This window comes from Aedes aegypti, chromosome 2, assembly GCF_002204515.2.
Source record: "Aedes aegypti strain LVP_AGWG chromosome 2, AaegL5.0 Primary Assembly, whole genome shotgun sequence".
Lineage (NCBI taxonomy): Eukaryota > Metazoa > Arthropoda > Insecta > Diptera > Culicidae > Aedes > Aedes aegypti.
In genome coordinates this window covers 323,979,108-324,399,435 of record NC_035108.1, presented here as the reverse complement: position 1 = coordinate 324,399,435, position 420,328 = coordinate 323,979,108, and the positions used below count along the sequence as shown (strand labels likewise).

At 37.8% G+C, this 420,328-nt stretch overlaps 10 protein-coding genes and 4 long non-coding RNA genes across 20 annotated transcripts; 7 read left to right on the top strand and 7 right to left on the bottom strand.

Annotated features, from left to right (window-relative positions):
• The first annotated feature begins 7,370 nt into the window (after positions 1-7,370).
• On the top strand, positions 7,371-27,255 carry LOC5578315 (homogentisate 1,2-dioxygenase). Its single transcript, XM_001663781.2, has 4 exons — positions 7,371-7,544; positions 19,460-19,907; positions 20,025-20,558; positions 26,351-27,255. Exons 1-4 carry the CDS (start codon positions 7,530-7,532, stop codon positions 26,653-26,655), a joined length of 1,302 nt encoding a protein of 433 aa, XP_001663831.2. The 5' UTR covers positions 7,371-7,529; the 3' UTR covers positions 26,656-27,255.
• Positions 27,256-30,903: 3,648 nt separating this feature from the next.
• Positions 30,904-51,532, bottom strand: LOC5578317 (zinc finger with UFM1-specific peptidase domain protein). Of its 3 annotated transcripts, none has more exons than XM_021845847.1 (6): positions 50,790-51,532; positions 43,544-43,875; positions 42,006-43,395; positions 33,059-33,407; positions 32,790-33,001; positions 30,904-32,000 (listed from the first exon to the last, which is right to left on the bottom strand). In XM_021845847.1, the coding sequence occupies exons 2-6, from the start codon at positions 43,867-43,869 to the stop codon at positions 31,956-31,958; spliced, it is 2,322 nt and encodes a 773-aa protein (XP_021701539.1). In that variant the 5' UTR covers positions 43,870-43,875; positions 50,790-51,532; the 3' UTR covers positions 30,904-31,955. The 3 variants fall into 3 exon arrangements, with proteins under 3 accessions (XP_021701539.1, XP_021701541.1, XP_021701540.1); XM_021845849.1 differs by lacking the exon at positions 50,790-51,532 and adding an exon at positions 44,064-44,138; XM_021845848.1 differs by lacking the exon at positions 50,790-51,532 and adding an exon at positions 43,958-44,086.
• A 2,097-nt stretch (positions 51,533-53,629) lies between these two features.
• Positions 53,630-55,802, top strand: LOC5565282 (glutaryl-CoA dehydrogenase, mitochondrial). Its single transcript, XM_001649572.2, has 6 exons — positions 53,630-53,835; positions 53,908-53,931; positions 54,331-54,465; positions 54,527-55,343; positions 55,408-55,568; positions 55,643-55,802. The coding sequence occupies exons 1-6, from the start codon at positions 53,772-53,774 to the stop codon at positions 55,705-55,707; spliced, it is 1,266 nt and encodes a 421-aa protein (XP_001649622.2). The 5' UTR covers positions 53,630-53,771; the 3' UTR covers positions 55,708-55,802.
• A 19,619-nt stretch (positions 55,803-75,421) lies between these two features.
• LOC5578320 (ribosome-releasing factor 2, mitochondrial) lies at positions 75,422-90,589 on the bottom strand. The gene is made up of 4 exons (XM_021845846.1): positions 90,346-90,589; positions 89,827-90,282; positions 78,983-79,349; positions 75,422-76,726 (listed from the first exon to the last, which is right to left on the bottom strand). The coding sequence occupies exons 1-4, from the start codon at positions 90,575-90,577 to the stop codon at positions 75,472-75,474; spliced, it is 2,310 nt and encodes a 769-aa protein (XP_021701538.1). The 5' UTR covers positions 90,578-90,589; the 3' UTR covers positions 75,422-75,471.
• A 908-nt stretch (positions 90,590-91,497) lies between these two features.
• Positions 91,498-104,770, top strand: LOC5565279 (FUN14 domain-containing protein 2). 2 transcript variants are annotated; one of them, XM_001649575.2, is made up of 4 exons: positions 91,498-91,751; positions 94,256-94,403; positions 94,463-94,658; positions 94,814-95,228. In XM_001649575.2, exons 2-4 carry the CDS (start codon positions 94,258-94,260, stop codon positions 94,892-94,894), a joined length of 423 nt encoding a protein of 140 aa, XP_001649625.2. In that variant the 5' UTR covers positions 91,498-91,751; positions 94,256-94,257; the 3' UTR covers positions 94,895-95,228. The 2 variants fall into 2 exon arrangements, with proteins under 2 accessions (XP_001649625.2, XP_001649624.2); XM_001649574.2 differs by lacking the exon at positions 94,814-95,228 and adding an exon at positions 103,769-104,770 and having other exon boundaries at positions 91,515-91,751.
• A 6,148-nt stretch (positions 104,771-110,918) lies between these two features.
• LOC5565281 (L-xylulose reductase) lies at positions 110,919-118,611 on the bottom strand. Its single transcript, XM_021845844.1, has 4 exons — positions 118,479-118,611; positions 112,092-112,216; positions 111,674-111,926; positions 110,919-111,604 (listed from the first exon to the last, which is right to left on the bottom strand). Exons 2-4 carry the CDS (start codon positions 112,141-112,143, stop codon positions 111,181-111,183), a joined length of 729 nt encoding a protein of 242 aa, XP_021701536.1. The 5' UTR covers positions 112,144-112,216; positions 118,479-118,611; the 3' UTR covers positions 110,919-111,180.
• On the top strand, positions 116,124-118,112 carry LOC110676757. 2 transcript variants are annotated; one of them, XR_002500693.1, is made up of 4 exons: positions 116,124-116,371; positions 116,440-117,273; positions 117,342-117,533; positions 117,596-118,112. It is a non-coding gene; the product is annotated as an uncharacterized LOC110676757 (long non-coding RNA). The 2 variants fall into 2 exon arrangements; XR_002500692.1 differs by having other exon boundaries at positions 116,440-117,533.
• A 5,050-nt stretch (positions 118,612-123,661) lies between the features above and the next one.
• On the bottom strand, positions 123,662-124,619 carry LOC110676756. Of its 2 annotated transcripts, XR_002500691.1 has the most exons (3): positions 124,326-124,619; positions 124,066-124,257; positions 123,662-124,003 (listed from the first exon to the last, which is right to left on the bottom strand). It is a non-coding gene; the product is annotated as an uncharacterized LOC110676756 (long non-coding RNA). The 2 variants fall into 2 exon arrangements; XR_002500690.1 differs by having other exon boundaries at positions 124,066-124,619.
• A 587-nt stretch (positions 124,620-125,206) lies between these two features.
• LOC110676755 lies at positions 125,207-126,984 on the bottom strand. The gene is made up of 4 exons (XR_002500689.1): positions 126,363-126,984; positions 126,083-126,301; positions 125,749-125,861; positions 125,207-125,647 (listed from the first exon to the last, which is right to left on the bottom strand). It is a non-coding gene; the product is annotated as an uncharacterized LOC110676755 (long non-coding RNA).
• A 794-nt stretch (positions 126,985-127,778) lies between these two features.
• On the bottom strand, positions 127,779-128,426 carry LOC110675784. The gene is made up of 2 exons (XR_002499793.1): positions 128,066-128,426; positions 127,779-128,007 (listed from the first exon to the last, which is right to left on the bottom strand). It is a non-coding gene; the product is annotated as an uncharacterized LOC110675784 (long non-coding RNA).
• Positions 128,427-128,774: 348 nt separating this feature from the next.
• On the top strand, positions 128,775-130,335 carry LOC5578318 (transcription factor A, mitochondrial). The gene is made up of 2 exons (XM_021845843.1): positions 128,775-129,011; positions 129,095-130,335. The coding sequence occupies exons 1-2, from the start codon at positions 128,953-128,955 to the stop codon at positions 129,801-129,803; spliced, it is 768 nt and encodes a 255-aa protein (XP_021701535.1). The 5' UTR covers positions 128,775-128,952; the 3' UTR covers positions 129,804-130,335.
• Positions 130,336-142,523: 12,188 nt separating this feature from the next.
• Positions 142,524-143,939, bottom strand: LOC5578321. The gene is made up of 2 exons (XM_001663773.2): positions 143,670-143,939; positions 142,524-143,604 (listed from the first exon to the last, which is right to left on the bottom strand). The coding sequence occupies exons 1-2, from the start codon at positions 143,827-143,829 to the stop codon at positions 142,988-142,990; spliced, it is 777 nt and encodes a 258-aa protein (XP_001663823.1). The 5' UTR covers positions 143,830-143,939; the 3' UTR covers positions 142,524-142,987.
• Positions 143,940-152,082: 8,143 nt separating this feature from the next.
• LOC5577734 (histone demethylase UTY) lies at positions 152,083-419,051 on the top strand. 2 transcript variants are annotated; one of them, XM_021845839.1, is made up of 13 exons: positions 152,083-152,387; positions 152,518-152,584; positions 159,445-159,892; positions 159,960-160,068; positions 379,496-379,671; positions 391,742-392,096; positions 392,168-392,789; positions 400,518-401,055; positions 401,600-402,444; positions 409,299-409,855; positions 409,919-410,128; positions 410,320-410,446; positions 417,154-419,051. In XM_021845839.1, the coding sequence occupies exons 1-13, from the start codon at positions 152,326-152,328 to the stop codon at positions 417,541-417,543; spliced, it is 4,506 nt and encodes a 1,501-aa protein (XP_021701531.1). In that variant the 5' UTR covers positions 152,083-152,325; the 3' UTR covers positions 417,544-419,051. The 2 variants fall into 2 exon arrangements, with proteins under 2 accessions (XP_021701531.1, XP_021701532.1); XM_021845840.1 differs by lacking the exons at positions 152,083-152,387; positions 152,518-152,584; positions 159,445-159,892; positions 159,960-160,068 and adding an exon at positions 256,083-257,372 and having other exon boundaries at positions 417,154-418,277.
• LOC110676754 lies at positions 209,076-211,874 on the top strand. The gene is made up of 2 exons (XM_021845841.1): positions 209,076-209,474; positions 209,547-211,874. The coding sequence occupies exon 2, from the start codon at positions 209,548-209,550 to the stop codon at positions 211,780-211,782; it is 2,235 nt and encodes a 744-aa protein (XP_021701533.1). The 5' UTR covers positions 209,076-209,474; position 209,547; the 3' UTR covers positions 211,783-211,874.
• Positions 419,052-420,328: the final 1,277 nt, after the last annotated feature.

The window sequence follows — 420,328 nt, the reverse complement described above, 5'->3', positions numbered from 1 at the left end:
GTTCAAAACATTAATTGAAATCTGAGAGAGAGGATATAGCTGGCTTAGATTAAGAAAGCATGCCAACTGTCAAACTTTGTTTTACCATATGCATTGTTGTTCATTGAATGAAGCTTATAGCGCAGTACCGGGTACCCCCGTTGGTTTGACCACATTTAATCTGAACACTTTTTAATTATCCCATCCCCGAAATAGTCACAAAAAAATTCAGTGACGACTTCCTTCGGAAGGGAAGTAAAGCCGTTGGTCCTGAGATCAGTGCTGTAAACATTCGACACTTTGAGCGACGTTCGTTTCGTTGCCGTGGTCAGCAGTCACAGCAAGAGCGGTAGAATGAACGTCGACAAACACAAAAAAGTGTCAATTGAATGTCGTCTGATACGAGAAAATTTGCATAAATCATAAGTTTTGCATAGAATTTAGGCATAGGAACATAAAAACATGGATAATTTGATCTTGTCTGTTAAGTCGAATGTGACACACATACAGTGGAAGCAGAACAGAAACAAACGACACCATAACGCTTACTAACATAGCTATCGTGGTCAGTGGCATTCAATTGACATTTTTCTTTTCGACATTCGTTTGATCGCTCGTGTTGTGAATGTTTAAGCGAAGCGCTGCCGAATATCAGCGAAAACGTGTCGACTACCGTAATTGCTTACAACACTGCCCGAGATGAACTAGCCCAGGGCTAAAAATCTCGTTAATAAAGATAGAAAAAAAACTTTTTAATTTGTACCCCGCTAATTTGCACATCGTTCAAATTAAAAATGGTTCAAACGTCATTCAGCTCATGGAACAGAGTAAAGTGAAATGGAATGCTGTGAAACGGAACGCAGAATCAAAACAAAACAGCCAAAAGGGTAACCAGAAGTACGCCTGGCTGTCTTGGTAGTGTCATTCTCAAAACACACCCAAGCCGTTCCCATAGGGGACGTTAGCCACAAGGAAGTGACGTTTCAAGTAATACTGTTTCATATGGTATGCCCTCTTCAACATCTAATCCAATTTCTCTCGCCGTTCCCTTACGGTACCTATCCATCTAGTATTCATTGCTTTCTTCTCCATGCTCCCTCTTACTTCGAGCAAAAATAGACCGATATGCCGAAAAACAATTTCAAAATAAAATCATCACGGTCGATACCTTTGTATGGTATTTTCAACCAGCAAATTTGCGCACGTGTTCGTGACACCGATGGGCGAGAGCTCAATGGCCCCCAAAACTTGCTTTGCTTAACAATCAACAATTTTTTTTTCGATTTGCTGATTGATCAGTAATTCTTCTTCTTCTTTCTGGCGTTACGTCCCAACTGGGACAAAGCCTGCTTCTCAGATTAGTGTTCTTATGAGCACTTCCACAGTTATTAACTGAGAGCTTTCTTTGCCGATTGACCATTTTTGCATATGTATATCGTGTGGCAGGTACGGAGATACTCTATGCCCTGGGAATCGAGAAAATTTCCTTTACGAAAAGATCCTCGACCAGCGGGATTCGAACCCACGACTCTCAGCATGGTCATGCTGAATAGCTGCGCGTTTACCGCTACGGCTATCTGGGCCCATTAATTCATTATATGCAAATAATGCTGCTTTCCAGCAATTTCAAATTTATCCCTTTTTTGAACAATGATGATTAATGTTGGTCATCTTCGTATATAAAATTGAAAGACAAGTTATTATTACACATGTAACACACTTTTATTTTGACAATTGAACCGAGAAAATAATAATAATGTTGTGCTTCGGGGAGAAAAGATAGAGCCGAACAATTCCCCAGAAAATTTAATTCGTTTGCGAAGGTTCGCGATTGACAGATCGAGCTGTTTGGTGGTTTACAGCAAGAAATAATAGGCCTTTTCATGTGACAATAATGAATTTGTTGCATTTGTTTACATCGGTGGAGGACCGGTGCATACACGAGGCTGTCAGTTTCATAGAAGAACTGTCAAAGAGCTTCCCGATCAGTTGTTTTGGAACGTCATGTGAAAAGGCCTACACTGAACAAAATCTTCCGCCTTTAATTGAATGATTTTTGCTTCATCTGAGCCCCATACCTATTTTCAGACACATTCAGGATGATTTTCATCTTTGTCAAAATCATCTGTTTACAAATCACACTGGATGAAAATCATCCGGCCTTCGAATGACTTTAATCGTTCTAAAAGATGTTTCATATTGAATGAAAATCATACGCAGATGTAAACAATCGGAACTGGGCTACTTTCCATATTTTCAAGAAATTTAAGTTTAAGTAAATAATGTCCAAACAATTATGTATTTAATCACCTGCATTCATTCAAGAATCATGATTATTCAGCTTTTTATTCACTAATATAAAAAGTATTCCCATGCATACCGCAATTTTATATTTTCAGAAACAGGTGTCTCCCCAAAGCGTGGTCTGAAGTAAATATGTCGTAAATCATTGTTAGGCACCAACATCATTGGGTAGATTACGTTGTTGTTCTAGTATTCTTCAAAATACTAAACATATGCTGGAAATAGAATTAAATATTGATAATTATAAACTTACTTGTGAAATACACGAAGAAATACTGAACACCACGATGCTGAAGCCATATTTGTTCAATGTTTACAAAGATGATTTGACATTTACGATCATTATCTTTCTACATGACAACTCAGACGATAATTGAATGATTTTTGTTTTGGAACATAGTATAAGATAAAATCACTCAAAAGTTGTATGTTTTCCATTTGTGTCATCTTAATTCAATTATCTAGTTATTGCCATACAGATGTGAACTGAAAGTCATCGTAGAATTGGATGATTGTTGTTCATTACTTCGAAGATCATCATACTATTCTATATTCATTCATAATAGAGAATATGCATGTTTGCATCCGAGTGAATAACAAATCATTCAATTTGGGACAGGAGCTTTCGTTCAGTGTATATTACTGATATCACACACTGAGAAAAATCTACACGTCAAGGTCGTGTGTTTTACTTATAGATTTGCGCAATGAGGAAAACCACATAATTTGAGTGTGGTAGCTATATGGATTTCATCATCGATTTCACGGTATAATAACATGTGTATCAACATTAGGTTGTCATGTGAAACAAACATGAATTTCCAAAGATTAAATCATGAAAACCAACTGGTTTGCTTATTGAATTCGAAATGTAGTAGCTTTAGATAGTCATGTGTGATAGAACATAAATGTCATTGGACTGAAAGAAGAAATTTGGTAGAAGAACTTTTGCTCCCCAAAATATGGATCCGAGGCTCCTCTGCTTGTCGCAAGCTCTCTTGATTTTTTTTTCAAACCCGTGAGCCAGCAACAAGCGGGGCGCCGCAAATCCATAATTTGGGAAGCCAGGGATAAGCATATTCCATTTTTTTCGGAACTGAAAGCCAGGAAAATCTGTTAGTGGAATCCGATTTTTCTACTAAACTATACATTATAATCAATGTTTTCTTATACAAAGGTAGAATTCTCGTATATCGGTCAACTTCACTAATAAAAGAAAAATCGAATTCACAAATTTTCATCAAACACTTTCAGCTTCATAATTTGCTTCTTCTCTTTGGAAGCATGATGATGACTGTCGTTCGACACGAGGTCCGACCGCAATTCAGTTCACTATGCATCCCATGGGTTGATCACAAACAATTTAGAAGCTTTGAACATGGAAATCGATAGCATAGCTCATGGATTTCATCATAACAATCTCATTGCGCATATCAATGAATCGACCAACTTGAACATGATGATTATGACACAAGATAACCATAAGCAAAACACACTGAATCCGTGTTGGAGTGATGATCTATGCGTCCATAGGTTGACACATACGAATCTGAAGAGAAAGCTTCGGGAACTTATGTGGAAAAAATATGGAATCCCTGTTGTCGGTTGATGAATCAATTCATGAAGCAAAACAAAGGAATTTAATGTGTAACACACACGAAGTTTGCAAGAAAATCATAGCAAATCGATATGGACGTTCATGAAACGATCCATAATTTCAAACACACAGATCGAGCGTGTGGATTTTTATCAGTGATACTGAAACTGATAAAAATCCACACGCTCGATCTGTGTGTTTGAAATTATGGATCGTTTCATGAACGTCCATATCGATTTGCTATGATTTTCTTGCAAACTTCGTGTGTGTTACACATTAAATTCCTTTGTTTTGCTTCATGGATTGATTCATCAACCGACAACAGGGATTCCATATTTTTTCCACATAAGTTCCCGAAGCTTTCTCTTCAGATTCGTATGTGTCAACCTATGGACGCATAGATCATCACTCCAACACGGATTCAGTGTGTTTTGCTTATGGTTATCTTGTGTCATAATCATCATGTTCAAGTTGGTCGATTCATTGATATGCGCAATGAGATTGTTATGATGAAATCCATGAGCTATGCTATCGATTTCCATGTTCAAAGCTTCTAAATTGTTTGTGATCAACCCATGGGATGCATAGTGAACTGAATTGCGGTCGGACCTCGTGTCGAACGACAGTCATCATCATGCTTCCAAAGAGAAGAAGCAAATTATGAAGCTGAAAGTGTTAGATGAAAATTTGTGAATTCGATTTTTCTTTTATTAGTGAAGTTGACCGATATACGAGAATTCTACCTTTGTATAAGAAAACATTGATTATAATGTATAGTTTAGTAGAAAAATCGGATTCCACTAACAGATTTTCCTGGCTTTCAGTTCCGAAAAAAATGGAATATGCTTATCCCTGGCTTCCCAAATTATGGATTTGCGGCGCCCCGCTTGTTGCTGGCTCACGGGTTTGAAAAAAAAATCAAGAGAGCTTGCGACAAGCAGAGGAGCCTCGGATCCATATTTTGGGGAGCAAAAGTTCTTCTACCAAATTTCTTCTTTCAGTCCAATGACATTTATGTTCTATCACACATGACTATCTAAAGCTACTACATTTCGAATTCAATAAGCAAACCAGTTGGTTTTCATGATTTAATCTTTGGAAATTCATGTTTGTTTCACATGACAACCTAATGTTGATACACATGTTATTATACCGTGAAATCGATGATGAAATCCATATAGCTACCACACTCAAATTATGTGGTTTTCCTCATTGCGCAAATCTATAAGTAAAACACACGACCTTGACGTGTAGATTTTTCTCAGTGTAATTATGTTTACTGCACGGAGACGGAATTCAACTCAATTTTGGGTTGTTTCGACGCAATTCCGTAGTTAAGCCCAATAACTCAATTTTGGCTAAATTTCCAAGGTCCCCACTAGGTAGTTTGGCTTCAACTCCATTAGAAAAATATACTCAATTTTGGGTTGATTTAACGCAAAATTGGGTTCTTTCGACCCAAACATAAGAAAAGTTGCATTTACCCAAATCTGGCTTATTGGGCCAAAGTACCCCCATTGGGTAGATGCAGCTCTCTCTATTTTTGACAACATTCGTGTGGGAGAAAGAGAAAACCGAGAGATTTTGGGTTGAAACTATAATCGATATACTTAATTTTGGGTAAAGTAAACTCAAAAATTAGGTAAAAATATTTCTCCGTGTGGTTTACGGCGAATTTTCATATCTGTCAAATGAAATACTGTAAATCAGCAAAACTAAAAGCGTTGACAAGTAACCAGCAAATTATATTGCTGAATTTCAGTAAATCAATCCAAAGGTACTGAAAATCAGCAAAACTATGCATTGCTGAAATGGTTTCAGCAAACGGTATTGCTGAAACATGAATCGAAAATTTGGTGTGCAAGGCTCATGCCTAAGTCCCTTGCTTTATATTTTTTATGTTAAATATTTTGACAAGTGTTTGGAAGAACCATGTACGCTAAGACAATTAGCAAAAAATATTTGGTAAATGTGATAGTCATTATCAATACGTACTACCGTACATTTGCACAATGATGTCTGGCATAGATAATAAATGATTTGGTCTGAAAATTAATAATTTTGTGCACAATCCATGAAAACAATCAGAAACATGTATCAGTTGTCTTGAAAAATATCCTAAAAGATTGTTCAAGAACGGCATGATATATATCATTTGTATAGATTTTTTATCTCATTGCATGCACCAACAAAGGAGGATAAACAACCTAGGGAACAAATAAAAATCATCTCCAGTTAACAACAACAACGACGATATCAATTCGCAAATCATGCCGATTGCACCATCGCGAATGAATATTCAGAATATCTACAAACACAGATCCCCAGATGTACAACTTAAACCAACGCGGAGACCTGTCTTTTGTTTACCCCCTAAAATTTAAATTGCGGCGCGTGTCGTCTGATGATGACGACAAAGGTTGGCTTCTTTTCTCACCTGTTGTATCCAACCGTTCGTAGCAACATTTGCTGTTATCATCACGTAGTCCAACACCACTCACTCAATGGGCCCTCAAAATACCTTCCACAGAAAGCAGATCATCCCGATGCCAAATGAATGTTCTTACCGGTCTCGATCGGCCTCACAGTACTGGCTACGAAAAAGTACACAAATGCCGATTTTCAAACATAAGTTAAGTTTGGAAACGTGTACCTCTGCTTCTGATAAATCGATGGACTGAAATTTGAGCTGCATGTCAAAAATTCAAAAGTTTTACTTGTGAGAAACTTATGACATTCTATATAAGGGTTTTAAAGCAACTTCAAAAACATCATTCAAAAAATATGATAAAATTTTCATGTTGAAATTTTTCTGAAATATAAAATTTAATATTAAAAGAAAGCATATTCCTGCAAATACAGTATACATACTAAACTGTTTGTTTTTAAAATATTCCAAAACAAAAAAAAAACAAATTTTGACCAAAATGAGCAATTTTTAAAAATTTTTAATTCTTACATGTTTTTTTTTTCAAAGATCTAAGGTTAAGTTATTTCCAACATGTTTAGTCAAAATTTTAGATCAATAGATTTCTCGCATAACCTGTGATCTCGCCCTAGAAGCCATTGGTAACCGAGTGTGTAGCTCCTTGTTCCTAAGAAAATGAATGGACTAGGATGAAAACTATCACCACTGGGAGATATAGGAGTATCTTGTCTTCATCGTAGCATTGTTGAATAACGTGTAAATCCATTCGTTCGCTCGGTTACCAATGGCTTCTAGAGCGAGATCACAAGTGAGACGAGACTTGCCAGAATCAGAGACACAGAGCTTCAAACTTGACCGTTTTGTATGAAAATCAGATTTTTCTTGCCAGTGCTGTATATTTGCATATACCTGCTTACCGACTTGCCGGTCCTATCTACCTAGTATCCAAGCGACTCAAATAAAAACAACCACCAACCGGAATCCGGTTTGATTAGTTTTCACTCAGACAGGCAGGTATGGGTTTCGGCTGCCCCTGAATAACGTGATACGAGAATTCCAGACAAGTTCAAATCAGGACTGCAAACGCACGGTCAGCGCTGATCAGTGCCGAGTCCGGCAGTGGCGCGATCAGTCGATTCCTCATTTCGGTGATTGAGAATTAAGAAGTGCGTCTTGTGAGAGAACTTGTGTTTGAATAGTGTGAACTGGTGATAAGAAGAGATGCCCGAGTACAAGGTGGGTTACTGACGAACAAGTGAGCGAAGGCATGCCTTGATAGATGAATAAAATTGATTAAGTGTTATGAACAATATCATATAAATGAAAAGAAATTAAACAAAGGAATAATTTAGTCCAAATAAACGAAGAACTGTTAAAATTAAAAGAACGTGAACAAAACACAATTTAAACAGTCTTACGCTAAAAGTAGCTAAAACAAGAATGAGTTAGTAACAATTTGGGTTTGGTTACGATTTTGGATGACCAGAATTCTTGAATCCATTTCTAAACTAGGATAGCTAGTCTATACGAAAGTTTAAATATTAGCAAACGAATTTAACAAAACTGTGACAGTAAGTAATGAAAGCCGAAATTTTCATTCATTCAAAAGATGATAACTTGAAGACTTATAAATTCGAATTTAATACCCTTGCATTAGATACGAAACATGCGAATCCATCTAACCATATTAGCAGCATGCTATAACGATCGGAACGCCGAGCCCCCACAGACAGATATCACTCCTTGCTAACAACATTCTGTTTATCTAGGAGCAACAAATTTGTTCTATTCTTGCTGATTCTATATCAAATCGTTGCATAACATATCCGTGCTTGTGAAAGATAAAAAAGGACAAATACCATGACTCTTCAGAACAAATAAGACCGGTTTTCTCAACCGGATTAATATTTATCGTGTTTGCTAAGCTGAGCAGCATCCCATCACATATTTTTCGAATAAAAACTATGTGTTCAAAAAAGAGTGATTCAGTAGCAAGCTCTGTTCTATCTTAAAACTTTGCAAACCAATTGTAAGATTAACTGCTATTGGTGCCCATTCATGAGCGTAGCCAAAATTTCTTCCATGGGGGGTGAGCAAGCGACCACAAAAGTTCATACACGAATTTCACTCAAAACGATCATTATACACAACTTCTGAAGTGCACCCTTTTTGGATGAAATGTTAAACCACAGTTGTCTGTGGTAAAACTATGACGGACATCTACCATCGTTTTCTTCAACAGTGAGAAAGTGGATTCGTCAAGAAATTCATCTAGGGATTTTTAAACAAATTTTCCCAAGAATGCTTCAATCCGACCGTTTCTTAGGGAATTCCTTCTGAAATACTTCAGACATTCTTTTAAAAAATGCCTTCTAAGCATCTCTCAGGAATTTTTCTAATAACCCCTTGCAGAAACTTGTATGTGGAAGCAATATCTTGAGAAATTTGCTTTCAATACTGCAGATGATTTTTTATTCCTAATGAATGTATGATGGATTCAAAAGAATATTACAGACAAACAGACGTAACACCAACGAAATTTCCATCGCCCACTCATTTAAGGTGAAGATGAATCGAAGCCAAACTTCAAATTTTCAAGAGCACGGATCTGAAGAACCAAACATCCGTTTAAGCTGAAAACTCAATCGATTGGTCCCTAGCTGGTGGTGAGCAATCGATAAGGTGTTCAGCTCAAACAGATGTTTGGTTCTCCAGATCCGTGCTCCTGGAAATTTGAACTTTGGCTTCGATTCATATTCACCTTAACGATCATTTCAAATTTTTTTTTGTTACAAATTTCATAATGGTCGTATCGTTTTTCTTCGCATTTGACGTTTCACACTACCGCCATCTGCTCACCAGATGATGATAGTGTAAACTGGACGATGGATTTTGAAGAAATTTGTTCTAAGCGTTACGTCTGTTCGTCTGTGAGAATACTGAGCTAAATCATTAGACTTTTTCCTTGTAAGATCCTGGACAAATCAGTGCGATACGTTTCAGATGTAATTCCCGTATGAAATGGAATTATGCAATTGAGTATCTATTACTTTCCAAATTTGAAAATTCGTATGAACAAAGATGTACTCAGCTACTGAACTACAGATATAATTTCAAAAATTTCAGGCATAAACGATAGTTTCGGACTCCTTCCTGCCTAAACATCATTTTATTTTTTTTATATAATACACAACACTATTACGATCATCCACCATGCATTTTAGTGAAGGAAAGTTAGGCTGAAATTTGGGCATTTTTTCCCAGGTAAAAAGCTAGCCATTGCCAAAGAACTTTCTTGGAGAATTGCTTCAAGGAGTTCCACATCGATGTCTAACAAATTCCTATCGAAATTCTTAAACATATTTTTCCAGATATTTCTCCGTGAACTCTTTTAGGATTTTTCTCTAGAAGCTCCTCATCTCCATGATTTTTTACAAATTGTTAGAGAATTTCTTTCAGTCTTGAGATTCTCCAAGAATAGCATTTGGAATTCGTAGAATTCAGGATTTTTCAGGAATCACATAGATTTTTTTCCAAACATGATTTCATTTTTTTTTTCAGGGTACTTTCAATAATTGTAAACGATGTTTCGTTACAGGTAATTTGTTTTAGTTATTTTTTAGGATTCCGATATGAATTACGTAGATTTTCTCCCCGAGGGATTTATCTAAATATTCTTAACTGAATACATTAACCCCTCTACCGGCAGCTTCATTTTTTACCGCTAAAAAAATATTCAAATCGCGATAACTTTTTTGTTTCTCGATATTTTTGCACCATTTTTTCACAACATCTCAAAAAACTCTTTTAGTTTAAGAATCCGTGTCGATATTAATCATTGGTGATCTAGTTTTGAAGATATTCCGATATTCCTTGGGGGACCGACATTCTCCATACAAAATGTCTTTGGCGGCATTTTTGTTTTTGGTCAATTTATCAAAAAAATAAAATGTGTACTATACAATGCCAGGTAATAAGGAGCTACTCTGAAAAAAATCATACAAATCGGTTCAGTGTTCTTGGAGGAATCTAAAAATTATGATATGAGGTTTTTTAGAGTTTTCAAGATCTTCATTTTTCCAGCGTGGTTCTTCTTCTTCTTCTTTCTGGCATTACGTCCCCACTGGGACAGAGCCTGCTTCTCAGCTTAGTGTTCTTATGAGCACTTCCACAGTTATTAACTGAGAGCTTACTGTGCCAATGACCATTTTGCATGCGTATATCGTGTGGCAGGTACGAAGATACTCTATGCCCTGGGAAGTCGAGAAAATTTCCAACCCGAAAAGATCCTCGACCGGTGGGAATCGAACCCACGACCCTCAGCTTGGTCTTGCTGAATAGCTGCGCGTTTACCGCTACGGCTATCTGGGCCCTTTCCAGCGTGGTACCAGAAACATAAATGCTCATTGCTCAAAGACGGCTGCACCAAATTGCTTCATTTTTTCATAACATACTCGCATTAATATATAATTCCGTGGAGTGAATATCCGAATACGATAAACATTTTGTAGCCTGAGAAATTTACGTGGGTTATGGCTACGCGTCGGTCCCCCAAAGAATTTTGGAATATCTCCGGATCCAGACGATCAATTACCAATATCGACACATATTTTTAAACTAGAAGAGTTTTTTGAGGGCTTGCAAAAAAATGGTGCAAAAATATCAAGAAACAAAAAAGTTATCGCGATTTGATTTTTTTTTAGCGATGAAAAATGGATTGAATAATGCGCTAATAATAAGTTTTCTGATGTTCCTCTTGAATTTGTCGTGGCTTCAGAAATGGTCCGAGGTACTCCTCTAACAACTTTTGTATGAGTATCTCCAAGTAATCTCACCAAACGCCAATAGATTATCGAGCAGATTCTTTCATAGAACATTCCTGAAATTTCTGCTTTTCAATGATGTTTTGGATTCCCTGATAAAAATCAAGGATTTTCGAGAGGTATCCTCAGAATTTCTGGAGAATTTCCTGAGTATTGGAAAAAAAAACTCGGCATATCTTTAAGAAAGCTCCTGAAAAAATCAGGAAATATCCTGTCCATACCCTTATATCTGAAACATAGGCATTTTGAACCAAATTTTTCAATTTTTTTTTCATGCTTCAACCAAAAAAATGTACCATCATCAGTAGCAAAATCAAGAGAACCAAACAGCGTTCAGAGCTGAAAAAATTATCGATTGAGCGCCACCAGCGAGTAACTAAAATCTTTTTTTATATATAAATGATTGTTTGATTCACCAGATTTGTGCTCTTGAAATTTTGAGATACGGCTTTTATTTATCTTCACTTAAATACTAGAATCCTTATTGGTTTTTCTCTATAAATAGGTTCACCAGTTTCACTTGGATAGCTAACTTGTAAAGATTGACATGATTGGATGGAGTTAATTTTTTTTTTAGATTTTGTGCAAAATGCGCGAAACTATCATTGCCTAGTCTAATTGGTCTAGGAAACTTTAGAACAAAATATGTTTAAAACAATCCACGCCAATTTCGAAGTAGTTGTTCGTAGAGAACTGCTAAAAAGCAAACAATTTTGAGTATAATACCTTGGACAGATACATATACCACGGTACAAGTCGTCAAGAAAATTATTCCAAGGCTATCCTGAATGAAGACAATTATCAGCATGGAACTCATTTCAAGATAATTTTACCATGGTACGTATACCACAAATGTGTCATAAGTACACAGCCAATTCAGATTACCGACCCCAGTAAAATTTTACTGGGTTTTGGAACTACGGTTTTTTTCGGTAATTTTTACGATTACCGAAAAAACCAGTAAACCAAAATATGTTTTGATTGATGGGAATTACTGACTTAGTCAGTAAAATTTCAGAGCGTTTTTACTGGCTTTCCAGTTTCCCATGTTTCATGCTTTGCTTCTCCGAATACTGTTTTTTCATAAATCAATACAAATTAAAACCCAATCGACATGGGCATGGATATCGACATGCATTTTTCGTGAGAATAAACATCTACGGTTTGCTCATATCTCAGTAGAAGTAATCGAAAAATGTGTGACAAAATCATTATTTGGTTGGTTTGCATACAAGAGGCAAACTCGATGATGCAGATGAATTTACCTCTTGTATGGAAACCAACCGAATTTACCAAAGTAAGCATTTAAATCGTGCTGAACCTTTTTGGTTGCTTAAAATGGTTGAGTTTCTCACTTAATTTCGACTACTTACCACGAGAAAGCGCAAAATAGGTGCAGGAAAAGTTTGGTTGCAGTAGCCGTGTCTCCCGGCGCCGGACGATTCTACAGCAGGAGATTCTCATTTGACACTTTCCCGCATGCGCATCAGTTTGTTTTGATTTGATTTTGACGACAAGTCAGTAAAAAACATCAACTACTGAATAGTCGGTAATTGTTTTTACTGATTTTTTCGGCCTGTTCGGTAATGTTGCAAAATTGGGTCTGACAGCTACCGTAGTTCAGTAAAAAGTAAAAATTATTACTGAACGTCAGAAGTTTTCAATCAAAGAGCTGAAAGTTCGGTATTTTTTATGATTTACAATTCGTACCCAGTATAACAAATTACCGAACAAGCAAATCGTGATTGAGTGTGTATGTATAAATATATGCAATAAAGTACAGTTTACTCTAATAAGCATAATAGCATCTTCTCAATGGTGAACTGCTATTTTAAGAAATTAATTGCACATTTTTTCGATATTTCATATTGATAGTGAACATCATGATTATTACCTTATTGCTGGCTTTTAAGGCCGCACGGGACGTCATCATAATCACCCTATCCATTTCAAGAAGCAAATCCCAAGAACCACTCCATATTTCGATGCGAAAATGTATCATTATGATTCTGTATATGTAGTGCACAACCCGATAAATTTTCAGCTTCATCGGTTTACTAAAACTCGAGATTTGCTTCCACAAAGTTTTGATGATTATTGTTAGAGTGAGACGAAAGATAGGGAAAATAACACGGTCTCCCGTGTCCCCTTAATGTTGTAGTATTGATATTTTTTCCCTGACCTCAAGTGAAATTCCCTGATTTTCCCTGACTTTCCATGTCAAAAATAGAATTCCCTGACATTCCCTGACTTTCCAGGTTTTTCCAGGTAGTCGACACCCTGTTATATCATTTAAAATACTCCTGGGTTATTTTTTTTTTCGAAGAACCTCTTGAAAGTCTATGGATTCTCTGTAACGGGGCCCACCTGGTGTTAAAACACATACCTCTCACGCCGATGACCTGTGGTCGAATCCCATCCCAGAGATAGGAAGAAAAGAGTACATAAAGCCGTTAGTCCTGAGATGAACTAGACCGGTGATTCCCTAAGTGGGCGAATTCGCCCCCATGGGGGCGATTTTTAATCCCAAGGGGGCGAAAATTTGTAAAACTGAATTTGGGGGGCGAAAAAGCCAGAAAGGGGGCGAAAGCGCTACTATGAAAGGCATTGAAAACAAAAACTCGAAATATTTGTCGAAAACACTCCTTTTCAATGGAAGACGATTCAATGGAAAATTATTGATCCCACAACTCTATTTATAACTCTAAGCATGTTCATTTCCAAAAAATGTTCGGCAAAACTTGACGGTTTTCAAGAACAAAATGTTGATAAAATGCGTTCAGTTTTTTTCTGGATCTTATCTGAATTTTTAAACAAGAATCATCAACTGAAAGTTTCCCAAAAGATAACGTAGATCTAAATAATTTGTTTCAAAGTGAATATTTTTTACCAAAGTGAAAACAGCAGATATGCGAAACAATATTTCAAATTAAAAGAAATGATTTAATGACTTTCATATAGGGAAATTTTAAAATTAGACAACTACTGTTTTTATTGATTGTACCCGGTGTTTCACGCGCAATTTCGTCATAAATTCTCATTCTGAAATTTCCAAAAAAATATCACCTTATTATATTATGTTGCAGTGAAATACAAGTGGTCAAATTTTCTGATTTTTTTATATATTTCTTTCATGTTTCGGAATGCATAAAGAGGCGTTTTAGGATCGTTCAACTTTTATTTCTGAAACTTATTTGACCAATTTGAAAAATTACCAGTCTTGTTGAATGAAATATTAAATAATTTATATAAGATTTGAAAAGTAGCAAGTGGACCAAAACTATATCGATGATTGCAGTTTAGTAAAAACTAATTCGGAAGCTATAAAAAAACGCAAGATAATTGAACATTTGCAATTATAAATTACTAACCAGTTGATCATTTCAGTAATTATCCATTTTCGTAATTTAAATAGATAAGTCGGAAAGTTTTATTGTTGATAGAAATTAAACAATGAATATCAAATTTATTACATGATACTTTTATATGGATATTCAGATTTTTTGACGTACCTAGACCAGACCACGTATTTTTTAGTGATTTCAGGAAAACGTGTTCTAAGCCTTCATAACAACAAGATACTTATTATTTTGTGATGTATTTGACCTTACTTATTTGATCAAACATCTGTATCAAACTACCATAAAATAAATCAGAATTGACGGAGTTTTTGACTTATTATTACAAGACCAAAATATTCCTTATTCCAGTTTGTATGAATAATCGAAAATGGTCAACAGGCGTTTCTGGTCGTTTTGAATACAGGTGACCATTTTAAGTCCAGTTTAAGAAGCCCGTTTCGTTTCAAAAGACCAATTTTTATCATAATCAAACAGCCATTATGCGAAACATCAAATAACACCTTTTCAGGAAATGAAAACTGTTAGAGGTAGAGTTGGGAATATTTTGGATTTATTCAGTCGTTGTGCTGAAACTCAAGTTTATTAACAAAGTTCCTATGATTTATTTTTGATTCCATTGTGAATCCTGGAAGGAAGTATTAAAATCCTAGAAAGTTTCTGATGAATGCTATCAAGAATCTCTCACAATCCCCACAGAACTCTCGTCAGTATCCTCTCAGTATTCCTAGCAGGACTCTCATGGTTCTAATCAGAATTTATCAAAATCATCGCAGGATTCTCATCAGATTCCTCGCAAGATTCTTTTCATAATTCTCTCAGGATTCTCATCAGAATTTTCTCTGAACTCTCTTCAGGATAGTCAGAATCAGGATCCTCGTAAAAATCAAAATTTTCCAGGATTCTCATCAGAATCCTTTAAAAGTTCTAATAAAACTGCTCTCACGATTCTCATCAGAATCCTTTCAGGATTTCATTAACATCGATGCCAAATTATAACCAGAATCGTTCCAGGATTCTCATCAGAATTCTGCCGGGCTACTCATCATAATCGTTCCAGCGCTTTTATCGTAATATCTATAGGATACTTATCGAAATCTTTCCAAATTTTTCTCCAGAATACTTCCTGGATTCTTATAAAAAATCTTTTTGGATTTGTATCAGAATTCAAATTTGCGTTTTTATGCCACTAGATAATTCTTTCTTGAACATATTTCTATTCCGTAACTAAATATCGGAGTTACCCAATAAATGGTCTCTAAACAAATTAAACAAAACTTTTAGAATGTTCCAACTTTATAAGTTCCATTTTGATGAAACAGTGTTATTTGATGTTTCCGAATAATGGGTGTTTTCTTATGATAAAAATTGGTCTTGTTGAACCAAAAACGGGGTTCCCAAACTGGACTTAAAATGGTCATTTAAATTAAAAATGACCAGAGAGGCTTTCGATGATCGTCTTTAGTTGAATAAATATGATTTTTTTTGACACAGTATGGAAATCAATATTTCATTTGGATTGGTGCTCCGGAATCGCATACTAAGGCTTTCGATGTCCTGTATCTAAGCAATGTCAAGTGGCCTAGTGATTATTGAGGCTCAAAAATGTTCCACATGAGCTTGTAAGACTTCACATGCTTCCACATAAACATTAGAAATGTATTGAAATTTTATCAAGAATCACTGTATGTACAATAATAGGTATGTATCCAGATAGACCACCGATATTCGAATCTTTGTGTATGCATTTGCAAGTGCAACTAATCCCCTACACAATACTGTTAAAACATTGAGAATTGATCAATTGAGACAAAAGATATGAGCGAAAGAGTGCAAAAAAGTGGTCCACGCCTTTTAAGGGTTAACCTTACATTTGATATTTTAAAGCATTGATCGAAAATTTTATCAGTAATTCTCTTCTTATGAAATATCTTTGTTTAGCACATTAGATTCTTCTATTAATACGTTTTTTATCCAGCAATTTCTTAAGAAATTCCACCAGTTTTTTCCTGAAATTCCTGGCCAACCACAGCACAGTAGCGACATAGTTACCTATTCCTAGTTGGGGCAGTTTAGCCAAAGGGATGGAATGCGCATTTTGAAAACTGCAAAAATTCTTGAAATTTCATCTGAAATAAAATGCAACCCCCGCAATCTGACAAGGGAATGATATAATAGACATGCTATAAGTCAGTGTTCTGAACTCAAAGAAAATTAAATAAATGAATTTCTAAAAAACTGCCCATATTGCCCCGAATGACTCTTTCAAATTTCATCATTTTAGAATTATGATGTCCAATTTAGGAATAAAAATCATAATAACTTTCAAGTTTAGTGACAATTTTTTTTGAATTTTTAGATTGTATAAGATAATTTAACAACCATGGGTGGGCCTCGTGGCCATGCGATTAGTGTCGTTAAGAGTCAAACACAATGCAACGGCAAAACGGCAACACCGACTTGAATGACATTTCAATGTTTTGATCAATGTCGATTACATCAGATTCAACATGGATTTGACAAGTGGAGTGTAGAACAAGATGGGCTTGCCGTTTTGCCGTCGTACCGTGCTGCCGTTCACATTGTGTTTGGGGCTTTAGGCATTCAAGCGCATCGTGTCATGGGATCCTATAACATTTCCCCGAATACCATTACCCCGAAAACCATCACCCCGAAAGTCAATACCCCGAATGGTCAATTACCCCGAAAACCATTACCCCGAATAGTCCGTTACCCCGAATACCATTTCCCCGAATGGACCATAACCCCGAATTTTCTTGGCACGAAAAATTCAAAATGAAGATCCGACAAATGAATCCAATATACCTATTTCATAGAATTTTGATTTTCATTTGAATTCATGTACTTCATGTTATCAAAGATTTATTATTCTTTCAATCAACAGCTATTCTTCATGAGCCAAGTGAGAACCCAAATTTTACTCACAGGCGTGTACTTGATTTTGTGAGAATGATTGTGTTCACAGCAATAAATCATTTTTCGAACTGATGTTAATGCTGACATTAAAGACCTTTCCCGCCCTTTTTCAAAAGCGTTATATTATTTGGTAATGCCTAATTATATTTTTATATTGCTGGAGGCAATGCGAGTTCAACATATTCTAAAATGTCATTAGACTATGGTTTGAAAAATGTCAGATGAAAATGTTAACTAATATTAAACTGACCACTTTTTCAAAAGTACATCGCTAAAGAACAGCCTATGATAAAAGAAGAAAAAACACTGTTGAAAGCGTCAATAATTATGATGCCAACAATCACTTTGCTAGTGCAACTTCCGAAAGAATAGCCGAAAAGAGGGACAAATCTCTTGTTAGAAATTGTAATACTGACAAGATGTAATACGGACAAGTAATGCAGGGGCTTATTTTCATTTATTTTTTGAAGTCACTGCCAACTTTGAATTTCGCTCAAGACAATTTTGTCAGTCGTTTTTTTTTACCGCTTTCGCTCAAACTTCAACTCAAACGGTACAACTCGAAACAACAGCCTATAACTCAATGAAGAGAAAATCATTGATTAAAATATTTACACTGCCATTATACAACCTCGAAAGAACAGCCGATGATTGAAAGAATAAAAAATCACTATAGGGTCGATGTACCAATAGTCGCATAGCTAAGAACAAAAAATCGTAGAAAATCGAAAAATAACGCTAGCGTCATTGTTTTTACATCATCTAAAAGCTTTTTATCTTGGTTTTGTGGGAAAAATATGAAAACTACAAAAACTCAAATGTTTGTATTTATTATCGCGTGTGCCACTATAAGAATACATGTGCCTATAGTAGCACTATTTCTAATTCCTGTTCCTATAGTAGCACTAGCATCACGGCATTGGCAAAATACTTATCAAAATCGTATTTTTACAAAACTTTTATATTTTTCCTACACAGTGTGGATCAAAAGCTTCCGTTTGATGTAAAAAAGTTCTTATTTCATCAATTATTTTGTATAATAAAAAATAGTTTCTCTCGGTAGTGCTACTATAGGAACAATAGGTTAACTATAGGCGCAAGGGAGCTCAAATTTTAAGCAAAACTAATTATTTCGATCATTTTTTGAAAAAAATCAAGCTGTGTATAAATGGTACTTAGATTAATAGCTCTTGACCTTCATGTCAAAAAATATTTTGAAAAGATTTATACCAAAACGGCCATAAAAAGCCACTAGTGCGACTATAGGGGACTGTCCACTAAGGGAACACCGACCCTAGGAATACTACTATTAAGTCGAAAACTTTCAGGCTCAAATTCGCGAGCTTCCTTGAAGAATTTCTTGAAGGCATCACTGATTTTCGGGGAAGTGTCGTGTTCGGGGAACTGGTTTTCGGGGTAATGGTTTTCGGGGTAATGGTTTTCGGGGTAATGTGTCATTCGGGGTAACGTTGCATTCGGGGTAATGGTTTTCGGGTTACTGGTTTTCGGGGAGATGGTTTTCGGGGTAATGGTATTCGGGGAAGTGTTATAGGACCGTGTCATGGGGTTTGATTCCCGCTTTAGCCATTAAGGCGAAGTAGGCCGTCATTGAAATTTGTACGCGTCGTTGATGATTGTTGCTAATTCATCAAATTCAAATTTCAAAGACGCCTACTTCGCCCTAAAACTTTTCGTCATGTTGTGAATGTTTCTCGGCTGTGCCACTGGAGCATGCATGCTTGTCCGTTGCCTAGTGTTAAGTTACAGTCTGTGCAGCTCAAAGGCTGAAGATGGTGAAGAGTCTTTTTTTCACCGCATCGGTAAAAAAAATCGATTCAAAAAATGACATATTTTGAAAAATTACTCTCGCATCTAGTGTATTAATCTAAAAATGGTTGAAAATCATGCAAAAATCCGAAGATTACATAATATTTTCAGCACTTTTATCGACTTACCACTTTTCCTATATGAAACGTAAAACTGAAAAACAAAACGTTGTAGTCACCTTAACCTTATATTTTGTGTCCCACAGTATCTTTCCGGTTTCGGATCACACTTCTCCTCGGAGGACTCCCGATGTCCGAACGCTCTTCCAGAAGGTCAAAATTCTCCGCAGAAGTGCGCCTACGGTCTGTACGCTGAACAACTGTCCGGCAGTGCCTTCACGGCTCCTCGGACCGAAAACGTCCGCAGCTGGCTCTATCGGGTGCGCCCTTCGGTGATCCACCAGCCGTTCGAGCGATACGACGCCGCTCCGTTTCTGCGCGCCAAATGGGACGAACAGCACCCAAACCCCAACCAGATGCGCTGGAACCCGTTCGATGTGCCCTCTGGGAAGGTGGACTTTGTGGCCGGTCTGCACACGGTCTGCGGCGCCGGAGATACCCGGAGCCGACACGGATTGGCCGTGCACGTGTACTTGTGCAACAGCTCGATGGAGAACCAGGCGATGTACAACAGCGATGGGGACTTTCTGATTGGTTAGTAATATCTGTTAGTGCATGCAGTACTGTACTGCATAATAGCAGCGCAGAGCATGTCAAAATTAAACATTTTGTATGGAAATCGACATTTTTAGTTAAAGTCTATTTTTTTAGTTCCCCAACAGGGTTCGCTGGATATAACTACCGAGTTCGGCAAGATGTACGTTCAACCGAACGAGATCTGTGTGATACCGCAGGGCATTCGGTTCAGCGTTGCCGTTGAAGGTCCTACCCGAGGTTACATTCTGGAGGTTTACGATGGACATTTCAAGTTGCCGGATCTGGGGCCAATCGGAGCAAACGGACTTGCAAATCCACGGGATTTCCTTACCCCGACGGCGTGGTTCGAGGATCGTAGCGTCGATGGGTACAATGTGGTTTCCAAGTACCAGGGAGCTTTGTTTGTTGCAACGCAAAATCATTCGCCGTTCGATGTAGTGGCGTGGCACGGAAACTATGTTCCGTACAAGTATGATTTGGCCAAGTTTATGGTGATTAACTCGGTCAGCTTCGATCATTGCGATCCGAGTATTTTTACTGTGCTGACGTGTCCGAGCAACCGATATGGGACGGCCATTGCTGACTTTGTCATCTTCCCACCGAGATGGTCGGTTCAGGAGCACACTTTCAGACCTCCGTACTATCATCGTAAGTAGAAAAATCAAAGAATTTTAACTTTCTGTCTGTATCGAAATGTTATCTGTATTTTGGGGTCATATATTTAAATTAAATCTCTCTTTCCCATGGTAGCTCTAGGGCTCCATTGATTTTCGACAATCGCGAGCCAAATTGATTCAGATTCAGCTATGCCATAGTTATCAGAATAAGAATCTATATACATTAGATTAGTGGTTCCGAACCTTTTGAAGCTGCGACCCCATATTAAGTTTTTCAACAACTACTATTTGCAAGACTAAACTAAAAAATTTGATAACCTAGAGGGGAACGAGGTTCCGGATGACCTGCTGGCCAGATTGTTGGCAACGAGCCCTGTATCTATTGATCTAGTCAACAAAGCGCTTATCGAGTGCTTTTAGCTTGGCCAGACCTCAGTTGTTCTCACTCTCGGAGGACTGTTGAGGATCATCCGAAGGAATTTGTTCTGAGTCCTTTGGAGCCTCAGATGGTGGGTTTTGGCGCAGTTCTCTAGATTGGAACGCCATATTCAATGACCGGAAGAATAACCTGTTTGTAAACAGCAAGCTTGTTCTTCAAAGACAAGACTGCAAGATTTTCGATTGATTAGTGGGTATAGTGATTTGGTGATCATTTTGTAAACCTGCTGTCTGAAGAGAAGCTTGCTGTCTAACGTTAAACCAAGGTAGTAGTTGCGCCGGATGACCAGATGCTGGATGTGGTCCGAGCTGAGGTCCTGATGAACGACCGGTTAGGAGGTGTTGCCGTCCATGTTGGTCAGGAAGACATCGATGGTTGAGTGGGCCCGGACCGGCTCAGGCGGGTGGGTGAATTCGGGCTCAGGATGGTGTCGTGGCCCTACTCCAGGTCCTGTTGTAGGATGAGGCCATTTCTGTTTCAACGGGTGTTTCCCCATGTCTCGTGCCTTGCGTTCAGGTCGCCAGCCAGGATGAACTGCCCCTGCCGCCGTGTCAGCTTGGTGAGGTCTTGCTTCAGGGCCGCCGATGTTCCGTCGTTGGTGGTAGCTTGCTTTGGGCAGTACGCCGCGATGATTTTGATTGGGCCGATGGAGGTTTCCACCAGAACACCAACGGCCTCGATGACTTGCAGCTGGAAGCTCGACAGCAGGGTGCAGTTTATGTTGCTCCGCAGAGCAATCGCAACGCCTCCTCCTTCATTGCCGCATCGGTCAAGTCTTATAAGGGGTCGCCCATAAATGACGTAGCTTTTTAGGGGGGAGGGGGGGGGGGGGCTTCGCGAATTTGTGATGATGTGTGACGAGGGGGAGGGAGGGGTCCTAGCTAGTGGACGTAGCATTTTGAATCATGTCGGTGAAAAGAGGTGCTGAAAAAAATGGCATACAATTATTTTTATTGAACTTTTTTTTGTTGACTTATAGACTTGGGTTTAAAAATGATGATTGAGCTTCAAAAGATTCATATGACAAGATTAAAAAAAATCTATGAAATTTTAGATTTTCTTGGTAAATACAATCAAACAGATTCTATTAAGCTCCAAATAATTATGTGAATATTATATTATATTCATGTCTAATTTAATGATTTTTTAAATAAACAAAATAAAAGTTCAATAAATTAATTAAACATCAATGCTTTAACGACTTGGAGAAAATTGTTTTCACATTTGTTAACAAGACATAAAGTCAACTGTTTTAGTTTTTTTCCATGTTTTCTGTTGGGGCTTTATTTCTTTAAGAGAATGAAATACGCTCTTTTTGGCAAATAATACATTTAAACAAGATATAACAAGACTATTCCGTGAATTATGCATTCATTTGCACGGTGGTAGGTCATTTGGCATAAAGTCGTTTGGCATAAAGCCGTTTGGCATAGAGTCGTTTGGCATAATGGTCATTTGGCATAAAGTCGTTTGGCATAATGGTTGTTTGGCATAATGGTCGTTTGGCATAATAGCCGTTTGGCATAATGAGTCTGAAACCAAGAATTTCTCAATTTTCGTTTTTACGTTTCTATTGAATCTTTCTGATGACACAAGGCTTGTTTTGGAGTCAATTGATACAAAATGGCACTCTATTCAACAATCATTCGCTCTTGAATAAATTTAAGCATACAGTCATCTCTCCCTTACTCAATATTGAAGGGACCATCGAGTTAGGGAGGTATCGAGTTACAGAACACAAAAACAGTGCATTTGCGTTCCAAGGGACCATCGAGTTAGCCATGAAAACCAACTTTTACTATGGTTCTCTAACTCGATATCGAGATACGGAATATCGAGTAAGGGAGAGTTAACTGTATTAGGAAAGTTATTGCCAATAGTTTTTTATTATTTATCCAGAAATTACCCTTCTTTCATATATTAATTCTTCTTTTGAGTTTCGATATTGGAACAAATTTTTGCACTGAAGATTTTTATATATTTAGCACAAATTTACCCTTCTATGAATTGTTCTATTTTTTTTTCTAAATATGATGTAACCATTATTATAGGTATAAAAACTGTTGATTTTAAATTTCAATAAATTTCTACTTCATTTATGCATAGGCTGTTCTTTGGAGCTATATTTTTTAAGTATTTTTGTATACAACTGACAAAAGGGCGGCAATCGATAACATTGATCTGCTCAAATTACCAGCGGAAAGAGAAATCGATTACTGCAGTTACTTTGATGGGTTGTGCTACTTTTCCCCGAATGTCGTTTCCCCGAATGCCATTTCCCGAATATCCCATTTCCTCGACTAGCCCACTCCCCCGGAAAATTTTTAGCACCCATAATTGTCGTAACTATATACATTTCAGGGGGGTGAACGAACTGACCATCTAATATGCACCCTTCTTTATTTAATTGGCGGTTCTTTCGAGTTTTACCGTCTTCAGCATTTTTAAAAACATGTGTATAGCCGAGAATGGCAGAATACTTCCTTTTTTTGACTGTTTATCGTTCTTTCTCGCCACCACTTTTCGGGGGAACCAGTCATTGCCGCAATAATTTTTGGCGTCAATTCTTGTATTGGTTTAATTGTAAATTTTGCCTTCTTTTAAAAATATGCTGTTCTTTATGTTTATACTGTTATAAATTTTATTATTAAGTAAAGCTAATTGTGAACCATTTTTATTATCAATTCTTGCCAGATGTGTTGTTAGAAATATAATTATTTCAGAACCTTTCAATATTCAATATATACTTTTTTGGGGCAAACGCGTGATCTCCTTACGAGATATGCTGGAAAATATATTATTTCAATTACAAACTTTCCCTTTTCTCGATAATAGACGGTGTTTTTGATGTACACTTCCAAAATCAGAATTTATATTGAACCGTTGAAAAGTTTTGCCAGAAATATTTTCTTTTAAAGATGTGTTGTTCATTTGAGCTGTACTGTGAAAAATTTTTTTTTGCGTAGAGTCTGATACATTTTAAACGAAAAATAATCTGCTCTCGTATAAAGGCTATTTGTGCATTAAGTCGCATTAATAGATCTTTTGATATTTTACTAAAAATAATCATTCTTTTATCAAGTAATTTTCAGCGAGTGATACGTTCAAACTGGGACAGAGCTTGATATGCAGCGAAATATTCTATGAGCGTTCCCTTGATGAATAACAGCGAACTTTCCTTGCCAATTTACTGTTTTCAAATATGTATATTGCAACAAGCTCAAAGGTACTCTATGTTCTGAAATGTAGAGACCCGTCACGAGTTTTATTTAGTAATGCTCTATAATGTCACAAAAATTTTTGAAATTCTTAGCTCGGATTATCTCTAAACGAACACCACGCTTGTTTAGAACCTACCAAAATTTTTTGCTATGGGCTCGGTGGTGTTGATCTCGGTAAAAGCTTAAAAAATGCCGATATTTATTTCAAGTCAATCATTATGCCAAACGGCCATTATGCCAAATGACCATTATGCCAAACGGCCATTATGTCAAACGACCATTATGCCAAACGACTTTATGCCAAACGGCTTTATGCCAAACGACCTTATGCCAAACGACTTTATGCCAAACGGGGTACAATCCATTTGCACCCAATCAATTCATCTATTTGTTTTGATATATCAATGCCCTTGATGAAATAGCCTTAAAATTAATGAAGACAACAGATTCGAGTGTTATAGAAATTGCCCTGTCATTCAATTTTCTTAATAACTCGTTAATAAGATGGATGTTCCATTAGAGGTTGTGTAAGTTTTTTTCAGTTTGAGGAACGACAATCAAGTGCAGCTGAAGCATCAATAGAGATGAATAATTTGTATAATAATCGCAAAAATTTTTCATATCTGGCCACTGATTGCTGGATTTTAATTTGGATAACAAAGATTCATTTCAAATTAATATATTTTGTTGATCATTTTCATTGAAATCTATTTCCTAACAACGAATAATTAAAAAAAAAAACAATACTTCAATATAACGAAATTTCTGTTCAATACATTATAATATATATTGTACTCTAACTCGTCACTGTTAGCTTAATCAATCCAATCAAACAATTTTATTTTTATGTTTTCACTTTTTTTTATTGTAAACTTGTTTTTATTTATGGTAACAACAGCAAAAACAATACAATTTAGCCTATATGGAACTGGAAACCAAAATTTTGTAACTTTAACAGGAAATATGTTTATTTAAAACTGTTTTCCAAATTACTTTTGAGCGCTACTGTATATCAAACTGTTATTCGTTAGATTATACTTACATTTCAGTCAGTAATTAATATAAAACTTTGTATTGAACTTTTGAATTCCGATTTTTTGCTTCAACCCAGTCGTTAAGAAAAACAAATAAAAAAAATATATAGAGGGGGGGGGGTGCTTGATATGCTACGTATTTTCCAAGGGGGAATATCAGCATTTGTGACGAAATGCTACGAGGGGGGAGGGGGGTGTAAAAAATCGGTGAAAAAATGCTACGTCATTTATGGACGGTCCCTAAGCCGGAAGTCTAGGATGAAAACGTTAACTTCCCCCTTGAGGTGCGTCTCCGTGATCACGGATTTATCGATGCCTTCCTGGGCTGGAAAGGCGGACAGTTCCCGGGTTTTGCTCCTTAGGGAGCAAGCGTTCCAATTGGCGCTCCTGGTGATGGCCTCACGGGCCATATTTTACAAGGAAAGCAAATTCCACCGAGTTGACGGCGTTGATCTGTCCCGACTTGGAACGGCAGGCGCGCAGCCGTTGGAACAAGTCGCTGGTGGACTCCAACATTTGCTCCGGTGTGTACAGTGAACCGTCATCGGAGGGAGGAAAACCGGGGGCACTGGGGCTGGTCTAAGGATATAATAAATATAAATATTAAATCGGTAATTAAGTTGATTTAATCAATGATCTTGAAGCTTTCTCTATCTTGTGCTAATGAAAACAGTAACTTTTGATTTGCGGCATGAAAAGTCACTTATAATGTGCTATCTACGATTCCATAAATTTGAAAAATTGTCTGGGCTTCCTTGGAAATAAAGATTTTGTCAACGTTTGTCCTACCCATGGTTTTGCGTTCACAGCTTTAAGATATTTGTCAAATTTCATTGCGCAAATCGAAGCACTTAAAAAAATACTACAGTAAATTGCCAATTATTGCACGGTTTATATGCTGTGGAAATGTACTTAGGAAACTATTTTTTTAAGATACAAACTTCATTACGGAAATAGAGTAACTCGCGCAAAGACACTAATGTATAAAAATAAATTTCCAAAACGGTTCATTAACGAAAAAGTTACAGCGCTTCAAAGAGCCTTGGGATCATATGGACCCCAAAATATAGACAAAATGTTGAACGACAGTGTAGTTTCTCAATTTCAAAATTTGATTCCTTTTTCCCAGGCAACTGCATGAGCGAATTCATGGGTCTGATTTTCGGTCGCTACGAAGCCAAGGAGGGCGGTTTCATGCCGGGTGGCGCTTCGCTGCATTCCATGATGACACCGCACGGCCCGGACAGGAAGTGCTTCGAAGGCGCCTCCAATGCGGAGCTCAAACCGGAACGGATTGCTGACGGGACGCAAGCCTTCATGTTCGAGTCGTCTCTGAGCATGGCCGTCACCAAGTGGGGCGAAGAAACATGCCAGAAGTTGGACGCCAAGTACTACGAGTGTTGGCAAGCGTTGGAGAAGAAGTTCAAGATTTGAACGACTTGGACGGGCTCTTGATCAGGGATTTCGGCCTACAGAGTAACATTCACGGTATTGATTTTTCAAGGACAAAAATCGAATTTAATTCTCTGTCTCACTTTCGTTCAGTTTTGTTTTGTTGAAGCAAATTTATAAAATTTATCTTTTTTGCGGTATCTCTTGATTCGCTGTTAATACTTAAAGAGTTTTATCACACTGTTTTTTTTTGTGTGTGAATGAGTGCTTGTCTGCATGGTAGTTTTTACTTCAAAATTACATTGTTCTACGTTAAGAGTACACTTCCGCGTGCGGTTCGTTTAGTGTTTAGTTTGTCGCGTCTCGTTACCATTTGAACTATAATCTCAAGAACGGTTTACTTTTTAATAATTATTATTAATTCATAGCATTTAGATATCCTAATCACTTTTGTCTTCTGTTTTGTTTATTTTTTTGTTAAGATCAATTCAATCAGCATTATGGTGTTTAATAATAATCACACATTCTTTAAAGTTCTGCAAATCCTTCGATAAGTTTGTTGTTTTACTAGTATTTGATTATATTACACTTAGAATTAGCATCTGTGAGAAAAATAAAGCCTTGGTTTCGTGCATTTCCGAATTTCGTAATTTACTCTCTTTAACATTAAGGTAATGTTCACACAGGTTCAACGCGTTTTTAGATTTAATGTGAAACTTTAAGGAACACAGAGCGCGTTATCGTGTTAAAAAATGTTTGAACAACATATAAGGCAGCAGCCCCTCATGAGTTTGTAATTAAGAAGTAATTGTTTCCACAAAACTGATAATTGAAGCAATTCAATTCGTTATTTTCCCTCTCTCGACAAACTTGCACATCATACAGTCCTGTGTGTATATTACTTCCTATTGTGGTTTTATCATATCGCTTTCAAAGCTACTGTGTTTCCATCTTTAGTGTTCTAGCCTCTTTGCACAATATATAAATCCTTTACAAATGTTTGTAGAAAAATAAACTGACTTCATCTTGGTTGTTTTGATGCTCTGTGCAAATGCACTCAATTTCCGTTTCATGCTGCTATCAATTATAAATATATTGTTTTTTTTTTGTGTTTTTTGAGAACATGTGTTTCTAATGCGTGTTTTTTCTTTGTGTATTGTTGCTCTGTGAACGTAAAAAAGCGTTCTTATACGAAGAAAAAAATATATCTAAAAGCCCTGTGAGGGGCTGCTTTGTATCTATCTGAAAATGGACAATTTTCGTTTCTTGTTGCTGTCATGCAAATATCATTTCTTTTTTGCGAAACTGTTGGTTTAAATATAGGATTTTCTGTGGGAATTGATGATTGATACGAAGATAACTACAAAAATAAAAACAACTATTGCATATTGAAAAGAATTTATGTAAATCAAAACGCTTTAATGAAACATATTGGTCAGTTTACCACTATATAATTAATTGTTTTTACAGATATTCAGAATTTTTGTGGTAATCAATTGAGCTACTTTTCAACTTAATTTGAGAGGTGTTTATAATATGCAAAGGTATAGGTAAGCCCTGAATGAATCATTTCATTCCTGTTTAGTAACAATCAACGATTCGATCAGAAATAACATCAACGAAGTCAATAAAACAAAATGTATCTTAAACTTTATAAAAAGTTACGTTTTTAACAAAAACATCAAAATCAATAATCGATAACAAAATATAAAATGTAAGAAATTGTCAAAATTCAACTTGGGTAGCACATTTTTAAGTTTTTAAAACTTCGTATGTTATGAAATGCTGAAATGTTGCAAACCTTTGAATCATTTGCACATGAGCCATGTATCACTATGAGAGGGGAGATTTGTCGATCATAATGTCCAACATGTTACATTGAGGCAAAAATACTCACTTTTGAGAAACAGGTATGATTTGGCGACACAACGATTTTGGAAATTTGTAAGTTTCACTTATGATTTTGATTAGTAATGGTGATTGCGTAAGTTAAATTAACAAACATTAAAAATATTTGCTTTTTACTTCAAGTGTGCCAAAAATTAAAATTTTAATAATAAGCGATAGAACTTTGCTCAACTCGTACCCAACTTTGCTCAACTCCTACCCAACTTTGAATGTGAACCAGTACTTGTCTTTATGAAACTTATGATCCCGTATGCGAAATAGTTATGCGTTCAATAAATCATAATTTAACTGGTTTATAAGTCGTGATTTATTGAATGCCAAGTATTTTTGGCTCAGTGTATAACACAGCGGAACAAGTTTTTGTCTCAAGCACCAAAATACGGCTGTTTACTATTGATTTGAGATCGATGAATCTATCGCCGTTTTCAAAGATTTCATATAGTATGTCTGGTTTTTGAGATAAACTGTCAAAAATCCATTGTCCATCGATTTTAGTCAACTTGCATGCAAGTTTTCCAGCTTTAATACTGATTTATGCGCTTACTACAGAAACCAGTTTATGATGCTAAAAGTGTGAAACGACAATGTTTGTATTATTATTTTTTTTTACTAAAAAGGTATTCTCTGATGATACTGAAAGGTATTTTATATGGCCATATAGAAGAAACTAGCTATTGTCCTATAAGTGTACACCCGCCTGAAACGTGAAGCGACAAAAGTCGGCCTGGTGGTGCTGGGAAGCAGGGTTACGGTAGACGGGGATACTTTTGAGGTGGTTGATGAGTTCGTCTACCTCGGATCCTTGTTAACGGCTGATAACAACGTTAGTCGTGAAATACGGAGACGCATCATCAGTGGAAGTCGCGCCTACTATGGGCTCCAGAAGAAGCTGCGGTCGAGAAAGATTCACCCCCGCACCAAATGTACCATGTACAAAACGCTTATAAGACCGGTGGTCCTCTATGGACATGAAGCATGGACCATGCTGGAAGAGGACCTGCAAGCACTTGGAGTGTTCGAACGAAGGGTGCTTAGGACGATCTTTGGCGGAGTGCAGGAGAACAGTGTGTAGCGGCGGAGAATGAACCACGAGCTCGCTAGGCTCTACGGCGAACCCAGCATCCAGAAGGTTGCGAAAGCCGGAAGGGTGCGCTGGGCAGGGCATGTTGCAAGACTACCGGACAACAAGTCTTAGCGGTTTTCTTTAACCAATTTCTAAGATAATTGAAACAAAAACGTCAATTTTCTGGATAATATCATGAAAAAATATCGGAGAAAATATTTGAAAAAAATTAGGAGAAACTTCACAAGGAATCCCAGTTTTTTTTTCTGTGAAATTCCTAAAACAGTACCTATAAGTTTCCCTTAAATCTTCTTTCTGGCGTTACGTCCTAACTGCGACAAAGCCTGCTTCTCAGATTAGTGTTCTTATGAACAATTCCACAGTTATTAACTGAGAGCATGGTCATGCTGAATAGCTGCGCGTTTACCGCTACGGCTATCTGGCCCCAAATTCTTGTACTTTTACTGGTCATGCACTGAATCAACTCGAAACGTCCTCTACAATTGTGAGAGCAAATCTTTCAATGCTTTCGAATTTTCTAATAAAGTTTTCTTCGGAAATTTCACCATGGATTCCTTACGAATCTCAACTGGCTTTATCATCAGAAAATAATAATATTTTCAGTATAATCTGATGAAACTCTTTCAGTTTTTCCTTAAAAACATCCACTAAATTTACCTGAAGGTATAATATTACAAACAAGTACCTAGTAACTTGTTTACAGTTATCATCGATAAACTTCAAGAAACTCTGCAAAAAATCCTGTTTAAGAGTTTACAAACGTTCCCAAATATATTCCGTCAAAACTTTACTCAGATTTTTCGTATGTTTCAATTTAGAGACTTTATCTAAAGTTCAATATATTTCTTCGAGGAATTCGTTCACAAATTTGATAAAATGGGAATTATGGGGAGAAAAAGAAGTTTTTTATCAGAATAAAAAAAAATACGTGTTTTATATGTGTATCAACGGTTCGGACCTTTAAAACAAAAATTTTCTTTATCAACTCAGTAATAAATCGTCTTTAGGTTGTTAATGTTTTGCTTTTTAGGTTTAGGATCATTGATTCTATATAGAATACGTATTTCTATTTTTATTTTAGGTTACGCTCAACAAGTTAGATGCAAAGACCAAATTATATAAGAAACTTAAGGTGATTATAAAACGAAGCCAAACTTTGAATTTTCAAGTGCACAAGACGAGAGTATCTCATAACAGTTCGCGTTGAAAACCAATCAACTTGCTTGCTTGCTAGTGGTGACCAATGGGATAGATTTTTTATGCGGAGCGCTGTTTGGTTCTCAAGTCTTGTGCTCTTGAAAATTTGAGGTGTGGCTTCGTTCTATAATCACCTTAAAGCATTTGAAATTATTTTATCTTTGTTAGCATGCTCGGCCTTCGGTTTATCTTTTCGAACGCAGGATAATTATAAACATGTAAGTGGCATTCAATCCAATCGATTGTCGAGATATTTTAATCTTTAGATCTTGTAAGGTAGGTACTCGTTTATAAGCCATTCCATGACGACAACCAGTGAAATGGAAGCTATGCTTCCGTGACATTATAAGCTATTAAAAATTGATATAACCATTTAATACAGAAATAGGCCTATATACAAATCAAAACAATATGTAATCTGAATGAAGCAAACCATTGTTATTAAAATCAACGCATGGAATTCAGTGAATTTCATTCACTACACAATTCCTGTGTAGGCTACACCTAAGGCATGATCAACATTAAAATCGGCTAATTTGAATCGATCTCTGATTACATCTAGAAACACATTTACTACTATGGAACTTCCAAGATTTCAATGCTCTTAACTTGAAGGCAAATGTGTTTGATGGTTGCTATCGTCAATTGAGCAGTACTTATCATTTGACTAATACAGGATAATTTACTTTGTGGGAAAACGAATAGTGGAAATTCTGAAAGAAATCTCTTGAATTAAGGAACTTTGCAAGTTAAAACTAAGAATTTGATCTATTTGAAGTATAAAGAATACACAAACTTACCAGTAAAGCGATGAAATGTTCGATTTCAGCTGTGTGTAAGCTATTACTATTAGTGAGTCATAGTTTATTGCAGTATCGGTTTAGAATTAGACTAATTGAGTTAGGTGTCTCCGAGTGAGTGTATGTTTCTGTGATAGTTGTTGCTTGCTTGCTGTTGGATTATAGTTATTTCTGTTTTTAAGGTAAGTATTTCACTCCTGTTTTGATCTAAATTTCAAGATATTATTCTCCTATCGTCAATCTAAGGTTAGCTAAGTTGGTATTGTTTTTGTTCTAGACTAGGTAAAATGAATCGTTGAATTCCTAAATTAGCGCACAACTCGAACATAGATCAGGTAAACGACTACAGCACGTCAACGGTCTGGCGGAATTCTATGGGACCGCAAAACCTTACTCGCCTAGAAATGGGAAATGCAAAGAATAGAAAAACCATTGACTTAAAAGTTCTAGTACCGTATAATGGAGTGCGCAGGGTTCGTGAGATGTTGAAGGGGTTATATTTGGGTTTTGTTCATGTTCGGTAATAATATAAGGACAGGACTTTATTATAATATAGGGTAGGTGTATCAATTATGGATGCAATATGACAACAATATGGGTACACATCAGATTTTGGCCGCCTTTCCAAAACGTAAGCATGACTTTTTGATGTTAATTACTAGTTTGAACCTTGCGAAACAGACGAAATCAAGAGTTTCAAAGATATGGGGACATGAAGATATGGGAGTGACCCCAAAGGTTTGCACGGAAGTCTATGTCACCATTTGCGAATTAATGGATTTTGTACCAATGCTTCAAACGTGGAACTCCGAAAAGCAGCAGTTCAACCCTCTTCCGGTTCTTGCATAATTCATATGGCAAACAAAGTGTCAAACAAAACCAGATAAAGCTAGTAGGGGCATGATATCAATCAATGTTTGAATATTACTGGAATGAGTACAAGAAAGGAAATCATCAAACGATAATTATTGGTAATTATCTTGAATGAATCTCGATCAATTAACTTTTTGTTTCAATACTCCAATGAGGTCGACTATGTACTCAGATCGTGCCATTTATTTTGGGTTAAAGGGTTCAATTTAATTTCGGAATCCTTAACATCTCACGATTTGCGCTAAGCCCCATTATACGGCATGTGCTAACAAATGTTCTAGAACGTCATACAACTAGATACAAAAAACACATACCTGGTACTGCTCTTCCGTTTCGATGAGTCCTTTAACTGCCACCACTTGATACTGGGGAGCCCTCATGGCTGCGGAGTTTTTTCGAATCAGCCGAAGTGAATCCTGTGACGACCCAAGGGCTGCCACCTGGCGCGGACCGTGACTGGGATCTAACACCAATAACGAAAGACCTGAGGTACGTTGCTCAATTCCAACAATAGTCCTCGAGTGACCTACGGTGAGATTAGTTTATTTTTGAATTTTTAACAACGTTACGCTAGGGAATTTACCTTGATGTTGCAGGTACAAAGGCGGCGTGTGGATTCTGGGTTCCTCGAAGTAACGCAGTACCCAATTGAACAGTTCGGGATGGCGTCCGTCGGACGAGGTGGGCCGATGGAAGTCCACCAGTTCGCATCGAATCCGGAGCCACGACAGGACGGTAACGATCTCCGTGGCACCGATCCATTTCCGGGTGTTGTACAGTTTGCAGCCTAGCTGTTCTGAACCCTGGATATCGAATCCTTGCGCCCAGGCTGCTTCAACCATGCGCTGCAATCGGGAGATGCTAGGCATGGCAGTGCGCGCCGGACCGTGCGATCCCCACGCCGAATACAAGGCTTCGTTGTAAGCGGTGTTCTGTTGGAAAATGGATTTTTAAACCAGTCATAATCTAAGTTCTTTTTAAAGATTTATTATAACCTAACTTAAATATCAAAAGTTTAAGATCGTCATCTATAATAACAGATTCGAAGTTCACTTCACATTTTGATATCACAATATGCCTTGCTTCAACGAAGGAATTTGTTAAACTTCCAAGAGCACTGTCAATATAAAATTCGATATTTGTTAAGATTTTTGTCGATGTTTTATATGCATTTCTGTCAACCCTTTAATAATTGGAAGTGGAGCTGGTAGGATTGCGAATCGCTTCAATGTAACAGGGACATGGTCAGAATCAAAATCAGCGTGAGTTACTAGTTGATTACAAAGATGGTTAGTGTCGGTTAAGACCAAATCAATCATAGAAGGGTTTCTAGAATAAGACAAACAAGTAGGGCTATCAGGGCATTGAATTGAGAAATATCCTGAAGAGCACTCACTAAATGAAATCATGCCTTCGGAATTGCTTTTAGAATTGTTACATGAGCGATGTATGCCATCAATTAAATTAGACTTATTGCAAGTCAATTTTCGCAAGTCAGTTTGAAGTAAATAAGTTTGCTGGCGTAGTGCATTAAAAAGGCAATATGCAGCTAAGGAAAATTTTGTCAAGCTGTGTTTCAACAGTCTCAAAAACTTTGTTTGTTTTATATGTCTATACTCCACCGCACCACATGTTACTTCCAGGCGATCATTTCGATAAACAAATGGCGATTTATTGTGACGAATTTTCATAAGGTGTTTCTATGTATTTCGATAGTCCATTTGCCTCAGTGTAAATATTTAACATTATTTAGGTCCCTTTTGTTAACGCGAACTAAATAATATTCTTGACACAGATACAGAATAGCATCAAGTGAAATCGCTGAAACTTAGCCAAAAATGCCAATCAAGCTTGATATCTTCTGACGGTGGGCTTCGAAGAATAGCAGAACAAGGTGTTGCTTGGGGCCTTCCTTAGCCGAGTGGTTAGAGTCCGCAGCTACAAAGCAAAGCCATGCTGAATGTATCCGGTTTCGATATCCGGTCAGACCAGGATCTTTTCATAAAGGAATCCCAAAAAAATACCACGTCGTAAATGGACAGCCCCTACACAAGAAATATATTTCTCAATAATCTTCTTAAGGCCTTTTGGTGCGTCATCACAAAATGGCTTCTTACAAAATCATTAACATATTGTTATGATAGTATTGGTATTTGCAACATCGATGAAATATAACTGCTTATCACCTGATTTAATGGATAATTTATGCGACGAAAAATGCTTCAGGTGGTATTTCAATATTTAATCAACACTTTCAGATACAGCATTATCAATTTAGCGACAATATACATGAGATTTATATTCTCAGAAAAAATCTCCGATTTCGTGCCGCATTTCATTGCCTCACACAACTACACTTGTAAATAGAAGGTGCTTACCTTTTCCATTGTAATTCTGCAGCAAGCATTTGTTTTTTGGATTTCATATTGCGTTCACTACACTTCCACTAAACAAATCTTTCATTCACTTTCCTAAAAGGAACACATTTCAAACGGGAATCAAATATTTATAAAGTTTTATCAACCGCATCACTCAAAATTATTATGGCGGTGGTTTTCACTTGCTGCGAATCGACGCCGCCACCGCACACTGAGACATGCCTGTGTTTATAGTCTAAAATATTCAACTTTTTTTCTGTTGTATTAATTTTCAGTGCGGAAAGGTTGCGTAAAGCATAGAAACTTGAATCTCAAACGTTGTTTGTTTTTCGATTCTCTCAAATTACAGAAACCATCTCTACACAGCATAAAATCATACCAAGTGTTTATCAATTTAGACCACCCAAAATAATTGAAAAGCTCCACAGTGCGATGCGTCGGGATGCGTCGGGACGCGTCTATCGTGTGTGCACAATCATCGCGATCGTTGAGCGCAGTGATGTCAGAGTTTCTATCTGTAAAATCATAGCATTTAATCTGGATTGATCACAAAAATCATTGAAATGTTTTTAAATCAGTGATCTTGTGATGGAAAACTATTTGCAAAATGATAAGTTTTTATAATATGCAGCAAATGTTCCGAAAACAAGCATATAACAATTGCTAGAAAAATCTGTCACCAATCACCTGGCAACACCGTCATCCCTTGCGAACATAAACCGTACCGATGCATAACAAAAATATGCGATTAATCCAGTAAAAAACAGAGAAATTCCATTGCCCTTCATTAAATTGTAATGTATTCTGTTGATATGTACGATTGAACAGTTGACTTTGATTTCCAAAACTCGTCAATCTACTAAATTTCCCATGTGTTTACATAAAAATATGCTTAACAAAAATGTTATATTTTTTTTGTTTGTTTTGAAAATATACATGGAAAGGCGACACTACTACTATTACATCAATGATGATTCTAATGATTCTTTGAGTTACACGCCGCTTCACCTTAAGAACAACAGTTTTTGTTTACAGTATGGGCCAAAATAATGCGATAAAATCGACAAGTCGCGTTCCAAGTAACATTAGTATTTGAACAACAGTTTATTCAGCTGAAATAGACTTTAGAGTGGTTTGCTCAACTCTTATTCCACTACAATGTTGTTTGGGGTAATAATGAACGCATTGTAAACGGTTCGAGCAGACTACTATTTGAAATCGGTTATCTCAAAAGCTATGATTCCGAAACTTTGACTCTTCAATTAAATTGTTTTGGAAGAGAAGCGCTATCCGATCGTAATTCGGAATTTGACCGCTAGGTGACGCTAGTAGGACTAAATTTTTGCGTTTGTTCTAAAGATATCTCAGGAGCCTGTCTTTCGAAGCTGGCGTCTTTGGCAAAGTTTTTCAGTAAGTCAAGGGTTACCATTGTTCGAGCAAGTGGATTCAACTTTTGTCACCAGGTGGCGCTAGTGAGCACGAAACTTTTGTATTGCAGATATCTCAAAAGCCTGACCACTTAGAAAGATCGCGTCTTTGGCAGAATTGTTCAGTAGCTCAAGTGCTATCTTTATTTGAGTCATGAGATTCAAGATTTTGCCACTCGGTGGCACTAGTTAGCATGATATTTTTATTTTGCGGAGATATCAGGATCCTGGCCACTTAGAAAGATGGCGTCTTCGGCAAAACTGTTCACTAGCTCACCAAGGACTATTATTATTCTAGCCAAGAGGTTCTAAATTTTACCTCCAGATATCCTGCAGATATCTCAGATATCTCCAGATACCTTTCAGATATCTCAGAATCCTGATCACTTATAAAGATGGAGTCTTCGGCAAATTTTGCCACCAGGCGCTAGTAAGCATGAAACTTTGCACGAAAATGTTCACCAGTGCTATCCAGGGCAGGCAATCGTCAGATTCGTCACAGTACGATGACGAATTAAAAAAAGACATCGTCATCCAGTATAATATTGTGCATTCAGGTTAACTTTAGACCGAAGTTCATAAGAGAAATTAAATATCATCAACAAAAGTTTGCCGAAGTTCGGCGTCGGCATTCTACCAAAGTGCTACGCCGACAAAGGCATTCCTTATGCGTCGGCGAAGCACTAAATTAGAATGCCGACGCCGAACTTCGCCGAAGTTTTGACTGCCGAACTTTCAATTGTCACTCGAATTATCAACAACTCTGGCATGTTGTTGTCTCGTCATCGACGAAAGAATGCACGACGAACGTCAATCCAAAATCGTCAACAAGGATGGAAAAAAATCACCTCTAGCGACTAACAACATAGTATTAGAATGGTCTAAGATGGCCGTCGCTCTTGCAGAAGCATGATTTGAACAGCTCACTACGCGCGCATACTAAGGATATATGGAGCATCCGATGCACTGTTTGTCGCGGGACAAACCGTTTGTCGGATCTTGTAACATGTTGCGATTAACATGAATCATAATGCGTTCGCGGCATAATTTTCCGCCCAAACCATGCCCGATTGATTTTCTGATCAGAAATGGCATGCCAGAAGACAGATCGCGGAATAAAAGCTTTGAAATCCTCGAAAAGTTATGACTTAGGTTTGCGAACAATTGATCGTTAGCACACATGCCGAGCGATTCATTTTTCAGGGAGCAGAGTTTGTTGTTAGGCCTTGACGACTAATGGTTTATCGTTGTTGCTATGCTCGCATGAGAAAGAACAACCGCGATGCATCATTTATTTTGTCATGATCACTAGATTTCCATCCTTGATCGTCAACGAACCACTTTGTCTTCATTCCGTTCGCTCCCCTTTCTCAAACGAAGGAGGCGTTTATTGTATACAGTCTTCAAAAAATCTCACTCCAAGAGCTGCTGAGATTCAAAATCACCAGAGCAGGATTTACTCCGCGCGCATTTTTTGATCAAATCCAGGCATGCAATGAATCATGCCACGTGTTTACGAGGATTGAATCCCACGATTCAATCCTTGATTGATTGTTTGCTGGCGAAAATATCTAGTCGGCATTGATATTTCCGTAAGTTTCAATTGGAAATTTCTGCCTGACAAAACACTTGGAATGTGAAAGATGTTAACATGATCAGTTGGTTCTAGTGAACTAGGTATATCTGGAATATGACCTGCAGACTACCGTTAATATCTATTTGCCTTCCGATCTGCACGAATGCAACGCAACTCTCATGTAGACGGAACTCCTTGCTTCCAAACAGAGAGTATACATAAGGTTTTATTAGTCGGTTAGGTTGCTAAAGTATGTCAAGCAGAAGTAAGGAAATGGTTGTGACGGACAAACCCTGGACTTAACAATTTTTACCGATTTTGGTGATGACCACCAGTAGGGCTAATTTTCAGATATGTGATTCTATTTAAACGTTTCTAATGACCGATATAATTTAATTGCATTTCTTCTACATTGCCTCCTGTTTGGAAGACTTCATTTGATCTAATCCCCTATGAGCTGTCTAACTTTCACATTCAAGACGGGGAGCATTTCATAATCATTCGATTGATTGCCCATGCGCTCAATGACAGGGATTCAATCCGTGCACAAATCGCGCATGCTGAGATTTGAAAAATCAAGATATAAAACGATCCCGCTCATTGAGATGAATTCAAAGCATGCTTGTTTGAATCTTGGAGCAGAAGGATGCTCTTAGAAGACTGTAATTGTATATTCGCTTGCTATGCACAAAACGGCGAATGCCATCCCAGAATTGCTTGTATTGGCAATTTAACCCGTACTCCTCAAGCTTCAACAATAGCTCTGTTGGTAAGCGCGTGACATTGACAATTCAGAGATCGTTTGTTCAATTCCGGACACGTTTTGTTGTTTTGTTTTTGTTTTATTTTTTCAAAAAAGGATCATAATCTGTCGATGCCACGGTTCATATTTTTAGTCGGCTCAGAGTTCCCGAACGAAGATTCGACCATAACGAAGGAGGCTTATTTGTTCGTCATGACGCCGAGCCTTTGTGGTGCACAACTGCAGCAAATCGTCGTCCAACGCTGGTTGAGTGACGATGACGATTCTTTTTTTTAGTTTCGTCGACGACTTCTTCCATTTGACGGTTACGATTGCCTGCCCTGGTGCTATCATTCTAAGTGCTCAGGATTCTGAGATACACTGAGGCAAAAATACTTAGGTTTTCCATAAATCAAGACTTATGAACCGAGTTCGGAAAAAATCTGAAATTCATTCTACAGTAGCCAAACAAAGCCAATCGCAGTCAGCAAAGCCAGTGAAACTCACGCCTACCGCTGCTGTGGGCAAAGAGCCTTGAAAATCGCAAAACACCCGTTGCTAAGGGCAACCCAAAATTACTGTAGGAAAATGTTCTATTTCCCGCATTTAGAGCCTTCAATGACACTCACGATTTAGAAAATTCATTCACCCAACATAGGCTACTTGATGAGATTCACGTTTTTGAACTACTGTACTGGGAAAGCCACGTGATTTTCGCGAAATTCAAGCCTACTACTATTACCATTCCCAGCACTGCTTATGAACCAGCCAAATTATGGTTTCATTGCACGCTTAAACATTTCGAAAATGGGATCATAAGTTTCATAAGTGAGAGCTTTGAATTCTTTAACAACAATTACTTGAAAAAATTATCATAGCAATCGCTAGAAGAACTACTCCGCTTCCGATGTTGGCTACAAGTTAATCGAAAACAGATCACATGTTATCAAACATGCCAATTTTTGAGCACGCCTGAAATAAAAGGCGAATAACATAATCGATTGATAATTCGTATTAAGTTATTATCATTACGTTTATTACCGAATTTCATTGATTGACTTATGAAATTTATTACTGAAATTCTTTACCAAAATCATAAGTAAAACTTAAAAATTTTAACAATAATCGTTGTGGCGCCAAATCATAATTATTCCTTAAGAAATTATTAAGTTTTTTTGCCTCAGTGTATCTGAAAAACAATAGTTTTATGCAAACTGGTTATGAAATTTCGAATCTCATGGCTCAAATACAGATGGCCCTTGAGCAACAGAGTAATTTTGCCGAAAACGCCATCTTTTTTAATGGACAGGTTCTTGAATTATACGTTAAACTAAATTTAAAGCATATTAGCGCAATCTGGTAGCAAAACTTTGTTTTTATGGGTAAAATAATGATAGTCCTTGATCAACTGAACAACTTTGCCAGAGACGCTATCTTTCTAAGTGGTCAGGCTCCTGAACAAAAGTAAAAGTTTCATTCCCACTAACGCCACCTAATGGTAAAATCTTGAATCGTCTAATTCCAATAAAGATAGCCCTTGACTAGACTAAATAACTTTGCCGAACATGAACTCTTAGATGTTTCTAAAATAAAAGATTCATGTTCACTAGCGCCGTCTGGTGGCAACATTTCGAGTGTCTTAACCAGAATAATGATAGCCCTTGAGATATTAAACAGTTTTGCCGAAGACGCCGTTTTTATATGTCCGTGGTCACCAAAATGCGGACCGCGGGCCGCACGTGATGTCTGTAGCACTTGAATCTAATGAGTTCTGCTAATTTGGGAAACTGTTCTACTCCTAAAGTTATCAAGAACATCAAACTAAATTATTACGAGAACTACCGTGACATGCCCTATTACCATGAGGTTAAAAAAAACTCTACTTTTAATCAATCAGAAAAAAATATTGTGATTATTTTCAAGTTTTTTTTTTTTAAGTTTTATATAGTAGACCGTTTTATGTATTTCGCACAAAAAATATGATTTGTGCTATTTTGATAATTTTAACTATATTTACAGTTGTTGTTATTGTTAAGTTAAAGATTCATCAAAGCCAAACCTCGAATTTTCAAGAGCACAAATCTAGAGAACCAGACAATTTTTTGTTGTCTGGTTCTCTAGATATGTGCTCTTGAATATTCGTGGAGTGGCTATATTTAATTCGTGGTCATTATTACGGTGATAAAAGTTTTAATGGAAACAATCGTTAAATTTTGTAATGGTTCAATTTAGGCAACATGAAATTTTTGACATGTTGCCAAAATCGAACTGGCACTGCATATCCTTCCAGATTTCGCGAGGTTTTTACACTTGTGTTGTACAAAATTCAACAGCGCGACTACTGGAGTTCCAACTACAGAAAATAAAAGGGGTCTATACTTAGCTAACACAACCAGCTAATATTTCAGCTGGATAAAATCTTATTCAGCTAGTAATGTTATTTGTGCATCTTGTCTCGCCTTACCCTACTGTAAAAATTGTATATTGTAATAATATTGTATAGAAATGTGCAGAATGTTCGTGGCTTTTACAAAAATTTATTTAAAAATGTTGGCCTTCTGTGATTCCGCCTTTTGATTCGGCCTTTTGCGACTCGACCTTATTATGTAATTTGGCATTGAGCTCTCGCCGAGCGGTGTCACGAACACATGCGCAAATTTGCTGGTTGAAAATACTGCCGTTTGATTTTGCTGGGAACAGCTGATCTTTGTTTATATTTTCAACCAGCACTCTTTAACTAGTGTTGGTGACATGTAACGTGTATGTACACGAGCGCAGAAACCACTATTTTGTGATTCGGCCGTTTGTGATACGGCCTTTTCTATGTTTCGGCCTTTTGTTATTCGGCCTTTTGTTATTCGGCCTTTTGTTTATTCGACCTTTTGTTATTCGGCCTTTTGTGATTCGGCCTTAACAGGCCTAAACAGATTTCATGACGAACTTACTCAAAAATGCATTATTTCGATTTTCGTTATTTATCCTGATATTGTGTATCATCAATTCTCAGGGTTTGAAATCATAACTACTACCGCAGTAAAGAAGGCTGTATACTAAAATCGACATTTATTTAAAATTTTGTTTATTTTTTTTGCATGAGCGGTTATTGGAACACACAAAAATACCTAATGATCAAATGACCACTCACGAGGTTTTGGATTTTCAATATAAAGAATTATTTTGTTCAATGAAAATAAGGTCAGACGACTTCATTTGAAAGTTGTTAATATTGCTAGAATATATCCGTGCGAAAAATGTTGGTTTTTGACACGAACAATCATTTTTCACACTAGTGAGGTGCATGAGCGATACTGTGTTATTGCTTTAGCTTGACATCCGTCAGCAGAAAGAATTTGTGTACACATCCCGAGAGTACGATCTAAGATCTAAGAATAATTCTAACAACTTGCCTGCAACAGCGACGAGAGCATCATCTGCAAATTCCGATACCCGCAGCCCCATCCTTTGTCCCCGTAGCTCGACGCATAGTGATCGACGCTGGAGCAAACGTACGTTTTCAGGACGTTAGGCGAAGACGACGACAGTGCCAATACGCGAGGTGAAACCGATTTGGTACAAGAAGAACCATCATCAACCCCATGGGACTCCGCCGCGCGTAATCCGACTTGGCGTTCGTAGTAATCCGCAACGCTCATCTCACCAGCGTAAACCGCTCTCTGCATGGCAGCAGCCGATTGCTCTCGAAAGTTCCCCTGATCATCCATACCGTACTGCGCACGTAGCATTTCGAACTCTCGCTGTTCGCGTAGCTTTTGCGCTTGCTTCTCCAAGTCCGGTTCTTTCGGGTTCAGATTCTGGGGGCTTTTGCTGAAATGTTTCTCGATGTGAATTTCCATGTCCGCGGTTTTCATGTGATCGAACGAAATTCCGCAAACCGGACAGAGGCTACCGGTGAGGCTTCCATTCACAGCCGCGGCAGCAGGCGTTCCTCCGTTTTGTCGATCAGCTTTCGCCGGACTCAGAATATCACGATGCTCAATGTTCACATGCAGTTCCAGGTCCGAACCGGATTCGAATGTTCGCGCACAAATTGGACACTGCAATGCACTTAGCGTATCCACGTGGGAGTTTCCACTGGCACCATTATTTATACTAGGACTTAGCGGGTCAAAGTGCGATCGATTTATATGCTCTTCTAAAACGGATGGGTTTTCGGTTGTGTAAGGACATAACAGACACTGCAACGGACTAGGTTTCGTAGTGGTAGTCGCGATTGGTTTATGTGATTTGAGCTTGAGTCCTAGTTGCGATCTTAGTGGAGAACCTTGTCCACCCGCACCCGCACCCGTTCCATTGACGGTAGATGTGCCACTTGCTCCGGCCACAACACCACTCGTACAACCCTCACCACCTCCATTCATGACCACTTCCTTTCCGTCGTTCAGCATATCACAGCTTTTGTTGCTTGTACTAGTTATCGTCACTTCAGGATGTTGATGATTGTTCAACAGTTGCTGTTGATTGACCTTACTGCTAGCTCCTGACATGTGATTATTGCTACTGCTACTTGCACTCGTACTACCGTTACTAATACCGTTCTGCTGACTACCGATACTGGATCTACTACAGGTGCTCGTCGCCGAGGTGCTCATCGAAGAACTGATTTTGCTATGACTACTGGTACCGTTCGGGAGCTGCTGTCCGGATGAATTGGTCATTGAAGAACCATTGCTGATGCTTGGTTTGCTGTTGGTATTTGAAACCGGTGTGAGAAGCTCGGATGTGATCGATGGAGAAAAACCACGGCAGTCAGAAATGGAATCAGAATCACCGTCAATACTGGAAGATATAAGCAAATTTTAAATGTTAGATACTCTGCCCATACTCGCATAACAGTCCCATTTATATAGGGAATCCCATAGAATATGGGACTGTTATGCGAGTATGGGTAGTACTTCTATTCCATAGATATTTGAGAGATCTTTACCTTGGTGTCTGATCGTCAATAAAGCTCATCAGTTCATTCTCCGGCGTTAGGTAATCGAGGTGAGCTTGATTTACGTGCAGCAACAACTCTGCCGCTGGAACTCCGCTGAGTCCACAAAAGGGACATTGGGCACTTCCCTCCACATGGCACTGACGGGTGTGCTCCCGCATAGCGTCATCCGATAAGCCCGACATACCGCAGATCTCACACGAGTGCTCCTGGGCGTGTATCCCATTTGGGTTCCCTGCTGCAGCTGCTGCCCCATTTGGTGCTCCACCAGGCGCTTCCTTGTTGCTGATGTCCTTACCACTTCCATGGTTAGACATTTTTACCTACGAGAAGAAGATGAGAACACACAATGAAATATCAATCAATGATCACACTCAAAATAATAAGATAGATAATAAATATTACAAATCAAATATGATTATCTTTTCGCGCCGCTCAACTCAGTCCGTATATGATTAAACCTAGCACTTTTTAGGTTAATCAATAAAACAAAATGCACAACATTTCTCACCGATATGTGGCAGTGTGTAATGCATAGAATCGACTGTCGCTATCCGCGGTCGAAGTGTTCTCTCGTGAGGAAAGCATGCTTCTGATTCCATACACTCAAAATAATCCACACGTCAAGGCTACGTGAAAACATACGTGGTTTTTTTCCATCGCACTTTTCACGTAGCTCTTACGTTAATCAAAGGTAACCATGAATGAACGCATGAACTGATGAACTTCCTTCATTCCATTCCGATACCCGATGGTTGTTATGTGTTTTTTTCAGTAGATTTCACAATGCGACTTGATAAAACGTAAAGGGAGTTCCAGTGCATTGTATTAAACATTAAGATATAAATCACATTCTTTTGGGTTGATTTCTATCAAAATTATTATATTGTTCTAAATATTTTCAAATTTATTCTTGTCTCAATAATTACATTATTGTCCATAGAAGGGCAATAATGCAAATATTGAAATAAACGTTCAAAGTAACTCTTACAACATACATAAACATCTATATTTATTTATTGAATTACCTTGCACATACATTAGTCATTGAAACTGTTCTTCACCCTAAAATACGACTTATCACTAATTTTATGCACTGATACTGGGAAGCTATCAAACAAGTCAATCTTTAAAACCTCTACTATAGGTAAACATTTTTTTACTTCATCGGTGAATTCAGCAAATAACGGGACAATATTTGCCTCTCCGGTGAATCCCTGTTTAGCCGGTTCCTGCGATGGGAAACAACGAGTGATTTTAACATAAATATTATTTTTCTCCAGCACACTGCGATTATGCTTACTTCTTGGGTTTGCTCTTCGCGTTTACACTGATGCTCTCTGATTTCCACCGACGTAACCTGATCAACTGTAGTGGTAGCGGTCGTATCACATGCCGATGGTATTATTACGGGACTCGCCGCAATTGGTCCCGAGCTGCTATTGGAAGAGGCTTGGTTGGCCGGATCGCTGCTGGTGCTCGTTCCTGCTGAGGTTTTGTTAGACCCAAGGGAAGTTCCGTCGTAAAAAACATTCCCCGTAAGGCGCAAACGGTAGCCCGGTTGTAGCTAGACTACTAAATCGTTTTGATTCCTGTAAAAAACATAAAAAAGAAGCAACATATTAGTAAGAATAATATATTTGTAGTATAATTATTGGCTTACGTTTCGTGTTCGCCAGGACGAAATTAATTCGTAGAGAACCGAATACCTCCACTTGATTTGTGTGGGTTCCAAGGATGTGCGGATTTGATCCGCCGTAATCGTCAACAAATCCGTCAAATCAACTCCACACTCTGCAAAAAACGTAAAACACATATTATTATAAAGTTTCAACTTAATTTCTTGTCGTTCTTACCATTAAATATTTCCAATAAATGGCCCGCAATATTTAATTCACTTAGCAATTCTTGCGATTGTCTTTCTATCGACGCCATCTTGACACAAGAAGAACATAATAATGAACGCAACATTCATCTGTCAAAATGAACCTGGCTGAGTACGTGATTTTCACGTCAAGGTGATAGGGAACGACAGTAAGAACGATAGGCAGTTCATTTGATGTTGACCTGTGTGTCGATGATTGTTACGTTTGACAGATGAATTTTTGAAAAATGAATCTTTCCAGGTTCTACGTGATTTTTCACGTAGCCTTGACGTGTGGATTTTTTTGAGTGTACTACACCACTGCTAAAGGATGATGAGCGCGGTGTGTGTAGCATTGAGAAAGAGAGAACATAAAACATATAGCCCCCATACACCGATTTGGTGAGGTTACTGTTAAAGTGTCGTATATGCCCTAGGTTTACCGAAAAACTCGTGCCTATAATTTAATCAATTGTTTTACAATAGTATTCTATAGGTCGAATCGATTATACATGACCATTAGAATTGTTCACTAGATATCGTATTGGATGAAAACAGAAAACTTAAAAAACAATCGGTTTAAAAATTTGCATTTGTCAAGAATTCCGGGATAAACTACTTTCAAGAAATTTCTGAAAGTTTTATTCTTTTGGAAATCCCAGGAAAATCTAAAAATGTTAAATGAATTTGAACTCCTGAGGCATGCCTCTGCAATGCTGGAAGATGTCTAGGAGAAAATCCAGCACCAATTTCTAAAGATATTCCCGAAAGAATGCCTTGAGGAGCTTTTGGATAAATCTATGCTGGACTGGTATTTCAAAAGCAATTCCTGTAGCAATCTGTTGGAATGAGGGACAAATTTCTCGGAGAAACACTGACAGGATTCTAGAAGGACAACAACACGCAGAATAAAGCTGTTGTGTTGATTCTTAAAATACTGTTATTAGAAATAACCTGTTATGTGTCAATTGAATAAATCCATTTATTTGTTTAATTCAATGCAGCCCTATTTTTGAAACAACAAAAAATAAGTTACAGTGATACCTCCATGAGAGCAATTCTCGCTGAAACCAGGCCGCCATCGGCACCCATCGTTAGAATTCCAATTTTATGTCACTGATCACTAGTTTTCGATAAAACTTAAGGGTGGTCCTTTCTGTTTTCTCAAATTGGTGGACCCCTCGTACGCCAGCTAGCTGAACAGTTGGCGGGATATGTCTCATATTTCGCTTGGAACACATAGCAAACTTAGTGGCATCGTATAGAGAAAGGATATAGCTTTCATTTAAACTTGAAAAAATTTTGGCCGCCATCTTGAATTTTGTTAGAAAAATCGATCGCACCGCTAGTTTTGAATTCTGCGATCACCATCACCATGCTACAAAAACTAGGTGAGCAAAGGTATTTACCGTATGATATGAACGATTTTCTAAATTTATTCTCTTCAAATATTACGCGTTGCAAGAAAAATTTTGATTCCTGGAAAATCCAGAACGATTCATCTAAAAATTTTCCACCAAAATCATCGTAGTGACCCCTGATTTTGCATTATGTATTTGCTGCCACTTTGGACTTTGAGGAGTTCTGTCACATACACTGAAATGAATGCTACAAATACCTCTGATAAGAGATTTGGATAACAAACCGTTCAATCCAATTCAAATTGACTAGATGACCAATAAACCAGATCAGTAAATCAATGTCTGGATCGACAGTAACTTAATAATCAATTCAAACAAAATAGAATATTTATGTATGCTGCTTGGCTTTCATACCCTTTCCTTGAGAAGCACTACTCAGAACACGCATTCACATATTGTAGCGTTGTAAGGTAGGAGTCAGTATCCTTATAATGGAAGGGAATCTGGGATCAGGTTTCAATGGCCTTGAAATCAAAATTGGAATGGCGATCAGGAGTCTACAAGAAAAATCTTCCGTTACTCACCCACCACTATGTTTACTTGCTGCAAAAAACTGCTCTGCTTACTGAGGTTCATTTGCTCTATGCGGGGATTGCTCGCTGCGCGTTATTTCCGCGAAGGAATCGAAATTTTTAAATTTCCCCGAAATAAATTGTTCGCCGGAATTCACCTACATGTGGCCAAACATGTACATTTTTTTCCAAGATTTTTCTTCGAAAGTAGTTTCAGCTTTGAAGACATGAATTACAGAAAGTAAAGCATTAAAACCTTCAGTTTTTTTTATTATGATAGGTCTCATTAGCCGAGAAATGGTACAATAGGCACAAACATGTAGGTTTTACATGTTGGTCCCAAAGCAATGTTTCGTCCAAATTTGTACAGACGATGAGCTGCCGTTCTACGCATATTTGTCCCGCAGTCCATAAGGTTTACATAGAACATGGGACAAGTAGGCGTAGAAGGGCCTCACCTCATTGACTAATATAATATATGGGGTCATGCACAAATTACGTCACGCTCTAAGGGGGGAGGGGGTCGAGCCAAGCCTTAAAAAAATTTCGGAGGACTCATATAAAAAGTGTGACAAAGGGGGGGGGGGGAGGGGGTCTAAAAAATTGAAATTTAGCGTGACATAATTTGTGTACCATCCCTATGGTATAAGTTCCTATATTACCAATTATGGCAATAGTAGGAACAATACGTGATTTATGTTATTGTTTCCCTAGGATATAACAACGGCTGATATTAACAGGAAAGATTAACATATTTTTTCCTGATGATAATGACGCCTTGATAAGAGCATTTGTACAATAGCCTTCGAAAAAAGAACATTTCGAAATATTGCATCATGCATACGCAACAAACATTTTTGCCAAATGACTCTCAAGAATACATCAGCTAAATGAACCGTTATTCAACTACTAATGTTACATGGGTACTAGACCTATTCATTTGTCTGGAAATTTCCCAGTCAACCAATGGAACGATGCACGAGTTCACTAATTTGACGTTTGAGCGGTGCCGAATTCACTGGTTGCTATGGACACATAAATAACACGGCACCGCTAAAACGTCAAATTAGTGAACTCATGCATTGGTCCATACTTTGATTTTTTATGTCAAAATGAACTTCTGGTCAAAATTTCAGTCATTTTGGAGATAATTTAGGTGTGCTTCAAATCAATTATGAGTTTTTGAGCTAATTTCAAGCTTTAAAAATTCTTAACTATCAAACGGAACTCCAAAAATGATCGAAAATACCTCTACATAGCAGTTGATTTAATTCTACGAACTTTTGTCCAACACACTTTTATGATTGGAGCAAGTTTTAACACAGTTTGGTTGAGATTTGTGCTTCAAGGTTCTTGAAAGTCACTATTTTTAGGGAGTGTTCTCTCTGAAAAACACACCTGTATAGAAATTTCGGATTTTTAATTTCCAGAACATGATGAGTATACATATCTTAAACTCAATCCCGATTTAAGTTACAATTTATCTTACGAAAATAAATTATAAAAAAATATATTTTTAGAAGCACTTTTATAAATCCGCTGTGGGTGAGGCAAGAGCACCACCGTGAGCTTTGGCGGGTGTAAAAAATGATGATGATGATTGTTTTCAAATCGTTCAGAATCGTCAATGAAATGCGATCCAAACAATCATCACTCGGAAAGAAAAAGCAATGCTAACTTGTTGATTTCATTCGTTTTCGGTACATGTGTCATGCATGATTTAACTATCATCAGGTTGCGATGCGGTGTTCGATCTTTGGACATTTATTGTAATTTATTGCCTTAAGCAACATGTAAGCTTTTATAGGTTAATGAATTCATAGATTTATTTTGTTCGATTCCTGTTGACTAGGTTCTGAAAAAATAATGTCAATATGTGTTTTTTCTAATTTTAATCTAATTTGCGTGTTCGACAAACTTGAACAGAATAGAATTTGCTTTCAAATAGTGATAATATCAAGTGGTTTTGATTTTCCACATGCTAGTTATGATTTTTCAAACCTTGAAATTAGCCCTAAAACACATTTTTAACTTGAAGCATACTGAAATCTTTATCAAATTAGCTGAAAATTTGACCAGACATTGTTCTTAGTATGAGAATTCAGGATACTGCTTGACCGGTAGATTTCCAGACATTTTTTCAAATATGAACAGGTCTAATGAGTACTGCCGTGAATCGCTAGTCATTTCCATATGTAAAAAGTAGGCATTGAGAAAATGGGCTATGAAGTTTCCAAACTCGTTTTCCATACGAATATTAAAAAATATCTTAATGTAACTTTCACAACTTGCTTTTCACTACGATTTCTATCTGAGAAAAATATAAAAATGATCAAAACATGGTTCATTTTTGTGTTATACGGTGCGAAAATCTGTAGTGGGACTGATATGCGGATACTTTTCATTATGGGACAATTTGACTTCCTGGTTTTCCCACTGAACTCAACTCAATTTTGACGGATGTGACTGATTTGCGATTCACGGCAGCATATGTTTGCTAAAATACACCCGTATCGAAATTTATGTTTTCAACCGATAAATGGTTGGTGCCTAATGAGAACAAAATTTGTTCATTTAAGGTGATTGTAGAACGAAGCCACACCTCAAATTTTCAAGAGCACAAGACTTGAGAACCAAACAATGCTCTGAATTGAAAATTTATCTCATTGGTCACCACCAGCAAGCAAGCAATTTAATTGATTTTCAACGTGAACTGTTGTCAGATTCTCCAGTCTTGTGCACTTGAAAATTCAAAGTTTGGCTTCTTCGTTTTATAATCACCTTAATGAGCAAATTTAGCTAGTGGGTAACTATGTTTATTTTGTCTGCATTTTATATAATTTTCTTTTCAATAGCACGTCAGACACATATGCGAAGCATCACAGACATCAGGAAAAGTAGAGTAGGCATATCGAAAGCAGCAGCAACCGAAACCCGCACACGGCCTCACATATCTACCTATATTCACATGGTGTGCGCGAGTACAGAACCAGTAGGTATCATCATCGCGAAGGAACTTCAAAAAGTGTATTGATTTATGCTTGTTGGATTGCCCTCAACATCGCATAGGGGCCTATGCTACGATGCGATGGGTGCTTGAACAGCCATCCCCCCATAGATACTAGATATACATTTAGAATGATAATACCTAATCGCAAGCGGTGAGCGAACGAAGAATTAATGCACTTTGTTAACGCCCCCTACCTCTTCGTCCTTCGCCGATGGAGCTGATAAGGACAGCAATTTTCGAGTTCCTTGTGCAGTTCACTGTATGCACGTTTCTAATTCGGTTGTTGCCAAATAATAAAAATAGCTATGAAGATTGTTTATCGATTTAATCGGATTTGGGTTCAAGGGGCAAATCTACGAGAATTGCTGCGCTGTTCGCGATACCGGGGTTTGATTTTTTCACTCGGAGAAAAGTCAATAATCCATCTTACCTCACTACGAACTTGACAATTTTGCAGGTCACTGGATTACGGCTTCAGCACGATAACTGCATATCACTTCTCCTGGAACGGTGCCTATAACTCATTTAAAGGCTATTTTTGATATTTTCAATCAATTGACCACAAGGAACCTTCGGTATCCATTAAATCCTATTGCTAATGCTTCAACTTTTTTCAATCACTCAAAGGACCAGTTCAAGGAACTCTTTCTATATCACAATACACATGTGCACCTTCGTGTTCGCCTCTTTTCCGTAGATTCACTGCTATTCAACACGCTTCTCACACCTAATCTACCGCGTGTGAACCATTTTTGCACTTCATAACCATGTGAAAATCCAATCCCAATCGCTTCTGGCACAAGTTCAGCCAGATCACTTTTTACTGCTCGGTATTACGCCACCACCATCATACACTTCTTCAGTGGCAGCGATAGTGCGGTCCTTCCTATAAGTATCCTTCCTCCTTCCTGATGTGTTCGGTATCGATGAGCGGAAAGAACTGAAAAGTCTATATCGCACATTTGCTCTTGTAAGTACAACAGTTGTTGTGTCAGTCAGTAGCTATATCCAGCATATCCATCGAGTGTATTGGAGCTGCTGTGGAATAGATGGTAGAGATAGATGCAGAACTTTAGTCGAACAATAATCCTATTCTCTCTGCTCTTCAAGATGTGTATAGAAACATTGAGCAAAGTATCTTGCTCTCCGTACGTTCCTCGGTTTGTTTGTCGTTGTCAGGATAGTTATGAATGGGAATCTCGTAGCGAGCAGCTGGTGTCAAAACCAATGCAGTTATGTAAGACCAACATGCTTCGTATACTCTCCAGAGTCCTTTCATTGTGTGTTCCGGCCTCCGAAAGATGTCAGCCCATTCATGTCCAAAGGACATTGACAGGATTATGTTACATGACGTTATAATTTAACTGGATCGAGTAACCGTAACACTTTGGTATAGGGAGGATATGGCAATAATTTGAATTTGATTTTTAGAAATTTGAAAATATAGTGTAGCTGATGAACTGAAACACAGAAAACTATGAGAAAATGTTCCTCTTCTTCTTCTTTTTCTTCTACTTCTTAACATTACGTCCTCACTGGAACAGAGCCTGCCTCTCAGCTTAGTGTTCTCATAAGCACTTCCAAAGTTATTAACTGAGTGCTTTCTTTGCCAAACTTGCAAATTTCGCATTCGTATATCGTGTGGCAGGTACGATTTTATTCTATGCCCAGGGATTCCAATGAAAGTCCCATTACGAAAAGATTCTGGACCGACCGGGAATCGAACCCAGACACCTTCAGCATGGCTGTGCTTTGTAGCCGCAGACTCTAAGCACTCGGCTAAAGAAGGCCCCCAAATTTTCCTCATGAAATTAAATACTGTACGGGTATTCCTGAAAGAAATCCCAAGATGAATTATTCATGTTTCTTTTATAAGGATCATTGGAAGCGTTTTCTGCGGAACTCTGCAAATGCCAACAAAGGATTCATTGCACAATCTCAGGTAACTTGGTAGCTGAATAACAGTTTATTCAGTTGAAAACAGGATGTATAAACAAAAATGCAGCTGTTATTCACCTATCAACGTTACTTTGAGGAATTGTGAAGACCTTCTACATATAACCTACAATAAAATAATAAAATAATTTGTTAATATGTTCATAGTCCGAGCCACAATAAAACATGCAAATCAAAGAAACTTGCAGATTCCCCCAGCCCGAAGAAATAAACCATTTTCATGATCCTCTTAGCCATTTTTATAACCTGCAAATAAAGAATAAAATTATATGTTAAAATTTCAACAGTCCTGTACTTTTGGCATCCAGTAGATATTTAGAGCATTGCCATTGTGTACGATCAAGTAAAATATGAGGTGAAATAAAGAATAGCAATTGTGCACAACAATTCCTGAGGGAATTTATGGAAAAATTGTCAGAAGAATTTTTGGATAAATTTACAGCATTATAGTTGGAAGTCTTAAAATGTAAATACTAGGAACCTTTTTGAGATTATGACCTCGGAAGGTTTTCTTAGAGCGATTTTTGGAAAACTTATGTTGGAATTAATGTTGAAATTCTTTTTCTTATTCTGGGAGTTATACCTCAAGAGATTCCAACAAAAAAAAATCCAAGTATTCCTACAGAGATTCCTTCTGTTTTATGAAACTTTGCTGCAAAGGTTCTTTCAATATTTGTCAGGAGTGTCATTAAGAAATTCTTCAACTTATTATCAAAACTTTCAAATGGATTTCCTTTAAAAACTTCACCAAGTATGTACCGTAATCCGGGGTAACATTGATCGAAATGACTCACCTTGTAAAAAGTTCAAATCAAATGGAACATTTTCAAACCATGAATGGTGCTTTTGTTTTTTATATTCATGAGCTAATAAAATAAATATAAGTTAAATATTTTGTTATTGCAAGAAAATGAAGCTGCTATTAGAGGGGTTAAACAACGAGTAAGTAATCCAGTGCATCCAATCTCGTAATATTTTGATGGGAATGCAAGATAATCTTAATTTGAAAATCATGGTAAAACTTAGCAGCTATAACATAACTATTTTGAGGAACACATTTGATATAAATCTTAGCCCATTTTTAAGGCGCGAGACTTGCATGAAAGAATATTGTTTGCACCATATGTGATATAATCCAAAGAGCATCAAAACTTCACATACCAACATACAAAGAGATTTTGCTTGAGTCTCTCCGATACCCGTTGGCTGCATACATATCAGATATATGTATGTGAATGTTATCAGTAAAATAAGACAGCGAGAGAGAAAGACAAACAACCTGCGCCCCAGCCGAAGGAGCTGGTCATTTGGCTCAGTGTAAAATCGAAAGTGAGCAGGACCGGTCAAGTTGGAACAACGGGTCTACTCTATCAAACCCACACATATATTCCGCCTGGATATTGTGATGCAATTGGACTTTTGTGGATACTTGAACCTTAAGTCTATGTGAGTCGCTATGGCCCTTCGAATCATTTCCTCTCAGTTGCGAAGCTTCTGCAAGATTGGCAATGTACAACGAGGTAAGTGCATACCAAAAATAGCCTTTGACAAGTTCAAGGTCTTCTACAATAAGCTATTCTATCTACCCACAGCTTTTGCATCGTCCAGCAATGAACGTAAGTATCTTCACACCATTTAAATAAGTCAATTCCAGGTTGCGTCGACAATTACGATTACAAGAGCAATGTAGCAAACGAGCCTCCACTGCATCAGTAGATAGTTGCTTTGCTGCTAAGCGAAACGCAATTCCGTCTCCTTGTGCGCTTATCTTATGGCCCCATAGAGAGCAATCGCTTCTTAACAACGACGACGACCGTCAACGATTGTAATACACGATGAGAACTATTCCCGCAAAACAATCTGTGACGATGATAAGATAACGTACTTCTTTACTCTAGGAGATGTTTGATCGTAAAAATGTGCGAATATTTTCCTTCGTGTGATTTTGAACTCATCTGTGCAAGATATGCTGTTCAGGTGATAACGCAATTCATTTTTCTCATCTGATCTTTTAGCCACCTTCAACTGGGAAGATCCATTGAACTTGGAGTCGCAGCTAAAAGAGGATGAGATTGCCATCCGGGATTCGTTCCGAGCGTATTGCGAGGATAAACTCATGTCCCGGGTAATTTTGGCCAACAGAAATGAAGGTAGCCTCCGCCCATCCTAGAGCTGAACGTAATCAAACTGAAATCCTTTTTTTCATTGTAGTATTCCACAAAGAAATCATGAAGGAACTGGGATCATTCGGCGTGTTGGGTTGCACGATCAAGGGCTACGACTGTGCCGGTGTAAGCAATGTGGCTTATGGTTTGCTAACACGTGAAGTGGAGCGTGTAGACTCCGGCTATAGGTCGGCCTTTAGTGTTCAAAGTTCTCTTTGCATGGGTGCCATCTACGACTATGGCAGCGAAGAACAGAAACAAAAATATCTTCCTAAAATGGCCAAGGGAGAATTGATTGGATGCTTTGGTCTGACCGAACCAAATCACGGTAGTGATCCATCCTCGATGGAAACCCGTGCGGTGCATGATCCCAGAACCAAAACCTACGTGCTGACTGGCAGCAAAACGTGGATCACCAACTCTCCGGTGGCGGACGTATGCATCGTCTGGGGCAAGACCGAGGACGGCAGGGTTCGAGGATTTATCGTCGATCGCGAGCAGAGCTCGACGGGATTGTCCACCCCCAAAATTCAAGGCAAGTTCTCATTGCGTGCTTCCGATACCGGAATGATTCTGATGGACGAGGTTCGCATTCCGGAGGACAACATTCTGCCGAATGTTTCCGGTATGCGAGGACCGTTCGGATGCTTGAACAACGCTCGGTATGGAATTGCTTGGGGTGCTCTGGGTGCGGCCGAATCCTGCCTGAAGGTTGCTAGACAGTACACATTGGATAGGAAGCAGTTCAAGAAACCGCTGGCAGCGAATCAGCTGATGCAGAAGAAGATGGCCGATATGCTGACGGAGATCAGCTTGGGCTTGACGGCTTGTCTGCACGTTGGACGACTGAAGGATCAGAAATTGTAAGACGGATCTTTTTTATTATAAATCTAACGACACCAGTGGTAACGACAATTGACATTTTAGGCACACACCAGAGATGATCTCCATGCTGAAACGGAACAATGCTGGTAAGGCGCTGGAAATTGCTCGCGTAGCTAGAGATATGCTTGGTGGAAACGGAATTGCCGACGAGTATCACATCATACGACATGTAATGAACCTGGAGGCTGTTAACACGTACGAAGGTGAGATCCAAAAGCTTATATCAAAGTTTAAAAAACACATCAAAAGAATTATGAAACTGATCGCTTTTTTTTAGGTACCCACGATATTCATGCTCTCATTCTGGGACGTGCCATTACCGGTATTCAGGCGTTTGCTTGAAATGCAATACATTTAAATGTATAAACCAAGTGATACAACGTGCATTTGTTAAAGAGAATGTAATAAATTACAAGAAGGGAACGATTCAAATATAACTTCTATCGTTTTGTTTGTCTTTCGAACCACCCACCGCTTTGAGTCACAAAAGTCCAAAGCCCACGCTCTCCCACTCAGATGGTCATTTGGAATAACGAGGGTTTCAGGATAGCTAAGCTGCTCTGCCCTTCTACGCTTACTTGTCCCATGTTCTATGTAAACCTTATGGACCGCGGGACAAATATGCGTAGAGCGGCAGTACTTCTCTTAATGATAGATATCAATTTGAGAGGCTCTAGTCTGATGGAAAGCTCAACTAGTGTGCAGATTTTGGATTACTCAATATAGGCCTAACTTCCATGTGTTAGACATAATGTTCCACTCAAACAAAATCAGTCAGTGTGATGAGGCATCATTATCTGATCATCGCTACGTCTTCTTTGAACACTCGAATGTAACTTCGCAAACTTTGTGGTTTAGGAATCCCCTGTCAATTAACTGGGATTACTATATTAAATTGATTGCGACCAAATTTCATGGATATGTGCTCTCTGTCCATTGAGAATCTAAGTGATTTGGATGATGCCGTTGATACTACAACAATGTCTTCGGTTCAAGGAGTCCCTTATTTTCGGTACACAGAAACAGTCGCCTTGGCGGAATGCCTTTATTGGACCTTTGAGATTTTCGTGGGGTTTGCATGTAGTCGCCACTTGGGGCAAGCTCCGGCACGCCATCATCTAGTACAGGAACGAATTCGGCATCAGCTTCACTCATACAATCAGCATGCTGCTAGGGAAAACCTTGAAATCTTCTTTCTGACGCCACGCTAGAGGCATCATCGCTATCCTCTTCATTGCTGTTATCGGCGTTGAATTCTATTTCCTGCTCATTGAGCTCGATATGTAGTTCCACTACATTCGATTCATTATCCGTCTTTATGTGGCTGGTGTTTTCGATTGACGCGTCGAACTTGACATCTCTGTTGATACTGATAGCGTTGGTTTCCGGATTCATTTGACGGTAAGCTTTGCGTCCCTCAGCGTAACCCACCAGCACTAGTTTTTGAGTTTTCCGGTCCAGCTTTACCCATTCCAACAATCCAAACACCCGGAGATGCAATACAATACTGAGAAACCTTGATCGGTGAGCTTGCTTACCGATAGATTTCCAGCTAGTGCCGGAACTTGATAAACTTGGCTCAGCTTGATGTTCCTCGGGTTTCCTTCACCGTTGATGCCTTGAAACATGACTACGCCAATGCCGTTTGCTCTTATTCGTTTTCCGTCCGCTACCGTAATATTATCTTGCCGTGATGAGTCCAGAGTTTCCGATAGATCCACATCGTTGGTCATGTGTGAAGTAGATCCGGAGTCGAGGACTCACAGTCAGACATAGTTCGAGACCCATAGAAGAATCGGGTCTACCACAAAAGGCCGAATCACAAAAGGCCGAATCACATAAGGCCGAATCACAAAAGGCCGAATGCACAGAAGGCCGAAACATACAAAAGGCCGAATCACAGAAGGCCGAATCACAGAAGGCCGAATCACAGAAGGCCGAATCACAAAAGGCCGAATCACAAAAGGCCGAATCACAGAAGGCCGAAATGTAAGTTTTGCACTGTTTACTGACATGACTGCATTTAACAAAGCATGGATTTGTTCTTTTCATATCCAAGCTTTATTTTGTGATTTGGCTTTTTGTGATTCGGCCTTTTGTGATTCGGCCTTTTGTGATTCGGCCTTTTGTGATTCGGCCTTTTGTGATTCGGCCTTTTGTGATTCGGCCTTTTGTGATTCGGCCTTTTGTGATTCGGCCTTTTGTGATTCGGCCTTTTGTGATTCGGCCTTTTGTGATTCGGCCTTTTGTGATTCGGCCTTCTGTGATTCGGCCTTCTGTGATTCGGCCTTTTGTGATTCGGCCTTCTGTGATAATCCCGAAGAATCACCGGTTTCCACAGCAAGGCACGTTTCGTCAGTAGTAGCCATTTTCACCTTCTGCTTCGGTTTCTTCTGATCAGCAACCTTACTGTCCTTCGCAAGCTTCTTGCAATCACGACGGTAGTGTCCCTCCTTGTTGCAGTAGTGGCACGTTACTTTCGGTCTTGCAGATGACGGTCCATTAGATTCGCCACCGGTTCGCAGTACTTTCTCTGCCGCCTGGCGCTCCTCACGACGTCTCCACTCGTCCAGTAACTTGCGCTTAACGAATTTGAGAGTAAGTTCCTCCTCTGATCGGCTTTCCTGTGCCGTGACCAACCTCGCTTATGACTCCGGTAGACTTGAAAACATTGCCTCGACCAGATGCTCCTGGAGTTCTTCTCCCATCGCAGTCAGTCTGTCCGCTCGTGGTACTTCTTCAAACTGCCCCTCATGTCCTTCGCCGTTGCAGCTCTAATGACGTGAGATAGTTGACCATCTCTTCGATTGACAATCCGATAGGCGCCCGTGCCTTTGCGCCGTTAGCAGTCCAGGTGCCATCCGCTTCGTCCGGCTTCGGTTCCGTAACGAAGGCCTTCAATCCTTCCTGGATCAAAACTAACTCCATGCGAAACTTCCAAACTGGATAGTTGGAATCTCCCAGCTTCAGCAGCGAAGACTTGAACTCGTTCATCTTGAGAATTTCTTGAGTGCGTAATGAGGTGTTTCAATCATGCTTTTGCAAGAACAACGGCCCTCTTAAACCGTTCAAATACTGTGTTGTTAGTCGCTAGAAACGATTTTTTTCTATTATGGATCCGACAGAAATAAGGCCAAACAAACAAATCTATTTTTTCTCAATCTCCAAGCGTCGCGACTAATATTTGAATAGTGCGCTGTGCCCATAAACATCATAAGAATGCAGCGCCACACATGTCATTATGACAGTTATGTCGGGAACACACGTCGCGTGTCCCGCACGCGCGTTCCGATTTGGTGGGCGCGCGACAATATTGAATAGGTTGACATGATGAAGTTCTAGTACCGCAGTTTTGCTTCGATTCACCCCAGGTAACCAATAAGCCGTATATTGGGCCAAAATGTTGTTTTACGGCTGATATAATGCTAATAAGCCGTTAAATAGCACTATATAAGCCGTATATGGGGGATTGGGCCCGATATACGGCTTATGGTTACCTGGGACGAACAGATGTATGTTTACGTGAGCTATGGCTGCATCAGTTGTACTCACTTTGTAAACACCGTTTTTCAGGCGGATATATTTGCTCTTAAGCGTGGAGTGTAATCAGCACTTCAACATGATGAGTAAAGTAATAAACTTACGTTAAGATAGTCAGGCTGCCATTAAAGCTTTTTCTACGGCTGCTCGGTAATAAGATACACATGTATCAAAGCTGGTTGGTAAATGGCTGGGCATGGCGTGCCATTGGTACCTCGCGTACTTGCAGGAATTAAATAGACCCCTTTTGTGTGGTCCTTAGCCTCTTGCCCAGCAACTCCTATCCCTACCTCCTCGCGGTACTAGCCGGGATACGAGTAACCTTATGGAAGATCTGGTAACCAACCCCCGGTGGGAACTTTGGTCGTATGCTGACAGGGAAGGAGGGGTTTGCTTTAGCTTTTGCTTCAGCAAACCTGGAGCATCTGCACTCCATGTTAGGGGCGGCTCACAACAGCCTCTGTTCTCCATGTCAGGGGCGGTTGATCATCGTCCGAGTGCCAGAGAAGGACTCTAAACTAAACTGCGCATTATGGTCCTCCGAACATTTAGGGGGAATGGTCCTCCTTTAGGGGGTTGGTGTCAGGTCCTGCAAACCAGCCGTAAAAAAATCAAGCAACGAATAATCAACGAGAGAATACGAACCGGGACAATCAGCGAAGACCACAGCAACGTAAAGGGACTAGCGATTGGAAGCTCGGTACGTGGAACTGTAAATCTCTCAACTTCATCGGGAGCACACGCATACTCGCCAACGTGCTGAAGGACCGGGGGTTCGGCATCGTAGCGTTGAAGGAAGTGTGTTGGAAGGGATCAATGGTGCAAACGTTTAGAGGTAACCATACCATCTACCAGAGCTGCGGCAATACACATGAACTGGGAACAGCTTTTATAGTGATGGGTGATATGCAGAGGCGCGTGATCGGGTGGTGGCCGATCAATGAGAGAATGTGCAAGTTGAGGATCAAAGGCCGGTTCTTCAACTTCAGCTCACTCCGGAAGCACTGATGATGATAAAGACGCTTTTTACGCGTAGCTTCAACGCGAGTACGACAGTTGCCCAAGCCACGACGTCAAAATCATCATAGGAGATCAAACGCTCAGGTTGGCCAGGAAGAGGAATTCAGACCGACGATTGGAAAGTTCAGCGCCCACCGGCTGACGAACGAAAACGGCCTACGACTAATTGATTTTGCCGCCTCCAAGAATATGGCCATTCGTAGCACCTACTTCCAGCACAGCCTTCCGTACCGATACACCTGGAGATCATCACAGCAGACAGAATCGCAAATCGACCACGTTCTGATTGATGGTCGGCACTTCTCCGACATTATCGACGTCAGGACCTATCGTGGCGCTAACGTCGACTCCGACCACTATCTGGTGATGGTCAAACTTCGCCCAAAACTCTCCGTCGTTAACAGCGTACGGTACCGACGGCCGCCCCGGTATGACCTAGAGCGGCTCAAGCAACCGGATGTCGCAGCGGCATACGCGCAGCAACTCGAGGCTGCATTACCGGAAGAGGGTGAGCTGGACGAAGCCCCTCTTGAGGACTGCTGGAGGACAGTAAAAGCAGCCATCAACAATGCAGCTGAGAGCAACATCGGGTACGTGGGACGGAGTCGACGGAACGATTGGTTCAACGAAGAGTGCAGGGGGTTTTGAAGGAGAAGAATGCAGCGCGGGCGGTCATGCTGCAGCAAGGGACCCGGCAGAACGTGGAACGCTATAAACGGAAACGGCTACAGCAGACCCGCCTCTTTCGGGATAAAAAACGCCACCTGGAGGAGACGGAGTGCGAGGAGATGGAACAGCTGTGCCTGTTTCAATAATGTTAGCCGTGAAATACGGAGGCGCATCATCATTGGAAGTCGGGCCTACTATGGCCTCCACAAGAAGCTGCGGTCAAAAAAGATTCACACCCGCACCAAATGTACCATGTACAAAACGCTCATAAGGCCGGTAGTCCTCTACGGGCATGAAACGTGGACGATGCTCGAGGAGGACTTGCAAGCACTTGAAGTCTTCGAACGTCGGGTGCTTAGGACGATCTTTGGTGGTGTGCAGGGAAACGGTGTGTGGCGGCGAAGGATGAACCACGAGCTCGTCCAACTCTACGGCGAACCTAGTATCCAGAAGGTGGCCAAAGCTGGAAGGATACGATGGGCAGGGCATGTTGCTAGAATGCCGGACAGCAACCCTGCGAAGGTAGTGTTCGCGTCGGATCCGGTTGGTACAAGAAGGCGTGGAGCGCAGCGAGCTAGGTGGGCGGATCAAGTGCGCATCTATTTGGCAAGCGTGGCGCATAGCCGATGGAGAGATGCGGCCACGAACCGAGTACACCCGATTCTGTTTTTGCACGGGGGATGCGTACCGTGCAAAAAAAAGTATTGTGGCGTGAAATTGTTGATTCAGTGTTATCTGTTTAGATGTTAACTAAATAAATGAAATGAATGTATCAAAGCTGCTAGCTACTGACTGCCTTTGAGAGATTGAAAAGGAACAAAAAAGAGACTAAAAAGAGATCGGATGGGAAACAAAAAGAGACTTTAATATAAAAGATTTGTGAATCTACGATTTTGATTCGTGTTTTGCTTGCGTCGTGAAGTGCTGCTATGGGAGCAGGAATTCGATATGGTACTACTATAGGCACATGTGTTACTATAGTGGCTGGAAACAGACCTGGATACACGCCTCTCACGCCGAGGACCTGGGATTGAATCTCATCCCCGAGGTTAGTCACTTATGACGTAAGAGTTATAGTGACAAAGTAAATACTAAAATATGATTTTTAGTTGTTTTTATATTATTTTCCTTCATAACTAAGATAAAAAAAAAACGTTCAGATGACATGAAAATAACACCGCTGGATTTTTATTCAATTGTATACAAATATTTGTTTTTAGCTGATTGACAATTGGTACATCGACCCTACTGTATAGTTCTTCCTAGAATTTCATCAGAAGCTTATTCACAATTCATTTATTGTTTCTTTAATGGTTTGTTGGAGAAATTCCTTCATGAAATTTGTTCAAAATACATTCAAGAATTATAACTGGAATTTTAAAGGATGACCCCAGAAACTACTTCAGAGACTACAACGAGTTTCTTCAGGAACACCTCCAAAGATTCTTTCCGAAGTTTCTCAAAAAAAAAATGACAGTGACACTTCGTTTTCGTCACTTCGTCGACACTAGGATTTCGTCCAAAATATCTGTTTAGAACAATTTCAAGAATTCATGCCATAATTTTACCATTGATGTCTCCACTGCTTTCTTGGGATTTCCTTCAGAATTGTCGTTCAGTTATTGCAATATTTCAAGCAAGATTTTTTTTCTAAGGATACCTTTAGAAATCATTCGAAAGATTCCATCTACAATTTCTTCAGAAAATCCATCAATTTTTGAAAATTTTCCAGGGTTTTTTTTTCAAAGAATTTATCCAGGGATGACTCCATAGAATTGTCAAGGACATTATAGGAGAAATCCGGAGAGTGTCACTAAGTCTCTGATAAAATTTCTGTGAAATTCCTAATGAACTCTTGAGACGATTTCTGAAAAACTCCTCAACTTTTTGGATGAGCTTCGACTGAGGTTATGTTATTGAACCAATGTTGGCTTCAGGCAATTAAAAACGTTATTTTTTTAAGTAGATGAAAAAACCGAATTTAGTACTATACCATTTAATTCCACTAAGTGAATCCTTTGACAGATACGCGTATTTCGACCTCAACTGTAAGGCCGTCTTCAGTGTCGTGTACTAGACTCGACTTGAAGAAAACCATCGTATGCACATATTATATATTAGCACTAGGTACAAACGTATTTCCCTACCCATTATTATTTTTTAACTTAAAATTTATGAGCTTTAGGTACATTCCATCCCTCTTTTGTTGAAACTTTAAATGCTGAAAGGTACATCACGGGAACGATTAGTAGGTACCAAGTTGAATAGCCATGTATTGCCGTTGCCGTTGTTTCTGTTGAGTAGCGTCGTAGGTACCTGTTTGCAAATTTCCAGACTCTCCGCCACATCCAGTTTCCAAGGAGAAGAAACATTTCTCAAAATTTTGATATCGGTCGTCGTAATTGTATGTCCTTCTGAAAAGATATGTTCTGCCACACTGAAGACGGCCTTACAGTTGAGGTCGAAATACGCGTATCTGTCAAAGGATACAAACTCTAGTGGAATTAAATGGTATAGTACTAAATTCGGTTTTTTCATCTACTTATAGGTATTCTACTAAACAGCTCGAAGATTTATTATCATCATGGCTATTTTTTTATTTTTCCGTCGTTTCGGTCCGTTTGGGACCTTTTTCAAGGATTCAATCACTGCGGTTTTCTAGTCAAGATGGCATTTAGCAAAGCCAAAGAAAAATAAAAAAATAGCGTTTTTAATACCCTGAAGACTGATCAGCCAACATTGGTTCAAAAACTCCTCAACTTCCGAGGAAGTTTTGGACTTGTGTAGACATGCTAACGTGTGGGGAAAAACGTGAAGAAGCGCTTAACCAAGCAACGAAAATCCTACGGAAAAATAACTACCCACCGTGGTTTATAAACAGAGTTAGGAAAAAACGCGTACACAAACACTATAACACAATGAAAGTAGATAGTACGTTATATCAACCCCACAAATATGTGTCTACGCCGTACATACCGTGCCTGAGTGAGAAGCTTGGGAAAATCTTGCGGAGAAATAATATAATCCTTGCTTCCCGTCCGCAAAACAAGATCAAAAACACTGTTTTCAGTAAAACTAAGGATCCCATAGCACCAGGGAAGCAGAAGAATGTGGTGTACTCCATACCATGTGGTGCGGATGATGGGAAAGTCTACATTGGACAGACGAAACGCATGCTGGAAGTGAGGATTGCAGAACACAAGAATGACAGCAAAAAGAGGAATCCAAAATCGGGATTAGCAGTGCACACGATCGAAGAAGGCCATGTCTTTGATTTCGAAAAAACGACTGTTTTGGAACGCATCGAGAACCCAGAGACCAGGATGATCGCAGAGGTCTTCCATATCAAAAAGCAGGGAGAAAAAGAGACCGTAAACCTGCAACGTGAGTGCGGTTATTTCAACTCCACGTACAATGGTCTATTGGCGAGACTGCGTGGAGAGCCACATACACGGACTACTGAGAGAGGAAACATTGACGAAAATGAAACTGGGTGATGAGCAAGGTGCGCTCGTTAATTGGGGTTTTGGGAAAACCATTAGTATAGTTGTGACAGACCAAGCTGTAAGGTTGCGTTCAGCATGTTGTAAGTGTTTATGTGAAAATTGAAATGTTCTTTGTAAATTGTAACTGTTTAATAAATGTAATTTTAGGCGTCTGATGAGGGCTGAAGTGAAGTAAGCCGAAACGCGTAACGCAAAATATGCTGTTTTTGTCTGTTGTCACCGAGAAAAGCCAATATATAATATTAAAAGAAAAAAAAAAAAAAATTGTGCAGACATGGTCTGAGGGTTGTAAATGACTGGACAATGCGTACCATTGGTGCTTCGCGTACCTGCAGGTATAAAATATACCTCATTTGTGGTCCCAAGCCTCTTGTCCAGTAACTCCTATCCCTACCTCCCCGTGGTGCCACCTGTGGTACGAGTAACCGTAGGGAAGATCGGGTAACCAACCCTGGTGGGACCTTGGTCGTATGCTGACAGGGAAGGGGGGCTCCTCTCTTCTGAGGGTGTAGCTCGGCTCAATACAGCGTCTGTTCTCCATGTTTGGAGCGGCTGATCATCGTCCTAGTGCCAGCGTGGGACTCTGAACAGTGCTGTGCACGATGATCCTCCAGCGAGACAGGGGGTTGGTGCAGGTCTTACAAGCCAGCCGTAAAAATCATCAGTACAGGAAGCATACAATGTAAATTCGCACCGGAACAAGCGGCATAGACCTAGGCATCGAAAACGGACTAACGATTGGAAACTCGGATCATGGAGCTGTAAGTCTCTCAATTTCTTGGGAAGTACCCGCATTCTTTCCGAATTATTGAGGGTCCGCAAGTTCGACATCGTAGCGCTGCAGGAGGTTTGCTGGAAAGGGTCGACGGTACATACGTATAGGGATGGTTATACCATCTATCAGAGCTGCGGCAACAGACATGAGATGGGCACAGTTTTTATCGTGATGGGCAAAATGCAGAGGCGCGTGATTGGGTGGTGGCCAATCGACAACAGAATGTGAAAGTTGAGGATCAAAGACCGTTTCTTCAATAACAGCATAATCAACGTGCACAGCCCTCACCTAGCAAGTGACGATAGCGATAAGGACGCTTTCTACGCGCAGCTGGAACGTGAATACGACGGCTGCCCAAGCCATGATGTCAAAATCGTTATCGGAGATCTCAACGCTCAGGTTGGCCAGGAGGAGGAATTTAGACTGATTATAGGGAAGTTCAGCGCTCACCAGCTTACGAACGAAAACGGCCTTAGACTGATTGATTTCGCCGCCTCCAAAGACATGGCCATACGTAATACCTACTTCCAGCACAGCCTCCCATATCGATACACCTGGAGATCACCCCAACAGACTGAATCGCAAATCGACCATGTTTTGATTGATGGAAGGCACTTATCGGACATTATCGACGTCAGAACATATCGCGGCGCAAACACCGATTCGGACCACTACCTTGTGACGGTTAAAGTGCGCCAACGACTCTCCGTTGTGAACAACATTCGGTACCGACGCCCGCCCCGGTACAATCTGGAACGACTCAAGCAACCCGAAGTCGCAACTGAATACGCGCAAAGCCTTGAGGCAGCGTTGCCGGAAGAGGGAGAGCTCACCGAAGCCCCTCTTGATGACTGCTGGAGTAGTCTCAAGGCAGCAGGAAATCGACGGAACGGTTGGTTCGACGAGGAGTGTCAGACGGTTTTGGACGAGAAGAATGCAGCGCGGGCGATGATGCTGCAGCAAGGCACCCGTCAAAACGTGGAACGATACAAACAGAAGCGAAGACAGCAAACCCATCTATTCCGGGATAAAAAGCGCCGCCTGGAAGAGTTGGAGTGCGAAGAGATGGAGCAGTTGTATCGTTCACAAGAAACACGTAAGTTCTACAAGAAACTCAATGCATCCCGCAAAGGCTTTGTGCCGCGAGCCGAAATGTGCCGGGATAAGGAGGGAGGTATCTTGCGGACGAACGTGAGGTGATCGAAAGGTGGAAGCAGCACTACGATGAACACCTAAACGGCACAGTGGAGGAAGATCAGGACAGCAGGAGGAATGGCTTCATCAGTACGGCGGATGAGGGAGATGTGCCAACTCCCACAATAGGCGAAGTTAAGGATGCTATCAAACAGCTCAAGAACAACAAAGCACCTGGAAAGGATGGTATTGGAGCGGAACTTATTGAAATGGGCCCGGACAGGTTGGCCACTTGTCTGCACCGATTGATAGCCAGGATCTGGGATACAGAACAGCTACCGGAGGAGTGGAAGGAGGGAATAATATACCCCATATACAAAAAGGGTGACAAGTTAGAATGTGAGAACTATCGAGCGATCACCATTCTTAACGCAGCCCATAAAGTGCTTTCCCAGATCATCTTCCGCCGTCTATCGCCACTGGCAAGCAGATTTGTGGAAAGTTATCAAGCCGGTTTTGTAGACGGGCGATCGACGACAGACCAAATCTTTATGTTGCGGCAGATCCACCAAAAGTGTCGCGAATATCAAGTCCCTATGCACCACCTATTCATCGATTTCAAAGCGACCTATGATACCATCGACCGCGAAGAGCTATGGAAGATTATGGACGATAATGGTTTTCCCGGGAAACTGACTAGACTGATCAAAGCAACGATGGATAGTGTACAGTGCTGTGTGAAGATATCGGATGCATTATCGGACCGGTTTGAAACACGCAAAGGACTTTGACAAGGCGATGGTCTTTCCTGCCTCCTGTTCAATATTGCGCTAGAAGGTGTTAGGGCAAGCGCTCCCTTAGTGGAGGTAGCTCCAATAGTGGAGGTAGTGTGTTTTGGCATGTTTCGCGCTAATAAATAATTATGTGATATTTTTGTATTATGTACGATGCGAAAATGATACAAGTAATCGAATAATATTCATGAAATTTAACCGTAAAACTATTTAAAACAATTATTTTGCTTAACATTTTTGCTCCTTTGCACCTATAGTGGTGCATCAGTACCCATAGTGGAGGGTCCCATAAGAAATCAATGGTTTGCGCCACTAAAGGAACCATCCTTAAAATATACCTCCACTAAAGGAACAGTGTTCCTATTATTGGTGCAAGGCTTTTTGCAGGGAAATTTCAAATGAATCGTGATTTTTATACATTTGAATGATAGAAGGATTTGAGATCTATCGAATGATACGTTAAAATCATATATTTCATGATCTTAACACCGTGTTTTAGCAGTTTTCCCTTAGGTGCACCACTAATGGTACACTTGCCCTATAAAACGGGCGGGCTTCAACATGCGGGGATCTTCAATAAATCCAGCCAGTTCATCTGATTTGCTGACGACGTGGAAGAACGTTCCAGGTGGTTTCTAAACAGTCTTCTTCTTCTTCTTTCTGGCGTTACGTCCCTACTGGGATAGAGCCTGCTTCTCAGCTTAGTGTTCTTATGAGCACTTCCACAGTTGTTAACTGAGAGCTTACTATGCCAATGATCATTTTTGCATGCGTATATCGTGTGGCAGGTACGAGAATACTCTATGCCCTGGGAAGTCGAGAAAATTTCCTACCCGAAAAGATCCTCGACCGGTGGGATTCGAACCCACGACCCTCAGCTTGGTCTTGCTGAATAGCTGCGCGTTTACCGCTACGGCTATCTGAACCCCTTTCTGAACAGTATACCAGGCTGAAACGTGAAGCAGATCGGGTTGGTTTGAACTTAAATACGTCGAAGACGAAATATCTGCTGGCTGGAGGAATCGAACGCGATAGAGCTCACATTGGCAGACGCGTGATGATCGACGGGGCTGAGCTCGAGGTGGTGGACGAATTTGTCTACCTCGGATCATTGATAACGTCGGATAACAACTGTAATTTGTAATTTTTGTAATTGCTCAATCCACACCCTGGCAGACAATTATCCGCCCATCTAGACACGGGCTGGGTGAGGACCTACCAAGCCTCCCCCGTTAACATGTCCTATACCGTTTAGCACACCGGGATCTTCCACAAGCAGGCGCCGGAATTAAAGCGGTCCCACAAGCTTCAGATACATTAAATAGATATAGTCCCTCTGGCACTAAACCGAATGGCGCCCTCCGCTTCACCACTAGTACTGCTTCCCCACACACCAAGCACAATATCGAAAGTAGCGCGTTGTATAGCAAATACAGTACACCACCTCCGACACTATGCCAAATGTACAGGAAAAACAGCACCAGTAAGAAAGCGGAAGGCGCACCACTCGGTTCAGTGCCAGAAGGACTATAAGTATAACGAAGAAGAAATGAAAAGATAGTAGAGTTGGTTCGATTATTTGATTGCTGAAACGAAAAAAAACAGAAACAAAGTGTTAACATTAAAACGGGGTTTTATAATTGATAAATGTATCGATAGTTTCTCATCTGTTACGTTTCCTTATCGTAGCGCTGTCGATTTTTTCCATCTCCAGGGTGTTCGTCTCCGCTCGAGCAATGAGGACCATGATGAAATGAGAATATAAAAATGTGAGCATTAGTGTTGATCTAGTAATAGATTAATTTAAACTGCTTTTCATGTGCTAAGTAACTTGTAAACTCCTACTCAATTATGTTTTGTTGGCCTACACGTTTTATTTAGACACAATTTTTATTTAGAAAACTATTTGGATCCGAGATTTTAGGTGCAGATTGAGCATGTTTGATAAAACAAGCATCCTGTTTTCAGTTAAAGAATGTTCAAGAAGTTGATGATTCTGTTATTTATACTGGCTACATACAAGAATTCACTATTGATGTAATATATGGATATTGAAAGTTCCAACGCGCGATTATAATACTTCAGTTTTCGTGCTGTTGTATTGGTGTAAGTAGTGGGAAACCAATCAGTTTGGTTTCTAACGGTAACAAATAGCAAGACGAAAGGAAAGTTGATAATCTATCATCATTATGATTTCAGTCCTAATTTCATGACCCGTTTAATAAATTCCGCGTATGATTCGGCAATTTTAACAATTTATACATGTATATTCGAAGAAAACAGACTACGAGCATTTATTACCTGTTGCAAGGTTCCTAAGTGATCAGATATTTATCATTTTCTACAGCCTAATTTAATAATACCTACATTGGGTTGTAACAAAAATTTGATCTTGGGATGTTGATTTGCCTCCTAATCATAGTTTCGACAATAGTCACATGCTTACTATCCCTTATGGCAGTGTTGTTGATTCTATTGTCTATCGCTCATCAGTTTCGCGCCACCCGGCAGGGACTTGGTCCTATGTACCCAATACTCTGCTGTGTCTTAACTTCACGCAATACATTCTGTAGATGTGTGATACAGTTTGCGGAATATTATGATTTATCACTTCGTTCAGATGGAAAATTCTGTTATGGTACCATATTGACATATCAGATAACTCCCACCTGGAACGATGTAATACATCGGAGACATGTAGATTCAGATGTATGTATACGATCTATGCCTAGTTCGGCTCTGATCGACAGGCAATCAGTGTATTCAGTTTTTCAACTAGCTTGAAGCGATGAATGTTTCAAGACAAGCTCTCCACTATATCTGCTAGCAATCACCGGTCGTCGATAGACATTTCGGTTCTTTTCTGCTAAAGATAGGTCCGATTGTATGCCAAAGACTATGGCTCTTCTTCTTTCTGGCGTTACGTCCCCACTGGGACAGAGCCTGCTTCTCAGCTTAGTGTTCTTGTGAGCACTTCCACAGTTATTAACTGAGAGCTTACTATGCCAATGACCATTTTTGCATGCGTATATCGTGTGGCAAGTACGATGATACTTTATGCCCTGGGAAGTCGAGAAAATTTCCAACCCGAAAAGATCCTCGACCGGTGGGATTCGAACCCACGACCCTCAGCTTGGTCTAGCTGAATAGCTGCGCGTTTACCGCTACGGCTATCTGGGCCCCTAAAGACTATGGCTCATGCTTTTCAATACAGCTGGAAAAACAAGAACTACACCCAGCACCAAATAGTACGTAACTATGAGGCGGACCGGAAGGTTTGATGAGCAATCCCCACCATAACGTCGGATAACAACTGTAGCAGAGAAATTCAAAGACGCATCATTGCCGGAAGTCGTGCTTACTACGGACTCCACAAGACCTTGCGATCTGGTAAACTTCACTTCCGTACTAAGTGTACCGTGTACAAGACGCTAATAAGACCGGTAGTCCTCTACGGGCATGAGACGTGGACAATGCTCGAAGAGGACCTGCAAGCGCTAGGAGTTTTTGAACGACGTGTGCTTAGGACAATCTTCGGCGGAGTATGTGAGAACGGTGTATGGAGGAGAAGAATGAACCACGAGCTTGCGCAACTCTACGGTGAACCCAGTATCCAGAAAGTCGCCAAAGCTGGAAGGGTACGATGGGCGGGACACGTTGTGAGAATGCCGGTGTGTGAGGTGGTTTGACCAAATGGAGCAGGATCTTTGAAGTGTAGGGCGATCGAGAAATTGGAGGATAGAGGCCATGGACCGAGTTAGTTGGCGTATGGAACTGTATGGAAGAATTGCAGGAGTAATTCGTAGATGAAATGTTGGAATTTTTTTCTAAATAAATTTCTGGAGGAACTTAATGGTGAATCACTGTTCGAATTCAATTAGGTATTTCTGGAAAAGTTCTTAATAAATTTCCAGGAAAAATCTCTGGAATACTTTTAGGGCAATTCCTGGGAAAACCCGTAGATGATTTCACGAAGGAATTGATATGAAAAACGGATGAAAAAACTCCATGAAGAATTCTCGTAGTAGGTTCTGAAAGAACACGCAGAAAAATATTGTAGGGTTGAATCTAAGAACCCACCTATTAGAACCAAAAACTCTTTTTTAAATTGAATCAATCTATCTGGTGGTTTGTTTTTAAGTCAGCATTTTGTTGAAACAACAAAATTCTCTGTTGAACGAAATATTGTTGCTCAATTTTCATTTTAACAAGTTACAATTGTTGTTTTAACAATATAATTTTGTTGAATAAACAAGTTTTATTTATTACTGTCGCCATTTTGTGCTTAAGAAATAAACAGAAAACAAGTGTCCAGGCGATATTCGGTAGCTGCCGATTTCAAGATTTCCGGTAAGTTTACATTTTCCGTCGTAATTCAATTTAACACATAGTTATTTAAGTAATCATATACAAAAGCTGACAAAGATGATTTAACTATTCATGATGATTATGACGGTTTGAATATGAAAGGAACGAAAGCTATAGGTAATTCAAACCAATTGATTAAATTGCAAGACAAGTGAATTAATTTTATTTTTGTTTGTTTCAGAATTTCCTAAATTTGTTCTGACCGGTTGGTATAGCCGCGGTGATGGTACTGGAGTAGATCATGGCTTGCACATAACAGTTCGAAAGACTAATGCAATCATCAAATATTATTTGGAAAACTACTTGTGCAATGAATTAGTAGGAATATTAATAACACACGATATGTAAATCAATGCTTTGATTTTGTTTTAATATAAATAGACAGTATTGTAGAAACAACAATATTTTGTTTTTGTTTCAACACACATTCTATATTATTTCAATATAGGGTGTTTTTAGATTCAACGAATTATATTTTTGTTTCAATTGCATTTCTTTTTGTTTTTGACAACTGGCCAGTTTGTGAAATTTTTAGAAACAACAATTTATTTTGTAGGAATAAATGGAAGTTATCATTAAGTCAACAAAAATTGCCGATAAGCCGTGAGTCAACAATAAAATTTGTTGAATCTATACAGAATTCGTTTGCATTTACAATATATTTCTCTGCGTGAACTATTAACCCTCTAATATCCAAATTTTTATTTTCGATTTAAGTATTATTTTTCGTTATCTAAAATCGTTCTAAACACGTTTTGGGCATTTATTTATTTTTATTCGCAAATTTTTAAATTTTGGTTTTTGATTTTTATAATTTTTTATTTTTGAACATCCCTAGCTTTTTTCATTTTTTCTTGAAGCCTTTTCTAGTTGTTGATTTTTGGCAATAATAAAAATTTTAATTCTTACGGTATTTTGAAAAATATTAAATTTTTAATTTTTTTTCGGAGCGTATTTTATTTTCCGTGTAACTAACGGAAAAATAGGTTTGAAATGATTTTAATATCACCAGGCTCTTCGTTTGTGATAGGTTAATCGTAGAAAAATATAAAAGGTACGATTTTTTATATTACACGTTAAATGAAGCCCAGGCATTTGAAGGTTATATAAGAATGCAATTTTTCAAACAATTTCTAAAAATACAAAAAAGTTTCAAAAGTCATAAAAAACTTTTCTTATATGCGTGTTATGAATCAAGGTACCGTAAAGTGCCCTAATTCAGCGCATTGCCTAATTCCGCGCATTTCATACAAAAGTATTTACATATGGAAATACACATCAATACTGCAGCAACTTTTAACGCCATTTGATGCTACTTTGATTTAGAATAAGTTTGAATCACAAATAAAAGCAAATAGAGCAATTTTTCGCGGCGGATCAATGGAGGCCCGTCTGAGTAGACGACATTTTTTCAATTTCCTTAGCGTCCGTGCTAAGACTGTAGGACACAAACAAACGTGATTTCTATATTGAAAATGTTTCGTTATTTATGCAATATTCTATGAAACTACTTGCTACAGATGTGTTTCATGATGCTTCTATGAAATCTTATCAAATATTAGCATAATTATTGAGATTTATTCCAAAAAGTATTGCGCGGCATTAGGGCACGTCATTTTTCATAAGTCCCTAATTCCGCGCACTGCTATTTACAGAACAACAAACAAGTAAAACATGCTATATTGGTCTTCACAGCTGAATATTTATCTGAGGAAGTATTTTCATGCATAAATACGTTTCGCAAACAACCGGAATATCGGGAAAGCCCACTTACAGGAAAACTAGCGGCCGTTCAGAAACCACGTGGTCATTCATGGTGGGAGGAAAAGTTTGTCCAAAACCAAGGTCCATAAACATTTGTTATTGCATGAACAGTGCAGAATACAAATATACAGACTTAAATTATTTTACAGGAATCCGTGAAATTCAACGTAATACCAACAGCTGAAAATTTCGGTGAAATAAATTAACGGAGTATGGTAATTTTTTACAGTTTTCGGTAAAATTTTACCGCAATCCGTTGAATTTCGACGGAACTACGGTGTTTTATTTTACCGGACTGATCAGCTGTTGAGATTACGGTTAAATTCATGGATTACGGTAAAATAATTTAAGTGTGTAGAGGTAGTCGGGGCGATTTCGCCAAACTGCCTATTTTTTTAAATTTCATCTGGAATAACATGCAACCCCAAAGCTGACAAGGAAAAGGAAAAAATATCAACGTCTCCGCAGTCGCGAAACGTCCAAATGCTGAAAAATTGAAAAGTATTGTTTGAATACAAATAAACTGAATAAACTGTTATAAAATCCTCAGTGTTCGGAGCAGTTTTTCCAAAGCTGCTGATAAATCTAAACACAAGACTATAGGGTAACGGTCGTATTTTGGACCCCTTAGGGAAGTGATTTTAGTATTTTGTCCCATTTAATTAATTGCACAGCGTAACAAAGTCATAGCACATGCCAAAATGTAGAGAAAAACTTCCTCTACGAGATAAAAATGCCCTTACGGTCATGTAGGATCCATAAAACGTCGAAAATAATTGAATTGTGAAGCATTGTTTTTCATTAAATAGCATAGTTTTTGTTCACATTTGAAAAATTTCTGACGGGTTCAATTTGTGCGTGTAACGTGTTGTAACGGTTGCATAGATGAACCGATTAAATTTAATTAATTTCAGATAAAATAAACACATTTTCTATGTACAAACGGTTGATGCAAGTGCGGAATAGTCCTATCCTTCCAAATGGCATGCGAATTGAGTTGGTCTTTCGATTAAAACTGGGAATCATGCAGGAAAATGGCCCAGGGGGTCCAAAATATATTGGTTATTTCAAATGTCTGCAACTTTTTCTGGCATAAAATTTCACTTCAAAGGCTTTTTATGTTTCGGTGTGATGTAATCGCAATTGCATATTTGCTGGGATGTTCATGTGAAGGTTTGCGCATGATTGATACAAACACAGAGGAATAAGTAAAAAACTCAGCAACGACAGAATAAGAAGACCGTCTTCGCGAGTCTCGTCTCAGGAAAAGACTATAACAAATGTTTATCCTTATTTCATGTGATAGTCAAAAAATTATAAAAAAGTCTACGTTACGGATCATACAAAACTTTACTTTTTTTTCATACAAAAAGTGTTGTGGACGGGGGTAGGGGGTTGAAAATGTTCAATTTCAGCGTTACGTAATGAATGGATGCTGCCTTATACAAAATTAATGTTAATTTGATTGTTTTGCAAGTGCGCGGAATTAGGCATTCCTCTGCGCGGAATATGGAAAAGCGTTAAAAAAATGCGCGGAATTAGGCAATTTCAACGAGTGAACTATTTCAAAAAAATCACAATTGTAACGTGTGAATACAGTCTAGTTTATATTTTTGCCATAATTTAAAATAGATTTGCTAGCGATCCACCCATAAAGCTTTTTTGTTGATGCAATACTGATTTTTAATTAAGCATTTGAAATGTTTTATTCGTTAACTGCGCTGAATTACGGCACTTTACGGTATAAGCCAAAAATAAAATCATTTTGATTTCCGAGCTACGAAAAAATACACAAAATTCCAAAGTGTACCCCGTCTAAAGGCGGGGTTGGGTATTAGAGGGTTAAGGTGAAAATAGAACGAAGCCACACCTCAAATTTTCAAGAGCACAAGTCTTGAGATCCAAACAGCACTCCACGTTGAAAATTTATGCCATTGGCCACCACTAGCAAGCAAGCAATTTGATTGATTTTCTACGCGAACCGATGTCAGATTCACCAGTCTTGTGCACTTGAAAATTCAAAGTTTGGCTTCGTTTCATAATTACCTTAACGAATTTCTTTAAAAAGTATGAAATACACCCTTGCGGTTTTTTTGGAAGGACCCCTGTAAGAATTTTTGGAAGATCTGCTAGAGTAACTACTGTTCAAATCTCTGAAGTTATTACTGGAATATCATTTTGGAAAATTTTCAGGGTAATCCCTGCAAAAATTCCTGGTTATGGATTTCGAATCATAATTTAGTGCAATAAAATGGAAAATAGTGACATTAGAGACCATCCATGGAAAAAAGAGACATTTTAGAGCCTGCATTAAAACAGATACCAAGTCCCGCTTAGAGTCTTGCTACCAGCCCTAAAGGTGAAGCATGTTGCTTCAATGTTGAAAAAATAATAGCAATGTCGATAATTATATGGACGGTTCTTTCAAATTGCCTGTTTTTCACAAGGATTTCTCAACTTGAAAGCGTCAATAGGAAAACTCAGTATTCAACATTCAACAACATTCTATTACTGCGCAACAACTTACCCTATATCACTACTCCAATCCGTGAGCCCTGCGAATGGCGCTCTCCTCGTCCATCTCGTTCAACAGCACGTAACCATTGGGTTCCATCGAAACGCTAGCATTGCCGGAACTAATACACCTCACTTCACTAGAATAATCCTCCAGCTCGGCCAGGGGAGCATTCGCGCGCAGTACTTTGTGCTGATGTCCCCTTGAGGTAACATCCAACACGGTGCATCGCCTTCGCCCTAGATCTGCCAAAATGGAGTTGAGGTATTCGGAAGGCATAACTATTTCTAACTGCATAATCGGTTCCATCAGACGGACGTTTGCCGACGAGAGTACGTGCCGCACACATTGAGCCGTCGCAGCCATAATGAAGGTATCCGCCGTTCCTTTGCCGATGGTTAGATTGTGTAGTGTTATTGCAACGTCCATCAATTGGCCGCCCAATTTAGGTCCTCGTTCCAAAGCTGCTATGGAGCCCTTTTTAACGTAGGACATTTGCCGAGGCCGAATCATTTTCAAGTTCTCCTGCGCTTCCGGAGAGTTATCCAGGTGGAACTTCTCGCCACGTTTCATTGCATGAACGGTCAATTCCATTCGCACAAACTGCTTATGTCCTGCTATTTCTTTCTCGGCCGTCCAGCTTCCACGACATGGCTCCTCTAAAGTTTCTTTGTAAGCTATTTGGAGGGCACCCAAGTCCACATCAATCTTGTATTCGGTTAGTATCCTGGATTTGATAATTTCCAGGTGAAGCTTACCCATGCCTCCAAGTACGGTTTGCATTGTAGTTTCATCGTACGTCACCCTCAAACTTGGATCCTCCCGCTGAATTTCCTTCAGGGCATTATCCAACGCCACCTGATAAGCCGATGAAGGTGGTTCTATGGAACAAAAGTAGACCGCATCGGGAACGACTGTTTGGAGCGATAGCTTCGTAGCGAGCACCTCGTCAAGATCGTTGTCCTCTTCGCTACCGTTCGAAGCATTTAACTTTTTAAAGGCATTTCGCAACGATGTGGTATTCGATACCACCAGATCGCCAGTTACCGTCGATTTTGGTCCCGCACAAAGCCCGATATTTCCCGCACCTATGGAGGACACCTCGCGATACTCATCCGCCCAAGGCGCATAGATTCGTTGAATGCTCTCGCTAGTACCTTTGGCCGTTACGATTTTGGCACCTTTCTTAAGTGTACCGCGGAAAACACGAATCAGACTCAAAGGCCCTCGTTGTTTGTCATGGGTCACCTTTGATACCTTCCCCACGAAATCCGATCTGAAGGAATAAATTGCAAAACGTAATCTTTTTCTACTGCAAAGGAGTTATTCTCGTTGAAACCTGCCCGCAATTAGCACATTACAATTCAAATTTTTGTTACTTTTTGCTAGGACATGTTGCGTTAACTCAAATTGATGGACTCCTCGTAAAACTGCAATCTAAACAGTAGGGAAAGTGTACCAGTTATGGCCATAGTGGTTCCCTATTTGGCCATAGGTGAAATTTTGATACCTTTCACATTTTAAATCATTTTGAATGTTTTAACATCAAGATCTATCTTAAATCTAACTAAGGTACCGTGGGGCAAGTGGGTAATGGAATTCACATAGTTGAGATTCTTCAAATTCTAGAGACTTTAAATTGAAACAAATGAGGTCGTGTATATTTTTTAGCTTGACTCCCACCAAATATAAGCAGCATGCTGAAATTGATTTTTATGAAAAATTAAAGAAAAAAATACAGAAAAAGTTTTTGAAAAATGTCTCCTTACTTTTCACTTACCCCAAAAGCGGGGCAAGTGAAAAGTTTACCGTTTTGAACAATAAATTCAAAAACAAACAGTTATATTCACGATTTCTATGACCTTAAACATTTGTTAAGGCTTCCTAATAAACTATAACATGAATAACATGTAAACAAAGAAAATGTTATTCTTTTCATTTGAATTTTGTTCTGTTCAGTTATGTTAGTTGAAATGATTCGACAACATTACTGCCCATAACTGCATAACAGTCACATTCGACATTTTTGACAAATTGGAGTTAATACCGGGGAGAGTCATCAAATGATAAATATTTTCGATCAACTTACTAAAATCTGTGAGTTTGTTCTAGAAAATTCGAAAAAAATACCAAGTTGTTTTGTCACACTGGCAAATGTAACCGCATAACAGTCACATTGAGATTATACATGAGCCTCATAATGTAGTAGCAACGAAATTTATATCAGAATAATTTTCTGTCTATTCACCCAATATGCGGTATGAGTTGTGCAAAATTTTAGCCTCAAATAAGCTCTTTTGAATTCTTAATGATTTTTTGAAATTTTAGTTTCCTCCCATACTGCAGTAAAATACAAACTTGGTACCCCATTTACTCAATGCCTACTTTTGTCGAATGTTACAAATATGCAGTTATGGGCAGATTATAACTGCAATATTTCCAATATTAGTTCTTCTCATTTCTGCTCTGTAGAATTTCCACCGCTCGTTATTTGTTTTTGAGATAGTCGGATATGACGTCGGATAACTCTTTGAGAGAAATCAAACGGAATCCTTGAATAACGTATTTAGAATCTTTTTTATGTGGATAGACCTATACCCCATTTTTATGTTTTGAACTAGCTTTACATAGACATTCCACGAGATTTCCGTGTATTCTCTAATATTGCAACCTTTCTGTCAACGTCTTCCTTCTAATTGGCTGCCCGAAGTAGACATAGTAATATTGTAATGTTTGGCAACATCTTTTAGAGAAGTTCCATGATTTCTAATAGCTTTCAACGCTTGAGTATAGTGTTTCTTGAATTATCAGCACGTTATGTTTTTCTATGATAATTGCGAACCATGTTTACTTATGGCTACTTAAAAAGAACACACAAATTCAATCTCTAATGATAAACTTTTCACTTACCCCACCTGATAAGAAAATTGACGGTGTTTAAATTTAGTTATTTTTAGGTCTACGTCGAATTAATGCTAAAACTTTTTTTATTGCAGTTTGAAACTGTCACAGAGGACAATTAAGAAGTGGTGCAGGAAATTATTTTCCGCAACTTTTTTCCACTGAAAATATTAAAATAAGATTGTACGCCGCCAACTTGTTACGGAGTAACAGTTGACAGGTTAACAATTTTTCGCTCTATTATGCAATAATGGCTGAAAAATCTCAGAAATCTCTTACCTATCGTAATGTTCTCAATGGCCTCAAAGGTTTACGCATGAGTTCAAAACGTTAATTCACATATTCAGTAAAATATATCAATTGTTTTCACTTACCCCATTTACCCACTTGCCCCGCGGTACCTTACTACAATTCACAAACATTTTCAAAATTTGAAGACATGAAAGTAATTACGGATGGCGAAATAGGGGACCATTGTGCCCATAACTGGTACACCTACCTTATATATTTTGATATATTTCAGGTTTTTTTTTTTCACTTGACACTAGACTAGACACATACTCCCATAGGATTTCTTAACTTCAAAAGGTAGCCCGATTTTAACGAGAATAATTCAGAGATAGGTACTTACCCAAAGCAATCGTAGATTTGATTCCGTTCATTTGGTGCTGGCAAATATCGCAAAACGGCATCCATCAGCAATTGCACTCCGATGTTCTTGTACGCGGACCCTAGCAAGACCGGTACAATCTGTTGCTTCATAGTGCATGCTCGAATTGCTTGGAAGATCAACTTCGAGTCGATGTTATCCATACTGTCTGCCTCGATGATAGCCTGTGCGAGTTGATCGTCCATACCGGAAAGGGAGTCAATCAATTCGTATAGCCGGTCTTGTGCATCCATCAGTGCTGCGTCAGCCAGCGGAACTTTGTTGTACAATCTACCTTGGGAATTTCTATCGAAAATGACCTGCGTTCCCGATATGATGTCGATTATACCTAGAAAATGACAACACATTCGTTAAGAAGGTTAATCACAGAGCTGATAGCGACTGAGTGTCTTGAAATAAATAGGAACTTTTGAGTAAGCCTAAGAAATAGGAACTTTAGAGATGCCTCCAGGGACTTCTTGGGATTTTCTACATTTTTTTTTTACCAAACGGGAATACAATTACACAAACAAAACGAAACCTTACAGGAAACAGAAGATAAGAGTTTGATTCCTCATGAAATCAGTCAAAAAAGTCGAAATTTAGCGTGACTTAATTTGTGTACCATCCCAAATGATTCCAGGCATTTCTCAATAAGTCATTAAATTAAGATTAAACTTGCGTAAGTTCTCAAGTCACCCATGATAAATATGGGTTACTAGAAGAACTCATAGAACTTGAAGAAATTTTAGAGAAGTTTCTAGTTAAATTGTTAAATAAGATGATTGAAAAAAACTAATCAATGCAACTCGATCCGAAAAAAAAACGATTCAATCGAACAACAATCAACTCCTTGAAAAACATCGGACAGAAAACTTTAACAAACTTTGTAGGCATTTTTGGAGGATTTTCTGGTGCAGAGCTAACTAGTATAGAACCTTAAATAAACTTTTGTAGATTCCATGGGATTTTTTGAGAAATTCATTGAGAAATGTTTGGAAGAACTGCAGTTATAATCCTTGGATGAAATTCTAGAGAAATTATAGAAGAGGAACTAAATGATGAAACACAAGGTCGAATTTAAGAAATTCTTTGGAAAGTAAATAGAAGATTTTTTTCAAATAACACCTCGTCGGAGAAATTGGAATGTTTAGCAATGTAAAAGTTACAGTTTTTCGTAGCTTGATCGAAAAAGAACATTTTTCTAAGTATTAAACAATTTTATTGCGGTTTAATATCTTAATTTTGACATCATAAATAAATAAAGAATACTTCAATCTGTAGGCTCAATGACATTTCTATTTACATAATGACAGCTCATCCCATAGTAAAATTTGCCGAGAAGTAATTCAAAAGTGATTTCCATGCTAACTTCAAACGTGTTCTAAAATAGTTCCTGGGCACGAACAATTACGGAGCTTTGGGCACGAGCAATTATGGAACTTTGGGTTATTGTTCAATTTTCAACGTAAAATCAGCACATGTAAATAACAGGATATCCCTAAACATCCTTTGGAATTACCGTAGATGAAATGGCGTAGATATTTTTGTTGGGTTTCTTGGTAAAAAATCACTGTACATTTTTTTCAAAAACTCTGGAATTATGCTTAACGGGTTTCCTTGGAAAAAAAATCTGTAAAATCTTTATAAGATCTTCTAGAGTAAACAACCGGAACATTCGGTTAAAGGATTAGTGGAAAAATATGTGGAGGAATTCCTAGGATGGTGTTTGGAAAACAAATCAAAATAATCCCTGAGCAAATTACTGAAGATAGTAACGTTAATGTGCTCGAGATTCTCCTGGAAAAATTGCTCAAGATATCCTTTGAAAAATCGTTTGAAGAATATGTGGAAGAATTGTAAGAGCAATCTCTAAAAGAATTTTTGGATAGATCACTGAAGGAGTCCCTGAAAGTTTTTCAGATGAAATATCTGGAGAAACCACTAAGATAATCCTTGAAGCTTGTCCTCGAGAAATCTGAGATTAATAGTCTCGTAACAGTCTCCGAAAGTTTCTCTGGAGCCTGCAAAATTTTGCATCAGAATTCACTGTAAGCAAGATAAGGACAAAAGAGACTTTAAAGACAACTTAAAAAAGAGATAAGGTACCGTGGGGCAAGTGGGTAATGGATTTTGCATAGTTGGGATTCTTCAAATTCCAGAGACCTTAAATTAAAACATATGAGGTCGTGTATATTTTTTAGCTTGACTCCCACCAAATATAAGCAGTATACTGAAATTGATTTTTATGTAAAATTGAAGAAAAAAGTACAGAAAAAGTTTTTGAAAATAGTCTCCTTACTTTTTACTTGCCCCACAGGTGGGGCAAGTGAAAAGTTTATCGTTTTGAACAATAAATCCAAAAACTAACAGTTACATTCACGATTTCTATTACCTTTAACATTTGTTAAGGCGTCTCAATGAACAATAACATAAGTAACATGTATACAAAGAAAATTTTATTCTTGTTACTTGAATTTTCTTCTGTTCAGTTCTATGTCGAATTAATTCTAAAACTTTTTTTATTGCAGTTTAAAACTGTCAGAGGGGACAACTTAGAAGTGGTACAGAATATTTTTTTCCGCAACTTTTTTCTACTGAAAATATTAAAATAAGATTGCACGCCGCCAACTTGTTACGGAGTACCAGTTAACAGGTTAACAATCTTTTGCTCTATTATGCAATAATGGTTGAACAATCTCAGGAATCTCTTACCTACCGTAAGGTTCTGAATGGCTTCAACGGTTTACGCATGATTTTGAAACGTTAATTCACACATTCAGTAAAATATACACATTATTTTCACTTACCCCATTTACCCACTTGCCCCGCGGTATCTTACTTTAGAGACCTTTCAAAAAAATAGATGCTTTTTAAGGACTTGCATAGAAATAGAGACCAAGTCTCTAAAAATAGAACTGCTACCAGCCCTGAAATTGATAAATTTATTGTTTCGACATTTTAAATTGAAAGTTGTTTGAATTCCAGATTACTTTCCCAAAAACAGTTTTCAAATTTCTAATAATTTTAAAAATCGTCTGTGAAGATTTTAGTACCGCCATTGTTGGAATATTTACCCTATTTCTAAATAAAATCTTGAATTGATCTCTGACGAAACTTGTGTAAGTTTTAAAGCAACCCTTAATGAACTCCTCTTCTCTTGAGTAAGTTTCAGATGATTCCCTTAGATGAACTGCTAATATAAAAAGGAGAAATCAATCGAGTATCTGGATAACATCCGGCAGGATTTTCTGTAAGTGCCTATTTCTTGAAAAACCTCGAATGGAATCCCTGAAAAAAAATTATGTAGGAAATCGAAGAAATTGCTGTACTGATGTGAACATTTAAATAGAATTTTGAAAAACTCATGATGATTTTACTTGAGCAATTACTCGAGAAATAGAAAATTGAATACAACATCAGGGTAAAGTTAAAATGCTGGAGAAAGTCCTAGAAAAAAATCTGATTGAGGACCTTCATTGGCAATCCCTGGTCGAATCCATTGAGGAATTCCTGGAAAAGTTCCTAAAATATTCCCTGGACTAATCGCTGGACGAATTTTTGGAGCAATTCTTGACAGTAATTGTGGACGAATTCTTTGAAGGAATCTACATGAAAACACTTAGAAAAAATAACTGAAAAAATTACGTACCGTAATCCGGGGGTAACATTGATCGCAATGATCATTCTCATAAAAAGATCGAATCAACATTTATTGATGAAATATTTCCAATGCATGAATGGTGATTTTGTTTCACCTATTCATGAGCTAATGAACATTACGGTTTTTGAAAAAAATAAGTTGTGTTGATGCGTATTTTTTCAATTTTTGGAAACAATGATTTTCATGATTATGATTGACATGATCAAAGAATCATGTCTCACATGAGTGTTGGAAACGATATGGGCAAGAGAAATGTGGTTTTTACTAAAAATGACATCGCCAAAAACGATTCCGTTGTCAAAACTTTCATAAACATATTCAGTTACGCATAATTTACAAATTTATATAAGGAATGCAGAATTTCCTTGGGAAATTGCCTACATTTAGGCGTATTCCATAATTCAAGGTGTTTTTAATTTTGAAATAACTGAAAAAGTAGATGACTTGTAAAAGTTTGGCCTTCATATTCATGATTTTAGTAAGTAATAATATTTTAAATATTACCGAACGTTGTTTTCATGGGTGATCACTGTTACCCCATATCAGCTAAATAAAAAAATCACTTAAAACATTTTTTTAAACTAGTTTTAAACTTTCAGAATACAAAATACTGTATATATACATGAGCAATGAGTGTCAGTACTAGTTTTAAAAATATAAAACTTGCAGCATATGCATTTTGAAATTATATTTTTAAGAAATATAAAAAAATGATTAATGTTACCCCGATTTACGGTAGTAATTTTTGTAAAGTTGCTTGGCAAAATCTTCAATCGAATTTCTTCAAAAACTCTGGAGTAAACATTTGATTTTGTTCGGACAAACTTATATAGGAATCTGAATATGAAAGATTCGCTAGAGTAGCAACTGGAAAACAAATTGGTGGAATAATCAATGAAAAAATATCCTAAGTTAGCATCTGCAAAAATTTTGAGAGTAATCTTTGTGGGAATTAATGAAGGTGTTCTGGAGAAATAAGCATCTGATAAGGCTTGTAGCATTTGAGTGTCTTAAAATAATAACTTGTGAAACCTCATGCCTGAATAAAGAAACAAGAAAAAAACTAAACAGGAATAAAAAAGAGACCAGGAATCAAAAAAATCAAAATGATTACTGTAAAAGATTTAATGAGAATTTCTCAAAAAAAATCGACTGTCTTTCTAAGAAGGATTTTTCGAGACGACAAGTTTAAATTATTAGAAATTAATCCAGGTAGTTGTCGAAAGTTTCCTTCAAATATTACTCGGAGGTTTTCTTCAGGAGTTAATTTAATTATTGCAATAATTTCGTTGAAGATATCTTCAAAACTTTACTCTGTTTTTTTTTTCTAAAGATAACCCTAGAAATTGCTCCAGAGATTTCCCCAACGATTTTTTCCAGGAATAACTACGAGTATTATGTCAGAACTTTCTCAAGAAAGTTCTAAGTCCTCAAGAAATTCACTCATTGATTCTTGCATAATTTCTTTAGGATTTCTTTCACGATATCCATTTAATATATCTTCGAGCATTCAACCAGAAGTTTCTCCAATGGCCCTAGCAAAGATTTCCTTCATAATTATTTTTCAGAATTTCTCTGAAATTTTATCCAGGTATCCAGGCATTTCGAAAAAAACAACTTTAAATTTGAGTAGCGAATTCACCAAATGCGAAAAGCCACATTAATTAAGATAGGAATCTCAAGGTAAATTCTGATGAAACTTTTTAAATTCTTGAAGGAATTCATATGCAAATTCCTGGAAAAACAACTGAAAAAAATTGTCGTAGGAGTTGTTTTGAAGTTTCTTGAAAAAATCTCTCAGCGATTTTTTTTTTCAAAAGCTCTGGAATACGTCTTAGTGGATTTTTTGGGAGATTTCTTAGAATAACAACTGAAGAAATCGGTGGAAAAACATCTAGAAGAAATTCTGGTATAGTTTCTGGGAAAATTTTCAGAGCAATGTGGAAATTAATGTATGATGACGGAGTAAGGAATGGAAAGGATGTAATGGAGTGCTCAATGATTTCCTAGAGCAAATCTAGGAGACATTCATTCGTCTAAGCATCCCTTTGAAAATCACTTGAAGATTTTTTACGAAAATTGGTGGAGTAACCTTTAGAGGAATATCTGAAGGGATCGCAAGAGAAGTTTCTAAAAATATTCCAGATTAAACCTCAGGAAAAATCACTAGAAGAATTTTTCACGATTTTTTCGAGCAGGGCTGATAGTGATTGGATAGGAACTTTATAGATCTTTATGCTTGAAAAATGAGATCAAAAAGAGACCGTACAGGAACAAAATAGAATTAAAAATAAATCAAATAGGGATTAAGAGATAAGATTTTTTTCAGAAAATCCGGCCAGACATTTTATTATAAATGTTTTTGATTTCCATGACTGCTTATATTACTGTATGCATATTTAAAAAAAAAAAATCCAGGATTTTTCTCAAAAACTAATTTATGTATTTTCCCCAAGAAATCATTTACTGGTTCTTGACCGGTCTTTTAAGGATTTTTTCCGTGAAATCAGTTCAACATACTTGCAATAATTTAAACTATTTTTTCTAAGGATAACCCCAAAAATTACTCCAGATGACACAATCATGAATAAAGGAGCTCCCCCAAAGGTTCTAGAAGATCCTGAAGTTCATCCAGTGATTCTTCAATTGATTTAGCTTTGACGAAACAAAGATTTCCGTTTTGGGCATTTTTAGGATCGCAAGAAATATTTTTTTCAAAGATGCCTTCACTAACTTATTTCAGCATTTTCGTTCACTTTTTCAAACATTTTTTCTTTCCGACCAAGAATTTCTCCAACATAACTTTTTCCAACCAAGAATTTCTCTAAGGATATCTATAGGTTCATATTCGTTCTTCAACAAATTTTCAAAATAATGCCAAAATTTCCTACACGTCACAATCTTATATAACGAATTTCACCATAAAACATGTTTGGTAATGCTCTTAAAAATACCACCAATATTTTCGCGCTCAACTTCTACAACGGAGAAAAATTGTGGACGAAAAGTTTCAATGACTGAAGCGGGAATCGAACACCCATGACACGATGCGCTTAACTGCAGGACGACATAAATCGCTCGGCCACAAAGCCCCCAATCATGAAACTTCGAAGTTCATTCGAAATCAAAAACAAGGTAAAATTCCATCCATTGTAACGTAAATCATTGTCCATTATAAAAAAAGAAGGAAAAAGAACAAGAATCTTTCATAAGCTTCGGAAATTTTACTGCGAATTCTTGAACTTTCTTACAGTAATTTAGTATTTTTTTTCCGCATTCAATTTAAGCTGAAACTATTCAACAAATTTCTTAAGAAATTCTTTCAAAATGCTTATATGTGTTATTTTAGAAATCTGATATAAATCGGAGATGGAATGGGATGATTCGTAAAGTAAATTGAAAACAATTTCAAAATTTTAATGTTTCCCTCAGTAGTTTTTGAACGAGAAATGCAGAGTTGATTGATTTTTAAATGTCATTTATAGAAGAACTACCTGATGGAAATCCTGGAGAATTTTTTGGGAGCTTCATGAATAAATTGGAAAATACTTTAGGAAACCTTTTGAAAAATTTCTTTACAAATTCCAAGTAGATCTAGTGCTGTTCAACGAAAACAATTTGTGGAACATACTTAGATGATTTTTTGGTGAATTTTCCGGAAGAATCCTAGAACTACATCCAAGCACAGCAGCGCGAGAGGTGATAGGTACTGCTCAGAGACGATCCAGAAACGGTTGGTTTGATGAGGAGTGCCAGAATGTGACGGATGAGAAGAATGTTGCCAGAAGTCGGATGTTAGTGTCTGGTACCCGGCAGAATAGAGAGCGGTACAAGGAAGCTAGAGCAGCCGAGAAACGAATTCACCGCAGAAAGAAAAGGCAGTATGAAGAAGACATCATTACTGAGGCGCAAAACAGCATCGAACAAAACGATATGCGGAGATTTTACGAAACTGTCAATGGCGTACGGAGAAAAACTGCGCCGTCTCCCGTCATGTGCAATGACCGCGAAGGTAACTTGCTGACAGACAAAATCTTGGTGGCTGCCAGGTGGAAAGAACACTTCGAGCAATTGTTGAATGGAGAGGACACGAGCGCGTCTGAGAACAGACTAATCATCAGCAACGATGGACAAGCTGTGGAGCCCCCGACGCTAGATGAGGTTAGAAGAGCGATTAAGGAGTTGAAGAACTGTAAGGCTGCTGGAATAGACGAGCTCCCGGCCGAACTTTTCAAGCACGGTAGTGAGCAGCTGTACGAAATGCTGCACCGTACTCTGTTAAGGATATGGGAGGAAGAAAAATTGCCTGCTAGCTGGCTGGAGGGCCTCATCTGCCCTCTGTATAAGAAGGGCCACAGATTGGAGTGCGCCAATTACCGAGGAATAACGCTCCTCAATTCGGCGTACAAAATAATGTCACGTGTTCTGTTCAACAGATTGAGACCGCTGGAGGAGTCCTTCGTCGGCGAATACCAAGCTGGTTTTCGTGAGGGCCGATCAACGACGGATCAAATGTTTACCTTGCGACAAATCCTTGATAAGTTCCGGGAATACAACTTGCAGACACATCATCTGTTCATTGATTTCAAGGCGGCGTACGATTCAGTAAATAGAAATGAGTTATGGCAGATAATGGTAGAACACGGTTTTCCGGCGAAACTGATTAGACTGATTCGTGCAACGTTGGATGGATCGAAATCAAGTGTGCGGGTTGCGGATGAGACTTCAACCTCCTTCGTAACCTTAGATGGATTGAAGCAAGGAGATGCGCTTTCGAATCTTTTGTTCAACATTGCTCTCGAAGGAGCTATAAGGAGAGCGGGCGTGCAAAGAAGCGGTACCATCGTCACCCGGTCGCATATGCTCCTGGGTTTTGCGGACGATATCGATATAATCGGAATTGATCGTCGAGCCGTAGAAGAGGCATTCGTGCCTTTTCAAAGGGAGACAGCGAGGATTGGACTTACCGTCAACACCAGCAAAACTAAGTACATGATCGCTGGTAGACAGCGTGGTTCCAATCGTGACGTTGGTAGTGAAGTGGTGCTAGGTGGTGAAAAATTTGAAGTAGTGGAAGAATTTGTGTATCTTGGTACTTTAGTGACTTGCGATAATGATGTTACCCGCGAGGTGAAAAGGCGTCTTGCAGCTGCGAATAGGGCTTTTTACGGGCTCCGTAACCAGCTTAAGTCCCGTAGCCTGCAGACGAAAACAAAATTCGCGCTATATAAGACTCTTATCCTTCCGGTTGCCCTATACGGCCATGAATCCTGGACGTTAAAAGAGGTCGACCGGAAAGCGTTTGGAGTTTTTGAGCGTAAAGTGCTGCGAACAATACTCGGCGGTAAACAAGAAAATGGCATCTGGCGGCGTCGCATGAATCATGAGTTGTACCAAGTATATAAAGAAGTGGATATTATCAAGCTCATAAAACACGGCAGGCTGCGTTGGGCTGGTCACGTGGTACGAATGCCGGAAGAACGACAAGCAAAAATAATATTCAGTAGAGAACCCGGACGAGGCCGTCGGCTTCGTGGTAGGCCGCGCACACGTTGGCTTTTCGCAGTTGAAGAGGACTTAAGGGCACTTAACGTTCAGGGCGACTGGAAGCGATTGGCTCAGGACCGAGCCCAGTGGAGAAGAATTATCCATTCGGCGTAGATTCAACGTAGCGGATTGTAGCCCATCAAGTATCAAGTAAGTAAGTAATTGGAATTTATACGTAATAAGCATGTAGAGGTCCTTCGTGGAGAAATGTTTCATGTGAGAATTTCAAGGCGGAATTTGTCAAGAGATTTTTAGAGTTTCTGGTTAGATCAGAAAGCCTTAAGAAACTTCTGGAAAAATATGTTGTATAATAACTACTTATTCCGCGAATTATTCTCGTCGGAATCCCAGGACTATTCCTGCAAAAGTATAAAAATAATTTATTAAGAAATCCCTGATTAAATTTTTAGAGGAATTTCTTAAAAGTACATGGATAAATACCTGAACAGTTCGTGGAAGACTGCTTGAAAGATTTTTTTTACTGAACTAGACAAAGAATAAACTTTTTCCGTAGTGAAAATCAAAATCTACAAACATTGCTGATGAGCAGAGATATTAAACCAACAAACAAACAAATAGAATCAATACAAATCTATGCAAACTGTAAAATTTGAATTTGCTAGGCTCCCCTAGGCCTTGTCCAGAAAAAAAAACCGTAGCCATTGAAGATAGAGGCAAGATAACTACAGATAGAGGATAGAGGAATAACTATTAGGAACAATGTTACAACAATGAGAAAGGAACGGGCCTCCTGGGATTGAACCAACGACCTCCTGCTTGGAAAGCAGAAGCCAGATAGCCATTAGACTACACCGTCAACTGGAGAAATAACATACAAATCCGGCGTATTTTAAAATTTTGAAGCATTCTTGTTGAGGTTCCTGAAAAAAACCTTCTACGATTTTTTTAAATACCCTGGAATAAATCTTCGGGGATATTCTTGGAAGAACTCCTGGAGAAATATTTTCAAGACATGCTACTGTAACAGTAACTACTAGAAAAAATCGATGTAGAAATAAAATTGATGGAAAAATTCCTGTAGTGAACTTAGGAAAATTTTCAGAGTGGTCCATGTGGAAACTCCTAGTTTCGTACTCGAATCAAAATTCACTATAAGGAAAAAAGAATATGATGACTTTAGAGAACATTTTGGTTGAAAAATAGACTTCAGAGACCTTCTATTGAAAATAGATTTTTTAGAGACTTGCATTAAAATAGAGACTGATCTTCAAAAAAAATCTGTTGCCAGCCCTGGCATCTGTTGAAAAATTGCTATAATAATTATTTCTGCGAGAAATGCTAGAGAAATTTTAGAGTAAGTTATGTAGAGATTCCTGAATGTATTTCAGAAGAAATCGCTAGAAGAATTCATGAAGCTGTTCAGGGAAAAAAATCTCTAATAACCTTTGGAATACCTAGTCGTGTAATAGTCTCTGATGGTTTCCCTAGGGCTGCTAGAATTTTGCACCAGAATTCATTGAAAGCAGATAGGGTAAAAGTGACTTTAGAGAGCACGTTGACCAAGACCTCCCATTTAAAATCGAAACATTTTAGAGATTTCGCTTCTCCAAAAATTAACCTTGTAATCAATTCACAAACAGACCAACTTCCTCACCTGCCAGCTTTCCTTTGTCCATCAACGGGAGCTGTATGGGCAACGGAACCACTCCCAACTTCTTTCTCAGATCCTGCAAACATCCTTCAAAGTCTGCATTATCTTTGTCCATCTTGTTCACGAAAACTACCCGCGGCAATTGGTGTCTATCGGCTTGATTCCACACCGTAACGGTTTGCGCCTCAACTCCTGCCGATCCGTCCAAAATCACCACCGTTCCGTCGACGGCCGCCAGGGACTGTTCCACTTCCATCGTGAAATCGATATGGCCCGGTGTGTCCAGCAGGTTTATCCGATGGTCCCGCCAATCGAAACTTACCGCTGCGCTGCAAATCGTTATACCACGTTCCCGCTCCTGTACCAAAAAGTCCGTCACCGTGTTGCCGTGGTGGACCTCCCCAAGGACGTGCGTTTTGCCAGAGTAGAACAGCATCCGTTCGGTGGTTGTGGTTTTCCCTGAAATTACGATTCTTCTGTATCTCTTATTCTGTTCCAACTTAAGTGACCACTTTGACTCACCTCCATCAATATGGGCCAGGATTCCGATGTTACGGATGTACTTCTCCTGGACGGCGTGTTCGGATCCGGACGAGTGATTCCGTCGGATGATGGCTGCATGTTGGAGGAAATGTTTGATTCGCCGGGTAACCGATCGGTTGCACAACATGTTGCTGCAGTAGAAGGGAAAACGTCCCAAAGCAGGAAGAAAGAAACACAAACTGCATGCAGCAGCCACCACCGGCCAAAACATCGCACGTTTGTTTACATACATTACATGCACGCTCTCCTCTCCCTGCACCGTATGGGAACTTGTATGCAACATTAGCTCTCTTCAAATCACGCGTGTGCTAGAATTAGGACGAATGTAACGCGATCGATTTCTCTTCATCGATCCTCTTTTATTTTATTGTAGGTTAATTTCCTAATCAAACACGGCACCCTGGAATCGAACCAAGGACCATGCGATCGTTAGGCCCGTGCGTACACCACGCGCCTATCGACGTCTTGATGTTAGTTGATGCTAAAACGATACATAAAGCGTTCGTATCCAGATGTTTAAACGTGCTAATGGCTGCCGCAAACACGCTCACTTTCCGGTAGGGATGAGTCGATTTGACGTTTGGCTTGGGTCGTTTTATATGGACCTATGCACGAGTTCACTAATTTGACGTTTGAGCGGTGCCGAATTCACTGGTTTCCATGGTCACATAAATAACACGGCACCGCTAAAACGTCATATAGTGAACCCGTGCATAGGTCCATTGAACGGACCCAAGTCAAACGGCATATCGACTGATCCCTACCAGAAAACGAGCCTCATTGCAGCAGCCATTAGCGCTCGTAAAAAACTGGATTGCAATAACCGTTCCACCTTTCATGAGGCAAAATGTATGCATTTCGATAGTCTAGTTCACAGCGTGTGGGTATTTGTCCCAAACAACCACTCGCTCAACCAGTCAATGATTTTCGATAACAATCAATTTGTTTTGAATCGTTGGCTATCGCCATCGTTTGGACAAAGATCTGTAAATATTGGAACACTGGTTGATCGGGCATGCTCCAGAAAACAAAGCGTGCAGTTTTTAATCGATTATTTAACATAATCGATTATTCGCGACACCTCTTATCGAAAAAGACGAAGCAACCTTGTTTTGACGTTGCGATGATTCGATGAAAAGGACAAAAAAATCGAGAGAGTCGTCGACGACGGAACTCCCATCAAAATCCAAAAAATCTGCAGCAAGCAAGCATCATCGTCTCAAAAAAAAATTCGCATAGAAACTTTTTCATTTCGGTCAAAGTTGGAGACAAATTCTCAGTTAAAATTGTGTCCATCAACAATATTGTGGACAGGTGCAAGTTTTGGAAGTGCAGGCGCTGCTCCGCAACCAAGAAGCGTTCCAAATTCCCGTCTTTTGCGAAAGGTGAGTAGCTGGTTGTATTGCGTTTCCTTTTCGTTCGCTAGATTGAGGGGGAGATGAAAAATTCGAGACAGTCATCGATCGAGCATTTTTGAAATCGAATTTGTTGCTTCCACACTTTGATTGCTATTTGTGATTAGAGAGTGGAATCGATGGCGCTTGGCCAAAACTGATTTTTCGTGATAATGCTCGACGGATGGCTTCCCGGCGTTTAGTTAAAGGTCACGGTAGGGGAAGATAAAATTAGATTATGTAATCTTGTTATCCGGAGAAAAAATGGGAAATGCAACAATTCGGGATGCTGATGCAAAGTAGACAAAACGATCACAAAATGGGGTAAAGAATTAAAATAGATTTGTGTCGTTAGGAATCCTAGAAATGAGTCATGTTATATTTTGGGAAAGGATTTTGTGTAGGTATTTTAACGCCATCTAATAGAATGAATAGAATGTACATTTTACAAAAAAAAAATGACATCAGCTGATTGATTCCTAAGATTGGAACGAACACCATTCCCTTCTCACAACATAATTGCAGGGCTGGTAGCAGGTCTCTTTTTCAGGGACTTAGTTACTTGATTGGCAAGTCTCTATTTTTTATGGAAGTAAAGTATTTTTTTTACTGAAAATGTTTTCTGACTTACACTTATTTCCTTTACCTTGTAAATTCTGATTCAAGATATCTAACCAGGAACTTTTACACTGCCCATATTCGTATAACTGTCCCATGTATATAGCGAATCCCTGGGAGGGAGGCACCGATTCTACACACGAAATATGACACAAAGTTATTTCGAACTGCAAGAAAACTCCAGCTTACCAACGACAATCAAGGCAGACTTGATGAAAATCGCTAGTTTTCTTTTGTTGTGTTCCTTCAATCGTTCTGGACAAACATGGAAAAAGGGCCAAAGTTTTCTATGCGTTTTATTTTCGTTTTAATTGGAAATAGTAAAATTATACGTATTTGAATACTTTATATTCAATCAGAATAAAAGGTGCTATCACAGACAAACAGACGTCACACTCTTACCGTTGTCCATCGACCACCTTTTTAACGGTCGATTCAAATATATCGTAGGTGGTCAGTCCACCAGTTGTTGTTCGTGTTTGACGTTTACACACTACCGCCATCTGTTGGTCTACCAGCCAAATACATCATTTTTAGCATTGGGCGTACATGCTCTCTCGACTATGATTTTGATCGCTATTTGTTATAAGTGTTACGTCTGTTTGTCTGTGGTGCTATTGTGACATTACTTTTGAATAAGCATGAATAGCTTTTCAATCGATTTTTGTCACATTTGATAAAACGTAAAAATATGTTTTAATCAATTACGCGCTTTTATTATGTTTGTCCATTGTTTTAAATCTGGGCTCACAGTGACAGTTCGTGACAGCAGAATCTCGGCTCATCTTGACGTACATAAATTTCGTATCGGTTTCTAAACATTAGGAATGAGAGTTTTTTTTTTCAGGAAGCCTTACAAGAACTCCGCTTTTCCAGTTATTCTTGCAGCCATTTTCACAGGAATACCTTCATGAATTCATCCACGATTTGTCTCACAAATTTATCCAAAATTCCTCCTGGAATTATTCCGGAAAATCTATTAAGAGCTCGTCCAGGAATTTCTCAATTAATTAAACAAAGAAATCTTCATCAAGTTTCTCCAAAAAAAAATTTAAAGGAATTTCACCCGCGAATTGATTCTGTAGTTTTTCCAAACAATTCTTGAGCAATCAAGTAAAATCTTCATGAATTCTTCACAGCATATGTTCCAATCATTCCTACGCAAATTTCTGCATGAATTTCATTCTACAACAGGATTTCCCCACAGATGTCCGCGGATTCTTAGGAGGGCGTGAAGATTTCTCAGAGGTTCCGTGTAGCACTTGTAAATAAATGTTATTTTCATAATTAATGAAAAAAGAGAGGAATCTCTCACCTCGTTTATTTTTCAAGAAACCAAGTTTTTTTTTGGAAATTTATCGATACTTAAAACAAATCTTGATAACTCTGGAAAAACGTTGGGTGAATTCATTAAGAACTTCCTACGGAAATTTATCTCAAAGAATTTTCAATTAAACTAAGGAGACATCTCTGAGGAAACACTGTTTGAATTCTAGGAGATGCCCTAACAGAAAATGTTTGACGAAATCCTAGCGAAATAGAAGAATCACTGAGTAAAACTTTTAGAGAACTTCGAATTTTCTTGAGAAATTTATGAAAGAATGTTTGGAGGAATTAAAAAAAAATATGATGGAATCTTTTGAGTAATTTCTAGAGTTATCTTGAACGAAATTCATGGAGGAATTCCTCAAGCAATGAATTATTCCTGATTAATAAAAATCAACAGGAATACAACGAGATATGGAAATATCGAGATATAGAGAAAAATATACATGCAGATTGAACAGACGGACGAAATCATCGACATAGGGAAAGATATCGAGATGTGGTGAGTCGACTGTATATCTAAAAGTGTTCTTTGGTCTTTTTTCTTTTAGCTATGAGCGATAGGAAAGTCAAGAAGGACGAAACAAACAAGGAAATCATCAACATGAGCGAGGCAGCTGGAATCTTGGACCGATTCGTCGGCGATGTTAGCAAAAAATCGGCCACAAAGCAAATCCTCATCGGAGCTGGAAGCGGATGGTAATTTCTTCCATCTTTTTGTTAGTTGCACAAATCCTTGATCTATATTCCTATTCTAGGGCTACCGGATACATCACAATGAAGGTCGGAAAGATGGCAGCTATTGCTGTTGGCGGAGGAATCATTCTGCTACAGGTTGCCAACCAGCAAGGCTATATTCAGATCGACTGGAACAAGATTAACAAAAAGGTCGATAAGGTGACGGACAAAGTTGAGGAAGCCGTTACCGGACAGGGACCAAGTTGGGCTGACAAGGTAAGATAATCGCCATTTTCCTGTCCCATTTCCTCGACTCAAATGATTCATCTGCCATTAACACCCCTCACCCCCTTTGCCAAAGTCGGTTTCTCTTCACCAAAGTTTCCTACAAGAACAACGTGCGAATCAAACCTTGCTCCTCCTATTTCCAGGTGCTGAAGGTCGCCAAAGAAAATTCCTATCTGGCCACCGGTTTCCTCGGTGGATTCCTGATTGGTATGGCTTCTTCCTAAATTTCTCAAGGCATTCTCGCCGCCCCCAACCTGCAGGCCAGCGCCAGTTTTTGAGTCGATTGTTCTTGGACAGCAAGAAATCCTCGAGTTCGAATTCGAATCAAAAAAATCTTCAAGTAACGAGAGATCGACATCCGTTTTATAGACTGAAACGAAACAGTGATTACCGCGAACTGTTTTGGAATATGGAATTGAGTAAATGCAGAAAAACAACTTGCCGCCACGTGAATCCGTGGGGTAGCGATACGATGTTAAATTATCTCACGAACTCGCGCTTGTCGAAAAAAAAAATAGATTTTAACGGAACAATAAATTTGACCTTAAGTGATTTGTACTCGTTTTCTTTCAATAGATTGGGACTTGCATGAGAAGCCTTTCACAGCCGGGGATTCCTCCATTAATTTCTTTATGAATACTTCTTAGAATTCTTTTAAAACAAATCAAGAGATTATACCAAAGATTCCTCCATAGGTTCTTCTAAGATATTATCCAGCGTCTTCTCTAATAATTCCTACATGGATTTCTTCAGTTATGATTCTTTGGAATTCCTGCAGGAATTTCTTCAAAAGCTTCTCCAGAGGTTTGTTCATTGTTTCTTTCAAAGATTTCTGCAAGAAATTGTTTAAGTACTCGTACAGATCTTTCTATCAGGTATTTTTCAAGGATTTCACCAGTTTTTGTACAGTAATTTTTCCGTTAAGGTACCGCGGGGCAAGTGGGTAAATGGGGTAAGTGAAAACAATGGATATATTTCACTGAATATGTGAATTAACGTTTTAAACTCATGCGTAAACCTTTGAGGCCATTGAGAACATTACGATAGGTAAGAGATCTCTGAGATTTTTCAGCCATTATTGCATTATAGAGCGAAAAATTGTTAACCTGTCAACTGTTACTCCGTAACAAGTTGGCGGCGTACAATCTTATTTTAATATTTTCAGTGGAAAAAAGTTGCGGAAAATAATTTCCTGTACCACTTCTTAGTTGTCCTCTGTGACAGTTTAAAACTGCAATAAAAAAAGTTTTAAAATTAATTCGACGTAGACCTAAAAATAACTAAATTTAAACACCTTCAATTTTCTTATCAGGTGGGGCAAGTGAAAAGTTTATCATTAGAGATTAAATTTGTGTTTTCTCTTTAAGTAGTCATAAGTAAACATGGTTTGCAATTATCATAGAAAAACATAACGTGCTGATAATGCAAGAAACACTATACTCAAGCGTTAAAAGCTATTAGAAATCATGGAACTTCTCTAAAAGATGTTGCCAAACATTACAATATTAATATGTCTACTTCGGGCAGCCAATTAAAGAAAGACGTTGACTGAAAACTTGCAATATTAGAGAACACACGGAAATCTCGTGGAATGTCTATGTAAAGCTACTTTAAAACATAAAAATGGGGTATAGGTCTATCCACATAAAAAAGATTTTAAATGCGTTATTGAAGGATTCCGTTTGATTTCTCCCGAAGAGTTATCCGACTTCATATCCGACTTTCTCAAAAACAAATAACGAGCGGTGGAAATTCTACAGAACAGAAATGCAATTGCTGTCCTATAATGTAAGAACTAACATTGGAAATGTTGCAGTTATAATGTTGACGAATCATTTCAACTAACATAACTGAACAGAAGAAAATTCAAGTGAAAAGAATAACATTTTCTTTGTTTACATGTTACTTACGTTATTGTTCATTGGGAAGCCTTAACAAATGTTAAAGCTAATTTTTATATCCTGAAAATAAAGAATAAAATAATATGTTAATCAGTCCACAGTTCGGGAAGTCTCCCTTCTGCGCCAACTGCAGCCAGTACTTATAGCTCAGAAATACCGTAGGTACGAACAGATAAAAGGTACCAAGCCAAAAGGCAGAATAATTAATATCACTTGGGATAGGTAGACATGACAGTCCTTTCCCCTTTAGAAACTTTCTAATAACTCCTTCAAAGCCAGCTACAAGTTGCAACAACTCATTATACTCAAATACGCAAATTTGCTAATTCCAAGACTACAACAAAACATTCAAATCATTGGATTTTACTGCTCAACATTACATTTGACAAATTCGTCAACACTAAAGAACAATTTCGTTCATCTCCATACAGCAATCGCTTCACAAAAGAACAACTATGTTCACAATAAACGACAATTTCGTCAGCTCTGAAGATCAATTTGGTTCAACACAAATTGGCAATTTCACCACACTTTCAAAAACAGATACAATTGGCAATTTCACCACACTTTCAAAAATAGATACAATTGGCAATTCGCCACCCCAAAGAAAATCGATTATCTTCAACACACGTTTCCATGATCCTCGTCGCCACTTTTATATCCTGAAAATAAAGAATAAAATAATATGTTAATCAGTCCACAGTTCGGGAAGTCTCCCTTCTGCGCCAACTGCAGCCAGTATTGCGGCGCTTATATTAAATCCACATCCAGCGGCGGCGGTAACGCGCAGAAGATATGCGCGCAATTCAAACGCAACGTCAAAATTCAAGTAGGCTTGGATTTTTTCGTCCTTCAAGGACACAAATTTATTAAATTTGCCCAATCTGAAACATTTGGTGATTTTCATTATCACTGCGACGGTATATGGACATTTTCAGATTATCGCATTAAGTGGATTTATCTTGCAGAGCACAATACTTATAGCTCAGAAATACCGTAGGTACGAACAGATAAAAGGTACCAAGCCAAAAGGCAGAATAATTAATATCACTTGAGATAGGTAGACATGACACTAATAAAAATCGTGAATAGGCCTATTCACATGACGTCTCAAAACAGCTGATCGGGAAGCTCTTTGACAGTTCTTCTATGAAAATGACAGCCTCGTGTATGCACCGGTCCTCCACCGATGTAAACAAATGCATAGACGGACCTGTCACATGAAAAGGCCTATACAACTGTTTGTTTTTGAATTTATTGTTCAAAACGGTAAACTTTTCACTTGCCCCACTTTTAGGGCAAGTGAAAAGTAAGGAGACATTTTTCAAAAACATTTTCTGTATTTTTTTCTTTAAATTTTCATAACAATCAATTTCAACATGCTGGTCATTATTGGTAGGATTCACGCTAAAAAATATACACGACCTCATTTGTTTTAATTTAAAGTCTCTAGAATTTGAAGAAACTCAACTATGCGAATTCCATTACCCACTTGCCCCACGGTACCTTAATTCATCCAGCGGATTTTTTTGAATATTATTATTATTATTATTATTGATTCCAGGAATTTCGTTAAGGATTGTTTCAAGAAACCTTGCAGGGATTCTTCCAAAAACCTAAAAATCATTAAAGAATTTTCCAGCATTTTTTCAGAAATTTTTCCATATTTTTCTTCTGGAGTTTCTTCAGAGGTTTCTCCAAGGATCAATTCAAAAACCTTATCAATAATTCCTCCAGGAACATATGGAGCAAATGTTCCTCTAGTTACTCATGCATAAATTTCTCTAAATATTCTTCATGAATTCATGCTTGGATCCGCATAAAGGTATTTTTTAATTTCTCAATGGTTGCAGAAACTCCTCGAAGAACGTCTATGGAGATTGCTCCAAGTATTCTTGTTAGGTTTCTCCAAAAACTGTTCAAGTATTTTCTCCGGAAAACTTTAATAGTTTTTTTCCAAAACTTCTCACAAGGTTTTCCTCAAGGATACCTTAAAGAAATATATATAGTATTTGTCCAGAGAGTTCTCCAGAAATAACAAATGTTTCTCTTAGAATTCAACCATTAACAAGTAGTAGTATTCAGTATTCATCGAGCGGTTTCTTCAAGGGCTCTTCCTCGAATTCCAGCAGTTATCCGTTCAGGAAATTTTGCAAAAAATATATTTCAAGGATTGTTCCCATGTTTTACTTCTAAAAAGTACCCCGAGGTTTTTATTTTTTTTTTGAGAATGATTATTGTAGCTACTAATTATAGATCTTGTAGGAATTCCTCCTAGGCTTTCCTTGTTCCGGGATTCCTGCACCAATTTTTTGATTAATTTAAGCACATTAATTTCAGAGATGGCTGAGAAAACTGCTCAAGATATTCCTTCAACGATCTCTGTGAGGAATTTTATGATGCATTGCAAGCAATTTCTCCTGGAATTTCTCTAGATATTTATTCAGGAAACACATAGGTATTTTTTTTTGGAAACTGTTCTATACGTTCCTCCTAATTTTCCACATCTATCCATGCAGTGCTCAATCGGCAAAGAAAGCTCATAACAACACTAAGCCGTGAGTCCTGAAGCAAGATCTGCCTTAGTTGGGACGTAATACCAAGAAGAAGGGTTATGATCTTAGGCTCAACTAAGGGCTCCTTTAGTTACATTTCCAGTAATGCTTACAAGAGTTTTCCAGGGTTTTTTTTTCTGTTATTCCCCAAAGGCCCTCCCAAGGAATCTTAAAGGTATTACTACATATATACCTGCTAGAATTTTTTCAGATTTTTCTTGAATTTGTTCAGGGGTCTCCACTAAAAGTGCTACATAAATATCTACAGTTATTCCACCATCAATTCCAACAAGAATGTTTTCAAGGGTTGTTCATGAAATTCCTGCAGAAATGTTCATACAATGTTTTAAGAATCCTTACAAGAATGCCCTCGTGGGTTTCAAATGCGGTTAGTCCATATCCTTCAAAATTGTTCCCGGGATTCATGCACCAATTTCTTCACCTTTCATATGCTTTAGAAAAATGTTGCCTTAGGTACTACCCCATGTAAATTGATCAAAAATAATTAAAGTAATTAGGGTAATTAAAGTAATAACTGATTTACTGCACATTAAATGACACGGTGTCCATCCATCCGGGAAAAGCTGGTAAAACCCGGGAATATCAAATAACCGGGAATTAGGAGAACACACCGGGAAACCAATCCTTGAGAGATTTCTGGGAGAATTTTAGGAGGATTTTCGGAATGATTCTCGATGATTTTGCGGGAAAATCCTAACCAAATTTAAAGACGTATCTCAAAACGATTTCCTGAAGAATTTCTGGAAGTTGACGAAAGAGTCATAGAGGGATGTCCGGAAGCATCTCAGAAAGATTTCCAGAGGAATCCTTGTAGTAGAACAATCTCGGAAGAATCATCGAAAAATAACCAATTTCAATTTCAAGCACTATGCGCCAAACTAGAATAGAACTTTTTCCAGAAAGCGTACGACTGCTTGTCACTCGAACCTCGCACCATGTTTAAATTTTGATGAGTTGGTAGACAGATAGATTAAGCACTTTGAAATATTACAAGAAGGATATTTAGGGACTCTCGGCAAGGCTATTGGCGAGCTTCTTGTTAGATTTTCATTTAGATTCATAGCCAATTTTAAATTACATCTTTGCTATAATACTTACAGATATCGAACCGATAATTGATTAATTTCTTGAAAGTTCTTTTTGAGAAATCACTGAATTGGTAAACTGGTTTTTAGTGAGTATTAGAATAGACCCTTGACTGATTTGCTTGAAATTCTAAGCAGAAAGCTCAACCAAACTAATAATTGGCAAATTACTTGCCAAATGTTTTATTTTCAAAATCATTGCCCGAATTCTTATTATCCCCAAAAAAAATTCTCGAATTATTCTTTTATTATGAATTCATGGCTAGCTCGATGGATAAATAAATAGCTAGATCCTTTAGGTATTCTTAGCCAGATTTATGATTCACGTGACTCTTAGAAGATGCAATTTTGAGTTGAGGTCAAAAGTGTTGGCCAACTTCATCTCTCCTTTGCTTCAACATGAGTTCCACCAGATCAAGAATTTCTCAAGGGAGGGCCATGTCTTACGCATAGTTCCGGAGGCATTCTCAGAAGGTAATAGATCGACTATTGAGCTCTGTCCTGTTGTGGGAATATAGTCTAATATAGTATCTAAATACACAGATCAGAAATGTGTTCATATAATTCCGAATTCTCTCCGAAAATTCTATGAGCTCTCGTGGGTGGACGGTCTTTAGATATTTCAACAATTAATTTATATCTTTCTGTCCGAAATGTTTTCGAAATTTGAATCGTTAGAAGCTTATAGCATTTCATAAATATAAATAATAATAGTTTATAAATAAGATAGTTAAAGTCCTCCTAAATTTGTATGAGAAAAAACTTAAAAATCAAGTCCAAAGATCATTTTGCCATCAGTTTGTTAATATTTTGGGCAACCGGGAAGAATCCGGGAATTGGATAATTGGTTTTGATTGGACACCCTGTAATTATTTTAAAGATGGTTTAAAGAATTACTCTAGATATTCTTTCAAGGATTTCTATGAAGCATGATTTTTGAGGCATTGCATGTGATTTCTACTGGACTTTCTCCAGAATTTCGTTCAGGAAACACCCCAGTGATTCTTGCAGAAATTATTTTATATGTTCCTCCATGTGCTTGCCACCTTCATTCACGCAAAAAGTGTCAATTTGTTGAAGAAAGCTCATACGAACACTAAGCCCTGAAGTAGGCTCTGACTTAGTTAGGACGTAACGCCAAAAAGAAGATAGATAATCCCACAGGGTTATGTTTCCACTAATGCTCGCAAGATTTTTTGTCTGTAATTTCTCCAAGAGGTCCTTCTAAGGAATCTCAAAGGGATTTCTTCATATATTCCTGCTACAATTTTTCTAGGTTCTTCTTGAATTTCTTCAGGGATTTTCATGAGAATTCCTACAATAATAACTACAGTTATTTCACCACCTATCTGCCAAGAAAATTTTCAGGGTTTGCTGATGAAATCCCTACAGAGGTTTCCATAGAAAGTTTTAGGAATGCTTACAAAAATACATTCACTGGTTTCTAAAGTGGTTAGTCCATATAAGCAAATATAGGACAGCAATAGCAATCGCCGGAATATGAAATGCAAGATGGATAACTAACACCGTATTTTTCATCGTGCCTGTTCAAAGGATAGAATGGATAGAGTCTTTAAAAACTAGTTGGCAAATCATTATAAACTCCTGAAAGAATGTCCGATAGATTTAATGCAACTTTTCTCGAAAATTTTCTGAAGAATCATGAAGAAATTTCTTGGTATTTCTGGCGCAGTGGCTGGTAGGCAGTGATTGAGAGTCTAAAAACTAGCAGCTTATGTCTGAAAAAGAAACTGATAAGGAGCCAAAAAGAAAAAAAAAGAGACCAAATATGAACCACGGAGAGCTGTTTGATTCTCAAGTCTTGTGCTCTTGAAAATTTGAGGTGTGGCTTCGTTCTATAATCACCTTAAGAAAGATTTCTTTAAAAATCCGAGCAAATTTTTCTTTTCCTTCACTGATTGATCTAAGAATACCTTCAAGATTTTTTAAGGATACTTTCAAGAATACAACCAGTATTTATTTCTAAAAATTAAAATTTCTACGTAAATTACTTTAGAAATTCCTCCAAAGATTCTTCTTGAAGTTTCTCAAGTTTCAAGTTCTCCAAGAATTATTCAATGATTCATTCATATAATTCCTTATGATTTCCTTTCGACATATTTTAGAGACAAAATTCAAAATTTTTGTTCATGAATTCTTCATCTAGAGATTTCTACAGAGAAACTTCCAAACATCTTATTTTTTCTGTCATTACGTCCCAAATGCGACAAAGCCTGCTTTTCAGTGTAGTGTTTCATGAGTACTTCTACAGTTATGAACTGAGTGATGAACCAATTGACCATTTTTGCATGTGTATATCGTGTGGTAAGTCGAACAAATTTCCAACGGCTCCAATATGGGCTCCACATTCCAAGAATTTTATCCAGATATTCATTCAGGAAATTTTTTTCTCTAACTCTAAAGAAGATACTGAAGTACCGTAAAATGGGGCGAATAGAAACACCTTCCGACATGTTTGAATGTGTACAACTTAAACCGTGCGGATAAAAACCAATTTTATTAGCCTTAAATATGGGTCGCGTCTTCCTTTGCTAAGACCCCAATTGCTGTTAAAAAATAAAAATTTTATCGTACAAAGATTTATGAAAATGTTGTATGTTTCTATTCACCCGGCAATGGGGCGAAATGTGTTTATTTTTCCATTTTTTCATTTTAATGGAAAAATAAACACATTTTTAAGTGCATGTAGAAGAAATATCAACATGTATTTACTTAGTGAAGAAAAAAAAAATAAATTTTTAAAATTAAATTCAATTTTTGATCCTTTATGAAATCAGCAAAAATGGCAGATGTTTCAAGCTATCAAAAATGATTGAGATTTCAATATTTTCTTCTCATTTTTTTAATGAGAAATGCAGCAAAATTTTTAATTTGAAAATAGTCTAGCGGTACTCTGTTGCTATTCAACTAATGGGAAAAAAGTATTTCAGTAGGTTTTTAAAGGTTATCATAATATAATATTCTCATTTTCAACCAAAGGTCGCTTTGTTTCTATTCGCCCCGTTTTACGGTAATCTTTGAGAAATACCTGATGAACTTCTGCTGGATGGAACTCTTGCGATGAACTCTAAAGAAACTATCTTGATAAATTGCTGGAATAATTATTGGAAATATTATAATTCCCTTGACATCCCTGGATAAAAAATAAAAAATCCACCATCAAAATTCCTCTATGTATTCTTCCAGGCTTATAAGTTTATTCCCAGGAACTTTTTTCGAAAAAATATCCTGAAGGATTTTTCTGGATTCATTGTAGGGATCCTTCCAGTGGATTCTTGGTGATCACAGATATATCAAACCATTTCTCTATTGAAGTGTATGTCGTTCGAAAACGTATCTAAACTCTATTGTGTATCATAATAGGCTTTGAAGGACTTCTACGGTATTTCCTTCTCTTCCACGCCATTAATCAAATCCTCAACCTATGCTTCAACCCATAAAGCATCATGAACAAACAGATTTCCAGCTTGTCTGCAAACCCGAATCCGACACATTTCTAACAATCTTTCTTGCAGGCCGAACGTTTCGTAGACCGTAAGCTGAATCAGGCTGAGGATGCCCTGAAGAAGAAGTCCAAGAAAGCCCACAAATGGTACACCAATCTGATTGGGGACGACACCGGTTGCAAGATCAACGATCTGCACATATTCGTGTGTGCCTTTGTGGCAGGCGTGGCACTTGGTATTGGCACTGCCTAAATCGGGAATCACGGTGTGGCCTCCGGAGTAGAACTTTTCACAATCCAGCAACAGCCCTAAGCGAACAACAATACCGAACGAGTTGCATGTAAAACTAATAAGCCCCGGTTTTCGCTGAATATGTCGCGAGAAACTGATCATTATTTCAGGCGAAAGGGAAGCACGCTAACCAAAGTCATCTCTAATCATTATAATCGGTTATAGCGAAAGGAACTTGAATTTTGGAACGATAATTTGAATCTACTGCTTCATTTGCTGCACGATCGTCCTCGAACTAAGCTGTGATTTTGGACATTGAATGAAGCATCTCCTTTTGCTTTGATTTGTCAGTCTCATCTCATTTACTTTATATAAAGGAAGCATCTTGTGTAACTCGAGTCATTTTATAGCTTATGTATTTTAGTGAGTGCTAATGTCTCATAAGTTTAAATGTATGATTATTAATTGGAGGTGACCAATACGCACATGTTCTTCATCACATCAGAGACCAGCAATAATTTTGTGAATACTTTACAATAACCATCGATCTAACTTCAACAATCTCAAATTCCAACTGGAATAGGTACTTAACTAAATCTTTCACAGCATTAACAACATTGCAGACAAACCAGTTTACGATGCAGTTTAGACGAAAACCACCTCGTTGAACCCCTTTAGCACATACGATAAATAAAAAATTCGAGTTTAGTTTCTCCTATCTTGTTCTAAACTAGTTTAAGCGAAATTATATGTTTTGTGTCTCATTTAAGCATCACTTTCGAAAAAAAAAAGTTAGAAGCGATTTAAAGAAGATATATAATAAACGGATTTATTGAGAAATAATAAACAAGTGGTTTTAACTCCATAATTCTCTTCCAAGTCCCTAATTTCGTAATTTGATTAAATGGGTAAGTTTTAGTGAAATTTTTGAGGTGGGGATTGCTTATCAAACCTTCCGGTCCGCCTCATAGTTACGTACTATTTGGTGCTGGGTGTAGTTCTTGTTTTTCCAGCTGTATTGAAAAGCATGAGCCATAGTCTTTGGCATACAATCGGGTCTTTCTTTAGCAGAAAAGAACCGAAATGTCTATCGACGACCGGTGATTGCTAGCAGATATAGTGGAGAGCTTGTCTTGATACGTTCATCGCTTCAAGCTAGTTGAAAAACTGAATACACTGATTGCCTGTCGATCAGAGCCGAACTAGGCATAGATCGTCTACATACATCTGAATCTACATGTCTCCGATGTATTACATCGTTCCAGGTGGGAGTTATCTGATATGTGAATATGGTACCATAACAGAATTTTCCATCTGAACGAAGTGATAAATCATAATATTCCGCAAACTGTATCACACATCTACAGAATGTATTGCGTGAAGTTAAGACACAGCAGAGTATTGGGTACATAGGACCAAGTCCCTGCCGGGTGGCGCGAAACTGATGAGCGATAGACAATAGAATCAACAACACTGCCATAAGGGATAGTAAGCATGTGACTATTGTCGAAACTATGATTAGGAGGCAAATCAACATCCCAAGATCAAATTTTTGTTACAACCCAATGTAGGTATTATTAAATTAGGCTGTAGAAAATGATAAATATCTGATCACTTAGGAACCTTGCAACAGGTAATAAATGCCCGTAGTCTGTTTTATTCGAATACACATGTATAAATTGTTAAAATTGCCGAATCATACGCGGAATTTATTAAACGGATCATGAAATTAGGACTGAAATCATAATGATGATAGATTATCAACTTTCCTTTCGTCTTGCTATTTGTTACCGTTAGAATCACCAAACTGATTGGTTTCCCACTACTTACACCAATACAACAGCACGAAAACTGAAGTATTATAATCGCGCGTTGGAACTTTCAATATCCATATATTACATCAATAGTGAATTCTTGTATGTAGCCAGTATAAATAACAGAATCATCAACTTCTTGAACATTCTTCAACTGAAAACAGGATGCTTGTTTTATCAAACATGCTCAATCTGCACCTAAAATCTCGGATCCAAATAGTTTTCTAAATAAAAATTGTATCTAAATAAAACGTGTAGGCCAACAAAACATAATTGAGTAGGAGTTTACAAGTTACTTAGCACATGAAAAGCAGTTTAAATTAATCTATTACTAGATCAACACTAATGCTCACATTTTTATATTCTCATTTCATCATGGTCCTCATTGCTCGAGCGGAGACGAACACCCTGGAGATGGAAAAATCGACAGCGCTACGATAAGGAAACCAATCAAATAACCGAACCAACTCTACTATCTTTTCGTTTCTTCTTCGTTATACTTATAGTCCTTCTGGCACTGAACCGAGTGGTGCGCCTTCCGCTTTCTTACTGGTGCTGTTTTTCCTGTACATTTGGCATAGTGTCGGAGGTGGTGTACTGTATTTGCTATACAACGCACTACTTTCGATATTGTGCTTGGCGTGTGGGGAAGCAGTACTAGTGGTGAAGCGGAGGGCGCCATTCGGTTTAGTGCCAGAGGGACTAAATCTATTTAATGTATCTGAAGCTTGTGGGACCGCTTTAATTCCGGCGCCTGCTTGTGGAAGATCCCGGTGTGCTAAACGGTATAGGACATGTTAACGGGGGAGGCTTGGTAGGTCCTCACCCAGCCCGTGTCTAGATGGGCGGATAATTGTCTGCCAGGGTGTGGATTGAGCAATTACAATTACAATACAATTACAATTACAAGTTTTAGTGAAATTTTTGAAAACAAAATACACGTCATCTCGGTTAGAATCGAACTCACAACTCTCAAGGTTGGTAGCGGCAATGTCTAGAAAATAGGACTCTTCAGTCCAGAGTCCTCATACCAGAAAAAAAAAATGAACGAGAACCAGACAATACACCTCCGAGGTATCTCTCAGTACCACCGAGTCAGTGATTGTTATCTAGAATTTCTTTGAAAATTCCTCGTGACATCACTCTAAGTATTGCTCTATGTATTTTTCTTTATTGTGTCCAGAAATTTCAACAGAATGTAATTCAGGTGTTTGCTCAAAATTTTCTTAGAAGATTTATTTTGGAGTTAATCCAATTATTTTTTCACGGAGTTGCCAAGTAATTTCTGCAAAATATTCATTCAGGATAAATTCAAGAACTCAACCAGAGGTTTTTCCAATGGTACCTCCAAAAAACTACGGCAGAAATTCGTTCAGGAAATTTTTTAAAGATCCTCACAGAAATTCCTCAACGAAGTCCTCAGCTGTCCTGGAATTCATCCTTAGATGTTGTACCAAGTTCTTTTTGTTTAGTAGGGTAAAGAGCTACTTGGGCACTTCCATGGTAAACTTTAGCATGGGGATTTTTTATCGGTCGAATTGACTAGTGAATCAAAAGAGCTTCCTACTTCTTCCAGAATTCAACCAGCAATTTCTCCAAGATACTTTCATAAGCTACTCAGGAAATTTCAGCAGGGTTCTTTAGAAAATCCTCTAAAATTTTCGTTTAGGATTTCAACCAGAAATCTCACTAAGGACACCTTTGAAAATTAATCCAGAGATTCCTTCAGGAATTATTCAAAAAATTTCCTAACGATGTCCTCAAAACATTCAAAAAATCCTCACAGGAACTTGTCCAGGGAACTGTCAATGAAATTGTTCAGATTTTATTGAAGGTTCGGAATTTGGTCCGATAGGATCACTTCTGATGAAACTTCTTGTGAAATACATGATAAACTTTTGCCGTAGAGAATTTCTGCAAGGATCTTTGTGTGAAAGACTGGACCTTTGAGACCTTCTGGATTCCAAAAAAATGTTGAAATAACTATTGGACAAATGATCAATTGAAACCCCGGATAACATCCTTTAGGATTTATGAAGAAATGGTATACGTGGAGAAGTTTTTTTTTAAATAATTGAATGGATTACATGATGGATTGCTGCACCATTTTCTAGTAGGAAACCCTAAACGAACATTTGAAGGATCCATAAGCTTAAGAAATTATTGGAGAAATCTTTGGAAGAGACTTCAAGAGTATCCCCAGGATGAAATGCAGTGCAATTCATAAAGAAACCTTTAAAGTAAATTCTAGGAGAAACTTTGTGAGAAATGGTTGGTTGAATTTGCTGAGGAATTTATGGATGAGTTTCTATTAGACTTCGTGGGAATTCATGGATCATCTCCATGAAATTGACCTGAAGAATTACTAAAAAGCATGCTTTTTAGGAACTCTTCGAGAAATTCCTGTAGGATTTCCTGGAATAATTCCTAAGCGATTTTATTACCACTTATGTCTGTGGATTTTACAAGAATAATTTAAAAAGTCGGAAAAATTCCTGGAAGAATCTCTGAAAAATCCTGGGGAATTCCTAAGAGAGTTATTGAAAGTGTAATTACTTAACGTATCAGCGAGGAAATTGCGGAGATATAATGGTGAACTGAAGAAGCTTTTCTTAGAGCAAAATAAAGCAAAATAAAAAGAAATTAAAAAAATTTTCAATAAATAATATATAATTGCATTTGTTACTGTATCTAAGTGTTCCTATTTCCGCTCATGGTATACAGATTCGTGACGAACTTACTAAAAAACATTAGCGTCACATGAACTCAAACCTAGATAAAATAAAATCCCTAAGTAAGATGCGACCTTAGCATAAGAGATATATTTTTCTAGGGGGGGCTTGAACTTTTCTAGGGGGGGCTTAGACCCCCCTAGCCCCCCCGTATTTACGCCAATGCTAAAAAATGCATTATTTCGAATTTTGTTATTTTTTAATGGTCAACTGCAATAAAGAAGGCTGTATACTAAAATCGACATTTCTTTAAAATTTTGTTTAATTTTTTTGCATGAGCGGTTGTTGGAACACACAAAAATACCTAGTGATCCAATAACCGCTCACGAGGTCTTTTGTTTTCAATATAAAGAATTATTGTATTAAATGAAAATAATGTCAGACGACTTCATTTGAAAGTTGTTAATATTGCTAGAATATATTTGTGAGAAAAATGTTGGTTGTTGACACGAAAAATCAATGTTTACACTAGTGAGCGGAAATGGGGGCATGAGCGGATACTGGTGCACTGATGGTAATATTTAACTTCACTTTTTACTTGTTCAACGAATTTAAAAATTCCATGTTCGTCATTGTACTTGGAATATAAAGCAAGCAGTCAATGAAAGGGTTTGGTCTTTGCTAGCTCTTGTAAATTTGTCGCTGAAACTCAAGAATTTCTCAAGAACCACGTGGTATTCTATGGCAAAGCGGATGTACTTGCATAGCTGGTACGATGACTCTTTTTAGAGTTTTGGTCTTTTGGAGTTTTTTGGCTGAAGAAATGTTGGAATTTGAATAGAATGTTTCCAGAAGCATCTACAAGAATTATTCCGCCATTTTTGCAGTTATCCTTTCAGGCATTTTCATATAAATTCCTACAAAAATTCGTCCACATTTAGTCCCAGGGATTGTTCCAAAAATTCCTCCGGGAATATTCAAGGAATTATATTAAATACTCTTCCAGGAATTTAACAATATGCCGACGTAGGATTCCTCATGAAATTCCTCCAAAAATTTCTTCACTTCTTCATTTAAGCATTACTCTTCCAAACTATTTCAAAAAAAAAAATCTCGAGTTATTTGTTAAGCAAAATCTTCATGGATTCTTCAAAAGTTCATTTAAGTTTTCACACCAGTTAATACTATAGTAGTTCTTCTTTTTTCTGGCGTCACGTCCCAACTGAGACAGAGCATGCTTCTCAGCTAGTTTTTCCTTAGAGCACTTCCACAGTTATCTGAGAACTTTCTTTGGCATACGCATATCGTGAGACAGGTACGAACATACTCTATTCCCTGGGAAGTTCAGAAAATTAACAAACCGAAAAGATCCTGGAGCGATGGGATTTGCTCTTATGACCTTCAGCTTGGTCTTGTTGAATAGCTGCGCGTTTATCGCTACAGCTATCTGGGACTCTAATAATACTACAGTAATTCTTCCATCATCCTCCGATCGTTCCTGCATAATTTTATCAGGGATTTCTTCCAGTATTTTTCAAGCAATAGGGTCCTAAAGCCCTGTCCCAATTTTAGTGCCAAACGCTTAAGTTTAGGCCAATAACACATGTTTACTCAATTTTCTAATGTTTTCCGTTGGTTTGAGCCCAAAAAACATTTTTTTAGATTTTGTCACACCCCTTGGCTTAAACTCAAATTTTGGGTGTATTTGGTTTTCCGTGTCCTTTCCGAAATGTCAGATAGGAACAAACCCAGTGTTAAAACTAAAACCCCTGTGGTGTTTTTGTCGACTAAGCGAACGTCAAACATGATCTTAAGTGTCAAGGTTCATTTATGGACCCAATTTTTAAATTAAAGTTTAAACATGATATAGCCGTGATTTGAGCGGGGAAAATTGCTAAAGTAGTTGCAGTAACATGCTCTTTCGTGTTATTGAATTAAAACAAGATTTCAATAAAAATTTTAGGACCCAATTCCTGCAGGGTTTAATCCAGACATTCGAGCGATTCTTTTTCAATTATCTTATCAATTTGTCCAAGATATATTTAAGAGAAGCAAATAATCAAAAGTTCCTTCATAACTCAATTAAGTTTCATCTTCAAGAAATTCCTGATTAAAAAATGCTGAACGATAAAATTATAGGAAATCTCAGAAAATCAGTAGAGAAAACTGGTTTATTTCTAGAAGATATTCTAAACAAAAACCTTGGAGAAAGTCCTAGAGAAAACGATCATTGAATCATTGCAAAAGTTCCAGGAGCACTTAGTAGTTTCTATAAAAAAAATCCTGAAACAATCTTTGGAGGAATTTCTGATGGAATTCGTGCTAGGTAACTTTTGTGGTTATCCTTTGAAAAAAACCTGAAGGTATCGGAAACAAAACTCTTGAAGGAATCCCGGAATCTAGGAATTCCGTAAAAAATGCTAAATGAACTTTTGAAGAAATCCTTGGAGTAACATCTAAAGGAAATATCTGAATTAATACTTAAAGAAAATAATGACAAAATGCAAACAGAAATACGAATATAATTCTCGAAAAAAGGCCTGAAAATATTCTTATAGAAATGTCTGGTACGATTTTTGAGTAGATAAATATCTTTTCTTTTGATTCCTGATAGTTTGGTACCTATTTAATCTCTTTTTGGTTCCTGTGAGGTCCCCAAAGTTCCTTTTTTAAGACACTCAATAGCTAGCAGCTTTATACTTCTTTCGAAAGAAATAGATGCCCATCCTAACACAACGCTTCTATTGTCCATATGCAATGCCCATCAATTTCCTGCCAAATAACCACCCTCCAGTGGCATGCAGTGGCCATTGATGTACGCAGACTTGTCACTCAGTAGGAATATAATAGGCTCCACCACTTCGTTGACCTCGCCGAAACGTCCAGCCGGTATTTTCGCTATCAGTGGACCGGCCTTAGCTGGATCGCTCCAGTTGTCGCGCCCCATCCGCGTTAGGATGACCGTTGGGTTGACGCTGTTCACTCGAATTTGCCGCTCGCCCAATTCCAGAGCTAAGCTTTTCGTCATGGAGTCGATGGCAGCTTTCGTCATCGAATATACGCTATGCCCTTGGAAGGACTTCAACCCTGCCAAGGAGGACAAGTTAACAATGCTTGCACCTGGGCCCATCTTCGGGATCAGGATTTGACACACGTTGAACGCAGCCTTGATATTGATGTTGAATGTGCTGAAATGAAAAGGTGGTTCCAGATCAAGAAATTCTTATCAACTATGCCCATTGATTTCCGGTAGTTACTCATCGAAGTCCTTCTCGGTCAGTTCATCATACGGTTTGATAATAGCGATTCCGGCATTATTCACAAGCCCATCAACGCGATCGATCTTCTCCAGTGCAGTTCTGGTGGCGCCCCAATCACTCAAATCCACTTGAATAATTTGCACGGAGGGACATTCCGTCTTCAGCGCTTCAAGTGGACCTGGTGATCGGGAGACCGCAATCACCTTAGCGCCCAATTTGACCAGCGTTTTGCACAACTCATTGCCAATACCTGCGATTCAAATAGTATACGAGTTACGTTTGGGAATCATCTTCACACTATTAAATTATTGCACCGACGTCGGCAAAAATCCGTTCACCGAGATCGATTTACTAATTCGGTAATCGATCTCGGTAAACGGATTACCGAGTTTGTTTGCTAATGTAATTTACTTACCCTGGCCTGCACCAGTAACTACAATCTTTTTATCCGCGAGACACAATTCCATGTTAAAAGCTACCAAGGTACTAACTACTTATACCGAGATTTTTGTTTTAATCCTCAACGTGACGAGATGAATGCTGTACAGGTTGTGGCAAATGATAATAATGAATCTTATCAAGCCGCGATTATAAACATTTTTGCGTGTAATCAAATCGTTGTGTTGTGTTAGGGTGGGCCAAAAATAAATTTTGATTCGAGGAAAAAAAACTTTTGATTGTTTGAATTGTGTTTGTAATCTGAGCACTTTTTACCTTGTCTGAACGAAAAAAATTACGTTGTCTGTGTTTTGGGGTCATATTGACCCCAAATTAACATCGTGATAAATTCGTCAAATTTGAACAGATTTTCGAATTTTCTGCAGTTTTGGAGTTAAACTAAAAATATATAAGAAATTTAAAAAAAAGGGGATGGTTCATCGATGGGAGGGGTTCTTGTGACAAAAGGTCTAAAAACAGCAATTTTTTAAAGTTTGGACGCTTATATCTCAGAAGAAGTTCTTTATAAAATTATAAATACTTTCTTCGGTGAAGATTTACAACAGGAAAAAAGCTACTATAGTACTATATACCGGGTACCCTTGTTGGTTAGACCACTTTTAATCTGAACACTTTTTAATTTGTACCCCGCTAATTTTCACATCGTTCAGATTAAAAATAATTCAAACGTCATTTAGCTCATGAAACGGAGTGAAGGGAAATGGAACGCTGTGAAACGGAACGCAGAATCAAAACAAAACTGTGAAAGAGGTTACCAGAAACACGGTTCTAGGGTGACTACCCAAGTAACACCAAGCATTATAACATTGCACGTATTCTACTGCATATCAATAATACTGATGCGACATTGTTTTTATTCGACAAATCACAAGAGCTGTCAAGCAAAAAAGCATTAACGCTACATTACACTGATAAAAATTACATAGTAAAGTCAACCATTGGTGCATGTTCAATTACACCAGGCCACAAAATAGTGACAATCCCAAGAAACATTTTAGTGGAATACAAGTTGAACAAATTACTCTCAAGCAGATTTTAGCTGAACAAACTGTTGTTCAGCTACTAATGTTACTTGGGATAATCACATATTGTGTAATGTTTCCACATTTTTGTTGAAATTACCATGGCCTGACGCTATGTAAAATGGTAATTTTAACTACACACGTTAGTCGATTCCACCGCCATTTGTTATCCAAATGTTTGCGCGCGCCGTTAATTTTTCCTGCTTCTTGTAAAATATTTCTTAAGTATAAGCTCAGTTTAACGTGGTTTAACGTTATTTGATTGTAATAATAGAATAACATGGGAACAAGGTATGTATTTCATTCATCTGTTATTTTGACGATAATCATTTATGATCTGAAGCGTCGAAAGTGACAGTTGTCGGAGTAGTAGAAAAACTTAATTTTGTCGCATGTTTTCAACATTACTTTCAACTAGTACGGAGGGTGTTGAATCCAATCCATTCAATCAAAATTTGAAAGAGAACATGTTTGAAGGTTGTTGAAGTATATTTGATGGGATAAGCACACCTATTTTAACTTTGAATATGAGAAATCGGCACGATGAGTTGGCTATGAAATCAAACTTATGAAATACTAACATGTAACTTTGGTATCGATTCAAAAAAAGTTCCACCGAGTTCCACCCTAACTCACTCACAGACATGTTTCTCAGAGTGTCCTCTAAGAGATCTGAAAGATACAGCTGCAACTCCCTGCAACTCTTCGAGTTTTTCAACTATTTTTCGGTATACTTCTTAACCAGCACAAGTATGAAAATGTGGTCAAAGCTGAACCAGACATTACACCAGAGCAAGTTTATGTTTAAAATAATATATTTTAAATGAAGTTTCTAAGATCATATTAAAATTTTATGTTAAAAACTAGTAAATTTAAAAAATATGCGATTTTTTTGCATAAAGGCGTATAAGTCTTTTTTGCAGCTACGAGAGTGAAGAGACATATTTGCAAATAACTTCTTACATCATTATAGGCAATAATAGTACAAATTACAAGGTTTTTATTCAAAAATAATGTAATTGGCGCTTAGGATAGTTTTGCGATTATGCGTATACTATATGTCATTTATGCAAATTGCAGCTCTTTTCACTTGAAAAAATATTTCCTTTCGTACCAAGGTGCTCAAATGGCTTGATCTTCCAGTTTTGATTTTTGTCCCGCATCTCCATATATTCAACGCACTGTGCGTCGTAGTAGTTCAACAGTGCAACCGAAATTGGTCACGGTATCTGCGAGAACTCCAGTAACTCTTGCTTAAGCAGCACTATCATCATTTCTGGATTCGGGCTCGATTCGGAAACTGGCACTCAATGGAGCTGGAACCAACGAAGTCTAGATCAACGGAGCCGGAAGAGTGACAAGTAGCGATGGAATCATCCCAGCATATTCCTGTAGAGAACCGCGACAGCTGCCGATGAGAAAGCGAAGGTTTTTGGGAACTAGCAACGCGAAAGCTGTTCTAGGTTACAGTCACGGCAAGTCGACCTGGAATGGAGTACTTTCCTCGGTATTCCATTAGCTTCCAACTAGTGTAAATTAAAGCGACCAAAGCACTCTGTAGAAGATGAGCCGTAGAATAAATATAGTGCCTTGTTATAAATTACTTCAATGCATTACATATACACATGTTGTAGAAAATCTATTATACCAAAACACTTTTATAGCTCATAGCGGCGAACCTCTTGTGAGAACGAGAGACTAGAGAGCGAGAGAGCCGGAATGCTCGAGTCGAGCTCTCGTTAAATGAGTGGAAGTCAGTCTTAAAATCGATTCGCGTGAAGGCGGTTGTATCGCTCTGAGTCGTCACGGAGGAACGAAAATGATAAGGCGGAACTATAATCCGGATCATCGAACAGAGCAATCCGTTGATCCCGGCCTAGAAGAGGTCGGAATTCACGACACACTCTATTCCCCTTCTGGTATATTTATAATTCACATGTACAGTCAAATTTCGTTCGTTGCACTGCGTTTAATTGCACTTCGTTTTAATTGGGCTCCCGTTAAGTGGGCTATAGCCCACCTAAAACGAAAGCAAACGTCACTTTCTGACATAAACCGTAATTTGTCAATGTTGGTAGCGCTGAATTTCTATTGTAATCGATTATTTGACAGCTCAAAACTTAGCCCGATTAGTGAAAGTCTTTCACTAGGTGGGCTACGGGTTTAGTGCAACAAACGAAAGTTGACTGTAGTACATAGCATTAAGCGATACTAAATGTAACGAGGAAAAATAATGAATAAAAATCAACATTTTGACTGTTTTTGTTTTGTTTTGATTTTTCATTCTGCAGATTGCATTGAAAGTCTACTATCCATTATTTTATTAATAACTATGCACATAGTATGAATTACTATGCCAGTTTTTTGTCAAAACATAGTAATCATGACCACCGTTTTGTTTTTCCAAAAATGTTACATGTTCTGTAAAAATCAAGTAGTAAAGTAGTTTTAATTTGACTCTTGATATAGTCAGCGTTACCATGTCTTTTTTATCAGTGTATAAATGTATCAATGCTCCAACACAGACAAACAGACGTCACACTCTCATCGTTGTCCATCGACCACCTTTTTAACGGTCGATTCAAAAATATGGTAGGTGGCCGATCCGCCACCCGCAGCGCTCGTATCGTTTTCGTTCGTGTTTGACGTTTACACACTACCGCCATCTGTTGGCCCGTCGGCCAAACACACCGATTATAGCATTGGGCGTACATGTCTTCGTGACTATAATTTTGATTAAGATTTGTTCTAAGTGTTACGTCTGTTTGTCTGTGGCTCTAATATTACTTCATGAATTGCTTGGTTGCTTTACAAACATTATTGCATTAGTTCGACTATACCAGGGCCATTTCCCCCTTTTAAACTACTTTAATGGTACGCGATTGGCAAGACGAAGTTTGCCGAGACCACTAGTATTAAATAATTTTGATTGCTTCCTCAATATTTTTTTTTTCGAATCGTTTCGTCTAAGGTATCTAAAAGGGAGGTAATACAATATGTCAAATTGCTAAACCCGCCATATTGGATAAGCATACGACAGCTGGCCACTTTGTTTCGATGGAATCATCCAGTAAGCCATGAAATCTAGTCTGCTTTATTTTCTGCACAGTTTGTTTTGTTTGGTGCACTGAAACGTCATGGATACTACAATGGAAATAAAAAATTGTACAGAAATCAGTTGGAAGCTTTCTAGAATAATTAAGTTCTTTTATAGGTAAGCTAGTGAAATCAACTGTATACTATTTCTGAAGATATTAATCATCCGTATTCGGAATCTTTCAGGGCATCCTCAATTGGTTTTGTCGATCTAATGCTTGGGATTCCTTAAACCATAGAAGAAGTTGCATCGGACAGACATAACCGGAAAAATAGAATGTGAGCAAGTTTCATCGAGAAACGATTACGAAAGTTCAATGCCTAAACACGACCCGGCCAATTGAATACTATTTGGTTTGTTCCATTGTTTCATCAATAACATTAATTTGTTTCAACACCGTTAGTCTTAGAATGTTTTATCCTGTGTTAGGATTTTTATCCAGGCAAATAAATAATGAGCTGCAACAATGCTTTAAATGAATGAGTTGAAACTATCTTTTATTCTACACAAAAAATTTAATTATAATAAAATTCTATTCTGGCTCTTGATACTTGGCGGAATGCGTTTTATTTTGCCATATTCAGGGTTGGTAACCATCGGTTTCGTCACTGAACGATGACGAAAAATTGAAAAAAATATTCAGTGCGTAAAAGATCGTCATTTTCATTGTCTTCAATGACTGACAAGGAGACCACGACAAAACAAAACCGCAAAAAGTCCACGATTAATATTTTTCGTCACTCCTCCCGTTACCCCAACGCACTGAACCAACATAAGCTTCTAATCGTCGCCGAGCTCACAATTGCGGACAAAGAGAGTCTGAGCTACGAACTACTAGTCAACAAGGTGTCTTGTGTTAGAAATTGAGCAAGCACATTTTCACGAAGATCATAAGAATGTTTTGGAAGACTCCATTTTTTGCTGCAGCTTCCGAAACACCTAAATTTTTGCCGCTATATATTTTTATTATGAATATTCACCGTTGCTTTACCATAGTTTTTTGAAGCGAAACTGCCTTGGTAAGTAAATACGCATCCAAGAGAACTGTTGTCCACTAATGCTAATCATATCCTGCTCGATTTAACAGGTGTTGTAACGAACTCACGCCTCTAAGCACGAAACCATATCGGAGTGCATCGGCGGAATCTACCCCACGCTGGCCGAGTCACTGAGAACATTCAACCCGAAGGATGGTTCCATGGCGGCCGCAAATGGTTTTAGGAAAACGATCTATAATTACGAAGTTATCCACGCCACTGACATTCCGGCCGCTTTTCAAGTAGGAATTATGATTTGTGTTTGACAATTCCAAACAAGACTTTTCGACATTTCGTTCAACAGGACATGGGGCCAACCTGAACTGGAAGGTCATCGATGCGTACGCCTACCTGATTCGGATTGAAATCCCCCAGCAGCTGGGCGAAAAACCAATGCTAGCTGACCCGTTCCCTGTCCATCGAGAATGACGGCATAAATATCCAGAGCATCGCCGTTGGTCAAGCCGTAGCTGTCCAGGTAATGAGGTTCGATCCCAACCAACGAATATTGCTCGACCGATCTCTTCAGCAGGAAATCAGCTATTATTCACCGAAGAACATACTTGCTGGCGGCAACATCGATATAGTTATAATTAACGATGTAATTACATATCTACACCTGAGGAATTAAAATAAAACACCAAAATCGCTGTTTCTTTTTGCATTGTTGACAAAAATCAATCTACCATATCAAGCATAATTCTTCAATACGACGTATCTGCAAAAATAAACAAATCGAGATTTGCTTTCCATGGGCTTGACAAACGCATAATCTACGTACTGAGTCTATAAATGTATTCCTACAACCATTTTTTTGATTTTTAGAAATAAATTTAAATTATGCCCTATGTGCACTTTACTCAGTGTTTTTAATTTGGCTACATACACCATTCGTTTGCAAAGCGACTCAACTGTCAACATTTTTCATGCTAGCACATACACCGTACATATGCTCATAGTAAAGCGACCTATATGCAGAATCAATACCTAAAATTATAAACATCAGATACGTCATACTGCTTCCGAATCACTAAACATGTTGGAAATCGACAGATTCGGATTTCCACTGCTGCAGCTAGCTGACGGATCGGCAAACTGATGTGGAACATCATCAGTATTCGGTTTTAGGCAATATTTCTCACCAAATTTCTCACAAGAACTGTTCTCCTTCTACTTTTGTTACTCACGGCTCTGTCCGGTGCTCCTATTAGTCGAGTTGAAATTGGAAACATTCGGATACCAATATCCGTTGTAGTTGAGCGTAAAAACTGATGAATTGACAACATATATTGACTTTTATGGGAATTTGCAAACCGGTGTATGTGCAACTTCAAAACAATACTGGTGTATATGACGTGACGCAAGTGAAAAACGAACTGTCAAATCGACGCATCAAGCAAGGTGTATGTATCAATCAAGGTATGGTATCGACGAACCATCCATGGTGTATGTGAGCAGCACAAAGCAAAAGGGTTTATTCGATAATTTTACCAGTTTTTCAATGTAATTCAAAACAAATCGGAATTGTTTAATAGTGGTTCGAAACAGTGTGCTTTTTTTCAACTTCTAGTAGACACAGCAATAGAAAAAAAGCAAAACATTTTAAGCAGGATTTAAAATTCCTTACAATATGTTGCATCGCATTTTTCTCGAAACCATCCGAGTGTTAGATACGCCGATTTGAAAAATTAGGCTTGATATGACAGCAACAATTTTATTGGCAATTTTACTATACTCCCATGTTAATTACGAATATAGACGTGGTAAATTTTACTATGTTCAAATTTGTTGTCAAAACATAGTAAATCTCACAACGCTATAGTATTGCCAATAATGTTTCATTTTTCGTTGAAATCAAGTAGTAACAAATTTTTAAGTACACCCTTGATATGGTTGCCACTACTATGTTTTTTTTATCAGTGTACCGATAATCAAAATGTTTTTTGTTCAACTCCGGAAGCGCGCAGATTATTTTTTGCGAGTTCCTTTTTTGGTCGGCACACACACACAGACAGAGAGAAACGGCAAAGATATTTCATCGCGACGAGGTGCTTGGTTGCTGGTAGTTGGGCGTCGTAGGTTGCGCTGAGCTGAGGGACTGACGAAAACTTTTTATTTTTCGTCACCGTCACTGATAGTCTGTCGAATCCGGCGACTAATAACAACCCTGGCTGGCAACCGTTTTCCCGCAATCTCTATCCGCAAAAAAATTATGGCGTCTAGAATTAAATAATGAGGTTTAATCTTAGAGACAATGAAGCTTTATCCTACTTGCCTTCACATATGGCACACACAACGATCTTGCATATTATAAACATCTCTATGGATACGAAAGAAACTGATAAAGGGCAAAATATAAAAACATATAGACCAGATGGCCGACTTGCCAGCCGTCACTTTTTACCCCCTCTCGGTTTACCACTCCCCGCATCCACACTGATCCTATCACTCAAAATAATCCACACGTCATTGCTACGTGCAAACATACGTGGTTTTTTTCCATCGCACTTTTCACGTAGCACTTACGTAAATCGTAGGTACCACAGAATGAACGCATGAACTATTGAGTTTAGTCCGTTCCACCAACGATACACGTAAGAGCTACGTGGATTCTCCCGTACTTTCAACAAAGCGGTTCAGTAGGCCCGAGATGATTTTTCAATGGAAGTTATTAAAATATTTTGATATCAACTGCCCTGGTACTGTTTCTCATCTTTCAATTTGGTAATAAAAAGATTAAATTGGCGAGATTTTTAGACATTTATTCTATGCAATCACTGCTCAAGTAGTTCGCTCACGGGTACTTGTGCACTGACGGTATATAGATCAAGCAACTTAAAGTCGTAGTTAAATCAGAACACTGCTTGGATTTGTTTGTCGGCAATTGTCATTTATTAATGCTCTTCATCTCTGGGGTTATGTTGGATTCGCCTTCAAAAGTATCCATGTTCCAGTTAACTTTGCCGCTGTATGGAATAACATCAGATATAAAACACTAATTAATATGTAAACTTTGCAAATCCAAACTATTTTTACCTTGCAATTGGGTCCTAAAATTTTTAATGAAATCTTGTTTTTATTTAATAACACGAAAAAGCATGTTACTGTAACTACTTTAGCAATTTTTCCCGCTCAAATAATGGCTATAACATGTTTAAACTTTAATTTAAAAATTTGGTCCATAAATGAACCTTGACACTTTTGATCATGTTTGACGTTCGCTTAGTCGACAAAAACACCACAGGGGTTTTAGTTCGACCACTGGGGTTGTTCCTATCTGACATTTCGTAAGGGACACGGAAAACAAAATACACCCAAAATTTGAGTTAAAGCCACAGGATGTGACAAAATCTAAAAAAATGTTTTTTGGGCTTAAACCAACGGAAAACATTAGAAAATTGAGTAAACATGTGTTTTTGGCTTAAACTTAAACGTTTGGCACTAAAATTGGGACAGGGCTTTAGGACCCTATTGGTTTTAAAATTGTTGTCAAGTCCGGCAGCTCCTCAAGCTCTTAGAAAAAAAAAAACAGTGGACGTCTTCTTCGCGCTTGAACACAACATTGAATGAATGCGAAATGCGGTTGTCAAAATGAATTCAAGAGCCAACGTGAATTTCACGTAACTCTGATTGCTTAACCACGGTAAACATTACCGAGTCACCTTTTGGTGTTTAATAATAGCATGGTAAACATCACCTTGGCCAGGTGAAGTCGAGGCAAAATGAATTTCAAACGGTCTACGTGATTTTCCACGTAGCAACGGAGATCAATACGATACCTATCAGCGTAGAGCGGTTGAGGAACTCATATGCTTTTACAATGGAAATCAAAGAGCAAAATTATTTTGTCGTAAGTGGAATCCTTATTCTTTTTATTTTATTCTTCAAATGATTTATGTTGGGGAGCTTACCTGGAATGTAATAATAAAATAATCAAAACAGATTTAAGAGTTAAAAGTTTACCAAACTTATATTTACTTTATCCATTATAAATATATAATTAAGATTAGTATAGGTCCTCTTTTTGATTCAATTAAATCTCGCGTAACTTTTCAAAATGGCATATCTAACAATTCACACATTTCGAGTAAATCGAGCTTGAAGGTTGTGAAAATATATTTTAAAACTGTATCAAAATGAAACAATTTTTCCCCACTGTGTTGCTTGTAGAGGGAAGCAGTGTAATAGAGTTCAACGTATGAAATGAAATTTTGTCAATTTATTTGGAAATTACACTGAAATCTATAAAAACATCAGATAGGACGTTTTGACCAAAAATATGTACATAGGATAAATCACATAGGTCGTTCTGTTTCAACAATTGTTACATTGGACATTCATTTCTGTCATTTTATTTCAGTTATAGTAACATCGGATATTTTGATTTGAGCACACAACAATCATGTTTTATTTCATTTTGTATCCACGTGCGTTGAACTGCTTCAACATTCAAGTTGAACTGCTCATTTTGTTGCGGTGTGATAATCGCAGGCACCAGCTGTGCTTTGTTTTTATTCATTTGAAGAAGAGACGAATGACCTTCGGGTTAAAGTCTCTCACGAACAACAACAATTTGATTCATTCAATGCCACGCCGTCACTTTTCTCCCCCCGTCTATGTGTCCTATGTAACTACAGAAGGAGGGGAAACTTTGAGCTGTATTTGGGACTTTTTGCTTTCTCACTGTTTCTCTCTCAATATTCCCCCCGTTTCAATGCTGGTTTCGCCCACACTTGTTCGTGTGTGAGTTACCCACTGCACGACGGGTGGTGACGACTGTGTTGCATTCGGCACCAGCCGTCGGCGCAAACAAGAAGCGGTGGGAAATGATGCCGATGACGGCGCCGTCGATTGTGTTGTAGGAAACCAATGCCAAACAAATACATACAGCTTCTCCGCTCTTCGGTGAATGATTGCTCTGCAAATATATGTGCGCAAGTCGCGCATGCACGTTGCTCGTGTTGCTGCCGTGAAGCATATGTATATGCTTCATCGACCATGGATCTGAATAGGATTGATACAATAAGATCATGATGCTGAATATCATTTCCCTACATGCACTCAATACGCTGATAATCGACATTTTGTTGCGGTGTGCTAATCGGAGACACCAGCTGTGCTTTGTTTTGATTCATTCAATCCCACGACGTCACTTCTTTCCATCCGTCTATGTGTCCTATGTAACAACAGAAGGAGGGGAAACGTTGAGCTGTATGTAGGACATTTTGCTCTCTCACTGATTCTCCCTCAATTTTCCCCCCGTTTTTATGACGGTTTCGCCCACATGATCATGTGAGAGTTTCCCACTGCATGACGTGGTGGTGGTGACGGCTGTGTTGCAATCAGCACCAGCCGTCGGTTGAAACAAGAAATTGCGGTGGGGAATGATGACGATGACGACGCCGTCCATCTTGTTGTAGGAACTCGAAAAAGGAGCCCACGTCTAACAAATACATACAGCTTCTCCTCTCTTCGGTGATTGATCGCTCTGCAAATATGTGTGAGCAAGTCACGCATGTACGTTGCTCGTATTGCTGCCGGGAAGCATATTTATATGCTTGATCGACCATGCATCTGAATCAGATTGATACAATGACATCATGATGCTTAAGCAATATCATTCCCCGATATGCACGCAATGCGCTAATAATATGAAAAGAGATGTTGCAGCTGATCCAATCCAGCGAAACGGTAAAACATGGTTTGGCAAAAAGACCAAAATACAGTTTTGTGTAATTCATTCTCTTTTTGTCACTTGAGCGTTTTCAATTTTGCGAGGCAGTGCGACTCTGAAAATATCGACTGAAATGATTGAGAAGCAGTTATTATGGCATTCTATGCATCTAAGTAGTGTCTCAAAACGCTTCTACAAATCATTCTACCTTTTAAACTCCATTCCAAAGCTTTATTCAGGAATGTCCAATGTTACATTAGAATCGTGTTTATTCATAAATGTTACATAGGACATGTGGTTGGTTCTCTGATCAAAGGTCCAATGTAACAATTGAGTAAAAGCGATGCAGTTTTGAACATTGGTCATTTTGTTCAGCTTTGAATAGATTAATTTGTTGTGAATATATCAGAACGAGTTTTCTAGTGTGACACTTTGATAAAAAAAACATAGTAGCGGCAACCATATCAAGGGTGTACTTAAAAATTTGTTACTACTTGATTTCAACGAAAAATGAAACATTATTGGCAATACTATAGCGTTGTGAGATTTACTATGTTTTGACAACAAATTTGAACATAGTAAAATTTACCACGTCTATATTCGTAATTAACATGGGAGTATAGTAAAATTGCCAATAAAATTGTTGCTGTCATATGGTAGATTGATTTTTGTCAACAATGCAAAAAGAAACAGCGATTTTGGTGTTTTATTTTAATTCCTCAGGTGTAGATATGTAATTACATCGTTAATTATAACTATATCGATGTTGCCGCCAGCAAGTATGTTCTTCGGTGAATAATAGCTGATTTCCTGCTGAAGAGATCGGTCGAGCAATATTCGTTGGTTGGGATCGAACCTCATTACCTGGACAGCTACGGCTTGACCAACGGCGATGCAATGGATATTTATGCCGTCATTCTCGATGGACAGGGAACGGGTCAGCTAGCATTGGTTTTTCGCCCAGCTGCTGGGGGATTTCATTCCGAATCAGGTAGGCGTACGCATCGATGACCTTCCAGTTCAGGTTGGCCCCATGTCCTGTTGAACGAAATGTCGAAAAGTCTTGTTTGGAATTGTCAAACACAAATCATAATTCCTACTTGAAAAGCGGCCGGAATGTCAGTGGCGTGGATAACTTCGTAATTATAGATCGTTTTCCTAAAACCATTTGCGGCCGCCATGGAACCATCCTTCGGGTTGAATGTTCTCAGTGACTCGGCCAGCGTGGGGTAGATTCCGCCGATGCACTCCGATATGGTTTCGTGCTTAGAGGCGTGAGTTCGTTACAACACCTGTTAAATCGAGCAGGATATGATTAGCATTAGTGGACAACAGTTCTCTTGGATGCGTATTTACTTACCAAGGCAGTTTCGCTTCAAAAAACTATGGTAAAGCAACGGTGAATATTCATAATAAAAATATATAGCGGCAAAAATTTAGGTGCTTCGGAAGCTGCAGCAAAAAATGGAGTCTTCCAAAACATTCTTATGAACTATGTTTCATGGTAATTATCACTATTGGAATTATTAACAGTTTGTGGTAGTCGTCACGATATTTTTATACACATTACCATATTCGTGGTCATGGTAACTATTTTATGGCATAGTAAAAATAAGAACGTTTGTTTATTTGACCGTACTACTATTTTTCTATCAGTGTATGGATTTATTTTAGTGCAGTGACTGCTTAGATTGCTGTACCTGTACTTTCAATATGCCTTGGTTTCGTCCAGTGTGCACGGAAAAACCATTCTACTCAAATTTGGGTTGTTTCAACCCACAATGAGAGTTTGGCCCAATAAGCCAAATTTGAGTTTAAGTGGAAATACCTAATTTTGGGTATATGCCCGATACCATCCGTTAGGTAAATTCGAATGCTTAAATTAAAGTCAAACGTGAGTAAAATATACCTACCTTTGGGTAAAATTTACCAATAAAGAAGAATGCTCTTTTAGTACAAATATTTGGAAATATCTCGGTTTTGGCTAAAAATATTGAAAGAGATATATAGTTTGTTTTAAATAGGTCAATAAAAAGATTGTAAACATATAAAAAGCAGCTGTTATATACTGCTTCACGTTGATCCGTTTAATCTGCACTCAATTTTCTGCGTCGCAACTCGATTACCAATAGTGCGCATTTCACTGTGATGATGCATTATTGAGAATTGAATTGCAACGCAGACAAGTCGAATAAAATTCAATCTTTACACGTTGATTAACTCTTTAAAAGTGAAGCAGTATATATGAAAAGGGAGTCTCAAAACGATAATAAATATAAGAAAAGTTTATCCATCATGACGTAAAAGATTTAAGAAAGCTCGTGAACCCCCAATAAATAAAATCATATCCCTTTTTAATCTTTTACGTTGTTAGTGGATAAACATTTATTTTCAAATTATATTGTTTGTCATGTTTTTCTTTTATTAACGTAGTTTACATCAGAAAATGTACATTTGTTTCAGTGTTTTTTTTCTATTATAATATAATAAGCGAAAGTTTGAAGAACTTTTTAATTCTCTTGTAGCATATAAAGACTTGTCTTATGGTACTTTTTATAAACATAAAATGACAAATGAAAAACAACTCGTTAAGGCCCAAGCAAAAATGCTTTGCGTAGGTACCACTATCCAGCTTCTTCGAAAGACGTTCCATATCGCTCGGTGGTACTCTTAATCCGGAATCTTAAATTTGATGGTCAGTTTAAAGTGGTGCGAGTGAAACAATATGAAAAGTATAAAAAAATTAGTAAATAATAAATTAGAAATTTAAATAAAACGCTTACCGGTTGTTTAAAGGGTTTGTACTATTTCACGGTGACAATTAGGAGATCAATGGTGAGGTGGGGGCAGATGAAGCTGTACTAGCTCTACTCGGACCAGTCCAATGTTTCAGGAACTAGGTAGAAATTAAATTAGAAACTGGACTCCATAAAAGAACGGAATCATGAATACAAATGTGGGATTACGTTGGATCGGTTCGGTGTCTTCGCCGCACTTATTCATTATTTCATGCTGAATAAGTATGGTGAAGACACCAGATCGATCCGACTTAATTCCGCACTTATAATGTGCGATGTGCGCCAAAGTTTAAAAAACAAATCGGTGAACCATACTTACAATGAGCTTCTTCAGTTCCCGTATCGTTGCAACAACACGTCCAGCTCCAACAACAAGACCGAAATCCGGACGCCTGGTCGGAGTCGTAGCAGGGATGAACAGCTACCGCCCGGCAGCCCCACAATGATGGCAAACCCGACGAATCTGCACAACAGCAAACTGCCGAAAACAAATGTCCCAACAACCAGTTATGGTCCACTCCGATGTTAAATGGGGAGCCTGCGGAGAAATAGAATTCAGATTTAATAAATGCCAAAATCATTCGGTCAACCGTACTTACAGCTGGGGTTTTGCCTGGACTTACACCAGAAACGAATAGAGGCCGCACAGCAGCCCGGCAGCAGCAACACGACCGGAACCCCGACGTCTGGCCGGACTCGTAGCACGGACGAATAGCTATCGCCCAGCAGTCCCACAATGATGGCAAACCCGACGAACCTGCACAACAGCAAACTGCCGAACAGAAATGGTACAACCCGATTCTGCCCGGACTCGCAGCAGGAATGAAGAAGCTACACAGCAGCACCACAAGCTCTGATTCGGTATGAGAAAAGAAATTGGTCAGCAGCAACACGACCGGAACCCTGACGCCTGGCCGGATTCGTAGAAGCGACGAATAATTATTGCCCAGCACCCAAGCAAAGATGACAAACCCGACGAATTCGCACACCAACAGCAACTACGGAACACAACTGGCACAAACTTCACATTTACGGTCCACTCCGATGCCACAATCCACCGAACATTTTTTTTCTTTAATTTAATTTCGCGGAGAGACTTTTTTCGTGCGCACGGGCTGAGGGTTGAAACAATAATGGCGTCGATGTTAAATGGCAAAGCCAAAAGCACTGAAAGAAATTTTCAGCCAAAATAAGGTATTTTCTACCTAATCCGGAGAAAAAACCTAAAAAGTTGATTTTGGGTAGTTTTGAACTTAAGCATTTAACCACACATTTAATTGATAATCTTCTTCTTTCTGGCATTACGTCCCCACTGGGACAGAGGCTGCTTCTCAGTTCTTAACTGAGAGCTTACTGTGCCAATGACCATTTTGCATGCGTATATCGTGTGGCAGGTACGATGATACTCTATGCCCTGGGAAGTCGAGAAAATTTCCAACCCGAAAAGTTCCTCGACCGGTGGGATTCGAACCCACGACCCTCAGCTTGGTCTTGCTGAATAGCTACGCGTTTACCGCTACGGCTATCTGGGCCCCTAATTGATAATATGCTTATTAAATAAATTCGAAATGGCTCCAGAACTCAAACAACAATTTGATTCGCAATCATTCGCACGTTCCTCGTGGATGAATGCAAAAAATAAATAATTTGATCATCCTTCAATGTTTAGTATACTGCATATATAGTGATGCAAAATTATTTGAAGTCCATTTTTACCTAAAATTAAGTAAATTTCGATAAGCTCAAAAATAGGGTAAAAATGATGTACACGCTAAGAAAATATTATACTGGATGGCTTAAATACCATTCTAAAACCATATTTAGTCTATTCACTCATTGTGATGCATATTTACACTTTAAGCATGGTTAGTATAAACAGTTTTTATATTCGGAAATGATTTTTTGGAAATTATTTAATTTATGCATAAATGTTTAAAATCCTGAACACTGAATAAAATAAGCCATTTTTTCCTGTTGTGAACAAAAACAAAACAAAAATAAAATAACGATTAATATTCGTATGAAACGTATTTATTTTCACTCAAATCTTGCAAAGGTTTATAATTTGTGATCCATTATATTGTATTTGATGCTCAGTGTTGATTCCAATGCCAATCACTTCCACTTCTTGCCGCGGCATGCTGCTTCGATAAGATTCATAATCCACAAGCTTGCTGTAGTTCTTCCCACAACTCTTTCCGGCTAGCTCCCGATGATCGCAATGGAGCTCTTCCCTGAGTTGAACTGAAAAATTTAGATAAAATTTCTAAATATCGAGATGCCATGGGAAAACCGAACTTACCTTCATATTCATTGGTATTGCTTGATTTTTTCATTCCCATCCGCCACCGCCAGGATAGTTTGCTGTGGAACAAACTATTACGGGAACTCTTACACATTCTTGTTTTACTTTTAATGGTTTTTCCGCGGAACGAACTTCGGCTTTGATTAGAATATATAAAATCAAACTTATTTCGGAAAACCACCGGAGAACTTGAACGCGACGTGGTTGCAATGGGACAGATAAAGAAAAAGAAATTATTTCGGTTAAGTCCCAAGAGTAGCGTGCTTCGCTAAATATGCACGTCAAAAAATATTTCATGGTTAATCATGGGAAAGTATAAAACATAATATTTTGGTGATTAAGTTTTAGGTTTCTCAATGATTAAAAGGAGAAAATGTTGGTAAAATGATAAATTACATACTTATTAGTATTTTCAACTTTCTCCGTGTAATCATGAATTTAATTTTTACCCAAACAGGGACTATAATCGCTTTACTCAATTTTGGGTATTTTAAACTTATTTTTTGAGTAGAATGGTTTTTCCGTGTGGCGCAAAAGAGCATAATGAATCACCCCTCGGCGTCGTCGCGAGGCCTATGAGGCCTTTTCATGTGACAGATCCGTCTATGCATTTGTTTACATCGGTGGAGGACCGGTGCTAACACGGGCCTGTCATTTTCATAGAAGAACTGTCAAAGTGCTTCCCGATCAGCTGATTTGAGACGTCATGTGAATAGGCCTATAACGCGGATAGAAAAGGTAAACAAAGCGTCGCATCCGTCACAATCCCAAAATATTTCGGTTCCATCTCTCGGCATAACAAAATCACATTATTTCAGTAGATTGTTTCGAATTGCAAGCGTGTTTAACAATTTTACTATTAATACGATCGCAAAAACGATACGATGCAGGTAAATAACTTAGTGCGATTGTTCAACTCTTCGAGACTGCGGATCAGCTCAAGGTAAATTTCAACCCTCCCACCGAAAAGCGTCCCTCTAAGGTTATGTGGATTCGGTTTTACAATAAATTCCTTACTTTCCCCAGAACATCTCTTCCGTCGTATCAACTGGCCGCTCAATTCCAAACAACGTCCCATCTGTCCGACCCTGCTGCCACTTCCGGTTCCGCCCTTCCAGAGAAGCCAAAACGCCCCGTCAACGCTTACATAAGATTCCTCCAGAGCGTTCGCCCCAGCTTGCTGGCCAAGAATCCGAAAGCATCCCCGACAGATATTTCCAAACTGGCTGCTGCCCAATGGCAGGTGCTGGATCCGGCATCCAAGTCCAAGCTCGAGGATGAATACAAAAAGGAGCAAACCGTCTGGCTGCAGAAGAACGCCAAATATTTGAGTCAGCTGACTGACCAACAGAAGCAAGACATCCGCCAGGCAAGGACGGAGAAGACAGAAGAGAAAGCTAAGCGGGAGTACAAGAAAAAGGTCAAAGAGCTGGGCAGGCCAAAGCGACCGCTGAATGGATTCCTGCTGTATTGCGCCGATAAAAAGCCAAAGAATCTCTCCAAGGAGGAGAACAAATTGCAACTGAAGCTGATGGCACAGAAATGGGCCGCACTGAGCGAAATGGACAAAGCACCGTACAACACTCGGGCAGCGGAAGCGCTGGTCAAGTACCGAGAGGACATCAAAAACTGGGAGGACCAAATGATTGCCCAGGACCATCTGGATGTGATCCGTCGCAAGAATCTGATTCTCCCGCCAACCAAAATGGATGGCAAAACGAAAGCCCCGAAATAGGAACTCGGGTGTCCCTGTCCAGAGGAAGCAGTAGCAGCAGCAGTATCACCACCACATCTTCTATCGAAACCAGAAGCACCTATCGATCAACAGACATCTTCCCGGTCGCTGAAACCGCTGGATAGGGATACGGGAGAAACGGCCACAAAAGTAGAGACAATAGCAGACAGTAGTAAGCCCAGGGGCGACAGTAACGTTAAGTCAAACGTAGAATCGGATGAAGAACGACGCGAGGAGGAGCAGAAAAAGGGTATCGTTAACCGGTTGAAATCGATGTTCAAATTTTGACATTGGACCCAAAGAAAGGACAGTGCTGTGCTCTTTTTTACGCTGTGGCTGTATTTTTGAAAGCCGATTTATATGCATTTCTCGGGAATTTTCTGTCTTCGAGCACTGTCCTTTTAGTGGGTTAAAACGAATCAATTTAATAAGCATTAACAGCCCTTTTTTGTAGTGTATTACCTAAGTTAATCAATGCCATATTACCAAAGTTTTAATCGTCAAATAAAACTAATGGCTTGTAGTTTTGAAATTTAAATGGTGTGATTTACTATCAATCCGATATTTCATAATGATTCAAAGAGCTTGATGCCGTATAATGCTTCTTTTTTGCACTACCCACATCTCATTTAGGATGTGATCTGATGCTATGAACCCATCAGTGTTCGAGAAAGCTGAATCCAGAGGCACGTTCCCCGCCAATTGGGAGATATGTGCCATTGCCATATTTGAGCCTACTCCATAATCTACCCGATGGGTGAGGAAATAGAGGAGAGCATGTAGCATTGTTGTAGCTCCATATCGAATTGGGTTTAAAGTCCTGAAAATGGCACTGCAAAACGCATGAGCGTTAAGGCCCAAACGCAATGATAGCGGAACGGCAACGGAATGCGGAACCGGTTCGCCAGCATGAATCTCAACATCTCGACTGAGCTGACAACGAATGAAATTAGATCAACACTGAGTCGACAAGCTGATTATAGTTCATGCTGGCGAACCGGTTCCGCATTCCGTTGCCGTTCCGCTATCGTTGCGTTTGGGCCTTTAGGCTCTTTTTAGCTTATGACCTCAGCGGATTAATAATAACAGTTACAGGGCTGGTAGCGAGTCACTTTTTTCGACCTGGTCACTAAAAAGTTGCTTGGCCTTATTCTACGAGTGGCGTGAGGTGACAATTGTCGACTCCAGTGACGTGACTCTCCATTTGATTTGCACGGCGAGTCACTTCACTCGAGTCGAAAATTGTCACCTCGCTGTACGACACCTCACGCCACTCGTAGAATTAATCCAACTATTTGTAATTGCTCAATCCACACCCTGGCGGACAGTTATCCGCCAATCTAGACACGGGCTTGGTGAGGACCTACCAAGCCTCCCCCGTTAACATGTCCTATACCGTTTAGCACACCGGGATCTTCCACAAGCAGGCGCCGGATTTAAGGCGGTCCCACAAGTTTCAGATACATTACATAGATATAGTCCCTCTGGCACTAAACCGAATGGCGCCCTCCGCTTCACCACTAGTACTGACTCCCTGCACGCCAAACACAATATCGAAAGTAGCGCGTTGTATAACAAATCAGATGATCAGATGAGTACACCACCTCCGACACTGGGCCGTATGAATAAAATGTAGTAAAGTTGAGTTTACTACATTCTCGGTAGTAAACGCTATATGTGGAACACGTGTGGAACATGTTTGTGTCATTTTCCTTTCTACACCTTTCGAACATACTACAAACAACGCATTGCTAGGAATAAAGGTAGCATTTACTACAAAGCTACTGGTAGTTAGCTTCAGAGGTTGCTACACATGCTTTGAGTTTGCGGAATTGAATGGAATAATTTACTTTTGAGTAAAAATCATGGGAAAACGATATGAGTTTTGATATATCGGAAGGTATTTTGAGTTTTGCAAAGGAATTCTGAGGTTACGAAAACTTTTGCTCCGCCAATTCTGAGATTCCGGTAAGATTACCGGCAGTAGCAATTTGTAATATCCGTGTGAATTCTGGCATTACGATAATTATGTTATTTTCTAGGAATTTTAGGATGTCGGTAGGAATTCAGAAATTGATAAAGTAATTCTGAATTTTACGTGTAAATTCTGACATCTCAGATTTCCTTTTGAATTCCGGAATTCCTGTAGGAACTTTGAGATTCCGATAAGGATGTCGGATTTTTTATGATAATTCTGAAAATTTAAAAACCATTCTAGGAATATTGCGGAAATATTAGGAATCTGTTAAAAACTCTAGAATTGGGGTGGGAATGGGATTCCGTATATTAATCTCTTGGAATTCTGTGGGTATCTTTGAGACGGTATTTTTGTAAGAATCTATGAGATTGCGGTGGGATTCCTGCGAATTATTGTGTGAATATTTGTAATTCTGAAAACCAATCTTCGTAATTATTGTAAAAACCTTTAAGATTCCGTTGATCTCCAGTTCCGTTGGAATTTCAAAGCAACGGTTTAATATAAACGATTTGAATGTCGGTAAATATTTTATAGATTTCAATGGGATTTTTTGTGAAATCGATAAGAATTTTGACAATTTCAAGGGAACCCTGGTGTTTTAGGGGAGATCCTCATTGAATTCTAACGACTACCAATGGAATCACTACAATTCCCATAAAAATCTCGACATTCTAAGTTCTAGACATTCCAAGGATACTATCAGAAACCCCACCAAAATAACGAGAATATCGCAGAAACACTTAGAACTTCCGGAATTCAACATGCTGTTAAGAAAACACACGGGGAGCATCAAAATTCTACCGCAATTTCACCAGAATCTCAGTACTGGTGCTAGAAAATATGTGGTTCCTAATTTGATAGCTGTAATCTCAAGATCTCTTCATAGATGTTAAGCTAGTATTTAAAAAATCATCAATCACTGGCGTTGGCGAAGGCCGAAAACCACCCAGAAAATTCTTTGATGTACCATCATCATAAAATCATAGACATAAAGAGAATACCAGACTAATCGCAAAATTACACTACAAATTTTGTCAAATAACAGCACCTTCATGATTTGCGCAAATTGTCGCGTAATCGATTAGATTCCATGCATTTTCTTCATATGCATGATTGTATTAATTTTAGGCGTCACTCTGAATAGATTATTCTTTACGTGCAGAATCACTCTGCACTCTGAATGGAAATTTCTTAACGTGCAGCTTCAGTCACTGCTCATGTTCGAAAGTAGTAAGTACTACATGTTCGAAAAGTTTTTTATTCATACCAAAAGTGTAGTAAACTTTGTGGATTTTGTTTTTGAGTAGATGCTACATGTAGTAAAGTTCAAAGTTTTTTATTCATACCACCCACTATGTCAAACGTACAGAAAAGGCAGCACCAGTGAAAAAGCGGAAGGCGCGCCACTCGGTCTAGTGCCATAGGGACTATACATAAAACGAAGAAGAAATGAAAAGATAGCAAAGTTGGTTCGATTGTTAAAATGTTAACATGAAAACGGGGTTTTATAATTGATAAATGTATCGATAGTTGCTCATCTGTTACGTTTTTTTTTACCGTAGTGCATTTGATTGTTTTCATCTCCAGCATGTTCGTCTCCGCTCGAGCATTGAGGACCATGATGAAATGGGAATATAAAAATGTGAGCATTAGTGTTGATCTACTAATAAATTAATATAAGGCCGCACGGGACGTCATTATAAACACCATATACATTTGAAGAAGCAAATCTCAAGAACTACTCCATATATCGATGCGAAAAATTAATCATTATATTCTATATATGTAGTATAGCACAGTGTTGTAAAAACTCAATTTCTCACAACTCACGCTTGAGATTTATCATGTGTGAGTTGTCAATCATGCAACTCAGCAGTCAAAAAATCATGGATAAGTTGGCTCACCTTTCTAACTCATTGTCTCGTATTCAGGCATTGCAGAATTCGCTCTCATTTGAGTATGAAGCACGATCAAAGCAAGCAAAGAAAAACATCCCATCTGTTGCGGTCCACGATCGTCATTGTATCGCAAGTTGTAACAAGTCTGATAAATGGAAGCAGCGAGCGAGAGCCCCAAAGAGAGAGCGATGATAAAATCCATTTTTCTCGCTTGTTTACCATTGGGGATAGGTGTTTTTCTTCACTGGCACGATAAACAATCCACGTACTTCTAATAGCAATAGTGTCCCTCAGGCTTGGAGCATGTTTAAAGGGGTTTTATCATGCACTACTATCCCCCCAATCTGATCAAAGTTGTAGCAGTATACGATAAACAGTCTCTCATAATGTGCAGCATGTTATGATAGTTACAGAGAGCGATACGTGAGAGATTATCTCAATTTTCTCAGGATTCAATCCCTGCTCGTATTTCCACAGTTCACTCACACACGGCAATGATTTCTTGTTAGTCTTGAAAAATTATGTGAATCCTTTCTAACGTAAACAACAACATTTGGGTTTCACGAGTTTTTGCCGGGTTTTGCGACTGAATCATTTTTTACGGTTTGAGTTGATTGAGTTGATTTTGCATCAAAATCTCAAGCTTGAGATTTACGAAGCAGATCTCTAATGAGTTTGCTCTCACGGGAGAGCGTATTGATTGAGATTTTGAGTCAACACTAGCTGTGTTCAACGAGCTGCTCGAACTTGGTTGCAACCACTTGCGAGTCAGCTTTTGGTGTTCATTGAGCCACTCCAACCTACTTCGAGTCGCTCGGGTTTGTGTTCATTGAGCCGAGTCCAACCAACTCCGAGTCGCTCGAAACAGGTTGGAAGCTAGAGTCCGAGCTAGTTCAACCAGCTCGCAGTAGCTCGTGTTTTTGACGTTTAAAAACGTAAACATTGAGAAAAAAAAGCAAAATTCCGAAGCGATACGGATTGTTAAGTGCGCGAATTTTTTTTTCACGTGGAATTCCGGTATATTAGTGCGGAGAGTGACAGTTTTTCATGAAAAAATGGAATTGTTTTATTTCGAAGCGAAAAAGAGCGTTCATTGAGAAAGCAGCTTGGAGTTGCTCGAAGTAGCTTTGACAGTTATTTGTTGACAAAAAATACGAGCTAGTACAACCAACCCCGAGCAAGTTCGATCAAAGTCATTGAACACAGCTACTATCAACACTGGTATAGCATCCATAAAATTTTCAGTCTCATCGGTTTACTAAAACTCGAGATTTGCTTCTGCAAAGTTTTGATGATAATTGTTAGAGTGAGACAAAACGTAGGGAAAATAACACGGTCTTCCGTGTCACCTTAAAGTGCTCTTCATGTGCTTTCAAGTCCCTGAGTAACTTGAAAACTCCTACGCAATTATGTTTTGTCGGCCTATACGTTACCTAACACACAATTTTCATTTAGCAAACTATTTGGATCAGAGATTTTAAATGCAAATTTAGCATGTTTAATAAAACAAGCATCCAGTTTTCAGTTGTAGAATGTTGAAGAAGTTGATGATACTGTTATTTATACCAGCTATATACAAGAATTCACTATTAATGTACTATACGAATATTAAAAAAAAATAACGCGCGGTTATGATAATTCAGCATTCGTGCTGTTGTATCGGTGTATGTAGTGCAGTGAGATACCTCCAGATCGTACATAGTATCAGCTTGATGGTTCTATCGGTAAAAAATCGCACGACTAACGGAATGTTGATAATCGATCAGCCTAATTTAATAATACCTACATTGGGTTGCAACGAACATTTTGATTGAGATATTGATTTGCCTAATAAATGATAGTTTCGACAATAGTCACATGCTTACTATCCCATATGACAGTGTTGATGATTCTATTGTCTATCGCTCATCAGTTTCGCGCTACCCGGCAGGGACTTGGTCCTCTGTACCCAATACTCTGCTGTGTCTTAACTTCACGCAATACATTCATTAGATGTGTGATATAGTTTGCGGAATATTATGATTTGTCACTTCATTCAGATGAGAATTTCTGTTATGGTACCATATTCACATATCAGATAACTCCCACCTGGAACGATGTAATACATCGGAGACATGCAGATTTAGATGTATGTGTACGATCTATGCCTAGTTCGGCTCTGATCGACAGGCAATCAGTGTATTAGGTGTATTCAGTTTTTCAACTAACTTGGAGCGATGAACATTTCAAGACAAGCTCTCCACTATATCTGCTAACAATCACCGGTCGTCGATAGACATTTCGGTTCTTTCCTGATAAAGAAAGATCCGACTGTATGCCAAAGACTATGGCTCATGCTTTTCAATACAGCTGGAAAAACAAGAACTACACCCAGCAGTATGTAACTATGAGGCGGACCAGAAGATTTGATGAGCAATCCCCACCGCGTAGAATTAACCCAACTATTTGCAACAAAAAGTCACATTTTTCGTGATTTGTTTATTATTTAATGCAAACTGATTTATTAATTCAATGCAAACTTATTTGTATCGTTCAGCTTATTAAAATGTCTAGAATTTTTTTTCACGTTAACTACGTCTTACGGCAATATACTGGGTGTCAATTGAAAATCTAAAATGTTGCGACCGTCACGAAATTATGTAAGATTTTAAATACTAATAACTCAGCCACTTATCGGTAGATTTTCAATATTTTCCCACAAATCGGTCGGAAATTAATACAACATTTTACTCAAATGGAGAAAACTTTTGATTTTTGACGATAGACTGTCGAAAATTGAGACAATGTCGACCCCTTTCTTACGCAACCAAACTCGTTCGTATTGTCTTCCACGATTTTTTTTGGGTTGAGAAGCACACTATAAAGGAGACCATTTTCAGCTTCTTCGCTCATTCTTCTTTTGATGTTAACTACATCTTACGGCAATATACTGGGTGTCAATTAAAAATCTAAAATGTTGGGACCGTCACGATATTATGTTAGAGTTTGAACTAAAGGAAGACTGCAACTATGAAAATCGACTAAAATTCAAATGCAAAAAAATCACTTGGTGTAGTTAACGTCATGCGGTCATGTCTTGTACACAATCCCCTCTGATTTTTTTTTGAAGAATTAAAGTGAATATTGCGCAGAAATTTCTAACAGAATAATTGATTTTTTTTTTGTTGGGTTTTGTGATAAAAGTTCTGGTATAATTTTGAAAGCTTAATGTCGTCATAATTCCTGGAAAAATCGTCGGAGAATAGCCTGAAGGGATATTTGATCTACTTTTATAAGGGAGCAAAGAAACAAGACAACAAGAAACAAAGAAAGGACCCTGAAAATTCTAAGGAATTTCAACCACAAATATCTTTAAAGAAATTGTCAGAAATTTGTTCAGAAATTAGGCTCACAGTAGCTCAAACAGTTTTGTTAAGATGTAAGACATTCACGGATTAAGCCAAACCCCTCTTAACCTTCTATTTCGATCGAATTTTTCTATTGCTTGGACGATACTTCGAGTACTGAGTAATATCTATGTTATTGTATTACGTATAAAATCATCCTTTAATTACCATGACACAATAATCTCCTCCTTCAGCTCTTCACGATCTCGAGTTCATCGAAAACAGATAATGCTTTGAGAAGTGAAAGCAAAATTTTATACTATTTTTTTTACTGGGATACTTACTTTACCAGTCAGGCTAAGGCCTGGGTGGCCTCTGCTGTACGTAGGAGACGTCTCCATTCGACTCGGTCCATGGCTGCCCGTCGCCAGCCACGCATTCTGCGAAGAGTCCACAGATCGTCCTCAACTTGATCGACCCATCTTGCTCGCTGCGCACCACGTCGTCTTGTGCCGGTCGGATTGTATTCGAGAACCATTTACACCGGGTTGGTATCCGACATTCTGGTGACATGCCCGGCCCACCGAAGCCTCCCAATTTTTGCGAGGTGGACAATGGTTGGTTCTCCTAGCAGCTGGTGCAATTCATGGTTCAACCGCCTTCTCCACGTTCCGCCTTCCATCTGCACTCCGCCGTAGATGGTTCGCAACACCTTCCGTTCGAAAACACCAAGGGCGCGTTGATCCTCTGCACGTGGGGTCCATGTTTCGTGCCAATAGAGGAGTACCGGTCTAATCAGCGTCTTATAGATGGTTAACTTCGTGCGATGGCGAACTTTGCTCGATCGGAGTGTTCTGCGGAGTCCAAAGTAGGCACGATTTCCAGCAACGATGCGTCTCTGGATTTCTCTGCTGGTGTCATTGTCGGCGGTCACCAGTGAGCCCAAGTACACGAATTCTTCGACAACCTTGATTTCATCACCGTCAATATAAACTCGAGGTGGGGGGGCGTGCCGTGTCTTCTCTTGAGCCCCTCGCTATAATGTACTTCGTCTTCGACCCATTGATGTTCAGACCGATTCGCCTAGCTCCAGCCCCTAGTCGGAAGTACGTATCCACCATCGTCTCAAAGTTGCGTGCAACAATATCAATGTCGTCGGCGAAACCAAGTAACTGAACGGACTTTCTGAAAATCGTGCCACTCGTGGCTATCCCCGCTCTTCTTATCACAGCCTCTAAAGAAATGTTGAACAGTAAACACGAAAGGCCATCACCTTGCCGTAACCCTCTGCAAGATTCGAAGGGACTCGAGAGTGTCCCTGATACTCGGACTACGCACATCACTCGCTCCATCGTCGCCTTGATCAATCTTATCAGTTTGTCCGGGAAACCGTATTCGTGCATAATCTGCCATAGCTGTTCTCAATCGACTGTATCATAGGCCGATTTGAAAACGATGAATAAATGATGTGTGGGTACGTTGTATTCGCGGCATTTTTGCAGCACCTGGCGGATGGCGAATATCTGGTCCGTTGTTGCTCGTTCACCCATAAATCCTGCCTGATATTGCCCAACGAATTCTCTAGCAATTGGTGATAGACGGCGGCATAGAATTTGGGGGAGTACCTTGTAGGCGGCGCTCAAAATAGGGTCCTAAAGCCCTGTCTCAATTTTAGTACCAAACGCTTAAGTTTAGGGCAGAAACACATGTTTACTCAATTTTTAATTGATTTTCATTGGTTTAAGTACAAAAAACATTTTTTTATGATTTTGTCACACCTTTTGGTTTAAACTCAAATGTTGGGTATATTTTGTTTTCCGTGTCCCTTCCGAAATGTCAGATAGGAACAACCCCAGTGTTCAAACTATATGCCCTGTGGCATTTTTGTCGAAAAAGTGAATGTCAAACAAGATCACAAGTGTCAAGGTTCATATTCGAAACCATTTTTAAAATTGAAGTTTAAAAATGTTATAGCCGTTATTTGAGCTGGAAAACTTGCTAAAGTAGTTGTAATAACATGCTCTTTCGTATTATTAAATAAAAACAAGAATTCATTAAACATTTTAGGACCCAATTGTGATCGCACGATAATCGGCGCCATCCAACTTGTCGCCCTTTTTGTAGATGGGACACACGACACCTTCCATCCACTCCTCCATAGTACTTCCTCCTCCCAAATCATGGAAGTAACGCAGTGCAGCGCTCTTACCAGTGCATCACCACCGTATTTTAGCAGCTCGTTCGGTAGTTGGTCCACTCCAACGGCTTTGTTGTTTTTCAACCATCCAATCTCCGTTTCTACTTCTTGGAGATCTGGAGGCGGAAGTCTTTCGTCGTCCGCGCGTGCTCCCAAAGTTATTTCCGTGCCACCTTCGCTACACGCTAAGATCAGTCTACCCAAATATGAGTAAAGTTTACCCATAATCACCGAAAAGTGCACACACTCATTTTATGGGTAAAGTGCCCTTACCTATTTATAGGTAAAGCATCATATGGGTGTACTCATATATGGGTACATGTTCAGCATTGAAAAATACAGGATTTTTTCACTCATATATGGGTAATTGATAATGATTTCCCTCTGAAAATAATCAAATAAAATGAAACTTTTGATAATTATAACTTTTTATTAGTTACTAACAAGCACAATAATAAATAAATAACACTATTTTAAGAATGTTATCCAGGAAGTTAAGATCAGGAGTGAAATGTCCATAGACTTGACCTCCAACGCTCTTTGCTCCTATTCTGTAAAAAACATCATGTTTATTACAATTATATCCACTTACCTATTTTATTAATACCAACTTACCAGCATTTGATTTGTATTCGGCCGAATTATGTCCTCCGCAGTTATTGAAATAAGGCGAGGTTTTTTTGTTGTGCCTGGGAGCAAAAGCGTGGAAAATCAAGTACTCAGAATATTGACTTCTGCGCATTCATATCTATTCGAATTAGCTTACCTTTTTCTATAATTTTAATCATCATAAAAGTCTTTTTGAACGGCAATCAATTAATGAAACAAAATATTTTGTTGCTAAGATGATGTTCTCATCACGGAAACAATTTAAAATGGTGAAGTCCTCAAATTTTCACTCAAATATGGGTAATGGCTGTTTACCCATAATATGAGTAAAGTTTACCGCTTTTTATAGGTATATTTTACTCATATTATGGGTAACATGGCCAAAACTCAAATTTGAGTGATTTCAATACCCATTTATGGGTATTCTAATCTTAGCGTGTACTGGTCACATTGCCATTAAGGTGCTCGTCGTAGTGCTGCCGCCACCTTTCGAACACCTCACGTTTGTTCATGAGAATATTTCCGTCACGGTCTCTGCACATATCGGCTTGTGGCACAAAGCCTTTGCGCGAACGGTTAAACTTCTCGTAAAATTTTCGTGCGTCCTTAGCGCGGAACAGCTCTTCCATCGCTTCACGATCTCATTCCTCTTGATGGCGCTTCTTTTTCCGGAAGATCGAGTTTTGTCTGTTCCGTGCCTCGTTCGCTCTCGTGCGGTGTTGCAGCATTCTAGCCCATGCTGCATTCTTCTCAACCTTCAACTGCTCGCATTCACCGGCGTACCAGTCGTTTCTCTGATTTGAGGCCACCGGACCTAGTGGTGCTGTTACGGTGCTACCTAAGGCGGATCTCATGTGACTCCAGCCATCTTCAAAAGGGGCGGCGCTATGCTGCCCTTCCGTTGGTAGGGCCACTTCCAACTGCGGCGCGTATTCTTGGGCTACTTCTGAGTCTTGCTGAGTCCGCTCGATGTTGAGCCGCGGCGTTCGGCTTCGACACGAGTTGGTCACCGACGATAGTTTTGAGTGCATACATACAGCAACTAGGTAGTGGTCCGAATCTATTGACTGTTTAACGATAAACTTGCGACGATCGACGCGCCACCATATTTCATATAACGGAGGGTATTAGAACTAACTTAGAGGTGTTGCTTTGGAGGTTATTTGGCAATTTGGAGGTTAAAATCCCCTCCAAACACTAGCGATTTTGCGGTGGGATGTTGACGTTTGATCACGAATAGAGTGATCTCCAGGTGGCCTTATGGATATTTTTGAGGGGGAAGAAGGTACTTCGGACTACCATACCACGAGAGGCTGCAAAGTTGACGCATCGTTGACCGTTGTCGTGTGATACGGCGTGCAGGCTGTTTCGCTCGATCACCGGTCTGTACATCTCCTCTAGTCCTTGCCACACGATATACGAATGCGAAAATGGCATCTTTGACAAAGAAAGCTCTCAGTTAATTACTGTGGAAGTGCACTTGAGAAATGCTTGAAAGAATTGCAGGCGTAATCCTTGTATGAAATGTTTTAGAAATTCGTTAATAAATTTCTATGTGGAACCCAAGGTCGAATTCATTGAGGATGAGGATTTCTTGAAAGAGATCTTCATAAATTTCATAGAAAAATCACTGGAGGAATCCTGGTAGAAACCGTGCATGAATTGAAGGCAATCATATAAAAATAAGTAGAACAATTGAAAAGACCGGCTTGAGATTTTTTGTAGGATTTACAGAAAAATCCTAAACAAACTTCTAGAAAACCTCTGGAATAAACCTTTGTGAGTTTTATTGGATGAACCGCTGTATGAGTCATTAGAAAATCTCCTAAAGTTAGTGAAGCAATTTTGAGAGGGGTCCCGATGAGGCCTCTGAATGTATTCTAGAAGTAATCTTTGAAAAAAATCACTAGAAGAATTCCTGAAGCTTTTTCTCGAAGAATCTCTGAAGAACTTGAAATTGGTCACACTTAGCGTAAAATAACTAATGAACGTTTGCTCAAATGAATGCAAGTGAGATATGCTGCGTCGAATTTATTAGCAATCTATTGCAACTGCAAATAGAGTTACATATACAAATTATATAACCAGTTAAAGTCAAATAACGAGATTTTCTTTATAAATGTTTGTTGATTTCTCCGTCGCCTCTTTATGGATACACATCTTCTTGGCATAAACGTCCCCACTGGGACAGAGCCTGCTACTCAGCTTAATGTTCTTATGAGCACTTCCACAGTTATTAACTAAAAGCTTCCTTTGCCAAGTTGCCATTTTTCGCATTCGTATCTCGTGTGGCAGGTACGATGATACTCTATGCCCAGGGAAATCAAAGAAATTTCTATTACGAAAAGATCCTGGACCAACCGGGAATCGAACCCAGACACCTTCAGCATGGCTTTGCTTTGTAGCCGCGGTCTCTAATCACTTGGCTAAGCCCCCATAGCACACATCTGTAGACATTAACGTTCAACGTAATCATCGTCATCATCGAAACTTCCAAAGCAGTTTTTCTGTTCAAAACTGAAAATTATTCGATGAAAATATGTTCACTATGTATCAGTTGGAGAATAGAATACAGTGAACACATTTTCCTGTAAATTTTCTTGATTTTGAACGAAAAAACTGCTTTTGAAAATTCCGAAATCAATGACGGATCCTGCCCCCTTAAAAAGGAGACATATGTGGACGGTTCGGATCAAAGAAACGATGACATTGTACGGCTCACGGCATAATCCAAAAAATACCTTACGACTCAGTTTATTGCAAAAACTAACATCATAAGCATCGTAGCTTTTGCAAGGCTTATATCCCTTAGTTCTTTGTGTGCTAGCTAGTATTTGTGATTGGATTTGTTACCTGTTTAGTTCGGTATCCCTTGGTTTATTAATCCTATGTTCCCCTCTATTCTACTTTACAGCGTACCAATTATTCCTGACGGGGCTCTTCCTGCCAGATTGGGACCAGTTTTTCGATGAGTTCACGTGAGACAACGAAACGAAGGCATCCTCATCGTCTTATAAACCACGAACTTTAATAACTAATCAAATCGTTTAAAAAATTAAAAACCAACAAAAACGAAATCAACTCTTCCCATGTACGTTAAATTAGTCCGTCAAAAGCTAGAATCGATTGAATAAGGCTCGAACTTACCCAGCCACGTCGTCGTTCCGGAAAACCTCCTAGTTGGCGACCTCTCCCGAAGCCTTTTCCAACTGGTCGTACCCCAGGACGTAACCAAGCTCAATCCCCAGGACGAATCGACTCCACAGCAGGTGCGTGACCACGAAGAAGAACACAAAGAAAGTCACATCCTTCAGCACCTTGTTGATGGTTTGGGTGAACTTGAGAGTGATTTGGGAGTACTTCGGGGAAATGCCTCCCAGCAGAAAGACCACATCCAGGAAGGACGATCGCTTTTCGTAGGTTTTCAGCAGGAACACTTCGACCATTTCCCAGCCCAGGAGCAGGATGAAGACGCTTCCGCCGATCAGGTGCTGAAGATTGTTGGCAAATAGCAGATAGACCAGGACGGCCATCAGGGCCAGATGAATGCGGGTTCGCAGGAACTTAACTAAAGCGGTATCGGGAACCGGTGGTGATTGTGTGGCCGGGAACGAACCCCTTGAATCTGTGCTGAGAGGCGGGTTGAGGAGGGAGAATATGTCACCGTTGGCCATATTGGGGAATCCTTCCGGGAGGGACGAGCCGAACAGGTGCTGCTCCGGATGCGTGTACTCATCGCGTTCGACCTCCGGATCCGGGTAGATTACGTCCGGGGGTTTAACGGTGAAATCCACTAGAAATATATCAACGTTTAATGCAAGATCACGAGATTAATATCTTGAAACTGTTCATGAATACCTGTAGGCGGCTCATTGTGCTCTCGGCCTGTTATTTTGGTCAGCCGATTGTTGGAGTTTTCCAGGATTCGTTTTCGTCGGGCCTCACGACGAGCGGCTAAGGCATCAACTTTAGGGGACGATTTCGCCTCCGGGGCTGCTGATTCTGGCTGAGTTTCCATTTATTTCTTAAAATGGATTTCACCTACTCTTCGATTAGAATTATCCTTATTTCTACGAGAATCGCACGACGTTTTACGTTTCTGTTGTTTTCATGCGACATAAATCGATAAAAATGACAGATTAAACAGATCGAAAAAAAAAGAAATCGCCCAATACTTCTGTCATACAGTTATAAGGTGTGTGCTAGAATGAGGGCGTAAGCCGCATGATCGATTTCTAGCGTAACATTTGAAAAGGGCCTAACTGCAAAATGTAAACAAACTTGATTATTCATTATTCGTATCATTTTATACGTAAATTACTCCTACATACTCTTACGGGCATGCAAAATGCATTATTAATGGTAATTTTATTCAAATTGAAAAAGGCCTATCTGAAAATGATAAAACTAAGAGGGCCTAACTGGTCATAAAAGGGCCTAACTGAAAATTTCCATCAAAATCAGATTGGCCCTTCCGTGCATTTTTAATTTTTCTCCATATTTTTCAATATTTAGCCATTGTATTGCGGCGCTCATTTTAAATCCACATCTAGCGGCGGCGGTAACGCGCAGATGATATGCGGGCAATTCTAACGCAACGTCAAATTTCAAGTAGGCTTGGATTGTTCCGTTTTGCAAGGACGTAAATGTTCCAAATTTGCCAAATCTCAAACATTTGATGATATTTATTATCCCTGCGACGGTATATCGAGATTTTCAGATAAACGCATTCCGTGGATTTCTCTTGCAGAGCACAATATAGTGTTTTTCTCACATAATGGAACCTAGTGAAATATTTGAAAAGGGTCTATCAGCATAACGTAAAAATTGAGAAATGCTCGATTGAAGATTCTGTAACATATTGATTGTAAAGGCCCAAACGTAATGATAGCGGAACGGCAACGGAAAGCGGAACCGGTTCGCCAGCATGAAACACACCGTGCTGACTGAGCTGTCAACGAATGAAAGTAAACCAAGTCTGAGTCGACAAACATGCTATGGTTCATGCTGGCAAACCGGTTCCGCTTTCCGTTGCCGTTCCGCTATCATTGCGTTTGGGCCTTAATTATTTTAAACTCATTGCTATTCAATAGTTTTAAACTTTTGTTTGACACTCATAGTCTATTACTGGGCCACGTAACGTTTTAAATCTAACATAACATAAAAACTAGTAAAAAATGTTGAATTCAAACATCATTGGCAGATAGGCCCTTTAACGAGTCTTCAAACCAGTTAGGCCCTTTCAATTAGGCCCTTTAATTGAACATGGTTTCAGTTTGGCCCCTCCAGTTAGGCCCTTTTATTTAACATAGTTCCAGTTAGGCCCTTTTGGAATTTGATAATTTTATTGATTATTGAATAGATTTTCAAAGTTTTAGAACAAAATCAATCGATTATGTGAGAATACCAACATTGAATATTGAAAATTCTTTATTGAAGATTCAGTACTATATTGATTATTCATATTTCAAACCCTTTCTCCTATTTACTAGTTTTATACTTGTGATCGACGATCATAATAGCACAGACAAACAGACGTCACACTCTCATCATTGTCCATTGGCCACCTTTTTAACGATTGGTTTGAAAAAAATGTAGGTGGCCAATCCGCCACCCGCAGCGTTCGCATCGTTTTTGTTCGTGTTTGACCTTTACACACTACCGCCATCTGTTGGTTCGTCGGCCAAACACACCGATTTTAGTATTGGGCGTACACGTCGTCGTGACCATGATTTTGAACGAGATTTGTTCTAAGTGTTACGTCTGTTTGTCTGTGATAATAGTCTACTAGGTGGCCCATAACGTTTTAAATCTTAAATAACAGAACAACTCGTGAAAATGGTTGAATTCAAACATCATCGGCAGATAGGCCCTTTTACGAGTCTGCAAACCAGTTAGGCCCTTTCAGTTAGGCCCTTTGATTGAGCATGGTTTCAGTTAGGCCCCTCCAGTTAGGCCCTTTTATTAAACTTAGTTCCAGTTAGGCCCTTTTGGAATTTGTTAATTTTATTGATTATTGAAGTGATTTTCAAAGTTTTAGATCAAAATCAATCGATTAGGTATGTGAGAAAATCAACTTTGATTAATAAAAATTCTTTATTGAAGATTCAGTACTATATTGTATTTTTTGCCTTAATCCAAAGTACGATCGCAGCTCAGTTTGGAAGCTGCGAACTTAATTGCACGTTGAAAGAAAATTACTCACTACATAGTATAAAAACGTTGCTAATTTCTAACACCACAAACAGCTGAATAGTTGGGAATTCACATCACTGATTCGTATTTTTAGGCAGACTAGAGACTTACGAATAATAATTGATGAAAATGCAACCCTTTTAAAGTGAAATTTATACATATGAAACGTAATTATCTCAAGTTGCACAACATTTATTTCATTTTCGTCATTATTGACATAGTGTGTAAGAGATCTGTTAAGCCGTTTATTTACATTCGTGAAAGCCGCCCGGAGTGTTCACAGCCGCCGCGGCGCGCCGAGCCATTGTTTCGACTTTGACATTAGCTTCGCATCTAGAAAAGTTCGCACCTCATGAGCAAGCGCGATTACGGTTTGGTGCTGCGAAGTCAATAGGGTTCATTCAAATATTACGTAACGCAAAATTTGCCAATTTTTGACCCCCTCCCACCCCCACGTAACAGCTTTTGTATGGAAAATTTTTAATTTTTGTATGGATCGTAACACAATATAAGACCCCCTCCCTCCCCCTGTTGCGTTACGTAATATTTGAACGATCCCATATTGATTCCTATTTCAAGCCCATTCTATTTTCTACTAGTTTTATCATAATCTTAATGCGAAGTTAGTTGAAAAACTGATTTTTTATCCTGAAAAAAAAAATCAATTACATTAAAAAAATTGAATAATTTTTATTTGTTGCCTCTAGTTGTGGATCGAGTTCCAAAAGTCGCGATTTTCACAAAAACAAATTCGTTTGTTTTTGTAACATGCAGGGCTGTTACAAAAACAAACAAATTCTTCTTATACTTCTTCTTGGCATTTCGTCCTCACTGGGACAGAGCCTGCTTCTAAACTTTGTGTTCAATGAGTACTTCCACAGTTATAAACTGAGAGCTTTCTTTGACAAGTTGTCATTTTCGCATTCATATATCGTGTGACAAGTACGAAGGTACTCTATATTCAGGAAAGTAAAGGAAATTTCCATTACGAAAAAACCTGGACCGACCGGGAATGGAACTCAGATACCTTCAGAATGGCTTTGCTTTGTAGCCGCAGACTTAAACTGCTCGGCTAAGGAAGGCCCTCAAGTATAAAACAAGTAAAAAAGTGAATGGGTTTGAAATAGATATAATCAATAAGGTACTGAACCTTCAACCGAGAATATCCAACATTTAGCTATTACACTGTTTTTCTCTCGCTTTATTTTATTTAAAAACTATGAAAATCACTTCAATAAGCATTAAAATCAACAAATTCCAAAAGAACCTAACTGGAACTATGTTTAAAAAAAGAGCCTAACTGGAGGGGCCTAACTGAAACCATGTCCAATCGAAGGGCCTAACTGAAAGGGCCTAACTGGTTTGAAGATTCATTGAAGGGCCTAACTGCTGATGATATTTGAATGCAACCATTTTCACGAGTCGTTATGCTATTTGAGATTACTAACGTTCTGGGCCACGTAATAAACCATAATGAGTGTCTAACACAAGTATAAAACTAGTAAAAAAAGTGGATGGGTTTGAAATATCAATAATCAATATGTTGCTGATTTTGTATAGAATAGTTTCCAATATTTAGCTTATGAAGGGTACAGGTATGAAACTAGTAAAAATGCGAATGGGTTTAAAATAGGAATTATAAATATGGTACGGAATCTTTAATTGAGAATTTCTCAATGTTTACGTTTTGCAGATAGGCCCTTTTCAAATGTTACGCTAGATTTATTTTCATCGATCCTCTCCAGGGTGAGTATAAATATTGACTTCGCAGCACCAATCTGGAGTTCGCCGGTTGGACTTCCGAAGCGAAGTTTTGAACGAACCAACTGTCATTGCTCTGCCGGCTCGGCTTTTATCTCGACTGTTTTTGAAAACAGTCCAACATCACGTCGACGGAAGAGGTTTCACTACAACGGAGGATTTGTCAGTTCTAGCGCGCAAAAATCCTTCCGATTGAAAATGTGTTGGCGGTGCTTAAGGTGCAACTGTTTGCTATCCATAAATGATTATCAATTTTGCAGTTTTGGGGGTGTGATATCGGTTCTACCAGACAGAGATGAACTGAAAGGGCTCATTCATTTATTTCATAACGCTAAAATTGACCATTTTGGACACCCACCCACCCCCTTGTAACGCTTTTTGTATGAACATTATTCAGTTTTTGTATGGGCCGTAACATCCTTAGGACACCCACCCACCCCCTCCAGCGTTATGAAATTTGTGAATAGGCCCAAAGTGTATCAACATGCCTGTTGCTAGCAAGCATATGATCCGATAGATCACCGAATGACCGATATGATATTGCAATTCTACGGTCGAACAGAAAGCTACCGCAGCTGTCACATTACTGATTTTCACAAAGCATCATCAATCGGTTGCGACGATACCTTGGAAACCACGCTGATGACTGTTGTTTTCGGATGGTTTTCAAAGCTTCTGATTCTATTAGCATACTTTGATTAGATGGTTTCTTTCAATGATACAATGATTCTCAAGCCTGCGGTAGAACTTTGACAGCTGCGGTAGAACTTGGCGGCTACCGCAGAACGGAAAATTTTCAAAAGAACCGCAATATAAAATAGAAATATTTTCTTTTCAACGATAGTTTGAACATAGATTGTTCATGGATGCCACGATGAGTCTATCGTGTGTTACCTTAAGTTCGTTGATAAAGAAGAGGAAAATGAGCGAAGTTTCTCTTTCTGAATTTTATCGGGATACACAATATGACTGTCAACTACGAACTAAGCTCGCTTAACAATCATCTCTTACGCGTGCCGGTCCAAACAGCACAGGTCGAAAACACGGGCCAAGCAAGGCAGCAAACGCTGATGCTTTTCAACACTCAACCAAGGGCCCATTAACAAATTTCATGACGCTGGAGGGGGTGGGTGGGTGTCCAGACGATGTTACGGTCCATATAAAAACTCAATAATATTCATGGGCTTATTCACAAATTTCATAACGCTAAAAGGGGTGGGTGGGTATCCTCAAGATGTTACGGCTCATACAAAATTTGTAAAACATTCATACAAAAAGCTTTGCGAGGGGGTGGGTGGGTGTCAAAAATAACCATTTTCAGCGTTATGAAATATGTGAATGAACCCCATACAAAAAGCGTTACAAGGGGGTGGGTGGGTGTCCAAAATAGCCAATTTTAGCGTTATGAAATAAATGAATGAACCCCAACGGCATGTCTAGCAGGGGGGTACCCCGTTTGGCATAAAGTCGTTTGGCATAATGGTCATTTCACATAATAATATTCATCTGGCATAATGGACGTTCGGTATAAAAGAAAGAAATGAGAAATTTTAATAGTACTATCTAAAAGAAGATCTGTTGATCAAAAGAAGGAAAGAAGGCAAAATTGTAAATGAAAATGTTAGTAGTCACAATGCAAACCACTATTTTAACAACGTAATTAGAAAGAACAGCCTATGACCTATGAAGGGAAAATCACATAGGGTTCATTCATTTATTTCATAACGCTAAAATTGGCTATTTTGGACACCCATCCACCCCCTTGTAACGCTTTTTGTATGAATATTATTCAGTTTTTATATGGACCGTAACATCGTCTGGACACGCACCCACCCCCTCCAGCGTTGTAAAATTTGTGAATGGGCCCATATGAGAATGTTAGCAATGGTAATGAAAAAACATAGCAACTCAGTTTTCAATGATTATGCCAAACGTCAATTATGATAAATGACTATTATGCCAAACGACCGTTATGCCAAATTATTTTATGCCAAAGGTAAAATGTATGAATTTCGATAGTCCAGTTCGCTGCGTGAATAAAGGTGACAAGATACAAGTTTGTCAATATTTTCTCACTCCCGACCGCTTCGTAGCGACGCAATCTTGCCTCCTGGGGCCCATTCACAAATTTAATAAACCTGAAGGGGGTGGATGGGTGTCTTCATGATGTTACAGTTCATACAAAATTCGAAAAATATTCATACAACATGCATTATACCAAAAAATATCTCTTTCCTTGTTTTTCGAACAGAAAACCGAAGAAAACATCAGCAGCTTCGTAGTCGCTTCAAAGAAGGTTGGAGCATTTTTTTTTTTTCGCTCGTTTGCCCTTTTGGTTTTTAGTTGCCGCTTGCTCCTTGTTTCAATGGTACATGAAGAGCTGCTGTTCCCGTCATCGCCGCCGTCGTTGCCATTGTGCACTTTCTCCTCCGTTTGAGTATGAGGTTCGATTGTTTCAGTTGCTTCTGTCAGTTAAGATTTTGATAATTTCTTGACCCATTCAATTTTTTATTTCTCTACTTTTCTTGATCGAAACAGCATACCCAGGTAACAATTGAGCATTTTATTTTGCCCTGCGCGCTAATATAGTGCTTTTGGACAACTGACAAGCTCTATATCAGCCGTGTAACGGCTCTAGAAGCCCAAAAAGGCGAATTAGCGGGCTAGTGGTTACTTGGGTACTTAGCTTTGAAGTGTTTATAAAGTGTGAACTAGTCTGGGACACGGTTATATGAAAAGTTTAAATCCTCGCTCCAGTCCACTTTTTGGATTGCATTTAGGTCCCATAACAACTGTGCAAAATTTCAGCTGGATCGGAGAAACTGTATTTTAGCGCCAGCTGTTCAAAGTTGGTATGGGATTTACTATGGGAAAATTTACTTTTGCAAAGAAAAATCGCCAAAGGCCACCCATTGACCTCTAAAAAATTCTGAACAAAAAAGTTTTTTTGCCCGTGCAAAAACAGAATCGGGTGTAATGTGCTGCATTTCAACTATTGTTACATTGCAAATCAGTAATGTCAACGAATTGAATCATGTTTAAAACTGCAATGCTTACTGTGGTTCATTTGCTGTATGCGGAGATTGCTCACTGCGCGTTATAGGCAAATATTTTCAAAGCTAAACGATCACTTCGACATCTGGAGGCTAGTAGGAGAACCGGCAAAAAAGAGGTTGGGTTGAGAACTTACCGTGTGCAGCATAGGAAGGACCACACAATTTACACTTTTTCTCGGAATAGTTATTTTGTAGACGATCAGAGATCATTGAGAAACAGAATAAACTTTTTTTCCTTTGAAAATGTACAGATCCGGTCAGTGCTCATGTACGATTAGTGGGATAAAATTGTAAAATTGGTGTTTGGCAACATAGGTTATAAACTTCCGGATTCTTTGTTAGTGGTTAAATTTGTTGTGAAATCACACGTATGGCAAGAATAATGGTACAAAATGAGTATGCCAATGGAAAATAGTTTAATAATCGATTGATTATGAACTAATTTTTGGGTTGAAGAATTGAATTTTGGACGTAAACAAACATTTTCAGTGACATTTCACTCGTTCTTCCCCAGCGACCTCTATGACGGTGGCGCATTATATTTGCCTATTGGCGCTGCATTCTTACGATATTTATGAACACAGCGCACTATTCACATATTAGCAGCGACGCATGGGGCCCGAGAAAACAATAATTATAAATAAATGTTGGTCTTGATTTCTACCGGATACATAATATTTCCGCGAGGCAATCCAAATTTTGAAATATCCCCGCAATAATCAGAGTCTCAAAATTTACGCCCTTATTTCAGCACGCACATTTGATTTTCATTTATCCGATTGATGGCAGCACTGCGTATAACAGTTTTCGGCTGTCAACCAGGGCTGCCACATACACAGATTTATCTGTATTACACAGATTTTTTTATTCTGACACAGATTCAATTTGTATGGAACACAGATTTTCTTTCAACAATTTTCGTATGGACACAGATTTTTTTGTATGGGACACAGATTTTCTAACCTGATAAATACAGATTTTCTATCAAATCATCTGGCAGCTCTGCTGTCAACTTGTAGCGTCAAAGCGCAATGAGAATATATACTAAGGTGTGGAAGAAGAAGCAATGGCTATGTATTAGTAAAGAGAAAAAACGTAAACAAAAATAACTACGTCACTAATTTACACGGCTTCTTATGGGAGCTCGCCCGCTTGTAGTTGTGAAACATTTTGCACCGTACACGGAAGTCACGCACACTAAATGTCGTCTTCCTCACCTCGGTATATATTCTCATTGGTCAAAGCGTGCGTGTGCGTGTGTGTTGTTCTGTTGCCATCTTTCGAAGAAGTTTTTCAGTTTTCCGCAGTGTTTTTCTCCGTACGCGTATCGGTCGGAATTTTGACGCGACTTTTTTCGCCGATTATTGTGTGGAAATTTGTGGTCGAATCGTTTATCGGATTTTTCGGTTTCGTCGTCGTCGGTGTACCGAAAATGTGCTAGCCTTCTGTCGGGGCGCGTCGTTTTGGGAATAATATTCTGATTCGCATCTGAAGGAAGCGCGATGATTTTGGACGAGATAAACATCTCCACCCAGGAGTTGCAAGCGTTGGCTTTGCTCGACAGGTTGGTGTCCTACTATGGTCGCTCCGAGGTGGCCTTTTCCTTTGGATTTTGGGTCACTGAAATCCAAGCTAATTTTACCCACCGCTTTTCTCGTTGAAATCTGATGTCCGGATGTTTTTGTTTCTTCCAGCCGCCAATATGGATTCCTCAAGCTGTCAGCACCGGAAAATGAAAAGAAAAAGGTTCTAGTGTTGAAGGTAATCAATCGACATTGACCCACATATTGGACCCCCAAATTTCGTGCCATAATCGTCGTGCCAGAAAACCAATCCCCAGGATTTCATTCTCCAGAAAGCGATAGGGTGCAGAACCACTTGGGCACTTCCATGATTCATTTTGGCATGGGGGTTTTTTCACGGCCGAATTGACTGAAATTTTGCAATAAGAAGCGCTTTAGTAAAACGCATATTGCGGCCACATATGAGATCTGTAGCTTTCATAAAAAAACCCACTTCCGAAGTGAATCAAAAATGCCAAGAAAAGGATTCGGCTTCCTATATCATAGTTTTTTTCAATTTATTATTGAAAAACAGCTTGGGTGCATGTTGATGTACCGAATATTGATATTTGACCAGTTATTCGGAGTTTGTGAAGTTAACTTTTTAGTAATTAAATGTTTTTTTTTTTTCGATTTGTTCCGACAGCTCTGAAAAAATTCAGTATAGCACTTGGACACCTGCATAACTCAAGGTCGTAGCCAGGGATTGACAATTCTTAGAGCTCTAATTTTAACAAATCAAACTCGAAAGGTTTATGCCAAGGATGTGCTAAGTTATCTTAATACGAATTCATACCCAGGAATTAATCTTGGAATTCCATCAATAGTCACTGCAAGGTTTGTCCACGCATTTCCTCTCGAAATCGGCCTGGAGATAAACCCAGAGTTCCGCGTTATGAATTATATATTTCTTGGAATCAGTTGAGTTTTTTTACTTTATTCCTTGTAAAATTCCTCCAATTCCTTCTTTAGGGTAATTTACCCATATTTGTAGTCTTCCCTATTATTGTGGACTAAGAATTAAATACTCAATATAAATCGAAAACTACATATGTTTTCTAAGGATCACGCTAAATTGGAACTTTTTCGAGAAAAAGTTTACAACAATGTTGCCTTCTGTTTTTGTCATGACAATTTTGCTTTTGATTGTATCCCAATCCGCAAAATTGAAGACAAACGGTTATGAGCGAGTTTGCATTGTTGTTTGTTTTGATGACAATTTGATTCACTGTTAAGGGCTATTATTGCTCGAGCAAATTGATTCAAAATGTTGCCACCAGGCGGTGCTAGTGAGCATGGAACTTTTATTTTGCCGATATCTCAGGAGCCTGACCACTTGGAAAGATGGTGTCTTCGGCAAAGTTGTTCGGTCAATCTCTAATTTCAAGGCCTTTGAACTACTGAACCTTTCTGCCAAAGACGCCATCTTTCTAAGTGATCTGACTGCTGAGAAATTTACGGAACAAATGTTCCATACTCATTGGCGTCACCTGGTAGCAACATTTAGAATTAACTAGCCCAATCAATGATTGCCCTTGGCTTATTGAACAACTTTGACGAAGACGCCTTTTTCATAAGTGGTAAGGATTCTGAAAACCACGTTTGTCGATTAGTTACCACTAGAACCAGCTTGTCGTTATGTGCGATAAGCACATTTTTTTGACATCTCCGTTGCAAAAAATACGGTGGTACAAAAAAGCGTCAATATCTTGAAAATCCAGTTCTCAAAATTCGTTTTTTTTAATAATTTAAAAAAATCCTAGGAAAACTTTTATTTTAAAATTAGCATTGTGGTAAAGGAATCTGTTTAGAAACATTTGACAAAATATTTGGAAAGGGGAAAAGGATCTTTCTTAAAACATTTCATTTAAAATGTTTTCATCATTTATTGGCAGAATACATATCCTGGAATTGAATTTTTGTGCAAATCCCTAGAGGTTTTGTGGCAGAATTTTGGGGAATCCGGAAGTTAAGGAAATAACTGTGCTAGATTTCAAAGATAATGTCTACAGAGGATTCTGATGGAACTACATGAGATTTTTTCAATTCGAGAGATCATTCCACGCTAGAGAGAAGATTATAAATGATAATCGCGTCGTCGATTAAGCATTACGCTTTCTTGAGGAACTTCGTACAAAAATCTTCAAAAACACTTTGAAGAATCTAAAAATAGGTAAATTCTAGGCGTTTTTAAGAAGTGCAGAATTATTTTACGTATGAATCCTTGTTTCTGAAAGCCCATCAGGAATTCCAGAACAAATTTTCAAAGAAATGCAGAAATGTCCTCAAAAATTTGAACTCAGTAGAAACTTACATTTCGAATATTACCATATGACATCTTTGACAATGTTCTTAAAAAATACCACGTTAAACTTCTACAGTTCCACCACAATAATTAAAGGATGTTTGTTTGATATTTCGGCTAGTAGGGAAAAATCCACTTTGGATTTTCTGTGGATATAGTCAGGATTTTCGTCAATAGTTTCAAAAGTTCTATGGAGAATTCTTGAATTTCAGACAGGATCTTCGTATTTTTTTTTCGAATTCAATTAAAGCTTTTTAGAAGTTCTTCCAAAACAGTTTTTGAAAGTGTTACTCAAGAAATCTAATATAAATTGGATGTAGTGATTCGTAGAGTAAATTACGAAGAAATAGCAAAAAATATTGAAGTGTTCTTGGAGTACTACTTGAAAATGGAGAGTTGATAAATTTCTAGATGTTATTTATGGAAGAATCGCGGGATTAACATTCGAAACAAAAAATGCAGTAACTCTTTTGTTTATTTGTTTATACTACAATAGGCAAGTTGACGCCAAAAGATCTCTGCTAAGGCTTTTCGTTATTTTGTTATGATTTTTCATAGCTTAGGTAGTCCACTAATGGCACCGGCCCCCTAGGTCCTTGATGTGATCCACAGTGTGGATTCCACACGTTCGATACTCGTCCCGAGCAAACGATAAGGGAATGTTATTGATCGTTTTTTCCTGGATAACGTTATGATGGAGCATTTAGTTGGATTCACCACCATACCATTTAGAGAGCACCAGCTGGCAAACAAGTCAAGTTGTTGTTTCAGGTACAAACAATCAGCAGTTGAGCGTTTTCATAAAAACAATTTCAGATCGTCCGCGTAAGATAACCGAGGGGCTTTTAATACGTAAGGCGGCATCCACAAATTACGTAACGCTCTAGAGGGAGGGGGGGAGTAGGCTTTAGCGTTACGGCTCATACAAAACTTTGAAATTTTTCATACAAATCGGCGTTACGGAGGGGGGGGGGGGGTAAAAAATTTCCAATTTTAGCGTTACGTAATAAATGGACGCTGCCTAATGAACGTCATTGAAATAAAGCAAGAAAATAACTGGACCCAGGTGACATCCTTGTGGTATACCGGAAGTAGCAAGAAAGCTGTCGGAGCTGCAATACCCTATCACGACTTTTAACTAACGATCGGTGAGATACGATCTGAACCAGAGCAAGAAATTACCACAGATGCCGAACCTGTCGAGCTTTGCAATGGCGATATTGTGGTTGTAGAGTAATGTTTGACGTTTGACAGATTAAAATCTATCCACTAAGCAAGAAGCTATATTTAAGTTATTTGGGTGTTATAAACATTATTGAGAAAACAGTCAAATGATTTTTTAGATAATATGTTTAAAATATGTTCGTATGATATATTATGAACGTTATTATAAATCAATCTAAATCCTCTAATTAAGATGCTCTGGAGACGTTATTACAACGTAATTTCAACTCATATCTGAATCAACATACACAAACATTTCACGTTTTGCTAAATAAATAATCAGGCTTACAGTATCGGTTAAAAGCTTGAATCACCTTACTTCGAATTTATTTAATTTGCATATCGATTATATTAAATTAAATAAATTGATTAGAAATCAGAATCAATTTGATAAGTTGCGTCATTGACAGCGATATAAAACAATTGAGTATGAAAAATTTAATAAAATAATTGAACCGTTCCAATAATTTTGGACGGCGCTGTAAGCCATATTAAAAATCTGCCATCTTATTTTTTCGAAAGAATTGAAGAAAATTATACAAAACTGCACAATTTTAGGTGGCTTCGTTATACATTTAGAAATTATTATAATGGCCCATGAATTATTAAAAAGTGAAATTGAAAGTTTCACCATTAATTTTGATCCGCATAATAAACTTCTCAAACATCGTTGAACACCATCCTTTTTAATTTTATTCATCTCCGTGATGAAAAACAATTTTAGATTTTTTAGTTTGGAAACATTTGTCAGGTTATGGTAGCCATGTATTTTTTGAGGCAATTTTTCTGTAAGTTCCTTCGTTTTGCAGATTGGACATTTCAAGCAGATAGTATGTAATATGATTGTGTTTTGCAAGTTACATAGCTTTCAAATAACGTCACAATAACCAGAACATTTGCCTGTATTATAATCTAGTCATCTTGTGCCATATATATGTGGTTTGTACTTTAAAATAGCTCAATTACAGCACATGAAGTATGTCGTTATATACACTTGAATTGTGAGTCTTTAATTCTGAAAAATAACCTAATTATAACAACTGTTCATTATAGCTTAGAGATGAGAATATCTTTATTATGTTGAGAGTATGTTTATAAATCGTCAATGGTATGTGATTATAAGTGTTAGATATAAAGTAAATATCACTAGAAAAATACAAGAGAATGTGTTAAAAACTGGAATTTTTAACTCTTATATAGCTAGCTGTGTTACTTGGGTGCCACGATAATTATCTACGTCACGTTTTGTTCCCTTTCTTATGCACTGAAAGTTCAAGAATGACTTGCAAAATCATTAAGTTCAGTTGACAAATTTATTTAAAAAAATCCCCAAAAGAATCGCTGGTGCTGTTTAAAGAAAAAGCAATCACTGGAGAATCTGCAAAGAATTTCTCTGGAAAATTGCTGAAAATATTTTTTGTCGCTGTCGCCGTAAAAAGTCGCGTAGATTTGGGGGAGCCTTAACTAATATGGTATCTCCACAGACAAACAGACGTAACACTTAGAACAAATCTGATTAAAAATCATAGTCACGACATGTACGCCCAATGCTAAAATCGGCGTGTTTGGCCGACAGGTCCATAGAAAGATGGCGGTAGTGTGTAAACGTATTTTTGAATCGACCGCTGAAAGGGTTTTCACTAACGAACAAATTATCCGGGTGACATAGCACCGGCCGAACCACCAGCGAAATCACGTTAAGCAAAGAAAGCGCTCAAGAAAAGTAAAAATTTCTGCGCAAGAAATGGTCAAGAAATTTCCTACGGTGAGCGCCATTTGAATTGACATTTCTTTTCCACTGCGTACTGAGATCAAAGAAAAATATTTTTCTTGAGGGTTTCTTGCAAGAAATTTCCCACGCATCGAGATAGGTGATTAATTTTCTGTTGAAGTGCATACTTTCCATTAAAATCTAACATGTAGGATGCAACAAGCCATCTTTAATTTTTTTTTTCGAATATGAAATACTTTATCACTTTACAAAACTTTCGCTAGAACATTTGCAATTGGAATAGCACCATCAGCCGATTCTATTTTTCATCTGCCAAATTGAATATACGCGGAACCGAAATTACGTGCCATAAAATGCAAAACGCAGCCGCCCGCGCGCACGGCTTGCTGCGATAAAGAATATTTTCTCAATTGAATATTGTTTACTTACTTAAGAATATCTTGTGGAATATAGGAGGAATTGTTAGAGTAACATTTGTAAAAATCATTTAATTTTTTTTTGCAAAAAGTGAATAGTTTTTGGTGCAAATTTTTCAAACAAACCCTGAAGAATTTTCGAGAGATTTTCTGAAAAAAATGTTGAGGGAATCTGAAGAGAAACTTTAGAAAGAACCTGAAAAGCAAAGTTGGGAAAACTTTTGGTGAAATTTCTAAAGAATTTGAGGAAGAAAACCTTGAATCCTTGAACCTTGAATGGTGATCTTGAAGAGAATTTTGGCAAGATTCCTAGAATTTCTTGTACCATTTATTCAAGAAATCTTCAGTAATTCTAGAAAACCCATGATCAATTTTTAATAAACAAGAATGCAAATGCATTGAATTGGCTATGAAACACGATTCGTGGAGAAAAAACATCGATGATGTACAAACTTACAGAAATCGAGCAATATTCAGATTGTGTACGGTGTTGGGAGCCACCTTTTATGTTTGTTCAATTTGGTATTAAAATATATCATCAAAATTAAATGTCGAAATTCGTATTTATTTTTTCGAATTTCTTTTTAAATGCTACAAAAATGATAATATTTATCATAAATAAACAAGATCACATAAAACCACTAACTTTTTAAAAAATATGTATTTAGTAGGTTAAGTGTCCGGTACTGGGGGATCTCTCCTATTAACAATTGGAATTTACATCTTATAAGAACGAGTAATGTTTAAAAGAATTTCTAAATCATTCTCTGGCGGAATAGTTCAAAAGAATTTTTATGCAACTTGATAAATATTCCTAAAGATACTTCAGGAAAAATCTGTTGAATGGTACTAATCCCAGGAATGTTTTTCTGCAAAGGATTTAGAAGTGAAAACTGGTAAAAGAGTTATTGGAGAAAGCACTGAAAAAGTACGGAAATAATTCATGAAGAAGTCCCCGTGGATTTTCTCTGAGGAATCTCTTAAAAGCACATACTTCAATACCTGAAAAGTTCATGGAAGAATCACTAGCGATATTCCTCGTTAGTTCTGTGGAAGAATTCTTGAAGGATTTTTTTACTGGATTAGACGAAAATACATTCCTTAACAAGTGAAAATTAAAATTTGCAAATCAATACAAATCTTTACAAACTACAATATTTATGAAATTTGCTAGACAACCCCCACCCTCCTTGAAAAATATCCTAGTTACGCCAATGGGTATAAAAGTAGTTTTCTGGGGAATAGTGCATTCTGGGTAATGGCATTTTGGGGAATGATGCATACTGAAAGATGAGATTCTGGGGAAATAATTCTGGGAAACGGTTTTCACGCCCACGGGTATGGTATATAATCATCTCTTCTATTTCCATTTCCATTTCCAGGCCGTCAAGTACCTGGAGCGAATGCTGATTCAAGCCCAGAACCAGAAGGAACAACAGTTGGGCAAACCGTCGCCGGAATCGGACGAGGCCAAAGCGATGGCGTCGTCCGATTCGTCGGATTCGGATGTGAAAATCAAAACCGAAAGCGGTACCGACGTCGCCGAGGCGATGGCCGTGGACGAAAACCTCCCCGGGGACATTATGTCCGACGTGGAGATGAAGGATTTGTCGGAACGGAAAGTGGTGAAGACCGAATCGGGTGAAGAAGGTTCAAAAGTGTTGGGGAATAGTGGTGGGGGGGATGGAAGTGGATCGGACACCGCAGAAGGGATCCGAAAGGATACCGCGGACAGTGACTTGTCGGTGGCAGTGAAGGACATCAATATCGATCCGAAGACGTACTGCAAGCTGGGACATTTTCACCTGTTGCTGGAGGACTACGAGAAAGGTACGTTTTGATAAGGAAGTGTTCAAGATTGGCGCTAAAAATAGATACCATTTCTTTTTGATTTTAGCTCTGTCGGCCTATCAGAAGTTCTACTCGTTGAAAAGTGACCACTGGAAAGATCCGGCGTTCCTGTACGGACTGGGATTGGTGTACTTCCACTACAATGCATTCCGATGGTAAGTGAAATTTTTATACTATTTATCTGTGTGAAGATTGACAGGTAGAATATTTTAAAGTTTTCACCGCTTCACCGCTAGAGTGGAATTAAATGGTATAGTACTAAATTGGATAAGGTGGTTATCTTACTAGCAACGGTTCACAAGTGCATCATTGTAGTGGTCATAGTCAAACTTAACCATGATTACAACATGCGATTTTCTACCTTAAAGTCCACAAATTCAAAAAGGTTTCCCATTCCGGGAGTCGAACATAGTCCTTCTCGGTGAAAGCAAGACACCCTAGCCATATGGAATGTTGGCTTCGGTCTATTCAACTTCTCACAACATTTTTATTCCTGGCATTTTGATAAGATAATACATTAAGAATGCTTTATTTTATTTATATAATCGTACAATCTCTCTCCTTTCTTTTGCTGATAACTTCACCACATAAAGAGAATCTGCAATGTTTTATTCTCTGAGTGCATCTTCAGCGGCATCGACAATTTGGGAGAGTCAAATGATCGCCCACAAAGCTGATTTTCAACACCGGCCATTAAGGCGAAATACCTTGACCCTATGTGATTTTTTTTGTAATCTTTCATAAAATTTCAGTTGGTAATAATTGAACAGTAAATGGTTTATTTTCTTTTTACGGTGAAAATAAATCAAAGCCACACCTCAAATCTTCAAGAGCACAAATCTAGAGATCTAGACATTTATTTAGGCTGAATACTTGCTATAATCGCTATCTTGTTCTTTAGGACAGTGCTTCGCGGAAGCCCAAGCAATCGTGTTCTTTGCTTATATTTTGTGCCATCGGTGCGATTGACTTTTCTTCTCCGTTTGCACGCGTTTTGCTGGGCAGTGGGGTAGTGTTTGATCATTTCATACTGTTGCATGTTCCTGTGGAGCAAGCGATGGAATCAAGATCAATCCTAACCGGTTGACGTTGTGCGAGAGCGAAAAGATAATCGTTTTCTGTCGAGGATGGAAACAAACAAACTATGGATGGTCCTTCATTACAAGTGTCGCCATAAGCCCTTCTTTTGTTTTATATAATTTTAATATACATAGGCTTTTTCTTTTTTGGCATTACAGTAATTTCTCGATTATATCACGGACCCAAAATAATTTGGCGTGATATACCGAAGCGTGATATAATGAACATGTATTTTCTGCCATATAATTTTCATCAAAATTTTAGCTTTGTATTGCAGAAATAAAACTAATGCAATGAAAAGCACGTAAGGTATGGGCCAATGATTACATGTTGTTTGTTTGGGATTGATTTTCAATATACTTAAAATGTATGAATATCATGTAATTATTGTGTCGTGATAAAATCGAACAGAAAACCGTACTAAAATCGAGAGTGATATAATGAAGCGTTATTGAAACGAGCAGTGATAAAATCGAAAAACTACTGTACTAAACATAACCTTTCTTCTTCTTGGCATTAACGTCAATCCCACTGGGATAGAGCCGGCTACTCAGCGTAGTGTTCTTATGAACACTTCCACAGCTGAGAGCTTTATTTGACAAAGTTGCCATTTTCGCATTCGTATATCGTGTGGCAGGTACAATGATACTTTATGCCCAGGGAAGTCAAGGAAATTTTCATTACGAAAAGATCCTGGACCGACCGGGAATCGAACCCAGATACCTTCAGCATGGCTTTGCTTTGTAGCCGCGGACTCTAACCACTAGGCTAAGGAAAGCCCCGAAAAAAAATAATAACCTTTAAATATTTTGAAATTATGAATGCCGACGTACTAAAGTGTTACGTTTTCAAAGATGTCCTATACGGTTTCTTTTTATGAACTTGTCATGACTTTTTCACTAATTTGCATCGACCTGCATTAAATTAAGATGATTTAAAAGTGATTTAGATTTTTTTTTTTACTTCTATCAATATCTTTCCAGTAAGAGACAAATTGCAAAAATAGTTTCAAGAAAAAGTCGTTTTTTTCCTTCTGGATCGCAAAGATCTTTTTCCTTTCTCGCTAACAAACACCCTTCCCGTAGTAATTGTGGAAGATTGTAAAGATGCAGAGGAATTCTCGATCTCTAGAAGCAACGATCATTACATCCCAGTGTTGATAGACTCGCACTCAAATGTCAATCAATACGCTCTCCCGAGAGAGAAAACTCATTAGAGATCTGCTTCGCAAATCTCACGCTTGAGATTTTGATGCAAAATCAACTCAATCAAATCAAACCGTAAAAAATGATTCAGTCGCAAAACCCGTCCAAAACTTGTGAAACCCGAATATTGTTGTTTACGTTAGAAAGGATTACTATAATTTTACCAGACTAACAAGAAATTATTGCCGTGTGTGAGTAAACTGTGGAAATACGAGACAATGAGTCAAAGAGATGAGCCAACTCATCCGTGATTATTTGACTGCTGAGTTGCGTGATTGACAACTCACGCATGAAAAATCTCAAGCGTGAGTTGTGAGAAATTGAGTTTTTCACAACACTGTTACATCCTAATATTCCTTCCCCATACCAACTGACTGTAAGGACTTGACAAGTCCCAACCCTTATTCATTTGGATCGAAGTGCTATTCTTACCAGTTCCGGTTAATCACGGAGTAGCAACCATTGACATGTATAGTCAGTCTATGCTATGCTATGCTGGTATGCTAATCGCTTTATTGTTCTTCAAATTTGTGCTATATTAGATTTGCGATTTTGGCTTCGAATAATCTTCACCTTAACCCTCGAACTTCCTAATAAATAAATTTTACGTTTATTCTAATACTCATGCATCGTACTTGTTGACTCTACCGTTATAATAAAGCAATATTGCAGAAGCTATAACATTGATAACAGTCTTTGACTATTAGTGATTGATTAACCTATTCAATTCGTTCAAATACTCAAAATCAATTGAAAAAGTAGTTGTTGGCTGTTTAATTAATGTACGAAGTTTTAATTTGGGGTTCACATCTACAGGAAGCTAAATATTAGACTTCAAAGTGTTATTACCTTATTCAGAACTTCGTTACTGATTTTCAAGAATTACGATCAATCAGACTCCTAGAATTATTCTGAATACCTTGAAGTTTTCATCCGATTCCTAGAATAACACAAACTCCCACCGGAATCTCAGATTATTTGAGATTATTTCATTTTCAGAATTGCCATTCAAAATTGATACCAAACCAACTCTCAACGGAATTATTTTTAAAAAATATTTGAAAATTTTGAAGAAACATTGAATTTAGTCAATATAGCATTGACGAATGCAAACTGTTTGTTTATACAACCTAGTGTTCATCCTTTGCAATTCGTGAACAAACTGTGCGAAATAACTAAAATTCATGATAAAAAGTGATCTATCATGTGCTCAGAAAATGTTAAGCTACCTTGTGGAAACAGAATCTTCCATTAAAAAAAAAAGACAATTACGCGAATGTATGTAGCAAAGTGCATCCGTAATTTAATACCGTTGCATTATAAACTAGTATTTCCGTGAGAACGTGGATACTTGTTTGATCTTACTTTTTTGTTCGTGATTGTATAAGAGTACTCCGGAGTTTCTTACATTTTTCCAATGGAATTTTTTGAAATATTCCTCCAGATTTTGTTGTAAGAAAACCTCCAGTAACTTTTATAGATGTTCCTAAGAAATTTCCCGGTAATTCTCCCACCGATTTTCTTAGTTTAATCCACGATTTCTTTCGAATTTTGCAACATTCCTGTTTTCTTGCGAAACTTTCAAAAATTCTTCCAGGAGCTCCTGCTCCAATTTTCGGTAGTTATTCAATTCATTTAAACAAGGATTTCTTTAAAAAATCTTTCAAGGATGCTTCTAGGAATTTATTTACAAATTCCTCCAGGGATCAATCCTATTGAAATCTTCCAGGAAAAGTTTCTTAATTTACACAAATCATGAGCTCACAATTTAAACCAAAATCAAGTATACCTCTGCATCTTCATAGATGTTATCAAACGGATACTGGGTTTATCTCTCTCTAAGAAAGGAATATGGAAGTCATCTATAATTGGTGATGTGATTCATGTTAGTTATGTTCACAGCTAACCAGATTCGTGTTACCTTTCGTGAAGCGATCAAAAGATTAAACACTGCTAAAACGATTCGCGACACTTTTACATCGCACTACACAAACGACGCGCCGAACATGAGTAAGTGTTGCGATCACTACTCGATGGATAAAGATGGAGATGGATAAATTATGAGTCTAATTATGAAAAAAAAATATAAAAAACACATATTCAGGTGGGATTTTAACCAACAAATGATGGACTATCATTCAGATTTTCAGCATCTACTCTATTTGTAGCATATCTTTTTGTGATTTCGAGGACCTCCAAAAACCACAGCAATACTTAACCAAGGATTCTGGATTTACTCAGCGGAATGAAGTCACGACACTTCCGAACAGGCAATTGATCCTGCAGCCTTAATATTTCATAATGTTTATACCGTCAAGCTACCATTCACCGTGCATTTAAAAAAAATTTGCACTTCAAAAAAATCTATATTTTCCAAATAATTTGAAGCATACTAGAATACCACTACGTAGCGTGCAATTATATAATAATTCAGGGAAAAATCTAAAACTAGTGATAAATAACAAAAAATTACTCAAAAATTATGTTTGCAGCTGTCATGTTAAGGTCGCCTCGTACCGTTCTATGTCACCATTTACCGTGCACACTAGTGCACCATTCACCGTGCGTATAGTTTTCGTCATGATTTTATTTCGTATCTTGAAGAAACGTTGTTGATGGAGCAGTCATTTTTAAGTGTACTCAAATCTTCATTTACAATAAAAACATAAAAAAATTAAAAATCGGCAAAATATTTATTTTTTTACTTATATCGTTATAGGAGGTTTGACTGTATAGTCCAAACCATTCCATATTCACTCAAAAACTAAATATGAAGTAGTTAAATCACGACATAACAATAAATCCAATATTATCGAATAATTTCATGTATTTTACACTAATGCACGGTAATAGCAGCCATATATACTGAAATGGGTCCATTCACCGTGCATTTGAGTTTCCATTGAGACACAATAAAAAATTCTAATTTGCATAAAATCTCATTGCTCATACGATGATATACATCTTACTATTAGTATCCATAATGAAAACTTGTTGAAATTTTGAAAAATTTCATAATCTAACGTTAAAACGAAAAATGTGAATTTTTGGTGTTTCTACTAAGAGTATTGAAAAATCTCATTATCAAACAGAATTCACATGATTTTGACTGCATAAACTAGGTTTTCCAAAATGCTTTGTGACAAAAACTACTTCATTTCATCAGTTTTATCTTATTTTGCTGACAAAAGAATTATTTGTGAAAATTGTATGAATATTCTGTAATAATTTGTATATGTGCACGGTGAATGGAGGCCGCACGGTGACTGGTGACTTAACGGTATATTGCTAATATTGTGCAGATTTATTAAACCATTTCCGAACAAGCAGCAGTTATTTATTATTCTTTTCCGTTTTGAATTATTCGCAATTATGAACACGGGTACGATTGGATTGTTTATGTTTGCATATGATATTCATTCAGTTTTCAACATCTTTTGGAAGGAAGGGAATCAGCTCAAGACTGGGTGATTTTCATTCGGTGTGATTTGTTAACAAGATAATTTTAACAAAGATGAAAATCATTTTGAATGTGTGGGAAAATAGGTATGGGACTCAGATGTAGCAAAAATCATTTAATTCGAGATAGATGATTTTGTTCAGTGTAGGCTTAATAGACGTTTGGCATAAAATGATATGCAAGTATATCAATTTGGAAATACCATTGGAACGAAAAATATTTACTTACTTTCTTTAGCATTTAGTTTACTAATATTTTTTTAGCATCACAACCCTAAAACTCTAATTTTAAATCATATTCATCTTGCATCAAATCGTGGAAAAAACATTCTTAGAAATAACGGAGAGCAAATATTTCATGAAAACATCATAAATAAAAATGCAAATAATCAATACTACTGCATATTTCAAACATATCTTAAACAGAGCACCATGCTTGCTTATCAAGTTAATTTTGAAAATTATGCCAATCGTCTGTCGTCGTTATGGCTAACGTATATTATGCCTAACGTCGTGCACCCAATATGGGTTATGAGAAGGGTCTGTGTGAACTGTTGGGATTATATGAAAACATACTTCTTACAATTTAATTTGCATAAGGTACCGTGGGGCAAGTGGGTAATGGATTTCGCATAGTTGGGATTCTTCAAATTCTAGAGACCTTAAATTAAAGCAAATGAGGTCGTATATATTTTTTAGCTTGACTCCCACCAAATATAAGCAGTATGCTAAAATTGATTTTTATATAAAATCAAAGAAAAAAGTCCAGAAAAAGTTTATGAAAAACGTCTCTTTACTTTTCACTTGCCCCATCAGTTGGGCAAGTGAAAAGTTTATCGTTTTGAACAATAAACTCAAAAACTAACAGTTATATTCACGACTTCTATTACCTTTAACATTTGTTAAGGCGTCCCGATGAACAATAACATAAGTAACATGTAAACAAAGAGAATTTATTTATTGTTACTTGAATTTTCTTCTGTTCAGATATGTTTGTTGAAATAAATCGACAACATTATAACTGCAACATTTCCAATGTTCATTCTTACATCATGGGACAGAAATTGCATTTCTGCTCTGTAGAACTTCCACCGCTCGTTATTTGTTTTTAAGAAAATCGGATATGACGTCGGATAACTCTTCGAGAGAAATCAAACGGGATCCTTCAATAAAGTATTTAGAAACTTTTTTATGTGGATAAACCTATATCCCATTTTTTATGTTTTGAAATAGCTTTACATAGACATTCCACGAGATTTCCGTGCGTTCTCTTATATTGGAACTTTTCAATTAACGTCTTCCGTTTAATCGGCTGTCCGAAGTTAACATATTAATATCGTAATATATGGCAACCTTTTTTTAGAAGTTCCATGATTTGGCCATGATAATAGCTTTTAACGCTTTGAGTATAGTGTTTCTTGAATTATCAGCGCGTCCTGTTGTTCTATGATAATTGCGAACCTTGTATACTTATCGCTACCTAAAGAGAAAACACAAATTCAATCTATAATAAGAAACTTTTCACTTGCCCCACGTGATTAGAAAATTTATGGTGTTTCAATTTAATTATTTTGAGATCTTTGTCGAATTATTCCTTAAACTTTTTTTATTGCAGTTTAAAACTGTCCGAGGGGACAACTTAAAAGTGGTACAGAAAATTATTTTCCGCAACTTTTTTCCGCTGAAAATATTAAAATAAGTTTGCACGTCGCCAACTTGTTACGGAGTGATAGTTGACATGTTAACAATATTTCGCTTTATTATGCAATTACGGCTGAAAAATCTCAGAAATCTCTTACCTATTGTAATGTTCTCAATGGCCTCAAAGGTTTACGCATGAGTTTAAAACGTTAATTCACATATTCAATAAAATATACCAATTATTTTCACTTACCCTATTTACTCACTTGTCCCGCGGTACCTTACACAATTTATTCAGATTGTACCCCTGAAACTAAGCCTAAAAGTAAAATAACAAAAATTATAATTGAATGTTCTAATTATAATGTATTGGAGATTAATTATTATGTATGAGAGACTATTAATAAGTCTTAGATGTTGTATAAAGTAAACGCGGACATGTTGAAACGGTTAGGGTTAGATGAAACGGAAAGCTATATGATACACCGTGGCAAGTTATGGAGTAAGAAGAAATGACCAAGTATCATAGTGAAACCGAGATGAAATAGTTGACACTCGTAATTCGCATTTCACATTGCCCACCCGTTTCTACTGGCCTCGGAGGCAGTGCTGGGAATGGTAATAGTAGTAGGCTTGACTTTTCGCGGAAATCACGTGGCTCTCCCAGTACAGTAGTTCAAAAACGTGAATCTCATCAAGTAGCCTCTGTTGGGTGCACGAATTTTCTAAATCATGAGTGTCATTGAAGGCTCTAAATGCGGGAAATGCAGCGGGAAATAGAACATTTTTCTACAGTAATTTCGGGTTGCCCTTAGCAACGGGTGTTTTGCAATTTTCAAGGCATTTGCCTACAGCAGCGATGGGCGTGAGTTTCACTGGCTTCGCTGATTGTGATTGGCTTTGCTTGGCTACTGTAGAGTGAGTTTCAGATTTTTTTCCCAACCCTGCTCGGAGGTCCTTATTATTTTTAATATCAATGTGTTAACCCTTTGTCCTTTTTTCTGGGTTCAATATAACCCTAGAGAACTTTAAATGTAACATGAGTTATTCATTAGGCACATAGATTTTTTTTTCAAATATCTTGAGAAGCAATTTTCTAAAATTACACTGTGGAACACGTTTTTGTTTCAAGTGCCAAAATATAACTATATTTTTTGTTAAGGGTTGCCTAATCTACTGCTGTTTTCAAAAATATCATAGAGCTTCTAGTTTTTGGCTGTTGTTGGAAATGCTGTATTTGACGATTTCATTGAACTTGCATACAAGTTTATCAGCTTGTATGGTCATTAGTTTGCTGTATGTGACACATAATTCAAACTTCATGTGTTAAATAATACTTAACAACAAAGTTCATACTATTTTTGATACTCAAAAGTTAGTTTTTGATTGTTTAGAAAACTATTGTATATTGCAATATGAAAGAAACGGAGAATATTGAATGGAGCTTAGAGCCTCCATGTCGCAACCGCAAGTCGATTAAATCTAAGTTTAATCGTTCAATTTTAACCAAATTATATCCTAAATGAAAGTTAAAGTTCTATTTTGCATGATGGATGGATTAGATAACTAAAAAATGTAATAAATCATACTTCGAATAGAATGCACAGCGATTTTTGCGAAAAAGTGTGGTTGATTTACTTTACGGTGAATACAGTAAACTATGTGCTTACCACCATGAATCAATCATTTCTTCACCCGACAGTTCTAAGTCGCTATTCGCTAAGACAAAGCCGCCCATCCAGCCACCACCAGAACGGCTCGTTCGTGCCCAACTTGTTTCGATAACTGGAGAGGAGGTCAACGACACTTATCTACCACACCAGACGCAACGAAACCCATAAGCAACAACAAAAAAAGTTAAAGTCAGTGGCCATTCTCTTTCGAGATTGGATCGAGTGCATCATGACTCACGTTGGTTGTTCTCGGAACGATTTACCTCATGTTGTTTGTGGTGCTTGCTTGGCCGAGAAGATGCCTCTCGTATACCTCAAGTTACTTTATCTACACATCTGTCTGTTTTGTTGGTTCTGTTACACTGTCGTCGTCATTACCGCATTTCCCCTGCTGTTGCTGCACCCACGATTTGTTTATCTCTTTCTCAAATGGTGCGCGTTGTTTTCCCGACGGACGTTCATTGATTGGTTCTGTATCACTGACCTTTAGTGGCGAAGTCTATTTTGGGTGGCTTCGAGCGTAGATTTATTTTTGGAAGGTGTAAGATAAAAATATTTCTGTAGTAGAAGAGAAAATGCAGCAGAGTTTAATCATTTATCTTTTTTTCTTGTTTTGTTTTTTTTTTGTTTGTATTATTTTAAAAGTAGTTGATTCCACCTGCTAATAAGAGAAAAAACACGCTTTAAATTAACTTGACCTAACTTAACCTAAATAAATAACGTATGAATCGTCGCAATAGAAGTTGCAATTGCAACGATTTTTGTCTTGAATTATTAATAATTTTATTCGACATTTGTTCTAATGTTTTAACATTGGATATTCTATGTAACTCATCAGTACTATACCAGAGAGGAAGCTTTAGAATCATTTTCAAAAATTTATTTTGTATCCTCTGCAGAGCTTTTTTTACTGATATTACAACAGCCAGTCCACATTGAGACAGTATACAACATGGCTGGCCTCAAATTTTCAGATCATGTTTTGTTCAGTGAAGTTCAAAATCTTATTCTTAAAAAAAAGTTTTGATTTCCTGTTAATAAGTGGATGGAGACATTTTATATGTGTAACTTTGGAATTTTTCCAATTTTTAGTAAAATATGCCGACTCAAAACATTTGTTAACATAAAAAACATCCACATCGTCAAAGGCTTTTATGATTTTGATTTTTTCATTTACTTGGAAATCAGTCCTCAAGGATAGTTGAAAACGTTTGAAATTGGATTAGTGAGTCCTAAGTTGAAATTGTTCGCGCTTTCAAATAGCATAGAAAATTTTTGAGCTTGAGCAATAAGTTAATTATATTTTAGTTATTTTTCTCAAAACTTTTGGAAAATTTCCGAACACCTACTGAGAGATAGAAACGATTTATCTTTGTTAACTTCAAATCTCTCGTCTTGACTAGTCAACTGGCACGCTTTCCATTATAGTCAGGTGGCACCGAAGCACAGTTCAATCGAAATATCGTGTTGCACTCCCTCATCCAGTGCTACAGGTTAACTCAGACAATAAACGGTAGCCGTCTGTCTGTTGTGGTCAGCCGGCCCATCGAATATGTACGTTTAAAGAATGGGAGTGTGTCTGGCGGCGAAAGAACGCGAAAGCCCCCCGAATCCGATCGAGATCTGTTGGCTTGGTTGGATGAATGCGACGACGAGAGGCATCAGCCATTCTGGAGCTGAAATTCTGCACGTAGCCATCGCGTTTTGCAGCAGCCGATGGTTTCAGGATAAGGTTTCACTCGAACGTAACAATTTTTGGAAGGCTTTTGGGGAGAAGGGAGGAGTGTGATACCAGTGGCGGGTAATCAAAACTGTTCATCAATCGAATCGTGTGCTCAAAGGAAGCCGTTCTTAACTGAAAATAATTCTCCATTCAAATTAAAAATCATTGCAATTGCAAAGCCGGCTACCGGAAAATGAGTAACCGCCGTTTTCTGCGCATTTATTCGCCAATCGATTATTGACCTCATTATGGCACTTTTTTCCTGATTCGTTCGCTATAGGTTTTTTTTCTTGCGATATATGGATGGAAAGAAGATTACCGAGGATGTATTGATCTGAAGATTCTTGATTGAATGTGTCAATGAATAATTAGGCATAACGGCTGTGTACTACCGCAGCACAATACTCTGCATACATCCTCATTTAATTCTACCCAGATTAATCCTCAACTGGTTTGATACGACAAATACAAAATGCTTAAAATTTCCAAACGGGAAAGATAAGAACAAATTTACATTAAGATTACATAACATGTTTACTACGTTCTACGTTGTCCTGTGGTCCATAAGGTTTACATAGAACATGGACAAGTAGACGTAGAGGGGCAGTTTAGTAGATAATAAATTTTTGAGGTGTATAGTGTTTATAAGTAAATGAAACACCGAATTTAGTACTATACAGGGACGTTCCGATACTTCCGATATATCGTAATATCGATATTTTGCTTTCGATATTCGATATTTTGGTATCGATATATTCTATTCAATATATCGGTGATATCGATATTTCCTTCCGAGATATCGTAAACTAGTGGTCCCGGCAAACTTCGTCTTGCCATCAAGTAGGCTGTTGAAAAACGTCAAGAAATCCCCCATACAAAATGACCCCTTAGTCTTCTCCCATTCTCTCGATTATTCCGAAGACTTTTCCGAACTTTTTCCTCACACGAACACGTCGCATCCCTTGTGAAGTGCAACAGTGAAAAACTTGCGTTAATTTGTTGACCCGTTCTCAAGCCATTTCGTGACATACAAACACCACTCCATTTTTATTTATATAGATAGATTAATATATAGAAAACAATTGTAGGGTTTTAGCATTAGCACTAGCATTAGGTGTTCGTAGATGGTACAGCCCTATACCGCCCTATGAAGGTTGCCTCCTTGTTGTCAATTATCATAGACAAAGGCTTAAGACAAATCTGCCTCTTAGACGAAATGACGCATCCCCCAACAGTCGGGAATTGTCTTGACCATGTCCTTGCAAAAGCCGAAGAATAGGAAAGGATAATTGACCGGATACCTATTTATATCCAGCAGAAAACTTGCCTGCTGATAATTTATTTCTTGTTTAAATTCAAGAAATAAATTAGATTTGGAGAAAGTTCAAAGCAGTTTCCGCTCGAAATGTGCTAGAAGATATTTATGTAAATGTCGGTCAAAACAACAATAATCTTGAGTATTGTGAGATTTTTTGGTCGAATTTCAGGAAACTAAACGGCAAGACACTAAGCGATATAGAAATTTTGCTGATATATTGAAATATATCATATGATATTCCGATATATCGATATTTTGAATCAATATATCGGTGGTATCGATACTTTGTTTCGATAGTCGTATCGAATCAAATATCGATACTTCGCAATATCGGAACGTCCCTAGTACTATACCATTTAATTCCACTGAAATTTGTATCCTTTGACAGATACGCGTTTTTCGACCTCAACTGTCAGGCCAAATGTACGCTCTAATGTACAGGCCGTCTCAAGTGTCTTGTACTAGACTTCAAGTATTCCTTTTTTTCGATTTATCTCATTAGTGTAGCTGAAAGATCATTGGATAAGATGTTTTAAACTGAACTCAACTCAATTTGGACGAAAATGCAGATGAAACTGACTTACGATTCACGGCAATACAGTATTGAATTATACATTTGCATCTTTTTCGATGTACCATAGAAAATGATCAGATTTTTTTAGATCTTCTTCTTTCTGGCGTTACGTCCCAACTGGGACAGAGCCTGCTTCTCAGCTTAGTGTTCTTATGAGCACTTCCACAGTTATTAACTGAGAGCTTACTGTGCCAAAGACCATTTTTGCATGCGTGTATCGTGTGGCAGGTACGAAGATACTCTATGCCCTGGGAATCGAGAAAATTTCCTTTAGGAAAAGATCCTCGACCAGCGGGATTCGAACCCACGACCCTCAGCATGGTCATGCTGAATAGCTGCGCGTTTACCGCTACGGCTATCTGGGCCCCATTTTTTTAGGTGCATCACTTGAAATATTTTGTCAAAAATTTCGCTTCTGTCAAATCGTCTTTTGATGCCGTAAATGGAAATATTACTTAACAATATACATTGAAATTCAAGTGCTACATACTTTTATTCAAATCGGTCCATAAACAACAGATCAGATCTACCAAAGTTTTCCACTTTGTGCAGAAAATCGAAAAAGTTTGGTAGATGTTTGGTAGATAACAAAAGACTCTTGTAATCAAGGCAAGCGCTTTATCAACTAAGCTACCAAGGGCCGATTTCTTCACCTTTCGCTTAAGCCGTAAACCATGTTTACCCATAGGTTTAAGACCTAAGCAATGGTGAAGAAATCGCTTATAAAATACTCAGAATGTTACAAATTTTGAATGGCGACACACTTAAAACATATTCAAAGGAATGACGATGTATTAGCTCACCTTTTACCAAGTAAATTCTGATTGTACCCCGTTTGGCATAATGGTCATTTGGCATAATGATAGTTTGGCACATTAAAATGATCAGATAAAAAAACACAATATATTTCATATATAATTAACGATTTCTACTGCATGTTTCTAAGCTTTTTACCAACATTGGCGCCAACGAGCTCATAGCTAAAATCTCTCTCAGCAAGTGCGGTATTCATTCAGAACACAAAGCTGTGTCTACAAGCAATTTAGGTTGTGTGTACATCGTTAAGTTTTAACCTAATCGATTTTTTCAGTTCATGAAATCAAATTCTTAGTAGAGTTTTTGATTAAATTATCAAGAATGGGTTTCAAGAATTGTTGTAGCATCACATTTTGACGAGAAACAATTTAATTGAAAACAGGTTTATGTAGGGGGAGGTTCCCCAGTACCGGACACTTAAGCCACTAAATTCATAATTCGAAAACTATTGATTTTATGGGCTCGTGTTACCCATTCATGATAAATATTATCATTTTTATAGTGTACAAAAATAAATTTGAAAATATAAATATGAGTTTTGACATTGCATTTTTTTAAAAGACAATTTACACCGTCTTCAGCCAAAGGCTGCACAGACTGAACAATCACTAACATTAGGCAACGGACAACCCGGAACACCCAGTAGCCCAGTGATGAATTTTTCGTTTGACGAAAAGTTTCCACCGACTGGAGCGGGAATCGAACCCACACCTTGTAGTACAATACGCCTAAACGACTGACGCTACGCTAACCGTACGGCTACGAAGCCCGTACGTGATGTATTTTAGTACCAAATTGATCGATCTTGAAAGGTGGCACCCAATACCGGACACGATCTGGAAATGCCTCTAATTCTGCAAATTTGAACATCATTGAATGTGTACACTATAGGAATAGTTTGTAATTAGTAATTCAATGCATTTGCAACGTTTACTAGAATACTTTGAGTTTTTCTTAGTTTGCAAGATGCCTATTAAAAATCTCTGTCATATATGATGAGAAATAGCACATTTTACGATGTTGTTCTGAATGTTCATTCTTCTCAATTTTATTCCATGTTTGATACCATGATCGATGAGACCCATGAAAAATGAAAGTATTTTGAGACACTGATGCGATAATTACAAATATATTATATAACAAATCAAGCTGTCCGAAACTGAGGGACAGGAGGTGCTTAACCAAAATTGTAATTTGTCAATATTTAGTTCAATTATGGTACAAAATACATTCATACTATCAAATTAGGGTTATGTTCGATCATGCTTGCGAAATCCAAAGTATTTTTTCATATTCAAAATATTTACTAAATAGGCTCAAAATTAAGAGAATACGTCAATTTTTTAAAGATTTTCAAACTTTTCTACTTTTTTTTTAAAAAATCATATATATTTCAAGGATGTGTTATTCTACGCAAACATTAGTCTACATAATAGCTTTTTTTTACTAATACACCATCTTGATTGGACCATGATTTCTCAATGTTTCGACTTTGTCCGGTATTGGGTGCTGTCCGGCACTGGGGGATCTCCCCCTACAATGGAAATATTAACAAACAGGTTTTAACCCTCTAATATCCTATTTTTTATTATCGATCCAAGTTTTTTTTGCTTTCTAAACTCGATCTAAGCACGTTTTGGTATTTTGTTTTTCTAAATTTTTTGTTGAACATCCCTATCATTTTTAATTTTTTTCTTGGAGCCTCTTCTGGTTACCAATTTTCGACAATAATAAAAAATGTGTTTTGCCAAACTTATGAAAATAAAAAAAATTTCATTTTTTTCTGAAACATTATTTTCAGGAATAATCGGTTTGACATTATTTTAATACCACCAGGTTTTTCTTCTGTGTAGAAAAAATATAATATGTACATTTTTTTACACGTTAAATTAGACTCAGCCATTTGTAGGTTAGAAAATAATACAATTTTTAAACATTTTCCACGAATACAAAAATGTTTCAAAACTCATATAAAACTTTTCTTATAAGCAATGATTATTATATTAGCTAGGAGTATTTAAACAGAAAACTATAAAAATATATTGAATAAAGCTTTACAAAATGTTGTCTTCTTGGTTGTCTTATAATGATATAACTTTATGTTGAAAAGAAGGCAAACTTTATAAATAAAACAGTAGAAGATTGGACGCCAAACACAAACATAAAGCAACATAAGAAATAGTAACATTTACGTTTAATAATCAGAGTAACTGCAGCAATCAGTTTCAGATTAATGTTTCGGTTTTACTTTTATTTCAGTACGAAGTTCAATACCAGGTTCAAAACCAATAATCATCGGAACAATATAGCTCCAAAGAACAAATAAAGTCGAATTTTTTTTAAGTTTTAGTTAACAGTTGTAATAACTATAATTGGAAGGGGTTAGAAGCAAAGGGATGTAAGTGACAAATTTCTGATTTTGAGAAAAACAAGTCAGAAGTTTTTCATATATTTTTCACTTCATACAAATTTCATGAAGAACAAAGAGCAAGCCAATCTTCTACGAAACATGTTATTTTTTGTGTTGGTCGGAAAAATCATCTTAAAAAATCATTGGACAGCTTTGAAACAATAAAATTGTTCGATGTGGGCTTGGAATCAAACCCATGACCATTCGCTTATGAAGCGAACGTGCAGCCAACTACGCCATGTTGACCCGCAACGTTTCGATTTTGTCACGCTCCGATTTAGTCATGTTCCGATTTCGTCAACAAATTTTTCCGTTTTTATCAACACAAAAAACAATGCTTAGAGTATAAACCTTAAACTTATTTTGAAGCAATTCAAATGTTTTTCAGGGTTGAATTTTTCGACGTTATGTTAGTGTTGAGCACCTACGATACATGGTAGGTGTCAAGTCTGATACGATTCAATAAGGTTTGACTCCTTCCTATCCGCTTATCCATTAGAGTTTCCGATCTTAGCATGGGCTGATGGACAAAATTGACGCATACTTCAGCAGTCGAGAGTTGCTCTGGCCACGTCCTAGTAACCACTGGAATTTGTGATTAGTGGAAAATTTAACGATCATTGACACACGAGCCAGGTTGGTAAATGGCTGGGCATGGCGTACCATTGGTACCTCGCGTACCTGAAGGAATAAAATAGACCCCTCTGTGCGGTCCTTAGCCTCTTGCCCAACAACCCCTATCCCTACCTCCTCGCGGTACTGGCCGGGGTACGAGTAACCTTAGGGAAGATCGGGTAACCAACCCCCAGTGGGAACTTAGGTCGTATGCTGACAGGGAAGGGGGGTTTGCTTTTGCTTTTGCTACTGCAAACATTGAGCGTCTGTACTCCATGTTAGGAGCGGCTCACAACAGCGTCTGTTCCCCATGTCAGGGGCGGCTGATCATCGTCCGAGTGCCAGAGAAGGACTCTAAGCTAAACTGTGCACTATGGTCCTCCGAATATTTAGGGGGAATGGTCCTCCGGAAATCTAGGGGATTGGTGTCAGGCCCTGCAAGCAAGTCGTAAAAAATCAAGCAACGAATAATCAACGAGAGAATACGCACCGGGACAATCGGCGAAGACCACAGCGGCGTAAAGGGACTAGCGATTGGAAGCTCGGTACGTGGAACTGTAAATCTCTCAACTTCATCGGGAGTACACGCAAGGACCGTGGATTCGGCATCGTAGCGTTGCAGGAAGTGTATTGGAAGGGATCAATGGTGCGAACGTTTAGAGGTAACCATACCATCTACCAGAGCTGCGGCAACACTCATGAGCTGGAAACAGCTTTTATAGTGATGGGTGATATGCAGAGGCGCATGATCGGGTGGTGTCCGATCAATGAGAAAATGTGCAAGTTGAGGCTCAAAGGCTGGTTCTTCAACATTCAGCATAATGAACGTGCACAGCCCTCACTCAGGAAGCGCTGATGATGACGCTTTTTACGCGCAGCTCGAACGCGAGTACAACAGCAGCCCAAGCCACGACGGTCAAATCATCATAGGAGATCTAGACGCTCAGATTGGCCAGGAGGAGGAGTTCAGACCGACTATTGGAAAGTTCAGCGCCCACCGACTGACGAACGAAAACGGCTTACGACTAATTGATTTCGCCGCCTCCCAGATTATGGCCATTCGTAGCACCTACTTCCAGCACAGCCTTCAACCGATACACCTGGAGAACAGCAAATCAGACAGAATCACAAATCGACTACGTTCTGATTGATGGACGGCACTTCTCCGACATTATCGGCGTCAGGACCCAACGTGGCGCTAACATCGACTCTGACCACTATCTGGTGATGGTTAAACTGCGCCCAAAACTCTCCGTTCTCAACAACGTACGGTAGCGACGGTCGCCCCGGTATGAACTAGAGCGGCTTAACCGAATGTCGCAACTGCGTACGCGCAGCACCTCGAGGCTGCATTGCCGGAAGAGGGTGAGCTGTATGAAGCCCCTCTTGAGGACTGCTGGAGAACAGTGAAAACAGCCATCAACAATGCAGCTGAGAGTAACGTCGGGTAGGTGGGACGAAGTCGACGGAACGATTGGTTCGACGAGGAATGTAGGCAGATTCTGGAGGAGAAGAATGCAGCGCGGGCGGTCATACTGCAGCGTGGAACGTTATAGACGGAAACGGCAACAGTAGATCCGTCTCTTTCGGGAGAAAAAACGCCTCCTGGAGGAGACGGAGTGTCGGTCTCAAGAAACACGTATCAGAAGCTCAACTCATCCCGCAACGGCTTCGTGCCACGAGCGGAGATGTGCAGGGATAAGGATGAGCGCATCTTGACGGACGAGCGTAAGGTGATTGAAAGGTGGAATCAGCACTCCGACGAACACCTGAATGGTGCTAAGGGCACAGGCAATGAAGAACGGGACAACGGAGGAAATGCCCTCGTCAGTACAGCGGGCGATGGAAACCAACCAGCCCCACTTTGAGGGAGGCTATGCCATTCACCAGCTCAAGAAAAATTAAGCTGCTGGTAAGGATGGTATCGGAGCTGAACTCATAAAGATGGGCCCGGAGAGGTTGGCCATTTGTTTGCACCGACTGATAGGCACAATTTGGGAAACAGAACAGCTACCAGAGGAGTGGAAGGAAGGGCTAATATGCCCCATCTACAAGAAGGGCGACAAGCTAGAATGTGAGAACTTTCGAGCGATCACCATTCTAAATGCGGCCTACAAAGTATTATCCCAGATCATTTTTCGTCATCTGTCACGAGTTCGTGGGAAGTTATCAAGCCGGCTTCGTTGACGGCCGATCAACAACGGACCAGATCTTTACTGTACGGCAAATCTTCCAAGAATGTCGTGAATACCTGGTCCCAACGCATCACCTTTTAATCGATTTCAAGGCGGCATACGATAGTACCGACCGCGTAGAGCTATGGAAAATCATGGACGATAACATCTTTCCCGGGAAGCTTACGAGACTGATAAGAGCGGCGATGGTGCAACATTGTGTGAAGGTTTCAGGCGAATATTCCAGTTCGTTTGGATCCCGCCGGGGACTACGACAAGGTGATAGATTTTCGTGCCTATTGTTCAATATTGCGCTAGAAGGTGTTAAGCGAAGAGCCGGGCTTAACAGCCGGGGTACGATTTTTACGAGATCCAGTCAATTTGTTTGCTTCGCGGATGATATGGACATTGTCGACCGAACATTTGAAAAGGTGGCAGACCTGTACACCCGCCTGAAACGCGAGGCAGCAAAGGTTGGACTGGTGGTGAATGCGGTCAAGACAAAGTACATGCTAGCTGCTGGGGCCTAGGTAGCAGTGTTACGATAGACGGGGATACGTTCGAGGTGGTCGACGAGTTCGTCTACCTTGGATCCTTGCTGACGGCTGACAATAACGTGAAATACGGAGGCGCATCATCTGCGGAAGTCGGGCCCACTATGGCCTCCACAAGAAGCTGCCGTCAAAAAAGATTCACACCCGCACCAAATTTACTACGTAGAAAACGCTTATACGGCCGATAGTCCTCTAAGGGCATGAAACGTGGACGATGCTCGAGGAGGACCTGCAAACACTTGGAGTCTTCGAACGTCGGATGCTTGATTGTTGATTGAGAACTTTTTTCGTCAGTGTTTCCATTTGTATATTCGTATGAAATGTGGTAAATATGATGATACTTAATTTCCAGCAAAGTCCAGAAAAAATTCAGACACCTTCAGCATGTGTTTGGATTATGGCCGCGAATGTTACCACTATAGGAAGGTCCCACCTTTACACTTAAGTATCTATCTATCGAACACGATTAGTAGGTCATCAAAACGTTTCTCGTCACAATAACGGAATGTTAACGTGTTGAACCGTCACGTGATTTATCCACTAGGCGCATAACTAGGTGACATTATATCCATATTATGTAAACGTGCACTGCAAACTGGCCGTGCCGAATGGTCGCGAATATTGACAAACTATCATCCGACCAGCCCCCATTAAATCATGCGAGGGCACATACTTTGAAAAAGATTGAAACAGGCTTAACATCGGGGATCGCGTGCCAAGTGGGCATCAGCACGCGCCAGACGATTTTATTCGATTATGCAGTTGTTCTTACAGTATACTAAACAGAAACACACACATTTTATTAGCTGCTGCTGCATCGTCGTGGTCGGTTCAAAGTTGTTTGGCCGCAAAATGTTCGACGTTGCTGCCTGCTGGCTAGCTGCCGCGGTAGAAGCCTGTTTGGAAATACAGCGTTTGAAAACGCTGAAAAAAAAACTTCAAACATTTCGTTCGACAACATATCGACACCGTGGAACGTGGTAACTTTGATAGTTTTCTGGAAGACAATCTGATTCCTTTTGCATACTGTCATAATGTTTTTTTTCTCATATATTTCAAACAAGAATTGGATTGCAGTTTAAGGGCTGCCTAACGATTCATTGATCGGACAAAAATTTCATAGTTTCGTGAATTTATTGATTAAAACAAATATAGAGTTTATTGAAAAATCACCTACAAAAGTGTTTTTAGTTGAAACAAACATGACAAACATCATTATAAGTCTAATCATATGCATAAAATAGTACTTCTGAATAAATATCGATTGTTTCTTATATTCTTAAAAAACAGCATTTTTCCACTGAACTCAACAATTTTTTGCTTTTGAACATCGAAAGTATTATGAACTTTGCTTATAAGTATTGTTTAACCCGTGAAGTTTGAGTTTTATGGTAAAAAAGGGATTTATTTCCATACAAGGTTGTGCACTTGCATGCAAGTTGACCGGAATAGGTAAATAATGCATTTTCAACAACCAATATATCAGAAACTAGACGTGTTATGACCTATGATATTATTTTTGGAAACGGCAGCAGTTTTGCAACGGCAGCATCCCTAATGAAATAAATAGCGGTATTTTGGTACTTGAGACAAAAAATCTTCCACAGTGTACGAGACAAATATTTGAAAACTCCATCAAAAAGTGATCGCAGAACAGATTGTAGGCATTTCAAAAATACTAAAATCTAATTACTTCTTACTATTCGAATATAAACCCTCAAATGTTTCCGATTCCAACGAAGTATTGAAGTATGAAGTATTGAAATATTGAAGTATTATACTAATACTCTTTACATTTGAATTCGTTTACAAAAGCACCCCCCTTTACGGTACCCTCAAGAGTAGACCGCTCTGGCTGGCACACGAGTTTGTTTGCCTGTCAGCCAGCCATCTATATGGGGTAAAATGCATCGTTGCGAATACTTCCAACGTGTTGCACTTTCCGATATTAGACACAGAGACTGCACTGTTGTTGTTGGCGTGTCCTACGAGACAAGAGCAAGGCGGTCCAACTCTTTAATCAATTCTTCAATGAAACTTGTAGTGTGGACAAGGTGTCCACTCGTTAATGGTTTGAAACTGTTTAGACTGCGGCTCGAATTCAACGTCAGACATGCAGCTGCACCTAGGAGGCATATTTGGTGGGTGAGTCAGAATCTGTCTGTCTTATTCGAGTTGAAATGAAAAAAAAAATCGGTCGCCCAACACGAACCCCAGACGACTAATTTACCCTATCGCCCCAACAAAACTTCCAAATCATGTGTTCATCAGCTCCGATTTGGGATTTCATCTACAAAAGTCAACGGCACCGTTTCTTTCTGGAGGGTACGCGATTGCTGTAGCTTCGAACCCCGGGTGATGCTGATGACGACGTCACCATAAAACGCTGCCTCACAACATCCACCAAAAAACACATCCTTTCAGACTGCAATGAGGACTTTGAACCGTGGCACTCGAAATTCTCGCACTGTGCTCTGACTGCCGGTTGGGGGTCTAGTCGTTAACATTCTAGCCGGCTGCATACCGAGTGCAGTGTTTCACCAATCGAAGGTACATAGAACATAATTCTGCTTATCAGAATGTAAGTTTAGGATATCATTTAAGGTAAAACTTGACTCACTCAGTTCATTGCATGCTTGAAGAAGTCAGTAATCCAAATTGCAAGCAAATGTCAGGTATTAGATATCATAGCGATTACATACCAGAAACCCATAAGACATCGTTCTCCCGTATTAAAAATCTAACCAAAGCGAACTGCGCCGCTATCTAAACGCTCCTTGAGCTGTTCAGTGAGGATCTTTTTGGGTTTGAAATTTTATCGATTTCCTAAGACGTTTTTATTTTTGAACCAAAATGGTCTCTTAAGTCTCTTTTTTCTTTATCTTGCAGTGAATTCTGCAGGGTCCAGAGAAACCTTCAGATATTGTTACGAGACTATTATTATTTTATCTAATTTTTCAAGAAATGCTTCAGAAATTATGCTAAGAAACATTTTTCACTGCAATACTTTCAGGGACTCCTACATGGACTTCTCCAGAAATTCTTCTAGAGATTACTCTAGCAATTCTCCTATATATTCTTTCATCGATTTTTCAAAGGATATCTTGAAAATTTTCTCCAGGTTATTCTCGAGCACTTCTACGTTACTATCACCAAAATTTCCTAGGACTTCCTCTAGACATTCAAATTAACACTTTAATCGAATTTTCCAATTCTTACTTTAGAACAGGCCTGCCCAACCTATTTGAACCGCGGGAGATATCTCAGAGATAATATTAATCACCCACTCTAAAGTTATCGCAAATGCCCCATTTTGTTAAAAATGCTAAATTTTTCATTTTGAACTATTTTGAAACGAATGGATTTAGAGCAATATACCCTTTGGAAAAGTGTTTGATTTAACAAGAAAAAAAAAGTACCGTGATGAATCAAAATCCGGACGGCACCAATATCCGGACACTCTATCAATATTTATTATTTTAATAATGAAAATCTACAATTATCTGGTAATATTTTCACGTATTCATAGATTTAATGTAATTGCGCCATCTAACAATAATTTGCAATCTAGTAAGCTTTGCCAAAATATATTAAAAATAAAAACAAATTCGCAACTTCAGTTTGGCACTTTTCCTACGTCGTGCAAATTTTAGTTTCGTAGTTTTGGACTAATTTTCCGGCATTGGTTTATTCATGAAAGTGTGGATAAATGGTAGTTTTTTCTACTTGTTGTGTTCGGGATGCTGAATGTGATGAAAGATTGTAAAGTTTTATAAGTGAAAGTGGTGATTGTATGTGTAATTTAATTATTTTAAGAAGAAAAATATGCTGTCCCGCTTAGTGAGCCAGTAGTTATAAAGCCGGACATAAGGTGATATCGTCATAAATCTGCCGTATAAACGAATATTTGTGAAGCATATTCGTAGAAAAAGTAAAGTTAAAGTTAAAAACCAATATAATCAGTGATAAGGCAATAATTATGCACATAAAAACTGATGAAAACATGAGTATTTCAGTCGCGCTGCGGCATAGATGATGCATCGAACCGCAGGTAGAAAATGCTGGTAAAAAAATCAAATTAATTCCAAAGTTGTGCTTTTATAGTATATGATCTAGCAAGTGCAAGTACTGTGTTCGCAAAAAAGTCAATTTTTATTAATTACAAGGTTTATTCAAATGAGTTCCATATAGAAATACTCAATTTAATTGAAGCTGTCCGGATTTTGATTCATAAGTGTCCGGCTTATCGATTCATGTGTCCGGATTTAAGAACACGACATGCTTCCTTATATCCGCGATTTACATGCTATTTTTGACATTTTTGTTAAAATTTTCATCGTTTTCATGAATATTAGAGCCTAAACTAATTGTATGAAAACCACACTATAATTAGATGAGACAATGAAGTGTCGAAATTTAAGTTGCAACATTTGATGCCTCTTAAGCGTCCGGATATTGATGCAGCACGGTATGTATAAATTTTTTTTTCTGTAAAATTCATACTTTTCAAAATATATCAAAACCAAAAGTTTGACATTTCTTTCAATATGGGACATTTGCGATAACTTCAAAGTGTGTGATCAAAATGGTGTGAGTTTTTTACTGCAAAAAATCAAGTTATTTCATAGTGGTGGTAGAAATTTCAGATCAATCGGAGCTCTAAGAGCCAAGCTTCCAAACTTGACCATTTTGTATGACGAACTGCAAAATGATCTTTTTTTTTCGCCGGTCACTGTACAATTATCTTGCGAAGAAGTTGGGTATTTAAAATTAAGTCAGAATTTATTTCAGGAATCATTGAACATCCTGCTCAAAATACTGTATTGGAAGCATGTCCAAGATGTTATAAGAAACCTGTTCAAAATTTTGCGAAATTTACATCTATTATTATTTAAGAATCCTGCCTAGGGTTATTTGAGAATCCTGCGTGACATTTTGTGAAAATATAACGCTGGTTTCTCTAAATATGATAATAATAATAATTCTCTAAGAATTTTCTCTCAGAATCTCCATTTTAATATCCATTCCTGCTCTGGAATCTGTGGTGAGGTGTGTGTGAAAATCTGGTCAAAAATCCACCACTATGGGAAGATTCAAATATGACGTTCATCGTTTTTCAGGATTTCTAGACCCCCCTCCCTCCTCTGTCAAGCTTTTTCCAACACCTAATGCATGCGCTGTCACACTTTCATAGACCCCTCCCCTCCCCCTAATGATGGACGTCATTTTTGGATTACCTCTACCTAGAATTTTGTAAAAATTTGATTCCGTGAAATTCTGGGGATGGTTTTGTGAGAATTTTGTCAAAATTTTGGGTAAAATTATTGCAAAGAATTTTGTAACAATCAAGCCTTTGCGGTGATTTGCTGTTCGACCAATTAAACATTGTTCCATCCTATTTTATTTAAGCCTTATTGAAGTTCTGTTTTTGCTATCAAATACTAAAGAAAGTCGTGACAGAGTGTTCATGTAATCTAAATCAAATAATTGTTATTGTTAAAGTATAATTTCTCATTGTGAAGCTAAAATCTATTCTCATTAGCTAGATTTATGTGTTATAACAATTTTAACGTTTATAAGCTTCACAGAAGTGTGCTACCAAATATTCCAGTGTTATCAAAATTAAAATATGGATTATTATGAACAATTCGTGAAATAAACCAAGTTAAGAAGAATTGAAAACTTTCGTAATGAATCATCATACTGAAATATTGGAATAAATTCAATCGTAAACTTGAATATTGCTCCTTAGTATGTTCTCACTTGAAATAAGTAGTCAACGGGCATTCGGGGATGAACCAGCCTCGGGCTGAATTTCCCCATAATAAAGAGTCAATTAATTAATTAGTCAACGGGCCAGATATGAGAATAGTCTTCAAACTCTTTGCGGGTCGTACATTGGGCAGCTCTGCTCAAGGAGACCTTCCAATTTTTTTTTACAGATTCCAGAATTTTGAAAAAAAAAAGGTTTAGGATTTTTTTCCAAGAAACCCGACAAGAATTTCTGCTTCGTTTCATCCACGGTAACTCCAAAGAATTTCTCCAAAAATGTCTCACGGGGTTATTCAAGAACATTTATTAAGAATTTTCCAAAGAATTTCTCAATTTCGACCCTGTTTTTCATTATTGAGTTTCTCTAGATTTTTTTAAATTTGTTTCTCCAGAATTTCATCCAAGGTTCACAACCGGTTCCATACTAATCGATGTTTTCAAGGAGTTCCTACAGCAAATCATGCAGGATTTTATCCAGAGTTTCGATTGATTTGTTTTTATTTTTAACACTTCAGTCGTCGCGCTGTTGTATTTTGTACAACAGTAGTGAAAAAAGCTCGCTTTTCGTTCACAACAGCAGCGTGGTGGTTCTGACGTTGGCAAATCACGCGACGACTGGATGGTTAATCGTTCTAACTGTTTAACTAGAAACTGTTCTAAAAAAAACCATGGGTCTATGAGTTCTTCTAAGTAACCCTTGTTGATCAAGGTTGGTTTAAGAACGCATACTAGTTTCATCAGGTTACTTAAAAATTTGCTTTAGAAATACATCACGTTTTTTTTTTGAACATTTTCTTAAATTTCTTAAAAAATTCATTCATTTTACATGAGAAAAACCCTGGAAAAAAAATCCAGGACGAATACTTGAACAAATCTCTAAAGGCATTCTTGAGAAAACTCAAAGAATTACTGTATTAATTTCTAAAGAAAACTTTGTGCAATTCCTGGAGATATCCTTATGGAAATCCCTAGTTAAAATATTGAAGAAATTCTGAACGACAATTTTGCAAGAAACCTCAAAAATGCCTCTTTGGAGAAATTTTTGGTTGAATTTTTGAAGAAGTTCTAAATGGTAGTTTTGGATGTCCTTGGGAAATTGATGGAAAAATTACCAGAAAAATTCCTGGAGGATTTTCTTGAAAAATATCTGAAATCTATTATCTATAAAAGAATTCCTTATGATCTTTGAATTAATTTCTGTGGTTATGTTTGGCAAAAACCAGGTTATATTCTTGAGATATTCAATAAAAAGCTTTGATGAACTCCTTAGGAAAATTCGTGAAGAGATTCCAGGGGAATTAATCACTTATTGAATTCCTGAAAAAAATGAGGAGATGAGCCAGCATCGGGCAGCATCTATCCATTTTAACCTAAGGAAGTTTTCTGAATCATATAAAAATCTTTGGACAAATACCTGGAATAGTTTCTGCCCTTGAGAAAGACATTGAAAAATGCAATACGAGCAGTATTATTTGTTGTGATGTTACAAGGAATAAAAAAATAGAAATATTTTCAGAGAAACCTCAGTTCTGATTCCATTGAGGAATCAAACTCTTATCTTCTTTTTCCTGTTGAGTTTCGTTCTGTTTGTTTTTTATTATTCTGTCTTTTCTGTTTTTTATTATGTCCTTCTCTGGTTCCGGTTCGCAAAATAGACTTGATGGAATATCCTCGGCGATGCAAAAATAAAACGATTTCGAGGTTTTTCTAAGGAGTAAAAACTGAACTCAAAAATCACAACACGGATCCTTGAACGATTCGAATGAAAGTGTATCGAAATGCGAGGATTATTTATGGTACTCTTTCTGTTTTACATCTATGCTCACGGTTACTCACACTTCAAAAGATCTCTTGAGTGACCCGCCGAACAAAATAGGCCTCGCTGATTTGTGATGGCACTCTTTGTTGAAGGAATTTTCCTTCGTTGTGTTTTGTGTCGCATCTTCCTCGCTCACTTTTGTTGACTCTCCGCTTGGTATTTTTTCGCTCCCTTACGAAGATGCAAAGGCAGCAATAAAGCATGCAACCGAACTCTGGTGATGTTGAGGAGTATTATCAAGCCTGGGCAAAAGATCTCTAAAGTTTCTCTAAACTTGAACGTTTTCGAATGAAATGCAAATAATTCATGATATATTAAAAATACAACATTTAAATGTTATACAGGTCGGACTCGATTATATGTATACATGTTCGATTAACCGGCATCTCGATTATCCGTGCTTATAACGCGTAACGAAATGACATTTTTGCCTGTCTCAAGGTCAATTATGTGTCTCTAGTAGATTTGGGGTTGTTGTATCTGATGCCGAACTCAGAAATGTTCCAGCACGTCACAATTTTTTGCTTCAAATCACTAAAGTTAAGATCAGAAGCTTGTAACATAAGTTAATATAACACGCTTCTTTAAAAGAGCAACTATGGTCACTGGAATGTGCATTACAATGTATAAAACATAATAATGAAAAGATGAGGAGGTTTTAGGCCTGTTGGATGAAGATTCTTGAAAGAAGATCACCTCCAATGGCTCCCTGCTCCATAAGAGAAGAAATAAAAAAAAGTAGAAAATACCGTTTCCGTTGATGTTTACATAGGATTTAAAGTATGATTTATCAAACATTTTTATGATCTAATCCACGAAGCATGCAATATATGACTCTAACTTCCATATCTGATATGATTTGGTTGACATTTATTACTGAAATTGCACGATTAAATTTATATTAAATCGATTCATTCAACATGCTTGCAGCCTCCATATAAAATTATTCGTTTCTCTTCTATGGAAAAATACAACACTTTTCGAAACCATCAAAAAATAACGTTTGAGAACCTAAAGTATTAAAAGCTTTGTTGATAATAATTGTTCTACACATGCAGCTTGAATTCTGTGGCAAATTAAGCGAATAAATTGCCATAAAAGTAGGCAAACTTGCATACAAGTTGACTAAAATAGTAAAATTTCACATTTTCAACAGTCAATATATCAAAAACTAGACGTGCTATGATATTTTTGAAAACGGAAATGGATCCAGCAACCCTTAAGTAAGTAAATAGCGGTATTTTTGTGCTTGAGACAAAAACGTGTTCCGCAGTGTTATCCGGTTAAAAATGGATTAATCATACGGGGATTCAAAAGTTTCATAGATTATTTGTGTTTTCTTAGATAAGATTATACTTAGTCAAATATGTAGTAAATTACTTTTGTAACATTAAGGTTAAGATGCATCGAAGCTAAAACTCTAGTTTTCTTGAGTACAAATCCAAAAAAACAGACAATTTTACGTGCTGAAAATTTAATCACTTCGTTCCTCACAAGTAGTGACCAAATGATCAAATTTTCAGAGCAGAGCGTTGTTTCTCCAGGTTTGTGCTCTTGAAAATTTATGTTTTATATGATTACAATTTTATGAATACAATTTAGAAAACACGGTAAACGTAATTTCATTGTAAATATTGTCACAAACACAAGTATTTGTTTTCCCTTTCTCGCCCATTGAGCTGTCTAAAGTGTGCCAAGGTTTCTTCAATGAACGCGAGCCAAAAAAGTACGCAGTAATCAATAAACTTCAAGAGTGAAGCATACTGATGTACTCGAAAGCTCCGTTCAGTTCACAATTATGTTCAGAGCTCTAACAAACGATATAAAAATGATGAAGTCTCTCTACAATTCAGTTGAATAAAACTTAAGCTTTGATATTGTTGCACCGCTAAATACTTCAACATGCATTTAAAAAAATCTGGGAACTTGAAACACTATTGTATCAAAATTATTTTGTCATTAATTTTCATTCATCTGGAATTGCATTATTTCTTTTCCCTGAAATTATTTTGTAAAACCAGGAAAAACCTGAAAATATCAGGGAATTTCGTTTCTGTAAACGAGAAGACACTCTGTCCTTGGAAAATGTCTGGAATCACTTGGAGCTTTGCTGCAGTAATTGCTAGTGCAAATTTTGTAAGATTCCCATATAGAACTCCTGGAGACTCCTGTAGCTGTTCCGTATCCCGGAGTCTATCAACTGGTGAAGGCTAGCGGCGAAACCTCTGTGTTAGAGCCTATCTTGATGAATTCAGCTCCGATGTCATCCTTGTTAGCGGCCATTTTGTTCTTTTTCTCAAACTACCAAAAGTTCTGATACAGGGCATGGTTTGGCCTAATCAGCTCACTTTTAAAGTAATTATTTTAATTATAATTAATTGAACTTCAGTTCACATAAAGTTCGTTTAAGTTGATCATAAAGAATGATATTTACCTTCAAGTAACATAGAAGATCAATTCAAACTTATTCTGAACTTTGTAGAATCAAGTTCTGTTAGTATTCGTAGTATTCTCCTAAACAGCGAAAAAGTTTCACCGAGACTAGATCTATTCCAAAAGTGAACCTTGGAGTGTACTGCTTAAGTACAATCTGAACTATACACACCTACATTATTTTACAGGAATTCGTGAATTTCACCCTAATCTCAACAGCCGAAAAGTTGGTTGCTTGGAGATCCTTAATACCTTAAGCATCCATCAGCAAGTAGTTTTGAAAATTCAATTAATAGTAACATTAAATTATGTTGTAACTGTCTAACATACATAAATTTCATTTCCTTCCATCCAACAATCAGTTGGGAACCACTGTTAGAACGGAAACAGAACGTATCCTCAAAGTAACAATTCCGACCCGGGTAGCCGAACGTGGCAAGCAGTGAAGGCGGCTTCCTGTGAGGCTGTCGTCAGGAGAAAAATGCTATGCATGGACTTCCGACACATACACACAGCGTACGATGCTGCGGTGGCCACCACCAGACAGTTCACCGAGTGGTGAAAATGGGAAAGGTGGGGATCCCCGTCAAAACAAAACATTTTCACAATGTAATCGAAACAAAACACACCAACCAACCAAAGTCCGCAACACATAAAACAACAGGGCTTTTGTGACGACCCCCGAATACGAAGGCGAAACGCCGTGGCTCGGGTTCGTTGTTCAGTTTACGAAACGGTTGATGATAGAATGTGTCTCGGCAGCAGCGCAGAATCGTTTCCCCATCCGCGCTGGTCCTGGCTCTACTTCCTCGGACTTCAACCCGCTCTACACCGACGCCCGAAGTCCCGGGCAATCGTCAAGTCGATGTCCTTTTAGGTTTTCGAACTTTTTCCACATACCTCGCTCTGCTTGGCGGTTGAAACTGTTGCGGGGTTGATAATTTGCGTCTAGCAGCGTTCACATGTCGTCTGGGCGGCTAGCGTTTCTATTGGAATGGAACGTCATCGTAGTCTACGAGTCTGGATGACGAAAGAAATGTTGATGCCCCGGGTACGACATAGTGTAGCATAGTTATAGCATAGTTCCTTTCGGTAGGATTTTGCTCACCATTTGGATAATTAAAAGCAGTAAACGAGTACGAACAGACGCTGAGACAGCTTTAATTCATCAATTTGTCGAAATGAATATGGCAAGCGCTATAAAATAGAGTTAATGATTTTGCTCATTTAAATTGGAATGCTCGTTTTTTAAATGGGTAAGAGGACGAACTGTACATTTTTCTATCAGTTTATAACACAAACCTAGCAGTTATCACTGAAAACTTATTGGAAACCTGGTTCCAAACATAAAAGAAATCCAAACTTTTTTGTACATCGTAATAACTCTTGAAACATTAACAAGATTTTAAAGGCCTTCCATTAAAAATTGAGACTTTTTATAGATTTGCATTAAAATAGAGACCAAGTATCCAAGAGACATCCTATCAGCCCTGCTGGACTTGTAGACTTCCTGCCTAAATCCATCAAATTCCGAAATACTGACCACGATTGATGACACCCACTGCTTCCTCACTTGCATCGAAGTAGCCTGTAGCCTCTGGATTCATTTTTGCACAAAAATCAATATAAAATAAATCTTGAGAGAAGGAATGTTTATCAACATGGCTTAAATATGCTTGGTACCGAATATGTAACGAATATGTGAAATTACAAAATGTAATCACGAAATCATCATCAACGGTGCAATGGTGTTCTCTAACTTGACTACACTTCGGATTCAATGGATTCAATGAGCAGGTCTCTGTCTGATACACGTGAAATACTTATATTGTAACAATTCAATCAGCAATTGTACACCATGTTATAGAAACTGAATGTACAAGAACTTCCAGTCGCGCGATCGTCAGCCCTTAAAATACCGTGCAAGAAAATCCGCCAGCACAACCGTCAGAGGAACGTGATGCGAAAGGATAAGTAACCTATCTCCCCATTACATCGACTCACCTCTCCTCCCATCAGAGAGAGAGAGGCACGGACGGAAAACGGAAAGGAAATTACTACCCTCTACGACGTCGTCGCGACGTCAGCTAGGAGCGTCGACCTTTTCGTAATCGGATGGCAAAGGCTGATGGCACCAGCAAGACAACCCGAGAACAGTTTCGCAAATGGAATTATGCAGAACGAATGAACGTTCGTTTCTCAGGGACCTTCAACCAAGACCACCTGAGAGGAAAATTGGAAAACTACATCAAAGTGGCAATCAAGTGGATGAAGCAAAGTTACAGGAAATTGCGATAAACACGGAATTTTAATGTACTATTTGACGCCGAGATGAAAAATCCACAGACATTTGCATAATTCCAACCGAGCGACGAATGAACAAGTGTAAATTAACGAGGCTCATTTGTCGCGCAGCATAATAAACGTGTCATTTATTACCGATGCTAAAATATGCAATTTCCGTCAACTTGCACCCTTTCCGAACTAGGATGCAAGTGCAGGCAATAAAAACCATACAATTACCGTTTTATGCACCGCTCTGATGTATGAGCCACAAGATATACAAACTGTAGAATTTTTTGCCACCCTGGTCAAGGAGCATAAAAAAGAGCCAAACTCATAAACCATTGATTACCACCAGTTCACATAAACTCAAGCTATCCTTCTCAACAAGGATCTGGAGCGTGTGTGGGGTAGTTACCGTAATTCAGGCTAATAGCCACCCTAATCGTCGCATGCAATCTACGCTACCTCCTCACAGAAATGCAAGCTCCTTCATATATTTTCACATAGGTTGCATGCATCACTTTCTCGCCATCGGTTTGTCCACTTTACACTGAATATAAAAGAGGTCACAAAACCCTTTTCCCGGCGAGTGCGAAAAGCAAGCACCACCTGCAGCCATACGTTTTATTGAGGATAATCACTTTCAATGGGATTGGATGAGAATGAGGCATTAAGCGATCGATCATTTTTCCTCTAGATGGAATCGATTTCCTCGATGAGCATCTTAAAGCACACTGCTACAGAAGAGTTTTTTTTAATTCCTTTTAGCTATTATCAGGGTGTCTCCATCCATCCGGGAAATCCGGGAAAAACCCGGGAATTTCAAATGACCGGGAAATACCCGTGAAATTGTAAAACACACCGGGAAAATATGTATTTCGAATAGAGGATTAGTTTCAATATTAATAACTATGGACGAAACACAAAAAGTTTGAGTGGACGCCTGCCTGATGACTCGAACTTTGCATCCTGATTAACTGTTCATGATATGTAAGATGGGTAGTTAACGGTTTCCAGTATTTTTTTTCAAAATCCTTTAAAATCGTTGATTTTCTTAAGAGATCTTCAATATTTTTTCTTACAACTTATACAGATTTCTTATGGGATACTTGGTAAATTTCTGGAAAGATGTGAAGCAAATTCGAATGAGATCTTATGAAACATTATTAAAATCCTTGAACAATTTCTAAAAGAGTACTTAGGTATTTCCGATTAGATTCATTTAAAAATATTTTGTTATCAACATACTTGTAGGACAATCAATTTACAAAGCAGTTAAGATTTTTTACAGAATAATTGAATTTACCTATTTAATTTATAATAGTAAAAATAACATGTTTTATAAGTTTAAATAACTTGGATTATTTAGGCAGTAGATCTTGAACTCAATTAAAGGAATCAAGATTTCCTTCCAAATCGCAAAGCATGGGGACTGTCGCGTTTTTTTTGGAAACTCTTAGAGATCGCGAAATTCTTTGCAAACATCTTGAAGAGAAAAAGCACAAACTTTTTACTTATGACGACAAAACTGAACGTTTGTTCAAAGTCGTCTTGAATAATCTCTCAAGTGACTATAAGTCACCTGAAGAGATCAAAAATGGAATAAATGATTTACGATACGAGTAACTAACACTGAAGAAAGGGCGGAATTGAAAGGTATAAGGTACTCCAATCTACTTTTTAGTTTCTTTATTAAGATTCTGCTCAGAGGATTCGAATACATTAACCGTAATTCGGGGTGTAGTTAATCAGTAGGGAAAAATTGATCATTCCCGTACCCAGATGCATAGTCTGTCAATAGATCTAGATTTTAATAATCGTTGCGTTGTCTGATAGTTGCTCTTGATTTTTGCTAGATTTGAATTCACGTTGAAGATAATTATACCATGGAAAACAGGATTTTTAAGGAATGTTCGATGAACTGTTAAGGGGTTCTTCTCCAAACAATAGGCTTTTACCAAACTCATATAAATACTCCATTTAAGTAAACTATCTCATACATTCCAGATTTGTTTTCTGAACCCAGTTTCGAATTTGAACTGAGTATAAATATTCATTTCCAGTGAAATAAAAAGGTTTTTTCGTGAACAAGTAGGCAATTTCAAAGAATTGCCTACATTTTGGCGTTCATTGTAGATTATTCTGTAATTCATAAACTTCAAATCCGAAATTCACCGATTTATCAAGAAGTTGTAAGATTTCTGAGACTTGATTAGGATTTAGTGACCGCATATTTAGTGAATAGCATGTTTTTTTTTTATTTTTCAAAACCTATCACAGTAATTGATCAACTTCACCCTGAATCAAAATTTTCACTTTTTATTTCTAAAAATTATTTTTGTTATGATCATAGCATTTTGTCAAAATTTTCTCTACATAATTCGATCAACATCCAACCAGTACTGGTTTAAAAAATATATGGATGAAAATACATGCATCCTACCAGATCTTGAACAGAATCTCTCAAAAGTGATAACCCATTTTACGGTATACATGATTTACTTGGATTTTCTCCAGTCCAAGTAATCATTATGAAAAAGAGAACCCAATCTGGAATTCTTCGGAAAGGGCTTCCTCAAAAATATTATTTAGTTCACTTTACCGTCGTTGGGGGTGACAATGGGTCAAAAAGGGATATGTGCGATTTATTTTTTGAATAACTATCGCAATTTAACTCCAATAAACTTCAAATTTGGTGTGTATGTACTTTGATGGTACATAAACAACTGTTCAAAAAATTAAAGACAAATATTTATTCACAGTGGCACCACAAGTGAATGAAAAATGACCCAATCTCACCCCATAGAGGGGGTGACATTGGGTCACTATAATTGAAATAACTTGTTTTTGAGAATATGATTTCAAAACCATTCACAACTGAAAAATATTGACAAAAAACGATGCAAACAAGACAAAAAGATATCTAAGATGTTTCACAAGTATGATAAACCCACTTAAAAGATAGATTATTCTGAAAATTGAAGAGCTTTGAGAAAAAATCTCTAAACCCAACATTTATCGTCAAGTTTACATAAATTTTCCCTCAAACTGTCTTCAAAGTCTCATCCCCATTGCTATAAAGTCCATTCAGTTTCCCCAAAGGTGTACTGAAACAGTGATTAGTTTAAACCTTCGCAAATAGTTAAATTTCGGTGCGACATTCCACGATCAATAAATTTCAGGCAGAAGTTGACGTCATAATCCCAGTATTTCAGCGATCCAACTCATTTGTACTTCCGTGAGATGTTTCTATAATATGAAAACACTGATAAATAATCAAATTTAGAAAAAAAAACACCCTTTTGATAAAAATTTACGATGTTGCTGCGCACGAAACATAGTTGCTGGTTTGAGAAGTTGTCAAAATGCGTTGTATTGTTATTCAATGCACGGAATACTCAAGTAGACTTGTTTGATGTTTCAGAGATGCTGTATTTAGAAAGAATAAACACATCTTAATGAAAAAAGAGAACACCCGGCACGGTAAAATGTCAAAAAAGTGGACTTGGAATTTCATTTACTGTCGTTCTTGCTTGACCCAATCTCACCCCCATTTTCAATGTTTTAGACATCGTACCGGAAAAAATGATTTTTTTGTGGGAAAATCAAACAGATTCCGGAAAATACCTGTGATGTGTAATGAAAAGACTTTCATCATTCTACTAATACAACGATAGAGGCTAGAGTACATGCGTGATACTTTGTACAGGAGAAATTTTATGTTGTAAATTTTATCTAGTTTCAACATGCAAGTTTATTGATGTAGTACACAAAAACTACTATTTCTAAAAATGTATATTGTTATGAATTATGTGTAATAATATGTTCCCTAACATATGAATTATAAATTTTAGTAATATCAGCGTTATTAGCTGAAATATTTCACAAAACATATTTTTCCGTTTTGACCCAATCTCACCCCCTAGACCCATTGTCACCCCCATCGACGGTAATAAAAGTGATCCAAATAATATTGAAGCTTCAGAAAAAGCAAGAATTATGTTTGATGTCCGTGTGACATGGGAACCATTCCAGAAACCTAGAGGAAATTTCCAGAACCCCTCCGGCACCGACGGCTCTGAGTGGGGTTCTGGAAATTTCCTCTAGGTTTCTGGAATTATTCCCATGTCCCACGGACACCGAACATAATTCTTGCTTTTTCTAAAGCTTCAATAACACTAAGTATATATATCCTGTGGAGGAAGATGCCAAAAAGTGTATATATGCAAATTGCGTGTCTAACTTTTGGGATTGCCCTTCGCGTAAACGAATCGTCGAGGCTTGTATCAGGCGGTGACGTTTTTCGTTTACGGAATTCCCCAGGCAGAATCTCCAACAATGCTCATTTTCCAGATAACGTTCGCTTGCTTAAGTATCATACCCATCAGGTAAATTTTAATAATGCTCATACACAAGCTAAATTTCTTCCGTCGGGTAACTCAGGGAAGTCAATGAAATTTCCATTACGATCCTGAACCGACCGGGAATCAAACCCAGAAATCTTCAGTATGACTTTGATTTGCAGCCGAGGACCATAGCCACTCGGCTATGAAATCCAAACAACCAAAATGTACGTATGTATAACGAAATCACCTGGAGGCTTTGCATGTGCAAAATATCTCTTATAAAATGTCGCGAATAGGCCTTCTACGTACAAAAGTGGAGGCGATATACGTGCATATGTAATGTGGTGAATAGTAGCATACAATGCGAGTGTATAAACTTTCTACTGGACTAACCTGTGATCTTATGCGACTTAACGTATGATAATAAATGTTGATTTGACAGATTGATTCGATTGATTCGACTTACTTTGTATGAGTTAACAGGACGAAACAAAATGTACAAATGAGCTCAGAAAAAAGCGTTTTATGCGACGATTTTATCCACAATGTTTTGCGGGTTTGCTGTAATTTGTATGAATAAAAGAGTTATAACTTGAAATTTTATGCGACTTCTGGTTGTCTGGGAAGGCCTCGATCGTGCAGATATTTTTCCAGAGATTTTTAGAGGGATATTTAGATGAATTTGCTCCATTTCCTTCTAACGCATCAACCTCCAGTAATTTCCACAGGGATCACTCGGAAATAAACTGTTCCACCGTTCTTCAGTTGTTACTTTAACAGTTCTTTCAAAAACCTTTACAGGACTTCTTGCAAAGAATATCATCAAAATTTTATTCCAGAATCTTGGAAAAAAAATTGTTCAGGAATTTGTTTAGGTTATTTCTCCAACCATTTTCATATGATTTCCTTCATGAATTCATTCACGGTTTGTTTCAATAATTGCTCTGAAATTATTCCAGGAGATATTTTGGAAACCTTTCATGAATTCCTCAATAAATTCGACCAGGAATGCCCCATTAAATTCTTTCGGATTTTTACAAATTACTTATGTAGTTCTTCCAAACAATTCTCGAGTAATTTCTCTTTTAAAATCATCATAAATTTTTCAGAATTTCATTAATTGCTTCACACCATCAGTCTCAATTATACTGATCATGCCTACAAAAATTTCTTCAGAGATCTATTCAATGTTTTTCAAGACATGCCTTCAGAAAATCGTACGGCATATGGGTTTGCTTGAAAATCCACCAAAATTTCCAGATATCAGATATCACTGCAAGAGGTCATCAAAAATGTCTACAGAAGTACTTGTATTAGAACTATAGGAATTTTATAGGAAAATTTATAGGAAAATTTCCTAAAAATATCCATGACAATTCTTTGGAGACATCCATGGAGAAATTCTTTTGAATACTTTTAAAGATCTCCTGGAGGACTTCCTGAAGGAATGTTACGGGAAATCTCTGAAGTCATTTAATAAGTGAACGATAATTTTAGAATGCCTTCTAATCTCTAGAAAAATTACTGCTTGAAGATGTCTTAACGGGTTCGTCTAGTGAAATCGATGGAAGCATCACTGGATGAACGCTTAGAGGACTTGTAAATGAATCTTTGAGAGAATTTATGGAGAAATTCATGGCGGAACCTCTGGAATTATGTCTGGGATTATCCTTTGAAATTTGTCAGATTGAATTTTTAAAAACATGTCAAACGAAATTATTGAAGGAAGGCCGTTTAACAATCAAGAAATAAACTCCTGAAATAAACTTCTAAATAATACCTGAAGGAAATTGTAGGGAAATTCATAAACAAGTCATAAAAAAAATTCTTCTAATCAATCTTGTAAAATGTATATAATAATACAAACACTAAGGTTTTCTCTTACATCGGTCGATGTCCCGCGTAAAGAAACCGTGTTAATTCAAAAAATGACGTAAAAAACGCGATAATTCGAATACCGACGTAAAAAACCACGTTAACTCAAAAAACGACGAAAAATACCTTTTTTTCGACTTTCCATTACCATACAATTCACTATGTAGAACATTGTTTTGGGCCTTCCTTAGCCGTGTGGTTAGATAGTGCTTCGTGAAGCCCAAGCAGGATGGATCGTTGTTGCGTCGTCGGATAGGTTTTGTTCTCGGTTTCGCGCGTGTTTTCGTCGATGGAGAATTTTTTTCCCCTGTTTTCAAGCGTCTTGCTGGGTAGTGCTTCGTGAAGCCCAAGCAGGATGGATCGTTGTTGCGTCGTCGGATAGGTTTTGTTCTCGGTTTCGCGCGTGTTTTCGTCGTCGGAGAAAATTTTTTCCCCTGTTTTCAATCGTCTTGCTGAGTAGTGCTCCGTGAAGCCCAAGCAGAATGGATCGTTGTTGCGTCGACGGATAGGTTTTGTTCTCGGTTTCGCGCGTGTTTTCGTCGTCGGAGAACTTCTTTTTTCCCTGTTTTCGCGCGTCTTGCTGGATAGTGCTTCGTGAAAACGGTTTGTTTTCGGGACGCCAAGAAGTTTTTCTGTTCGCACTGTGTTGCGAAGAGATATTTGTGTTCAGTCGAGGATGGATTACCAACTGGTGAGTTCGTTTCATGCTTATGATAACACATTTTTTCTTGAAAGTGTAACTTTTGTGTAATATTAAAACAAACTTTGTTTGGTTCGTCACTATAAGTGTCGGCATTATGCTTGTTTTACACAATTTCAATATACATATATTTTTCTCTTTTTTACATTACAATATCTTTTGAAATGTTCGACATTGTGAATGTTGACGTATTTTTTTGAAATTCTACCATCTCGAGACAAAAATGCACAGTAATACTCATATGTAATTTTCAAACAAACTATGTATGGTTCGTCACTACAAGTGTCGGCATTATTGCTGTTTCATATGATTTAAAATATATAATGTAATTCTCAGTTTTCGCTATTAATAAAAACTTCTTTTGAATTGTTCGATATTATAGATGTTGACGTTTTTTTTTGAATCTACTACTAAAAACTTCTCGAGACAAAAATACAAAACTAGTTTTAAATGTAAGTCGTATACTTCCCCCTTGTCCATGGATCGCATCACCGACCAAAGGTGACTCCCAGATCTTTTCCTCCCCTACTAATAAACACCCTTCCCGTGGTGATTGTGGAGATGCAGAGGTTTTATCGGTCTCTAGAAGCAACAATCATTACACCCTAACATTCCTTACCCATCCCAACTGACTGTAAGGACTTGGCCGGCGCCGTTATTGATCAATAATATTAGATCTGCTAAAATTGCACTTCGAGAGTAAGCGGAAACTCCCATCCCTTATTCATTTGGATCCCAGTGCAATTCTTACCAGTTCCGATCAATCACGGAGTAGCAACCATTGACATGTACAGTCAGTCTATGCTATGCTATGCTTCCTTAGCCGTGTGGTTAGAGTCCGCGGCTGCAAAGCAAAGCCATGCTGAAGGTGTCTGGGTTCGATTCCCGGTCGGTCTAGGATCTTTTCGTAATGGAATGGAAATTTCCTTGACTTCCCAGGGCATAAAGTATCATCGTACCTACCACACGATATACGAATGCGAAAATGGCAACATTGGCATAGAATGCTCTCGGTTAATAACTGTGGAAGTGCTCACAAGAACACTAAGCTGAGAAGCAGGCTCTGTCCCAGTGGGACGTAATGCCAAGAAGAAGAAGAAGAACATTGTTTTGCATGGAAAAAAATGACTCAGGTTTTTTACGTCGGTTTTTGAAATTGCGCATTTATTTTACGTTGTTTTTGTTTTAATTGACTTGGTTTTTATTTACGTGATACCGTGTAAAAACCTGCGTTAATAATTGCTCTTAATTCAAAAGAGAAAATTATCTGGCATAGGGTGTGGCTTATGTTTAGAATAAAATATGACCTTCAGAGAAGATACCATAGCTTTGTATTTTTTAAACCAATTTTGAAACTTTTTGCGTCATTAAAATTTTTAAAAGTTTGTAAAACACCATTGTCTAAATTTGAAACTAGTGTAACTACTAAAAAAATCATTTTTCTAGCCACTACTTCATGAATACTCAACCGATTCCAAAACTTTTTACATGATTTTGAATCAATTTAGTTGATTTTTAATTGTCTTCTTCTTTTTGGCGTTTCGTCCCAACTGGAACTAAGCCTGCTTCTCAGATCAGTATTCTTATGAGCACTTCCACAGTTATTAACTGAGAGCTTTATTTGCTGAAGTACCATTTTTGCATGTGCATATCGTGTGGCAGGTACGAAGATACTCTATGTACTAGGAATCGAGAAAATTTCCTTTACGAAAAGATCCTCGACCAGCGGGATTCGAGCCCACGACCCTCAGCATAGTCATGCTGAATAGCTGCGCGTTTACCGCTACGGCTATCTGGACCCCTATTAAATTGTGTTCATAACAATTTTTTTAAATTTTGTTTTGACTTAGTTATTCTACAAAAACTTATCAAGAACATGATTTTTTAGTAAAAATATCAATTGATGCAATCCACAATAAAAAAAAATCAAGTTTTCCTAAAATGATCAAGTTTTTTCGCCGGAATTTACATATTTACTATTAAAATGGAATCTATAAAGTATTTTGTGATAATTACGAGTTGAATAGTGCATATAATGTTTATTAAATATGAAAATATTTTTGTTATCAATAATTGTTGTAAAGACCATTTTAAAGATTTAAAACTTTCCAAAACGAGTTTCAGTTTTCGTTTTATTGTTTAACCGGCATAAAAAATATTTTATTTTTTGTATTTTTCGTATAAATTTGTTCTTGGGCAGATCAAGTTGCTTACGCCAGCTCTAAATCTCAAAATATTTTTGGCTCAAACTTCGAGGTTTCTCTTTTTATGTGGTTTCTCTTTTATGTGTAAAATTCAGGTTTTGGGAACTTTCGAAAAATAAGCCGCTCCCTAATTTGGCTGGCTGGAAAACTCTTGTTAAAACTTTTATCTCCTGATCCTTGGCTTAGATTATTTTTGTTTTTCTGGCTTCCTGTATGGCCTTTTTATGGCTCTTATCTTCACTTAGGACGAGAAAACCAAGGTCGATGGATTGTGACATCACTTTTTATAGACTCTTATAAAATCCATGAAAAAAAAGGAACCTTTTAAATCTTATGAGAAAAGCTGGAGGATAATTCTCGAGTAAACCTAATTTAAACTTCAGGGAATTTCTTTGATAAATTGTTGACGGAAATTATTGTTGGAATCTTTCCATATAGGAAGCCGGATCCTATTCCTGGCATTTTGAATTCAGTTCAGCAGTGGGAATTTTTGGAAGCTACTGAACTATCTTTGGTCACAACATGCGTCGAGTTGAAGTGCTTCTTATTGCAAAGTTGCAGACAATCCGGCCTGAAAAATCCCCCATGACGAAATGAATCATGGAAGTGCCCAAGTAGTTATTTCCCCTATCTGATCTGCATCGGAGTCTTGGAAAAAAATGTTTTTTAGACTTAAGGTGTGGCCCACTTAGAATTGGAACAAACATCTTTGGTTCTTATAACGACTCTAGTGGTCCAATTTAGAAGCTGAACCGTCCATGTGTGCTCTATAACAATAATAACATCACATGATTTTTTTCGCAGCTTAATTCGACCGCACTTCTGAGAAATTCAACATGGAAGAAGAGATAAGAAAAATAATTGCGCACAAAAATTTGAAAAACCGTCTTGATCAGGAATACAAGTTTCAAAAGTGTTAGATTTTTCAATAAATACCCAGGTAACAATTTGAAGCTGCTCAAACGCTTTTATAACTAATTCAAATCAGCCTTTGTTTGAACAAAAGCTGTTCATAGCCTCCACACACTCTTGTTCAGCTATTAAACATTTAATTCTGGCGATTTTATTCAGCCTAAGGCTTAATTGAAGGCTGAATAAGGGTCTAACATGCACTTATTCAAGTCCTTTCCAATAACATCATTTCTATTTTTAGGACAGATGGCAACCTTCGAAAGCTTAACAATCGCTCATTCATCCGTTATTCAACAATAAACCAAAAAAAAAATGTTAAAATATTTACAGGTTCATGGTTTTGGGTTTTATTATCGCTACTAACAATTTCAAACACGTAGTGGAGAAATGGGCTGGAATTTAAAGATGAAGATAAGTTAATATGAAAATTGGGAATTGCACTGGGATTCACTGATTCATAACCACTTACCTTGACATCTGCTCCACATGAGGCTGTGTGAACATCATTGAAAGCAGGGGAATAACTCATCCACTTGTCTGAATAAGGGCTATGTTAAAGGTTGCATTGAGGCTGGAGAAGTGATACCGGTGCTAGGCGAAAACAATTCAGTTAGCTGTCATAAGCGTGTCTTGATTTTTGTTTTAAAGTAGAGTTGTGGATACGAGTAACTGACACTGAAGAAGACTGCAAGTGGTAGTCGAAATACGCGTATCTGTCAAAGATAAGCATTTAGGAGCGGAATTAAAAGGTACACGGTACTTCATCTAGTTTTAATTTTTTTTCTTCTTATTTTTCCTTTGGAGCTCACAAGAAATGCAACATTTAAGTTAAAACTGAATTCATTTTTGTTGAATTATATCCAAATTATTCCAATTTGTGTATGTTCCAATTCTAAATGGGAAACACGAATATCTGCAGAATTATAATGAAGTATTTAAAGAATTTCCATGAGCTTTGGTTCCGATAAGAAACCTTTTTAGAGGTGTGTGTGTGTGTGTGTGTGTGTGTAGAACTTGAAAGTGGGTCGAAAGCTTAGAAAATATTGGGAATCATTGTTCTAGATATAAAAGAATAATCAACAGGGCTTGTTATGAAATTAGAAAACTTTATAGAAAACAAATCTGATAACCTATTTGTAGGAGTTGCTGTTCGTAAAGGCAGCATTCTGGGACCAATTGTACAATATTTTCACATCTGAATTACCTCAATAAAGTATCTAATGCACCGTTTAAGACTTTTTAAAATATTAGTCGAGTTTGATGTCTGAAAATTCATTTTTTGACGTTTCTTAGCGATAAAAGATATGCAAAAATTTGGAATTATCTTCTGAAATCGTCTGCTGAATAAATTTCAACTTGAAAGAAAGAAACTAAGATTTTTTTGTCTAATCTTGACCTTTTTGTATGAAAAAATACTATTGTTTATTGTTGCTTATTTCATTTTGTCGATGTCCATTATCATATTCCAGTTTTATTTCATTGTTGCTCTCTAAAATACTTTGCGTTTTGGTTTAGTTTTGGAATAATCACTTTTCATGACAATTCGAAAAAGTTACAAATTGAAATGCATCAATCACCAAATCTGTAAATTTATATTTACTTACTCTTAATGCTCTCATATCGCTGAAATTTCTTTTGCAAACACTAAATCCCCGTCTGAATGCTTTCCAAAAGCCAACAACCTCGTAATTTTCCCCAGGCCAGCAGGGTTCTATAATCGAATAGAACGCTTTTCCGTTTCTCTCCTTTCGACCAAACGCCCTACGCTTTTCCTCCTTCTCTCGTCGCCGCACCATCTCATCGCGCATCGGAAGAAAACTGAACGTACGTTGACGAAAAATCGAATCAAAAGAAGGAAACCCCAACATAACGGGAGGCAAAAAAAATGCGAACGTACAAACCAACATCGCCTCCAAGTGGCGCCCCAGCAAGAGGAAACGCCCAAACACTATATTTATTCAATATTTTCCCGACACACGTCGTGGTCGTCGTCGTCGTATGCTAAATAGGGTGGTTTAAAACACATAAAGTTACAAAATGCTTTCTCCAATATATTACTTACAATCATTGTGATGAAAAAGGAGAAGCATGTGACGGATTCTTGGAGAAATATATTGAAAACCTTCAAATTCATTGCCTTGAAAAATTCAAGAAACCTCTGAGGACCTCCTTAAAAATCTTGGTTGGTTGAAAAGGTAAAGCACAGCCATGCTGAGTGTCTGGGTTCGATTCCCAGTCGGTTTAGTATTTTTTCGTAATGCATATTTCCTTTACTTTCCTGGGCACACGATATACATACGAATGAAAAAATGGCAACTTTGGCAAAAAAAGCTCTCAATTAATAACTGCGAAAGTGCTCTTTGAACACTAAGCTGAGAAGGAGGCTCCTTCACAGTGAGGATGTAATGTCAAGAAGAAGAAGAAGAAGAAGAAGAAGAATAAGAATAAGAAGAAGAAGGAGAAGAAAAAAATTGTAAGGAAAATATGGGAGTTGATAGTCAATAGTTAATAGATAGGGAGTTTTTAGACATGGATCTCCCATGTAGATTCTCAAACATTTTTTTTTAGTTTTTAATCGCCCTAATGCTCAAGCTCTTGGTAATTGTGGCGTTATATTGCTTCCTTACTCCAGCTTCAATCATGACCGACCGAAAAAACACTCGACACTGGAGCTGGATGAATTTGAGCGGCATGGCGACTCGAAATTCGCTTAGGGGCGGTCCATTAATTAGGTAAGACATTTTTGGCGGTTTTTCAACCCCCCCTCCCCCCATGGTAAGATTTTTTGTATGAAAATTGAAAATAATTTGTATGGCGCGTAAGAATTCTCAAACCCCCCCTCCCCCCATAACCCCTTACGTAATTAATGGATGGCCCCTTATCTCGGGAAAAAATATCGACAACAAGAAAAACGGGAAACTTGCTTCCCCCACCATCCCTCCCAGCCAACGTTGTATTTGTGCTTTCGGGAACGATGGGCGAAAGCGGTGCGCGATGAAATACGATCAACGGTTTTCTACTTTGTACATATTGCGGGATGTGGCAGTAGGATATCCATGGCAAGGATGCCTTTCTTATGTACTACGTACCCTCTACAACTCTGCTTTCCTACAAAATTGTTACTCCCGGAAAGCTTTCCGGGACCGGGACCTGCTCTATAGGAAAAGTGAACGACAACATGGAAATCTTTTCTCGGAGGGTATTCGTCCGTGTCGTGGGAATGTCCTATGTATCAATTCTCGGGTTTCGAGTTTCGTGGTGGTTGTGGTGGGTGGTTGGAATGGTGGATGAGGTTGAGCTTTTCATTCAAAATTTATCGTACTCTCATGTATGCTGGCTTAGCTTGAATTTTGTGAAGTTATTTCTGGGAAGAAGAGTGGAATGTACGCTGATGGCTATTTTCCAATGATGCGGAAATTCAGGCGAAAGTTAGGCAAATACAGCTCTATGTGTTTATGATTTCTACTTTGAAGAATTAAACAACGTGTCACATGTCAATATTAATAAAGAGATGCTTATGAAACTGTCAAACAATATTCGCTAATATCTTGTTTTTTTTTCTTTCTTCCACAGGTAAGTTTCGCTACATTATGCTGATGATGCTCTTAAATTTGCAATAGGTAATGTTTCTTGTTTTCATTGATTTATTAGTAAATGAAATAGCTGGCCCTTCTGCTAACTTTGCAAGCAAAATGTTAGATTGTCAATCGTATATAATGGACTTGATGTATGGTATAGTTGATAATCTTTCTAGATGAAACGACACTCGACTTTCGGGTTACAATATATCATTGAGCTTGCCACACGGTATACAAATCCATGAAATGGTGTAAAAAGATGTACATGTTGTGATGCTTTAGGATTTTTTGATTAATTATTTACGCCGTTGCCATAAGGATTCCTTCAAGAATTCCTTCATGGATTCTCCCAAAAATTGCTTTAGAGTTTATTCCACGAAATTTATTAAGAACTTTTTCGTGAATTCAATAAATTCGACCAGGGATTCGTCGAGATATTTCTCCAGGAATTTCTCCCTATATTTCTCTATAAATTTCTCCAGCATCTCATTCAGGGAATATTCTTGCAGTTTATTCCAAAGATTTCTTGACTTACTATGGTTACCATTGATTCAAAACCCGAAAATTTCTATAATATAATTTCTCCGATTGCTTCCTTTTTAAATTCGTATAGGATATTATCTCGAGCTTCGCTTAATATTTTTTCTATTAGGTATACAGCCATTCCATGAAAAACCGATCTAGTGGGTCTCCGAATTCCGTGAAAATTTGCTATTTTGTTCCTTATTCGAAATAAGGATACACGTATTTTTGGATTTTTTGATTAGGGTGACCATTCCCGAAATAGAGTGACCAGAAAAATCGCGATTTTGTAAAATTTTTATTTAAAAAAAAATTATAACTTTTGAACCGTTCGACCGATTTTCAATCTTTTTGGACGAAATGAAGGCTAAAGATTTTGACTTTTCAGGAATAATATAAAATTTCACAAAAATTGTGTTTTTTACATGAAAAAACTCAATAGTTTCCTTTTTTTCGTGTTTTGAAGGCCTCGGGACCAAAGGGGCTATCGCTGTTCTCATTTTATCTTGAAAGTTCAGAAAATTTTACGTACACTGTCAAATTTTCAGCGATGTATGTTTTTTAGTTTTTGATATATTTTTTTGAAAATAAAAAATCAGTCATTTTGTATCGGCACACACTGTAGGTCTCAGCGCATTAGATTTGTAATGTTTAAAAAAATTTATAACTTTTGAACAGCTTAACCGATTTCCAATCTTTTTGTATGGAATGAAAGCTTAAAATTTCAACTATTCAGACAAATTTGAAAAATCTGATAAAAATATGTTTAAACGTGAAAAAATATAAAAATTTCTAGTTTTTTTTTAAGAATTTTCATATATTTTAAAAAAAATTTTCTCAAAGTTTTCTATTTTTTTCTATTTCTTCTGAAAAGTTGAGACCTTAAGCTTTCATTCCATAAAAAAAAGATTGGAAATCGGTTGCGCTGTTCAAAAGTTATGATTTTTTTTAAACATTACAAATCTAATGCGCTGAGATCTACAGTGTGTGCCGATGAAAAATGACTGATTTTTTATTTTCAAAAAAATATATCTCAAAAACTAAAAAACATACATCGCTGAAAATTTGACAGTATACGTAAAATTTTCTGAACTTTTAAGAAAAAATGAGAGCAGCGATAGCCCCTTTGGTCTCGACGCCTTCAAAACACGAAAAAACGGAAACTATTGAGTTTTTTCATGTAAAAAACACAATTTTTGTGAAATTTTATATTTTTCCCGAAAAGTCAAAATGTTTAGCCTTCATTTCGTCCAAAAAGATTGAAAATCGGTCAAACGGTTCAAAAGTTATAATTTTTGTAAAAAAAAAATTTTGCAAAATCGCGATTTTTCTGGTCACCCTATTTCGGAAATGGTCACCCTAATCAAAAAATCCAAAAATACGTGTATCCTTATTTAGGATAAGGAACAAAATAGCAAATTTGTACGGAATTCGGAGACCCACTAGATCGGTTTTTCATGGAATGGCTGTATATATATATATATATATTTTTTTTTTTATATGACTGAACAACTTTTTGTATTCTGTGGAGAAATTGTTGGACTTCTTAGGAGAAATTCTTGAGGAAATCTTGGAAAAATTCTCTTGTGTAATTCCGAAAGAAATTTCTGGAGATATCCATAGAGAAATTACTGGTTAAATTCTATAAGAAATCTTGGAGGAAATCCGGGAGGTGCGAGTACTTTCTTGAGAAATTTCTTCTGAAGAGTTTTAAGAGGAATTCATGAATAATTCAAGGAGGAATATCTGCAATAATATTGGGAAGGTATTAAAACTAGAATCTTGGTAAAATTCTTGGGTAAGCTCGTCAACCCCTGAAGGAATCTTTGGAATAATACCTGATGGAAATTTTGAAAAAAAAATAGAATAATACTTGGCGTAATATCACGACCAATCCCCAAAACTATAGACGTTAGAGATATGCCTGGTCGGATTCGCTGAGGAATCTTTATAAAAAATATTAAACTTTTTTTAAATGCATCCTAAGTTTGTATTTTTCAGATTAGTCGCTAGATTTTGTTGTGCTTTGTAATCCCGCAGCAAGAAACTGCGAAACAAATCACACTAAGTACCTATAAGATGAAAATGAATCGATGCCACACGATTAACATCTCTATTAACAGCTTCATTTTTTACAGCAAACGAATATTCACAAAATATTTGACGAAAAAAATTGACACAAAATAAATTGAATAAAAACAAAATGGCGGCCAAAGAAATTGTACATGGAGAATGTCGGTCCCCCAAGAAAAATCAGAATATCTTCAAAGCCGATCAATAGATTCTAAAAATAGAAGAGTTTCTTGAGAACTTGTAAAAAAATGTGCAGAAATATTGAGAAACAAAAAAGTTATAGCGATTTGAATATTTTTACTATGATAAAAAATTGAAGCTGCTGGTAGAGAGGTTAGGGCTAAATTGAGATTAGAATATTTGTCGAAACTGATAAAAACCATTTTGCCATGAATCCGCAGCAACTAGAGTTCCGAATATTTAGATATTTTTTGCGCTCTATTCAGTGCAACTACATACTTTGGCAAATTTTCTGACCCGAATTTAATTAAAAAAAAAAACAAAATGGATCACAGTTTCAATTTGGACACTTTGGATCATTTCTGATGTTGACTTTGTTGACAAAAAAAAAAAAAAAAACAGTGGGGTTTCAATTTTGACACAAAATGTTCTGTTTCGTCCAGGGTTGACCAGGCCCTACGTTGTGAAATTAATTTGGTCCCGGAGGGGCAGACGAAATAACGAACGACTTCTACTTCAATCTCACGATAATTTATTGCCACCACCGAGAGGCAGTGCTCCTGCTCGGTGGGGAATACTATGCGTAACGATAACAACTTACAACTAATATTACATGGAATCGGTCTCGCTTATATATGCGAGAGGTAAGTACGGCAGAGTGTAACATCACAATACTGTAATGCGCCGATCGGCTAGCATCACGCAGCCCAAAGCAACAGCATGAAAGCAAACGGGCTGCTTGCTGCTAGCTGGGGCGAAAGGAGACAAATTGAATGCACACTGCAGCGCTGCTGCTATTGCTGAGTGCGCCTAGCATTCATCGAATGGGAGATGTCGTTGCGGTGAGCCCGAACATACTCCCGCCCGAAAACGAATGTTTTCCTCTGTAGGTAGGACTCGGCTCGACGCGACGATAGCTTGCTGTTGGTAGAAGAGATGCTTCGCTTTCGATGGTGGTGATGCGCAGGCAGCTCAGGTAGTGTTGTTGGGTTTCTAATGGTGTTCGCTTGATTGATTCCGATTGATGATGGACGGCGGACGGGAATGACAATTTGGCTTGATCGACGATTGGTTCTGATGACGCTTGGGTCCATTGATGACGCTGACGGTCCGATGAATGGATGCGGGGATCCAGCGGGTGGAAGCAGGGGTGCGACGGGGGATTAACGCTCTCCTTCGGCAAATCGACTCTTCGGCTTTGCACAGATCAGGGTGTCTACTACCTGGAAAAACCTGGAAAACCGGGAATCCTCAGGGAATTATTTTTAACATGGAAAAACCTGGAATACTCAGGGAAATTTCATGGTACTCAGGGAATTTATTCAGTTCATCGAAAAAAATCGCGATTTTTCGATGAAATATTTTTCAGTGTAGCATTTGCGCAGGGAGGCGTTTCTGAATGGCCACGCTTTGACATATAAACGGTCAAAGTAAGAAAAAAGATTGCTTCATCTCTATTACACACACTACTGCACACTCTCATCTGCACACTTAAGCTCTGAGAGCATCAGCAAAGATTAGTCATCTGTCATCTGGTGCGTAAACGAATTCATTTTGCTAGCAGTTTTTCGATTAAATTTGTTGAATTGTCCATATACAATCAGAAATCGACATTCCAGGTATGTTATTATTGGAATAATATGAATATAAATACGAAAAATACACTATTCACTGTTCATTTAAATTTGTAGGATGGCTGCATCGAACTGGACCACAGTTTTCCAACCTTGCTGGCTAGATGATCTTGACTTCAAAACGTGGATTCGACAAATCGATCACAAGCCCAAAAGCGCATATTGTTCATTGTGCAGTTCAGAGTTCTCACTCAGCAACATGGGCAAACAAGCTTTGAAAAGCCATATGAGATCCAAAAAACATTTGATGCGAGCAGGAGCAGGCTCTAGTTCATTGTTGAACTTTGTAAAATCATCTCCGACAACAGTGTCCGTTCCAGCGACCGTGACAGAAACCGCGACTAGGTCGGAATCCAAATCTTCCGTAGATAAAAGCGAACAGAAATCTTCAAGTCGGGTGCTCAGCCAGTTCATAATCAAAAACGAAGTAACCGAAGCTGAAGTGCTATGGTGTATCCAAACAGTAATGAGCCACAAATCCTTGCGAGCCTCAGAGAAAGATGTTTCGGTGCTGAAAAGGATGTTCCGTGACAGCGAGGTAGCAAGCAAGCTGCAACTTAAAAAGGACAAGATTGCTTATGTCGTAATGTACGGTATTGCTCCGTATTTTAAAGCAGAACTGGTTGATCGTGTCAATCAATGCGATTTTTTTGTGGCTGGGTTCGATGAGTCCATGAACAAAGTTACAAAGAAGCAACAGATGGATATAAACATCCGTTATTGGGATAAGGATACAAACTCTGTTACAGCTCGGTATTTTACGTCACGGTTTCTCACTCGTTCCCGAGCTACCGATTTGTTGGAGGCCTTTCAAGAGGGACTGAAAATGCTGGATCTGAGTAAAATGCTGCAGGTGTCCATGGATGGCCCAAATGTAAATTGGGCGTTCCTACGCGAATTGAAACTAGAGTTAACAGGAGATGCAAAGTTGCTTGATTTGGGTAGCTGTGGACTGCATATTATGCATGGTGCGTTCAAGGATGGTTTCCAGGCGACGGAATGGCCGGTCGTTACGTTTCTACGAGCTTTGTATAATCTGTTCAAAGAAGTTCGCGCCCGGCGCGCATTGTATGTGCAATATTCAGGGAGTGACGTTTTTCCTCTGAAATTCTGTGGTCACAGGTGGCTTGAGAATTCGAACGTGGCTAAAAGGGCTATTGACACTATCGGAAACATGCGAAAGTTTGTCGACGGAGTCAAGAAAGACAAGGTTGAGCCTAAATGCAAATCGTTTAGTGATGTTGTGAAATTTTTGAACGATCCGCTAATTTGTGCCAAACTAACATTTTTCCATTCAGTTGCAATGAAAATCGAACCGCTTCTTAGGAAACTTCAAACTGATGACCCAATGGTTCCCTTCTTGTACACTGCGATTTGCCAAGTAATCGTGACTCTTTGTGAAAAGTTTATCAAGCCAGATAAATTAGAAAAGTCCGATTTTCTGACTATTGACGATGTCAAAGATACCGCAAATCAACTGACAGCGAAAAGCGTTAACCTTGGCTTCGATACCAAGAAAGCTCTGAAGGACGCAAAGGTGAAAGAACTGGATGCTATGAACTTTCGTAACGAATGCAAGACTTGTTTTAAAACAATTGTGTGCAAATTGCTCACAAAATCGCCAATAACCTACCCTTTGGCGAAAGCGGCCAGTTGCTTGGATCCTTGCCTAATGGTTTCCAATGCCAACATAGCCAAACGCAGAATGGATAAATTACTCTCCCTGCTGATTGACTGTGGCAGAATAAGCGGGCGAAAAGGTGACTTAGCTGCAAGCCAGTATCGCGCTGTGATCAAGCAAACAACATTTATTGATTTGTGTAAGAGCTACAACCGCAATCATACTAGGCTGGACCATTTTTGGTATGATGGTCTGGGACAGAAGTACCCTGATTTGTTCGAAATAATAAAAGTTGTGTGCTGCTTGTCGCATGGCAATGCAAACGTTGAGAGAGGCTTCGCTGTGAATTCGGAATGCCTATTTGAAAATATGAAGGAGGAATCTGTTGTAGCTAAACGACAAGTGTACGATGCGGTTTCACAGTGTGGTGGGTTGGATAAATTTGAAGTTAACAAGTCACTACTGCTAATGGTTCGTAACGCTCACTCATTGTATGCTGAGGATCTTGATCGCAAGAAGACGGCAGCTGCTGAAAATGCATCACTGACAGCATTGAAGAAGAAAAACGCCGCTGAAGCTCGAGGGTTAGAGCTGCAAAGGAGAAAACTACTGGAAGATGCGCAGAATGAAGCAAACGCACTAACTGAACAAATAAATTTGTTAAAAAAGTGAAAGATTAAAAATGTTAATTTTTACGTTATATCCGCAATAAACGAAACCATTGTACTGTTACATATATATCGATTAACCAGAATTTTATTTTGTTTTCACTGACATATCTGTATGATTTAACATTGTTGTAGAACTGAATTGGCTAAAAACTTTAAGATTTTAGATTTTTCGTATAATTTATGTTAACATTCTGAAAGCCTAAATGGATTTGTATATCGTTATTACTGAATATATGAATGAATTTACAAATTATTTAACAACGCTATTAAGTTGAAGCATTTTATATCTCCCTGTGGTGATGGTTTAGCTGTTCGTTCATTATCAATCGCCTATGGAGCGCTATAAAAAAATGTGCAAAATTTGTTTCACTTACAAAAACCCTACCATATATGTAACTTTTTAAAGCCAGGAAAAACCTGGAAAACTCAGGGAATTTTTTTCTGGAAAAAGAATAGACACCCTGCAGATGAACGTTTGCTTCGCAAGTCGACACTTCGGCCTTGTTAGTGGACGGGACGGTCCGACGGGTGGACGCAGGGGTCCGGCAATGGACGGCAAAGGTCCGGCGGGTGGACGCAAGGGTCCCACAAATGGACGCAGGGGTCCGGAATGGACGGCGACGGTCCGGGATGGACGCAGAGGTCCCAATAGGTGGACGCAGGGGTCCGGGGATGGACGCAGGGGTCCTACAGATGGACGGCAATGGTCCGGGAATGGACGCAGTGGTCCCACAGGTGGACGCAGGGGTCCGGAATGGACGGCGACGGTCCGGGATGGACGCAGAGGTCCCAATAGGTGGACGCAGGGGTCCGGGGATGGACGCAGGGGTCCTACAGATGGACGGCAATGGTCCGGGAATGGACGCAGTGGTCCCACAGGTGGACGCAGGGGTCCGGAATGGACGGCGACGGTCCGGGATGGACGCAGAGGTCCCAATAGGTGGACGCAGGGGTCCGGGGATGGACGCAGGGGTCCTACAGATGGACGGCGAGGTCCGATTGGGCGACACTTCGGCCCGGGATGAGTTGTCCGTTGAAGTAGTCCAGTCCGTCTTTCGTCGATCGGTCCTCCGGGGTGTCCGTTATCCTGGTCACGGCACCAATGTTTCGTCCAGGGTTGACCAGGCCCTACGTTGTGAAATTAATTTGGTCCCGGAGGGGCAGACGAAATAACGAACGACTTCTACTTCAATCTCACGATAATTTATTGCCACCACCGAGAGGCAGTGCTCCTGCTCGGTGGGGAATACTATGCGTAACGATAACAACTTACAACTAATATTACATGGAATCGGTCTCGCTTATATATGCGAGAGGTAGTACGGCAGAGTGTAACATCACAATACTGTAATGCGCCGATCGGCTAGCATCACGCAGCCCAAAGCAACAGCATGAAAGCAAACGGGCTGCTTGCTGCTAGCTGGGGCGAAAGGAGACAAATTGAATGCACACTGCAGCGCTGCTGCTATTGCTGAGTGCGCCTAGCATTCATCGAATGGGAGATGTCGTTGCGGTGAGCCCGAACATGTTCTTATGGACATTTCGAAAGGTAGGTATACGGAAAACATAATTCATTCAAATTGGACTTCAAACTTAGTGCTGTGGTAAAAATTCAAAAATGAAAGAATTAGTTTTTTTTTTAATTTAATCCAACATAGCACTTGAGTAGTTTTAAAAAGATAAGAATGATAAAATTCAGCAAACATGATATATTCAGGGTGATCAGCGCACCGGGAAATCGAGAAAACCGGAAAATATACGGGAATTTCAATTGGCACCGGGAAAATTTTGTATACCGTAATCCAAGGGCAAATTGATCACTTTTTCACAACTTTTTGTCATGGTTTTCTTTCGAATTCAAAAATTTTAAAATTTATTTCGGTAAAATCAGTACTTGATTAATCTCTATCAGTTTATGTGATCGATTTTTTATGAAATAAAAATTATCATTTCATAAAATGACACATTGGGGCGAAATTGATCACTATATAATAATGCATATTTCATAATGTAAAATTTCCATATCTACTAAATTTGGATCTCCTGAATCTGAAAATGATGTCGAAATTCTTACAACTCATATATATCATCATTTTTTTGCAAAATTGAACTTTGTAAATCTACATAATAAAGCCTGTCCACGTTAAATTCCGGACACCCAAATAATGGCAGCAAAAAAAAGTTACTCATAATTCAACAAAAACAATTGTTTATTTCAGAATAAAAGAGTTATATCTACAAAATAAACAGTTGACAAGGATGTTAATCCTTCTTTCTGTAAAATTCTCGAACTTTCTGTGGTACACCCGCCATCCGTGTCCGAAATTTATCGTGGACAGGCTTTACGCCTAAATTTATGCAATTCCCCTTGAAATAAGCACGTTATTCAACAATAAACGGTTTTACAAGCAAAAAACTATTCTTGTAATGCTGTACGATTTCAGAAATGAGTTCAGCAGTTCACACTGAAGCTTACACAACGTTTATAACACTCAAAGTTTGCATGCAGGCTTAGCACCAGTGGATTGTTTATTACCGACGTTTCCAACAGTATTGCTAACAACTTCGAAAACTGTAAATATTTCTGTGTAAAACTGACCTAAAAAAGAAGAAATAGTTTAAAACCATCATTAGACATCTATAAAGTAGAAAACATTGAATGTCTGTGATGGCAACGAAGTAAAAAGCATCCTTGAAAGGAAATGCTATTTGGTACCGACCTGATCAAATTCACCCCAGTGATCAATTTGCTCCCGGATTACGGTACCAAGTAATGTTTCAAACAGCACAATCTATATTTTTAGTGGATATTTACTATAGCTTCTGAGTTCGAATCCCAAGTTTGTCAATAAAGTCAGGGGATGGTATATGAAAATATATTACTCATAAATTGTTACCATTTGCTTTAATCCAATCCAGTAAATAATTACACAAATTATTTATATTATCTCAATCATTTATCGGAAACAATTTATTTATTAACAATTTAATTTGACACATGAACATAGATATAACAACGCCTTCTTTGGGAATTTAAAAACAAGGGTCAAACTTTTTTTAACACTAAACTTTTTTATAACAAATTCCACGATTGCTTAAAATGACCGACTTAAAGTATCGTTTCTTAGTCAAACTGAAATTTAACAAAATCAGTATATGCTCAGAAAATTTGAAGCAAAACATTGTATTTCCGTCTACCCCTAATATAAATGCTTTGGTTTATGATAAAAAAAACTCGTACTTAAAAGTCGTTTGAAATGGTACAAAAATTCGCAATAATATATGTTTCTTAATATATCATTAAATTGGGAATATTTTTGAAATACCGAGAAAAAATTGGAGAAAACTGGGAATTTGAAATCGCAGCATTGTAAAAACGTTTCCAGAAAGATTTTAACAAGTCTACCGGTGTGAATCGATAAAGGATTGAGAAGTGCATAAATGTAAATGAACAAACACGTAATTTGTTTGCTGATGTCCAAGAAATTAAAAAAAAAACAAGTTCGGCATCGGCTTAGACTTCCGAGAATACGTATGTTGCGACGCACAGCAAGCCCCTCGGCCGAACGGATCAAAGTGGTTACAACAGGGCATCTGTATAGGATAGGGAGTAGGCCATAACGTACCTATCACAAACGGAGATGAGGAGAATTTGATATGTCAAATGCGATGATTAGCAGAATTGAGAAGTTGAATAATTGAGCTGTTTTCTTTAGTGGATTTGGATTGTTAAAATCATTTTTTCTAAAAGTTGAATTATATTTTTATACTATATTCCCCCACGGTAAGAAATAATGTGTCTGTACCTAAATATTTACTTATTATTTGCGTTGATTTGAACTTAGGACTAGCTGCACCGAGCGATTATATTGGCGCTGTCAATTCGATCAGATTCACTGTTAATTACCTTTTCATGAAAACAAGTAAGTTCTTTTATTGTTTCTCTGATATAATGCCATTGTATAACTGAAATAACTGTATATATTATAGCCCTAAATAGGACTCTTTCGTTGCATTAGTGCGTTATAACTAGCTAGCCTTGCGGTAGAACACTAAAACTGTAAGTTAGCCTTATTCTTTGTAATGATCCCATCTAATAAAATGAACTCGTTCTAGCTTAAAGCGATTAACAACCAACTGCTCCGTGTTTCGCTCTAAAGATTTGGTGATTCTCCGAACAAAACCTTTAAGAGTTTTATCAACAAGGATGGCAGAAAATACTTCTGGATACAATTGCCACTCATGTAACGAACATGATGTCGTGGATTCGATGGTGGCCTGCGATGCTTGCAATAACTGGCACCATTTCAAGTGCGCCGGTGTAGATCATACGGTGAAGGATCGCCGCTGGATCTGCCAAGAATGTGAATCTGGAACATCTTCTGGGCTGCTTAACCCCCCGCAGCTGAAAGGCAAGATGGCAAAAGTTGGTGGTAGCAAAACGTCGAAGTCTCGTAGCAAAAGGACCGGGAAGACAATCGGCTCAAAAGTCAGTATGACCTCTAGTGCGCGCGCCGCTGCCTTAGAAGCCCAGATGCGCTTAATCGAAGAAGAGGAACGTTTGAATGAGGCAGAGTTAAAACAAAAAGAAGAGCTTCAGCGTCAGGAGTTCGCTGAGGAGCAGCGTAAGCTAGAGATGAAGAAAACACTCATGGAGGAAGAAGCAAAACTACGAGAATCGGAACTGTTGAAGCAAAAGGCGTTGCAGGAGAAGATGATGCTACTAAAACGAGAATCGATGGAGAAGAAAAAGGAATTGATGCGCCAGCAAGCCGAGTTAAGCGAATCTTCTTCATCATCCCACATTTCAAAATCTGAACGAATTCAGAATTGGATCTCTTCGCAACAACAGACAGAGGGAGACAATTTGGTTAGCCATGCCCCACGGATCTCCACGTCGAAAAGTCGTCCAGTAAACCCTGCTTTGCTTCAACAGTCAAATGAAAGATCGGTAGCACCCAGCATTCCCGCATCTCAATTGGCGAACCTTTCGTTACGCGATGATGACAATCGAGTCATGAATCAAGCATTACCAACGTACATGCAAATCGCTGCCCGTCAAGTTACGGGCAAGGATCTTCCGATGTTTAACGGTAATCCGGAGGACTGGCCGATGTTTATTCGGACATATGAGGAAACAACGATCGCTTGTGGATTTACAGACGTGGAGAATTTAGTCCGGCTCCAAAAATGTCTGCGTGGGAATGCCCTGGAAACAGTACGCAGTCGTCTCATGATGCCAGCCGGTGTATCGCACGTAATAAAAACGCTGCAAATGCGTTTCGGTCGACCGGAGCTCATAATCCGTTCGTTACTTGAGCGGATTCGTCGCGTACCAGCGCCTAAGCCTGAGCGCTTGGACACGCTAATCGACTTCGGACTAGCCGTTGAAAACCTGGTCGTACATCTACAAGCAGCCAAACAGGAAAACCATCTAACGAATCCAGTCTTGTTGCAAGAGCTCGTTTCAAAATTGCCGGCGCAGTTGAAATTGGATTGGGCCAAGTACAAAATCCTTCGTCAAGACTCGACTCTCACTGCATTTGGCGAATTCATGAATGAACTTATCCAAGCGGCCAGTGAAGTATCATTCGATCTACCATTCAACCTGACGGCGAGGACAGAGAAATCGAGGGACCGCGAAAAGGTGTACGTCCATGCCCATGACGCTGTCGAAATGGAATCAAGGGTCGCCAGTACAGTGAAAAAGTCTCATAAACCGTGTGTGGTATGTGGTACTATGGGACATCGTATTGCGGAGTGCCAGGAATTTAAGGAAAAAAGTGTCGATGAGCGTGTAGAAATAGTGCGGCGACTTAATCTATGCCGTACTTGCTTGAATTTCCACCAAAAGTGGCCATGTCGAACTTGGCAAGGATGTATCTTCGAAGGATGCCGCGAAAAACATCACTTCCTCTTACACCCGCCTACATCTACCAATTCGACGCATTTATCATCCACTCATAATACAATCGTCGGTGAGAACTTGGGACGCTACCCATATTTCCGCATACTTCCAGTGATTGTATCCGTTGCCAACAAGCAGCAAACGTTATTTGCGTTCATCGACGAGGGGTCCTCTTCCACCCTTTTAGATAAGTCAGTTGCAGAACAGTTAGGCTTGGACGGCCCAATAGAACCCTTAACTCTGCAGTGGACCGGAAATGTCGAACGTCAAGAAGCAAAGTCCAAACGGGTACATTTCCATATCACTGGAATCGAGAAAACTAGTGCGTTTCAGGTTCAAGATGCCCACACCGTCGAACGACTTCTGCTGCCGAAGCAATCACTCCCGTATCGAGCACTAGCTGAGCGATATCCTCACTTGCGTGGACTTCCGATCGCCGACTATGAACGTGCCGAGCCTAAAATTCTCATCGGAATTGACAACTTAAGATTGTGCATTCCACTGAAAGTTCGTGAAGGACAAGGCAACGAACCCATCGCCGCAAAATGTAGGCTGGGCTGGGCGGTTTATGGATATGGCGAGCGTGCGCCATCACCAACGGTCTCAGTAAACTTTCATGTACCAGCTGCTCGAGATGTGGACCATGAATTAAACGAACAACTGAACGATTTTTTCTCGCTGGATCAGCTAGGATCCAAGCCTTCCTTCGATGTCCCGGAGTCGGTAGCGGACCAAAGAGCTCGCAAAATATTAGCAGAAACGACGCGCAGAGTTTCTGAAAGATTTGAAACCGGTCTTCTGTGGAAACTCGACAACATAGAATTTCCAGACAGTTTTCCCATGGCAGTCAGAAGACTCGAATCGTTGGAAAGGAAATTATCCAAAGATTCCGAATTACGAGATCGAGTGCATCAAAAAATGAAAGAATATTTGGCTAAAGGATACTGTCATCGAGCAAGCCCGGAAGAACTAAACTCTGTCGACGTTAAACGGGTGTGGTATCTCCCTTTGAGCGTAGTGGTCAACCCAAAAAAGCCGCACAAGGTGCGGATCGTCTGGGATGCGGCGGCTGAAGTCAACAAAGTATCGTTCAATTCGGCCTTGCTTAAGGGGCCAGATTTGCTTTCTAATCTTGTTTTCGTCCTGTACCACTTCCGAGAACACAGAATAGCGGTGACCGGTGATATAGAAGAGATGTTTCTCAGGCTCCTCATTCGACCCCAGGATAGCCAATCGCAACGTTTCTTGTGGAGAGAAAATTCTAGAGACGCGCCGTCAGTATACGTAATTGACGTTGCAACCTTTGGATCAACTTGCTCCCCAAGTTCGGCCCAATTCGTGAAGAACACAAACGCAAAAGAACACATGGAAACGTTCCCTAGAGCAGCGACTGCGATCATCAAGCATCACTATGTAGATGATTACTTGGACAGCTTTGAGACGGAAGAAGAGGCAATCGAGGTAGTCAATCAAGTAAAGTTCATCCATTCAACGGGAGGTTTCAATTTACGCAACTTTCTGTCCAACTCCGACGCCGTTTTGTTAGCAATTGACGGTGTCTCACAAGAAGATGCCAAGCAGTTGAGTCTTTCCAGAGCTGAGAAAGTCGAATCCGTGCTTGGAATGAAATGGAATCCCTCCAGGGATGTTTTCGTCTATACCTTAACTCCTCGCCAAGACCTCGTAAAAATTATTGAGTCTTCACACACTCCAACTAAACGAGAAATGCTCAAACTCGTCATGAGTCTTTTTGACCCTCTAGGATTCGTGACGTTCTACCTAATCCATGGGAGAACTCTCATTCAAGACGTTTGGGCATCAGGAGTTAATTGGGACGAACCGGTCAACGATGAATTGTGTCAAAGATGGCGACAATGGATCAGCTTCCTACCGTTGTTGAACGATCTAAAAATCCCTCGATGCTATTTTCGAGGCCAAATGGACGAACTAAAACAATTGCACGTTTTCGTGGATGCCAGCGACACAGCCTACGCTTGTGTGGCGTACCTACGGTCGTCTGGAACGCAAGGAATAGAGTTAGCCCTTGTGGGTGCTAAGAGTAAAGTGGCGCCGCTAAAAGTCTTGTCCGTCCCTCGATTAGAGCTCATGTCTGCTGTGTTGGGTGCTCGTCTGGCGGAGTCTGTGGTTACCGCCCATTCTTTCAATGTAGCAGAAACTTTCCTTTGGACGGATTCTGCCACTGTCCTAGCTTGGATTAACTCGGACCACAGGAGATACCATAAGTTTGTAGGTGTCAGAGTCGGAGAAATCCTAGCTCTAACAAAAATGAATCAATGGAGATGGGTGCCCAGCAAGGAGAATCCAGCAGATGATGCGACAAAGTGGGGTAACGGTCCGAAATTTGATCCTGGCAGTCGTTGGTTCAGCGGACCGCCCTTTCTCGTCCGGTCTGAAACAGAGTGGCCGCAAAAACGAAAGGGTGTCGTCACCAGCGACGAACTAATCCATTCGCTCAACTCACACCAAATAACTATTCCTCCACTAATCGATACTGCACGTTTTCATAAATGGGAGCGACTATTAAGAACACAAGCGTACGTATGCAGATTCATCAACAATCTTCGTTGTCGCAGGAACGGGCAAATGACGGAGACTGGAATCCTCAATCGGGACGAACTGAAGCGAGCAGAACAAGAACTCTGGAAACAGGCTCAAATGGAAGCGTACGGTCAAGAGCGAAAAATTTTGCTGGAAACTCGAGGTACACCAGACGCTCGTCATAACTCAGTACCGAAATCCAGCCCAATCTACAAATTGTGGCCCTACATTGACTTCGATGGCGTGGTCCGGATGCGAGGAAGAATAGGTGCCGCTTGGTACTCTGCTCTTGATGCAAGGTACCCAATTATACTACCAAAAACTCATCAAATAACGTCGCTTCTAGTGGATTCGTACCATAGACGCTATCATCATGCCAACCATGAGACAGTCGTGAATGAAATGCGGCAGCGCTTTCAAATTCCAAACCTACGCTCGATTGTTAAACAGACGGCACGAAAATGCCTCAAATGCCGTATAGATCATGCTGTCCCAAGACCTCCACCAATGGCTCCACTTCCAGAAGAACGTGTCACTCCTTTCGTGAGGCCATTCACATTTGTCGGTCTGGACTATTTCGGGCCGTTGACGGTGAAGGTTGGCCGATCCGAAGTCAAGCGCTGGGTAGCACTCTTCACGTGCCTTACGGTGCGTGCTATACACCTCGAAGTAGTGCACAGCCTATCTAGCGAGTCGTGTATTCTAGCCATTCGCCGATTTATCGCCCGTAGAGGAACACCTGCTGAGTTTTTTAGCGATAATGGAACCAGTTTTGTGGGCGCTAACACTCAGTTGCGGCGAGAAATTGCGACTAGGAACGGAGTACTAGCTAGCACGTTTACCAACACCAATACCCGATGGAATTTCAATCCACCGGGTGCTCCACATATGGGTGGGGTGTGGGAGCGCTTAGTGCGTTCGGTTAAAGATGCCGTTGGAACTCTCATCGACACTCCTCGCCGACCGACGGATGAGGTGCTCGAAACTGTACTATTGGACGCAGAGTCGATGATAAATTCACGCCCTTTAACGTATATACCGTTGGAGACCGCCGATGAAGAATCATTGACCCCCAACCACTTTTTGATGGGTAGCTCTTCCGGAGTAAAGCAGCCACCGTCGGAAATAGAAGCATGCCGTACAAATTTACGGGGCTACTGGAATTTAGCTCAACATCTAACTGACATCATATGGAAAAGGTGGATCAAAGAGTATCTGCCGGTTATCACTAGGCGTGGCAGATGGTTTGAAGAAGTACGCGATGTCCAAGTAGGCGATTTGGTGCTTATTGTCGACACTGCGATAAGAAACCAGTATGTGAAAGGTAGAATCGAACAGGTATTTCCGGGACGAGATGGACGCGTGCGTCAAGCTTTGGTACGCACAGCCAACGGGACTTATAGAAGGCCGGCTGTGAAACTGGCGTTGCTAGACGTCGGAATAACTGGTAAAGCAGGTCAAGATTGTTCGGATCAACTGACCAGGCTTTACGGGCGGGAGGATGTTGCGACGCACAGCAAGCCCCTCGGCCGAACGGATCAAAGTGGTTACAACAGGGCATCTGTATAGGATAGGGAGTAGGCCATAACGTACCTATCACAAACGGAGATGAGGAGAATTTGATATGTCAAATGCGATGATTAGCAGAATTGAGAAGTTGAATAATTGAGCTGTTTTCTTTAGTGGATTTGGATTGTTAAAATCATTTTTTCTAAAAGTTGAATTATATTTTTATACTATATTCCCCCACGGTAAGAAATAATGTGTCTGTACCTAAATATTTACTTATTATTTGCGTTGATTTGAACTTAGGACTAGCTGCACCGAGCGATTATATTGGCGCTGTCAATTCGATCAGATTCACTGTTAATTACCTTTTCATGAAAACAAGTAAGTTCTTTTATTGTTTCTCTGATATAATGCCATTGTATAACTGAAATAACTGTATATATTATAGCCCTAAATAGGACTCTTTCGTTGCATTAGTGCGTTATAACTAGCTAGCCTTGCGGTAGAACACTAAAACTGTAAGTTAGCCTTATTCTTTGTAATGATCCCATCTAATAAAATGAACTCGTTCTAGCTTAAAGCGATTAACAACCAACTGCTCCGTGTTTCGCTCTAAAGATTTGGTGATTCTCCGAACAACGTAAGTTCCCCTATTTGATGACGTTGTCAAGAATGATGCAGCGAAAGATAGCTATTAGGAAGGATGTTTCAAATATGAGAAAGGGACGGGCGTTTGAACTCACGACCTTCTGCTTGAGAAGTAGAATCGATTACTATTAGAGTACAATCCCCTTCAGTATATTCAATGGCTCTAACATTATTAGAATACATAATTTCACTTCAAAATTTCACATAGCCCAGAATGTTGCATCGTAAAACATACATAAAGTTTTTGGCCAATACGAATTTCGTTTTCGTCAAAGTTTCAGCGAAGCAAATAAAATGATTGGATCTCACTAAAATTGTGCCTGATTGTCAATCCTATTCATTGCCTGCGAGTCTTATCTTATGTTACCCAAGGGATCTTATCATCTTCCAAGGATGAGTGTAAATTACCGACTGGCTACTCAGAAGTTCTAGGATTTTTTCTCAAAAATTTCCAAACTGTTTTAATTTTAGATAACATTAATCGTTTGTTATTTTTTTTCGAATGTGCTCTCTTTATTCTGTCATTGACTGTGTTGCGAGTCGTTTATTTCTTGTTCAGTTTCGTTATACTCTCAGAAAAGTGCTCCTACCTAATTTTTTGCTTTGTCCTACTCCTCATTCAGCCATTATACTGTAATTGGTCTGGATCGGGTTGCAAATCCTGCAGCAGCATTATCAACGCCATCGACCTAATGATCGGCTGTCGGTTGATTCGAACAAACCTGCTATGCTATCCTCTGTTCTACCTTTAGTTCTGTTCTGTTTTGCCATTTTTCTTTGTCTGCCTTCCGTAAATTTTGGTTTTTCGTTATGCACCATCGAAAAGGCATAGATGCGCCTCATCTAAAAAAAAGAACTGCATATGAACCGCTGCATGTCGTTGTGCAACCTGCTCGTTCGCGTGCCCATCGCCATATTCGCCACTCTCGCGATCTGGAAAACCCTGACCTTGTGGATTACATTGACCTTGGTGTTGATTTTGTTGTTCATCCTGGGCCTGCTGGCGGTATATAATAAATCTAAAGTTTTCTGATCAAACTCAAAGAAGGATTTGTTGTTTTTTGCAGGTCGCTTCATGGCGACGGTTGTGCCAAATTATAGTCTGAACGCTACCTTCTGAGCTGCATTATGCATAGATAATTACCGATATAGGCACCGACGGGAAGGCAACGCATTCGAAGGGGCAAAATGTGGCTAAATTAATTCCACCTTGGTCGTCTGTCTGGTGGAGTTGTTTTCCCAGAAAAAAAAACGAAGCTTTGGGGTTTAGCGTGCGAGTCGTTAGCCTTGCCGGGTGCAGCAGAAGGCTTGCAGTGTGCTGCGAGGTGGATGCGTTTTGTGCAGTTCAGGTTGCGTAGAATGGAAATTTATTATCCTGGGATTGATTTCGTAATTGCTGCCTAGAGTACAGGCCATAGGCTACACGGGCGTCTAACGGGTCTGTCGACATTTACGTTCGGGGTATAGAACCGGTTTCCTTGAAGAATGGGTATCGTTGGACGACGATAGCAGGGTTCTCAGGGCTGGTAGCAGGGCTTCAGCATAGAGACTTGGGTGACTATTTTAATGCAAGTCTCTATTATTAATGGATGGCCTCTAAAGTCTCTTGTTTACCCAAAATGGTCTCTTATGTCATTCTTTTAGTTTTACTGATTGTAGTAAGGGTCCAGGGAAGATTTCGGACACTTACGCGTTAATTCTGCAGGTTCTTATGGAATTTCTTCGCAGATTCCTCGAGCAAAAGTTGTTCGAGTGATTTCTCCAGAGTGTTATTTTGAAGAAAGGAACTCCTCCAAGGTTCACTCTAGAAATTCGTCAAGAGACTATCCTTTTAATTATCCCAGAAATTCGTTCGGATATTATACCAGCGATCTTTCATGGGAAGCTTAGAGGAATTTCTACAGAATCTTTCAGCACTCCAATGCCTTCTGTTTGCTTTGAAAAATTTCCCAATGACTATCCAGAGATTTTTCCACTAACTTTTCCACCGAATTCTTTAGTTGTTACTCTAGATCTTCCTACAGAAGATTCCTACAGGAGTTCTTCCAAAAAAATCCGCAAAAGTTTAATCCAGAGTTTTAGGAGAAATTTGTTTAAATATTTTTCCAGGAAGCGCTACAAGAATTCATGAAGGATTTCCTATTTCAACATTTTTCAGTTATTCTTTCAGATAGTTTATATGTATTCCTTCAGGAGTTCATGTACTGCTTCTCTATGAAAATCCTCCAAAGATTATTCCAGAAAATTGATTAAGAAAAACCTCCAAGATATTATCCAGGGATTCGATTTACTATTTTTTTTTTTAAATCATCTTAGCTATTTCCCTAGAAAATCCTCCTAGACTTTCCAACAGTACGGGAGTTTTTTTTGAAGATTCTTGTTGGAGTTCATCAGGATTTTTATCAGAAATTACCAGAAATCTCTCCTAGATTTTTTCTAATAAATTCTAAAAAATCCTTTGACAATTCCTTGGTCAGGGGTCGTACATTATAGTCGTTATGGCAGGAAGGAAGGGATTTGACATTTCTCACGCGCTTTCCAAATTATTTTTGATTTTCATTCAAAAAATCTTGCCATGGAGTGAGTGAAAACCCGCGAAAATAGTTTTACGACGTAGTTCGAGTGTGAAGCTCTGCAAAATTGAACAAAATGCAATGTGGTCCGCGCAAATGCACTTTTTTTCACATGATTATATCATATTTAGATGAACTGCATTGATTTTGTTCGCAATTTTGCCTCCAACTACGTCAATTAATGGACAGCCCCTTATAACCCTAAATTGAAGTCTGGTAGCAGGTATGTTATTGGAGTTATTATTCCAAGTCCCTAAAAGTTTCTTTTTTCAATGGATTGTATCTAAAGCCCAATATGGTCTTTATAGTCACTTTTAATCCTGGTGCTATATTCTACATGCTCCAGTGAAATGTTCAGATACTCATTTGCAGGTTTTTGAAGAATGTGGTATCTGATTATTCTAGAAAAAGCCACAGGAATTGTTCTTGTCATTTATCCAGAGATTTCTGCTAAAATACTTTCAGGAACTGCAACGGGAATCTCTCCAGAATGTTATCAAGAGATTTCTCTACCAATTCGTCTAGAAATATTCAAGAGATGATTAGATGAATTTCCCCACAATTTGATCCAGAAAATCCTTTATCACTCCAATGCCACTACATTAACGATTTTCACGGAGGTCTCAGATTTTTTACCAGAAACATTCACTCCAGATATTTTTTTTGATAATTTTTCCACCGATTTCTCCAGTTGTTTCTCTACGATATCTCCCAACAATTCATACGAGAGTTATTACAAGAAAATCCACAAAGGTTCTTAAATAAATCGACCTGGAATTCCTCATGACAGATTGTTTAAGCAATTTCTTTAGTATGTCATCCAAGAGCTCTTGTTATTCTTTCTGGCGTTACGTCCCAACTGGGACAAAACCTGCTTCTCAGATTAGTGTTCTTATGAGCACTTCCACAGTTATTAACTGAGAGCTTTCTTTGCCGATTGACCATTTTTGCATGTGTATATCGTGTGGCAGGTACGAAGATACTTTATGCCCTGGGAATCGAGAAAATTTCCGTTTCGAAAAGATCCTCGACCAGCGTGATTCGAACCCACGACCCTCAGCATGGTCATGCTGAATAGCTACGCGTTTACCGCTACGGCTATCTGGGCCCCTGTAGTTCAGGAGCTCTTGTAGTTCTTCTAAAAAAATTCCAATAAATGCTCAGCATAGTGTCCATTTCCCGAGCATTTTGCTCATCCCGGGATTCGGGACAAAAATCTAAGCTTGTCCCGGGAAATCCCGAGATTTATCAAATTTTTAATAAAACTGGCATTTTGGTTGAAATGGAAGTACAAATTTAACAATACAATGTATTTTTGTTTTTCAATTAAATAAATAGATAATGTAACTTTCCAAGATAATATCTTATTTATAGCAAAGCACATTTCAGATAAAACTTTCTTATTCTGATGAAGAAACCCAACCAAAATCAAATCTTAGCTTGACTAATTACAGGTTTGCTATGGATTTTTTTGAATTCATATAAGAAGTGTATCGAAAAGTAGTCGCAAACATTCAAAACAGTCTCAAAAATAATCGGTTGAACCAACAAACAATTTTTTGATCAGAAATGCTTTACAATGTATTTAAAAAGTATGATGCGGTGATATTATTTCAATAAAGTGGCATTTTGTATGATAACTTTGCAAATTACTAACAGATATCGATTAAAATCTTGCACACCTCTGAAAAAATTGATATGTTAATAAATATGTTAAATTTTAAGAAAAAATGGTTTTGTTTATGCTAATATATTCTGCCACAACTTCCATGACACAGTGTAAAAAAATATTTTTAAAAATAATTAACAAGCATTTAAGGGCAAATACAAAAATCGAAAAAAGTCGATTTCAAAGCACCTTTTTTTTTTCTTTCCACACGTAATGGTAATATCGAACGATTGTAACGAATAAAAAATTGTTTTTTGATTGGAAAAGTTTCTTTGCATATTTATGAAGTTACGCAAGCAAAAAATGTTACTCTATACAATTACGCTGTACATGACAGAGCTTCAAAAGTTGATTATACAGAAGTGACTTTCTAAAACAGACCTTGTTCCTATAATTGAGCTTATTTAGAGCAATTTTTTTTTATATTGCATTTCTTAAATTTAGTTCATGTTTTATGAATTCTTGTGCGAAATTTTGTTGCGTTTGTTTCGATCACCGTTTTCAACTCTTGATCCATTTCAATTCAGTTTTTGGAATAGAAATTTGATGATTTTTTTTTTACGTGCTGTGTGAAGTAAACATATTTTCCGATAGAATAAGCTTTTCCTCCTATTTTGTTTGATATACATTTTGTTCATTACAAATACTCGAATCTTCAGAAAACGCTTCAAAAATGTAATTTTGTGCAAGATTTTTTTTGCGTATTATTCAATATTTTTTTAGTTGCTTCAATATTTGATGACATGATGAAGATTTGCGTGAAAAAAGTTTTTGAAAAGATGAACTATGCTCTGAGATACACCGTTTTGAATGTTTGCGACTACTTTTCGATACACTCCTTAGTATAGTAAAAACTTAAGTCATAATTTTAAAGCAATTTGCTTCAAATATTTGAAAAATCATAAAAACTTTAGAACAAAAGAAACGATTTAACATCATTGAAGGTATTGTAGATCATGCCAAAAGTTTATCACTGAAAATTATTGACTGAAGTTAAGGTGTACTTTCTAATTTGCTATCTCAGCATATAATAACGGCTTATAAAAACGGCTAATGTTGAAAAGAAAAGTATTAAAACTTTGCAAATTAGACAATTTAAATATGCGTTTCTTACTGAATTGGTCTTTCTATGAAAATAATTACTCGTTTATTCTCTTTTTCAAGATGCTTGATAGTGATGAAACATGTCATTGTTTTTCATTGAAATTTAGTGGTTTTCATCAAATTCTACGTACATTTCGGGAATCCCGGTATGCTTAGGTAAAATTTCTATGTATTCTTCATAAGTTCATTTAAAGTTTCGCCTCAGTTATTACTACATCAATTATTCCATCAATTCCTCTGGTCACCCTAAACAATTTTTTCTGTCGAGGCATTACCTCAGAAAGTTCTTCAGAATATTATACAAAGATTCGATAGATTTTTTTTCAAATTTTCTTGGCAAATTATTTAGGAACTTCTCTAAGCTTCTTTAAGAGTACACGTCTCTTTCAGAGATTTTTTTGTAGGAGTTTATCAAGGTTTACTTAAGAACTTATACATGTTTTATTAGAGGGCAGGGTAATTAAAGAGTTTCTCTAGAATTAACTCAGAGATGTTTTCGAAAATTTTCCTGAAAATTTTCTTAAATATTTCCTTGAGAAATTATTCATAGAATCTACCTACTGAGAGATGCGTAAATACATTCCTGGTTAAATTCTTAAATAATTCCTGAATTATAATTTTGTTGAAAACTCTAAAAGAAATTACTGGTTCAATTCTAGAAAATGTTCTAAGCGGGAGGAAGTCCTAGAAAAACGATTGAAGACTCTTAGGAGAACTTAGGCCTTCAAAAAAAATCTTCAGGAATTTTGAGAAGCATCGTGATGGAATCTCTGAGGTTATTCATATTGTGGTCTTAAGAAAAAAAAAATCAGGTTGAATTATTCGAGATATCTAAAACGAAATTCTTTGAAGAATTCAATGAAAAAAATCACTAAATGAATTGAAGAAAAAAACTATAGTAATATCTGAAGGAAAAACCTAAAAACAATAAAATTCTTAAAATTCTATAAAACATCAAATTAAATTGTTATCGGCTGGTTCATGTTACTTTTTGGTTTCGTAGTCCCGGTTCCATTTTCGAGCGTGATTGGTTTCTTTCTTCAGGCAAGAGGTCTCTAGTCTAAAGTTTTTGTTTTCACGACATTCAGTCGCTTCCAACTCTGCTGAAAGGATTCCAGGATACCGGTTTTTAGGACTTCCTTGTAAAATTTCTGGAGGAGTTTATGAAGGAATCTTCTGAGGATTTTCCAAAGTAATTTCTGGACGTATCTTTAGATAAGTTTCTGGTTTACATATTGAAGAAGACTTAAACGGCAATTATAGAGAAAATTCCTAGAAATCCCAGGAGGCTTCTCTGGAGAAGTTACTGGCTAAATTCTCGATGCAAAAATTATGGAAAATCGATGAGTTAATTCCTGAAGAAGAATTTAGAAATTTCTTGTAAAATGCTGAAGTAATTTCTGGAGTGATCTCAAAAAAATCCAGGTTGAATTCATTGAGGTATCTCGAACGAAATTCTTGGAGAAATTTCTCTGGAAGTTGTAAGGACTAAATGTACTCTAAAAGGAATTTTGAGCAAAACTCTTGAAACTTTCTTGATTCCATTTAGTTTCTCTCTGTTTTCTCGGTTCCTGTTTGATTCTGTTTAGTCCTTGTTTGATTATTTTTGATTCCTGTTTGGTTTCGTCTAATGAATTCAAATTGTCAAATCGGTCAGTCACAGAACTCGACCGTCTTCGATTTGAAGTAAATTTTGTACATGATTTCGGTTTGGTTGAATAAACATTTCATGGGTAAATCGATCAATTTCATTCAAACATAACTTGTGAAAATGGCCTTTGAGTTGTTGCATGCAATTTGAAAAATTTTAGATGGACCGTTTGGAATATAGGAAAAAAAAAACTTAAATTTTAAATTACACAAAAAGCTCAATTTTTATTTTTTTTTACCATAGAATTTTATAAGAAACAGATGCTTGGGTCATTTATATAGAAACATTAAATTTTCAGCGAAAAAACTTAAATAATCCAAAAATATTTTATTAGAGTAATTGATCCATTAGTTGTGGGTGTTCCTATAGTTGCGGTAGTTCCATTTGCACTGATTTTGTTGAATTTGCTGCAAATCCGACAACGCCAATCGACGTATTGGTTTATTGATACACGAAATATCCGAAAACATTGTTCAATTCGCTTCAAAATTGATAAAATACCACCAAAATTGTATATACATTTCTCACTTGTATCAATAGTTGCGGTAAAATGTTCCTATAGTGGAGGATCCCGTAAGAAAACAACGGATACGCAACTATAGGAACACAAATTAAAAAATTACCTCAACTAAAGCACAGTGCAGTGTACCAATAGTGAAGGTATTATTTTTCACTGACATCCCGATGGTTATTGCGATGAAATCAATTTTCTCATGAGGTGAATGGTCGTTACTTCCTATTACAAGAATAATATGTACATTTATTGCGCTTGAATTTTGAGCGGTTGAATGAAGTTGAACCGTGCTTAGTACCTCCACTATTGGAACATTTACCCTATTTCATTAAAAAATCATGTTTTCGAGTATTTATTTTAGTAAAACGAGTAAAAATTTGGAGAAAACTTTTTTTGACTAATACTAGTTTAGATTTTAGACAATTTTAATGTTCTACAATGTTTTTATAAATTTAATTTTGAAAAAAAAAATGGTGCTAATTGTGTCAAAATTTGTTAGAAAACAACGAAGTTATGGTGATTTTACAGAAGGCCATTTTTTATAACTTAAAAATTCACCTTCAAGACGCTTGCGCCACCTCTAAATCTTAATATTTTCAGCTTAAACTTTGAGTTTTGTCTTTCAATGTGGTTTGAATTCATTAGAGCTTACGAATTTTTGATTTGGGAACTTTTGTGAAGAGATCTAATGAATGGGGCTTGGGATTAGCTTACCATTTTCAATGTGCACAAATCGAGTGCTCAAAGTTTATAAGTCAATGACGGTGCCGGCCACGTCCTTACGGTCATCGGGGAAGGAACCGTTGCTACTAGAGACCAAGTATACCTCTGCATTTCCACAGTTGTCATGGAAAGGATATTGGGTTAGTGAGATAAGGTAAGGATCTGGGAATCACCAATGGTTGGTGATGCGATGCATGATATAATCACGCCTTATCGGATTCGCGATATCCTTCGATAATCGCATTGTACACCGAACAAGTGTTCATCACTCGCCCACGTAAGAGCAAGCGACATGCTTGATCCTGCCCTCATCGCCCGCCCCGCAGGAGCATGCGTCAAGGTCGAAGGATCAAACACGATTCTAGCATTGTTTGAATAAATTGCGTGCAACAACTCAAAGGCCATTTGCAAAAGTTATTCTTGAGTCATAACGATCGATCTATGTATGAAAAACACATATTCTACCATACTGGAATCATGTGACAAATTTAATTAAAATCGAAAATTAACGAGCACGATTTTTATTTTTTTCCGACTCATTTTTATGACACTTAGTCTCTACCAGCCCTGGGTTCTGTTTGAAGCACATGGGCACATTCTACCAGACGACCACCGTTCAATAGCTATTAATGGAACTATCTACCGTTTAGCAAGCGCATGCGACCGACCCGCAGATTGGGCTCCATTCCCCGGTGGTAATCCTTGATCCGATTCGGCCGTTGGTTGCAAACAAGAACGAAAAATGATCAATGTGTTCGGTCACGTTTGTTCAAAACCGAGAAAACAAACTTCTAGGCCTGACTTCCAATAAGAAACGATGCCACCACGACACGGTACAGAATACAGATTATAATCCTTTCTATTAGCTCTTGGCGAGAGGTTTTCCTTCCTACGAATAGTGGCAGTGGTTGCCGATTGAACAATCGTCTTCTTTCTAGCATTACGTCCCAACTGGACAGAGCCTATTTCTTAGTTTGGTGTTCTTATCTGCACTTTCACAGCCTTTAACTGAAAGTTTTCTATTTCAATTGATCATTTTTCCTTGCCAATTGATCAATTTCCTATATGGAAAGATCCTCGACCGGCGTGATTCGAACCTACGACCCTCAGCTTGGTCTTGCTGAATAGCTGCGCGTTTACCGCTACGGCTATTTGGGCCCCCGATTAAACAATATGCGATATGATTTGCACGAGTTGTCGTAGCCATGATGGTACGCTGCCGTTTCGAGGAGCGGTGGTTGCAGAGACTGCAAGTTGCATTTAATGGGTGTGATGCAATAAAAGTGCACTAAGCGGAATGACTGTAGCAACAGATGTGCCACCATTAGCCATCACAGGCTGCGGTACGTTGAGAAGCATTGAAGGTGGGTGGCGTGGGTACAGCTGTTCGCTACCATTTTAAGTCCCCAAAGGGGTTGCAAACGTAGATTTACTGGTAATGCAAAAAAAAAAGTTTATTTTATAACCACGTCTTCAATTTAAATTTAAATTTTAAATTTTTAACACTTCAGTCGTCGCGCTGTTGTATTTTGTACAACACTGCTGAAAAAACCTCGCTATTCGTTCACAATAGCAGTGCGGTGGTTCTGACGGTGGCAAACCGCGCGACGACTGAAAGGTTAAAGCGAATAGTACAAAGAAGCTTCTTGAATGTATCTTCTCCGAATTTGGATTTTTTGGAAGCAACTTAGAACTCTATATTGAAATTTTATGGTTGCGACCAAATTTCATGGATGCTTTCCATACATTGAAACTCCAAGTGATTTGGACGATGTCCTTCAAACTTAGACTACATTATAAAAGCTTTAGATTTAGCTGAAGCTTGTTTTCTAGGAAACCAAATAGAAGGAGTAGAAACAACCGTCGTTCAACTGGACCAAACTCGTTCATGTCGGCTCTCAACGCCTACAAGAAGCTTTTTCGATCTGCTGAAAAACTTTGATATGAATGTTTCTAGTTTGAGTGAAGTCAGTCGGTTGAACAAAGTTCTGATCAATTCCAAATGATGTAATTATAATGTTTGCTCAACACACACATTTTCATATGAAATGAAAACAAAATATCTGTTTATCATAAGTAGTTTGTAATAATATTGAAAACTGTAGCTTACTGATGGTAGGTACTTCGATTTATAACACAATTGTTTTATTGCGAGCTAATGCAAGACGTAAAACGAGTCATGATTTATCATGCAAGTTGTAAATGGTGCTGAATTCGGAGCAGAAAAATTGCAATTGTTTTTGTACTAAATACATTTCGTGTCATTGTATCTTCAACTTTCTAAAAGAATACCCCTTTGAAAAACTTTTCCTGAATGAGCTATTACGGCAGGCCCCACTTACCCCGGATTCTCACTTGCCCCGGGGTACCTTATTCAAAAATTGCGAAAAAATGTTTCAAATAATTGTTTAAATCACAACCATGCAGGATTTTGTACACATACAATACGTGACAAGAAGTCATAGAGCTTACCTCGTGAAAGCTATATGTAAGAAAAGTAGCGAAATATTAGACCCATGATGGCCACATGAATAATAAAAATCTATACTTTTACATACCAGCAACACCTTTCATTCTGCCAAAGTTGTTGCCATGTGCTTCTTCAAACCAGGTAGCTTCTCTCACACAATCACATTGTTGCAAAGAGCTTCGATAAAAATGTGCTGAAACGAAACACAAATATTTCGTTTTTGCTTTCTGCGATTGTTTTTATTTACATCACATTTTTCCGACGACGCCAAACAAAAAGACGCAACGCTGGGTTCCCTCCCCCACCATTCCCGTTATGTTCAAAGCTCGTACCCGGCACATAGCTATCTTAGGTCGTTTCCAGTTTTTCATCTAATCAGCGTGTAAGTTTGCCGTTACTTGCTCGCTTCCATTCCCGTCAGTGGCCCTTATGTAAACCTGCGTCACCGTCATCGTCATCGGCACCTTCCGGTCCCCCAAATGGTTCCTCGCAGCAGCTTCGACTAGGGTTCGAAGGGAACGGACGGACGTAACCTCCCAAACAAATGGTGGGGAAGATAGACTCCAGGAAATGCGGTTGGGTTTGGGACACGGTTAATACATGTGATTTCGTTTCCCAGGGCAGCTACAATTTCCACGTTTTTGCCCTGGAACAATATCCGCGTCGAGATGGGGGGAGGCGTCGATGTGCCATCGCACAGTGGGAAAATATTGATTTAATTCATGCGCTGATTTTTGTTCCAAAAAAAATCAGTATTCAATGCATAAGAACCAAGGAATCGAATGGTGACTGAAATAGTAGGCAAACATTCCTGATCTTCTTGTTTTAAGCTTTCTGCTAATGCTTGAAGCCAAAATAAAAGGTGCACTGTTGTTGTATTTTCCTTCGCGAGATTAGTGCCTTCGAAGTTTTAGTGCATTCTTAGAAGTAGATTCCAAACTGTTTCACCTTAATAGAGTACCGTGGTGAAAATGAACATTTGCCACGCTTATTTACCCATTTACCGACATTTTCTAATAAATTCTAGTTAACAAATAACCGTCAAAATAAAAAATGGGATTCCCATTTCGAGGTGAAATTGATCACTATTCAATGCGATGACTGTTAGTTTTGAAAACAACTTCGCAGAGTTGATTCAGACTCCCTAATTTCATGACAATACAATATTTAAAGAAATATATAAACAATAATATTTTAATAAATAATTTATTTTAAAAAATCCGCGGGAAAAGCCTAAATGTAAACAATTTTCAAAGGATGTTCCGGACGTCAAACAGAAATTCGATTATTTGAACAAAACAAGCAATTTGGTACGAACTTTGATAATACAATCCGTATTGGGTATATATTTTAAGCATCCTCACAAACTTTCAAGCTAAAATAATATTCAAATCCTTGTTTAGAACTATAAGTTTATGGATGTCTATCAACACTACACGCATCATGATTCTGGGATTTTACATTATTTTTTTATGGAAATACACATTTTAACACAAAATTTTACAACATACCGTTTTGACTCGAAATCCGGACACCTAAGGACGACGGTAACTTGAAAGTAAGATTTCCCATACAAATTCATGAATGAACGTAAAATAATTTGATGAGGCTTAAAGCTTCTTATTTCCAATTGATGATTTTTTATATGAAACAGAAATTTATAACATAAAAATTGGAAAAATAAGTAAAATTTATACTTATCTCTTGCTTCGAAATCCGGACACTGATTTAAGTTTGCTTCAAGTTCCGGACACTTTTGCTTCGAATTTCCGGACACTTCAATCTTCATACATTTTACGTTAATATCTATGTAATGAAGTCTATAACTAACTAAACCTTAAAAATTATGATATTCTCTTAGTGAAAACTATAAAAATGCTTCAAATCCACGATACTAAAGAAACTAGCAAGCAAATCTTTACCCATCCACAAGTACTACGGCTCATTCCAGTTGCCATTTATTTTTTTAAATCGACACTCAGACACAACATTAATTCTTATTTTCAGATAAACAAGTATATTAGAGATTGTCGATTGAACCTCTGTAGCCATACGATTTGCTAAGGTTTAACGCCAAAAGGATTGATTTTCTTCCGATTTGTGGGAGGTGTCTATTGGTAGTCGGACAAGTCTATCACACAACAACACAACACATCATTAAAATAATAATCTTGCTCTCAAAAGTTCTAATCAACACTGGAATCGGTTAAACAGTTCAACCCGGAGGTTATAACACTGTGGAATATATAAAATAAAAGAAATACCGGGAGAGGTTCACGTCGAATTAAGCTTAACTTTTCCAAATGTCCGGCTTTTGAATCAACCATTTTGCATGCCTCAAAATCCGGACACAGAGGTTTATGCAATTAAATAGTTAGTTCTGCACATATTTCCATCACTACAAATCTTCGTAAGCACCAATCAACACAAAGCTATATATTAGATGTATCAAAAATAGCTCCGACACACTTCACCCATTTAAAACACAAATATCGCCTCAGCTGTTGTTCTTAGCATGGGGCCTTGTAGCAAACAAAATTTGCACTGCATTAAATCTACTAAAATATAATAATTCCTCAAGAGTGTCCGGATTTCGAAGCGTCCGGCAATTCGAAGCAAAACGGTACAATTTGACAAAGTTTAGCACCCCAATCCGGGTGGTAAATCTCACTTTGTCAATATCTTTTCCGGTACTCTCAGCCCGCACAACTCCACAGTACCTGCACTCTTTGTTAGACATCACAATCAACGCTACCCGTCGAAACTTCACTGTCACCAACTGCTCCTTCAATGCCATCTTCAGGGTTTTCCGAAATATCCCACTCGGACAACCGGTCCCTGCGGATAGGCATTTCAACCCGGATCCCTCTCCGTTACTACCCCTACTGGTGCCAGCACGGCATCCCACATCAGGGATCATTAAAAAATAACGTCCATCATGAGGGGGAGGGGGGGGGGTCTATGAATGTGTGACAGTGAGTGTATAAGGTATTGGAAAAAGCGTGACAGAGGGGGAAGGGGGGGTCTAGAAATCCCGAAAAACGATGGACGTCATATTTGAATCGTCCACCTCCTTCGATACAGGTATGTTCCGTTTTTATCAACACGATCGGCAATTTTCAGTTGACAAAAACGGAACCGTGACAAAAACGGAATAATTTTCTTAGACAAAATATTTTACAAATTTTAAAAGAAAATTGCAGTATTGTCAGTAATACCAATTGTTATCATATAAATGCACAATTTTGATGTTTAGGAGCCGTGAGGAGCATTTATATTGTACATCCTTATTCGTTCGTAATGAAAGTTGATTACGGACTCCTATCAGTCAATATGATTTTGTAATAAATCATTACTAGTTTTAGTTTTCATGGTTAGAACTTCAATAAATGTAAAAAAGAATATTAAAACGATAATCACATAAATGTCCTTTGCATTATGAGGTGCATCGTATTTGTAAAAATAACTACAAGGAAGAGGGTCAAGCTGATTATTGTTATTTTTTTAAAGAAACATATAAAACAACTTATTTTTCTATTGTTTATCCTCATCTTTCTGCTTCTTTTTCTTTTTCTTCTTCTTTGTGGCATTACATCCCAACTAAAATAGAGCCTTCTTCTCAGCGTAGTGTTCATTTAAACAGTTCCGCAATTATCAACTGAAAGCTTTGTTGCCAAGATACATTTTTTGCATTTTTGGCCACACTCGATTGGCGATTCAATGTGGAGTTATGTTGCGAATGTTTTGCAAACTAAAATGAATATCTATGGTTTCCTGTGCTTTGAATTGCCAAAATATTATCAATAAAATTGTTGTAGTGATCTTTCTTCTGAAGTTTTTACTATAAACTTCGACAGAGATGTACTAATCGCCAATCTAGAACAGCGCCATCATAGCCTCTAGCTTTACGTTAAATCACGAATAGACTGGCAATAAACTAACCTAAAGTTATGGTTTTTTATTAAGTCAAAATAATATTTAACAGTGGTCCTGTCAAACTTCATTTTGCCATTAAGTAGGCTGCTAAAAATGGCATGCAATGTACTATACAAAGCGACAGATTAGTTTTCAGTTGTTTTTCCAGTTATTCCAGAGAATTTTTTAAAACATTTCCTTCACTCAATCACGTCGGAACACATGAACAATGCTTCACTGGAATAATCAAGTAAGTCACCATTCCATTTTTATTTATACAGAAGTTCATTAAAACACAAAAGTGTACAAACTCTTGAACAAGCATCACCAAATACGAACGTTTTGGTAAGAAACTCTTTTGTAAAGTTTTATTAAGAGGCGTGTGGCTGTTGGTATAAGACTCCTAAATAACTTTTTAGTCTCCATATGGGGAAGGGGTTCATGTCTGCTCAAAGATCAAGATCCCAGCAAATTTGAAAACGTCCAGTATCAACAGTTTCTCAAATTGTCAGCCATTTACCCTCTTCCTCGATGCAAACTTATTATATGGAGCTTCCAAAATTGTCATTAGATTGCTTAGTTTTGCTGGACATCTTCCCCTACCCCAACAAGGCTGTTTGCTGTAATTTGTGCAATGCTATCGAGTTTGAGAGATAGAAGATTATGTCCAAGATATGACGGAGTCGACAGTCTTATTAAAAATAAAATAAACTCGATCATGTCTCTTGCCGTTGCCCAAACATTATTCAGTTCATTCCCAAGTGTATCCATAATAAAAAGAACTGAACATATATGGGATCGTCCATTAATCACGTAAGCGGTTATGGGGGACGGAGGTTTGAGATATCTTACGTGCCATACAAGTTATTTTTTTATTTTCATACAAAAAATCATACTATAGGGAGAGGGGCCGGAAAACCGCCATAATTATCTTACTTAATTAATGGATAGCCCCATATGTCTATCAAATTCACATAGAAAATTCTTTGATGCCATGTATAAAAAGGAGAAGTCTTTGCAACTCTCTCTGAAGTACGTTTTCAACTAACCATAAATTCCAGTTGCTGCTAGGACGTGGCCAGAGGAACTCTTGATTGTTAAAGGATGAGTCAATCTTGTTCAACAGACCATGCTAAGTATTAAAACTCAAATTGATTAGTGGATAGGAAGGAGTCAAACCTTATTGAATCGTAGATGACTTGACACTTACCATGTATCGTAGGTGCTCAACATTAACATAATGTCGAAAATTCAACAATGAGGCTTTTGAAAAGCATTTAAATTGCTTCAAAATTAGTATTTAGTTTATATTCTAAACATTTTGAAAATAAAAAATAATCTTTTTTTGTGTGTTGATAAAAACGGAATAATTTGTTGACGAAATCGGAACGTGACAAAAACGGAGCGTGACAAAATCGGAACGTGATAAAAACGGAACATACCTGTATAACCACCAGGCCTTCCGGATTTTCCTGCTTGGACACCATCTTAGCCCTACCTCAACATTTTATACAGAGTACCCTTGATTTAGACACAGCAGTCACAACTTTGCCACCGATGTTTCAATGGCAGCTCTTTCTCAGCATCTTTACTTGGGTGACAGATCTTTTCTACGGCAAACGTCTCCAAACTCCAGCGTAAGCTCATCGATTCCCCGGACTTCCTTTCCCACACCGACTCTACCAAAAACAATTACATTTCTTCTTCAAAGGAACATGATTGGTTTCTACAATAACCTCACAAACCTCGAACTTCTAGTTTATGATACTCCACCCTGGTGCTTAGCTCTGCAGGAAGTGAATAGGGTATCGGTCGAGTAACTCAACCTCTCGCTTCGTGGCCAATATCGTTGAACTATGCCCCGTGGAAGTAACTTGAGACACTCAGTCGCCCTTGGTGTATTGACGTCCATCCTTTTTGAGGTCCTCAGGCCCGACTTGGACCTACCCGTTGTCGGAATACGCCTCAACGGGCGTTTGAGGCGTATTCCGTTTTGGACATCTATCTCCCTTGTTGAATCCTTCCTAACCTCCGTGAGCGGATTAATCGAATCCTTGGACCTACCATTCTTATTGGCTTATCACCTTATTTGGGACTGGCAGCGTTCCGATACCAGAGGAATAGCCCTACTACATATTTTCGAGGAACATGACCTTATTGTTTATTTATTTATCTATTTTAACTAACAAATTTAGAAAAAGGGAAAAGCCCCTTTGAGTGATTATCATTAAAGATATCGTTACCTTCTGGTCCTTAACAACGGTGCAAATACCTTCTTTAACGGGCATACCTCCTCAGCCATCAACGTGGCCGCAGTAAGTCGTTCCTTCGTCAACCGTTCTCAGTGGGGTGTTGACTCCGATATGTACGGTAGTGATCACCATCCCATCCGTATAGACTCCTGCGCCTACCCGCCGACTTTGGCCCGTCGTCCCAGATAGATATACGAGAAGGCAGACTGGGACGAATACACTCAAAGCTTTCGCGATCTTTCTCAAAATCATGCACTCACCAATTTGATCGATTTAGCCAAAGTGATCCACAATGCCGCGGAATCATCCTTACCTCGTACAAGCAATCGACCGGGCAAGAAGGCTCTACACTGGTGAACGAATGACACCAGGGAAGCAGTCAAATCTAGGAGGAAAGCACTACGCGCAGTTCAGTTATATCGTCGACGACACCTGGAATGCAAAAGGATAATTGCAGATGCCAAGCGTGACAGCTGGGAAAATTTCTTGGACAGCAATTCAACACAAACCACCTTTGACGCTGCCATTTTCACATTAGCCTCAATACCATACAACCGTCCAGTATTAATCCTTACAGATTCAGCAAGCGTTGTTTCTGCTTTGCAATCTGAAAGGTCCACACATCCATGGATTCAGGGGACACTGGAAAATTCTTTGGCGAACACAACCTATGCATGGATTCCCGGACATTGTGGGATATCCGAAAATGGAGCCATTGCCGGTTCTGGCCATTCTTCTCCTCGTTTCGAAGAAACGGTTCCTTTCGATGACGTCAAAAAATGGATCTCGAAAACCTCCAAGAACGTGAAAATCAAGATCTCAACCGAAAACTGGGCCGATTGTCCTTTTCTCCACGATTAACGAGTCATCTCCCGTTTGAGCACCGGGAATACGCGAGTTTTACATAACACGGATGGACGCGGTCCTTTGAGACGGATGTGTTCTATTTTTGGCGCTCAGAACTCTGTCGAAAACTTTATATGTGCACAATATGAATCAGCCCGGAGATCCTTCTAAATTTCGGGAAGTATCTGCAGCGCCCTAGGAGACGATGCGGCTACCGTGTCAACTTTGATAGCATTCCTAAAAGGTATCAACCTGTACGGACAAATCTGAGCCAACACTCCAAGCCAATAATCAAGAGCAGGGTTGGGAAAAATTCTGAAATTCACTCTACAGTAGCCAAACAAAGCCAATCATAGTCAGCGAAGCCAGTGAAACTCACGCCCATCATCGCTGCTGTAGACAAAAAGCCTTGAAAATTGCAAAACACCCGTTGCTAAGGGCAACCCAAAATTACTGTAGAAAAATATTCTACCGTTTTGTCTCAAATTCCGAACACTTAAGCCCTTTTGCATATTAAGTGTTACTGTATTAATTAATTTCACAATTTTGTGTGGCTGTTATTCACTTCATTGATGACTTTTTGTGTATTTTTCACGTTACCAACGAAAAAAATATTTAAAAACAAACAATTAAGGCTCAAAATTGAAAACTATATCAGTCAGTTTTGATTCAAATTCCGAACATGGTGAATTGAATAAATTTGTTTTATTATTATTGTTTTAATTGTGATCGAATGACGCATAATTTTGCTTATTTGAGCTACAAACTACAGAATATATGAAAAAATATAATAATTTGTACAATTGATTTTATGCTGTACAATTTTAATCATTGATGCGATTAACATTTGAAAAATACCCTATTTAAACGAGTCGTTGAAAATCAATCGAATATTATAGGCTTGTTCTTGGAAAAATCCTTTTGCTTCTTTCAATATGGCTGTTTCTCACTCACATTAAATAAGATTTAATTTTTAATTATGTTACAGACTGAATTTGATTATGCTGGGATTCCAACAACCAGACGCACCATTATTCAGCAAAATTGGCTCGACTATTTGGAGATCCAATAAGATGACACATGCTAAAATATGTAGCGAAGGACTGTGCTACAATCACCGACATTTTTTTTTTTTTGCTCAACTATCGAGGAGACCAACAATACAATAATTGAAATCAAAGCCTTCACTCAAAAATGGTTTTAAAAATGTTTAACATTTTGCATTGCGCAAATAAACATATTTTTCTTCAATGCATTGCATTGAGTGCATTGAAGAAAAATATGTTTATTTTGCGCTCAGTGTATCATACATATATTTTTAAGTCGAATTATAACTACAATAGTAAATGAAATAATAATGAAACAGTTATCGTGGAGATGAAATTACAGTAAAGTTTAAATTGTCTATAGTTTTTGCATTGTCTTAATTTATAGTTTTTGCTTGTTTCTTCATTTTGTTCTTCATTTTCTCCAGGCGTTCTTTAGCTTTTTCAATTCTTACTGCATCTCTTTCTTTCTTCTTCTGTTCTTTCAGTACCCTCAACGCGGCTTTTATTTTCTTCTGTTCTTCATTTTCTAATGATTTTTGTTTCCGTTCTTCTTGTCGTTTTTGTTTTGCAAGTTGAATTTGTTATTTGTTATTTCTTGTTCTTCTTTATAAAACTCTTCCTAAGCCTCACTTGTCGCAACTGCTGGTGCGCATCGTTTTTTTTTCTTTATAGAAGATTGAGCTTCTGAGTTACTCTCTTCAGTTCTGTCTTTTTCTGCGGAACAGCCCAGTAATAGAGAAATGTTCTCTACCGTATCAGAGCGATCACCTTTAATTAATGAATTGTATACTTTAATAACAAAAACATTTAATTTTAATTTCTTTCAATTACGCTCAAAATCCAACTCTTCAAACATATGCTCGTCATTCTCCAATTGTATAACTTCACAGTTCTGGCGTTCATGCTCAAAAAAGTTCGCATCTTCATGTTGATCTGAAAATATCAATTTGATTTCCTTACTACAAAAATGAACAGATAACCACTCCCGTCTTTCTTAAAATCAACATCATTAGGAGCACATTCATTCAAAACAGGGCTTCCTTCTCCATCAAGGGTAATATCGAGGCCAACTAATGCTGGATCTATTTCAAAGTACTCCGATGGCCCGTCTACTTCATCTTTGATTGTTCTCCATAAATTAAAGAGATGCGATGCTTCAAGCTCCCCAGTCCAAATGAGATTACGCCGCTGGTCTTCGAAAGTTTCCAAAGATGTATAATCAATGGCCTCGGAATTCCACGGATGCAGGCCACATTTTCTGAATCCATTGATCAATGTTTGTTCAATGCCGTTCATCGAATCAATAGCTTGTTTCAAAAGAGGAGCAAAGTCCGGCTTTGAAATCATTGCTCCTCCGTTGTCGAATCGCCACTTGACCAGTGCAGTCTGCCCATAACTGCATAACAGTCACATTCGACATTTTTGACAAATTTGAGTTAATACCATGGAGAGTCATCAAATGATAAATACTTTCGATCAACTTATTAAAATCTGTGAGATTGTTCTAGAAAATTCGAAAAAAATACCAAGTTGTTTTGTCACATTGGCAATTGTAACCGCATAACAGTCACATTGAAATTATACATGAGCTTCATAATGTAGTAGCAACGAAATTTCTATCAGAATTATTTTCTGACGATTCACCCATTATGCGATATGAGTTGTACAAAATTTCAGCCTCAAATAAGCTCTTTTTAATTATTAATAATTTTTTGATATTTTGGTTTCCTCCCATACTGCAGTAAAATGCAAACTTGGTATCCCATTTACTCAATGCCTACTTTTGTCGAATGTTACAAATATGCAGTTATGGGCAGCAGTGTCCCAAGCAGCTTTCATTGGTTTAAAAAATGAAACGTCAAGTGGTTGGATGAAATGGGTAGAATTCGGAGGCAAACAGATCAAAATGATACCATGACTTTTACAAAAATTAACTGTATCGTAAGTCGCATGTGAACGGTGACCATCGACAAATACAATGACGGGAAGCTTCACATTATTTTTGAGCAACCAAGGATGGAAAACGTTCCTCAAGCAGTCTAGAAACGCTTCCGACTTCATCCAACCACTCTCAGTGCGCCCGACACCCCATCCTTTTGGGATACCCTGGGAAACATCTCGCGGCAGCCTTTCTTTGTACGGCATTAGAACTAAAGGGGCCACAAGTACTCCAGAAGCAGATCCAGTCATCAGTACCGTGTATGACTCACGGTTGGAATTTCCTTGAATGGACTGTACGTTTTTCGTACCTGCAACAAAGAGAAAAAGATGTTAAATAGCCGGTGAATAATATATCATATAACAATACGTATACCTCGTTTAGCAAAAACTTTCTTCTTACGAGGATTTGGGGCCATTTCAAAAGCACTTTCATCCATATTGAAAATGCGGTCAGGATGGTTCAGAATGTCCGGTAATCGTGCTTTGCGAGATACCGCTCAACTTCCTGGAACCATAAACGAACTTCATCCGGCGCGACAATCCGCCTTTTCGAAATGGGATTTGCAGTTCGCTTCGAAATCGTTGGATGCATTTTTAGAAAGCGCAAAACCCAGCCACGTGAGGGTATTCCAGATCGGAATGCTTCCGATTTTCCCAACTGCTTAGCGTACTGGGCCACATTGATTTTGAGGATCTCTTCGCATATCGGATGACCTGCTGCGGCCATGTCCTCCAACCAGCCAACAATCTCCAACTCCTCACTTGGTGATAATACAGTGGGTTTTCCAGCGGCATCTCTACGATTGACTGCTTTTTTCCGATCATACAGCGTTGTTACACGGATGTTGAACATCTTAGCTGCCGCTCGGAGAGATGTACCGCCAGCTGCAGATTCCAACGCTCGTTGAATGTTTTCTTTTTTAGCTTCCATTTCACACGATGCAAGCACCTGAAATAAAGATTCTTACACTATGTTCGACATTTGAATCAAGCTTCAGAACATGATTCATATTACAAACACTACAAATTTTATTGATTTTTGTAGGATTTTGCCCAAAATTCTTACCTTTAGTTATCTTGTAGTACAAAACAAATCAAACAACATCGCGAAAAAACACTGAAAAAACTGAAATAGTAACGAAGCCGGTTTGAGCATAAATTGCTAGCAGGTGCACTTTTTCATAACTTGTGCGCTGTCACTTTTTTATAAATGCTTACTATTTTAAAAGTAGACGCTGTAAATGCATAAAATTCTCGTTACAATCATTCTTACTATATGGAAATTACCCCAATGCAGAATATCTTAATATTATTATACTATATCCATTTTAAATATAACAATTACGACAAGGTGTTCGGAATTTGAGTCTGTTCGGAATTTGAGATAAAACGGTATTTCCCGCTGCATTTCCCGCATTGAGTGCCTTCAATGACACTAAAGTTTTAGAAAATTCATGCACCCAACATAGGCTACTTGATGAGATTCACGTTTTTGAACTACTGTACTGGGAAGAGCCACGTGATTTTCGCGAAATTCAAGCCTACTACTATTATCATTCCCAGCACTGATCAAGAGTAACTTTATCTTGGTTTTGCAGTTCTATCGAGCTTCTGGTTGCGAACATTACTAAGTAGATGTCCGCCGCCAATCTCGGCGGCTACACTCAATTAGGTTATCAAATTTTATCAAAGTAGGGAGCTTTCGCATTATGCGAATTTTAAATCAGGATATTTCAAATTAAGACTGCCTGTGGGTGTTACATGTATAACAAAGACGTGACAACTGTCCAGCAAGTCAGTTAAAATAGCTTTACTCTATGTTTGGCGACACCCCTTGGTTGGGCTCGAAAAGGGCATCCCCTAAGGGTCATCTTCTACTAAAAGTTAAAAAAAACACTAAATTACAGAAACTAGCAAGTTGTAGGTCCCGCACTAGCAAGGTAATCCGCTTTACAAAACTCTAAAATATCAAACAATCAAACTTTTAGGATCAAATGGGGCAAAACGGCTATTTTAGTCATTGAAGCTAAATGAAATGTGCTTCATCATTACCCATAATATCCTACATTAAAAAAATGGAAACAAATGAGCTCTTTTAGTTACCGAGACCGTTTGACATGTCCACTGTATTCCGCAGACGATTCTACGTAAGGAGAGATTTTTAGAACCAGTGCTGTTAAATGTCAAAATTTTGGAAAAAAAAAACTAAAATGCTCATAGTATTCTCCCATGCGCAATATCTCATCAGCAAATATAGCCATCCGATTGTAATTAGGAAAAGGTCACCGGGAAAAAACATTTAACTATGACATTTTCCAGGGGAGCGATGATTCTAGCAATATTCAATTGTCAATGTCACGTGATATTCATGACATTTAACAACCCTGATTAGAACTGTCACAATCAGTTGTATATGCTCCCCAATGTTTTAAAATCCAATTTTTAGGTCAAAGTGGGCTAAAATGGGCTTCTACAATCTTTGATACTAAACGAAGTGTGCTTCATCAAGGTGACTCATATTTATATAAGAAAAATCAAACGGTAAAAATCATAAGTTTCGCTTCCAATATTGTCCGTATGGACCCCCAGAAGCTAATGTGAAAGTTTGAGTGAAATCTATCAACTTTAAGGAAGAGCTAAACGAGCTTGAAGTTTGTATGGAAAAAATCGGCCGATCGATACGGAAAAATGATTTCAATTACATTTTCTACATTTCTTCGCTGAAGTCGATGAATTGCCATCATTATTGAATTGAAGATTCCCTAATCAATATAGAAGAGACTGCTTTTAATTCGAGAAAAACAACAGTAGCCGTTTTGGGTCCATATTTTCCCACAGTGCATCGTTTGGTTTTTACACGAATCCCTTTTCCGACCGAAGTGCGCGCGCTTTTCCTTGGGATGTGTTTTTCCGCACGATAGAAGCAAATGTGGGGGGCAGAACAACGTGCTCGCTCCCACTGTCAGTGGGATAAAGCTAATTGTCGAGCACGTGCGTTGTTATTTTATGATCATTATTTCTTTTACAATGTGTAGCGTAAATACTTCCGGTTTGTATGCATAGCTACATAAGGATTTGAATTCCTTGGCATCATTTCAAGATAAATGTTTCTCAATTCGTTCGTTTGATTATAATATACAAACAAAATCCTTACTATTGCAATGATTCAATTTTTTTTGCGAATTGTTAAACCAGAAACGTGCTCTAAACTGCACAGCAGAGGAGCAACAAAGGTTACTAACCTCGCCAGCAAGCTTAGCATCTCCTGTTTGGTCCTTTCCGTCACGGCTGGCTGACTGAGAATTACCAAAGCTGGAATCATGATGCCTCTGCCTGGTGCTTCTGCTGGTTTTTCCCCCCATCGAAGGCATTAATCCAGTTGTTGTCGTGCAATGGCTTTACGTCCTGCCTGCCATCGTATCATCGTCACCCGCGCAGCAACACCCGCGTTTTTCTGGCGGGTTCGGTCACCGTTCTGGTGGTTCATTGTGTAACAGGGCTGGTAGCGTGTCAGTTTTTAGTGAGTTGGTCAATGTTTCCCACCTGGTCACTAAAAAGACGTTGTGTGCAACAAAAGTAATTGAAGGCACTTTTTTAAGAAAATAATGACATTTAAGACAAATAATATTTTTTATTGTATTTTTTTATTCGGAGTTGATGCATTTAGAATTTCGAGGAGCTCTTCTACACCGACTGGAATCCGAGATTTGCAGTTGTAGCCTATACCTTGCAAGATTTTTGATATCTTTCTTATGCAAAGGGACAAAGGGCCTTGATGATATTTCATAACTATTTGATTTGGTGAAATGATACGTGTAAATCAATTAACTGTTAAAAATATTTCAATTTGCTAAAATTTATTTCCTATTGAATTTAACATAATATGTAGATTTGTGAATACTCCTGATTGTAAGAACCGTGTTTTCGTTTCTAAACATATGTTTTTAGATTAATGTTTGTAGTTATGAAGTCACTATTTGGTTACTATTTTTATCATTTTAGTCAATAAAGCCACTATTATTTTGCTATCCGATCGCTACCAGTCATGTGTACAGCTACCGGACCAGGCCGCTACCAACCGCGCGCTATCTTGATGCCTTGTGTCAGCGACTGAGAGGATATTATCACTTCCCCGTCGTAGTCGTCGTTGTCGTTGACCGATCTGTTGGTTGTGTCGTATCCTTTTGAACATACACGAACGCGATGCGCTCGCCCGCACTTGCATTCGCGCTCACGGCGCGGAAAGGTGATTTATGTATGCAGGAATACCTCCTCATGTCGTCTCCATTACGCTCTCGGTACCTTCCTATATCCTCACGTAGAAATTTTAGAACATTGTTCAGATGTGATGGTACAATATCAGCAGTGGTGTCAGATTTGAAATGTGCGTTTTGTCAGTGCCAACTTGGTATCCTGGCGCATTGGATTCATGCATGTCCTTCGGTTAAGTAAATACATGTTCTCCCACCAAATTGAATGAGTTATGGTTTTCCATGGAAATTTCAGCGTAAAATCATGCACATGAAGGGAACGCTAGATATGCCGCAAATTTACACGTTACATTGAGTAAAATTACAATAACATCATGTAACTTTCCGTTATACATCGTGTAATCTAGTATGTACTTTAATCGATTACGCGACAATTCGCATAAATTCACATGATGTTGATGTAATTTTGCACGATGTGTCATGTAAATTCGCGACAAATTTGGCATTCCTTTTATTACCATGATTTTACGCTGAAATTTAACTGACGGTTTTAAGCCAACTTTAAGCCAACAATCATTGTATTGGCTTTCATGTATGGCATCTCTTCTCACGACCTAAAGATCCCTGCACCAGCCGCCACGTCCACCCATCGAATCTCCCCGCCAAGTCCAGCTCGGTATTATCTGTAGAAACTATTTTGACGGAGTAGCTGCGTGCTGGATTCACTCCTTGCACATTCCTGAACCCTCGCCTAAGCTTCGCATCTACTGGTTCAGAGCTTTGCAATCGTCGACCATCCCATAGGAAAACCAAGCCTCAGCACTCGGCAGTGTCTCCGTGTGAAGAAGCTGACAATATCGCAACGAACGACATCCAACTCGGCGATGCACAGTGGCCCGAAGTAGTCCAAAACTAAAAAAATATCTATTACGTCAGGTTGCAGACCAATGAAGGGAACGGGCAGGAATTGATGTTGCATTAAATCTGGCTCACAGTAGACCGGATATACCCCTGCATCTACGCCAGCTCGCAAGTTTAATCGTATTAGCAGCAGCGAATTTTCAAGAATTTAATTGAATTATACTAATTATGGTTGCCAAAAAACCGATTCATAACAAGCATGTCTCGAAGAATGGACGAAAATATAAATGACGAAAATGTTCTCGAAAAATGGACGAAAATATAAAAAATACCATATACTCATTACCTTGCGATGAGGTGGTTTAATAACTTTGGTGTATTCAGCAAAGTGGTGTATTTTTGAAATAAATAAAATGTTGTAGGACACATCATGTTCACAAATGGCACTGTAAGCATGGAAAAGGTCAAAAACCGTTTTTAGGTTGAAACAAATTTTATATCAAAATTTAACAGTCAAAAAGAAGTCAAAAGTATCAAATATGTTCAATATAGTTGATCAACATAAAAAGATCCTAACTTTTCTGGAGTAATCAACCCTTTATTTCGTTCCACTGTGTGCTGGTAGTGCTATGATGCAGGAACCGCTAGGCACAGTGCTAGCAACACGAGACTCGTTCTACTGCTGCTCGCTTCGGTTCCCCTCGTCCACCCCTCGGCTTAGTTCACTGCTCCGGACGGGTGCTGCTGGTGGGTGGTAGAATGGATGGCTGGGTGGACAGGCGGGTGGGTGTGTGTATGTCTGCTATCCACCTCGCTGCTGCTAGTATGCAGGACCGTTCCCAGCCACCGCAAATGGTTTCCCGTCGTCGATCGTCGTCGTTGTCGTTGTCGTTGTCGGAGTGAGCGTGTGGATGTTTTTGTTGTGCATTGATGCCGTAATAAGCTATCGTCGTCGTCACAAGTTCTGCTTCTGGTGGAGTTTGATTGTGGTATGGAGAAATGGCTGCCTGGGTGGGTGGTACGGCGGCGCAGAGGTACAAATGTTGACTGGCTGGATTTCGTTCTTACTGGGGTGGTATTGGTGTATGTTCTGTGAACGGAGCTGTGTTGGTTGTGTGAACGCTTTCACGGTGCTTCATTTATCGTAATTATCGAAAAAAAAACCAGCGAACAATCCAAAATTTTAATGCTAGTTTATCATTTCGCAATAATGAGGCAACATCCTTAAAATCTCATTTTTTGGAAGAATAATAGAAAAACTATTTTCTTAAAATTTTAACTTCCTTATTTTTCCTGATAAACAGATTGAAAGCATTCGTTCAATGTATTGATTTTATACCCTACATTAACGTTGTATTTAGTACCGAAAAGCATCTCTGATTGGTTTTCACCTACATAATATGTAAAAGCTTACCATAATTACTTGTCTATTTGCAGGCTTGAGTGCTTTGAACTGATTCCATTGTAGGGGAACTGGGTGTAAAATGCGCCGTTGGGGTAAAACGCGCCATCCTTGTTTTGAACGAACGACGTGCTTTGGGATGCTGTTTTTCATCAGAGATAATGGAAAATGTATTAAAATGTTTCTCTATATATGTATTTTTAAGTGTTTTCCTGGCAAAAATCGTGAAAAACTAAAAAAAAACGTTTTTTGCTGTTTTCGTTGTAATTTTGTGTTATTTTCTAGGCCATTTTTCAGGCCGATAAATAACAAAACTTTTGAAACTATCACCGAGAATTGACTTGTGCACTCCCATAGTTTGTATTCCATGCAAAAAAAGTGTTGAATTTATCCTTAAAAAGCGTATTGAAGGACTTAAAGTTTAATCAACTCGTGGGGCAAAACGGCCACACCTATTTCATAACACCAAAACAGCCGTTTGAATTCAAATTCCAGCAAATGTAATGCCAAGCTGTAGTTACGTGCCAATTTGAACCTTACAAATGCACATTTTTCGAATCGGCATGTTACTATAATCGAACAATAACATCTGATCAAACGCCCTTATGTATGCAACGTATTTGCAAGCATGATTGCGCATGCGTGCGCGCGAGCGACTAACGCCGAGATCAGGTGGCGCGTTTTACCCCGCAAAAAATAAAAATGCAGATAAGAAAGCATTTTATAAAAATTGATTTAAACACTCCAGAAAAAAAGAAAATAGATGGCTGTTTCTACCATTTGATAGAAAACATGTTTGTCTATGAGATGATGAATAGAAAAAGGCTTACAATAATGTTCTTCATAGCTAAAACCGCTTCCTTCCTTAGAGGGCGCGTTTTACCCCCAGTTACCCTATAAGTATATTACTTATACCGCTTCTCAACATAAAAATCTTAAGAGGTCGAAATATGCATATCTGTCAAGGCAGCGTCCATTTATTACGTAACGCTAAAATTGGAAATTTTTGACCCCCTCTCCCCCCTCCGTAACGCTATTTGTATGAAAAATTTAAAAATTTTGTATGAGTCGTAACGCTTGAGCCTACTCCCCCCCTCCCCCTAGAGCGTTACGTAATTTGTGGATGCCGCCCAATGGATATAAACTGTAGTTGGGATTTAATGGTATAGTATTAAATTTGGCTTTCATATACTTACAGGCTTTGTCCCAGTTGGGACGTAACGCCAGAAAGAAAGAATACTTACAGATATTTCCCTAAACCACTCAATGATTTATTATCAGCTACAAATCGTTTTTCAAATATTTTAAATTATGTGATGTTTGCTACTTTGGTTGAACCACTTGATTGGAACTGGAGCACTCCTTCTAGCTGTGAATGATTAAAGGATGACTTGAATTATTAAGACAGACATGTGATACTATGTCTACAAGCGCTAGAAGAGTTTATGTATAAACGTTCAAGAGTCCGTCATCGTCATGATCGAAACATCAAAAGCAATTTTTCTTTTCAAAATTGAAATTTATTCGATGAAAATGTGTTTTTGCTATTACGTTGCATATAAGCCTACTTTATATCAAGGTAATGCACAACATAACGGCCTACTTTTCCTTACAACAAAAGCAATGCTGAAAAGTGCTACTTTTCAGTACTCATTTTGGTGCTGAAAAGTAGCACTTTTCAGTTCTGTTCTGAGTGTCACCAAATCTGCGTCTCTCCATACTCATCATATTCCACTAAACAGCTCGGAATTATTCGTCTCTTCATACGCCTGTATCTCAAGTTTTTGACCATGGTCATGGGTCATGCATGCTTCTGCGACTATTGGGCGATTGGTATCCGAGTATAAAAAGATCAGAGAGCCATTCTGATTTAGAAGCAGTTCACTTAGTGTTTGTAAAGGTTGCTGTAGGGTAAATTCAAAAATATCCAGAACCTAACTTCACGCTTCTTTACGGTTTGTGCAGGCAGTTTGGTACATGAGAAATTACTTAAAAAAGTCGAAAATTGCGTGCGGCGTCTAGCCTGGTCCCTCGTCGAAATAAGATCGATAGAATCTTGATTGAAGCGTGAAAATTTGTGACTGTCATAATTAAGACCAGGCTGCTGTGTCACAGCCTACCTGATTGAAAACTACTGATTCTATGCGTTGCATGGAAGGCCATGTGGATACTCTTGAAATAGCATTGTGCTACTAAAAATAATTCAATAGAACGGCATTTTTCGTAATAGCAAAAAATGTTGTATGCAATTCGTTGCAAAACTCGATTTTTTCAGCACTCGTTGTATTTATCCAACTCGGCGAGCCTCGTTGGATTAATGTACAACTCGTGCTGAAAAAATCATCATTTTGCATCTTGTTGCATAAATAACTATTATTGTGTTTCGGTTGGAGAATATAATATAGTAAACACTTTTTCATGTACACTTTCTTGTCTTTTAAAGAAAAACTTCTTATGAAAATTATTAAATCATCTAACCTGCCCGCTTGAATATATTTTTAAGATATATCGAACGGAATCGAAGTCCATAAACCTAAGAATTTAATGTTCCAAATAACATTGATAGATGAAAAATAGCTTATTCGGCTAAATTACTAAAAGTTTACTTCTGAAGGATGTTTTATTCGACTTTTTTTAGCAGACAAGTTTATTAATCTAAATCCATTCAATTTATACAAATTGGCTACTATTCATCTACTTACTTTACACCGCTGGTTTGCGTAACGAAAAACTTCAAGCGTAACAAAAAAAAAGCAAACCAAAAAGAAAATCAATAAATCAATAAACAATTATCGATTTGACACACAGTTTCAATCAATACAATTAGCTCCTAGAAATTTGTAGTACCTTAAAATGTAATGTGCACTAAAAAATCATTTATGGTCCACACTTTTTATTTGAGCTCATTTGGATGAAAACTGAGATCGCACAAGCCATTAAGAATTTGTATGGGAGTAACTATGAAAAAGCAAGCAATTCATTCAATTGGTCATAGTGTTTGCTTATGTGCTCTTGAAGTTTAAACCAATACTGATACTATTAGGTTCATTCGTCAGCTACGACCGTTTTCAAATCGATCGCCTCAGTAATTAGTTATTGATTTAAAATTTTTGACTGTAATAATTGAGCTGCTCTACAGGCATCACTGAATATATGCAGTGAAACATAGTAGCCATAATTTGTGCGTGTTTTTCGTGTCAGATGCAGCAAACCAATAACTACTTACTGAGACGTTCAATTTGAAAACTGTGTTCGGCAAAATTGTAGATGACAAATGTATCTAACAATATCAGTATTGCTCTAACCCTGAAGAGCACATAGGCTATGATCGATTGAATGAATTGTTTGCTTGCCCCATAGTACTATCCATACAAACTTTGAAGAGCTTGTACAGAATCATTTTTCATCCAAATGAGCACTAATTTTTGGAAGACTCCAATAATTTGATCTAGAATCGAATGAGAGATTTGAAGCAAAAACGAACCCTAGTTCAAGGGTGGTTCAAAAAACGTTTATGCTACACTCATGTGCTTCTATTCTCAAATTATCAAGTTTTTTTTTATTTTTTCTTTTACTCGAGCCTGTAAATGAACAATTTGTTATCGGTTTGAATTACTTTATGTATTTGGTAACTTTCAGAGACGGTGTATTTTGTATTGCAAGACTTGTTCTAAAAACTTGGTCACTGTTTCATTAGAAGTCTCTCTTTCTAACTCTAAGTCTCCTTTTCAACCAAAATGGTATCTTAAGTCCCTCCTGTATGCAGATGCATAATTCTAAAAAGCTCCAGAAAAACCTTCAGAGACTCTTACGTGACTATTTTACAGATTCTTCCGGATTATCTTCTCTGATTCCTCGAAGAAAAAAGCTTCAAGGAATTCTACGAGTGATTTTTCTTCTGAAATACGTTCAATGACCTAGCGATCACTCTACAAAAAAAAAAACATTTAAAAGATTCTTTCACAAATTCTCCCAGAAATTTTTCCAGCTTTTTCAATCGATGTTCAGATATTTCAATTTTTTTCATTTTCAATCGGAGGTGTAAAACAACTAAGGTACAGTGGGGGAAGTGTATCAGTGGGGTAAGTGGATCATTTGTCCATATTGAGCATAAATACTTAAATATGTTGAATGTTTTCGCACCATTGCTTCGTTTCAGGTTATGTTCTTACGCCCACACTGATACTAATGCAAAACTGGTACTACACGTACACTAACACAAGCAAATTTGTTGGCTGCAAAAATCAATTAACTCCAAAATTGTTTTCCGTCAATCAAACATCCATTGCATCTCTGCCTTAAATCAAATTCTACTAGTTTTTTCAACGCATGGTGAACATTTCAGTTCTAATTGAGTTAATCACAATGAAAAATATGTGATTTTTATAAATAAATACAGATATATTGGACATGGTACACTTACCCCCACTTTTTAATGGGGTGGGGTAAGTGGATCAAGTATTATTCTCATTTATTGGCAGACTGCTAACGATAATTTGAATAAGTTTAAATACTCGCAAATATTGTTTTGTTTTTTCTTTGTTTCATTACTAGCTTAAATTTGTTGAATTGACTATATAAAATTTGAAATAATCCACCTAAAATTTATTTTAATCTTTCTGGTATAAGAAAATATAAAATAATGAATATTGCAAAATTCAAAAAAAACTTTCCATGGTTTTTCAAAGCTGCGTTGCAAAAGAGCAAAATATACAAACTTTTTAATTAAAAACATATTATCGTACCTTATTTGACCATATAATTTGTTCTAGACAGATGATACAAATACATGCATAAATAGAATAAGATTTCAGTTTGTCAAATAAAAATAAATGTAACTAATATTTTTAAACTACGGGTGTTTTTCGAAAACATCGTTAGTAATAATCCTACAATACTTCAGTATAACTTATGTGATTATGTAGAATAATTTCCTCCAAATAATTATAGCTACAATGTTTTTTTTTTGTTCAAATTAGTGTGAACTAATGTATAAATATTTTTCATAATATTTTGATTTTTCATTTTTATTTTTAAAGTATCAGAACATAACATAACTCAATGTGATATAGTATTATAGCACATTGAACATAACTAGGAGGACAGTTCGGTTTTGCGTCGTCCGATAGATTTGGCTCACGGTTTCGCGCATGTTTTCGTCGCCGGAGATTTTTTTTTCCTGTTTTGGAGTGTCTTGCTGGGTAGTGCTTTGTGAAGCCCAAGCAGGACAGTTCGGTTTTGCGTCGTCCGATAGATTTGGCTCACGGTTTCGCGCATTGTTTCGTCGCCGGAGATTTTTTTTCCTGTTTTGGAGCGTCTTGCTGGGTAGTGCTTCGTAAAGCCCAAGCAGGATAGTTCGGTTTTGCGTCGTCAGATAGATTTTGCTCACGGTTTTGCGCGTGTTTTTGTCGCCGGAGATTTTTTTTTTTTTTACGCGTATCGTTATTTCATACAATTCGATGACCCTGGAGGGATCGGTTTTGCTTTTTACTGGTTATTGAGTAAAAATATTACTGCACAATCGACAAGCATTTCGCGAAATACTATTTACACTATAAATAAGCTGTTTTCTCTTTTGATTGCCGGCATTCAAAAGATTAATTTGAAAACGCTTAAACAACAAATATTTATGGTCTATCGCCAGCTTTCTAGGCGAATCCTGACAATATACCTTCCCCAACCTCCAACTCCGTAGCACTTATGAGGGTGTCGCTGAGTCGGTGGCCTCTCATTAAGTAAGTGCTACATCAACATTTCCTTCCCCTATCCCAAGTTACGGTAAAGATGGGCGTGGCCGGGAATAGCGATATTCATGCTTTTAGTTTTCTTGTTTATGATTTGAACAAGGTATACTCCCCTGCCTTGTTCTTGAAAGTAGTCAGGATGAGATTATTAAAAAGAAACATGAATGTTGCTAGTATCCAATCTACGAAGTATACCGTAACTACGCTAACGCTATAGCACATTGAACATAACTAGCACTAATAACAAGAACGAGAGCAATATCATTATTAGTATACATAATTGCACCATATATGTTTTGAGAATAGATTTTTTTAGTGGTGATCTACTTACCCCACCATGGTGGGGCAAGTGGATCATATGGCGCAAATTTTCAAGTCCCTAAAACTCAATACATAAAAATCAGAAAAAAATAAATAAATGACGATTTGATGTTAGTCCCTCATTTGCTATCCACAGAAAAAAGTTTGAATTACATTATAAACGTAAGCTGTACATAATAATAAAGTTGACTATTGATTTTTCTGTATCCACTTACCCCACGGTACCTTATATAAACAAATTTGCGTATAAAGTTAAGATGGCATTTTTGTCGATGAGAACCATAAATGAAGCACCGTGGTTGGTGTATGCTGTCTTGGTTGTGAACGCTTTATATGCGGAGCTTTATGCTTTAGCTTTGCCTTGCCGCGCACACACAAGCAACTCGATTTTCCGTTTTTGGGTTGGTCGCTATCAATAGTCGCACTCGGTGTTCAGTTTTTGACGGTCGGCCAACGCGTTCGCACGAATCAACGAACGGGCGCGCGTACGAGAGTGTGGAGTGTTAGTGTTTTCGCCTGCCCCTGGGTCAGAAGAGAGCGAAGAGGTTCTTCATGAGGAGTTCTCAATCGGGTTGAGAATCTAGGAATTGGAATTGAAATCGGATTCGCTGTGAAGGGTTCGTGTGGGGAGCAACACACGTGAAAAGAGAAAAACGGTGAATTATAATACCTAGCTGATTTTTTTCCTCCTTCTCTGTTGGTTGTTTATTTCGATCCAAAGCGAAGTTCAGAAGAATCTAATAGCTTCGCGCGAGTGGAAAGAAGATCTCGTGCCAGGGGGAGAAGAGAGAAAAGTGTTTTGTGGGCAGGGAAGCATTAGGTGGGAATCGTGAGAGGTCGATGGGAAGCATAAAGCATACAAAGCATAGAGTGTGATATGTGTTCCAAAGAGAGGAGATGGCAAATCGGAAAATTGTTAGTGTTCTTTAGCTTTATTAAATGTTTAAGAGAGTTGAGTTGTGCTCTTATTCGGGTATCAATAACTGCCAAATAGTGATTCTACAAACGATTTTCCTTTTGTAAATCGATTATCTTACAAAGTTTCGTGCCGTGCAAAACTCGTTTAAAGTAAGGTTTAAAACTGCAACCAAACCAGGAAAAGACCTTTTAAAGTGCTGAAAAGTGGTATGGATTCCAATTGTAAGTGAAGAAATTCTCCGCTTATTATTGATTCCGAGTGTTGTTCAACTACACTGCCAACGTTGTGTGCGAGCTTACCAGCATTATTCTGGTGGTGTTTTCACCATACAGCGAATACTCCCATTCTATACATTGCACTGCCAACCAGAGCCAGCAGACTCGCTTTCTACACACAACATCGAGAAACCCGAGCCATCCCGTCATCAGCATCATCATCATCACCATAACCGTCATCATATTGAATGGCGGTGAAGTGGAGTGAAATAAAAGTACATGTGCTCGAAGCAGCCGAAAGAGGAGAGCAGTCGACAGCAAGTAGCAAAATCAACCATCCAAGTGCAGGGTTGTACCTTGGATTGCATGTGACGAACCTGTGAATGATAGACAGTGTATCCGATCAATGAAAGTCGTGTTCTGGTGAAAACAAAGTGTTCATTAATAAAAAAAACAGCTGTTTATGAACGAATGCATGATAATTAAAGCTGCCGTTAGTATCGTCAAGACGATCGAAGTTCATTGATTTCAAATAGAAGTGTTCGACGGTCATCAAGAAAACAGCACCAACCTATTAATTGATAAAGGTAAAAAAATATGTTAATTTCTTTCATTTTTATTAGTTTTGTGTTTGATCAGGTAGTGATAGTGATTTCATTCGTTTGTTTACAATTCGATTATCTATTTCTTACTATAAGATCACTAATTTGCGATTGACAACAACCCTTTTCCAAATTTCGGACTCATCGTATAAATTGGCTGAAAACATGGATTGGGTTGAAGTATTTTGCTCTTACCAAAGTTGTTTCTGAAAAGGATTATTTTGTGACGTTGCACACTGCTTCTTAAGACATAAATTCATAATCTAAATTGTTTTACAAAAGTATGGCTTACAAGAAGTTTTTTGATAATTCTAAATAATTTTCGACTACTTTTTCAAATCGACGTAATTAACTTCCATACGGTTTTGAGAAAATTAATTGAGAAGAATCACAACCTGTCTTCTGAACCTGTTTTAAACTGTATCCCCCTTTTAACATTTTTTTGGCCGTGTACATCGCTTAAATATTACATGCAATCAATTCACGTTAAAATACTAGGTAGTTCCTATTGTTTCCCACAAAAATTGTAAGATAAAATGATAAACCGTTTCATTCAGCTACTTACAACGTTTTTGTACCTGTGTAAAATCAACTCAAGTAGTGTTTTGTTCTGATTCGTGATTAAGTCATTATGTGTTTCCATACAACGGAAGTTATGGTTAGGTTGCGAAAGTTGAAAATCTTACTTACGTCGTTACAAGACGTTCTGAAAGTGAAAACTCGAATTTGTTTAGAGTGCACCGTGTAGAATTTCGTCTGCGAAACACGTAGGATTGATAAAGAAAGATTGTTTACTTTTCTAGCTTGAGGCAGTTAGAATAAGTTTTCGAGAATTATCGTTTTTGTGATTATTGTTCTCAAAAGCTCACTTTTCCTTTTTCACTTCCTCAGTTTTCATTTTCTAAAATATTGTGGTATAATGTTACTCAATTGTCATTTAGAAAGAAATGCTTTGAAATAATTGAACACTACAATAGCTGATTAAGATATAGCAGGACACATACATTTTGAAAATTTGTTGAGACTTCCGTTCTAATTCGTAGATTTTTCTGGAATGAGCTGAATAACAGCTGAAAGCAATCTATATGATATGGGCAGAACTTTCGAGATTTACTCATTTCCAATTCGAAGAACTTTGTGCAAAATTCTAACAAGAAGACTGTTTGGGAGTTTTTGAAACTTTAGATTTTCATGACGAAGGTGTGATAGCCATAACTTTCTTCTACTTCATTTCAAGATTAAAAAAAACGTTTTCTCCTAAATTATATGTGTATAGCATCTTTCGAATAATGTTAAGATGCCTTTATGGAAATTTTCTAGTCTTGGAGATTATATCAATTATATTAATCTTACTTTTGTAAAATAATCAGTTTGGGAGTATTCCATGAATTATTTTTAAAAATATTCATCTCAGATTTCTCGAGGAAAAGCTTCAGATCTTATCCTAGTGGTTTCTCCAAATATGTCATCAGGAATACTTTCAGGGTCTCCTACAGCTCCTACAGGGATGACTCCAGAAAATCTTTTAGAGATTCCTCTAACAATTCTCCCACATATTCTTCCAGCGATTTTTTCATGCTCCATGAAATTCACGTGCACTTAAACGTTACTATCTCCAGTGACTTGCTCATGGGTTACTTTGATTTTTTTTTTCCAAACACTATCTTACAACTTTCTCCAAATATGTTTCCATTAATATTCCAAAGATTTCTACAACAACATTTCCAAAAATTCGCAAAGGTTAGTTCCAGAGTTTTTGAAATTTTTTTTTTCCAAAAAACCGAATTTCTGTTTGGTTCTCAAGTCTTGTGCTCTTGAAAGTTTGAGGTGTGGCTTTGTTCTATAATCACCTTAAAACTGCAGCATTTATCCAAAAAAAAGTCTCCTACACATTTTTTAAGGTATTCTGCCTGATGTTCTTCAAGGATTTCTTTCAGAAAATGGTGCAGGATATTATCCAGAGTTTTTATTGATCCGTTTTTTTTAACAATCATTCTAGGAACTCTTCTAAAATTTCCTCAAGTGTCTATGAGTTCTCCTAGTAACCCCTATTCATCAAGGATGACTTAAAAATTTACACAAGTTGTATAGGATTTTACTTTAAAATATGCTTTAGAAGAACATACCTCACATTTTTTTTTTTATTTTCTCAAATGCCTTAAAATTTTAATTCACATTTTCATGGGGAAAGAAAATCTTGAAAGAATACTTAGACAAATCTTCCTTGAGAAAACTTGAAGAATTACTGTAAGAATTCCTAAATAAATCTATAAGTAATTCCTGGAGATATCCTCAGAGAAATTCCTAGCTAAAATTTTAAACAAATTTAAAAAGGACAATTTTTAAGAAATCCCTAAAGGCATTTTTGGAGAAACTTCTGGTTTAATTTTCGAAAAAGTTCTTAACGGATGTTGGCGGATAAAATCCTGGAGGACTTAGGGCTTTTTAAAAAAATATCTTAAAGAAATTCCTGATGATCTCTGAGCTAATTTCTGTGATTATATTTGGCAAAAGCAAGATTTTTGTAGGGATATCTAAAACAAAATTCTTTGAAAATTCCTTAGAAAAATTCTTGAAGGTACTCTATGTAAAATAATCACTGAATGAACTCCCGAAAATTTGAAGAGCCTCAAATAAAATCGCTCAAATAAAAAATTCCATCCATTTATCCTAACCTGAGGAAATCTTCGGAGTAATATCTGAATATTTGGGCAAATACCTGCTATAATATTTGGGCAAATACCTGATATAATATCTGATGAAATTTCTTGAGAAAATCATGGCCTATAACAATATTCGAATGACTTAATAACTTGACAACACGCGTCCCTAATTCTGCTAAGTTATAAACTTGGAATTAAGAAATAGCTCAAAAATGTCCTTAAACTCTTGAACAAATTTTCTTAAGATGCCATTATTTCCTTGGACTACTACTTAGGATCTTAACATAGAGATACATGTACAAAAATCCTGAAAAATCTGTTAGTTAATTGATTGAACTTTTGAGCCATTTCGATTGGCATATGTTTTGTTCGGTATAAATGTAATGACAAACTGCATGCTTGATAATACTCCTCAACATCATCAGAGTTCGGTGACATACTCTAGAGCAGCGGGCTATATTTGCCTCTTTGAGAGGGAGTGAAAAAATACTAAGCAGAGAGGTAACGAAAAATGAGCTAGGAAGATGCAGCATAAAACACAACAGAGCAAAATTTCATCAAAAAAGAGTGCCATCACAACTCCGTGAAGTCTGTTTTGTTCAGGTGGGTCACACAAGAGTTCTTTTAAAGTGTGAGTAAAAGTGAGCATAGCAACAAGAGAGAAAGAGTACCAGAAAAAAACCTCGCCTTTGCTTGCAGCCAAACAGAATGGTTCAGAAACAAGTTTTGCATTTTGTATTTTCGAATAAAATTTTGAAGAAAAAATAAAATGAGTAAAATGTCATGACAAACCGTATACGAGCATGCTTGATAATACTCATCAACGTCATCAGAGTTCGGCGACATATTCTAGAGCAGTGTACTGCCTTTGCCTCTTTGAGAGATAGCGAAAAAATACTAAGCAGAGAGGTAACGAAAAATGAGCAAGGAAAATGCAGCATAAATCACAACAGAGCATAATTTCATCAAAAAAGAGTGCCATCACAACCCCACGTGGCCTGTTTTGTTCGAGCAGGTCACTCAAGAGTTCTTTTGAAGTGTGAGCAAAAGTGAGCATAGCAACGAGAAAGAGTATCAAAAAAAAAAAAAAAATCCTCGGTTTTTCTTGCACTCTCATTCGAATCAATTGAGGATCTGTGTTGAAAATTTCGAGTTCAATGCTCAAAAAACCGTCAAAATCGACTCAGTTTTGCATCGCAGAGAAATTTATGTCAAGCCTGCCTACGAGTACTTTTCCCTGCCATTAAGGTGAAACATCTCGGAATCCAAAGATGGCCGTCACAATGGCCGACTTGTGCCCCTACTCACGTTTTCAAAGGCACAAAACTGGAGAAATAGTTGGCAAACGTTTCTGATCTTCTTATTTTAAGCTTTCTGCTAGTGCACAAAGCCAAAATAAAAAGTACACTGTTGTTGGATGTTTTCTTCGCGAGATTTGTGCCTTTGAAGTTTCAGTGCAATCTTAGAAGTTGATTCCAAACTGTGTCACCTTAACAAAAATAATGGTTCAGTAACAAGTTTTGCATTTTGTATTTTTTAATAAAATTTTGTAAAAGTCTCAATGAAACCCAAATTACGGTATCCAAGATTGACATGGTTTTAAAAGGCTAATTGCTTCAGCTGTGTTATGCATTCCCGTTGGTTATCTGAACCTCCAGCTTCAATGCTATCAGTTACTATCAAACCAAGTATGTAGAATATCTGGTTTAAGTCACATTGTTTGGTATTTCTATGTTCAGCGTACTATATATTCTTTTGGATAAAAAATCCAGTATATTGCGATGCCCGACAAAGTTTCCTGCTAAAAACGGATAAGTTATCTTAAATTGAATTAAGTTTTATTATAGCAACTTTTTCAGTTCCAACATGTAGCTAAAGTTTATTAAAAACTTCCTCTAAGGCCTTTAAATTCTTCCTCTACTGCTTTACCTATTTTGCTTAATGGCATAATGGACACTTCGCATAAAGAAGTCATTTAATTCTCATTATACGTTGATACGTTCACGTATAAGTTTACCGCCCTAATGCAAACGAGTTAATACAAAAGTTGGGTATATCTTTCACAAAACCAGGGATCATATGGTCCCCTTAATGCTACTACTTAAAACAACTCTCCCTTATTCGATATTTCGTTATCAAGTTAAAGAACCATAGCAAAATTTGGCTTCGATGGCTATCTCGATGGTCCCTTGAATCGCTTTTGCATTGATTATGTGTTCTATAACTTGATGGTCCCTTCAATATCGTGTTATGGAGAGTTGGCTGTACTAGATACAGTTAACTCTCCCTTACTCGATATTTCCCCTAACACGATGGAATACGCAGTCCCTTCAATCTAGCATGCTTTGATACCTCCGTAAGTCGATACCTCTCTAATTCGATGTTCTCTAACTCGATGCTGTCTTTTTCAGTTTACCATGTGAGTATACCTCTCTATCTCGATATTTTCATGAAAAGTTCCAAATGTTAATAAATTTCATGAATATTACGATTCAATTGGTTTTAAAATTAAGGCTTATTGCCTTTTTCTGGGTGATATAGTTTTTAATTTTTGCAGACAATTTAAAAAGTGTCACAGAGGTAAATGTGGTGTAATTGTATGATTTTTCACGTTAAAATTACTATTTTGCATGTATTTTGTCAAAATAGTGAAAAGTTTAAAATTCGATACCTCCCTAACTCGATGGTCCCTTCAATATCGAGTAAGGGAGAGTTGACTGTAATTCTAAATTGAGAATTTTGGAATAGGCAACAATAAAAATTTGACCATTTCTCAAGGCGTTGATGTACCGCAAAGAATATGATTAAAACGTAAACTCTCACTAGCTTACCTAGAATCACAAGCTTATGAGCTTTGGATATCTTGCAGGACAAATTAAGCCATTTGTTTTGACATGGTGAACTCAGAAAATTATAATTTCTAGTCAGCTAGCTGAAGCATTAACTACTGTATGGGACCTTGTATATCATGGCACTTTCGTTTATTATGATAAGCTTTATTAGGGAAAATTTCAAACCGTGGTTTCATCTCCAACTGTCGTACGCTCATAAATACACCATAAAGTACAATTTTGTTATTTCTCAATGATATTGACGGTAGTTAAAAAGATCTGCTTAATTAAACCGTCCAACGTCACAAACGAGGTTGTCGTCTGTAATCCATAGACGTGATTTTGAACCATTCAACGCCTCAGTCTAATTAGGTTCGCCGGAAAACCATGCTCAGACATTCCACAGCTCATATCTGTTCACTGACTCGTACGAGATCGATTATTGTCATACGTAGATCGTTGAGATTTGAATTGAGTTAATTGTTGTTTATTACATTTCAGAAATATTTCTCAATATAAGACATTGCTTTACAAGTGGTCGTCAAATATTATTTAAAAAAAATCAGATATAGCAAAATTCGATCTGTAATTGACATGTGAATGGTCACTGTATTCTGCCAGTATTATGCACAATTTGATAATGCCATGCTCTCAACAACGATTGAGAATGCGGAAGATAAACTGCATTTGCAACAAATTAAATATGTTATTTATTATTATTATTATTATTATTATTATTATTATTATTATTATTATTATTATTATCTTTATTAACGAGACTTTCAGCCTGAGGCTGGTTCATCTCGGTAAATATGTTATTATTTTGTCCACTCAAGTCCGTCAAACAATTGATCGTGAATTGAGAACCAACAAACGCTTGTCACAATATTATGCAACAGCACTAGATCACGATTCCGTACACTCCAGCCATATCTACTCCATTGTTCCTTCAGCGATGACCCGTTGCTGTTTGACGTCGACCAACCTTTGAGTAAAACCCTGGTCTGCGCGAATAAAACAAAACGAGACAAAAAAAATGCAACCCGAGCACACTAAAGTGCAATTTTACAGTTTTTGTTTTTCGCCGCTTTTCGACCTGCTTCTTCCGTTTTTGTTTTTGCAGCAGCAGCCTCAGTAGCAGCAGTCTGCGCGAATATTTCGTCTGTCCGTGTATTTTGTATGGCCCGGTTTCCGCAAATACACTTCCACACACTTTGTTGGGGCATTAATGTTGTGTTTCATTCTGTTGTGTGTTGTGGATTTTCGTTCGTTCTTCTTTCTGGGTTGCGAATCTGCTGCTGTTTTTAGATTAGCTTGGACTGATTTTTTTCCTTGTTTAGTTTTTGGACTTTCGGTTGAATGTTTTAGAGACGAGACAGGCCCACCTGAACTATTAGAGTACGTCCAGCTCAAAACGCAAACGGCACTTTCGATGTAAATGAAACTTATTCCATGTATTAGTAGCTATGAAATAAGACAGTTTTCTTCTGTTCTATTCACAGAATATGTTGCCATCTCTCGTGACGAACTATTCAAAGAATTTGTTAATACGTTTTTGTTTGGGTTAAGTGATTCGATTCAAGGAACATGAATCAAAATAGAGTTCTATCAGTCTACAAAAAAAGACGAAATTTCTTGTGTCGAACACTTTTTTTTGTAATTACAAACACAGAAGTAAAGGTTAAGGTATGTCTCAGTTTTATGGCAATATGTTTCAATTTTACATGATAAATTTGAATTATAGTACTCCGACCCTTGGAGTGTCGAACCAATAATTGTCTTTGAGTAAATACATGAAACGAGCTCACCAATTGATAATCCATCGTCATCAGTGCAGCTGCTCAGCACATCTCAGAAAGGCCGTTATAAAACTAAACGCAAGAGTTTATTTTTGGTGATTTAAAATGATAACTACACTGAGCAAAAATATTGTCGATTCAAGTTATTAAGACACTATTATGTCGAATTTCTCAAAATATTTGATATCAAAAGTCCTTGCTTATATTTTAATACGTATCCTATGTTGTTTAATCAGTGCTTCTTCTTCTTTTTGGTATTACATCCCCACTAGGATAGGGTATGTTTCTCAGCTTACTGTTCACAACCACAGTTATTAACTAAGAGTTTTTTTTAGTCAAAGTTGTTATTTTCGCATTTTATATCGTGTGACAGGTACAAAGATACTCCACGTCTAGGGAAGTCAAGAAAATATCCATTACGAAAAGGTCCTGAACCAACATGGAATTGGACTCAGACATCTACAGCATGGCTTTGCTTTGTAGACGGACGTTACTACTAGGCTAAGCAAAGCTCCAGTGTTTGTAAATTATGTTAAGACACTACAAACGTTGAAGTTCGTTTGTATGGACCAATTCAATCATTGATATACGTGAAATGTTTTACTTATTTCATCAACGCGATTTCCGTTTTCAGCTGGAAATGCTCCAATAGTGCGATACGTTGCGCCAATCGTCCGTCCTTCAGACGTGATCCATTTATTTGCTGCCCTCCACGGAAACAAAATGGAAGCAAATCCAGCCGAGCAGCAGGTATAGCTACGCGGTTCTAATCCCAAAGAACCGTTGGATTCGCATGAAGTAGTCTGATGTTGTTAGATTTGGATTCGCAGTAGTGCGACGGACGACAGTTGGTCGACTGCAACTATCCACGGAGACCTTGGAGGAAAAGGGGTGAAACTGACATGTGTGTTATAGTATTAAATGTGTTTCTTTTTTGCACACTCCAGCCAGAGCTCTTCCATAAGCTCCTCTAGGTGCAGTATGAGACAATAGTATTGCAACTTTTTCGATTTTCCATGCGAAACTGATCAACTTTGATAGACAAGATTTCACAGCACGTTAGACATAACATGAATTTCAATGTATATTTTTGAGTAATTTTTCCAATAGAGAATCAAGAGTAATAACAAATTAAGCAATGTGAAATTTTTGAAGAAACATTATAAACGATTTATCTGAAAATATGAAGCTATAAGTCGAGACACGACACTGAAGACGGATTTACAGTTTAGATCGAAATTCGAAACTCTAGTGGAATTGAATGGTATAGTACTAAATTCGGTTTTCATTTATTTATTTAAAAAAAAGATAAAAAAGTACGTCAATCAATCTATGGTTTTAAACTCGTGATTGAAAAATCATTCAAAAATATATTTTGAAAATTAACTCATATATGAAGAACTGCGAAAATTTCATTCAAGTCGGTCCATAAACAACTCAGATGTATTCCCCTAATTTTTACAATTTGTATAAAAATCAAATAAGTCCCAAATATAACATCCAGTACTGTATATGGTCTGAGAGTGAAGGCCTACCCTAACATCGCACGGTTGTGTAGCCGTCCGTAGCCAAGTGACGTAGATGTGTGATGTTGATTGTTGGGTTAGAAAATTACGTGCGCGTAGTCGTTGTAGAGTAATCTACTACACTAGCTATATAGATATGTCCCCACTGGACGGCATTGAATGGATATAGCATTGGGGATGTGTGCTTTCGTGCGCACGCTTCCTCCTCTGACAGAATGTTGTTGACTCGACTGATTTGGATGGTGGTGTGAATGATGATGTGACGTGAACGACTTGATTAGAGCTCAAGATGGGTCGTGAGATATTGGTGATTGGCTGTATTGAGGAAGATGATAACGATGGAGCATTTACGAGCAATGAGGTTAAGATTTTTGTTATCAATGTTTAGACTTCTGTTAATTCTCCGAAGTGTAGACGATGTTTCCATTAGAGTAGACATGATTTTTCGCTCAGTTTTCTAATTCCACAAATGCAACATTTTGCGCAAAAATCACAATTGTTACTTTCATTTATTTATTTTTTCTGCAGAACAATCGTTTTATCTGGAATCGTAAATATCGTGAAGTATTCCAAACGTTTAGATTTGTTGAAAGAAATACACTTTTTGCAAACACTCTAAACGAAGTTTGGAAAATTCAAAAGTTGCCTTTGATATATTCTTATTTTTTGTCAAGATTCCTGGATGCAATTCTAATTCAATTCGCCGTTGAAAACTTCCTGCTAGAAATTGTAAGAGTATAGATTTCTTGGCGGAATTATTGAACGATGATATTTTAGATGGAATTATTGAAGAAATGTCGTTCTAACTCGGACCATCAAGCATTTCTCTATACTGGCGCTACTGTAAAGATCGAGTGTACCGTTTTTCTACCCAGCGTCCGTTATGGATCTAATACAACAAATTTGACGGCTTTCAGTTTATTTGTTTGATGTTTATATTAGTTTGTTGTTTTGAAGTGCTCTAGTGTGCTGTCGATTAGCATTATTTCCAAGCTTCTGTAAGTGACAATAATTCTCCAATATTTCTGTGTTATTTTATAATCGAATCCCCCAAGCCTGAGGCTTCACCTGACCATAGATTGTACCCCGTTGGGCATAAAGTCGTTTGGCATAAGGCCATTTGGCATAAAGTCGTATGGTATAATGGTCGTTTGGCATAATAGCCGTTTGGTATAATGAGTGATTCAGGATGAATATCGCTATTTTTTGAAGCTTTTACCGAGATCAACACAAACTAGCCTATAGCAATAGTTTTTGGTAGGTATTCAACAAGCGTGGTGTTCGTTCAGAGATTTGCCAAGTTATGAATGTCAAAAATTGTTGTGACATTAGAGAGCATAACTAAATAAAACTCGCGACGGGTCTGGTCTGGAAGATCTTTTCGGAATAATGATTTTCTCTACATCCCAGAACACAGAGCATATTTGAGCTGGTTGTAATATACATATTCAGCCAATCCATGAAAAACCGATCTAGTGGGTCACCGAATTCCGTGAAAATTTGCTATTTTGTTCCGAATTTTGAATCCGAAATAAGGATACACGTGTTTTTGGATTTTTTGATTAGGGTGACCATTTCTTAAATAGTGTGACCAGAAAAATCGCGATTTTGCAAAATTTTTATTTAAAAAAAAAACTATAACTTTTGAACCGTTCGATCGATTTGCAATCTTTTTGGATTGAATGAAAGCTAAAGATTTTGACTTTTCAGGAAAAATATAAAATTTCACAAAAAATGTTTTTACATAAAAAAAAAACAAAAAATTTCCGTTATTTTCATGTGTTTTGAAGGTCCAAAGGGGCCAAAGGGGCTATTGCTGTTTTCATTTTTTGAAAGTTCAGAAAATTTTACGTTTACTGTCAAATTTTCAGCGATGTATGTTTTTTAGTTTTTGGGATATATTTCTTTGAAAATAAAAAGTCAGTCATTTTTCATCGGCACACACTGTAGGTCTCAGTGCATTATATTTTTTATTTAATAAAAATCATAACTTTCGAACAGCTCAACCGATTTCCAATCTTTTTTTATGGAATGAAAGCTTTTCAGATAAAAATATAAAACTTTGATAAAATACTATTTTTACATCAAAATAAATGAAAATTTCTAAAAAAATAGATTTTTTAATGTTTTTTCATTTAAATTTTTTTTTTCAGATTTTTCAATTTTGTCTGAAAAGTTGAAATCTTAAGCTTTCATTCCATAAAAAAAGATTGGAAATCGGTTGAGCTGTTCAAAAGTTATGATTTTTTAAAATAAAAAATCTAATGCTCTGAGACCTACTGTGTGTGCCGATGAAAAATGACTGATTTTTATTTTAAAAAAATATTTATCAAAAACTAAAAAAAACATACATCGCTGAAAATTTGACAGTAACGTAAAATTTTCTGAACTTTCAAGACAAAATGAGAACAGAAATACCGTTTTGATTCATATTACGGACAGCTTCAAATTCCGGACACTCTTCTTTGTATGGGAAACATTTCACACGAAATGTTTCAATTTTTGCCATTCAAAAGTTGTCACATTCAAGGCTCGTTTTAATAAGCATTTTCCATAGATATCTATGAAAACTTATAATGCCCAACTTCCATAGGCGTCTCTCTAGTGGTTTAACAATTGCATTTGATGATTTTACTTTTCTATTTATGATTTGTTTGACCTGTCCGGAAATCGAATCGAAGTGTCCGGAATATGAGGCAAAAGTAAGGAAGCGTCCGGAATAAGAATCATGTCCACACATTTTTATTTATTTAAAAGTATTCATGTTTCTGAATCGAAATCTTCACTCATCATTCGAAAGTTAAGGGGTTTGAAGGTTCGATAACGCAGAGAAATCATACGAAGAGTTTTTTTTTACATGCTTTTTTGCGAGTTATACCTCACTGAGGCCTTAAGTGTCCGTAAAATGAATCAAAACGGTAGCCCCTTTTGTCCCAAAGCCTTCAAAACACGAAAAAAACGGAAATTTTTTATTTGTTTTTTTTTCATGTAAAAAAAAACAATTTTTATGAAATTTTATATTTTTCTTGAAAAGTCAAAATCTTTAGCTTTCATTTCGTCAAAGAAAATTTAACATCGGTCAAGCGGTTCAAAAGTTATAATTTTATAAAAAAATATTTTTTTGCAATTTTTTTGTTACCCTATTTCGGAATAAGGGTGACCTATAAAAAAAATCCAAAAACACGTGTATCCTTATTTTGGATAAGGAACAAAATAGAAAATTTTTACGAAATTCGGTGACCCACTAAATCGGTTTTTCATGGAATGGCTGTACACTAAGTTGATATCAAGCAAAATCAATTCTCTCAGAATACCTCTAAATATTTGTGCAGAAGTACCTTTTGCCTCTCCTTTAAAATTTTATCTGGAAATTCATTCAAAAAATGCTCAGTAGATCACTAAATGTTTTGATTTAGCAATTTCTTCAAAATTCCTCAAATATTCATTCACAAATTCTAGCATATTTTTCATAAGGATTTTGTTCAAGAAATTATAGAGTAAAAAAAGACAATTCACACCGTCTTCAGCCAAAGGCTGCACAGACTGAACAATCACGAACATTAGGCAACGGACAACACGAAACACCCAGCAGCCTAGTAATGAATTTTCCGTTTGACGAGAAGTTTTCACCGACTGGAGCGGGAATCGAACCCACGCTTCGTGGCATTCACGATACGCCTAAACGGCTGACGCCGCTAACCACAGGGCCATGAGGCCCACTAATCGAGATGAACCAGTTTCAGGCTGAAAGTCTCGTTAATAAAGATAACAATTATAATAAACTTCAAGGTCGAGGTTGAAAAAAGGTCTATTTTTTCGAATGAGACCGGTTGAGCGCAATTTGTTTGAAATTTAGTACAAAAAAAAGCAATTCATTTGGAAGAATGATTGAAAAATTCAAAAGCTGCCATTTGATTTATTCTTATAATGTTTGTCAAGATTCTCGGATACAATTCTTGTTCAATTCGTCGTTCAAGATTTCCTGGTAGAAATTGTAAGAGTCTTGATTTCAAGGCGAGATTCTTGAAGGTTGATAATTTAGATGGAATTATTGAAGAAATATTTGAGGCAATTTGCATTGGAGCTTTTGATGGAACAATTATTGACTAGCTCTTTACGAAACTTCTTGCAGAATGAATCAAGGAATACTTCAAGTAAAGAGACGTTGTACGCCGTGGACTAGAGATCGAATTCCTCCGATTGTGACTTATTATGTCAAAAGCTTATTTACATGACGACTTTATTCGGATAATAATTAAAGCCGTTGGTCCCGAGATGTTAATAAAAAGGAATAAAATTGATAGATTGTTAGAATAATTTTTGAAGTTTCGCCTCTAGTGTTGAAGTCTTTTTTTCTATCGTTTTATATTATAATTATTTCAGGAACTGTTCAGTTTTCTTATAACATTAGAAACTCTGACAAAAACTTCTTCAGAAATAGAACAGAAAAAAACTTCAGTGTTTTTTTTTTTTACAAAGTCCATCGTCATGCACGATGACTCCAAGATATTCCGCCTTAAATCTTGTGAAACCAATAACGCCTTCAGATGGCACTATTTTTTAAATTACAATAATGCATTAACATCTAAAAAAAATGAATAAACAAACGATGATACCAGAAAAATTGTGAAAAAATACCGTATTAAATGACGCAATCCCTTCATAATTGAATTCGGTAATAATTCTGACTAAAAATCTTTCCTAGAGTTTCATCAGAAGTTTCCTTGAAATTCATCTAGAATAAATATTTCTATATCTTAAAAGCATCTAAAATATCTTAAAATTTGGCTGGTAAAATTTTAGAAGAATCCTAGAACGAAATCATTGACATGGGACTATGGGACACTTTTTCGAAAGAAATACTAGAGACATTACAGAAAAATCCTTGAATAAACAAATCCAAAAACATAGAGATTTTCCCGAAATATTTGAAAGAACAGCTGGAAGTGTTACCTACACTAGGAATTTATATAGAAGCTCATTGAATCATTCCTGCTGAATCGGTTTCTGATGAGGAATTCAAATTCAAGAAATTCTTCAAATGACCCAAGGAAAGTAACTCCTGAAGAATTTTATGAAACATTCAGAGAAGTTTTAGTATTTATCGAAACAATCTGAAATGAGATGCTTATGAATGCCAAAAAAAATATTATGAAAATCTTTTGAGTTATTAGTTGAGAATGTATTAGACGTTTCTTTTTCGTAATTCTTATACAAAAATTTGTATAGTTTTGTGAAGAAAATCTGAGAAGTCATAAGCAACCGTTTGGAAATATATAATTACATACAAATTATTGATAAACTACTTTAAAATACCAGTCCAATGATTCAGTGACTACATCAACTGAATCGAAATACCCCTGCCAAGTCATAATACTAAGCAATCCCACAAAACCCCACCTGATGTACAGTTTTCCAGCAACCGTCCCCATTGTTCATAGAATTTCCAGTTCAATTACGACGATCGCATAGAGGTTAGCCCCATTTCCATGCCCGGAACGTATATAGTTCGATAGAAATTACACACATGTGATAAGATCCCTTTCCCAGTAATTCACCCACCCTGCTGCTTTCCGTCGTCATCATCGGTAGATATGCACAAGTGTATTTCCGAACCTGTCAACATCAGATAAATGCATTCCGGACGAACGGTTCGGTCAATTTTCCTCGTTTGGATAAATGTGTGCAAATACCGTCAGACGATGCTACTTTTGATTTCGGGGCTACTTTGTGACTCACGTTTTGGATTCATTTGTAGATCGAATGTCAATACGGTCAATTTTGTTTCTTCAGTACTTTTATTAACCAAAAAATGCTCTACATTTCTTGTAGGGTTTCCCAGGAATTTTCAAAATCTAATAGTTCGCTCTTAAGCCATTTCGTGACATACAAACACCACTCCATTTTCATTTATATATAATAATAGATGGTCAAAAGCGATCGCATAAACCCAATAGTTGGTGAAGTATGAATTAAGCGGCTTAGCTGTCCGGTTGATACACATCTTCTTCTTCTTTCTGTTGTTACATTCCAACAGAGCCTGCTTATCAGCTTAGTGTTGTTATTGTCTGAGAGTTATTTTTGCCATATTTGCATTTGTATATCGTGTGGCAGGTAAGAAGGTACTCTATTTATATTACGAAAAGATCCTCGACCATTCTCACTTTCGAACCCACGATCTTCATCATGGACTTGCCGAGTAGATGCGCATTTACCGCTAGGGCTATCTTGGCCCCTTCTCCCCCTACATATACAACTTATGTATATGCAAGAATTGGCAAAATCTATCCATAATGCTTAGAGATTCAAATCCTCAAAGTTAAAGAATATTTAAATTGTGTCAAAGAGACCCTGTCTGACGGTATATCTGAAATCCCACAGTCTATGGGTCTTTCATGCAGTACACCGGAAAGTTATCGGACATGGAAAAAGTGTCGGGGAAGAGCCCCGACCCCAATCGTCCGCCCAGAGTGACGATTGATGGGGGGCCTTACGGTGAAATTTTCTTTCATTTTTCTACACCCCCCATAAATTGTGATTATACAGAAGGGACTGGTTGGTGTGTTCGTATCTCTCACACATACTCAACAGTCTCCACGGTACATGGACTGATGGTGCAACGTTTCACACCATCACCATCCGGCGGTGACGGCCACAGAATGCTACTGGTGTGCAATTGCACCCTCAACTACACCAACAAAGCACCAAGCCAAGCCAAGAGGCAATAATGGAGAGTGATGCGATGCACTTCGCTTCGAATATAGGTCAAATATTTATTACAAACTCTCAAACTGTTTGTTTTTGTTGTGCTTCCCGTTCCTCTCGCTGGGCTCTTCCATAGCTGACTGCCGTCCAGCGGATGCCCTCAATCATTGTCCATCGATCCACACTTTCAGAGACTCAAGATTCAAATTGCACTTTGTTCGACTACACCGAGTCGTTGCACAATTTACGTGGATATAGCTACAGTTAGTGCCAGTAACTTATCTAGCTTTATATTCCAGTATTAGACCTCCAATGTTGTCTAGCATTGCTGAGACTTAACGCACACCAACACGAACCTGCACCAGAGACAAAGTGCAATTGCACATTAGGGCTGGCTTAGAAGTGCACGGCTCGAAATGCATACAGCGAGCGACACCGAAACGGCCATGACGATAATAGAAAGCAAACCGTGTTTCGTGTTTGTTTTTTGCCATGGCAGAAATAGAAACGACAAAGACGACGACGGCGGCGTCGGCGGTTGCGATGATTCTGGCGACGGCTTGCCTTCGGTTAGAGACAGAACTAACAGCAGGGATGGTAGCAGGTCTCTTTTTAAGGCTTGGTCACTGTTTCTATACAAGTCTCTGGTGTAAGCTGATAGACATTTCATAGAAACCTTCATAGACAGTAACGTAACTAATCAGCAGGTTCTTCCAGAATTTCTTCTCAATTTCTTTGAGGTAAACTTTAGGAATTATTCGAATGATTTCTCTAAAGATTTCTTGTAGTATTCTTTCCGGAGCTCTTGCAAGGATCACTCCAGAAAGTACTCTAGAGATTCCTACAGAAATTGTCCCAGGAGTTCGCCCAGAAATGCTTTAAGCAATTTTTCAAAGGGTTCTAAGAGGAAATATCTCCAAAAATTGCTTCTGAAAATCCTTGAACACTTTAACGCTACTACAGTAGATTCCACAGGGATTGCTCTGAAAATTTTTGCCAGAGATTATCGCAGGATTTCCTCCAGAGATTACTCCACTCACTATTTCAGCGAATTTTTCGGTTGTTACTCTAGGAGATCTTTGAAAGGTTCAATAAAAACTACAAAGATTGATTCCAGAGTTTTTGGAAACATTCCTAACCGGATTTTTTTTAGGTAACTCTACAAGAAATTCTCCTGGAGTTCCTATGTTGATTTTTACAGTCATTTTGTATGGATTTCTTAAAGAAAACATTCGTAGGAACTTAATTCCCTCTCGGAAATATTCCGTGACATGTATTGAGACAGGAATTCCTCAATAAATTCATCCTAGAAATGCCATCCGAAATTGTTTTAGGTAATTATGTAGCACTTCATTCAAGGATGACACCTGCAGGTCTTCCATACATTTTTCGAGTAATTGCTCAAGAAAAATCACTACAATAAAGCTTCGCATCTAACTATTCACACAAGATAACTTTTCAAGCATTGAAACTGTTTTGTAAGGCAAGTTATGACTGAACATATTACCTTCAAAACGTTGTACTAGAATTTTTGAAGTTATATTTTTAGTATGAGGAATAGAATACTCAGTATTGTAACATAAAGGTAAATCATAGCTTCGTAGCCGTGCGATTAGTGTCACCGAGGCATTTAGCCGTATCGTGCTAAGGAGTGTGGGTTCGATTCCCGCCTCAGGCTGAAAAACTTTTCAACATGAATGTTTTCAGACTGTGCCACTGGGCGTTGCATGCTAGTCCGTTGTCTAGCGTGGTGCTTCCTTCAAAGGGCAAATAGCCCACTGGAAGCATTAGCGTGTAGTGTCTTTTTTTACTTTTTGCTAGTGTCTCAGGGCCTTCTGCCTTTCTAAAGGAAGTCGTCACTAAAACCGTAACGTTTTAAGTGACTATCTTGGCAGGGTGTTCACCCATCCGGAGAATCCGGGAGCCCTACGACAGTTCATCTAGGAACCAACGACTTTACTTCTCTTCCAAAGGAAGTCGTCACTTGAATATTTTACGTCATAAGTGACTACCTCGGTGATGAGATTCGATCCCATTTCTAGTATTTTTTTATCATAATCCTGGAAAAAGATCGTTGTTTGCCTTTGAGATTTTTGGAAAAATTTTCTCATTAACCGATCTCTTGTGAATCTATTAGCAAATGAGATACAGTGCCCGTTCGATTTTGGTAATACAGGGTGTCTGCAAATTATCCGTACAAACTCTGAAGACATGGCTCTATACAATCAAGCATAATAAATTCAATATTCTCACATGGTTTTAAACATTGGCTTATTATATTCTTAAGACGTAAGTTTGACACATTTGCGAATTTCAAATATTTGCAAAACCAAACCAAATATATTGAGGTGTCTTAAAATGAGCTGTTTTTCGAGCTTTATGACTGAAGAGAAATGTCCATAGGACTCACTGAATTTGAACCGTAAAATTTTCTATTTCCAGTCTAGCTTGAAGCCACTGAACTGCAGGTAACTTCAAATAATAATAGGGCATTTTGATTCATCTATTTTAGATTTTAGGGATAACTCATCTACAGTATGACTAGCGGCCTTCAGGAAAAACGTCTCCGAAAAATTTAAATTTGCCTATCTCAGTAACAAAAAATCATTTCGAAATTATTTGAAGTTGTATTTTGTGTCAACATATAGATGTATTATAAAAGGTACATGGACATTGATTTTTCATTGTTTTTAATGTGAGATCATGTTTCCAATATTTTGCTGTTCGGATAATATGCGGACATCCTGTACGATACAAATTTTCATGTTGCTTAAATTGAAACGTGCCAAAATCCAACCCTTCGATTTTATTTTATCAAAATTTTCGTTGCCATAATAATGACCACGAACTAATTTTACCTATTTTGAACATGGTAAGCCTTAAAAGTCCCTCCAAAACATTAAGATTGACAATATTGGTGACTGTCCCATGATCCATTTTTTGTATATGCGATAAAGTTGCCCAAATCGATCGGGCACTGTATTATTTGAAATTTACTATTTGAATTTTTTTTCAAAAGGGTGCTTAAGGATTCTTGGCTAGGGTGTTGATGAGACGCTTGATAGATTTCTACTAAGTTTCACGGCAAATTCTTGATGAGATCTAACGGAAATCGACGTGATAATTGACCACTTAGGTGGAAGTTTTTCGGAAAATCACTGAAACGGTTATAAGTGGATTGCCAAAAATATCTTTAGTGGATTTTATAAAAGATCTCCGGCTATTTTTTAAAAATTCTTAGAAAATTCCTAACGGTTGAAAAAAAGCTCAGCTAAAAGATTTTTTTGGAAAATTTCTTGGCATATCTAAGTGGTTTCTTAATGAAATTTTTGACAGATTCATTACGAATTGAGATGAGTTAGGAGAATTTCTGGGTTACTTTGTTTAGCTTTTGGCGCCAGTTTTGAAAGCCAATCAAATATTTTGTTGGTGAGTTATCGTTTGTGTCATAGTGATCTCTGATTCTTGACTTTAAGGCATCTGGGAAAAAAAATCCGGGAAACTGATTTTGAATTTATTAAATTGCAAATTATTCGAAATATTACTCTTCCACTTGTCAAGAATCTTCTTCTTCTTTCTGGCGTAACGTCCCAACTGGGACAAAGCCTGCTTCTCAGCTTAGTGTTCTTATGAGCACTTCCACAGTTATTAACTGAGAGCTTTCTTTGCCAATTGACCATTTTTGCATGTGTATATCGTGTGGCAGGTACGAAGATACTCTATGCCCTGGGAAGTCGAGAAAATTTCCAACCCGAAAAGATCCTCGATCGGTGGGATTCGACCCTTAGCTTGGTCTTGCTGAATAGCTGCGCGTTTACCGCTACGGCTATCTGGGCCCCAGATGACTTGTCAATAATATCGAGAGTAAATATTCTCCTTTTAAAATTCTGTTGAGAACCACTTTTAGAGTTTTTATTTTTCACATTTCATTCATTTCTAATGGTCTACCTGCGTGATTATTTATATTGAAGTAATTGAAGACATTTGAGTGGTTTTCCTCTTTTAATATCTAGTGTCAACTTTTGCCCTATGACGAATGCAAACTTTTGCACTTCTATTAAACTTATTTTTTCATGGGACCAAAATGGCTCAGAATACAACATCATTCATCACTTTCCCAAGCAGCACAGTTTGTTTTAACTCAAGCATAAAATTGTCTCTTGAAACTAATGAGAGTTGTAAATTGTTGAAAATATGACTTATAATTGCACTGAATAGCAACGCAAGAGGCAGAGTCTATTTGTAACATATTTAAGTTATATCGAAATTGCTTATTTGTTGCAAAATACTTAAAAGAAAAAAAAAACAAAAATATGAGCGAGAATCGAACTTCTGACCTCAAGATCATCAATCTTTTCCTGTACTCACTACTCCACTAGCTCTTCGAACAATTACCATACGGCCCATTGATCAAAGCTTGTTGCATATAACTTTACTGCATCCTTCGGAATACAAGTTCATTACCGGCGAAATTGAGCCACGCCTGAAATAATCTAAACTTTTCGCAAAAACTTCCGTGCAACACATGAGAAACACGGTTTAAGCAAACAAACTTTTGCTAGACCATGTTTTCGTTGTTAGGTGATACGTAAGATACAACTCAACCATATTGCAACTGGATTGAAACAAACAAACTTCTGGCTGTCATACCCGTAGTTTAGTGCAACTTTCTGGGATGAATCTTATTGAGTTGTGGGTACGGGAACGAAAATTGAATTCAAATGAAAGTAATTAAAAACATTAAAACCGGCATTTTGGGAGAAGTTTCGAGAGTTTGTTCGAAAAGTTGCTGAAAACATCTTGATAAACTTGACTTCATTGCTTTTTGCAAAGGACATTAGCAGCCAATCTTGTCGTTTTAAAAATATTGAACGTTTAACAAGGAGTGAAAATCATGTTCATTGGAACGGAAATAAAACTTTATGAGCCTAAGTAAGTTACAGCATTTCTTCAAGACTCATGAAACTTCTGTTTTTCTTATTTCCTTCAGAAATACCTACCGGATGGTTTCATTAATTTCTAAAAAAGAACCTTGACAATTCCCTGGACACATCTCTGTACAAATTCCTGGAAAATCTTACTTGAGAAGTTTCTTAAAGAATATCTGTAGCAATTTCTGGAAGAATCTTATCAAAAATCTCCGGAGTAATTTCTGAAAGAATCCTTAAATAAATTGCTGATCAACATCTTTAAAGATATGAACGATACTGTTGGAGGAAATCGTAAAAAATCCTTGGAGGCATTTCTTAAGAGATTGAATTGAGATTGAAGTGTGAACTTTTGATGTAATTCATGGTGTAATCTCTGAAGTAATTGCCGGAGTTTCCTTAAAATATTTCATTGCATTGAATCTTTGAAGGTATTTTGAACTGCTGAAAAAATGTTCGGAATAATATCCTTGAGCGAACACCTGAATCAGTTTCTAATGAAATTGCAAACAACTTATAAAAACTCCTATAACTGTCCTTAGTGAATGCCTGGTCGGATAATCTGTTAAAGCCTTATAAAAACTCTTACTTCTACTTCTTATTTCTCTTGGCATTACGTCTTCACTGGGACAGATCCTGCTTCTCAGCTTAGTGCTCAGTGAGCACTTCCACAGTTATTAACTGAGAGCTTTCTTTGCCAAAGTTGCCATTTTTGCATTCGTATATCGTGTGGCAGGTACGATGATACTCTGTGCCTAGGGAAGTCAAGGAAATTTCCATTACGAAAACATCCTGGACCGACCGGGAATGGCCTTCAGCATGGCTTTGCTTAGTAGCCGCGAACTCTAACCACTCGGCTAAGGAAGGCCCCCAAAAACTCTTACTTATTAGTTCATTTTGGCTTCTTTCTGTTTTCTTGGTTTCTGTTCGGTTCCAATTTGCTTCTGTTTCAAGACATCAGGTCTCGCAAAGTTCCTCAGACACTCAGCCGCCACCAGCCCTGCAACAGCGGTTCATGTTCGCTTCCTTCCAGCAACTTTTTTCTAGCGAGAGAAACGTGAGACAAGATGATCGGGCACCCGTCGTTGTCGTCTTTGTTGTCCTAGCGGCAGACCCCCCCCCCTTCAACTACACGACTAAACAATTTAGGTCGAGGTAACAACAGTTATGGCGCACGTTCGCTCCACACTGAGTGTGCTGTATTGAAGAGGACAAGGGTTTCAAGGAAAAACCATCTAGCTCGCGCGCGATTCGACCAACAAACAGCTGCAGGGTGTAATACTCACATTGTCAGTTCAAGTATTCGGAGAAGCGAAGCTTTGTTCCGGGAATTCGCACGTACAACGTGCTGTTATCGATGAAGGTGTGTTCCGGGAGATATCTATGTCACTGCACGGGCGCATTGGATTACGTGCGCAGTTGGTCGATCCATCTGATACGGATTTGGGGATATTGAAGGGGTTGTTATACAATACTTGCTGTTCGATAAGCAACAATGTTATCATTGCGAGCTATAATAAGAATTCTAAGAAAGTATCCAAGCTTTGTGCAGGGGGGTACAACCGCTTATCAATCGAAAGAATGAATTAACGACAGCTATTGGCGTTTGGGCTCTTCAAACGTGTCACAGACAACAGACTTTTGGATTGATAAGGTGTGTAGTTAATGAGCAACTGGTTGTGTCGGAAATAGAATGTGTACATCTTGATTTGGGAGAAAGGGTGACAAAAGAGGTGTAAATATACAGTTGTTTATTTAAGATGTTATCAGAATATGGTCAATGAACTGTAGAAATGTGAAATACGTTTTGTTGGTGCTATGTTAGACGCTTGTGTTTCGTAAGAGTAGACGGAGCCTACGAATAAGCTCGATGCGTTAGGCCTACTTAAACATTCTAATGTTGATCAAATTAGAAACCAACTTCACATCTGGCATAACTACTTCAACTCCTAATCATTAAAATGTTTGAAAATGTAGAAATAGCTATTTTATTGATAATCAAACATACTTCGAGGTAAAATGGTCACTAGGGCGGTTCACAATTTAAAAAAAGTTTGAAATTCTAATTCTATTTGTTTTGTTACCAACATAACCATTAAAATAGAGCTCTGTGAAATTTTAAGCTTTTTAAGTGGTGATTTAAAATTGGCCCTAAGACGATGCTGGTTTATATGCAAAATACTATGGAGAAATTTTGAAAAAAGCTTACAAACATGTAGGTACTGGAATGTACATATGTATAATCTTATAATCCCATAGTGAAAAAGTATTCTCCAAACAATAATGAAATATGATGAAGAGAGCAATTCAATACGACGGATAGGAGAAGAGTTATTCATGAGTTTGTTTGCTATTATTTAGCTTCATATTGGATTATATCCCTGCAAGCATCTAAAAAATCCCAAACAAAATTAGCTCAAAAGGGATTTGTTTCTTAAGCAATATCCTTCATTGAGGTATGAAGAATCAGTTTTCACTATGGGATGATAAGTTTGTACTTACATTACAGTACTAACGTGTTTGGTATATTTTTTAAAATTTCTCCATAGTAATTTCTATATAAACCTACGTCGTCTTTGGGCCACCTTTAAATCACCACCGAATTTTGAAAATTTTACAGAATACTATTTTTATGGTCAGGATGGTGGGGAAGTTATGGGAGATTGAATATTCAAACATTTTTAAATTTTGAATGTCTCTAATGGTCACTTATGGCCTTCGCTACTCCATAGTTACTCATGGCGTGCTTTCGTGAGCATGAGCATGATTAACGCCCGCAGTTGCTGCTCCGTTATTGCAAGAACAGCTGTACTTACACAGGGAACCAACAGATGCTACTCAGGATCAGTAGCATCTTTAATGTGTAAGTACTGGTACTCTCATTATTATAACAAACAATACCGGCGCCGGTTGCGTCCGACTGCAGGTCAATTCGGGAATCGGAGGGAAATGTTGACGAGTTACTTGCTTTATGGAAGCCGAGGAGTCCTCTGCACTTCCACAAGAAAACACTGGGAGTTTGGATATGGGAAAGGATTCGTTTTGGTAAACGATAAAGACATAATTTTAAATGAATACGTGAACATATACACGGATGATCGATACCGATAGTGCGGTTACTATGCGAACCGAACACGATCCGAACCCTGCCGCTTGCCCTCAAAGGAGCATGCAACAGATTCAACGGATCAAACACTACCCCATAGTTACTCATGGCGTGCTTTCGTTGACAAAGTAATCAGTCTTACATTCGTATACTGGCATACTATCAAGCTACATCACATACAGGATTCATCATGATCATAATAGCTGGAAAAGTTTAAGATAGAAATCCATTTCGGATAATTGTTGACCATTGATAGATCAGTGGATGATAATTTATCTACTGAGCTTTAGAAAGCTTCATAATGAAGAAAAGTGGAGAGGAAATTCAAAACATTTCCTATAGTGTCACGTCATAGTAAAGTAGCTTTATAATAAAAATTACCTTTTAATTGAAATATTACTCACTTGGAAAGTATATTAAGAATAACAGATACAAATTCCAAAATTCAGCTAGAATCCACTGTCGTAATATTTTGAGTATCAAACATTTTATCCTACATTATTGAGGCCAGTAATAAAATATTACAAAAAAGGTACCGTAAAACGGGGTAACTTTGATAATGCGGGTAACTTTGATAGTGAGAGACCCCCAACATACTAAACGAAATAACGAAGTTTCTGTCAATTAGTTAAGAAAAACGAATGCAAAAGTAAAGAGTATCAATATGACACTTCATGTTAAAGCTATTTTCGTTGGAATCAAGTGCATTTGAGGATTTTTATGCAAATATTAAAAATTTTCAAGATTTTAGCATTTTTGCAACGCTTACAAACAATCTGTTCTACGACCACTATTTGATAAATTCATAATGAGTTCGTCACTTACCCATGATAGCCTAGTTATAGTCGAACATGAATTCGGTCTCAAATCTCTTAGCGAAAACCATTTTTATAAACTGGAACCATTTTTGTAATCTAAGTCAGAAATTTCCATATAGCATTAAACGCCTAAAGGTATGCAACGCCCTATAAATGTTCCGTAATTCATTCAATCTTGTTCGATTTATACTCCATTATCAAAGTTACCCCAAAACAGAAAACCGACTTTCGATTATATGAAAAATTATATATCCATTCAGAATAAATCTTTTGGCAATCTATCAAGTTCAATCGATAGCTAGGATATCAGTACTTGTTTTAAAAATATAAATTGTAATTCTTTGAAACAGCATGCATAAATATTGAAGTTTTCTTCGAAAAAACTATCAAAGTTACCCCGTTTTACGGTACTATATTGCAAAGTTATGTCAGCATACACTACAGTCATCAGAAATGACATTCAGTCACGAAATCAATAAAAAGTACGTTTGTGTGTCCTAAATATATGTTCAAACAATGATGATTTTCCAGTTAAAATTTATGGATATCATAACAATTCATCAGAATCGCAATTTTTTTCAATTTCGAGAAGGCCGCACACACAATAAGTGCTCATCTTATTCAGGCTACCAAAAGTCGTGATGCAGAACTTTATTAATGTCATATCCATTACCGAAATGATACGAAACAGGAAATCAAAATCTCATACCTTGATAGTTTGAATGTCCATTATTTCTATCCCTCAAAGTCTTATTTCATCTGTCAATGTTGAGTCGATGTTTTAGTTAAGAGTGATCTGTTGGGATTTGAATTCGAAACATATAACTTTCTACCAAGTGGCTCTGTAGCTTAGTTGGTAAAGCACTCGTCTAGCATACAAAAGTCGTGGGTTCGAATCCCACCTGAACACGTGATTGTTTTTTTATATATTCACTCATAACTTATCCATCTTTACTACGCGTAATCAGTTAATTAATTTGATTGAGCGTTACTATCAATACCGTAAATTCGGGTGAAATTGATCAGAAGGGTGAAATCACCGTGTCACATGATTTTCTTTCTCCTAATGGAGCAAAAATATCAATGTAACCTGCAGTGAATGAACGTTGTTTGTCATAACTGTTGCCAAATTGTGTGTTGTGAAGGTTTTTTGCGTCAATAAATGTTTATTTTTATGAAAATTATGTAAAATTTTAAAATTATGTTTTGCGCAGTATTGACAAATATCCATAAACTCCTAGTTCTAAAGAAGGATTTGAACATGGCATAAACCTGGAAGTTTTTGAGGATGCATAAAATATGTCCACAAACCAGATTTCATCATCAAAACTCATACCCATTTGCTCAATCGTTTGAAATAACTGAATTTCTGTAAGATATACCGAAATTCCTTAGGAAATTGCCTACATTTGGGCGTTTTCCACGTGATTCTTGAAATTGAAGTACCGTAATCCGGGGTATCATTGATCAACGGGGTAACATTGATCGGAATGATTCATGTCGTAAAAATTTCGTATCATCATTTATTGATGGAACTTATCCAAATTATAAATGGTGCTTCTCTTTCTTATATTCATGAGTTAATGAATGTGAAGATTTTTGCGAATATTGCGTTTACCTTATGCGTAAATTTGTCAACTTTTCGAAACAATGATTTCAATGGGTAAGGATGACACTACTGAAGATTCATGTCTCACATAAGTTCTGCAAACGATATGAACAAGAAAAATGCAATTCTTATTAAAAATGGCATCGCTGAAAACGATTCCGTTATCAAAACTTTCATAAGTATGCTCAATTCGGCAACATTAACGAATTACTGTAAAGAATATAGAATTCCCTTAAGAAATTGCCTACCTTTAGGCGTATTCCGTGGTTCGCGGTGTTTTTAATTTTAAAATAACTCAAAAAGTAAATGACTTGTAAGCGTTTGGCCTACATATTCGGCTTCGAGGGTCATGATTCAAGTAAATAACGATATTTTCAATATTACCGAACGTTGTTTATATAGGTGATCAATGTTACCCCATATCAGCTGAATCACAAAATCACTTAAAACATTTTTTTAAACATGCTTAAATCATTCAGAAAAGAAAATGCAGTATATAGTTACAAGCTATGGGTGGCAGTACTTATTTTAAAAATATAAAATCTGCATTATTTGCATTTTCAAACAGAAGCCCAAGCAGGACAGTTCAGTTTTGCGTCGTCCGATAAATTTGGCTCACGGTTTCGCGCATGTTTTCGTCGCCGGAGATTTTTTTTTTCCTGTTTTCAAGCGTCTTGCTGGGTAGTGCTTCGTGAAGCCCAAGCAGGACAGTTCGGTTTTGCGTCGTCCGATAGATTTGGCTCACGGTTTCGCGCATGTTTTCGTCGCCGGAGATTTTTTTTTTCCTGTTTTCAAGCGTCTTGCTGGGTAGTGCTTCGTAAAGCCCAAGCAGGACAGTTCAGTTTTGCGTCGTCCGATAAATTTGGCTCACGGTTTCGCGCATGTTTTCGTCGCCGGAGATTTTTTTTTTTTTCCTGTTTTCAAGCGTCTTGCTGGGTAGTGCTTCGTGAAGCCCAAGCAGGACAGTTCAGTTTTGCGTCGTCCGATAAATTTGGCTCACGGTTTCGCGCATGTTTTCGTCGCCGGAGATTTTTTTTTTTTTTCCTGTTTTCAAGCGTCTTGCTGGGTAGTGCTTCGTGAAGCCCAAGCAGGACAGTTCAGTTTTGCGTCGTCCGCTAAATTTGGCTCACGGTTTCGCGCATGTTTTCGTCGCCGGAGATTTTTTTTTTTCCTGTTTTCAAGCGTCTTGCTGGGTAGTGCTTCGTGAAGCCCAAGCAGGACAGTTCGGTTTTGCGGCGTCCGATAGATTTGGCTCACGGTTTCGCGCATGTTTTCGTCGCCGGAGATTTTTTTTTCCTGTTTTCAAGCGTCTTGCTGGGTAGTGCTTCGTAAAGCCCAAGCAGGACAGTTCAGTTTTGCGTCGTCCGATAAATTTGGCTCACGGTTTCGCGCATGTTTTCGTCGCCGGAGATTTTTTTTTTTTCCTGTTTTCAAGCGTCTTGCTGGGTAGTGCTTCGTGAAGCCCAAGCAGGACAGTTCAGTTTTGCGTCGTCCGATAAATTTGGCTCACGGTTTCGCGCATGTTTTCGTCGCCGGAGATTTTTTTTTTTATTTATTTATTTATTTATTTTTTTTTTTTTTTTTTTCCTGTTTTCAAGCGTCTTGCTGGGTAGTGCTTCGTGAAGCCCAAGCAGGACAGTTCGGTTTTGCGTCGTCCGATTGATTTGGCTCACGGTTTCGCGCGTGTTTTCGGCTCCTAAGATTTTTTTTTCTGTTTTGGAGCGTCTTGCTGGGTAGGTATTTGGAAGGCACAAGCAAGACGGTTTGTTTTCGGGACGCCAAGAAGTTTTGCTGTCAGTATCAGTTTTGTGTTCAGTCGAGGATGGATTACCAACTGGTGAGTTCGTTTCATTCTTGTGATAATACATATTTTCTTGAAAGCGTAACTTTTAAGTAATTTTAAAACAAACTTTGTATGGTTCGTCACTATAAGTGTCGGCATTATGCTTTTTTCTTATACAATTTCAATATACATATATTTGTCTCTTTTATACGTTATTAAAAATTATCTTTTGAATTGTTCGACATTGTGAATGTTGACGTATTTTTTAAAACTTGTACCATATCGAGACAAAATGCAACGTAATACTCATATGTAATTTTCAAACAAACTATGTATAGTTCGTCACTACAAGTGTCGGCATTATTCCTGTTTCATATAATTTAAAATATATACATGTAATTTTCAGTTTTCGTCATTAATAAAAACATCTTTTGAATTGAGTAGTGTTTGATCCTTCGACCTTGACACTTGCTCCTGCTGGGGCGGGTGATGAGGGCAGGATCAAAAATGTCGCGCGTCGGTAGTGAAGCGGTGAAAAAGTGATCGGTTCGTTAGTAGTGTTTGATCCTTCCACCTTGACGCTGGCTCCTGCGGGAGCGGGTGATGAGGGCAGGATCAAATATGTCGCGCGTCGGTAGTGAAGCGGTGAAAAAGTGATCGGTTCGTAAGTAGTGTTTGATCCTTCGACCTTGACGCTTGCTCCTGCGGGGGCGGGCGATGGGGGCAGGATCAAACTTGTCGCGCGTCGTTCGCTCAGAGAAATGAAAAAGCGCCGCGGATCGCTAGTAGTGTTTGATCTTTTGATCGCGTCGCTTGCTCTTGCGTGGGCGAGTGACGAACACTTGTTCGGCGTTTAATGCGATTATCGAATTATTTCGCGAATCCGGTTAGGCGTGATTATATCATGGCTCGCATCACCAAACATTGGTGACTCCCAGATCTTTACCTTATCCCACTAACCCAATATCCTCTCCATGACAACCGTGGAGATGCAGAGGTGATCTCGGTCTCTAGTAACAACGGTAGTCACACTAACATTCCTTCCCTTCCCCGATGACCGTAAGGACGTGGCCGGCGCCGTTATTGACTTTTAAATTTGAGCTCTCGATTTGTGCACATTGAAGAATGGTAAGCTAATCCCAAGCCCCATTCATTAATTCCCTGTGCAACTTCGATTGTTCTGGTCAATCACGGAGTAGCAACTACGAATTGTACAGTCATCTATGCTTATGCTTATGCTATGCTTATGCTTTTTTAAACATGCTTAAATCATTCAGAAAAGAAAATGCAGTATATAGTTACAAGCTATGGGTGGCAGTACTTATTTTAAAAATATAAAATCTGCATTATTTGCATTTTCAAACAAAATATTTAAGAAATATTCAAAAAAATGATCAATGTTACCCCGGATTACGGTACTCATTATTTCTATAAATATTGATCTGTCAAGAATTTGGCAAGACTCAGGGATCTCATATTTGTTATGTAGAGTTGTTTCGAAAACTAACAATAATCGTGTTGACAACTGATCAATTTCACCCCGAAATGGGATTCTCCGATTTTTTATTTAAGAGATGATTTTTAGCGCTAAAATGGCATTTGTTAGAAAATTTCGGTACATGAGCCAATGAGGCTCACCGTCGTACTTATTTTCCTGCATTCAGTTGTTTGTCATTGTTAACATTATAGAAAAAAAGACATGAAAAACCGTGAAAAGTGATCAATTTCACCCGAAATTACGGTAATCATTTTTTGTGATAACTGATCGAAGCAGTTTTACAATAATTTCTTCATGAAATTTACTACAAAAGTTTTTGTAGGGATTTCTCCAAAGCGTACTCATAAGTTTTTCTCTAGTAATTATCTATCTTCAGGATTTCTTCAATGCTTTCTCTTGGATTTTAATGTAGTGATTATTCATCCAAGTTTCTCCAAGGATTTCGCAATGCTTTTTCTGGCTCGACCATGGATTGGCTTTCTGGGGTTTGAACGCAGTCGATTCCTTTAATATGTTAATCATCTGAATATTTTCATCCTCATTTAGGATAACTTTACACACAAGTACCGAATTGCCTTAGTATCTTCGACAATGTTGAAAAAATATCTAAAAAAGTTATTTTTTCAATCTATTGAACCCTATTCCGCAACATACCAATTCCAATTCAATATGTACAATAAATCACTGTCACTGTTGTGAATTGGAAGCACCACTTTGACAGAGTAGGAGTTTGGAGTTGTTCAGTTTGACTGCTGCGATGTGCAAACTACTACATGTCTAACATAACAGAGTTTTTTATGCCTTACAATAATCTGTATTATTTTATGTCAAATTCATTTTGATAGTTTAATTACCCATTCTTTTTTTCTACTTTCAGGTAAGTGTTTATGTGACGATTGAAGCATCCAAAAATGATCTATAGGTTATCCAGGAAAACAAATGTTGTAAACCCTTTGCATATGGTGTATGTAGTGCACCATACCTTTTCGACAAATGCAACATGAACTAATTTAGTACGATATTGCAACGTAAGTATTTGAGTAATATTATATGTTTATCACATACTCGCACTTGGCCAATCAAAATTTTGACTAATTTACTGGAGACTGCAATTCTGCTTTGACCGATTTGTTGAATACTTTGTCATCCCTGGAGATGGCACAGAATTGCTATGCTATGCCTAAAGATGGCTCATGAAGACATGAATCCAGTATTGTTTTTGCTGAGTTGCCGCCTAACTAAGAATTAATCTGAAGCTTCACGTAGCACATCGAAACTGAAATAGCTGGCTCAGGTCCAACAAAGCCATGCGATACTCCATCGTGACCTAACGAGCTAACTAATCAGCCAATTCATGCTCAACGATGGAACAGTAACAAAATACCCATACAAGGTTTACAAAGTTCACTGAATTCATAATTGGTCTAAAATTCCATGCAACTTCATCGCGCCTGGAGCTAGGAATATACCCGGTAAACTGCTTACAAGTAGTGTTTTCAAAACATTTTTTGGTAAATCCAAAACCCTGCTAGAGCAGAACAAGATGAATCCCATTTGCTCCTTGATATTTGAGAGGACCAAAACTATTTAGTGCCCGTTGAATCAATAAAGTAGTATACTTAAGCGTAGTATACTGCGAGCCGAAGCCATAGACTCGTGACTACATGAAAAGACATTTGATTCATCCCCATCGTGATGGCCCTCTAGCAATCTGCACATACTGCAGCCGGCAGGCATCGTTCCATAATGTCGGACATTGTAGTAAGAAGAGTATCATCCAAGTCACTAGGTGTATCGATACATGGACAATGTCCACGGGATTTGGTCGCAATCAATTCTGTATAAAAGTTGAAGTTCATAAATAGTAGATGTAGCAAACGTCAGTTACAGATTCCTCCATCTTGTTACGTAGACAACTCGTTTGATATCATTCGAAAGTAGCAGAAACTAGGTCCACAAGGTTACCTTCATAGTAGTTTCCCTTACGAAAGTGAAGTTCTTGAACTAGGGCTGTACCATTTTGCATTAGTCTGCAAATATTGATTGTTGCTATTCTTTTATGCTTAAGACTGATCTAAGCTATTCTAACCGTAGCCGCTACCCAAACTAGGTAGGATTTAGCTTTTTTGCAGTCTCAGTACGAAAAAGATCAACAGCGAAACAACTAGAAGGGTATCTTCCGAAAGTCGCCAAAGGCGAAACGCACAGAATACACTGTGTAACACGCATTTGTTTTTAATTGCACCAATCACCAAACAGTTGACACTTTCAACTAACAGTTTGCTCATCTCGAAATCACCTCCCAAGCGTATTAAAACTTTCTATTTCATGCATTCCATGCACAGCATCGTTTCCAGGTTGACTGTGCCAAGGCAGCTTAAATAAATAAAACCTTCCAAAAGAGAAACGAGCATCACGCAAGTAAAACCTAAAATACACACCCTCCTCGGCTCTTAAATCTGACCTGCCTGCCTCACTCGCAAGTGTTGGTGTCAGTCAGCTCAGCTGCAACTCTGGATGATGGTTGCTTGCAAGTAGCATTTCGATAAACTCACGAGACTTAAACTGCTGTTCATCCGTCCCACACGTTTAGCTACAGGCGGCGCTCGATAAAGCTCAAGCTCGAATATGTGCAACAGATGTTCCCGAATGTGGCGACCGTCCTTGTAGTTGCGCCTACCTTCTTCAAATGGATACCCACCAATCTGAATTCTGAGTCAGAGAATTTTACGATGACACGACGATGATTTATGGCAGACAATCAGTGTCGTTTCTCCGGAAACGGAGAACCCATTCCCGGAATAGGCTTAATTTTTGCTCGGAAGCGAGACCATATGATCTGGGGATCTTGTAGGTCCGCGTCGATGACGAACACAGGAAGTGGAAACGTCATTCGGCACGGTCTATGAAATGCTCATTAGCAAACTGGTACATTGAATCATCATCGCGCGAGCGGATCTTCCCAAGTAGGTGGATCGCTATACTTGTTTGTGACGCGTACGTATCAGAATTACGTAAAATCCCATACAATCGCGCGGTCGACGATTGGTCGCATACGAGCGGATCATACTCAGTACTATATAGCAGTTGTCGTAAATGACCGGATGTGGCATTCATGAGATCATGTACGATCGCCGTATAACTGGGACACAGTGTTCATTAGTATGCGTTCCTGTGCTGTGTAGCAAAAGCACGTGATCGCCATCAATTCTGTATTTTCAGGAAGTACTACCACAACGGAAAGAGTTCAAGAACATATGATTGCCGCATTACAGCCGAGAACTTTCAACGCTTAGAACGATCGCCGGAATATTTTCTTTTTCATTGGGAATTGTAATTATCATCATCTCAGCCACTTCCCTCCACACTCGCGGGGATATTGCTACTCAAGTGTATCGAAATAGGTTCTCCCTATTACTCAGCAGCATGGCGAATCCCCTTTCACACGGTGCGAAACATACGCGGGAGCGCGTGTAAGGAAGAGACTCTTGGAAATTCATTGACCCCAGCGCTGGAGCACAATGAACTACGGGAACGTTTCTTCTAGGAGGTGAGCTGACGGGGCGCAACTGTGTGCACTCCGTTCAACTTCTTGCCTGAGCCGATCGCTTCTCCAGTCCCGGCATTATTGCCGCAACGAAGGGAAAGTAAAAAGAAACCAAACTTCTATAGTGGCTGCGGTGGCGGCGACGGCGGCTTTAATTCCCGGCGGTAACTTCTTGCGGTGGTTTGTAGAATTGCTGTTTGATGAAGCCGCGTTTCCGCCTAATTCAGCTGCGCGCGCAGAATTTACATACGCGTCGTCACATCGCAGTGGCGAACCTCAGTAAGTTAGTTTAACTGGCAGTACAGTTAGAGCTTGCCAAAGTCGTCGGCAATTACAGGGCTGGTAGCAAGTCTCTGTTTGAAGAATTGGTCACAATTTTTCCTGCAGTTAGTCCTTGTGTGAATCTTGAGGCTCCAGCTAAAGAGAATTCTACGAGACTATTCCATAGTTTTTTTTTTCAGGTAGGTATTCCTTTTAGCGGTGATTCCCTAAACTTATTCAAACTTTCGCCCCTTAATGTATGTGCTAAATTATGTACATACCTGAAACGTTAACCTATTTTTATGATAAGTATATTGAAATCTATTATATAATTTGGTAAACTGTTGTAGCACACTAAAAACTTTGAATTCATATGAGAATCGCAAGTTTATCACTTGCAGCTCCTTTTTGTAGCTAAAAAATGAATCAATTCGGTTATTTAGATTTAGGAAATTTCGCCTCTTGAAAACAATTCAGTTCATAAAAATTGAGAAAATGAATACCGAAATATTTTTAGAATATTCATTAAAATGTTTACTTTCTTCAGTAGAAAGAGTTTTCAGTAATTCAGTAATATATGTCAGTATTGAAAATGTAGTATCATTCTACGTTTTTAACTGACTACCGAGTCAGTACCAGGGATCGAATTCTGAGAAAATTGAGAGAATCTCACTTAGAACGATCGGTAACAATCATGATCCGCAACTCATCATGAGAACCTGTTTATCATCTTCTGCTGCAGCTCTGATTAGATCAGGGGGATAACAGCGCATGGTGAAACCCACGTAATTAAACTCCAAACCTGGGGGACGTATTAGATTTATCATCGCTCTCTCTTTGAGGCTCTCGTTTGCTGATATGTTTTATCATAGTTGTTAAAACTTGCGAAACAATGCGGATCATGAAGCGATACAGTTAATACGTTTTCTTTGCTCGCTTTGATCGTGCTTCAAAATCAAATGAGAACTAATTCTGCAATGCCTGATCTGTACTCATCATCATCAATCTTTCTTTCTCGATTTTGAAGGTAACATAAAATTAGGCAGCTATCAAAGACACAGAACACGCATTGTTCAGTTGTCAAATGTTTAAAACTTATGATAAAATATAATCAAAATTATAAAAAAATTGTTAAAATATTATCAATTTTAAACGATATTCAAATAAAAACACATTAAAGTTCATGACAGTTTTAACAAAATGTTATTTGCATATTCTATTTCAGGAATAAATTTTCATTTTAGTATCTGCTTAATGGAAATGTTCAGATTGAACTCTATTTTATTTCAGATTTCAGAACCTAATACTTATTTGCTAATTGACTATAAGATTAACTAATTCAAAGCATTGGAAAACTATATCAAAACAGAAAAAATAAAATAAACCTTTTAGAAAAAAAATAACTTTGAACTCAAAAAATATTTCGTCAAATACTGCAAGTTGCTGCCGATTCAATGTTTAAATTTGATATTCAGATGCTTCTTCAAAATCTATATTTTGCGGTATCAACAAAAGGATCATGAATTTTGAAATTGAATTCAACAACTTTAAACATTGAAGCCAACAAACCACCATCGCCATACATGGTAATTTGAAAGTGTTCAAATTTTGAATTGTTTCGCGTGTTTTAGTAGTGACCAAATAGGGAACCACTATAACCATAACACTATGATGAAATAGACATTTTCAAAATATTCGTTGCACAAATAAAAAGAGAAATTACGAGTCGCCTCTGATATTTTCACAGGTTCCTCAAAGACAAGCTTCAGAGATTCTCCAGATCTTCTTCTTCTTTCTGGCGTTACGTCCCCACTGGGACAGAGCCTGCTTCTCAGATTAGTGTTCTTATGAGCACTTCCACAGTTATTAACTGAGAGCTTACTGTGCCAATGACCATTTTTGCATGCGTATATCGTGTGACAGGTACGAAGATACTCTATGCCCTGGGAATCGAGAAAATTTCCTTTACGAAAAGATCCTCGACCAGCGGGATTCGAACCCACAACCCTCAGCATGGTCTTGCTGAATAGCTGCGCGTTTACCGCTACGGCTATCTGGGCCCCAGATATATGTTCCGAAATACATGCAGATATCGTAATACGGGTGCAAATTGATCACTGGATCAAGGATGCTTAACCCTTCCTTTCCCACAGCTTTGTTTGAAAATTTAACTGTCAAAATCGGGTTTTCTTAAAAAAGTACTTGAACAAAGGTTGTTGCAAATGAGCTAATAAAAAAACTGTGATTGTTTTTCAATAGCTTATTGCAAATGAGCCATTTAACAAACTGTGATTGTTTTCCAATAGCTTGACCCTTAAGTCGCTTATTTCGATGTTTGATGAGACAAATGAGCGTAAACATTTGTTCCACTCATTATTGAGTTAATCGTACCAATTCGGTTTAGCCAGCGTTCGTCAAAAATCGATGGATCACCTGTGCTTCCGTGGGAATGAGAGGGTTAATGGCATCATCCATATTTTATGTTTTAAAGATGTCTAATGATGATCTTGAACTATTTCATTTTTATTAAGGTCAAGTTTCGCATGTAAATATTCACTGCTTTTGAAGGTGTAACCAATACTGTTGGAAATGTCGGTAATAAACAATCCGCTTAACCGCAAACCTTAAGCGTAAAAATGCTGTGTAAGCTTAAGTCTGAACTACTAAATTCATTTTTGAGACCGTACAGCATTACAAGCGTAGTTTTTTTTGCGCATAAACCCGTTTAATCTCGAATAACGTGCTTGTATCAAAGGGAATTGCCTACATTTAGGCTTCTATTGTTGCAATTAAATGATGAAACACACGAGTTGTAAGAATTTAGACATAAAATTTAGATTCAGGAGACCAAAATTTAGAAGTTAAATTTTATATTTTTAAACGTGCTTTGTTATATAGTGATCAATTTCTACCAGTGTGTTATTTTCCATTTTGTTTGGAATTTTGGATATTGAAATTAATTTTATGAAATGTTAAATAGAAATCAATGAAATACTGATTTTGTCAAAATTAATGTGACAATATTTGAATTGCAAAGGTTACCATTGCAAAAAGTTGTTAAAATAGAGATCAATTTGCACCCGGATTACGGTACTCGTTTAGGGCCCTACAGATTCCTTCAAAAATTTCCTTGGAATTCCTCTTGAAATTAGTGATTTACTATCAGACGTTTCAACCCAGATGATCTCAACCCAGAACTTTTCAACAAATTTGACCACACTGGAAAAGTCTGTAAATCGCAGATGAAATGCACCTATCTGTCAAGATTAATAATATGTTAATGTGCTCGCCTCACTAGTAATTTTTTGTATTTTCTTTTTTCTTTTGCAAAAGAAAAGTGTTGAAGTTCAATTAGAGTTTTTCCTAAACTTTTCATCCGGAGATTACTCTTGCAGTCTCTTTCTTGCAAATGAAGTAAATTGTTCATGGATTTTTGAAACAATAATTGATAGGTTCACACCAGAAAATGCTACAGCTATCATTCTTGTAAATCCTTCGTTTCTTATTCGTTTTCATATTGGCAATACGTCCCTACTGGGACAGCGCCTGTTTGTTAGCTTAGCGCTCTTATTGCACTTCCACAGTTAACAACTCAAAGCTCCGGGACAGACCATTTATTTGCAAATGACTGGTTCTCAGAAACGAAAAAGTTAAATAAAATGCAGTTTTCCCTATGATCGATGGGATGAGTTAGACTTTCTTTGAGTAGGGTATTCAAACTGGAAGCTCAGGTCTGAACATGTTTTTCAACCGGAAATAAGTGTTCTCTAGTCACATTATTTAAAGCTTTAGCAACGAAAGCTTTTGACCATTTAAGACTTTAAGTACTAGAAATACATCATTTGGTTTATTTTCTTGCATGGGGCGAAAGCCAGAACCTGATTCCGGAAATTCTTTCCGGGTAGTAGCCAAGGCCAAGGAACAAGTGTAAATTTGACTCGAAGCAAGTAAGTGCTACTTGAACGTCATGGAATCATCTCAGAAACCTAGTGCAAGACATCAATCCACAATATTGTCAATTTTAACATATGGACAATACTGGGTTTTCGCGTCACTTCCGGTGAATCAGGAGACAAACATGGATAAAGCTCAAAACTAGGCATGCGACTTCTCAAACTTCATGAAATAACCTCAGCGTTGTTATAAGAACATGCTTCTTGTATGTAGCATTACTCCACCCAGATATCCGGATTTCAAAATCCGTTCTGCTTAATCAGGGAACTAATATATAAAAAATCTTTCGGACTTTAATTTTGCGTATCCATTTAATTCGGGTCCATTTTAACAAAAAAATAGAACAAAAATGCTTATAACTCGTATGTTTAACAATTGATTTCCAAAGTAAGAAGCAAAGCAGAGCTGAGATGATTGCATAAAGTTTGATTAGTTACGCGCCTTTTTTTTCATGTTTGTCTCCTGGTTCACCGAAAGTGACTTCAGAGTCCGATCATTTCATGAAGTTTGAGTATCCTAAATATCGATACATGCAAAAAAACATGTTGTTGAAGTCATTTCTTTTGAATCCGGTCATTGTGTAATCATCTGGCGAAGTGTCGATTCATATGAGAAGCATGTTTTTACCGCGATGCTCAGCTAATTTTATAAAGTTTGAGCAGTCGTATGCCTAGTTTAGAGCTTCATCCATGTTTGTCTCATGGTTCACCGGAAGTGACCAAGTGTGGGACAAAATTTAGATTCTCGCTCCAGTCCACTTTTTGGATTGCATTTAGGTCCCATAATAACTGCGCAAAATTTCAGCTCGATCGGAGAAACTATATTTTAGCGCCAGCCGTTCAAAGTTTGTATGGGATTTACTATGGGAAAACTTACATCTGCAAAGAAAAATTGCCAGAGGTCGCCCATTGACCTCTATAAAATTCTGAACACAGACCTCGATAGGTATTTTTACGATGAAGAATATTGCCGAAGACGGCGAAACAATCCGACACTTGTGAAAATAGTTATTCGATGAAAACCTATTGGCAAGGCGACGTTGATTAACACGTAAAGGAATAACAATAATAACAAAATCGTGCAAAATTTCCGAATAGTCTATGCTGAATAACTTTTTTCACAACCATCAGATTGCTTTGCGGTAATGTTGTTCATCGTAAAAATACCTATCGAGATCTGTGTTCCGAACTTTTATAGAGGTCAATGGGCGACCTCTGGCGATTTTTCTTTGCAGAAGTAAGTTTTCCCATAGAAAATCCCATACAAACTTTGAACGGCTGGCGCTGAAATATAGTTTCTTCGATCGAGCTGAAATTTTGCACTGTTGTTTTGGGACCTAAATGCAATCCAAAAAGTGTACTGGAGCGAGAATCTATTTTTTTCATATAACCGTGTCCCAGGCAGCCTTGGCCATGTGGCAAAATTGACAATATTGAGAGTTGTTGTCTTGCGTTGGGTTTCTGAGATGATCACGTTCAAGTAGCTGCATTGTTGATTTAGGTCGAATTTACATGTGTTATTTGGCCTTGGCTCCTACCCGGAATGTACTTCCGGAACTAGGTTCCTGCTTTCGCTCCATACATGAAAATAAACCAAATTTTGTGTTCTTGCATTGGTCCGGTCTAAAAATGATTAAAACCTATAGTTGAATATTGGTCCGTTGTTAAAGATGAAAAAAAAAATAATTGGGAACACTTATTTCCGGTTGAAAAATATGTCCAGACCTGAACTTGCAGTTTAAAAACCCCACTCGCACGAAGTTTAACTAATCCCATCAATCATAGTGAAAACCGCATTTCATTAAACTAAACTAAAATATGTTTCTGAGCACCAGTAGATTGAAAATGAAAGGTTTGTCCCGGGGCTTTGAGGGTTAACTGAGACCGAGAATCGAACCCAGACACTTTCAGCATGAATTTTTATCCGATTATTTTTACATACATTTCTCCAAGGAGGGTTTTCCAAGGATTTCTCCAGATTTCCCCAAAGGTCCAGCACTTTCTCAAAAGATTCTTTCAGGATTTTTTTTTCTCCTCATATTTTATCATAGATTTCACCAGTATTTTCATCGGGGTAATTTCAGGATTTTCTTTAGAAAAAAACCTTTTGAGATATCTTTGGAAAATGTTTAGTAGAATCTGGAGAAGGATCTCCGCAGTAGCTCCTGAAGGTGACCTTTTCAGTTCTTCTGAAGAAAGCCCCAAAGGAATCATTGGAGTAATTTCTGAAGATATCAGGGATTGAATACTGGTAAAATTTAGAGAATCTCTCACGTGTCGCTCACTGTAACTATTATGTATGCAGCACATTATGAGAGACTGTTTATCGCATACTGCTACAACTTTGATCAGATCGGGGGACAGCAGTGCACGATGAAACCCCTCTAAACAAGCTCCAAACCAGGGGGACACTATTGCTATCGGAAGTTCTGGGATTATTTATCGTGCCAGTAAAGTAAAACACCCACCCTCAACGGCAAACAAGCGAGAGAAATGGATTTTATCATCGCTTTATCATAGCCGATCATAGACCGCTAAATTCTGGGAATTTTGTTTGTTAAATTTTTGGAAGAATTGTTAGACGAATTTCTCAAACGAATATCTGTAGAAATTTCTGAAGGAATTCCTGTTGTAATTCGCGTTGGTGTTATTGCTAAAAATCCTGTTCTGAATAAAAATCATGGAGGAATTATCTAGGAAAACCGTGGAAGAATCACTAGATCAAATCCCGAAGAAATTTTCGGACTACTATACGATAGAAACATGAGCAAATACCTGAATTACATTCCATGAAAATTTCTGGAGGAAATCACTAGATAATGTCATAAGAAATATTAGAACAAGTTCTTTGAAATATCTCCTAAAAGATGTCTGGTCGGATTCTTAGAGGAATCTTTATTATAATTAGGAGTAATGTTGGTCCCCATTGCTCTCTATTTGATCTCTTATTGATTCCTTTCTTTTTGGTCTCTTTTTCCGATATGAGGTCTCCAAAGTTCCTATTTTTTAGACATTTAGTCGCACAACAGCCCTGACGGTCCCAGCCTGTACCACATCGTTGATCATGTAGCGCTGTTAGGCTGGATTGGAATACCGATTCGCAAATCGGTACACACAGAGAGACTCTCAAATCTCAGCGCGTAACAGGAGGGAGGGCTGTGCTCGAGACGGACATAATGCAGAATTTTTAATTAGGGTTCTTCATCGGTTCTCGACGATTCCCGTTGGGCCTGGGTTGTGTAATATGTGGACATGAGCCACATGTTGTAATATGTTTGCCATCCACCACCATCTCGCACAATCAGATTGCATCAAACCGCGTCCGATGGGTAGGGGTTCGCTCTTTCGGAAAGGGATGGAAGCGATTTGCATGATTTGCATAAGCCGAGCGTACGCTAAGTTAGGCAGTGAATGGAAACTTTGGCAGGGGCAATGCAACCGCGTTTCAGTTTGGGGAGTTAGCAGAAACAGCACCGTATGGCTTGATGCAACTCGAGTTCTCGGTGTGGTGCACGTGCCAAATTTATGCATCTTTATTTATGGTATGTTTATTGTGTGTTTGAAAACGACGAGGCAGTTGACTTGCAGAAACAAGTTACAACGGTAACTGGTTTGTATGGTTTACACCTTGACCAATATCGTTTGGAGATTTTTTTTAATAATTTAAGGCGAAGTAGGCCGTCATTGAAATTTGTACGTGTCGTTGATGATTGTTTCTAATTCATCTCACGATTTCGAATCAAAGAAAATCAGATGGTTTTGCACTGATACAGCTGAAAAAGTATCAGCATACTTTATGCATGTTAGCGCGTACAGTGATGCATTTTCAAGTCAATATGAACTATCAAGACTGAGTTTTATCACTTTTAAAAGCAAGTTGAAAAGTCATCATTGTTGCCAAAACGAATGACGTGCTACTTAGCCTTAAGGCTCACTGACTATAAAAAAGGCATGAAGGCATGCTGAAGGTGACTGTGTCCAATTCTCTATCGGTACAGCATCTTGACTTCCCTGACCACAGAATATAATCGCATCTGCGTACCACGATATACGAATGCGAATATGGCAACTTTGGTAAAGAATGCTCTCAGTCAGGCAATGCAGAATTCGTTCTCATTTGGTTTCGAATCATGATCAAAGCAAGCGAAGAAAAACATCGCATCTGTATCGGTCCATGTTCGGCAATGTTTCGCAAGTTGTAACAAGCTTGATAAACAGCAGCAGCGAAGGTGAGCCCCAACGAGAGAGCGATGATAAAATCCATTTTTGTCGCTTATTTACCATTAGAGGTAGATGTTCTTATTTACTGGCATGATAAACAATCCCCGTACATCCTATAGCAACAGTGTCCCTCAGGTTTAGGGCTTCTTTAGATGAGTTTTATCATGCATTGTTATCTCCCCGATATAATCAGAGCTATAGCAGAAGACGATCAACAGACTCTGATGATGTGCAACGGATCATGATTGTTACAGTATCTCTCACAATACTTTCAATTTGCTTAGAATTCAACCCCTGCTTATATCCGAATTCTAATTAGAGCCTAACCTACAATCATCAAGATTTATTAAATCACTCAGTGACATTTAACGTTTTGCCATAGTTTAAGAGCTGATTTACAATCGTTACAAATACATTTTCAACTTGATGCGTTCGACAATGGAATCGAACCAGTCTAATGCCCGAAGCGCATGCATGCGGTTCCAGTTCGAAGACCTCTATGCACGCGAAACTGAACCACCAACACTACACGACGACCCGTCACGCATCCAAAGTCGCGAATTACGTTGGTAAACAACAACAGAGTTACTTCTTCTCTGCCCAAATGAGTGACGCACACGGATTTTGACGGTCTCGAGTGTTTACCCACTTTGAATGACCGCTTTTCGCATCTTTTGGCATATCGCATCCTCCCCCCGAATTCGATGGTGGTTTGGAATGTCGGTTATTCGCGTGTTTTTTTTTCTGCTCTTTTTCCTAGACGAATACGGCTAGATAAAAAGTAGCGAAAGAGCTACATTAGCATAAAATTAAAGCGAAACCGGTTTCGGGAGGTGCCAAGGAAAACGTTCGCTAAAAACCGTTGGACCTATTGGTGCTGGTACATTTATCGGGGTTGTTACGTTGCTTTTAGTTTTTGCACGCGAATCGCGAAAAGATAGTTCGTTGAACTCCCGTCCCTGCTGTGGCTCTAGCTCTTGGGGAAGAAGTGGGAGATGAAGATCGAATCAATTGCTGCGCCGTTACGGTTTTTGCTTGGCTCATAGAGTGGTTGAAAGTAGTTCATAGTTCATCGGATGGGCGAAGGTTCGGGATTGTCATTTTTATGGCTGACGAAGAATCTGAAACTGGTTTTGTCGCAATGGACGACGTAAGTGAAAGTTTCGTTTGAAGTGGGTTGGTATTTATAGAGTTGAAATCTAATATTTTTGTTGAGTCATCTTGTTTGATTCCAAAACCACGGTTTACCCATTGACTGTTGGCTGGATAGTAACATGGAAACTCAACCTAAATATACGACGTATTTGTCGAGGCAATAGGAGATTGCAACAATTTTTGCCTTCAACATTGGATATTCTATGTAACTCATTTCTACACTACCAGGGAGCGAACTTCAGAATCATTTTCAAAATTTTATTTTCGATCCTCTGCAAAGTTTTCTTCCTGGTATTACAACAGCTAGTCCATATTGGTACAGTATATAACATGCCCGGCCTGAACATTTGTTTGAAGATCAAAAGATTGTTCTTAAGACAAAGTTTCCATTATCTGTTAATAAGTGGATACATACATTTTATATATTTGTTACATTTGGCTTGAATGCCCTCAATGTGATTTTTGAATGTTAAATTCTTATCTAGCATGAGCCCTAGACACTTAACTTCATCTGACCAATTTATTGGAACCCCTATCACCGTTACAACATGTCTACTTAAAGGTTTCAAATGAAGAGCTTTTCATTTATGTGGGAATATTATAAGTTGAACACCATTCGACACTAGTTTGCCCTCCTTCACAATCTTAAGTTGTTGACAAAAAACAACATGAACTGGAAGTCTTTTTACCTTGGCACCTTCTTCCAGAGCACGCGCAGGTACTAAAAGGAACTAGCAAACAAGAAATCCGGTTTTCCTCGGCGGTTGTCGTAGTCGTCGTCTTAGCTGATGCAGTTCTGCTGATGCACACTTCTTGGATACGATCTGCGCTCAGCAAATCGCGTAAAAAACTACCCTATACCCATCCTTGTGTGCTTTTATCGTCATCCTTGCCCGTCCCGACTCGTGGTTTGACCGAACAGTTCAAGGTAAAAACAAAACGCAGCTCTTCGTGTGCACAAGGAGAATGAAGCAGAATCGGAAGGAAAATACTGCCGATTGAAGCACAGTGAAATTTTTGAATTCGATTATTTGCACAAAATGAATTTACTTATTTTGATATCATCACAGCTTTATATCACAAATTCTCTCTGCTCTTCAAAACTGCCTAAAGTAATAAAACAGTACTAATTTTCTACTATTGATCCCTTTACGATACTTGTTAGGACCCGTGCCTTCGATTTTTCGTGGGACCCGTTAGTACAATCCTATTTGGACACCGTCTTGGGAAAAACCCTCCTTCGAAGGCCTTATCTTTCGTTTATTAACTAAACATGGTTACAGCCACGAACAAAAGGAAAAGTGAAACTCTGAATTCCCAACTTCCTTTAAAAAACAGCGGCGTTTAAAACTGACACTAAACGTGCCAAAAATGGAAGAAAGGACGTTTCTTCGGAATGCGCGCTTTCTTCCAAGGGTGCATTGCATTGACACGAGTAATCAGTTCGATGCTTTAGACAAATTTTCCGAACACCAAGTCGAAGCAGCCTCTAGCCAAGGCTCTTTGATTCAAGTGAGAAAGCAAAGAGTGCCGCCAATCGTGCTCAGTTGTCCCGAATTTGGAGGATTTAGGTAGGAGATCTTGAACTTCATTAGGGGAATCAAGGTTTCCTTCCAAATCGCAAAAAAGGAGATTGTCTCATTTTGCCGGAAACTCTATAAGTTCGCGCACTTCCTCTCACACATCGTGAAGGGAAGAAGCACATATTTCTATTTATGGCTACAAAACTGAACGTTAGTTCAAGGTCGTCATGAAAGGACTATCAAATGACTATAAGTCACTTGAAGAGATCAAAAATGGAATAATTGATTTACTTGGATTTTTCTCAATCCAAGTAATCTGTATTAAAAAGAGAACCCAATCTGGCATTGTTTGAAAAGGGCTTTCTGAGAAGGAGTTTTCAGAACCCCACTCAGTGCCGTCGGTGCCAAAAGTGGGGTCATGGCACAAAACATTGCCGCATGGATGGTAAATGCATGATTTGCGGAGGTTCTTCTCACGCTAAGGACATCTGTCCTGTAAAGGAAGATACAAAAAAGTTTGTATGCGCAAATTGCGGGGGCAACTATAAGTCTAACTTTTGGGATTGCTCTTCGCGCAAACGAATCGTTGAGACTCTGACCAGACAGATAAACGGCAACGTTTTTCGTAGCCGGAATTCCGCATTCAGAATCTCCAACAGTTCTCATTTTCGGTTGACGATCGCTTGCCTAATAATCATACTCATCAGGAAAATTATAATTATACTCATTCATAAGCTAATTTTCTTCTGTCGGGTAGCCGTTCGAATCTTTTAATTTCGAATGGATTTACCCAAAGAAAATCCTATGCCAATATTGTAGTTTTAGTTCCTCTCCTTCAAATTGTCTTTCTACGGGTAACCTCATTGGCGTAGCAAGGATTTTTTCTGTTAGTTTGAATTATCATCCAATTGTTCATTGGTACTTTATTTAGGATTTTCTGAAATCACAGAGGATTTGTCCAAGATATATTACAAGAAATTCTAAGAGTCTCATCGAAATTCAAGATCACCAAGCAAGAATTATTTAAACAAATTATTCAGAGAGTTAACCAACAGTGTTTGGAACTTAGCATTTAAAGTTCTTCCTAAAGTTTCTCTGCAGCTTCCTTTAGCAAACCTTTCAGAAAATCTCTCGGAAATTCTTCAAGGGTATCTTTAAAAAAATGCAGCTCAAATTATCCAGCACTTCCTGAAAAAATACATTCAATAATGTTTCCTGATGTTATTCTAAGGATTCCACACGATTGTCATAAGTAAAATGTTCTTAAGAATTTCTCAGAGAAGTTCTTCATCTATCTGCATTTCTCTAAAATCAATTTGATGTTACTCCCTTCATTCCTTCAAAATTCTTTCGAAAATAAATCTTTGAAATTTCTTCAGAAATGCCTACTTAAGAAATTTTTTAAAATATATCAAACATTCCTGTAAAGTTTATTGCAGAATGAATACTTTCAACTGCTCCTTCAAAAACTCTTCCGAGATTCCGGAATACTTCATTTATTTTGAAGAGATATGTTTGCAAATTACTCTACGAATCACTTAATATCCATATCCAATTTATATTGTCACTGTAGAATTTCTAAAACTTTTTGACGAAATTCCTGAAGATGTACCTCAGAGGAACACTTGAGGGGGTTTTGTAGGATTTACTACAAAAATTGTTGTTCTTTTCCTCACCTTTTTTAAAAGACAATGATTGGCATCAAATCAGATGGAACTTTTACTGACAATATTTGTTCTTAACATATTACGAAATGTTTCTCACGAACTCCGAACTTATATGATACTTACTTACTTACAAAAAACGAAAACAAACTTGTTTGGAGGATTTTTTTAATTATTGAGGTGGAACTGTAAAAGTTGAACGCGAAAATATTGACGGTATTTTTAAGAACATTGCCAAAGATGTCTTATAGTATAATTCGTAACGTAAGTGTTAACTGAATTTAAATCTCGGAGGAAATTCTTGCATTGCTTTGAAACATTCCTGAATAATTTTTAGGAATCAGCAGCCGTAAGAGCTTTTAAAATTTACCTTTTTTCTCCAGTTTCTGTTGTTGTTGGTTTTTGGAATATGGAAAAATGTTGTGCGTAGTTCCTATAGAAAGAGTCGTGCTAAGGAAGGAGAAACAACAAAACTTTGAAGCAGGTAGACATAACAGATAGACAATGAAAGATAAGTGATTATAATATTTTCTCTAGAAGTGAAAAATTAAAAGATTATTAAAGCCTCTTTAATGATAAAAAAAAACAAAATCACCGAGAAGTTCCAAAAGAATATTATTTGGAAATTATCCCTCGAATTCCGTCCTTGATTTATGGATTCCCCAGAATTCTTCCAGAAAGCCTTTAGTAATTTCGCCCTGGAATTTCAAAATAGTTCAATCCCTGAATATGGATTCTTCCAAAAATTATAGAACTTTTTCAAAGGAAATGTTTTGAGGAAGATTACTATTCTTTAGTTCTTTTTGAATATCTCAATAAATCACTCCCCCCTCCCAAGCTATTTCGCTAAATGTTTCTTCACATATTCCTTTACCACTATGTTGATCTCGAAAGCAAAAGTATTTCTGGGGTTCTTGAAATAAATTTTATCTGAAGATTCGAAAGCAAAAGATTTTTTGAAATCACTTCTCGTAACTAATTCGTGTATAATCAGGGTAACATTTCTGGAAGACTTCCAATGAATTTCGCGAAAGAATTTGTATTAAAAAATTCAGCGAAATATCTCAGTATAAGATTTGACAGAGCCAAAGAAGTTTTGGAGGAACCGCCAGGAAAAACCTTTAAATTTTTGAAATGTGATTTTTTTTTTTAATTTTGTCCGGGAACATATTCCAAAATCAATTTGTGGATAATAAACTAGGCATGGTAGAAATGGTTGTCTTTTAGGAGGAATTCGCTTTGAAAGTATAAACAAATTTCACAATATTATATGACAACTTCCAAGAGATTTGATCATAATAAAATTCACCAAGGAGTATCGAAATGTAGCTTTAAATAGTTTACTACAAATCTGTCGGAAATAAATCAACCTTGTTTTGTAATTTCTTCAGTATTTCCTAAAAAAATAAAACATACTAAGCTTCCTTGAAAAAAAAAAATTGCTCACCTTGTTCCTACGACAATGGTAACTTCTATTCCGCCTCTTCATCAATGGAATATCCCAATAGAAAATCATTAGAAAATGTAATTACTTCTAGTTACATGCCTCCCTCTGATTTTGACTTTTTTAGCTTAACAATTGCATCAAATGATAGATGCAATGTTCAAAACCACCACAATGGATGAAGCAGTCCAAGTTGGTGTAAAATTTACTAATCAAATTGTTATTGGACTAAGTTTTTCCAATGGATCCAATCAATAATAATTTAAATATTTTAAATTGGAATGCTCGTTCTTTGAATGGTAAAGAGGACGAGCTGTTTCATTTTCTTATAGCTAATAACATACGTATAGCAGTTATTACTGAAATATTATCCAAACTAAAAAGATCCCAACTTTTTTGTTTATCGTAATGATCGACTTGATGGGGCATGTGGGGAAGTTGCAATCATCATTCATAGGCGTATAAAATATCAACTGTTTTTGTCATTTGAAACTAAAGTTTTTGAAACTTTAGGTGTTTCTGTTGAAACACAGCTTGGTAAATATATTTTCATAGCTGCCTATTTGCCTTTTCAATGCTCTGGACAGCAAATTAATTTACTCCAAACTGACTTGCGAAAATTGACTCGCAATAAGTCAAAATTTTTTGTCATTGGTGACTTTAATGCCAAACATCGGTCATGGAATAATTCTCAAAGTAATTCCAACGGCAGAATTTTATTTGATGCTCTTCAGGATATTTCTCAATTCAATACCCTGATAGCCCTACACATTTTTCCTCTTCTAGAAATCCATCTACGATACAAACAAAACTTGATATTAACAATGATCTTGAAACTTTAACAAATTCCATTGTTGAAGCCAGGAGCATTACTATTCCAAAATGTGAAGTAAAATTTGAATCCGTGATTATAGACGATGATCTTAAACTCTTGATCCGTCTTAAAAACGTGAGGAGAAGGCAATTTCAACGCACTCGCGATCAGACAAAAATCCTGCAGAAGCTTCTATCTATCGTCCAATCAGTTTACTTTTCTCTATCAGTAAACTTTTTGAGAAGGTCATTTTGAACAGAATGATGGCCCGTATCAACGAAAAATCAACGAAGCATTTTGGGACCAATGTTATACAATATTTTCACATCTGACTTACCTGAGTTACCGATTGCAAAAAAGTTTGGATATTTTTTCTTCATACAAAAATGGAAGATTTCTCCTAATGCTTCCAAAACTCAACTAATAATATTCCCACAAAAAACAAAAGCTCTTTATTTGAAACTTTCAAATAGACATGTTGTCACGATGAGAGAGGTTCCAATAAATTAATTCTAAGCCTATTCGGAAAATATCTAATTTTTTGAAAAAGCCTCAAAAGCTGACTCCGGGGCATTGAGAGAGGTTCAATATTGCCCCAAATTGTCATCACTGTGCAAAGAATCCGAAACGATGAAACATTATTTTCTTTTCGCACACTTGCTTCGGGGGGAAGCTGTTTGTTATGATGCCGAGAGCGAGTGATCTTATTTGCAAAAATGCGATCTTCCTCCGTCCCGTTTCGAAGATGCTCCGTCTTAAAGAGCTTCCACGGAATCTTAAAGTAGATATTGTCTGGCCGGTGGTCGCAGCAAAAAGCAAAAAAGAGTTAGTGCTCTTGGAGTTCGAGACGCGACCAAGATTTATGGACAGCCGTGTTCACGTGAGTTAAAGTGCGATGATCTCTCGCTGGCTGAGGTTGGTTCTTTTCGAAGGTGCATCGCTGAACTAAAAGACGATCCGTAATTGATTTCGTGGTGGCTTTGTTGCTGGTGGCATCGTTGAACCGCAAAAATAGTCCTAAAGTGGTGCGTTGTCCATAAGAGCAGAACTGTCCCATATGGATTTACAAGACAACGCCATTTATCAACGCAACTTTTTTTTTAAATATATAATTTATTACGTCTATAGAAATTACCACACTTTGTTTGAAAATGTTGTGGAAAAATATAATGTTGGTGCTTTGTGTTCAAGTTCATATTTTTTTACTGATCAAATTGAGTTAGTTTATTAAACATCACATAGGTGCTAAATAAATATGGCATGCGGAAAAATATAAACTTTTGTATGAGAAGACAAACTTCAATCCGCAAGCGCTTTTTTCTCAAACCTACTTTTTCCATATGGGACAGTTCCGCCATTATGGGCAGTGCGGCAATGTGAACGACAAATGAATTGCGCTGATGGCGATGAGTGAGAGATAGTTCTTGGCGATTTTATGGCCGATGAAAATAGATCAACAAGTGAACGACTTCAAGGTGAGGCCCAAGTGAGAGACAATGACTTGCGCTGCAAAACTGTGTGAAGAATGCGAAAAGCGGGTTTGGCAGATGGTGGAAAACAGATGACGATTTTGCACAGGGTACTTTTCGACGGGAAAGTGGTGCATTCATATGTGTGTTTTGCAATTTGTTTTCTATGAATCTTTAGTGAACTGTTAAGCAGGTTATAGCTCTTATAGCTTACATAATTATTCATTTCTTAAATTCTTTATTAGTATCATTCAAAACATTGTTACCAACATATTACATATCATTTGCCGTAACAGTTCAGATTTTGTACAGGTGAGTTGATTTCACCTGCTTATGAGAGAAAAAAACGCTTTCCATTTACTTAACATAAACATATAATGCATTAATCATGGTAATAGAAGACTGCAATGATTTTTGCATGAAATTATTATCTATTTTATTTGACATTTGTTCCAATGGTTCAACATTGGATATTCTATGTAACTCATTGGTATTATACCAGGGAGAAAGCTTCAGAATCATTTTCAAAATTTTATTTTGAAACCTCCGCAGAGCTTTCTTCCAGGTATTACAACAACTAGTCCATATTGGTACAGCATTCAACATGACTGGCCTGAAAATTTGTTTGAATATCAAAAGCTTGTTCTTAAGACAAAGTTTTAATTTTCTGTTAATAATCAATGTGATTTTTGAAAGTTGAATTCTTATCTAGCATAAGCCCTAGATGGAACACCTATCAACGTGAAAACATGTCTACTTGAAGGTTTTAAATAAAGAGCTTTTGGTTTATGTGGGAATATTATTAGTTGAGTTTTGTAAGCATTAGGAGAAATCTTTCGTTTTTGCAAGTATGAGGAAAAATATCCATTTTTTGCAATCTACTACAGATGACACGCAGGCTTCGTCCTTTGGCGGAAAGGCCTGTGTCATCCGCAAACAAAAATTGTTGACATCCCTGAGGTAACTCAGGTAAATCAGATGTGAATTGTTAAATTGTGGTTCCAAAATGTTGCCTTGGATTACTAACTCGACTAGTCTGTGAACTTTGACAAATTAAGGTTCCTGACGAGATTTTGTAGCTTAGATTAAATCAAATAAATCATGAAAACCAAATGCTTTGTAAGCAATTTTGCTCCATATGAATCAGTCTAATACGCACGAAACCATGCCGGACCAAACCCGCGGCACAGTCCGCCGAAACCGGTGAGCGGGTGGCGCAGAGTTACGCTTCATTTATCGAGCGAACGAAAGAAAGAAAGAAGAAACTTGTTTCCATCCACCTCTCATTGTGTTGGTGCTCTGTTGATGGAACCGGTCCCATCGCCATGCAGCCGACAGGATCGAAGACGCCGACGCCGAGAGATGTACCGAAGACGGTCGGCCGGGCCCCGCTGCGCTCCGTTGACGACGAAGACGATGGCTCCGCGAGGTATTCGAGAGTTGATTGAACTCTTCCACGCTCAATAATAATAAACACCGAAACCAGCAGCGGCCGCGGCGACGTAGACGACGACGGCAATGCTTTCGTGACCCAGTGCGTACCGACCGCCTGCGCCAACGTCTCATGCTTCCTACGCGGAGCACCTGTATGGGCTAGCCCAGAGGTTCCCAAATTGTGCGCCGCGGCACCCTGATGCATCGTAACACTTGTCAAGGGGCGCTGGTACCAATAGTAGTAGTTCACTTGAGCAAAAAAAAACATAACATAATAACGAAGAGTCCTAATATAGATCTTTTGGCGTAGATCGGAAGATTTCAGCCTCTACTTTAAGGAAAGAATATTGAAAGAGTGATAATATTATTTTTTAGCATAAGTATAATCATTAAGCAATTCACACAAATTCGTAAGTGGCGCAGTCCTAAACCGTTGTATGAGGGTTGTCTCCTCCTCGTCCGTTACCAAAGTCAAAAATTTGGGACTAACCCTTGACTCTTAGACAAGATTGACGCATCCTCCAACAGTTGAGATCTGTCCTGGCCACGTCCACGCGAATGAGGAATGGGAAGGAATGATTAATTGAACACCTACTTAAGAAAGATGCAGAGAACTCTACGATCTCTCATAGGTGCTACGGCATGTTGTGGAATGTTAATGGGATGGAAAAGGCCACAGGATACGTTTGGCAGACGTTCTGACACCTATAGTCGATCCACTACTGGAACACGACGGCAATTACTGGTGCAAGGAAGCAAATTTTTTGCGAAAACTTATTTATTTACATGACTTTTAGATGAGATAAAAAGCTGAAATTTGCCTAATTGACTAGACTAGAGGCGATCTATCCCACCAATACGTTTTTACCTTAGTCCAATCTACTGGTACATTACAAACATTGGTACCGACACCCTACTGTTTGTTTGAGCTTCGAGATCACGTCTCTACCTTCTGTATATGAAAAAAACATCCAACGAGTACTTTTTTAAAACGTATTAAAATTACACATATAACTTGTAGGTCCAGAAGAGTTTGATTTTGTGTGATTCGTACTCAATTTTGTGTCGTTTAAGCGTGTAATATATTAAATTGTCTCGGATTATGGTATTATACATCATGAACCTAATACCGCGGAATGGCACCCGAGACAACTGTCTCGATAGAAAGGAATTCTCGGTCTTTAGATGATTTTATAGGCGTGGCCAAGATCATAATTGACTTTATGTACCCAATATTGCCAGTATAAACGTGTTTAGTCTGATTAAAAAATGTATATATAAATTTTAGGTTGACAAAGTCAATATAAACTATCAAGGCTGAGTTTAATCACTTTGAAATGCAAGCTGAAAAGTCATCATTGTTGCCAAAACGAATGACGGGCTAGTTAGCCTTAAAACTGGGGTAGACAAAATCAAGTCTAAAAGGGTGCAAAAACCGGGGGTAGAAAGTGGCTCAAAGGTGATATGCAGAAAAAAACATTAAACTTATACCAAAAAAATGTAATACTCTAAACACTCCAAAGCCATGCCTAATTGAAAGATTTTAGCCCATCATGAAACAAAACCTTGTAAACATAACGGAAGACAAACAATGAGAAGTAAAAAAAAAGAAAAGCTCGAAACTGATTCAAAAACTGGAACTAAGAGCAATGTGCAAAATCAAACGAAAATTTCGAGCATGTATGTATAACAAGGAAGGATGATTGGTTTTTGCGTTTTTTTTCCAATTCACTCTTTTTTTACCATAGTAAGAAATTGTATAACAATTTCCAAAATTGTGCAGGCCCAGACTAGAAATGTTTACGATGGTTTCTTGTATTGTTTATAGTTCTGATTAAGATTCCACTGAAAATACCTGACCACATTTTTTATATAAACTACTTCAGAAATTTGCCTAAAAATGCAAAAAGCTTGTTTCCCAAGAGCGCGTTTCTTACCTTTAGGATTCCCGATAGGGTAAACGCTTATGTACTGTAGAATTGCCATGTGTTTGCAACATTTCCCTGATACGTTAATATTTAGATGGATTTCAATTGGAGTTCCAGCCCACTTCCCAGTAAACACACTATCGTATATGAAGGGATGTAAGAGTACAAATGTGGAGGCGATATACGTACATTTTGCATGCAGCCTCATGGCGCATGTGCGTATATCGCCTCCACATTTGTACTCTTATGCGTTATCGTATACGACTTTGTGTTTACTGGGTTAAGTCTGCCGATAGTCGATACACTAAAAAAAACTACTTTTACAATTTGGAATTATTTGTTCACACAAGCATTGAAAAGTAACAAATTCTCTAATGTGATCCACACAAAGTTTAAATCATAAATCTCGTTCCGTCTCTTCAGACCATTATCTGTATTTCAGGGTGGCCACCAAACCGGGAAAGACGGGAAAACCTGGAATTTAAGGTGATCACCTGGATCGTATTGAACGAAAATGTTTGAGCATGTGTTTGAGTCATAGATCTACAAACCTTGAGTTGTAGGAAATCTTTATGTTTGAACCTGTTATACCGTTTTGATTCATATTACGGACAGTTTTTAATTCCGGACACTTAACTTTGTATGGGAAACATTTTACACGGAATGTTACAATTTTTGACGCTCAAATGTTCTTACTTTCAAGGCTTGTTTTAATGAACATTTCCCATAGATATTAGACAGTTTCACAAAAATCAAAATGTCTGGGATTCAACCAGTCACCCCCTAGTCCTAGTTGAAATACTAAAACAAACTACCAGACAAATTTTCATCCAATTTGGATCCTTAAGTCGAATTTGTGTTCTAACGAGAATTTGGAAAAATGAAAATTAAAATAAATACCACTAGTTGAACGTATTATTAGTACTTTACAACTTTTGAGAACACTGTATGCCGATTAGAGATGGTTTTGACCTCATAAAATTGATTTCTGTTCTTTAAAGTACCTGTAAAACATACATTTCTCTACAGTTTTTGTTCTACGAGATTCTTAACCTTCTCATGCCTAATCATAAAAGTTCAATCGTAGTATCATTCCTTTGACTAATAAATTATAATGTATAATGTGAATTGTGTTATCGTTGAGTAGTGCGTAGTGTAGTCAGTCCCACCCCCTAGATTTTTAACACCCAATGTTAAATGGCACTACAAGAAGCTCCATCTCTCCTAAAAATTTATACATTAGGTGACGAGAGACGGTTGACTGCTTATCCCTTGAAAAAGGTCCAATACACGGGACCGAAACGTCGGGCTTAGCCAAACAAGCCGTTTTAATTTATTAGACTGAGAAAGCCATTAAAGATAAATTGTAAAAAATCGTCGGAAATAAGACATTCCTCATTCCCCTGCATTTAGAGCTGCTGCTAAATTGTGCAATTGCTGACATGTTACAAAATTGAACATAGTAGCTTTGCTTTTTCAATGATGGAACAAAACATCTAGCAAATGTCATCAACAAAGTCGTGTTTCAAACAACATTCGCATTTGAAGCCAAGCAATTACATATGTGATATCCCGGGTAGAAGAGAATTGCAAAAGAATAACAAAACTTACCATTAAAATAGAATGTTTGAATAGCAAAAGTTGTTCTTTGTTTGTTTGAAACAAGAGATAAAATAACAAAAATAATAACTAAGTTTGTATGGCATAAAAACGAAATAATATCATAGTTTGCCATTGTAATAACAACATAATAGCAAAAATATAGGCAACCGTAAATAACAAAATATGTTATTATTTAGATATTGATAACAAAATAATAACTAAATAAGCTATTCACGAGTAGATCAAAATAATGGTAATTTTAGTTCATTGACATTAATATCTAAATTTAGCATGATTAAAATTTTTTTGCTTTCCTGCAAAAAACATTTGCTTTTTAAATCTTCAATGAATATCATACGAATTGTAAAATTAGCTATTATGGCAAAATTTGATGTTGGTTTGTTCTCATGAATTATTTAAATAAAGTTTTCAAATATCAAAATAATGACATATTTTACTGTGATGGCGATGTTTGTTATTCTTTACATATTTAATGTTTTTTTTTGCATTTTTGCACAAATAACAAATTTTACCCTGATTGTATATTTTGTTATTGATTAGTTATTACATGACTTTCAAGAATAACATATCAATGATAAATTTTGCTATGATTGTATGTTTTGCTATTGATGAGATATTTATGTCATATATTAATAACATAATAATGGTTAAACTAGATATGACTGCAAAATTTGTTCTTATTTTACCATTATTTTGTTATTCACCTCTACCCGAGATAGCCCTGAGGTCAAGTTTCTCAACTACCGATCTTGAATCATGAGCATTTGATATGATTGAACTATTTATGTCGAGCTAAATCCAAAAAGGTTGAGCAGGCCTGTTTTAGAGAATCATTAATTTTCATGGAGGAAAAAATCGAAAGATTAGAAGTGGAGTTGAAATACCTTCCATATGCAAAATTAAAAATCCGGAACATTCTGGAAACTATACCGGGAAAAAGCGGGAATTTCAAAATGAAAATTTGGTTGCCACCCTGATATATTAGATGCATCGTTACTGGCAAAGCAGTTATACACGCAGAAAAATGGAACTTGTTCGAAACACATTGGGCGATATCCACAAATTACGTATAGGGAGGGGGGAATAGGCTCAGGCGTTACGACTCATACAAAAATTTGAAATTTTTCATGCAAAAAGCGTTACGGAGGGGGGAGGGGGTGAAAAATTTTCAATTTTAGCGTTACGTAATAAATGGACGCTGCCTTGTTGCATTATTATGATTTATTTCTATGTGTGTAGGATTAAATGAAGCAAAAAAAGTTTTTCTTTCTTCTTGTTTTTGAATTCCATGAAGTTAATTGCATTATTCAAGTAAATTTTAGAAGCTTCAATCTATAATCCATTTTTTGACAGTAGCTAGAAACCCAGCGTATTTTTCTGGCCTTCGCTATTTTCACCTCAAATCCATATAAAATATAAAATCATTCAATATTGCAACTTTGATGTAGAGAAAATAGCGAAATTATAGAACAAGGCAGAACAGAGGTCACTAAAACAGAAGTATCTGTTAACCCCTCCTGATCTTGAGTTTTATATATGACAAATGCAAACACAGTCCAAACTACACTAAAAAAAAAATTAGGGCGTGTGAATACCACATTCATATTTCGATGGAAATTTCTATTAAAAGTAGTTTTACACACTTCCAGTTTTTGAACAAAAGTCAATTCTACGTTTATGATTTGACAAGTTGTATACACAAAGCGTAAAGGTCATCATTGAGAACATTAGAGCGCCACATCACACTCATATTTGAGGTTGGCTCGCGGGCCGCAGTTTGGTGACCACTGGACTACCCGATGGAGCTACGGTGTGGTGTGGTTGGCTTTCAGGGTTGGTTTCGCGGCGTTTTTTTTTCCTGTGTTTTGGAGGTGCGTGGTCAATGGAATGCGTGCGTGCTGCAACCAGGTTGGGGTCCGAGCGGCGTGAGTAGATAGAGCCCATGTGGTGGTAAGGTGTAGTTGGCCGATGCGTAAAATTTTTCGGGTGTGTTGTCATACCATCGAGGGGTGGCCGGTTTTCAATCTGCCGACGACCGGTATTTTGCATGTGTTTTTCGTTCGCTTACAGATTTGTAACCTGGTTCAAGGTTGCCTCGTGCGTAGACTTTAGCGATGAATGGGAGGTGTTGGTGCAACCAGTTTGTTGGACCCGAATTAGTCAGCTGTTTTCGGGAGAAGACATAATAATGTAATTCTTCTTGTTTTAAAGGCTTTCTCGAATAATGTCCAAAACGAATTTTAATAATTAACATAACTCAAGAATATTGAAAGGATACTTTAATAGTATCTTTAAAAAAGTTGTAGATGTAGACAAGATGAACAAGTTTGTTAAAAACAGAGCTTCCATAGTCTCAGATAAATTGTTCATATTTTTTTTTTTTTAAATAAATTACTACAGTCGAATTGTTATTACTTTTGAACTCGTGACTGGAAAAATTGTCAATAATACATGATGAAATTCAAGTTATTTCTAATGTGTTGTGAAAATATCATTTAAATCGGTCCAGATATGTTTGAGATGTTTTGTCCAATACATAATCTACAAGTTTGACTTATTTTGAATGCCCGGCATTTTAGTCATTTCTGCTTTATGTAGTATGAGTATGAATTTCACTAGAATCGTTTTTCCTCCTCTCAACGACTCTCCTTCCTCATCTAATACCTTCATCGCACCCCCAAGAACGCCTTCCGTACGTGGAAACCGCACAGTTTCACAGCTGAGGAAAGATACTATCGCTGCCGTCGACCATAATTGCACCGAGCGACCTGAACTGGTTTGCCACATATCTACGAATAGTAGCCAGCCACGGTAACAACAATAATGGTGATGGAGCCAGCACAGATAAAGGAAGGCGAACCTATACTGTTGCACAGTGGTCCAAAGCTAGCCAAAATTAAAAAAAGTGAAGTTTGTACTATATTTAGGATTGAATATTAACTCCCCAAAGTTTTGGATCGTAAATGTCTAATTTCAGGTTCAGCAAAAATTTCTATCAAATTACTTTCATGAAGCTTGTTTTGTCGATGAATAAGATTTTTAAAACAATTTGATCCTTTGGCCAACTTTTATATAAACTGCGACCACTGTATCCAGTGGGCCATACTGGACAGAACTCTCTATCGTTGCTAGAACCCGCTCAACCCGGGGCCTGGCCGTGCTAGCGCTGCAGGTGGGTAGATGGAAGGCACCAGGGGGCTGAGCGCAGAGAATCTACGCTAGACAACGATAACTCGCGAGAGAGGCCATTGCCCGAGCCATCTCCAGCCGAAAGTCAGTTACTTACACAAATGTAGACGCAATTTAGTGGTGTACGCAAGGAACTCTTGGGCGGGGAAAACCCCTCCGGACCCCTTCCGGCATATGCGACTTCGCATATATCTGGCCATTCACTTGTGCCTTCGGTTGTGGCAGGTTTCAGCCGGAGCAGAGCCACCATCGGGGGGTGTTCCTAAAGAGAATGACGATAATCGTCAGTGCGCATCGTACCTTCGTGCTGTGCGTACACGAATTCTCTCTGCTCTTGGAAGTTTTCTTAAAAACTACCTAAAGCAATAAAACAGTACTTTTCAGTGCTACACAAACAGTACTTTTCAGTGCTAAAATTAAAAACGGTACTTTTCAGTGCTACTTAAACAGTACTTTTCAGTACTATTTTTTCTACTATTGATCCCTTTACGATCCTTGTTTGGACCCGTGCCTTCGATTTTTCGTTGGACCCGTTGGCGAAAGCTAGCGGTGGTAATCCTTCTTGGACACCGTCTTGGGAAAAAACCTCTCGAAGGTCACGTCTTTCTCGTTTATTAACTAAACATGGTATCAACAACTAACAAAAGGAAGGGTGAATCTCTGAATTCACTACTTCCTTCCAAAAAAGTGGGTTTTAAAACTGTCACTACACGTGGCAAGAATGGAAGAAAGGACGCTTCCCCGGAATGCGAAGTTTCTTCCAAGGGTGAAATGAATAATTGTATTGAAATGAGCAATCAGTTCGATGCTCTAGACAAATTTTCCGAACACCAAATCGAAGCAGCCTCTAGCCCAGGCTCTTTGATTCAAGTGAGGAAGCAAAGAGTGCCGCCTATCGTGGTCAGTTGTTCCGAATTTGGGGGATTTAGGCAGGAGATCTTGAACTCCATTAGGGGAATCAAGGTTTCCTTCCAAATCGCAAAGAAAGGAGACTGTCGCGTTTTGCCGGAAACTCTTAAAGATCGCGAACTTCTTCTCAGATATCTTGAAGAGAAGAAGCACAAATTTTTTACTTATGACGACAAAACTGAACGTTTGTTCAAAGTCGTCTTGAAAGGTCTCTCAAGTGACTATAAGTCACCTGAAGAGATCAAAAATGGAATAAATGATTTACTTGGATTTTCCCCAGTCCAAGTAATCATTATGAAAAAGAGAACCCAATCTGGCATTGTTCGGAAAGGGCTTTCTCAAGAATATTATTTAGTTCACTTTAACAAAAAAGAACTAAATAATATTAAAGCTTTAGAAAAAGCTAAACTTATGTTCGATGTCCGTGTGACGTGGGAACATTTCCAGAAACCTGGAGGAAATTACCAGAACCCCACTCAGTGCCGTCGGTGCCAAAAGTGGGGTCATGGTACAAAAAATTGTCGCATGGATGCTAAATGCATGATTTGCGGAGGTTCTTCTCACGCTAAGGACGACTGTCCTGTGAAAGAAGATACCAGAAAATTTCAATGCGCCAATTGCAAGGGCCCTCACAAAGCTAACTTTTGGGAATGCATTTCACGCAAAAGAGTCGTTGAGGCTCGTGCCAAGCAGATGAAGGATAATATCCGTTACGATAACGGTCGTTTCCGGAATTTGTCTGGTAGAGTATCGAACAATGCTCATTTTTCAGTTAACGATCGCTTGATTAGGAATCATACCCACCAGGAAGATCATAATCATGCTCATTCACAAACAAATTTTAATCCGTCGGGTAGCCGTTCGAATCTTTCAATTTCGAATGTATCTACCCACGGTAAATCCTTTGCCGATATCGTAGCAGGTAATTTGAACTCTTCCCCTGTTCGTTCCATGAGTACCCATTCTACTTGTTTCAAATCAAATGGAAAAAACCCTACCGCCACAGGTAACTCCTACCCCGCTTCTTCGTCTACCGAAAATTCCAATGGGAAATCATCAGATGATATGTCTGCCTCTGATTTTAATTTTCTAACTGAACAATTGAATCTAATGATTGATGCAATGTTCAAAGCCACCACTATGACTGAAGCAGTCCAAGTAGGTGTAAAATTTACAAATAAAATTGTTATTGGATTACGTTTTTCTAATGGATCCAAATAATAATTTAAATATTTTAAATTGGAATGCTCGTTCTCTGAATGGTAAAGAGGACGAGCTGTTTAATTTTCTTACAGCAAATAACGTGCATATAGCAGTTATTACCGAAACTTATTTAAAACCTGGATCCAAATTTAAAAAAGATCCTAACTTTTTTGTTTATCGTAATGATCGACTTGATGGGGCATGTGGGGGAGTTGCAATCATCATTCATAGGCGTATAAAACATCAACTGTTTTCGTCATTTGAAACTAAAGTTTTTGAAACTTTAGGTGTTTCTGTTGAAACACAGTTTGGTAAATATACTTTCATAGCTGCCTATTTGCCTTTTCAATGCTCTGGACAGCAAGTTAATTGGCTTCAAACTGACTTGCGAAAATTGACTCGCAATAAGTCAAAATTTTTTGTCATTGGAGACTTTAATGCCAAACATCGGTCATGGAATAATTCTCAAAGTAATTCCAACGGCAGAATTTTATTTGATGAGTGCTCTTCAGGATATTTCTCAATTCAATACCCTGATAGCCCTACATGTTTTTCCTCTTCTAGAAATCCATCTACGATTGACTTGGTCTTAACCGACTCTAGTCATCTTTGTAGCCAATTAGTTACTCATGCTGATTTTGATTCTGATCATGTCCCTGTTACATTTCAAATATCCCAAGAAGCGATTCTCAATCCTATCAGCTCCACTTTCAATTATTTACGAGCCGACTGGAATATATATGAAACGTATGTTGACTCTAATCTTGATGTTAACATTTCTTTAGAAACTAAAATTGATATTGACAATGCTCTTGAAACTTTAACAAATTCCATTGTTGAAGCCAGAAACATTGCAATTCCAAAATGTGAAGTAAAATTTGAATCCGTGATTATAGACGATGATCTTAAACTCTTGATCCGTCTTAAAAACGTGAGGAGAAGGCAATTTCAACGCACTCGTGATCCTGCTATGAAAATTATATGGCAGGATTTGCAGAAAGAAATCAAGAAACGTTTTGCAGATTTAAGAAACAAAAATTTTGAAAATAAAATTTCTCAATTGGACCCCGGCTCTAAGCCCTTTTGGAAATTATCTAAAATCTTGAAAAAACCTCAGAAGCCTATACCGGCATTGAAAGAGGAAAACAAATTATTACTAACTAATTGCGAAAAAGCTCAAAAACTTGCTATGCAGTTTGAAAGTGCGCACAATTTTAATTTAGGACTTACTAGTCCAATTGAAAATGAAGTTACTCAGGAGTTCGAAAATATTCTCAATCAAGAGAACGTTTTCGAAAATGCCTGGGAGACTGATTTGGAAGAAGTGAGAACTATTATTAAAAAATTCAAAAATATGAAAGCTCCTGGCGATGATGGAATTTTCTACATCCTCATCAAGAAACTTCCAGAAAGTAGCTTATCATTTTTAGTTGATATATTTAACAAATGTTTTCAATTAACATATTTTCCTGACAAATGGAAAAATGCTAAGGTTGTTCCAATTTTAAAACCAGACAAAAATCCTGCAGAAGCTTCTAGCTATCGTCCAATCAGTTTGCTTTCCTCCATCAGTAAACTTTTTGAAAAGGTTATTTTGAACAGAATGATGGCCCACATCAACGAGAATTCAATTTTTGCCAATGAACAGTTCGGATTCCGCCATGGACATTCGACCACTCATCAACTTTTACGTGTAACAAATTTGATCCGTTCCAACAAATCTGAAGGCTACTCTACTGGTCTTGCTCTTCTAGACATAGAAAAAGCATTCGACAGTGTTTGGCATGAAGGTTTGATTGTAAAATTGAAAAATTTTAATTTTCCAACATACATTGTTAGAATAATTCAAAGTTATCTGTCAAATCGTACACTTCAGGTTAATTATCAGAACTCCAGATCTGAAAGACTTCCTGTAAGAGCTGGTGTTCCCCAAGGCAGCATTTTGGGACCAATATTATACAATATTTTCACATCTGACTTACCTGAGTTACCTCAGGGATGTCAAAAATCTTTGTTTGCGGATGACACAGGCCTCTCCGCCAAAGGACGAAGCCTGCGTGTCATCTGTAGTCGATTGCAAAAAAGTTTGGATATTTTTTCTTCATACTTGCAAAAATGGAAGATTTCTCCTAATGCTTCCAAAACTCAACTAATAATATTCCCACATAAACCAAAAGCTCTTTATTTGAAACCTTCAAGTAGACATGTTGTCACGATGAGAGGGGTTCCAATAAATTGGTCAGATGAAGTTAAGTATCTAGGACTCATGCTAGATAAGAATTTAACTTTCAAAAATCACATTGAGGGCATTCAAGCCAAATGTAACAAATATGTAAAATGTCTCTATCCCCTTATTAATAGAAAATCAAAACTTTGTCTTAAGAACAAGCTTTTGATATTCAAACAAATTTTCAGGCCAGCCATGTTGTATGCTGTACCAATATGGACTAGCTGTTGTAATACCAGGAAGAAAGCTCTGCAGAGAATTCAAAATAAAATTTTGAAAATGATTCTGAGGCTTCCTCCCTGGTATAGTACCAATGAGTTACATAGGATATCCAATGTTGTAACATTGGAACAAATGTCAAATAAAATAATCAATAATTTCAGCCAAAAATCGTTACAATCTTCTATTGTCACGATTAATGCGTTATATGTTTAGGTTAAGTTAGGTTAAGTATATTAAAAACTTTTTTTTCTCTTATAAGCAGGTGAAATCAACTCACCTGTAAAAAATCTGAACTGCTACGGCAAATGAAATGTAATATGTTGTTAACAAAATGTTAATAAAATCTTAGATTTGTTTTACCAAATTAGGATGATAGTGTTGTCTAATAACACAGAACACCTAGATATAAGAAATAATGAATGTAATGTTTGGAATGATACTAATAAAGAAATTAAAAAAAAAAAAAAAAAAAAAAAAAAAAATGACGATAATCGTGGTGAAGTAACGAAAGGACCGCAACGAAATTGGTAATTGTACATTCGTTAGCCAATGTGCCCAACTGGTGAAAAGTGCTTTGAACTTTGGAGCAAAAATTCTAATCTTCTGAATTGTAATGTTTCATGTGTAAAGTATTGTTCTCACACCGTGTTGCTGGAACTCGATTACATTCTTTCACGTCTCAATATTTCACACAAACAGTGCCGGATTTGGGCTACGAGATGCCCAAGTTAGATCTCATGAAAAGGTATCCTGAATACAAAAATGAATGAAAACACCATTTAATTTCAACTAGAATGTGTATCCCGATACGCGTATTTCGAGAGTAGTGCATGGCCTTTTGATTACGTTGCATGTTTCTTTACAGCGAGCTACGAAATCAAGATCAATTGTGTCCAATTGACGTTGTGCGAGTACAAAAAGATATTCGAGTTCAGACGAGGGTGGATTGCCACCTGGTGAGCTCGTTTCATGCTTATGGTAACACATTTTTATGGTGGCAACGTTACGTTTATGTAATTTTCAAACAAACTATGGATAGTTCGTTACAAGGTGTGACATAAACCCTTATTCCTGTTTTATATAATTTAAATATACACACCTTTCTCTTTTCGTCATTAAATATATTAGTTCGTATACGAAAAATGTATTAGGGGAAATCAGGGTAAAACCGACACTGTGGGTAAGCTCGACACCCTTTGATTTTTCATGTTTTGAGCAGATTTTCATGCAGTTTCCACCACGCTCTATCTTAACTTGTGAAATGTTGTGTTTCGAATGACATTACAACTGACGCTACCAATAAACTGTCAAAATAAACAACAAAATCATATTGGATAACATAGAAACAACAGCAGTTGCAATATTTCGCTGTTATTCTTTAACTATTTCACATGTGAAATTTTTAAAATGTCATTATTTGTTCTGCGTCTACATCATCATTTACTATTATTACGTTGATACAACATGAAGAAGAAATTATTTTTTAGTTTTTCGACAGCTGAAAACGCTATTGAAAAATAAATGTCCACTCGGGGTAAGATCGACACGTTCATTTGGGGTAAAATCGACACCCTTTCTTTGCTTCATAATCTAACTAGCGGAAATCTTTCTAATTGGAAGACTATCTCTGTAGTTTAAGTGAGTCTTTATTTTTGAGTTCCAGTGAAGTTCATGGATGGCGAACTTGTTAGCATGTAAAATATGACACTATATGGCTTGCCACAAGCTATCATTAAATTGAAAAAAAAAAAACATATTTCTATGATATCACGTTTCAACTTATTTTATGAAGCTTGAAGAAATTTTTCTCATTTATAATTGAAGAATTAATAGAAATTGAATTGAAATATTTTCACATAAATTAATCTTAATGTTTATTTACAAACAATGAGGTTCGACAGTTTTTATTATCTAAAAATAATTACACCTCTGTTTTGTTAAAATAAAACAGTTTTTATTTTTACAACCAATCATTCGCAACAACTTCATCTTCGTAAGCATTCCATGAACACAAATTAATAATATCCATGTGTATTCACCCCAACATTATAATCTTAGCATGGGAAATTTGTAACTTTCACATATATTTAGTGGATCTTTGGCCTCTCATCGATAATTTACGTAATATGTGAATAATCCTTTGGAGAAAGGGGTCATAAATGTCGAAAGTCATATTTAAAGCATTCTTTTAAATATGCATTGTGATGGTGATGTTCACAACGTATAAATTCTACTCAAAGTGGATGTGTCGGTTTTACCCCAACAGGGTGTCGATCTTACCCGCACTCTCAATTGTCTCACCTAAAAATGATGAAATATCAATTTGATTTAAATCAATATATAACCTTTATATACCATCCAGCGATCGCAAGGATTGATAGATTTATAACCAATACAGTGGCCGAAATTCCTATAAGCGCATACGCATTTTTCAACATTTGCGACTAGTTATTACATAAAACATTGACGATCTGTTACTAAAATGATATTTACTATATTTCCACTTGGTTGTATGAAAGACAGTCAAAATTAATAATTTTTCGATTTTGTGAAATAAAAATATCATTTTTTGGCCAGGAAATTCCTATAAGCGCACAGTGTCCAAGCTAACGCCATTTGTGTTTGCTTCACTCACACTACAAAAACTTGTCATTTTCTTTTGCTGCCGATGTAAACGGATGCGTGCGGAAAGTTTTGCGATTCGTGCACAGTGTTGTTTGTTGACAGTTTTCAAGATGCCGAAAGGAAAGTTCTTGGACGAAACGGAGCGAAGATTAATCCTTGAATTGAAGGATGTTGGCCAAAGTAACCGTGCAATCGCCAAGATGATCGGTAGAGGAGAGACGGTCGTGCGAAATTTCCTGAAGAAAGGTGAGAATTACGGCATCCGGAAGAAAAACAAGGGCAACTCCAAGATCACCAACCGTGAGAGGAACCGAATTATCCAGCTTGGTGAAGCCGGGGAGCTGGATTCATCCGGTATTAAGAAGGAATTGGGTCTTTCCATCACAACAAGGCGAGTATCTCAAATACTACGTGGATCTGGACACATGGTGTACACGAAAAAGGCCAAAAAACCCAACCTTACTCCGAAGCATGTTCAGGCAAGACTGGATTTTGCCAGAAACCATATGTCTTGGATGCGGGAATGGAACAACGTGATTTTTTTCCGACGAGAAGAAGTTTAATCTTGATGGTCCTGACTGCTGCGCGTATTATTGGCACGATCTTCGGAAGGATCCGCAAGTGAAGCTGAGCAGAAATTTCGGTGGAGGAAGTTTGATGGTCTGGGCTGCATTTTCACGTAGAGGTAAAACTCCGATTGCAACAATTACTACCAGAATGAAGTCCGAAAACTATGTTGAGCTTCTGGACAGTGTTTTGATCCCATTTACGGAGGATGTGATGGAAAACGAATTTGTTTTTCAACAAGATAACGCTGCGATCCATGTCAGCAAGGCCTCCAAACAATGGTTTTTGGAGCGGGACATCCCAGTTATGGATTGGCCATCGCGGAGTCCGGACCTAAACCCAATCGAAAATCTTTGGGGAATCCTCGCAAGACGGGTTTACAGTGGAGGACGGCAGTTCGGATCAGTTCGAGAGCTGGAAGCAGCTGTTAGAGAGGAGTGGCGTAAAATTCCTTTGACAATGCTGCAGAACCTCGTCGATTCAATGCCGAAACGAATTTATGAAACAATTCTGAAAAATGGTAAACAAACCAAGTACTAAAGTTGTTGTGTTCTTGTGATATGATTTTTTATGATCCGAAAATAAAGGTGCGCTTATAAGAATTTCCATACTCAAATCCCGTTTTTTCCTCTTCATTCCAAACTGTTTGAAAGAAAAGTCTTAGTAGTTGGTAGAAATATCATATTATCCGAATACCTAAAAGCAGAGATGATTTATTGAAGTATTGGACTTTCATACTACATGTGCCGGTGAAAAATGGTCATGCGCTTATAGGAATTTCGGGCACTGTATGTGATTCTACAACAATTTTAGGTTCGTTTAACAAGCGAAAGTACACAAATTTTATCAATAAGCTTAGGGTGTCGGTTTTACCCCGAATTCCCCTAAAAGCATTTAAACTATTGCCATGGACCTTATTGCCCCTCTCTAATCTGGACCTGCAAACAAAGCTACACGTAATCACGTCCAACTACGCACTGTACTGCATCCGTCGTCGGTTCACAGCGCCAAAGGGTAATGTCCTCGGCGATCAGATATTCAACGCCGGCGGTTACTGATTGAAATTTTCGCAAAAATGTGCAACGCTAGCGGAATATTAATCAACTGCCCAACAAGGTACGCATCCCGCATCTGCTTAGTCTGCCCACGGCGTTGCTGGTGGAAATCGCGGTCGGTTGATCCGCTCTTCGTCGCCCGATGACAATAGTAGGCCGGACCCGGCTGACAGACAAGCTGCTTAGAATTCAGCACAGGTCTCCAATAAAACACGAAACGCTGCTGTGCACTCGTTGCATTTGAGTGGCTCTTCTCTGCCGCCCACTCCTCACCGGATTGCAATTTCAGTAACCGAATTCAGCCAGAACGGCAATAAATAACGACGTTGGTTTACGTTCACCATTGCAGACTACTCTGGCCATGAAAGCATAACTGTCCCATATAGATTACCACACAATGCTCGCCACTGAGTTGAACTCGGGATTCAGGTTAACTGCTGCGTTCATGGTTCCTCTCCTGACGTAGCGGTATCGCTCCATGTCTATTTAATGGGAGTCGTGAGTTCGATTCTCTCCGAGAAGATGTGTAACTTTTTCGCAAATTTCACTCCGAATTGTTATTACAAAAGTATTAATTTCATCAATATTTTAGATCATCAATAATTAAAAATCACATTTTGTTCGAAAAAGTCATAGAAAAAAGTGAAATATTATCAATACACCTCATTCTTGTTCCATATAGGACAGTTGTGCCTTTAAATATGGTCACGAACTGCGCGGTGAAATGGTTTTGTGGCGTACCCTTCCAGAAGTTTTGAGCCCAGTGGTATTTCGCTGACGGTGGGTGTGATTCTTCACACACTCGTTTGCGTTAATGGTGGACAAATGCGATCGGCATTGTGGTGCAACAGATTTACACGAACTGGGTTTGATGATAATCGTTGTAGGTATCGTAAATTTCGCCCGGGATAGAATCGGACGTCGCCGTGCGTGTTTGGGTTCCGAAATAGTTTCGGAGTGGACACAACTGACAGAGGTTGACTAATTGACGCCGTAATGGGGTTTGATGCTGGATTTGTGAGTGATAAACCGATGCAAAAGTATTTTCAATAAGTACATTTGAAGTTGATGTTCGATAATTTCAGTATTATAAAATTATACGATTTGGATTGACGAAATGCGATAGAAAGGCTGCAATGGAAATAATACTATGACCAAAAACACTTAAGCCCGTTCAAAGTTGATGCCTAGGCATTCCGTTATTTGTATATTTGTGTATTTGTTTTTGAGAAAATACAATTTACGTCGCCTTGAGTAGCAAAGCATTTAGGTAATTGAGAAATCAAGAGCAATTCGATGAATGGTGTTTGAGCACACACCTCTACCAGCAGCTTAATTTTTTCACCACAAAAAATATTCAAATTGTGATAACTTTTTTGTTTATCAATATATTTGTATCATTTTTTTACGAATTTTCAGTAAACTCTTTTGTTTTCAGAATCTTTGTGAATATAGACCATCAGTGATTTGGTCTTAAAGATATTCCGATATTTCTTGGGGGACCGTCACTACCTGTAGAAAATTTCTTCAGCCGCCATTTTGCTTTTAATCAATTGACCAAACAAACAAAAATGTGGGCTATACAATGCCAGATAATATGAAGCTCCTCTGAAAAAATCATACAAATCGGTAAAGTATTTGTTTAAAACCCTCATGAAAAGTGAATGAAATTTCCAACATATTATTTTAAAACATTATACACTTCACCCAGGGTGCAAACCCACCGTGCAAAGTCAGAACACGCAGCTGTCAAACAGCACAGCATAGAAAAATTGTAAATAGTAGCATAAGAGAAATAAATCAGTTGAAATCGTCACCCCGCCGCGTTTGCACACACAATTTGTTGCTTTCGGTTTTTGTGGTGTCCGAATGGTTCCCGCGGGTTAATAGGGTGTCAATGCTAGTAATGGACCCCTTAGTAGCTGAAATTCATTCTCGACGCCTTTCCGCAATTATATATCAGTGTGGTGGGAAAACACTTCCCCAAGAAATTGAGCCAAGAAGTGCAAAGAAAGGCCAATTCCAGTGAGAGGAACAATATCCTCATATGTTAGTAAGAAGAGTGGTTAAGTGCTTGAACATAATTTGGTCCTTCGAACCGGATTTTGGACCGCCGGTGTTGTGAAAAGTGTCCACCGAAGGCCTATAAGAGGCAAAAAATCACGCTACTGTTGCGAGATCATCATAGCAACCGAGAAAAAAGTGCAAAGTTTGACTTTGCCGCTGTGAAGAACCAGTAAAAGTGCGCGGAAACTGATTGACGATAACGTTTAGACGCCAAGAACCGCCATCACGATGTCGTTAGTGAACTAACAGAAGTGCGATTTCCCCAGAAGGACCCCCATTTTGCCCTTTGCCGCGAGTGAAATTGAACGAGTAAAGTCAATCATTCGTCCCCGTCGTTCAACTCCCGACGGCTGTTAGTGTGTGGTTATCATCTGCTGCTGAATGCACAGTGGGCTAAAGTGGTGAATGGGTGAACAAAAGTCGCACAAGATAAAGTTTTGCAATTCGACAACATTTTGATTGTGAGACCATTTTTGGTTTTTTTTTTTACGGTGGAAAAGTGTGTGTGTTCGAAAAGAACAATGGCGGAAGAAGCGAAGACCATTGATGAGTGGCAGCAGAAGAAGCAGAACGTAGTGGACTCTGTGGCTTTGTTGGAGTACTACGTGAAGAACTTCGACAAGGAAGAGTCCCGCAAGGAGCAAGTAGAGGCTTGGGCTGAGAAGCTTGAACGTTTCTACGATGACTTCCATCGTATGGCTGTCAAAATCGAAGCCTTGTCATCTGAGGATGATCCGATCGATTTAAAAGGTGAGCGACAGAAATTTGACAGTAGATATTATGGCTTGCGCGCATTCTACCTGAAGCAAATGGCGAAGGCCACCAGTACCTCTTCTTCCAATCTTACCCAACCCGGCATGTCAATGTATATTCGGCTTCCCGAGATCAATCTCCCGAAATTCAGCGGCCGTTTGGAGGAGTGGTGTGTCTTTCGCGATTCATTTCAATCTGCTGTCGGTTCCCGGAGCGATATCGGTCCTGTCGAGAAGCTGCACTACCTCAAAGGACTTGTTCAAGGGGAAGCGGCAAGGATTCTCGACCCTATAAAAGTCAGCGAGCAGGGCTATAAGGACGCATGGAGGGCACTCAAGTTGCGCTTCGAGAATAAGCGGCAGCTCATAAAGTGCCACATCAAGACGCTCTTCGATACTCCAGCAATGTGTGAGGAATCGTCCGACGAGCTCCTGGCGCTGGTCGATCGCTTCGAACAGCAAATCTCCGTGCTGAAGAGTTTGGGTGAATCAGCCGACAAGTGGAGTTCGTTACTGGTCTACCTACTGACGATTCGCCTCGAACCTTGTACGCTTCGAGAATGGGAGAACTACTGCACCAGGCTCGATACCGACAACATCGCTTCCGTTCTGGGAGGAATCGCTTCAACATCGAGCACCATAGCTGATGATTCGACTTCCATGCCGTCGTACGTACAGATGGTGAACTTCCTCCAGAACTATTCGCGAGTCTTGCATGCTGTGTCCTCAGCCACGTTCGATACTTCTCTTTGTCAATACACCAAGCCCCTGACAAAATCAGCAAGATATCTTCGCGCATCGCCGCCGAACAAGGCATCTAACTCGATACCAGACAGTCCCAGTCCCAGCAAACCGGAAAGACATTGTGAAAAGTGCGGTCAGAATCACTTCTTGTATCACTGTCCAGAGTTCCAGAACCTAGACGTCAGCCACCGGACCGAACTGGTAAGGGAAGGAAACATGTGTATGAATTGTTTGCGCTCCTCTTCCCATATCGCCCGAACATGCTCGGGCAACCGCTGCCGAGTCTGCTCTCGAAAACACCACACGCTGCTTCACACGGATGCCAGCGATATCATGCCCACTTCTAACACTCAGTCTACTGATTCGACTTGTTACGTCGCTCTCGAACAAGTCCGTCCAAGTACGGAGCCATCGAAGTTCGTTTCGCAGCATCTAATTCAGCAACCGTCAACTTCTGCTTCTGTTAATCCTTATTTCGGTGTTCATGACACTTCCGGGAATCTCCAGTGCGCTCTGGTCTCGCAATCCCAAACCGCGATCCCTGGAACCGTCTTTCTTCCAACTGCGCTCGTGAATATCCGGAATAGTAGAGGCCGTACCATCACCGCTCGTTGTTTGCTGGATTGTGCGACCCAACGAGACTACGTGTCTGCCGGACTGTGCGACAAGCTACAACTGCCACAAGTTCAACTACCACTACCGATCACTGTCAGCGGAATTGGCAACACTACCACGCTTGTCGAGCATGAAGCTAAAGTGACCGTTTTCTCACGGGTGTCGCCAATATCCGTGGAAAGTTCGATGCTCATCCTCCCGTCGATTACCACCAAGCTGCCGCATTGTTCCGTCAAAGTTCGTCAGTGGTCGATACCACATCACATTAACCTCGCTGATCCAAGCTTCGCTGTCACCAGTAACGTCGACATGATCCTGGGAGCTGCCCATTTCTTCCATGTTCTTCGTGACGGACGGATTCCTCTCGGTAACGATCTGCCCTTGCTCCAGAACACTGAATTCGGATGGGTGGTCTCAGGAGAATATGCACTGGGGAATCATGAAAATTCCAGTAGCCGTTGCATCCACAATCCAGGCACCCTCGGAGAACCTACCGAAAATGCTCCTCTCTTGTCAAGCGGACCGTCATGTCTTGACGAAATGGACCACTCGAGGCTACCCAAGCACGTTCCAGCCAAATCAACCGCTTTGGAAAAGTCCGAAGACTGCTCGATCGACCATGTTGATCCCGGCTTGCCACTGTCATCCCTTCGGCAGAAATATCGGCCTCATGGCGGCCGGAATCTGGTACAACAGAGCGTCTACCGGTTGCATAATTCTCATCCACGCAAAATCACCAACACTTCTCCGGTGCGAATCACCCAAGTGCACTCTTTTGAATCTATCGGAACCGAGCTTGTCACCAAGGTTGTTCACCAAGATATTCAACGCCAGCCTCAGGCAATTCAACAGTCACAGGAGAAGGATCGCGCGCATTTACTGCGACAACCAGCAAACAGTCCGCCAGAAGATGGCCTTCGCTCGAGGAATAGAGTCGCCGGACAAGGTCCCGGCCCTTGCTCAGGGTATAGAGCCGCCGGACGAGTTCCCGGGGAAATGAGTCGCCAGACGAGTTCCTGGCCCATGCTCGGGGGAATCGAGCGGTTCCTGATGCAACTGTAAAGAGTTAAGCCTTCCATGTGGGTTCGCCCCATGGCCCGGACTTGACCTATGTTAAGTACCACTTTTTTTCATTTTCGTTTCCAATAATCTGGCCACAGATGTTCCGCTTTTCCAGCAATGATCCATTACCATCCAAGGAAACCCCGGAGCTGGAGAGTGGACTGTGCCAGCTGTGCCACACATGAACCCAACGCCTGTTCCAGCTGACGACCTCCGTCCGAAGAAGTTTCTCCGCCGATGATAATAAAAGATCATGAAATTTCATTGGCGGCCGGAATGTTTAAAACCCTCATGAAAAGTGAATGAAATTTCCAACATATTATTTTAAAACATTATACACTTCACCCAGGGTGCAAACCCACCGTGCAAAGTCAGAACACGCAGCTGTCAAACAGCACAGCATAGAAAAATTGTAAATAGTAGCATAAGAGAAATAAATCAGTTGAAATCGTCACCCCGCCGCGTTTGCACACACAATTTGTTGCTTTCGGTTTTTGTGGTGTCCGAATGGTTCCCGCGGGTTAATAGGGTGTCAATGCTAGTAATGGACCCCTTAGTAGCTGAAATTCATTCTCGACGCCTTTCCGCAATTATATATCAGTGTGGTGGGAAAACACTTCCCCAAGAAATTGAGCCACGAAGTGCAAAGAAAGGCCAATTCCAGTGAGAGGAACAATATCCTCATATGTTAGTAAGAAGAGTGGTTAAGTGCTTGAACAGTATTCTTAGAGAAATTTGAAAATTACGATATGATGTTCTTTATTTGGCCGGCGTGATACCAGAAACATAAATAACAATAACAATACTCAAAAACGGCTGCAGAAATTTTTCTAAACATACTCTCTTTATTGTATTGTTCCGAGTAGAGAATATTTAAAAACGATAACAATTCTGTAGCCTAAGATTTTTTCGTGAGTTATGGTTACGCGTCGGTCCCCCATAATTTTAATGGACATACCTTTTTTTCATCATTATTAAAAATAACCTTTGAATAGTTCGACATTATGGATGTCGACGTATTTGATTAATCAATATAATTTCACCAAGAGATAAAAATGCAAAACTAGTTTTAAGTAAGAGTCGTATTTTTGCTCCTTATCCATGGATCGCATCTCCGACCAAAGGTGACTCCCAGATGTTTTTCTTCTCTCACTAATCATTAGCCTTCCCGTGGTGATTGTGGAGATGCAGAGGTTTTATCGGTCTCTAGAAGCAACAATCATTACACACTAACATTCCTTACTCATCCCAACTGACTGTAAGGACGTGGCCGGTGCCGTTCTTCTTCTTTTAAGGAATCCTTGAAATCTTAATCTTTAAAATATAATAGTTTTTTGAGAACTTTTGAAAAAATGATGCAAAAATATCGAAAAACAATAATGTTATTGCGATTTGAATTTCTTTTGTTGTGAAAAAGTGATGCTGCTAGTAGAGGGGTGAATATATAAAGGAAGGATAAATAAACCGTTATGTGACTCAAACTTTTTTTTATATCAATGGAAGTTTTCCCGAAAAAATGTTGGATTGGTTAAGAATGATTAGTTTTAAGTTTATCATGGCAACATTTGCACATTTGTAATTTCCTTACATGAAGTGTATTCAACTAATTTTGTTTTTCCTCTTGTTTCATTTCAGGTAAGAAGTCGCCAGAGTACAAAACAATGTTCCATGAAATGCTTATTTGTAAGTTCAACATTATCAGAACCAGGAGTAAATAGTCAGCGATTTGTTCAAAATTTTAGACCTGTTCATAAAAATCACTGTTTGCGAACTAAGTCCTTAACTTTTTTTCCAGAAAACTGGCTACTAAAGTTACTGTTCTAACAATTAGATGACAAGAAACGATAATTCAATAATATGTTGTTCCTGATCCTCGTCATTTTAAAGAGAAACATTCTTTTTAAACAGAAAGTCAGTTTGAAAATAGAGAAAGTAGTTGTTCCATATGAATCACGGTGTGCCAGAAATCGTTATTAATGCAATAAAAAATGTCCAAGAATTTGGCACCTACCATTCGAAAGATATAGTATTCAAACATCTTCTCCGTGAATTTGAAAATATTCTAACGAGGGAATCGACAGTTATCGTGATTTTAAGATTTTGAGCTATTTTGGAAGGGATTTTCACACGCTTCAAAATATTCTCGAACTGTGCAGTAAACTAGCCAAGTAATTATCAGTTTTGCATTGATATCAAAACATATGATATTCAATCATCTTCTCTGAAAATTTGAGATAATTTCTTCGAGAAAACCAGAAGTTACAGTGATTTGTATATTTATCATTATTTCTATGAAGTTTAAATTAGAGTTTATTTATGTGGCTTTATTATATTATATATTATATATACCGGCAGATTTAATCGATAATTAATTTTTTGAAACTTTTACAGGAATTCTGACAAAACTCTTTCAGGGACTATTTTATTACTTTTGGATGTTTTCAAGAGTTCTATCAGAAATTCTACTTGAAAGTCGTCCAAGAATTAGTTGCAATATCTTTATCATTCGCTTCGCTCCAGGCATTAGTTCAGAATTACCTTTGGCTATTTTATCAGAAAATCGTCTTTGTATGTATTTCTAAGGATTTCTTATGGAATAATTAAAAAAGCATGGCTCTTGCGATTGCGACATATATGTTTAAAATTACATCGATAGAAATTCAACCAGGCTTTCTGATTTATAGATTCTCTCATTATATTGTTCAAGACGTTTTTTCAAAAAAATTGGTTCGTATTTCTAAGATTCCTAACGCAATCCTCACTCTCGGGCAATTGGTCCTCTATAGTCGCACTAGTGGCTTTTTACTGCCGTTTTGCTATAAATCGTCGCAAAATATTTTTGACATGACAATTCATCTAATTACCCTTTATTTACTGCTCAATTTCGTTCAAAAAATTATCGAAACCAAAAGTTTCGATTAATATTTAAGCTTCCTTGCACCTATAGTAGACCTACTGGACCTACACAGTTATACCTCGATATAACGAACCTTCTATATAAGGTAAGGATGGAAGATGGTGGAAGTGGACTATACAGTGGCATATTAGTGATCATCAAAGTATGTTATTTTTCTAAGTGAAACAAATGTGATTAAATATTACAAACCATTGGAAATTGATCATCAAAGTAGATCAATCGTTATTTGGTTTAAACCAACCGTTTCGTGCCACTACTAGAAGCTGGTGAACAATTTATCGGGGTCAATTTGTTCAGCTACATCAGATGGAACCATAATGGATTTTCTGTTCCAGGATAAGTATTAGTAACCAAGTGAACCGTATATGTGTACAATTATAATGATTTTACCACAGTCACAAAGATGATTCAATATGTATTGCTCTGTACATGCTTTTTTTTCCCTCGAATATTTTATTTCACACATTCAAAGAGAACCGGCGGTATCCAAAAATGGGTGATTTTGTGAAATTTTCGCAATTTATGTATCAACATTTTTTTTATCTCAAACTATTAGATGGTACTATATAGATTGTATTACAACAATTATTTGCGATATTATTTTATGATTTACAAAATTCCGATACTAATTTAAGTTTACAGCCTTGCCTTACATTACTGCAATTCAATTGTGCATCAGCTATCTTTAATCTGTAGCGATAATTTTGGACGAATCTGTTTACAATCTATGTGTATGCCGTTCGCAATACTCGACACAATACCACAATGCACAATGCTGAAACGTATTTCGGAAAAAGTATTCTTCTCTTACTCATCAAACAGTTGAAAGCTTGACGTCGGTTAATGCATACACTCTAGTGATTTTGATAACTTTATAGTGTCTGTTTGCTGAATCAGGTACGTAGGTATTCATTTTGTAAATTTCAATCTTTTTCATTTGATTACAAATTGATTACTCTCATGCAGGGTGATGGATCTCGAAGAAGATCTTCTGTTACTTTCGCAGCTAGATGATATTCCACAGGAACCGACCACGTCGAAATCTTCAGAAGCAATGAAGCGTGCGGCAAGTTCTCCAGCTACTAATGCAGACAAAAAAGGACGTATTGACGATGCCAATGGAATGAAATTAGTCGTCAAGCGACCTGGAATGGACGTTGACGGCGATTTCTTTGAGAAACTAATTTCCGAATTAGTGACACAGCAAATGGAAATACCGGCGGATCAACAGCAACCGACATTTCTTGGTTCAGGAATTTCTCAAGGGGTCGCTTGGTTTACGGCTAAGGACCTCTTTAGTTATATCTGAAAACACTGTTATGCCTTCTTTTGAGATCCTACTAGATTCAACACCCGTTCCACTCCGAAGAGTAATAATTTCGATTCCGCTGGTACCCAAGCTTGGAAAACACCCACAGGAAACCATATTGCGTCTCATTACTAAATTGAATAAAAATCTCAACACCAAGTACTGGAAGGTGTTCCGTTTGCTTAATCCAGTAAATGGAAAACAATCAGTGGTCCTGGGAGTTGATGAAGACTCGGTGGTACAAATAGAAACTCAAAAGAACAAAATATTCTACGCCATGTCACAAGTTTTTGTCAGAGTTTACCCGAAGCAACAGTAAAACAATTGTTCGATAATTATGAATGAATTCGTTTGAATAAATACACTTTTGAACTAATTTAAATCGTCTCGTTTCGTTACTGAATTATTTAGATATTATTATGATTTACGATGTATAAGTCCGCTGCGATGACTCAATGGTGATTGAAATGCGCAATAATTCTTTCAAAGTGTATCACGAATCGACTTTAATCTACCTATATGGAAACCCAATGGAAACTATAAGTGAATACTTTTCAGCGACTGAATAGCCAGATGAAACCATAAGGTGTTCAGCTCTTACAGCTGCTTTGAATTGAAGCAGACCAATCGTTGTATATACCTACTTATAAAGTATCTTTGGAAGACTTGAAGAACAACATGCTAACATGTGCCATCAATGATGTGCTATTTCTAAACAGTTATTTTCGTAACACCAATATGGAGGCCGCACATGCTATGTGCGAACACAGGTAAATGATGATAATGGCTACATAGATCGATTGCGAGGCACAAATCTCCCAATTGGAGGGGAACGTGCCGCTTGAGCCATTTTTCCTGATACCTGATAAGATTCCTAACGCAATCCTCACTCTCGGGCAATTGGTCCTCTATAGTCGCACTAGTGGCTTTTTACTGCCGTTTTGCTATAAATCGTCGCAAAATATTTTTGACATGACAATTCATCTAATTACCCTTTATTTACTGCTCAATTTCGTTCAAAAAATTATCGAAACCAAAAGTTTCGATTAATATTTAAGCTTCCTTGCACCTATAGTAGACCTACTGGACCTACACAGTTATACCTCGATATAACGAACCTTCTATATAAGGTAACTTCTTTATAACGTAACTCAATATAACGTAATTTTAACCTCGATATAACGTAACTTTTTTTTGGATCACATTTGTTTTTCCACATTTCATTAAAAACATGATTTATGAACTACACTAAACATTCTTCAAGATTCAAACTACAACCAATACTAAATCAAAGCAATACAAGGGTTCACTATAACTGAATACAGTCATAAATCGATATCGAGTGAACTATAAGCTCAATGTTAAAACCAACATTTTGTCATTGCTGTACATTTGTATACGTCATTCTTCTTTATTTGTTATCCATTTACGCTGCCACTGGAACCAAGTCTGCTAATCATTTCAATTTTCTACGAAAACTTCAGTAATTATTGATTTAGACTTCAAAGTTGAACGCTAGATAAAACTAGATAAAATTCAAATTTGCAAATTTAGGAATTCTTACAGATATTCATCAAATTATTCCTCTCATAATTCGATATTTCTCCTGGAATTCCTCTACGAATTTCAACTAGAATCATTCTGAAGATGCCTCCAGAGACTTCAAAAATTTATCCACGGACTCATCCTAAACTCTTCTAATATTCATGTGTAAAACTTAAAACATATTCTTAAAATCATCCCGACAGGCATTTCCTAGAAATTCCACTAGTTAGCCTTCCTGATATTCAGTTTTTTTTCAGAAATGATTTCATTTTTTTTCTTTTCAATCGATTCCTTTCAAAGTTTCATTACCCGTCTTAAGAATTCCTTGAGAAGTTTCATTAAAAAAATCTCATTGAATTCCACCAAGAAATGGTTCAAATATTTCTTCAGCAGTTTCTTCAGAATATGTAGTTGTTTTTTAATATATCTATGAATTCTTTTGTGCTTTTCATCAAAAATTTCACCAAGTAATTTCTTAAGGATATAAAGTGGATTCAACTATAAGTTCTTCAAATCATTCCACCTACGATACCTTATTTTTTTTTTTGAGTCTAGAGATTCATAAATTATCCCAGCTATTTTACATATATTCGTCCAGACATTTCAAAGAATAATCCAGTTATATTTCTTGAAATGTTCTAAAAATAATTCTATAAAATCGTACAGGTATTCGTGCAAAAACGTGAAAAACAATTTTCTCGGAATTTCTCCAGCAATTCCATTATAAATTTCTGCAGAATTTTCTCCAAATTTTTATGAAAGAACCATTCTATGTACTACCTAAGTTCCTTCAAGGATTCTATGTGGAACAAAATCCTTCATTGATCAGGAATTTCCTAAGAAAGTTCTCAATGATACTTATTATTGGGTTCAAGTAATTTTTGATATCATCGTTTATAAATTTTTCAATGTTTATATTTTATTACAAAAATATATTCAGGGATTCGTTCAAAAACTGAGCAAGTTTCCCAGATCCCTCAGAGAATTCTCCTAGAATACTGCCGATAATGTGTATTCGTTCAGAAACTTTTCCATAGAAAATCCATAGGTTTAATGGAGTTTTATGGCGATTTCCTCATGAATTCTGAAAAAAATATTTTTTTCAAGAATTCTTGGGACATTCTATAATTCTGTCAAGAAATTACAAAAGGATTTGTTTTAGGAGCTTTATTTTGAGCTAATCATAACAAAATTCTTGAAGTTCCTTAATTTCCTGTTAGAATTGTTCATAGATTGCTCAACATTAACTTATATTAAAGATTTCTGAAAGATCTCATCTATTAATTTCTTTTAGAATTTCTCCAAGTCTTGAAAAATTCATCCAAAGATTTTTCCGGAATACATTTCAGGGTGACAATAGAGACGTAAAATTAAAAAAAAATAATAAGAAGAAAAGTATAAAAAATATCGAAAAAATATGTAAGAAAGACTGCTAGGTCAATAATGTCAAATTAAGACACATTTTTGCAACAAACAATACATGCTGAACGAAATTTACAAAACAAAATATTTTGCTTCGATATAACGTAACGAAAGTAAAAATCGAGTTACGTTATATCGAGGTATTACTGTAGTGGGTTGACTAAGATAAACTATTTTTTGTATAGAGGAAGAATAAAGGAAAGGAAGGGAAGGAAAGAATAAAGGAAGAATTAAATATGTTTTTACATCAATCGATAATTTTTGATCCATTCTTTAAAGGCAAAACTTTAAAAGTTGTATGAAAACTATCGAAAATAGTTATCTGTGGTTCTACACGATATACGAATGCGAAAATGGTAATCAAGGCAAAGAAAGCTCTCAGTTAAAGAACTGTGGAAATGCTCATTAGAACACTAAGCTGAGTAGCCGGCTCTGTCCCAGTGTGAACGTAAATGCCAAGAAGAAGAAGATCTGTAGTTCTACTTGCACAATTAACCCTTTGTCTGGGATTGGGGTCAATTGTCTTCAAATAATTTTGCAAACATGTCTTATTTTACTCTCCACCACATTTTTATCAAAAGAAGACTATCATCCTCAATTTTAACGTGAAAGACAATATAAATAAGATAACCAACAGGATGCTTCCTGCTGACCTTGATCTGAGTCGCATTTAAGCCGCAATTAGTGCAAAATTAATGAGTCAACAACAACATGTTTACCCAGAAGCCCATTCCCCTCGAACGGTATAGAATTGTCCTCATTTATCCTGGAATTGGCTTCCAGGTTAAACAGATCAAATTACCTCGATTCTCCAGTATCCCGTGCCATTTAGTATGATAATTGCGTTGTACTTGCGCGCTTCTGAGGCAAACGTATTGGCATGGTTTGCTGGAGTCAAAACAGTATTGGCTCGAAACCGTGAAATCACGGAAATAAACTCTGTTTCGAGTGATTATCCTGGCGCCTCTGGGTCACCAAGCTAATTTGTAGAGGGACAAAGAATATCGTGCCCTTGGAAAAGGATAACTATCATCCTTTATCAAAAAACAGTCTATGAAATTGTTACTAAAAAGCAATAAATGTATATGAATTAACATATACAAAATAGCAATTCAAAATAAAAGTAACAAAATTATAAGTTTTCCAAAGAAAAATAAAAAATAGCACTTAAAACCTTATAAAAATCAATCTTGTATTTACAGTTTTTAGTGCTTATTTTTGTTTTTTCATTGGCTTTTTTCAAAATTTTAAGTGCTTAGTTTCAATTTTTCATTTGTAAATTTTAAATTTTGTAGTGCCAAATGCTAACAGTTTTTTTTATACTTTCTTTTATTTTACTGTTTGGTAGGAAAATCTATTCATTTTTTGCAGCTAGTTTCCAATTTATCATTGATTATTTTTGATCGATTTAGTGGTAGAAAATATATTTTTTAATGTTTTTTTTTTATTATCGGTAAAAATGTTTAAACTTTTGCATATGTCTTATTATTTTTTTGGCTGTTTTTTGATAAAGCACAATGTGTTATCCTTCTTTAAATGCTTGTTAGTTTGGTTGCCAATTTTATGCAAGAAGAATATCTTTATTCCAAATAATGTAGCTACCTCTGTCGAAGCAAAACATCGGAACTCGAAAAACCCCACTATACCAATTCGCAAGCGAACTGGGGCACCATTATTTGCATGCAAAACACAAACATCGTTAGTGGCTGGGAGCGAGATCAAACTGCTCAGAAAAAAAAACAAGATTGAAGAACCGGGGAAAGAAGCATCGAGATTTGCATTTTAACTACTTTTTTGCTAGTCGGAAAGGTAGCAACTTCAATTGCAGAGCTGCTTGAGCTGACCACGCGTCAAATTAGATCACCTGCATTTAACAATCGCATCCACACGTACAGAAACGCAATGTAGTTGCACGAATGGATCGTAATTACTGAAGGTTTTTTTTTGTGAGTAACCTGTGCACTTTGCGGTACAAATTGCGATTATGCTTTCCGATGGTGAATGAGTGTGGAGCAAAGCCGCAAACAATGCAGTAGAAAGTAGGGTAAAATCGTAATGCAGTGCGATGGAGAGAATTGGGTGCAGCGCAGTTTGTTTGTGAACATTCAATTTCTCCGTATAAATCAACATTTACTTTTTATTGGACCTCATGTGAATTGAAAGCTCGCTGTTGACTGAATATGATCAGCGAGGTGACGAAATCAGTGCTATCGAAGGAATGTATTTTGATGTTAAAACTTACAAATACGTAAATACAATGCGAGTTAAAAGATGTTATTGTGCAATCTGTAAAGTTGTTACGGATCGATTCGATTTACTTTGTACGAAATGTACGAGTTTACTCAAAAATTAGCACCTTATGCAAAGAAATTCATTAATCAAACTTCGAACAAACAAATTTGCGGGTGTGGTGTAATTTCTATAATTAAACGTGTTATTACGTGAACTATTATGCGACTTCTTGTTGTCTGGGATGCAAAACAGTAAGTCACAATGAATGCCAGAGACCGTTATCGGAGTGAGAATAATGATGATTTGGTGTCTATAGCACTGGAATAATCTGAACAGCGATTTGATCAGGATTGTACTGTTGTTTGTGAGCAGTCAATCTCCTGTACGAAGGCCAAAAAATAGATGTGCGGACACGCAAGCAGAGTCACATGTACGAAAACCCCGTCAGGGAAAGAGAATCTTCTTCAAGAAGAAAGTTTTCAAGAACATGTGTAAAATCAAGACCTCGATTGACAGAATACTCCCAATAGATGGGGTCGAAAAACCAACCCTCAATCCACGAAATATTAGCACCAGGGAGAAGGCAGTCCCAAGCTGTCCAATCGCTTCATTTGGGTGCCCTGGTGGGCTCAGCCCAATTCTAAATACATACAATAATAGAAATAGGATCAGATATAATCTACCCTGAAAAGATCTCACCGGTATTTGGTTGTAGTTGGGTAGTTTCCGGAGCACATTATTGGTTGTTTAGCACAAATTCCGCGCAGACCAAAAAAAAAGCACTCCGACGACGTGAAACGAAAAACGATTTCGCTTGCTTTGTTGTTCAAGAACCACTACCAAGAAAAAGGCGCGTAGATCGAAAAAAGCACTTCGATGAAGCGAAAACGAAAAATGGACTCGCTAGTTTGGTTATTCACGAACCACTACAAAAAAAAAGAAGCGCAGACCGATACAAAGCACTCCGACGACGCGAAAACGAAAAACGGTCTCGCCTGCTTGGTTATTCAAGAACCACTTCCAAGAAAAAAAAAACGCAGACAGAAATAAGCATTCCGACTACGCGAAAACAAAAAAAAGGTCTTGCTTGCTTGTTTATTTAAGAAACACTACCAAGAAAAAGATGCGCAAACCGAAAAAAAAAACACTCCGGTGACGTGAAAACGAAATACGGTCTCGCTTGCTTGGTTATTTACGAACCATTGCCAAGAAAAATACGATGCAGTTCGAAAAAGCACTCCGGTGACGCGAGAACGATAAACGGTCTCGCTTGCTTGATTATTCACGAACCACTTACTGTAATCTTGGGAGTCAAATACTTATATGTCCAATTTCAATCTTGGATAAATCTCGTGACTTGAAATATTCTCACATAAGTAAGGTACCGTGGGGTAAGTGGATACAGAAAAATCAATAGTTAGCTTCATTGTTATGTACAGCTAACGTGAATAATGTAACTCAAACTTTTTTCTGTGGATAACAAATAAGGGACTATTATACTTCAACTCGTCATTTATTCCGATTTTCCTTATTGTTATGTATTGAGTATGAGAGACTTAAAAATTTGCGCCAAATGATCCACTAGTCCCACCATGGTGGGGTAAGTGGATCACCATTAAAAAAAATCTGTTCTCGAAACAAATGTAGTGTGATTATGTTTAATATGAATCACATAACTCTCGTTTTTTGTTATTAGTGCTAGTTATGTTACATTTTAATACTTTCAAATTAAAAAGTATCTTTATTTAATCAAAATATAATAAAAAGTATGTATATATTAGCTCATACTAATTTGAACCAAAAATAATACATTGTAAGTAGAAAAATTTGGAGAAAATTCATCCATTTATACGCATAAGTTATACAGAAGTATTGTAAGATAATTCCTAACGATGTTTTCGAAAAACACTCTTGGTTTAAATATATTAGTTACATTTACTTTTGAATAACAAACTTAAATCGTTCTATTTTATTTATGAATATATGTGTATCATCTGTCTAGAACAATTTATATGGTCAAATAAGGTACGATACTATGCTTTCGATTGGAAAATTAGTATATTTTGCTCTTTTACAACTCAACTTAGATAAACCACGAAAAGTTTCGTGTAAATTTGGAAATATTATTCTTTTTATATTTTTTTTTTCTACCAGAAAGGTTAAAAAAACTTTTAGGTGGATTAATTCAAATTTTCTATGGTCAATTTGACAAATTCAAGCTATGAATGGAACAAAATAAAGGAAAACAACATTTGCGGATATCAAAGCTTATTAAAATTCTCGTAAGCAGTCTGCCAATAAATGATAATTATTCTTGATCCACTTACCCCACCCCATTAAAAAGTAGGGGTAAGTGTACCATGTCCAATATATTTGTATTTATTTATAAAAATGACATATTTTTCATTGTGATTCATACAATTAGAACTGAAATGCTCACCATGTGTCGAAAAAAATAATAGAATTCGTTTTTAGACAGAGATACAATGGATTTTTGATTGATGGAAAACAATTTTCAAATTAATTACTTTTTGCAGTCAACAAGTTTGCTTGTGTTAGTGTACGTGTAGTACCAGTTTTGCAGTAGTATCAGTGTGGGCGTAATAATATAACCTAAAACGAAGCAATGGTGCGAAAACATTCAATATATTCAAGTATTTATGCTTTATATTGACAAATGATCCACTTACCCCACTGATACACTTCCCCCACTGTACCTTATATGGAAATATGTTCGGGGGTAATGATAATGAATTTGCAAATGTTGATCAAATCAAGTGTTGCAATAATCGGTGATGCGATTCCATACGTTTGGCGGCTAGTGTAAGTGTAAGCTCCAAAGGTGTTCTCAAACCCTGCAGCGATAACTTTTTTCAAGATTACAACATAATAGAGTGTACTGTTTACAAAAAAAACTAACGACAAGCAACATTGTTAATATTCCTGCAACCTGAGTCCTTTTCAGTACTTCCCTGCTTCATGTGATAGCAATCTTTAGAATACTTCATCAGTCAGGATATCCTTTCGCTGGAGGCACTACCTTCGTTCTGATGTTCAGAATTTATGTGTTCTAACTTTTTTGCAATCAAAGTCTATTTTCAAGGCAGTGTCGAACGCGATAGCGAAAACTTTACATGCAGTAAATCGTTGTAGATAGTCTGTCTACAAGGATGGAGTGCTATTCCGTGCTTCCTACACGGATGGTTCTTAGTTAGGTACTTTATTTCACGGTTTTATACCTGCTGCTATCTCCACTTCAAAACTGCACCGATTGCATGTCTGAAATGGTTTACGTCTGCAGAAAATTAGCCTTGTACATAGGAAAGCGTGCTATTTCGCCGTTGGGCGTCTTGAAGTTCGCTTTGTTTCAAGCCGGATCAAGCAGTTTGAAGAATTTTCTGAAATGATTCAAATTTCCGCCCCTAAGAGCATAAGAGAAGCCGAATTCCAGCTCGAACCCTTTCGATTCCATTCGGAAGTGCAAACTTCCTTTTCGCTGATGCTTCAACTGTGTAGTGCCGACCAACAACAAACACAAATCTCAATCTCAACGGCTTTCTCAACTGTTGCTGACGCATTTTTTAAAGAGCCATCGGAACCCTTTTATTAATTTCCCTAACCGAAAAAAATATATGTATGGATTTTTTTTTCCCGCATGGACACATACGCACACACGATCCGTTTCCGATTCCCGGTGCGTGTGTCCCGTCCGAATAGCATTTCGATGTTATCCTTTTAAATTTTTAAACCGACATCGGAAACCCCTTTCAGCTAGTTTTGTTGCGCATTAAATATTTACCGGCTGCCGTCTAGTCGAACGCTCTTCTAGTGGTACCTACGATACTGAGAGGCAACTAGAAGGAGAAACCATCCACATTTTGAGGATTGAAAAGTTTCACCCCAAATAAAAACGGTCCTTCGATCCAGGACCACCTGGCGGTTGAACTGCCGATGACGATGACGACACGCAAACTAGGACATTAACTATCGAATTAGGAGTTGGCAGAAGCGCGAAATTGTCCGCAGTTTGCTATAAGATTTGACACTTTGGGCAAGTTTTTTTAATTATTGATGTGGGATACTCGTAAGTCCTGGTTGTGCGATAGTCATTATATATGCAGTAATTCCGCTTGGGCATTTTCTTAGACACTAACGTGTCTGATCATTCCATATAGGAAGCTGCATGACATCATGGGCTACCTACAATGATTACACAGCGTAACAAAAATGATATGTTTGCGTGTCTCAAGGATCAAATTATGTGTCTCTAGTAGATTTGGGGTTGCTGAATCTGATGCCATTCTCAGAAATGTTCCAGCACGTCACAATTTTTAGCTACAGGTCGCCAAAGTTGTATAAAATTCTGGTTTTATTGATGTTTACACAAAATTTAAAGTATAATTTTTCACACTTTTTCTTGATCATGCATAACAGGACATCAACTTTCATTTTAGGTATAATTTGGTTGAAATTGCTCGCTCGTTTAAATTTAGATTAAACTGATTTCTTCAACATGCTTGCGGTCTTCATACATTTTTTTTCGTTTCTCTTATAAGAGAAAGTACAAAACTTTTTCAAACCACCAAAAATTAACACACCAGCTCACTGTAGTTTGCATATTTTATTCGCTCAACAGTTTTCGCTCCTGCTCTCGAATAAATGTGCTTAGCGAGCGAAGAATGAGCGTTTTCTACAGAGCAAATCGACAATGACGATTCATTTAGGCATGCTTGCATTTACGTTGCTCTCTTTGCATTATTATTGAAAACTGATTTAGTTCTCGAAATACTTTCAGTGTTGTACGATAAAAGTGTTTTGGCGAAACTGTTAACGAAATAATGGATCTGTGAAGTCAGATAAGCCTTTATCAAGCAACAGTGTAGAAATGGCGTTTCCCTTTGCAAGTTGCGTGTCCCTAAACTGTTTACGTAATCTGCAAAAGGAGATATTCGCAGCCAGAACACGTGTTTTTACTACACGGGAAACATTATTATCATACGTCACAAGTTTTATATTTCACTTCTCAAATTCATCTGCATCTCCATCAAGCACTGATTCAGCACCAACACATCTGAACCTGCTTCTTTCTTCACATGCAACCATATACGTTTGGGTAGAATAAATTGCATTACAAGCTTATCCTAGTTGTTCATCTCAAAAATAATGAAACCCTGCTTTACTGTACTGCGATCGATTCCAATAAAGTCATCTTCAAGGAGTATATGCGTCAAAATGAAATATTGAACAGTAAATTCGGAAACTCATACACATATTCGGACATATCTTTTCATTCCATTTAATTTTACAAAAAAAAAATTGGCTCCTCGTCTACAATTCTCACACTTGTATGTATTTGTTAGCTTAATCAGCTCTAAGTCTTGTTTTTAAGTCTTTGATATTACCTGCAACAGCTAGATTTTCGTTATTGAGTCGAACGCAACCTAGAAATCAATAAACAGATTGACGATGAATCCCGAAAAAAATAAAACGAAATAAATGGTTGCAGGTATATAGAGTGGAAGTCCTAGTGATGTTGATACTTAAGTAGTACTTATTGGGGATTTGTTCAAAGTTGTTAAAGCCATTGTTAATCTTCAAACACTTGTGACACATGACAATCATGTTTTCCGTGTAGTTATAATTCTGTTGTGACTGAGATTGTTGAACAGGATATTTTTTACGTAAAGTGCTGAGGGCAATACTCAGTGGAACTAGACGTTGAAAAGAAACAAATTTTATTAAGCAAAATAAATACGGCAGACTTTGGTGGGCTGGTCACTTAGTGTGAAAGTAGAAAAATAAGCTGTTAATTAATAATATTCAGCATTCAATCTTCACGGTTGTCGAAAATAACATCAATTGTATATTGAAAATTATTGCTTCGATTTCATTCTTTAAAAACTTAAGGTTCAAGACACTCTGGTAAGTTAAGTCAGTTGTAAATATTTTTAATTATAACAACGGTAAAGTTATAAACTAGTTGGAAACAGTTTGGACAACTTTTTAAGCGTTTTTGAAGCTTTTTTCAGTGCTATTACAAAATTTCAATATGGATTATATTGAATTTTTAAGTGAAAATTTTCAAATCAAAATTTCTCGAAGTTCCTGCTAAAGGATTTTTTTTTAATTGGCTCAGAGGTGCAGACTGAACAAAGATTCGATGGAAATTTTTTTCATAATAAATGCCGTCGGGGCACCGTGCAAATGTAATATCAGTTTGACTAAAGTGAAATTTTTGACGAAAACTTCAGAACTATTTATCAGAAAAATGTAAGCCCTACACAAGAACTGACCTCGGCAAACTTGTTCAACTCGTCTAAATCTACAAATTTAACGAACATACCACTTCTTTCAATATTTTGAGTGTGTCAATAAATAAAATTTGTCAAAAAAAAAACTTTAGTCAAATTGTAATTGCTTCTAAACTCGTGATTGGAAAAATCGCTCAAAAATATATGTTGATATTCAAGTTATTTCTGAAGAGCTGTTGAAGTTTCGTTCAAATCGGTTTAAAAATAATTCAGATCTAGGCCTCTAAAGTTGACCATTTTGTATAGGAAATCAAATAAGTTGCAAATGTATTGTCCAATACTGTAAATATGAAAATATTTACTGCGCGATATAAAAAAAGCTTTTGAATTCTGAATAAATTATAGTGTAATGGTAATGTTCGAAACATGTTCTGTAATGCACAATAATACTAGGAATTTATTGAATGCGGTAAAGTTTCACATAATATTGGTCAGATTAGTTCACACTAGTGTTTGTGAACCGATGATGAATTCATCATTAAGAGAAATGCAGGCATGATAACCCTCAAATTTAAATTTAAGTATCCGTAATTCTAGAAGCTCTTCTTTTGTATTATTCTCCAGAAAAAAAAATTGTGTGTGAAAGGAATGCTTTCCAAAACAAATATTGTTCGAAATTTTAGTAGAATTCCTGAACAGACCATCTTGCTCGGATAGAACTTTGCTGATTATTGACGCTTTCTTTTTTTCGTATAAATAAAATGAATAGCACCCGAACTTTTTTCTCATTATTTTATGTCGTTTATAAATTTGAACAAAAATGTGTGTATTAAACATGTAAGGCAATATTTTTTCCTAATTGAAAAGTTTATGTCGAAGCTTTTTCGGATTTCTAATTTTTTTAAACAAATTCAAAAAATATGATGTTAATGAAAAATATTTAAAAGCATCAATAACCACCATTGAATGAAAACACCTTCAAATATGTTTTATTTAAGCATTTTTAGTCATCTTACATAAACTATTCGTATTCTAGAATATTTATGACTATTAAACTAACTATTTATGTATTTTAAAGCTTTTTTGGAATTTATTTTGTTAAACCTGGAATAATTTTTTAAATATCAGGGATTTTTGTTTCTGCAAACGAGTAGACTCTATGGTTTTTGGAAAATATCTAAAATTTTGAAAATACTTTTAAAGCCAACTATTAACCAATAGCGTAAAAGATCAAAAACTTTTTAATCCGTTTGAAAGCGCTAACAATTTGCTTGTAGGCATACATCAGTCTAAAAGGCAATCAAGTTATTCAAGGTTTTCTAAAAAAAAATCTGTATGAAGAGAAAGCTTCCACATAGGTATTGTCCGATCAGTTGTTTCCTCTATCAATAAACTTTTTGAAAAAGTTGTTCTGAACAAAATGATTATTAGGCATGAAGGTTTCATTGTAACATTGTTAGAATAATTCGAATTTATCTGTCAAATTGCACAATTTCTGCCTTTAAAACTCAATATATAATATCTCTTCATAAATCAAAAGCTTTTTATTTGAAGGTAAGGAGAAGGTCAATGAAACTTTCAACCTTGTATGTACTCTGATTTCAATCTATTAAACCATAGTCCTACTCTTGATGCTCCGCGCTTCTTGCAAAAGTGCAAATCCGCCACCGTTTCAAATGCTTTGCCGATAAAACCCAAATCATCAGCGAAGCAGAAAAATTGACAAGATCTTCTAAAAATCGTACAGCGACTGTCACATACTGATCACGCAAAGAAGGCCCATTTGAACGTATTGTCTATTTGCAAAACTCGGACGAACTAGAGAGTTCGGTCTTAATTTTCAAGCAATGTTGTCCACCATGATCCCTCAGTCTAAACTCTATTTAGGTCGATTTTATCGCATGCTATTTTGAAGTCATGAACAAATAGTATTTAATTTAATAAATTCCGAATCCCCTATTGATTATGAATCTAAATTCTGGAATTAGCATCATCATCATCATTACTATTCATGCTAAGTACACCAAACTGAACTTCAAATCAAAAATATTTCCACTTGTCTGTATATCATTCTTACACAAACAGAAGCGATAGAACAAAACTATAGTCATATGCTTTATTTTCATTGACCCGATAGCACTCGGGTTCCGCCCTTGCTCTATAATCTATGGTGAAATGAAACATCTGAAAATAAAAAGTACAAAAAAGAGAGACCACCACCGCACCAGTACCGCTAGTTTCGAAGAAAGGCCGCGGGCAAAACTAGAGGAAACTATTTTTATCGAAAACTTTCAGCCGTAAATTTTGCACGTCCACCACACCCTTCCCACCCTCTCTCTTTTTATCAGCTCGCTATTCGAACAGTGTTATTATTGAAGCATACGTACGTAGATACATAACTTGGTGATAGCAGCCAGCATGGTTGAAAGGGAGTCACCAATACCGAGAGAGGTTCCACTATGGGTGGGTTAGGTGCCACACAACCAACAGTTTCCCTTCGTTTCACCATAAACGAACTAGTATGGGTAGATTCGGTGAACGTGCCCCAACTAAAGCTTTCGATGCTTCAAGCTTGTCCGCTCAACACAGAAATCCAAGCCCTGAGTGTTGGTTTTGATATGGCCAGCAACCGGGACACCACCACTAGAATCCCGAGAATTCACATTCATTGCTACAAAGTGTGTATTTGAGGCCATTGAAGCAATTCGTGGATGCACGTAGACACCGACCCGCACGGTTGTGTTCTGAAGTTCTCACTTCACTCTTCTCGTTGTGTTTGATCGTCTACATCAATGTGCGAGAGCACGTTCACTCGGATTCCCTTTCCTCACGTGCCTAATGTTGTTATTTAATACCCATCGACGTCGTGTGCTCTACAGAGCCATCAACTATAGCTAGAGGCTGGGAATGATGGGCAAACGCAAACGGGAAGGCAAGTACGGCAGAAGTCCATGACAGACCTAGGGCGGTAACGGCTGCGGGAACGTCTCGTCGGATGTCTCCGTACCGAGAGGTGCACATGGGCGTAGTCAGAGGAGTGCAGGTGTAAGGAAAAACCGGTGCTCCACCCTGACCGAGGGCCTGGCCCTGGTCTGATTGATTTCTTGAAGATTTTTTGGAGGCTAAATTTCTGACAAATATCTTGCCAGAAATCGTTCGAAAATTGCCGCAATATATCTTTAGAGGAATAACTTTTGAGGTCGCTCACTACGCCCATGGAGGTACAGGACGGATTGGACAGCCGTTGAATCGAGTACGACACAAAGCATGTACCTCTCTGTACAAGAGGAAGCAGTGTATTGCTGCCTCTGGCTGTGTGCGCAGGGTGGGTGGCATGGGTGGTATGCTGCTGGAGTGGAGTTTTGGAGCAATCTGGACGTTGGTGAAGGTCTCCGAGAAAGGAGCGGGAGGAAGCAATAAAACCAAATCATTTATCAAACTTAAGGCTTACGGTTGGGTCCAGTCGGAGTCGACGGTGATACGGTATGACTTCAGCAGCGTGGCCGTAGAGAAGGGTGAGCAATGCAAGTTAGCGGCAGTGATAGGGCTCCGGCGGATGTGGATGCTGGAAAATACACCGTTTCATAGGTTGGATGGGTGGAAGCACGGTTCACGTAGAGAGAAGCGAGGAAAACTATTAAAGTGTACAAAAACGCTGAATTCAGGAAGCGGTTGAAACGACGAAGCATAGACCGTTGGTTGTTCTTTGGTCGGTAGATGGATAGGGTGGGCTTGTCCCGGAGGTTATTGATCGATGGTAGCGAATCGATATGGTATGCTCTATGTCTGATTAGGGATATTATCTTTCGGATTATTTGATTAGTGCAAGGCAATGGGACAGATGAGGTTAAAGGATTACGGTTTGAAATCGCATCCCTCATGGAGATAACTTCAATAGCAGAGCTGGGATCCGCACGAATTCAGTTTTCTGGAAATATTGTTTCGTCATATATTCCAAAATCAAAATGGTCTACATAACTCGGTAGGTGTTGATTCTAAAATTTACATGTAACGCAGAAAAATCTATGAACTTAATGCCTCAGCTTACTTTTCCACTTTGTATTGATCTTTTACCATGTTTTTTCGTTTTGAAAACATATTTGCTTTTTTGAAAAATGTGCAACACTCTGCTCAAAGAATTTCTAGAGTGTATCCTGCAAAGATATTCATAGAAATTGTTCTAAAAATTCAAATGAAAATTCCTACAGAAATTTATAGCCTATAGAGGAATTCATCCTGCGATTGATCCGGATTTTTTTCGAGGCATTCCTCAAGTGTGTCATTTTGAATGTTTTCGTTATTGCAAAGTTCGGAGTGTCTTAGAACATTATTCGAATTTTAAAATTTTCGAAAATTCTTGGTGCAAATGACTTCTTGGAAATGAATCAGGATTTTTTCTTGGATTTTGTGAACACTGCGGGCATAATCCTAAGAATGGAATGAATCTTAAAAGAGTGTTTATGAGTGATTCATAAAAAACTATTTGGGAAACACTGAAAAGAATCCTGGATGAAGATTTTTGCATTATTTATTTTGAGGAATCTTCGACAAAATTCTTGAATCTATTCCTGGAAAGTCTGAAAGAATCACTGATATAAATAACACTATGTGCTCTGGGGAGTCGAGGAAACTTCCTACCCAAAATGATCTTCGATCGGTAAATTAAACCCATGATCCTTAGCATGGTCATGCTGAATAGCTGTATGTTTACCGCTACAGCTATTTGGGCTCCCTATTCCTCTTGATAGTCGTCCTGAATTCCATGATCAGTTATATGCTATAATCTCTCCTGAGAATCCTACAAGAAATCCTTCAGGAATTATTCCAGAGATTCTTTCAGAGACTCTTGAGAGAGTTCAGTATTTCTACACACTTGTAAAACTTCATCTAGGAATCCATTCTTGGACTTTCAGCAGTGTTGGAAAGTGGCGAACTTGTCTGCTTTACCAGATCAAAAACAAAACAAGGTGCTTGCGTGCATCATAGTGATGATTTACTCGCAACTATCATGCTCGCGAGTAAACGAAGCTGGAGTGATTCGTGAACGTGTTGGGAGCTCTTTAGAGCCAATCCGCGCTTTTGAAAAAAAAAAATGAAATCTTTTTCCCCTTCGAGATTTCAGGTTTTCAAGGGATTTTGGCTACAAACTGGACAGTATACCAGTTGTTGCGGGTGCGAACCTACTCACACCAAACCTGTTTGCGAGTTTGTCACGTTTGTTTTACGTTGGTTACGTTGAGATGCTTCGTGATGCGAACGTTTCCACCACTGATTTTCAGAGCCCTTCCAAAAATCCCTTCCAATATTTATTCGATAATTTCCTTAGAACTTCCTCTAATCGATTAATGAAAAGTTCTTGCGATGCACGAATTTCTACCAAGGATCCTTCAGATTAAGATATTCACTCAAGTACTTCTCTCTGAAGTCTTTGAAATAGTTTGTAGAAATTTACTGGAATAATTCATGGGAGGAGTTCCGCCAAATACTCATCTAAAAATTTATTCATAGATATAAAAAATGTATAAAAAAATATTTTCCTTGGTAATATCGAACAACTCTTATGATTTATTTACATTTTCAATTTTTTTTTCAAGAATTCGTCACGAGTGTTCTTCTGTTTTCAAGAAATGTCCTTTGCTGTATTCAAAGAATTTCCTAAGTACTTTTTCAAGAATTTTCCGGGAATTGCCGGGGAAAAATCTTGAAAAAATCTTGTGTAAAACCTTTTAGAGAACAATATTGCGTTCAGAGAAATAGTCTAGAGAAGGTGATTTTTCTTACAAAATGACCCACTTTGAAATGATATAACTTTGTTGTCATGTTTGACAACATCATATTAAGAAAAAATAATTTCAAATTTTTCGATGCGTCTTGTCAAAAGTCAAGCACCAAGAAAAATCGCTCAAAACTATAGTATTTTTTAATTTTATTTTTATTTGGTTATTGTTCTGCAACAATTATGACTAGTGTTACAAAATTGCTGGACGAATTCATGAGAAATAAACTGAAAACAACTTATCTGAATTATGAAAAAAAAACAACGGGAAAATTTCTAAAGAAATCTATTCTTGATTACTTTTTCAAATCGACGTAAGTAACTTCCATACGGTTTTGAGAAAATTAATTGAAAAGAATCACAACCTGTCTTCTAAAACTGTTTTAAAATGAATCACCTTTTAAACATTTTTTCGACGTGTACATTGCTTAAATTTTGCATACAATGAGCTCGCGTCCAAAAACTATGGAGTTTCTATTATTTCACACAAGAATTTTAAGACAAAATTATAAGCCGTTTTATTCAGTTACTTGCGACGTTTTTCTACCAGTGTAAAATCGACTCAAGTAGTGTTTTGTTTTTGATTCGTGGTTAAGTCACTTTGTCTCTCCATACAGCGGGGCGGCGAAAGTAGTGGTTAGGTTGTGAAAGTTGAAAATCTTACTTTCGTCGTTTTGTAAATCCGGAAATTAAACGTTCCAAAAGTAAAAAATCGAGTTGGTTCAGAGCAAAACATGTAGAATTTCGTCTGCGAAACACGTAGGATCGATAAAGTAAGTTTGTATACTTTTTGACTTAAGTTTTCGAGTATTGAAGGATTCAGGATTATTAATGTTTTCCATCGATTTGAGGCACTTTTGAAGTTTTAACTGATTATGGTATGACGGCGCGCCACTGCGTAATTGAACCCTAATCAATCTGGACATCAAAGTCACTTTTATTCACTTTTTTGAAAACCATAAGTCACTATTTGGTCAATTTTTCTCAAATGTGGTCACTAAAATGACTATTTTAGGCTACCAGCCCTGAGAATTCCTTATAGTAGATGAAAATAAAAAACGAATTTAGTGCTATACCATTTTTTACTAGAGTGTGTATCCTTTGACAAATACGCGTATTTCGACCTCAACATCATTAGTGTGTACGGATTTTGATCCAAGACAAGTGATTTTTATTCCTGGCTTTTTAAGGTTTCCACTCAAATTTTGGCTCATGTTATGGTTAATTATGTTTCAAGTCAATAAGTTTTAGAATAAGACTGATCAATTGTCTATTACAGATCCAAATACTTTTTTACAGAGGCTTTTATTTGGCTTAGTGCTGAGGTGTACGGATTTCGGGCCCAGCATTGACGCGATAACAAAGTATCAAAGAAATATATCATTGTATCATCATTTGAATTGAAATAGAATGATAACAAGTTCTGTAATTCGTACAATATTCGGAGAAGCGATTCCATACTTTTGGCGGGTAAGCAAGCTCTGTTCTCTGTTGTCTAAACGTAAAATGGAATCACAAATTATAAACACAGCAAGAAAGCTAGCAGGTTGCAAGAAGAACTGTTACTGAGGCATACTCTACCGTGTGAATAAATCGGAATCGCCTTATGGCAGGAACTGTCGGCGCCTTTCTCTTATCTATTACTGGAGCAGGACACACCTCTTTCGCCAGTGCGATGATTCGTCACTACAGTTTGTACTTGTTATCTGCCTGTGACTTCTAGGCGAGTCATTTACATACTTCCCCCCCATTGAAGAAAGCTAATAAAAGGTAGCGCGAAACTGTGTCAAGATGGATGTGTTTGACAAACCGTACACTTCCCATCATTAAAGCTTTTGTTCGTGGCAGACGTCGACGTTGACAGTATAATTGTTGCTTTTGTATGCATTTCTGGCTGTTCAACAACAATCCGCCGCTTTGTCTCCGTTCAATGGCCTTTTTGACGAAGGTAGCAACATTAAAACTCAGGCAAACGGAAGTAATACTGAAAAAATTTCATCAACGCTCATTTCAAATTTGCTATATTTCAAACATCACAACCAGAGGCACCGTATTTCGTGCAATATGCTCACCTGGTGATGATGGTGTGAAGTTGGCGATGGATTTTAAGGATTTTTTTTTCAAGTGTTACGTCTGTTCTTCTGTGATTATAATATACCTCCACCTGCCCACCTGCTCCAAGTGACAGTTTGACCGCTGCTTCGAAATTCTGTGCAACAACCGCTCTACGATTTAAAGCACTTCCGTTGTCATGCGGTCAGCCAACTGTATTCTGCGGGTAGGGTGGGAACGGCTCCCCAGACGGTTCGGCCTGAAGTACTGCGTCAATAATTCAGTTATTGATTGCCCAGTCAGCAGAGGAAGCCAGCGGAGCGTGCAATTTCTCATGCCACACAAAGTCCATTCACCATCGTCATAACTTTCGATGGCACCGCACTCCTCGATGCACATGCACATGAATTCCAAGTGGGTTTGTGTTGGTAGCTAGCTTGGCTTTCGTGAACAAAGGCACGAGCTCTTCTGCGTTGTCCATCATCTACCATGAATAGGAAAACTACGAAGGGATATGATTCGCGGGAGCGGATACAATGACCATAAATTCGTACAGGCCGTTCTATAGTGAGGTAGGGCAGTGTATCCCAATCGATGAACTGTGGTGCAACAGATCACCTTAACAGCATTCTTCAACTTGGCTTTAGAATATTTGGCCAAATCGAATTACACTTTGTCGGAAGTACATTTAGTCGAAGGGAGATTTGACTGAAAGCCTTAACAAATTAAGAGAATATTGTTTGGTCGACATACCCTAGGTCGACGGTAGATTTGATCGAAAGACATAGTTCATATAGCAAAAGTAAATGCAATGCGTGGTTTAACTTAAATAAATTTAGCTAAATATTTTTTTTCATAACCTGGAATTTTAGCGTAAATGTTCTGGTCCATAGTGACCTGGACCGCAAGCAACGCTCATTTCGGAACCCCTGTCACAATCCATTCGCAGACGACACTACGGAAAGTGAATCCAAACTGTGATGTAAACACCACAGAGAGGATATTCCCCTTTTGCTTCCTGCTGTCCCTTTTGTCTGAGTGAAACTTGTTGGTGTGTTGGTCGGCCAGTCAGCCTGCATGCAATCCTCTTTCCTGTCTGTCACACATTATGCAATCGATAAAATATGCGGGTCTTCCCCCATTTCTCGCACCGGCCCTACGCGTTATGGATAGAAATCACAATATGGAAGGAGGGTGAGAAAATCTATTTAATTATATATGTATGCCAAGTTAACCCATAAGCTTCCCACCGATATGCACCGGGAGAGAGCTGCACGCACATCAATTCTTATAAATTACTAAATAAAGAATGAAAAATTGGAACATGACACGTAGCAACTTAAAAATTCACCCTTTTTTCATTGTTCGAACCGGCTTGCATAAAAAGTGCTCCACTTCAAGACGGAAATTCAATTATGGCCAACCAAAGTCAAGCCGACGTCCATCATTTAATTAAATGCGCGTAAATTTGTACCGTTTAAGAACTGTTTTGCCTTGTTAGCACTTTCGAGGTTGCCCAATGCAATAATATGGCATATCAAGTAGAAACGTGATCCAGATAAGTCGAGTGTCGTGTGCTTTGGATAATAATAACTCCGAGTAATGGGTTTCCTTAGTACCTTAGTGAGGTGTGCAATTTACGTACCATAAATTGTACACCGGGCAATAATATGTTCTGTAGGATTTAAAAAGTTGCCAGCAAGAAATAATAATTGTTGCATGGGAGGAGGTATTCTGAAAAATGGGTTTCACAAGGGACATTGACTTCTATCCGAATCGTTATGGTGTGCTACTATCGTTAATCACAGCCACATATTTGCTCAAGAACATTGCATGTTCTTCTTCTTCTTCTTCTTCTTCTTCTTCTTCAGAACATTGCATGTCTGAGCTCGATTATCATGACCTAGCAACACACAATTCCTGTTGCCCTGCAGAAATTTCTGTAGAGACCCGCTATATAGCACGAGACAGTGATAAGATGCTAGAATAATTTTGGACTAACATTAAAATAGAACAACTAAAAAAGAATATATTTGATATCGTCAACACAGTATTATTAGGAAAGTTAAAGCGACATGATGTTGTCTACATCAAGTTGTAGTCAACAGCTTTCATTTGCTCTGAGGATCTAGTGACTACTTGCATGCTTTCTATTACGTACTTTTTAAAATCTGTGAGATGTTTCTGTTTTTTTTCCTAAAGTTTTTTTTTTCTTAAACATTGTAGAAAGGATAATCTAAACACAGTAATCTGATCGATACTTACCTTACTTATTTGGCTTTACATCAATTATCTTGATAAAGCCTCGCCAACAATATTTCGCCAAATCCCTCGGTTCATGGCCGCTTCTCTCCATCCTCGACTGTGACCCACGCTCTCCAGGTCCTGGTGTACCTGGTCAATCCACCTAGCTCGCTGCGCCCCACGCCTTCTTGTTCCGACCGGATTCGTGGCGAACACCATCTTTACAGGGTTGTTGTCCGGCATTCTTGCAACATGCCCTGCCCAGCGTATCCTTCCAGCTTTAGCTACCTTCACGATACTGGGTTCGCCGTAGAGTTGAGCGAGCTCGTGGTTCATCCTTCGCCGCCACACGCCGTTCTCCTGCACGCCGCCGAAGATCGTCCTTAGCACTCGGCGTTCGAAAACCCAAAGAGCTTGCAAGTCCTCCTCGAGCATAGTCCACGCCTCATGCCCATAGAGGACTACCGGTCTTATGAGCGTTTTGTACATCGTGCATTTGGTGCGGGGGTGAATCTTTCTTGACCGCAGTTTCTTCTGGAGCCCATAGTAGGCACCGCTGATGATGCGCCTTCGTATTTCCCTACTAACATTATTGTCAGCCGTCAACAAGGATCCGAGGTAGACGAACTCGTCCACCACCTCGAAGGTATCCCCGTCTATCGTAACACTGCTTCCTAGGCGGGTCCTGTCGCGCTCAGTTCCGCCAACCAGCATGTACTTTGTTTTCGACGCATTCACCATTAGCCCGACTCTTTTTGCTTCGCGTTTCAGGCGGGTGAACAAATCTGCCACCGTTTCAAATTTTCTCCCAATAATATCCATGTCGTCCGCGAAGCAAACAAATTGTCCGGATCTCGTGAAAATCGTGCCTCGACTGTTAAGTCCGGCTCTCCGCATGACACCTTCAAGCGCAATATTGAACAACAGGCACGAAAGTTCGTCGCCCTGTCGTAGTCCCCGCCGAGACTCGAACGAACTGGAGTGTTCGCCCGAGATCTTCACGCAGTTTTGCACACCGTCCATCGTTGCTCTGATCAATCTTGTGAGCTTCCCGGGAAAGCTGTTCTCGTCCATGATTTTCCATAGCTTTATGCGGTCGATACTATCGTATGCCGCCTTGAAATCGATGAACAAATGGTGCGTAGGGACCTGGTACCCGAGCAGAAGAAAATAACTACTGAATACCAAATTGAGGTATTCCATACCATATAATTTCCAATACTTAATACCTAAATGAGGTATGAATTAGCCCTGCATAAGAGGTAAAATACCTCAAATAATATCTCAAGCATATTCTACGAACACCAAACTGATAACTAGATCAGGTATTGCAATACCTCAATAATACTTGATGGATTTTCAAATGAAATTTTTCAATTGTAGTTCAATACCTCCAGCAGACCTAAATAGCTGTTAAATACCTCAATGAAGTATTTTTAATTGTTTTAAAGATTTTTTTCAATACCATTATAATACCAAATTGAGGTATTGACAACTGAAAAATACCTAATTTTGGTATGATACCAAAAAATGGTATGCATAAGTTATTGGGGAGTTATTTGTTCCTCCTCGGGTACTCACAGCATTTCTGGATTATTTGCCGCACGGAAAAGATCTGGTCCGTTGTCGAGCGGCCGTCGATGAAACCTGCTTGATAACTTCCCACGAACTCGTTTGCTATAGGTGATAGACGACGGAAGAGAATCTGGGATAGCACTTTATAGGCGGCGTTTAGGATGGTGATTGCACGATAATTTTCACACTCCAGTTTGTCGCCCTTTTTGTAGATAGGGCATATAACGCCTTGCTTCCACTCCTCCGGTAGCTGTTCCGTTTCCCAGATTCTGACTATCAGCCGATGCAGACAAGCGGCCAACCTGTCCGGGCCCATCTTGATGAGTTCGGCTCCGATACCATCCTTGCCAGCGGCTTTGTTGTTCTTGAGCTGTTGAATGGCATCCTTAACTTCCCCCATCGTGGGAGCTGGTTGATTTCCGCTGTCCGCTGTGCTGACGTAGCCATCGCCTTCGCTGTCCTGACCTTCTGTGCCTGAGTTCTCTGCGCCATTCAGGTGTTCATCGTAGTGCTGCTTCCACCTTTCGATCACCTCGCGTCCGTCCGTCAAGATGCTCCCATCCTTATCCCGGCACATCTCAGCTCGCGGCACGAAGCCTTTGCGGGATGTGTTGAGCTTCTGATAGAGCTTCCGTGTTTCTTGAGAACGGTACAGCAACTCCATCTCTTGGCATTCCACCTCTTTCAGGCGGCGCTTTTTGTCCCGGAATAGGCGGGTTTGCTGTTTCCGCTTCAGTCTGTCAAACTGATCGATATACTTATATAATTTTAACGACAAACTTAAATTACCTTTTAATTATGATCAATCGTTCACGGCTAATCAGCCGAGTGGAAGCTTTAACATCTACCAAACAATTAAACAGTAGAAAGATGACGCCTTCGGAAAAAATGTTCAGTAGCTCAAGGGCTATCATTATTTTAGCCAAAAAGTGAAACTTTTGTTCTGCAGATCTCAGGATCCTGAGCACTTAGAGAGATTGCGTCTTCGGCAAAGTTGTTTAGTAGCTCAAATGATCTCTTCGCTTAATCCTAGAAGTTCTAGATTTGGTAAAATAATGATGGTCCTTGAGCTTCTGAACAACTTTGCCGAAGATGCCCTATCTAAAAAGTTAAGATCCTGCAGTACCCGAAAAAAAATCATGCTCACTAGCGCCGCCTGGTGGAAAAATATCCTATTCCTTGGTTAAAATAATGATAGGGACAATCGAGTTAGAGAGGTATCGACTTACAGAGGGATCAAATTCTTTATGAATGTATTATAAGCCTTATTTCCAATAACTATGAAAAATACTTTTCTCTTGGAAAAAACATCCAATGACCAAAAGAATAAAAATATCTCTTATGAAAATTTAAGCAAGTGTAATGAAAATAATCGTTATATCAGTATAACTACAAAGAACTGCCTATGATGAATCTTTAAGCGAAGTGTGGAATTTACAAGTTCGTCCTAAATTAACGGATCGTATCAATCATTCTCTTGGAACACTTATATAGCGACAAACATGACGTCCCGCTGCATCACAAAAATTAATTTGCTTGTCAGGAAATTTTCTTATTTTTTGTGCGTAATTCGGCCAAACGACCCTTTAGGTCAAATGGCATTCGGCCAAATGGCGTTCGGCCAAATGGAATTCGGCCAAATGATCGGACACCTGGATAACGCGCCCTATCTAGCAAACAAGGAGTCGTGAGTTGCATTCTTATCGAGAAAAAGTGTAACTTTTTTGCAAATTTCACTCAATTTGTCCTCTTAATCTATCCAATTGCAAAGTATGTATAATGTTTAGCTTTTCTTTGGATGCATCCAAAGCTAGAATTTTTCCCAGTTTTATTAAATTGTCGGCCATGCATATTGGCCACCGGAAGATGTTCCGGATTTCCCAAGGTCATGTTGCTTGTATTTTTGTGCGGTGTAATGTTGTATAGATGTTAGGTATTTTTCAAGAAACCAGATCCATGTGAAAATTGAATTCCACTGGACGCATTAAGATTCGTTAAAAATCTTCCGAATTATGGTTATTTCTGTAATCTGGATCCAGGAAATACGATCAGTCATGTTTGTGTTTCCAATCATGTATAAATTATCAAAAACCATATCCAACTGGGCATCAAACTTTAAGATGATGCTGCCGGAAATATATTCAGAATCATTAGCTGCTCTCACCACTCTATAGTAGGTTTCAGGTTGTTATAAATAATTACCTTTTTTTGTCATTTTTTTTTTCTATTATATTGCATAAGCTTTGATTCTGGGAAAATGTCATTGTTTTTCATTGAAATTAAGTGGTTTTCATGAAATTTTATGTTCATTTTTGGAATCACGAGATTCCCCGGACATCAGAACTTAGGGGGAGATCCCCCAGTACCGGACACTTAAGCCACTAAATTCATAATTCGAAAACTATTGATTTTGTGGGCTCGTGTTACCCATTTATGATAAATATTATCATATTTATAGTGTACAAAAATAAATTTGAAAATATAAATATGAATTTTGACAATGCATTTTGATGATCTATTTTAGCACCAAATTTATCGATCTTGAAAGGTGACACAAAAAATTTAAAATTCAAAATTAAGAGAATACGTCAATTTTTTATAGATTTTCAAACCTTTCTACTTTGTTAAAAAGGCATGCATATTTCAAGGATGTGTCATTCTACGCAAACATTAGTCTACATAATAGCTTTCTTTTCTACTAATACACCATCTTGATTGGACCACAATTTCTCAATGTTTCGACTTTGTCCGGTATTGGGTGCTGTCCGGCACTGGGGGATCTCCCCCTATGTCCTTAGAAACAAAAAATCCCGAAATTTGTCAATTTTCGGAATTTTTGTTACGGAATGTCCCGTGAAGTGGCCATGAATTTGAAGATATGTATTTCTTTTAAATCTATTTTTGTTTTTATTAGCAATGTACTGATATTCATTCATATTGTTCCCCAAAATCAGAACCTGATCAACTAATTTAATATTTTTTTTTCTTCTCAATTTCAGGTACGAAGCTACGTATAGTCACTTCAGGTTTGGACATATTTAGGATAGGGGTTTCACTTCAATCGGGCCTTTTCAGTCACGTTTACTTCAGAAATTTTCCCAATAATTCATTAAATAATTCCTACACAAATTTCTATAGATATTATGTCCAATGTTTTTCGAGAAATTGCTTTAGAAAATCCTGCGGAAGACTATCACGAGATCCAATTGATTTTGTTTTATTGTCTTAGCATATTATCTAGGAATCTTCTAGAACTTCCCCAAGAGTCCAGGAGTTATTTAAAAGATCCTTGTTCATTAAGGTTGACTTTTGAAGTTACACAAGTTTTATCACAGGTTACTTTAGAATTTTCTTCAAAAATACCCCACAGATTTATTTAAAAAAATTTTTGGCATTATCCTGGAGGAATTCCTAAAAGAATTCCTGAAAAAAAAATCAAGGCTTACATAAGAAAATTTCAAAGAATTACTGGAGGGATTTCTGAGGAATTCTTAGGAGGAATCTCTGGAGCAATTGCTGAATGTATCATTAGAAAAAATCCTAGTTAATATCTCATAGAAATCTTAAAAGACAATTTTATGGGAAATCCCTAGAAATTTCTGTAGAAGTTATTGATTAAATTTTAGAATATGTTTCAACCGGGAATCCCATGGAAATCGATGAATAAATCATTGAATATAATTTTGGAAAAATTAGGACTTTCTTCAAATTTCTCAAAATTTTTTTGAAGGAATACAGATGATTTCTGAAATAATCTTTGGAATAATTAATTTCTGTGGTTCTCTTTGAAAAATCAAGGTTAAATTCTTGAGGTATCCTAATCAAAATTCTTTTAAAAAATCCTTAGGAAATAATCGTTAATTGAACACCCTAAGAATTTCCGGAGTAGTATCTTAACATTTGAGCACCTGAATAAATTTCTGATGAAATTCCTATAGAAAATCATGAAAAACACGTACGTACATTTTATGGTTTTCGATCTTTAAATGCATGTTTTTGAAAGCTATCTGCTCCAGGAGACTTAGGTTTACATGATACTTATAGTTGTGTAGTAAAATCTAATGGTTTGTTCCAGAAAATTTGACTACAAATGACAAACAAAAAAAGCATTTCGTGACATATTGAACAAAAAATCCTTAAAATTAGCTGCGCATTTTCGTCCCGCCAACGGAAGCCAGCTGGCTGGTACGCATTCACCCACCACCACCCTTCGTCAATCCATTATTCTTGTGATTGTGACGCATGAGCACCCTCGCCGAATCAGTCACTCTCTCCTGACACAAGTTGAATGACCCGCTCACTACTACGCTACGGCTGGCTAATCCCATGCGAATAATCGGGTCGCCGCCCTACTCCACCGATTACTCCGAATTGCCGGGACACGTGTGAATTTTTTTTTTCGGCCGGCAAAACTATTTGACTGATTTCCCCTTCGAAAGTGCGGAGATTGTTTCTGTAGCGTGTGAATCTTTAGGGAACAGATGACTTTATCCCATTCATAGGTTCTAACCCACTGTCCAAGTCCGAGAAAACTGAGTGCGAGGGCTGTGTCGCACAGTGGTTCATATTTCTAAAAAATCTTCTTCTTCTTGGAATTACGTTCCCACAAGGACAGAGCTTGCGTATCAGCTTACTGTTCTACATGCATTTCCACAGTTATTAAACAGCTTGATGCTCTCAATCTCTACAAAAAAAAACAAATATTTAGGCAAACTTAGGCAATTGATTCATTCGAATTAGAAGAGAATTTGAGAAAAATATCTCGCGAGAAGCGACGTGGAGTGATTTGTACAATATCTAGAAGCAGTATTTTAGCTTTTATTTGACAGTTTGTACGAGTTTTGGTGAAAAAGAAATATTTGAGTTTCAAACCAAAAACTAGGGTTTGGGTATGAGTACCTACATAGGGTTAAAACACGAAGAAAAACAATTTTCTTTAGAAATTTTCGTATGTGTTCTCAACTATCTGATACTGTAGATGAATGTATAACTTTGTTTTTCTACTAAAATGGGATTTGTGTTTTTGCCAGCTTCTTAGAAAACTAAACCTCCCCGTGTCGTCTAGTTCTAGAGGAAGTGAAAATCGTACGGATTATATTTCTCTAATTCAAGCCGAGCTGAACCGGTGTAGTGTGACGATGATGGAGAGACGGGGCGGAGGGTCATCCATCCGTCGAACCCAATGAATGAAAGGGACGGAGAAGAAGGGCAATGTTGGGAAAACCTTGAACCGAGTCGAATAAATTCGTCTATAAAACTGCCTACGATTGCGTTCGGACGCGTTGATTGCCGGAGATGTGTACGTGCTTTCATGATTTGGACAGACAAAAGTGTAACTAAAAAGAGGTTTGGAAGAACGAGGAAAAATTGAAATCAAATAAAATGACGAAGGGCTTCCTCTTCCTCCCTGGGCGAAGCCAGAAGCAAACGACAAACGGACGGAAGTTTAAATCAACACGCGTTTTCGTTGATAAAAGAAGAGAATGTCTAAGCGTAAACGCGTCTCGAAGACTTCACTAGCAATGCCAGGTGCTTTTTTGATATGATATCTGAATATAACACTATTGACTATTTGCTATGGACTCAATAGATTTTGGCCGACTGGTTTCGAATCCGTATGCAGGGTTTTAGTAACACGTACAGTTTTTAAGCAACTTAGTTAAGTGGGTTTTTCATCCACTAATTTTAAAATTTTTATCGGAACATAAGTTTTTATTGTTTTAGGACAAATGATTGAATAATCTCTTCTGGTGGTTGATTAGCTTATCATATATTTCTATAGATTTTTTTCAACTACTGATTATAGCATATTTAGAACGGCTTTTGCTCAAAATGTTTATATCACGTAACTCTTCCTTTTTCATAACAGTGTCATATCTTAATATAATTGTTTTACTACTTCATATTCTAGCTTTGTCCTTCAAAATCTTATGACGGTTTTTATTGAATAGGCATCGTCTGACTCTATTATGTCGTACAAATGTCTATATTATCGTTTTTAATAGTATTTTTTCATAGTACTTAGTGTGCTTATTGACTTATTTGTTCCACAATTTTAGATTTAAGCTATTTTTACTTTTATTGGATGTTAAGCTTCACAACCTTCCAGTTATAAAATCTGAGATAAGAAAAAAGGTTTCATTCAAAAAATTCTATATTTTGTAATTATTTAATTAAGGTCTAACCATTCAACATTTTGAACGTGACATGTTTTGAGTGGACATCGACAAAATAAAGACCCCATTAACTTATAATCACACAAATTGACAAAAGTCGTGTGTTAAACCGGGAAATCCTTTGTTCAAATGTATGTACTTCATAATTGACTTATGATTTTTGGGGTACACACCAAACAAGTTCACAATTCTGAATAAAAAGTTTATTTTCTAATTACAAAACAAGTCTACACTGTTACTTCATAAGGGCCTAACTGACATGAGCGATTTCTCTTCATCGATCCTCTCTTCCGCTAATAACTTCGCTAAATTAGATAAATCTGTAATAATTCTTGTTAATGAAGCAAGATTTAGCGCAAAGAAAGCAACGATGAAGAGAAACCGATGAATGCAGATAAGCCTTTATGAAAAACCAATAGTGACGTGTTTGGAAATATTTTACACTTATGTGTCGAAAGTTATTCGTCGCAAAACTGCTAATTTAGCTTTTCAAGATTTCTGGGAAAGATCTGTGATAACTTAGGGATTTGCCAAAATCTGTGCAGGTGTGTTTCATGGGATACATGTATTTCAAACGATTATATTGGCTAAATCGATGAACAAAACTGGCTGAAATATTCTTATCATATAAAATAGCTTAAAAATGACCAATCTAAGTGCTTGTAGAGTGTTTTGCATTGGTTTTGAATGACTTATCTGGATAAATATATGTGTTTTCCTGATTGTTTGCTTATATTAATCCTCTTGAAAACCTCAAAAATCTATAAAACAACAATTAATTTAGATTTTTAACGTAGATCATATTGTTCAATGTTTATATTTTCAAAAAAGCACACAGAATCACTAAAACTCATGAAACGGGTGTATTGAAGTATTGGAAAAACTTCTTCAACTGTAATTCTTGCCAGCACACACTGGTTTAGAGCCCGTAAAACGTGCGTTTTTTAGTTTTCGATGTCTAAACGTGGTTTTAAAAGGGTGGTATGAAGAGTTGGAGGATATTGTTTAAGCTTTATTTTGACTTACAAATAATTGTGATCTATCCACATAGCAGTGCAGTGTGAAAATATTTTTTTCCTGTTTTTTCTCAAAGGGGAACTAGCTTAATTTTCTTCTTAGACACCAACTTTGTACAAACGTTTGTTCAAGAGTTACAGAGCATTTTGTATAAAATACTCCTAAAACCAGAATTTTTCAAATAACTTTTTCCATAACGGTTTTAGCATAAATGTTTATTCTAGAAAGTCGTCAACAATCGAAAAGTCATTGTTTTTCTCTAAGACACCTTTCTATCTAATCTTTTTTTGAAGTAATTAGCAATTTTAGTTTAAAAATAGTCACTTTTTGTCTCAAAATATCATAGAAAGCGGAAATAGGTATTTGTGTCTTCCATAGCAGTAATCTTGAATAACGTGATCGATGCAGAAAATCTATGTTTGACAGTGTTTTCTACGTCTTTGAAGGTCTCAGAAATACTAATATGAGGAAAAAAAAAAGCAAATGAAAGATATTTATCCACCAGACATTCGAAGGTAATGGAAAACTCTTTACAAACACTTATATTGGTCACTTTCAAGCTATTCTAGATAGCGGGATTTGGGGAAGGTGTGCCACCTTAAGCAAATTGTTCTCTAACTTTGTCTAAAGCTCAAAAAACCCGCCAATTCAGCCTCACGATGTTAGTTTCACATCTTTTCATGAGCACTGTGCCATTTAAAAGGAAAATAATTTCAAAAAGTATTGGTTTTGGAGCTCCTCAAATATCATCCAAAATAACCTGATTTTCAACACTATGGGGCAAGTGTGCCACCCTTATGGGGCAAGACGGCCACCGAATGAACATCCATGTAATTCTACTTGTAATTAAATTTTCTTTATTTCCTGTTAACATTGTTAACAAAGCAGAGCCTTTTTGATAATTTTAAAAATATTTTTAAGTTTACCGTCATGAGGGGATGCTTTATAACAAGGTTCATCACATGTGGAACTCTCTACTAGTCAATTCGAATAACTAAAATCGTTTTTTTTTTTTTGTCTCCATTCAATGCGATATATGAATTTTTCTTTCATTATGGAGGATCTGTACAATATTACACTAGATCAGCACTAAATAAAGGTAAAAAATTGATGAAAATAAGTAAAATAGTTCTTAAAACGCCTAAAACCATGTTATTATCGAATATTTGGAGAAACAAAATCATTGTGGGAGCAAAAATGTTCGCTATTCCTTTTCTACACTTCAAAAACCACTACTGGTGCCTCATTTTGGTTCATTATCATGATTTTGTTGATGATGTTTACATTTTTATGAATTTCACCCCAACCATTTTTGTTTACCAAATAGGTGGCACACTTGCCCCAAAAAGTATAGATTACAACCAAAATGGGTTTTGTATGTAAAACTAAATATTTTTTTCGTTCAAATGCCACAATTACTTACACACATGTATAGCTTCACAATGTACAGTACGTTTGAAAAATTCGTTATTAATTTACCTCTCACCATGCTATTTAGAAACCACGAAATCTTATAAAAAATCACTGAAATTTTATGGTTTCAACAAAAGTCGATGTAAATACGTGAAAAATAGAGCAATTTGCGTCATATTTTGACCATTGTATAATGGCTTATAAGGGAACATATTGTTAAGCTCAAATAAAAAATATAGTTTGTAGTTTTTACAAAAATCAGGGGTGGCACACTTGCCCCTATGGCACACTTGCCCCAAATTCCGCTAATAAGGTTTGAAAAGTCAGTATTATTCACTGATTTAGGCAGGAAACGGTTGGGTGACAAAACATAGAAAAATAAATAAATGGGAGAAAATAAAAAATATCTTGGAAGAATGGTTCTCTTCCGAAAGAATAAATAATTCACAATGTGCCAAGCGCTCATTTCATCGAACCCGATGTAAAAAAAAAGGAAACTGGAAACAATTTTAAATCGCTGCAGAAATTTTTCTGCTTTCATTGTTTTGGAATTCGACGTTTTGGCATTCGACGTTTTGTCTCTTAACCCAGTTTTAAACAAAATCCATGCTATAGACCAAAAATAATGGTTCCGAGCATGTCAAGTCACGAGATTTGACCATATATGGTATAGTAATCATTCGACATGTCGTTGACCAATCAGAAAATTTGACCGCTACCGGATTCTTGGAATCGGCTTCAATAGGGCTTGAGGAATACCTCCAAAAATTTCCTCCGAGATACATCTAAAATTTTTGGCTGCGTTCTTCTAAACAATTTTCCAGGCAGTCCACCTGAGCAGAGATTCATCCAGGTATTTCTTCGGTATTTCTATTATAGATTCCTCCAGATCAGGATTTTTTATACCAAAGAGATTTTATTATAAATTTCACAATTGATTTCTCCAGGAATGCTTTTATTGAGATTTTTTCAAGAATTCCTCATTGATATCTTTCAGATATTCCTTCAGAGATTTTTTAACGTTCAAGAATCCTTCGTCGTAATCAAATAGATGTTTTGTCGATGAAAATATATAGAATTAGAAGACAGTGAACATGTTGTCATATTAATTAATTTGATTTTGAGCAACAAAAACATTTTTCGGAAATAAAAAAAATGGATGATGGATTTTGTCCCCTTAAAAAAATATGCGAGGATGCTCGAGGATTTTATCCAGGAACTTCTCCATGAATTCCGTTTGGGATTCCTCCAAGAAGGAATTATATTATAAATTTCTCGAAGAATGCTTGCATAATTTCATCAAGAGATTTCTCCAGGATGTTTACCAGAGATTTTTCATGGTAGTCTCTAGGTAATCCTCCAGAAATTTCTTTAGATATTACTCCAGGAATTCCTCAAGTTATTTTTCCGATTAGACCTTTTTGGATTTCTTCAGAAATTTCTCCAGATATTCTTTCAGGCATAATTTCAGCATTTTTTCAGTGGATCTTCCATTGTTCAAGCATTTTCGACTTTGAACCTCAACTTGGGTTGCTCATGTGTTTCCTCCTGAAACTTTTCTAGGAATGATTGCATGTATTCTACCTGAGATTTTTAAAGGCGTCGCTCCAAAGATTCCTCCGAGAATTCCTTTACAAAAATGTTTATAGGTATTTTTCCAGAGATTCTGCAAGGAATTCCTCTTGAGAATCTTTCAAGAGTTCCTCTGTGAATTCCAACATCCCCGCCAAAAAATCCTTAAAATATTTCACCAGACATACTTCTAAATCTGATTTTTTTAGTTATCTTCCAAAAATTTCTTCTTGATTTTCTTTAGAGTTTCATTTAGACAGCTCTTCTGAGATTTCTTTAGGCATTCTTCCAGAAATTCCTTCCAAAATTCCTCCTCCTTCCTTCAAGAATTTCTCTGCAATCCCTGCGATCTGCGAAAATTCTTCAAAATATTACTCTGGGGTTTGCTTCAGAGATTCCTCAAGGGTTTCTAGTTCCAAGTTCCAGTTACTTCTACCAGAATCCTCTAGAATTTCCTCGCGATTTCTTCAAGAATTCTTTCCGGGAATCTTCCGAAATGTTGTCTTTGAATTCTTCCAGGTGTTCTTGTGATAATGCTCCAAGGATCCAGAAACTGCTACTGGTTCTCTTGTTATAATACCAGAGATTCTACCAAGAACTTCCAGTACATCAAATATTAATTGATGTTATTACATTATGAAATCCTAAAAAAGGTTTATTCATTAGTGACGATTTTTTTCCATTGAATTCCATGTGAATTCTTCTAAATCTTCTTGACATTACGATCTCGCTGAGAAAGAGACTGCTTCTCAGCTTAGTGTTCAATGATCACTTCCACAGTTATAAATTGAGAGCTTTCTTTGCCAAAGTTGCCATTTTTGCATTCGTGCCACACGATAGGCATATACAATGATACATTATGCCCAAGGAATTCAAAGAAATTTCCTTTAGGAAAAGATCCTGGACCGACCGGGAATCGAACCCAAAAACCTTCAGCATGGCTTTGTTTTGTAGCTTCTTCTTATGCATGACCTTAGTCCTCATTGGAGCAAAGCCTACCTCTCAATGTAGTTATCTATGAGCATGAATCGTGATTTATACATTTTATAGTGAAGTACATGGAAAAATTGTTTGAGCTCAATATGTAAAGGAATAATTTCGTCTTCAAAGTCTACAGAATTATTTATGTGTCACAGTATTTCACATCTGCCCACCCTGCCTCGTCGCATTCTTAAAGTAATCCCTTGTGCCGGACCCCTTTTGCTACCTTGTCTTATAGCTGCTTCCATCCATGTGATTTTACGCAATGCTACGCACTCCGCTCTGTTCTCAACTCTCAAGACTAGGTTGTGCTTCCCACGTTTGACACGTCCAAGATGACGAGAACGGTTGTTGCGGTATGGCGGATAGGTTACGTCCCACACACGCCTATCTGGTCGTGGAAATTTACATTCGTGGAATAATGGAGGCCTCCTTTGGAACGGCCTACGCATTTTACGACGGCGGCGCGGCGTTGATGATGGTTACCGGACACGTTAATAACAACAAGTGACCTGACTGATCGACACATCGTTCGGTTCGGTAATGCTACTTTTGTCCGAATTTCTGTTTCCCGAATGTCGTTTCCCCGAACACCAGTTCTCCGAAAAATTTGTCATAATTGTCGTAACTTCCTACATTTCAGTGTGGTGAACGAAACGTTCTTCTAATATGCACCCTTCTTAATTTAATTGGCAGTTCTTTAGAATTTCACTGCCCTTAGCATCTTTGGCAATGTGTGTTTATTTGGAAACGACCAATTATACCCTTCTTTTGATTGTTTATCGTTCTTTCTAGTCCATCACTTTGCTACTGTAGATGGTTCTTGCACCATTTTCGGGGAAACGGTTGATTCTGGGAAAAGGGCCATTCTAGGAAAAAATGATCATTCGGAGATTGGCATTCGGGGAAAAGAAGAACAACCCATTGTTTCAGCACTGGAAGCGTTATTTTACCATGAGCTGAGCCGTTTAGTATACCCGAGCAAGGGAAGTCGCCCCGCAGATGTTTGTGAGTAGTGGCAGCTGTTCTACGCGCATGATGCTGCTCGCTGTCGTGCGTCGTGCTGTTTTGAAACAAACAGCCACCAGCAATTTTCCAAGAGAAAAAAAAGTTGACGGAAAACACGTGAATCAGCTTGAGAACGCGATATCAATATCGATATCTAACACATACGCACCGTGTTTTTAATTGCAGATATGATGTTTTATTTTTAGAACGTTTGTGGGACTTGCGGCAGTGATTTCAGGAGTTTGGTGGAAGGACGGGCGGTTGCTTAAAGTAAGGCAAATAAACGTGACCGTGAGGTAGCGATAAGTGACCGCGCGTTGAATAACACGTGAATTTTAACTTTTCCATATTGTTTGATTTTATCAACATAAATAAGGAGCTTGCTTTTGAGGTTTATGAACTTTGCTTCAATACCATAAGCCGGGCTGGTATCAGATCTCTATTTTAAATATCTTCTTCTTCTCTTCTCTTTTTCTTCTTAGTGCTTAGTGCTCTTATGAGCACTTCCACAGTTATTAACTGAGAGCTTTCTTTGTCAAAATTGCCATTTTCGCATTCGTATATCGTGTGGCAAGTACGATGATACTCTATGCCCAGGAAAGTCAAGGAAATTTTCATAACGAAAAGATCATGGACCGACCGGGAATCGAACCCAGACACCTTCAGTATGGCTTTGTTTTTTAGCCGCGGACTCTAACCACTCGGTTAAGGAAGGTTCCTTTATTTTGAGATGTAGTTTCTATTTAAAAATCTGATTCAAAATAACAAACAATGAATTTCCACTATCATCATTTTAACACACTTAAAAAGCGCCAAACACCAGTTGTTAAAGTTCCTGGTACAACCGTGTTCTGATCAGATGAATGTAACTGACTGTTTCACTTTCTCTCGACCTTCGAAACCCATATGGTCAGCAACAGAAGAGAAAACAGAGCTTCTATCATCTGGATCGGGAACAACAACTGTGCAGCAGAACGCAATTGCACTCTCACTTGTTGTATGGATTAAATAATTCCCGGAAAACCAAATCATTCGGACAGCCTCTATAATTATAGTTACAGGATGTTATGTTGCGGGCTCGGGAATCTTCTGTCAGACTTTGGGGATTATCATTCCCATCGGGAAGGCACCCATGGATGCAGCATATGTGCTGTGACGATGACTTTCATTTTTGCGATCTTTCGATTACGAAAACTCTCGCTTTCGAATTCGACTAAACAGGAACAGGTGAAAAAGGGTTCCCCTTCGGAAATAAACTCATAACAATCAAATGTTGCGAGATAGAATTGCATAATAATCACCTCCATCAAGTACTACGAAAAGATTAAGGAGAAAAAAAGCTCAATCTAACCAACTTTATTTACTTTAGCACTGCTAGGAAAGCTGAGCACTTCCTTCCATGCATGTCATAAAAGTTACATCAGGACGAGCCCTTACCAATACACAGACGAGGGTCCATAGGCTCGCTGTAGTAAAACATATTCCCGCCAGTTAATCTTGTGGGGGAGGGAGGAAAGCTTCCTGTACATAATGGAGGGAGGCTTTGAATGGGGATGCGAAAGCTTCCTATGTAAGTGAAGTGAGAGTGGGTGAGTTTGACCTCTTCCGGGATAGTTCAGCGCCCTTTATGTGACAAACACATCTCTCTCTTCTGCGATATCCCTGCGTTCGTGTCTTCCCAGTTTTACGTTTGAAGTTGTGTGAGTAGTCTGCTTCCCGTTTAATAAATTGGAACGAATGAAATTAACAGTCATAACAAACTATGTTTTGAGAAGAGAATCAAAAAAAGTAGATTTGAGTACCTTGTACCTTTTAATTCCGCTTTAATTTAGGGCGGAATTGATATGTAGAAGATAATCAAATCTACTTTTTTGACACTCTTAATTGAGATTCTGCTCAGAGGGTTCGAATACGTTAAAAAGCGTATGTTTTGGGTTCTGATTTCAAATCATATTGAGTGTCCAATTGGTTACAGTAGAAAGTTTTTTTTACATTACTCTTTCATTAAAAATTGATTGTATCAATGAATTCAAATGCTTTTTTAGCATTTTTGAAAGTTATAATCATACAATGAACAAATAAACTTATTACGAATACCTATTGATGTTTGTAATGTTCTTTTTGTCACTAGTGTAACACGAATTCCATCCAGAATGAGTTGAAAAATAAAAAATAAAAATCGTGCTCGATTATCTTCAATTTAGATTATATTTTGCACATATATTTGGTTTGGTAGAATGTGTTTTCCATAGAAAAATCGTTCATTTTGACTCAAGAATACTTTTTGAAAATGGCTTATAGGTTTTTCGTTTTGCGCCTTTCGCAGGGGCAGTGTTTTGAAAAGCCAAGCAAGACGCTTCGTTTTCGGGACGCCGGGAGTTTGTTTTTCGTTTCGCGCGTTTTGCTAGGAAGTGTTTTGGAAAGCCCAAGCAAGACGGTTCGTTTTCGGGGCGCCAAAAAGTTTTACTGTTCGCGAATTGTATGTGCGAAAAGATGTTCGTGTTCAGTCGAGGATAGATTACCAACTGGTGAGCTCGTTTCACATTTTTTCATGAAGGCGTTACTTTTATGTAATATTCTAACAAACTTTGCATGGTTCGTCACTACAAGTGTCGGCATTATGCCTGTTTTATACAATCCCAATATACATATAAAATTTTTGACATTACTCAAAATGTTTTTTGAATTGTTCGACATTATAAATGTTGACGTTATTTTAAAAACTTCTACCAAAGACTTTTCTTCTTGAGACAAAAATGCACAGCAATACTCTTATGTAATTTTCAAACAAACTATATATGCTTCTTGCACTAAACTTGATTTGATGCGAAAATGGCTACTTCTTAAGAAGTGATCATGATAATCATAACGATTTAGAATGATTTCAAGATTCTATTTTTTTTATTTTTTCATTGAACTTGATATAATCAAAAAAGTTGCTACTTCTAGAGAAATGATCATGACAATCATTATGGTTTAGAATGGTTTCAAGATTTTTATTGTACTATCATCGGAACGTATTTATTTTGAAGCAAAATCAAAATTTTGAGAATCGACCAAAAGTTGTTCTTAGAAAAACTTTTTTATTAAAAATTTCTCCATCATGAAACATTGCCCCAATCATTTGTTTCCTATCAAGATTTTATGGTGAAAATTTAAAAATATTAACCCCTTGTTTTCGTGTAATTTAAAATAAAAAAAAAGACAATTTACACCGTCTTTAGCCAAAGGCCGCACAGTTTTATTTTTGAATTGTTCGTGAAAAAAAATAAAATATTTGTCCAGTGTATATTTTTTTCTGGTAGTCCAAATATTTCGCTATAACTTCTTCATAGAACATCTTTCTCTAAAATCAACGGTTTCGGAGTAAGAATTTAAAAAAATGTATGCAATAACTTATAGGCTATTTTTAAAAGTTATTCTTGAGTCAAAATGACCGATTTACTATGGATAACACTTATTCTACCATACCGAAAACATGTGCAAAATTTCCTGCAAATCAAAGATGGTCGAGTTCTGTGACTGACTGATTTGACTTGGAATTCGTCGTATGGAACATGACATTTTGAGCCCAACCGGATGACGAGGTTTCAACGTTTCGTACACCTAAAATGTTATAGGTCCTCAAGCCAACCCCGTAAACTCTCATGTTTTATTAAGCTAGATTGTTTTTAGTCGACAGCTTATCAGTTGTTGCCTTCATAGCTAAAATTTATTTAGGATTCCAACTCTTACAGGGCATCATTTATGTAATTTATCTGTTTGACATCAACTTAATGTTGTCTGTAGTCGAAAGGCACTATTATGCTCCAACATATATCAGTACCGTGAAACGGGGTAACTTTGATAGTTTTTTGGATGAAAATGTATATTTTATATTTTTAAAACAAGTACTGATATCTTATCCATCGATTGTAGTCAATAAATTGCATAAAGATTTATTTTGAATAGATCTATAATTTTTCATATAATCGAATTCATATATCTGTTTTGAGGTTACATTGATAAGGGGTTTGAAAACACATGGAAATCTACATCCAAACTATTTTTCGATATCATTGCAGTTCGCACTGAATTCGAAAAGACAACATCGTATATTACATTCAATGCATTTAAGTACAAAATTTACCGAAAAAATCACCTGAAAAGGTGCTAAAATTGTTAAAGAATTTGTATAAAATGTTATCTTTGAATATATATATTGATTGATTCTCATGTTTTCACATTGAATTCAACATAAATTAATCGAATTTTTAATTTAAATAAGTACAAATCGAACGAAATCGAATGAATATCGTGACATTTGTAGGGAGTTGCATACCTCTGGGCGTTTAACGTTGTATATGAATTTCTGACTTAGATAACAAAAATGGCCCAGTTTGTAGAAATGCGTTTTGCTAAGAGATTTGACACTATATTCAAGTTCTATTATAACTAGGTTATCAAAGAAAAATTACAATGTTTTGTAAAATTATTTGAAGCTTAAGTTCAATCCAAAACACTCATCTCTCAATTTTTTTTCGCGATTTATGACCACAATACTTATAAAAATATGACGATGCAAATTTAGTTATCAACTTGAACTCAGTGATAACATAATTTACTATTACTTTGTTATTCGACAAACAAATTTAAGTTCTTATTTTTGTTATGTTGGCTTAACAGCCAAAATGATAACAAAATCAGCTATCAAATGATGATAACCAGGTAACAAGATTTGTTATCATTTTGCTATTCAACTTTGCTCGCGATGCTAGTTCGTTGTCTAGTGTGATGCTCCCTTCAATACACTTTAACGTGTGTTAAGAACCTTTGTAAGGTTCCATATTATAGCCATAGCACCGTGGTTCTCAACCTTTTGGAAACGATGACCTTCTGAAGATCTACACACATCTGGGTCTACGAGATGTACATGCTTATCCTAAAATAGATGTTCATAGATGTCGAATATTCTGTAATGATTTGACCAATATACCTACTTGGCAGACACACCTAAAAATCATGTCTGTAATCCATCACAGATAATGCAAGTATTCAACTATGATCCTTTGAAAGAATTCATTAAGTATTACACCAGGATTCTTCCAATTATCTTTCCAAGAGCAGGATAATGAACTTCCACAAAATATCTTGACAAAACCGAACAAAAACATGCACGATAACTAGGGTATAGCATCATTTCGGAACCTTTCTTTGATACTCGACAGTAAGATGCACATACACAGGACAAATTGTTACAAAATAGGAGTCTAGTAGCTTTCAGAAAACCTCATGATGAACTAAATGAAATACGCCGAGAATAACATACTGCCTACTTGGGTACATCCCAACCAAAATCCCGCCGGAAACTTGTCCGTAAAATATTCCCAAGAATTGAAAATTTACCCAAGGTATGGTTTACCTGGTGATTTTACCAAAAATTTGTGAAGATCTCATCGAAAACTTTTTAAAGATATTGTTAGGTATCCAACGAGCATCATCAGTGGTCCAGATACAAAAAAAAAAAATTAATGGCAGAAATTCCGCATTCCTTATATTTTACTATTTTTAACCATAAAAAGTATTTTAGAACACAATTTAGGGTTGAAGACCTTATTTTGAGCATTTTTTTTTTTTTTGATTCTCAGACAACATTACAATAAAATTGCTATTTTCATTCTTATGAATTTCAAAGATGTGTCTTGTGGCGTAATTCCATAAGCAAATATTATGAAAGTCTTACGTTCGCTTTCCTCAGTGTAGTTATACTTCGAAGCTCAAACTGGATAGAATCAGAACGGGGGACCAATTTTGAAAGTATTTTAACATTATTTGCGTGTGTTAAAAAATAAAATGAGTTGCATTTCAAAAATTTTCAAATTTAAAAAAATCTTCAATTGCATAATAATGCTGGTAAGAGATTCCTCACAATTTTCATCAACTAACTAACTACCACCGCTTAAGCCTTGAACCGAGTGAACGTGGTTTACGGCCTAAGCGAGGGTGATGAAATTAGCCCTTTGTATTAAAGGCTTCGTCGGCCCCTTAAAAGTCGACAAGGGGTCCGTGGACCGTCGGTTGGGAAACCCTGCCCTAGGAGAAATTTAAATGATAATAAATCTTCGAGCTGTTTAGTGGAATACCTAATAAAATAAACGAAAACCCGAATTTACTTTACTTGTACTACACTTAACTCTAGCGGAATTTAATAGTATCGTACTAAATTCGTTTTTTTTCAGTTATTTATATGTTATTTGGCCAATTCATGTAAATATACACACATTTAATAATCAACATATATTGCACAAAGTAATCGTAATAATCTTTCCTACAATCCTTATGATGGAAATACAGTTGTGTCAAATTGTCCATACTGGACTAAAAAATAAGCATTTTGAGCTAATTTTGTTTGGGATTTTTGCAGGAGTTCACTGGAAATGTAGTGCCACATGAAGTTAAATAACAGCAAACAAATTGATAGAGATATTCATCAATTTCTCACCCATTGGATTAAATAGCACTTTTTAGAAAAGAATGATGGATTGAATAATTAGTTCACACTTGGAGATGATATGTTGATCCTTACATGACAGACTAGCATATTTGAAAATGTTTTCAATATTTCTCCATAGTAACTTCCATATAAATCTACATCGGCTTTGGACTACTTTTAAATCACCTTTAAATTCAAGGAAGATGTGGCAGATTTAACTTTCAAATTTTTTTGCATCTTGAACCGCTCTAATGAACATCGCTCGGGAATTTAATGTCATAATTATATAGTTCCATTCAGACAAGCATAATACATATCAAATTTAACCGTATTACAGTTGATCTTGTTGCTCATAAACTTTTGCTGCTTTAAATAATGAAATTTCAAATTTTGTTCTTTCCTAGTTTTGATTTTTTTTTACTGGGGTATCATCTCTCCCGAAACCCGTTCCCAGATTTCCGCTGGGCGCAAACATGCGTACACATTCCACATTCAGTCACGTTTCCTCGTATACCTCCGAAGGCCGAGGAAAAGCCGAATGATGGTGGTGGTGATGGTGGGTTGGAGCGCGTAGGCCCACAATGCCATCATTATTCGGGACAGTATCGATTTTCCCAACTGCTGTTTTGTTTGTGCCCTTTTTCTGCTTTTGCAGCTCACTCCTCGCATCAGCTAGTAGACTCTTCCCCGCAGGATTTTACTGATACATAATAGCGGGTGGTGGGATGGAAGCTTGTCGATCAAAGTGAAAACTGCGAAAGCGAGAGTGATGGGAATCGGATTGGATTTGCAGCTTTAATAACGCTCCTGGGTGGAAGGGTTTCTTGTTTGCATTTTTTGGTTTTGCCAATATTTGATCCAGGCAAAGGTATTTCATTGTCAGTTTCGGTGGGAATTAAATGGCACAATTCGTTAATGGAGCCGGTACCGCTATGACGGAAAAGCAGTTGAGTTTTGGAAGCATTAGAAGACACCTTTCAATTTTGCAAGTATGAAGAAAAAATATCCAAACTTTTTTGCAATCTACTACATATGGCAGGGAGGTTTCGTCCTTCGGCAGAGTGGTCTGTGTCATCCGCAAACAAATATTTTTGGCATCCCTGAGGTAACTCAGGTAAGTCAGATGTGAAAATATTGTATAAAATTGGTCCCAAAATGCTGCCTTGAGGAACACCAGCTCTTATAGGAAGTCTTTCAGATCTGGAGTTTTGATAATTAACCTGAAGTGTACGATTTGACAGATAACTTTGAATTATTCTAACAATGTATGTTGGAAAATTAAATTTTTTGATTTTACAATCAAGCCTTCGTGCCAAACACTTTCGAATGCTTTTTCTATGCCTAGAAGAGCAAGACAGTAGAATAGCATTCAGATTTGTTGGAATTAATCAAATTTGTTACACGTAAAAGTTTATGAGTGGTCGAATGTCCATGGCGAAATCCGAACTGTTCATTGGCAAAAATTGATTTTTCATGTGGACCATCATTCTGTTCAAAATGACCTTTTCAAAATGTTTACTGATGGAGAAAAGCAAACTGATTGACGATAGAAGCTTCTGCAGGATTTTTGTCTGGTTTAAAAATTAGTACAACCTTAGCATGAACCTTAGTTAAATATTGTTTGTTTGTTTGTTTTTACTGTCCAGTAGTTTAAGATCCAAATCTGTTTAAATTCACTACCTATATTAACTAAGAACGATAAGCTATTTTCTGTAAGTTACTTGATGAGGATATAGAAAACTCCATCATCGCCAGGAGCTTTCATATTTTTGATTTTTTCAATAATGATTCTCACTTCTTTCAAATAAGTCTCCCAGGAATTTTCGAAAACGTTCTCTTGATTGAGCATGTTTTCAAAGTCCTGAGTAACTTGATTTTCTATTGGACTAGTAAGTTCTAAATTAAAATTGTGCGCACTTTCGAACTGCATAGCAAGTTTTTGAGCTTTTTCGTAACTAGTTAGTAATAATTTGTTTTCCTCTTTCAATGCCGGTATTGGCTTCTGAGGTTTTTTCAAAATTTTAGATAATTTCCCAAAGGGCTTAGAGCCAGGGTTCAAAAAAAAAAATACTCTCGAAATTTTTGTTTCTTAGTGATGAAAATCGTTTTTTAATTTCTTTCTGCAGATCCTGTCATATAATTTTCATAGCAGGATCGCGAGTGCGTTGAAATTGCCTTCTCCTCACGTTTTTAAGATCAAGTTTAAGTTTAAGTTTCAAGTTTAAGAGTTTAACATCATCATCTATAATCACGGATTCAAATTTTACTTCACTTTTTGGAATTGCAATGCTCCTGGCTTCAACAATGGAATTTGTTAAAGTTTCAAGATCATTGTCAATATCAAGTTTTGTAAAGAAATGTTAACATTAAAATTACTATCGATATATGTTTCATATATATTCCAGTCGGCTCGAAAACAATTGAAAGTGGAGCTGATAGGATTGAGAATCGCTTCATGGGATATTTGAAATGTAACAGGGACATGATCAGAATCAAAATCAGCATGAGTAACCAGTTGGCTACAAAGATGGCTAGATTCGATTAAGTCCAAATCAATCGTAGAAGGGTTTCTAGAAGAGGAAAAACAATTAGGGCTATCAGGGTATTGAATTGATAAATATCCAGAAGAGCACTCATCAAATAAAATTCTGCCGTATGAATTACTTTGCAAATTATTCCATGATCGATGTTTGGCATTAAAGTCACCAATGACAAAAAAAATGATTTATTGTGAGTCAATTTGGAGCAAATTAACTTACTGCTCAGAGCATTAAAATGGCAAATAAGCAGCTATGAAAGTATATTTACCAAGCTGTGTTTTAACAGAAACACCTAAAGTTTCAAAAACTTTAGTTTCAAATGACGAAAAAAGTTGATGTTTTATACGCCTATGAATGATGATTGCAACTCCTCCACATGCCCCATCAAGTCGATCATTACGATAAACACATAAGTTTGGATCTCTTTTGAGTTTGAATTTAGATGTCAGATAAGTTTCAATAATAATAATTGCCTATTATTAGCTGTAAGTAAATTGGACAGCTTGTCTTAAGCCCCTTTCGGCCTTTCGGCCTATCGTCATTCTGCCATAACAGAATTAGCCACATTAAACGGTTTAATATAGCGACCATGTTTTTTTACAGAAAAATGATTTGACAATCTCAATTTATTATAAAACGAGAGCACAGCCACTTTCATCCAATAAAAGAGCAGGTGAAGATGATTCTAGTTTTCCGGTGCGTTTCTTCTGAATTGGGCCATGACGACTCTGCAGGCAAGGGATTTAAAAAGGGAGCCTTATCCGCGTGGTAGGGATACCACCATGCCACTGTATTTGTGATGCACCCGAACAACATGCATTCCTTTGTCTCTGTATAGCATCTGAATCGAGGGTCGAACCAAGTCGACAGATGGTCTGTATCGAGGAGGCGCACCACACGAAGCAGCAGGTTTCAAGGTTTATGTATTTTCGTACATGGATGGATGGTAGAACTCTGGTGCGTTTCGAACGCGGTAGGAGTCTGAAATTTGAACAGACAATCGAGAATTTTCAAAACGGTTGGAATCCTGATAAAAATAAACATATGCAAATCGATGATTATTCTGGGCGGAATTACCTCTTTAGGTGTGCCAAAATGATAATGATTTCCGAAAGATTGGAATCTACCGTACATCAACAAGCAAAGGCGTAGCTTGTGGTCATACGAGAAATGGTCGGTTTCAATTAAGCTTCCGGGGAAATGACAGTTTGTAAAATTATTGGTTCGCTCGCATGTTTCTTTTGTGGTGTCTTTCTGGAAAACGGTAGCGCAGACAGGCTGCAGCAACGCACTGAGCATGGTGATAAATTAGTGTGCAGGGTAGGCGTACCGGCATTCGGTCCCGAGATAAATTAACCAAGGATTAAAAAAATCTCGTTGATAAAGATTTCCAAAAATGTGAGTGGTGGTAAGAAGTTAGTATATGCCATGCACTAAATTTGCCTATCGAAACAAAAAAAAAATTAAAATGGTCAAAATTTACGCGGCCACCTGGAATAGGTCCAAGAACCTTGCAATCGATAGGCCGTGTGTACACCACGCGCCTATTGATGACTTGATGTGGAGCGATGCTAAAACGTTAGCGTCTTGATGTGAAGCGATGCTAAAACGATACATAAAGCTTGACTATCGAGGACCCCTTTCCTTTAACGTATTAAGTGTGTTCAAAAGACTTTTATTCGTTTTTAGAAACATATTGTTCCTTAGGGGTGAATACTGGTTCACCTACCCTACCGGGGTTGCTTGATACTGAAGCGTAGATACCACAGCACAGCGGGAACCCCAAATTGATCACTCTGACAGGTCCACCAGCTGATAATGGCATAGTGGCTCGTGGTCAAAAGGACGATAAAGGAAGAGAAAAACGCAGACACCAATATGGTGAACCTGTGCAACGGGTGCAGCCTGTCAGCTCGATCAACCGCTGCAGCATGCATCGTGATGCACTTTCTTCGTCGGGCGCGGCTCTTACGCATATCAGCCCATTTGTTTCAAACTCAACAAATTACACACCGCTCCCTGCCTTTGGCCCTTTCTCATGTTTTTTTTCGTTCTCACTCTTTCCAGGTCGATAAAATCATTCCAACAATTGCTGTACGTCTGTCCGGACTTTACGCGTGCCAATGAGGTCCACCTGCGTCTTGGGCTTATGCTCAAAGTGAATGGAGATTACGAACAATCGCTGAAGCACCTGCAGCTTGCCTACTCCGACTCGTCGCCGTGCACCTTCGGCAAACTTGAAAGTGAGTACATATTACTTACGGCGTTACGTACCTAGAGGTTACTTATCTGTCAATGGAGGATAATTGGTTACAAACTTGGACATGCAGCGTGATGTTCGATCAAATAATTTATTGAAATTACATTGAATTTTGTTATGAGATTACATCCCAAAATTTGTGACGTTTACAGGTTTTGAATTTCTTATCAGTAAAGTGTCAAGAAATTTCAAATTTCTCATTTTGATACAAGTTTCCCGAGGACCATAGTTGACCTGCGTTATATACATCAAAATCATCAGTATTAATTTTAAGGAACTGTCTCTGGAGTCTTATTTGAACTAAGAAGGAGTATTTTGACACTGAGGCGACTATCCTGGAACAGGTTCCTCGAAACACCCATGGATAGCCATTAAAACCTATCAATGCGTTTGGGTATCTCAAGCTTCTTGAAATTATCTAAGCAGATTGTTTCTGAAGCTTTGAGATTATCAGATGTACTGATATTGTAGTCGTCATTCTTGTATAAACTCAAAAATAAAAATAGTCTTCGAATTACTAAAGTTTATGTATAAATTATTGTTTTCTATCTACCGCTCTTTCATTCTACTGCGAAGTTTTACACCAATAGTCATTTCGACTGGCTTCAAGCTTAGCGATGCTTCAACCCAAGTGAATTAACAAATAGCATAAAACTTCCTTTCAAAGTGAAAGAGAGGCAGATAGAAAATAGTAATAAATTACTAAAATTAGGTCACTATCATTGTTTTTGGGTACAGGTATTCTGAAGGGGGGTTGTTCGGTAGTTGTTAAACCATTTTTCAATGCAACCTAAACTTTGTGAGTATTCAATTCTTTTTTTTTTTCAATTTAATGAATAATTTTCCAAGAGCTAAATAATGTTATCAACGACCTTGGGGTGGCTATTCCGGGCAAGTTCTCTGTATGCAAAGATGGTCTGTTTCTAGATTTACTTATAAAATTGTAAAGTAGACTTCATATAGGTACCCATTCTAGAATGGTAGAGTCAACCGACAAATAGACATTGAAAAGTCGAGATATCCACTGGAACGCACCACGCTCCACGATAAGCGATCATCAATCTTTTCAGCAGTGCACATTCACCTGCCTGGCTATAATCAATTAATTTCGACGAAACCAATGTCGATAGGTAATTTATCATGAAACCGAATGGTGATTGGCTAGAGATGTGAGTCCATCGAAAGGGCACTATCGAGTATCTTTAGTTCCACATGTGATGGGATGGGAATCGTATATTAACAGCTGTGAACAAGAGCAACGCGTTGTAATGCTGCATTCATTGTGTCTTTGAAAGCCGACATCATCATTATTCGATCATTTTTCCTATCATTGCTGCGGTGAGTTTGCGTGTTTCATATCCAAAAAAGGTGAACGCAGTGGTTCCCAACTTCGACTGAAATATCTTCTAGAAAAGGACTCCAACCACTCGGCTAAGGAAGGCCACTCAAACAAACTTATTAATTGAAATTCAATGAAATTTCTCTGGAAATCAATGTTAAAACATGAAACCAGGTCAATATGACCTAGTAATTCAGATAAATAATTTATATTCATAAATTAAAAATTTAATTATAAGCACTCGTCAAGAGTAGTTTTCTAAGGGCTGCGGAATGTTTGTAGAACCTCAATGTGGGCCACAACTCCAAAAAGGTTGGGAACCACTCGATCAACCTGATGTTTTGGCACCTCATCAGAAGAGGAATGATCGAAACGATGCTACAACGTTGTGGAACTTGTTGAAGCTGCAGCAGCGGTTAATTTGCGCGACAGATGATCCGATCCCTGGGACAGACGGGACACGATTCAAAAGTTCAAAAAACTGTCAGCCTTCTGCTGATGTTCACTTTGTTGGACCAAGGTTCAACGTGACACACAGGATACACCAGCTGATGGGCGATGGGCTCCGTTTTGTTCGAGTAATAATGCGGTTTATGGACCGAAACAGTTACTCAATTAGCAGATGAAATAATAACAGGACACTGAAGATAACATACATTTTAATGTAGTTGTTGGGAGATGTTCGGAGAAAAGAGTTTTTACGTGTTCGGGGAAATGTTGTGCATCAGGTTTACGATGTGATAATTCGAAGAGTTGTTATATCATAATATGCAGATAGCGATCGAATGATACCCTAAACCAAGGACAACTTCGATGTTTTGTGAAGGTAATTCCATTTTAATGGGTTTATGGTTCAAAGTTAGACTTGGACGTTAGTTTGTAAAACCAGGGCTGGTATCAGATCTTTTTTCAGAGATTTAGTCACAATTCTATTGCAGTAATACAAGCAGTAGTACTTGTCGTTATATCATAAAAAATCCCATAAAAGTCTTAGTAATATATTTAGAGAAATGTTTGGTCAGATTCGGAATCAAACTCTAGTCTCCCTGTTCCCGTTTGGTATATTTTTGTTTTCTTAGTTCCTATTTAGTTCTATTTCGATCTGTTTCTATTGCTGTTTGGTCGCTTCTTGATTTTTTTTTTCAGAAAAGAAGTTTCTAAAGTTCCTATTTTCATGATACCTAGTCTCTACCAACCCTGTTAAATAAATCGATTCGCTCATTTTGATCCTCAAACGATCCTACCTGCTGAGCAAACTTGCAGTAAAACTGCAAAACCAAACCATCTCCTTGCGAGGGAGGTCCAATGAATGGCACAGAAAGGACCCCGATCCCGACGATGATTGCTGCAATTTGGGATCACCGAGAGAATTTAGAGTCAATCAGGCGCATCATGCTGCCTACCTGTGTCGAGTAATTTCGAATAGCAACTCGGGTACAAACTCTTCGTAGGATATGATTGATGCAGGAAAATTGTTTTACTGCTGCATGCAGCAGTTGATTTTTTGACGGGTGAACCTCCCAATAGTTACGAAGCCATCGAGCGCTGCAGATATCCCGAAACCGTTTCCGAATCACGATGTTGTGTCCTGCTCTTCGGCAGGACAACGAAGAATATGTGTGCACGGACGAAACACAACATTCGATGAACTTGGATGGATGGATGGATGGAAGGAAGAAAACTTATCCCGAACAATAAAATCCTATCTTTCATTGTGCGGTGCAGTTTCTTGTCGGTTTCTTGATGTTATTTCTTTAGGGATTCCGAGCGTTGTTGTATTTGGAAGGATGTGGAATTCGAAGGATATGCGTTTCTCGGGATGCGAGGCTTCGGGTTGGGCCAGTGAGTCTGTGAACGTAGGGCGGGTAGGATCGAAAGAATTTCAGTTAATTTTCTCGAGAGCCTCTCGCGTGCTCAATAGATGGTTAGTTTTGATTTGCTAAATTATATAAACGAGAGGCGGAAGTGATTTCTGTGAAGTGTGAGTATCCTCAAGTGTATGCAGCAAGCTGGGGAAAAGTGATTGACGGCTATGTGGGTACTGGTTCGTGGAATGTTGAATGTTATGTGGGCAAATGTTGCAAAGAAGACCACTTACATAGTATAAAGCCTGTCCACGTTAAATTTCTTCTTCTTCTTCTTCTTCTTTTCTGGCGTTACGTCCTCACTGGGACAGAGCCTGCTTCTCAGCTAAGTGTTCTTATGAGCACTTCCACAGTTATTAACTGAGAGCTTTCTATGCCAATGACCATTTTTGCATGCGTATATCGCGTGGCAGATACGAAGATACTCTATGCCCTGGGAAGTCGAGAAAATTTCCAACCCGAAAAGATCCTCGACCGGTGGGATTCGAACCCACGACCCTCAGCTTGGTCTTGCTGCGCGTTTACCGCTACGGCTATTTGGGCCCCACGTTAAATTTCGGACACCCAAATAATGGCAGCAAAAAAAAGTTACTCATAATTCAACAAAAACAATTGTTTATTTCAGAATAAAAGAGTTATATCTACAAAATAAACAGTTGACAAGGATGTTAATCCTTCTTTCTGTAAAATTCTCGAACTTTCTGTGGTACACCCGCCATCCGTGTCCGAAATTTATCGTGGACAGGCTTTAATTAGTGTTTGTGAAAGTTTTTTTTTTTCATTTATGTTATTACTAGTGGTGAAACTATTTGAAATAACAGAATACTTACTTACATATTAGGTTTGTGTGTCTCATGCCTTGACTTATTTGACTTAAGGTCCTAGTATAATTGGAGCCAATTTCAGAACTTTAAAACGCAGTTTTCTCCGTAAAATAATTCACAAATTTGAAACACATAAAAACAAGCAACTATGCTGGTTTTAGCAAATAAAACAGTAGAGTTTTTATATTCTTTTAAATTTATGATTTTTTTATGGAGAAAACTGCCTTTTCAGTTTCGTCATTTGCTTCAATTTTACTAGGACCTTATAAAAAGCAATCGTGTCTAGTAAAATTGAAAATGTCTCTATACCGTTACTCAATTTCATATTCGTGCAAACCACTGTTCTCACCCCGTTGGTAAACAACTTTTAATGTTGAATATTTGATCAATAATGAATGTCATACAGTTCAAACGTCACGTGTTAAACTATACTTTTCAACAAAGACTAGAAACCTATTATATTTTTCCATATAAAGAAACGCAAAATTTGGTATGGAGACTGCACGCATGTTGAAAAAGTCGATTCAATCTCAATTTAAAAGTGTAATTTACCCCATTTTTTTATCTTCAATGAAAGTTTAGATCCTATTTTGCATGCTTGTTGGATCAAATCATTAGGAAGTTTGATAAATCATACTTTAAATTTCAAATACACCTCATTAAAACCAGTGTTTTGTTAAATTTTGGCGTCCTGTAGCCTAAAGTTGTGATGTGCTGGAACATTTCTGAGAACAGCATCAAGTTCAATAACCTAAAAATTATTAGATACACTTAATTTGATCCTTAAGACACGCAAAAATGTTATTTTGTTACGCTGTGTAGTGTGAAACATGGCATTTTTTTAGTAAATTATAATCTAATATTATATCTATTATGATTCATAACAGCAAATTCACTCAAGTTTGGAGCATATTTGGAACGCTTTATCCGGTACTTTAGCTTATTTTATCAAATCATTGAAAAAAGCTTTTAAATAAGACCTTTTTTACTTTTGATGTTTCATAAAAAGAATCACATTTAGGAGGATGAATACTATTTCAAAATTTCATCTTTATATCCGTCATATAAATTTTATTGACAATCTGTTGGAAACTTGGGAACGATTCTCTTGATTTATTCCTACTACGAATTGAATCTAGTTTGTCATATAACGAAAGTTGTTTAAAGTCAAGTTATGGAAGTTGTTTGAGAATCAACCGGGACACGCTCTGTTTTGTCCCAATCTCACCCTCTAGGGTAGGGTCACCAGTTTTTGACATAGCGCCAACCTTAATGGTAATGGATTATATACTGTTTTACTTATCCAATTAGTAAAAATTATTTCATGTTTAGTAGACCACATTCAAATAGTAAAACTATATTCATTCAATCGTTGGAATTTACTTGAAAAAAGTAAAATGAGTTATTTCATTTTCCTTATAAGGTACCGTGGGGTAAGTGGATACAGAAAAATCAATAGTCAGCTTCATTGTTATGTACAGCTTACGTGAATAATGTAATTCAAACTTTTTTCTGTGGATAACAAATGAGGGACTAATATACTTCCAATCATCGATTATTTAGATTTTTCTGATTGTTATGTATTGAGTATGAGGGTCTTAAAAATTTGCGCCAAATGATCCACTTGTCCCACCATGGTGGGGTAAGTGGATCACCAATAGAAAAAAATCTGTTCTCAAAACAAATAAGATGTAATGATGTATAGTAAGTATGATATTACTCTCGTTCTTATTATTAGTACTAGTAATGGTATATTTTAATACTTTAAAATTAAAAAGTATCTTTATCTTATCAAAATATATTTAAAAATATGTATACATTAGTTTACACTAATTTGCACAATAAGAAACATTGCTACTAGAATAATTTGGAGAAAATTCACCCATTTATACACATAAGTTATACAGATGCATTGTAGGATTATTTCTAACGATGCTTTCGATAAACACTCGTAGTTTGAAAAAATTAGTTACATTTATTTTTGAATAACAAACTGAAATCTTTTTATTCTATTTATGAATATGTTTTTATCATCTGTCTAGAATAATTTATATGGTCAAATAAGGTACGACAATGTGTTTTCAATTGGAAAATTAGTATATTTTGCTCTTTTGCAACTCAGCTTAGATAAGCCACGAAAAGTTTCGTGTGAGTTTTGAAATTATTATTATTTTATATTTTTTTATACCAGGAAGGTTAAAAAAACTTTTAGGTGGATTAATTCAAATTCTCTATGGTTGATTTGACAAATTTAAGCTTGGAATGAAAAATATAAAAGAAAACAACATTTGCGAGTATTGAAACTTATTCAAATTTTCGTAAGCAGTCTGCCAATAAATGAAAATAATACTTGATCCACTTACCCCACCCCATTCAAAAGTAGGGGTAAGTGTACCATGTACAATATATCTGTATTTATTTATAAAAATCACATATTTGTCACTGTGATTCATTCAATTAGAACTGAAATGCTCACCATGTGTCGAAAAACTAATAGAATTCGATTTTAGACCGAGAAACAATGGATTTTTGATTGATGGAAAACAATTTTGAAATTATTTCATTTTTGCAGCTAACAAGTTTTCTTGTGTTAGTGTACGTTTAGTACCAGTTTTGCAATAGTATAACCTAAAACGAAGCAATGGTGCGAAAACATTCAACATATTCAAGTATTTATGCTTAATATTGACGAATGATTCACTTACCCCATTGTGATACACTTCCCCCACTGTACCTTAATTTTAACTGCTATACACTTTATTTGCCCATATGCCTAAATGGCCAATTGAAGAATCAAAACTAAAAATGTAGCCAAAACTGCACTGGTGGTCTATATGCGTAAAACATTGAAGTAATTTTCAAATGATTCCGTTTGAATTGATAAAAAAAAATTAGTAATCAAGATACTGTATTGGACAACACATTTGCAACTTTTTCTGTTTCTGGTTTTCTTTTTTGTATAGATCAACTTTGGTAGGCTAGATCTCTGCTATATATGGAGCGATTTGAATACAAATTTTACAGCACATCAGAAATAACTTAAACTTTAACATACATTTTTGAGTTATTTTTCCAATCACCAGTTCAAAACCAGACGAATTATTAGAAATGATTTATCTGATATCTGAACATATCTGATACAGTGTCTTACCGATTTTAGCAACAAGGCGTGATTTTTATGTTGCCAAACCGGAGTGTTCCCAAATTTGGAAATTTAATAAGTAACATGTTTTAATCATTGAAATCACTAAACGTTTTAGAAAATGTATATTAACTTCTAAGAATGATGTGGAAAATATCTGGGGGCCTTGTTCAGTTCAATTTTTATTATGGTATTAGGTTCTCGAATGCTATTTTTGATCTTTAATTGAATGTAGGTGGTTTCGAATGTAGGTATCGTTGGGGATAGTTTTTAATGGAATTTTTTAGACTCTCCTGACATGAAAAAAGCTTTCAATTGAAAATACTGCAAGTTTTCACAAATTACTACTCTAAAATCTTAGCTACAATGTCAGGAATAAAAAAAGATAAGAAGAAAAATATTTATCAAATTTTAGTTCCAATCCGTCATTTGCTGAGATTTGGGAAATCATTGATTTGTGTTTTATATTTCTTCGTAATATGGCCAATTGTTGCTTCTAGAAAAATTAGCAGTGGCACAAGTATGGAAAACATTTCTGACTGTATTTCTGTGCGATTTCCTGAATAAAAAAGCAAAGTTTTCAGAAATGTATATAGAACATTGAACACGGTTTTCCATGAATCGCTTTTCTATTTTTTTTTTGTAATGTTTCTGCAATGACGTCAAAATTATTCTTAACTTATGTTGAAACTAGAGAGCTATGTAGAAAACTTCTAATTATAATTATTATCTTCATTATCGTGACTTAGAGCCGGTGGCTGGTTCGTCTCCAGCAGAAAGCTTCTCAAACTGTATCATAATCTAATATATTTTCTATCTAAGTATAATTTTTCGTTATCTAAAATCAAACAAAACACATTTTGGACAATGATTTATTTTTCTCCACAAATTTTGGAATTTTGGTTTATGATTTTTCTAATTTTTATTTTTGAACATTTTTTTCCATTTTTTGAAACGTCTTCTGGATACCGATTTTCAACAATAATAAAAATTTGAGATTTAATAGTACTCTTGGAAATATAAAATTTCATATTTTTTCTGGAACATATTTTTTCGTGTAACTAACGGAAAAATATTTGTTGGCAAATCTTTGCAGAGAAATATCGTGTAAATCCTGGAAGCTATACATATATTTTTTTCATTAAATTTAGCAAAATTTACCTGAAATGTGCTGACCTGATATTTTTAGCGAAACAAATAGCAGAGTTTCAGTAGAAACATTTTTTCGAGTTCTGCACTGAAATGTAGTAATTCGGTTTACTAAAAATATCAGCACGGCAGAATAGCGCCAAATTTTAGCAAACAAAAATTCCAGCGTAATTTTGATACTTCGTCCCGAAAGGGATATTCCATGAGAATTTCCCAGGTAAATTTCGAAAAAAAATGTCTGAAGGAATGCTTGAAAAAATATTTGAAGAAATTGCTAAGAATCTTCTGAAAGAAGTCCGAGAATAATCTCTGAAACAATTTCAGTAGGAAAAGCTTCCATTGTTCCCGATCTTGCTGTATTACTTACATTTATGGCTTGAAAATGGATATTCTTTGAAGAAATTCTACATTTCTTGCACGGTGTTCGTGAAGTGTTTTTGTTTGACCACCAGAGGGTAATTTACCCCTCTAATACCCAACCCCGCCTTTAGACGGGGTACACTTTGAAATTTGGTGTGTTTTTTTTCGTAGCTCGGAAATCTAAATTATTTTAATTTTGGCTTAAACGTTGACTCATAACACGCATATAAGAAAAGTTTTGTATGACTTTTGAAACTTTTTTTGTATTTTTGAAAATTGTTTGAAAAATTGTATTCTTATTTAACCTACAAATGTCTGGGGTTCATTTAACGTGTAATATAAAAAACCGTACCTTTTATATTTTTCTACTATCAACCTATCACTGAAAAAGTGCTTTTTGGTATTGAATTCAAACCTGTTTTTCCGTTAATGACACGGAAAATCAAAATATTTCCAGAAAAATATTTCAAATTTATTATTTTTAGAAGTACCGTAAAAACCTTAATTTTTATTATTTCTAAAAATCAGTAACTAGAAGAGGCTTCAAGAAAAAATAAAAAAGGGATGTTCAAAAATAAAAATTATAAAAATCAAAAACCAAAATTCGTTGATTTGCGAATAAAATTCAATCATTGCCCAAAACGTGTTGTCGTTTATTATGATTTAAATAGCACTTCTTGGCACTCATACTAGCAGATGAAAACATTTGTAAATTCGTTACTTTGTTTCAAAATCTTATTATTTCTTCTTTTTGCCTATACTATAGCCTTCATATGCTATACAGTGCATACACTGCTCATGTTCGCAGAGTCAACGTAAGCGCCAATCTGACCAAAATCCTTTTTTTTTTCATTGCTATGCATCCTTTACCTAATAATACACTCGCTGGACATGCAAACAGCACTTCTTTGTTCGAAAATATTTGAATTATCAGAGGAAAAACGGATTGACACGATCACTTACATCAACTTATCCGAGCAAACATACGTTTTATCCAGTTTTTGTCCGGTTAATTTGGCGTATGCACCAGGTTACTATGATAGTGATCTGATGCTTACGTCATTTCATGCATAAAAAATCGATCATCATACTGATTGTTTTTTTTCGAAAAGGATTATGTATACGTTTTTAGCCACAAAAACGCATGTTTTGTTGAAGAAATTGTATTCTCGAAGGTGTCTACTGTCCAGTTCAACGTGTATATACATCATGCTCCCTATAAGTATAGTTTGTCTGCACAGCTAAAAATATGTTGTAAATTTAAGTTTATTTTCATGCACATATTTGGAGCATGAAAATAAACCTAAATTTCAACGACCAATCCATTAATTTTCAATCGAATTCACTTTAAATTTACACGATCATGTAATATTCAACCATTTCTAGTTGAAATTTGAATGTATATTCATTTAAATTTACATGATGTTGTAACAACACACGAATTTGATTGATTTTTACAGTAGACTTCAGTTTACATCACATTGAAAATTAAATATTTTTTTCTGTGTGTGGTATAAGCATTTCAAGAATGCAACAATGTCGAATTTAGTGATTTTTTTACTTTTCCCCGAATGACTTTTACCCGAAAAGTGATGCAGTTCGAAAAAGGGCTAGAATAGTCTACAGTGACAATGTGGTGTATTAGAAATAACAATAAAGGTTCAGTCTCAACTAAACACATATTGCCTAAGACGACGAGGTCGGTGCAACTCTAAAGATCAGCTAATTAAACAAAGAAGGGTGCATATCAGATAACCAGTTCGTTTACCATCATGAAATGTGTGAATTTACTATATTTCTGAGTACCAAACACTTTCGGGGATATGGGTTATTCGGTGAAACGAGGTATGTGGGGAACTGAAATTCGGGGAAACGAAATTCGGTGAAAAGTAGCACAACCGGATAGCACATGACATGACATGCCAAAAGATACAAACCCTAGTCGAGTTAAATGGTATAGTACTGTTTTCGGTTTCCATTTACTTATAGGTTTTCCACTAAACATTTCGAAGACCAATGTCGCAGTTTTGTTATGTGTTATACGATAAAATAACATTTTTGTCCCAGATCACCTCACACGTTTGATCGTTGAATTACAACCAACAAGTGTACCGAAGACAGACGGTATAACATGATATACAATAATAGTTAAAAGTGTCGATTCATTTATGACAGTCCAATTTGGTGTACACAATACAATCACGACTGTTGACTGTGAAAGAAAGTCATTGCACCTTGTCTGATCAACCTACTAACTAAGCAGACAGATATAACAAACACGCTACATTGCCATTATTATATGTACTCCTCACTGAGCTATAAAAACGTGAAATCAACAGTTAATTCCGACTCGGAATAACCGTCTCTGTCCGCGCATTTCTTCGCAGATTTTATTTGGTTTTGAGACATCACCCTACATACCGAGAAGTAGCTGTTTTGATGATGATGCGGTTCTTATACCTTCCCTGCATATCACTACCATCAGACGCCTAAGACGCAACCACCTGCGCTGCACACATCTTAAATATCGAAGCTCTTGTCTGGCGTAGGTATCCTTTGTGCCTTGCTTTATGTGGCATCCACGACGAATCATCTAAGGAGGTTAACGTCTTTTACTCGGCGACGAGAACCAAACTAATGGCGTGTTTGATCGAGCACGAAAAGACTCGAACTGAGAGCCATACTTTTTGTTTCGGCAAAGAAGTCGTAAAAAAGCGGACTGACCATTATGGCGGCTCATCATTCATGCGACTCAAATTGCAGTGTGGCGTTTACCCGCGATGCCGGTGGGTGCAATTCGCAGACCCATCCGGTCGGTGTCGATGACTCCATTAAGTTTTTTTTTTGAACGTCTTATAGCTTTTTGGGACTTACGAGGCTGGTAGACTTGACCACTATTCCAATGCTAGTCTCCAGATCTAGAAAGACTCTAGTTTCAATGAAAGGTCTTCAAAGCCTCTTTTTAAACAACTGGTCTCTTCCCTTTTTTACTTTTTTTCCTTGAATCCTGATGTAAATTGTTGAGGCTCGTTCAAGATTATTCCAAAGTTTCTTCAGGAATTCTTCTAAGTAATCTTTGGAATGATTTTTGGAGGCATTCTTGAAAAATTTTCTGGCTGAATTCTTAAAAGTATCCTCAACGAAAATGTCTTTGAAAAATCTTTATTTAAATTTAGGAAGTATTTCTTGGACCATGTTAGGTCTCTTTTTCTATTCCAGTTCATATTTTTATACTATTAGCCGCTACCAGTCCTGAACATAGGTCGCGGAAATTAATATTCGGTTCAAAAAACTTCCGCTTTTTATCGATTACACGAATTGTACATTAATCAAGTTAATAAATAATCACTATCTCTTCCTCTCCCCATTCACAGTTCGCTTCCACATCGCGCATCTTTATGAGGTGCAGAACAAGTTTAAAGCTGCCAGGGAAGCCTACGAACAGCTGCTTGGAGACAAACAGCTGACACCAGCACTGAAGGCCGACATCTGCCGTCAGCTAGGATGGATGTACCACAGCATTGAACCGCTCGGAGAGAAGGCCCAACGCGAACGTTCCGCAATCCACTGTTTGCAAAAGTCAATTGAAGCCGATCCCAAGTCCGGTCAGACCCTGTACCTATTGGGGAGGTGTTTTGCCGGAATCAATAAAGTGCACGACGCTTTCATCGCCTATCGTAATTCGGTGGAGAAGAGCGAAGGCAACGCCGACACATGGTGCTCCATAGGGTGAGTGCTCTCATGTACCCATTCGACAATCCCTCATTCCTACTAACCTATCCAAGTTCTTGCTATTGCAGAGTACTTTACCAGCAGCAGAACCAGCCTATGGATGCATTGCAGGCCTACATATGTGCCGTGCAATTAGATAAATCCCACTCAGCTGCCTGGACCAATCTCGGCATTTTGTACGAAAGTTGTAACCAACCACGTGACGCTTATGCGTGTTACTTGAACGCCACCAAAAACCCGGACGGACAGCAATCGACCGTAGTGTCAGCCTTATCCACTGCCAGTTGTGCCACCAACGCTGGGACAACACCAACAAACACATCCATAGCTTCCACCGGTTCCGGAACCGGAACAGCAACAGCAACACCAGTAACGCCCACTACGCCGTCGTCCGCAGCACCTTCAGCCTCAGCAGTAGCGATTTCAGGTGGACGAAGCGGCGGAACCAGCCTTACGGACTCGGCCTCGGCTGGCAGCGGCGGTGCCAAACCGCAGAGCCTCGCCCAGAGGATTAAATTTCTCCAGCAGCACTTGGCCCACGCACCTATGCCGAGTATCACTTCCAAACGGCGGCAGCTACCGTCGATCGAGGAAGCGTGGAATCTGCCAATCTCGAACGAAATGAGCTCCCGACAGCAACAGCAAGCGGCCCAGGCCCAACAGCGACAGTTCCAGAAAGGATACGGACAGGTTAGTACCTTGGAACCCTGTCTCTTAAAACGTGGTGTAACGTTTGAATTTTTAAAATAATTGAGCATGGAAGTCGGTCACATTCCCCAGAAGAAGAATTTCAGCTCCGACTTACAACATTGGTCTCGCCGATTAAACCTGTTTTATTCATACAGCGGTACATTCCGAGGATGGCATTGAGTACACTTTAAATAATCCATTTCAAACGAAATTGCCTAAATTTGAATGTCGATAGGTGAATCAGATTATCTTAAATAACTGAAGTCACGTTTTGCGCCACACCATTCGGCGCCTAAATTTGAATTTCGTTCAGAAATACAAATGACATTAACATTGCCGTGAGGAGGACTAGTCTTGATGAAACGCATCCACAAATGCGAGCATGTGGCAGTGAACACACGACAGGATGTTCATTTTGAGACCGCGTCGAGATGAATTCTCTCACTCTCCTTCACACGCTGGAATAATTTCATTCGTATCCGATATGAATGGGATCGAAAGGATCGAATGCACTGACACTGTGTCACCGTTAGGTGATCATTAAAATAATCGGTACCGAAACCTAGCAAAAACTCCATCGCTCCCAAGAAAAGTCGAATAACTACCGCATAACATAGTAATAACAAGCTATTTTAATTTTATTTATTTTTATTTTTTAGCTGTCCGTGGCGAATTAATGACCTTAAATTTTGGTGTTTAGTCAGACTGCATTTGGAGATATTTTGGATTTGGAAATATAATTAAAAGCTTCTATCGACTCTGATCAATTTAATGCTGCTTCATTAAATAAGTGAATTCAAGTATTACTGCAAAATATGATTATTTTGTAATCCAAAATTCTTGGTGTACGTTTTCTTGAAAGTACGAAAAACGCATGGTCCGGTCTGGTTTAACATCGAACAATTCATCGGGTTTTTGTATGAAGTATTCTTTCAATGATCTCACAAAAAAATCTTCTATAAATGTCTCAAAACTCATTTAGAAATAAAATCTTATAAGAATTCCTAAGGGCTTCTCCTTCTTCTTCTTCTTATTGGCATTACGTCCTCACTGGGACAGAGCCTGCTTCTCAGCTTAGTATTCAATGAGCACTTCCACGTTTACTAACTGAGAGCTTTCTTGCCAAAGCTGCCATTTTCGCATTCGTATCTCGTGTGGCAGGTACGATGATACTCTATGCCCAGGGAAGTCAAGAAAATTTTTCATTACCAAAAGATCCTGGACCGACCGGGAATCGAACCGACACACCTTCAACATGGCTTTACTTTGTAGCCGCGGAATCCAACCACTCGGCTAAGGAAGGCCCCAGCGGTGTTATCTTTGGTATTTTGGCTATCGTTCAACGAGATTTTATTCTCAATTTCACCAAAATTTGCCTATTATCGAAATAACACTGTAATCTTCTTAATATTGCAATTATTTTTCTTTCTGCGTGTAATTGGCAGAAGGTTTACTTGATTTTTGGCTTTCATTCAGTCTGTTTGCAGTAAACATTTCTGAAAATCTTCAAAGCCATTTTTCTAAAGTAGGTTTTTGTCACGTACATTCCTTTCCTTCTGATCTCCTAAAATGTTTAAACCAAAAAGACTCGGACCTTGCCTTTATGGATAGATGTCTGAAAACAGTCGCAAAATTTCAAAATTAGAACTGTGTTTAAAAGTTGGGAATGCAAATTTTAACTTCAAGTAAAAATCCGATAAAAATATTAATTTTACCACATTGAGCACGATTTTTGCTTACAAAGTATAAGCGTGTACCTGTGTTCATTCCTTGCTCAGTGAAATCGGAGAATCGGAAAGAGAGTGTGAGAGCAAACCGGTATACTCACTCACTGCACACACCTCATCGGTCGCCTGTCATCACGCTTAAAATAAGTTGCACAGGACTGAGTACGATTCACACAAAATCATGCTCTTCTGGACCACCACAAAATTTGTGTAATTTTTATTCGTGCTAAAATCTCGCTCCTGTGCTGTGCTTCTTTTTTTGTTACATTTTATGACACACGGGGTTGCTCGATATTGTCGATCATCTCTGTATGTCACTAAATGTAAGAGATTCGCGTTTAGGGCTTATCTGACATTTTTTTTCTATTTTTATTAACGAGATTTTTAGCCCTGGGCTAGTTCATCTCGGGACCAACGGCTTTACTTCCCTTCCGAAGGAAGTCGTCACTGAAATTTTTAGTGACTATGTCGGGGATGGGATTCGATCACAGGTCCTCGGCGTGAGAGGCGAGTGTTCTAACCACTACACCAGGTCCGTCCCCATCTGAGAAATTGATAACAATGAGAAAATAACAAAGGAAATTTTCAAGTTCAATTCTGAATCCCAATTGGAGAAAATATACTCAAACTTAAACTTTTCCATTAACAGGGATTTCAAAAACAGGTTTATGAAATGTGAATTATCAATTTATAAACCTGTTTTTGAAATTCCTTATGAATACCACTCATATCTTCTGCAATTTCTCATGCTATTTCGTTCTACAAAAATCCCTTATTTCATTATTTGTCGCAGAAAACGTACTCGAGAATATCACTATCGCCTAATATTATAAGCCGCTCATCAATAGAATTTTCAATATCGCTTGTTACTATACGCCGTATCTACATTTTAATTTCAATTTCATCCACCATGTTCGCCTTGTTTATTATTTATTTGCAATGTCTCCGTTTATTCTTGCCGCGTTTTGTTTTCGGATTCAGATTCGTCCTTTACATTCACAAAAACACGGACGTAATCAATGAACAGTGTTGTTTTTTCAAACAATAAATTTTCGTATTCTACAAATTTGTATTTTTTTTCTTTGGAATAGTTACATTATCGGTACATGACAAGTTTAAGAGTGGTGAATAGAAAATCAAGGTACAATTCCATCGCTATATTTTCTTGAATTGTGTACATTTTGTCAGTATTGCCCAGTACGTGAAGCAATTCGGAAATATAAGAGAAAACAAGCACAAGAGCAATTTTTTAGCATGGTAGTAAAAAATACACATACGTATTTTATGGTTGAACCCTTATATACACTCAAAATTGAAAATCTTTGATTGATCAATCCTATTATTGTAATGGTTGACTTACTGATGTGGATTGACGTATGGAACTGGATGTGTCCCACTTGCTCCGTTTAGCGAGGTAACTGCGTCTAATGGCTCATTCTAAAACATTCTTTCAAGGTTTTCACAATTTCGAAATTATTCGATCACACACCAAATATGTTGCCAAAATGTAATTGTGTTGTTGAATTTGAATAATATTAACATTTGAAAATTATATTGAACTATTTGTTCGAACTACAGTCCCTGGCCTGGATCATGGGGATTGACGGTGCCAAAGTGAAGGTGCACCGTAAAATAATATCCGTTTGTATAAAATATCACCTTCCCAATACTTTGGCACACCTCTAACGGATCATGATTTATCATGAAACGGCTGCTTGCAGGCTGAGGATCTGTTAATTTGTTTCTGCATATTATCAGGAACTCTTCGAATGGAGGGACCGCCAGGGCTCAGTAGTTACTTATGCACCACTACTTGTAGTTGCAGTTTGTTAGATGAATTGTAGCATCCTTTGTACTAATCGGTAATGGTGGATAGGTTTCGAAGCTAACGCATGATCCAACTTTTTGTTATGTGACTTAAAAGTGAGTATTCGGTGAGTTTCTGTGTAATTCGTCGTTATAAAATTAATGATTGTGAGAGTGATAATGATACTTGATGAACTGCATAGTGATGATAAACTGTTGAAATTGCATTTGAAGTGATTGTGAGGGTTACGTCAATACCACAGACATAATAATAACAGTATGCACTTATTTCTCTTTGAACAAAAACACTATTGCCTAGTTCTTTACACTTTTACAATGACAGTGTTCATAATTACAGCGAGTGCAATAGAAGTGATCGAAGATTTTTTTTTTGTTACGGTCGGTATGAAAGTGGCGTGATGTAATATTGGTGAAACTTTTAGCTGTGATAGTGGAAAGTGATAACGAAAGTTCATACATGATAATCGGATATAGAAGTGCTAGTGTCGACAGCAAAAGTGAGGCAATAGGGTCCTAAAGCCCTGTCCCAATTTGAGTGCCAAACGCATAAGTTTAGGCCAAAAACACATGTTTACTCAATTTTCTAATGTTTTCCGTTGGTTTAAGCCCAAAAAACATTTTTTTTAGATTTTGTCACATCCTTTGGCTTAAACTCAAATTTTGGGTGTATTTTGTTTTCCGTGTCCCTTACGAAGTGTCAGATAGGAACAACCCCAGTGGTCGAACTAAGACCCCTGTGGTGTTTTTGTCGACTAAGCGAACGTCAAACATGATCAAAAGTGTCAAGGTTCATTTATGGACCAAATTTTTAAATTAAAGTTTAAACATGATATAGCCATTATTTGAGCGGGAAAAATTGCTAAAGTAGTTACAGTAACATGCTTTTTCGTGTTATTAAATAAAAACAAGATTTCATTAAAAATTTTAGGACCCAATTATGTGACTAGTGAATAATAAAATAAAATGGGGAATGGGGACCTTTTAATAAAACTATTTCGTTCTTCACTTTAACCACTTTAGTAGCATTTCAGGCCTTATCATAGTTTGATAGTAGTCTGAACTACTAGACTGCAAAACTACGGTAAGGGCTGATTGCTGCTAGGGTACACAGTGACCATTTGAGCAACATTGCTTAGGAACGTCTGTGTGATGAACGCATTAGAGGCTTATAAAAGCAAATGCTGAAAAGGAGCTTAGGGCAGATTAAAATTGCCAGTACTACCCCTATCGCTACCGAAAAAAAAAAAAAAACTTTTTGTTCGAACTACAGTCGAATTTCGTTCGTTGCACTATCTTTAGGTGGGCTTCGTTTTAATTGGGTTCCAGTTAGTTGGGCTGTAGCCCACCTAAAACGAAAGCAAACGTCATTTTCTGACAGAAGACGCAATTTGTCAATGTTGGTAGCTCTGATTTTCTTTTGTTCTATGTTATTTGACAGCTCGAAACTCAGCCCGATTATTGAAAGCCTTTCACTAAGTGGTCTAAAGGTTTAGTGCAACGAACGAAAGTTGACTGGTTCAGACATAGCGTGCGTTGTTTTCAAGAATATGCATGCATAGACCAAGATAAAAACTTTCACCACTGGGAGAAAGAGGAGGACATTCTATCTCTTTTCTTTATGGTAGCACTGTTAAATAACGTGTAAATCCATTCGTTTGTTCAATAACAACCGACTCTTAGAGCGAGATCAAAATTTAATTTTTAAATTTTGTGTTGGCCCAGAAGAGCCCGATTTTGTGTGAATTGTTTTAAGCGTGAGAGTGGCAGATAGAGCATGAGAGCAAACCGTTCAAACCGGCATACTCACTTCTCACACCTCATCGGTCGGTCGCCCGCCATCGATGTGGCTTTCCGTTCGTTCATTTCATTTCAACCATCCTCCCGAATGGATGTTTATTTTGCATTGGTGCTATTAGCTGTTAAGTAACTTCCTAGAAGTAGTTTAGTAGTTTATATTCTGTAGTGCACACCCAGTTAAATAGAATTTGCAATCTCGGTATTCCTAGAAACAGTGCAACGGAATCTCAACTACGGTAAGTACTTAATATTAAGCTCAGTGCACCACGAGGAGGGGGGCTAATTTAAAAGATTGAGGTTATACGAACCGCGTGTGTGTCTGCTGCTGAAGGTCAAAGCCCTCGGCTCGGCGGATGAGAGCGTTGTTGGCAACGTCGACGACAAAAGACGACAGCGCACATGCTCCCCAATTTTTTGGGGAGCTGTTATGTGGTCGTTGAACTCTCGGTTTGCCGGTCATGCTCTCTCTCGCAGCACGCAGTTATATAAATAAGTTAATGGAAGACTGATTGCGTGGGTACGTTAACCTTCAGGGGGGTGGCATCCGGCGAATTTCAATGTCTTCTATCGATTTTCCATTTGATAGGAGGCTTTTCGCCCAGGATGCTAGAGTAATCCACACGTGGAAGGGCAGTTTTCGCTAACACCACCTAAAGATCCGTACGGTGGGGCTAGATAGTAGCTGCCTCTACAGCTCCTTCCCTTATTCTCGATCACATGGTCGATGATTAAGGTGCGGCTTATTTTTCGAATGTTTTCAAAACCAAAAATTCGTGTGCTCTTCTGAGTTCAAAATTTGACCAAATGATTTAATCATACAAAAAAAAAAAAAAAGAAACCTCAAAATTTGACCTGAGGTATTAAGATTTTGAGGAGCGACTTGAAAGTGTTTAAAAGTTAAAGTTATAAAATATAAGCTTCAGTAAAGTTTTCATAACATCGTTGTTTTTCAAGCAATTTTGAATCTTAGCACCATTCTCTTCAATTTATAAAAAGTTTGTAGAATATCAAATTGGCCCAAAACTGTAACTAGCAAAAAATAGTTTTCTCCATGTTCTTCTTCGTTCTATTTTATTCTTATTGAACTTCAACCGTAACTATGAATAATCAATCGATTGGAAATAATTTTATAACATAATTTGATCACTTTATTTTCATAACCAAGATTTTCATTCCTACGTTAGTTAATCTAGTTAGTTATAAAATACGAGTTTCAGTGAAAATTCCATAAAAAACCAGCCTCTCAATCTGAATTAAGTTTATAAAAAGTTTGAAAATACAGTCAACCCTCCATGAGTCGATATTGAAGGGACCATCGACTCATGGAAATATCGAGTCACGGAACAGCAATGCTATGGAAAGCTGTTTGAGGGGACCATCATAGTATACATTAAATTTGATTTTTAGTATGGTTCCATGAGTCGATATCGAGTAACGGAACATCTACTCATGGAGGTTTACCAGTATTGTTTTTTTTCTGAAACTTGAACTAGTATTAGTAAAAAGTAGAGCATCAAGTTAACCATGATTAAAAATTGGATGGTTTAACGATAAATCATGTAAAAAGCTGTTAGATATAGATTTTTTCTTTAATTATGAGGAAAGCCAAACGTTTTCAATACACATTCGTTGCAAACTTCCAAGCTTGCAGGGCATCTCTAAACTCATTTAAGACTTCAGTGCCAGTCATTCGTTAAACAGCCATGTTGGCTGTTATTTCAAATAAAATAGCTCACTTTTTCATAGCTAATATTGATTCAGGATGGAAAGAGTAGTGTTTGATCCGTTGAATCTGTTGCATGCTCCTTTGACGCAGAGGTAAAGAAAGATAGCTATTAGGGAGAATGTTACAAATATGAGAAAGGGACGGGCCTAGGATTGAATCCACGACTTTCTGCTTGGCAAGCAGAAGTGATAGCTATTAAACTACCAACCCCGTCGTCATGATCAAATTATCTCTAAAAGAATGTGCAAAGATTTAGAATCGTTTGAATATTCATAAAGTTATGGTCTATTAAAGTTTTTTTTTTAGTAAAACCAATAACAAATTGAAAAAAAAAAATACTTTTTTAATAATACTAGTTTAATAATTTGAAGAGAATGATGCTAAAAGATTAAAAAATGCTTTGAAAATCTATTTTATGATATCTTATATCTTAACTTATAACATAAAAATACACCTTCTAGTCGCTTGCGTCACCTCTAAATCCTAATATTTTTGGATTTACCTTGAGGTTTCTTGTTTAATGTGATATCAATTGGGAAGAGCACACAAACTATTGATTTTGAGAACTTTCGAAAAATAGGTGCGACTTATTGATGATTCACTTCTTTGATAATTGAAACTAATACCGAATTCTATCACTTCCACTTCCAGAATAATCAAGCACAATTCCCCGGAAATAATGCAGCAGCGAACAAGCGTTTCAAGCAGGAGGACGGCGGCCGACCACAGGCCCCCCTGCCAAACTTCTATCTCAACCAGCAGCAACTGCAGATGCTCCAGTATCTGCAGCAGAACCAAACCAATCTCAATGCCCAGCAGCAGCAATTGCTTCAGCAGTATACCCATCAGTATCGGTTGATGCAGCAGCATCAGCAGCAACTTCGTGTGCAACAAGCTCAGCAACAGCAGCAGCAGCGAAATCAACAGCAACCAGGAGCTCCGGCTCCGTTCCAAGGTCAAGGACAGCCGCAGCCCACGTCTCAAACGGGCTATGGACAGCCTCAGAATCCTCAACAGCAGCAACAGCAAACCCAACAGCAGATACTGTCTGGCAATGGGAACTTCGCTGCGATCAGTACCCAGATGTTCAAAACCACGACCGGAACGTACGGTGGCGGCGGAGGATTCCAGAGTCAGACCAGTGCGGCGGCCTTCACGCAGATCACCTCCACCAATCAGTCGGATTTAGGTGAGTTGATGGTACATAGGGGGGGATATGTGAGGGTATTAAGGACGTCAGAACTGGTAGCAAATCTCTTTTTCAAAAATTGGTCACTATTCTACTGCAAGTCTCTAAAAAGTCCATTTCTGAGGTCTCTGAACTCCGTTTTCTCATCAAAGTGATATATTCCACAGCGTCAGTAATATCTTCCCAAGTTCTATGGAGTTCATCAAAATTATGTTTTACAGAATTTTGGTTTTGGTCTTTTTTCAGAAATGTGATTTCTAAGAATCATATTTTGTAGGCTCTCAATCACTACCAGTCATGGGGTACGGGGGTAACCAATGTTCTCGTTGTGAACCGATCGATCCTTCAGGACATGATCCTTTCACTCCATCAAACATTGGGACAGCAAAGTCTTGACGTTCTTAGGGACGTCGAATCTTTCAACGAATGCTTCTCAATATACGAGGAAATTTCAGTAATGATTCCGACAATTGTTCTCTCTTCGATTATTGAAGATTCTCTTTTAAGCTTGAAACTAAATCCACGCTTATGTTCTCTTCCACAGATCAAGAACTCCAAGCCTTGCTCTCATCCAAGGACGACACTGCCAATTTTGCCGAAACGCTCCTAAAGCAGTTCGGCTCCGACGATTTGGTGGACATCAAGGACATCAAACCACTGGACCAGCAGCAGCCGCAGCATAATGGCACCGTACTGCCTGCCGATTCGACCTCGTCCCGACCGGACGGGGAGAAATCGCCCACGATCAAAGCCGAAGCTACCTCGTCTACCGGAACCGGTTCTAGCAGTGCCTGTTCCACGTCAACGGCGGCGGCAGCCAAGCGTCACCTCTTGGCCAAGCACGACATCAAGCTGGAACCGGTCATCAAGATCGAAAAACTGTCCGAGCCATGCAACAAACCCGCTTTCTCCATCGAAATGACTGCCAAGGAGCTGCTGCAGGCCGCCAAGAAATCCGATCTCAAAGACGTGGCGGCCATCAGCTCGACCCTGTACATAGATGCCCCACCGCCTTCGCCGCCGGAATGTCCGCCGCAGAGATTGACCCGCGAGCAGCTACAACCTCCGACGCCATCGGTGTTCCTCGAGAACAAGAAACACGCCTACAGTCCGCAGCTGCAGGAGTTCTGCCTGAAGCACCCGATCGCCGTCGTACGGCAACTGGGAGCGGCCCTCAAGCTGGATCTGGGTCTGTTCTCGACCAAGACGCTGGTGGAGGCCAATCCGGACCACAGCATCGAAGTGCGAACGCAGGTGCACCAGTCGGCGGACGAGAACTGGGACCAGTCGATGAAGTCCAAGGTTTGGGCCTGCATCTCGCATCGGTCGCACACCACCATCGCCAAGTACGCCCAGTACCAGGCGTCCAGTTTTTCCGACAAGATCAAGGTAAGATTTTGGAATGTTTGTTTATCAATGATCATGGCTGGTAGCAGAAAGTCCCTTTTAGTGTCTTGGTTACTTTTTTGAAGGCAATCTCTAAAAAGTCTATTTTTGATGGAAGGTATCTAGAGTTTTTTTTCACCAAATTATGAGCATGGGTCCCCAGAGATACCTTTAGAGATACTTTCGCGACTATTCCACTAGTTCTTCAAGAATTTCTTTATTTTTCACTTTATGAAATGCTTCAATAATACGTCTCCAGAGATTTCTTTTAGAATACTTTTGGAAACTACTCTCAGTGCAACATTTCTAGGGATTTCCCCACCAATTCTTTTAAGAATTAGACTAGCGATTTATCAAAGGATTCTTAGAGGATTTCCCTACAAAAACATCTTCAGCACTCCAGCGTCGCTTTCTTTAGTAATTTCAACAGAAAATAGACATATTTCCAGCAACTGCCCCACAGTTCCTCCAAGAAAATCGACAAAGGTTCATACCACATTTTTTGAAGAAAGTTGTAAGAACTATTCCAAGAAACCCAACAAGAGTTTGAGTAGTGTGTGGTCTTTTAATTCCGTTACATGTTCCTGTGGGGCGAGCAATGGAATCAATATGAATTGTGTTCAGTTCGTGTTCAATCGAGGTTGGATTGCTAACTGGTGAGCTCGTTTCATGCTGATGATAACACTTTTTTTTATCGTGGCTATGTTACGTTTATGTAATTTTCAAACAAACTATGGATGGTTCGTCACTACAAGTGTCAAACAACCCTTATTCCTGTTCCATATAAGTTCAATACGCGCATACCTTTCGTTTTTCGTCATTGTCAAAAATTTCATTTGAACAATACGACATTATGAATGTCGACGCACTTCTTATCTTCTACCAAAATCTTTTACCGAGTAAAAAGTGCAAAAGTAGTTTCAAGTAGGGGGATTAGGGGCATAATGGACACATCAAGCAAATGCTTGTTCTAAGACCACAGAATGGCAATATTTTTCAGTCACCCTCGGCTGGCTTTCAAGTTTGTGATTGGTATGACGTACTGCATTGATTCATGATTGAAAAAATCATCTCCAATGTCACAAGAATTAGTTAGAAAATTGTGCCGAAAACACGGCTGGCAAAAAGGTATCGGGGCAAAATGAACACTTTCGTGAAATTTAGTGAAAATTTTATTTTTAATGGGTGTCAAATGTACTAATATGTAGAAGCGCTCCCCCTCTATCACATTAGCAAGAAAAAAAATCGCTATCTTAGTTAGGGGAATTAGGGGCATAATGGACACGTTAAGCAAATGATCATTTTAAGACCATTAAATGGCAATATTTTTAATTTACCTCCGGCTAGTTTTCAAGTTTGATGTTAGTACGACGTGCCACATTCATTCATAGTGATAAAAATCATATCATATGTCAGAAAAGCGAGATAAAAAATTGGGTCGAAAACAAGGCTGGTGAAAAGGTATCGGGGCGAAATGAACACCTGCATGAAATTTAGTTATTCCAATATATTCAATGACTGTCAATCATTCCGATATGCTAAAGGGCTCTCCCTCAATCATAATAGCTAAAAAGAACCTTTCTGGGTTCGTTACTTTGCTCAAAAATTAGATTCTTCCACGGTCTTGCTTATATGCCAATTTGAAACTGAGAAAAATTTTAAGTCAAATTTTGAAGAACAATTGAAGCAAAAAATAAACTTTTATACCGTCAAACATTTCAAATGCATTACAGATTTCATGCAGTGAATGAACTTTTGATGAAATATGCGTATTATCAGATATTGAGAGGGTGTCCATTTCGCCCCGTATGTTCATTATGCCCCTAATCCCCCTACTTTTTCCAAACATGAGATTCTTCCACCGCCTTGCTTATAAACCATTTTGAAGCTGAGAAAAAAATGAAGTCAAATTCCAGAGGACAATTTAAGCAAAACATCAACTTTTATACCGTCAAACAGTTCATATACAATACAAATTTCGTACAGTGTGTAAAATTTTGGTGCAATATGCATATTCCCAAAGAATAAGGGTGTGTCCAATTCGCCCCGTGTGTTCATTATGCCCCTAATCCCCCTAAGAGTCGTAATTTTCCTCCTTATCCATGGATCGCCAAATGTGACTCACAAGATTTTTTTTCCTCTTTTACTAATCAAGATCCGTGGTGATTGTAGAGATGCAGAGGAATTCTCGGTCTCTAGAAGCTACAATCATTACACACTAACATTCCTTCCCCATTACAACTGACTGTAAGGACATGGCCAGCGCCTTATTGATACAATTCTTACCAGTTCCGATCAATCACGGATTAGCAACCATTGACATATACAGTCAGTCTATACTATACTTTCAAAAAATTCCGGGAAGCTTATTCGAGGAACCGAGAAACCGAGGCTACAAAGCAAAGCCATGCTGAAGGTGTCTGCGTTCGATTCCTGGTCCAGGATCTTTTCGTAATGGAAATTTTCTTGACTTCCCTGGGCGTACCTAGATATGATGATACTCGTACCTGCCACACGATATACGAATGCGATGGCATTCGGCAAATGGCGAAGAAAAGCTCTCAGTTAATAACTGTGGAAGTGCTTATAAGAACACTAAGTAGGAAGCAGGCTCTGTCCCGTAATGCCAAAAAGAAGAAGACTTGAAGTGACGAACCATTCAAAGTTTGTTGAACAAATAGCCAAACGCAACATTCCTTGACCTGTCTGGACGAAAGCATGTGTTATTATATTTTATTCAATGAAAAGAAAAAAAAAATGAATCATAAAAAAGAGTTCATGCCGACATAACGATTGAATGCGCAGTCAAACATATTTTACAGATTTGAAATAAAAGCATAAAACGAGCTCACCAGTCGACCCTTTAACCTTGACTGAGCAACCATAATCCACTTTCATCTTCACTCAACGCACATAAGCTAACTGAGAAAGAAATCACTCTAGAAACGCGAGAAAAATAACACTTGCCTTTCATGCAACAAATCGTTCTAATGGCACAAAAAAACACAAATGCTATATCAAAGTACTCCGAATAAGCAAATCAAATTTGTATTGAAAAATTGACGAGATAATTGTTTTTGAACATCCTACTAAGGATTCAGTAACAGTTCAGTATCTATAATCATTAGAGTGGTTCAAAAAATCGTTTTTGCTCCACACCACTCATTCGATTCTAGATCAAATTCTGGGTGTCCTCCCAAAATTTGAGTTCATTTGGATGAAAATTGAAACTGCACAAGCCCTTTCAAGTTTATATGGGAATTACTATGAGAAAAGCAACGAATTCATACAATCGGTCATAGTGTTTGCCCATGTGCTCTTGGGGATTAGAGCTACGTTGCCGAAGACCGTTGTCAAATCGGACGGCTCAGTAATTAGTTATTGATTTATATCCAGTCACAAATTCTTCAGCAGTGCTCATTTAACTTCTTAACAGGCAACATTGCTGCACCTGGAGCGAAAGATAGCACGCACAAATCATGGCTACTATGTTTTACTGCATATATCCAGTGATGCCTGCAGAACAGCCCAATAATTATAGCCAAAGTTTCACAACTCATTCAAAAATCAATAACTAATTACTGGTGCGTCCGATTCAAAAACGGTCTTCGGCAAAGTTGTAGCTGACTATTGTATCTCACAGTATCAACGTAGTTTCAATCCCCAAGATCACATGGGCAAGCACTATGACCGATTAAACGAGTTGCTTGCTTTTCCTATAGTAATTCCCATATAAACTTTAAAGGGCTTGTGCAGTCTCAGTTTTCATCTGAATGAGCTCAAATTTTGGGACGACGCTCAGAATTTGATCTAGAATCAAATGAGCGGTGTGGAGCAAAAACGAATTTATGAACCACTCTAATAATCATCTTGCGAAGGAGTTCTGATAATGTCAGAATTTAATTCAGGAATTGTTGAAAATCCTGCTCTAAATTTTATATCGGAATCATTTCAAAGATGTTTTAAGAATCCTACACAAAATTTTGTCCTATCCCCCCACCATTATTTGAAAATCCTGCCTATGTTATGTGAAAATCCTGCGCAACATTTTGCGGAAAAATTTGATTCTGATTCGTGAGATATGATAAAAGTTTTCCAACTCTCGATTAATTATTTTTCTCAAATTGTCTAGGAAATCATCCAAGCTCCAGGTTTCTTCCAAAGAACCTTGACATTTTTTTAAAGTATCCCTTGAAAAATGACTGGGAAAGATATTTGAAGACTTTCTTTGAAATTTTCTCAAATAATTTGTGGAATAATTCCTAAAGGAATCTTAGGAAGGATCTCTGGAGTTATTTATGAAGATATTTTTAGAGAAATTCATGAAAATCTGAACCATGTTGTAAGAAATCCTAAAACGTCCCTCGAGAAAATACTGGTCATAGATGTTTTAAACGAGAATCTTATAGGAAGAATTCTAAAAAATTTTTTGGAGAAATTCCCGATGGAATCACTTAGGTGGTGGGGATTGCTCATCAAACCTTCCGGTCCGCCTCATAGTTACGTACTATTTGGTGCTGGGTGTAGTTCTTGTTTTTCCAGCTGTATTGAAAAGCATGAGCCATAGTCTTTGGCATACAATCGGATCTTTCTTTAGCAGAAAAGAACCGAAATGTCTATCGACGACCGGTGATTGCTAGCAGATATAGTGGAGAGCTTGTCTTGAAACGTTCATCGCTTCAAGCTAGTTGAAAAACTGAATACACTGATTGCCTGTCGATCAGAGCCGAACTAGGCATAGATCGTATACATACATCTGAATCTACATGTCTCCGATGTATTACATCGTTCCAGGTGGGAGTTATCTGATATGTGAATATGGTACCATAACAGAATTTTCCATCTGAACGAAGTGATAAATCATAATATTCCGCAAACTGTATCACACATCTACAGAATGTATTGCGTGAAGTTAAGACACAGCAGAGTATTGGGTACATAGGACCAAGTCCCTGCCGGGTGGCGCGAAACTGATGAGCGATAGACAATAGAATCAACAACACTGCCATAAGGGATAGTAAGCTTGTGACTATTGTCGAAACTATGATTAGGAGGCAAATCAACATCCCAAGATCAAATTTTTGTTACAACCCAATGTAGGTATTATTAAATTAGGCTGTAGAAAATGATAAATATCTGATCACTTAGGAACCTTGCAACAGGTAATAAATGCTCGTAGTCTGTTTTCTTCCAATACACATGTATAAATTGTTAAAATTGCCGAATCATACGCGGAATTTATTAAACGGATCATGAAATTAGGACTGAAATCATAATGATGATAGATTATCAACTTTCCTTTCGTCGTGCTATTTGTTACCGTTAGAATCACCAAACTGATTGGTTTCCCACTACATACACCAATACAACAGCACGAAAACTGAAGTATTATAATCGCGCGTTGAAACTTATTCAATATCCATATATTACATCAATAGTGAATTCTTGTATATACTATATAGTATATAGGTAGTATAAATAACAGAATCATTAACTTCTTAAACATTCTTTAACTGAAAACAGGATGCTTGTTTTATCAAACATGCTCAATCGGCACCTAAAATCTCGGATCCAAATAGTTTTCTGAATAAAAATTGTGTCTAAATAAAACGTGTAGGCCAACAAAACATAATTGAGTAGGAGTTTAAAGGTTCTTAGCACATGAAAAGCAGTTTAAATTAATCTATTAGTAGATCAACACTAATGCTCACATTTTTATATTCTCATTTCATCATGGTCCTCATTGCTCGAGCGGAGACGAACACCCTGGAGATGGAAAAATCGACAGCGCTACGATAAGGAAACGTAACAGATGAGAAACTATCGATACATTTATCAATTATAAAACCCCGTTTTAATGTTAACACTTTGTTTCTGTTTTTTTCTGTTTTTTCGTTTCAGCAATCAAAAACCGAACCAACTCTACTATCTTTTCATTTCTTCTTCGTTATACTTATAGTCCTTCTGGCACTGAACCGAGTGGTGCGCCTTCCGCTTTATTACTGGTGCTGTCTTTCCTGTACATTTGGCATAGTGTCGGAGGTGGTGTACTGTATTTGCTATACAACGCGCTACTTTCGATATTGTGCTTGGCGTGTGGGGAGGCAGTACTAGTGGTGAAGCGGAGGGCGCCATTCGGTTTAGTGCCAGAGGGACTATATCTATTTAATGTATCTGAAGCTTGTGGGACCGCTTTAATTCCGGCGCCTGCTTGTGGAAGATCCCGGTGTGCTAAACGGTATAGGACATGTTAACGGGGGAGGCTTGGTAGGTCCTCACCCAGCCCGTGTCTAGATGGGCGGATAATTGTCTGCCAGGGTGTGGATTGAGCAATTACAATTACAATTACAAATTCCCGATGGAATCACTTAGGTAATTTATGTGGTATTCAAAACGAAACTCTTGGAGGAATTCTTTAGGAAGTCCGTTATTAAAATCATCTTTGGAGTAATATCGCAATATAACTTTGGGCAAATACCTGAATCAATTCCTGGTAAAAAATATTAAAAAATGCATACAGAAATACTCGTCGTAATATAATGAGGAATAAAAATTAGGTATCCTAAACATGGTCTTCGATGAATATCTGGTAAGATTCTCTGAGGAATAAATACATATCTTATTCCTAGTTCATGTTTCCTTCTGTTTTGTTTTCTTGCTACCACCTACCAGCCCTGCCAACGAATACAGTTTTTGTTCCAAATGATGTTCAGCTTATAACTTTCGTTCTACTGAAACAACAGTATGAAGAAGCTTTTTATTCAGCTCTGATGGATTAATTCCGAACAACCACCCTTGCACCCGTTCCCGTCGATCGTTATACTAATACCCCCAATTTCCAATTCTCCCCCCGACAGGAGGAACGTGACAAGTTGGCCGGCATCGTGAGCACCAACTCCGACTCGGACTCCAAAGATTCCCTCACCAACAGCAACGGCGCAGGATCGGGCAACGGCAAGCGGAAGAAGTGCAAAAACAGCAACAAAATGCTGCGCTTCGGAACGAACGTTGACCTGTCCGACGAACGCAAGTGGAAGACCCAGCTCCAGGAACTGCACAAGCTGCCTCCGTTCGCCCGGGTTGTGTCCGCGGCCAATATGCTCTCGCATGTGGGTCATATGATCCTCGGTATGAACACGGTGCAGCTGTACATGAAGGTACCGGGAAGCAGGACTCCCGGCCACCAGGAGAACAACAACTTCTGCTCGATCAACATCAACATCGGACCGGGCGATTGCGAGTGGTTTGCCACGCCTGATTCCTACTGGGGCGGTATCCAAGCGCTGTGCGAGAAGAACAACATCAACTACCTGCACGGTTCGTGGTGGCCGGCGCTGGAGGACCTCTACGCAGAGAACATTCCCGTCTATCGGTTTACCCAGAAGCCGGGCGACCTGGTGTGGGTGAATGCTGGGTAAGTTTGGCGGCAGCAAGATTCGTATTGGAGTTGCTAATAAATTCTATTGCCCTTTTGCAGTTGTGTCCACTGGGTGCAGGCCATCGGATGGTGCAACAATATCGCATGGAATGTGGGTCCGTTGACGGCGCGGCAGTACGAGCTGGCCATCCAGCGGTACGAGTGGAACAAGCTCGAAAGCTACAAGAGTATCGTGCCGATGGTGCATCTGAGCTGGAACCTGGCCCGCAACATCAAGGTCTCCGATCCGAAGCTGTACGAGCTGATCAAGTAAGTTACCTCAGTGATCTAGTATAGAACCATTGTTATTCAAATGATGAACAACCCTATAATTATTAACTTTCGTTCTACCGAAAATCCCGTGTAGAAATATTATAACTGATTTTAATTTGAATCATCAAATCAAATTCTAATTCCCTTATGAAGTTTGACTAACGAATTGTTCTCGTTTTTCTTTACAGAACCTGTCTGATGCAAACGATGCGACACTGTATGCAGGTGTTGGAGTTTGTCAAATCCAAAGGCGTCGAAGTGCGGTTTCATGGTCGGGGCAAGAACGAAGCGTCCCACTATTGCGGACAGTGCGAAGTAAGTACCTACCTATTTACAGTACATCTATGCAATTTTTGGTGGGTTTCGACATGGTATGATCGTTGAAATATTGAAGAACAGACGTTTTATTGTTCATAGGATGGTGAAGAATCTTGAATATAAATGCAATCACTGAAAGACGAAACGTATTTCATATTCCTGATGGTTCTGGTTGATCAAGAATTAAAAAATAAAGTTAATCGATAATAGATTTTTTTCGAGTAAGGTACAAGGTAGTACTCAACTTTGTAAGTATATCACTTTAGATCACATCAGTTTGCGATCCGAATGCGATTGAAATGTACACTCCTAAGTAAGGTATTGTAATCTGGGGGAAAATTGACCACTGGGGCGAAATTTGATCAGGCCGGCACCAATCACGCCTATGAAATATACAAAATCATTTGATTTTTCCAGCGAAATATACATTTGGAAAACTGTTGTCCGAATGCCTAACCCTCCTGGGGTTCATAAACGGAATGTTTACTAATTTGACGTTTCCTCCATTTGATTCCCATGTAATCCGGCTCGCTGCTGACGTGCCTATTATGGACCTACCTGGAAATGCTAATTATGGGACACTCTTGTGTGGATTCATTTACAAAACTGTTCAAATATGTCTGCCTCGAACCAAATGTTTTGCCTGACACTGATTACTAACAATGCAATCGAAGTTCCCCCGGTGGATTTTCATAACAATAAGGTTGCTTTGCGTGTTAATCTTATGTGTTTCTGTAGGGGGTCCATAATAAGCAAAGGGTCCATAACCGGCATCGACTCCCTAGATATCTAATGATGATTTTGAACTATTTCATTTTTATTAAAATCAGTTTTGCATAGAAAGGTTTACAGTTTTGAAAGGTGTAAGCAATATTGTGGAAATGTCGGTACTAAACAATCCGCTAGTGCTAAGCCTACATGCAAACTTTGAATGTTAGAAATGCTGTGTAACCTTAAGTGTGAGCAACTGAACTCATTGTTGAATTAGGTTTGGAATAAAATGTTTAAAAAAACTCGAATTGTTCGAATTCTGATTTATTTTTATGAAGTCTTCAAGAGCTTCCGAGCCGATACCTTTGGTTGTGAGGAGAATTAATTGAGTGGAAGTCCATTGGAAATCATTAATTGTTTTCAACAGATTTCCAATCTCCTTCAAAAAAAAAAAATAGATGAATGAACCCTTTAGATGAATTGAAGGGAATCTTCTACAGATTTCAAGTTATCTAAATCTGGGGTTTTCGAGGAGCATCCTCATTGGACGTTGTGATGGAAACTTTTAGAATACCAGTCGTAGTTCTTGCGTAGGCGCTTTCCTTAAAGGGTTTCTACAGGGAAATTCTGTAGATATTAGGGGATATAATCCTCTAAACATCACACCGAGAATTCCTACAGAATACTTCTGCAGGGGCTCCATCGGACTTGGAATTATTAAATTTCTCGAGGGAAAATTACTCCTGGGATTTAACCTAGAAGAATACTTACATGGATTACTCCGGGAATTGCTGCAGAGATCCTTGCATCCACTGGGAAATCTTACAGAAATTCCTACATCTATTCTTCCACAAATTTATAAAGTGATTTCCGCGGGAATTCCTGCACGAATTTCACAAGCTTTCTACCATGAAGTGAACCGGGAATTTGCTAAAGGGATTCTATCGGAAATTCCTACAAGTGTTGTCACCTTGGATATTGCTCTAGGGATCATTACAAGGATTTCTCTGGAAATTTCTCAAAGGAGATTACCACCAATTATTACACGAAAATTCCTCAAGAGAATAGATCTCACATAGATTTTTTTTGCTAGAGGAGCTTTTCCGGAAATTTCTACAGGGGACCCCTAGGGGAATTATTTAATATGATTGTTTTAGGAACTCCTGCTGCGATTCATCCGGAAACTTCTTACAAAGATTTGAACAGAAATTTATTAAAACGATTCCTTCGGAAAGTGTTGAGATTCCTCAGGAAATTACTCCAATGCCTGTTACAAAAGTTCCTCAGGAAAATTCTTCAGGTTATTTCTAATCTATTTTTTTCATACACTACCCGCCAGGAATCACTTCATCCAGTATTGCAGCATCTATTTTCAATGTTGCAACTCCCCAAAATATTGTTAATCGACGAAGATCATCATTTGCTGTTGTAGTGACTTTCCTGGGGTGTTGCACTATTCAAAGCGAGTGTTGATTATTTCTTGAATTCCTTCAGCCATACTTTTGAATTTCTCCTATTCAAAATCTTTAAACCCAAAAAAAATCGAAGAATGATTTCTTTAAGATTTCCAAAGCATCTTCGGAAGGATTATATAATCTGTACCTAGAAGACTTCCACTCGTAGTTTCATAGAAGAATACCTAAAGGCATTCATTGACGAATTCCACAAGAAACTTATGGAACAATCCCAGGTATTACTTTTGAAGAAAACTCAAGACCCGGAAGAATTACTGAAGGAATTTTGAGAACTCTTCAAAAGATTATAGAAAAACTTCTGAAGTAATGCTAGAAGGACCTTCTTTTCGTCATGGCTGGCTGGTTTTTATAAACCCATTGGACTTAAGACTTGCATCAATGCTTTTGGTATACAGTGAACTTTTTCGATTTTTCATACTAAATAAATAACTTTGGTTGGCTAAATCTCAGCTATTTTTAAACCGATTTTAATGAAACTTGTACAGCAGAGGGTTTTTTCGATTTATCCGAAAACAGGAAAGCTCTACACAAAAATGGTCTTCAGAAAACTTGTTCATCTAAATATACATACAGTCGACTCTCCACGACCAAGCTGAGGGTCGTGGGTTCAAATCCCACCGGTCGAGGATCTTTTCGTAAAGGAAATTTTCTCGACTTCCCAGGGCATAGAGTATCTTCGTACCTGCCACACGATATACGCATGCAAAAATGGTCATTGGCATATTAAGCTCTCAGTTAATAACTGTGGAAGTGCTCATAAGAACACTAAGCTGAGAAGCAGGCTCTGTCCCAGTGGGGACGTAACGCCAGAAAGAAGAAGAAGCTCATCAATTATCAAGAATTTCCATTCTGTTGATATATTTTGCGACCCCTACTGATCACCTTCCTTGTTTATTATGTGAGTCACTGGTCGGTGGCATATTTGCTCCAATTTCTATGAAAAACTACCAGAAGTTGGATGAGGAATCAAGCAAAGTATTAACCCAATTTCTTAAAAAAACATGAAGTGGAACTAAAGTATCAAGAATAGGATACAGCTCCTCAACTTCAAAAGTACAAAAACCATCAGAACTTATACAGGGTGTCTACTACCTGGAAAAACCTGGAAAACCTGGAATTATCAGGGAATTTTATTCAACCTGGAAAAAACCTGGAATTCTCAGGAAATTTCGATCACAATCAGGGAAATTATTTTGAAGCAGTAATTCGTGATAGAATATGTTCACGACAAAGGATTTTTGCGCTATAACCCAGAGCTATCATTAATTGCCATAAAACTATCTTCATTCGAAAAAAATTCGGCTGCGCCGCTCTCCAAAAACTATATGAGCTGTTCAGTGAGAATTCTTTAGAGTATGAAATTTCATCAACTTATCGAAACATGATTGATGTTTTTAATGTATCTAAATTTATTCGGTAAAGTATCAACATACTTAGGGCTGGTAGCAGGTTACTTTTTATATACCATTTTTTTGCAAGTCTCTAAAAAGTCTATTTTTGATAAAAGGTGTCTGAAGTCTCTATTTTAACCAAAATAGTATCTAAAGTCTTTTCTTTCCTTATCTTGCTTGCAGATAACTGAGATGCAAAATTTCTTCTCATATTTCTCGAGAACAGCCTCAGGAAGTATCTTTGTGGTTTCTCCAGAGATTTTATTATGAATTCTTCAAGAAATTGCTTCAGCATTTTTTTCATATGATGCTTACAGGAGTTCCTCCATAATTTGCTTCAGGAAATCCTTGAACATTACAATGTTAATACCTCTAGAAATTTTTCTCAGGCAGTACTTTGAACAAAGACTATCTTAGGACTTCCTCCAGATATGTTTTCACACAACTATCCAACCGAATTCTACAGTCGTTAATCAAAGAGATATCCAAAGTTTCCCACAGAATTTCTCCCAAGAAAACTTGACAAGAATTTCAACGCCATTTCGTCTACGGTTATTCCAAAGAATAGATCCAAAAGCTCCTCGAGGGGTTATTCGAGTCAATATATTGAGAACATTTCAAATAATTCCCTCAATTCGTCTGTGTTTAGTTATTAAGTTTCTTTAGAGTTTTTTTTTCTAGGAATTTCTCCAGCATTTCATCCAAATCATTTTTCAATAATTTTCTCAAAAAAATTCGCATGGAATATTGAAAAGTTCTTTTAATGTTCCACACAATTTAACACCACAGCAATTTTTTCTATGAAATCCTTCGACTGTAGGAATGATAATTCCTACACAATTTTCTAGTAATTTCGTCCTGTGTTCTAGGAGATCCTGCGAGATATTATGATTTTTCTATTTTTTTTTATTATCATAGCAATAATCTTGGAAATCTTCTAAAAGTTCTTCAAGAGTAAGTCTTCCTGAAAATCCTCTTTAATCAAGGGTGGCCTAAGAAATTACATAAGTATCTGTAACAGAAGATACCCATAAATTTGCGTCAAGGATTTTTTTTTTTAATTTCTCAGCTTTCTGGGAAATTACATTCAAATTTCCTTGGTGAAAACTTCTGGAAAAATGCTTGAGAAAAAGGTTTTGAAAACTTCCTTGAGAAATATCTTAGAATTAATAGGAGAATTTCCGAGAAGAAATCTTAGGAGCAATCCTGAAGGTATCCTCAGAGAAATTTGTAGTCAAAATCTTATAAAAATTCTAAAGAACAATTTTGTAGAAAATCCTGAGAAATCCTTGGAGGCATCTGGAGAAGTTTCTATTTGAATATTACAACATGTTCCAAACGGTAGTCTTGGAGGATGTTCTAGAAAAAAACTAATTGGAGAATCACCGGATAAAATCCTCGAGGACTGAAATAATATGTGAAGGAATTTCTGATGAAAGCCTTGTGGTATTTTTTGTGATAATGTATGAAAAAATCTTGGTTCTATTTTGAAATATAAAAAACAACATTTTTGGAGGAATTCCTTAGGAAAATTTTAGGAGTGTTAATATCTTAAATATGAAATGAATCCATCCCTTTCGTAATGTCGTCGTAATACATCAATGTCCTTTACTGGCATATACCAGATGTGTTGGTATGTCGTCGTAATGTCGCAAAAAAAAAATATTTGAAAAAAAAATGTTTTTAAAATATTTTTAGAGAAATGTCTGGTGTGATTAAACTATTTTGTCCTGGTTCCTGTTAGGTTTCGGTTTTTGATCTCTTTTTTATCTCTTTTCGGTCTCTTTTTGGTTACTTTTTAATCTCTTTTTTTCCTGGAAAGAGGTTTCTAAATTTCATATTTTTAAGAAACTCATTCATTTTTAAAATTATTATCTTACATCAGAATTTTTTTTTTCGAAAAGTAAACTGGAACTTGAACAACAATCAATTCGAAATTTCGTAACAATCATGACTAATTTAGAACTTTTTCGAATGAAAACATTTATAATTTAATCATATTACCACAGCCAAATGTTATACCGTCGAACGCGATTACCCAGGGGCTTGATAATCCGTGTTTCTATCATAAAAAAATGGATCCGGGATTCAAAAGTATTACGAATTTTTTGTGTTAATTTAGATTGTAGATATATTGCCACATATCCAAATAAAGTTTAATTTAGCGCCCATGAAGCTGTCTAAGTTATCCAAACGACAGATGGAAATAAATGGTACATAATCTGTACAAAAAATACTTTCAAGAAGACACATACTAATGCACTTGAAAGTTCCGTTCATTAATTTGTTTTAGACATATAAAATTACAGTATTTCTTGAACCTGGAATTATTTTTATAAAACCTGGAAAAAAACCTGGAAATATCAGGGAATTTCATTTTGCTAAACGAGTAGACACCCTGTTATAATTTTTATAACTTTTTGACTTTTGTGTCTACGAATTTCAGGTTTTCTCAATATATTTCAATTATTCGGTAATCCGGACAAAGAGTGAATAGAATTCTACACCTGTCATTACGATTTCTCGTGTAAGTCTTCGAAAGGACCTATCTAATATTGAGAGGCTCTCTTTGGTTATTTTGTCTTTTTTTTCCTTGCTGTCGTTCTACTGGCCAAGACCATCTCGCCGTATTTTACTCTTTAATCAATAACTGAGCAACATTAACTTCTTACACCGCGTTTTTTGTATCAACCGCTAGTCAAGAACAATGTCAGTCGATCTATATTGAGAAACTTCCCAAAAGCTTTAGTATTGCACTACTATAATAAAAAGAGAGCGAAATAGGAGAGAATCTCTCATTGTTACATAGGCCCTTTAGTAAACTTCAGCGATATTTGTTTCATGTACAGCTTCCATTCAATGAGTGTTCACATTCTGGTTCTTAATTTTTGCATCATTTTGTCATCGGGTCTGCGGGAACTCACCTGCTTACTTGTTTGGCAGCTTCTCTTACAAATGATGCTAGATCAATCTGGATTCCGAGGCGTTCCTAGTTCTGCCGCTTCTGGCTTGGCTGGGGTGCGTGTAATTCAGACAGTTTCTCCAAAGTTCCTAACCCCGTAGACTAAGCCTTCACCATAGATCTCCAGGTTCTAACCAACGCTTTTTTTCTTTCCCTCCCTTCCAGGTGGAAGTGTTCAACATCCTCTTCATCCGAGAACAAGAAAAGCGTCACGTGGTCCACTGCATGGGTTGCGCTCGGAAGCAAGCGCCCAACCTGCAGGGATTCGTTTGCCTCGAGGAGTACAAGATGGCCGAACTGATGCAGGTGTACGATGCGTTCGCCCTGCACATACCTCCGCCTCTGCCAATCCAGCCGCCCCTCTCGGCATCGCCTTCGATCCAACAGCAGCAAGCATCGTCCTCGGTTCAACACCAGCTGGCCGCATCCTCGTCAACCATCACCATCAGTTCGTCTTCGTCCAGCTCGTCGATAGGGGCAATAGCCGTCGCCAGCAGCAGCAGCAGTCAAACGGCAACGACTTCCAACGCGGCCACGCCCATGCAGGTGTCGTAAGGTAAAAGGCGTTCCCGTGTCGTAAGGTTTAGTTCAATTTCACCAAAACTTAAAAGACTTAACTGATCCCTCCCGACGACGCCAGAGAAGATTTAGAGCGAAGGAACAAAAGTCGAAACTAAAGTATGTGTGCGTGTAATTTGTACATGGACGGATTCTACATTTTTTGTGTACATATCGAACTTGTATAATCTAACTATGGATATATTTACTTACGGAATATATAAGAAGGATGAGCTGCTGGCAGCCCTGCTAACAGGGCGGGAGTTAAGCTTTGAAACAGAAAAAAACTCGTAATTATTTATATGCAACCAAACACTGCTTTACCGAATTCTATATTCTCCTATAGTAATATTATATTTTACGGGATATGGCTCGCGCACTAGTAGAAATGGTAACGGTTCTCGTTATCCTTGTGCAGAATTCTCCTTGAAGAAATCATTTTAAGTAGCTTAATTTACCCTAATACTGAAACGGAGATTTCATTCGGCGCGTGGCCGCAAAGTGCTCTGGAGACACAGGAATGTAGCAAGTTGCTGGAAGTGAGATTGGCTTTACTCGGTTATCCTCTCATGTTCACAACAGAGTCCCCACGGATTACAAGTATGAACAATAGTTTTTCGTTTTCGGGAGCCCCAAATCGGTGGGACAAAACACAAACAGCCCTCAGGAACTTTAAAATTAGTCTACAACGGAAGCAAACAAAAAAACAGAAACAAACAAAAACGTAGCGAGATCTAAATAAGTCAGTTAACATTTTGAAGTCGAAACAGTTTTTCACTCAGCACTCAGCACAAGAAGTTGAAACCGTAAAACGTATATATTTTTATCGGAACGAAAACAGAAAATCATCGAACGAAGCGTATAACCACATATAACATCAATAATCATACACAACAGAGTACGATAAAAAGCAATTTTCACTGATACCTTGCTACGACTATGTAAAGCGGTAGCTGCAGCGGCGAAATCAATCATCAAAACCTGCGCAACAATCATCAATCGCGTCACCACTTCCACTTGCACTTTCACTTTCACATCAGTCAGTTTTGAAAAACTGGAAATCACACATAGGTCAGAGAGAGAGAGAGAGAGTCAGATACGGCAAAAGTTGCGATTATACGGAGTCCTTAGAACTATAAGTAGAAAACAAGAGATGGTTAAATAGTGAGGGGAATTAGGTGTGGTGTTTGAAACGCGGTATTGGAAGGAGGCGTCGTTTAGTTGGGGAATAGGCGAAGACGCGATGAATGGTACCACCGGTTAGGTTAAATTACTGGATTTTGCGTACGGTTGGTTTGGAGTGGTTTTAGTTGCTTGTGGTGGGGGAAATGGCGTTACCAATCTTCGAGGTTGACCCGAATATTCTTGATTTTTATAGAAATCTGGAAGACTCGGGTAAAATTTTGTTATGAATTAACAAAAAAAAAAAAGGTTCTGCATCTACCATATACGACATATGATACAGACTTCTGGGCAATATTTCCACTTTTCAGAAAAAAAATGAGGATCAAGTAAGAATTGAACAGTTTTTAAAACTTCTTCAGAATGGACAAGTCTAGAAAAAACATGTGTGTCATACATTACTAGAAACGGATATTCTTGATTTTCGTGTTTTGCAGTTTAGACAATTGCTCAATTCTTACATCAGCCTTTAGAATCATGGTGATGTTGTACAAGATAAAATAACCATCCTGATTCTGCAGAATATAAGAACTGGACTCGGAAAACATGAGACACAAAAATGATCACCAAAAATTCATTTTGAATCGGATTTCCAAGGAAATAAATAACTATATATTAGTTATGTTTTGGCATAATTTATTTATTGACTTTTCTCCCTCAAGCTGAATGCTCATACATTTTTCTTAACACTGTTCATGAGATCTTGGGCTAGGCTTTGCCCATTTTTCTTACACAATTTCTCCTAGTTTTTCTGCAAAGTTCCATCGATCTTGAATGTTTTTCCGCTTTTCTTCAACTTCCTCCTTATTATCGCCCAAAACTTTTCGATCGGACGAAGTTCTGGTGTATTTTGATTCCTTCAGGGATTTCTACAGGAATGTCTCCATAGATTCCTCCCAGTAATATTCCAGGAATTTAACCAGAAAAATCTATAAGGATTTATCTAAGGATTCCTCCTGCAAAATCTCCATAGTGATTCTTTTACGGATTCTTCTAAGGATTACTCAAGATTCCTTCAGATATTTCTTCAGCATATTACCCAGGTAATTCTACAGAGATCACTTCAGCAATATACCCAGGTAACCCTTCCTTAATTCCTTCAGCAATTTGCTCAGCTAATCCTTCAGAGATTTCTACACGATTTTTTTAAGGGACTTCTTCAGAGATCCCTCCATGAAAATCTCTACAAGGATTTTCAGAGATTTCTCAAGATTATTCCATAAAATATCTACATGGGTTCCTCTAAAATTATACCAAGGATTTCCTCAGAAATTTATCCAAAGAATTCCTCGGCTATCCCTCCAGAGCGTAATGCAAGAATTTCTTCAGGTATTTAACCAGGGCTTCTCCCCGGAATGCCTCTAGGGATTTATCAACAATAAAATCCAAATGGAATCCGTTCATATATTTTTTAAGAGGTTCCACCTGGAAACCCGGAGAATTTTTTGGAGTCTTATAATACAGCTCTGGAGATATTTTGGAGAACACAAAAGGAGAACTATAAAAAATCCATGGAGTAACTTTAAAAGAATTTTCCTGGAGGAAACTCTTAGAGAATCCCTTGAGAAATTTGTGAAGGAATTTCTTTACATCATCAGTA

What these genes read in the sequence shown, in the direction of transcription:
- LOC5578315 (XM_001663781.2), top strand. An exon ending in CGATGGGGACTTTCTGATTG is followed by an intron (nt 19,908 to 20,024) that starts GTTAGTAATATC and finishes CTATTTTTTTAG; the next exon opens with TTCCCCAACAGGGTTCGCTG. An exon ending in CAGACCTCCGTACTATCATC is followed by an intron (nt 20,559 to 26,350) that starts GTAAGTAGAAAA and finishes CCTTTTTCCCAG; the next exon opens with GCAACTGCATGAGCGAATTC.
- LOC5578317 (XM_021845847.1), bottom strand. Translation starts at nt 43,869, where the DNA reads ATGTCTAACCATGGAAGTGGTAAGGACATCAGCAACAAGGAAGCGCCT. An exon ending in ATTGACGATCAGACACCAAG is followed by an intron (nt 43,396 to 43,543) that starts GTAAAGATCTCT and finishes TATATCTTCCAG; the next exon opens with TATTGACGGTGATTCTGATT. An exon ending in AAACGGAAGAGCAGTACCAG is followed by an intron (nt 32,001 to 32,789) that starts GTATGTGTTTTT and finishes TCCCATTTCTAG; the next exon opens with GCGAGTAAGGTTTTGCGGTC.
- LOC5565282 (XM_001649572.2), top strand. Translation starts at nt 53,772, where the DNA reads ATGGCCCTTCGAATCATTTCCTCTCAGTTGCGAAGCTTCTGCAAGATT. An exon ending in TGCATCGTCCAGCAATGAAC is followed by an intron (nt 53,932 to 54,330) that starts GTAAGTATCTTC and finishes CTGATCTTTTAG; the next exon opens with CCACCTTCAACTGGGAAGAT. An exon ending in TTTGGCCAACAGAAATGAAG is followed by an intron (nt 54,466 to 54,526) that starts GTAGCCTCCGCC and finishes TTTTCATTGTAG; the next exon opens with TATTCCACAAAGAAATCATG.
- LOC5578320 (XM_021845846.1), bottom strand. Translation starts at nt 90,577, where the DNA reads ATGTTTTGGCCGGTGGTGGCTGCTGCATGCAGTTTGTGTTTCTTTCTT. An exon ending in CCTGGCCCATATTGATGGAG is followed by an intron (nt 90,283 to 90,345) that starts GTGAGTCAAAGT and finishes TCGTAATTTCAG; the next exon opens with GGAAAACCACAACCACCGAA. An exon ending in CAAATCTACGATTGCTTTGG is followed by an intron (nt 76,727 to 78,982) that starts GTAAGTACCTAT and finishes TTATTCCTTCAG; the next exon opens with ATCGGATTTCGTGGGGAAGG.
- LOC5565279 (XM_001649574.2), top strand. Translation starts at nt 94,258, where the DNA reads ATGAGCGATAGGAAAGTCAAGAAGGACGAAACAAACAAGGAAATCATC. An exon ending in ATCGGAGCTGGAAGCGGATG is followed by an intron (nt 94,404 to 94,462) that starts GTAATTTCTTCC and finishes TTCCTATTCTAG; the next exon opens with GGCTACCGGATACATCACAA. An exon ending in GACCAAGTTGGGCTGACAAG is followed by an intron (nt 94,659 to 103,768) that starts GTAAGATAATCG and finishes TCTTTCTTGCAG; the next exon opens with GCCGAACGTTTCGTAGACCG.
- LOC5565281 (XM_021845844.1), bottom strand. Translation starts at nt 112,143, where the DNA reads ATGGAATTGTGTCTCGCGGATAAAAAGATTGTAGTTACTGGTGCAGGC. An exon ending in AGTTACTGGTGCAGGCCAGG is followed by an intron (nt 111,927 to 112,091) that starts GTAAGTAAATTA and finishes TTTGAATCGCAG; the next exon opens with GTATTGGCAATGAGTTGTGC. An exon ending in ACCGAGAAGGACTTCGATGA is followed by an intron (nt 111,605 to 111,673) that starts GTAACTACCGGA and finishes TTTTCATTTCAG; the next exon opens with CACATTCAACATCAATATCA.
- LOC5578318 (XM_021845843.1), top strand. Translation starts at nt 128,953, where the DNA reads ATGCAGGTAAATAACTTAGTGCGATTGTTCAACTCTTCGAGACTGCGG. An exon ending in AGACTGCGGATCAGCTCAAG is followed by an intron (nt 129,012 to 129,094) that starts GTAAATTTCAAC and finishes TACTTTCCCCAG; the next exon opens with AACATCTCTTCCGTCGTATC.
- LOC5578321 (XM_001663773.2), bottom strand. Translation starts at nt 143,829, where the DNA reads ATGGAAACTCAGCCAGAATCAGCAGCCCCGGAGGCGAAATCGTCCCCT. An exon ending in GCACAATGAGCCGCCTACAG is followed by an intron (nt 143,605 to 143,669) that starts GTATTCATGAAC and finishes ATATATTTCTAG; the next exon opens with TGGATTTCACCGTTAAACCC.
- LOC5577734 (XM_021845839.1), top strand. Translation starts at nt 152,326, where the DNA reads ATGATTTTGGACGAGATAAACATCTCCACCCAGGAGTTGCAAGCGTTG. An exon ending in AAGCTGTACGAGCTGATCAA is followed by an intron (nt 410,129 to 410,319) that starts GTAAGTTACCTC and finishes TTTTCTTTACAG; the next exon opens with AACCTGTCTGATGCAAACGA. An exon ending in ACTATTGCGGACAGTGCGAA is followed by an intron (nt 410,447 to 417,153) that starts GTAAGTACCTAC and finishes CCTCCCTTCCAG; the next exon opens with GTGGAAGTGTTCAACATCCT.
- LOC110676754 (XM_021845841.1), top strand. Translation starts at nt 209,548, where the DNA reads ATGGCTGCATCGAACTGGACCACAGTTTTCCAACCTTGCTGGCTAGAT.